Source organism: Ceratotherium simum, chromosome 22, assembly GCF_057802395.1.
Source record: "Ceratotherium simum simum isolate JZ-2026a chromosome 22, ASM5780239v1, whole genome shotgun sequence".
Classification (NCBI taxonomy): domain Eukaryota; kingdom Metazoa; phylum Chordata; class Mammalia; order Perissodactyla; family Rhinocerotidae; genus Ceratotherium; species Ceratotherium simum.
In genome coordinates, this window is record NC_141921.1 from 41,140,067 (window position 1) to 41,693,365 (window position 553,299).

Genomic DNA, 553,299 nt, shown 5'->3' on the forward strand with positions numbered 1-553,299 from the left:
TCCCACAAAATAATACTCTATATTATCTATGGAGATATATACATATAGGCATAGAAACAGGCTTTGAAGGATTGGAAGACCACCCCCCGGCCCCCAAAAAAATAGAAAATAAAGGTGGATACATCCAGATAAAAGGGAATGGAGTTGAGAGAGGGCGGTCAAGAGGGACTTTAGTCTTATCTCTAGTATTTTAAGGTTTTATTTAAAAGGAGAATATATTTGTATATCACATATAATTTAAAATTAATTTTTAAAAAGGTAGAATGGAAATGGAAATAGTGTGATTGAGAGTGTGGTGAGCTGTTTTAATACTGTCCAAAAAGACCTGCTGCCCCTCTGTGGGGAGGATTATGCTTCTCTGTCCCATCAGCGTCAAGCTTGGCCATATGACTTGCTCTGGCCAATGAAAGGTGAGCAGAAACGATGAGCATCACTTCCGCGCAGAAGCTTGGGGAGTCAGCATGTGATTTGCCATGTTCTTTCTCCCTCTGCCATGAGAGACTGGAGATATTTCAAATAAAGGCTGCTCGATCGGCCTGGATCCCAGAGTAGACACATGTGGAACAGAGCTGCAGCTGACCTGTGAGGGCCGTGTAATGTGGGCAAGAAATAGGCCTTTGCTGTCATGAGCCACTGTGATGGTAGGGCCATCTGTCATCGCAGCAGAGCCTAACCTATACCAGCCCAGGGATAAGAGGAGAGAGCAAGTGATCACTCTGGAGCAGAGAGTGCAAGGGGAGAGGGAGACAAGGTTTGGGGTCAGAAAAGCAGGGAGGTCCTGGGTAGGGGTAAAGAGTGCCCTGAGAGGGGCATTGTAAGGAAGTGAGGTGATGGGCAGCAGAGACTACTTTTGCCAGTTTTTCAACTTCACCCTAAGATTTCATCCTCAATTGCGTACTGACCAAAGAAAGCAATTTGGGATGCAACTCATTGTCCTTTACCAGATGGCATTTGCCCTGAGCTAACTGGTATATCTTTCCAGGGAAGTCCTGGGAATTTACTGAGAAAATATTCCCACAGTGTCTGGGCTTAAAGGTGCGTGGGTGTCCATCTCCCCTGAGTGGTGTTAGCTGGGCACCTCAGCTGTGATCCCTGGAGGGGCCTATAGTTACCCATTCCAAAGTCCTCCAGAATTAGAGAAAGCTACAGTCAAGACAGCAAAGAAAACCACATGGCAAAAATCCTTGATTCTATCAACTGGACAGTAGGTGGCACCTCGCTGGATGTCAATGACTCAAATAAGGTCACATGGCTCAGTCGTCTCTTTCATTTTAATCCTGAATGGTGGGAAAGAAAAGAGGTGCAATTCTGGACTACTGGGCCACAGGGCATGGCAGAAAGGGGTTGTTGTCAGACAGACCAGGGTTGCAATGCACAGCACCTGCCCAACCAGGTGGCCTTGGACAAGCTGTTTAATCCTCTGACCCTGAGCCTGACTGGAAAGAGACAAGAAATGAGTGTTGTTATTAATCTCTCTGGGCCTCAGTTTCCTCATCTGTAAAATGGGCTTAAGAATACCCACTTTGTAGAATTCACGTGAAGAACACACAAGGTGGCAAATTTATACGGCCCAGTACAGTGCCTAGCCTGTAGTTGGCTCTCAGTGAACACTCATTCCTATTCCTTTCCATTCCCTGAGCCTCATGAATGAGTTGCAGGAAGGATAGCGATGAAGCAGTAAAGGAGAGGAGTGGGGCATTTGGTCTCCAAATCAACCCAATCAGCCATTGCGGGTGAAAGTGCTTTCTCTCTCCCACAATCTGCAGAAGGAAGCAGCCTGGGAAACAAACCCACCAGACGTGCTTCCAGCCCCTAAAGTGTAACCTGCACATCTCCACTGGGCATGGTCCTCCAGTGGCTCACCCACTCCTTGCCACTCCACAGAGGAAGAGCCAACCACTCAACTCTCCAGAAGGTCAGGTCGTGTCCCTCCACCCATCTCCAGAGGCAAGGGTGAAACACCAAAGGCCACACTCCAGGAGGGGAGCCTACCTAGACTCAACTCAGAGGCCTGTCTCAGAAGGGACCACGCTCCTCAGATTCCAGTGTTCCCCAACAGCTGAGTGGCCACCAAACTCGGTGCTTTCACTGAGCAGTTTCTATTTCTCCAACAAAGCCACCTGCTGGTCTGCTGTGAATGGATTAAGAAGCCACCCAATGGGATTCCTCTCTGTCGCATGTTTCAGCATGAACATTCCATTGAAAGCAAGTTAAAGGCGTGCACAGGGCCCTGTGTGCAGTAGACTTGGATCTTGGCCTATAAAAACTGCTGGCCATCCAGGATCAGACCCTCCTGAAGATCAGGTGGGGCCAGCATGGGAGCCTGCCATGCCTTTCACAGGAATTTTTATTCCTAGGGGGCAGGTGGTCAATTTGCCCAGTGGTCCTTTGCATCTCTTGCCACTTCCAAGTACCTTGACTCAGGATTCAACTTGGCTTCTGTACTAGAGCAAGTGCTGACGTCCACCCAGTAGAGTAGGCATTGATGCCCACTGTAGTAGTGTAAGCGTTGGCGTGAGGGAAGTACTCACTCCCTCCTACACACTCCGTCCAAGCACCCTCCACGCCACCCTCCACTCCAAGGATGGCATGAGACATGGCCTGGTCAGTCAGGACATTCCACGCCCTTGGTCGTGGCAACTGGACACACCACTCAGAAAGTCCCTAGAGCCATCAAGTTACAATGCGATTTCTGCTGGAAATGCTGAGAATGAGGCAAGTGCATAGTGATGGACTTGACTCTGAGGGAATATAAGCACGGAGCTGCTCAGAGCCATCAGATGGAGAGGTGACGGTGAAGTCAGCACAGAGGAGCACAGAAGAGGGGAAAGATGGGAAAGCAGCTGGTGGCCCTGTTTGAGTTCCTGGATCATACTATGCCTGATTTATCCTTGGAATTTGTAGCTACATTAGCCAATACATTTTCTTTCTGATTTAGGCCAATTTGAGTTGATTCTTTGTCTTAAAACAGAAAGAGTTCTCACTAACATGTCTTCGGTCACTTTGGCCCTCCCTATGTTTCCCAATATGGACATAGCTGAGCTTGGTCAGACTCAGTCTTCATGGGTCTCTGACTTGGGACTCAACCTTCCTCCCAACTTCCCTCTTCTGACCCTTCTTACTTTGCTTCCAGGCCCTTGGTTGGAAGCCTGACTTTGACCCTAAGAGCCCCAATCAGGCATCTCTGGTCTGTTGAGCATGCCACCCTCCATGAAAAACCTATCTATTCTGTCCTAACTCTTCCAGCCCTGGCAATCAAGACTCTGAGCTCAGACACCGAGGAACAGCAGGGAAATTGTCACCTTGTACCCAGAGGAGGAGGCGAAACCAGTTTCTTCACCTCCACCCAGCAGTCTAGAACATCAGAGCCCCGCACTCTAGCCAGATTGGAAAAGGCCCATGAGATTGCACAGGATGCCCCTGGGTTATTCCAAGCCCAGCCAAGCAGACACTCCTATTGGTCACAGCCTGGACTAGCCTGGGCAGTCTGAACTCTCCCTCAGGGAGGCCATGGGCAATGCTTACGTGCTCATTCACTCTTGCGAATGGCCATTGAAGATTGTCAGCTCAAGTTTTCCCAATGGTCAACATGGCCAGAAAGCCTCACTCTCCCCACGCCGCACCCCCCCCCCACCCCGCACCCAGTCTGTCTCCCTTTAGACATCAGAAACATGCATTCTATGATTCTAGAACCTGGAACAAGAAGGAGATAGCAACCTCGACATCCTCCCTAGCCCTACTCAGCATCACCTCCATCCACAACAGAGAGCCCCATGGGGAACCAGATGATGGCAGAACCCACACTCTTGTAACTGCAGCTGGCAGGAAAGACGGTCACAGCCCCTTTAGAAAATGGACCACAGCATTCATAATCTTCGAGGAGCAGGGGAAGTACAAGCAGCCCAAGTCAATGGTGCTAAGCACTCCGTGAAAACCATCCTCCATGTGGTGCCAAGTCACCGGGACTCCCAAGTCCTCCAGCCTCTTCTTGTAGAGCAGCGAATGGTCCCGGAGAATGTCGTGCTCACAACTCACGATGCAAGCTTCGGGGAGGCGAGACACCACTTCATCTTCTGCAAGCAGGGGCGAGTTCATCAAATCCAGAGTGATGTTTGTCTCCAGGTAGGCATCCTCATTCATGGGCTCACGGGGCATCAGCTGACAGCCTCTCTTAAACCTCTCCGGGATGTTCTCCACGCCTATCCACTTTCTATACTTTTCCCAGACTTCAGCAGGCAAATGGGCACCTTTCATGACAGTGCTTTTCCAGGAGGGGCTGATGTCCAGGTAACCACACCAACAGCGGAAGGCAAAACTTAGAGTGAGCGGTGGGACATTCTTGTTCTGCTGGTAGGAGGGGGTTTGGAAGTCCAGGGATTGGAGAGGAGCATAGATCAGGATCTGAGCTCGGATCTTGGGGAGATAGGGACTGTCCACAAGTTTCTGACAAACTATTGCTGCTGCTGCCCCTCCTGCACTGTCACCACAGACCACGACCCGGGCTGGATCCACACTGTACATCTTCAAGGACCTCAGGAAGTGGATGGTGGCCGCAATGCAGTCTCTTACCAGCACTGGATACTTATGATGGGGCACCCTGCGGTATCTGAAAAGGAATCAAAGAACACAGGCTACACTCCTTACCCCAGCAAAGCCAAAAACACCTGAACATCTGAATCCCGAGCAGGTGCAGTGAAGGTATGAGGCTTAAATGAGGTCATAGACCCAAAGCCCTGAGTGCCGGACATATCGGCTCAGCAAGTGGGAGCTGCCATTCCCCCGTCTCAATGCCAATTTCGGGGACAGGCTGCGACCACGAGAGCCCTGTCATCCATCTACTGGTCAACAACTTAGCTATCATCAACAGGAGTCCCATCTTTCAGAACCTACCTGCCTCATACCTGTTCCCTGTTTTTATGATTCTTTAGTGAGAAACTCCAGGCTTGCCTGCCTTCAGATTCTAATTAATCCTGCCATGCTCACAGGTTTTGTGGGAGGATCTTGTCAACTTAAATACCGCCAGGGGCCAACAGATCACAAACGGGCTTCCGCCTCCAGATCAGCCAGGCCCACTGGAGACCATTGCTCCATGTTCAGGTTGCTGCCACGCCAGCCTTGCGTTGCTAGACCTTCCCCTTTTCTGAGACATTCCAGAAATCTGGTGTTAAAATCAAACGCAAACGGAGACCAGACTTGAAAATTCTCTGAGCAGACAAAACCAGTTTAGCTATACAAGCAAAGCTTAATTTAGCTTATTTTGCAAGACAAACGAGGCTACCTCGACCTGGGTCACTTCTTGCTTACACTTCTGAGAGTCACAAGCGAAATTTAAATTGCTCTCCAAAATTGATATGAGGTTGCCACTAACCAATTCCGTTTCATTTAAGAAAACTCTAATATTGTAACCAGTCCCTGTGAAGAACAAGCAGTCACGGCCTCTGCGCTAGGTAAGCTGCTTTATAACAATGTAACTCTGAGCCTCATTCCGTGTTTCCCTTTGCTTGCTCCCGGTTTGCAAACTTTTTGATGTGTGCACAATGAACTTTTACTAATTACTACTTCAGTGATGCACTGGTTTTACTTCTCGTTTTTCCTGAACTTTTGAGATTGAGTTTTATGAGAAATTTTACCATTTTAAATGCTGGTCCTCAAATAAAAAAATAAAGAAAAAGAAGTACTCTGTGGGATTAACAAAACTTCTGCCAGCCATTTCTACTGCTGCCCCCTCTTCTAAGCTACCTCGGGTTCATGCTGGGACAGCAGTGCTTTCAACTCCAAAATCCTGTCTACCTTGGATTCATAAAATAACTTTCTTGCAGAGATTTGCTGGTATATTCTACAGAGGAACTCTTGGTTCAGCACAACCAGAACGGTGAGGCGTCTAGTGGCCAAGAATTGGATCATGGTTTCCATCCCACTGCAGAAATGGTTTTGGAGCTGAGAATTGTAAAGTGAGGCGTTTCTCCAGGACTCTCTCCCTCAGCCAGGACTGATTCTCTATTTTTTACTCTACTGAACTAGTTGTGCCATAAGAAAACTGGAAAATGTGTCCCCACAGAGATGTTGGCAATTGACATTCCTTTATGGCATGTGCATTTCAATGAAACTGCAGGAAAAGCTGAATCGGGAGGAACCTCCCCACCCCTGTGTGCCGATGTGTCAGGCAGCGGGGCAGGAGGATGAGGCCACACACTACAGTGACTGCTCCTCCTCTGCGACCAGTTTGCCTGATGTGGAGGCCACGGGAGGGGCCACCTCAGGTCTCTCCTGCTCTGTGTCCATCAAGCCCTCTTTGAAGATCCACGTTAGATGGGTGACTCTCTGAGATCAGTTAGGAGAGAGTGGCTTTTTAATGTTTCTCGCTTCCTTTGGTGGATCTCAGCAGGTGGACCTCCCTCTGGGGAGCCCATGGAAATGATGCGGCAGTGTTTGCGGTAGTCCTGGTTACGGCGCAAGGCATCCAGGGTGTCGAGTGGAGGGAGGCGCTATGTCCGGGATGTGCAGGGCTGTTCCTCTCCCCGAGGAGCATTCTGTCCAGAAGTGCTCCGCTTATGAAACTCCGCCCCTGATCTGCTTCACAAAGACCACTCCCCTTCCAGCTTCCAGAAGATGCAAGGCAAAAAACGCCCCGTTTAAACATACCGAGGGCCACCGGCAGGAAGGAGTGCCCGTTCTCTGCCTCTTGCTGTCCATCTCCCTTCCTCTCCCCATCGCTGGCTTCCCACAGCCTGTCCCCTGCTCCCGGTTTCCCTCTAAGTCCCCGCCTGCCACTGACTCCTCCCTCCCACCCCGTGACTCCAGCACTCCTGGCTCCCCGGTCCCGTTTACTCACCCGACTGATAGAACCACTGAGTCACTCCTCTTGCACAAACGACAGCATATGCCATGGTGGGTGTCTAGAAAATAAAGGGTTTTAACCACTCACTAGGAAGGCAGGTGGGCTTCCTTTGCCAGCTGTTGGCTTACTGACCGCCACGATGGACAGAGCGCTGGAGTGGATTCAAAGTAGATTTTGCAGGTTTTCTTCTGGCTGTCGGGCAGCCTTCCTCTCACCCTTCTCGCTATTTCTCCTCTGTGACACTGTCTGAACAGCTTTCTCTAAGATGCCCACACCACCACCAATCGATCCTACAGTTCGTTCAAAATATCTGAGAAGCTATTTGGCCACAGAGTGCAGTGGTCCAGGATGTGAGCTCTGGATTCGGACCTGAGTTCAAATCCCGACTTCGCCTCCTTTTAGCTTGAGCTGAAGTGGTGCGGGGCAGCCCCCTCACCTCCCTGAGGCTTGATTTCCTCATCTGTACAATGAGGGTAATAATAATAGTAGGGCTGATGGGGGTTTCAATAAGATAATGCAAGGAAAGGGCTTCCACAGTGCCTGTCACGTAAGTATTAATATTAATGAATATTGGCTGCGTAATATTCATTACGCAGACCAAACAACACCGCAGTAGCACTAAATCCCTTATTCTCAAAGCCTACTGCAATGGGACCCTGGCATTCCACAGATTAGAAAGCACTATAAAGGTGTTTTTCTCCCTAAGTCGCAGGGGAGAAAAATTAAGATAATAAAATTGTCTCAATCTTGAGTTTTTTCTCTCATTCATTTTCCTCTAATTTCTGGTCCTCCTGTCTGTCTGTACCAGAATTTGCCTCAGGCAATAGCTGATGTGAAACAAAAGGATGTGTTTTAGTTATTTTCACTTAAAAAAAAAAATCCTTATTCCCAACTAAATGGAGGTGGTGGTTGCACAACATTGTGAATGTACTAAATGCCACTGAATTGTACACTTTACATGGTTAATTTTATGTTTTGTGAATTTCATATGTATATATATATATATACACATATACACAGATAACACACATACACACACACGCACATATGTGTGTGTATATATATCTCCTTACTTCCAGAAAGAGATCAGTGCCTTCCATATCTTTGCCTCCTGAGTGATCTGGGACCCACTAACCGCCCTCCTGCTCCCAGGTCATGATAGCAGCTACTGGGCCCCGGGAGACAATGGGCGTGCTGCCTCGTGCTGGAAAGGGCGTCCACCGGCTCTGCTCGGGGCTGTGGTGCTAAGGCTGGGAGGGCCGAGAAGGGGGCTCTTACTCAAGCTCCCTATGATGCCGCCGCCGCCATGGTAGAACACGATGCCAGGCCTGAGGGTGCAGGAGGACGCCTTGGGCTGGTACAGCCTCACAGCGATCGTCCCGTAGCGGAGGTCCGTGACCACAACATCCGGATCCTTTCTTAGCGGCAGCAGGTCATGCATGAAACGGACAAATTGGGGCATAGAACAGATTCTCAGTTTCTCTAAAATCGTCCCCTGTTGGTGAGAGAAGAGAAAACGCGGTGGGAAGGGTTTCAGTGTGTGCTGCACTCAAGTCCTGCTGCCACATGTGTCCTCCGCAGAGGGGCAGAGGGCGGGCTGGACCACAGCCCCACTTGACCCCCTCTGTGCCCCCAACACACCTGCAGAATGTCCACCCCTGTCCAGGCCCACGCTCTCCCAGCACCGGCCCCTCTCAATCCTCTCTCCCTGGATACCTGACACCCCAGCCCCACAAACCAGGCTTCTGGCCACCCCTCGAGGGTCCCTCTAACCTGGAACTCCTCCCACCTTGGCCTGGACATGACGTCTCTTCCCCGTGAGGCCCTCCACGACCACCCTAGCCAGTATGGCCATCCCAAGCATTTGTTGCCATTTTTTATGACGTGATAACTGCATGTTTTTAAAAAAGGGATGAGGGGCAGTTCTTATCTTTTAGAGATACCTACTGAAATTTTTTTTGTGTGTGTGAGGAAGATCAGCCCTGAGCTAACGTCCATGCTAATCCTCCTCTTTTTGCTGAGGAAGACCAGCTCTGAGCTAACATCTATTGCCAATCCTCCTCCTTTTTTTTTCCCCAAAGCCCCAGTAGATAGTTGTATGTCATAGCTGCACATCCTTCTAGTTGCTGTATGTGGGACGTGGCCTCAGCATGGCCAGAGAAGTGGTGCGTCCGTGCGCGCTCGGGATCTGAACCCGGGCCGCCAGCAGCGGAGCGTGCTCACTTAACCGCTAAGCCATGGGGCCGGCCCCCCTACTGAAATATTTTTGGATAAAATAATACAATGTCTGGGATCTGCTTTATAAGAAAATAGAAATAAGGGAAAAGATGAGGGCACAGATGAAATAAGACTGGCCAAGAGTGGGTAATCCTGGATGTGGCAGGGTGGGTACAGGGGGCTTCTCTATACTATTCTGACTCCTTTGAGATATGTCCAAAAGTTTGCATAAGAAAAAATAAAAGTAAACAAATAAAGTGGGCTCTCTCTTCCCAGTGGTTCCTAACCCTTTTCTATGCCAAGGCCATTTTGGCTTTTCGTGAAGCCTGAGGACACTGTCGCAGAATGTTTTGAATACGTACAATAAAATACTTGGGATTACAAAGGAAGGCAATTTTATTTAAATATAGTTGTCAAAATAGTAAAGAAAATGTGTGATGCAATAACAGAGGTGCTTCCTTATCAGCACACTAAATAGCAAGATCTAGTGGCTGGTATGATACTACTATAATTTCAGAGGAATGAGACACATGTGTGATTTTTCACAGTATCTGCAATAGCTGTACTATGCTCTGAAAATATCTGTGATTCCTCTTGGTGACAAGGTCGCGGGTTCTGCCGTCACTACTGCTGTTTGTTTCCTTCATTCGTAATGGAAGGAAATACTACCTTTGCATTGGAGGTTAGTGAGAATGGGGTGATTTCGACCCCATCCAAATTCGTGGACCCCTTGCATTCTGTCACCCTTGGGGGTTCAGGGAACCCCGGGTTAAGAAGCCCTGCTGGACCCTACAGTCCTGCCTCACTCTGCTGACAGCACTTCCCACTCTGTGAATTGGTTTATTTGGAGAGTTTGCTTGTTTATTGCTGTCTCCTCACCCCACTGCCATGAGCCTCGGAGATCCTTGAAGGCGGACTCTATCTGGGACACTACTTCCTCTCACCCATTCTTGATCCCCAGAGTAGGACTGGTGGATGGTGCATAATAGTTGCACAACACATCTCTGTAGAAAGAACAATAGTAATAAGGCTAATATTCATGGAGGGCTGACTCTGTGCCAGGCGTTGTAACTCACACTCCGCGGAGCTTAACTCAATGCATCCTCTCAGGATGCTACGAAGTCGGGACTATTATTTTTCCCCATGTTGCAGGTAAGGAAACTGAGTCACTGTATTTGGGAATGTGGACTGTAGACTATGAGAGTCAAGGCCAGGGAAACCACAGGACCGAATCATCACATCCTATAAAAGCTGACCCTGGAGGTAAGAGAACTTTGACCCCTGGGTTCTTCTCTATCAAGGCTTTCCCACGAGAACAGGTGCTTGCAATCGCTTTTCATTGTATGAAAGATTTAGGAAACATATTTTCTATATTCTATTTCTGTCAGCCCTCTGGAAAAGCATAGCAAAACCTTGTGGGCAACCTCGACACGATTCTCACCATGATCTATTTCCGGGTGTTTTATTAAATGACACGCACCAGGAACAATGAGCAGAATTTGACTATACCACATAAACAGTTTTCCATCTCTCAAAAGCAACAAAATATATATACATATTTAAAGTCAAATTCTGTAGTTTTGCTCAGCTGTACTAATTTACTCTTTTGCTGTGTGTCTCTTTCTTTTGTTGTTGGCTGCTTCCAGCTGGCAGATAGGTAGCAACAGGGGCCCAAAATTCAGGAAACTTCCTCCCTGTCTTCACAGCTTCCCGGAGTGAGGAGTGCTGTGAAGAAGGTAAGACAGGAGGCAGGCTGCAGGGAGGGGGCAGGCCTTCTTTTTTTCATGTTAACTGAGAAAGAAATTCTTTGAATTTTGTGGCTATTAGCCCAGTCCAGCTTGAGAAACCCCGGGAAGAGGTTGAGAACCACTGGGACCCTCATAGGGATTTTTCGGGCTTGAGAATATACTGTCAGCCTCTACCGCCAAGATATTAACGTTAATTCAGCTAGAAGCTTCTAGTATGTGTTTTCCCAGCTCTCTCCTCAACCCTCAGGAGGAAGGGACAAATAAAATGCAAAACTCACCCATGTCATCAGCATCTGGAAGAGGCAATGGAAGACCCGCAGTCTCACCGGGTGGCTGATGGTCGCAGGGATGTCGATAGTGAGGAAGTGGCTGCAGATCACCCACAGCCCGACCCCCACGAAGAACGCGCAGGCTGCCACGGGGAGGACCAGCAGCGGGAGAGGGACCGCCATCATGCTGTTTCCACCATGGAAGAGGCTGAGGGAAGGCTGTGCTCGGCACAGGCCATTTAGGACATGGTCTGGGGCCAGCAGATGACCTCCACTTACATATCTCAGCCTGCCCTCCCCACCTCTCCAACTCCCGCAAGCATTGGCCTAGCCCAGGTGAGTCACAGACTCAGGTGAGGGCTCTAGACAAGGCCCATGCAGAGGAAAAAATGGCTGTTGCAACCTGACCCAGCTGGAAATGGGAGCTCCGAAGTTCTAGCTGACACCCTGGCACTGCTACTAGAAATAGCCTTGGATAAGTCACCACGGACCTCACACACACTATTCTTTCCACCTGCCCTCTGACCTCATCACCACCCCCTGATTCCGCTCTGGCCACACTTGCTGTTCCTTAGCCTGCCAAGGAGGCCCCAGGGCCTTTGCACTGGCTGTTGTCCGCACAACATTCTTCCCTCAGACATCAGCTGGGCTCCACCCCTCCCCTACTGCAGGTGTCTGCTCATGTCACCTTCTCAGTGAGGCCATCCTTGGCTACCTTATTTAAAATCGTAACTCCCCACCAGCGTTCCTACGCCCACCCCACCCCTCCACCTGCTTCCTTTGTCTTCATGGCCTTTATTATTGCCTGAGACACCACATACTCCACTTGTTCCTTTCTTATCTGTCAAATGCATCCTCTGTGAGGACAGGAATTTTTGTGTTCCTTGCTTTGTCCCCAGAGGCCACATCAGGGTTTGGTACTCAGCAGGTGCCCAGCAAATGTATATTGAGAGAAGGAACGCATGAACAGGCTTTGCCCTTCTCATTGTAAAGCAGGAAAATAGAGCTCAACTACCTTTCCAGGCTAGGTCAGAGATCCATGTCAGTGTTTGCAATCTTCCCTAACAACCGAGTCCCGCATCCACGGGCTTAATACTGCCGTCTCTCCCGCCTCTGCATTCCGGGATCAGAGCAGTGCTTCTCAAGCAGGAGGGATTTTACCCCCCAGGAGACATCTGGCAATGTCTGCAGACATTTTTGGTTGTCACAACTTGGTGAGGGGTAGGGGCTGGAACTGGCGTCTGGTCGGTAGAGGCCCGGGTGTTGCTAAACATCCTACAATGCACAGGATGGTTCCGCACCATGGAGTTATCTGGTCCGATATGTCAATAGTGCCGAGGTTGAAAAGCCCTGAGTTAGTAAGACTTGGATTTGAATCCTGGCTCTGCCAAAGGCCAGCATTCTCATCAGGAGCAAGTTACTTACTCTCTAAGCCTCGGTTTCCAAATCTGTAAGGTGGGGACAATAATAATAGTGCCCCCCCTGGGGTTGTCAGGTGCATCAAAGACCCCAGCATCTGTAAAGCATCTAGCATGAGCCTGGCACGTGGGGACACCCCCTAGGTGTCAGTGGGCAAGGCTGAGACATTTCTACCTGTTCTCCAAAGCCCCTCCCTTTCCTGGTGGGCACACATCGTGGGCATGCAGGAAGATAACGCTTTCTAGCTCCCGCTGTGTCTGGTGGGACCACGTGATGTGTTCTGGCCAGGGAGCGTGAGTGATGATGCTGTGGCACTTCCAGGCCTGGCCGTAGAGTGTCCACATGATCCCTCTTGCTTCCTCTCTCTGGAAGGGAAGGGCTCCTGACGGCTGGCCTCACAATGGCAGAGTCTGATCCCCAAGTCACTCTTGGAGGTGAGCTGCCCCGGAGGGGACCAGCCAGGAGCATCTGTCAGATGCTGTGCGATCGAGGTGCGCAGGTTGATCGTGTACATCTGCTGAGACGCAGGACTGTCTGCTGCAGCAGCCAGCCTCTCCTGACTCATATCGCTGCAAAGACAGCCTGAGGGCTTGGAGGGGCTTCCGCAACCCCAAAGTCTAAATTCAGTTTAATCCTGCATAACCCTTACTTATTTCCGTGTGCTTTTATTCTTTGACTACGGGACACAGGACCCCCTCCCAGTAAAGACGCCGATGTTGGTCCTTGATTTTGGTCCTTGAGCTGCGCGTCCTGCCACCGTCTGAGAGGGGCAGCAAAAGGACGCAGCCTGACAGACGCCTGGGCGCTTTTCCGGCTCTGCCCCCAAACTAGCATCACGATACTGCGCGATTTACTGGCCCTCTCTCTGCTTTTAGTTGCTTCATCTGAAAATGGGGCTGAGGTCCCTGCTCTGTGCCCGACGCTGAGCCACACCCTTTGCGTGTGTTAACGCGTTAGTTCTCCCATCAACCCTTTAGGTGGATCCTATCCTCCTCCCCATTTTACAGGTAAGGAAACTCAGCCTCAGTGAGGACGAGTGGCTTTCACAAGGTCGAAAAACTCATACACAGAGGTTGTGGGGTGGGGCTCATATCCAAGTAAGGCTCTTCTCGGGCCCCCTATCTTGAGCAGCACCAAAATTTCTGTTAACAAAGAAAACGCCTCAAAGCATACACCGTTGACCTGTGCCCCATCCAGCCCCTATAGAAAGCTTGACTAAACAACGACCAACTCAGCAGGAACTCCCACCCCGTTGCATAGCGGGTAGCTGGGTGACAAATCTGTGTTAGGGTAAGACTGATTTCACCACAATGGAAAAGAAGAGTCCAACAATGGAAAAGAGACATTGATTTTTAAAATATCCTCTTTTTTAAATTACCCTGCTAATATGTGTTCATTTTGGAGTATCACCATCCTGACTTTTTTCCCATGCAAATGAAACTTAAGCTTCAGGGTCCCTCACCTGTAGGATAGAGCCGTGTCAGGCATTTCAATAATACTGTCTGGATTTTTGTGATGTTTGTGGTATATCCAGCTTTTAAAAATTTGTAGTTTGCTATGATTTCTCTTCTCATCCTAAATATATATTCACGTTTAAACCTAAATTGTATTCACAATTTTGCATTCCTTTTCTTGAAGAAAACCCTCAAAATTGTATAAGCCCCACAAAACCTGGATCCAACCCGGGGTCCGTGTGTGTGTGTGTGTGTGCGCATGTGCATGTGTGTTTAAATGGGAGCACATGGGTTAAGTCCTCTGTAACCTGTTCTTTTCACTCAATAATTTTCCATGTCAATAAACGTAATTCTATAATGTAATTTTCAGTGATTATAGAATATTTCATTTTTCTATTGTTTGTACATGCTGTCATTTACTTAACCAGTCCCCTGCTGTCAGATAACTACACTGTCTCTGGTTTTTCCGAAATCTTTTCATAACTCTGAATTATTTCTGTGGAATAAATCTCTAAATGTAGAATTGATAGGTCAAACATAAAAATATTTTCAGGCTTTTGATACATATTAACAAGTCACCCGTCAGAAAAATTGTGTCAATTTACACTCCTACCCAAACTAGACCAAAAAAATGATTCCAGGACTTTTGCCAACACTGAATATTATCATTGTTTGAATTTGGCCAGCTGTTGCATCTTCTTAAAATTGTATCTTGGTGTTGTTTTCACTTGCATTTCTTTAAATCCAATGAAGTAGAACATTGTTTCATATTTTATTGGTTGAGTTTCTTCTCCTGTGGATTCATGTGAATTTATTTTGTGTGCTCAGACCCTTTCTCTATTTTTTTGTTTTTGTTTATCTTTCTGTATTGACTTAAAAAATACTTGTAAGGCTATTTTTTTCTAGTTGTTTACCCTTTAACTTTGTTTATGTTGTTTTTCTACAGTGATGTTTATAATTTTTATGCAGTGAAATCTGTCATTTATTCTCTTATCATGCTTAGAAAGATCTTCTTACAGTATATGAAACTGTATGGCAACGATTTTGATTTTTATTTATTTATTTTTTTCCCCCAAAGCCCCAGTAGATAGTTGTATGTCAGTTGCACATCCTTCTAGTTGCTGTACGTGGGACGCGGCCTCAGCATGGCCGGAGAAGCGGTGCGTCGGTGCGCGCCCGGGATCCGAACCCGGGCCGCCAGCAGCGGAGCGCGCGCACTTAACCACTACGTCACCGGGCCGGTCCGGCAATGATTTTGAAAATGGAGGATTTCCTTGTCAAAATACAAATATATGAATTTCACTGAAGAAGTGGAAAATACAAATAGATCAATGACTATGAGAGGGATTGGGAAGTCTATTACCATTGCAGTATATAAACATTAAACCTTTCATATTATTAAAAAAAAATACAGGTGCAGAACTTATGGTATGAACATGGCAGTGTAGGTTCACTATTTTTGTCCCTTATTCGCCTAGAAATCATACAAAAGCACAGGAAAATGAGGGATTACCTAAGAATAAATACTGAACCATTTTTGATTTCCTGGATGTATTAATTACAGTAAGCAATGCTAGCTGCTATAACAAATTGTCCCTATATGCCACATCTTGGTAGAATAAAGGCTTATTTGCCCCTCACAACTTAGACATTTGCGCATTTGGTGAGCAGCCACACAACGTGGTGATTATGGGATCCACGTTCCTTCCCTCTAATGGTCTGCCACCCCCTGGGACCTCATACTGCTTCACTCTCCGCTGCTTTCTCTGTGCCTTGCGAGGAGACTGGGGAAGAGGCTGCTTCTCAAGGAACGCATGGAGGAGAATTTAAGGGCCAGGCCTGGAAATACATTCCATGGGCCAGCCCACATTCACACGGCTTCGCCTAACGCTGGGACCCTGGGAAACGTAAAGCTTCCACACACCTAGGATGAAAATGAAATTGAGTTTGGTGAATTCATAGGATCTTTCTGCCACACAGCCTTTCCTCCTCAAGCAAGAAGAGATTGAACATAGGGAATGGGAAAGCTGTTGGCAGGAGCGAGGGCGCACAGGTCGGGGAAGGGGGAGTCTTTCAGCAGACAGGCAGTGCAGGTGGCGCAGGAAGCCACTGCCGTTGGTCTCCACAACAGGAAGTGGGTGAGTCACCCGAGGACACCTGGAGCCTCAAGCAAAACTCTGTGCAAGACTTGGAGTCCTCCATCTACAGACGCTTAGTGCCCATGTGCAGCCGCCACCGGAGAAGAAGGGCTTCCACTTCTAGCTGCCTTCCAACTCTCACAGGAAGGCTTCTCCTGGGCAAACGAGCGTGAGCATTGCTTGCGGAAAGTGTAGGAAAAATTCTCCCACATCTAGCCCCTGACCACAGGAAACAGATTAGAAGGGTGGGGAAGGGCAGAGTGCCAGCATCCAGCACATGAGGTTCAGACCCCTTGAAGCCCAACCGTGGACTACGTAGGAGTCCACGGCCCAAGGTCAAGTAGCCCTGCTGTATATCCTTGCAGTGTCACTCAGTACTCCTACATGGTCATTAAGGAGTTTCCAGCAGTCTTTTCCTTTATATCTTCTGTTGCAATGTTATACATTTGTTGTGAAAGTCGCCTATAGCAGTTTGCTGGGGTGAGTTTGGATTTTAATAACCAATTCAGGATTTGAAAGGAAATAAAGCAAAATTGTATTGAAAAAACGTAGTTACTGGACTATCTTTTGCTATTTTGTACTGTAGAGTAGCTAGATAAATCCAGAGCAGATTAAATATCTTCAAGGGACTCCTTCTAATATTCTGAACTAGAACTGGATCAAGAATGATGATGAATTCAGAGTCAAGTACTCAAGATAACAGAGTGGAGAAAAGAAAACTAATACGTAATGAGTATCTGCAATGTACAAGGCTCTTTACACAGATTATTTCACTTAACTCTCAAAAATAACCTGAAATCCAACACCCTTTTATAATAAAAACTCATCACTGGGAAGAAGGAATCTTCCTTAGTCTAATAAGGAGTACCTACTGAAAACATTATACTTAATGTTGAAATATTGGAAGTTTTCTCCTAAAATCTGGAATAAGACAAGGAATTCCACTATCACCGCATCTATCCAACTTTGTACAGAGGTCCTAGCCAGCGCAATAAGGCAAGAAAAAGAAGTAAAAGGCATAAGAAGTGGAAATGAAGAAATAAAACTGTCATTATTCAGTGTGTCACAGCTTGGTTGTGTGTGTAGAAAATCCAAAAGCACCTATAGACAAACTAGTAGAATTAATAAATGAATATAGAAAAACTACTGGGTACAAGATCAATATATAAAAATAAATTGTATTTCTATACCCCAGCATCAAACAAATAGAAAATGAAATTTTTAAACAGACACCAGAGATTAGTGAATACCACCGACTAGGGGTGAAAAAGTGGTTTACTACAAAAGGGGAAAAAATTCCTTCAAAAAGGGAATTTTTGAGGGTGATGGAGCTATTGTATATCTTGATTGTAGTGGTAGTTATACAACTGTATGCCTTTGTCAAAACGTATAGAATTGTACACCAAAATGAGTGGAGTTTATGGTATGTAAACGTAAAAAGTGAATTAAAAGAATTGAAAGATATACCATGCACAATATAATTTTAAAAATTTAAATAGCTATTGAAATATCTAAATATCTATTGAAAGGGTGCAAGACCTCTATAATGAAAGCTCTACAACATCATTGAGAGAAATCGAAGAACACCACATGGAGAATCTTCCTCCTTCTCCTCTCTTCCATCTTCTTTCCAAATGTTGGGCTTTGGGGTCACTCTGAGAACTCCTTCTCTTTTCCTCAATGCTCTCCACTCCCATGGCTGTAAGTACTGCCCATGGACATTTGTATCTTCAGCTCTGAACTCTCTCCAGAGTTTCAGGCTCAAATATCCAACTGCCCTCTTGACATGCCTTTTTCTGTTTCATTTCTTTCCCATCTCAGCAAATTGCACTGCCATCGCTTCTGCCAGAATCCCTAGAGTTCTCCATGACTCCTCCCGTTCCCACAGCCCTCACACCCAAGCCACCCCTGGGCCGTTAGATTCTAGATCCCAAACACATTACATCAATCCTGTTTTTTATTCTCAGTCATGGCTCCCTACTCCTTACCTTCCAATCACCTTAGAATTTGAAATTATATTTGTTTCTCCTCTTATTTTATGTCTCCCCAAGGAAATTACAATTCCAGCAAAGATCCATGTCTATTTCACTCACTATGGAACCCCAGTGTCTAGTGCACACTGCGGGTGCTCAATAAATAATTGCTGAATGAATAAATGAATGATGACACATGACCTGGGACAGGGTAACGTGGAAAACTCATGCGCCTGCTGCTTTGCTTATGTCTTTTGTAGGGTACGGGCACTGGCGTAAATGAGAGGGGGTGGAATTGTGAAAAATCTAGAGACAGCACACGTGAAATCTGTGTGAAGTTTATTTCTTTGAAACTATCTTGGACTCAAATCTCTTCAGATTCTGCAGCCTCTGTCTTCTCTATGTCACTCCAGGTCCCACAGGGCCCTTGACTGCTGGATAGGGAGAGCTCCGGAACCAGAAACGCTATTAGTCCCGTTTTCATGGATGAGGACCCAGAAGCTGTGTTTCATTAAGCAATTTGTCCACATTCAGAGGCAGACAGAGCTGGGATTCAAATTCAATTCCATTCAAATCCAATTTGATCTAAATCCAATTCAACTCAAATCTGACTCTGAGGCCAAGTTCATCTCTTTCCAAGAACCACCACAGCCCACACGTCACAAAGCTTACAGCAACCACCGAACACCTCTCCCTTCACCTCTCTCAGCTCACATTTTAATAATTGCCCATGCTACAGTTCTTGAAAATACCTGAAAATGCATTCCTGTAAGACATACTGGGCAAAAATTCTTACTCATTGTAAAGACGGGAAAACAGAAGCCTGGGGTAATGTGTTTGCTTTATTATTGAAGAGTATTCAATTCTGCTCTTAAAAATATATATATATAAACAGGAACGATGGAGCTCACAAGAAGTGTTAAGCATAGATGGAAAGTAGGCTGTTAGCTTGACACATAGTTGAAAAACACAAGGAGTGTTAAATATAAATCGTGAGTAAAGAAGGAGCTTGGAGACACAGGAAGAAATCGTACGATGTGTTCAAGATAGATAGATAGTAACTGTACAACATATGAAAGATAGAGTGGATAAACAGAGTATTTGATGGAACAAACAAGAGTACCACTTTTAGAAAGAAAGGGTGGAAAGATTAAATCATAAATTATGAGCACGCCGTGTCTGGATTGACAGCCACGTCATCCTAAACTGGTCACCCATTGGTGAAACCCAATATGGTACCACTCTGGCCCTACACATCTTCTCCCAAAGAATGCAGATAAAATTCACAGCTACTCAGCAGGCTAAGGGGTGAGCTGCTGTGGTCAAGTGTGCCTGCTCCTGTGTCTCTGCAATGAAGTAAGTATGCGTGTTGGTTCCAGGCCCCCTCCATCTGTTGGAACCCCTCTGGTCCTCTTACCCTCACCAACAGAGAGGAAGGCAGATGCGGCAGAGAGAGAGGACATATGAATATTGCTCTCAGGGTCAAGCAAGTATGATTCTTCCACCTCCGACACCTTACCCCACGTGGCCTAACTTACCCATCTCTTTCCTCTTGCTTCTTGCTGTGTTTTGAATGGACTTAAACCTTGTGACTAGATTGTCTTAATTTGGGCTGTGATCCTCTCTGTTCAGTGACCTCCAGAATTTCTTGCTTGATAGTACTTGGGGCTACTATTGCATTAGAGTAATTTCCCACAGCACACTCGGCTGATCTTGAACAAAACTGCAAATTAGAAACTTGCCTATGACTTTTTGTCTTCTTTGTTATGCTTGTATGCTGTCACCTGGATTCTCTCCACCAAAGTCTGCTTCTTCCTCAGGTGAGGAAGCTCTCTTTCCTCTCTACACTGTCTTATTTGTCAAAACTTGTCTGTCTTATGTCTCATTCCATTTATCACCTTGCTGCTGTGACCTCTGATTTGAGGTTGCAGAGTCAACCTTCAAAATACATGCTCCTTAGAAATTTAAACCTGTAGTTTGGAGTATGCTGCCACCAAATGGCAGTGGAGTCTCAGGCGCGGCTATGTCTATCCTTGACATTCATGGAGGAGTGAAAAGAGGGAGATGACAGGGTTCCTAAGGGTAGAGCACAGGGACCCTTGGCCAGTTAGTGATCAAGACGGTTGTGGAGAAAGCAGTTGAAATGAAAAACCAAAGTCAGTGACCTAAGACTTACATAGAAATGAACTTTGGTCTTCCCTAAACAGAAATGGAGATTAGTACAACTAGCTCCACCTTGTCCCAGGGATGGATGTTTTTGGTGATTATAGACCATGCTTCGAGGGCTCTGAAGCTGGGCTGGGTTCAAGGGAAAGGCTGAGTAGATAGACTCCTGTGTGTACTTCAACCAGACAATTCCGCTCTTCTCGATTTTATGCATCACGGTGTCATATACATTTTCATTTGATAAAAAGGTTCTATAACTTAAAAAGGGCCTGTTACTGTGTTTCAAATCCCTCGCAGAAGTTGTCTTTCCATTTATGACTTATTATTATAATTATGAAAATTATAAATACTAGTTTCTCCCTATTGACCCAATCTATGGAAGGTGGTCTGCTGGACAGCGAAGAGGGGAGGACAAGGGTTTGGAGATAGAGGAGCCTCCTCAATGAAGGAGGGGACATGGAAGACCCCCACCACCAGCAACAGAAAAGTGCTAGATCGAGGAGCTGAGAGTAAGTGCCAGGACCATGAGGAGGTCCTGCCCTCCTCCATCTGAGTAAACAGAGAGAGATGCCAGTGCTCCTAACACTTCCCTGCCACTCGTTGATTTCACCAGCATAAGCACAGTAAGGACTCTAGTGAACTCAAGGGCAAGTCCAAGTTTAATGATGGTGTCGATGACCATGCTGATATCGTTGATGACTCTGACACTTAACTGAGCACGTTCAATGTGCTAGGCATTGCTCTCTGTTCTTCACACACGTGACCTCATTGAACCCCACAACCACTTGACATCTTAGATACTATCATTACCTCCACTTTGAAGATGAGACAATTGAGCCCGAGAGAGGTTAAGTGACTTGCCCAAGGTCACAGAGAGAGTAACAATGGACTAGAATTGCAAACCCAGGTAGTCTGTCTCCAGAATTCAATGAGGCCTCCTGAACCGATGGGGGCTTGTCCAAGAGCAGCATGTGTAAATAAACTAGCCCCCTCACCTTACCCCCTACATCCGCACCCCTAGCCCGTCAGTGCTCGCCAGTCCCCCAGCCATCTGCCTGGGGCCTGACCGTGTGGGACAGTCTCTGCCCAGGGTCAGGAAAGGGAGATGGCCACTGAGAAGGGCAGGCATGGCGTTGAGGTCCTTTTCTTGTTGCTGGAGCCGTCATCTTTTTTCCTGCTCACCATCATCGGGTCCCCCTGATTCACACCTCAAGGCCTTAGGAATCTTCCGTATCTGTGGTTTACCTGCACCCTGGAAGGCTCACTTTGCTCTGCCTTCCAAGAGCTGAGTCCTTTTGATTTCTTTTGGCAGACCTAGCCTCTCACCCCATTTCTCTGTCCTGGTCCTCGCCTGTTTCCTTCCTGCTTCCCTGGGGAGACAGGCAACAGGAGGCTGATGTCCCACAGGTGAAGCGATGGATGGTGGATGGGCGATGGTGTGTGGACACCAAGCTGGTCAGAGAGCAGAACCGGCTGCCACGTGAACACGTCAGGAACCAACTTCCACATCTAGACTCACGAACTTACACGTCCAGACTCAACCTTACCGACCCCGCTTCCTGCCCCAGCCCCTGGTCCAGCAGGGTCCCTGATCCCTGCCTCAGCTGGGCTTTCTAGACTTGCTCACTCACCTGCTCGGCCTCCAGTGCACACCGTCCCACTCCTGCCTGACCTGGTTGAGCTCCCAGAACTTGACCCCTGTCTGGGTGACTGATCATCTCTTCCCTGTTTGGTTTTTGCCTTCATCTGTAATGCCTTCCCTGGAAATCGGCCACTTGTTACATCAGCCCCTTTTCTGTCTGGTTGAATTCCGAGTCCGAGCCCCCTCCCCACTTCATCTGGACCTGTGCTGGCCAGGTCCCCTTGTGAAATGCATTAGATCATAATATAACATTGGGGGAAAGGAGACAAAGCCCTTTAGGTTCGTTTTCTCCTTTTAATACTCACCACACCCTATGAGAGAGGTAGAATTATCCCACTGATAAAAAGAGAAAGTGAGACTCAGAGAGGGTAATTACGTTGCTCAAGGTCACGCAGCAACAGACTACTCAGGACTGTCCTCCCTTATAACCTTTCTCATCCTAAATTAGACTCCCAGAATCAGCCATCTACCTCCCACGATGGAGGTCTAGCGATCAGGGCTGATAAATTGCATGTTCCCTGCTCAAATAATGACTTCACAAAGGTGTCTTTCTTCAAAGGGCACAGGCAAGGAGGAACGTCAGAAGAGAAACTGACTTGAGCAAAAGAAGAGAACTGTCTGGCATCAAGTCAGGGGCTGGGGACAGCTGCAACATGTACCCAAAAGGGCTGGGGGAGCCCCAGGCAAGCCAGCAGAAACTGAAGAGGAAAAAGAGTTACGAAGTGGTAGGTTTGGGGAAGGAAATGCCTTCATGAAACTAGGTGTCGTCAAGGAAGAAAAGAAAAGTCAATTCCTGGGACCAAATGTATAAAGGATTTGTGGTGAGGGTCAAATGCAGCCAGTCTGCAAACCAAAACCATTGCCACTTAATCCCATGGCACAAAAATGTCTAGTCAAGACACCTCCAGGTACTCGGATGGCCGATCCCAAACTTTGAGAAATTACCCCCGGCTTGTGACAGCTCCATTTGCAACAACTGTCCGGAAACTGGCTAGGATGGGAACCCCCACAGGGCTGGGGAGTTTTGTCTATTTTGTTTACAGGTGTATCCCTCGTGATAGGACAGTACCTGGCACATGACAAGTATTCAATATATATCATTGAGCCAAGATCATTGCCCAGGACCACCTGTGTCTTACAGCAGAACCAGGACTTGCTCCTGCCCTGTGTGGACAGTGCAGCCAGGATGTTCCCCACTGTGCCGCGTCTCGTTGAGGATCAGTCAGCAAAGATGTTTTACCTCTGCCTGCCTGTTATTTCAATGGATACTGTTGGTTCCTTTGCTTATATTCCTTGGAGAATTGTTAGCTCGTCTCACCATTGTCACCCATCCTTTTGAGCAGACATGGAGTTATGTATATGGCTAATCCACCCAGCATCCTTAAGAACATGGACACAGGGAATTGCTGCCAGACACCCTGCTGCCTCCGCCCTTGTGCAGCGCCTCCCTGTGGAGGAGGATGGATAGTGGAAGGCAGTCGTCAACCTTTATTTCTCTCCATATCTTGAATGAGATGTCCCAACACCATCTCCTGCACAACGCATCTTTTCCTCATTGATTAGGGGTACCACCTATCATCTATCAAGTCTATTCCTGAGCCCTTTATCCTGTCCCATGGGTCTACGTCACTGGTAGACACTGGTAACATGCTGCTTTTAATTATGACGTCTTTGCATTGTAGTTGTGTAGTAGATTGTGTTGTTACTGTCTCGGAGAGAAAATCTCTCTTCTTTACTCTTCTTTTTCTGAATAGACTTAACATTCCTTCCTAATTTTCTCTTGTTCTTGATGATTTGCTCTGCTGCTGTTGACTCCAGGGTATAGGAGGCCAGGTCAACTCAGCACAGGACTTAAACAAGACCTGAGCCCCTTCCTCCCTCCCACACATTCCTTGCCCATCAACGTCCTACCCACTGCCCTCTCTCCCTCTCTCACTCACCCAATTGGCAGAAGTAATGAGTCGCACTCCTTGGACAAATACTCACATGTCTCCTGGTAAAGGTCTGGAACACAAAGGATAATCAATAGACTCAGTCTGGTTTTAGTTGGTCCTGTATCCCAGAGCCAGCACAGTGTCTGACATGCTGCAGGTACTCCATAAATATTTGTTTTATGGTTGAAAGGGGGGCAAAAATGAACAGTTTCATTCTCATGTCAAAGCTTATATCTATTTTCTATCTACAAGCTTCTTGCATAAGCATCTGAACAGAACGTGGTCTAGGCTTTCTCTCACAGAGGCCATTTCATGACTACAGTGGGCTCCGTTGCGTTCGTGAATGAGGGAGTAGGATTCACAGCAGACCCCCAGTGGTTGTAACAGGGACTGAGGGGGAACCAGCCCCTGGAAAAGGGAGATGGCGCTGCTCATAAGACCCAGCCCTTTGCTGGAGTTGCTTGGAGATTGGTTGTTAAAATAAAGGTTAATAAGCTAATGAGAATTTAATTTTATTTATTTTTTTTCCCCCAAAGCCCCAGTAGATAGTTGTATGTCATAGCTGCACATCCTTCTAGTTGCTGTACGTGGGACGCGGCCTCAGCATGGCCGGAGAAGCGGTGCGTCGGTGGCACCCGGAATGCGAACCCGGGCCGCCAGTAGCGGAGCGTGTGCACTTAACCGCTAAGCCACGGGGCCGGCCCAGCTAATGAGAATTTAAAAGAAACTATGCTAATTGCTGATGGGAGCAGGGGAAAGACAGATCCAAAAGCCAAGATCATCAAACGCTGACACTATTCCACAAGTCCAGCTTTTTACAGCTGTACGTTTAAGACAGTGCATTTTTGAAGACCTCTATTATTGCACGTTCCAGAGTGGCTGTACCGTTTCACGCTTCCACCAGCAATGAACGAGTGACCCAGTTTCCTGCATCTTTGCCGATGTTTGATGTTATCACTATTTTTCATCCTAGCCATCCTGATGGGAGTGTAGTGATATCTCATTGTGATTTCCTATATGGCTTTGATTATTTAATAGCTATAACAATATAACATAAATGATGCATAAACTGTACAGTACACATCATCCCAGCATGGGACTACGGAAAGTAATTCCATTATTGCACACATGAATATTTCTGCAGCAAATCTATGGACATTCACATAAGTGCAATAAATTAGGGCAATAAGCATCCTCATCCCAATTTAAATCCGAGTGTGCCAACAAATGAACTCAGGTCAAATTTGGCTACCAAACAAGTTATGAAACAATTCTCAGTTTTCCCACCTGTCTGGATATTGGAATTGCAGATAAGGAATTTGGGACCTATTGATAAATAATTCTAGATGGCCTAATTCCATTAAGGCATTATGAGAATGGACTCAATGGATGGTAGAAATGACAGACTGGGAAAAGATGTTGATCATTCATTCTCTTATTCATCAATCTGACAAATTCTTGTTGAGTACCTACTACATGCCAGCAAATGAGGCTCTTCATTTACGAAGCTGGGTAAGGGAAGCACCTTATCCAGGCTCCCAAATACCTCCCCACCCCGGGGGTAGAAGATGATGGCTCACTGGGGCTAGGGGACACTGCCTTGAGCTGGAACAGTCTTAAGGGTATGGTCCCAACTTCTCAAAAATATGCCCCTGTTTGAAATGGGGAAATAGAGAGAGACCACTAATGGGTTTCAGGATGAAGCCATTCTTTTCACCCAGCTGGTACCGCCCAGACTTGCTGCCTGCCTCAGATGAGGTTTTCGCACAGACGAAGCTGCCATTTTGGATGTACCCTGAGCTGGTTTTCTCTTTCCACGGGTGATTGATTATCAGAAGCTTCTCCTAAAACTCTAAGAAGTCAGGTGGATGTGAAGAAGAAGGAGAAGGGGGTGATCCCTTCTTATTGGACAGAATTTCCTCTTGGCCTCTTGATTCTATGCTGCCTCTCAACTCCATTTTGACCACCCAGGACCTTCTCTCCAAGCTACCTTGGTGTCTTCGTTTATTTCTTTATCTGTTTATTCAACAAACATTTGTGGAAGGCCACAGTTTTCTAGGCCTAGGGCCCCACAATGACTTTTGTGGGCCCTAGACACTTTTGCTTCATGGCGCCTTCCTCCATAGCAGAGCCAAATGGATGACCTAGAATTTGCCATTGAATTAGGCCCCTTGTAGCACAGACTTCACAACTGGAAAGACCTGTATTCAACTCCCACTTCTGCCTGAAGCTGTGTGGCTTTAGCTGCATCAATGACAGCTTTCGTCTCATTTCCTTCATCAACCGAGTGGGAATAATCAAATGTACCTGGAAGGATTCCTAGGTGGATTAAACAATTTATTTCTGGAAATTACCATAGAATGCACTCTGTCACGGCTAGTTGCCTTTCCCATATTTCTTGAGCATCTGCCGTGAGCCTGGCAGGGACTTGGCACCACATTCTCTAACTGTGACAAAGGCGTTGCTTCAGGATGTGAGGCCACGGGTAAGCCTATGCTAATGGTAACTTGATTCCTGAAGAGGGAAAAGGTGCAAACTGGAAGCTGGCAGCCACAAACATCCCACAGAAATTAGTTGATTAGCTCTGTTCCCAGCCACGAATTAGGGAGCTCGATTAGTGATTCTTTAAACAGGGTCATCTGCTCAAAGGCAATGCACGGCGAGTTGACTCCAGTTGGCATGTGTATACCTGTGGACCCTCCATGTGGCTTCCCCTCTCACTCAAGGAAACGCCAAAGACCTGAGACTGTCCGCAGGGCCGCACACGATTCGCCACCCCACAGCCCTCTCTGACGCCATCCCCATCCCTGCTCACTCTGTCCTAGCCACACTAGCCTCCTTGCTGTTCCCTAAACACGCAGGTCCTCGGGACTGCTCTTCCCCCAAGATGCCCGTGTGCCTCACTCCCTCACCTCCTTCAGCAGTGGCTTGAAGTGCCCCCTCTCATCGAGGCCACGGTCACCACAACCCCTCCCAGGCCAGGTACTTCCACTCCCTGCCTGCCTTTTCTACTCCACAGCACCCTGTCCACCCAGGACACTGTCTATTTCAGTGGGCTGCTGAGCGCCTCCACTGGTCGTCCGTCTCCTCCCACTGGCGGGTAAGCTCTGTCGTTTTCATGCGCCACTGTTTTCCCAGAACCTCGAGCCAGGCCTGGCCCAGACCATGGGCTCCATACATCCCTGTTGAATGATGTAAAACCCCACAGCTCTACAGTCCTTTCCTGGAAACTGTGAGGACTGTATACAGCTGGCCGTGGCTCAGGGGATGTGCGCATTTATATTTATTTGAAAATCCTGGAAAACAGCCCTTTTTTTTTTTTTTTTTTTTTTTTTTGGTTTTCTTTCCCAGGTTGTCCTGAGGACAGGGGATTTCCTGAGCCTTTTCCCAGGATTGGGCTGGCAAGGCCTCGGCCTTCTGCCCTTCATTTCCAGATCACCCTCCCCCGTGCCCTCCATTCAGCAGAGTGCCCTGCAGAGAACAGGCGCCCGATCAATGTTGATTGAATAAAAGACCAATTAGGTGAATCTAGACAAATGAGGTGGTGAACACAGACATGCAATAAACTCCAAAACAGAACACGTCAAACAGCCCAGAAAGTAAACAGTAAAATGAAATCAGGTCTAGCTTCGGTTTTATCAAAGTCAAAGAATTAAAAAAACTGAAAGGGAACCCATTCTATAGGTGAGAACACCAAGATCCAGAGAGGTTAAGAAACTTGTTCTCAGTCACCCAGCTAGCTACTGGTAGATTTAGGGTCCAAATAGATAATTCTGCAATCTCTCCATTTGACCTGGCTGCCTCAACTTTTAAGTCAAAATTTGAACATGGGAATTAACAAACATTTAACTGTATCTTCCCTTTCTGTAGCTAGGTTGGCATCCCTTCTTCTGTCTTAGACGGAACGTTTTTGCTCATTTATCCCTCATGACACCCTTCGTGAGCTGTCACCCACTGCCTAGACCAAGAAGTCAGGTGCGGGGTGGGGTCAACTTATTGCACAGCTGCAGTGTGCACGCCAATCATATCATTTCATTTCATTTCGTTTCTATACTGAACTTTCCAGGTGGGCGTTATCCTCATTCCCTGCCATTGTTTCCGTGTAGGATGCTGCGTCTCAGGGCATCCAGTGGAAAGAGGATTTGAACCCAACTGGTCTGCCCGACCCCAAAACAAGATCTGTATGGCTTCTTTCTATTCCCCCAGGGCTTCTCATCCTGGCTCCTATTGCGTTTGGAACTGGGTAACTCTTGTGGGGCCGTCCTGTGCACGGTAGGGTGTTTAGCAGCTTCTCTGGCCTCTACCCACTAGAAGCCAGTAGGACCTCCCCAGTAGTGACAACCAAAAATGTCTCCAGATGTTGCCATTTGCCCCCTGGGGGCCAAAATCACACCCCCGCCCCTGCTGAGAACAGCTGCACTACATCGAGGCACCTCTGTCCTACGGCACAGGATGTGACTTAACATGGATCCACATCACGTGACCTCTCTACCAACACAGATCCTTCTTTGCCTCCAGTTTGCTATAAAAAGGCAAGTTAGCATAATATTCCTCGGCGTATGTTCTGCAGCCAGGATATTTGGGTTCAAATCCTGGCTCTACACCTAACTACCTGTTGACTTCAGAAGAGGTACTTAATCTGCCAGAGGATGATAATGTTACCGGACTCAGGAAAATAAGTGACATTAAATGTACAAAGGGGCCGGCCCTGTGGCTTGGTGGTTAAGTGCGCGCGCTGCGATGCTGGTGGCCCGGGTTCGGATCCCGGGTGCGCATCGAGGCACCACTTCTCCGTTCATCCTGAGGCCGAGTCCCGCATACAGCAACTAGAAGGATGTGCAGCTACGACATACAACTATCCACTGGGACTTTGGGGGGAAAAAATAAAATAAATAAAATCTTTAAATGTACAAAGACTATTGTAGGGGGTCAGAAGATGCCACTCCAAAATATGTCACCTTGGGATAAGGATAACTGTGAGCTGAAGATAACTGAGAAACAGAGACACAAGAAAAGCCCTGTGCTCTCCCTCGTTTGCCTAATAGTAGGGCACAAATTTCACTTTGGAAACCTCTGTCTCCTACCAGGAAGGGCAGAACGAGACAACTCCAGACTCTCATCAGCCTCAAGAGGAATCCATGTAACAAACCTTCCTGGAACAGCCCTTGTCTTCCGTTAGTTTCCCCCACAGATTTACCTTCCCACAGTTCACAGCCCCTAAAAGCCTAAACTCATTTTTATCTGTCTTACCACTTCTCCACAACTTTATCGTTCATTGTCAAAATGGTATATGAGCTCTCAGGCCTACCCACATCTTCAGAGTTTTCACTTCTTTCTAGGAAGCCCCCCATGCCACGTAAAAATATGAATCTCAAATAGAATTTGCATGTCTTTTCTCCTGTTAATCTGTCTTTTGTCAGTTGACTCGCCAGCCTCCGGATGCAGAGCCTAGGGAGAAGAGGAAGTGTGATTTTCCTCCTCCACACCAGGAAAGAGAAACTTTCCACTGGCGGCAACGCCTGCCTGGGAAATATTAAAATCCAGTACCGTGTTTCATGAACGCTGGTTCTAGCCATCCAAAACTGATGGACAGCCACGGACTCTGAGCCATCCCAGCACGCCGGACTCTCACCTCCCACACTGAAGGCTCTTTCCTGATCCACGGGCAGTAAGACATGTTTTAACCAACTGGGTCTGGACTTACAGACTCATTCTGCTCTACCCAAGCAGGACGACCAGGGACTACTCCTCCCCAGTTTCTAGCATATAAAAACCCCGAATTCTTTCCCGTCATTAAACTGCTCCATGACTTTCTTCACGGCTGACTGCTCCCTTGCCTGGCATGGAAATAAATTCAGAGCTCACTTTGATGGTCACTGTACTGGCCACTGTCCTTCCTTTAACAAGCCCTCAGCCCAGTGCCTGGCACATAGTTAGTGCTCAGTAAACCTTAGCTAGTCCTGTCATTACCATGTGGGCCTATGCACATGATCTCCCCAGACCCCTCCTGTCTGATCTGAGGTTCTCACTCCCTTAGCCGGACAAAGTGATCAAAAAGCAAAACCTTACCCACGTTATTGTCAGCAGGAAGATGCAGTGCAGAAGCCAAAAAGTCGTTGATGGGAGGAGGGATGTGCTCATCGAGAACCCACACGCTGGCTCCCAGGCCCAAGATGCACCAAGCAGTGAGGAGGGTCTGCACTAACATATTCCTGCTGCTCTTGTTCCTTGACAGCGAGCAAAGGAAACACTGTCACCTGGAGAAGACTTAGTGAAACTCTCTCCCCGCAGACCCAGTACCTTTTAATTTGCGGGGTGACTCCAAGGCCTGTCTCTTCCCTGTAGGCAGAGGCTTTGGCAAATTCAAAATGTTCCCATGTGAAATGTCAGATTCCTGCCTGGGGAGGCCCTGTCCCTGCAGGAGGGGAGCCCTGGCACCTTGTCCCCAGGGAGGGCATGCTGAGTCACACCCTCCTGGTCAGGAGATGGGCTGCAGGGGCCGTCTGGGTGATGAGCCCAAACACTGGCCGGGCTCCTAGGAGATTAGGGAACCTTGCAAAAGTCACATCGGGTGCCCTGTGGCTCTTCTCTCAGTTGTAAAATCAGAGGTAAGAGAGCTGGCTTGTGTGCCAAGTGCAGCCGGGGTGAGGAAGAACAAATCTCAGGGTGTGAAGCATTCAGCCCACCTCACTCCCACCTCTCCTGTCCGTTTTCATTGGCCTGAGCTTCTCAGGTTAAGGATCACTCCTTGTAGTAGCCATGTTTTTTATTTTCTATATTCTGATGCTTTGACATCTGGGGCCCTGCTGACCCAGAAGGGACTGTCCCTCCTGGGATTAGCCAATTTCTAGACAGAGTAAACAACTCACCTGTGAATGTGCTTTTCAATGCAAATCAGCTGCACCAGAACCCACACTCCCAACCACTTCTTCTATCCAGCTGTCAGACTCTGGGCCACCACCCACCTGCCCTAATCACCTCATGGCCAGGTACCAGGCAACTAGAGGCAGCCCCTATGCCTCGGAGCCACTGGGATTATTCAAACTGACCAATTCTCAGCCTGTTTACCCAGCCTCGCCTGTGCCTTCCCATGGAAACCACAGTAAAGGCTCCTGCCCACTGTTCCCCATCTCCCCCTGCCCCCTGACTGACCCTGGTGCCTCCCCATGTGGACCGACAATGCTACCGAGGCTCCTCGAGTCAAAGTGAGGGCTTACTGGGTCAGGCAACAGACAAAGTCTTGCCTCAAGTCCAGCTCAGAGTGGCCCATTGGCCCACAGACACATGCATTTGTTAAATCCCTAGTGCCTGGCTGTCTAATCGGAATAGTCGTCCTTGGAAACCGGCAGTTCCCACATTGGCTCTCTGACCAAAGAGATGAGGGTCATGTGGTAGGAAGGGCTAAATGGAAGGCCCTGGATGCTCCCCTCCCTACCAAGATAGTAAGCTGGAGACAGTGCTGCCTCTCAGAGGCAACTGCGGAGCATATTGCCACTGTAAGAGACACGAAGGAAGCACCTATCACACCCCAGTTTAACTCGCCAGTTTGGAATGTGCAGAAGTCAGAGGGACCTTGGAGAACGACCGTGGATGATCCTAAACTTACTCACGCAGTGACTCCAGGTGCAGCCGCTCTCCTGGCCGTGGTGTCTTCATTGGAGCACAGCCCCTGGCGCTGAGTATGCAGCCACTGACCTGGGTGATACCTTTTTCTCCACAGCAATTTGTAAGGAATACCAGATTGACTTGCCTTTATCCGGCAGGGCCAACAGTATACCTTTATTGTCTCTCTCCAGGGCTTTGCCAATTCTCCTGCTTTTCAGGAAAGTAGATAGTGTGCTATATACACATATCTAAAATCTGTGAAAGTCTATAGTGTGCCAATGATCACGACTTTCCACCAAATAGCACACTAGTACGTTAATGACATTGTGCTAATTGGATCATAAGAGCAGAAAGTAGCAAATTCTTTAGATGCTGTATTAGTCAGAGACCAACCAGGAGACAGAAACAGGGAGTCACAGATATAAAGAGTGCCACCTCTCCTAGGGCAAGATCCAGACCTTATTTTAGAGGGCATGGCCATAGCTAACCAGAAGTGGGGCCCAGCAAGCCATCCATGGGACGGTGCCTTGTTAGTGGCACTCTGCTGCGAAACTGCACGAATGGTTCCAAGGGAAGCTGCTGGCCACTGAGTGTGATGGCCACTGTGTGCTGCAGGAGCCGGGCACTAGGGGAACCTTTCCCTACAGGACCCGTATGCTGGAGAAACTGCACGCTGCAGGAGCTCAGCGTTAGAGAAACCAGGCGTTGCAGGAGTCTGGCCAGAGGAGCACATCAGAACCAGGAGCAGAGACTCCAGCCATTTTCAATATTCCTCTAGCACCTTCTAATAACAAAGCTCACCATTGTCCCAGGTGGCAAAGGAGAAATATGTACAGGACACGTCAAGAATGGTGCGCATGAAATAGGTCAGAGACTTTCCTCTACTTGCAAACTGTGCAGACAGCCTGCCCCAGCTTCATGCACACTGTCAGAAAACATGAGACACCTTGCTCAGAGTCAAAGACTTTTGCTACTTACAGCACAGGCAACAGGATGAACTCCATGTTAGCGCTGGTTCTCTCGGCCTCTGAAGTCCATGGGAAGGACACAGAGAAGCCCAGGCGGATGGTGTGCATACAGCAGGCTTGCTCCGCAGCCGAGGAACCCTGACCTTGGGGAACTCGAATCTGTTATAAGGATGCAAAACTGCCCGACCTTTTCCCAATAGTTTTTTTATTGAATAAACTTTATTTTTTAGAGCAGTTTTAGCAAAATTAAGCAGAAAGGACAGAGAGTTCCCATATATCTCCTTCCCCTACACATGCAAACCTCCCCCACTATCAACATCCCACACCAGAGTGGGACATTGTTACAACTAATGAACCTACATTGACACATCCGTATCACCCATAGTTTACATTAGGGTTCACTCTTGGTGTTGTACATTCTAGGGGTTTTGATAAATGTATAATGACATGTATCCACCGTTGTAGCATAATACAGAGTAGTTTCACTGCCCTAAAAATCCTCTGTGCTCTGCCTGTTCATCCCTCCCTCCCCACAACCCTTGGCAACCACTAGTTCTTTTACTGTCTCCATAGTTTTCCTTTTCCAGAATGTCATATAGTTGGAATGACACAGTATGTAGCCTTTTCAGATGGGCTTCTTTCACTTAGTGGTATGCATTTAAGGTTCCTCTATGTCTTATGGCTTGACAGTTCATTTCTTTTTAGTCCTGAATAATATTCTGTCAACCTGATGGACCAGTTTATTTATCCGTGCACCTACTAAAATTCATATGGGTTGCTTCCAAGTTTAGCAATTATGAATAAAGCTGCTATAAATATTGTGAGCTGGGTTTGATGAGGACATAAGCTTTCAATTCATTTGAGTAAACGCCAAGGAGTACAACTGCTGGACCATATGGTAAGGGTATGTTTAATTTCATAAGAAACTGCCAAACTATCTTCCAAATTGGCTGTACCATTTTGCATTCCCATCAGCAGTGAATGAGAGCTCCCGTTGCTCCACATCCTCGCCAGCATTTGGTGTTGTCAGTGTTTTGGATTTTGCCAGATGTAACAGATGTATGGTGATATTTCATCGTGTTTTGATTTGCAGCTCCCTAATGACATATCACATTGAACACCTTTTCACGTGCTTACTTGCCATCTGTATATCTTCTTTGGGGAGGTATCTGTTCAGGTCTTTTGCTTGTTTTTTAATTGGGTTGTTATTTTTTTAATTGTTGAGTTTTAAGAGTTCTTTATATATTTTGGATAACAGTCCTTTATCAGATGTGTCTTTTGTAAATATTTTCTCCCAGTCTGTGGCTTGTCTTCTCATTATCCTGACATTATCTTTCACAGAAGTTGTTACTTTTAACGAAGTCCAGCTTGTGAATTATTTCTTTCATGGATTGTGTCTTTGGTGTTGTATCTAAAAAGTCCTCACCATACCCATGGTCACCTAGATTTTCTCCTATGTTATCTTCTAGGAGTTTTACATTTTACATTTAGGTGTATGATCCATTTTGAGTTAATTTTTATAAAGGGAGTAGGGTCTGTGTCTAGGTTCATTTTTTTTGCATGTGGATGTCCAGTTTTTCCAGCGCCATTTGTTGAAAGGATTATCTTTTCTCCATTGTATTGCCTTTGCTCCTTTATCAAAGACCAGTTGACTATATTTAGGTGGGTCTATGTCTGGGCTCTGTATTCTGTTCCATTGATCTATTTGTCTACTCTTTGTCTATGCCACCCTGTCTTACACTTACCCACTGTAGCTTTATGGTAAGTCTTGAAGTTGGATAGCATTAGTCCTCTGACTTTGTTCTTCAATACTGAGTTGGCTGTTCTGGGTCTTTTGTCTCTTCGTATAAACTTTAGAATCAGCTTGTTGGCTTCCACAAAATAACTTGCTGGGATTTTGATTGGGGTTGTGTTTGAATCTATATATCAAGTCGTAAATAATTGATGTGTTGAAAATATTGAGTCTTTCTATTCCGGGACATGCAATATCTCTCCATTTATTTAGTTCTTCTTTGTTATCTTTTGTCAGAGTTTTGAAGTTTTCCTCATGTAGATTTTGTACATATTTTGTTAGATTATACCTATACCTATGTGCCTAACCATTTCATGCTACAGACTACACTCACCTTTGACACCTTCCTCCCCCTCTCCCCCCATCTAATCTAGTCACAAACTGCTGTTGAGTGTCCCTCCACCCGCTTAATAAATTGCAACTCTGTCCTCTCTTCTCTTTTCTTCCACAGCCTCTGTTGTCCTTCCATTCTTCCAGCCCTTATCCCATTTTTGTGGGTTGTTTTTGGTTTTGTTTTTGTGTTTTTGTTCTTTTGTTTCTGTTTTTGCCTTTTTGGGGGGAGCAGAGAGGGGATGGGAAGACTGTTACAGCATTTTAACTCACCATTCAGTCCTTCTCAACATGTTTTCCAGCTTCCTCCAAGACAATTTTTCTAAAACATAAATCGAATCATGCTGGTTCCCTGATGAAAAACATTAAATAGTTTCCCAAAGGCTTTAAGTTAAACTCTAAACTCCTTGACTTGGCTCACAAAGCCTTGAGTAAGCTATCCTTGGCCTGATTCTTCAGACACTCATGCCGCGCCCTCGTTTACGCCTCGCACGTCCCCGTGTGATCTTGGGTGGATCTTCTCCCCCTTGGAGCAGCTGTTTCCCCAATTGCAAAACGATGGGGTCAGCCTAGAAGAGCCCTGTGTCTTTGCCCAGCCCTTAAAAAAGCAATCATCCTGACTTTTTACTTATCAACTCTTCCATTGTGATACATTTAGGTATCTGGGTCCTTTGTGTGTGTCTACAATTTCTTATAAGTGTTCAGGGATGTAAGTTTTAGGTAGGTCCTTGAAGGCAGAAAATGTCTTAAGAAGATTTTATTGTACTTGAGGCTAATAAAGACTGGCAAGAGATAAAAGAAGACTACTGGTATGATTTCTTTCTCCAAGTTGGACCCTGACTAATACAAGGGCACAGAGTTTAACACAAAAATAGACCAGGAAGAGACTAGAGGAAGGTCCAGATTACTCCTTCCTCGGAAGACGAGATGATAGTGAGGTGGTGGGAGAAGAGGGATTAGGACTGGGGAGAGATGAGAGGACCTCTCCTGAGGGACCTCATGGGGAGGAGCCTCAAGATACAGCCCAGAACCATCTGTCACTCGCTCCAGAAGGTCCAGCCAATGGCTGCAGAACATCCTGTGTTTCTTAGGCAGAGAAGTTGTGTTGACTGTTCTTCCCATCACCATCTGGAGAGAACTTTGGTGGTGGACACACTCTACAGTGGCCCCCATGATCTCCACTCGCTGTTCACATGCTTGTATGATCCCCACGTGTGGACAAGACCTGTGATTTGCTGCTAACTAATGGAAGATGGCACAATGATGGCATATATGTGATCACATGTTTCTGATCACTTTACTTTAGATTCTGGTGGCCGTTTTGCTGGAGTCTGTCTCTCTCTTGTTTGCTTTAAGGAAGCAAGCAGCCATTTGGGTAACCTTATGTAGCAAGAAACTGTGAGTGGCCTCTAGAAGTTAAGGGTGGCCTCTGGCCAATAGCTAGCAAGAAACTGAAGTACTTAGTCTACAACCTCAAGGAATTGAATTCTACCAGCCATCTGACAGAGCTTGGAGTTGATCCTTCCCCAGTTGAACCTCAGATGAGACCACAGCCCCAATACCTTGATTGCAGCTAAGCTGTTCCCAGACTCCTGACCACAGAAACTATGAAGTAATAAATGTGTGCTGTTTTAAGCTACTAAATTCATGGTAATATTGTTACACAGAAATTAACCCACTCTTCCATCAAAGCTGCTTGCATATAACACATAGATCATGATGCCTGCCTATGCCCCCAGGAGCCCAGTCCAAACTGCCGGTGTTGATACTTGCTCCCACTTCAAGGATCCAAGACACCTGTAACACTCCCTCCTCCATTAATCACAGGCGAGGTCCTTGGTACCAAGAGACGTTCTGGTTGCAGAGAAGGGAGAGCCTCCAACTTCAGCACTTGGTGGGATTACACAGCAGTGAGGCCTGGTGCCTTTACAGATGTATCAGGCAAACATGGGCCCGATGCAAAAACTGATGTGGACTGCCCCCAGCAGGCAGTACAAAGATCCCCTTCCCTTCCCCTGTGAGCAGAGAAAGTGGCGCCGGCTAAGTCAGGACAAGTCCTTTTTAAAAGTGGGAATAATATATAAGCTCACCAAAGAAAGAAGGCAGAGGCCTTACTCCCTTGGAGAATGCAGTTTCCATATCCCAGATGGCATCCAGAGGTTCCCAAGACAGCCCTGGCCCTGAGAACCTGCCTGCCTCTTGGTAGCCAGTGATCTGATTTTGGAATTTAATTTGAAGATTAAAGACTTGAGCCCAGACAAAGCTCACAGCCCCCCGGAGTGCACTCTTTTCCTCATCACTTCCCTCTTGCCTCTTCCCCATCTCCCTTTCCCTTCATCTCCTCTGAAACCTTCCTCTAGTCCAGCCCAAGGGTGGCTATACTGAGGGGAGAGTTCCATTGCCACAGGATTTCCCAGGCCAGCTGGAACCAATCTGTTGGAATTTGGCTAGTGATTTTTGACCCCAGGGACAATCGGGTGTCCCCTCCTCCAACAGGGACCATGGCTCCAAGCAATGCTTTGGCATCATGGCTGTAAACTCACCACGGACAGTAGGACCAGTTGTTGGCATTTGCTCTGCACAAACCTGTGTGTTTGTTAGGTTTTTGAGAAATTTTTAAAGTTTTTTTTTTTCTCCCTTTCTCTGGGTCAATTGCTAGATCCAGAATTGAACGTTGTTCATGTTGGAAGGAAACAGACATGGATTGGATTCTCTTAAATGCTAAGCAGGACTATTCTTTTTTTTTTTTTCTTGCAGGGAAAGATTCACCCTAAGCTAATATCTGTTGCCAATCTTCCTTTTATTTTTTTTTTCTTCCCCAAAGCCCCAGTAGATGGTTGTATATGCTAGTTGTAAGTCATTCTAGTTCTTCTATGTGAGCCGCCGCCACAGCATGGCAACTGACAGACGGGTGGTGTGGTTCCACGACCAGGAAGCAAACCCAGGCCACTGAAGCAGTGAGCACAGAACTTTAATCACTAGGCCACCAGGGCTGGCTCTAAGCAGGACTATTCTTAGCTTGCTTCTCATTCTCCCCACATGGGCCAAGTATTGGCTTAGCATCTCCTTAACCAATAAAATAGGATTCTCCAAGGGACTCAGCTTGCAGTCCATACCCTAGGCAGGGCCCCAGGGCTACTATATGCTCTTCTATAACTGACTACAGCATTCATAATTTTCAGGGAGCACGGGAAAGAGAAAGGCTTCTTCTCTAATAACATTATGAATTCAGGTAAGCCATCCTCCACATGTCACGGGGACGCCCTAGTCTTCCAAGCACTTCTTATAGACCAACGTGTCGTTGGGAGGATGTCATTCTCACAGCCCCCCAGGATGGCTCAGGAAGCTGAGAAAGCAATGGTTCTATCATCTCTTACGAAGGGTGAATTTTCTGCAATCAAAATAGGTTTGTTTTCTGGATAGGCAGCCTCATTAAAAGCGCCAGGAAACACGGGTTGGTGGCCTGTCCTCTTGAATCTCTTGGGTGTGTTGTCAGGGCTGAGCCACTTCCTGTGCTTCCTCTAGACGTTGGCGGGGGGGCGGGGGGCTGGGCAGGGAGCACCGTTCATGATGGCATCCCCCCAGTAGACGTGGACGACCAGATATTTACACATACGAGTCATCACGAACATCCAGGAGAGGAAGGGGAGGTTTTGGTTCTGCGGAAAGGATGACAAATGCAAACAGATGGCCTGGACAACAGGGCAAATCAGGACCTGGGCCCAGACCCAGGGAGACCTGATCTCCCCACCAAGGTCTGGGTGACAAAGGTCACAAACCGTCCCCCAGTGCTGTCTCCGCAGATCACAACCCGGAGGGATCCACCCCACTGGTTTTCAGGCCTTCAGGAAGTGAATGGCGGCATTCAGGCTGTCTTGGGAAATGACAAGGGAATGGGGATCAAGAAGCTTGCGGTACCTCAGGAGCAAGCAGGGAACAAAAGCTACCAGTGTGGACAAGTGTCTCTGGGAAGCCGTTTTAACAGTGTCCTCAACTCTCCCTTGCAATCCTGTATCTGATTCAATCCTCAGAATGACCCCATGAGGTAAGGATTTTTATCCCTGTTTTTTGCATAGGAGGATGTGAAGAACCTTCCCTTAGTCTAACAGACAGGGATTCTTGACTCCAAAACTATGCTCTGTCTCCTTCCCGTAGATGTAGACACTCCATACAAGACTACACCACTTGAGAGCTATTTGCATTGTAAGCAGAACAACCAGCAATGCCGGGAGAAGCAAATGGAGCTAATGGCCGTCCCCCTGCCTGTCAGGAGAGAAAGGGATGGGCAAACTAAAGTTAATGGCAGAATTTTTTTTCCAAATCAAAAATCTAAAGACCAAGGTTTTTTCTTAGCCAATGACTCAACGAGTTGCCTTCTGTTCTGGGGTCGTGGGGAGGAGGGATGCGGTTGGGAAGTGTTCCGAGGGGGGAGGTGTAGAAGAGGTAAGCAGGCAGGAAGGAGCTCAGGTTGTGGAGGAACAGGTGCCGAGGCTGGTGGAAAGCATCCCTAGGGTTGGTCTAAGCCCCGGAAGCGTGGCTCCTCATAGGAATTCAAGAGCAAAGAGAAGGAGCTTCAAAATGAACTTCTAGATGTGGTACATATATACAATGGAATATTATTCAGCCATGAAAAAGAAGGAAATCCTGCCGTTTGTGACAACTTGAATGAAAGTTGAGGGTATTATGCTAAGTGAAATAAGTCAGACAGAGCAAGACAAACACTGTATGGTCTCACTTATATGTGGAATCTAAAAAAGCCACACTCAGGAAAACAGAGAGTAGAATGGTGGTTACCAGGGGCTGGGCGGGGCAGGAATGGGCAGATACTGGTCAAAGGGTACAAACTTCCAGTTATAAAATTAACAATTTCTGGGGATCTAATGTACAACATGGTGATTATAGCTAATAATACCGTACTATATACTTGAAAGTTGCTAAGAGAGTAGATATTAAATGTTCTCACCATAAAAAAGAAACAATAATTATGTGATGGGATGGAGGAGTTAGCTAATGCTATGGTGGTGATCATTTTGCAATAAATACATGTATCAAATCAACACGTTGTACACCTTAAACTTACACAATGCTATATGTCAATTATATCTCAATAAAGCTGGGGAAAAATTAACTTCTAAAAACAGTGAAACACCAACTAAACAACATATGGATCAAAATCAGGAAAATAGAAACGAATTTAAAAAACAGAAACAGTTTGGCTAAACTGCTTGGATTCAAGAGTTTATTTAAAACATCATTGTTATCCTAAATTTTTATTTGAGGTTGTTACTAATCGCCTTTTCTGTTCTTACAACATACCACTTAAAAGCATCAAAACAGTGTATTCTACTTGTAAGATTAAATTTGGAAGATGCTAATTAGGAAAAACCACACCTTAGATTAGTGGCTTTCAAACTTGGTTAGAACAACACAATTTCTTTTTCTATTAGAATGATACAAGGAGCCCCGCTGTAGAAAATAAGTTGCAATCGTTCTGGTTTTGCCCGAGGATGAGGGGCCTGAACCCCCCAACCCATTCTTCTTTCCTTTTGATCTCCACGGCCACCTCTGAGGCCACGAGGAGAACCCTAGTGCTCTAAGGAACCCAGTTTGAAAATCATTGCCTTCTATTAGACTTTGAATTTTGTTTCTTTTAAAAGTTGCTCTAAAGCATCATCTTTAAAGATAGGTTTTGATTGACCGATTGTAACTTTGCAACATTTCCTCAATGAGCAACTTGATGATAAATAAATCACTATTATCGACACGGGTCCCCACTTAAACTCAGGAACACATGTTACTTGTAGGGTCCTCGAAGTGAGGTGGCCCCAGCACCCAGAGCAGCAAGCACAAACTTCAACTTCCGTTTTTCCATTTCTAGAAGCCTCACTAAATGTTGAACAAGCAAACCTGACATTATGAAAGACATAACAAACATTAGGTGCTTTCCATTAGCAGAAGCCCTGACCTGCTGGAAAGCGGCAGCAATGCCCCGTGCCTCCCTGTGGTCTCTCTTGCCCACTCAGGGCAGGGGGGAAGGCTTTGCAGAATCGAAGGGTCAAAAGGCTGACCTTCCCCGGAGCTTAGGTAGGCAGTCCCATCACGGCCTGATGAGGAACCAGGGAACTTCTACACCCTGAACATCTCCCTGTGTTCAGCGCCTCTAGAGCGTTTCCTCCCAGGCACCGTCCACCTGCAGCCCCCTGGCAGCCTGAAGCACCTTCCCTACCTCTCTGCCTCCACCAGCCACTCCATCAAGATTGGTCTGGCCCACGCACCAGGTCTTTTCAACTATCTAGAATAGCGATATCCTTAGCAATTCCCTACGCAGTATTAATGCAGGTGCTTATAAACACCTCTATGTGCCACCTGTTCAAGGGGTTTTTTATTATCACAAAGGGCTTCAGAGACGTACAGTCTGGTGGAAACTCCAACGGTGGATTTTCAGACACAATGCTAAGCCAGTTGGGAAGTATGTCAAAGAGTACTGGAAAGATGCTGCCTTCCTCAATACCATGGAGAAGACCAGAGATGCCAAGTAAGTTGCTTTAAGTCACACAGCTGTACTGCCTACCCAGGCTGGGGGCAGCCAAGGTTTGCGGGGGCTCATTGTAGAGGTCAAATCTAAAAGGGCAGTTTCTAGTTTCATTTGCCTTCTCTAAACTCAGAACCTCTGGGGTGGGGCATGAGAGGCAGGATTCCCCAAATCACAGCAGGCAATGCCAGTGCCAGGGGAGGCTGTGAAGCACCAATCTGACGGAGAGAAGGGACAGGCTGCATGCTTCATTAGCACCGTTCCAGGGAGGTGCCGGAAGGAGGGTCAAAATAGAGCTGAGTGGGCAGCTTCCAAGTGGGTCTCGGTCCTGACTGCTGATTAGCGTCATCCAGGGAGCTATTTAAAAATTTTGATGCCTAGACCCCACCCAGAGACAGAGAGCCGGCCTGGGGTGGGACCTGGGTGTATGGCTTCAGAGCCCCTGGGTGATTGTAAAGCGCACGCAGCCAGTGGAGACCCTGCTAGCCACAAGCCGGGTCCTGGCGACCTTTCCCACTGCGTCTCCCTGCTCTGGCGCCCTGACACTCTTCCTTTCCCTCAAGCCCCTGTTCCAGGGCTTTGTGCTTGCTGTTCCCTCTGCTGAGACTTAACCGGGTTGGGACTAGACTAGGGTGAGGCAAGCCAGGCACTCGCCTTGGGTGCAAAATTAAGAGGACGCCAACACACTCCATAACTGAGATAAATAATCCTTTGGTGCGATGTTTTAAGGAATCAAAACGATGCCAAGGGCCGGCTCCGTGGCTTAGCGGTTAAGTGCGCGCGCTCTGATGCTGGCGGCCTGGGTTCGGATCCCGGGAGCGCCCCGAGGCACCACTTCTCCGTCCAACGTGAGGCCGAGTCCCACGTACAGCAACTAAAAGGATGTGAACCTATGACATACAACTGTCTGCTGGGGCTTTGGGGGGAAAAAAACTGAATAAATAAAATCTTTAAAAAAAAAAAAAAAAAACGATGCCAAAAGTACCTGTGATGAACAACATATCAAAATTTTAAATAGATAGGATCCTGCTCTGCATTTGCACAACTCACCCGGTTCTGTTGGATCCTACCTTTATATAAATGTTGATATTTGGTTCATCAGAGATTTTTTGCATTAATATTGATTTCTTAAATTATTGCATAAAAATATTACATATCTTGATGACTGCATTTTTTTGGCGCCTCTTTCAAAATGGAGCCTGAGGCGAGTGCCTCACCCGCCTTCCCCTATTCCCGGCCCGACTTAGAAGGATTTTTTCCAGCCTCTGTAGGGCCCGTTCTTCTTCACCGTCGGGCCTGGGATCAAATTTTACCTTCTTGGAGAGGCTTTCTCTGATTGGAAAAACTAAGAAGGGCGTGAGTCATTCTCTACTCCGTCACCCTGTGCCGTCACGATGTGAAATTACCTGACGTTTGTTCTCTTTCTTTGTCCAGCCCCCTCATTTGAGTCGGCTCCCTGAGGGCCTTTCTGGTCCTCCACTGGGTCCCCTGTACTTGGAAGAGGGTCTGACATGAAGTAAGTGCTCAGTAAATATTTCCTGAATGAGCCCTGGTTTTCCTTTCGGAAATTACATCTTCCTTCCGCAGAGGGAGGGTAACAGCCAACTAGTGGGGTGCTTCTGGGGGCCTCTAAAAGGGGAGAGTGATCTTGGACAAGGATGGGGCCAGTAGATGGGAGATATTCAGAGTTAACTTCTGAAAAAGAGAGAGCATCCTGGCAGGAAATTCAGATATTGGTATTTCCACCGCCAGGTGGCAGTACATCCTAATCTCAAGGAGTTATGTAATGGGAGAAGCCTGTCTCTTCACATGGGCAAATTTTCTCACATGTCCATCCATCCATCCGTCCATCTGTCCATCCATCCATCCATCCATCCATTCATCCATTTGTCTGTTCATTCATGAACACATCCTTTCATCCAGTTATTCACCCATCCATCCATCTACCTATTCATGCACTGAAACATTCATTCGAAAAATAAAACCCACGGGCCAGGCACTGGGGACACACCAGCAAACGGAAGGCTTCCCTGCACTCTTGGAGTTTCCATCTTTAGTTGAGGGAAGACAGACCGTAAATAAGGAAAAGCATGAGGGAACAAGGTAAGTTCAGCTAACGACAAGTGCCATGAAGAAAATGTAAAAGGATGATGTCAGGACTGGAGATGGGGGGGTAGGGTGGGGCAGTACAGTGGGCAGGAAGCGTTCTTCAGATAAGATGTTCTGGGAGGCCACTCTGGGGAGGGACATTTGAGATCAGACTGAAAGAACAAGGGGTCGCCTGTAGTGCAAAGTCAGGGGGAGAGGGGAGACATCTTTTGAGGCTGAGGGAGCAGGAAGTACAGAAGATTCCGAGTGCGGATGAGCCTGGTGTGGCCACGGCACAGAGAGACGGGCCGTGTGGCTGCAGCAGAGGGAGACCCAGGCGGTTGGGCGGTCGGAGAGGTCGGCAGGGCCAGCTCGGTCAGAGCCTCACAGGCTGTGGGAGGAGTTTGGGTTTCACCTGAGAGCACTAGAAAGCCACAGGAGGGGTTTAAGCGCAGGACTGACAAGCTCTGTATTTTTAAAAGCCCTTTCCGGCTGCTGGGTGAGGAACAGACTGTGAGGGGCGGAGGTGAAGAAGGGAGAGCGATTGCAGGGGTGCAGGGTGAAGAGGCGCGGGAAGAGAAGACGGCACCCTGGATCACGGGGGGATTGCAGAGCCTGAGAGAAACGCATGGGTTGGGGATATATCGTTGGGGGAGAACAGACAGGACCAGCGATGGCTGTGAGCAGTGCAGGAAGAGAGAGGAGGCAACACCCCAGTGCTGTGAACGCCCCACTGAAACGCATCACTGCCCTCACCTTGACCAAGACTATCACAAGATAGGAAAGAACATTCTCCATGTAGATTTGCACACCATCGGCTCACTTGAGCCCAAAACCCTTAGTCAGGGCTCCCCTAAAAATCTCCAACTGCTGACTCCTTGGAGTTACTCCAAAAAGGTTCTCGTGGAAGAAGTGGGCAAAGTTGTGCATGTAGACGAGGCTCTTCCTTTATGAAGCCACAAGGAAGCACCTTTCCCAGGCTCCAGAATAACCCGCCCACTCCGTGGAAGAAGACGATGCCTCCCCGGGGTTGAGGGATGCTGCCTTGGGCTGGGACAGTCTCATGCATATGGTCCCAAAACACAGGTCAGTTACTACAAGTCTAGGGTCCTGCTTTATTCTCATGCTGTCAAGTACAAAACGGACAAATCTGGACATCGAGCAAATTCCCAACTTCTGAAATACATGCCCCTGTTAAAGGGAAGAGAAAGAAAGGCAGATGTTAGGAGAGGTTAGGGTCTTTCCGGATGTTAGGTGACTCCTGTCACTTATAATTACTATGAGGTTTTCACAGTTTCTCGTCTGCTTCACCTGCCTGGACCCGGGGCTCATCAGGAACTGATGGGCTCTGGGTTGTGTCCAGATAGAGGGTTGGGTTTTCAGAATTGCCTCCCAAAAACTCTTGGTTGAATAATGGTATGAATTTGCCAAAGGGCTAGCCCACGTTTGGGCTGAATGGTTGGAAGTCATCGAATTGACCAAAGGGAGGCCAGCAACCTCACTCTCTTCGGCTCCCCAGCCTGAGATGGCAAAGATGGCTCATCAACACTCGTCATTGCCCACCCGGAGCTCTGGGCTGTGACGGATTCTTAAGCCATGTTTGTGCTCAACAGGAAAGAGTGATGGGATCAGTCAGGGATGTCTGCCATGGGCTCCGGAGGAGGGAGCAATGGCTCAAGGCTGTAGATTGCCAAATGCGAAAAGAATTCCGTTGTTTTTAAACTAATATGCTCACTCTAGTTATAAATAAACAAATATCTGAATATTTCATGAAATATAGTTACAAAGTATCATATTGCATGTACTAAATGCATTTCAACCACTTCGGATCGTCTCTTCCATGGACCTCACATTGAGTGTGTGTCTTTGTCATAAGGAAAACAGCACGGGACGATGATAATGAAAATAATAAGAAAGTTGACACTTATTATTCACCTACAATATGCCAGTACTGGTCCAAGTGGTTTGGATTATTAACTTGCTTAAACTTCTCAGTGACCCTTCTAAGTCAAGCACAATTATCAGCTCCATTTTACAGATGGGGAAACTGAGGCATACCAAGTTCAAGTGTCTTGCCCTTCAATGAGGAAGATGCAGAACTTGTGTTCTCAACCACTAAACCAGAAAGAGCTTGAGTTCTGGAGTCAAGTAGATCTGAATTCAAATCTTATCTCTACCACCAAGCGACAGAAAGGCCTTGGGCATTACCTTCTCCTAGCTTCAATTTTCCTTGTTTATAAAATAGTAGAATGGGCTCTACGGTCCGAGGATGAGGCACAGGGATTAGAAGTGACCACTCAGGGGCTGGCCTGGTGGCGCAAGCGGTTAAGCACGCGCGCTCCACCGCGGCAGCCCGGGATTCGCTGGTTCAGATCCCGGGTGCACACCAACGCACTGCTTGGCGAGCCATGCTGTGGCGGCGTCCCATATAAAGTAGAGGAAGAGGGGCACAGATGTTAGCCCAGGGCCAGTCTTCCTCAGCAGAAAAAGAGGAGGATTGGCAGATGTTAGCACAGGGCTGGTCTCCTCACAAAAAAAAACAAGTGACCACCCATATGGAGTGTCTCACTGGTGGGTCCTGGCAAGTGTGAGCCCCACTCCTTCTCTTGCTCACACCCACTGGGTCTTGTCCCAGTTCCTGTGCGATGCCCCAATGCATTCCCTCCATGGAGAGACCCCCCCCACAAGGCTTCAGTTTCCCAAAAGGAAACTCCAAACAAAACCACTATTTCTTTGCTTCAGCTGGAGGAGAGCGAGGTGCCCTCAAGGTGGAGATGACCTGCTTTTCCCACCACTGAGCCCACATCTGAGGAGGACACCAGGCCTCCGTGCTGAGCCAACCTGGACCTTCACCAACTCAGCTCTAAGCGCTGAGGGCACTTCCCGTCGGCTCAGGTCGGCTCCAGCTCTCGCCTCCTCCGCCATAGTGTCCCACACGCTCTGGGCTCACCCACGGCTCACACTGCTCCCGGGAGCCTTTATTCCTGTCCTCCAAGTGGATGGAGACCAAGCTGATGCTCATATCCAAACTCAAGACCGTGTTCTCAGTGAAGCCATCCCTGACCTGTCCTCTTGCCCTTCACAGTTCCTTCGAGGCCCTAAGTACCCTGCTCAGATTTCTTTAGAGCCCCTCCAAGCCTGTACTGCATGGATACGATCATCCATGTGTCTCCTTCCAGCAAACTGAACGCTTCCTGTCAGCAAAGATCATATCTCATTCATCTCTGTGTCTCTAGCATCTAGAAGACTAAATGTTTTGGGGATTTTGAACAATGCAATGTGGTAATAAACCTCTCTTTGCATGACATTCTGAAAGGTCACTAGATATGACCAGGAAGTTAGATTTGTTTTCGTTATTCCAACAGTGGGGCCACATTTTCCAGAGCTGGTCATTTCAGACAGAGATGAGTGAAAGAAGATTGATTATTACTCATTATTATTTATAATATTATAAGCATGTATTGTTTCTATATAAATATTACATATATTTTATATATAAATTTACAATATTTTTATATAAATGTTATAAATATAATATATTATTATTTATAATAATTTATTAGTAGTTGTATAAATGGGAGCATCAATAGTTTAGAAATGCTTGAAGTCCAGAACTTTAGATAGACATTGAAACTCTTTTACAAAATATTCTAGCAGTGTTTACCCTTTAGCATAAAATCAATAGTGTTTGTTATATTATTCTTTTTTGTGTGTTTGTGAGGAAGATCAGCCCTGAGCTAACATCTGCCAATCTTCCTCTTTTTGCTGAGGAAGATTGGCCCTGGGCTAACATCCATGCCCATCTTCCTCCACCCCATATGGGACGCCGCCACAGCATGGCTTGCTGAGCGGTGCATCAGCGCGCGCCCGGGATCCGAACTGGCGAACCCCGGGCCGCCGCAGCAGAGCGCGCGCACTTAACCCCTTGCGCCACCGGGCCAGCCCTGTTATATTATTCTTTATATCTTTTAGTAAGGCTGAAACCATTCATAACAACTTTTAAATCTATGATAATTTCAGGAAATGCTACATCTTTGCCTTCGGGGATTTGATACATATTACTAATAATCTACATTTGCTGAGCCCTTTCTAAGTGTCCAGCACTGTGCTGAGCACTTTAAATGCATTTCTCATTCAATCCCCACATCATCCCAACAAAGAGCACCTCTTGCAATCGTCATCTGTCAGAGGAGAAAATGGAGGCTCAAAGACACGACGCCACAAAGCTGACAAGTGGGGGATGCGGGGCTCAGACCGAGGTTGTCCGACACCTAAACTAAGCGCTTGATTTCTGGTCCATAGAATCTTTTTAGGTTTTTCCTTGTTCTCCTTAAAATTCTCGTCTCTCCTATGTCTGTCTGTCTTCTGGAACTGAGTGAACATTAACCACTTGGACATCATCATCCTCAGCATCGTCACCCTGTGATGGGCAGTGTGTCCTGGGGGGACCCAGGCAGTGCTGGAGGGACCAAGATGGGACGTGACAAGCTGAACTCACCCTTCAGAGCCAAGCGCAGACCCGTCTCAGAGGCTCCTGTGAGCAGCCGTAGCAGCTGCCGTCTGCTGATGCTTAGTGTGTGGGCTCCTCCAGAGGAGAAACACACAAGGTTGGAAAGGTCTCGTTTTTTATGGCCTACCTGGACATCCAAGACCCTCATTTTTTGTCCTGGGGCCTCAGATGAGTGTGTAATTCCACAGGATTGCAACCACTGGTTTGAGACAGCCTGACGTCAGTGAAGTGCGTGACCAGAATAAATCAGAGAGATGAGAGTACCACATCCTCAGCCTATCTCCTTGGACCAGTAGCATTTATGTAATTACAAACTAGACTTGCTCATTTCTCTGAAAGTCATCCATGTCCATGGTGAAACATTCCAGCAGCACCAAACATATTTTGTCTACCAAACATATTCACCCTTGTCATTTGTCATCTCATCCTTGACCAACCTGAAGAGATAGATACTATTGTTCCCCTTTCACAGAGGAGGAAACTCAGACACAGAGAGGTTAAGTAAATTGCCCAAGATCACACAGCCAGTGAGTGGCAGAGCTGGGAGGCACACTCCGAGGGCACACTCTGTGCTCCTTCCCTTCACTCTGCTGACAGAGCTAAGCGTGGCCTCCTCGCCTCCTCCTCCACAGCTGCCCTCCCCACAGGTCATCAGTGTGAACTGTTCGGCTGCTCTCAGGTCCCCACCCAGAGTTGGGACACTGGGGTCACATCAATTACCCACCTCCTACAAGAAGCCAAACCGTCGTTTCCAAATCTGCTGCAGCTCTAGGCACATGCTGGCGGACCCACAACCCACAACCCCCAACCCCAAATCCCTGCTCAGAGCCGCTGGCGTGGCCACCCTAGATGCAGGGTGAAGTCACTCATACTTGACAAGCACATGGTCAGCACCTGCCAGGTGCCAGCCCTGTGCCAGGGCGGGGCTGTCAAAGGTGGAGGAGGCGGCCCCGCCTCCCAGGTGCTTACATCTGTGCAGGGAAAAGGCCTGGACGGGATTAATGCACCGAGGGCCTAGGAGGCTGCGGCTGGAGCAGGTCCACTCCCTGTGGGGCTGTAAACACTTTGAGGGCAGGGACGGGGTCTGCAATTGTTCTGGAATCCTCAGAAACCAGCCTGGTGATTGGTACGCTGGAGGTGTTTGATGTTGAAGGAAGAAAGGGAGGGAGCGTGGGAGAGAGGAAGGGAAGGGAAGAGGTGGGGAAACTGAATAGCAGATACAAAAGAGAGTGTCGCAGAGTCCGTCTGGGAGTCTGAAGAGAGAGAGGGAAGCAAATGCCGGAGGGAGAGGAGGGGCAAGGTACAGAGAGAGAGAGAGAGAGAGAGCCCCACCCAGGGTGAGGCCCGAGGGCAAACCCACCCAAGTGACCACATGCCCGGCGTGCAGTGCAGAAATCTCAACCTGACAGGAGGTCGCAGGGAGAGGGGACATCAGTGGTGAGGAGGTGCGGGAACAAAGCCAGACAAAGACTCCAGGGAAAAGGTGGACGGTGCCACTAGGAGCACCAGCCAGGACAACCATGTTCCTGAGGCTATGAGAAGCCACTGCCCGGGGGAGTCAGCTTGTAACTTGTGTCGGGAAGACCTGGCCTGCTTATGTGGGCTGTCTCCTCCCTCCCACTCTTTGTGGGCTCCCTGACTCAGTGGCCTGACCTGGCTTCTTACAGGCAAACACAGCTGGACCAGTGGGACAGGAGGGACCTGCTTCCCCAAGGAATGCAGGGACCAGGAAAACCAATCCTGCCCATCAGGGGGAAGTCTTGGGAGATGGGCTTCCCAAAGGCTCGGCAGAGATCAGGCTCAAACAGCACCTGAGCACTGAGGGAGGAGCCTCGCATGGTTGCACAGGCCTCTGTGGCCTGATCGTTCAACTGTAAAGTAGGAGACACACGGCCAGCCTTCCTCGCCGGGGCTGGTTAGGGTGGGCAAAGCACATCTCATTCCAGTTGGCTGCCCTGCCTGCACTTTGATGCTCCATCCAGGCCGTGGGGAGAGCAGTGCAGCCGAGGGTTCAGAGGAACCACTCGGTCGCCAGCCTGCCTGGGTTTGAACCCTGCCTTTTCCGCTTCCTGGCTCTGTGGTTTTACATAGATTATATCTGTTCTCTGCATCTCGGCTTCCTCTTCTGTAAGAAGGAGATAATTATAGTACCTAACTGAAGAACTGTAAATAGTGCTGCAATGAACACGGGTGTGCAAATATCCTCTCGTTTTTCAAGTAAATTTCATTCAGCTATAATAAATAAATTTATGCATATATATGCATGTGCAAAAGTGCATACATCATAAGCATACAGCTTGAGGAATTTTCACAAAGTGAACACACCCGAGTAACCAGCACCCACATCATGATGTAGAACGTCTCTAGCATCTAGGCGCCCCTTCTCCCCATGACCACCGCCCCCTCCCCCACCCACCAAAGGTAACCACGATCCTTCCTGTAATAGCCAAGACTCATTAGGCTGGTTTCTGAATTTTACGTAAGTGGGATCACGCAGAGAGTATTCCTTTATGTCTTGGCGTCTTTCACTTGACACCGTGTTTGTGAAATTCTTCCGCGTTGTATAGATTAATCCATTCATTCTCGTTCTTGTGTAGCATTCCATTGTATGAATATACCACAACCTACTGTCCTGTCGGCTGCTGATGGACATTTGAGTTTTGCCAGCTATCAACGTATTGCCTCCCAGCTCCAAACTCACCATTTTTGCCTGCTCTGTGAAAATGGAGGTGGAATCTTTCAATATTTTTCCTTTGTCCATTGCCACTGAAGCATCATCAGGAAAGGGTACTAGAGAGATATCTCAGGAGAGGAGGGCTCTGCTTCCTGGTTCCAGCTGTTCACATGGGACAGGGTCCTGTAGCCCATGTGGCTTCACCAGTGCCCAGTCTCTGCAGTGTGTGAGGAAAAGTTCAATATAAGGAATTATTAACTATAACAGTGTATAGAAATTATAAGAGATTGGCTAGCAAGAAGTAAATATTACCACACAAAGGGCACAGTCTGCTCACCGCGAGACAAAAGCCAATAGTCAAGAGGCAAGATGGTGGCAGAGAAAGGGCATTTTATTACAGCTTGCTAGCAAGAGGGAAGATGGCTGACTAATGTCCAAAAGAACCATCTTAAGGGGGCACAAAACCTTACAGCAGTTATATAGGCCAGTGGGTTACAGGGGAGGGGGTTAGGAATGTTGACCCTCTGGTGTTACAGACTGGGAGTGCCACACCAGATCTTTCAGTTGTCATTGATGATGGCTATCAGCATAGGCTCTCTGTTCAGGGGTCATCACTTTCCTAAGGAACTCAAAAGAACAAAGTTATCAACTTATTGCAGCTGGGAGGTACATGCACAAGCAAGGGTCGTAAAATCTACAGAGCAGTTAGATCTCCTGGAGGGGGCATATCCAGCTGGGTTAGTTAGTCAGAGGTCATTCAAAGTTACAATAGGGCTTCTTTTCTAATATGGCTTACTTTATGTCAACCTCGTCTTGAGCCAGTATCAGTAAAGAGAACTCAAAAGAACATAGGAATTGCAGATGTAAGGAACAGCTATCACCCCTACGGCTGAGATAGAGCACCCAAAGAAGACCCCACCTCCCACCCCATAGGGCTGAGACCCAGAGCTCGTTGGAGAGGGCATGGTGTGACTCACTGAATTGGCAAAGAAGGTGCTCTGCTGCTGTACCAGTGGGACTTCCTGGCATCTACCCCTCCCCCCACCCAAAAAATTTACTGGAAATCTGCCCTCTTGGGTGCTAGGGAGAGCCATTCATTCACAGGGAGGTATCTTGCTGGAGGCGCTCTGAAGTTAAACTACCCAGGGGGGCTGGAAGGGAAAGCCACTGCAGGATCCCTTGCCAGAGAAGCCATCTGCCCTGCAGGAGCTTAGAGCTAGGAAAGCCACACAGACTGCAGGATCTGAGGACTGGGAAGCCACCCACACTTCAGGAGCTGGGCCTGGAGAGGCATGTGGAACAATTTATGCCCCAGGGCATTGTTGGAAACAATAGAGCAATCAACTTACAATTAGGGGAGGCTAACAGCTGGATGTGACACCAATGGGGGCAAATAGCTTAACAGAGGTCAGGGAAAGCCAGAGAGAGCCCTAATGAAATAATCATCCCAGGCCCAAGACTGCACCCACTGAGGAGTGACATCAGAAGTTGCACACTGCAAGGGAAATAGACTTTACTAAAATAGTCCATCCAAGTCACTAAACAAATAAACAAGCAAACCACATGAGCAACAAGCCCAGGGAGGAGTGAGGGAGGAATTGGTATCCAGCATCGCTACAATACGATATCTAAAATCTCCAGTTTTCAGCAAAGAAAGTTACAAGACACACAAAGAAACAGGAAAGTGTGATCCATACTGAGCAAAAAACACAGGCAACAGAAACTGCCTTTAAGAGGACCCAGATGTCAGACTTAACAAAGGCTTCAAAGCAGCTATTGTAAATATATTCAAAGAGCTAAGGAAAATCATGAGTAAAGAAGTAAAAGAAGGTATGAAGACAGTGTTTCATATAGAGAATACCAACAAAGAGAGAGAGATTATTCAAAAAGAACAACCAAACTTAAATTATGGAATTGGAAATTATAATAACTGAAATGAAATATTCACTAGACAGGCTCAACAGTAGATTTCAGCTGGCAAAAAAATAATCAGCAAACTTGAAGGTAGATTGATAGAGACCATGAAATCAGAAGAACAGAGAGAAAATGAATGAAGAAAAATGAACAGAAACTCTGAGAAAAGTGGGACATCATCAGACACACTAATATACATATAATGGGAGTACCAGAGAAGAGAGAAAAATAAACAGGAAATATTCAAAGAAATAAAGGCTGAAAACTTCCTAAATTGGATGAAAAACATTATACACATCCGAGTTCAATGAACTCCAAGTACGATCAACAGAAAGAGATGGTTTCACTGGTAAATTCTATCAAACATGTAAAGAAGAATTAATTCCAATTCTTTACAAACTCTTCTAAAAAATAGAAGAGGAGAGAACACTTCCCAACTCATTCTACGAGTCCAGTATTACCTGCATATCAAAGACAAAGACATCAAAAGAAAAGAAAACTATAGACCAATATCCCTTATGAATATACATACAAAAATCCTCAGCAAAATACTAGCAAACTGAATCCAGCAACATATAAAAAGATTAATTGCCAAGTGGGATTTATTCCAGTAATGCACAATTGGTTTAACATGTGAAATTCAATTAAAATAATACACCATATCAATAGAATACAGGACAAAAACCACATGATCATCTCAGTAGACGCTGAAAAAGCACTTAACAAAACCCAAACCCTTTCATGATAAAAACACTCAACAAACTCAAGCTAGAAAGGAACTTCCTGATTAAGGGCAGCTATGAAAAAGACACACCTACCATCCTACTTCATAGTGTGTATTAGTGTCCATTGCTGCTGTAACAAATTATCACAAACTTAGTGGCTTAACCAATACAAACTTATTATCTTACAGTTCTGGAGGTCAGAAGTCCGACATGGATCTCGTTGGGCTAAAATCAAGGTGTCAGCAGGGCTGCATTCCTTCCGGATGCTCTAGGACAGAATCTGTTTCCTCGTCTTTTCTAGCTTCTAGAGACCACCACATTCCTTGGCTCATAGCCCTCTTCCTCCGTCTTCAAAGCCAAAAACATCGAGCCCAGTCCATTTCATGCTGCCGTCTCTCTGGTTCTCCCTCCCCTGCCTCCCTCTTCTACTTTTAAGGGCCCTTGTGATTACACTGGGCTCACCCAGGTAATTTAGGATAATCTTTCTATTTTAAACTGATTCGCAATCCACAACCTTAATTCCCCTTTACTGTGTAAGGTAATATATTTGCAGGTTCCAGGATTAGGATATGAACATCTTTGGAGGGTCATTATTCTGCCTACCACATAGTGAAAGGTTGAATGCTTTCTCCTTAATATCAGGAACAAGATAAGGATGTCCACACTCACCATTTCTATTCAATATTGTACTGGAGGTTCTAGCCAGGATGATTAGGCAAAAACAAACAGATAAACAAACAAATAATTAGAGAGGTAGGTAGGTAGACACATGATAGGTAGATGGATAGGTAGATAGGTAGATACATGGATAGATGGATGGGTGGGTAGATAGATGATAGATAGATAGATAGATAGGTAGATAGATAGATAATGGGTGGATGGATAGATGGATGGGGGACAGAGAGAAAAATACAGATAAATAGATAAATGTCATCTAGGTTGAAAAGGAAGAAGCAAAACTATTTCTATTTGCAGATGACATTATCTAGTACATAAAAAAAACCTTAAAGAATCCACTAAAAAGACTATCAGAGCTAATAAATGAATTCAGCAAGGCGGCAGTGTACAAGACCAACGTACAAAAATAAATTGTATATCTATAGTCTAGCAATAAACAATCTGAAAATGAAATTAAGAAAACAATTCCATTTACAATAGCATCAAAAAGAATAAAATACTTAGGAATAAATTTAACAAAAGATTGCAAAACGTGTAGTCTGAAAACTTCAAAACATTGTTGAAAGAAATTATTGAAGACCTAAATGAATGCAGCAACATCTCTTATTTATGGCTAGGAAAACAATATTTTTAAGATGGCAAAACTTGTCAAGTTGATCTACAGATTCAATGCAATCCCTTTCAAAACCCCTGCTGTCTTTTTTTTTTTTTTTGCAGAAATTGACAAGTTGATCCTAAAATTCATGTAGAAATGCAAGGGATCTAGAATACTGAAAACAATCTCGAAAAAAAGAACATGGAAAAAAGAACTCACACTTTCCTATTTCAAAACTTACTAAAAAGCTATAGTAATCAAGACTGTGTGGTACTGGCATAATAAGGATAGATACATGGATCAACGGAATATAATTGAGAGTCCAGAACTAAACCATCATATTTATAGTCACTTGATTTTTGACAAGAATGCCATGGTAATTCAATGGGAAAAGAATGATATTCTCCCAGAAATGGTGCCAGGACAACTGGATATCTATCTACATGCAAAACAATGAATTTATATCCTTTCCTGACATCATGCACCAATATTAACTCCAAACGGATCATAGACCTAAAATAAGAGCTGAAACTATAGATCTCTAAGAAGAAGAAAACATAGGAGTAAATCCTCTTGACCCTGGATTAGGCAAAGCCTTCTTAGGCACAACATCAAAAGCACAAACAACAAAAGAAAAGATAGATAAATTAGACTTTATCAAAATTAAACTTTTGTGCTTTAAAGGATACCATCAAGAAAGTTAAAAGTAAACCTACAGAATGGGAGAAAATATTTTCAGATCATATATCTGATAAGTGATTTATATCCAGAATATATAAAGAACTCTTATAACTGAATAACTATAAATAACCAAATTTAAAAATGGGCAAACAATCTGAGTAGATCCAAAGAAGATATACAAATGGCCAATAAGTGTATGAAAAACGCTCAACAATATTAGCTATTAGGGAAATTTAAATGAAAGCTACAATGTGATACCACTTCACACCCATGAGGATGACTATAATCAAAAAGATAATAACAAGTGTTGAAGAAGATATGGAGAAATTGGAACTCACGTCCATTGCTGGCAGAAATGTAAAATGGTGCAGTCACTTTGGAAACAGTTTAGCAGTTCCTCAAAATATTAAACATAGAGTTACCATAGGACCCAGCAATTCTGCTCCTACTTATATACCCAAGAGAACTGAAAATATAAGTTCACACAAAACCCTATACATGAATGTTCATAGCAACATTATTCATAATAGCCAAAAATTGGAAACAGTACAAATGCCCATCAACTGATGAATGGACGAAGAAAATGTGGTAAATCCATACAATGAAATATTACTCAGCTATAAAAACAACTGAAGTAATGATATATACTACATTGTGGATGAGCCTTGAAAACATTATTCGAAGTCAAAGAAACCAATCACAAAAGACCACATGCTGTATGACTCCATTTATATGAAATATCCAGTACAGGCAAATCCATAGAAACAGAAAATTCGATGCCTACATTTGTTTTCCATGGGAAGGCAATTCCATTATCAGTTATTCTGTTATGGTTAGAAGCAGAAATCCCAAATTATTTTTTCTTCTGATATTTTATTACAAAAAATTTCAAGCATACAGAAAAACTGAAAGAATTGTTACCATTAACGTCTATATTCCCACCATGTGAATTCTACCATTAATATTTTACTATACTTGGCTTATCACTCCAGAAAGTCTTCTCATGCTCCTTCTGAATCAATCCTCTCTTCCACCTAGAGGTTCTGTTTTTTTTCCACCATAGATTAGTTTTGCCTGTTCCAGAACCTCATATAAATGGAAACATACAATATGTGTTCTCTTGTGTAATACTCCTTTCACTCAGAGTAATCTTTTGAAGATTGATTCCTGTTGTTCTGTGTATCGGTAGGTTATTCCTTTCTCTTGCTAAATAGTATTCCATTGTATGAATATACAAGTTTGTGTAACCATTCTCCTGTTTATGGACCCCTCTGCTGTTTCCAGTTTTTTACTGTTATAAATAAAGCTGCTATGAACATTCTTGCCACAAGTCATTTTATGGACACATGCTTTTACACATCTTGGCTAAACACCTAGAATGGAATTGCTGGATCGTGGGGGCGGTATATGTTTGGTTTCCTTAAGAAACTGACAACTCTTGTTTCCCAAGTGGTTCTACCATTTTGCCCTCTCATCAACAATGTATGAGAGTTCCATTTGCTCCACACATCTTTGCTAACTTTCCAAATTACTTTTTGAAACAGGAATAACATTGATAACAAAACCTGACAGAAATTACACAAAAAGAAATTTATAGACTTGGCTCATTTATAAATATTTTTTCGAAAATCCCAAACAAATTATCAGCAAATCGAATCTAAGAGCACCTTAACATAATTATTCATCATGACCAAAAGGGGTTTATTTCAGGAATACAAGATTATTCGATATTAGCAAATTTATTAATAGAATTCATCATATTAATAGATCATTAATAGACCATTTTTCATAAAAACATTCAATGAAAGAGAAATCAATGAATACTTCCTAACATGATTTTTAAAAATGAGGAGAAATACTAGACGTATTCCCACTAAAATTAGGAACAAGATAAGAATGATCATTATCACACTTCTTAATTTTGTATTCAAAGTATTAGCCTATGTAGATTTAAAAGAATTTTAAAATTAGGGATGTGAAAATTGGAATGAAGGAAATAAAATTATCACTTCGCAGATGATATAAATGTATATCTAGAAAATCCAAGAGCATCAACAGGAAAATGACAACCAATAATACTATAATTTAGTAAGGTAGAAGAGTACAAAAATGATATACAGAAATTAGCATTTACATATAAAACAACAACTAGTTAGAACATATAGTAGAAAAATAGTCTCTATCTATAACAGCAACCAAAATAAAAAGACTACCTAGGGATAAACTTAGTCAGAACTGTGTGAAAAAAATTCTACAATAATAACTTTAAAATACTACTGAAGAACTCAAAAGAAAACTACATAATATGGTTTTGGATAAGAAGACTCGATGTCATAAAGCTGCCAATTTCCTCTGGAATAATTTTAAAATTTAATAAAATCCCAACAAAAGTGCTGATAGATTTCTCTCCCTGAAATTTATAAAATCTGTTTCAGAATCTCAAATGGCAAATAAAGAAGCAAAATTATCCAGGAAACTCTGAAGAAGATGAACAATAGGAGGAAACTGGCCAGGCCAGGTATTTAAACATATTTCAAAGCCTTAATAATTAAACTAGGGTAAATATGGGCTTTTTAACAAATGGTGGAATCATTTGGGTAGCCAGATGAAAAAAAATAAAAATGAACCTGTATTGTATGCTGTACACCAGGATAGACTCCAAATAGAGCAAATACACACTTTTTTTAAATGAAAATTATAAAAGCACCAGAAAAAGACATGGAAGAATTCTTTTATAACTTGGGAGAGGGAAAAGAATTTTCTAACTATGCTTAAAAATGCAGAAATCACAAAAGAAAAGATTGATAATTTCAACTACATAACAGCATTTATTTACATGGAAATAGTTAATCATGTGGTCACAGCGGCTCTCTCTGGGCGGAGGGACTTGGAGTGGCTTCTATCGTTTTTGTCTATCAATTTTTCTAGTTTTTCAGTAATCATGATTTGTTATTTATGTAATTTGAGACAAAATTCTTTGAACAGTTGAAGCAGAAGCAATGGCAGCACTTCTGGGTCTCTAAGCCCAAACTGCTGTCTTCCCTAAAAATCAACCACTGGGCCAGAGAATAGACTGATGCCCCGTCAGCTCTTTCTTTGGAGGATCCATTCTTTCTTTGGCCCATTTATTCAACAAACACTTACTAAGTGCCTAGTATGTCCCAGACAGCACATTTTACAGGACCCAGGTTGGAATTCCATGAAAAGCAGTATGAGGTGGGGATGAAGAGTGACGTGTCTGGAGCCAGCTCCAGCCTTTACCAGCTGTGTGACCTGAGATAAGTTAACTCACCTCTCTGAGCCTCAGTTTTCTCATCTGTAAAGCAGAGACACTAGTAATACTTAGAACTAAATGAATGTTCCATGTCAAGACTCTTCAAATAGATTTAAGCACTTTGGAAAACTGTTTGGCAGAATCTTTTAGGGTAAAACAGTCTCAATTCCATTCCCAGGTATATATCTAACAGAAAGTATCCATAAGATCATGAAAAGACATATCAAAATGTTCCTAAAAAAATGTTTGTAATAGGCCAAAACTGGAAACAAAATCCCAAATGTTTATGTGGAATAAAATGGATGACTGTGGTATAGCCACACAGTGGAATACTACACAGCAATGAAAAAGAAAAACTACAACAACATGGATGAACCTCATAAACACAATGCTTACACAGAAGAATGCATACTGCACGCTTCTAAAAGTCCAAACAGTCAAGACTAGTCCGTGGTATTAGAAGTCAGGACAGAGGTCACCCTTGAGGGTGCACAATGCTGGCTTCTGGGTGCTGGTCGTGTTCTACTCCTTCACCTGGGTGCTGGTCACACAGCTGTGCTCCCACACACACTAGGTGAAGGGTGCTCACCCAAATCCTGCAGGTAAGGAAGGGCAATATGCCCATCAGCGAGGCAGGTTGGGTACAACACAAGGACACCTTGCACATTTGTGCTCTCTGCACACAAGATACTCATCAGCTTCATCGAGGAACTTGCCTACTACCATTTTTCTAGAAATGGGCAACTCTCTCAGTCCTGCTTTTATTTTTCCTTTTTAATGGAGACATGGGTACAGAGCGATATTTCTTTACTTTACGAAAAACCACAGTGCAAGTGTGATGAAAAATAGCCACTGCCCATGACCTCGGCATCAGGGGCAATAGGGAGCAGCGGGGACTGGGGCAGCTGGACAGCCTATGCTCTGTTAAAAGATGTCTGTGGCGTTGTATGACGTATGACAACGGAAACAGGAAATAACCTAGATGTCTAATGACAGAGGAATGGTTAAATGAATGCCCTCACTTATTCATTTGACAGATTCTTACTGGATGTGTACTCTGTGCTAAGCATCATCTGGGGTGTGGGATACATGCGCAAACAAGATAGTCTTCGTATGTGGCTTAGCCAAAAACCAGAATACCAAACTATACGGAGCTTAAATGCTTACACACACTGAAATGCTCGCTATATGCCAGGCGGCGTCCTAAGCACTTCATACACCTCATCTGCGTAATCCTCACACAACCCTATGAAGAGGCCACTATCATTATCCTCATTATAAACCGAGGCACAGAGAGCTTAAGTAACTTGATGAAAGTCACACAGCTAATCAGAGCTAGGATTTGAGTCCGGGCGAGCTGACGCAGAGACTGCACAAATCCTCCTCACTGCAGGGTGGGCTTGTGGACAATCTCTGTTTCGTTCCCTACAGCCTTCTGTTTGTCCTGTACAGGTTGGGCCCGCTCCTTGGAGAGCTGGTTCAACCGACCCCCGTCCTCCTTCCAGCACACGTGGAAGCCAAAGGCTCCCCCTGATTTCTGTAAGTGTCAGCACCTCACTTCTGAGAACGGAAAAGCAGCCCTGACCCCCGGGAGCCAGCCCCAGCAGTATCTTGGGGGACTTGGGATTTTCCTGATGAATGTCAGCAGTGGCACAGAGCATCAACATCAGACAAGGCCACTTGGTGACCGTGATGGATCAATACCAAATCAAGACCCCTCCGTAGTCGTGTCTGAACACAGACAAAACGTGGCCGTTGTCTAAACCTCGATGATGACAAAAACGGCTAATATGAGTGACTCGGATTCTTTGCCGATTATAGCATCAGCTCAGTCTAGTCCTCCCACTTCTAAAGGAGATTTATTAAGAATCGCCCTGCTTCTGACAGCATCCTATCCAGAGCAAAGCCCCGCTTCCTGGAGCTTTGACACCCGTCTGTTTCTGTCTCGTCCTCCGGCCTGCATTCGTCGTGTTGTCTAGAACTAGCTCTGTCTGCCTCCGCCCTGTCGATTTCTGCCACGTGAAATAAAGCCAGTCACTGGAGCGTCTTGTGAGTTCAGAAACCTCACTGGGGCGCAGAGGAATGAGGGGGAGGGTCGTGCTGCCCCCACCACCTCCCCGGATCCGCCCCACCCCATTGCCTACCACCCAGCAGGTCCCCTAACCCCCACAACCACTGCACTCCATGCCCAGCCTCTGACCCCAACTCAGGGGGTTTCTCCCATCCAGACCTGAACAGCCAGGTGAGCCTGAACTTCCAGCCCTGCCCCTGGAACCCTGGTGCATAAACTGTCCCCATCTGAGGGTGTGGGATTCCACATACTGTTCTACAGTAACCACGTGGTACTCATATTACCTTTATAATCAGAAAAGAATCTTATGATTTTCCTAAACTTAATGGGAATCTGCGTTTCTGCATTACAACCAGGCAGGAGTGTGGAAGCCCCCAGCGCCTGCCCATTTCCTGAGGGTTTTACTGTCGACTCAGCTGGATGGAGGAGGAAAACCGAGCGTCTATGATATGCACGTCCTGTGATTGATGCTCCTACAATGTCTCACGTTGGCAGGTTGGGAAAGAGGCAAGAGCAGTAATAATAGCAGCTGTTGGGGCCGGCCCCCGTGGCATAGAGGTTAAGTTTGTGTGCTCTGTTTCGGTGCCCCGGGGTTCGCAGGTCGGATCCCAAGCGCAGACCTATGCACTACTTATCAAGCCATGCTGTGGCAGGCATCCCACATATAAAGTGGAGGAAGATGGGCACGAATGTTAGCCCTGGGCCAATCTTCCTCACAAAAAAAAAATAATAATAATAATAGCAGCTGTTGTTATTATAGTCATTACAGAGTTAAGTTCTACTGAGCACTTGTTCACGTGACAAGGACTGCACTAAGCATTGGACCTGTATTCTCAGTTAATCCTCACAATGGCCACAGTGCTCATGTTAGAGAATGGAGGCCACTCAGTATAACCTGCTTTTTAAGAACGTGAGCTCCAGGGTTTGTATCAGGTTTCTCCTCTGACTATATTTGAGACCTTGAGTGAGCTACTAAACCCCTCTGTGCCTCAGTTTCCTCATCTGTAAAGTGGGAATAATGGTGCCTCATCATATCAAATAAGGCAGCACACAGCGTAGGACGTTATGGTTATACATGTTGCTTTTCTGAGTACCTCTGTCGTGTGAGCTTGGATGTAAATAACCAGTCAGATGGATGAATAACTTCCAGCCTGTGAGCAGAGGGGTTTAGCATGCTGCGGGTGGTGAGAGGCACAGGAGTGGAGCCTGGTCTTGGAAACACTATGTTGTGTCGTGGTTCCCATTAGGTGAGCTCCCTCAGGGTGTCCGGGACACAGTGGGGTTCCCTCCCAGGGGAGAGAAGCCAGGAAATGGAGGAGGGAAGGAGCTAGATCCAGAGATGCCAACAGACAGAGCGCAAACCCTCTGCCATGTTGTCTTCTGGAGAGGAAAGGGAAGGGGTAGAACCTGCTGGAGAATCATAATATCTGCTGAGCACCTACTCCGTGCCAGGCACTGTGCGAGTGTTTTAGGAACATGATCTCACTCTTTAGTAGAAGCCCAGGGTCCGTTTTATCATTATCCCCATTTGACAGATGGGGAAACTGAGGCTCAAAGAGAAGAAGCCCCAGACTAACGAGCACTGGAGCAGGAATTTGACTTAAGCAGTTTGATCCTGAGTCCACAATCTTCACCAGCGCTCTTCCTTCCTCCCAATATAGGGTCTCTAGGGCACAAACAGGACAACAGAGTCAGAGCTTTGGGGTTTTAACTCCCAGGCCATTGTCTTCCCATGACCTCAGCCCTGTGTGGCTTCACTGAGACTCCGGATTTAGCTCGAGGGGGAGGTCAGACCTCGGGCAGCTGTGAGGACAGCAGTGTGGGGAGGCAGTGTCCTGAAATTTCCAAAGCCAGAGGAGACGAGGAAGCACAGGTGGCTTGACGCTTCGGGTGGGCACGCCTGTGGCTAGAACTCGGGGCGCTCAAGACAATAACGCAACCAATAAGTAGCTGCTATTGGCTGCGGACGGCCAGGACACGCCCTGCCAAGAGCCGTGTGAGGTGGACACACAGCTGTGAAACAGAGTCCGGGGCAAGATCGTGTTGGCTTCCCAAGATCAGCGCCGAAGGGGAAGACGTGTCTGACAGGTGTGCGAGGCTGTGTGTTCATTTCATGCAGGTTCCCATAGCAACATAAGAGCAGCACCAATAACAACAACAACAATAATAAATAAGGCCCAACATTGGCTTAGTGCCTACTCTGAGCCAGACACGGCTGTTCGGTGCCTCACCTGTACGAAAAATGCTGGAAACCACCCCAGAGGAGGTACTGGCCTCCTCTGCCCTTTACAGAGGAGGACACCGAGGCCCGGGTTGCCTGACTTGTAAGTTTGTAAACTTGCCCACGTTTACAGAGCCAGGAAGTAGAAGGGCATGGCCTATCTACTCCCCAGTGGATAGACAGACAGACGGACTGATGGACAGACAGGCAACGGGGGGAGGCTCACCCTCCAGGACCCCCTGCCTCCCGAGGCCAGCCCCCCGCACACAGATGTCCTCTGAAGCTGGCTCAACATACCTGAACTGATGGGCGGGTGTCTTTCTGGAATAAGAAACTAGGAGACTCATGGAGCATGACTGATCACTGCAGGATTTTGAACCAAGTTTCCAAAACACAGACTCCACAGGGGATACGGTACAGGGCGTTCTGGGCGGCACATCGGTGCTTCATGTGCACAGCCAGCTGAAGTTCCCATGGTGCCGTGAGGACAGGGCGTCCTGGCAGCACTGGGCCTCACCCTGCCTTCCCCAGACACCCCCAGAGTGTCCTGGGAACACCAAGCACTGCACGGTGGTGGCGCAGAATTCCACCCATTCTGGGGGGTAATGTTATGAGCCCCATCTTATTGGTGAGGAAAATGGAGTTCAAGGAGGCTGGCACGGGCCCAGGTCACACGTACGGCAGCCAGCAGCAGCCCAGGGACCAGCTCCCCCCTTGAAGCGCCCAGGGTCCCTCCCTCCCCAGGCCGAGGCCCTCGGAAGTGGTGCTGCATTCGCGGGGGTGTGTCCGGGCTGCGTGGTGTTCCTGCCCCCCTCCCTCTGCACAGGGGGAAATTCTGGAATCCTAACTTGCTGAGGAAGATGAGGTGGGACCAGAGTCCCGCCAGGACGCCCTGGCCTCACGGGAGGGTGCGAATCCTCGTCCTCGGTGCACCCTCCCCACTCCATCCCACTCCCTGGGCTGCAGCCCCATCCACCCCAGCCCCCAGCCCCCTGGGATGTAAATCAGCCCGGCTGACCCAGTGCTGGAAGCAGACCCCTTGGGGACACTCCCGTTAGCCAAGAATTCCAAGAATTCAGAGGGCGGGGCCCTGGAGAAAATGGGCATGTGATCTGATATTTGGGCCGAGGCAGCATTTCCCTCCCAGGCCTGGGAGGGCTCACACGCGAAGCTGGGCGCGGCTTCCAGAGGGAGAAGCCCAGGCACGCAGGGCCAAGGGCCAAGGCACTCACGCGCTTTTCCCAGCCTTCAAAAGTGTTGGCTGGGAAAATCCTGAGCAATGTGCAGCCTGAGAACTCTCCTGGGGGGTGAGCTTCTCTTTGGAGGCAGGGTGGGGGCAAGCAATGAAAGAGGCAGTTTTGCCTCAAGTGGAAACTTGGTTAGGTTTCAGATTCAAAGGAATGTCCTCTTTATTTATTTATTTAACAACCACAGAGCATTTTCTAGCACCAATCTAAGCATTTATGAACACTAAGGGGTAGTAGCATAATGGACATTGTGCCTGTTTTACAGATCAGGAAACCAAGGCACAGAGAGGTTAAGTAACTTGCCCAAGGTCACATAGCAAGTGAGTCGCAGAGCAGGAATTTAAACCCAGGGAATCTGATCCCGAGTCTGTGGTCTGACCACCACAAGACCTGCCTTCCCTTTCATGGGGTGGTAAAGATGACATCATGGGGGGTCATTATCACCAATTCCAAACTCTGACCACTGTGAGATCCTGCCATCCCTTTTAATAGGGTTAAAAATGACTTCACAAGGAGTCATTAGCACCATTTTCTACAACACAGCCTTGACAGCCCCTGATGAGCCAGGGTCCTGTCTCAGGTGTGACAAGCCACACGGAGGCAGACGTGGGGGCTTCTAAAGTTCCTTTGTGCCCCTGCAGGGAGGCAGAACTGGTTCAGGGCCAGAACTGTTTGGTAATATAACCCCAAATGCTTGCTACTGAGTGAGGGGCACTTCGGGGGCCAGGCCTGTCTCTGAGAGCTTTACCGCCATCACCACATGGAGTCCTCACACACGCCCTGACGTAGGCACCACAGGTGTCCCCTGGTCACAGTTGTGAAAGTGGAGGCTCAGGAGCACTCAGAAGTGTGCTCCAGGTGAGGCGGCTGGTAAGTGGAGAAGGCAGGGGTATTTGTGTCCTAGGGTTGCAGTAACAAATTACCACTAACTTGGCTTAAAACAGCAGAAATTTATTCTCTCACAATTCTAGAGGCCAGAAGTCCAAAAGTCAGGATGTGGGCAGGGCCACGCTCCCTCTGAACGCTCTGGAGGAGAATCACACCCGGCCCCTTCCGAGTGTTCCTGGCTGGTGGCTACATCACTCCAGTCTCCACCTCTGCCTTCCCGTGGCCTCATCCTCTTCTCTGCGTGTCTCTCTTCTCTTATGGTGACACTTGTTGGATTTGGAGTCCATTCGGACAATCTAGCATGATCTAGGTTCTTAGCTTAATCACGTCTGCAAAGACCTTTTTTCCAAATTAGGTTCCATTCTGGGGATTTAGGCCGTGGACATGTCTTTTGGAGGGCCACCTTTCAACTCACTACAATAGGATCTGAACCAGTCTGGCTGTCACCCAGGTTTTTAAAAAGCATAAGGCAGGGCCGGCTCCGTGGCTTGGCGGTTAAGTGCGCGCACTCTGATGCTGGCGGCCCGGGTTCGGATCCCGGGAGCGCCCCGAGGCACCACTTCTCTGTCCAACGCGAGGCCGAGTCCCACGTACAGCAACTAGAAGGATGTGAACCTATGACGTACAACTATCTACTGGGGCTTTGGGGGGAAAAACTGAATAAATAAAATCTTTAAAAAAAAAAAAAAAAAAAAAAAGCATAAGGCAGCCCCACAAGCGTGCAGGGTGCCAGCCCCTAGGGAGCGGTTCCTGCCTACTCCAGGAGGAGCTTAGAACACACAAGGCACACTTCCTCAAGACGCCCGGTCACGGTGGGCAGTAGAGCCTGAGGCTTCCATTGTTGGGGACGGGGAGCCTGGGTGGTCTTCTCACCTGCAGTAAAGTTTCCCCAACCCCACCTCCCCTGTCCTGGGCACTCACGCTGCCCCCTGCCTTCTCCTTTGGGACACTCCCACCAGTGTGAATTGCTTTTGTGACTGGTGATTTCTGTCTGTCTCCCCATCTCATGGGGTTGGGGGGGACAGGGGCTATGCCTACTTTTAGTGGACATCCCTCCCCTCCAACATCCCATGTGAAGCCCCGGTGGGGGGTTATTTATAACAGCTTTATTGAGATATAATTCACATGCTGTACAATTCACCTACTTAGAGTGTACAATTCAGTGGTGTTCAATATATTCACAGAGTTGTGCAATCATCACCACAATAGATTTTAGAACATTTTCATCACCCCAAAAAGCAACACTGTACCCATTAGCAGTCACGCCACCATTTTTCCCCAACCTTCTCCCCAGCTCAGGCAGCCACTAATCCACTTTCTATCTTTATGGAATGGCTTATTTTGGACATTTCATATAAATGAAATCATACAATATGTGGTCTTTCGTGTCTGGCTTCTTTCACTTGACGTAATTCATTTTCAAGATTCATCCATGTGGTAGCATGTATCAGTCCTTCATTTCTCTTTATGGCTGAATTATATTCCGCCACATGGGTAGACCACATTTGTTTTATCCATTCATCAGTTGATGGACATTTAGGTTGTTTCCATTTTTTGGCGATTGTGAATAATGCTGCTATTTACATTCATGTAAAAGTCTTTGTGTGGACATATGCTGTCATTTTTCCTGGATGTACACCTAGGAGTGGAATTGCTGGGTCATATGGAAACTCCATGTTTAACCTTTTGAGGCCCCCATGGGTTTTTAAGGAAAGACTGACTGCCCCTCCCCAGCCATGTGACCTTGGCCTGCTGACATGACCTTCCCTTAGTTTCCTTACCTGTATAATGGGAATTGACTCACTCAAATATTTACTGAATACCTACTATGAGCTGGGCCCTGTTCTAGGTGCTGGGACACAACAGTGATCACAGCAGACAAACTCCTGCCCCCAGGCAGCTGAATTCCGATGAAGGGACCCCGATAATAAACAGACAACAATTTAAATATGGTAAGTCAGATGAGAAGGGCTACCAAGAGAAATAAGGCAGAGAAGGAGATAAAGAATGTCAGGGTGCAGAATGGAGGTGAGGTGGTGTCACAGGGTTAACAGGGCTGCCAGGAAGGCCTCACTGAGGAGGTAACATTGAGTAAAAGTCCAGAGGAGGTGAGGGAGTGTGGCTTGTAGAGACGGAGGGGTTGGGGTTGGGGGTCGGTGGTCGGTGGATTACAGTCACCCCTACTTGTGGGATATTTTTGCCAGCATAAAACGTAGCCATGTTGGTGATTTGTGTCCTCACCACCTTGAGAATCAATTCCTGTGAAGGGAGCCCCAAACCATCATTTTAAATTCATTAGAAACCCAGGGACTCTGCCTTGGGGAAATCTGGGAGGACTCCGGGAGGAGGTGGCATTCGACTGGGGCTTGAAGGATGGGTAGAAATGAGGAGGGACTGGCTGACTCTCCAGCCTCTGATCATCAGGGCTCTCTTGGAGGCTTCTGCACCTTCTGAAAGCAGCATCTGTGTGAGTCCAGCAAGGAAGCTGACCAGGCTTTCTGAAGCCAGGCTGCCTTTGGGGAGTGCGTGAGGCTTAGGTGATCGGAGGGCAGCACTTCCCTGCTGCACACCCTCCCCTGTCCACAACAGAAGGCTTTGTTTCCTTCACAAGTACAGCCTTCCTTTCCAGATCATTCCCCTCTTCCTTCTCCCCGAACTGCCACAGCCTCAGACAAGGGCCTAATTTGAAAGTCTGAATCTGGGGGCAAGAGAGAGACAGAACGTGGCAAGTGGCTGCTTTGCTCCCAGGCCAGCCTTGGGGAAAACCTTCCTCTTGGGCGCCTGGCCCTCCTTTGTCTTGGTTGAATCAATAGTTCATTCATTAGTCAATTCGTTCAACAAACCTTTCCTGCACATCTCCACTGTGCCAGGCTCTGTACTGGTGCTGAGGACACAAGATCATTCAGACACCATTCCGGCCCTCTTATAAGCCCCAGGCTGGAGTGGGAAACCAACCTGTAAATAAACACTTGTTTCTGGCACTCTGATAGCTGTCTTCATGGGGTGCAGAACCAAAACAGTGCAAGGTTTAGGGAGCCAGACACAGGACTGGCTGCTGCCCTGTGGCCCAGTGCAAAATGAAAATGCATTCCCCTTATTCAAAAATTAGTAGAGATTTCAAGATGGCAACAGTAGAGCATTAAACCAAGTGTGGGGCCCTTCTACCCACGAAGCCGTCCGGCCCAGACCCTCGAGAAGCTCCCAATCTGACGTAAGATTTGGTTACAGGTTATTTCACCTCTGTCTTCGGTTTCTTTATCTGTAAATTGAGTTTGGACCTGCCTCTTACATTGGGTTTTGTGAGCATTAAATGAATTATATTTATAAATCTACAAGAACAGAAACTAGCGCATAGTAGATCCCCAATAAATAATCGCTATTTTTATTCCAATAGGTTCAAATAGGGAGAAGGGCCAATTTGGAGAGTGGAGGGGAGAGAGCAGTTCTGCGAGCAGCTTTGTTAGAAGAGATGCTGAGTGGACTGAGCCTTGAAATACAGATGTGTGCTCCCCACACGCAGAGACTGACTACACGGCATTTGCCCCTGATTTAAAGGGCTGTTAGGGTGGGAGATTCACCTTCCTCGTTGTGCTTTATGTGTTTGCTCAAATTAGTTTACCTTTCCTGGACCCACACCATCTGGCCCACAGACTCTGGGGCCAAACCGCCTGGCCCCTCCACCTCCTAGCTGTGTGACTTAAGCCTCCATGCTCAGTTTTCCTCCTCTGTAAAGTTGCCATAATAATAGTACACATCTCGATGGGTCATTCTGAGGATTGTGCATGTAACGCCCTTAGCACAGGCTGGCACACAGGAAGAGATTTTTATTTTAGTTGGAGGAAGCATCTGGGACTATCTGGGACGACAGGAAGAGACAACTAAGAATGAACTAGGACCAAGTTGGGGGATGGTTTACAAAATAACTGACCTGTGTATTACTTTGCTGGGGCTGCCAAACAAAATACGGTAGACTGGGGGGCTTAAACAGAAATTTATTTTCTCACCTTCTGGAGGCGGGAAGTCCTAGATCAAGGTTTGGCTTCTCCTGAGGCCTCTCTCCTTGGCTTGCAGATAGCAGCTTTCTCTGTGTCTCCTCACGGGGTCTTTCCGCTGTGCGTGTACCTCCCTGGGGTCTCTTTGTGTCCAAATTTCCTCCTCTTATGAGGACACAAGTCAGATTGGACTAGGACCACACTAACAGGCTCATTTTAACTTGACCACCTCTTGAAAAGTGCTACCTCCAAATATAATCACATTCTGAGGTACTGGGTGTTCGGGCTCCAACATACAAATTTAGGGGAAACACAGTTCAGCCCATAACAATCTGTGCTTTTCAAAAATGCCAAGGTCATGAAAGACAAAGAAAGGTAGAAGGCCAGACTGAAGGAGTCAAAAGACACATGACATCTAAGCTCCACGTGTTCTCTTGGACTGGATCCCAGACCAGGAAAAACTGTTTTTCTTTTGTTATAAAGGATGTTAGTGACACAATTGGCAAAATCTGAATAACGCCTGTAGATTACATAATAGTATTGTACCAATGTCAACTTCCTGATTTTGATAAAAAAGGATGGTAGTTATGTAACAGAAAGTTCTTGTTTTTAAGACATATATGCTGAAGTATTTGGGACCATCAGGCAATCAGATCTGCAACATACTCTCAAAGAAAAAACATATATAGTTAGATGAAGGATGGATGGATGGATGGATGGAGGGATGGATGGATGGATGGATGGATGGGAGCAAATGTAAAATGTTATCTAACACGTGGCTGAAAAGTTCACAGGAATTCTTGGTTCTATTTTTGTAACTTTTCTGTAAGTCTTTTCAGACCTTCAGTTTAAAACTTTTAAACACTGAGCTATGAAAACCTAGGCAGGAGGTAATGGTCCCGGGGCAACACGGCAGAGGGACGGGAGGAAGGGAAGGATGCCTATTGAGTGCCAAGCAGTCTCTATGGCCTTGCAACAGCCCCAGAAGGTAGTTAATATAACCCTCATTTTCAATCTGAAGAGATGGAGGCACAGAATGTTTGACTATCTTGCCCAAAGTCCTTTCAGGTTTTGTGAGGGCAGCACCCCCCCAGGTACCACTTCCAGGTGGGGCCGCCAACTTTTACCTTCATGCTGTCCCACTTTGGCCTCCATCACCCAAAGTAGCCTCAGCAAAGGTCCAGTCTCACGGGAGGCAGCGGGTGGCGGAGGTGGGTCATCACTGCTGGATTTACAAACCTGTGGTTTTCTCTGGGTCCCAAAACTTCAGGGCCAGCCTCAGCCCCTTCCGGCCCCACAGACGTTCGGTGTTCATGTAAGATGAAAGAAACGCCCAACATGATCCGAACAAAGTGTTATTATAAACTTGTGAAAAGAGTCCTTATTCGAAAGGGCTCAGGCAGGAGGCAGGTATGGGGGCTGTGACATGTCTGATCATTTCTGCAGGCTCCTGGCAAGCGGTGATCATTAGCAGATTTTGTTCTGGGCAGGCTCAGTGTCAGCTCCACATTACGGGATTTTATAGGATTTATGCACAGAACTTTCCTACAAAGCAAGGTGTTATAGGACGGATTAGGCAGTTCCAAGAAGCAAAGGTTCTGGCTCTCCTGTCTTATTTTTTAGCAGATTTTTTTAAGAGGCCCATGATCAGAGGCTCTGTGGCCTCACGCCAGAACTCCTGTATCCTGCTGACTCTAAAACAAGCATACTTGTACCAAAAGATCATCGAGTGGATTTTTCTTAATATAAACTCATTATAGAACACTGGGAATATGTAAAAAGACATAAAAAGAAGATGAAAATCACATGTTCTACTATCATCCTGAGACAGCCACTCTTAACATTCTGATGCATTTCCTGTCTGTCTTCTTCCTGTGTGTGGCTGTTTGTGCCTGTGTGCCTACATGCACGTGTGCGTGTGTGTGTGTGTGCGTGTGTGTGTGTGTTCGTGTAGAGAGAGACACAGACAGAAAGACAAAAGTCAGAGCCGGGAGAGAAAGAAGCAGAGAGAATGGGCTTTGAAGAAAAACCAAGCTAAATTTGAATTCCGTACCTGCCACTCATTGGCTCCATGACCTTGGCTCAGCTGCTTGACCTCTGATTCCACAAATGTAAAGAGGGAATACAGATCCTACCTCAAGGGAGCCGTTTTGATTAAATGAGATTAAATTAAATGAATGTGGAGCATTTAGCATACTGCCTGACACACCATACATCCCAACCTAATGGTAACCAAATAAATATGAATATGTACTTTAGGCTTTTTCTTTCCAAAAGTGGGATCATGCTGGCCATACAGATTTGTGTCCTAACACATTAAGGGTTTCACTGCTATAACTGTAGGAAAACAGACTTCCGTTCCTAGGAAGCTAAAGAAAAAAGTACAAAATTCCCAATTACACCCTGCTCTTTAGACTAAACTTTTAATGATGCAGTATATTGTCAATATTGTGCATGTGTTTTGGGGGGGTTTGTTGATGTTCTTTTCCTTCATAATTGGCTGCCCAGCATAAACTCAAAAAGCACCTGACTCGAGCTACAGATTCGCAACATCCAGAAGATCTGATTATTCCATCTGTATTTCAGCAATGCTTAAAACTGCACGATTTGGGCAAGTTACTCCTCCTCTCTGGGCCTCAGTTTCCTCATCCGTTAAGTGGGGACGGCAACAGTGCCCCTCAGCAGGTGGCTGTGATGGCTAAGTGACACAGTCCACGTGAAGCACGGGACCCAGTGCCTAGTAAGTGATCTGTAAAAGGTAAAATAATAAGAATTATTATCAAGTTTCTTACGTTTAAGAATATATGCACTTCTGTTTGTCTTTTCCTACTTGTTTTTATAAACGATTAGGACAACATGTAATAAGACACTGAAACAATTGCCCAAACAGGGCTTTTCAACAATGGAGCCAGGTCTGGCAGGCAGCCCCCGTGCATCCCTGTGCCCTGGGAGACAGCAGGCCAGATGTGGCAAAGGAAGCAGGAGTCCGGAGTGTCTGGGGTACACGTGCAACACCAAGGGGCCTCGCGTCTGTCTCCCCACCTGAAGGCAGGGACTGGGCTTTTTGTCGTCTTTGAGAGCCCCCGTAGTAAAATGCAGGGATGGAATAAATCTTAGGGAGGTCTGTTGTTGAGAGGCAGTGAAGGGGAGACCCCAGGATCTCAAGTCAGAAGTGGCAGGTTCTGCCTCGTGCTTGAATATCTACAAGCCTGTGGCCTCAGGCAAGTGACTCAATATCTGGGCGTCTCAGTGTCCTCATCCATTAGGACTAAATGAGATACCACATTTGAGGAGCTAGAAACAGCACCCAGCTTGTGGTGAGCACTCCATAAACGCCAGCTAGCTGGGATGACTTAAATCCATCATTAGGCTCTCATGTCTTACTGCTTTTATTTTTTTGTTAACTTCTCAACGAAATGGCCTCCCCACTGACCCTACACTTCTTACAGTGGACGTTAATTTGGGTCAGTCCCTACGAACACATTTCCAGCAAGAGGGCGAGAAAACAGATTCTGCTTTTCTGAGGCTCACACTTCATTTATTTCTTAGGTCTTGAAAGACTCACGTTTGCTGGCTTGATGGTGGCCGTCTAGGGCAGAAATTGGCAAACTACAGTCCACAGGCCAAGCCTGGCTCACCGCCTTTTCCTGTACAGTCTGTGGGTCTAAGAATGGTTCTTAGATTTTAAATGGTTGGAAAGTACAAAACGAGAAGGGTATTTTCTGACGTGTGAAAGTTATATGAAATTCAAATTCCAGTGGCCATAAATACAGTTTTATTGGCACACAGCCATGCTTATTAGAGAGGACGTGCCTAAGCTCTTTACCTATTGTCTGTTTACATATCATCTATTTACATATTGTCTGACTCAACAGCAGAGGTGAGTTGTAGCCACGGAGACCGTGCAGCCCACAAAGCCCTGTACAGAAAAGGTTCACTGACTCCTGGCCGAGGGTAAGGATTCAGCATTCTTATGGCCCCAGCGCTGGGCCGGTTCCCATTCTGGGGAAGGCTGTTTACACTCCTGCCACTCAGGTTTCCTCCACCCTTTACCTCCCCCCAGACAGTGCCCCTGTCACTCAGGCTCCCCACCCGCCCCAGATAGTGAGTTCCTTGAGGACACGAAGCCAGGAGGAAGGAAAAGAACACCCATGGAGCATCTTCTCCCTGCCCGACAACAGGCCCTTCAAAGACATCGTCTCAGTAGGTGGTAAAATCTCCATTTTAGGGAGCAGAAAACTGAGGCTCAGAAAGGCAAATAATCTGCCCAAGCTTACACAGCTACTGAGTGGCAGAGCTTGGATATGAACCCAGCCTTGCCAAGCCCAGAGCCATCCTCACACCAGCGCTCCACACCCTGATTTAGAATTATTTGACCGGGGGCCGGCCCCATGGCATAGGGGTTAAGTGCGCATGCTCCGCTACTGGCGGCCCAGGTTCGGATCCCGGGCGTGCACCGTCACATGGCTTGTCCAGCCATGCTGAGGCGGCATCCCACATACAGGAACTAGAAGGATGTGCAACTATGACATACAACTATCTACTGGGGCTTTGGGGAGAAAAAGGGAAAAAAAAAAAAAAGGAGGAGGATTGGCAATAGATGTTAGCTCAGGGCCAGTCTTCCTCAGCAAAAAGGGGAGGATTGGCATGGTTGTTAGCTCAGAGCTGATCTTCCTCACAAAAAAAAAAGAGAGAATTATTTGACGACTGACAGACAGAGAGGCAGGAGGCAGGTGACAACGCTGGGTGCCCTCCTGGCCTGTGCCTAAGCATTCTCAGGTTACACCTCACCCCATCCCGCCCTTCTGTGTTCCTGCCACGTTCCCAGCCTTGGCTCCAGCCTGTATTTCCAACAGACTCCGGCAGCCAGAATAAACACGGCCTGCCCCAGTGTCCACTCACAGGGGGCCCACAGGACCCACCTCCCTGCTGTCACAGCCTGGGATTCGGGACAATAACGGAAAAGGAAGCCCGCCTGTGTGCACAGACCGAGGCCCTGGAGAGGACGGGAGACGTCATTCCGTGGAACATACTCACCTGGGTGGAGGAGGGCTCCGTGGACCGAAAGGAGCCATTCCACCTGCTTTTTTTTTTTTAATATATCCAGTCCTATTAGCCAGCCCTTGCCAAGGAGAAAAGGGGCCCTCTTGGCAAATGTTCTGATTTAGAAAGGGGAGGCTTTATGAGGTTTTTAAACGTCTCTGGATACCCTAGTGCCCAAGGGTCGCCCTCCCCACAGGGACTTTCCACCAGGCTGAAGCCTGTTTTCCCCTCTCTGTTTCCTCTGGCCAGGCAGGCCCCCCAGGTTGACCATCTCACACAGCTCATGTCCCCCAGGTGTCCATCTCCACGAAGGCCCCTCAAGGCAGCCCATCTTAAACTTCGTGGAACACGTGTTTCTGCTGGACCAGGAGGTTCTCCAAGTCCACGCTCTCCTCAACACTGCCCGCCTGTTCTGCTCAAGGCAGAGGAGCCAATGGTCCAATAAAGCCGTGAGTGCATGTGTGCACATGTGTCAAGCTATCGGTATTAAAACCCTACTCAACAGGAGTGTTCCTTGGAGGGAAGGGACCTGCGGGGTGGTCCCTGGGCTGTGTGCTTACAGCACCAGAGCCTCCAGCTGGCAGTGTCCACCCATCGTCTGCCTGGTGGCTGTAGCCCTCTCCCCCGGAAGATCCCGCACAGCCTCCTCACCGCTGTCCCAGCATCCTCCTCACCACAGGCTATTCTGGACCCAGCGGCTGGAGCGCTGCTTCCAAAACATAGATGCCATCGCATCTCCCCTCTGCTCCTGTCACACTGAAGATGAAACCCGCAGTCATCCTCATGGCCTGCGGACCCTACCTCAGCACTTTTCAAACTTCAACATGCACAAAAATCACCTGGGGATGGGATAAATTGCAGAGTCTGATTCCGGAGGTCTGGGGTGGGGCCTGGGATTCTGCATTTCTCACACTGCCCAGGTGACACTGATGCTGCTGGTCCAGGACCACACTGAGCATAGAGACCCCAGGTGAGAGAACTCCACCCACCCACCTCCTCCTCCCCACCCCCGCCCCTCTGCTGCTCCAGCCCACCAAGCATCTTCCCACCTGGTACTTCCCGTCGCTCCATCCGAGGCTCTCCAGCCAGATTTCCTCGGGTTTCACTCCCTACTCCACTCAGGTCTCTGCCCCAGTGTCCCTCAGAGAGGCCTCCCCTGATTACCCTACATAAACAGCTGTCCAACCTACCCCAGCACTCTGGCCCCCTGTTCACCCCCATTTCTCTGTGTCCCCTACCCACCCCCATCTCTGTCCCCCAACCACCCCCATCTCTCTCTGCCCCCCACCCTGTCTGTATTCTTCCTGGCACTCTTCACCTCCTGCCCCACGAGGGCAGGGACTTTACTGTTGTCACTGCTGTCTCTCCATCCAGAACAGGGCCTGGCACCCAGTAACTGCTCAGTCAATATTTGGTGAATGAGTAAGTGAATGGAGGAACGAATGAATGAATGGAGACACACATTTGAAATATTTCACTATCTTGGCTCCGAGGCTTCGTGTCAGTGACTCAGTTTCTTCACTGGGGGAGAGCAGGTCAGACTTCACTTACAAAACACAAGTTAAAGACAAACGGCGGCAGCAGAGCATTAACCCACGGGCAGAGCCCTTCCAAGGCGGGCCCTGTGCAACCGCACAGGTCGCACGCCCCCGGAGCCGCCCCGCCCCTGCCCCGGAGAAGCTCCTAGTCTGATGTGAGGTTCAGAGGAGAAAACCAGCAGTGACAGTGCAGGGGATTGTGCTGAGAGGGAGGGAAGCACAGGGGCCAAGAGGAGGGACCCCTGGGCCAGCCTTGGCTGGAGACAGGGACATTGGGGCCTGAGGGGCAACTGGGAAAAGCTTCCTGGAAAAAATACCACACGAGCCAAAGGAAACCTTGCAAGAGGAAAAGCGGTTTGCTTGGTCAAAGAGAAAAGGTCCTGGAGAAGGTGTGTTGGCAGGCGGGGGTGGAAGGTAACCAGGGAAATGGGGAGGGGCCCAGCCCAGCTAGTGTTCCAGAAGCTCCGGGACGGCCCAGGAGCACTGCTAAAGGGAAGTCCTCCATCTCTGAGGGTGGCTGAACTGGCTCCTCAGCAGGGCCCACGGCACCATAAAAACAAGAGCTGGCATTTACTGAGCTCTCCGTAGGGGATTTTACGAGTATCTAATCCTCTCCTCATTATGATCCTCCCGTTACAAATGAGGAAGCTGGAGATGGGAGGGGGAAGGGATTTGAACGAGAGCCACCCGACTCACCGCCCTACCGCTGCTCTCTGACTCAACCTGCCTGACCCCCGTGGCCCCTACGGGGGGGCCCCAGGTAGAGGACTCGATGACAGTTGGTTGACTGACTGACTGACCAACTGAATGAGTGAGTGAACGCACCCCTGTTCCTCCAGCTTTGTTTTCTTCCCCGTTAGGTGTCTGCAGAGCTCACGAGGCCGCCAGCCCAGGACAGCCCGTGAGTGGGGACTCAGCGCCATGACACACCGTAAGTGGAAAGGAGGGAAGAGCTTGCACACTGGTGGCAGAGGTGAGGAAGCCTTCACACAGGACTGTAAATAACGGGGGGCCACGGAGAGGCAGCACTGGAAGGTTCTCGAACATCAGACGCCCAACAATCCTGCTCGGCCTGCATGTGGATTCCTGGGCCCCCACCCTAGGATGCTGGTTCTGGAAGTCCAGGCTGGGAGCCCAGGGATCTGCATTTTGACAAGTTCCCCGGGTGATCCTATCTGTTCTGAGTGACATCGATGGATAAAGTAGCCAGAGCTGAGCATCTGACCAGGGTTCAAATCCCACCTGCGTGATCTCGAGTGACTTTCTTAACTTCTCTGAGCCTCAGATGAGCAGAAGGCAAGGCTGAGACCCATTTATTTTTCCAGCTGCCCATGGAGATGGGGATAAGGAGAGTGCCTGGTGAAAGAACTCTGAGCATTCGTGCTCTTGGCCCTGGGGATGCAGTAGTGAGTCAAAAAGATGGGTCTCTGCCCTGGGGAGGTGGGGGATGAGGCTCATTACAGCCCAGTGGCCCATCCAGGGCCAGCAAGTTCCCCTGCAGGTCCTGGGCCAGCTCTCTTGTTGGCCCACCTCTAACCCTGAGGCGGGCCGGCTCTGGGCTGGAGGGTGGCTCCAGCCTGCCCTGCTGGGTCCTCGCATCTCCTGTGCCCACCCTGCGCCAAGGAGCTGAGTCATGGAAAAAGTTAGTTCTTCAGGCTGCAGCTCACCTCCCTCCTCCATCAAGCCCACAAAGGCTCCTTTCACATTTTCAGGGGGGTGGGGAGGACTGTGGGGCCCTCTCCCCAGGCTGGGATGTGAAATTTCAAACTTCGTCCTCGAATTAAATTCCCCACCCCCTGGCCCCAAGGAACCTAAGGGAGGAGAGGGGGAGGCAGAGGTGGGGAGGATTGTATCCCCTGAGTTCGCACTGAAGCCAAGCCCCAGGGACCCCCTGGGCCAGCATGCGGCATCGTCCACCCCCTGGCCCAGCGCCCCCTCCACCTCATCTTCCCGGGGACCTGGGGGGTATAGAGGAGGTGACAGACAGCCCCTCTCTGGGCAGCTGAGGATGGAAGAAGCCTGAGGCTCGTGGGGATGCCAGGCCCACAAAACCCACATCCTGAAGGTGCAATGAGTAGAAAAAAGGTGTCAGCTTCTCAGCCACAGTCCAACCCCAGCTTCTTTTAGAATTGCTGGACTTGTTCCTTTTTACTCTGATTTCACCCCAAACCTGATGCTTAGGGGAGGTAAGGGAGCACACTGTGTAGCCTTGAGTGAGTTACTTAGATTTGCCTTGCCTCTATTTCCTCCTGCATTAAATGGGCGCCAGGACGCCCACCTCCTCAGGCTGTCCCATTTCTTACAGGAGAAGATGTGCAATATTCTGATAGGTCAGTCTGGACGTCGGTTCTCCACCTCCTTCCCACCCACTGCGCTCCCTCCATCCCAACACACACCCAAAGAAATGTCAGCAGGACCTAGTGGTCACCCAGCTGGTCTGGCATCTGAACAGGGTAGGGTAGCTGGTTGGGACCAGGGACTTCGGTGGACATGCTTCAGTGTTTACAAGTTGCTTAACATTTCTAGGCTTCGATTTCCTCCTCCGTAAAGCAGCAGGCACGCGGGGAGGAGAAGCTATGATCTTTGCAAGCCCTTTTAGGCTTCGGGCGTTAACCTTACGTGGAGAGAAAGGCCTAGAAGAAAAAGGATAGCTGGTGGGTTAGCAGGAACAGGGGAGGCTGGAGGCTGGGGCAGCTGGGAGGCGCAGTGTCCCATCCCGGCCACTAGGCGGCTCCGAGGATAACAGATGAGAACAGGCTGCGCGCCTGGCTCCAGCTCCAGGCTTTCCCAGTTGCCCTCTTGCAGGCCTGGCGGACACCAGCCGCCACTGGGTGGGAAGGGCCTCTCTCTCCCAGGTTGGGATTTCTTTTCCATTTTACAGACCTCAAAGGTGGGAGGAGGCCGTCACTCTGACGGAGTCCTGCCTTTAGCCATGGCCTGGGAGTCAGATGAAGGCAATGGCCTGCCCATCGGTCATCGGAGGGTTGGGTAGACGCAGGAGGGAGCCTCATCCTCCACCTCCCACCTCCCCTTCTGCCTGAGTGGGGTGGGCTGGGAAGAGGAATCAAGTCTGGATTTGGATGCCTCCCTCCTGCGCTTCCTGGCAGGGGAACCTGGCAAATGGGGATAATAATTCCCCCAGTGCAAGGTCAGTGGGAGGATTAAATGTCAGAATATAACCCTCAGGGTAGGAGAGATTCTCGTCCAGCCCCACTCTTCCAAATCCTTTTTGCTCATCCAGCAGCTCTCCAGATAAAGAGCTCCCCAATTTTCCTGGAAGGAAGATCCTCACCTGCAGAACTCCTCCCCAGAACTAGAGGGTCTCTGCAGCCCAGGAGGTAAACCCCAGGCACCCCTCCCCAAATCAGCATTTCTCAAGGCGACTTTCTCACCCGATCCTTAGCAGAACTACCAGGCGGAGCACTAAACACACTGATTCCAGCGCACCCAGCCCTGCTGAATCAGAACGTCTCGGGGTGAGGCCCAGCTCTCCTCATCTGGACAAGTCTCTCAGTGGTGCTGGAGAACCGCTGCCCGGATTACACGGCAGCTCCCTGGCTCTCCGTGGCTCTCCCTCTCTCCTGACCTGGGACGGTCAGGGGCAGTGGGAGGCAAGTCCCATCAGCAGTTTTAACTGGGGCTGCATTTTAGTGACTCACCTCCCAGACTTCCCACAACAGACAACTCTAAATAGCTGGTCCCACCCTCCAGCAGGGGAGACATTCTTGTTGGGGAAGGGCAGGAGGTCACAAGGTAGGTGCCCCGCCAGGGCAGCCCCAGGAGACCCAGAGAGAGAAGTCACTGCCTGCACAACACAGGGGACACTGGTTTAGGACGTTTTGTTTACAAGCTTTTGTTATTAAGGAAATTGCTGTCAGTCAAGGTAATTCTAGCCCCGATGAGCAATAAATATGCTCCCAGCTAATCTTATGGGGATTTTATTGGCACCTTGGGGGCAGAGGTTCCTTTACCCTGCCCACCTCCTCCCCTCAAAGCAAAACCCTGCTCCCCAGCTGTTTCCCCGCAGCAACGTCAGGGACTCGGGCAAACTTAGAAAGTGCACTCTAAGTGAAGACAGAAGATGTCTGGGCAAAGGTCGGGAGTGGCTTCCTGGTCCTACCTGGAGGGAGGGAAATGACCTGAAATAAACCCTGGGCAACTTGGTCGGATCGAGGCATGCGCGAGCTCCCCTGGGCCTGCCCCGCACGCAGGGGCGGTCACCTGGCCCACGCGCGCCCCAGCCCGGGGAGACCGCGACCCGGGCAAGGAGGAATGTCTCAAGGAGGGAGCCGGTTCGCAAGAGTCTGTTCCAGCGTGTTTGAGTTACTGCTGCGAGCCCTCAGGGGCACCGCCGGCAAGTCCCGGCTTGCAGAGAGGGGAGCAGCCCTGGGAGAGCGCGAGTCGGAGCGAGCCCGTGTGCGCGCCCGCGCGCGCGCCCCGCGACAACGCAGGGGGAGGGGAGGCCGCGGCAGCCACTCAGAGGAAAGAGAGTGAAGCCTCCGACCAACTTTAACTGTCAATCAGACTTAATGGGGTATTAAAAAAAAAAAATGGGGGGAAAAAAAGGCCGCCCTCTCGCTCCGCGCCGCTGCTGCCCCGGGAGCGAATTAATAAGGCGGTGCAGACGAGGGGGTCCGATCCACGCGCGCTCCGCACCCGGGCCCTCTCCAAGTTGGAAAGGACAAAAAGAAGGCAATAAATGCTAACAAGGGAGAGAGGGAGCCGGATCGAGCAGCAACTCCCAGCCTCTGCTGGAAGAGAGAGGGAGGGAGGGAGCCGGAGAGAGCGAGCGCGCGCGAGGGCGAGCCATGCACGTAAAGAAACTGACACCCGGACCCCCCACTTCTCCTGCACGTTGCTGGCAATCAGATCGCGTTTAAGCAATTTCCTGAGCCCAAGAATAGCAATGAGTCGGGAGACTTTCGCGGACTGAAATTGGGAGCTCCAAGCACTTTTCCCCCTACTTTTTTTTTTTTTTTTTTAATTCCTGGAGAAGGGGTGGGGGGGCGCTACAATTTGGAAACGGTTTTTTTTTTTTTTTTTTAATCTTGCACTTTGAAACCGCAGGACTGTAGCAGTGTGCGCGCGTGTGGTTGGTGCCTTTTTTTTTTTTTTTTTCCTTCCCCTGCCTAAACTCCTCTGTCAGCCTGTAAACATTACCTGAGAATTCCCCAGCCGAAACGGCTGCTGGGGCAAGAAACTTCTCGTTAGAACTTTCCACCTCCAGCTTCCCCTCCACCCCTCTTACTGTCCCAACCTTCTGAGACGCTTTCTCTCCTCCCGAGGAGGGTTTATCTTTTTTTTTTTTTTTTTTTTTTTTTCCTTTTTCTCACCCGGTGTTTTGCGTTTGGGAAGAGGTGATTTCAAGAGTGGCTAGGTGGGACGCCTCTCTCCCCCTCTTTCGGTTTATTTATTATTGTTTGGGGTGTTTTCTTTTTTAATTCCTGTTTTGTGTGGTCTGGGGAGTTTCGCTCCCCCTGCCCGGCTCCGCGGCGCGGAGGATGGTGTGGAAATGGCTGGGCGCGTTGGTGGTGTTCCCTCTGCAGATGATCTATCTGGTGGCGAAAGCAGCCGTCGGACTGCTGCTGCCCGCCAAGCTGCGGGACCTGTCGCGGGAGAACGTCCTTATCACCGGCGGCGGGAGAGGCATCGGGCGCCAGCTCGCTCGCGAGTTCGCAGAACGCGGCGCCAGAAAGGTACCGGTCACTGCGCGTCCAGGGGGTGCGGGCTGGAGGTGAGGGAGGCCCCGGGGGCGGGGGTGCGCCCACCTGCTGCCGCTGCCGGGACGCGCGCCCGGGGTCTGAGAGTAGCCGGCCACCCCACTTCTCTGTGCCACCCGCGAGGGCTGAGCTGGTCAGTTTCACCTTGTACATTTCCCGGGCACCGGACTGTCTTTTCGCAGGTCGGGAGCTGATCCGCTCCTTTGGGATCGGTGGCTGGCTGGCTGTTAACCCCTATCCCGAAACTTAGGAGACCCACCCATTTCCCACATTCCTCCCTCCTAAAGGAAGGTGTTATGTTTTCCCCCCTCGCCTGCCCCTCTCTGCCGCCACCCTGGTGAGTGCAGGGTGTGTGCGCTCCTGGGTAGAGCTGGGAGCCGCCTGCTAGCTGGCGCTTCGTATTTTCCTTGGCAACTCGCTTCCCAGCCCCAACCTGGGCGACTGCAGCTCCGGAGGCAGGAAGAGAGGGGATCGTTGGTTTGGGTTTGAAAAGGGAGGAGCGGTGTTGGATGGTCTAGCCTGGCCTGACAGACACTCAGAGGCCCAGGTGTTTGGAAATCTGGAACTCGGGGCCAGGTCTAACCTGCAGCTGATAAAGAGCCCTTGTTCTCACCTTCAACCCTGCCCCCTCCCCCCAAATACAGCCCCAGAGGGGATCCTTCCCCATTAAGAGGGGAGGTGGCCCTGTGGGGAGAGCCCTCCCCCCAAGGCTGCCTTTAACTTTTCAGCAGTCCCCTCACCTCTTCCTCCAGTTGTCCCAGACCTGGTGCCGGAGAGTGGGGAGGGCCATCCGGCTGTCACCCAACTCCGGCCCAAGCCAGGCTGACTCACCCAGTGACTAGAGCAGTGGAGAGAGAGATCTGAGGCGGGCAGGCCGGGCTGTCTCCAGCCAGCCCTGAGAAGAGGAACAGCAAAAACAGGGAATTAGTTTGAAACTTAAACTGTTGTGAGCCAGGGGGGTGAAAGGGCCAGCAAAGCCAGCTGATCTGACATGGAGCCACATACCTAGGGGATTAAGTAAATATGTACTGTAGAAAACCAAACCTGCATATAATTCCAGGTTGCTTTTGTTTTGTTAAATACTGCCCTGAGATTTACAATTCCTCCGGGGTGGCTCCGCTGAACTTTGGAGCCCGAGCTATCAGCCCAAGCTAATCGCCATTAACTCTTCCCTCGCCGGGAGGGCCAGCGGGGTCCTGTGGCGGTGGAGCTGGCTGGAGTCGGTGTCCCGGCTCCTGCTTCTCCTTGGGTGGTTTGGACAGCTGCTTGACCTTGCAGTTGGAGGGGAGTTCGGAAGTGTTTTTAACCCTTGGACACACCGAAAAAGGGGAAGAGTTGTTCTCAGCGGTTTCATTTCCTTGGGGTGATGCCCCACGGAAGGGCTCCCAGAGCCCTTTGTGGAGGGTGTCGTTGCAGGGGGCTGTGGGGCTGGGGACAGTCTCCTGTGGTTGTCATTCCTTAGCTGTCTGCATCTCGCAGAAACTGTTCTACTCTTCCAGCTGGCCCAAGTCCTGGGTCTCCTTTATTGCTCTTGTCACTGGCGGCGGTAGGCATATGAAGAACTCTCTTAGTCAATCTGGAAAAACTTGACTGACTATAAACAAGCCTAAATTGAAAGAAGTATACAGTGTTGGGGGGAGGAGGGTGGAACAGTGCAGAGTGGCACCCTGTACAAGTTCGTGCACTGGGAACCACGCCCCACCCAACTTGGAGTGGACATCCTCTTCCAGGGAATGAACCCAGGGCCAATTAGAAATATGTCTGAAATTGGTATCAGGTCGCTCAAAACAGGATCCGTGGGGCTTGTGAAACTGCCAGTGCCATTCACCCCGGGTTCAGTCGTCAGACCAGTCAGGACGACCAAAAGTGCTCCCTCCAACTCTGTAATTATCTGACCAGTTACTGGAGCTACGTGTTAATGAGCCTTCCGCTTGCTGTCCGGGTGGGGAATTGGGAATCAAGCCTTCTTGCCTGAGTCCATCTGGGGCCAGGGAGAGGGCCCTGGACAATCCCCAGAGCTCGGAGTGTTTGGGGATGTGGTCTTGGGGACAAAGGGCCAAGTGTTGTGGAGTGGGAATTTATGGGAGCCCGCTGAGTGGGTTGTGTGAACAGCGGGCTTAGGGTGGACCTGGAGCCGCGGGGGAGGGCAGCGCCACCCACGGCTGGCAGTGGTGTTAGGCAGGCGACCGTGTGGAACCACAGATGACCCTCCTTCTCCTCTGGTTGGAAGTAGAGGCTGCATCTGAGAGCCCTTCCAGCCTGGATTATGGTGGGATTGGACCTGGGTGGGAAAGGCCCCCAAAAGACAAAGAAGAGAGAAGGACCAGAGTCTCTGCAAACAGCTGGCATGTCCACGAGAGGTCCGTTTACTTTGTGGGGGGAGTGACAAGCCAGTTTCCTATGATGACCTTGAGTCAAACAGGATTTGGCAATATTTATGGGTGGCTGTGTGCCATAGGCTGCAAAGGTGACCCAAATGTGGGTGTTTCTTAAAAGGACACAGAGGCTCCCGGAGATGGAAAGTTCCTCACCTGGAGACATCTCTCCTTACCCACCATGTCCCAAGGTTAACTAAGGCAGGGCCAGTCATGGTTAGGGGCTCTAAGGGGAAGGCTCTTGCTGATTGCCCACTACACTCCTGTTTTATTTTCTATGTCCTCCTGGAATTCCTCCCATGAAAGCATTCATAGAGCTTGGGCCCATCCCTCTCCCCGGTGAGGCTCCTGGCTAGCTAGGCAGCTGGCCCAGCCTCCAAAGTCTTTGACCTTGACATGGTTTTAGCAGGAGCCCCTGGGAGGAGGAGAAGTGGGCTGGCTGTTTGGACGTATTCGCAGTGGCTGTTCCAGCCTTTGCTCTAGTATGAGGCAGGTGGCTGGGCTAGAGCCCTGGGCCGTGATTGCAGGCCTGTGGGGGCACCCTCCAGGGCCCATTCCCTCCATCAAGGAGGGGAGAGCTGAGACCCAGGGACCCATTTCAGGGGGGGAGTATGAGAACGGGCTCAGAGTTGTTGCATCCGCCTTGCTATTATTAAATTTTCAGTACATGGGTCTCTAGCCCTGTCCTAAAGCAGCAAGCCAGGAACGGGCCCTTTATGGAGATTTGTGAATCCTATTCTCCACCACATCCATTCAGCAAATCCCATATCCTTCCCATTCCTGGCACTGGGGCAAGTCCGGGCCCCACTGTTCCATGACAATGGTCTTTGGGAGACCTAGTTCGGCAAACCGGCCTGAGGTGTCTCTTGGGTATTTGACACTGCTCTGGGCCAGGAGAGGGCTGGGTACAACAAAGATGAATAAAGACGCAGAGACATGGCCAGGTGCTTACAGTTAAGGCACAAATGACAGCGTGTATTAGTTTTCTATGGCTGCCATAACAACTTACCACTAACTTGGTGGCTTACAACAATAGAAATTGATTCTCTCCCCATTCTGGAGGCCAGAAATCTAAAATCAAGGTGTTGGCAGGGCCCTACTCCCTCCAAAGACTCTGGGGGAGAATCCTTGCTTGCCTCTTCCAGCTCCTGGGTCTCCTGGTTGGTGTTCCTTGGCTCATGGCAGCATCACTCCAATCCCTGCCTCTGTGTTCATGTGGCCTTCTGCTCTGTCTCTCCGTGTGTCTCTGTGTCCTCTCTTCTTCTTATAAGGACCCCAGGCATTGGATTTAGGGCCCACATTAAATCCAGTATGACCTCATCTTGAGGTCTCCAATTACATCTCCAAAGACCCTATTTCCAAATAAGGGCACATTCTGAGGTTCCAGGTAGACATCAATTTTGGGGGGACACTACACAGAGGAAGCCCAGTGGAACTGTTAATCTATAACGAGGGGTCACGGAAGGCGTCATGAAGGAGGTGGCATTTGAGTAAGCCTTGAAGAAGGTCAAGAGTTTCAACCAGAAGGGATGTGAGAAGGGCCGACCAGGTGCAGGAAACCACCTGATTAAAGACTGTACATGGCTGAAAGTGGGGGAGGGAGGCAAAGGCAAAGAAAGAAATATTGTAGAGTGGCTTAGGGAGCAGGGGAGGTAAGCGGGAGTTTGTATCTCAGACTCTGAGTTAGGCCAGTACTGATAAGAACAGGAAGAAGGAGACAGAGAGAAGAGGGATCCAGACGTAATCTTGTGGGACTCAGAGTCATCAGGCCAAATAGCTGCATTAAACGATTGATAGGTGATGAAGGTCACAAAGCCAGGAGTGGCATGGGAGACGCAGTGGTCCATCTCCCCCATCCTCATCCTGAATGTAGCCTTTGCTGCAAATTTCTGGGAGAAGTACCGGGCTCCCATCTGATGTGGCCTGGGAGCAGGGAGGTAGGCCACCTGTCCTACTGTGGCATCTAGGAAAAGTCTTTCAGCTTGTAGTATCTGGTCCTTGGCTTTGAGACAGTGGGCCTTACAATTTGTGCTGTCTCCTGAATAGACAAACACTCCCTCTCTCTGCCCCACTCTTTTCCCCTGGGGAACAAAGGCAACCACATCTGGGGTCACCCCCCTGCAGCCTGCTCCCCTGGGCTGAGAGGCCAGAGACTGGGTTCTAGACTCAACTCTTCTGTGACCATGGAAAGGTCACTGCCTTCTCCAGGCTACAGCTAAGAAGCACACCCATAAAGTGAGAGGGGACGCCATGATCCCTAAGGATCATCCCTGGCGTGCTCCAAACTTCTCATGTTAGGATCAGCCATCTCAGGAAAGCAACCAATTGCCAAGCTCCTTGAGTTCAGAGGAGGAGACTTCTGCAAAAAACATTTGTCCTCATCACTGACGGTCTCAGCCTCTCCTGCTGATCTAGTCATCAGATCCCACTGAATGAAAAAGAAGCAACTCACAGTTGGGAACTGTGCCCTCGGTCAGAGGAGCCGTACGCCGTTTCCAAACTTACTCATGGCTCCCAGGTAGCCATCTGCCATGGGTTTATTTCAACTCTTGTAGGAGATGTCAGTGTTTTCCACCAGTAGTTTCAAAGGAACGAGAGGCCCAAGTTTCCCAACTCACGTGTCAAGCAGAACTTCCAGTTTTTATCCTAAAATCATCAAATTGTCTATTTGGGCTTCAGAGAATGTCGCCCAGATGTAGAAATACTGAACCTGAGTCAACAAGTCCATCTTCGTTTGGTCTTAGTAGCCCAACTGCTAATTCGTGTTCAGACTCCAGCCTCCTCTGAACTTTCCGGTTTTCAGAGCCTGGGGCATTTGTTTATTCCTGCGCAGAGCCCTCTGCTCTCTGCATCATTATGGTCACTTTCTCTGCTCCATTTCCGTCTTGTGATTTGTTGAGGTCATCTCTTTGAGAAAGTGATCTTAGCCATATTTAGAGAAGGTAGACGTTAGCCATCCTTTACTCCTCAGGAAAGAGATCTGGTTGTGGCAATCCAGCAACTTGTCCCTGAGGCCTTATCCCAACCTGCCCCCATCAAAATCCAGTGTAGTTCTGGGCCTCAGTGCAGGAAAGATTCCAGACACGACATATTCTCCTTTATCCTTGGGCAAGAGCATGACCACACCTAAAATGTTATAAGATATTCTCCTTGTTGCCTTCCGAAGACACAATCTACAAATACACCAAGTATGTAGGATATGTGAAAAGAAACATTTGAAACATATTATTCAGATGAACTATGAAGGTCAGGAAACAGTTGAAGCCAAATGAAAAGGAGAGAAGGGGATCTACCGAGATGCCAGCACTCTCGAATGTACGCTCATCTGCTGTGGGATGAGTGAGGTCCCCTAAAATGAGCGAGGTATTAGAGTTCTGAAAATGCGTGCGTGTCAGAGTCTCAGAAAGGGAGTGCCACACTACCAGAACAGGGTAGCAAGCGAATGGTGGGGTGGGGACGCGTTCATTCATTCAACAAATCTATGGCACACCTCCTATGCCCCAGGCACTGGGGATACTGCTGTGAGCGAAGCAGACAGAAATCCCCACCATGTAGAGCCCACAGTTTACTGGGGGAGACAGATCTTAAACAAGATACATAAAATAGTGCTAAGAAGAAAACGGACGAGGCAAGGCAGACAGAGTGGACAAGGTGGGAATGGAGGGAGCTGCATCCCAGAGGGAGGAGAGAGGTGCTCTGAGGAGAGACTGTGCCCGGGGTATTTGGGGGACTGCGAGGAGGCCAGTGTGGCTGGGGCAGGGCAAGCGAGGGGGAGAGGAGGAAGAGGGCGGGTGGGGAGCAGGGCCCCACAATCTCTAGAACCATTTTTTTGGCTTTGATGCCGAGTGAAACTGGGAGCCATTGGAGGGTGTTGAGCAGGGAAGTGACACGATCTAACCTAAGTCTTAGTGGGATCATCTGGCTGCTAAGGTTGGGGGTCAGGCCTGGGGTGGGAGACCAGTGAGGAGGCTCTGGGCGCTTCTGTGGCTCCCCTACAAACATCACAGCAGATTTGCTTGGCCCTCTTCTCTTTCCAAAGCTCACTGTGCACTCTCAGCTTTGCACTTGAGTTTTAGAAGATGCTGGCCGTCTCCTGCAATATCTTTATGGCCAACCGGAAGCATATGGGCTGAAGGAGGATCTAGGTGGGTTGGTGTGCCACTGGTGGGGTGGGTGGGAGTCATCCGGGCCTCGGAGTCTGCTGGGGAGACGCGCTCTCAGTGCCTCCTGATCTGTTCCTGCTGATGTCTCGGGTGAAAAATGCCAACCGGCTCGAGGGTGACACAGCTCTGGGGAGTTGTGACTACGTCGGATTTGTTCATTGATTCAGCACACTAGGCCTCGGAGCTGCCGCAGGGAGTCACGTAAAGAAGGTTCTCTCCTGGGGCCACTACGTCCTGCTGTGGTGACCGTCTCCAGATTGGTAAAGCCCCTGATGGTTTGGAAAGATGGGTCAACGCCAGCAGGATGACTTTCATGGTAACAAAGGTTAACTCCCCCTAAAAATAAAATAGAAGCCAGTGTATTGGTGTCCAGAGAGAAAGAGATGCTTTTCTGTTCTACTTTGTGGAAAGACTTCTGGAGTGTTGTGGTCAGTATTGGTCAACACTCTGAGAGGTCCTTGAGCCATTGGAGGGTGTCCAGGGAGAGGGCTCAGGATGATGAGGACTAGAAGCCATGACTTAGGTGGGATGGCAAATCCGTGGGCGTTTCAGTGGGGTGGAGGGCCACGCCAGGCCCGTGGGGAGGGCTCGGCCATGTGGACTGGAGCCCCGCACCGGGGCGCCTTCCCACCCTTGGAGCTTTCTGCAGATGAGCGGGCTGCTCTTCAAGTGAGTGTGCTGTAGGTCCCCGCATCAGCAGAGGTTAGGTCCCGGGCGACCACCGGGTCCCTTCCACCCTTTAGAGTCTGTGAACCATCCTTACTAGAGTGACATCAGTGAGGACGGTGACCCAGGCAGGGTCAGGGGCTGGGAGGAGAAGAAGACACCAGGATCAATTAACCAACGCTTAAAAATTAAGAAAAGACAACCCTTCTCAGCATGGCCTCACCGGGGTCCTCCAGCCGTTATGTCCTTCCTTTGTCTGAGTCTCAGGGGCTGGGGGGGAGGGTGCAGGCAGGCCCGTGCTCACATCCTTCACTCTAAGTTACAAACTTCAGTCATAACTTAGACCCCTGCGGCGCCCGCACTGGATGCTGGCCGCTTCCTTGGCCCCTAGTACTCTACGTGACTAGTACTGCATGTAACTTTGGTACTGCACGTGACTGTGGTACTGTAGTGACTGCAGTACTAATGTGACTGTGGTACTACATGTAACTGTAGAATTGTATGTGACTGTGGTACTGTGATACTGTAGTGATTATAGTACTGTAATGACTGTGGTACTCTACATGACTGTGGTACTACATGTAACTGTGGTACTGTACATGACTGTGATACTGTAGTGACTATAGTACTGTAGTGACTGTGGTACTGTATGTGACTGTGATACTATAGTGACTATAGTAATGTAGTGACTGTGGTACTCTACATGACTGTGGTACTGTAGGGACTGTGGTACTGTACCCTACGTGACTGTGGTACCCTACGTGACTGTGGTACTGTACCCTACGTGACTGTGGTATCCTATGTGACTGTGGTAGTCTGCGTGACTATACAATGCTTTTTCACGTTCGGTGTCTTGCTCCTTCCAGAGGCAGGTGTGGTCAGCAGCCCATTTCTAAGACGCAGGTGAAGTGAGTTGCCCAGGATGCTTAGCCTCAGGCAGACTTTGAACCCAGGATTCCCAGCTTCAAAACCAGGCCCTTTCCCGCTGGGGCAGATAACCTCAGCCTGGCCCGGCCTAGCCCAGTCAGGGTTATGGAGAGGTCAAGACACCAGCTGGTAAATAATGGGGCCTCATACCCGGAGGGTTCTGGAGAGAGGATTGATAAACAGTTCAGGAGTCAACAGGAAGGGCCGGCCTGTAGTTAAATTTACCTCTACAAAACATTTTGTTGAGCACTGAGTAGCAGTATTTGCATACAATGAACGGGATACTTGCCAAAGGATTAAGGCAGTTGTCGGTTAGCAGGGTTTGCTTTAAACAACTAAGTGATAAGCAGGGAAACAGCCCAGTTGTATTTCATTCGTTTGACACCCAGGGTAGCACCTCAAATGTACAAGGAGCCAGCTCTCAGGGATAAGGAGTCCTAGCTCCTTCCAGCGAAACCTGGAGTGCCCGAGAGCTTCGACAGTACCGTAGTACCAGGAAGGGAGAAATCACTGAGAATTAAGGGAAATCTTAGAAGACTTCTTAAAGGAGGTGGCAACTGAGGGAGTTGCAGTAAGTCTTAATCTTTTGCTGATTGTAGAGCCCTTTGAGGATCTGAAGAAAGTATAAACTCTGTCCCCAGAAAAATGCACAAAGATACACATTTTTATACTTTTGAGGGGTCCTTGGACACCCCGATGTCTATCCTAGACGCAAGTTAAGAAGCTTTGGACTAGATCCGATCAAAACCCGTCCAACTCCTTCAGGCTTGGATTCGGGTTCGGGACTGCAGCTCGTGTCAGAGGCAGGGGCCCCTCTGGTGTCCTGCAACGGAGAAGCCAGGGCCAAGCCAGGGGGACAGTACAGATTTGTGGCCTGGTCATGTTTAATGCCAACAACAGCCAGCCTGGCAAAGGCCACCCGGCCCATGCCTTTCTGACTCGGTTGACCATCCCCTGCACTGGAAAGTGTGACCTTGAGTTTCCTTTCCAGTGGACTTTCCGGGATGGGGCTGGAAAACAGTTTGATCAATGAGCCATAGGATCGTTCTGTCCACAGTGAAACATACTCCTGGGGAGGAGCTGACAGATCATTGTCTCCTGTCTGCATGTCCCTCTCCTACAGCCCCTGGCCCATCTGAGCCCCGATGGCCCCCAAGGCAGACCCCAAGATCACTTGAGCTTCTAGGACCAGGTTTTCAAACTGGGCTCCAGAGCACCGTTGAAAGAATGCCATTGCTTTAAAGAGAAGAAAAAGTAAAGTTTAAAAAGAACTGCTCTAGGAAATTGCTCAGGACACACTCGTCTCTCCAGTTGATCCTTACTTGGATTTGCCGAGTGTCATCTCATGGGGTCCTCATCCTTTGGCTCTTTATTCCAAGGTGAGGAAGCTTGTGGGTTGACATGGCCTTCTTTTACCTTGTGCCTTTGTCCCTCAGGAGAGGACCACCCACTCCCACCCCAAGCCCTGCTCAGCCCTCAGCCAGGGCCCCTCCCCTACCACTAGGGAACCCACGAGCTAGAAGGCTTAATTACTCAGCCAGGACTGAGACAGCCTTCCGAAGAGGACCTGGCCCAAATGCCGCTCCCAGCCCTGGGAGAATGTGACTTGGCCACCCCAGCCTTAAAGCCAAGGCCTGGCCCTTGGGTGGTGTCACAGCCGCCAAGGTCTTTAGAGTGGTAGAGGCCAGAGCACTCATGCAATTTGAAGTGCCAGCCAGGGCTGCTGGAAACCAGTTTCTAATCCTGTAAATCCTAGGGGGGCCCCCAGTGACCTGCTGTGTGGCCTTGGATAAGTAACTTTATGTCTCTGGGCCTCAGTTGCCCCATCTGAAAAATGAAGGTGTGAAGATTCAGTGAAATAATGTTTATAAACCTCCTAGCTCAGCACAAGAGCATTTGCAAGGAAGGATGGGGTGGGGTGGGTACAGTAGACAGCCCCCAGCCCGGGCTCTGCCCCTTTTGCTTATTGGACCAGGTGCTCTGCTGGGAACAAGGGGCAAAAGGCAAAGAACCTGCTGGCTGGACTCCCCCTGGTTCTGGGATTCCCCAGGAAGGGGAGAATTCAGCCCATGCCACAGAAGCCCTCGGGAATTTTAGCTCTCGATCCTTTCTGGAAGTCAGTGGGAGAGAATCACTCTCCCTACAGGGAGGGCTCAGAGCCTGGCGTCTTCCCTCCCACTCGAGGCCTCAAACCCTATTGAGATGACTGGTGACAACGGCGCCTTTCTTCATGGGCAGGGCTGGTCTAGTGTAGACCCTTCTGCGGCTGAGGAGCAGACGCTGGTCAAGGGCCGGGCTCTGCCCTGGTCGCGGCTGCCCACTCCCCTGACAGCCACCCAGCTTCCCCTACGTGGGCATTAGTCATTTTCACCTCTGCGTCCAAGTAGCTCAACTGGTCAGGGTTGGGCTGTGGTGAGCCCAAAGTCATGGGTTACCATGGCAACTCACCACACTTTGTGGCTGCTTGTTGCCATGTGTCTTCTCCACAAGGCTGTAAGATCCCGGGGGGGCGGGGACATGTCCTCTCACTCACCAAGTGTCCTAGGCCCCTGGCACAGTATCTGGCATACAGTAGGTGCTTAATAAATGTTTGTTGCCTGAGTGAATGCGTGACTGACCCCTCATAGCTAGTTAGAGCCATGTTTACTGAGCACCTACTGTGTGCCAGGGACCATTTTGAGCACTTTGCACTTAATAAAGTCATTTACTCCCCACAGTAAGCTCCGGCGTTGGTCCTCTTGTCATCTTCTTCTCACTGGTCAAGACTCTGAGGGTCAATAACTTAAGATCACGTGGCTAGTAAGTGACCAAGTAGGATTTGAACCCAGGGCATCTGCTCCTGAACCAGTGAGTTTTGTTGCCTGTCAGTTAATCATTCTATGGAACAGAAGAGATCATGTTGACAGCCCCTAGCAGAGTCTGGGCAGCACGTGCCCTTAGCAGCCACGGAGGCTAAATGGGTCAAACAGCATTCGTTATGGCTCTCCTGATGGTGGGTCCAGAGGTGCAGTCAGAGTGGTTTATTGACTCGTGCAACGGGACTGTCCCCGGGTGGGCCTCACTCTGGGCATGGCTCCAGGGCCTCAAACAGTGTTGTCAGGACTCAGTCTCTCTCTAGGCAGGCCCTCTCCACCACGGGGCTCCTCGCATCTGCCCCTTGCTGCCCTACATCCCCGCGGCTCCCACTCGACTGGACAGACCAGTGTTCTCTGCCCAGCAGTTCTGGAAGGGTCCAGGAATTGAGTCTGCCTGGCTATGACTGGGTTGAGCCTGAAGCAGTAATGGTTCAATGATTGAGTGACCAGCTGTGGGTCACAGGCCTGTCTCTGAGCCAGGAGTGTACCAGCCCCAGACAAGCCACAGTGTTTGAGAATGGGAAGGTGAGCTTCTGTGGGGGAAATTGGGGTGCTGTTACCAGGAACAAGGGGATCGGGAGCAGACTCAGCACTCCTCCTTGTGGCAGGACCAGTCCAGTTTTCAGTCATCTCAGGCAAAAACTTCCAGGAGATCCAAGCTTGCCTGTGAGCCAGTCCTCCTGGGTCTAGTCTTGCAGACCTTATCAGGTCATTTCCTGACACTCATGGGCGAAAAAGACAGAAGGGACTTTTCAGAATTGAGCTGAAACCTCCCTGCCCTCAGGGAGTTTGTAGTTGAAACAGTCAAGCAGCCTCAAGGTGGTCTAGCAGGTTGTCGAGAGACTTTGTAACCTTTTCTAGAAGATTTAAGGCCACTGTGAGAGGAGAGTAAAGGAAGTCCCTTTGCTAGGTCACTGTTCACAGTGGTGTTTCCCTGGGCGTGAGAAGCCAGCTCTCCCTCCTCTCCAGCTGCAGGCAGGGGAGCAAAAGGGAGCTAATATCGGGTCCTTGCAAGGTGGGAGGAAGAGTCTCTGGGGCCTTTTTGGAGCTCCCAGGACCACGGGGACACAGTGGAGCCCAGCCAGCCAGCCCAGCATGCCCTGACTTCTCACAGCCCCATAGCGGGTCAGCATGGGGAGCTGGGGCCAGCATGGCCACGAAGGGCAGCATGACCTTCCTGCAGGCAGGCAGTCCTGCCGGACACACCCACGTGGAGTCAGGCCACCCTTGGCCCTGACATCCCATGTCCTCACGTCCCCCTTGGCGAAGCGGGGGAGTCTCGCCTCACCTCTCCAGGCCACCTCCCTGGGAACACGCAGCAGAGGGGGCAGGGGTCCTGCAGGGCCACAGGGGCAGTGTGGGCTGGGAACACTGTGTGCCCTCTGAGGGCTCGTGCCTCCTCGGTGGGCAGATCCATCGTCCTGGTTTGGGGGCCACCTCTTGAGCCTTCGCGTTGGCAGGTGTGTGTGTGTGTGCGCGCGCACACGCACGTGCGCACACCCATGTTCAATTTTTTCTTTCTCAAGGAGCTAGTATAGAATAGTGATTCAGGGCCGGCCCCGTGGCTTAGCGGTTAAGTGTGCACGCTCTGCTGCTGGCGGCCCGGGTTCAGATCCCGGGCGCGCACCAACGCACCGCTTCTCCGGCCATGCTGAGGCCACGTCCCACATACAGCAACTAGAAGGATGTGCAGCTATGACATACAACTATCTCCAGGGGCTTTGGGGGAATAAATAAATAAAAATCTTTAAAAAAAAAAAAAGATTAGTGATTCAGATTTTGAGCTCGAGGGTCAACAAACCAGAGTTCCTATGCTGGCTCTTTCACTCACTAGCTGAGTGGCCCTGGGCAAGTTACTAGACCTCTCTGAGCCTCGGTTTCCTCTGTAGAATGAGGATTCAAGGAAATAATATGTCGAAAGTCCTGAGCCCAGCATGCGCGCCCAGTAAGTGTTGGCTGTGATGGTAAGGCTATGGATTGTGTTCGACTGTCCGCTCCAACCCCTCTCGTGCACTCTCTACAAAACCCTCGGGCATTTCTCTATGACAGAAAGGGGTTGTTTTAAGTGACACTGATAGGTTAGCCTGGGGAGGGGCTGCTACACCCCTGGGAGCCCCTGGGAGCCACAGACTTTGGAGCAGACAGACTTGGGGTTCAGTCCCAGCTCCTCTGGCTGGAGGCCTTGGACGAGTCCCCCAGCCTCTCTGTCTGAGCTTCCTGCGGCTGCTCTAACACATCACCATGGACTCAGTGACTTCAGACAGCACCATTCCTACAGTTCCAGAGGGCAGAAGTCCGACATGGTCTCCCTGGGCAGAAATCAAGGTGTCAGGGCTGTGTTCTTCTGGAGGCTCTAGGGGAGAATCCGTTTCCTTGCCCTTGAAGCTTCTAGAGGCCGCCTGCATCCCTTGGCTCGTGGCCCCTTCCTCCATCTTCAGAGCCAGCAACGTTTATCACTCTGACTGGGCTTCCATAGTCGCAGCTCCCTCTAACACTCTCCTTCTGTCTCCCTTTCACTTCGAAGGCCCCTGTTATTACACTGGACCCACCTGGATAATCCAGGATAATCCTTCTATTTTAAAGTCAGCTGATGAGCAAATTGAATTCCATCTGCAAACTTAATCCCCCTTTCCCATGTAAGGCGGCATATTCCCAAATTCTGGGGATTAGGACATGGGCGTCCTGGAGGAGGCCATTATTCTCTGGCCACAATCCCCGAGCCTTGGTTTTCTCATCTATAAAGTGACAGTTCTAGTCCCAACCTCCCAGGGCCATTGGGAGGCTTCCAGGAGATTGTCGAACATGCCGGCCGGGGCTCAGAAAATGCTGGTGGGATCTGCACTGAGCACCTGCTGAATACAAAGCTCTGTTCCAGGTGCCACGCAGAGTCACCAGGGATGGAAGATGTCACAGTTCCTGCCACAGAACGGATGGCAGTGTGACTGAGGCAGTGGAATGTCATCTGGGAGGGTTTGCCCTTGGAGAGCAAAACAGAAACGGGGGACTTCAGTTGACCCACACTGGGTGGACAGCTGCTCCACAGAAGAGAAAACTCTGGGTCACCCCTGAAGGCTTCCAGTGGGGGTAGATTTGGCAGGAGGGGAGGGCGTGCAGGGCACTCTCCTAGGTCACAGAGACCAGGTGGGCATTGCAGGGAAGAAACACAGGGTTCTGGGTCCCGTCCTTGGTCTGGCTGGGAAGATGGACCAGTGGCCCTCAGTGACACTGTGGTGTGATGGGTTTTTGATGGAGCAAACCATGGCAGGAGGCAGCGATGAGCACAGGGCGGGACTTGCAACCAGTCTTTGACATTGTTGTTAATAAAGTACTTCCTACACACAAAGTGACTTACAGGGACAATCTGATTTGCCCCTCAGAGCAACCCTAGGAGGTAGGAACTATTACTGTCCCCATTTTAAAAATGAGAAAACCAAGGCTCAGAGAGGTTACATACTTGCCTAACATCACACAGCACACATAGTCACAGGATTTGAATCAGGCAGTCTGGCTTCTGGGGAAGGAAGGCTGGCAGTTGCTAGGACTAGGGTTGAAGGTGAGGCGTCGAGGATGAGGTGGAGGCCAGAGAAGGGAAACATCCTAGGCAGAGGGGAAGAACATGTCTGGAAAATGGGAGATGAGGGAGTTTGGCCCATGTGAGGAATCCCAGAGAGTTGGGCCTGGCCAGAACAAGAGTGTGAGCCGAGAGTGTGGGAGACGGGCCGGGCCGGGCCTCACAGAGCTTGGTGACCACGGTGGAGTTTGGACTTGGTTGGGGGAGCACTAGGGAGCCAGAGAAGGGTTTCTACGAGGTGCGTGAGCAGGCTGGGTTCATGAACGGTGAGGGAAGCCTGATTTTCCAGCAGGATGCTCTGCCGCTGGAGGGACGGGCGCTCTCCGAGGACCGCTGAGATCCACTTTCTGCAGGGCTCGCGCTGAGGGGACCCCGCCTCGCCCGGCTTCCTGGGCCGCGGCCCATGCCTGTTTGCTGTCAGCATCCTGCCGTGTGCCGGATGTGCTGGCCAGGCCATTTCCCGGTGCAGTGTCCCCTCACTTCCCCTGAATCCCCCAGCCTTCTGGGCTCAGATCGCCAGCCTGATAGCCTGACGCCAGCCAGCCTGCCAGCCAGCCGGAGGGGTCGACTCCATATGGCATTTGACCTTCGTCCCACAGAGATTAAACCGATTCCTAATTAATAGCCTGTAGGATAGATAGTTCCCTTGGCACAGCTTGCAAGTAATTTGAAGCTTGTCCTCGGGAGGCCAGTGCATAAATAATGCTTAATTAGCTGAAGGTTTCTCTGGGCCCACCAGCTCAGGGGCCTCTGAATTTCGGGCTGGGGTAGCAGTGGGATGCTGAGAGAGCTACCCCGAGACAAAGTCTGTCTTTCCTTTCCCAAAACAACAGCTGTCTTCTCACCTCCACCAGCAGCTCCCAGAAGTGCTGCCAGGGTTGGGGGCCCAGCTCAGCCACGCCCTTGACACTTCCAGGACCTCAGCGCCTCCATCTCTACAATGGGCCCATAGCTCCGGTCCACAGCCCCTTGAGGACTCCCCTAAATGTGTGGGTCAGAATTAAGAAAAAAAGATTTAGAGCTTTTTGGATTTGGGAACCGAGGCTAGGGGTCGTGGCCTCGCTGTAGCACTTAGAGGAGCTCCTGAATAAATGCGACCCAGAGCGATGCCCGTCAGATGATGGCTTCTGCCCCTAAATCTAAAATGCTTCCATATTGACTGCTTTTGCGTTGTGCAGGTGTGTAGAGCGGGAGTGCAGGCAACTCTGAATCAGCTGGCTGTTGTCAGCTGACTGTCCGGGACGTGTGTCCACTCTCCATCACGGAGTGACTCTGTTGGAGCTGGGTTCCCTGCTGCCCAGGGGAGGGGCGGAAGGCTGGTGACTTGGCATTCGGTCCCCCTGGCTATCGCTATTGAACACCCCCTGTGTGACAGCCCTGGCCGGCCTCCTGGGTGTGCGACCTGTGCGGTCACACAGGAGCCCACACTCAGAAGGGCCCTGCACTTGTTAATGCCCCCCTGCCGCCGTCTTGAAATTATCAGTAATTTTTAAACAACGGATCCCGAATTTTTATTTTGCACGGGGCCCAGCAAATCACGCGGCCGGTCCCCGTGAGAGCCATACCGCATGGGAGGGGCCAAGGTCCCCTCAAGACGTTACCGCCCATTTCACAGGCGAGGCAAATGATGTCCTTCGTTCGCTCAGATATTTACAGAGCACAAGATTACAAGCCAGGTGCCGGGAGTTCATCGTGAGAGCCCCCGTTCTGGTGTGTGTGTTGGCGGACGGGGGTAGACGATCAACAAGCAGAGTCACTATCAGAATTGCAGAGAGTGACAAAAGGCTGCAAAGACAATACAGCACGGTGTTGTGAGGGAGAGGGATTTAAATATTAGCCTCGGTGAACGGGAGCCAAACTCGGCTCTGGTGTTAAGCTGCGCCTTGCTGCATTCCTGAGGTGCTTTTTAAAGCTCCGAGGTCATTTCTGGGTTCCCCCAACCTCCACCAGGACTTGAGTTAGTGGAGTCCAAGCAAGAGAGCCAGTGTGGGGGCTCCTTGGGCCCAGGGGACTAGTTACCATCTGTCATCGCAGCCCCGGCTTCTCACAGTGAACCCGGAAGGCTGAGTTTGGGGGGCAGGTGGGTGAGGAGGGGGCCTGCCCTGGTGTGTCCGAGCGTCTCCAAGTTCTCACTGTCTCAGGCCCTGCACTTGAGGCTTCCCACCAACCCCCGCAGCCTGGTGAGGGTTTCTTGCACTTTTGACCTTCCCCACAGCAGCAGAGGGAGGCCAGTTTCGATTCTCCCCGCTTCCCCAGGGGGAGATGGTGAAGCCCAGAGACGCCAATGACTCATCCGAAAGTCACACAGCAAATCAACTCCAGAGCAGAGTGCTGGCCCCAGCCAAGCTGCTTTCCATTCCAAAGGGCAGTTCAGACCCCAGGGGCTGCCAAGGATATGCAGTCCAGGCCGCTCTGGGAGCTCCCTGGAATAAACGCGGCCCCCTGCTTGGTGGAGGGGGATGGCTGGTGGGCAGCCATCGGGACACTTTGGCATGTGCTTACACCTGGAGGAAGGGCCTCCAGCCCCGGGCTAAGAGGAATGAGCTTCCCAGAAAGCCGAGCGCAAAGGCAGGCACTTCCCCAATCTGTTGGGCAGAAAGCCCAAAGCTGACCCCGGAGGCCCAGCCCTCGGTTTGGAGGCCCCCTGGGGAGGCAGGGGATGGGCTCCCCAGTGGAGAGGCTGACCCCAGATGGGTGGAAGCTGCCAGCCCCCAGGGAGGCTCCGGAGGAGGGAGGCGGCGCTCCAGCTGGGCCGCCGCCTGCCAGGGGGCGGCGGAGGAGGGCGTCGGGACGGTTCACGCCGCGGCCAGCAGACTGGCTGCGTGTTGCAATGTCTGGTGGCGTTCGCAGCATCCTGTCCGCGTGTGCAGCTGGGGTAACCTCAGGCCGGCGGAGGAGCGTGTGTGGCTCGCAGGCCGCGGCCTGGAGGCTGCTGGCACCTTGCATCTCATTTACAGCTCCGGGTTCAGCCGCGGGTCAGCGGCGCCCGTGACATCACCGCGTTTGTTTACCGCTCGCGGAGGGAGGAAGCGGGCGGTCCCCGCCGCGGGAGGGGACCTCTCCCCGCGCCCCCACCCGCGCCGCGCCCCCGCCTCCCCCGTCCTTTCCCCACCGCACCCCCACCCTCCCCCTCCGCCCCCAACCCCACGCCCCAACCTCAACCCGCCATCCCTCCCGTTCGCGACCCCCCATCCGCGCCCACCCCAGCCCGTCGTCACCCCCGCCCCACCCCGCCCCTCCCCATCTACCGCCCACCCCGTCCCCTACCCTTCCCGCCCCTTTCCCATCCGCCAAGTGGGATCCCAGCCCAATCCCCACCCAGGACTGCAGCCCCGCCCCGCGCCCCCCGGGACCCCCGCCCGCCGCGGGGCCGCGATCGGAAAGGCTTCCTGGGGCCTCCCGCCAGGCCCGCGAGTCCGCCCGCGGCTCCTCCCGCCGCCCCCTCACCCCGTCCCGGGAGCGCGAGCGGCGGCCGGGGCGGGCTGGGCGTCCCGGCCGCTGTCGCCGGAAACCGCGTGCTCACGGCGGCGCTCGGTGGGCAGCCGCCTGCTCGGCCCGCAGCCAGGCGCCCTCTTCCCGGGGGGCGGCCCCTGCCGCCTGGAGCTGTTTCCTCCCCGCCCTCGGCCTAAGCCGAGTGTTCTGGAAGCCAGGGGACCTGGGGATCGAAGTCAGGATCTTTCTCTTCCGCCATACCTGGGACCTGCCAAAGCCGCTCTTCTCTGGAGAGGGGGGCTCGGGGGCTCAGTGCATGGCAACCCCGTGCTTCCATTTTCTCAGGCCAAACCCTTTGGGGTCCTCTTGGAACCCCCTTCCTCTGGCAGCCCAACCTTGCACCCAGGCTGAAGCCCTCCTCTTCCGTCACCTCCACCCAAGTGCCCCAGCCCCCTCCATCTATCACATCTGTTCCCTGTGTGCACAGTAGCTCCTAACTGGCCTTTCCCACCCCCATTCCAGACCCCCAATCCAGCAGTCGGAACTTAATCCAAAATCCAAGTCAGAGGCTGTCATTTCTCTGTTTACAGCCCTCCAAAGGGCTTCCCATCTCATTGGGAATAGAATTCAAAGCCCCCCCACCCATGGCTACAGCCCTCCAGCTCCACCACTTGGCCTCCTTGCTATCCTCCAGTACACCAAGCTCATTCCCGCCCCAGGACCGTTGCACTGGCTGTTCCCTCTGCCTGGAATGCTCTTTCCCTAGATGTCTGCATCACTCCCTCCTTCACTTCCCTCAAGTCTCTGCCCAAATGTTACCTTATCAGAGAGACTTTCTCTGTTCCCCCCCATTTAAATACCATGCCCACCCCATAGCCACTCCATCCAGCCCCCTACAAAGCTTCCGGTTCCTTCCACACACTTTTGGACACCTTATGTGTTGTGTAGTCAATTGTCCAAGCATTTATTGTCCTCCATCTTTCCCACACACACAGGAAAGCCGACTCCAGGAGAGTGGGATGAACTTATTTCCTACTGTATCCCAGGGCCCCCAACAGTGCCTGGCATACAGTCACCACTCAATAAATGCTCCTTGAATGAGAGAGTGAATGAATGAATGAATGAGGCAGGACAGGGAGCGGTGAAAGAGCTTGGCTCTGGAGTACGGGTTCAAGTGTTGCTTTGAAACCTCTGGTGGTGCCGCCTGCGTAGGTTACTTCACCCGTCTGAGCCTCATCCGTGCCCTGGACTGATGGTCCCACTTCTCAGCAGGGTGATATGAAGACGTGCACCTGCTAGAGAGTGGTGGGTAAATGCTGGCTCCCCTCCCCGCTCCTCGGCACCCCCCCGCAAGGTCACCTGGCGTCTCCACCAGGAGAGCCAGGTGGAGGAACTGAGGCAGAGGTCTTGGGGCTTCACGCAGTGACTCCGGCCTGAGTTTCTCCAGCCCCGTGTTTCTCCACCCTGTGTTTTGCACACCAGTACGGTCTGAGGGCAGACGGAGGGAGGCGCAGCCTGGACCCATCTTGTAGGCTGTCACTGTGTGGGAAAAGACACATCAGCCCACGGTTTCTGGCTCGAAGTGAGTCGTTCTGCTCTCCCTCAGAGTCAGCCTTGGAGACGGTTTCCCTGGACGGTTTTCCCAGTGGTCCCAGAACCAAAACATTCACAAGACTTACACCCAGGGATGAGATGGGGACTTAGCCCAGTGGTCACGCACGGTGTCTGAGCAGTTGCTGCAGACGTGGCTCTTGGCAGGTGGTGGTATTAGGTTTTGAGGGGCGTGCCTTCTAGCCTCCAGGACAGGAGGCATCCATCATGGAGGGGGACGTGTGTCTCAGCGACTGGAAAAGAAGAGATCTGGGCAGTGAAAAAGCAGGGACTTGCACACAGATATTTATAGCAGCTTTATTCATAATGGCCAAAACTTGCCACCAAGACACCCTTTAGGAGGTGAATGGACAAATAAACTGTGGTACTTCCAGACAATGGGACATTATTCAGCACTAAAAAGAAATGAGCTATCAAGCCATGAAAAGACATGGAGAGGGCCGGCCCTGTGGCTTGGTGGTTAAGTGCGCGCGCTGCGATACTGGTGGCCCGGGTTCGGATCCCGGGTGCGCATCGAGGCACCACTTCTCCGTTCATCCTGAGGCCGAGTCCCACATACAGCAACTAGAAGGATGTGCAGCTACGACACACAACTATCCACTGGGGCTTTGGGGGGAAAAATAAAAATAAATAAAATCTTTAAAAAAAAAAGACATGGAGAAACCTTAAATGCATGTTACGAAGTGAAAGACACCCATCTGAAAAGACTACACACTGTGTGATTCCAACTACATGACATTCTGGAAAAGGCCGAACTATGGAGACAATAAAAAGATGAGTGGTGGCCGGGGGTTAGGGGGTGGGGGAGGGATGGATAGGTGGAACCCAGGGGATTTTTAGGGCAGTGAAACTATTCTGTAAGATACTGCAGTGGTGAATACATGTCATTACACATTTGTCCAAACCCATAATTCTATGGGTACAATGCCAAGAGTGAACCCTAATGTAAACTGTGGACTTTGGGTAATAAGGATGTGTCAGTGTAGGTTCATCAGTTGTAACAAATGTGTCATCTGGTGCCGATGTTGATAATGAAGGAGGCTACGCGTGTGAGGGAGCAGAGGGTATGCTGGAAATCTCTGTACCTCCTGCTCAATTTTGCTGTGAACTTAAAACTGCTCTAAAAAATAAAGTTTATTAATCAAAAATTATTTTTAAAAAGCAGGGATAGGATCAGGGAGTGAGTGTCTGTGGGGGTGGGGACCATTTTACACGAAGGCCTCGCAGGTAAAGAGACACTTGAGTGGAACCTATAAGAAGAGAAGGCACAGGGAGAGGGCTGCTTGGGGGAAGAAGATAGAGAGCAGCTGGTGCAAAGGCCCTGAGGTAGAAGTGGATGAGGTGGTTATGCAAGCAAGGAGACCAGACAGCCCTGGGAGGGGAATTGCTGAGGACAGAGACATGGGAGTACATGGGATTGGAAAGGGCCCATGGTCATAGAAAGAGTGTAGATTTCACTCTGAGTGAGATGGGAGCCACTGGGAGTTGTGAGCAGAATGGCAAGGTCTGACGTTCTAGAAGGATCGCTCTCTGGCTGCTGTGTTGAGAATAGACCGAGGCAGGGGCAGGGGCAACGGGGCAAGGGTCAAAGCAGGGAGACCTGTCTGGGCCATTGCTGTGGTCCAAGTCGGGGGTGATGGGGGCTGAGCCCAGAGTGGCCGCCATGGAGGAGGCAAGAAATGATCAGCTTCTGGATTTCAGAGGTTGGACTGAATGGGTTGGGCGTAGGATGAGAGGAAACAATTAATGTGAGACAGTAAGAGTCTTCATGGGGAAAAAAGAGCTGGGCACCTTCCAACGCCGAGCAGCGCAGTGGAGGAGGTCATGGGTTCCATTGCTTACTTGCCTTGGGGCCCCTGGGCCAGGCCTCTCTGTGCCGCATCCATAGTGAGGATAAGGGAACCCACCTGTATTAGATCCTGCGGCTGCCACGACCGATGACCACGAACTCGGTGGCTCAGAACAACAGAAATTTATTCTGTCCCCATTCTGGAGGCTGGAAGTCCAAAATCAAGGTGGCGGCAGGGCCACACTCCCTCCGGAGGCTCTAGGGGAAAATCCTTCCCAGCCTTTTCCAGCTCCTGGTGGTCCTGGTGCCCCTTGGCTTGTGGCAGCATCGCTCGAGTCTCTGCCTCCATCTTCACATGACTTCTGCTCTTCTCTGTGTGTCTCTCTTGTCTCTTATAGGGACACCTGTCAGTGGATTTAGGGCCCACCCTAATCCAGGGTGATTGCGTCTCAAGATCCTTAATTAATCACATCTGCGAAGACCCTTTTTCCAAATAAGGTCACAGTTACGGGTATCAAGGGTTAGAACTTGGACATAGGTTCTTGGGGACACAAGTCCAGCCATTACACACCCCGGGGCCGTCATGAGGACTAGATCTGCAGGGCCCAGCACACCGGGAGAGCCCAGGACACGTTAGCTCTGGCGATGGTGAGTGCCCACTTGGGGAACCGAGGATGCTCCTGGCAGCCCCCCACCCCAGCCCTGGGCACCGTGCTGACCCGTGCTCAGGAGAGCAGCTCCTGTCCTCATCAGTTCTCCCACCACAGCCTCTGAAGGCTCCCAGTGTCCTCACAGTGGGGTGAGGATCGTCACTGTCACCCACTCAGCAAAAACGTGGTCAGCAAGACCATGAGCGGGCCGGCCCCGTGGCTTAGCGGTTAAGTGCGTGCGCTCCGCTGCCGGCGGCCCGGGTTCGGATCCCGGGTGCGCACCGAGGCACCACTCCTCCAGCCATGCTGAGGCCGCGTCCCACATACAGCAACTAGAAGGATGTGCAGCTATGACAGACAACTATGTACTGGGGCTTTGGGGGAAAAATAAATAAATAAAATCTTTAAAAAAAAAAAAAAAAAAAAAAGACAGACCATGAGCGTCTATCCTTCCTTCTCTAGGAGTGGATGCCTCGCTGTCCAGTCTTTGTCGTGTGGCATGTGCTCGAGAGAGTGCAATGAATGGATATGTCCTTCTTCAGGGTCACTTTGCTCCTGGAGGTGAAGTACAGTGGCCGGGGGTGCAGGATTGGGCATCAGACCAAGCAGGGTGGAGGCCCAGCTCTGCCGCCCACCGACTGAGTAACTTTGGGTGCACCGCATAGCCGTGCCGTGCCTCAGTTTTCTTGTGTACAAAATGGGCGCAATACCTCCCTCCCGGTGCCGTCAGAGGACCGGGTGGGAGACTGCAGCGGGTGCCCAGCATGGCACGGGCAGGTAGCGCGCGCACGTGGTCATCCCTGTGACTCCCAGCGGCCGGGTCCAGGCTGGACGTCAGCCAAGGGGAAGTCACTGCCCAGCTCCAGGCTGCGGTCAGGGACTGTGGGAGGAGGACACCGCTGGCTGATCTAATTTGAGGAGCTTCATAACAATCCCCTCCAACAGCTGAGCTGGCGGGAGCCGGAACATTCTCGGCAGGCCCAAGCAGGGCACGAAGCCAGTGTGAGCCTACTGTGCACGGCTGTGTGGGGAAGTCCTGCTGGTCGCTCGGGCAGCTCGGCAGCCAGAAGAGGCAGGGAAGACACGCTCTAGCCTAAGTCCCTAACAGAGAGGCTCAGTGGCTTTGTCACCTCTGACCCGCTGGGGTCACAGGTCAGTGGTGGGCACAGGTAATGAACCTGAGGCTGCACAAAGGGCAGGGTGGGGACAGGGACGTGTGGAGTCTGGAAACAGGGCTCCCTGGAGGAAAGGTGGGAAGATTAGAGTCTGGAAATGTCTCGAGGCGGTACCTGATGACTGCCGTCGATTTTGAAGAGTTGTCTTTGGAGAAGGGCTAGTGGGCTTGTTGGGGTGTATGGGGTGACAGGCCAGCACCCCCAGTGAGTGACAGGAGCATCCAACAGTTTCATTCCCAGAAAAAAAACCTGTCCTGGAAAGGGCCGTGAGAGCGAGAGCATTCAAACTTTATTATTTTTTTTTAGCAACAGAATCTTTGTAGAAATAACTGTTATAGAAGCCTAATAAAGGTGCCACTGGGATGACCTGGGGGGTGCCTGGGACTCTGTCTACCAGGACCCAGCCCTCTGCAGCCCCCGAGCCTCCCCACTAGAACCCCAGGGTTCCCCAGAGCTCAGTGTGAGAACCTCTCCTGCCAAGAAACCCTCCTCCTGGGTGACCTGCAGCCCGCTGCGCAGCGGGACAGCGTTGGCACTGGTCTCCACCTTCCTGGGCCGGGGCTGGACAGAGGAGTGTCCTGAGTCGGGTGGAAGGATAGGAATGGAGAGCTCCTAAGATTCTGCGATCTGCCCCGTCAAGGCTGGTCTAGAGGCAGGGCAGAGGAGCCCCAGTTGGGGTCTTCAGCCGTCGTCACCCTGATGACTCCAGTTTTGTGGGGGACAGTGGGATCTTCTGCAAGCAAGGGGGCATCTATTTCTGTTCCTGGGTTAATAATAATAATAGTAATGATAACAGTAGCTTGCATTCATCGTGTCGTTTCTTCATCCCCCCAGCCGCCCTTCAAAGTGGGTACTTTAATATCCTTCATTTACAGAGAGCATAAGTGGGTTTTCCAAGTTCACGCAGCTCTTTTTTTTTATATATAATTAACTTTATTATTTTTTTTAATTTTTTTTTGTTTATTTTTCCCCCAAAGCCCCAGTAGATAGTTGTACGTCATAGTTGCACATCCTTCTAGTTGCTGTATGTGGGACGCGGCCTCAGCATGGCCGGAGAAGCGGTGCGTCGGTGCGCGCCCGGGATCGGAACCCCGGGCCGCCAGTAGCGGAGCACGCGCACTTAACCGCTAAGCCACGGGGCCAGCCCCTATTCCGCCTGTTTTATGATCGTAAATAATGGTGCTTGTCCTTTAGAGACAGTTCTGCCTGTACAGACAAGCATAAAGAAGCACGCGACAGTCAGTCATGATCCCACCCCGAGACCACCCCTGTTCCCGTGTAGCCCAGTGACTTCCATGGACCTGTTAGGTTTTTAGGTGGAGATTACCCTATACGGATAACGCTGCACCCTTTTGTTCTGAACATTAGACCCCAGAGCATTTTTTCCTGTCATGGTCGCTCGTCATTCTAATGGCCCCAGGAGAGGGTGTATCAAGGGGCTGTGCCGGGATTTTCTCAGCCCTTCCTCTCCATGGGAAATAATAACAGAGAACACACACTAAACACTCAGTGGGTGCCAGCTCCTGTGTGCCTAAGCCCACAAGACCCCAGGAAGAGAGGAAATGGCTTTTTTCCTACTGGAAGAGTGAATGGTGGTGAAAAACCTTGGTTCAAATCCCAGCTCTGCCATTCAGTTGCTGTGTGACCTCAGACAGGTTACTTAGCCTCTCTGAGCTGCAGTTTCCTTATCTATACAATGGGCGTAATGTAGCGACCTCATAAATCCCCCAATTTAATTGAGGTTCCCCCGTTTTTTCTTTATCCCACTCACCGTAATTTGTGTCCGGCTGTGTTCTCATTCCTTGGCTGTCTCCCCCGCTGGAACGTGGGCTCCCGGAGGCAGGGGCCATGTCTGTTTGGTTGTCTGTTGGATCCCCACAGCAGGCCCTGCGTGCGGTCCTGGGGAGCAGGTGGATGGGGCCGTCGTGGCCGTGGAGGAGACGAAGCAGGAGAAGGGACTGGGGAGCAGGGTTCTCAAAGCTCGGAGTGTCCCCCGTGGGGTTCGGGGGGGCCTCTGTGGAGGAGAAAGGCTCTGGGTTCAAATCCTGCTCCCCTCCACGGAGTGTGACTTTGGGCCAGTTACTCGGCTCCCCTGGGCCACAGTCTCCTGGGTATAGAGAGTGGGTGACACTGGCCTCCGGCTTTGGGGGCCGCGTGGGGCCCGGGCTCGCCGGCTGCGCGAGGGCGGATCTGAGGGAGGGAAGGCGGGAGCCCGTGCCTGTGCTCCGGGGGGGGGAGGGGGGGACCCCTGGCCGGGGTGGGCTGCGGCCCTGGAGGCCAGAGGTCTTTCTCCCCTTCCCTCCCCCTCGCCGGTCACGGGGCTCAAAGGACAGAAGCTAACCGTCTCCCCCAGCGGAGGGGGCCGGCGCGTGAGCCCCCCTGAGCCCCTGTTTATAAACCCGGCTTAGGAGTAAATCCCAGCCGCTGACCCTCCCCAGCTGCTCCCTGTCCTGGCAGTTAATTAAGACGAGCTGTCCTGGGTTCTCAGGGCCCATAAATCTGCCCCCTCCCCGGGCTCCTACCCCGCCCTCCCCTCACACCCCTGCCTCCAGCCCGCCAGTCCTCTCCCTCATTCTGGCACCGGGTGGGACTTGTGTCCTGTCGGCCGTCCCAGGTCAAGCCCAGGTGAGTCTGGGCAGGAGCCGTCTGGGCAGGCCTGCTGGGCTGTACCTGCCAGTTTCCTGGGCAGTGACTCTGGGTCCCCAGAGGGGTCGGGCAGGGGACTGGAGGAGGAGGAGCCAGGAAGGACAGCGGCTGAGCAGCTCTGAACGCTCCCTCTGCGCAGCTGTCTCCCTCACTGCCCATCCCAGTGGACCAGCCCCGGCCACCTCGTCACCATGGAGACGCACCTGGGTCCTAAGACAGACCACGCCCAGCCTGGCTCCCCGGGGACTCTGAGCATCCACCAAGGGCCTGAGGAAAGGTGCAGCAGCGCGAAAGGCTGTGGGCCCGTGCACACACACACTCACACTCACACATGCACATGCTCACAGAGAGACACACAGCGAGGCACACACACCAGCCTGAGCCTCATTTTCCTTTGAGACTAACCCCGTGCCCTGCTTCCAGGGTCCTAGCCTCAGACCTGGCTCCCCACCTCACAGCTCAGCCCCAGGGTGGTTTTGAGGCTCTCAGCGCTTTCCCAGGTCTCACTGACTCTTGGTCCAAGTAGGTCTGTATTGAACGTTCTGGGACCTTAAATGGCTCAGTCAAGGATGACGGGATGGTCTCAGCCTTAGAGAGGCCGTGTAACTACCTCCCACACCATCCCATCTGTGATCCTGAACTTGCATTCATTCACTCAACAAACAGCACATACCCTGCTGAGCACTGGGATATGATAATGAACAAGCCCTAACCGAGGCCCTCAGGGGGTTCCCAGCCCAGTGGGGTTGGGGTGAGGAGGGCAGAAAGCAGACTTGTCACTGTGCCCAGGGAGAGGTGGGGGCTCTGAGCACAGAGCATGAGGGGGCCAGCCCCCAGCCCACAAGGGGCATCCCCAACAGACCCCCAAAGGGAAATGGCCGAACCTCAGGGTGCCACCTGGGTGTATCCCCTGCCCATGGAAAATGATGGGGCACAGCCTTCATTTCACCTCCCTCACCCCAGCCCGTTTCCCTCTCCAGGGCGTCCCTCCAGCCGTGTAGACAGTGCTGGCCTCCCTGGTTCCCTGACTGCCGGTTTCCTGGGCAGACCGGGGTGGGGTGGGTGGTTTTAGATCCTGCCCTCTTCACCCCACCTGAGAACTGGGGGGGGGGGGGGGCAGAACAGTTATCTGGACCAGGAACCCCTTGGCCCTTGGTGCCCTTCCACTGGAACCCCATGCACACCTATTGGTGCTGAGAAGCAACCCAGGGTTCCCAGAATGAAGGGCACCCCATCTGGGCCACTGCTGCAGACCCTCTAAGGTGATCACTTGTGCTTCCAGGCGTCCAGACCCCTGCACCTTCCAACAAGCCCCCTGGCTTTAAGCTTCCCCTTTCTGTCGACTTGTCCAGAAGTTCTCAGAGTCCCCAAAGGTACCTCTCTCTGCCTCAGCAAGACCCTAGGGGACTGTGCAAGCCCTGGGGTTGTGTTCCCCATATGAGCTGGAGGTGGGATGTGGTTGGGCTGGGACGAGAGCAAGAGAAAGGAGGCCAAGGATTACCTTCACCTTAGGCTGACATACTCAGAAATTAGATGGATGGTTGCATGGTGGGGTGGGCTGGGTAGAAGGAGGAAAGGGGGGGTGGATGGATGGATGGATAGATGGATGGATGGAAGGATGAGAGGAAGAAGGAAAGAAAGATTGGGTGGGTGGATGGGTGGATGGATGGTTAGGAGGAAGGAGGGGTAGACAGACAGATGGGGTGACAAGGGAGGATGGCAGGAAACTAGGGTGACAATGACTACCAGGCAAGGGTGGGGTCTTGCGGAATGGAGGACGCCCACACCAAATTGCCATCTTAGAACAGATGTTTGTGTCTTTTCTCCTCCATGAAGTGAATCTCCCAGCATCTCCTGGAGGAACACAGTCTAAGTCTGTTTTTAGTTCAACAGACAAGGCAGTGTCCCTTGGAGCCTGTCTAATGGCAGTCTGTTTGCCCTTGATGGACTTTTGTGGTCATGGAGAGCCACTGATGGAATCCTGCCTTGTAAAACCCTTCCTGTATTTCAAGACTTCAATCAAAATAAATAAAGTGGTTGAACTGGGTGGGGTTTTGAACTGGGCTTTCCCAGAGATGTTTCAGGGGTTGAGAAAACACTTTTATTTTCTTTTAAAAAATATTTCAAAAGTTTAAAAAACTCTAGTAAAAAAATCAGATCCGTTGGGGACCACCAGCACGTGTGTGTGTCCTGCCAGCTACACCCATTTGGAGCCCTTTCTACTGAAGTGAAAGTTCTGATATTTCAAGGTAAACAGTCGATAAACTGCTACCACCAACAGCTGCTTATCTGTGTGACTTTCCTCTGTACCATGTCACAAAGCAAAAGACAGGAATCAGTTGGGTTCAGGTCTGGTGTGATTGGAGCTCTATCTGTACTCTCCCCTGGAAGTGCTCGTCTTCCCAACACAGGCTTTCTGTTCTCAGAGAGGAAGAAACTACAGAGTAGGACATGCAATTTATTCCTTCTACTGGTTTCTCACATTGGGGTTTCTGTGTTGGTTTTGTTTTGTTTTGTTTTGTTTTTGTGAGGAGGACTAGCCCTGAGCTAACATCCGATGCCAATCCTCCCCTTTTTTGCTGAGGAAGACTGGCCCTGGGCTAACATCCGTGCCCATCTTCCTCCACTTTATACGGGACACCGCCACAGCATGGCTTGCCAAGCGGTGCAGCAGTGCGCGCCCGGGATCCGAACCTGCGAACCCCGGGCCGCCGCAGCGGAGAGCGCGCACTTAACCACTGTGCTGCCGGGCCGGCCCGGGTTTTATTTTTAAAGGTGGAGTTTCACTGATAATTTTGAAAAGAAAGAGAAGGAACAAAAATAGAAACCCATTAGCCTAATCCCCAAGGAGGCTTTATCTCTTCCTTCGTCTGATCCTCTCCAGCCCAGGCCTTTCTCCCTCTGTGCTGATTAAGCTGAGTCTCAGTTAGGGTTCTTGTCCCCCCAGTCATTGACCCTTTTACCAACAGGGGCCTCACTGGACCCAACAACACGTCGTGGGGAGGTGTGTCATTCTTGTGTAGGTCAAGGTTGAGAATGAGCCAGGCTTCTCTTCTGAGCCTTTCATGGCCAGCGGTTCATAAATGTGTCCAACCCCTTTAAGAATCCACGTCTTGGTCCTGCTGGGGTCACCTCCTGGTGTAATGAGTCCCGCGTTTATTACCTGCGGGGTCGAGGCAGTGTTTCCTTCCAGAGGGAGCCTCTCGTCCCGCGCTCCCTCCCAGCTAGGTGGAAGGCTCCGCTGCATCTGTGCGCACCTCACAGCCGCAACCTCCCAGTGCCTTCCAACGGCTGGTGCCCATAAGCCTGGCTCTAGACCCAACTAGTGAGAAGGCCAGCTTGTTCCCAACTGAGAGCATTCTGGAACATCGTACAGAAAGAGCTCCGCTATTGCTTCTATCTACCATGTAGACAACTGGAATTGAGCTGGCAGGAGGCGTCCTGCTGGAAGGAATATATAGGAAAGACTTGCAAATAACACATCAATAGATTGGTCATAAATGGGCTCAGAAACTATTGGGTCACTTCAGACTAGGCTATATCCCTTTAAAAAAATCACATTGTTAATTTGCTCTGTGTACTCTGGGTGGAAGCAAGGAGGCCAGCCCTTGGGCCAATTACTTTAAATGCTGAATTTCTGATGGCATTCACGATGGCTTGCTTAATGACCACCTGTTCAGTGCTGTTATTCTCTCCTTCTAGATTGTTCTTTGGGGCCGGACTGAGAAATGCCTGAAGGAGACAACAGAGGAGATTCGGCAGATGGGCACCGAGTGCCACTACTTCATCTGTGACGTGGGCAACCGGGAGGAGGTGTACCAGACGGCCAAAGCTGTCCGGGAGAAGGTGAGTAACCTGGGAGGGTCTGTCCTCGGCTCGGCCGGACACAGGGGGATGCCAGCCAAAGAGAACATCCTCACGTGGCCTGGGAGAGAGCGTCGCTTATGGCAGAATGGCTGTTTCTGGGGTGCCTCTGGGGACTCTCCTGCGTAGCTGGCCTAGTTTTTGCGTGTGCCTGCGTGTCTGTGTTGCAGGAGACAGGGATTAAGATGTGGGTTGATTACATAACAAGAATCATCACCTGTTGTCCCCTTTGGAAGTTTAGACCTTATGAGTTTCCATCGCAGACCCTGGTGGGGGGCACATGTCCCATTGCCTGCCGGGAAAATCCTTCTCCTGACTCCAGCCATCTATTTAGACTGAGTGTATCAATGAGCTCCAAGAGAGCAAACACCACCCTGTGGAGTGTCTGGCACATGGTAAATGTTAGCTATTTTTATGTAATAATAACCTCATTTATTATAAATGTGCTCTGTGCCAGGTATATTATCTGCCATAAATTATTTCTAATGCTCAGAACAACCCTGGTGCGGTTATTAGCTCCATCTTACACATCAAGACTGATGCTCAGAGAGGCGATATGGCTGCCTGAGGCCGCACGGCCGGTGGTGGTGGGGCCAGGTCTCGCCCCTAAAGGTTCAGGCCACTGGGGCTGGCGGCCCTAACGGCCCTGCGGCTCCCTCGCACCCGCAGGTGGGCGACATCACCATCCTGGTGAACAACGCCGCTGTGGTCCACGGGAAGAGCCTGATGGATAGCGACGATGACGCCCTCCTCAAGTCCCAGCACATCAACACCCTGGGCCAATTCTGGGTAAGGGCTGTCCTGGGCCAGAGCCAGCTCTGGGCATGACAATGACGTGTTCCTTCCCCTAGGGAGCCCGGGTGCCATAAGGGAAGTGGGAGAGGCTCACTAGGGCTTGGGCGTGGGTCAGGGGGACGTCCGAGGACAAGGCGGCCGGACACGAGGGATGACCGGCCCTAGAAGACATCCAGCCTTTCTGGGATGTGGAGCTCGGTGCCCGGGAGCAGGCAGCCCTCGGCCCCCTCCCGTCCCGGGAGGGCTCAGTCACAGGAGTAGTGCCTGTGTCCGGGGGGCTCTGTCCTCCCTGAGAGAGGGGTGGAGGGGCGGGGGGAAGCTGCAGCCGTTCCACGCTGACCTCGCCGCCCGCCCGCCCCCAGACCACCAAGGCCTTCTTGCCGCGCATGCTGGAGCTGCAGAACGGCCACATCGTGTGTCTCAACTCCGTGCTGGCGCTGTCCGCCATCCCCGGCGCCATCGACTACTGCACGTCCAAAGCCTCGGCCTTCGCCTTCATGGAGAGCCTGACGCTGGGCCTGCTGGACTGTCCGGGCGTCAGCGCCACCACCGTGCTGCCCTTCCACACCAGCACCGAGATGTTCCAGGGCATGAGGGTCAGGTCAGTGAGCGGGTCCCACCAGCAGACTGGACCAGGGGACAGGCTTGTTATGCACAGAGAGCTAAAACTTAAAAATAACCCAGCAGCCCTTCATCTTTGGCTTTGGGGTCTCGTACCTGATTCTCCATCTGCAAGGCAGTGGGACACTGTAGTGCTTAAGGGTCCTGCTTCTCGGGTCAGGGGGCTTTTACAAAGTACCCATGCCACGTGCATGCAGTGGAATACTTACTACCCAACTATCCAAAGAGAACAGAGTGTCGATACGTGAGCTACATGGATAATCTCACAGCATTACACTGAGTGAAAGAAGCGAGAGACAAAAGAGCACATTCCGTTTGTGTGCAGTTCTAGAACAAGCAAAACTTGGCCATGATGAGAGAAATCAGAACAGTAGCCACCCTGGAAGGCTAGGGATATCACCTGGGAGGGAGCTAGACGGACCTTTCTAGGCTTTTAGAAATATTCTCTCTTCTTGATCTGGGTGGTCGGTACATAAGTAAAATTAATCAAGCTATACACTTAAGATTTATGCCTTTTATTGTATGCAAATTATAGCTCATTTTAAAGAAATACTGAAGCCCAGCCACCCCTCCTCCAGGCCAGTTAGGTCAACGGGAACGGGGACCACTGGTTTAGAGATTCTGCTTTGGCGCCAGGCACCCGAGGGGCCCACTCACCTGTACCTACAATGTACCTTGTGACCTTGGGTCCCGTTACATCCTACTTCGCTCTCCACTGCTAATCTGTAAAATGGGATGGTGAGAATGTCTACACCTAGGGGTCTGTGATAAGGATAAAATGGGATCCGACGTGGAACACCGTATGTGCTACACAGCCAGTGCCCCATAAATGGTGCTGTAATGATACGCACTTGTGAAAAGGCATAAGGTTATAGCTAAATGAAAATGAGGAATTATCCGAAAACCATTTCCTTGTTTTTTGCAATGCAGCATGTAATATTAAATTTGCCTTCTAAATGATATGTATCAGCTTCTTGCGAAAGTGAGGATGACGTGGAAGGGGCATGGCGAGAATTCAGTGAGACGGTTGGGAACGCCTTCAGCATGGTGCGTGCCATGTGGGAATCTCTCGATACACCCTACTTATTATTGAGAGGGATGAGTGTGGTTTTGGTGGTCAAGAATCAAAAACACCTGGTTTTGAACCACACCTGTTTGGTTGTGAAATCTTGAGCCAGTTTTGTTACCTCTCTGAGCTGTACTTTGCTTGTCTGTAAAACAGTGGAAATAATATTTACCTCGTAGGATTATTGGGAGAATTAGAAATAACACATGTAACGTATCTAGTGCAGAGCCCCGGGCATTCTAGATGCTCAGTAACCAACTGCTGCTCTTATTATTTTTACTAACGATAAACATCTTCATAAACGCATGTGTTATTAATCTTCCTAGCAGACCATATCTTCAGTTTATCACAGAAGTATGTATTTCCACTGGACTTGGATGCAAATTATCATAGATTCTGAATTTAGAGGAGGCTGGGCTAATGACTATGAATGTTCCATGTTGGTTTTTTTCTCCCATAACGTCTTGGTTTGGTTTCTTCTCATCTGGGCATACAGGAGGTGCTCAATACATGCATATTGGTTGAAAGTGCAGCAGTGGTAATCTGAGGTTTTAATTGGGCACCCTGAGTGCAGAAGTGGTCGGGACATTCACAGACCAGCGCTCGTGTGTCTACTTCACCTTCTGGCGTAGTTTCCTTGCCACCACTTTCAGAAGGAAATGAAAGGTTTCCCCCATGTCATGTTTCCACAGTGGTTCAGAGTATGGGCCCAAACTGCCTGGGGCCACATCCCTGCTCTGCGGGACCTTGGGCAAGTCACTTAGCTTTTCTGTGCCTCGGTTTCCTCATCTGTAAGAAGGGACTGATAACACCCCCTGCTTCACGAGTTAGCTGAGCTCCTGTGTGAATCAGCTAGCCTGCCTGGCGAGTAGTATGCGCTCGGGGAAGGTTAGTTACCTGTGGTTGTGCAGGTGAGCCCCAGGGCTTGGGGGAAGAGTAGTAAAAGGATGACTGATGCTTAACCAACTCCCGTTTCCTGAAAGGCGAAAAGAAGGAGAAAAGCCTTGGCTTCCTTCCCAACCACACTCAGCAGCTTCCCAGGGTTGAGGGTGGGAGACAGATGTTTAGGACAAAATTGATGGGTTTTCCGGCAAAAGTGGCCCTCTAGGTGGGTGGTGGTGTTTGTAAATTGCGATTCATTGATCCAGTTACACCAGACACTTTGCAAACGCTTCCGCGTTTGGCCCGCGGCAACCCTGTGAGAGATCTCTTATCCCCATTTTACAGACAGGAAACTGAGGCTCAGAGAAGTGAAGTAACCTGCCCAGGACCACACAGAGGGAAATTGGCTGAGCATACTCTTTCCAGGAGTTCGTGCTGCCTCCGTGGGAGCGAATAGCTCTGCCAGCTTCCCATTTACCCAACCCCCCCACCGTGGAGGGAGAGGAGAAAGGCCCACAGCAGACGAGCGCGAGGCATTCTCTGTCAGGTTCTCCTGCAGGGTTCTTGCCCGGAAAGGTCCCCCTGAACCCACGGAGCGTGGTCTGTCCATCCTGTCTTCCCTTCCCCCAAGCAGCAGGACTGGCCAGATGGGGGCTGGAGAACCAGACTGTCCGCCATGTCTACAGGGTTCCAATATCAGTGAGCTGCCTGGACACGTTCGTCTCTGCAGGACCCCAGAGGCTGGCCCTTGCAGACTGTAGGGCTGTGGGCATCTCAGCCGCACATCCTGATAGCAAAGGAAGCACAGGACTCTTGACCCCAACCACGCCTGCGCCAGGAGCCCAAGAGCTGCGCTTTGCTTAGGGTGACACAGACCCAGGTGACTCATCACCTGTAATCCTCCTGGTGCCAGAACAGCTCACAAGCCCTTTGTGGGATTGAGGTCACAGCCAGCAGCGGCAGCCCTGCACCTACAGGCCCAGGAGGAGCGGGACAAGCAGCAAGCCAGGGCGGGGACGGAGCATTGGCCTGGGGCTCGTGCAGCCCGGGTTTGAATCCCTAGTCCCCCACCAGCTCCCCGGAGCCTCAGTCTCCCTCTCTGTGAATTGGGGTGAATGATTCCTGTTGAGCACTTAGCCCAGGCCTGGCACTTATCACTCTAGGATCTCGGGTCAGATGCCTGTGAATAGGCCTGAGAAGGCCCTGATGTTTGCGTATTCAATCATGCGTTCCTTTATGAACCCCGTGGAAAGCACTCTGTAAGTGCGGAATGAATCAGTGAATGAGGGAGTGAACCAGCAAGCTGGGCAGAGAAGGGCATCCCCGGCGGAGCCCCTGCCTCCAGGCAGGACGCGCAGGACACAGTGGGGGAACGGCAAGTCATTCAGTGTTCATCCACTCAGCAAGCATTTATTGAGCACCTACTGTGTGCTGGGCACTGCACACAGGGTATACAACAGGGAGGAAGACCAACCAGACCTCTGCCCTGGGGGAGCTCCCAGTCTGATGGGGAGACAGGCCATTCATAAGCAAACCAGCCAACAGGCAGGGCCATCCTAGATGCGGTTAAGGCAGAAATCAGCAGGAGGACGAGTCAGAGGCCACTCTGAGTGGACGGGCGGAGGAGGGAGCCAGGCTCATGGGCCAGCTGGTAAAAGGCCCTGGGATGGGAAAGAGCTGAAGTGACAGGAGCAGCAAGATTGGCCAGGACTTCTGGAGCAGAGTGGGAAGGGAAGAGGGGGGTCCGGTGGTAGGCAGGGCCGGGAGGAAGCGGGGGCAGCGGCGCTGGGGGCCCAGGGAGGGTTAGAGCCGGGCAGTGACGTGATCTAAAGGAGCCCTCGGGAGTGCTCTGGAGAAGGGGCCCCGGTGGGTGGGCTCAAAGTCCTCAGTACCCAAGGGGAGACACTGGGAGGACAAGGGAGTGAGGGACTCCCCACACTTCTGGGGGAGGCAGGGGAGGCGGGGAGAGTATTCCAAACCGGTCTCAGGTCTCCCAGACAGGAGAAGCCAACGGGCTGACCCAGACCCGTCAGCCGCAGAGGCCTTCAGCAGACGCCCCGGCTTCTCTAGGAGAAACCCACATCGTCTCTTCCTGCCCTCAGGTTCCCCAACCTCTTCCCCCCACTGAAGCCAGAGACGGTGGCCCGGAGGACGGTGGAAGCTGTGCAGCTCAATCAGGCCCTCCTCCTGCTCCCATGGACGATGCACGCCCTCATTATCTTGAAGAGGTATGGGGTTGGGGGAGAGCTCTGGGTCAGGCCTGTGCTCACCATTTCCCCTTCTCCCAGCAGACCCTGGGGGGAAGAGGCCTCAGGCAGGAGAAGGTACACATGTGATCGATTAGTCATGTCTGCCGTGGGCGTGGAAATGAGAAGTGAGGGCCTGTGTGCCATGGATTTACCATCCTTACTACGGAGCAGCGGTTCTCCAACTTGGTCTCAAGACCCTTTTAGAGTCTTAAAAATTATTGAGGAACCCAGGGGCCAGCCCCGTGGCTTAGTGGTTAAGTTTGGCATGCTCCACTTTAGTGGCCCGGGTTTGGATCCCGGGCATGGACCTACACCACTCACCAAGCCATGCTGTGGCAGCGACCCACATACAAAATAGAGGAAGACTGGCACAGATGTTAGCTCAGGGTGAATCTTCCTCAGCAAAAAAAAAAAAAAAAAAAAAATTATTGAGGAACCCAAAAACCTTTTGTTTATGAGTGGTATCTGTCACTATTTACTGTATTAGAAATTAAAACTGAGAACAGTTTTACAAGGTTTATACATTTGTTTGGATTTAAAATATTTATTTATTCATTTATAAATAGCAATAACAAAGCCATTCCATGTTAATGTAAATATGATATTTTTATGAAACGTAAGTATATTTTCCAAAAATAAAAATAAACGTAGTGAGAAGAATGGCATTTTACGTATTTGCAAAGCTCTTATTTTCTGGCTTAATTGAAGACAACTGGATTCTCATATCTGCTTCTGATTTTTATCTGTTGTGATGTCACATGTCCTGTAGCCTCTGGAAAACTCGGCTGTATACTTGTGAGAGAATGAGAGTGAAAAAGGCAAATTTTTATAATGAGAAGAGTATTCTTATAAAAATAGCTGGACCTCACAGACCCCTGAAGAGATCTCCAGTACCCCCAAGGATTCCCAGACCACACTTTGAGAACCGCTGTTCTAGAGGCTAAGACTAGGCCCCAGCGTTCAGGAAGTTTCATCTAATGGGGAAGACAAGGATCTCAGTGTCAAAGGCTCTGGAGTCGCAGAAACGTCAGAGTGCTAGTCAGGTGGGATGTACCAGGCAGACCACCCCATGGAGGGAGGTGTGATAGAGGAGACAGTCCTCCTCCAGAACTTGCCCAGCATCACATTCCCCTAGAACTTTCCAGACTTTGGGCAGCAAATCTTTCCCGTCCCAGTCCCATACTGAAGGGGCCGTTCCAGGAGCCTGCCGAGGCAGTTCATGGACCTCTCAGTGCTCAGAGCTTCAGCCCTGGAGCCCCGAGTGACTGTGGGCTCCTGGCTCCTCTGGGCACCCCGCCATCTCCAGCCCCCTACCCCTGCCGACCGGGAAGGCCTTTTCAGGAAGCGAAACACCCAGGTGCCTCCATCAGAAGTCAACGCCCAGGAAACCAGGCTCCCCTCTCGCTGCAGTGAGCTCGGTGGCCCAGCTGAGGAGCCACTCCAGCTGTGGGCACAGAAACCTCATGACCGAGGGGGCACGTCAGCCAGTCCTTTCTCCTCCAAACTCAAAGCCCTTTGGAGAGACAGAGCAGAGGGCGGGGGGCAGGGGGCACCTGGGGGCATTTGGGCCACACCTCAGCCTCCCTCAGTCCATCCTGACCCTCAGAGCAGGGATTCAGGTCCTCACCAAGGCCAGGCTGCCACCTTCCACCTTAGGGAGCTTCTTAGAAGTCTTTTGGAACATTCTAGAAAAAAGCAAGTTTGTCTAAACATCTCAGTGCTCTCCACAGTACGCCCCCAGCCTACATTTCCTGTTCTATCCCCCACCACTTTCCCACAGGAAGCAGAGGCCACCTCTCTCCGCATTCCCTGCACCGTGCCCCCTTTTCACCTTCCCCAGGAGAAATCTTTACAGGCTCAACTCTAGTGCCACCACCCCCAGGAAGCCTTCCAGATAGCTCCAGCTGGAAGTGAGCCTTCCCGTCTTGCACCTAGAGTGGGCCAGGCCCTTCAATTTGATTCAACAAATGGACTGAGGCCTTCTCTATGCCGGGCCCTGTGCGAAGGGCCGGGATCAGAGAGGGAATGTCTGCCACAAAGGCAGCCATGGGCTTGACAAATAAACAGCGAGGACACCAGGGCTTGTTGGGGAAGCACAGGGGCCATGAGGAGCCCAAGGAGAGTCCTGGGGTGAGTCTGGGACATTTCCGTGGAGGAGGTGACACCCGGTGCCTCACAGTAAATATTTGTTGAATAATGGCATTTGGCGTTAACTGGTCTCTGAGATACCCATGGGCCCTAAAATACTAAGAATGTGTCTTTGAAAGTTTGTTTCTACTACCCACCCTTTACCTTGTAAACAGCTGTTTATCCACTTACCTGAAAGCCCTTCCTCCATGGAGGGGCGGAGCTGGTGCGTGGCTTGGAGAGAGTGGGGGGAGAGCTATGGGAACCGTCTCTCTACTATGCTGTCTTGTGACCTGGCCGCTGGTCCCCCCAACTAAACATCTTCTTTCCTCCCTCCCCACGCCCCTAGCATACTCCCACAGGCTGCGCTCGAGGAGATCTACAAATTCTCAGGAACCTACACCTGCATGAACACTTTCAAAGGGCGGACATAAAGGCAGGACACAGAGACGCTCGAAAGCCACAGAACCTGAGGGGGCCGTGGCACCCAGGCACACACCCCCGCGCCTGTCCCTTGGCACACTTCTGCTGGGTGAGCAGGACTGCTCCTGTCTGGGGAAGAATCCAGCTGCCCCCACCACCCCACCCTCCCAGCCCCAGGACCTTTGTGCAGGACTGATGGGCATAACTCTGACCCCCATGGGGAGGCAAGAAACCAGCCAGCAGCCGCCTTGACACTTTTGTACATTTCTAATTCTGTAGAGTTTATTGTTAAATTGCTTCTCAAGTCTAACCAGCCTCAGCAGCGTGCATAGACTATTTCCGGGAGGGTCTGTGCCCAGATGCTCCTCCTTTCCCTCCAAAATCCACACATCCTCAGCTTGTGCAAACCGGTTGAACGGCAGGAATGAAAAATAAAGAGAGATGGCTTTTGCGAGTTCCTTTGTTGAAATCCTTGATCTCTGGTCCTTGGTGGGCAGTGGGGAGGGGAACAATCTCAACCACAAAAACCCATCCTTTGGGGATGGCCCGGTGGCGTAGTGATTAATTTGCGCTTTCCACTTCGGCGGCCCGGGGTTCACGGGTTCAGATCCTGGGCACGGACCTATACACCACTCATCAAGCCATGCTGTGGTGGCATCCCACATACAATATAGAGGAAGATGGGCACAGATGTTAGCTCAGCGACAATCTTCCTCATCAAAAAAACTTTTAAAAAAACATCCTTTGAGAGAGAATTGGTCTGCTCGGGGCCCCCAGCTGCCGGGAGTGGAGTGGGCAAGAAGGGCAGAGATCGGGAGAGAAACTGGAGCCCAGGCCTGGGGGCACACGGCTCCTTGCCGGCTCTGCCAGGCCGCTCCCAACAGCCGTGGGTGGGGGGCACCTGCCTCCCGCCACTTCCCTGGTCTGACCATCACGGATCAGTCTGCAGAGAGCTGCCCCCTAACCTGCCACGGCCCCACCAGCCACCAGGCACCAACACAGGAGAGCAGAACCAGTCTTGATTGAGCACCCACTGTCTACCTAGCGTGTGCTGGGTGCTGAGAGGGGAACATTGCTGAGAAGGCAAAACTCGGAAGACCGCCAGCACAGCAAGGCCAGTGCTATGAGGGTGCTAGGGCCCCCACGCCACATGTGATTGCAGGGGATAGAAGTGAAATAGCAAAGGAGAGGGGAAAGGTCTGGAATGGCAGAGGGGACTGACACGGGCTCAGTCTATGGGGAGAAAGTACAGCAGGGAGATGTGGGGAGAGATGCCCATGGTTTCTCTGCTGGCCGTTCTCCCCGGCTGCACTCAGCTTAAGAAACCTGACCTTGGGCGGGGAGGACCGGCAGACAAGGAAATCTCGTCAAAGTACGCTCCGTCCACACAGCTCTTGCAGGTGGTAGCAGGGTGGGGAAGGGGAGCAGGCAGTGGTCCCAGAAGATGAATGAGAAGGCCACAAGCCACAAATTCACTGGAGGTCTTCCCCGAGACTTGCATGAAGCCAGCACCTACACACAGCTCACATTAGAGGAATATCAGCTCGACGGTTGTCAGTCTGGTCTGTGTGCAGATATGCCAAGTCACCATGACATCCACTACGTACTGAGCACCTAGTGAGGGGCTGCCACGTCCCGAGGCACGGTATTTTCACGGTATTTCACGGAATTCTCCACTGCTCCTAGCAGCAGCTGAAGACCGACAAACAGCTCTCGGGAACCCCTTGAAAGGCTTCCAACAGCCATGATGTGTGTCAGGTAGGATGCGACCCCGGGTCTCCATGGCTTCCAACAACGGAGGCTTGTCTTACAATTGCCCCCTGCTTTTCGAGGGTGGCTGCAGCTCTGCTGTGTCGTCCTCACTCTGGGACCCCAGCTGACAGAGGAGCCTCCGTCTGGGACAGTGTCATCTGTGGCAGAGGTAGACACACCTGGCCAACCGCACACTGGCTCTGAAAGTTTCTGCCTGGAAACAACGCACGTCACTGCTGCTCACTTTTCAGTGGCCAGAGCAGGTCACGTGGTCAAGCCTGCCATGGATGCAGCTGGGCATACAGTCCCCGTGGAGGCGTGGTCTGTAATTTTGAACTGCAATACAGTCTGCCGCACCGTGGAAGAAGACGTCCATAAGAGCATAAGGAAAAATTAAAATGTAGGCAGAGGATGGAGGGAAGCAGACAGATACTGGCCCAGGACGTGGTGGCCACACTGGGCGCTGAGCAGAGCCCCAAAGAGGCACCGACCTTTGTGGGGGATGGTGTTAGAAAGACCATCTCCTAGGAGAGGAAACGGGCTGAGAGCAGGGAAGTTGTAGGCCTGGTGAGCACCAGAGCCAGAATTTGAACCTGGCCTTTGCTTACTGTGGGCCAGCGATGGGGGCGCCAAGCCAGGACCCGTCACCTTCGTTTTGGTCCTGGAGGACATGTGTCAGCAAAGTGTGTGGGGGGTGGGGGGAGAAAGCTGCTACAGGGGTCCTCCTGGCCCCCTGGCCAGCCTGGTGAGGTCGGGGCTGGAATGTCCGTGCCCACACTTGTCACCCCACTTTGGCGTGTCTGCACAGCATGGCTGGGTCCACTGGGCTCGGCCTGCCCCGCTGCTGTCCTGGCACCACAGGTCAGGGGCCTGTCACTGGCCCTCACAGGAGATAGGTTGGGGACGGGCACATCTCGGCGGGCAGGATGGAAGAGGAGGAAGACGTGGGGATCCTGCCTGCTGAGCCCCCCTTTCCTGACCATCTTGAACAGCAGGCGGGTTTCCGTGCTCACAGCCTGCCTCCAGGCCCACCTTTTGGAGGGGGTGTGACTCCCGGGGTCTCCGTGAAATTGCACTTGGCCTGCGGGCCAGGAACACAGTGAGGATCCCGGGAGTCTGAGTGGACTCTGGGATTGACAAGGCCGGCCAGCCCTCCCCAGGGCCCACTGGGAACGGAACCACTGTCTTGGCTGCGGTGGGACCTCGTGGCTTCCCAGAGCCCCAGGGGCTTCTCCTAACCATTGGGCGGGACCGGGTCCCACCCCACCCCTCCCTCTCTGCTGGGACACTATCAGTCTTTTTCTGGATCTTTTCCCAGAGGAACCCAGGGAAAAAGCCCTGGGCAGATTCCCAGGAAGGCCCATCCTGGTGGCTCCCCGGGATGGCTCCATGCTTGGAGAGCCTTGATAGTGAAAGTGGAGGGCCAGTTCTGTCCCTCGGCTCAGCCAAGTGAAGGAGAGCGACAGCACTGAACTCCGGCTCCCTGAACCCCCGAGAAGCAGGCCCGGGCAGGCCAGCCCTGTGAGGAAGCTGTGGGCCCTGGGAAATGACCCGGTTGCCAGGCCTGGGGCTCCTCCCATCTCCAGAGAGGACCAGATCAGAGGTGGGCACCAAGCCCAGGGAGGCGCCAGACCCGAGCCCCCTCTGGCCCGGTTCCAGGGACCAGGCTATCTGGCCCAGAAAGTGGTCAGGAATTGAGTCCTGTGGCCACCGCCCCACTCCAGGGCCCAGAATGCTTTGAGAAGTGAACTCTCATCTTCTAGGGCCAAACTGATGGCAGGGAGGGACCAGGGTGACAGAAAGCTCCTGGGCTGACCACAGGGCCCTTCTGATGGGGCAGCCCGTGCGCCTGGGAACGTCCCAGTCTGATGGGGGGATAGAAGAAAAGAGCCAGGTCACAGGCAAACAAATCCTGCCACCCACATGCTGAGCAGCCCTGAGGGAGGAGAGCAATTGCGGGTGGGTGGAGGGGTAGGGGGTCATTTAAGGGCCCCTGTGGGGGCTCTCCGACTCCCACCACTTCTCCCTTTGAGGGGTCTTCTCTGATTTTCAGGAAGGGCCTTTTAAAGGCGGGGGGGGGCAGGAATCACTAACAGGAGCCCAGAGTTCTATGTTTGTGAAGAGAACACCCATAAACAGACGCCCCTCGCTTCAGGCAAAGCCAGGAGGTGACCATGTCCCTCGACACAGAAGGCAGGCCTAGGACAGCTGTGGGCACCCCTGTCACCCTGCGCTCCCTTTGAGTAGGGCTGTTACCCTGTGATGTGATTTACCGACATGTGTTAACACGCTTCTCTTCATAAACTGAGGGCCTCGTGCTATGGACAGAGCCTGGGCCTAGGGCCACTGCCCCTCAGCCATGCAGGGTCCAGCTGTCCCCCCTTAGCTCTCATGAGGCCCTCAGCTGCCAGCAACCCCACAGACCCCTGAGTGCCCAGCTCCGCCCAGCCCACCATGAGGCCTGGAGGCTCCCCAAGAGGTGGGAGGCTCGGTGTTTGGGGGTAAGAATCCAGACGCTGGAGTGCCACAGGCTCTGCCGCCTCCTGTGTGTGACGTCACATCTCCTCCCCTACAGAGTGGACGAGACATTCCTGCTCTCCTGCCTCCTGCGCCGGGATGAGTGTCCAGTGTGAAGGCTTTGGAGACTCGAGGGGATACTGTGCTTCTGGGGGCTCCCACAGCTCCCAGCCAGGATCCGACTGCCCCTCAGGACTCTTAGGGTCACCGTCTTGGCCTGGCTGGTGAAGCAGCGTCCTTTGAGGCCTGGCCGGCTCCCTCGTGGTTGGAGTGGGGTGACGCTGTGGCTCAGAAGACCCCAACATGGGTGGTGGGTGCAGGGTCTGGGGGAGGCCCCAGGCCCCTGGGGAGGGCAGAGAAAGGGGCCCAACAGGGAGGTGCTGCATCAGGGACAGGGACATTTCTCTGGCATGTCCCGCCGTCGCTGGCTCTGGGCAGGCCCTTTGCACCCAGGTCTCTCTGAGGCTCGGGAAGAAAATGAACACAGAAGTCCCCCGCGAAGGCACTGCTGGGGGCGGCAGGACGGCCACTGCCCTGCTGGGAAGCTGCTCGTGGCACACAGATCTCCTCAGAGGCAGGGACCTCAAAGAGCCACCATCCCCAGTGAGCTGGCAGGAAAGCAGAGTGGGTTGGCCTGCCCCAGAGACTGGCCGGCCAGTGCACGGCTGTGTGCCCCAGGGGGCCACCGACTTCTCTGGGTTGAAGCGGCTATGAGAGAAGATTTCTGCAGGGCCCCGAAGCCTAGATGCCAGGTCGCTGAGGTTGCCAGGTCCAATCTGCACCATCAGGGCCATGGGCCCCTCTCCAGCCCTGCACACACAGACCAGCCACCAAGAGCCCCAGGCTCTTTGCACACACCTCCCAGCCCCACCTGCAAGCTCCGCTTCAGATGTCACCTCTGAGGCATCCGCCTGACCACCAGGGCCTGGGTTGCTCCATCCAGCCTTTGGCTTATTTCATTCATCATCTGCCTCACCATCTGCCATTACTATTATCTTTGTACCTAACAGCTTTATTGAGATATAAATCACATTCCACACAATTCACCCATTTAAAGTGCACAATTTAATGACACTCAGTATGTTCGCAGAGTGGTACAACTGTCACCTTTGGGAACATACATACAGACGTCTTCGAGCACATACGTACAGGGTGTGGCCTTTTGTGTCTGGCTTCTTTCACTCAACATCACGTTTTAGGGGTCTTCCTCCAACTCGTAGCAGGGCTCAGACCTTCATTCCTTTTCGTGGCTTCGTAATCTTCCCTTGTCGTGTCTATTACGATTTGTTTACCCAATCCTCACTCTTGAAGGACATTTGGGCCATAATTATTTACTTGCTCCCTTGGTCCGTCCAACTTTCTCTCCCCGCTCTGGACCAGACACCACGAGCGCAGGGCAGGTCCACTTTCCTCAGCACCTAGCGTGGCATGGCGCAGATGACACTCAGTCAATATTCACTGTCCGAAAGCGGAGGGACAGAACCTCTGTCAGAGGCAGCCAACATCGATGTGCTGCCTTCTTCCCGACACACCCCGTTCTCCCATCCCCCTTCCCCTAAACTTCCAGGTGGACCCTCAATCATAAAGTCAGCATCTGTTATTAAATATTCGGGGAGCCACACTGCTGTTTCTCACTGTGGCACTGTCGACGTTTCGGTCGGGATAATTCGCGTGTGCTGCCCAACGTCTGGCAGTTTCCCTGGCCTCTACTCCTGGATGCCAGCAGCGCCTTCCCCTCCTGGTTGTGACAACCAAAACGTTTCTGCAAATGTCCCCAGGGAGCCTGTTTGCCCCAGTCGAGGACCCCTGGTCTACACACATTATCTCCTTTCTTTTTCATCACAACCCAGAGCAGTGGGAGGCGGCCTTATTGGCATTGAAGAGCGGAGGAGTCTGAGGCCCAGAGAGGTTTAGTGGTCTGACCACGGAGGGGCCAGCAGCAGAACCCGATGTGAGGCTCTGCCCAGAGGGCTGGGCCCTTAACCCCCAGCGGGAGCCAGGAACCAAGGAGGCCTCGGACCCCTGGGGCCTGCCGTGTCACCACTTAAGTTTCTCTTTCTTTGGACTCGGTTTGAAAACTCCCTCACGCCGCCCTCTTGGTGAGTGAGGCCAACGCTGCAGAATTTTCTGGCCTCTCCCCACCTCCCCCCCAAATCCTTATCATTCCTTTCATTTTTCAATGTTCACAGGACAAAGGAAATAAGCACTTGGAGGAAGACACAAGCTGTGTTTGTTCCTTAGCTGCTGCTGGGATGTAACTGGATCCTGCCTGGGGAGGTCACACTGGGGACCATGGGCAGAGTCCCAGCCTGGGCTGCCTGTGGGCACGTTCACTTCCACAGCCTTCGTGTGCTGAGAGCGAGATGAGGCGAAACATCCCCCAAACGCCACCATGGATTCCCCATGGAATTCTCGTTGGGGGGTGGGGGTGGGTTCTGGCCTGGCCTCTACCTTCTCAGCGGTGCCGGGTCCCCACTGGCTGAGGGCCAGCTGACGGCCTGCAGGAGCCGATTCGGCCAGTCCAGCCAGGGGCCGTGGAGCGTGCAGAGAAGGGAAGGGAAGAGGCTGAATTTCGGAGCCAGCCCTATCTGGCTGAGATTCCCAACCCCGGCTCTGGGGGCTGAAGCAGGTCACTTAACCTCCCTGAACCTCAGTTTCCTCATCTGTAGGGTGGGACCAAGCCCTGTCCTCCATTGAGTTGTTCCTGGAAATCAAGGGAGTGATACACATAATAAAGGATGCGTGTGTGCTTATATTAATGAATACCAAGTAATAAGTTGATACATTTACATTGTTATATTTATTTAATAATAAAAGTAATTCATTGTCATGTCCTTGTTACACGACAGATCCTCAGTGCTTCATAGGTATTTAATCAGTAAAACCTCCTGACGCTTTACAGGAGATGCCATCCTCTGCCCAGGGCTTATGACACACCTAGTAACTGGCAGCGCCGGGATTAGAACCCCAAAGTCTAGCTGCAAAGCCCTTGCACTTAACCCGAGTTTCGTGACTTCTTGAGTGAGAAGCCTGGTGTGTAAAGAGTGCAGGGTACAGTACTGGCCAGTAGTCATCAATATCGCTGTCCAGCCATGCAGCCAGGCCTCCTCCTGGCCGATCTGTGTCCATGTCGCTGCCAGATTCCAACACCCTTGGCCCGCTGCTCGCTCCCTTTTGCAGGTGGCCCAAGGTGGGCCGGCCTCAGGCGGGGGTCTGGAGGCCCCCCTGTGATCAGATGTGTTCAAGGCAGGTCTCCTTTCAGAGCTTGCTGGGGTCAGCCCCGCCCTCTTAACTGTGGCCTGGGAGGGAGCAGAGCGTCCACTTCTTCAGTGCCCAGCCCTTCCTCATACACACACGCACACACACACATGCGCACTGCACACACACACACACACACACACACTCTCCGGCCCCCGTGGCTGGGCACAAACCCAGCGCCCATGGGCAGATCATTCCCCCTCGCCGATTTTCAAGCCCCTAAGATGTGCCGAGCACTCTGCCAAGTGCTTCAAGGGACACCTAACAATTCCCAGGGTTCCCGCTCAGGGAGAGACCAGTGGCAAACCCGGCAGGAGTCCGCCAGGCTCCCTTCCTGTGTTTACCCCAGGTCCCCCCAGGCCCCAGCCCCTCTCTGAGGGCACAAGGGGGTGGCAGCTTCTTTGTCCAGGCCCCCAGCAACAGATACCGACTCTACCTGCAGAGTTTCTGGAAGGGACCTTGGGAGCTCAGCGTGGCCTCACAGATCTAAAACCAGGCTTGAAAACTGGGCAGAGGCCAAGCGATGCAGCTGGACCCCAGCCCCCTAATCCTGCCCAGGACGGTCTGGACCCTGGGCGACACTGCTGGCCCTGGACAGTCCCTGCTGCTGCCACCACTGAAGAGAATTCCCCCCACCTGCTTCTCTGCATCACTCGTTTGAGTCAAAGTCTTGGGGAATATCCAGTTGGTGGAGTCATGATCGCGTGCCCACGCCTCAGCAGCCAGGAGCAAGGAAAGCAAGTATGGAGCCTGTTTGTCTACGGCTTTCAGTCAGGAGTTCCCCTGGAACCACCCTGAGCTTCAGACAAGGGCTGGTGCCCTGAACAGCATATGGCCCCCCTGGGACACTGGCAGACTCCCTGAGTGACTACTGGTCCTACCCACAACAATTCTTGCTTAGGCAAAAGGGGCGATTTATTGGTTCACATAACTGGAAAGCCAAATGATAATTGCTTTCAGGTATGGCTAGATCCAGGGGTTCAAGCAGTGTTTCCAGGACGTGGTTCAGGACCCAGGTTCTGTTTCTCTGTCTTCAGTTCCACATCCCCTGGGCTGGCTTCACTCTCAGACATCTTGTTCTAGTGATGCCAAGGGGGCTGCTCAGCCCCAGCCTCTGACCCTCCCAGGTTCAAGAGGAGCAAACAAAAAGAGACAGGTTTCTTCCTAGTCATTCAGAGTTAGTTCTGATTGGCTTGATTTGAGTCACATGTCCACGTGTGAACCAATCACAGCAGCCAGAGGAATGCAATGTTCTGATTGACCAGTCCTGAGTCATGTGGTCCATCCTTGCAGCCTGGGAGGGAATGGAGCCCATTGAAACACGCCGACTGAGAGTTGGAGAGGGGTGGTTCCCCAAAAGTCCAATGAGATGCCCTGGCCAGGAGAAGAGTGAAAGGAGGCTGGGTAATAAAACAAGCTGTCACCAGAGTGAGCATTGGTGGACTCCCTGACTTGCCACTGGGGCTTTTGGAGTGACAACTGGCCATACTCTGATGGGCAGTCCTGAGTTCTCAGCGTGGGACTTGGGCCTCTCCTGACCCATAGTTGGCCAGTGTGGTGACAGGCAGTTGGCGGCCCCTCCTGACCCCTGGCCCCTCCTGACTGGCAGTCAGCGGGCACCCCAGTGGGCAGCTGGCAGGCACAGTGCTTGGCAGTTAACCAGTCATATCTGGCAGTTTCTTGCGGGGCTCCCTGAGGTGGGGAGGGAGCTCTCCCGGGGTCCACACCGTCCCGCTCCACCTCTGCCCCACCCCGCACCACCACTCCCTAACTGGGGAGAGAAAATGGCGGCTGGGAGGCTGGGGCTGGTTAGAAAAGCCTTTTGTCCCTGTGTGGTAGTCGGAGGCCCTGTGCAGCGGGAGCCATTTGGGGCCAGTAGTGCCCTCTGGGAGCCAGGGGACAGAGGTCTCAGAATGGAGGGATTCAGGAAATATCAGGGTGGGTCATTCAGTGTCACTCAACTTCTAACAAATACTTCTGGAAGGCCTGCTATGGGTCAGGTCCTGGGAGGGGTGGGGGGCTGGCCATGAACTTAACAGGCAGGGCTTGTCCTCACCGAGCTCTGGCGCAGCCGGGAGAGGGGCCTGACTCGTGTAATGGTGCGTTAGACATGATTCGCATTAGTTGGGGTGGGGTGGGATGGCCCTGCAGGGAGGTTGTGTTAGCCGAGACCCAGGCGAGTCTCCCTGGGGAGGAGCAGAGAGGGAAGGCCCAGCTGAAGCAGTGTTTCGGGCAATGGAAGAAGGTTGGAACAGCTGGAGTGAGGGGTGTTGGGGCGAGGGGCCACAGGAGGCTCTGGAGAGTCAGGGAGGCCAAATCGTAGAGGACATGATGGGCCCTGGCAAGGATTTGGGCCCTTCTCCAGAGGCAGTGCCGTGCTCAGACTTGCCTTTTAGAAAGTTCATTCTGGATCCAGAGAGAACCGATTGTGGGGGGCACAGGTGCAAGCCGGGAGCCGTCCAGTCATCCAGATGAGAGAGGGCGGTGGCCGGAGCACGAAGGGGCGGATGTAATGAGGGATGATTTGGGAGATCCCTGGGCTGGGAGCCGCCCCCACGCTGTCTCGTTAGTAAACAGCCCCGAGTAACGTGTGCCTCGGGGTCCCATTATTGCGCAAACCAGGGATTCCCTGTCCGCACACGGCCCACGTGCACGCGCGCCCATGCGCGCTCACATGCGCGCAGAAAGCGGAGGCAGGTCGCCTGAACGTGTGGGCGGCGGGATGGGGCGCTGCATTCTTCATGCATCTCTGTGTTTTCAGCCGCTGCTGTAACGCGTGTCACTTTATAGTTCTGAAAAGGGATTTTAATGAAAGAAGGAAAAGTGAGAGTGGGAAAGAGAAGGTGGTGGCTGAGCGCGCTGGCTTTGGGGTCAGAGCAACCTGGGCTGGAATCCCCTGTTCAGTCGCCGACAGCCTGGAGACCTAACGAGGGTGGCTCAGCCCACCCAAGCCCCGGCTTTTAGCAGAAAAATGGGGCTGTGCATGGATTATGGGAGATCACGCGTGTCACGTGCTTTGCACAGCACCAGGAGTGGCTGTCACTGCTGTTGTGGCTGTCCTCTCCCTCCCGTCTCCCTCTTTATTCTCTCCTTCCACATCCCCACTGCATATGTCACCAAAAAAGGAGGCTAAGATGCGGAAGGGTCTGCGTGACAAGCCTGGGAGAGGCCAGGACAGACGGACGGCCTGGACCAGGGGCCACCCCAGGGCCGGGGAAGGAGGCTGGACTCCCTTCCACGGACCGGCTGGTCCATGCACCCGGCTCCTGCCCCAGGCCAGGATGACAGATGGCCCCCGAAGGAAAGGTCACTGTCTCAGGAGCAGTCGTGTATGTGGCAGAGGCGGGAGGGGCGGGGTGCCTTCTGAGGGCTCCTGGGTCCATGTCTGCCGTTCGGGGGCCTGGACCTCACCAGCAGGCGGACTTTATTTTGGTTACTACGGATGGGAAGGCTCAGGTCATAAATAACCGCCCTGCCAGGCAGCCAGCCTCTCCCCCAGGGCGGCCGCAGGCCCGATGCCTCTTCAAGGCCACCGTGTCCCCGCCTCTTAGCACGGGGCAGGAGGTCTGGTGGCGGCTCGGAAGCCCAGTGGGGAGGCGGGGGAGAGTGGAGAGGGGTCCCGGGGCCTGGGTTCAGAGCAAGGTTAGCCAAATAGTGGATAAATTAAGCGAGGGAAACAGACAGCTCCCTCGCGGTGAACTTTTCACCCACTAACCTGCACCTCGCCCTCTCTCAGGTGGCGGCAGCTCCCGCCCCATGGCTGCCACCTTTGGGGGGTTGTCACCTGCCTCTTCCCCCAGCCACCGCTATGGCCACCCCAAGTGAGGGGTGAGATTGGAGCACTCGGGACAGGCTCTGGGGCCACAGGCCCAGTGAGGAGCTGCGACGTCTCCATTTAGAAACTTGGAGATTTGCCCCAGCCTCAAGTTCAAACTTGGGGGGACGGCCAGACTGTCCCCTTCCCCCTCCCCTCACCCGATACCCTCACCCCAGGTGGGGCGCACCATTCTGGCAAACCCAGCACCGGCCTCTGACAGGGACAGGGGACCATTGCGCGAGACCGTGCGTGTCTTATCTGAAGTTGGCCCTGGAGGTTTCCAGTGGCGTCTCCAGCAGGACTCTCTACCCAGCTTCCTTGTTTCTGGCCTGAGCCACATCTTGGGGGACCAGCTCCAACTTCAGGGAGAAAAGGAAGAGGCCCTGCCTACGGCAAAATGGGCTCAAGGGGTCTCCACCTGTAACAGCCATTGCCCCAGGCTCCCTGCCACAGACAGACTTGCCCCTCGGTCACTAGAGCCTTCTCTGAGCCAAGTTTCGTGCATAGACATGGCCTCACGGGCCATCAGGCTACAAAGGGTGTGCCAAAGGAGGGCATGGGTGTCTCGGAGACCCCAAGGAGGGGGCTCTGCAGAAGAGCTGGAGGAGGTCCCAAGGCCCAGGCACCATCCCCTTCACCAGGAGCTGCCCAGCCTGGATACATGGATCGTGCTTGGGGGAAATGCGTAACCCGAATGCACGGGTGAGCTGGGCCAGGAGGCGAAGAGCGGGCCGTCCAGTGGGGACGTGGCAGGACACCCTGGGGGAGGGGGCCGGAAGTCACCTGTGTTCACTCACTTCCTGGCATGTGTGGACTGAATGCTGCTGCCTGCTGAGCACTGGGCCTGGGGCCGGGACACAGAGATTGAGCCGGGCTAGGTGGCCACAACCGCGGAGCAGAGAGCCTAGTGTGGGAGGGGGCGGCAGGTGAGAGACAGAGACATAGGCAGACAGGAACACAGACCAACCACAAGGGCAAATACTAGTGACCAGGGTGGGCAGTGAAGGCCTCAAGGAGGAGGTGACATTTGAGCTGAGGTCAGAATGATATGGAGGGGACAATCTTGTAAAGGGAGTGGTGTGGGGTGAGGTTGAGAGCCGGGCAGGCAGGAAGCACCGCGCTGATGGGCAGGGTCAGAGACCAGGCCAAGGTCACAACCTTAGATTTGCCCTTGGCCCTCCTGGTAGACTGTCTTCTTGCTGTCAGCTCCAGGCACCCCACCTCTTGTCCCACTCACCACGGGGGCTAAGAAATGACGAGCCCCATGGAGGTGAGTGGTCCGGATGGAGCCTCGGCTCTATCCCTTCCGTCCACGTGACCTGGGCAGCTGACTTCAGCCTCCGGAGCCTCAGTTTAGGTTTCTGTGAAATGGGAACTCAGTGCCCACCTTCAGGGACAAGGAAGACTAAAGAACACAGCTGCTTGGGAAGCAAGCATCCCTCCGGAGAGAGGGCGGAGGGAGAGGAGCCGAGCTCGCAGCTTGGCAGGAAAGTGGGAGCCCGTGGCCCCCTTCTCACCGCCACAGACGTAGGAAGGCAGCCCACATCCCACGGAGGAAATGAAACCCTGAGTGCATTGGTCCCTCTGACCTTCTTCTCTCCCTGGGCAGGTGCATGGTCTGAAAAGCCCGAGATTCCTGTGGAAGGGGGGCTGAGCATCTCTCATGCCCTCTCACCTCCGATGGCCGTCCCCTGGTGACCGTGGACCAGAGCCGTCTTTCCCATCAAGCAAATGTATCTAGTTTCAGGCCAAATAATGTCGAGAACCTGGTCCCCTTGAGTTGTGTTCCTAAGAGAGGTGCTCTGCTGCACAGATGGTCATTCCTTCCTCCCTGGTCCTTCTGGGCATCAAGAGCCTGGCAGCCGGTGGACAGGGCACTAGGGGGATGGACCCTGTGGGCCGCACCCCATAATCCTAGACCAGGGCTGCGGAGACAGAGAACTTGGACCCAGGGTGGAGAGGATGAGAGTCAGCTCTCCTACAAGGAGATCCTGATCTCAGGGACTCCTCCCAGGATTTCCTCAACTGTCACCCTTCTTCTTTCTCCTAACATGAAATTAGTTCTGTGTTTCCTGATTATAAAAATAATATACACTCACTTTTACAAAGGAGAATAATGTGAAAATGCATTCAGGTCTCAGTGGATATCTCGCTGCGTCAGGACCGCCTTCCCCGAGCGCCCTGGGACAGCCGAGTCTGTCGCAGAGGAGATGCCCAGTCCAGACGTTGAACAAGTGAATGAATGAATGGAAGAATGAGTGAATGAATGAACGTGGGGATAAAGTTCTGTGATCCTTCAAAGAGAGCTGCCGGCTTTAGGAAGGGTCGTTGTGGTCCTCAGCATCCTCCCCCGAGGAAGCAGGTTCCCCTTAGCCGGCCAGCCCATCAATCAGCGGGATTTCCCTGAGGCACGGTGACCTTTCTGCTTCCTGTCTTTCCCACAGTTCCTGGGCCAGGGGCTTCCCAGAGCAGATGGTCCCTCTATGGGCTCATTGTTTTCAAATATTTATTTAGTATTATTAAAAAGATGGTGTCGTGACAAGAAAGAAAAAAATGAATAAAAAATACACTGGGCATTCACCCACTGCCCGCTACCCGAGCAAGTACCGTTTTCCTGCCGCACATGGTCCTCGGGACCCAGCTCGGCACAGACGGATCTGTGCAGAGAGCAGTGTTTTCACTTACGCTTCCAATGTGCAAGGTCTACTTAACACTTTAATAGATGTTTTCTGTATTTCCACATAATCTTCAAAATTCTCACTTTCAAGACCGTTTTAATGGCTTCATACCATTCCTTCACATGGCTTTCCCATAGTTTTGGTAAGTTCCTCACCTAAGGGACATACAGATGGTGCCCAGGGATTTTTTGCCATGGACAACCATGCAACCGTACACATTTTAGCAGCTGTGGCTTTTTGCGTCTTTTAGACCTTTTCCTTGGGATGAATTACCATAGAGCGCTACAGGGACCAAGAACATGAATCGCTGTGTGGCTTTTTTTCTGGGTGTCGTCCCATTTCTTTTCAAAAGGGCGAAACCACTGAGCAGTGCCATCAGCTGCGGGGTGAGGATGTGAATTTCTCTGCACGCTTGCCCATGCTGGGTGTGGCCTGAAAACATTTTTTGGCCAACTTAGTAAATATGAACTAGTCTCTCGGTGCTGCCTTAATCTGCTCTTCTTTGCTTATTAGTGAGGATAAACCTTTCCAACGTGGTGGTTCAGAGCAGGGGAGCTTGGCCAGTTAGTGAAACTCTGAGCCCCAGCCTGAGGATATAAAAGGGATAATACCAGCTCCTTATGGTGTCATTGTGATCCCTCCAATTCAGCCAATCATTTTCTTTTTATTTGCATATTTATTGGAGCTTTAGGCCAGGCAGCACCTTCAGAGAACCAAAATCAAAACATGGTCTTTGCCTCAAAAGCTTACAATCTACTTTCATATTTCCGATATTCCTTACAACTGCCCTAAATGAGTCTTTCAATAGTAGCTTGAATATACGATAGTAATTACATTACCTGCAGAAACCAGACAACTTAGAAATAAATTTATTTATTCCAGACACAGATATTGGGGTTGTGAATATGTAAATATTTTCCAGCCCTTCACACCTGAATGAATGAATTATATCCTGCAGAAACCCGCTTGGTTGGAGAGATTTAAGTAAGACAGCAATGCAAGAGTTTTCTTGGGATAAACAAAAAGATTACAGCATTTCATAGATAATATAGAAAAATTGAGGAACATGTCGCCATCACTAAACTTCACATTCATTGGTTGGATTTTCTTGCTGGACTTCCTGGGATCATTAAATGAGATGTAAAACTCTTAATGCAGTGCTTACCCCAGGATAAGCACTCCGTGAACGCTGGCTGCTTTACTCCAATTTCTTTGTACGTAAATGATCTTTTCAGGTTCTTTGCTCACATATATTGGACTCTTGATGTTTTTCTTGTTTATTTTAATGAGCTCTTTATATACTGTAGCCATTCTTCCTTTACCTCATGTTTCCAGACATTTTGCTTTGTTCACAAATTTAGAACATTGGAAAGTTTATGGTTTTTGACATCTGTTCCTTCCCCAGAGCTGTCGTGGGTTGCGTTAGAGTCACCCCTCACCCTCAACTGTCCAAGAGCAAGTGGGCAGAAATGAGAGCCTGGAGAGAGTGATCAGTTGGAGTAATTTAGTTGATCTTGTCTCAGGCTCAGTCAGGTTTCTCTGATGTCATGGTTCCCTGGGGACTTGGCTCAACAAAGCATGTGGAGCAATTCTTTTGAAATGAAAGGACTCAGAGTCTCCTCATTCTCAGTGGCTCTTGCCCCAAACTAGGTCAGCTTCCTTGATTTTGTGGTTGTGGTTGTTCTTGCTTTCTTTTTTCTTTTGCAGCAAATTCATTCATTTACTGAATACCCCATAAGAGCCTTCTCTGTGCAAGACTCTGAGTTGGCGGCTATAATGATGAACAAAACAGACATGTCCCTGCCCCAGTAGAGTCCGCTCTTTACTGGGAGATGCACTCTGGCCAACGGTGTCTGGTCCTCAAGTGTTTATTGAGCAGCTACTGTGTGCCGGGCTGTCTGCTAGAGGCCGGGGACACCCAGGTGAGCAGCGATGGCCCCTGCCCTCACGGGCTCACCATCATGAACCAAAGAGATGGAGGGCGACATGTAACATGTATGAGCTGTGAAGGAAGGGCTGGGGAACCATGCGGGTTATACCACAGGGATGTGACTCATTCTGACTGGGGGTCTGCAGGGCGGGAGGGGTGTCCATTAGGGAAGGCTTCCCACAGCAAGTGACATTTGAGGTGAGCTCTGAAGGCTCACTGGGAGTTAACCAGGCAAAGAGGGAAGAGACTTTGAGACAAAGGGAACAGCACATGCACAGCCCTCGGGGCGGGAAGAAACAGCGTGAAGCCCATGCTCAGCGGGTCCAGGGTCAGGCACTGGAACTCCGGGTTGAAAGGCAGGGTCTCTCCTAATCTGCTGGGTCAGGGCTCAGGGGACTGTCTCCTGGTTCAGCCCGCCCTCAGGGCCCCACTGCCCCTGCCCCACCTGGGCAGCTCATCTCTTGCTGGATGTAGGGCAGAGATGTCAGGGCAGCTGAGGGGCAGATGCCATTTTTGGAGGACACGCAGCAGAGAGGGAGGGAGGGCTGTGTGGAGCCCCACTGTCACCCTGCTACTTGCTCTGACCTCGGCTGGGGCTTGGCCTCCCGCCTCCGGGAGTTCACGGGGAGGTGAAGTCTCCTCCAAGCGGAGGCTGCTCCTTCCTCCCCAGGGAGGCCCGGGAAGGCCCCTTCCTCCCCTTCCAGGGCTCTCTGGGCTCTGAAGAGCCGTTTGTTCATCTCTGTCCTCTCCTCTCCCCAGCTCTAGGGACAAAGCAGCAGGGGCTTCCGTGACTCTCCTGTCCCGGGCTTGGGCTTGGCTGGAAGACCCCAGACCTGGGGGCCCTGGGGCTGAGACCATGTGACTCCTCCGAGCTAGAGGGGCTGCACTTCCCTTGGGGGCCCCTGCTTCCCTCAAGGTGCAGGGAACAGTTCAGAGGTCCAGGTCACTCTGTGGCTCCAGGACAAGGAGAATGACGGCCACCTTGAGCACATCAGTGTGTTCGATGAATGAGCCTTTGGCTCTTTCCCTCTGGGAGCGCACGGGGGCTGACATCGGCTTCCCATCCGTCCTTACTGGGAAATTCCAGCCCGGAACTCGGGGCCTTGGGAACGTCTGCATAGACTCGGGAGCCAGACAACTCTGAGTTGGAATCCCTGCTCCGTCTCTACTCTCTGTGGGACCCTGGGCAGATTGACCTCTCTGAGCCTCGGTTTCTCCATGGGTAAAATGGGTTCACCCCTACCCTGTAGGGCTGTGGTACTGATGGTATGGGGCCTGGTGACGGCTCTTGACAGCAACTGGGAGGGGGCGGGGTGGGTGGTTTGCCACCAGTGTCTGCTCTCAGCGAGTCATTCAACACAGGCCTGGGTGCTGGGGAGATGGTCAGAGACCACCAAGTAAACTGAGGCCTTGCTTGTAGGACCCTGAGTTCTAGCAGGGGAGGCTCTGCCGGCGGGTCTCATTTCATCCTCACAAGAACCTGGTGATAGAGACCTAAGTCTTAGTAGCTTCTTACAGATGAGAGCTCTAAGGCTCAGAGAGGTTGTCAAACTCACAAGGTTGCACAGCAAGTAAAAGGCCCAGCTGGGGTCCCCTACAGGTTGCTGGACTCTGGAGCCCATCCATGAAACAGCCAGGAGGGGTGTTCGCTGAGAACCTGGCCCGGTCTCGGACCCTGAAGCTAGGAGCTGGAGAGAAAAAAGGTTTCTGCGCCAGCACCTCCTGCAAGCCCAGAATTCCCCAACCCCCATGAGCCCAGAACAGTTCCTCCGGCACATCGGGCTCCATCCTCAGGCCTGTCTTTTGAAACTTGGCGTTGGAGTTGGGGGAGGGCGGACGGGCCCTGGGAGCTGCTCGTCACTCTTCCCGGCAAGAGCAGCTTGGCGCGCAGGCCCCTTTGTTGCACGCTGACAGGACGGCGCAGCCACCACACACTTCAGCTGCCAACTCGCCGCGGCCACTCAATCCATCACGGAGGGCGCGGGCTCCTGGTCGGCCGCTCGCCTGCAGTGTTGTTCTAGTCTGCCCCGAGCTGTGAGATAAACGGGGCATGAACTGGCCCCCTGGCAGGGGGTCAGCCCCTTCTGCCCTCATTAAAGTGCCAATCAAGAAGAGGAATGGAGACAAGCGGAGGGAGCTCAGCCTCCCCAGCTGGCGAGGGGGCAGGATTCAGACTCCCCCCCACCAAAGACAGCCTGGAGAATTCCACCCCCAGCCCGCCTGCGTCTGGTTGCAGCATCGCCCCTGGTTTTCCCTGCAATGAGAGAGGCTGGGGCAGCTGGAAATTCAAAGCAGCAAATGCTGCTCCTGTGGGCCGGCCCAGAGGAGCCTGCTGCCATGTAACAAACCACCCCAAAACTAAGTGGCTTAAAACAAGCACCATTTTATTATCTCTCGAATCTGAGGGCTACCTGGGCGTGGGTAGAGGAATCTTCTGCTCTGTGATGTTGGCTGGAGTGGCCATCATCTGGTCTCCGCGGGGCTGGGGAGCTTGCAAATGGCACACGCGCATATCTGGTGCCTTTGTGGGGACACCCAGAAGGCTGGGCTCACTTGGTTCACTGGGAGGACTGGGCCTCTCTCTCCACCACCATGGAGTCTCAGGGTCTCTCCCTGTCCACGTGACCCCTCCATGTGGTCTCTCCCACAGGGGAGCCACACTACTTAGGGCTCCCAAAAGTGCAAGAGTGCAAGGCACTGACCTGGAACAGGCACAGAGTACCTTCTGCCCTATCCTAAGGTGAGTCATGGGCCGGCCCAGATTCAGTGTGGGAGGGACCACCAGGGGAGAGGATGCTGGGAGGTGTGGTCCCCTAGGGCCATCTCTGGAGACCAGGTACCACAGTGTGATCCCAGTGGGGGTGCTCTGCTCAGGAGAGGGGTGGAACAAGCTCTTTTCTCCTGGGTTCTCTGCCCAGAGGCCAAGTGGACCAGAAGGTTCTTGAGGGGGGAGGCTGTAATTCTCCCCTCCCATATATACGGAAACCCTCCACAGTTCATCTGTTCTCTAGAAAAGTCCCCCAACACCTGTAATGAGGCATTTGAAAAAAAGGATTAATAGCATGATTATGTATTCATTTCAAATATTAAATAATAATTGTTACCATTGCTTGAGAACTTACAATATGCTAAGCATTGCCCTAGGCAATTATATCTTATTTAATTCTCCTAATGACCCTATGGAGATGACGCTCTTGTGACCCTTGTTTCACAGAAGTGTCAGTTAAGTGGGCTAAACTGTAACAAAGAGAGTCCCAAATATTTATTAACTCAAACATAATGGAAGTTTCCTGGTCAGCAGACAGCCCCCTCCATTTAGTGTTTCACAGACCCAGGCTCCATCCGTCTTGTGGCTCTGCTATCCCCTCTGGTCTGCCATAGTGAACAGATCACTCTGGCTGCTCTGTGGAGAATGGACCACAGTGTGTGCATATGTGAGGAGAGGATGGAGTTTGATGGCTATTCCCCATTTGCCTTCTAAATCCACCCTCCCCTTCTCCACCTTGCTCTCTGCCCAGGGAGGCTAACCTCCATGGACTCCCAGCACTCCAGCCGCCAGTTATGTTCAGCCACTGGGAGACAGTGGCAAGAGATCAGAGATTCCCCTGGCTCTCTCACTGCTGGGCTGTAGTGTGGCAGTAGCTGACTTTTCTACCATAGGCCATGGCTCCCATCAGGAGGCACTTATTTAGTATCTGTAACTCTTAGCCAACCTAGGGGTGGTAACAGGATGCTTCACTATCTCTTTTTGGTACCCTTGACCTCACCCACAACTTGCGATCAGCCCCTTTGATAATTTCTCTGCAATCATATCCTGTGAGTGCCATCTATAGCCTGCTGTGTCCCTGGCTGATACAGAGGGCAAGGGTGGAAGCAAGGAAGCTATTGCAATAATCCAGGAGAGAGATGATGGTGGGTAGATTTCTAAGGTTGAGCCAACAAGATTCTCTGGTGGATTGGATGTGGGGTTTGAGTAAAAGAGAAGTTTCAAGGCTGACTCCAAAATTATTGGCCTAAACAACTGGAAGATTGGAGTTATTTAGTAAGATGGGTAAGACCGAGGGAAAGTCAGGCCTGTGAAGGAAAAAATTATAAGTTCTGTTTTGGACATCTTAAATTTGGGATGCTTAAATTTGGGGGCAGGAGGTATATGGGAACTCTGTACTTTTCACTCAATTTCACTGTGAACCTAAAACTACTCTAAAAAATAAAATTTATTTTCTAAAAAATCAAGACCCAGCCCTGATGGCCTAGCAGTTGAAGTTCAGCATGCTCCACTTCAGTAGCCCAGGTTCGGTTCCCGGGTGCAGAACCACACCACTTGTCTGTCAGTAGCCATGCTGTGGCAACGGCTCACATAGAAGAACTAGAAGGACTTACAGCTAAAATATACAACTATGTACTGGGGCTTTGGGAGGAAAAAAAGAGAGGAAGATTGGCAATAGATGTTAGCTCAGAGCAAATCCTTCCCAGAAAACAAACAAACAAAAAAAATCAAGAGGAGATAAAATGTAATTCTAGAATGTACTCAATCCAAAATAAGAAAGGAAAGGAAGAAACAAAGGAACAAAGAGTGGATGGAACAAACAGAAGACACATAGAAAAATGCTAGACTGAAACCCAATCACACCAGTAATTACATTAAATGTAAACAGACTAAACACTCCAAGTGAAAAACAGAGTACTAGATTGGATACAAGAACAAGACCCAATTATATGCTGTTCATTTAATATATGGACACCAAAGGAAGAAAGTAAAAGGATGGGCAAAAAGGTATACCACAGAAATACGAATCAAAAGAAAGCTAAACTGGCTATGATAATATCAAACAAAGAAGATTTTAGGACAAAGAGTATTTCCAGAGATAAAGAGGGATGTTGCATAATGTTGCACAATGAAAGAGTCAATTCATCAAGAAGACATAATAATCCTAGTTGAGTTTCATTAATAATCCTAATAATATAGTTTCAATACATGAAGCAAAACTGACAGAACTAAATCAACAAACCCACAATAATAATTGGAGACTTTAACACTCCTCTTGGAGACATTGACAGAAAGCAGATATAAATTAATACAGATAAAGAATTTGAGAAAGAGAGTGTGAGAAGAGGAGGTAGAGAGGGGAACCCCAATCTTTTCAGGAATTTTCCTTTAAAGGGAGCAGAGACGTGAGCAGTGGCTGGCTCAGGTATGAGATTAAGGCTGGATTAAGATGGGAGGAATAACAGCACGTTTGTATTCTGGTGAGGAGAGTCCAGGAGGAGTGGAACTGGTGAGGTAGGACAGCGAGTGGATAATCATGGATGCGATGTCCTCGGGTAGGCAAGGGAGATGAGATATGGGCACAAGCAGAGTTGGCCTGAGAAGTTGGTGTGTATGTGTCGGGGGGATGGAGCTGGAGAAGTAGACCTTTCCCAAGATAGTGTCGGCCTCAGCCACTGGGCCCTGCCCTATCGCCAGGCCTCCTGGGGATGGGAGGGGGACAGTTGGGGCAGGATCCTCACCAACCTCTCAGACTTGATGTGCTCCTGTTCTCCAGATCTTTGTCCCAAGATAATTCAAGTTGGTCACAGGAAGCTTCCCCAACACAAGAGGCTGGGACAAAAGTGCTGCTTTTGTAACTTTCATATATATTTTTATATATATTTTATTATATTATATATATTATAAATATATATATTTATGTATTATATATAATTTTTTTAATGTTCAGGGATTTGCTTTGGTCTTTTAAAATAACACATAAGGATGAAAATATTTTTTAAAGTAATCAGTTCACAGAAAAGGACATAGCTCTTAAACATAATTTCTCCTAAGAGAAGTGCACATTAAAACTACACCAACCCTGTGGCTTAGCGGTTAAGTGCGCGCCCTCCGCTACTGGCAGCCCGGGTTCGGATCCCGGGCGCGCACCGACGCACCGCTTGTCCGGCCGTGCTGAGGCCGCGTCCCACATACAGCAACTAGTAGGATGTGCAACTATGACATATGAGTATCGACTGGGGCTTTGGGGAGAAAAAGGGAAAAAAAGGAGGAGGACTGGCAATAGATGTTAGCTCAGAGCTGGTTTTCCTCAGCAAAAAGAGGAGGATTGGCATGGATGTTAGCTCAGGGCTGATCTTCCTTAAAAAAAAAAAACAAAAAAAAAACTACACCAACATACTCATTTCCCCCAAATTGGCAAACATCAAAAAATTTTCCAACACATTACATTGTTAAGGGTGTGGGGAAATGCACTCTCATTCATTTCAATTTATAAATTGATACAAACTCTATGAAAGTTAATTTGGCAATATTTATCAAAATTACAAATGTGCAAAGGATCCAGAAATTCCTCTCCTAGGACTTTAACTTACACGTTGAAAAATCAGGTCTGTACAAGATGATTCATTGCAGCTTTGTTTGTAATAGCGAGAAGACTGGAAACAACCTAAGTGACCATCAGTAGAGGATTGGTTAATTCAATTATGGTATATCCATACAACGGAAATCATGCCGCTTTCCAAGAAAATTGTGTGTGTTACATGCCGTCAAGCTGGCTCTAACTCCTGGTGACCCTGTGAAAGAGTGAAGTCCACAATCTCCTGTCCTCAACAGCCCTGCTCAGCTTCTGTAGACTCATGCCTACGGTTTCCTTTATGGAGTCAATCCATCTCTTATTTGGTCTTTCTCTTCTTCTGCTGCCTTCTAATTTTCCCAGCATTATTGTCAAGAAAATTAGAAAGCTCTTTATGTGCTCATGATCTCCAAGATATATTATTAAGTGAAAAAAGCAAGGAAGTAGTATGCTAAAATTTTTGTAAAAAAAAAAAGAGGGAAGAGAGTAGATATATATTTGCCTGTACATCTATCTATCTATCTATATCTATATATTTATATCTGTATCTATATCTAGCCTGTGTCTATCTCCCTGGAAAAATACACAAGAAACCAGGAAACTGGAACTGGATACTGGATGATAGGAATGGGAGGGAGGAAAAGATAAAGTAACCAAAAATAAAAACAAACACAGAAGGCAGGAGAAAATGTTTAACAAACGACACTCAATATAGTCTATTCTACTTCATGTTCTCTTTCTAAATACTACACCTTGTCTTCTAGATAGATGTGTTTCAGGAATTCCACCAAGAAAATCTGAAGAACATTTAAACCCAACAATTTGACCATAAACTAGGCTAACTAGACAAGAGGTGAGTTGCAGCCAAGTCTGCTGGTCACATTTGCTAAGTAGCTATCTTGTGCTTAAGATGGAAAAGTCGTGCTCTACCAGTAAGAGAGAGAGTTTACAACCAGTGATTCACCACTTCTATTTTAAATCTGTTGACACATTTTAAATATTATGAATTACTGAATTAAAACACTAATGTTCACAGACGTTCTCTTTAGTCGTTTGTAAGGGCTCTCTTGACGAGATAACTAGATTAACAGAACAAAGCTGAGGATCACAACGTGAGCTGCAGGATGACAGGACCCCTCCTTCTCCCAATACCTCAGCTTTTATGGACATACTGGTGTCATCTTCTGAGATAAACTGGCTGAGGTTTGTACCCACTGACTCCTGTGCTGGGGAGCCCTGGGACAGATGGGCCCGGGGAGCCTTTGGGTCAGACCTGGCCACCAAGGCCTTGCTCTTCTCTGGTCCTGCTTCACATGTGGCGTGTCCACGTGCACATCTCCTGCCTCCGTGCCTGGGACTTGAAACACCCTGGGCAGCTGGCCAGAAGCCTTGGCTTCGTTTGAGGAGTTGCCCAATCTGATATTGGTGTTTAACAAACAAAGCTAGGCCCCTGGAGCCCAAACAAGGGAGAAACAGATGGCCCTCTTGCCTCTTCTGACCCCCAGGGAACTCCGGTGGGCCCAAGAAGCACCATGAGATGCTCCCAAAATGTCACGGCCAAATAGAATGGAATTAACCTTCCCTAAGGCTGACAGGGAGTCCTCAAAGGGGAAACGACAGGGCCAACCCACACTGGGAGTCCAGCTGTGAGAGAACCAGTCCCCCGGACAGGCAACATCAGGAGCCTGGCCCTTGCATTCCCCCGCCGCACTCTCCTTCCCTTCTTGACTGTCCCTCACCCTCCTCTCACCCAGATGCGTGTTCCCTCAGAGCTCCAAAACTAAACAGATTCATGACCCCCCAAAGCGAGGCTGAATATCTGATAGCCATCTGCCCCTCACTCACCAAGAAATCCCCCAAGTGGCAAGGCCTTAGCTCAAGGGTGTGAATCTTCATGGTGGCCTTCATGGGCATGGTTGGGGATCTGAGAGGACCTGGGGCAGAGGAGCCTTCCCATGTGACTCTGTCCAAACCCTGGTACCTACCGCTGTCCCAGCTGGTTCAGCTCCATCCAGCACGGGGAAGGGTATCTGTGCCCTTTGATCCCACCTCCAGCCACCCCTCCACAGTCCAGCCCACCTTCCAGCTTGAGGGGCTTGCTTGTCGTGGGCTGTTACAAAGGGTGATGTCCACTTGAGGAAGTCAGGTGGGGTCACAGTCTCGGGCCACAGCTGGCTTCTCTTGGACTAGATAGGGAGCAGGTGATGAGCTGGCCAAGAAGGATGAAGGCAGCTCCTTAGCTCATAGGCCAGGTCTAGGCTCCATGAACAGGTTCTTTTTTTTTTTTTTTTTTTTATAATTTTATTTATTTTTTCCCCCAAAGCCCCAGTAGATAGTTGTATGTCATAGCTGCACATCCTTCTAGTTTCTGTATGTGGGACACGGCCTCAGCATGGCCGGAGAAGCGGTGCGTCGGTGCGCACCCGGGATCCGAACCCAGGCCGCCAGCAGTGGAGCACACGCACTTAACCACTAAGCCATGGGGCCGGCCCATGAACATGTTCTTCACATCAAGTCCCAGGCCTGCTTTCCCCGAGGGCCCAGGATTGGGACACTTCCAACAGCGTTTTCTTTGCACTTCTGTTTAACAGCCAGTGTTGGATTGTCCTATCGCCTACTTCTGTTCTGTGCAACATGGCAGCCGCCAGCTACACGTGACTTTTGAAATGTGCCTAGTCTGAATTGAGACGCTCTGTAAGTGTAAACACACACCAGATTTTGAAGATGTAGTGCAAAATAAGAATGCAAAATATCTCATTAATAATTATTTATACCGATTATACATTAAAAGATAATATTTTGGATCTATTGAGTTAAATACATTATTAAAATTAGTTTCCCATTTCTTTTTCCTTTTTGTAAAATGTGACTCCTAGAAAATTTTAAATTATGTGACTTGCATTATATTTCTATGAAACAGCCCTCATCTACTTGGTAACACTAAGAGCTACATTTCTCAGAATCCCTTCCTGAATGTTTCCAAGGTAGAGTTGCCAAAAAGGGTGGTGCAGGAGATCTGGGAGGCAAAGGCCAGCAGCTGCCACTGTGCTCTGAAGGTTGTCGTTGGTTTGAGGTGGTGAGACATGGCCATGGAACGGCTGGTCGGCTCCAGTTTGTCCTTGCTCTTGTCCTACAGCCAAGTGTCATTCCTGTTGGCCGGCCTCGCTGACCAACACTGACCCCACCCCGGACCCTTTGCTGCAGCCTCACAGGGGGCAGCCACAAAGAGCCAAGAACCTTTCAACACATCTCCTCAGTCCTACCTGTCTATCCACGCAGGGAGAGGTTAACGACCTGGTTCGGATCCTCTAACTCCCCTTTCCAGCCTTCATTTCCCCAGCCTCTCCCACGACTGAGTTCAGTCTAACTCCTATAACACAACCCTGATTCCCTGAGAGTCCTCGGGGTTCTGCCTCACTGATTGATCCCCAGCCCTCCCGAGGCCTCGTAGTCTAGCTTGACTGGGAGTGAAAAAACAAAACTGAGAACGTAAAACACATTGGTTAACGAATCAAAATAGAACTGGACACGTCTCAGAAGCAACAGGGCTGCTCTTTGCTGTCAGAAGACCTTCTGCCCAGGCCCCTAAGATTCCAGTTCTTCTCATCCCACCCACCCCTCATCATTCTCTCTCCTTCGCCATCCCCCCTTCCATTGGCTGCTTCCTTCCTGTCCACAAGCAATGCCCAACTCCTTGCTGTTTTTAAAGCACCTAAAAGGAAAAACCTGACCCTCACTCCTTCTCTCCTAGAGTCAAATTTTAAAGAGACACCTAAGCTCACTTCTTCACCTTTGGATCCTATTTCAATACCCACCACTCCCAGAACTGCTGGGGTGAAGGTCACCGATGGCTTCGTTTCCAAATCCATTGGCTTCTTTTCAGTCTTGCTCAACCTGACCTCAGAGCAGAGTGGGACACCATTGCCCAGTTTCTCCCTCCTTAGCTCTTTCCCCCAGAACATTCCCTTTGTCATCTTCAACCCCTATTGACCTTCCCGGCCTCCTCCTCCTCTCTCAGTCCCTCCCTCAGGTCTCCGCAGGGTTCTGACCTTAGCCCACATATCTTCTCACTTTACGCCCTCTGAGCACTGTCATTTACTCTGTGATTTATTTAAACTATCGTCTCCAAAGGAAGGACTCCCACGCCTCCATCTTTCCAACACTGCTAACTGGATGTTCCACAGGGCCCCGTGTTCAATGTTCCAAAACGAAACTCATCACCTTCCTCTCCTCTCCCGGTTCTCCATCCTCAAGCAGAGCAGTCAAGACCCTTCCTGTTGCAAGTGACCTGCATACGTAAATGGACTCTTGAACAGCCTTAAGCAAAGCCCAGGGCCTTAAGTGATGTCCTCAGGACCTGGCCTCTCTTTGTCTCTCAGGTCGGTCTTCTCCGTTTTGCTTCACTCTGGGGTGGGCCCTCCCTACACGCTGGTTCCCGGCAGCTCCAGGCTCATATCTTCCAGGTTCAAGTCCAGTGGGAAGAAAGCATCTCTTCCTGGTAACTTCAGCCCAAGTCCCCAGGATTCACTCTGACTGGACCAAGTGTCCATTCTGGAACCAATCCCTGTATCCAGGGATGGGACTGCATTGACCCACCAAGCCTGGGTCGTCTGACTACCCCTGAAACAGTCACACGAGTATATAAACATACAGACATCTCAACAGCCACGAGAAAGACCAGGTTGTGTAATTGGCCAGGACTGAATGACGTGCTCCTCCCCTCAGGCAGGGGTAGAGTCCCTCTGTAACTACAAGGACAGAGTGGGTGAGAGATGGTTACCCAGAAGGAATTGAGGGTCTACTTCCAGAAGGGAGAACAGATTCTCATCAGGCAACAACGGGTAAGGTCCACCACTCCAATCTAAGAAGCGCTGTTGTCCTTGTGTTCTTCCCTCCAGTCACACACCCCATCAAGTACTAGGGGGGTTCTTTTTTCATGTCTCTTATTTTCTCTCTATTTCTTTACTTTAATCCCTTCTTGTCTTCTCTCGCCTCGACTATTTCAATAGTTCTCGAAGAACTTCTCGCTGTAGTCACTCCCGTTCAATCCATCCTCCACACCACTAACACGGTTCTTTTTAAAGCTTACATTGGATACCACCCTTCTTTGCTCAGCATGATTTTGAGATTCATCCAGGTGTGTCAGTAGTCTGTTCATGTCTCCTGCTGAGTAGTATTCCGTCCTTACTTTATGCTCCAATTTGTTTATCCATTCACCTGTTGATGGACATTGGCGTTGTTTCCACTTTTTGGCTATTATGATTAAACATCTGTGTACCAGTCTTTGTGTGGACATGTTTCCATTTCTCTTGTGTAGACACCTAGGAACAGCACTGATGGGTCATCTGGTGAACGTATGTTTAACTCTTTGAGAAACAGCCAAGCTGTTTTCCCATCTAGCTTTACTATTTTACATTCCTACCAGCAATGTATGAGAATTGCATGTGTTCCACATCCTTGCCAATACTTGCTATTGTCAGACGTTTTAGCTTTAATTTCTCTACAGGTGTGTGGTGGTATTTCATTGTGGTTTTAATTTGCATTTCCCTGTATTGCATGTTTTTATGTGCTTTCTCGCCCTTTGTATATGTCTTTTGTGAAGCGTTTGTTGAAACGTTTGCTTATTTCAATTGGGTTGCATGACTTACTGAGTTTACTTGCTAAAAATCTGTTAAGAAATTTTGCATCTATGTCCATGAAGGATATTGGTCTTCAGCTCTTTTCTTGTAAAACCTCTGTCTGTTTTGGTAGCAGAGTAATAAAGACCTCGTAAGATGATTTGGAAAGTGCTTTCTCCTCTATTTTCTGAAAAGATGTGCATAGAATTGATATCAATTTTTTCTTTTTTTTTGTTACTTTTCCCCCCAAAGCCCCAGTAGATGGTTGTATGTCATAGCTGCACATCCTTCTAGTTGCTGTATGTGGGACGCAGCCTCAGCATGGCCGGAGAAGTGGTGCGTCGGTGCGCGCCCGGGATCCGAACCTGGGCCGCCAGCAGCGGAGCGCGCGCACTTAACCGCTAAGCCACGGGGCTGGCCCTCAATTTTTTCTTAAATGTTTGATGGTATTCACAAGTGAAGCCATCTGCACCTGGACTTTTCTTTGCGGGAAGGTTTTTATGACAAATTTAGTTTCTTTGATAGATATGGGGCTATTCAGATTTTTATTTTTTTCTGTCAATTTCAGTAATTTGTGCCTTTCAAGAAATGTGTCCATTTTATCTGAGTTGTCACATTTAAAGGCAAAAAGTTATTTATACTACTCCCTTGTTATCCTTTAAGTGTCTATAGGATCTGAACGATGTCCCTCTTTTCTTTTTTCAGTGTGGAGCATTTTCGGGCTTTGGGGAGTGGAAAGACCCAAATCGTAATCCTCCACAGTAGAACAATCAGTAGATAACACCTCTGATGGAAAGAAATCAAGAATAGGTTGCAGAAACATGATATTTGGAAAAATGGAGGTAAACACAAGGAGAAACTGGAAAAGAGTTGGAAGTAGTTGCCTCTGGGGACAGGATTCGTGTGGGGTGGGGCATGGTGGGGAAAGGATTGGAAAACAGTTCATTCCAAACTAGTACAAAATTCGAGTTCAGGGTTTTCTCATTCTAGATCTCTCTTCTCTCATTCGCCTTCTCCTCTCCTAATTTAGGCTGCACTGAAGATGTGCTCCGTGTTTCCACCATTCTGTGAAATCCTCTCAGCAGCGTCATTAGGGCTCTTGGCTCAGTCTGGTTTCCCTGGTTGTCAGACTCACTTCCTAGCTCATCTCAGGTAGGGCAGACCTCGGCATCCCAAAGGATCCTCATCTTGGGCCCATGGTGGACCTAGTACACTTGAAACCCAGAGGATCTTTTTTTAACACTCTCCTCCTCGAGATGACAAAATTATCTTCAGTAATAATCATGAATGAAACAAATAATAGTAACAAGAAATGCAGACAGTGAAAAATTTTATTGAACTTTTAAAATACATAATTATGCCAGTAAAAATTAAATAAGTATTATAGTACAAAAAGGACACAACTACTTAATCCTTTTACATATATTTCATATTTACTTTTTTTTTTTTTTTTGGTGAGGAGATCAGCCCTGTGCTAACATCTGCCAATCCTCTTCTTTTTGCTGAGGAAGACTGGCCCTGGGCTAACATCCGTGCCCATCTTCCTCCACTTTATATGGGACGCTGCCACAGCATGGCTTGCCAAGCAGTGTGTCGGTGTGTGCCTGGGATCCGAACCAGCAAACCCTGGGCTGCCGCAGCGGAGCGTGTGCACTTAACTGCTTGCGCCACCGGACCGGCCCCTATATTTACATTTTTATATTTACTTGATGGTTTGATTTTTTTAGGTTATAGACCTATACGACAAATGTGTATTTAAATACTTCTCCAGTAACTAGTAAGTGAATTTTAATAAAATAAAAAATCTGCAATAAATCATATCACTGATGTAACGCTTTATTTTCCTTATATTTCATTCATGAACTAAAATTTGCACTTTCCAGGGCCAGCCCCAGTGGCCTAGTGGTTAAGTTCAGTGTGCTCCGCTTTGGTGGCCCAGTTTCGGTTCCCAGGTGCAGAACTACACCACCTATCAGGGGCGATGCTGTGGTGGTGGCTCACATACAAAAAGAGGAACATTGGCACAGAAGTTAGCTTAGGGCGAATCTTCCTCAGCAAAAAATAAATAAATAAATAAAATTTGCACTGTCCAAACAAAAATATTACACTTCACAGTCTGCACTCCATTTCACTGTTTAAAATTTTAAATGCAAGTGGTCACATAGAATGACAGAATCCAAGTAACTCAAGTTCTATTGCTTCATCCTTAGGATCACAGTCTATCATCATTTACTTCGAACATACTATTTAAATGCAGGCATATGTAGTCACACAGGGCTTGGAGACGTGAACTGTGCCCAAAGTAGGCTTGAACAATTCCAGATCATTAGAACTTCCTCCCAAAGCGAAGGTGTGTAGTTCAGTCTGCGTGTGGTGGGGCCCACTGCATAACTGGGAGTTTTCAGAATTAATGTTCATGTGGAATTAATGGTTTATTAAAGGATAAATAATTTGAAGCTTAAATATGTATTATTAAAACTCAACAGAACTTAAACCCACTAAAGATTTTTAAAGGGAGGAGAATTTTATCACCAAGTTTGTTTAGAATTGCCAAGTGCATGGTGATAAAAAGCAAACCGGTTTTTAGTCACAGTTTCGTGACTGTTCTTTAATTGTCTACAGGCACCCAGGCAGCCACTCCCACCCTTGGTATGTCACTGTCATGGGCCAATCATTCTGTTGCCACTCTGTCACAGAGAAGGACGCTATCTCTACTTGACCTGCCTTCCACACCTCACCTTCTCTAATTTAGCTTCTGCTCCCACAGCTCCCACAAAACTTTTCTTACAGGCAATGTCCTGTCTTGTTGAAACAAATCTAACACGCGTCTTACTTGACTTTTCAGCACCATTCAACCCCACCAACTACATCCAACTACTTTCTTGAAACATTCTCTTCTACTTTTCCACCCACGTTTCCAGTCACTCTTTCTCAATCTCCTTTACTGGCTCACACTCCTACACACACCCATTAAATGCTGGAGTTCCCAGGGCTTCGTCCAGTCTCGCTTCTCTTCTCACATTCTACCCTCACTATCATCTAATCGACTCCCATGACGCCAAACACTGCTCAGAGGCCAGCCACCCCACCTTAAGTTCTAGACTGCCTGCTTACCATCTCCGCTTAATAGGTCACTGACATCTCAAACCAAATATGCCCATAACCTAAGACATTCATTTATTCATTTAACATTCAACAAACATTTAACAGCCAGTAAATGGACACCAGCCATAAACACCCAGCTCTGCCATGAACGTTCCCCCTCTTGGTAATCACATCACTGGTCACCTGGTTACTTAAGCTGGAAACCTGGGAACTACCCTTGACATCTCTTTTTCCTTAATCCTCTACATTAAATCAATCCCTCTGTCTCATCTATTCTTCCTCGAAAACATATCCCAAGCCTATATACTTCTCTCCATCTACACTGCCCTCTTGTAGTCCCAGCCTCCATTATTTCTTACCTGGACTACTGCAACAGCCTTCTACTCTTGACTCATTCCACCCATTCTCCATTTTGCAGCCAGAGAGGTATTTTTTGAGATGCCAATCTTACAGTGAAATCCTCTGCTTAAAACCTTTCCCTGTATGGGTTACAAAGTCCAACGTGACCTGGCCCCTGGCCACCTCTCTCCAGCCTCGTCTCATTGCACTCCAGCCAGTCTGGAGATGCGGGTCCTCAGATGCGCTGAGCAGCTCCTCATGTCCAGGATGTCACATGTGCACTGCCCTTTCCTCTTTGCCTCACTAGTTCTTCTCAGCCCTTCTGGAGTCAGGCTACCTGCCCCTTCCCCAGTGAAGTCCTCTCTGCCCCACTCTGATGTCCACTAGCCCAATGAGGGCAGTGACAGTGTCACTCTATTTATTGCATATCCCTGGCTCCCAGTACCAAGCCTGGCACCCAGGTCGATGCTCACAGCAAGGGCTGGCAGCCTCCCTGGTGTTGGAGGGGCAGAGGCTTGGTGACTCCAGAGTACCTGTGTTGTCTGGGAACTCCTAGGAATGGGTGGTCTCTGTGGACCAACCATCAAAACAGAACGGAGAGCTGCCTTTCTGCAGGCTTTGTCAAGCCTCCTTGAAGTCTCCGTGTACCCCTGAAGTTAAGCGCCTTGGGAAAACATGCCCTAAAGGCAGGACTCTGCCCCCTAAAGTGGCCCTGGGAGTCATCTCTCCACCTCCCCCCTCCCCTCTCCCCACACACCACCTCCCTCTGGGGCTCACTTGCCCAGGGTTTCCAAGGTCAAGTTGATCTAGATCCACACATCTCCTCCACGGCAAAATGTACCTATGACTTTCTTGTGCTTTTGAGTCAGACCAGAATAAGCATGAGGTGTGAAGTTTTATTACCCCCTGGGAACTATTTACACTGGGCGTGCTGCTTGGGTAAGGACTGTGGGAGAACATGGTCTGGCTTGTCTTAAGAGCAACAAGTGGGTGGGCCCAGCTCCTGGGTGAAGGGAAGGCAGCTCAGTAGGTCCATTGTTCCAGCATCAAATCCTTCTAAAGTTCCAGCTGGATTACTTGGAGCCAGCTTAATTAAGGCTGCTGTGTTTCCTTCTTTCTTCTAACTGTGTTTACTTCAGCACTTACCACTGTTCCAGAGGAGCACAGCTATGTTAGCAACTGCTCCTCTGGCCACTTAAAGGTGTAGATCAGAGCTCTCTTACACAAAAATAAGTAAGATCATACAGGATTTGACTAATACAGTCTATAAACTTCTATCTGTAAGTATGTATGCATGCATCCACCCATCCATCCATCCACCCATCCTACCTACCTACCTATCTTTACATGCCTCAAAGAGAATATACTTTTTTTTCATATGTTCATGGAATATTTATAAAAATTGATCAGGTACTTGGACAAAAAGAAAACCAAAACAGATTTTTCTTTTAAATGTAGAAACATTCAGGTTACATTTACTGATTACAATCCAATAAAATTAGAAATAACTAATTTAAGGAAGATGAAATTTTTTTGTGTGTGTGTGAGGAAGATTAGCCCTGAGCTAACATCTGTTCCCAATCCTCCTCTTTTTGCTGAGGAAGACTGGCCCTGGGCTAACATCCGTGCCCATCTTCCTCCACTTTATATGGGACGCTGCCACAGCATGGCTTTGACAAGCGGTGTGTTGGTGTGCACCTGGGATCCGAACCTGCGAACCACGGGCCACCAAAGCAGAGTGTGTGCACTTAACCACTACACTACCAGGCCGGACCCGAGATGAAATTTTTTTAATGTTTGGAAATTACAAATATATTCCTAGGTACCTCTTAGATCAAAGAAGAAACCAAAATAAAATTCAAAACTGCCTAGAAGGCAATGAAAGAACACTTAACACCAAAATCTCTGAGATAAAGCTGCATTCAGAGGAAAATGTAGAACCTAAAATGTCATCATTATTCAAGAAGGTGAAAAAAAACAAGCTAAAATTAACTACTTCTCTTAGAAAAGAACAGTAAAATAAATCAAAACAAGCCAGCAGTGGGAATCAAATATTAAAGATGCAATCAATAGAATAAAAACCAAGTAGCAAAGAGAAACAAACGCCAAACTGGTTCTTTGAAAAGACCACTAACTTACTTAAAAATTTAGTTATTAAAAAAACAGAGTAAAAATATGCAAGATTAGGAATGAGAAAGGAGAAATAACCAGATACAGAAAGTATTAAAATAATCTTAAGAGAATACACGCAACTGTATGGTAACAAATTAAAAAACCTATGAGAACTGGATGATTTTTAAAAACCAAACATGCTTCCAAAATTGACCTATGAAGAAATGGGAAACTTGAAAACTCCTATTAGCAGAGGACACAGTGGGTTGATGATTAAAGGGAAACATTGAAAAAGATTCTAGAAACTGATGGGTTTGCAGCCTACTTTCATCTAACTTTAAAAAACTAGAACAGGAAATTCTAACGTAATCTAAGCATTGCAACCCATAGAAAATGGTGGAAATCTCCCCAATTCGTTTTATGAAGGCAGCATAATTTTAATTCTAAGATCTGCTGAAGATACTAAGAAAAAAGAAAATTATAGACCCTCTCACTTTAAAGACGCAAAGACTCAAAATATTAGCAAATAGAACCAGGAAATGTATCAAAAGAATAACAAATTAACACATTATGACTAAATGGGGCTTATTCCAGGGACTAAGGGTGGTACAGTATCAGGAAATCTATCAACATAATGTATTACTTAAAAAAAAACTAACGGAGAAAAAACAATATGGTCATAATAATAGATGCCGAAAGGGCATTTGCTATGTAGTTCAGCAGCCATTCCTAACTTAAATTCCTACAAATGAAAAGATGGTCAGATTCACTGCTAAGGAAATGGAAATGGAAATAAACTATGAATGAGATCCCACTTTTTACCCATCAGACTGGTAAACATTTCTGGTGGCGGCTCAAGGAAAAGGCACTCAGAGATGGCTGCAGCCCTCCCACACCCCACCAGCATTTCCGGAAAGCGATCTTGCAGATTCCCTCTGACGCAATCGGCTCCTGGGAATCTACTGCACAGAAATAAAGTTAGTGCAGAAGCACATAAATAGGAGGATGTTTATGCAGCCGAGTTCGTGGCGGGCAGGGTGGGGTGGATTGAACACGAAGTGAATGCCCGGCAATACAGGAAGAGGTGAGTCAATTACAGAATATTTACACCACCAATTATCATGCAGCATTTAAGAGAACAGTTGTACCAACCTGAAGGCAACACTAAGATGCAAAAAAGTATATATGATTCCAACTTTATAAAAACAAATGTTAGGAAAGTATAGATGAATATGTGTTATCTATGTATATATAATACATGTACATAATCACATGGTGCATAATGAGAATATGAGCAATACACGAGGTTATTAGTTTGAGGTGGAGTAAACGGGTGATATGGGGGGGAGAAGAAAGGGGAAAATACTGCAATAATTGCCCTCGTGTGATATAACATATAAGTGAAATTATATTTTTGTTTTGCATTTGCATAAAAAATTTAAAAACTAATTTTTGAAAGTTTCAAAAAGATTATTCCACAGCAAGCTCTTTTCTTTTTTCTTTGGTGTCTATGATTGCTGGAACCATCTCCCAGCCGGAGGAACGCAACTTGGATCAGCAATTGCTCCTCAGGCCCTGGTCTTCATAGTGAATTGGTACCTGCACGGTGGCACGCTGAGCTTGGAGAAAGACAGTAGCTGTCACACGCACACCCTTTCCATGCCGCCTGTTTCTCCGTGCCCTGGAATGCTTGGACAGCATGTCTTCAAACACCGCCCTGTGGCCCTGGGAGCCCCCGGAATATCCTAGTTGTGCCATCTCTCATTTGGGGTGTTAGCCACAGCCCCCACGGTCTCTCCCACTTAAAGGGCATATTCTCTAGATGCTGTGCTTTGGTTTGGAAACTGTAGCCCCTCCCTTCTCTAAGCTCTTGGATTTCTGTCTGACATTTGATTCTGACTGGCTCTTGTTGAGTTCAAGGGGGCAGTGGTAGATGGGGTGTTTGAATAGGCGAGGGGGAAGATTCCTGGATTAAATCCAACTCTTTGCCTCTTCCATGCTGAACCGTGCAGCTGAATGCAGCTGGAGAAAACACACAACGAGGCTGCCTGGTCTCACTTTAAATTCATCAGCCTGAAACGGGCCCTTCGTGTTGCCCAGCACATACTGTACCTCACCAGTCTGCTCCCCTTCTCACTGTTCTAAACACCTGTTCCACGTCTTCTCCCCGGTCTCCAAATCTCCACTGCCTCCTGCCCCATCCTCACTCTCCGCTGATCTCCCCGAGGACACGGAAGCAATCAAATGAAAATCTCCTGAAATTTCCGCCACATCCACCCATCTCCCTGGCCAACTAGCCTTCCTTCTCTCCTCTCACTGCCCTCCTTCATTATCGCCCCTTCTCTCCCAAAGTACCGATGTCTCTCTCCTCCCTTTTATGGCCAGATTACTCCAGAGTTGTCAATAGTCGTCTCCAGTTTCTCTCCTTCCATTTTTCTCTTGAATCTACTGCAACCCAGCTTTTGCCCTCACCACTCCACTAAAACTGCTTAGAAAGGTCTCCAGTGACCTCGATGTTGTCAATCCAGTGGTGCTGGTCCTCATCCTATTATCAGCAGCATCTGATAGTTCATCTCCCTCCTCTCTGAAACCTTTCTGGACTTGGCTTCCAAGACCCACACCCTCCTGGCTTCACGCCGACATCTCTGGATGGTCCTGCTGTCTCCTCTGCTCTTCCTCTCCGTCTGCCTAAACTCTAAATGTAGGGGAGCCCAAGGGCTCAGATCTGGGGCCTCTTCTCTTTGCTACCCCCACTCACTCCTTTGGGGATTTCATCCAGGCCCACTTGTCATTTGTGTGCCAACAAACTCCCAATCGGCGCCTTTGGCCTTGACCTCCCTCTTGAACTCCAGATTCGTATGGCCGACAGCCTTATTGACACCTCCAGAGCATATCAAGTAGGCACCTTGAACTTAACATGTCCAAAGTGCATGCCAAACCTGCTCCTCCTGAAGTCTCCCCTTCTCAGTCAAGGACAACCTCCCTCCTGCCAGGGCCTAGACCAGGAACCTCAGGGGTGGGATGAGGAGCAGCCAGCATAAAGCCGGGCTCTGCGGCAGGGAAGTGCCGCTTACTCTTGGGAAGTGAAGTAACGCTCAAGGTGCAGGGTCTGCCCTAGTACCGTGCTTCTCTGGACTGAGGGGAAAGGCCGCATGCTATTGAGAACGTTGTAGTATGTTTTGCATTTGTCATTGGCAATGGTTCTAGCATCTATGGAACACCAAGAAACCATAAGAAAACAACATATCTGGGAAGTCAACAAAGCATTTTATTCCACAGGAAGAAAAATAACGACTCTGATACGGGAAACAGATGAAAGAGTCTTAACAGATTGGTGATTGTATGTAATAACGTTTACACAGTGGAGAACCAAATACTTTGTTTTCAGAAGTTTATCAAGCAGCTACTGTGGTATTTTGAGGCACAGATGATGCTTAAGAACAAAGCGGCCCTGGAGCCTTTGGAGCATTGAGGTGAGTCCCCACCAAGCAGCCAGACACCCCGGGGCTGGTAAGGGCTGCTTTCCTGTTTTCTGTTCATGGTGGCCAGGCCGGGGTGTGGGGACACTGACCTCTGGCTAGCCTTTCCAGTGGGCAAAGAAAAGCAGCTATGGCCAAGCAGCGCTGTGGGCTGGCCAACTGTGCTGGGTCAGGGAATTTGGACAGCTTCTGATTTCTCCTTATCCAATTTCTCCTTATGCGATTTATTTTACTTTCCTCAGAGAGGAACGGAGTATGAGGCAGCATGAAAATCGGTAGAAATTATCATAACAAAGTCTCAGACATCACTGGCTAAATAGCAATTTAAAAAGAAACGGGCATTCAAGGAGCAGGGCCTGCTGCCTCCAGCACTTTGGGCTTTCTTCCTGGCAAACCAGGTAACTCTGTCCAGAGCCCCTGAAGCCGCCTCGCCACGCCTAGCAGGAGGGCTGCGAGGCAGGGGAGAGCTTGCGAGGCTCTCAGCTGCTGCCCCCCTTCCAGCCCCACCCCATTTGGTCTTTGGATCCCATTTTAACACCTGCCTCTTCTAAGGCGCAAATGTCAGAGGGGGGGTTGTGCAGAGGAGATGGGCAGCTATTTCAGGAGCTGATTAAAATTAGAAAGGAGCCTGGAGGAAGGCATCTGAACACCTCTCTGGAGTCCTCCTGGAAGCACCATTCCACAGCGCAGCCCTCAACCAGCTTTCTGCAGTCAGAGCAGGGAACACCCAGTTGCTGCTGGGGCCGAAGGCAGACTTCTTTAATAATACTAAGCTCCTTAATCCAGTACAGAAACTGCAAGTGACTTCATTCCAGAAAGTGACAGAAAACTCACTGACACCAACAATCAACCTTTCTGAGAGTCTCACCTTTAAGAGATCATGATCTCAGGCAGTGCAGAAGCCGAACTTGTGGGGTTCGGAGAGGGAGGCTGGTGAGGATCTTGTGTATGGGCGCTGATACAATCATGACTGCCACCCAGCAGAAACAAACAAACAAACCAACAAACCAAGAACCCACTCCAACCCTTCAAAAGCCAAGTTTCAATTTTGCAATCCACGAACTTAGAGTTCAGTGAAGACCATACAAACCTCAGAGTTCAAGACAATCCTTGAAGACACTATTCAGCTAAAGCACTTGAGCATTTGTGCTAAAGCTCCCTTCCTGCTGCTTTGTACGCACACACGTGCGTGCGCGCGCACACACACACACCGTTGGGGGAGAAGGAGATGGAGAGAGACAGAGAAAGATCAGCTTCATTTGGAAGGATTTGGGTCATGAGTTACAGACACCAAAACCTTCTACACATCCACTGACCCACTGAGTCATTTTAGATCTCAGCTACATATGACAAGTTTGTAGAAATTGATTAGCTTTATTAAAATTTTGAAATCACAAGGCTAGTCATTCATTCTAGAGAGAGGCCCTCCCCTCTCCCCCCAACATTGTATTCCTTACAGAAAAGGGAACAACAAAAACAAGACCCAGGATGGAGGGCACTCATGCCAGGCCTTGCTAATGGAATTTAAAACCAAGGACAAGAGATGTTTTGGCCAAGTCTTGGTTCCATGAAAAACTTACAAAAAACAGCTTTTTAATACTCAAATTTCATTCCCTTTTCTGAGACTCTCTCACTCTCCCTTCTCCTCCTGGTGTTACCATCACTGTGTTGTCCCCAGGGCTGTGGAGCTGGGTGCCTGCCTGTGGCTTTACTAAAAAGAAAAGAGTCCCAGGATCTTCTTTGCTGTTGCCCAGGAAGGAGAGTGTTCTTATTGTGGATTTTTGATTTGTTAAAACAAATTGTTCTATGGGATTTTTTCCTTATAAATCAGCAGAGCCTACCAATGTTTCAAACTGACCCTCTCTGATAATAACCCAAGAAAAACTTACAACGCTGGTGTGTGTGGAAAACAATTCTACCTCAAAGTTTGGCAAGACTAGTCAAGAGAAAGCCAAATACATAAGACAGATAAAAAATAATTTGTGATTATCTAAGAACTATCTTTAAAATGGGGGCGAGAAATAAATAAAAGGTGGGTTTCTGAGCCCCTCTCCCATGTCTCTCCTTAAGGGCAGCTCTGGTTCTGAGCACTTCAGCTCGCAGCTCCAGACGGGACCACGGGGTCCAAGGGCGTCCCTCTTGAGCACCTTCCACCTCACCTCAGTCCACCTGACTGTGACGACTCTAGTTTCCAAAACCAAGACATAACATTCTTCAACTTTCAAGAACACCTTTTTATAAAGAGTACCCTGAATTAGACGTGTAGAATTAGTGCAAAAGAAGATCCCATATGATTTTATATTACTTTACAGTTAACAAACCTTTACACACATCAGAGGCCCTGTTCAGAAACACTCCTATATATTTACAAACACACAGTTGTACATATATACATGTTAACAAAATACGGGGAAATCTAAAAATTAGATTCATCTCAGTACACTTTTTTTTTTACGTTATTCCACAAAGACCTTTCAAAAATTACTTCCCCATAATCTAAAGTAACCCCCGCCCCACAAATTAATACAGTTTCCACTTGTATCCCCCTCATCTGTATTTACTTTCCCTTGTCCCTTGATGTCGTCCCCCAAACCTTATTCTGGTTTGCCTCTAACTGGAGCCAAGCCTGTGGGCCTCCTTCCTCCTGCCTGGCTGGGCTGTGTCTGGGGCGTCTCTCCAGCAGCTGGGATTTTTCAGGAGTCCAGCTCCAACTGCTCTTGATTTTCATTGAGTCTTAACATAAGTTGCTGTTCATAGTAAAGGCTCTTTGCATAGTTTATTTCTTGTGATAACTTGACAGCGAGGACCTCTGATTTCACATGGACCTGAAGAGCAGAACAGAGTGAGTAACCTGCCACCGGGGTGGGGAACCAAGCGGAATCATAGCACATGGGCGACTTAAACTCATGCAGGCAGCAGCTCCCAGCCTGGCTACAGATCAGACCGGCCTGGGTGGACTTTTAAGAAACAGATGCCCAGGGCCCTACTCCTAGTTAATGCTGATTCAAGGTCTGGGGGGTACTCCTGGAATCTGTATCTTTAACATATTCCCCAGGTGACTGTAGCCCACCCACAGTCACCGGACATTTGGGACTCCTGCAACTGAGAACCAGTTTCAGCTGGAGGAGGCGAAGATCTGTGAGGCCACACTAAGCAAGGATAAAGGACTGCACCTTTGGGGGTCACATCTCAAGTCTGGCGATGGTCAAAGAGGAGGAAGAATTAGCAAACAGATTGTGGGAATACTCACACTTTGGGGTGTTAACTCCATTCTACCAGCCCTAATGTAAGCCCCTGACCCCGGGGAGCCTACACAAGCCAAGCCAAACCCAAGTGCATTCCTGAGCAGGGGGAAGGTTGAGGGAGAGAAGCCAGTCAGGCTGGTTGCTATTTCTGATCTGCAGAAAGACCCAGAGATAAGCAGGGCCACTTTGGATGACACATCATTCTTGAATGCGGGCTTGAGAATCCTAGCATACCAGGTGGGAAATGAGCAGGACTAACACCTGGGCTTCATGAAAAGCCACCAAGCCAGATTGTGGCGAGACGGTGAGTCTCCCCACATGCACTTCTGCTGAGCCAGAGGCCCTCTGAGTGGAGGGAGGCAGCAGAGCAAAGGGGTCTAGACTGCCAGCTCTGGAGTGGCACCACTTGGGTTGGAAGCCCAGCTCCTTCCGGTGTTGGCTGTATAACCTTGAGCAAGTCACCTGCCCTCACCAAGCCTCCTTACCAGTCGAGGGGGGACAATGACAGCACAACATCAAATAACACACAAGAAGTACTTAGTGTCCAGCCTGGCACACAGTAAGCCCTTAATGAATGTTGGGTATTAATAGGAATGCTAAAAGTCCTGCCATGACAATACCTTGTACTCTTTGGAGGCACAGCTTAAATTTTATTTACAAATATTTATTGAGCATTTACCCTGGGTAGGGCCTATCCTATGTATTGCTTCTTTGTGCAGAAAAAAAGTTAGTTTCCACTGTTACATAGGAGAAACAATAGAGAAGCCAGTGTGTGCTCTAACACACTCTTAGATTCAGGGCCTCAAAGAGTCACATTTTAGGAATAAAATTCCCCAAGGATCCTGTTAGTTGGTCCTCACAACTAACTAGAATAGGTATTACTACCCGCATTATATTGGCAGGTAACTGAGGCACTCGTGTTGAGTAACTGGCGCAGGGTCATTAGTGGTAGAGCCGGGAGGGCAGCATCACCCCATTAACCCACACTGAGCTCCTTCTGTACGCAGGACCAGGAAGCAGTACCCCTGGGGATTAATCACAGCTCAGCCTAAACCCACTGAACCCCTGGTGAACGCGTCAGCGGGGCAGAGGCGCTCCGAGGGCCTCCATCTCGGGGCTGAGAAGACAGGCAGGTGTGCACTCACCATGGGTTTCTGGTGGGAAGGGCCGGGGATGGACACTCCACTACTCGTGTTCACTGCCTTCTTGGTCACCTGCACATACACCTTCCCGTGGTCTTTGGAGACGAGGCAGTGGTAGAGATCGTCGTATTTGACTTCCAGGAAAATGGCCTCTCGATCCACGTAGTCTCCACTTTTCAGGAAGTAAACCGCTTTGGAGGAGATGAGCACACAGTAGCTATCGATGTTCTCCACGGCAATGAAGCTACGAAGGAAGGGGAAAGTAAGAACGGCACACGGAGCATCGCCTCAACACACAGTGGCCAGGCTACTCCTGTCACCGAGCCAGCAGAAAGGAGTGTGGGCCCCGGTCTCCAAAAGCCTTGAATCCAGGCTCCCTCACTCACTGCACCTTGGGCAGGTGGCTAGATCGCTCTGAGTCTGTTTCCTCATTTGTAAATTAGGAATAAAAGTGACACCAGCCTCCCGGGGCTGTAAAGCACAGAGCCCCCGACATGGGGTGCTCAATAAACGTTAGCTCATGATGACGACCAACACTATCAACCACAGAAACAATTTATATCCTGACATCGTATTGTGTGGGGTATTTTTTTCAGTGAGAGTCTTTATGTAGTTTAAGGCTTAGAGAAAACCATAACAATGCTTTGTTGGACAAAACAGGAAGAAAACATAACGCTCTTAAACGCTGACTGAAGCAGCAGCTGAGAAAGTTCACTGCTAAGGCAGAGGGGAGGTCAACACCGGGGCTGGGGACACACGTGGGGGAGGAAGATGGAAGGGAGAGCGCGGAAGGGAGTAGGTTACCAGATTGGACGAGAAGATGGAATGAGGTTGCAGCATTTGCTCCTCTACGCCTACTTCCTTTCTATCACAGATCTAATAAGAGGTTGCCCAGTGTCTGCTCAACACCGCCAGTGACAGGGAACTCACGAGACCACCACTCCATTTTCAGGAGCTCTAATAGAAAGTGCTTTCTTAGTTACCTAAGCTGTTATCTTGATTTTCACAACTTACAGTCATTACTTCTAAGTGCTTTAGGGCCACTCAGAAAAAAATCTCTTTCTTCTTCCTCCATGGAGCTCACAGATTTAAAGTGGAAATTTATGCACATCAACCTCTCAGCTCAGCTACTGAATGAAGAGCAGTGGCCCCTGGAAACTGCTGCAACAGCTCTCCCAGGCCTGGCTGCCTCCACCGCATCTTGTGACAGCCTTCCACAATGGGGCGGCAACGGCGAGGGACAGGGAAAGAGCACAGATGACGGCAAGAATACTAAGAGCTGACGACAGGCTGGCTGTCAAGCTGCGGCCCCCTGGGACTTGATGTCCTGGGAGGAATTTCCAAACTAGTCACTCAGAGCCGAGGCTCCACCTGGAGCTGCTTGGGGCCCGGGGTCCCAGGACAGTTTTGTTCTGGGGTCAGTAATCGAAAAACACTCCAACAGGACGGAGGCCTGCCTGCTGGTGGACAGGCTGGTTTCTTTTTGACCCAGGCACTTGCTCACTTCTGGGCTTAGGAAGCCCCCCACTCAGAACACATCTTGTTTCCCAATCTCTCTACATCCTGGCACCCCAAGGAGTCACAAGCTCCAACTTTTCCACAAAGCTTCCCCCAAATACTCCAACCCCACCCCCACTTTTGAATACTTACTTGCTTACCTTCAAAAGCACTGCCACACACTTACTCCTTCTCTCGATGTCCCCTGCATCAGTATCTCAGCCCTCTAAGCTGCTGTGAGAGTGCGGTCCACATCCTACCCCCCCGTGTCTCCCCGAGCACCTACCAATGAGCCGGCCACCCCGTAAGTACTCAGGAAGTATCTGCCTGGTCCCAGTTGCCATTTTAATTACAGCCTCGCATGACAAAAATTGGGGTTTATTGTTCTAGTCTAACTGGTTGGCAATGCCAAGAATGTAGACTTGTAAAGTCTCAATGCCAAAATTAGAAATAGCCAGCAGCTTTTGGTGTTCAGGCCACTTAGCACAGAACTTCCCACATCCTCGGCTCTGACAGTACCAAGGAGGCAGCATTATCACTTAATCAAATTGAATGGAATCTAAAATAGCTGGTCCAGGGAAAGAAAAGAGGAGACAGAGAGAGACGGAAAGACAGCAAGAGATGAAAAAAGCTCCCTGACATAGACAGGAAGCTCCCAGGGCCAGCTAGAACTTGCTGGGAAATTACCTTAAAAACTGAAAAGTGGCCTATGGCTTCTCAGCACAGGTGGGCCAGACACATGGCTGTTGAGGCTATAATGGGCTCTCAAAGGAGATCCCCAAAGTTGGCCACTGCAACCAGGGGAAAGCAGGAATGTGCACTAAAAATCCCGCTGAGCTTATCTTCCTTCCTCTAGTCCAGCACAGGAGGAGGCACTTCTACCCCAGCGCTCTCGCCCCCACTCTCACCCCATTTGGCACCCGCTGGACCTGACATTTACGCACAGCCTCTAAGAGGGCCGAGGCCTTCCCATTGGGCAGCTGCTCTGACACCCAGGCCAGAGCGGCTGACATCATTAGTGCACTTTCCACGCCGGAACACTTTTATAGGCTTTAAAATAGACTCCTTTCCAAGATGCCACAGACGGCGCAAGTCCTCAATCGGGCCAGAACAACTTCGGGAGGAAGAGTGGCCTGAGCTGGGATGCTCTACCGTGTGGTGCTTCACACAGTGGTGGACACTCAGGCCCAGTAGGCAGGGAAACCGGGACAGGCTGGGCGACTCTGGCCAGGCCGGCTGTCTTCGTGGCTCAGTTTCTTCATCTGGTAGAGATGATACTACCTGCCAGCTTCCTTCACAAAGCCGGTAGGAAAGCCAAAAGATCTCATGGCCATATAGAAATGTGAGGGGAGAGGCGCAGCTTTGTACATGTGCACAGCCCTCTGATCTCTGAGTCCAGGGGCCCCGTTCACACTCTGAAGCTACTACACATAATAAGGTTTTTTGGACATTTACATGAAATGTTCTAAAACCTTTGCAAATCAAAAGCAGATCAGAGCGAAGGATACAACCAAGAGGAGGAGAAAGGGCGATAGTGAGGCCACAGCAGGAGCACCAGGGTCCCCTACTGTGGTCTGAGCAAGAACCCAGAGACTAGCTTTGCAAACAGCTCTGTCTCCATTCTCCCGACGCTTCCCCAGTACTCCACAACCAGTGACCAAGACTTTGGGTTTCATTATTATTGCATATATATATGCAATAAATATATATACTTTTTTTTTTTTTTTTTTTTACAAAATCTAGAAACCACATCAAAGAAGAACTAAAACTGAGCTCCAGACTAGGGGTCCCCTCCTATAATGGAAACCCATCCCAAACTCATCACTGTGAGAGAGGAGCCAAAACTCAAGGTGACAAGAGAAGCCAGGCCAAAGCATAGCGCTCTGAGTGCTTCTCTTCTGCCAATCTGCTCCTTCCTCTGTTCCTTTCTTCTTCAAAGCCACAACTATTTCCCTCCCTCCCTGGCTTCCACCTGCAGAAGGCTTGCTCTCCACAGGCTTTCATAGCTTGACCTGAGAGGCTCAGGGTTTTGCCAACAGAGCAGCAGCGGCTATGGCCGCCCACGAGTTGCGTCTAGACACCAGGCTTTCCACTCTTCATCCCCCATAACCACGCTTCACGCAGGGCTGCTCGTGGCCCACGAATGAGTAACTATGGAATGACCCCATGGGACAACAGAGGAAGAAAGCCAACAGGTCTCAGGTTGATCCTGAGTTCATCCTTCTATTCTTTGACCTTTATTAACTCAGACGGAGGGAGAATGAAAACATGTGCCCAGAAACACAAAGCTTTGGATAAGCTTTATCCTTCAAATATGGAGAACTAGGGAAGCTACCCAGTGCTCTGTTGACACATTTTAGGTTGCTGTAGATACTACAATTGATTCTCTAACAAACAGGATTTTTAGACTTCGGTTAAAAGCTTTACTTTTAACTCTCCTTCAACACCCTGACCTTGGGATCAATGTCAGCAAGTTTCTGAGAGAAAGGAAGGCTAGGGCACACAGCTTACGTTCTCCGAGATGACAGGCGCTAACAGTGGGTGAATCTGACAAGTCCACTATCACTAACGATACCCATAAACCACGAACACCCCGGGGTATTCTCAGCAACACCAAAGGTATTATCAACAAGAACTTCAGCCCTCTTACTCTGTGGCAGATAATAATGTCTTCTCCAAGTCACACAGCCCACACGCCACTGTAACCAGCCAGCCCAGTCGGCTCTGCCTGTCACTAGCCAGATGGCTTTGCTCAGAGCTTCCCTGCCGTCATCTGTAGAACAAGGATCATCGTATCTAGTCTGCAGGGCCACCATGACGATTACAGCTTATCTATGTGCCCAACACGAAGAGATGCTCAACTAGTGGTGGCTATTGTTATTTCTTTCTTCTGTTGAGAACAGATGCCAAGTTATCCTGATCCTGTGGGGAGGGTCCTCTTGCAAGTCTACAAATCCTTGAGTCAGCAGGTTGAAGAAATGAGTGTCCCTCTAAGAGGCCACATGGAAAACAGGTTCAGGACCGATTGTTCCTCAGGGAGAGAGAAATCTGCCAAGTAATTGTTTCAACCACCCTCTTCAATTTGATTTCTTTATTTTTCTCTCACTCTTTTATTTATTTGTTTTTTTGCCTTATTAACTCTATTTATAGATCTATATTCTACTTGCTTTGGAGTCATTTCAAAATCAGAAAAGCTGTGACTCGTCTTACTCTGGGAGCGCTCCTAGAATAGGCTCCTCTCCCCACCATGTGTCATCCCCTCCAAGTCCATCTGTGACCCCCAAATGTGTGTCCGGGCCTGGTGTCACTTTGAGTGCCAGGCCCCTGCAGAACATTTCCGCACACATATCCCACAAGTCCCTCACACTCAGCACATCCTTGCCTGAGCTGTTCTTCCTTCTTCAATTCTCTCCTCCTCCAGCACTGCCTGTCACAGTGGGTGGCATCTCCGTCCAACCAAACAAGCAAGAAGCCTGGAGATTCTCAACTTTCCTCCTCACTCAGATTCTAAATTTAATCAGTCTACAGACTGCACTGATGCCACCTCCTAAATACCTCTCAACTCTGTCTCCCTCTATTCCTCTTCTCTGCCACCGTCTGTATCCAGGCCTCTCTACCTTTTACCTGGATTACTCCCAAGGCCTCCTAACTGGTTTCCTGCCTCCAGTCTCTCCAACTCTGATCCATTTCTCTGTTGTCATCAAGGTTACATGTTTAACATGTAATTTTGAGTGGGATCCTCTTCTTCAAAATCTTACCACAGCCTACAGCAAGGTAGACTTAGCATGGCCGTTAAGTTACGCTGTCAGAATCTGGCCTTGTAATCCATCTTCCCAGCTTTCCAACCTCTGTTCCTTCCCTCCCACACATGTGCTGCCACCACACTTGGCTAACTGGAATTCTCCAGAAATACTGTAAGTCTTCTGCCTCCACGCCTCCGCCCGGCACTCTTCTCTGCACGTGTGCCTTTCTTCTCTCCTTTGCACATTTCTCCTCATCCTGCAGGACCAGGTCAATTGTCCACAGCCTTCCCCAGCTTTCCAGGCATAAATTAATCACTACCCCTTGTGGTTCCATATCACATGGCTCACGCTTCTACTGTAAAAGCCATCATATGTTATAGACAGTTGGTAATACTGTCTGCTTCCCCTGCTAGACTGTGAACTTGTCAAGGAAAGAGCAAATTTCTTACTGGTCCTGGCACATAGTAGGATTCAGTGAACATACGTGTTAGGTCGTCTCAGAAAATGACAACGAATTTACATTGTAAGGTCTGGTGGAATTTGCCAGCACACATGCAACTTTGGACACTGGGTATATTTTACCCAGTAGTCAAGTTAAAGACTTCTCTCAGAACTCTTGATCTAACTTATTAAAGATTTAGCAAGCCATTAACTTTTATCAGAGTAGCTGGATAATCCACCAAATGAAAGTTTTAATTCAGTGGCATATCAAAGAAGGTCCAATTCCCTAAGTGTCAATGGTTATTAGATTATTTCCTGGTTTAGAAAACGGAAGCTAATGAATTCTATCTCATTCCTCAAAAGGACTGGTATTTTGTTTTTGTTTTGAGACTGTATATATTACTATAAGGTTTATATTTATAATTATATGCTATTAGAGTCAACACTATAACATGTGCTCAAAAAAATTTTTCTGGGGGCCGGCCCGGTGGCACAAGCGGTTAAGTGCGTGCGCTCCGCTGCCGCAGCCAGGGGTTTGCTGGTTTGGATCCCGGGCACACACCGCTTGGCAAGCCATGCTGTGGTGGCGTCCCATATAAAGTAGAGGAAGATGGGCATGGATGTTAGCCCAGGGCCAGTCTTCCTCAGCAAAAAAAGTGGAGGATTGGCAGATGTTAGCTCAGGGCCAATCTTCCTCACACACACACACACACACAAAAATAATAATAAATTTAGGGCTGGCCCGGTGGCTTAGCGGTTGGGTGCTTGCACTCTGCTGCTGGCAGCCCGGGTTCGGATCCCGGGCGCGCACCAACGCACCGCTTCTCCGGCCATGCTGAGGCCGCGTCCCACATACAGCAACTGGAAGGATGTGCAGCTGTGGCATACAACTATCTACTGGGGCTTTGGGGGAAAAAAAAAAAAAATAAATAAATTTATATAAAAAAAAAAATTTCTGATCTCTCTCTCTGCAACTTCTCAAGAAGGACAGACAAGACACAAAATACCATAAACAGTGTGTTTACAAAGTGGGCAAGGAAGGAGAATTTTACTCTTGATTTTATGTCTTCCTCTATTCTTTGTATTTGCTAACCATGTGCATGAGTTTATTTCATTAAAAAGAAAAACACTTATCTGGCTGGTGGGTTTATAGGCTATTTTTGTTTTCTTTTTTTACACTTTTATGCTATAGCAAAAAAACCTCATAGATGTTATTTCCTAAACCTGCATTTTAAAAATACAATCCAATTGTCAAATAAACTCCAGAAAACAGTATGTGTGAGCAGTTTCTTAGGTCGTGTGGGTTGCTCATGGGCATCTTTTTTGAAAAGGTAAGAGCCAGTCTAGTGCTTATGATATTAGTATGTAACTTCATCTGTGATGAAGTATTAGAAATAAAATAGGTACTTTTTTCTTTTTTTAATGAAAATGAGGTTTCTGGCTATAGATCAGACATTAGTTATAAAGAAAACTTAATTTAATCAGATGGGACAAATTTTACGTTACCATCAGCTTAACCCAGGATCCTATTTCAAAACCAAAATTGAGAAAAATGGGAAGCAACGGTAATTCTGCAACATACCAGAGCAATATTTGATTCATTTGAAACTGAAGCCTTTTCAGATGGCCAGACCTTAAATCCTATGTCTGTAACTATCTTTTTAAATACTAATTAATTAAATAAAATGAAAAAATTAAGTGAAACTTGATCTGGGAGAACAAAGTTGAAGTCACCATGGCACTGGGGACTTTGTGGGGTTTTTGCTACATCAGGAAGCAATTACACAATATTTTCCAGAAGTGAAACAGTGAGTCTGACTGGAAAACAATGTGGAAACGTTTAGTTAGAACAGTAGAGCAAGGTATTAAAGACCCGTTTAAGGGGTTAACTCTGAAGGAAAATATGCAAATAATTAGGTCTTTAAACATGTTTTTAATTACAATTCTAGGATAAAAGTCAGAGGTATAATTTGGCACTCATGTGCTTTTCCTGAAAACCCCTTTCTTGCAAAGTGATGATTTTAACGTTCATGTCACCATGAAGACCCAGCCCGACAACCAAGGACACTTCAGAGAAACATTTGCTGGACTCCCTGATGACTTCCTCCTGGTACACTGAGGAAGGCCACGCTCACGTGCCTCCTGCAACATTCACTGGCAAGACTTAACCCACAAACCAGTAGAGACACATGGTTTTCATCTTTAGAGTCAAAATTCATTCATGCCAATATCTTTTCCCAGTTCACATGAATTTCAAGAGTTTCACGAAATCTATTTTACTGACTTCATTTTGATTCTAGTTTCTGTGGCTCTGTTATCAACGCCTGCATGTCACTGGGAGCAATCCTGTGTTAGCTGTGCTACACAACTTCTCCCTTGTGTTTTTGGCAGATGTCATTCTATTGAAAAAGAATTTCGCAAGGGCCACAGATGGTTTGACTTCAACAGAGGTGAGTGGGGGGGAGGGTGAGGAATTAAAAGTACAATGTACAATAATTTATAATCTCAACCTTTGGCCAAAAACCCCCCAAAAGATGGAAAAGTGAACACGTATTAATACGAATGCTAAACTGCAACCATCCAGCTACCATTCATTCAACAAATATTTACTGGGTGCTTATTACGTGCAGGCACTGTTCTAGGTACTGAGGATTCTTTGGTGAAGGGAACAGACAAAAATTCCAGCCCTCATGGGGCTGCCATTCCAGCAAACTCTGTACCCTGCCCTGCTAGACCTGAGGAATGACTCTCTGGGCCTCTGATGGAAAGGCCAGAAGTTCCATCAGCAAAGTGCTACAAAGGACAGCTGTGGCACCACACCCTCACCTCAGGGCAGGCAGGAATACAAAGTCCTCTCCGGAGTGAAAGTGCACGGGGATTCTGGGTACTGGAGTGATAACAAGCACTGAGGCTAGGCTAAAAGAGCAGACCTATTCATGACATGTGCTATGGACTGAACTATGTCCCCCGAAATTCTTATGTTGAAGCTCTCACCCCAAGAGGACTATTTGGAGAAAAGAAGTAATTAAGGTTAAATGAGGCCATAAGGGTGGGGCCCTGATCCATAGGATGAGTGTCCTTATAAGAGACACCAGAGACCTTGCTCTCTCTCTCTGCCAAGTGAGGACACAGTGAGAAAGTTCACTCTGCAAGCCAAGAAGAGAGCCTTCACCAGGAACCAAACTGGCCAGCTCCGTGATCTCAGACTTCCCAACCTCCAGAACTGTAAGAAAATAAATTTTTATTGTTTAAGCGATCCAGTCTATGATATTTTGTTATGGCAGCCTGAGTTGACTAAGACAATGTAAGACACTTAGATTATCAAGATACTTTCCAATAACACTGCAGGGAGTTTGGGTTATGAAAAACACATCCAGGAAGATGCCATCCTATCCAGCAAGCAACAAATGAATTCTGGATTTGATTTTTTTTTTTTTTTTTTTTTTTTTTTTTTTATAATTTCAATATAATCATTTATTATTTTTTTTTTTTAAAGATTTTATTTATTCATTTTTTTCCCCCCAAAGCCCCAGCAGATAGTTGTATGTCATAGGTTCACATCCTTCTAGTTGCTGTACGTGGGACTCGGCCCCGCGCTGGACGGAGAAGTGGTGCCTCGGGGTGCGCCCGGGATCCGAACCCGGGCCGCCAGCATCAGAGCGCGCGCACTTAACCGCTAAGCCACGGAGCCGGCCCTGGATTTGATTTTTGATGTCCCCATTCAAATACTGTTACCAAAATAGGAGATGAGGTCAGTCTAACAATGCCTCTAACAATGACACTGCAGGCTCTCCTGAGAATTAACCTCCACTTCAGACACTCCTCCACCGACCAAAAACATTCCTGGCTCTCAGAACCCTCCCTAGCTTGTTTTATCTTAAAGGAGATAAATAAGCATTAAAAGAAATCAAACTAGCGTTTTGCTACTCATCAGGCATAACTAATTGTGTTCTCTGGGCTGGTAGTTCTAACACCTATTTAACAGCATTTTATGCTAAAAAGAATTTTCTGCAGAATATTCTAAAATAGTGATATATTGAATTCTACCGTATCAACTAGGAATAATTTCACTAACTGAAAATACAACAAGATCCCAGGCATGCAAGCTCTGTATTCAAAGAGTAACAAAACAATCTTAAGAAAATTGCATTCCAAAATTTCCAGCTACTAGTTGTTTACTATTTGTTTACCTGTTTTGTTCCACTAGCATTCTGTAGCAAACAATAGAACATCAAAGTTTAAGAAAATTTTACAAGGAAAAAAACTCTTAAAATTGAGATCATTTTATCCATTATCTTCTGTCTTTGAACTAAGTAGAAAGAGACTGCTATTTTCTAGAAACAAAATACTAAGGTCCTGTTATGGAACTTAGTTTGAGAACCACTGCTTTGAGTAAAAGGCTGTTTACAAGTAGTTATATCTAAACCTATAAAACATTTAGGCCAAGGAATCTCTGACTAGTTCCAACGTCTAAGAGTGATGATGATACTCGGATCAGACAGAAACTTCTCAGACTCAAAGATGGAAGAGACACGTCAATGAACCCACAGGGCTGGTTTCCCCTGGCTCCAACTTACAATTCATCTTGTATGTTGTCTGTTAGTTTGAAGAGCTGCTCCTGCCCTTCTGCCTGGCTCTCAGAATAGCGGGGAAGCAGCCCCTGGGGCCCTGTGCAGCAGCGTGGTTTCCGAACCCTCTGTGCTTGAGTCCTAGATGGTAAGTGGACAGAATGCAAAGAGGTTAAGCATTAATGTTAAAATGATTTTCCTTCCTCGTCTAAGATAAAAGCACTACTTAATACAAGACATACTCTAACTTTAGTGACCAGAATTAAACTTCAGTATTACCTGTGAATACACTGTAAGATAGTGGTTAAAGACTCCAATTTTAGAGTAGAACCCTGTTTTTGTCATTTTCTAGCCACGTGATCATGGATTAGTTAGTTAACTTCTTTAACTCTCAGTTCCAGTTTTCTCTGTAAAACGAGGTGATGACACCTGACTCATAGGACTGCTGTGAAGATCAAATAAAACAATGCCCATCAAGCCTGTGCTATCTACCAATGGTGACTCCTGTTACGATTATTATTACTGGACTTCCACTTGGTCACACCCTATTTTTCTAGGAATCTCTTCAGGAGAGGCATCTCTGGACTTGCAAAGGGTCTGGGAAAAGAGTGAGGGACCCTGGGCATTTAGTAGGCACATACCAAGCTTCTAGACTTTTTCTAAGATAAGCTCAGCTGCCCAGGTCTAGGGTGAGGCATGCAGTAATCACATGAGGGAGACGTTAAGGCTCCAACGGGGACTGGTCCCAGGCCACAGTCTGGGATCTGCAGCGGCTCTAACTCACGCCACTCAGCTGTCGGCTGCCCAGAGGAATCTGCTTTGCTATGGCTTTCAGGGTAGGCTCATGTTGTCTTTTTCCACAAACCATACACAGGCTAATTGATAAGTACTTCTGGTGTCTTCCTAGAAACAGGAGACCATATTTGTCTTGGAAAGGCTGTGCACATTCCAGACGACTGATAAGCGTGTGCTGGGCCTGTCCTCGGCCTTGTACTTGCTGTACTTTTCAATATTTGTTCCTGGATTCCACTGAAGCAAAACACCCCTCTCTAGACACATCTAACAGAGGGACAGGCTCACACTGAACCAGCACTTCAGAACCACGTACTGACAACAGTGTAGAGACTTACTTGCAAGGGCAGAACGTGCCCTGGTGGGCAAGTTGGGGTAGTAAATGGACAGAAACTTGCTACAGGCCACGCAATGGGTTAGCGGCAAACCCAGGACAACTGCCAAGCCCTCCTGCACCCAGGTAAACAGCCCACTGGGCCACGATGTCTGAAGTCCCACACCTGGGTAATAGGTGATATGTACTGGAAAGCCAGAAATCCAGGGATAATTTTTTAAAAGTTCAGTAATAAGGATGCCCTAAGTAATACTAATTGTGCTCTTCAAGGGTGATGCAAAGAGACTATAAAGAAGTTTTGACAATCTGCACTAAGAGAATGGGTAAAAAAAAAAAAAAAAAAAAACCTTTTTATACCATATACTCACATACTCCCACTATGCATAGTCTCAACTCTGTCTTCAAGATCTAGGCCTACTGTTGGCTATTTAGATCCCAACTACTGATTGAAAGCAGGGAGGGCAGCGTAGGGAGCCGCTGTTAACCCCTCAGTGGAGAAGCTTGACAACTGCTATTTTAAGGATGCCAGCAAACCACTACAAGTAAGGCAAACCAAGGGGAAGGAGTTTGGTGTACCTTTCCAGGTAGCAGAGCCTGTTCTTGTCTCCTTGCCCAGTGAAACATCTACTATCCTTCCAAACACTGCTTAGGACAGGCTAATAGAGGGTCTTTTCCCCAAGGCAGTCCTACTATTCTGTCACTCACGAAGCTTCTAGAAGAGGTTCGGGCTATTGTGGCAGAAGCCCAAAGGCCCCTACAAGGGGGATGTGACAGGGCCTGTTCCTCATCGCTTTTCAATACAGGTTTCATTCTGACTCCTCTCACCACATCTTCCCCAATCTATTGGGAGGTCTACAGGCTTAATTTCCATATATAGCCCTGATCCAACTATTTCTCTAACTCTATCATAACTAACAAATGATCTCTGGATTTGTAATGAATTATTACAACAGCCTTATAACTTACTCTTTCTATTTCCATCTTGTCTGTTCTCCTCACAGCAATGAGAATGACCCCTTCAAAAGACAAGCTGGATCAAGTCAGTCCTGTGCTCAAAACATGTTTGTTTCACATCCCACTTTGGTAAAATATGTGCTTATTGCTTGGTTCCCCATCTGGAATGTAAGCTCCATGAGAAGAGGGATTTTGTTTCATTCACTGCTATTCTGGGAACTAGCACAGCTCCCGGTTCATGGTAGAGAAGCAATAAATATTAGTCGAGTAAATGAATGGATGCATTTGTGGGTGGGGGACAGGTATAAGCGCCATGCAGACTATTGAGCTAAAAAAGGAAAGGTGATATGTAAACTTTGGTGGAGAGCGTGAAGACCAGAGATTCTGAGCTTTGAAAGTCAATAAAGCTAAGGCAAAAAGTGAACAGCTAGAGTCCCATCTTCCTGACAGAAAGGTCAAGGGTGTGTCTGTCCAGTCCACTGATCAGAGCAAAGGAAGGGGGATGAAGGCAAAGTCATGAAATTAATGTCTCTGTTGACACTTGTGTTTTCCTTAGAAGAAACAATCTTTTCATTAGTACCCAAAGTGGGAAAAACATGCTGCCAAGGAGGAGAAAACTCACTAAGAGTCCTAAGCTCCTCTGGTGGCATCCAAGGAAGCCAGAGAAGCCAAGGAAAGGCACTTGTTTCTGACCTGAGCCCGTGGAAATCACATCTTGTAACAACTATGAATAGTTGACAACGGAAGTAATTATGCCCATATTATCACACTAGCAAATAGCTTTCTGATGCATACAGCTATTTCTTGACTCAGTGGCCTCCCTCAGGGCCTTCCCCAAATTTCAGTGATCCAACCTCGCTCCCACTCCCAATACATTGAAGGCTAACTTGCAAACTACAAACCCACCCAAACACCAGAGAATACAAAAGCAGAGTAGCTCCCTTGTCATACACACTGCCTATTTGTTAAGTTTCTTTTCTTATCTGTCTTCCCAACAGGCTGCAAACTATCTTCCCATTTTCAAGGTCCTCACTTTGTGATTAATCAAATATCAGAGAAGGTTGGATACAGTGTTCAGATACTGCTGATGGAGGAGCTCACCGTGGCATTCAAGGCTCATTTCTCACATGGACATAGAAGAAAAGAGAGAGGGTTCAAATTTACCATAAAAGGAAATGTAGTCTTCTTTTATAGTCTTAATAAATATAGGGACTACTTCCAGAAGGAGTGATTCAGAGATACTCTAATTAGAAGCAGAAAGTTGGATTAAAGGAATTCTTACAATCCCCTATTACCTTATCATTGTTGGTACCTGAAAAACTATTCTTTCTTCTCTGAAACTCAACTAAAATTTTAACTTCTGATGTCCAAGTTGGAAGACTAGGCGGCGGGGGGTGGGGTGGGGGGTGGGGTGGTGGTGGTGGTGCTTAAAGTCACTGTGTGTGAACAAATTTAGTCCCAAACGTAATTAAAGAATTAAAAACAAAAACCAACAAGCTAGTGTTTTCAAACCTCGTAAGCCAGCAAAAAGTTTAAAGTGATATTCTTCAGTGTAGGCCATTGTGTGATAGAACTGTTGTCTTCATATATTGATGATGGCACTATAAACTCAAACAACCCTTTGAAAACAGTATGACTGTACGTAACAGCAGTCCTACATTTGTTCACACTTTGTGATTCAGTAACATAGTATGTCCATTGTTAAGTGACTGCTCCTTGGTCACTTCCATGTATGTTCCTGTGAGCCTATAAGCACCTGGAGGGAAAGGACTCTATCCTTTTTTTTTTTTTTTAAACTGGACTTCAGGACTGGACTCATAATCATCAGTTCAAGGCCCACTATCATCACTGGCCTTTTCTTTATTTATTCTAAATGGTACAATAAACATCTGTGAAACCACCATCCCCAGCACCAAAAGCCCATCACTGACCATAACTTGAATCCATCTGTGTGGTCCTCTGCCATCCCAGCCCCATTCCTCCTCCACCTAGGATGGCTGCTGTTCTGAGTCTTGAATTGATCACTCCCTTGCTTCTCTTCCTCATGTAGTCTTATCACATTTCAAAGTACACTCTGGTATAGTCTTGTTATATTCTTTGGTTTTAGGTATTTTGGGCTTTTGAAAAGGATATCACTGCCTTTTCATGTTTAGGGACTTACTTCTTCCTCCTTGAAGTCAAACTGGGAAGATTCCGCCAGCCTTTCATGTGTAGCTGTAACTCGTTTACTGTGTCTGCTTATTACTGCTCCACTGCCTGAGTACACCACTATCCACCCACCTTCCGTCGACGGCGTGCGCGTTATTTCCAGGTTGTGCTATTGCAAACAACGCTGCTATGAACATTCCTGTGCATGCCTCCTGGCGAACACGGGCAAGAGTTTCTCTGGGTATATACAGGAGGGATTTGCTGGATCACAGGGCATGAATGTTCACCTAATAAGATAATTCAAATTGCTTTCAAAGTGACTGAACCAATTCACACTCCTACCAACAACGCATTTAAGAAAGCCTGGTAATCTATATCTTTCCAAGACTTGGTACTGTCTAGGACAGCACTATCTAACACATAGCCACTGGCCACATGCGGCTGCTGAGCACCTGAAATGCGGCTACTGTGACTAAGCAACTGAATATTTAAAATTCAATTTAAATTAATTTAAATTGCATATTAGACATCACTGGTCTAGGCTCTTAAATTTTTGCTGCTTGAATGGGTATAAAATGGCATCTTGCTGTCTTCTCATTCCCACCTTCTCCTTTCAACTTAAAGAATAAGGGTGTTCAACAAACAAACAGTAGAGTAGTATGGAGCCTGCCCATGGGCACCAAAGCAGAAAGATCAACTTCCAAGCTACTCAGGCCCACAACTGAAGGACCATCCTCCAGCCTCCTGTTTGCCCCGTTCCCTTTCTCACGATCACCTTAACCGTTAAAACGTGCTATGTCCTGGACAGGGTCTTGGTACTACAGCCTGGGGATAATAGATCATTAAACAAGAGGTGGCAAAACTCCACCCACTCACCTCTCATTAGTTGACAGCATCTCTTACTAACACTCGACATAAAAGGTAGTTTACAACATGAGTCTGTTTAGTGCATATGCAGCAACTCTGCCTCCACAAACCTTTGTTTAGCCAAAGGTTTGTGGTGTACTTAATTGCTGCCAGCTGGGGGTTTGTCGGCCATTTTAAGCCCTCAGCTGCTGCGGTTTATAAATTTCACAGTGTATAGAAAGAAGCAGGCCTTCCAGTCAACCAGCTAATCCAAAATGTCAGCACCAAACGAACTTGAGCTTTGAACTTCATGAAAATGTCAGGGAGTCGGCTGTACAGCATGGATGACTCTCCCCCAGGGAAGGTGCTGCTGATACAGTGGCTGATACACTGCAGATATCCACCCAGTGAGAGATCAATACGGAGTAAGTCTGCATCTGGCCATTGCTATCTGACATACATTGGAGGCCCCAAACCAAAGACCAGAGTAATGAAAACAATTCATGTCATTTTCTTTAAGCAACAATAAATCCAAACAAGGTGACCCAGGGAGATCTAACCAATTCCACTTGGTTGATCTTTCCTTTCAGCCTGAGGGTCAACAGTTGGCCAGTCATTACTTGTTCTTCACTTATATGATGAGTAACTATGTCATAGTTCTATTAGTTGAAGACAGATGTTGTACACACATACATATACCCCTGTACAGCTTAAGTTATTAGTCGGTTGAGAAATCTGTCATGGCCAATGTCTATCAACCAAGTGAGGTTCAAAAACACTCAGTAAATGAGGAGAAAGTGTGTGTGTCAAACATGTGACTTCCTAGCGTAACAGAATGTTTATTCAATTGATGACTGCCATCTTCCTTAGGGGCTGTGTGTACTGACCCCAACAAAGTGATGGATTGTGCTTGCATTTACTTTATGTGTGTGTCCAAGACTTTTGTTTTAATTAAATATCTTACTGATATATACTGTGCTCAACTGAACACAAACAAGTAGGCTGAGAACAGAAGGTCAACCCACACTATCTCTTCAAATACTGTTAATGGATAACAGCTACAAGATACCAGGGTTCTTGACTGAATGGTTCAATCAGACATTTGTCAGCTCTCTAAAAGGAACTCAACAGTGTATCTAAACAGTCCTCTCTGCACTGGAGTGTATGAATTGGCTAAAAGTTCCTCTGATAGCCACTGCAGTCCAGCGTCTGGAAGTTCACGAAGCCCGCCGCGCCGTGAGCTACATCTGATCTCTGACCTGGAGCCCTCCCCTCCCTACTGCATCCACTTTCAAAGACTAAGTGGAAACGCATTTCTTCTCTGCAAAAAGATTTTATTCCTTTCAGTGCAAACTGTAATCAGAGAAAACTCTACTAGAGGACGAAAACCTCTAAAATTTGGCTCAGTTTACATGAGAAATTCTTCCCCATAGTTCCATGACAAACAGAAATCCACTTTCTAGAACCTACTCAGAGACAGTATTCAATCCGTAGGTTTAATAATAACTACTGAGCGCTGGCTGTGTTAAATCTTGAACCAAGAAAATTGTACCAAATATCCACTACGACAATTTGGGTTTTGAACACATGAAAAAACAGGTTGGGCAGAAAGAAACCCTATGGCAAAGTTGGTTCCTAAATGAAATTACTGTGGATCCAAACTAAGGCAGCCAGAAAAATGAGCCTGCTCAGAGCCTTGAGAACGGCTTCTGCCTGCCTTTGACCCCTACCCTCTTCCCATTTAATCAACTTTTCCTGAGCTATCATATGCATAGGCCAGCAGCAGGCCTTTAAGGAGACAGGGATGAATCAAGTTTCCAGGGAGCTTACTGAAGTCTAATGGAGGACATAAACAGAAATAGGTGATTATAATGAAGGGGAGCACTAGGGTAGAGGCAGTGTAATATAATGGCTGAGAGGAGCTGTGGAGCCAGGCTGCCTGAGTTTGAATCCCAGTTCCACTACTTACAAACTGTGATCTATAGCAAGTTGTGTAACCTCTTGGAGCTTTGGTTTCCCCATCTATAAAATGGGGATAATAATTGTGAGGAGTAAATAAGTCAACACATGTATAGTGCTTATAACAGTGCCTGGTACATAATAGGCACTCAATAAAATGCTACTGATGATGATGATGATGATGATGATGCAGCATCTGTAGAGGGGGCTATGGATGCACAGAGCAGCCCTAACCTAGCTTACGTGGCTGAAGCCCAAGATGGGCCAGGGTCCAACGTCCAACCTTTCTCAGTTTTCCTGTTGGGGAAATTGCTCCAAACTGAAATATTCTCCTTTCCCTTTTGTTTTCTTGTTAACATTCTACTTAACCTCTCCCTAGAGTTCTGAAGTCATATGTGTAACAACCCATAAAATCCCACATTGTATTGCTGAAATTGAAAATGTGGGGAAAATGTTGATTCATGAAATCGTAAGAAATTGTATTACTATCACTGTTAAGTTTTTAGTAATGTGACATCCTGCAGCGGGGACGACATTTCCTGGGCTGGGCTTTCTCCCATCAGTGGGATTCACACCTGACTTGTTTATAGGGGTCAAGGCTTCCTATAACCTAACACATGTTTTGGGGACCCCATGACATTGCAACTATGACAGCTGGTAGGACTAATGCCAACAGATACGCCTACTGGGATTTAAACTCTAAGAACAAAACTACTCTAGTTTTTTTTTCCTACTCAACTAGCTGCCTCAGGATTGAGACTACCTGTTCATGACGCTGGAGGAGGGGCAAAGCAGACTGGCTTCATAAAGAATTCCAATCAAGTGGATAATGTTATAGTGCGATTACAGCCTAATAGTCTTGGATTTCCCAAAATGCCTGACTTCTGCATGCATTCTAGGGTTGTTTTGCTTTTTTTGAACAATAGTAGCCAACTGATAAAGTGGTTTACAACATTCAACATCATTACAAAAATGAGGCATTTTACAAACGCAAGCTTCATTTGTGTTCTAAGTACAACATTCTGAATCAGAGGGTATGGTGCTTACAGGAATCTCTGGTCAGATTCCTTGCTAACCCCGTCACCTCTAATGCCAATCCTAAGATATTTCACATGGGCCGAAAGACATAATTCCTGGTAAGCTTGATTTTGTGGCTATTAAGTACAAATGCTAATGATAACAAGCTGATTAAACTAAATAAACCAAATATTTTCAGATTGATTTCTGACAAATGATTACATAATTTCTTTCTTTTAATCTTTATATGATCTATCTTCTCCCCAAAATTGCTCTCTTTTAAGAGAGAGATGAAATTTAGGAGCACGGTGGTATAGACAAGACTATAAGGCTTTGGAAAAAGACGAACATAGACAGAAATCCCAGTCCAGTCACTTATCAGCTGAATGATTTGAAGAAGTTACTAGATAGCTTGTAGCCTCAGTCTGCTTGTCAATAAATGGGAATATAATATTTGCTTGGTGGATAATGTTGAGATAACAGATGAAAAGTATACAGCACAGTGCCTAGTACACAGTAGGTACTCCCCCTCACCCCAGGGACTGCACACTCAGTTGTGTGAAGGGCCTCCCTCATGAACAAAGCCAAGCAGATATGGGGGTGCTGCAGCCCACCAAGGGGTGCACTCTGTGATTTGTTTGGTTTTTCAAGACCACCATTCATTCAGGCTGGAAGATCCTTTTACTGTCAAACAGAGTATGGAGGAAGGTGAGATGGAAAAGGAGAAAGGAACAGGAGAAGACGCCTAAAAAATGGACAAGGACACTGGAAATTAACAACTGCCGTGAGAATGAAAGTCTATGCACAACCGCCACACTCACAGGGACAGACGGGACCTACGTCAGGCCCTGAGGTTAGACTTCAGGCCGGAGAGAGAGAAACTGAGACCGGCGGCACACCCTCTTTCCAGCCGCCAACCTTTTCCAGGAAGGGGGTTTGCGTTCTGAACCAAGCCATGGCCTGGAAAGCACGGTAAGCGTTGAATGGAAGCTACACGGAGCCAGAGCTTTTCGTCTCTTCTGTGCACTGTTTGACCTGGCACACAGTGGGTGCTCAATACATATATGACAAACGAACAGACCAATGGCCACAAGCCTGTGTTAGAACTGGGGCAGGAGAGCCAAAGCTGCTGCTTCAGAAGCCCAGGGAGTGGAGAAGGGGTAGTGTGTCATGGAACTCCTCCTCCAAGACTGAGCCTGAGAAAGGCTGGGAGTTGGTAACAACCCAGGAACCCCTGGAGCATAGGAATGCTGATCATTCCATCATGGAGGGACACTAGAAAGTTACTGACCTGGGTGGTGTTCTCCCAGGGAGGAATGTGCACTGCCTGCACTTTGCCAGGAAAGAAAAGAGTAGTGGGGCCTGGAACTCTGGGAACAGCTCGGGGGTCTGTTTCCTATGGATAGTCCAATCCAGTCTTGACACTCAGCACTTAAGCAGCTCAGAACCTCCTGACCAAGGTGATCAATCTCTGTACTAGCTCCAATTCCAAGGAGAACTCTTCAAAGGATTTTTACTGTATGGCTTTCATTATTTCAGTCCCAAGTTTTAGGTTCTTTTGACCTAAGAAACAAGGAATCAACCAATCACCTACTCCTCCTCATCTTCCTTCTGACCAGCTGGTGCTTTTTATTATTTGTCCTTAAATTTAACCTACAGCTGAGCTTTCTCAGAAGCCAATGCCATCTCTGGTCAAATCTGCCCCTCCACAAACAAGAGATGGCACCTTCTCTTTGAACTTCTGTTAAACTGGCTCTGGCCCATCATCCCAATGCTCTCAAGAACATCTTGGATTTTTTTAGGCAAAAGAAGAGACTTTTCTTTGTTCTTGCTCTTGCCACAGTGCCAGGGTATAAAGCCAGAGCAGCAATAAGTCAAGGAGAACATCCATGTGTCTGAGTGGGGATTAGGCTCAGTGGGTCCTTTCTCCTTGGACAGGAAGGAAGCAGAATACAAGTTGGCAGCTCAGTGATACTCTTCGGTGCCTCTACAAGGGGTGCATGTCTGCCTGGTGTCATGATGTTCAATCTGGTGACAAAAGATTATTCTTTATTTGCTGATATGAAGGTCAAGCTGCCTTATAATTAACTGCCGCCAGTGTGAACATGAATGGGACTGATTGCCATAGTCCATCAACCCTTGGCAAACTGGTTTGTTTGGTCTGGACAGCAAACAACATTCCACACTACTGGATTTTTTTCTCCCAGATCCCCTGCGGCCCCATCACCCCCCAAACCTTTTTTAAAAATTACAATCTGTTCTGTTGTCTCAAGTTACAGTCTGTAAATAACAAGCAACACTGACGACATGCAAAAAGCTAAAAATTTGTAAAGCAGAAAGATCTGCAGTATGTTCCACATCTGTGTCACATTAAACATGCACTCAGCAGATTTGCTGATTCCTGTCTAATCAGCACATGAGGGTGACATGGCCGGAGGGCTCTTGTGCCACATGCCACAGCAGGGCTGAGGGCCACCAAAGGGAGGTAAGGAGTGGCAGGAACCGGCATCATGAGGTGGAGATGCCAAGCCCACAATGCAGACAACACTTAGCTGCCAGCCTGCCGCAGTTTTGGTATGCATGCATCACAGACTGGTGGTTCACTGCTGTGGTTAGGTCATGGGAGAACCCTCCTTCCCAATCCTCAATGAAGCTATGATGCTGAAGCTGGGCCCATGTGGTTAAATTAAATAACAGGTTTTAATGACAAAATGTCTCATTTGAAGAAGCTGGCTTCCTATACATTAAAATGACTACAAAATAAAAATAAAACAGAAGGAAACCAATTAATGTAAATTTCATAAAATGCGTAAAGGCTACTAGAGATGACAGTTGCTATGCCAGGCAAAATTTGATCCCATCTTTATTTCTTCCAAGCATTTTACACACACACACACGTGCACATTCACGGGTGTGAGCACACACACAGGTACTCATACTCCCATTTAAGAAAAACTGGCAGAGCATAAGAGAGAAATTGTTACGTTTTAAACTTGTGGCATCGTGCTGAGTCCCTGAACGATTATAAGACTCTGTTGGAAAAAAACAGTTTCAGACTCAACAAAGAGTCTTTAAGCAGAGGAGCATATGAGCTTCTAAGGATACTCCATGGAAAAACTTGATGTATCGCCACCTTAACCAGCTCTCTTACATGTGTATTTTCCCAATAACCTTAGGTGAGAAGACCCCAGAACTAAGACTGCTGGACCACCAAAGTCCACAGTATGTCTCTATAGCTGCATTTATTGAGTATTGACTATACACTTGGCACTCTAATCTTCATAACATTCCTATAAGGAAGTGTTTTATTAGTATTCCATTTTATGGAGGAGGAAAACGTGGCTTAGAGAGATTATGAAGTTTGTCCACGGCCATTCAGCTGTAAGTGGCAAAGCCAAACTTGATCTTGGGTCTTTCTGATTCTCTTGGACTCAGTAAACTTATCATCAGCATGACGGTTGATGAAAATCTCTTAAATAAATACTCTGAGTCCATCACTGTGTTAAGCATTCTGGAGATCCAGGAAGGATACCAAAGAAGGCAGTAACATGACCTCAAGAAGCTTACAAGCCAGCTGGGAAGATGAGACTTACATCCTTGAAAGTACTGTGGAAGAAACCTAGAGAGAGCTAAGGTGGTCTGGCACCACACACCACAGGGGCAGGCGGGGCTTCCTGGGAAGGCCTGGCTTCAAGCAAGCCCCTGCCTAAAGGCAGAGCAAGATTTTTATTAACACAACAATGACTACAGCATCAATACTAATCTGCCAAGTTCTATAACAGGAACTAGTGGTAAACAAATACTAAGAAAGAAGAGGAAACAAATAAGAGAAAAGTCAGTTAACAGACCACACCACATACAATCCAAAAACATCCGATTCAAGCCTCATCCTTAATGCTAAAGCAATCGACGGAAGAAGTGTAAGCAGTGACAGCTCTCCTTTTATAAAGTCATGGTGCAGACTCTCACTTACATAAATGGAATTCACAAGTGACTACCTAAATTTCATTAATAATTGGAAGAAAGGTAAGTACTAATATGGATGAGAAACTGACTAAACGTCAATTGTTAGAAGGGTTGGACCAAGACAGAATGAGAATAAACAAAAACAAACACACTAAAAAGGGAGACAAACTCTGACCTCAAGAGGTTTAAAAGGGATTGGGGCGATGAATATGCAAAGATAATTCATAAAAGAAGAAATCCAAATGGCCAACTAAAATATAAAAAAATGATGCAGCCCTCCTAATTATCAAAGAAATGCAAGTGGTAACACTGAAATATCCACTCTCTCAGATCAGCAGAGACTCAAAAGAGTAACAATGCCTTGCTCTCAGTATGGTACCTACTCCATAAAATTCTTGACTGAATTTTGAATGAATGAGTAGCCAGAGCTGGTAGAGGGTTGGAGAAATGTGCTCTCTCAAGCACTGTGGGCAGGAACACAAATTGTCTCAACTTCCTAGAAGGCAATTCATAATGTATCTCAAAATAGAAAACACATATATGCTTTAACCCAGCAATTCCATTTTTAGAAATTAACCCTAAAGAGAAAATTATACAATGTGAAAAGATATATGTAAAAGACGCTTAAAATAGCAAAAAATTGGAAATATTCATCAATAAGGGACTGGTTAAGTATACTACTATATATATGCAATTTAATACTATATAAAGGTTAAAAATGATGATTTACTTTTAGAGTGGAAAGATGTTCTAGAGTCACTGTTGAGCAAAAAAAGGTTAGACATCAACACTCGTGCTCCTAATCATGTAAAATCATATACATGTACGTGTGTGTATGGACAAATATATACATACATACATACAAAGATATCTGGCAGAGTTACCATTATTAGGCTTTTGGTGATTATTAATGGCCAGTGGGATTGAGTTATTCTATTTTTTTTCTTTCAAATTGGAATAATAGTACTTATTCTCATTGGTTTGCTATAAGAATTAAAGAGATAATTCATGCAAGGTCCTAGGAACAGTGTCTATACACTGTAAGTGCTCATATATTGTTTGAATTTTCAGAACAGTTCACACTTGAACATATTTTTAAACTCAAACAATAGAGCGATTTTTAAAAAAGATGATTCAGGGAGCAGTCAGGCACAAACACCAAAATGTCTGAAGCACATTTAAGGAACAAAGCATGAATGAGAACAAATTTCTATCATCACATACTGTATACAAGCAAGGGTGGGTGCAGATGAGGAAAGGAGGAGTCAGAATGGGCAGGCTTCGTCTGGAATGGCTTTCTTCTGGATATGGGATGGTCCAAGTGGAGATTTCTCAAGGGGAAGGGGCTATGAATTGACCGTTACTATCCATGCTACTTCTCCCAAGACTGGAGGCACAGCCTACGCTAGACTAGAGGGGGCTGAGGGCCACGGATGTTGCTTTGGTACTGAGGGTCCTCTGCAGGAGGCTTCCTTCCCAGCCCCTCTGACTTACTTTCCCAGTACTCTCTTGCTTTTGGGCCCTGAACAGCAGGCGAGATAGCTTCTCTTACTTGCAGTGAGTCACCAGCTCAGAGCCACATGCCCTGACTGACAAGCGTGGGAGGTGCTAGGCAGGGCTGAAATGGACCCGGGTGCTCACAGCACTCTCCTTGAAGGACCCCATGAGGCAAGACAAGAACTGCAAAAGGAGGACTCTAAGAACAGGTAAAAGCAAAGCACTCTGCCCCCAGCTTGCCCGAAACCCCGTGCCTGCTAACCCAGGGAGAGAGAACATCTGGAACTGGTTTTGAGGCTCTCCAGCTGCAGAGCCACTAGAGTGAAGTTCGTGTTTCATTGGAAATTGCTTTTCAGGGGCTTACAGACTGTCCTTTCTGATTCTCATCAGGGTGAAGTACAACCTAGAAGACAAGCTGGTTCAGAGACCAAATCAGCTTTGCTTTGAAATGTTCTCTTTTCTCCATCTCCCTTTGAAAGCAGAATTAATGGTCCAGGTGGTGAGAAATCAAAAAACGAAAGAAAAGGACTGGGGTCACCTCAGGTGCATTTCTATGCCTTCATAAAAATCAGACGCACCCCCTGGGGCGGAACTGACACCCAACCTTCAGAGCACTTGTCCTCCTGGGGAGAAAGAACCAATGAGACTGAATCCATTTGAATCGTTGGACTGGGGCTTGCCTCTATAGGATCAGAAAAAAATGTGGATTCAGAATGTGTTAGAACTTGTCGGGAGCCAAAGAGGCAGCGGGGAAAGATGCTAGACTATTTTAGACAGAAGGGGCCGCAGAATAAAGCCCGCCCCCCAGATTCTGGTACCAGTGGCTGCTTGCACCCTGCCATGTGCTTTTTGCAATTGGCCTCCCCAGCACTGGGACAGACTGGTCAGCAGTGAGCACCAGCCGTTCTGCCTGGGCCTCACTGCACCTCTGGGAAAAGCAGGTGCATCCACGAGTCTGCCCAGCGCAGAAGCAACAGCACCTCTTCCTACCATGCCAACGGTGAACACAAAACCTCTATTCCAGCCTCCCCTGCCAGCTGAGGGTTTGTTTCTCCCTCTGGACTTGGGGGGAGAGGCAGACAGGGCAGGCAGGCATGTGGCTTTCCAAAGACCAAGTTCCTTGGGGTAGAGAGAAGCGGTCAGGCCGGGACAACCCTGATGCTGACAAAGGAGGGTGAGAAACACCTGAGGCAGGAGGCGACTCTTCAGCTGCTGCTCTTCTTCACTCTCTCTCCAAAAGATCACTCAGATGCAAAAAGTTGGGACCAGATTTCCTTCAGCATGTTACATAAAGCATTGGAACATTCTAGGACTCTCTCTCAAGATTTTTGCAGATAAGAATTTCTATAAATTCCAGTTAGTGGATCATCTGGCTACCTCATGGCATCTTCAATCATTGTTCAACTGAACAAAAACAATTCAAAAGAGCAGCAGAATTTCTTCCTACAATTTAACTACTCACTACTCCCTTAGCACTTCTCTCTTCATATCCCAAAAGACTAAGCACAGCATAGCTCCTTGATGCCAAGTGAGCTCAAATACATGACAAAGAGAACCTCTAGACAGGTGCTCCATTAAAAGACACCTAGAACCAAGGTCTGCTAAACTCTGTGTTTAGCAATCATTTCATGGAGTCCAGACTATAAATTAGTTCCATCCAGGGACTCACTGCCAAAGCCTATTTCTAGGCTTTTTTTTCTAGTTGTCAGTTTTTTTTTTTATTGAGGTAACACTGGTTTATAACATTATATAAATTTCAGGTGTACATCACTGTATTGCAATTTTTGTGCAGACTACATCATGTTCACCACCCAAAGACTAATTATCATCCATCCCCATACACATGTGCCCTGTCACCCCTTTCTCCTCCCCCCTTCCCCTTTCCCCCTAACCACCAATCTAATCTCTGTATCTACATGTTTGTTTGTTGGTGGTGTTTATCTTCTACTTATGAGTGACATCATATGGTATCTCTGCCTGACTTATTTCACTTAGCATAATGCCCTCAAGGTCCATCCATGTTGTCGCAAATGGCAAGATTTCATCCTGTTTTATAGCTGAGTAGTATTCCATTGTGTATATATAAATACCACATCTTTATCCATTCATCCACTGATGGGCACTCAGGTTGTTTCCAAGTCTTGGCTATTGTGAATAATGCTGCAATGAACACAGGGGTGCATATATCTTTACGCATTGGTGTTTTCATGTTCTTTGGAGAAATACCCAGCAGTGGAATAGCTGGATCATATGGTAGTTCTATTCTTAATTTTTTGAGGAATCTCCATACTCTTTTCCATAGTGGCTGCACCAGTTTGCACTCCCACCAGCAATGTATGAGAGTTCCCTTTTCTCCATATCCTCTCCAACACTTGTTATTTCTTGTCTTGTTAATTATAGCCATTCTGACAGGCATGAGGTGACACCTTGTTGTCATCGTGATTTGCATTTCCCTAATACTTAATGATGTTGAACATCTTTTCAGGTGCCTGTTGGCCATCTGTACATCTTCTTTGGAAAAATGTCTGTTCAGATCTTTTGCCCATTTTTTAATTGGGTTGTTTGTTTCTTTGTTGTTGAGATGGATGAGTTCTTGCTATATTTTGGATATTAACCCCCTATCAGATATACGGTTTGCAAATATCTCTCCTAATTTTTAGGTTGTCTTTTCGTTTTCTTGATGGTTTCCTTTGCTGTGCAGAAGCTTTTTAGTTTGATGTAGTCCCATTTGTTTATTTTTTCTTTTGTTCCCCTTGCCTGGTGAGACACGGTATTTGAAAAGATGCTGCTAAGAACCATGTCAAAAAGTGTATTGCCTACGTTTTCTTCTAGAATTTTTACGGTTTCAGGTTTTACATTCAAGTCTTCAATCCATTTCCAGTTAGCTTTTGTGTACGCTGTAAGGTAACAGTCTACTTGCATTCTTCCGCATGTGGTCGTCCAGTTATTTCTGGGCTTTTTAAGCACCGTGACCATGGAAGCATAACTAAATAGAATCCAACAATCTCGGGGCTGGCCAGCCATTCAGTCTCTTCTTCTACCTCTAGAAGCCTTTTCTTCAGGCCCCATAACACCAAAATAAACAGAAATTATCCTTGGCCACCAAAAGCAGGTTATAGCATGCTGAGCACATAGTACCTGGACATTCTCCTTCCAAAGCTTCCTTTGCTGTGTACCAGCCGGAGTTCCAAGGTAACCAGCTGGTGAAGATGGCCTTGGCTGGATGGCAGAACAAGGAAAAGCTGGAGCCAGGATGTATCACTCCTATTTTGTGAAACTGGCAAATTCTGACCGTGGAAGGCTCGGTGGGGTGAGGGCAGAAGAGAGGACCAGGAAGAGCACAGGTCCTGGACACAAAGCTCAGTGACCTGGCCCTCCAGGCATGGCACCAAAAGGCTAGGGTCTCCCACACTCCCCTCATGCTATCTTGGGGTCAAGCTGGTAGGAGTGCGAGAATGTGATAAGCACCCCTCACACTACAAAGTCCAAGGTTTATAGTACCTTTCCCCCCCAAAACGGCATTGGCATCTTTTTGCAAATCTTCTGGGTCATAGGCAGATATCCCGTTCCTACCCTCCCTATCCAAGAATCAAAAGGAGGTGAATCTGAGACCTGGTAAGATGTTTCAGATTTAAATCATGGGGTCTTTTGATGGGAGAGACCAAGAGATGATCCAGAAGTAGCACAGAAGTTAGAAGTGTGTGCTCTGCATTCAAACTGCCAGGGTTCAAATTCTGGTTCCCTCTCGCACTACCTTTGAGATCTTAGACAAGTTATGTAAGCTCTCTATGCCTCAACTTTCTCATCTGTAAAATGGGGCAAATACAGCACTCATCTTACTGGGTTGTTGTGAGGATTAAATAGTAATGACAGTAATACATGTAAAATGCTTAAAACAGTGTGTGGTATGTGTGAGCATTCACTATCTGGAGCATCGACACCCAGAGCACAGGTATCTCCCTGAGATGCCTTGTCTGCTGCAGACAAGAGGCTCTCTGGAAATGACAGAAATACATGACTTGCCGGACAACTTGGACAAAGGACAGGCAGGTCCCCAGTTTGGCCAAAGGATGCAAACGGCTGATGGATAGGACTAAACTACCCCTTAACTCACTTTTTTCCTAGGGTCCTCTGAATACAGACAGCCCTTTCCTTCTCACTACCTACGCCAAAGCCTTGTTTGTCTGTCCATTTACTCAATGCAGCGTTACTGTGAGAACCCAGGCTTCTCCAGGCCTTGCTGTGACAGGGCACCCATTTCCCCATGCCCTCCCTTGTGAAGGGGCCACGGCCCTACATGGTGGCCTGCCTCTGACAGTCAGCACCCTGGGCTAACAGGCCATTCCGTGGGACAGCCTTCCACCTGCTCCGTTTTAGCATTTAGGCTCAGCAGTGGAAAGCCAGAAAGTGAGGCTAGTAACAGCCTTCGAGGAGGCTGAGTGGCAGGGAAGGGAAACGGAATCATCCTGAGTCTCAGCAGCTCAACAAGAACTTTCCTCCGTCAGCATCCAACCACCTCTGCCACCGGTGCAACCTCCTCAGAGACGGGTAGGTTTCCTGTTGTGTCAGCCCCATTTCCTTCAGCAACATTATACTGCAAACAGAGAGCTACTCTGAATAAAGCACTATGGTGTCCCGTTTCTGGCCAAGGGGAGGAGGCAGACTGCTTTGCTTCTCCAGAGGGAAACATTACCGTGCCTTGACCCTCTCTAGACAGCATTTCTTCCCTCTCCCCAGTCCTGAAAAGCTCTGTTTGAAGAAAAGAAACGTGCAGGCTTTCCTTTATGACCTCAGATGGGCAAGTTCTGAATGGCAGCTGGGTCTATTACATGCAGTGTGAGAGGGTTAAACAGGACAGCCTCAACTCTTTGTAAACTTTTGCCCTGTGGATATGTACTCATTGGCGGCAGTACAAGACTCGAGCTGTATTACACGCCTTAACGATATGGTTCAACTGTCGGTCAGGCTTGGGCCTGGCACTGGGCCAGACCGCAATCAATGGGACACAGAACCTCCCCCTTTCAGATCATCACGAAAGCTCATATTATCTCCTTTTCGTCGTGCTGGTTAAATTTATGGAGCAGAACCCTGAAGCCGCATTCCTCGGCCTGGGCCGGCCCACGCGGCCCCCCTCCCTTTGTTCGGTACTGTAAGCGAGCCGTGCTTCGGAGGACTGCAGGGTTGTTAGTTCAGGCACTGACTGTTTGCTCATGACTGAAATGAAAAGAGTTCAGTGGAAGGGCAAAAGGACAGCCCAAGTGTAAACCCCATCCCAGCAGGCCCTGGGCCCCTACCTATAGGCCCCGAGCTGCTCCTGAATGTACGATTGCACTCTGTTCTCACAAAAGCAAAATCCTCACTCTGATCTCTGATAAACCTTCTACCAAACAGCAACCAAGTCCTCCTGCAGCACACCTCTGTGTCAACCCATGGATTCTGGAGTACCACAGGAGGCGAGCCTGCCCTTAATATAGCCAAGACATTAAAAGGAGCCATAGTTCTACAGCCATCTTCCAGTCTTTCCAGGTTCCACAGGGGATGGAAACGCAAACACTGACTAGTAGCTGGTCTTATTTTTAACACTGATACAGAAAAAAGGAAACTTATTTTTCAGGCCTTGGCTGCACGAGTGGGATACGCAAGCACTGTACGTGAATGCATGTGTGTGCATGTGTCCATGGAAGGGGGGTGTCCACAGGAGATTCTGTCTCCTGGAATCAAACAGGAGAAGGTCCCGTGCATTACACCTGCTGAGCCTGCCCTTTTGCTCTTAGCCTTGATCTTCAATATCTCTGATTCATGTGCAATCAGCCTGATGGACACGCTTTAGTTTTCGAGTTTCACCCAAGAGGAGAGCACTCCCGGAATGGCTCTTGAGGGGTGCATCTGCATGCAGCCCACTCCAGAGGATGCCGCCTGATGGCCGGAAAGGTCAGTCATCACAGGGCTGAATCCAGGCTCTCAAGGGATGAGTTTGAATACATGGTTCATCACGTAGGTCTGTTGTGCCTCAGTGGGCCCACTGATAAAATGAGACTACTGGCTTGAATTGTGGAAGTCTGGAATGGTTACTAGAACTCTCCTAACCAAGGTCCAAGCATAATAGAGAGAGAAGAAACCCCAAACCAAAACCAAACTAAAGACATGACGAGAGGGTCAGGTAGGAAAGCCTTTGAGAGGAGTCACTGCTGATGCTGTAAGTGCTTTTCTGCCGGTTTTGCCTTTCCAGCCGTTGTTATAAAACACTCGACTAGGGCCCAGGTTTGTTTAAAAATAAAACCAGAAACCCCAAACCAGCAACAGGCACAAAGGCATCTCCAATTCTGGGTACAAGCAGACTTCTCTGATGGAGTGTAGTGAAGCCAGTGGTCTCTTTTGAATCAGACCCTAGTTCAACCTGAAGGTGATTACTCCTGATTCGAAGTAATCATGTCTTTCTGAATGGAAACTGTACATATGTTCTTGCATTTTCCTCACAAGATTTCCTTGTCCACTGTGTTGATGTATAGAGATGAGCTAATGAATTTGTCATTCCAAAGCCTAAAGCACCTTTTTTTGGGTAGATGGGAGGTGCCATGGGATGAATGGATCACAGAAAATTCTCTCTTACTATTGAGAATCCCTCTTCTCTATGGTAAATCTTCGTACTGTATACTATTTGTTCTGGTTTGTTAAAAATATAGGTTATAGAGAACCATTTAAGTCAGGAAAGAAGAGGCAAGAAAAAGTTAGGTAGGCTAATTTAGGAAATTCTCAAGAAAAATATGTAATCCATTCAATCTGTTTCTAGTTATTCACATACAAGTTCAGGGTTCAATTAAGTCTTTAGTCATAATAATACCTCACATCTCCCAGGACAATCTACAAAGCACTTGCACACACATTATCACACAAGTTATGTTAATATTCATAAATGAATCCAGTCTCCATTAGGTGTTGGTGCATAACAGAAGGACTCCTGAAAGCTTAGTTTGGCCCATCATGAGCCCAGATGCATCAAGATTCTCTGATATATTAAAGTTTGGAAAACTGGACCCACTCTTGAGAATGAGACTCTAGTATAGGCCAAGATAGACTTTGAGAACTTATAAACCAGTGACCTGGATGCCTCCACTTCCTGTTGGACTTTCTCCATCTCAGGGTCACTTTGATGACCATATTCCAGGGACATACAATCATAAATATACAAAGAGGCCAGACTACAAAAATGCAGGAACAGAAGTTGCTTACAAATAGGAAGCAACAGCAGCCACTACACATGCCCAGAGCTGCCATCAGTAGGCTCACTGCTGCACACACTTCTCTTCTGTGTGTTCTCTGGATTGTCTTCTCCATGAGCTGCGGGGCACTGCTATTTACTCCAGCACTGTGGATAAGGCTAAGAAGGACTAATTTGACACTAGTTTGGGAACTAAAAGGAAATATGTTTTGGAATTTGCTTTCTCACACCATGCACATCCATTCTTGGTGCAAAATGGCCTCTGTCAAGGGTTTTGTTTTTTTTGTAACATTGATTTCTTGGCCATCAGTTAAAAGAAATGGTGAACATTCAAGTACCTCCACAATGTGGGAAGTGGTCCGTTTACAATGGTTTGCCTGGATGTTATAATTTATGTAGGCTGTCCTCATATACTCCCCCCATGTGATCTACCTGCCACGTCTGGGGCCACTTTAGTTTTCCCAGAGGTGGAATCAGAGGGAGGGCTGAAGCAGTGATAGGGCAGGCGCCGCCAGATTCAACCCCTCATGGGATTAGATATAACCAACTTAAATGGCGCTGAGCCAGGCGAGGGTTCAGGCTAGGGCCGAGGGCTGCTCGGGAATATTTTAGGTATAACACTGCCTCAGACTAACCTACTGCCTTTTTATTTTTAGAAAACATTATCAAGCTTTCATATGTCCTGCTTGCACTTCCTTCATCCCAATGCCCAGCCTCCTCCCTATGGTGGAGCCAGGCCTAGGGAGGGAGCCCCACTGTGCCATTCCTCCAGGGGGTTACACAACTAGTTTTCACCTCAGCCACACAGACATGACCAGGGTAAGGAGGACCCTCTGCCCCTCTGAAGTAGGGGACTGACCTGAGGAGGGGATAAGAATCTGTTCGCACAAGGCCACAAAGCAGAGTGGTGTCAGGCCTGGAGTCAGGATTCTGGTCTCACAATCTGCAATCCTGTTCTCTTGCCAAGAGGCCACGCTGCCTTCAATACCCAAAAGGAACATCCAGACAGGTTATTTTGATCATGGAGACTGGAGTCAAGGAGGAACTGATCCTACACTGACAGATTAAAAGAATGTGAACTGCTGTGACTTCAACACAATAAATCAGAATGATGTTCCGTGCTACTCTGTCAGCTCCACCATCGCATTTTGGGAACAAGAATAAAATCCCATGAATCCTACTCTCAAACTTAAAAAAAAACCCTGTGGTATATTAGACTTCAATAAAAGTTTTTTAAAAATCTGTCACTAGAGCACTTTGTAATTATCAAATGGTCTATATGAGTCTAAGTCCCAAATGAATTGCCTAGCCCGGATCCCGTTCTCCCAGGAGCCAACTCCCCTGTCCAATGACACCCAGACTTTCCTAGGAGGCACAAAGGCAACAGGAGCTAAATTTCTGGAAATAGGACAAATGGGAAGATAAGCTTTGAAACGAATTATGAAACGAACATTTATAATCTAGAGAAAGCTCATTTCAAAGGCTCAAAGCTTTTCAATAATCCAAAATTATCTCTTACTTTTATTATGCAGAAACCATGAAATAAAGGGTGCATGATGAGAGCTACGTTTTAAAGAGCCCATCATACCTAGCTAGAAATGAAAGAAAGTTTTTCCTTTTAAACTCTAGCCCTGAACTCAAGAGCACTTTTCTTTTTTTTAACAGATACAGGGGACCCCGACCTACATGGTAATACTGTTGTGAGACCGTCCTGGCAGGAGTCAGACAGATAGGCCCTCGATAGTTTCAACAGCCCCACTGAAGGAAGATCTGATTCCACAATTCAAAACCCTTCAACAATACTGAACAGTGGACTGTCATGCGTCTGGAAAATATAACTGTTTTTGAAGAATGCTTTCCAAACCACGTAATGCTTTTAAAGCTGTTTATCAAAAGAGCTGGATGAGCAACAGTGGCCTGACACAGTTTGTCAGCTGTTACGGGTCGCACGCCCCATCCTAATTTCCGTAAGCACTCCATCATTCTCGGCTGTCCTACCCTCGGCAGACAACAGATGCCAATGTTTGGAGACATTCGCTACATAACTTTTACCCGACAAACCTGGCTCCAGGACAGATTTCCATGTCATGTGGGGCTTTTGGCTGAACTCTGCTCGAACCCAAAGGCATATCATTTACAGCAGACACTAACAATAGTTTGGGATCACCTGCTCTTCACAAGTGGGTTCAGAGCAAGTTCGTGGCCTCCGCACCCCTCTTCCAGGAGGGTTCTCACACACAGGCTGAGAGCTCAGGTGAGTTCTTCCACCAGCAGTTTCAGCTGTGACTATCACAGGTTTGCTGGCCTGAATTTAACTGTTTTGTGCAAAGAAAGAGAATAGGAAGGAAAAAAAACCAGCAAAGCCTATGAACTCCTCATCTTAGCACTAGAGCAAGCGGTCAGCAAGTTTTCAGACATAGGGCAGAAGTAAGAGGTAAAGAGATAAGCCCTGTTTCACCTACATTCAACATGCCACATTCAGAGAGGATTCTGACACAAATGCCATTTCTTGAGACCTAACTACGCGCCACATGTCAGGCCAAGTGCTTTACATACATTATGTCATCTAATCCATATAACCACCCACTGAGGTAGGCGTTATTATTTCCATTCCACATGAGTCAAAGGAATCTCACCTCAGAGACATGAAGGGGGAAGACTCGCTCCCGGCCATAGCTAAGAAAAAGCAGTGCGATGACTCAAATCCAGGGCTGTCTGACTCCCTGGGAGGCCCTATGACCTCCTATTACAGATGTGGGAACCAAACACTGCTATGGGAGCCCCTTCTTGATGCCTGCAAACGCTTGGTTTCTTTTCACACTGGCTACCACAGTGCTCCTTCCCATCTCTTCTCCAGAACTGGGGAAGATCTGTGATTTTATGTTCTTTCCACATCTCTTTCCAAAACAAGCGCTTCTCTTTGAAGAAAGACCTCTTGCCCTTGGAGTGTCAAGATAAGAAAACTTTCAGCAACTTCCCTTGGAAACTACAAAACACCCATCAGCACCCAGGATCTAAGTACAGTCGCTCACCAGCTGCTGGCTCCTCTGAATAGCTTTTATGGTTCAATGAGGGGTGGTGACAGGGCCATGTCACTACCGTGGGGTGTGCTATTTCTTTCATGTTCCTGGGATCTGACAAGAGCCTTCTACAACCTGTTTCTTTACAACACACAGAATGAGAGATTAAAGACCAATACCAGACTTAACAGCTGGGGTTAGGACCAGCAATGACTTCTCTCCAGATGCTTCTAACTCTTGCTGGGAAAGAACGGCCACTGACCGCCTAAGCAGATGCTATTCAAAAGATGCTGTGATGATTAAATGAGATAATATGTGTAAAGAACATAGAACAGTGCCTGGATCATAGTAAAGGTTTAGAAATGTTAGCAATAATGTTATTCTTTATTAATACCACCAAACTTAAAGAATGTTTTAGCAGAAATGATGGATATGGATTTCAGTAAAACCACAATTCAGAACTACTAGTTGGATGTGGAGGAGAAGGGACATCAAGAAAGGCTGAATGAATTAGTGAAAAGTCTAAATTATAGGACTTCTCATTAAATATGACAGATTTAGTCCAGAGACCCCTCTAAAGTGAAAGCAAAGGGATAAATATGGCACAAATCCAAAAGGATAAAGAGAAGGCGTCAACAATATTTTAGAAGCTGAAAAGCAGATGGATAAGTGGTGCTGAAATGTAAGCCTGAGGGAGTGGAAGCCACAAGGCAGTAAGCTAATTAGTACAGTAAAACCCGCTAACTTTCAGAAAGATGGAGGCACCAAGTAGGCACCAAGCGGGCCTGGGGCAGAAGGGAGGAACAGGGAGGCACGTATGTGAGGTGGTGAAAACAGAAGACTGGTTAAAAGTCTGTTAGAAGCAGACAGACCTGTTGTCCCTCCCTCGACTCCCTCGCCTGCTCCTCCTCCTCAGAAGACAGATCAGCAGGTCCCCACCTGACCCTTCCACATCCCCAGGAAGGGCCCTAGGCCCCACACAGAGAGCCCCCAACCTGCTTGTTAGGGCCTCATCTTTAAACAGAAGTAGAACAGAGAGTCAAGAATCACCAAACATCTGAGAACTGTCTCTATTCATGAAAGAAAAAGACCAAAACAAACAGAAGAAAGAAACTCAGCAGAGGACTAGGGTACTGGCTCTACGGTAGATCCAGAGAGCAACCAGTCCAGACAGGAGCAGGAGGCAACTAGTGGAGAATTTCCAAGAAAAAGAATGAAACCAATAAATTACTTAACTCATTTTTAAACACACAGAGGAGAGTTTGTGGATAAATTAGTAATAGGCAGATAGAAAATTATTTTTTAGAAATGGAGTTACTAACCTCAGAGTAAAAAAAGTTGAAAGTAAATAAGAGTTTGAGGATAAACTGGGAATATGCATATAGAAAACTAACTAAACAACAACAATAAAAGCAGTCACTAACTCCAGGGAGAAAATACAAACCAAAAAGTTAAACCAAAAAGGAAACATAATCATAGTAACCTATGTGGCTTCACTGAGAATCCTATTTACATAGTCACAATAATGTAAAACTGAATACTGATTTCCCCAAAAAGGATGATATAACAATACTGAAAAATGGGGAGAGGGAACATGTTTGTATAGCAATAGGAAGTCAAATGATGTCAAGAAATAGCACTACACAGACTTTTGTTGTTTTTTTTAAGAAACACAGAGGTAAATATCTCCAAACTGAAAAAATAGCCCAAAGTGTTGAACGTGGTTGCCTCTGAGGAGCTGGAATCAGAGGTAGGGAAAAGTGAGACAGAAGACTGCTGGGTTTTGTTTTCAGATACGTAGAAGTCTTTGACTTTTAAGAGTGGGGACATGTATTTACTCTGATAAGGTAAAATTTAAGTTGAAAAGATAAAAAAATTCATTATAGTGAGATAATTAAGGTCAAAATCATACGTTTTTAAAAACACTGCCCTTATTAATTGTAGACACTAAATAATATATAGTAAATACGTATAAGGTATAAAGAATAATTGAAAAAGCAAGAGATCATTGGCCAATTGTAAACAATTAATAAAACAGTCATGATTTCTTTTGAAAGAGCTATGACAGACCTGGTAATAAAGCAGAAAAGAATGCCTGTAACTACCAAATCTCCCCAATATATACCACCACACAAAAACGCAATTTTATTCAAATCACTAATAAAGGAGTACTTCAAGAAAGCTACAGGCAAGTTGCTTTAATGAACATATAAGACTATTTAACACACAAACAGCTTGGTGATTCTCAAGAATCTGGAAGATTCTTCAAAGCAGTTAGCCCTCAAGTATTTAAATATTCTCAGTACTTAATACCTATTATATGCCTGGAATATAGTAGGAGGTCAATATTTAACCCATTAATGCATATCTACTGTCAATTTGCCTATTCTTGAACCAGTGTGCTTACCAAGCAATTGGATCTAAATGTCACAAGTTCAGAACTGGCTAAATTGAATTAACCGGGCCCCTCAATAGTTCAAACAAAAACATAAAGACTCTTCGGGGTTCGCCTCTTTTCATTGGGGATATGAAAGCACTCGACACCTGGTAATTCAGCCTTTAACACCTCAGGAGGAGGGCAGGTGCCAGTTATGACTACCCTAATTGTGCTGCTGCGGTAGATCAGTCAAGTCCAGGGAACTGATGAGCTCTGCCCCGCCCACCCTGGCGGTACCCAGGGAGGCTCCCGTGGATTCAATGGAACCCACCAACTAAACCACCAGGGTCAGCCAGGATTCCTGTGACCCATCCTGCTCATAATGAGAAGTGAAGTTTTGCTCTGACTTTCCTTTGAATTTTTCCACAGTCCCTAGGATTTTATGATACAGCTTGGGTCAGCCCTGCCATTGTCTATGTTTGAAGTGTGTTTGGGGAAAACAGACTAGGAGCAGTCTCCGGTGTTAACACAGAATAACCGCCTCGTAAAAACTGCTTTCCACAAGGAGTTCAAAGATGCTTATCCAAAGATTGTGGGTTTAGGGGCCGGGCCAGTGGCTTAGCGGTTAAGTGTGCACGCTCCGCTGCTGGTGGCCCGGGTTCGGATCCCGGGTGCACACCGATGTACCGCTTCTCCGGCCATGCTGAGGCCGCGTCCCACATACAGCAACTAGAAGGATGTGCAGCTATGACATACAACTATCTACTGGGGCTTTGGGGGAAAAAATAAATAAATAAATAAAATTAAAAAACAAACAAACAACAACAACAACAACAACAAAAAACAAAGATTGTGGGTTTGTCCTGCTCCACAGCTTTGCTAGAGTAGAAAGCTGAGGTTTTGCCAAGTAAACTCTGACACAGATACACCTCAATTTCCCGACAGAGCTTAGGGCAGTGCTAACACAACCAAGTGGCCTTTTGACAAGGTGGACCTTGCACTTCGAAGTAATCTGCTCCATATTTACCATGCTGCTGACGTTAAAATGTATTGGGATGGTAGGTTAAGGTGAAGGACTAAATTAGGTAAATTATTGTGAGAGGTCTTTCTGTATGTGATAAAATCTTTCCCATTGTTACTTCAAGAAACCCAGTAAAAGTCAGGAGCAAACCAGGAGAGTTGACAACTGTTGGCAGGAAGCCAGAGAGAAGCATCACATTACAGTGGCTCCTATAGTTTTAATCCACATTAATCCACATTGCTGATATGTGCTATTTATCAGCAGGCTGATGGATCATCACCATATTTTCAAATAGAACAGCTTGTTAAGGAAATTAACCAGGTACAGCTAGTTGTTGGCTGGAATCACGGAAGGTGTGAAGAGTGGTATTGTTTTACATTTCTGCAAATCTCTTTAAGTCTTACTTAATAGAAAACAGCTGCATTCTCTTATCTGCTTCTACAATCTGTTGCAGTATCACACGTTGTGTAGCTTCTGCAAAACTCCACTGTGCATTATCAGAGAATATTATATAAAAATAGTGATTTATCTATCTATATATGAATTCATATATAAATATATAAAAATAAGTTTGACATTATGGTTCCCTGAAAGGTCTGGGGGTTCCCCAGGGGTCCCTAGACCATATTTTGAGAAGCTTTGCTCTAAAGGGACCCATGTGTACAAATTTTGTGCTAAGTAGAAATCACTTTCCTCTATGTATTAAAGTAAATCCACTAAGCATACAGATTAGTAACACTGTTAATCTGATTTGAGTTATATAAACCCAATATAATAAACTGTTTCTTTTAGAATATCTTGTGATTAAAATGTTTTCCTAATTCAATCTTATTTTCCTCCCATTTGACAAATTAGTGAGAAACTTAGTAAGATTCTGTCTTTGAGAGGCAGTCTGGCAAAAGAGTACTAGATAAAGGTATGGGGCAAGGAAACTCAGGGTTAAGATAACACCCAAACCTTTTCTTCCCCCAAAGATTACAAGCCTTCACCTATAGTACAATACTACAGTCTTCAGTTCCCTGCTAGCCCCTATGTCCTCTCCGTATCTCAGAATTATCTTACAGTCTGAAGCTCTCTGGGAGCAGGGGATTTGAACTCAAATCTGGATACTCTCTTTAAGGGAGATTCTAATTTCACCCTGGGCAAAGAGGGATGATTCTGTAAGGGAAAACCATGCAAGACATAGGGTAGTCATCAAAACCTAAAAATAAGTAGACCTAATGCCTTTGCAGAGGAATTCCATAAACGGCAAATGGCTTTTTGTTCTCTAATGCACAAAATACAAACTTCTCTCAGGAAGAAACACACTGTACTGTTTCTCTTAAAGTTCAAACCATAAATCTCAAATGCCTATCTTATGTATGTAAGACTGGGTGTCATTCCAGAGTTTTAAAAATCAAGTCATTGAACAACGAAGGGACTATAGATGTACAATGGCTAGGTTATTTAATTTTTAAGTAGAAGAAACCAAAATCAGAAAGCAATCACATTTTCCATTCTATTTTCTTTGAGCAAAGCCCTGCTGGTTGAGATACAACGATGGTACTTCAAAGATGTACATACCTAAATTCAATTTCTTTTTACTTTTGGAAGCAGGATTATGCTGTTTCCATGAAGTCAGTCATTTTTGCATGCCAAAAATGGCAAAAAATAGATGCTCTCCTTTCTAGAAATGATTATAATGTACCATGACCAAAAAAGTGGTTTTTTTCCTAACAGATAATCTTGCATAAAAATGAGTCATGGGATTTCAGAAATGGAAAGGCTTTTCTCAAGTGTGTGTGTGCAGGAACACACACTTGCCGTGTTTCCAGCAACAGATCTGAGCTTTCCATAAGTTCTGCTATAATGAGAATGGCATTGTCAGAAGCCTCTGAGTGAAAGGAAAGTACAGTATTTCGAGTTCATCAAGAGGGAAGAAGTCTGTCTTAGAAAATAAGATTTCTCTGCTTGTGTTCCTGTGAGAGGAATTTTGACTTATAAGGCATGAAGGACTGTTAAGATGTTTCTTAAAAATATCTTATCCTGTAACTTTATCAGCTGAATTTCAGCCCTGAGTGAGACATCCAACATTCAGAGCTGAATGTTGTTTCTTCTTCTGGGGTTGCTCAGGAGTGAGAAAATGATCCATGTGCCTTCAAAGGTTCTCTGGAAAGGCCTGGTTTGGCAAGATCAGCAAGTAAGACTATATGGCTCTCACCTCATACAGATCCCACGGTGAGTAGAAGATAAAGTGGCTGTCCCTATATCCACTGTAGCACTTTTGGACAATAGAGGAGAGATATGAACAGTCCCTTCGCTTCAGTTGGATGCAACAATAATTTTTCAGTTTCAATGAAATCTAACTCCCTCTCATGATGAAACTGACATGCCAACCAACGCGCACCAGCTGCCCGGAGCAGACAGTTACCAAGTGAATGGACAGATGTGTTCAAAGATAAGAAACAGAGCCTCAGGGTCAAATGTGCACGAGGCTCTAGCTTCTCACCCTTACCAATACACATGTCTTTGTATCGATGCTACCAGGGTCTACAGGACTCATCAGGAAGGAGTATCGTGTACTTCTCAAACAAGTATGAGGCAGTAGCTACAGGATGACATGGTCTATCTTTCTGAAGGGTTCATTTTACTGGGTAGCAATTAAAAACATTTTCTTATTAAAACTAACGTGGGATAAAATGTAAAGTTCATTTACAGTTTCAAGATAAAACAGAAACTTTCCAAGAAACGTTGAATTTGCTCTGCCCCATCTGCCCCAAGATACATGGGTTATCAGTTCACTCTCCTCTGCCTTAAATGGAACATTATTGGAAAAATCTGACAGCACTGGTGTATCCTAAAAAGCATGTTAATTTCTATTAGATTTTTACCTTTGGAAGTTCCCTAAAGGCTCAATTCATACCAGTTCTGCTGGTGTGTTATGTATAATGCCAAGAGGAGTAAACGCTGCTTTCAGAACAGAACAATGAAAAGCAGTTTCGCCAAAGTAGAATGAAAGAGTAGTGGAAGCATTTCCGAAATTCCCTTTGCTGACTTTTTTCTGACCTGTCCAACGTGGTGATCCAAGAGGGTCTTAACCCTTTTAATCCCAGAGAGTCATGGGTAAGACGCACACATTGTAACAAAAAGGACTTTTCCTTACAAAAATCCATTTCAATTTCACATCTAAGAAGCCATTAATGGAAAGTGTCTTTTAACAAATTTTGGCGTGGTGTCTTGGGTGTGTTTTTACTGAAAAAGTCAAATTCGCCCACCATAAATCTTTTCTGTGGAGTCAACCAAAAGGTCACTCAAAAGCTCTCAGAGCAACTGGAATTTACATCTATGTGCACAATACAAGGGTGCTGGGATTCCAGAATATTATCAGCGTCCTGATGGCTATATTCTTAAACACTGATCTATCATTATCCTTCAAATTCCCCCTTCCTCCTTATCTAACTTAAATAAAGAGATAAGCTCCAACACTCCTGAGCTTTGCTAAATTAGTTTAAATATTTCAAGTTCTGCCAACTCCCACTTCTTCCCCCTGTTTTGAGCCTTGACTAAAAAGGTGAAGAAATATTTTGGAGGAAACCTCAGGGCCCAGCTTCATTAATCACCATCTGCTACTTTCCTAAAATGTCATGCAACCCAAAGTCTACAATAGATGGTATTTAAAGAAATCAACGAGCAAATAATAGCCCAGAATCGGAAACTCCTCTCTTCTCAATGGTATTTTTGCCTTTTATTGTGAAATGGCTGCTCCTGGGTCTCTGCAGCTTTCCACCAAAATATCTTTTCAAACATTACCATCAGATACCGGCACCCATGCAGAGAACTGGGCACGCTTGTCCAGATGGTGTGCTGCCTTGGCCTGGTCTGTTTGAAGGCTCGTGGGCTTTTCCACAAGGCTTCAACAGCACCACAAGTGTGGCTGCATCTGTGCCATTTTCATAAACTTTACTTGGGAACAGACAAATGTGGCCCAATACACGTAGACGAGCAGACGCAACCTGAGCCAGCAGAACGTTGCCTTGGAAAAGCCTTCTTATTTCAGTTCCAAACCACACATACTTGTCCAGTTAACAAATGCAGCAAGGGATATTGGTCCACAACATTCATGTTGAGGCCAAAGGCTCTGCTGTCCTCCACCCTCCTCTTTCTCCTACCCCCACCTGCCTTCTCAGAGAACTATTACACTGCATGGAAATTTCAGAAAAAAGTTAGGTGGCTGTCTTTTGGACGCCTGCACACCGCAACCAGGAGAAGAACTGGGAAGCATTTTAATCCACAAGAACTCAGGGGGGTCCCTGTAAATAAAATCATGTTCAGATAAACACAGAACGGAGCCAATGTTTCCTGTAAGGCCACTCTTCAGATGGATTACTGGAAGGAGTATTCTTTCACAGTTTTATGGCTTACTTTGCTATCATCTGCTTAAAACTTGGGTCATTTAAAACATAGATGCTAAGATCTAAGCCTTCACTTGGATGAAATATTACAAAAGAAGCAGAAGTCTCATTCCAAGTGCAGACTCAGAGGCAGAACTCTTGGATTCCTGGGTTCTATTCCTGGCTCAATCCCTGGGCTCAGGTCAGCCTTCGGTCAGAACCTCATTTCTAATCCCTTCAAATCATTTGTTAGTCCCTGTTGTCTAAACAGTGGGGAAAAACCCTGAGTAACACCCCTGGATCCTGTTCAATCAACTGGGATGGTTGGAGATGGTTATAACTCACTTCCAAGAAACCAGGGTGATTTATCCCTTGGTAGAACTAGAATGTTCCTAAGAGATCACAGTGTCATCAGAACAAACCCTTAAGGCACTGAAGCATTTCTCCACCTGCAGGAATCTCTGTGCTCCTTTAATGTGACTTTCAAAAACAATATCACCCAGCACTTTATAGTCCTTTATAGCTTCCACATGAAAATAACTCTGGTTGGGCTTCAAACCTCTGAGAGGTAGAATAAATAGATAGGTATGTTTATCTCTAATTTTTAGATGAAAAAACTGAGGCTTAAGTAGGCTAGAAGACTTTAAGGGCCCAAAGCTAATAAGAAAGGATGTTGGGATCCAGACCTATTGTTTTCCAGGTCAAGTGTTCTTTTCTCTCTAACACATTAAGAACCTTACTCTTGGTCCTAGATAAATGGACTGAGGGAAATTGGTTAAAGTGTTTCAGAAGAATCTGTAACGCCTTTTCAGGGCAAAAAAGGGTAAAGGGCCAAGTTTCTTTGAGGCCTTTAATTCACAGGGGTCTAGCAACTGCCTCACTCACCTCTGGTACCTTCAGCCATGGCTCTCCCCCTACTGGCTCCTCCAGGAAGAGAGAGGAGATACAGAAGCTAATTCCCCCTCCTCAAAGCTTCATGTCTATAGCCCCATGACTACCTGGCTGCTCCTCACTTATCACTGTAGCTTGTTTCTAGGAGGAGTGAATAGCTAAGCAGATAGCTATTCAGGGAAACTGGCAGTTAAACTGCAATTAGACCGCCCAGTCACTGTTTACTTGGAGCCCAGCTGCATAGCTCCTCTGTACCCCTTTTACCTGGAAGGTGATTCTCTCTTCTCTTCACCTGGCCAACTCCCACTTAGACTTCAGGCTTCATCTCAAATATCACTTCCCTAGAAAAGCCTTTTTGACCCCCCTGACCATAGGTTAGCCAACCTCCTTCTCCCCTTCACCTTCTGATTATAGTCTCACAGCACCCTGTAAATCTCCTGTGTCATTTATCACAATTTTAGCAAATAATTATTTATATGACTATTTGTTTTACGTCTGCTGCCTGGTTTGACTGTAAGCCCTTGGAGACCAGGGCTTGCTTTCTGCTGTATTCCCAAACCTGAGTTCTTCGGGAATTTTCAATCAACGAAAATGAAGGAATGACAGATGTATAGTGGCTGACACTAAGTCGAACCTTCTATAGCAATGCTGGACAACTGGTAAAAGGACAAGAACACCTTTCTTTCTGCGGTAACCATTTTGTGCCTTTCTTCTACTCCTAAAAAGAATTCAAAACTTGAGCAAGACTTCCAAACTGACAGTGTATAAAATTCAAGTGATTTCTTTCTGGTCAACATCATTAAAGTTCACAGCACAAAAGAACAATATTTTTAAAATTTAGCACATATACGTCAGAGCCTTTTTGAAACAAATCACTCAGTCCCTTGACCACTTTGGGATTTTTAGGAATAAGGACGGTTCTTCTAGAATTCTTAGGGGCCATCTGCTTTACTCATACTTCGTTAGGTCTTATTGTCCTAACAAAGTACTGGAGGTAGACTTCTTGGGCTTCAAGCAGACATGGAAAAACTAACTGGAGATACTTTTGAAACCTCCCTACTGTCCCTCCTCCTAACTTCATAAATGCTTCAAAATATACTCAAGGATTGTTTTAGCTCTGTATCTGAGAATAGAATGTAACTTAACTAAAGTAAACTCTACAGATCCCTTTTTAAAAAGCAGCTGCTTCCAGATGGAAGACATTCTGGCAGAACATATTACATGGGCCCGGTCTACAATCTGAAGCATTTCCCCTACTGTAGTAATGTGTCATCAGTAAGTTTTCTTGGTGACAAACAAATGGATTCATTTTAACTGGGGACGATTTCACTTCAAATCCTATTTGAGGGAGGAACAGGATGTGGACATGGCCCAGGCCCTAGGCATTCTAAAAGGGCACACTAATTCACTCAGGGAATATCTACTATCTAGGCAACAGCAAAATCCTTCTGGGCTTAAGTGGAGTCCAGCTTGGCTGGGAACTGTAACATTCATTACACCATTTATTAATAAGATCCCCAATTAGTCACTCTGAAAAAAGGAGGCTAAAACAGGCCACTAACACGAATAGCTAAGTTAAAGTAGTTGGGTTCTGTGGGATTTGGAACCATATGATCTGTCTCTGATTTTTCCGTCTCAGCTGGTATCAAGACAAGACGCCATCCTACAGCAGACCCGCCAAATTGCTTGGGAGTTTCTTTATGAGGTTGGGGGACTGGCTGGCACTTTTAAGTGGAAAGACAGACGCATGTGGTAAACCACATCTGCAGCGATTCTAGAACTATGCTATGGGGCCTAGGAGCAAGACAGCCTACAGCCTGACAGTTTTCTTAATGGGCAGGTGGGTGTCTAGTCAGTTTGGTGAAGAGGGGAGATTTGTAAGGATGCAATCCTGTTTCTGACCCCTCTAATGAATAAAAACAACATACACATTTATGTCTATACCTATATAGGTATATATCTCCAGTATATACAGACGTAGACATACATAGATAGATACAGATATAGATGCAGATCTGGAAAAATTCATGCCAGGTTTCTGTGCCTCATTTTCATGTATTCACATTAGGCAGGTCATAAATTTTAGCTACATGTATTCAAATTTTTAAAAATCACATCATTAAGGCAGAAAGTACATGATTAAACATATCAGTATGGATTAGGAGAGGCAGCAGACGTGGAAATTGCAAAAGCCACTCCCCCCAAGACCACTGACCTGGAGCCACTAAGTGTCGCTGTGTCTCTCACCGCCTGGGCTGTTTCTGATGCAAAATCCAGGGCGCCTGCTACTGGCTTGGTTACAGTGCCAACGAGGCCTTTCCCAAGGCCAGATATGAAACCGCTGACACCTCCTTCTGTTTTCACACCTTCCACTGTTGAGGTTATAACACTGGTCAACCCACCAATGATACCTAGTGAAAAAGACAAGGGCTATTGTAACGTGGCCAAGGACACAAGTAAAAGCATTTAAAGCCAAACCCCTCAATTCCATGCACCTGGCAAGGTAACTTAGGGGCATTCTGTCTATCTCTTGATAGGTCATAGCTAGGCCAACTCAGGATGGGGAAGCAGCAGATTTGCCCATTAAGTTTAGAGTCAGAAGATACATATTACATATTAGTCAGAAGTAAAGTATGTTCCAGTTTTAAAAATCAAAGCAAAGCTAAGAGGTTCACAGTGGCTTCTTTTCAATTCCAGAGCTTGGGCAGTATTTGGGCAATCAGGAGAGGATGCAGACAGTAGGATTAAATCAATAGATTAGCAAATAGGACCCTTGGGGAAAGTTGGGATCCCATAAAATATAGGGCAGAGAAATAAGTAAATATAGATCCTCAGTTTTCAAAGAACACTGTGTGACCGGCCAACACCACCAAATGTTTGAAATGGGGTCAAAGCTACTGTGCACTTTGCTGAAGTCAGGAATAGGCAATCAGAGTAAATGATGAAGCGTTGATGAAAGGCACCCCAAAAAGCTGACAAAGCAAGCCAGACCTCAATGGAGTCGGTCCAAAAGACCAGCCTAGGTCAAAAAGACATTCCAAACATCGTGAAAGTTGACAGCTATGACCTTAAAGAGCCTCAAAAGTGGCCAGAGTTGGCAAAGGCTGGAGAGGACATAGGCATTGCACGGAAGAAGCAGGGCCCTGTCTGGGGAGCATTTCCAGGACTTGTGCCAGGGACACTCACAGGATGTTTACCCTTTGACGGTGGGGGTGTGAGGAAGCTCTCTAGACTCTTCAGCTCTAGTGAGACAAATTGGTAAAGGAAATTCCTTGGGTGAGAATGTACTAAGAATTCACAACATTTCTTTTGGATTCTGGGTCTGTTTGCTCCAGTGAGGCCATGTGCCTTTCCAACCTTCTGAACAAACTTCACGGCAGAAGAGATACCAGCACTGACCCTGGGTCAAGCAGGGCCTACGGAGAGAACTGAGCATGAGCCCTGGTTTTTAAACCAGGGAGACTGAATGGATTCTGGTTCTCATTATCTTTTAAGGGTTCTTTCATCCTGAAGGAAGGATCTCACTCTAGGTTACTGCTTTCATATAACCCAGGACTTAAAGGATCCTCCTTGGATAAGGCCACTGGTTCCTGGTCTTAGACTGGCCTAACTGGCTCCTAGAGATGCTATACATATTATCTGAATGATCCTTGGTGGGAGGGGATTCTGCAACCTTGAACCAATCACCCATTTTCTCAGCACACTGATATGTCCATCTAAAAAGTGAGGACAGCCATGCTTTCTCTCCACATCCCAAGGATGCTGGAGAGATAAAGGCAATTATACACAGCAAAGCATTTTATAGTCATTAAAAAATAGTCCTCTAATAGTCCAATGCACTATCATTACAGTTACTAGAAAGAATGATTAAATCTTTAACCCCAAATGATTGCTCAACAATCAACTTTTAAAGTCCATAAACAGATTAAGTTCAGCCAAATTTTACTTCTAGCTTGATGTCTCCTTGGGGGCTGCTCCCTTTCCAGTTGGGCAGGCTTAGGAAAAGCAAAGGCATATTGATCCAACCCTCACCATTAGGAAAGCTGATAAACAAAAACTCTATCCTAAACATTGTGTCCTAAGCACGAAGAGAAATACGATCTTTTATTCCTTTTTTTATTCCTTTTTCTTCCTCCAAATGCAGATATTCAAAACTAGATCAGTCTTGATACAACTTCTGATAGCTTCAGACTATTCCTAAGAATCTGGTACAAACAGTTCAATTTACTAACCATTACTAAGCATGAGCTATATGCCAGGTACCATGTGAGGCACTGCAAGCATAAAGGTGAACACAAAATGGTCTTTCTGCTCTCCTGGCCCTCACAATCTATCAGGAAAGCAAGACACACAGCTGGCTACATATGCAACCCAGACTGCCATGTGTGCTCTAATCGTCATTAATTCTAACTGGGGACAGTAGAACTGAGCAAATGTCACTTGAGTTGGGACTTACAGGTTGAGTAGGATTTTGAAAGGAGGGGAGGGCAGAAGGAACGTGAGTGAGCAAGGACTTGGAGGCATGTCTGGGCAGCAGTACATAGCTCTGGGTGGCTGAAGTACAGCGTGGCTGTGGTTAGAAAAGTCAGCTGGGTTTACATTTCCAAGGGCCTTGAATGCCTCACTAAGAAGTTGTGAGAAAAATGCAACAAAAGGCAATTCAGTCAGAATTAAAGCATTAAAAGTCAGAAATCAAACAAATTCAGAGACTTAACACACTCATGCCATCACCTATATCTCTTGGGCACATGGATTTACAATCCCTGTGAATGTGCATTTATACAAGACTCTAAAACATACGGGCCACAAACCTGGCAGCCAATTTCACATTTCACTTTCTACGGAAGGAATGATTGGTAAGCAGAAGGCAAGTCTTGAAGCAGCACTTCTGTATTCTAAAAAGGGGTTCAGTGGATTACACGTTATGACACCTCGGGAACAGAAGCCAGAAAACAGGAAGGAACTGCAATGCGCACAACATTTTGAAAATGAATGAAGAGTTCTCACAGGCTGTAACATTTCAATTGCAAGAAGGATAAAATAGAGCTTGGAAGGCTATCAGGCCCACCAAGATACCAAGCCAGGATTTCCACTGTTGTCAGCTTTTTTTTTCCTACTTGCTATTGGATGGGTGAAAAGGCACCTCCAAGGAACTGTGGCAGCAGAGCCATTCTTCTAGAGCCTGCTATCACGTGACTTACCATGAGCCAGGCCATGGATGCCGGCTACAAGGTGTTCCCCGCTTGTGGCTGCATGGTATCTGATGTATTCCCGCTCTGACTGATGCCGATTGTCCATCGTCTTTCCTAAACCATCAGATAATGTCCCCGCAAACTGGAATCAATTAAAAACAGAAGGAAAAGAATTTTAAAACCTTGGCACTATTTTCACTATTTTAATTATTTTAAATAGATACCTTCCCTAGCTGGCATTCAGTAAATAACGACTGAGAGCGAGACTAACTGCTAAATTACACATACTGTGTGTCCCAAGAGAGTGATTCTCAAGCGTTGGACACACACCAATTGTGGGATGCTTACATTGGTGGACGCAAAGCTGCAAAACAACTACTAAAAGTCCATAATGACATTTACCTTCCACAATTCTATTGCAAATTTACAGAAATATTAAAGGCATAACAAAATGCCTTTAATAAACAAAATGCCTTTAAAGGCCTGGGAGAGGAGAGGCAAGCTTTGGGATTCTATAATGGTAAGGACAGGGGCTCTTTGCTCTAAGAATCAGTGGGATATCAAATAGGAAATGTGGCAAATTGCTGCTTTAGGGTTTGCTATCAAAATTTTTAGAGACATCAACTGCCCTAAAGCAATGCCTTTTCTTTCACTTATTCAACAATTACCGAGTGCTTAGGTGCCCAGCTCCATTTGTCAAAAGAAAAGATGAAGTACATGGAATGGTTAACAGGTTAGGTCCCCTTTCTTAGGAAGTGGCAGACTTGAACTCATGACTTCACATGCAAGATCCGCCCCCACAAATGAGAGAGAGATTTTATTTATCCTGGCATATTTTAACCAGAGAAGCTGTCTCATCCATCAAAGTGGGATAAAAAGGACATAAAACTCTGTTTTGTCACAAGACAATTTGAAAAGGTTTAAAGTGACAGTTAATAAACCACAGGGTACTTATCCTCATCATTCAGGCATAAAAAGGGAAGGATATCAAATATATAATTAACCTTCTCAGGAAGGATCTACCAAAACAAGTAGTTTAAGTGCCAATGACCCAGGACTAACCTTTCAGAAAACTCACAGGAATGTTATTTAGATATAGAGCTCAGTGGAAAGATTCAAGGCAAATAGCCTGCCTTGAAGACCCAGTACACTGGGTAGCCTGTTTCATTCTGGTTTGGCAAGGAGGTTACACAGATCTGCCCTGGAAGCCATCAGTCCTGAGGCTTCTTGACACTAGTGACAGGAGAAGGTGAGTTCTGGGCACAGAAGAGGGACTAGAGGAAGAAACAGCAATTCTTTATAAAGCAGTGGTTCCTGGAGCAGGATACAGGAACACTCATTCCTTGCACCGAACGCCAGTGCTTCTACGATCTAAGACAGTGATTACTGACCTTTCCAGAAATGCAATCCCTATCATTATTTGCATTTTGCCTTACCTTCCCCGTCACTCCCTGCCTAATTAGAGAACTAAAGTTAGTGAAAATTAATTTTACAATTTCCTTTAGGATGGAGACACCATGGGATGTTGTAAAGCCAGCACTGTGAATCACTAAGTGGGGGCTTTCGCCAGGGACCCCATTTGAGAGCCACTAGCTTGGGCATCTTACTAAACTGGATTCTAGTCCTCTCTCAACCATTCCAGTAGCTACATGACTCTGAGCAAGGAGCCCTACCGCTGAGCCTCCCTCTCGGCACCTGGAGAATGGTGACCGTACTGACGCTGTCATGTGGCTGGAAGGATTAGGGACAATGGCTCAGGGTATGGAATTGAGTTAGCATTCTTACTGTTATTACTCAGCTTCTAGTCCAAGGAGGAACATCCTGTACCATTTGAAGAAGGCCTTTCAAAGGTTTAGAGTTATGGTCATTTACACTAGGCTTTAACGTGGGCAAAAAAAAAAGCAAAAAAACCCCTCTCTTTCCAGCAGATAAACACCAGCCTCCTAAGTGAGTTTTTGGAGTGGTACCATCTATAAAATTAGAACGTGGGGCTTGGTGGTTCCAAAATCCTTTCGAGCTCAGACAGTGTGTGATCTATGATCTATGCTAGAATGTCTTTATTAAGCACTTACTCTGGGCCCAGCACAGATTTAGGTACTGCTGAGGATACAAACAAATAGCAGCCTTGGACCTATTCTCAAGGATGAGTCTCACTGAGGAAGATAATTCCATACATGAAACAGCCAATGATAAAGCCTGGGACATAAACTGAAAGCAGCTGAGAATCAAGAAAGGAGAGGAAAATGAGACCCTTGCTTTTGGAAAGGGTCCAGAAAAGAGTGCCTGCTATATTCCAGAATTACGTAGGCTACAGTGTTCTCCACTCAGGGTCTGGACAAAAACGCCTCTCCCTGATGCCACAGAAGAGGTGAGAGGGTGGTGCGGTGGGAGAGCTGTCTTCAGGAGCACATTGTAAGCACTTCCAGAGGCGCGTGCTCCCCTGAAGAGGTCCAGGAGCACCCAGGCTACTTTCGGGGTCTTGTTCAGGTCCTTCTCATTTTTCTCACACTCTTACTTTCCTTGAGGAGAGATATTTCCTTGGAAGAGATATTAAGTTAAAGTTCTGTCTACCTACTTCTGGCAGCTGACTAGGAAGAAGTTCAAAAATCCCATAATACTTTTTCCCCCTAAGAGGATACGGGAGAATAATCTAGGTAAACTGCTTAATACCACCGCCTCGCCTTCAACACCCCTCACCTCCTGTCAATAAAACAAGTTTCACATCCAAGGTTTACGAGTGAGCTGACACCGAAAGCTTACTTGCCAATTGATTCTGCCGCAGCAGCCTTGGCACTCCCAGCACCAACTGGGTGTTCTCTGTACAAAAACACCACACTGACCTCAGGAGGATGGGATAAGAGGACCCAAGAGATCACTGCTGCCTCTAAATGCTGGATTCTTCCATGTGCTTCTCAGGCACCTCACCTTTGCCATAGAGAGGTGCCTACACCGACTCAACTTACTCCAGGACTTCCGTCTGAATTCCCACTTCTCCGTCTATATAAAAATGACTGTGCAAGCCAATGGGACTGTCCTTGGTCACTTGTGAATAGAAGTAAAGGATACGAAGATATTTACAGGAAATGATTACAAAAGTCTTCACCCCTTGAAAGGTGACTTTGAGAACTCAGAAAACTTGGGAAGATGTTGAAATCTGTGATCCAAACAAACTCATACAGAGGAGAAGTTAATCAGATTTTAATGAGAGAGACATTTTATAGGAACCAAACCGAAGCCAGGTAGATGAAGGGTACCGTGATCAAAGGGTGGGCTTTGGGCGAGTCCACTGGGCTTCTGAGTACTGAATCCAAGGCACCACAAAGCTTGTGGCCTTCTCTCACTGTGGGAGCACTTAGTCGTCCTTAATTACATCTCTCATTCTCCACCTCAGTGGGAAAGTAAATCACACCTCATATCTTATTTCTCCCCCAAAGATAGGGTGCGAACATGGGCTGGAGAGGGAGGTGATTCCAGTAAGTGGTGCCCTCTGGCACTGGTCTTCTCTGAGGCTGGGAAGTGTTATTTCACCCATGTCCTTGACTTTGAAGATGACTGTCAAAACAGAGCAGAGATACCCAAGAGAGCTACAACATCACGTGGGAGCGACTGGTGCAGGACATCCTTCCCCATTTGCCCCCATGTTCTGCCCATGTATTTTTAAAAGAAAAGCCAAATGCAGTGAAAAGCAAATTTATTCTAAAATTATTTCAGAGCAGATGCTCCATGGCATGCTCATGGATGATCAAAATGGGAAATGAAGACTGGAGGCAGATATTCAGATTATTCAAAGGGAAAACTAACCCCAGAGGCACTGGGGCAAAGGCTGAAAATCATCAGGATATGAGCAAGCACAGTCCAGCTCTGCGTCCAGTCAGTCAAACATGTATGGAACCCCTACTGTGCGCCAGGCTAGTGAATGAGAATCATAAAGCAGAAGTAGTTTCTGCCTCCTGCCTTGAAGGACCTCAGCCAGGAGGTTATGTCTGTGGCATTAACGGAAAGACATTCACTCCTGAGTTTGAATTCTGACTCTAACATTTAATAGCTACGATGTCATGGACAAATAACTTCACCTCTGTGAGCCTCCATTTCCTCATCTTCAGAATGGGAATCAGAGTATCCACCTATAAGGATGCTGTAAGGATTAGATACTACATGTAAAGCACTTAGCACAGAGTCCGATACATACGAGGCACTCAATAAAAACAGTATTGAGTTACCGGAACTTCAATGTCCTCATATACAAAATGGGGATAATCAGATTCTGTGGGGCTATCGTGAGGATTAAATGAGATAGTGTGCATGCAAAGCACTGGCACAGGGCATCCCCAGTAAAGGGGAGGCTTCCGCGGAGGGGGCATAAAGCACCAGGGAGGGGAGCATGTGCTGGCCTCACACACTGGGAAAGCCACTAGCAATTGGAAGGTTATTTGTAGATAATTTATAACTGCACTTGGTATAAGCAATACCTCAACACCAGAGGGAGAATGTGCAGAGACTTAAGTCAATATAGCTCATTTTGCAGCAATTTCAGTCGACAAAAAACTTAAGGCTGCAAGTGAATACTGTCCTAGCTAACGAAGATGAAAGGTTCTAAGAACAGAATGTCCTTCAGAAAACCTGCTATTACACTTGCAAAGACAAGAGTGATGGCCCCCCTTCTTTCACTGAAGGAAGCCCAGCACACGCTGCACTTGTGAGTTCTGGCCATAGCCCAAAGTCGTTAATTTCTATGAAGCCATATTTCCAACAAGGGGATAAAAATCTCAGAAGTACTTCAAGACGCCAGTTCTACTGCATGGCTATCACACACTGCGTGTCCATCTCCCACCTTCCAAAAATAATCCTGTTGTCTACGGAAATGGAGCCACACAAATTAGCCCGGGTTTGGGACTGGGCTCGGGAACAGTTGATTTCATAAAACCAAAATTCAAGTCGATGTTGGAACGAACGGTGCAAGAGAAAAAAGTCACACTGTGTCCCTCTGTTCTGTCCTATCAGTTTTCCTGACCCTTTTATGATATTCAGCAAGCATGGGATGCCAAAGCTATTTGGCCAGCGTAACAGGAGCCTGGCCCTGAATTCCTCCCCTTCTCTGGGGTGAACTTCTCTCATAGTTATTTACGTAATGGAAACGTCTTCTTTAACATCCTTGCTCCACTGAGTAATTGCTGGTGACAGTATTTTCCTGTCACCAGGGCGGATGGGACCACGTATAACAGGAAAAGGGAGAGAAGTGACAGACTCTGCAGTGTGAGGGAGCGTCTTGTGCTCCTCCAGCTATCAAGTTATACAGCCCCAAGTCTGAGCTACCAGCACGGCTCCAGTTGTGATCAGCCTTGCCTGCAATAAGCTACACTTGAACCCTTAAATTCGGAATACCCAGCTACACATTGTGCCTGTAAGGAAGGCTGACATGAGGTTGGCGGGGGCTGCCATAACATAGTCAAAAGGCAGGGGCAAAGGAGTCAAATTCTTACTCTGTCACTTACTAAATAGTGAAAGCTGGTGAAAGCTGCTTAACTTTCCAGAACCTCAGCTTACCCATCTGCAACAAAACAGATACTCTCTACTCTAAAGGGTTGCTTTGAAGGGTTAAGGAGATAAAGCAAAATGCTTGGCAGAGTATCTGGCACACAATAAGCCCATCAACTTTTACAAGTTTCTTAGAAGTAGTTTGGAGGCTTAAATCAGAGTCATTTTCAACTCTGCTGGTATACTAGCATGAAAACCTCCTTTAAGTCATGTCAGACCTAAGTCACTTCAAAACTAAGGTCTTCACTACTTCACTCTGTTTCATATTGTTAAAATGCCACAGTTAAAAATGATTCTCAGAGTGTGAGTTTTGCCTTGATGTTGAAAACCCATTTGTGATAACTTGTGAACAGGAGAGAGTTGAAGGAGAATGTGACCCAGCCAGCAGTGGGTATCTGTCACTGACACAGGGCAGACCAAACAGCCAGTCCTCACTCCGCCAAATGGTGAGGGGGCTGGGGGTCTGCGCAGGGGCATTAAAAAAAAGGCAGGGAACAAGTTGAGGTTTGGCAGGAAAGAGGTATTTCTGGACCCCAGATCTCTATTCATTAAAAGCAGAGCGGGTTTGTCTGTTTTCAGTTCTACTTGGTTATGATTATGTAGAGCCTTTAAGGCAAAGAGAGAAAGTGGCAAGAATCCAGAAGAGAGACCCTGAATAAGAATAATAGGTTTTTTTAAAGCTGGGACTGACATTCTACTCCAGTAACAGGCCTAAGCCAATGACCTTGCTGTGTTTTTGGTCTCTGGAGATCTAAAAGCCCTCCTACCCTAAGACACACACCATGTTGCTATTTCACGGATAAACACTTATCAGGCAACAGACACTCCTTTTCAGTTAAGAAACAAAGTTATCCAGAGCCACCCAGAATTATCTCAGCATCCAAGGTCTAAACACAAGCAACAAAGTCAGACCTCAAGATTGTCCCAGTTCTTAACTAGCCCAAGACACACGCCTGATGAATTGGCAACTCGCTCTTGCTATTCTGCAACTCTGACCCAGTGGTGAACTCAGATGTTGTTTCAGATTAATCTAGAAGCTTAGAGTGGTTTGAAGCACTCTCACAACAGGATTTTGCTTTTTCTTTACAAAAGACTAGTAGAGTTTGCTACAAGGCTAAAGCACAGAGATAAGCAGAACACACACAGAGAGTATCAGGAAGACTGATTTTCAACAACAGACAAGTGTCCTGTTTGCTCTATACCAATTATAAAGAATCATGTGGGCAGGTTGAATCTTCAAACCCTGTGGATGGGATGGTGGCCCACCTTTTAGCTCTTCCTCAGCGAGGCCTCTCTGTAGGCTTTTCCCTAGAAGGGCCAGGGGATCGTGTTGAGGATGCCAGGCCTCCACTTGTCTACTGCTGAAAACCCCCTGAGGCACGCAGAGAGAAGCCAGCATGTGGGTTTTTGCACAGTTAGCGCTAGTCAAGGGGAATAAGCCTTCCCACTCCATGACAGACCTCCAGTTTTGCCGTGCTAACAAGGCTAATGGCCCATGCCTCAGTACTGAGTCAGGAGACAGATTATGATGTGGAAGAGAATCCCTCTGATGGGGTCACACCATAACGCCCGAGTTGGCGGATAAACTCTTTCAACTCCAGGAAAGCACACAGGCTTTGGAAGGCAGAGTCCTGACCCCAGCTCTGTCACTAGTATCAGCCGGGTGGACACAAGCAAGACACACACACTCTCGTCAGGGATCAGCGCCTTCATCCATACAACAGGAAGAACACCACCCACAGAGCCGCTGGGCTAATCCAAAGAGATCCTGGTTCTAACAGTATTTGGGGAAAAAACCACAAAGCAATGTGTAAATGCCAAGGGCTGTGACTGCAAATCCTATTCTTTCTTCTAGTGAGTGCTCCATTCCTTCTTTCTCCCCAACTCAATCCTGCGTGTCTCAGCCTGCAATACAGGAATCACTTCACACCCGTTCTGGAACAAAGGAAAGCACAAAGAAGTCAATTATAAATAGACCTAAAACTCAAAATACAGAAATTTAGAAATGAAACGGAACATTTCACAATAGAAAAGAAGCTCGGGCTTACCTCATTCCCAGTCACAAGGACTTCATTCTTGTAAACTACTCTGTATTTCAAACGAATAGATATACTCTTTTTAACGCCAAAAACTTGGGAAGAAAGAAGACGGGTGACATCACAGAGAACCATCACAGAGGCAAGGCACCAGAATAAGCTGAGTTTCTTACGGAAAAAGTCAGATACGTTTCAAGGGTTTGAAACATCTTGATGAGGTTTTTTAAAAAGAAATCTGTCCCCAACTGGTTTTTTAAAATAAATAAATTTTTAAGTGAGTATGTGGCAGAACAGGTAAAAGAAAGCCTCCAACCTCTGAAGACCGTAGTGTAATTTTGGAATCGTAAACCTGGCCAACAGTGTTTACTACGCATCAGGCATTGTTCTAAGGGCTTCACATCTGTGAAATCACTTAATTAGTTTAATCCTCTCAACAACCCTGTGAGGTAGGCTCTGTTATTAATCCCGGTGTACAGAAACAGAAAGACCACGAATATCTCCAACAAAAGTCAGCTAAGTATCTACCTACATTCAATACCGGGTAATCTAGAGAGGGAACCCAACCAGAATTTTTGTTATTGTATCCCTGGAAAATTCCTTCCTGAACGCCAGTGAAAATCTTATAGAGACACCAGGAAAGACATCTTTCCTTTCCCAAGCAGTGCTAGTGACAAAGGAAGGTAGCTGAGAGAAGTATACAAATGATAAAGTTTCTGAAAAATTACATGCAAATCCCTGGGCAAGAAAGAGGGTCAGGCTCCAATCCCCTTTCTTTAACAACACCCCAACTCAGACACCTTATCCCTTTGCATCACCTAGACTTCGCCCTCGGCCACGCAGCCCAGGTTCCCCTTCCTCCTTTCCCCACAGCTATCACTCTCACAACCTGAACTGGCCCCAGAGAAAGAGGAGGTTCTGCAAACGTCCATTACGTGGGTCATGTGACACCACAGCAGATCACAGTACTAGTGTGTATCACTTAGGGTGGGAGGAAAAATGGAAGCCAAACAGGGGTGGGGATTGGGACCAGTGACTTCAAGAGCTCTTGCCTGTGGAGAAAGGGCTGCTCTTGCTCCAGGGACAGAAGGATTTGCTGAAGGAGGTGGAGCACCAAAGCTAAAAGATTTGCTTCATTGGAGCTGGTCTGGTCAAGCAAGCTAACTCCAGAAAGAAGCTATTGCTCTCACAAGGACTGTTTTACGGGAGTGAAAGTACAAGAGGACTATGGGGAGAGACTACGCGAAAACCAGCCATGCTGCTAGGGTAAGAAAAGACAGTGAAAGTTCGTCCAGTCCCGTCTTCATTCCTCTTCCCTCCATCTTTGCCACTCTGCTCTCCCAACACCCCCCACCCATCTCAGAGTGATACCGCATTCACAGTGGAAACTAAGGTACAGTTTCCTAACTACTAACTAACTTCTTATAGGGGCAGGTGGGATAGAGCCTGCACTTGAGGGAAGCTAGACATACAAAGGTCAAGACTTCACTTCTAGGTAATGTTCAGGGAAGTTATTCCCCAGCAAGTACGATGAATGCTAGGTAAGACCACAGACTGGGAAGGGTCTTTAGCATCTGGGAGAATGAGGGAAGCTGAACCTATCTTTTGCGGGTAGGATGGGAATGGGAGGCACCTCAGATTCAAGGTACTTAAATTAAGTCCTGTTTCATTTCTCCTGAGACCAGCTTGATCCCAGGCTCAAATGAAAGGCCAAAAGAAGGTTCTTTTTAAAATGGACTCAAACGTTTCCACCCTTCAGATGGGCTGGAATAAAAATAAAATTGCAGTTTAATTTCCCAAAAACTTCTCAGAAACCTCTGGTTTTGCCTGGGACGTTCCTTGGATTCCTTAGTGGCCTCTCACAAGGCATTCTTACCTCTGGCATCTTTCAACCCCACAAAGGGTGACCTGGGAGAGGACATCTAGAATGCACACCCAGCTACTTCCTGCAGATCTGGTGTTTTTAAACCCCGCTGAATTAGCCATCCTGAGGTTAACAGATTTCAGGCCTAAAAAACAAGTCCTGGAATGAGGAAGAAAATACAATCCATTTAACTCAATTGCTGCCCTTTCTAAAGGTGACTTAATGGACCTATTCTGATGTCTTGTGTTGGTTTTAAGAGAAACCTTCAATTACTAGAAAGATAGGAAAATAGGGGCTCTGGCTCAATGTACTTTCTACTTAGAAAAGAGCTAATTAACCTTGGTTTATCAAAAAGATTCACCCATTTTCTTGTCTAAACAGAACTGATTCTGTAGGACTAAGTTTCCTTAAGAGCCTCTGTTAGGATTTCAGGAGTTGAGGCTGATATATTCTCTACCTCCCACACACAGCCCCTTCCACTGTCCATCCCTGAAATAAGAATCCTTCCTCAAGACTCTTCTTGTCAAACACCAGGCTTTGATCCTTACTGAAATACAAGTCCCTCTGGGAAATTCTTGCTGTTATAAACCCCTTACTAAAAATAAAAAGCTCAGAAAACAAGTTTTGCAGGGGATACACATGGGGGGAAAACAAAGCACTGGGTACTTGAAGGTAGAAGGAAAGAAGAAATATAAATCCTCTCTGGAGAAAACTAATATCAGCCAGAGCCTCTAAAATTTCTCGTACACAATGTCCAGCATTCAATAAAAAGTACCAGATATGTATGTCAAACAAAATGACTGAAAACTAAGGAAAAAACCCAGAGAAGATCACTCACCAGTGATCCAGACACTTTATTAAACTCAGAGTTTAAAATACCATGATAATAATATTCAAAAACATTTATGAAAAGATGGAGAATTTTACCAGAGAACTGAAATTAAGATTTCAATAGATAGCTGAAACAGCAGAGTAGATAAAGCACCAAAGAGGGTTAGTGAACTAGAAAATAAGTTGGCAGAAAACATCCAGATCAAAGCATGAAGAAAAAACAAGGGAGTGAAAATGTGGAAAAGAGCATCAGAGACTTATGGGACATGGTACAAAAGTCCAACTTCCACGTAATTGGAGTCACAGAAGGAAAACAGAGAGAGAGAAAGGGGCACAAGTAATATGTGAAGTGACACTAGTCATGAATTTTCCAAAATTCTCAAAAGACATCAAGCTACAAATTCAAGACATTCTATAAATCCCAAGCAGGAGACCCATATCTAGGCACATTATTATTAAAAACTAAACACAAAGAGTAAATCTTAAAAGCAGTTAAAGGAAAAAAGACATATCACCTACAGAGGGGCAACAATAATATCAACAGCTCTTTCAATGGAAATGATGGAACAACAACAGAATGATATCATTAAAGGGCTAAAAGAAATTTGCCAATCCAGAATACTAAATTCAGTATAAATATCTTTCAAAAATATAAGTGAAAAAATAAAGATGTTTTCAGAAAAAAGAGAGAAAATTCATTGCTAGAAGAACCACAAAAGGAAGTTTTTAGCAGAAGGAAAATGACCCCAGACAGAAGCATGGATATGCAAAGAAAAGGATAAATGACAACAACCAAGACAAATCTGTGTATTGATCTAAACGAATATTGACCATTTAACACAAAAAAATTAATGTTTTGTGAGGGTTAAACATAATATATGTAGAACTAAAATACATGACAACAACAGCAAAGATGATAGGAGAGGGGAAATGGAGGCAAAGTGTTGTAAGAACCTTGCATTGTCTGAGAAGAAAAAAAGAAAAGACAAGAAACAAAACCCATTAACCCCGCTCCTCAGTATAATTTAATGGAGATACTCTGCTGCGTGTGCTCCAGGAAGCATGAACAAGAATGTTAGTAGCACCAGCATTCATATTCATAACAGCAAAACATTGGAACAGCCCAAATGTCTAACAGTAAAATAAATAAATTGTGATGCATCCACACAATGGAATACTATATAGCAGTGAAAACCAACGACCTACAGATACACATATCAACATGGATGGATCTCAAAAATGTAATATTGAGTTTTAGAAAAAGGTCACAAGGATATATTCAGTAGGATTTTGTATATAAGTTCAAAACAGGCAAAATTATAAGTACATTGTTTGGTGACAGATACAAACATGGTAAAGTCATATAGGGAAAAGAAAGTGTGAATAATACAAAATTCAGGACAGAGATTACCTTAGGGTATGAAGTGAAGAAAGGGAATGTGATCAGGAAGGTTTCAAAAGTATCAGTATTTTCTATTATGTTAGTATGATATTCTAATATGTTCTATTGTTTAAGCTGAATGGTAGGTCCTGGTATTTATCTGATTGTTCTTTAAACTATACATATACTATACAATACTCTACTGATTGATTCTTCCATAATTAAAAAAATGTTTATGGAACTTGTTTTCTAAACATGCCACCAAAGGCAGAATTCATTTTTAAAAATAAAAATTTACTTCATAAACATTATGCCTGTATTTGAAATACCACCAAATTAAAACACATCATAAACAGAATGTTTTCTAAATTTTGCCAAGCAGGCAGGAAAAGAGGAAAAAAGGAAGGAAACAAATAACCTAAGGAAAAAATAAAGATAACTTGGACAGCTATTTATTAGAATCTTGTAGAAAACTTTTCATTGCAACGATGGAGGCAAAAGCAAACCGTATAAAGGTCCTTTCTCTATTCAACACCTTTCTTCCTCCACAGAAGCCGGGGAATCTTAGGAATGAACCGCTCAGCCAAGCACAGGAAGCTGACTAGAAAGTAGCGCAGAGACGCCACAGCCGCGTATTCCAACCACCCAGTCAGACCGAGACTCGCAACTCTGCTCTTCAACCACACCAAACAAGTCCATACCACATGGCTGGAGTCTCATCTCTCAGAGCTCAACAGTCCAATAAGGTGACCACATGCCAGAGGATGCTATGGCGCACTTAAAATGTGATCAGTACAAATTAAGATATGCTGGGAGTGTAAAATACATGCTGGAGTTCTAAGACTTAAGGTAAAAAAAAAGAATGTAAAACGTCTTGACTATTTTTACATATTGACTGCAAACTGAAATGATAATATCTCGAATATAATGGGTTAAATAAAAATATTAAAAATAATTTCATCCGTTTCTTTTTCCTTTTTTTTTAAAGATTTTATTTATTTATTTTTTCCCCCCAAAGCTCCAGCAGACAGCCGCATGTCATAGCTGCACATCCCTCTAGTCGCTGCATGTGGGACCCGGCCCCAGGATGGACGGAGAAGTGGTGCCTCGGTGTGCGCCCGGGATCCGAACCCGGGCCAACCAGCATCGGAGCGCACACACTTAACCACCAAGCCACGGGGCCAGCCCTCTTTTTCCTTTTTTAATGCAACTACCAGAACATTTTAAATTACAAATGTGGCCCACATTATATTTCAATTGGATACTGCTGGTTTAGAGGTCTGACTCTAAAAAGTTTAAGGACACAGCTTATGAAATTAAAATTAAATTCAGAAGGTAACCACGTCTTGAATTTCAGTTTTCTTCACAAGGCTAGACGGGCAACTACATGCAATGCTGGCAAGCTCGGAGTCCATGCTCTGATGACAGGGAGCCCCTGAAAGGCTGTCCATCTTTGCCCCCCACTACCCAGGACGGTGCCTGGACCACTGTTAGAGCAAAAAAAAGGATTTGCTTTGTATTTCTTTTCAACTCTTTAGCACCTAACCCCATCCCCACTTCACAGAAATGATAGATTCTACCTTACTAAGGAAAAAAAAATTCTTTCCTCTTGTCCATCTTAAATTGAATAAATGGCTTATTTCCTAATTCTAGATCCTTCTTCTGTGCTCTTATAAGACCCTGTCTTAGATATGGCTCTATCATCTTTTCTCCCATATCTTCAATCTTTCTGGCCTCTTCCTCAGACTGACAAATTTAATTGAATCTGCTCAATCTTCAAAATGCCTTGCTTCAACTTTCCCTTCCATTCAAGCTATTGCTCTTCTATTTTCTTCTCTCTACGGCCATATCTTTTAAAAGTGTTCTGCACTTATTGCCACCACTGCTTATTTTACTATTAGCTGAAGGTTCTGAAGGCAGGTACCTATCTATAGTAAACAATACAAGATAGGGATCAGAACATAAAATGATGTCCCTCAACACCCGTATGTTTGGATGTAACTAGAAACATATTTAGTGACAGTTGATGACTGATTTCCTAGCACCTCTCCCAGACAAGTGGGAGCCCAGGCATCATTTGTTCCTGGGCTGCAGGTACAGAGCTGAAGGTCGTATCCAAGAATCTTCCCAGTATCTAGGGAAGAAAACAAAAGTCATCCGAAGTCCAAGGCAAAGGTAGGAGACAAGACAGCAAAAATTTCCTGAGACAGAATGAACAGCTATCGTTTCTTTTCACAGGGTGCCTGTGGCTTTGCTGATGGGCAAGAAGGGTCTTCACTGACTGCTGCAGTCTACGAAAGGGTCAGAGGGACATGAAAACAGGAATTCACCGCCTTGGAGGTCTCTTCATCTTCAGATAAGTGCCACAACTTCCCAAGTTAGCAAAAGAAGAGAGCAAAATGGACTTAAAATCAACTTCAGAACTTCAAAGAACAAGATGAGAAAATAAAATTGAGAGACTGTTCCTTTAAAAACAACCACTCTAGAGATTCACTGACAGCGGCCCTTTAAGTTCAAAGGGGAGTGAAGCCTGTTGAAGCTGTGCTCAGTACCGTGACTGGCTTGTCCACCTTTGTATCCCCAGTGCGAGGGACAGGGCCTGGCACAGCGTGTGGACGTACATATGGCAGTGCCAACTCTGGAACTGACAAGTGCTGGCCTCCCTAGTGAGCCCAGAATGAACCAAGAGTAGCTTTGGGAATAAATGACCAAAAAGACTGTTCACTGGTTTGACTTGAAAGTCTTTATTTCCAAAAATGTGCTCTTTTTCATCTCTTTAGCTATGTGTGCTAATAACTTTTCTATGTTGAGGGGCATCTGGTTTAGGACTTTGCTGATAATTATTTATCTGTTCCGTGTATTAAGTGCCAGATGATATCGAGGAGACTAAGAGATTCTGGCCAAGTATTCTCTTTAAGGCATTTTAATGTGTTCCTATTACTATATACGTGCATACAAATTCACAGAGTCTATATACACAATAGCCATAAGTACGGTTGAGGCAGCCATAGGAAAACAGCATAGTCAAGTGGGAATCAGAGAAGCTCTGGGGTCACATATTTGGGTTCAAATTCTGGCTTCACTTATTAGCTGTGACCTTGGGCAACTTCTGCAGCCTCAGCGTCCTATCTGTAAACTGAGACAATGCCTAACTCTTAGGGTCTGTCTGTTCCTAACTCCTTTCCTTTCTTCCCTCTTATCAACAAAGACTTCCTTACCATCAACTACGTGCCAGGCACTGTTCTAAGGGCTGGTGATGTAGCAGTGAATAAAACAGACAAAATTTTTGGCCCTGATGGGATTTATATTCTAGTTGTGTAGATAATAAATAATATAAATAAAGAAGATGCAAGCAGTAATAAATGTTAAGTAAAAAATAAAGCAGGGAAGGAGGATAAGAGGTACTGTTGGAGGAGGGTTGCAATTTTAGATGGGGGAGGGGGTGCCAGGAAGAGCCTCAGTGATGAAGCAACATTTGGATAAAGAACGTGTAGGTGAAAACCATGTGGCTACAGAACATCCTGGGAAGAGAGATTAGCTGGTGCAGAGACCCTGAGGCAGAAGTTTTGAGGCAGACAGTTGAGAAACAGCGAGAAGGTCAGTATGATGGAGGTGAGGCGGCAACTGGTCAGGGGATAAGAGATGAGGTCAGAAAAGTACTGGGGGAGGTAGACCACATGTTCCTCTAAATCACTGCACAGACACTAACTTTTTAGTCGGAGCGAAATGGAAGCCACTGGAGGGGTCTGAGCTGAGGAAAGACACAACCCGTGTTATGTTTTGACAGGAGGGCTCTAGTTGCTGTACTAAGAACCAGTGTGAGAAGCAGGGGCAAAGGTGGAAGCAGAAGGCTGCTACAACCCCAGGCCAGGGATGGTCACTGGATAGCATGGTAGCCGTGGGCGGGAGGGGCATGTTCAAATCGTGGTACAGCTGACTGGATGTGCTGATGGATTGGAGACGTGGTAAGACAGAAAGGAGTCAAGGATGACTCCAAGGTATTTGGGCAACTGGAAGAAAGGAGAATGGAGAAGAAGAGTTAAAACGGTACACAGTGCCTCGCACTGTGCCCAGCACATAGGAAATGATCAAATATTAGTTCTTCACATTTCAAACTTTCAGTGCTGATTCAGAGCACAGGCATCCAGAAGGGGGTTAGTCGGGCCATACTAAAGCTGGGAAACATTTGTAGAGAGAGAAGTCACATGAGGATATACTCAGCAGTTGGCTCTATTGTGCAAACATCCCAAAATTGGTTAACTTCCACCAAAAGATAGAACACCTCTCATTCTATAACTATTCGTCTGTCAGAGATGAGGGAGTGAGATGCGAGCCTTCACACCGTCAGTGAGTTCTGAATGCAGAACCATGTTTTCCCCACCGAATAGAAAAGGATCCATGGAAAAGAGCAATAAACCATGTGGTTAGAACCCAAGAAAATTTTAGAGAAACAGCATTCTGCGTTATATGCAAATTTCTCCAAATCCTATAAAAGTGACTCAGTCCACCAAGTCCAGGACATAAGTGGTGATCCACAAACGCTCCGGTTCTGGGTGACGAGGGTGGTGAAACCACCACAGAGCACACACTACAGCACACTGAGAAAGCAGGGACAGGAGAGTCCACTCTCATGGCCATTTTATCAGGTTTTATTTACTCAAAGAACATTTTCTTTCTCATGTTTGCCAAGTAGCCCAACCTAAGTTCAGTCCTGGGAGTCAAGGACCCAATCTGTCTCCCACCTCCAGTGCTGGGGCAGACACCACCTAGCACTGTGATTTTGAGTGTAGGGAAAACGTTAAGGCTCCAAGTTCCAGGAAGTCAACAGCAGGAGGCCACTACCTCGCCTCAGTCTAAACACGGGCAGAAAAATGGTAGTCGTTAACTGACCTCAAAATAAATGTCCCCTCTGAATCCACACATGAAAAATGAAAATTCCAAATCAAAGTTTGGACACTGTTACCTGCCTTGAGTGGAAACAAGAAAGGAGGGACCTCCAGAGAAATTCTACTGATTGGAGTGGATGGGGCATGGGAGGGTCAGGGGTAGACAGACCATGAAACACATTCGTATACAATATGTGCTCATCTCGCTCAAATTTAGGTCATATCTAGTTTAACTTTGTCTAAAGAGGATGGTGAAACAGTTTAACGGCCTGATTGAATGGGCTCAGATAATTTCCCAAAATGTGGTTTGGGAATCAATGGCAAACACTCCATCTGTCGTGCAGAAAAGCAGAGCTGAAGGATGAACCCACTGCCCCCCTTCTTCCCGTCTCTCTAGTCCAGGTGCTTTACGTGAGGCCTCAACGCCTCCTTTCCCTTGAATAAGGACCCTGAGTTTGTTTGCTCTGGGCTTCAGGGAGAGTGATTTTCTGCGATGTCTAGATGGAGATATTAGGTTAATTGGAAACGCCGGAGGCAGTCCGTGACTTAGTACTAGACAGAGTCACTATGGAAAGAACAGTCTGGCTGGGCTTGCAAGCTACCTGCTGTGAACAGGCCACGATTTGGTTTTAGCTCTAATTATATAAAAAGCAAGTCAGGTTTATTTTTGTCCGGGGCGGGTGGGGGCTGTTGATTTTGTTTTGGCCTCCTCTGTTAAAGGTGTAACTGTTCTACCCATAAAAATACTTGAAAAAAGTTAACACTTGATATGTGCAGATTATGGTCGCATCATGACAACTGTATTAGGCTTAAAAAGTGAAAAATTCAGTTGGGTCTCTTCCCCTTTAAATTCACTTACAGTTGTCAAGGGGAGAGGAGGGGAAACAAAGGGATGTAAAATGGCGGCCAGTCGCCTCCCCAGCAGACCAGCTGATGGAGTGGCACGCTTTCTTGTGCAGTGGCCTGCCGCCTAAGCGCTGGTGCTACTGAGCCGCCTCCCAAAGTGCTGCTGCTCCACACTGCTGAGCCTCTCCTGCTGGGGCTGCCCCTTGCATGCACTCCTGTCCCCACCATTTCCCGTCCACATGGCGAATACCTCCTTGGACTTCAAGATTGGGCACAGGCATCTGTTCCTTCCTCCGTGCAGGCCTTGCCCAGCGTAGAAAGGTCTGCCTCCTCCTTATGGCCCCACTGGACCTGCACAGACCTGTGTCCTAGCATCTGGAACACTTTCTTGCATGCATTTGTTTACAGGACCTTCTCCCGTGCTAGACAGTGACCCTGAGGGGGAAAGACCTTTGTTTTATTCATGTTTGCTTCCTCTGTGCCTAGCACAGAGCCTGGCATTTGTAGTTGTTCATACACACTTGTGAACTTATTGAATGGGCACAATAAATAATAGATTTGTCAATATGAGGTTATGCTTGTTGTACATAGGTCTATAATGAGTCAGCTCTGCGTGTGGAGCTAGAACAAAGTTAAAACGCCTTCACTGAGTGTCTCACACAGGGTTAGAGCATTTCCTGGTTCTCAGCCACACAATTTGGCTTGGATGGTGCAGCAGCTACAAAAGAGTTAATTACACAGCAGAGGTACTGCAGGAAAGGACTCTGAACTGTGACTCAAATTCTCTGCAGCCCCTTGAGAATGTGGCCTTACATGGTTAACTCCTGCAAATATGACATTTTGTAGAAGGGTCCAAGAATGAAGCCCACTAGAAAGGGTGCAACTTTTGACTGAGCAGGGCTCAGAGTATGGGCTCTGAATCAGAGAACCTAGGTTCCCGCTCTCTTTGTAACCTTGGGCAAGTTACTTAATTTCTCTGAGCCTCAATGTCCTCATGCATAAAGTGGGACTAGCACTTCGCAGGGTTATTGGGAAGATTAAACAAGTCAATCCGTGTGAGACTCAGAATAGTACCTAGCACATGGCGAAGAAGTCAGTAGACATTAGCTGGCAGCACTTTTAAAGATACCCATTCAGCTACTAGCTTCAATTCCAAACACTCTTCAACTGTGCCATCAGTGTCAGTGTCCATCCCATGCTCTCTGTACAGCAATACTGAGGAATAGAGATAAACGTAATTAACTTTTTCCTTTTTTTTTTTTTCTGAGGAAGATCAGCCCTAAGCTAACATCGGTGCTAATCCTCCTCTTTTCGCTGAGGAAGACCGGCTCTGAGCTAACATCTATTGCCAATCCTCCTCCTTTTTTTTCCCCAAAGCCCCAGTAGATAGTTGTATGTCATAGTTTCACATCCTTCTAGTTGCTGTATGTGGGATGCGGCCTCAGCATGGCCGGAGAAGCGGTGCGTCAGTGCGCGCCCGGGATCCGAACCCAGGCCGCCAGTAGCGCGCGCACACTTAGCTGCTAAGCCACGGGGCTGGCCCCGTAATTAACATTTTAAACGCTTCTAGTAAGAATACACCAACATATGCCACATGGTCAAGCTAACTACTCCATGGTAACCATTTCACAAATTTCACGACAGTGCACAGCCTCCTGGTCAGCTCTGACAACAGATTATGTGAGACAAAAGGCAAGGAAATACAAAATTAACATTGTGGTTACTCCTTATCAGAACGCAGACAGAGCCAGATATACCAACAGTTTGGAATGAAGGAAACAGGTTGTTGGCTTTTGACTGGAATTTCCTAGGATTGTTACTATGTAGTACAAGATTAATCTAAATGTTTCTTTGCACATAGTCAAGGTATGTGAAATGTATCAGAAATGATATAACAAAGGCTTGGGTTTGTGTGTGAACAAAACTGCTTTCAAGAAATGTATCGTTACCAGTCAGATTAAGAAAAGACCACAGACTTAAAAGTACCCTATAAATAAGTTAGTTTACTGCTTGGTGGGGGTGGGGGGGGTTATACAGGCTAAATAAACAAACAGGGCCAGCCCCATGGCTTAGCGGTTAAGTGCACGCGCTCCGCTGCTGGCGGCCCGGGTTCGGATCCCAGGCACGCACCGACGCACCGCTTCTCCGGCCATGCTGAGGCCGCGTCCCACATACAGCAACTAGAAGGCTGTGCAACTACGACATACAACTATCTACTGGTGCTTTGGGGGAAAATAAATAAAAAAAAAATTAAAAAAAAAAATAAATAAATAAATAAATAAATAAACAAACAAAAGAGCAGGTAAGGCAGACATACTCAGGTGACCTTTTCTCTGAGGTGTGTGACTGTAAGATGGATTATTATGCTAGTACTTTACAGTATTTTCAAGATAGTGCACACCCTGACATTTTAAACCTTAACACCACATCTCCACCATCTCAGCAACTATAATTTAAGAGCACTTACTGTGTAGTAATTAATTTAATCCTCCCAGCAGTACCCTCTACAGCTGGCAAGTGGATTTTCCAAGTACACACCACAAGCAGGTACTTACTGTCCAGATGTGTCAAAGTGGGGGAAAAGAGCAAAATTCAAGCAATAGACCTACAGTATTTCAAGAATAGGATGTATCCAGGGAAAATGTGGCCAAATATGTCTTTGATGATATATGTAATTCCATAAAAATAGCAGCTAAAACCAACATAGTATCAGGCAGAATGAATGACAATTTAAGATTAGAAATAACCAAATGTTCAGACTCTTTAATTTGTTGTCTTCTGTTTTGAGGGATAAAAGAGAGGAGTAAAGAATGTGCTGGAAATTTGGGGAATGTGCTCCAAGCCTCTTTCCTCCTCCTTCACCTCCTCCTCCTCCTACACACACACACACACACACACACACACACACACACACACACTCTTTCCACTCCTCTTTGTAAATTGCCTTTAATTAGCTCACATCCTATCCTGACAGGGGCTCCCTAATCCATTCTGACACCAGCCTGTTGGCCAGGCAGTGGGGTCTAAGTGCAGGCCCGATTAGCGGGCTCCCAGCGGATCCCCTGCTGCTCTTATCTCTGCAGATGCCTGATGAGTTTGGTATCTTCCCTCCCAGCCCTCCCGGGAAGCTGCCCCAGCAGGTGCCCATTGGCAACAGTTTTGTGTTACAGGCCTGAATGAATGATCCCCACAGGAGCTGCCGACTGTTTTCACAGACACAGAAGGCAGTCAAAAGTCCACCGCGTGAACTTGGAATGACCCCAGCTGCAGAGTCACTGGCGGGTTCATCTGGAGGGCAGGCACGCTTTATTAAACAACTAATACTCTTCACAGATAACTTTCTGAAAAAGCAAAAGTGTTAACTCTTTGCAATCTTGCTCCGGCAAGCAAGTGGAGGGGCTCCACTGTGTGACTGAGGGTTTGAACCCAAATGAAGATTTTGAGACAGAAAGATGGTGAGTTCATCTGGCCTGGAGAAGGGTCAGGACTCAGTCACCATTTGGTCTGTTGTTTTGTTCAAGTGTTCCAGATTAAAGTAAAAAGGCAAAAAGCAAAGGTTTCAGGAACCTACTCTACTAAGGATGGTGACAGCCCTCAGCCAGGCTGACCCACAGCCATGCCAGGAGAGGGGGCGCCCATGCTCCCCGGCTCGCTCGTCCCCTAGCCCGCACACCCCTCAGACACACGTGAGAGAGAAGGGTGCCCGGGCTGGGAAGAAACCAATCACTGGTCCGGGTCAGCGTGGAAGTCATTTTGTTTGCAGCAGCCAGAGGCAGCACAGTTAGTTCCTTTTTGAAGGAGGATTCAGAAAAGGCCACAAGTTTAGATCAAAGTGTTCTTCTAATCAAGTTCTTTCAGGCTTGCTGGACAGCAGGCAACTGAACACATCCACATTCGCAGGATTCGCCAAGAGGAATGGCAAGCAGCCATTTCTTCCCTAGGTTAGAATCAGTGCTGAAGATTCTCTTTATTTCATTTCTCTTTCTCTCTTAACTCACAGACTTTAGAAGGAACCCAGTGACAACAATCATAATTAATAACATACATATAAGCATTTGGAGAAATTTTTAAAATTCACTGTAACCAACAAAGTTACATTAATTTTGGCATCAACCAAGGCTATGTGTCTATCAAAGTTTTCTCTCTCTCTCATCTCACCAACTGCCCTCTAATCTAATTACAGACGGGTTCCCTATTTGTTCTTTTGGGGAGGTGGGGGGTCTTGCTTTGTTTTCAGGTGAGGAGCAGTCTTGCATGGGTTTACTGTTGGATGAGATACTGCTGAAGGACTGGTGACGGGAGGTGCTTCAGAGGAGCCACACTCCCCTCCTTCCTCAGGCAAGCTGACCTTCACACAGAACAGACTGGCTCAGCTCAACAAGCCCTCGAGGGCTTGCTACATTCCATGCACAGTGCTTGGAGTTAAAAATACCAAGATGAACATGACTTCGTCCCTTGTCCTCAAGGAGCTCAGTCTAGTGTGGAAACAGACGTATAAACAGATAAAATCAACATAAAGAATGCTGAGAAAATGTACACAATGTCAGGACTCTGGCCCCGTAACTTACTTTTCTCTCCCTCACTCCTAAAAGGACAAAGAACAGGTACCCACAAGTTGCTGACATCATCTCAAAGACAATACCAGATTTGTAGCCAGGAGGCCTGGCGTCTAGAGCTGGCTCTGCACTAACTAGCTGTGAGAACCTCACTGGGTCTCAGTTTCTCCATCTGTAATTTGAGAGGGTGAAAAGCTATCTTCAAGTTCTTCCTGAGATCTGTGTCCTAAGAGTTTTTATGAAAGTACAAGAGATTGTGTTGAGGGTCCAAACCTGGGAAGAGTTGGCTTTGTCACGTTCAGCTGGAAAGAGTGAGAAGAGTTTTAGGTTCAAGATCTCCCTTAGGAAGAATACAAGATGGGCTTCCACGGAAAGGGAGAGGTTAGAGAGTTAAGTGACCACATGAAATATTATTAAAACGAGGCTCCTCACAGAACTCAATTTTTTAAAATAAAACTGAAGTTAGACACTGTTCACCTCTGTGTTTTATCTTTTAAAGAGAAACAAGTGGCAAACTGTTTCTTGTGCTTAGTCCTAAGAATTTTTCTCTCTCCATATAACTTATTCATTGAGGCACCTCAATTTGTCTTGCCAACTGATTTTAAACAACGGTAGTGTAGCAATCCTACAAACTTTACTTGCTGATGCTATGGGACACAAAATCCGAACAGGCAGGTGGCATTCCCAGAAAGAGGCTGATAAGCTATTTGGCTTTGCCCGTTTTGCTTTTTCTCAGTAATCGTGTGGTTGGAGACTTGCATGTCCAATTGAGACTCTAGAACTGCCCATTCACATGGCCCAGTACAGGTGCCAGGAGAGCGAGGCCCTCTCTCAGAAGTAAGACCTCTTCACAGCCGTCTCCCATGTCAGAAAGCTCCGCGAGCCCTCCTCTGAGAGGACTCAGTCTGGTGGGAAAAGCAGCAGGCTTAGAGTTGTGAGGCCTGGGCGCCAACCTTTGGTGCCAATACTGACTGCGAGATTTTGACAAAACCAACAAACCCATGTGACTCCATTTTCCACGGCTAAAAGGGAAGTGGTTGTCACACCTGCCCTGCTTGCCCCAGAGGGATGTTGCAAGGTTAATTTATCTCACAGACATGAAAGTGCTTTCATTCCTGAGAGGAAAAGAAAGGGTGCTTTCCAGAGCAGCAATGTGATCTGTGGGAAAGGGCCTGGGCTGTAAAGGAGCCCTGGGTCCTTGAACTCTTCCACAAACTCCCTGTCGACCCCCAGGAGTCAATTACCTTTGCTGGGACTCAGTTTCTTCTTCCATCAAATGGAAATAATAGTACTTGTATTCTTTAATGTATAAGTTTGTGAAGATCAAATAATAATAGGAATATGTTATAAAGGTTAAATTTCTATAAAACTACAAGGAGCTATTAGTAGCTCTTCTTTTATAACTAAGTTTGGCATCATTCTTGCCAATTTCTAAGTTGCCGATAAAGAGAAAACAATCCCGCTGGCCACAATATCCTGCCTTGAAACAATACAAAGGCACCAAAGCCGCAACAATGGGCTGTTTTTGGGAGCACGCTCTGCTTAACTTTCATTTCAGCGAAAACACTGAAAGTTATTGATTCCAAACCAATGTGTTATTATATAAATTCAATAGCTTGCAGGAAATGTTTACTTAAACATTTTCCTCTAATAAAGCAAATAGATATTTCCCATAAATATTCTTTTAATTCATTAGATTAAGAGGGACTGGTTCCCCCTCTTTCTCCTATAACAGTTTTCCAAGGCTTCCTGCTACCTTAAGCAGAGCCTGGGCCTGCTCCAGTAATGCAAGCTGGGCCTCATTCAATCCAGGTCAACATCCTAGACCCCAGTGATGGGGAAGGGAGGAGAAAGAAACAGGATCCTGAAAGTCAACAGCCTTTTCCTATCTGTATTTCTATATATATAGCATGATTTTGGATCTCAGTAAGCTTACAGATATGCCTGGGAGGAAAGTCATAAACTTTTTTTTTTTTGGTGAGGAATATTGGCCCTGAGCTAACATCTGTTGCCAATCTTCCTCTACTTTGTATATGGGACGCCACCACAGCATGGCTTGATAAGCAGTGTGTAGGTCCACGCCCGGGATCCGAACCCATGAAACCCGGGCTGCAGAAGCGGAGCGTGCGAACTTAACACTACACTGCTGGGCCAGCCCCAGTCATAATCTTTTTTAAAGTTTCTGTTCATTTCACATAAAAACCATAAAATAGACAAGAAAAAAAATCCAGCAGGTATTTCACTTATTTAATAACTATTTGTTGAATGTATACCCTGCAAAAACACTATACTAGATAAAGGAGAACCCACATGGATACAACCTGGATCATTTCAGTTTTTCTTACAACAAATATTTATGGCTAGTCACAGGGAAATTGGCAAAAAAAAAAATGATGAAAGATAAGATCTTTGCCTTCCAGGAGCTTTATGTCTACTCTGGGATGCAGATGAATAAATAGACAATTGCGTCACACATTTCGTCTCAAGCCCATCTCATCCTTGAGGAACAGAATAAAGTGTTCTTTCCCTGGCCCCCACAGCACTTATCTCAAAGAACTGCAAATATCTTGCACAGATCCCAGTTGCAATACTTACTCTCTCTGTATCATGATTACTAATTTCTTGTCTGCCTTGCCTGTTTCATATCCCTCACAAAAAATTTTTTTTAAGTCTTACTTTCCTAAGTATCTGCCACAGCACCTAGCACCTAATTAACAATGATACATGTTTGTTGAACAGACATTTGAGACAAGCACAAATGGTTATAATTTTCCAAGGAAAAATGTGGTCACTGCCTGAACAGAAGCACAAAGCACCCTGGGAATTCAGAGCAGGGAGAATCTTCTAGGACATTGGGATTGGACCATACAAACCTGGAACCTTTGGCCAGAGAGAGGGAGAATTAACAGAGTTAAATTATGAGCAAAGGCACAAAGGTGAGGAGCGAACAGGCAGCAGCGGGGACAGAAAGTGGCCCGACGGCAGCTTCCTGCCACCCTCTCTTCACTCTACTTGACTTCCCAACTGGCTCCGAGTTTTTGAGCTGATCTCCACCCTCTTCACGTGCCTAACTAGGACATTTCCTTGTTCTTTATTTATTTTTTTTGTGAGGAAGATTGGCCCTGGGCTAACATCTGTGCCCATCTTCCTCTACTTTATATGGGACACCGCCACTGCATGGCTTGACAAGGGGTGCGTCGGTGCGCGACCAGGATCCGAACCTGCGAACCCCGGGCTGCCAAAGCAGAGTGCACAAACTTAACCACTACACCACTGGGCTGGCCCCTCCTTGTTCTTAGAAATGGTACAGGAGGGCTTCCCTATTGGTATTTAATAGAAAAGAAAAAAGAGAAACTATCTTTCCCATGTGCCTGTCTGAGGGAAGTGCGGTGTGGCTCTGCTATTATCCACTGACCACCCGTGCCTCCACGTCAGGACCCGGTGAGCCTCCCTGAAGAACCGGTTAGGCCTGGCCGTATCATCATCTGGCTATGAGGAAAGCCAAGGAAAAGCCAGACTCTCACCCCTGCTGGAAGTACCTTCCTTTTCTTCCACGGTCTCTCTTATGGGGGATTTCCCCTCACCTTCAACGATGTAGAAATTACTTCATGTGTGCTGACATAAGCTTAAATTTTTCTCCCTACCACCCTCCATTCCACAAAAAACTCTGCTCCAAGAACTGTTCTCATCACACATTCTGTTTGTGAGCTCCCAAATACATGATTCCCAAATATTTCACATAAACAGCATCATGGTTAATGAATGATCCAATAAGCCTCTAAAAGGGAAAGGTGCATTTTCTCCACCAGCGTTCTCTGAAACCCACTCTGCAAGGAAGGATATGCTAACAAGGCTCGTAGACAACACTGATGACAGAAAATCCAAGTCTAATCTGGAGATGTCAGTTTCTATAGTATCAGGTAAGATTCAAGAGGTACTGTCCAGCAACGTTCTAGAAGTCAGGAGACCAAAAAAGTCCAAAGCTCTAGCACTTTCTGTCTGGCTGTCTTGGGCAAGTTATTTACTTCCACTGGGCCTCAGTTTCTTCAAGGTGGTGGTGGTGATGGCGGCAATAGTAGTAATAATAATATTATCTGCCTGGTTTCAGGCTTATAGAAAGGATCCAAAACATATAAATGCATCATCAACAACTAAAAATCAAGACAAATATAAAGCAATATTATCATTCCAATAAGGAATGATTAAACTCTAATAAATTGATCTTACTTCTCCTTTCCTCCAAAAAGCAAACCATAGAACAGGTCAATAGAACTAACCAGAAAACTCTCAGGAACAACATAGTATCCCCAGCATTCTCCATCTCACTTCTTAACTCAAGCAATGGTATTACTAAGCATCAGAAAGCCAATCTGCTGGCAGAACTAAGAGACATAAACACCTCTACAAAAGTTGAAAAGTTGTACTACAGACTAAGAAGAGGTGAGAAAGGAGAGAAAAGGACAACTGGAGAGAATGAGTTTATTTTCTGCCACCAATTGACAGTGGAAAAGCACAAGTCTCCCTAATATGGCATACTCTATGCTGAAAACCAAATATTATTATTTTAAAATGACATCCTAGTTGCTTAGAAATGCTTAAAGTGGTGAAGTCCAGCAAATGGCTTAAGGAAATTACAGTTTAACATGTACATTTAGGGCCGGCCCTGTGGCTTGGTGGTTAAGTGCGCGCGCTGCGATGCTGGTGGCCCGGGTTCGGATCCCGGGTGCGCATCGAGGCACCACTTCTCCGTTCATCCTGAGGCCGAGTCCCACATACAGCAACTAGAAGGATGTGCAGCTACGACACACAACTATCCACTGGGGCTTTGGGGGGAAAAATAAAATAAATAAAATCTTTAAAAAAAAAAAAAAAAAAAACAAAAACAAAAAACATGTACATTTAGACAAGATGGCTACTGGAGCACACACTGAAGCAGCCTAGAGCTCTGGTCGGCTCCCCGCGTGGGACAGGAGGAAAGGCCTGCGTGCTGCCAATCCCACCTTATTGAAATCGGAATAAATCTTGGGTCAAGCACATCAGTTGTGCGAGAAAGTACAGTACATTGCTCAAATGCTTTTGAGTCATACATTTTCTGGTTGGATAAAGAAAATTCCTGCCTTTTCTCCCATTTCAATCCTTTTACACGAGATTAGGGATTCCCAGATAAAGGTTAATTCAGAAAGCCTAGAAATTATAGTCGGAAAATCCCAAGGTCTCACACAGAGGAGTTCAAGTTGGGAGTGAATGGAAAACTGTTTGAGCTTTACGTTTTTTTTTTTGTGAGGAGATCAGCCCTGTGCTAACATCTGCCAATTCTCCTCTTTTTTGCTGAAGAAGACTGGCCCTGAGCTAACATCCGTGCCCATCTTCCTCCACTTTATATGAGACGGCGCCACAGCATGGCTTGCCAAGCAGTGCGTGGGTGCGCGCCTGGCATCCGAACCGGCAAACCCTGGGTCGCCACGGCGGAGTGTGCGCACCCAACCGCTTGTGCTACCCGGTCAGCCCCTCAGCTTTACTTTTTTTTTTTTTTTTTTTTAAGATTTTATTTATTTATTTTTTCCCCCCAAAGCCCCAGTAGATAGTTGTGTGTCATAGTTGCACATCCTTCTAGTTGCTGTATGTGGGACGCGGCCTCAGCATGGCCGGAGAAGCAGCGCGTCGGTGCGAGCCCGGGATCCGAACCCGGGTCGCCAGCAGTGGAGCGCGCCCACCCAACCACTAAGCCACGGGGCCGGCCCCCTCAGCTTTACTTTTAATGGATGTTGTTTTCAACTGCTTGTGTTTTAGCTTCTACAATGGTTTCTACAATATCTGAGAAGCTGCACTGTGTGGAGGAAAAATATACAGGCAGACTCCCAAATTCACTTTTTTCTAAAACTTCTGGCTCCAACACTCACTCATTATTAAACTTTAATCAAGGTAACTGACCACTGTGGTCTCATTTTTCTCATCTGTAAGATGGGGATAATGCTTCCTTCCTTATAGGGTACCTGTGAACATTAAATGAGATAGCCTAGATAAAGCTCCCAGTCCCACACTTAACATATGGTAGTCACTCAATAAATGATGGCTACGTTATCCACATCCCTTTCTGATTTCTAAGGATGATACTGACCAAAGAATCCCCTCCTTCTCCTAAGAAAGTACTTTGATTTAGCTTTTCTTCAAAATGGACAGAGACTGGGCCGGCCCTGTGGCTTGGCGGTTAAGTGCGTGGGCTCCAATGCAGGCGGCCCGGGTTCGGATCCCGGGCGTGCACAGACGCACTGCTTCTCCGGCCATGCTGAGGCCGCGTCCCACATACAGCAACTAGAAGAATGTGCAACTATGACTTACAACTATCGCCTGGGGCTTTAGGGGAAAAAAAAAAAAAAAAAAAAAAAAATCTTTAAAAAATAAAAAAAAATGGACAGAGACTTATAGAGATAACAATTATAAAAGGGATGCACTACCACATACCCCCAGGGTAACTATTTCCAGTCAACCTAACAAAGCTTGAACACACTATTCTTTTACTCACCATGTTTACACTAGGGTAGAAAACCACTACTCTTTGGGGGACACAAATATTTCCCGTCTTTTCAATTCAGCAACTGAACATACTTTTCCACCACACAGACTGTAGTTTTGGAAGATACAGTGAATTCCTCTGAAACATGAGATGTTCAGTCTAAGAAGATAACTTAAGGACTGGATTCTTAACTGAGCTACTAGCAGGAAATGAAGACAAGTTTTAAACTTTTCCAACCTTCTTGTTTCAAAACTGGAGCTCGAATGGTGGTGTCATTGCCCTGCTACTTCTGGCTATTGAGCTGCTTGATTAGGGTGGAAAGGGGGGACAGCTAAAGGCCATCCACCGAGCTCCCTCATGAGCAAGGCTGCTAAACAGGGTAAGTGAGGCCTGCCTGGGAATTGTGGTCACTCATGTGATTCTCACGCCATCATCTGACACACAGCCCTGCCCAACACACTTCCAATTCCCATAGATATTTGAGATTTGACCAAGTTAGGATAGGTCAATGATGGGTCATTCAGCATCTAAAATTTGCCTCTAACCAAAAAGGGCTCAGACTAAGAGAACTATTTCAGTATTCAAGGTTATCAGAGGAAAATAAAACAAAAACTCTGTTGCCAACAATTTGAGTCATTTCTCTATATACAACAACTTGAAGGCACCTCCTCTTGGCTGGAAAAGAAATCCCTTGGGTGGCTTATTTAGGATCAAAGCCTTTTTGAAAATAGAAAACTCTACATTCTCTGAGGGATAGATCACTGTCTGAAGTGAATTTCATTTAACCTAAAGTTTTCTGCCAACTTAAATACACTAAAACCCCAGTGCTTCTAAAAAGGCATTCACCTATTTCTTGCTTATAGGTACATGGAAAAGCTATTATGGGGATAATCAGCACAACTATAAAATAGAACAGTCATACATAATGACAAAAACAGATACAAGTCATAAATTGCTTTTTCCCCTTTAGAATCCATGCAGGCAGGCACTCAGTACATTCTTTTGCGCAAAGATAAAACTTTTGCCTTGAATAAACAGTGCTTTTAGTCTTGTTTGAGCCTTATAAATATACTGCCTACAAAACAAACACAAATGCTGTTTCTTAAACAAAAGGCAGATGGACCCCTCTGCCCTCAACCAAGTCACAGTGTCTATGATAGAAGGTCGGCTAACGGCAGGGGCTGGCTGAGAATCCCTGGGGAAGGGACAGGGAAGTCAGTTTCCTCTGGATGGCTGCTAGGTCCTGGATCTGGTTTCCCGGGCACAAAGGGCCAGTGAAAGGTTCTCTTGGATGAAAGTGGCTCCTCCACACACTGCACCCCAAATAGAGAGCAAAGAAATGGAAAAAAATATTATCTCAAGTCCTAGCTAGGTTTTCCACTGAACAATCTCAACAGTCTCAATTTCTCTCTCTCTTTCTCACTTAACTTGCACGTATTTATCTTCACATGGCTTTCCTAAAAGTTATCAAAGTTCATTCTGAGACTAGGCAGGACTTTTTGTTTGTTTGCTTTTTGTTTTTCTTGTTGTTTTTATTTTTTAATATATAGAGGCATGTCTAGAACAAATCAAGCAGTTAGCAATATCTCAAGTGTAAGGAAAGCGTAAGGAAAAATGGGAATTGAGACACTAGTGCAGAAGGTCAGGTCTTGGCTCTGCAGCCACCTGGTTGACCTTGAGCAAGTCACGTTACCTCTCTGGGCCTCAGTTTCTTCATTTATATAACAGGGCTAATACTGCCTACTCTATCTGCTGACAGGTTATTTTGATGATCAAATGAAATCACATGAGTAAAACAATGTTTGCAATCACCAAGGTTTTTACTTCCTATAAAGGAGATGGGGATGGTCATGACCAATCTAACACAAGAATGACCATGACCACCACCATTTCCTGAGGGCCTGCTTTGTGACAGAGATGATACGATGGCAGTCACCTTACCAGCTAAAAAAGTGATGTCAAATAATAAGTTGCTCATGGGAAGTTAGCAGTAGTTAATTTTTTATATTCTCTGCCGTGCCTGGAAGAAAGCCTTACACACACAAAAGAAAAAACACAATGTAGGAGAAAAAACAAGGCCTTTAGAATTCACTGGACTTGGTTTCAAATCCCTCCTTGTCATTTCTAGCTGTGTGACCTTGAAAAAATTATGTTACTTCTGTAAGTCTCAGTTTCCTGATTTGAAGACGAGATTAACATACATAAGACAATGTATGTAGGGCCGGCTCCGTGGCTTAGCGGTTAAGTGCGTGCGCTCTGATGCTGGCGGCCCGGGTTCGGATCCCGGGCGCGCCCCAAGGCACCACTTCTCCGTCCAACGCGAGGCCGAGTCCCACGTACAGCAACTAGAAGGATGTGAACCTACGACATACAACTATCTACTGGGGCTTTGGGGGGAAAAACATGAATAAATAAAATCTTTAAAAAAAAAAAAAAAAAAAAAAAGACAATGTATGTAGACGGCCTATCACAAGCCCTGACAAACAGAGGGTGTTCAGTAAACGTTTATAAATCAGTGTGTGAAGCAGGGTGTTTCAACCCTGATCTTATGCCTTTTTCCTACTAACGCCATTTGCAACAAAAAATAATATAAAATCATTAGGTCTTTATCCAAATCATAAAAAAGAAAACTGATTTAAAACAATAAAGCAGGGCCGGCCCCGTGGCTTAGTGGTTAAGTGCGCATGCTCCGCTGAAGGCGGCCCGGGTTCGGATCCCGGGTGCGCACCAACGCACCGCTCCTCCGGCCATGCTGAGGCTGTGTCCCACATGCAGCAACTAGAAGGATGTGCAGCTATGACAGACAACTATCTACTGGGACTTTGGGGGAAAAATAAATAAATAAATAAATAAAACAATAAAGCAATGGCTAAAACTACATAGAATAAGATGTATTAACTAAACACCAACAGAAAACTCATATCTCCTCGACAAAAATTAAGATCTACAAAATCTGAGCTGTGAAATTTGGGCTTCATAGAAATAAATACCATAAAGGAAAAGAGAAAGAAAGAAACCTACCACACAATTGCACCTAGTGAATAATGAACCATGAATTCTAATTTCCATGAACAACCACTCACTTTGATGAAAATAACTTCAGTTAAAAAACAAGAAAAATTATTAAAATATTTGTCTTCATAAACATAGAGTCAAAACATACCTGGGATCAAAAAGGTACCCAGGATCAAAAGCATCCTATATTGCCTTGATAAAGACACAAAGAGAAGGATGGAAAGCAGGACAGAAAGAGCAGAGATTCCATTAGTGATGACCAGAAGTACTCCCCTCCTTTGCTGGAAGAAATTAAGCATGCTGTTGGCTTTCTTCCTTAGGAAGACCAGGTGACAGCTGTACAGAGCAAAGACTGAGTTTCTACAGGGGCAGAAAAGAGAATGGAATAATTTGCTCTATTGTTAACATCTGAGATTTTCTTAGTTTGAAAAGAACTTTTATTTTTTTGAGAATAACTACATAATTTTCCTGTAGGTATATGAAAATATTACACAATAACCACAGATAAAAGGGAAACTAGAGTCTATATAAGAGAGGGAATTTGTTCAATGGGCGTCTCTCCAATTCTCTGGCTTTGAGAGAGTTTGGAGGGTCTTGCAGATACTCACACGACATTCAGCTAGAAAAAAGTATGCTTTCTGCATTTCATGTTACAGAGAGAAACCTGCTCCTCTGACATGATTTTAGAATTTGAAATTCTGTGCTTTTCTTAAATAAATCATATTCCTAGAAAGGATTCCAGGATCGATCATCTTGCCATGGCCTCAGGAATGGGATCAGATCTTTAAGGTTCTACTCAAAAGGTTCGAGTCATTTTGCCAAGATCCAGGCAAGGGAGTCATGGGAGAGATGCTCACAGCTTGGTGGCTAGTCCCTAAATCATATCACTTCAGATTTGGAATCCATAAGCTGATTTCTGGAGTTGGGGGATGAGAAGAAAGGCTAAGAGAAACAAAGGGATAAAGGCATAGATTATTTCCTAGTTATATTTCCTTGAGGACAATATTAAATAAATTAAATAACAGTTAAAAATGTAATGAGAAATTCCAGAAGTGGATATGATAGACCTGAAATTAAAAATTTTCTATGAATAATTCACAACATCTATCCACAGACCTAACCAAGACCTGTAGGTCTATTACCTTCTTATGTGACAGAATGAATTCCCTTTAACTTGTCACTGGGTTTTCACACACTTCATCTCTTTTGCTTCTCAGGTCAATGGGGCAGGAGAATGACCTTTTCATAGGTTAAAAACAAAAAAACGCTCAAGATTAACAGACAAAAAGGATTACTTACAGGTAGGCATGGGATTAGAACACAGGTCTCCAGACTACCAGCCCTAACCTCCCCTCAAAGCACAACTCTACGACTACAACAATGGTTTATGTCCTTTTGGGAAGCATGCACCTCTCTGAGTCCAATAAAAACTTTAGATCCTTGCTCCAGAAAAATGCACATGTATGTAATATTTATAATTAATTTCAAGAGGTTTATGGAGCTTCTCCACTTCGCTCAAAGCTCACTGAACCAAGGTTAAAGCCTTTTGGTCTTTGCAGGCAAGTGGGGCTGGCTGGCTGGAGTTCATAAGGTGCAATTCTGTCTTCACCAACCCCTTTCTTTAATCACTGGAACTCAGGCACTCTTTAAAGAATACTTCCCCAGGCCAACAGTTGATTATTGTGGTCATTTGCACTTCCTTAAACTCCTTTTGTGTACACAGAAAAGCAAACAAAACATTCCCCCAAAGCAACATTAAAGGTCTGATTTCAACCCACAAAGCTACAAGAAAATGGAGACCTTTAGCCAAACTACACACACGCAGAATCACAGATGACCTAAATAGGCATTTAGTCGACAGACCTGCTTTTGGAGCTACCATTTCCAATATGAAGGGGTAATTTTAACGTCCTTTGCTTTTTCATCTTAGAGACATATGGACTAATTTTTATAACACATCCAGCGTTCTTGGTATCAAAATAAATTACACAGCAATTCCTCTGGGTAGCAGCCTATGACGCCAATACTGATTAGCTTACTAAAGGCGAGAGAAATACAGGAAGAAGGACCCCAACCACAACGGGAGCAAGGGTTCCCATTCGAGAGGCTCGGGTCCTGGAAAGCAATACCCTTATGTGAATCTAATGATAATATAAAGCATGATATCCAACAAAATGCATAATCACTGCCACCAGGTCTTTATATGGATTGGGGGTGAGGGTGGGGACAAGAAGTATTCTGCCCTTTCTTTCTGCTTAAGTTATATTCTCATGCTGACCCTCAAGCTTCAAAAGCAGTTTTCCAGGGGAAACAGAAGAACCAGGAAACAAATGAGACTTCATAAATGAGGAAGAATAAAGAAAGGGCCAATCCTTTCCACCAGGATGTTGCAGGGAAACTCTGGAGAAACCCACACAAGGTCTCACCTGCGGAGAGGTCACGGGTGAGTTTACAACTTCCTCATTCCCATCCAGAAGGTTAACTAGAGAGGGTTCCTAACAGCCAACTTGGCCCAGATGGAGTCTGAATCTCCCACTCGCCGAGCCTGAGACCCTCCTCCTGTGTAGACTGTTATATATTGACTTTCATTTCAAGGGCATTAACGGTTTCCTGCTGGCTAAAGTCTGAACGTTTTACATCACTGCAAATCTAAGAGTCAAAGTGAAGATCCATTTCTCTTGTTCAGCATGTATTTTTCAAAGTTTTCACAAGGTCGTATCTCATTATTGTCACAGTAAGCCTGCAAAATAGGTGCATTTCTATTCTCAATAAACCACAAGCTCAATAGAGCACAAGCTCACTTATTTTTCAAATTAAAGCAAAGTCCAGGGGTACAAAAACAAAGAAACGAATTATAAAACCAAGGAGACTTTCCTATGCTAATTAGAATTTAATAAAATTAAACAAAATCTTTAACTGGGCATTTACAACTAAATATTTAGGTGCATCTGTTCATATTAAGTTTAGTAGCTAAAAGAACATGGAGGACTCTGTGCCACTATGGTGTTGTTGTATGTTGCCAACAAGAGTAAAGTCCAAGAGCAGGGTAAGAAATGATTCAAGGCAGAAACGTGCACACTCATTCAGACTTTGAACCTGAGTCTGTTTCCAAACCATGATTTACAAAGTCTCTCTTGCCCCTACCTTTCACCTTCTCTGAAAGTAAGAATGTTGCCTATTTTGAACCACAAGCCAAACAGTACACTTTTGGTCTGGTTTAATATAACTACGGTACTGAAAAAACTGATCTGACTAAATAACTATCATCTCTGGAAAACAATCTGGAACACAGGAATAAATTCCCAGCTTCCACATATTATTACCAAGAATGCCATGCAATATAGAAATGTTATTCCTCTCTAATTTCTTACCTGCTCTTCATGATAAGTTCCTTGCAGCACCACTAATGTCTCTTTGTAAGGCCATTTTTAGAGCCTAGTGGCCTAGGGCACAAGTGCACCTGTGATTTCACTACAACAAGTGCTCTGCAGTAAAAAGCAGAGACAGAGAGCACAGGGGCTTTCTCAAACCTGGTCCATCCACGAAAACGTCAATCTCTAGAAGAAAAGTTTGTTGAGCTGACAGGAAGAGGAGGAAAGCAGAGATCTTTAGAGGCCTTTCGTATATATGTTGTCAAATAGCAACTCCCCTTCAACTACCGTCACCTTTTCCAGCTTCACAAATAAAATCGGATCCAGCCAAAACCTAAACTGCAGAATAACAAAATGTCCAACAAACAAGAGGTCAATTTAAAAAAGGCCAACTAGACAGCAAGACACAGGAGAATGACACTGCTGTCCTTCCGCTGCTGGATTCAGATGACTCAAAGGGTTGCTTCACTCTAGAAGGATGTATTTTAGTTCAGACTTTGTCCTGTAAGGTGTGGGGAGTAACTGGTAGATTCTAGGCAGGAGACGGGCACAATCGAATTCTATGTTTTAAAAAATGAGTTCATTTTGGTGGCATTTTGAAAGTTACAATGAAATCCAGGGGATCAGGAGGCTACTGCAGTGCCCAGGGAAGAGATAACCAGAGCCTGGACGAAGGCAGTGGTCATGGAGAGAAGGAGGAAGAGATATTTCAGAGGTGCACTCAGTGGACCGGGCGCCAGGTTATTGGAGGTGAGGGAAAGGCAGGGCATGTGGGCAATGAAGATGAGGCCATATATGTAACTTCTCACAACCTATTAACCATAAAAGAAATTACAGTAATGCAGCGGACTGATGAGGTTAATTACAATGGAATTGCACCTCTATTTCCTTACCTTGGCAGCAGAGTTTGATACTCCGTGTGTAACATTTCTGATAAGGCCCCCAACATTTCCATACTTTATCAGTCCAGTGACCCCTTCAGAAACATCATTCAAAAGCCCCATGGGATTGCCGAGAAAGTCCACTGATCCCAGGATCCGAGCTGCCTGGCTGAGGAGTTCCTGCCAAATGGAGTGGGAAGAGAAGAAAATCAGCACCGGTTTATATTTGCAGATTGAGTGTCCCAAGCAAAAGGTTAGAAATCAGTCTCGTCCTCCAGTCCCACCAATAGCAACAATGACCTTTTAATCCTCATCAACTGCAAGCTCCTGTCCTTTCAAGAGCTCCATCTAAACTTCTCCCAGTATGCACATCCCAGAGATCCACCACTCACCACTCACACTCTTCAAAGCCATTTAGAAGAATAACACTAGCTATGAAACAGGACAGACTCTTTACAAGTATTTATTATTTTATACATCATACTCTCCTTTCCATTGCTCCTACAATTAGGGAATTAATCAGCAGCAGGGAGAATGTTAAAAGGAAAGTGAGGGAGGGGTAGATTCGTGGTTCCCCTCATAATCTGCGGAGGGGGTCGTGCATAAAGAAAGCACGCCCAGACCTATCAAGCAAACCATCACTTTCCATGTCCCTCCATTGCCTGATTCCAGGTCCAGTAATCTGCTATATCACTCTCCTTACAGTTCAGTGGAAATAGCACCAATTAGGAAAGTCAACGAAGGAAGCAAAGAAGGAAAGGAGGGGGGCCAGCCTGGTGGCAAAGTGGTTAAGTTCACGCGCTCCACTTCAGTGGCCTGGGGTTTGCAGGTTCAGATCCCGGGTGCGTACCTGCGCACCACTTACCAAGCCACGTTGTGGCAGGTGTTCCACATATAAAGTGGAGGAAGACGGGCATGGATGTTAGCCCAGGGCCAATCTTCCTCAGCAAAAAGAGGAGGATTGGCAACAGATGTTAGCTCAGGGCTGGTCTTCCTCACCAAAAAAAAAAAAAAAGAAGAAGAAGAAGAAGAAGGAAAGGAGATGGGAGGGAGGAGGGAGAAAAGGAAGCAAGGATATATATATTAACTTTGACAGCTAATAAATTTGATATGATCCTGACCCATCTATTCACCAAAGAGTATGCCTTGACTTTATATTTTGGTCTTTGCAATGTGGATAATAAATATAAAATGGAAAATGTCCAACTTGATAAAAAAAATTTTAAGTTCAACTCTAGGGCAGGATCTCACAGGCTCCAAGAACACTGGTGTGGTTGTTGAAAGTGGCTCATGTCTAGTAAATACAAAGTTCACAGTATTTTGTGTTATCATGAAAGCATCATTAAACCCTTCAGAGTTGTGACTAACCTAGTGAAAGCCCCTGAGACTAGTTCTGAGGGACAAGACTAACAGCTCATAAATCAAAGGCACTGTTTCAGGATTTTCATGTGTATGGACTTCATGGGCTGTGACCTGACCCATAACACAACAAGCTGAGCTGGAATGTTTAACTGGGTTCTCAACAGTAATGTCTTAGTAACCAAAATTCCCAAACAACAAAAACAAACATTCTACTTGTGCTCCGGCCACTAAGTGCTTGTCCAAAGCTCACCTCCTGGAAATGTTTGAGGATATCATTGATGATGAACTCCTTGGTCTCATAGGGATGTACCCGAGTGAATGGGTCCAGATTAATTACAGCATCTTCAAATCGAATCAATGGAAATCCCAAGGTACTTTTTAGGGCCTAGTTACAGAAGAAAGAAAATGACATACTTTAGCCATAATATGGGCTTTCAGGGTGCTGTAATTCTAAATTCCATGAAAGCCACAAGTCATGTCAACTTCCCAATGAGAGCCAAGGTTTTGATATTTATAAACAAGGATTTTCCCTGTAATTATAAAAGTAAAATATTAGAGGAAAAAAATATGTATATATCACCCAAAATAACATATATCACACAGAAATAAACACTATTAGCTTCACAGCATAATTCCTTCTGGTCTGTTTTGTGTCTGTATTTTTGTCATGTTTTACTTTTTGTCTGAAGCATACCACACATACAGAAAGATGTACTAATCAAATGTACTGTTCAATGATTTTCCCCAAAGTGAATGCAACCATGTAACCACCACCCAGACCAGAAAGGAGATTATCAGCCCATCTGGGAAGCACCCCCGGCCCATTTGCAGACTCTCAGCCACTACTCCCTCTTCCCCTAAGGTAACCACTATCCTAACTTCCATCACCACCGATTAGTTTTTCCTACTTTGAATTGTATATAAATGAAATAACCAGTATGTACTCTGTTGTACATGGCTTCTTATAATCAGCAGTAAGTTTGTGAGATTCACTAGGTTGTTGCACATGGTTGCAGTTTATTAATTCTCATTGCTACATAATATTCCAATGTACAAATAAAACACAATTTATTTAACCATTGCTGCTGATGAACAGTTGCATTGTTTCAAATTTTTTGCTGTTATAATAATGCTGCTATGAACATTCTTGAACATTTCTTTTGGGGCACATTGATATGCATTTTCCTTGAATATAAACCAGGGAGTGGAACTGCTGGGTCACAAAGAATGTATGTGTTCAACCTCAGTATATACTGCCCAACAGTTTTCCAAAGCGGTTGAACTGGTTAGGCCCCCTTCAGCAGCAGTCTACGAGAGCTCCTGTTATCCTACCTCCTCAGCAACACTCGGCAGAGCTTTTTAAAAAACAAATAGTCTGATGGGTGTGTAACAGTATCTTAAGCGTGGTTTTTTTTTTTTTTTAAAGATTTTATTTATTTATTTTTCCCCCCCAAAGCCCCAGCGGATAGTTGTATGTCGTAGCTGCACATCCCTCTAGCTGCTGCATGCGGGACTCGGCCCCAGGATGAACAGAGAAGTGGTGCTTCGATGCGCACCCGGGATCCAAACCCGGGCCACCAGCATCGCAGCGCGCGCACTTAACCACCAAGCCACAGGGCCGGCCCTTAAGTGTGGTTTTAATCTCCATTTTCCTGTTGAAGAATGAGATTAACCCCCTTTTAATATGCATATTGGCCATGTGGATAGCCTTTTTTGGGAAGTGCCTACTTTTGCTCATTTTTATAGTGGGTTGTCTGCTTTTTCTTATTGCTTTGTAGGAGTTTTTCTTATACATCCTGTCTAGAAGCCCTCTGTTGAACAGATATCTTCTCCCATTCTGTGACTTCTTTTATTAGTCTTTGAATGGTGTTTTTTGAGGATGAGACATTCTTAATTTTAATGAAATCCAACTTATCAATCTTTTCCTTTATGGTAAGAGCTTTCTGTGTCCTGGTTAAGAAATTATTATCTACACCAAGGTCTAGAGACAGTCTCATATGTTTACTTACAGAATTTTTATTGTTTTGCTCTTCACATTTAAATCCATAATGTACCTGGACTTAATTTTTATATTTGGTATGAAGTAGAGATCAAGATCCATTTTTTCCAGTTGAATATCTAATTGATTAAGCAATATTTATTGAAAAGATCATCCTTTCCCCTATTGTAGTACAGTGTAAACTTTGTCATAAGTCAAGTGACTGTATTTATGTGTCTGTTTCTGGATTCTCTTTTCTGTTTCATTTTGTCCTGCCTTCTGCCATACCACACTGTCTTAATTACTGTCATTTTGTAATGATGTTTGAAATCTAATAGTGTAAGCTCTTCAACTTTGTTCTTTTTCTTTACTTTGGTTACTCTTTGCACTTTTCATTTCCAAATAAATTTTAGATTCAGCCTGTCTATCTGCCACAAAAAACTGCTGGGCCGGCCCGGTGGCTTAGCGGTTAAGTGCGTGTGCTCTGCTACTGGCGACCCGGGTTCGGATCCCAGGCGCGCACCGACGCACGGCTTGTCCGGCCATGCTGAGGCAGTGTCTCACATACAGCAACTAGAAGGATGTGCAAGTATGACATACAACCACCTACTGGGGCTTTGGGGAAGAAAAAAAGGAGGAGGCTTGCCAATAGATGTTAGCTCAGAGCTGGTCTTCCTCAGCAAAAAAAAGAGGAGGATTAGCACAGATGTTAGCTCTGGGATGACCTCCCTCACAAAAAAAAAAAAAAAAAACTGCTGAAATTTTCATCACGAATGCATTGAATCTATAGATCATTTCGAGGAGAAATGACAACTTCACAATATTGAATCTTCTCATGTATTAACATGGTATATTCCTTTATCTATTTAGGTTTTTTTCAATTTCTCTCAATGATGTTTAATTGTTTTCTGTGTAGAGGTCTTATACACGCTTTGGATTTATTCCTAGGTATCTGTGGTAGAATAAAAATGGCCATAAATTCTTTGCATCTTCTACCATTGGTGGAATCTATTTCCCCTCCACCTGAATCTGCAGTGACCTTGTGATTTGCTTCAACCAATCAAATGCAGCAGAAGCAGCAATGTGCAACCTCTGACAGGCCTCAAGAGATCTTGGAGCTTCTGCTCTGCCCTTTTTGATGCTTCCACCATGTGAAGAAGCTGAGACTAGCTTCCTTGAATATGAGAGACCATGTAGAGGTTCTGTTGAGTGTCAACACCAACTGCCTGACATGTGAGTAAGGTCATCTTCTACCATTAATTTCATTTGACTGCCAGATGACTGCAGCCACATGAACAACCATACGTGAGTCCAGGAGAGGAAGTACCCAGCTAAGTCCAGCCCAAACTGCTGACCCATAGAATTGTGAACAAATAAAACGATCGTTTTAAACCACTAAGTTATGGGATGGCTTGTTACACAGTAATAGATAATAATACTGTATTTGATGTTTTCTTAATGCTATTACAAATGACATCCTTCAAATTTTCCTTTTCTCTATAACTGTTGCTGACGTAGAAATACAATCGACTTTTGTACAGTCTCCAATGACCTCGTTAAATTTACTTATGCATTCTAATAACTTATCTGCACATTCTTTTAGACGTTGTATATACATAATCATGTTCTCTGAAAATAATACAGTTTTCATTTTCCTGTCCAGTTCTTATACTTTTTGTTTATTTTCTTTTTTATTTTTATTTCTTTTTTAATCTTTCTAGCCTACTGCACTGGCTAGGATCTCCAGTATAATGGTGAACAGAAATGGTGATAATGGGCACCCTTCCCTGCTTTCAGTATATCACCATTGAGTATGATGTTTGCTGTAGCTTTTCATAGATACACTTTATCAGACTAAGGCAGTTCCCTTCTATTTTTTGTTTGATAAGAATCATAAATAAATGTTGAATTTTGTCAAAAGGCTTTCATGCAACTATTGAGATATTTTTTTCTTCTTTCGTTTTGTTGATGTGGTGAATTATAGGATTTATTTGAAAATGTTAAACTAAACTCACATTCCTGGATTAAACCTGATTTGGTTATGATATTTTTTTTCTTCTTCTACACTGCTGTATTTGATTTGCTAACATTTTGTTGAGATTTCTTTCTTCTATGTTCATGAAAAAATACTGGTGTACAATTTTTCTTTACTATTTGATTACTTTCAAAATATATAATTTTCTAGTAAACTTCTTGAACACATTTACATTTATTTAAAATTTAAATAAAATATTTTATTTAAAATATTTAAAATTGTGTCTGATAATGCCAGTATCTGGCTTATCTGTGGGTCTGTTTCCAGTGTCTGTTTTTTCTCTCAGTCCCATCTCTTGGTAGGCCTGGTACTTTGTGATTGAATGCAACATTTTGTATAAAAACTTAGAGAGACTTTTTTTTTTTCTTTTTGTGAGGAAGATTAGCCCTGAGCTAACATCTGTTGCCAATCCTCCTCTTTGTGCTGAGGAAGACTGGCCCTGGGCTAATATCCGTGCCCATCTTCCTCTACTTTATATGGGATGCCGCCACAGTATGGCTTGACAAGCGGTGCATTGGTGCAGCCCAGGATCTGAACCCTGGGCCGCCGCAGCGGAGCGCGTGCACTTAACCGCTATGCCACTGGACTGGCCCCCAGAGACTTTAAATGAGTCTTTAGCTTCTGGTAGGCAGTTAAAGAGGCTTAATCCAATCACGGTTTGGGCTTCCTCAAAGCTGGATTTCAGTCTTTGTAAATCTTGGTCTATTTCAGGCTTTAAAATGCCTGGTCTAGTCCTTCAGCAATCTTAACTGAAAACCAATTCCATTCCTCTACTTTTCATCTCTGCAGAACCATAAAAATACTAAAAGGTCTTTTTAGCTCTTCAACCTCCTGGCTGCCACTTTTTACTTGAGTTCTCTCAGACTAAGTGACTTAGAAATTGTCACCTGCCTCAAGAAATCAAGTGGCTCAGACTACTGGGGTCTCTTTTCTGCCTGTCCCTTCTCTGTAAGATATCAGCCCCTCAATTAGTAGCTCTCCAAGCAGCAATGAAGTCTAACTTTTGCTTTGCCAGTCTTGTGAGACTGCCAAAAGCCATACTCGAATTCTCTACCTTTTGGTGGCTGTTTTCTGCTTGACTTCTCTACTTTTCTCCCCACACCACTTACAAATTAGAAATGTCTCCAGAATTAAAGCAGAGTAAATGCTGGGCTCACCTTATTGAGTTTCCTTCCTCTCATAAATCTTGGACTCTCAAGTCCTGACTGTCTTGATAGCTTTCTAGTATCTTCAAACAGACTTTTGAGGTTTTTCCCTATCTAGCTTTTCTTGTAGTTCTCAGCTGGTTTAGGTCTGCTATAAGCCATTAAGGATTTCTGGATATGGTCTATTTTTCAATTATATTTTCATTTATCATGATTGATATTTCAAGAATTTTAGAGAGCATGCCAAACACTCTTCTTTTTTGAATGTGAAAACACTTTTTCATGCTAATAATATTAGTTAATCTCTGATCCACTTGGAATTTATCCTTATGTAGAGTGTGAATAATAAATCTAATTTTATATTTTTTCATATGGCTATCTAGTTAGTCTAATAGCACTTACTAAAACATCTATATATTTCCCACTGAATTAAAATGACTTTATATTAAAACCTCATGTGAAATTTAATAGACTTTCAATTTTATTTTCTCACTTATTTTTTTAACCTTGTAGCATGTATTTTCAGAGGCTGCCTTAAATTCTCTTGGAACAAGAGTATGTTTAATTGAAACAAAATCATATAATTGAAGAAAACATAGATGAAACTTTCTAAAACTAGACAGTGGGGAAACTTTTTTGTGACTCAAACATCAAATTCAAAAAGGCAAAAAAGACTGATAAATTTGACAACATAAAAATAAAAAGCCTTGTATGATTAAAAAAAGGTACACACACAAAAAGCAAAGTAAAAAGACAAATGGAAAACTGAAGAAAAAATACTTGCAACTTATATCAAAGACAAAATTTACATTAAGAGCTTCTAAAGTTAGAGGAGATAAAAGACCAATAATGGGATTTAAAAAATGGACAAGTGATATGACCAGATAGTTTAGTTTACAGACAAAAACAGAGCCCTTAAACATATGAGTTAGGAGAAGAAGGAGCAGATGAGAGAAAACCATGGAAAAGACAGAGAAGAAACAAACGGAAGAGTGAGAGGAGAACAGAAAGGACAGACGGTCAAGAGCAGGGAGGCCAGCAACAGCAACCACGGCCGAGGACCCGACGGAGAGGTGGACAGAACAAAGGTCACTGGGGGGGCCTGCCCAGTGGCGTAGCTGCGGCGGCCCAGGTTCGGATCCCGGGCGCGCACTGACGCACCGCTTGTCAGGCCACGCTGTGGCGGCAGTGTCCCACATGAAGTGGAGGAAGATGGGCACGGATACTAGCCCAGGGTCGGTCTTCCTCAGCAAAAAGAGGAGGATTGCCACGGATGCTAGTCCAGGGCCAGTCTTCCTCACAAAATAAATAAATAAATAAGAATTAAAAAAAAACAAAAAGAAAAACAACCAGCTTAAAAAAAAAAAAAAGAAAAAAGGTCACTGGATTTGGTGCCTTGCAAAGTCACTAGTAACCTCCTACCAAATAACTGCAGAACAAAATATTTTAGAGATTAAGAGCATCCTCAGGTTAATTCAACTTGACAAGCTAAATTCAGCCTAACACTCTCTTTTTTTTAAATAAAACTGAAGAGATGCTAAGTGGATGCTATGCCTAAACTCATACAGCTAGTTATCAGTACTAGACTTGAACGCGCTCATTTTCACACAGTAACTGTCTATTAGGTGGAAAAGCATGAAGACCAGAATGGAGGATTGTATTATTTCTCCTGAAAGACTTCTGCTATTCTTGCATGCATGCCTCACCCACCCACGTGGAGAGTGATGATGAAGTAAGCAGGCATTATTTTCCTCTTTCACTGAGAGAGAAACTGAGGCCCAGTAGGTTTAACTGCTTTGCTTAGAGCCACACGATAAATACACTAGGAAAGCCAGGAACTGACATCAGTTCAGCAGTTTGTTTTGTCAGTACGACCCTGAGCGTTACTTTCTTCTCAGAGAAGAGGATATGAGATCAAAACAACAGCTTAAGGCAAAAAGCCTTTCACCCCTACTTCCTCATTGCAACCAAACACTGAACAAGAGGAACCATGCATAGTAGCAAAGACTTTGAATCCTCTAGCAAGTTGTCAAAAACCTCACGAGAGACACTATCCCCTCTCTGAATGGCTAATGTGCTTTGTCAGAACCAAGGAAGTAATCTGCCTTTCATAAAAATTATCTTGACCTGGTCATTTACTGCTCTGGGTCTCCCACATTTGAAAAAGCTGAGACAGCCTATTGGTCTGAATTATTCTGCCACCTTCAGGCTGTTCTGGTCAGTCAGAGTAGAAGAGAGGAGCAGGAAAGAGCCAGACACGGCTTTTTCTTATAGTAACTAAATGACTAATCAAATACAGTAGTATACAAAGTTGATGCTTATTTACTCAAGTAGCAGAGTTTCCTGTTATAAAATGGATTCTGGAGAAAGCAATCCGTACTCATAAGTTCCTAATAAAAGTAGGAAACTGTCTACTCCTACCTCCCCCAGACAGAAACTGCTGCAGTCTTCCAGAAACTTTACAGAGTTCAGGAAGAAATACCTGTCCACATGCCATAAGGTCTCAGATCACAAGCTAGACCCCGGGCCGTGTTCTTTCCTTTCTTAGTTTATCCTGCACTAAACAAAACTGTCTGGAATTCATTCTTTAAAGGTTTATTTATGGTACATAGAGACTGTTTATGTGAAGCAGGGTATTTGCCCATTTCCCTCTTGGGACAGCGTTTAAAACTACAGGGATATTTCCCTCTCTGGCACTTTCTGAAATACAATTAACAATACTGGATCTTTTTTCCTTTTAACAAATCTGGTTTTTATTTAGGGAGGGGAGGAAAAAAGTAAAGGGTCTGAAGTTTCCCAACAAATTATTTCAAGCCTTTGAGAAGACAGTTTTAGGCTTTTTAAATAGTGTCTTTGTTTGAAATTCCCCCTTACCCCCACCCTCTTGCTCTCTGACCATTAAAATGTGGGTTTTCTTCCAAACTAGATTGCTCAATTAAAGCCCTTCTTTTGTAATATCCCAATGCTCTAATGGGAAAAGGACTGCTGTAGGCCACCTCGTGAAACCTTTTAAAGGCTCCTGGCCTCCTCTGATCTTTAAAAAAACCAAAAGAACATATAAACTACCTGGCATTTTCGATGTTCCTCTGCTACTCTCTAACATGCAAACTTGGGAGGATAATGGAGAGGATGGGGGAGGGGAGCAAGGCTGTGCTTTCGTCTCCACATTTGTGACGTGGAACCATTATCTCCCCCTTCTTCCATCACCCAGTGAGGAAACCAATTGAGACAGCAGATGTGAAGCTGCTCTGAGTCCTTCTGAACAGACACTCTCTCTGGCAATAATGTACCCTCAGTGTAAACCTGAAGAGACTTCGCTCTGAGATTTCTGACAGCCTCACTTCTGGCCTAGAGTCAAGGGAATCGAGACAATTATTCCTTCAATACCAAAGACATGGTTACCTTTTAGTCAGACTCTTGTGATTCCTGCTCCAGGATAGGACTCCATCTCCTAAGCACATACTTTTAGCCATTACACATTCATCTCAAAGAGCACATTGCTCTTCCTAAGAGCTACTAATAAAGGGATATTACTCTGTTAGAAAACTCTTTGAATAAATGATATTATTTTATAAGTCCCAGACTCCACTAGGAGAACTCAAGACACAGTAAAACGGTGACTTCCACAAGCTGAGAATTTAACTCTTAAGTCCCAATTCCCAGTACCATGCTTGAAACATTAACGTACCCCACTCAAGGTGTTCCCCAACCCACACCTCATAACGTGGCTGCTCCACTGAATTTGTTTAATAAGCATTTGAAAAATGCCTCAAAAATGTTCCTTCAATATAGTGCCAAATGAAACATTCAACTTAAACGATTTCCAGTTTATTGTATGCGAGCATACACGCAAGCATCAATGCCAAAGAAGTGAGGGGCTGGGGCTACTTCTACTGTAGGAAATCATACACATTTGTCAGTCTGGGGGAAGCTTTTCTGCTGGGAGCCATTTGAAAGGAACAGTTAGGTGTCTGTGTTTCTTAGCAAGATGATTTAAAAAACAAGAAGTCCTTAACTCGCAGGAAATGCTTAACATTGGTTTGTTGGGTGAGTGCCAAGTGTTCTGGGGAATATATATACTTTATCAAACAAACCCATTCCAAAGGGTCACAAGAGTCAAGTGGATACTTGTGGATATTAGCAAGATAGTGGTTTTCCCATGGTTTTCCCCCCACTCCCATGGTAATTATAAGTATCTACAGTCTCCTGGGAAACATGAAATTAAAGCAAATTAAGCAGACAGGACAGCCTGTCGAGAAGGGCACGCCGCACTGTTCTCAGGAAGGCTGCAGGAGCAATTACTGCTCCCCTCTACCTGACCAGCACCCCCAGCTGCTCATCCCCGGTTTGCCGCCTTAATGAAGCAGTCACCCTTGCCCTATCCTTATCCAAATACACATGCTGACCAGACTACTGTCTCATTACCTACAAGTCTATTTTAGAACCTGTGAGTTGGCAAACCGTGGGCCACATGAGGCCCACACATGTGTTTTGTTAGGCCCACAAGGTTTAAAAAAAAAAAAAAAACACTCAAATTGGTTGCCAATGTTTAAAAACCAGGAGATTCCACATAAAAATCCAGATTTCCGGCTTCACTTAAAAAAATCTGAAGATCTGGCAACACTGGGTTGACATTCACCCGAGACAACAATTGGCTGGAGCTGAGCTGCGGCTGCCCCCTTCAGATGAAGTGTGCACACTCCAAGTGCCACGGTCCCCGCTGCACTGCTTCACTTACTTGCATTGCTAGCACAGTCTCTGCAGCAATCTGAATTTGTGACTCCAGGTTTATTACTTATTTGTTCATGTCTCTAGCTATTCCTGTTCAGAAAGAGAGACCATCTTGCAGCATCTTAAAGGAGGCAGCATGGGGCAGTGGAAAAGCCTTAGACTGGTGGTTAGTGGAAGATGGGTGCCTTGATAACTATCTTCAAGTGCATCAGAGGAAAGAACCAGAAGCAATTGGTGCAACCTGTAGGGAGGCAGACTTAGACTCAACCTAAGGAAAGACTTCCCAACAATCACCTGGGTTCTGTTCCTGCTCCTATCAATACCTATCTACACAGGCTTAAGTGACAAAACACCCTGAACTCCAATATCCTCGTTCATGGAGCAAGGGGATCATTGAGAACTCTTGCAGCTCTAAAATTCTCTGATTCCTTATGTGCTAGGGGGCAGCATAGTATAGGGGAAAAATATATTGCAGACTTTCGAGTCAGATAGGCTAGGATACGAATCCCAGCTCCAGCCCCTACATAAAAATTATGTTACTGTAGAAAGTGAAGATGGCATTCAGACTGTATCTGTCGAGTGCATATCAAGATGACCAGCAACATCTGCAGTCTGGAGTGTTATATCTAGACACGGTGGTGGGAGAGGTCACATCTCAGTGGGTAGGCGGCCAAGTCTTCCTTGAAGGTGGTAGACATTTCTACTGTCAACCATTCAAGAAAAGGATACTAGGAGAGGAGGAGAGAACTAGGAGGGCAGGAAGGTCTTGGGCACAAAAGGAAGACACTGTCTTGGTTGTAGCTCTTCTCTTGAGTCTGAGAGCAGCCCTACGAAAGGAGGCTTTTACCATACTGAGATAGGCCAAGAGCTGAGCAGAGGGCAGGTGGGTTTCATGTAATTCTCTGTGTTTACTCTTTTGTTACTCTGTAATCTTTAGCAAAGTCATACTTAAACATTAAAAGCAAGCAAGCAAGAAATATATATACATATATGAGTCAATAAAACTTCTAAAGATAGAAACTTGAAAAAATATCTGCTACAAATGATAATGTGGGACAGAAAAAGCAAATAGTAAACATTCTTATTCTTTTCCAAGGAAAAGTCATTTCTTAAAACTGATCTAGAGGGCTGGCCCCGTGGCTTAGTGGTTGAGTGCACGCGCTCCGCTGCTGGCGGCCCGGGTTTGGATCCCGGGCGCGCACCGACGCACTGCTTCTCCGGCCATGCTGGGGCCACGTCCCACATGCAGCAGCTAGAAGGATGTGTAGCTATGACATGCAACTATCTACTGGGGCTTTGGGTGGAAAAAAAAAACTGATCTAGATATCAACTCACCTTAAGATCCAATGGTAGCTTATTGGAGGTGAACACACTTAGCTTGATCTGGGGAATGCTGATTTTGAGATTTTCAAAGTAGTATCGAATCGGTGTTCCACCTTGCTCAGCTGTCTTTTCATGGAGGTTTTCATCATATTTTTCCACCTCTGGTACAAAGATAGAATCGTTTTTTAAAAAAATGAATCTCCTCAAGTCTCATGATTTAAATACTTGCATTAACATTGAAAAAAATATATAGAAAAATGTTAACATCTATCTCCCTAGATTTAGTTTTTCAGGGCTCAGGAATATGTACAGTATCTTGATGCCGTTTCTTTGTAAAAGCAGATCTGTTTCATGTTGTTAAACAGAAAAGTACAATAGTTTAATCTTTTGATTCGCGACTCTACACCGTCTGGCAGATATCATCTTTGGAAAAAATAATCCAGGTGGGAAAGCCAAAGGTCATGGATGTGTTTGCTGGCAATGAGTTTTCTAGAAACTGTGTTGTTGTGTTATTATTATAAATGACCCAGATTATCTGAATTCATTTCATAAGGTGATATCCAAATAAGTACTTGGAGTGTAGTTTAACTGATAATGAACAACATAATGAACAACATGACCAATTAAATAATGAATATGAATGAAACATAATGCCTTAAAAAGAAACAGGCTGCAGGCTATAAAGAACTGACATCACAAGAAGCACTCTCTCTCCCAAATGGTGGACATCTCTTTAAAGAGCATAGCTGAGATGGATTTTTTTTTTTTTTTCCTGAGGAAGATCAGCCCTGAGCTAACATCCGTTGCCAATCCTCCTCTTTTTGCTGAGGAAGATTGGCCCTGGGCTAACATCCGTGTCCATCTTCCTCCACTCTATGTGGGATGCTGCCACAGCACGGCTTGACAAACGGTACGTCGCTGTGCGCCCAGGATCTGAACCCGGGCCGCCAGCAGTGGAGCGTGCACACTTAACCGCTACGCCACGCGACAGGCCCCGAGACAGATTTTTTACTTGTTATATCTCATGAAGTAAAAGGATTAATATGGGCTAAAACACAGCAAGGCGCTCTTTGCACTTGATGCTGTATCTACACCCATTTGGGCAGCTTATCTTCACGTGGCTTCGTGTGCCTTTGAAATAAAACAAAGAGATTGTATGCATCTAATAATCAAACAAATTTATACTGTAAACTATTATCAGTTCTATTTATAGAAGAAAAGGGAATAGCGTAAAAAAAATGATATTACGACAGAAACCTGCTTATCTATATTCAGGGAACAGAAATAGCTGTAGAAAGCTGAGGAGATGCTCCAATGATAGGCAGGCAAGACTTACAAAAGTCTAACGCTACTATACAATGCTTAAGGAGAAATTTATTTAGAGCAACTTACAAGAAAAGCATGTCCAATCAAATTTAAAGTAAAACTTCCCAGGAAGGTACCAAAAGAGAACAGATACCTGGCAGGCAGGCTCTCAAGTGGCTGTCTGAATACAAACACACACTGGTGTTCCAACCCCAAGTGGAAAACACAGCAATTAGATTGACAGGATCTTGCTTTTGATCCCAAATACACTTAAAGCTTAAATTCTAAGTCTGGGATAAAAATACCAAAAAGATTTTTCCTGCATTATGTTTATGTATGTACATACGTACACAGGTCCCCAGTGATTTTTTTTTCTCTAGCCAACATGGGCAGATAAACATGCAAGTCTCTATCTTATCATTTCTTCAGGCTCAATACTTAGTTTAGGCTTCAAAAGACTAAGCATTACTGACTTCTTTCTAAGCTGTATATACAGTCTTGTAAAGGCCACGATGAGGAATCTAAAATAAAGAGACAATCGCTAAATTATTTCTGTAGCACTGCTGGAAAATTTAGGTTTTTCAATAGCTTATCTTACTCCCCTCTCCAAAGAGGAGTAAACTAACTAGAAACCTCTTAATTACATTAAGGCACAAGGGTATGGATGTAAAAAGTTAAGCAGTTGAGGCTAGCCTATTTGTTTCCCTCAACTAAACCAAAGGAACTGCCGAAAGGATTTCTGATTCTTGGCTCTGAGTCTGTTTAACAAAAAAGGTTAGGAAACAAAGTAGTTTGCTAAATGACTAACATCTTTTCTGTTGTCCTAGAACACATGAGTCAAAAACCGCAAAAGAAAGAGGAATAGTATGCTGCTTCCCAAAGGCTTACCACTGGGTACTCCAGGACACGAGAAGACCCTCCGAGCAGCTTCCTATGCACACGGATATACCTCGATTTCTGCCAATAAGCAATACTTTGAAACAGGACAAATGAACAGAAACCTTAGCTTCCTAGCTCAGGCTGTGAAGTGGAAAGGGAGCTCACTGGGCTTCCAGAAGCTACCTATTTTCACAAGCAGACTAAAAGACGCCATCCTTGGACCAATTTCTAGATAGAAACTTAGAACATTCAACATTACCTGATTCTGCTTGATCGTAGCCAAAGAAACTTAGCAGCTTGAGGAGCAGTTTCTCTTCAATTTGCACTGTGAATCTCTGAGCTGTAATCATCAGATGCTAGAGATAAAGAAATTCTGATTTACAGGGTGAACACCAGAAAGAACTTTCATCTGTGCTATTAAGAAGGCCCCAATGATGTGACATGGTTTCTTTACTCTTGTGATTTTATAATCACATGCCAAATTATTTCTGGCTCGCCTCTGTCTACATTGTTATAATTAACCAAAAATTCCAGAAGATGTTTAGCAGACAATTCACCGTCCTATTGTTTGGTTCCCATGGCATCTGTGTCTCATTAGTCTGGATTTCAGATGCAGTGTGGTGGATGAACTTTATGGTACTGAGCTCACATGGATGGCAGCTCGTTTAAGGAGCATCAGGACTGGGCTTGCTGATTTGTGGGCCACATGCAGGCTTGGCCCCATCAGCACTGGTGACAAAGGACCAGAAATATGGGAGGCAACTGCTTAGTCGGCTCCTGCTTTTCTAGAATTTGCAGCTGTAATAGCTAGCTTGTACATGGAGACTTCTCCAGGAAAGAAAGTTGATCACTTTTCAACGACTGCTTTTAGCAAGCAGTGTGGCAGCTTACATAGGAGGATGTCTGTCCCAAGGTTAGACCCTCCCACCTCTTTTCTAATAGTCTCTGCATTGCTCTATTTCAGTAAATATATCTGGATCATGCCCGGTCCTGATCAATCTAGAAGATGCTCTACTTTCCTACAGAGATTTCACTCTTATGAATACAGACTCTGGTCCCAATGGATTCCGTACTATCACCTGCAAGGTCATCAAAAACACAACTGAGAATATAAAGTGCCAAGAGGAGTCCCTGTCAGTTCCTCTACACAATTTACTACCTCACTTGTGCCTTCACCCCATGGGACTATCTCCCTCTGCACCCTGCACTGCTGCTCTGAGAGAACAAATCGACCTTCTGGCAAGGTGTCAACCCCCCCAGTCTCCCCCCGAGCCCAAGCCCACCTTGTAGATGTTGGTCAGTGCACTCTTACTGGGGAACTTCACCGCATTCACTTGCACGGCAGGGCCTGTCTCGATGACCTCGTTCTCATTGCTCAGGGGAGTCACATAGAGCATGAAGGGCTGAGTGGTACCAATGAGCTGATTGTCCACCTAGGACATCAAAAAGCAGCAAAACAAAAACAAAAACAGACAAGTTGCTCAGTTTTCATTTTTACCTTCTAGTGGGGTCCCAATAATATGCAGGTCACTCAGAAAGTGCCCTTGCTATTTTATTCTATCTCAACAGCAGCTGGAAAAATATATTCTTAGCGAAGACCAGCAATAATAGTAGTAGTAGTAATAATAACAGAAGCTGGACTTTATTTGGTAAGTACTATATGCCAAGCACCACACTAGTCACCTCATATGCATTATCCTGAGTCACATGATACCCCTGATGTCCGAGTCATTAAACTAAGGGCTCCGCTGTGATCCTCACCACAAGCTCTTGAGGACGAGGAGTCCTTATGTCGCAGATGATGAAGCTGGGGAGAGAGGCCCTTGCATAAGGCCCTTGCATCACAGCTAGTCAGTGACAGAAGTAGAACTCAAATCCAAGTCTGTCTGACCCCAAAGCTAAACGCTCTTAAACACTATGTGATCGATGCTTCTCTCACTCCAAATTCCTTGAAGTAAGACGATTAAAACTAGACAATCAGTAGTAAATGGCTACCAAATGGGCAGAGCTGCCTGACGTAAAGTCAAGTCCCTTCTAGGAATGAAACGATGACTTCAGTGGCATTAGGAAATGCTCACCCAGCCCCTATCAGCACCATAACTGAGAACACACCGTTTACATTCAGATAAGTTTATGAAAGTCAGGAGGCTCACTACAGGAAGCGCCATCTTCATTTTCCGTTTTATACCAAAGGTCCACACTAGGAAGAGGAAGGAGGAGAGAACATCTGTTGGGAACCCTAAGTGTACCTTCTACACATCACCTAACATATCCCTTACTACACCCCTAAAGGCTAAGTATTATTCCTCCCCATTTTACACACAAGTAAACAGAAGCTTAGAGAGGCTAAATTGGTTGCCCACATTCACAGCCAGTAAGTGGAATAGTTGGGATTCAAATGCAGATATTTCTGGCACCAAACCCTTTGAGTTTTCTATTACATCACACAGGTTTCTACAGAGCCATTTTGCATAATCACTGCTGACTTTCCTTCTGTTGGCCCTCAAAGCGCAGGGATAAGGGCGAGAGACGTGGAGCACTTTTTCCTACTTCCATTCTTGCCCAGACAATGTACTCTCTATACAGCAGCCAAAGTGATCTTTCAAAAATACGAATCGGGTCATGTCCCTCCTTCCTTGACATCCTTCAGTAGCTTCCTCTTCTCTTAGGATAAAACGAAACTTCTCACCACAGTCCACAGGGCCTGCATGATCTAGATATGGCCTACTTCTCCAGCCTCACCACACACCACTCTCCTCCAGGCTCGCTATGACCCACACATGAGCCTCTCGATTGTTCTCAAATGTGGGCAACTCTCTCCTCTCCCAGAGTCCATGGATTCTCCGGGAACGGTTTTTCCCCTAGTACCCTCCTCTATGGTTGGCTCCTTCTCTTCCTCAGGAAGATCTTCCCAGGCCACTTGATCTAAAGTAGCATCACCCCTCTTCATTCTTCCACAGCAATTATCACAGGCTCTAACCACTTATATGCTTGCGTGCTCATTTATTGGCTGACTTTTTCCCTAGGCTGTTAGCTCAAAGAGAGCAGAAACCTCATCTTCTGAGTCATGGTTTTATCTCCAGAGCCTAGTGCCATGCCGGGCACACAGCTGACGCTCAGTAAGAATTTACTGAGTGAATGAATCACCCGTCATATCCAACAGATGAAATGACAATAAGGTCTCACCTTATTCTGACCTCTCCTTTCTTCTTTCCCCAAACACATTTGACACAAGGTGAACTAAATGAGACTTACTAATTCTGGCTTTATTCTCCCAATTAGATTACATACTCCCTAAGGATAGAACTATATTTTCTATTTTTTAAAATTCTTTCTTATAGCACTGTAACCATGGTAAACTCTCAAATCTGTCTATTTTCTATGATTTATAGCACACATTAAATCAAGAGGTATTACAGTGAAAAGTTTTTTTAAATTAAAGTAAAAAGTTAATGAAATCAATGAATAGTAATTGGATCCTCTCTGTAAGGTCAAAAAAGACAAAGAAATATAGGTACAAGATAGTAACCTATCAGTCCTCAAACAAATGGGATGTGATTAACTCTTTGCTATTTATGATATATGATAAAAGAAAAAATTCTTCTGAAAAGGGGTTTTGGCATGGAAGGAAGTGCACGAGGTGAAAGGGAGTGAAAGGAGCCCCAGCCAGGGGAACACACCGTATACTCTCAGGAGGAACTGTCCATTTGGAGAAGGAACCACAGTCTAGTCTGGATCCTTCTTTTGGAAGTGTTCACAGGAACTGGTTTTCTAGACATTTCAATATTGGTGGAGGTTGGAGAGAAGAAGGGTTCCAAGTATGATGTTACAAAGAGAGGAGCTGTCTTGACAGCATGACAACACAACTCTGGCAAAAACTGTCAAAATTAACTTTATCAGAACTCGGAAAGTTAATCAAAGGCTTGCAACAATCCAGGGACGATTTATTTGAGAAAATTAGCTGAAGCTCAGCAAGAACAGCGAGCTCTGGGGCATTTTCACTTGTCCTGTTCCCACTCCCTCTCCCCAGCTCCACAGTAGCCTCAAAAACCAACAGCCCTGCAACCCGGGTGACAACAGAGCAGCCTGGCAGCCAGTGGAAGGGCTGGAATGAGTCTGCAGTTCCCCCAGAAGCTCCATTCCCAGGGAACTGTCATTTTTTGGCTCATCTGGCACCTCTCCCTTTCCTAATATTGGTAATTTGTGTCTTCTCTTTTTTTCTCCTGAGCAGACATCATACAGGTTTATTAATTTTTTGATGTTCTCAAAGAACCAGCTTTTGATTTAATTCATTTTCTCTACTGTAGTTGCTGGTTTCTATCTCATTGATGTCTTTATTATTTCCTTTCTTTTGCTTATTTTGGGTTTAATTTTTTTTCCTTTTTTGAGTTAAAAAGATGACACCTGAGTTTACTGTTTTGAGAACTGTCTCCTTTTCTAATGAAAAATATTTAGTCCTATAAATTTCCCATTAGTACGGTTTTAGTGGCATTCCACAAATTCTGATATGTTTTCTTTCAGTTCAAAATACTTTGATTTCTGTTTTGATTTCTTCTTTGATCTATGGGTTATTCAGAAGTATATTATTTAGTTTTCAAATATTTGGGGGATTTTCCCAACTATCTTTCTGTTATTTCTACTTTAATTCCATTGTGGTCAGAGAACATACCATGTGTGACTTGAATCCTTTGGCATTTGTTGAGAACTATTTTATGGTCCAGAATGTGGTCTATCTTGGAAATAGTTCATGTGCACTTGAGAAGAATGTGTTTTCTGCTGTTGCTCGGTAGAGTGCTCTATAAATGTCAACGAGGTATAGCTGGTTGATAGTGCTGTTCAAGTCTAGCATATCTTAGGTGATTTTTCTGCTTATTGGTTTTACCAGTTATTCAGAGAGTGGTAGTAAAATCTTCTACTGTAATTGTGTATTTGTCCACTTCTTTCAGCGCTATCAGTTTTTGCTTCATATATTTTGAAGCTCTGTGATTAGTTTTATAAACGTTCAGGATTGTTATGTTCTCTTGATTACTTAACTTTTATCATTAGGAAATTACCTTCCTTATCCCCGCTTATATTCTTTGCTCTGTAACCTATGCCATCTGATATTAATCTAACCACTCCCACTTTCTCATGACTAGTGTTAGCTCAGTATATCTTTCTCCACTTTTGTCCTTTTAACCTAGTTGTGTCTTCATATTTAATGTGTGTTTCTTGTAGGCAGCATACAATTGGGTTTTGCTTTTTTATCTAATCTGATAATCTCTTTCTTTTAATTGGAGGTGTTTATAGCATTTACATTTAATTAATTGATACACATAGGTTTGAATGATTCTACTATCTTGCTATTTGTCCCACCTGTTCTTTTCCGCATTTTCCTCTTTTTCTGCCTTCTCTTGGATTAATCAAGTATTTTTTATGATTCCATTTTATCTCCTTTGTTGGATCATGAGCTGTAACTCTATGTTACTTTGGTGCTTGCTTTAGGGTTTACAGTATTCATCTTTAACTTACCAGTCTACATTCAGATGACATCATACCACTTCACGTATAAGAAAATTATAGTACTATACTACCATTTCTCCCCTTCTAGACTTTATGCCATTGTCATGCATTTTACTCTAACATGACACAGTGTTATTATTTTTGTCTAAGTTGATTATCTCTTAAAGAGATTTAATAAGAAAATAATCTTATATACAGTCATGCACTACATAACAATGTTTCGGTCAATGATGGACCACATATACAACAGTGGTCCCATAAGATTAGTACCATATAGCCCAGGTGTGTAGTGGGCTATACCATCTAGGTTTGTGTAAGTACACTCTATGATGTTCGCACAATGACGAAATCGCCTAACAATGCATTTCTCAGAACATATTCCCAATGTTAGGTGATACATGACTGCATTTACCCAAGCAGTTACCATTTCACGTGCTCTTCACTCTTGTGTAGATCCAGATTTCCTCTGGTACCATTTCCTTCTGCCTGGATGATGTCCTTAACAAATTTTTTAGTGCAGATCTGCTGGTGGTAAATTTTTGTAGCTCGTGAGTCTAAAAACACCTTTATTTTCCCTTGTTTTTGAAAGATGTATTTGCTAGGCATAGAATTTTAGGTTGAAGTTTTTTTTTTTTCTTTTCAGTACTTTAAAGATGTTGCTTACTGTCTTCTCACTTGCATTGTTCCCAATGAGAAACGGGCTGTCATTCTCACCTTTGTTCTTTGCATGTAACATGTCTTTTTTAATCTGGCTGCTTTATTACTACTTTTCAGTAATTTGATTATGACGTGCCTTGGTGTAGTTTCCTTCGCGTGTGTGGATGTGTGTTTGGGTTCATGTCTGAGTTTCTTATATTTGTAGGTTTACAGTTTTCATTAAGTTTGGAAAATTTACGGCCAAAATTTCTTCAAATATTTCCTCTGTCTTCACCTTTAGGGACTCCAACTATCCGTATATTAGGTTGCTTGAAATTGTCCCATAAGTCATTGATGTTTCTTTCTTTTTTTCGGATTATGTTTTCTCTAGGTATTTCAATTTGGACAGTTTCTATTCCTATGTTTTCAAGTTTACTAATCTTTTTTTCTGCACTGTGTCATCTGCTGTTAATCCCATTCAGTGTATGTTTCATTTCACTTTAATCTCTATTAGTCTGATTTGAGTTTTTTATATCTTCCATGTCTCTACTTAACTTTTCAAACATCTAGAATACAGTTATAACAACAGCTTAAATGTTCTTCTATGGGCCGGCCCCGTGGCTTAGTGGTTAAGTGCATGCGCTCTGCTGCTGGTGGCCCGGGTTCAGATCCTGGGCGCGCACCAACGCACCACTTCTCCAGCCATGCTGAGGCCGCATCCCACATACAGCAACTAGAAGGATGTGCAGCTATGACCTACAACTATCTGCTAGGGGGAAAAAAAAATAAATAAATGTTCTTCTATGAAAATTCTAACATCTGTGTTAGCTCTGGGTCAGTTTCAACTGATTACTCTCCTCATGAAATATTGTGTTTTCCTGCCCCTTTGCAGACCTGGTAATTATTATTATTATTTTTTTTGGTGAGGAAGCTTGGCCCTGAGCTAACCCCTGTTGCCAATCTTCCTCTTTTTGCTTGAAGAAGATTGGTCCTGAGCTAACATCTGAGCCAACCTTCCTCTATTTTATATGTGAGACACTGCCACAGCATGGCTTGATGAGTGGTATAGGTCCACACCCAGGATCCGAACCTGTGAACTCCAGGCCGCTGAAGTGGGGTGTGCTGAACTTAACCACTGTGCCACCAGGCCGGCCCCACACCTGGTAATTTTCGATAGGATGCCAGATACTGTGAATTTTACTTTGTAGGGTGCTAGATGTTTTCATATTCCATTAAATCCTGAGCTTTGTTCAGAGATACGGTTACCTTACTTGGAAACAGACTGGTCCTTTCAGACGTCCCTTTTATGATTTGTCAGGTAGGTCTGGAGCAGCGCTCAGCCTCGGTCTAATTACACCTCACCACGGGGACAAGACTTTCTCGAGGACTCTTCCCAATGTCCCATACACTGTTGGTTCTTCCAGTCTGGCTAGGGTAAACAGCACCATTCCCAGCCCTGGCTGAGCAGTAGGCGCTGTCCTCTGATCCTTTCGGATGGTTTGGATGGTACTTTCCCACACACATTACTGCTCCGTCCTCTGCTGAATACTCGCTGGGCACCTCTGTGGATCTCTCGAGTCTTCCTTCTGTGCAGCTCTCTCCTCCCAGGTACACTGTCCTAGGAACTCCAGCTGCCTTGGTCTCTAGGATCTCAGTTCTGGGCTCTGTCTCAGTCTCTGCACCCGGTGCCAGGGCCTGGAAACTTTCTCAAGGTGGCAACGTGGGGCTACTGCAGGGCTCACCTCTTTTGTCCCCACCTCTTGGGAGTCACTGTCTTTCGCTGCCCGACGTCCAGTGGCTTGAACCTGTTATCTCCTTATTTGATCTGGATTTCGGGGTTTTTCACGTAGGAGAGTAAGTCTGGTCCCTGTTACTTGTCCAGTTCTCTTGTTTTTTCTACATATGATGAACTTCAATTCCTCTAAATGATGGTTAGATGATTTCCTGTTGTTTTTTCTACTGGCAAATGGGGGACCATAGGTCACCTTCCTCCGTGCCACCTTGAGGAAGTTATCTAAGTTACTGATGGACTAGCTACTGTATTCAGAATTCTACTATACAGAAAACTTAGTGAGACAAATGTAGGTAGAAACAACTATTTTCATAGAATGATATTTTGAAGGCCACAAGATATTTCCGCCAAAGCATTCAAGTTTTTAGAACACCAAACACTGGATCTGATGGGGTTTTGAGCAAGAACACAAGGAGATTAACAAGTTCTGAACATCCCCCCTTACCTGTACATCCTGTATGCTGAGTTCAAGCATATGACTGGTTGCCAGCTGTGTATAGTGCACATTGATTCCTGTGAGACTTGCAAAGACCAGTTCTTCTGGGACTTTGTTAATTAAGGACAACCCAATTCCACCTTCTAACTTCACAAGCACCTGAAAGGAAACCAAAACATGGCACACTGACAGATTAAAACAGAGCTCAAGGTAGCCAGGAGAGTACAAGGAAATAAATGGCTTTAAATGCCTCCATTCTTTACCTGTGGGCAGATGAAAACCACTTAGGAGAGTTGTATTATCCACGCTGATGGCTCAAATGCTATCGCCTCACTAGAAGACTTCCTCTCTAGGCTCACTCCCCAAGCCAAGTAGAACTCCAGAGTGATACTGATGATACCTCTACTGGAGCACTGATGACATTCTGCATTTCCTTATAGGAATGCAATTGTTTGAGAATCTTTCTCCCTATTTGGGATTTAAGCTCTAAATAGGTTATTCACTGAACTTCCATAATATCCAACACAGTGCTTTATATATAGGAATCTGATTTTTTAAAAATCACTGAAAAAGTGTGTCTTTCATATTCATCTCATCTTCCTTTTCAAACTTTTCACTTTCTTCCCAATGCCCAAACAGGGAAAGGGGAAGGAAGATATCGGAGGTAACTGAGGCCAGGAAAAAAAATCTAGTTTGCTTATTCTCAACCTTAAGTCTTGTTTAAATTCAAACAGTTTAGCTTTCTTTATTGTCATCTTACTTTAGCAACATTTGATATTCTGATCTGACTTGAGCTGTCATTTCCATAAAATCTGCACACATTCATACTGTGAAAACATTAAACACTGCGAGGCAACATCTATATTTAAAATTCATACAGAGCAGAAAGAAAAGAGAAGGTCCAAACTGAGAAAACCACAGAGCAAAATTCTAAATAAATTTGATGATCAAAGAAATCAACTTATAATATTTAAAACTTACTTCTAATTCCTGCTCTGTATCTGGATTCTTTAATTTCTGCAACTCTTGTTCAGTAACAGGAAGTTCATCCACTTCATATGACGAACGGTCACTTTTCCGTTGGGAGAAATCTGTTATCTGAAGTCAAATGAAACACTGTACTTACTATGAGGGCTCATACTTCCCTAGCGAAACTCCTTCCATACCAATTGTGTAGGTCAAAAGTCACCACATGCTCAGCAATCCTATAGAAGTTAATGGTTTCCAAAGCACTGGTAAGGTAAGATTTATGTAATCATGAAGCAAACTTGGTCTTAAGTCTACATGGCAAATGCGAAGCTGTACAACTTGAGAGCCTCGTACAATGGGGTTAGGCATCTACAGGTGATCCAGAATTACAGCTCAAGTGAAAAATATGCAAACCTCAGGATCACTGCATTCAATTTCTGCCTTATAAGAAGGATGCTTTTTAAAGAGGTATTGTGGGGCCGGCTCCGTGGCTTAGCGGTTAAGTGCGCGCGCTCTGATGCTGGCGGCCTGGGTTCGGATCCTGGGCACACCCCAAGGCACCACTTCTCCGTCCAACCCGAGGCCGAGTCCCACGTACAGCAACTAGAAGGATGCGAACCTATGACATACAACTATCTACTGGGGCTTTGGGGGGAAAAAAAAATGAATAAATAAAATCTTTAAAAAAAAAAAAAAAAAAAAGAGGTATTGTGGGTTATGATGTGCTATCTCAGAGAGTTCACTGTTGCATGCCAACATCATTCCTTTGTCTTTAGCTCTCTAATTACACTATGACCCGGCAGATCCATATCTCCAGTACAGATCTCTCTTGAGCTTCAGACCCATATTTACACTGACTTCTGGACATCTTCACATAGCTATCATACACTTAACAAGTTCAAAATTTAACTTCTCATTTCCCCCAGAAGTCTGTTCTGTGTTCATCTCTTTTTTCTTGCTGGGAAAGATTCGCCCTGAGCTAACATCTGTTGCCAATCTTCCCCCCCTGTTTTTTTGTGCTCCCCAAAGCCCCAGTACAGAGTTGTATATTCTAGTTGCAGGTCCTTCTAGTTCTTCTATGTGAGCCACTGCCACAGCATGGCTACTGACAGACAAGTGGTGTGGTTCCGTGCCTGGAAACCGAGCTCGAGCTGCCGAAGCAGAATGTACCAAACGTGAACCACTAGGCCATCAAGGCTGGCTCTCTGTGCTCATCTCTTAATGATGCGGATTATCATCCTCCTAGTTGCCCAAATCAGAATCGGGAAGGCCATTCCTGACTCCTTCCTCTCTCTCATCCCCATATTCATTCAATCATGAAATCTGACTGACTCTACCCCTAAATGAGCTGTCATTTCTATTCGTTTCTCTCCAAACTCTTCATGCCTACCCCCTGCGCTTTATTCTAAATCAGGTCACCATAATCTCTCATCTAGATTATTGCCAGAACCTCCTACAGGGTCTTTTTCTCTGTCTCCAGTTTTACTCCACTTCAATTCTCCACACTGCAGCCAGAGTGAGTGATCTAAAATAAATCTCTGATCATGTCATTTCCTGACTACTTGTTGCTACAGAAAAGCCACAGAATTTTAGCATGTATCAGGCTTTTAATGATCTGGCCCCTGCTTCTGTCTCGGGTCTTATTTCTTAACACACACTATGTGTCAGTGGGTCATTCTCTTTTATCTCCAGGCCTTCACTTATCAACTTCCCAAATACGATATAATTTACTTATTGTGTAAATTATTGCTTCTTGTTTGTCTACCCCACTAGAATGTAAGCTCCAAGAAGGCAGGGAATTTCGTCTGTTTGTTCACTAGTACATGCTCAGTACCTAGAACCATGCCCAGCTTTAATCAGTGCTCAATAAATAACTGTTAAGTGAGCACTGTCACGATTAGGGCACAGTCCCTCCACCTTTCCCTTTCTAGTTAGCTAACTCCTTTCAGTTAACCTTTAGATCTCAGTTTAAACATTACTTCTCTTAGGAAGCCCTTCCAGCCTCCAAACCTGAGAATACCAATCCTCTCTGTGTACTCCCCATAACACCTTCCATTCCTACTTTCGTAACACAACATTTTAATTGTCCAATTAGGGACCTCATGTATCTTCTTGGTGTTAATGTTATTAATACATCAATTATTTAAATTAACACATTAATATAATGATTTACAACACTGATAATATGTACTGCTCTTGGCATTATCTTCTTTAATTCTTATACTTTATTTTTCATATCATATTTTGCTTATATTTTAATTCTTATAACAACTTTTTGAGGTAGGTCTTATCCCTGTTTTATAAATGAGTACACCATATCCTCATGTCCAGCATAATTATTTCAATAAATATTTGTTGAATGACTAACCATTGCAGGGGGGGTGGGGAGTACACTGAGATTCATGCCAGTTCTTATGATAAATTATCACCTGGAGTGCTCTAGTTGGTCCATCTGGGATGACTCTGATGGATAATATTCCAGAACCAGGCCTCATTTTTTGGTCAATAAATTGTTGTTCAGGTGGAACTGGCCCCAAAAGCTCCATGGAAGTGTCAGGACCAAGAACAACTTCAGCTCCATCAAACAAACCAGAAAGCCCTCCTTTGGCCTAAAAGACAGAGTAAAGATGTATAAGAAAAGGCAAAGGCAAAAGCATTGACTTTGACAATTTAACATGTCATTTGAAACAAGTTACCAAATTTAAATTCTCTTTTGGAGGGTGATGGTCAATGTACAGCAAAGTATTTACTATTTTTGCACCGTTAGAGATGATGAAAAACAGTAGGATTACTTGGGCAAGATGGAAATTACGTTATATGAATTTAGGGAACTATGAGTAAGATAACTCCATGAACAGAGTGTATTCGTTTAGTATTAACTTCTGGTCACTAAAATAAGGTTTAAAAAAAAGCACCCAAAGCCCTGTTTCTCTGAGTATTCTCATTAGGGCTTGCTTAAAAATCTGAAGCATTCTGAGCATAAGGCAATTATCACTATCACTCTGCTTTCCAATAAGAAGCAAATTCTAGAGTTGGGAACCTCCCCAAACAGGCATATGGCTGGACAGAGCCTCTTGGAAAATGAAATAGGGAGCTAGGAATGTCATCTGATGCCCAGTTATTCAGGCCTTTGGAGAAAAGCACCTTCTTGCTATATGCCCCAAGTTAACTGAAAGTCTACAGGACGATGCTTATGAGAGAGCAAACACAGGGCTAGAGAAAACAATGGCTAGAGTGTCTAGATTGCCCTTTGCTAATTTTTAAATTCTGAGTAAGTAATGAAAAGGAAATGTAGAGCTGGGTTTATAGGACAGGTTTCAACACAGAGAAAGCTTTTTGTGACTGCTTTAAGTTCAGAAAGAAAGTGCACACATAACCTTCTAAGGGCAGTGTCAGAAAATGTTTTAATGCCTTCGATTACTTTATTCGGAATAATAAGATTAAAACAAGCTTATTTCCCTAACCAAAACACATTCTGCTCTACTGAATACTACTGCTATTATGGGGTCATTCACAAGCAGAGAAATGATTAAATAGATTCAGGAAACAACAAACACCAGACAGGGATTTTTTGGGGGGGAAATGCTCCAAGAGAATCGGAATTACATGGACTTTAGAAACAAACCAGAAGTAAAATCAGGGTCAGACACGGAACCCACCAATTATAACAAGCCCTTTTTTGCCTCTAGAAGTCTGAATTGTATTGCTAATTGAAAATCACAAATCCATTCCAGATGTGTGCTTCATATAAGTACGCAGCTTGTCTTTGATAAAAAAAGCTCAGGGCAACGGAGATAAAGAAAATACATCTCACTAAATAGCAGTCAGAGGCTCCCTACAGTTTTGCACATTGCCCTGGAGAACACTCTCCCATTACGGAAGGACAGCCTGGTTTCCACCAGGGACAAACATACGAAGAGTTCTCTAGCCAGGGCCTGATGTTCTAGTGTTTTACCTTTTGGGTAAAACTGCAGGCTGAGGCAGAAGTGCACACACAGTCACCTGTGTCGCTCTGCCATACGCCCAAACCTCTGAGACACCTTCCCACCCACTCATCTCAGATCCATAGTCTCATTCTTGGCCTGAAGCCAGAAGGGCAGAAAATCCAAACTCTTGGTAATTTTCCAAACACGTATTTGCTTATAAAGCACCTGGGAGTTTATTATAGGGTAGACTGGCTGAGTAGATGACAGAGGAAATTGACCAGCAATCTTCATTCTGACATTTGCTACAGCAATTAAATGCTTATTTAGGCACCACTAAGAATGCAGAAATAAACAGAATCAAGAGCATGTAGACCCCATGATGATTACTCACCATCTCACAGAATACTTTACAAAAGGCTGTTGTAGCTATTATATTAACTTTACAGGTCTAAAACTAATCCATCCAACTTAGTGGTACGTATTTAGCTGACATTTTTCTTTCTTTCTTTTTAAAATTACATAGGTAGTTTACGTCATCAAAGGAAAAAACCCAGATCAGCCAAGAAAAGAAAAATTCCATCACTCAGAGGATGGAACACCTGAGTTCACAATACATTTGTTATATATCGCCTTCAAGAACATTTCCTATGTAAATACACGTAGATGCACAATAAAAGTTTCTTGACTTTCCTTTAACTAAAATGGAATAATATCATACACATTTGCTCTATAATTATTTTTTCCCCATTTAACAACATATCATGTATATCCTAATTGAGACTTTGTTTCAAAGAAGGTTCAACCCCTGCTTGCTGCAACTGGAGATGTCAAAAACTACTGACCTGGACAACCAGCCCATGTAGCCCACAGGTCAGTTTTCCTTCTCGGAAACTCCATGTCTGAGTTGTGCTTCGCCTGCGATCAGGCTTTCTCAGCATCAGTGGCTCATATCTGGAAAAAGGAAAATGCAATGAGTCCTCTGAGTCAGATATTTCCAGCCTGAAGACATTGTCAGGATCATGGTTTTGCTCTTCTTCCTTCCAATATCCTCTGCCCTTAAAATCTAATGGGCAGTAAGCTTGAATCCTATGGCAGCGAGGTATCTCTTAATGAGGAATGAAGAATAAAACAAAATGGAAAAAACGAAAAATGGGACACAAAGTGATATTAAGACTTTAAAGATTCATAATACAACACAATAATATAGGTTCTTGCATTCTCACAATGATAAGTTATCATGCAGTATGAGAAGGGCTATCTGCTGAATATATTTTAAAGTCTTTTCAATAGTCTTTTTTCTGTTTTACTTCCAAGTTCTTTTATTTTATATTGGGTTTTAACTTGTAAGTCATCTAAAGTCATTCTGGAAGTAAATAACATATTAACTGGGGCTGGCCCGGTGGCGCAGTGGTTAAGTGCGCGCACTCCACTGCGGCGGCCTGGGGTTTGCAGGTTCAGATCCCGGGCACGCACCAACGCACCGCTTGTTAAGCTATGTTGTGGCAGCGTCCCATATAAAGTAGAGGAAGATGGGCACGGATGTTAGCCTAGGGCCAGTCTTCCTCAGCAAAAAGAGGAGGATTGGCATGGATGTTAGCTCAGGGCTGATCTTCCTCACCAAAAAAAAAAAAAAAATAAAGGTATTAACTGAAAACAAATACATTGAGTTTTATGGAGAAACTAAGGCATAGGCAAATAAAATAATTTATTCAAAGATAAAGAATAGGGGCCGGCCCGGTGGCGCAAGCGGTTAAGTGCACGCGCTCCACTGCGGTGGTCCCAGGGTTCACCAGTTCGGATCCCAGGCGCGCACCAACGCACCGCTTGGCAAGCCATGCTGTGGCAGCGTCCCATGTAGAGTGGAAGAAGATGGGCATGGATGTTAGCCCAGGGCCAGTCTTCCTCAGCAAAAAGAGAGGAGGACTGGCAGATGTTAGCTCAGGGCTGGTCTTCCTCACACACACACAAAAAAAGTAAAAAAAAAAAAAAGATAAAGAGTAGATCTGAACCCAAGGAATTAGTCAGAAAAACAGATATGGTTCCTCTTTTAATTTATTTCTGCTTTTGAAAGATTTAACAAAATTCTTAGAAAGATTAAAAATAAGAAATTGTTCACTTCTAGGGAGTAAGGTAGATGAAACTTTGGGTCAGAGAGACATTGACTTTTCATAACATATCCTTCTCACTGTTTGAATTTTTTTTAACATCTGCACGGTCATTTCTATAACTTAAAAAAATAAAATGAAGGCCCAATATTCATATTTGGGAACATGACAGGTTTCTGTCATTGAAGAAAAATACGAATATAAAAATACAAATTCTTACTTCATTTATAGAACTCTCCCTTTCCGGTGTAGATTTCCTCTGAGTCTGAATTTGAAAGCAATGAATTTGAATCAAAAGCTGCCTAGAAAATTACCTGTTGTCAGTCACTGCAGCCAGACCAGCAATATCTAAGATGGCAGACCCCTCGGTAGAGCGGGCTGCTGAGGGCTTATTCGGGTTGTGAGGCACCGAAGAGCCCTCATGGGCCAGCATGCCTGTTCCAGTCATCCTCCACAGCTGAGAACGCTTCCCTGGTTCCTGTTGGGCAGAGACAGAAAGAGCCATCATGTGCAGCCCCAACTTCATATAAGGGCTTCAAGAGCATCACATAAGGGCTGAATAAGTTCTCAAGTAGGAACTGCACTAAAAGACATTTTTCCACATTATATAAATGCTTAATTCAAACTTCCATTGTTGTTAATCCCTAGTTGCACTTAGGATGAAATATGCTAACTTCTTGAACCAAAAAATCAAAAATTACAAATAACGTAAATTTTAAAAATTTATTCTTTTCACATATGTAATATTTTCTGAGCAAACTAGTCAGTTGAAGTTCAGTCTAATCTCCACTCGCTAGCCATGATAATTGCTGTTCCAGATGGTGACTCTCGGTGCCCTTACCTTAAAGAGTGATCCGATTATATGAATTATATGAAGCATATATTATATTCTCAGTATTGGATCATTGGTAATCCTCATAACTGGAAGACAACAGAATTTACCAGAGGTCCTCTCCCCTCCCTTGTTTATAATGGAAGTATACTATATTGATGGTTTCCAATTTACAAGCTGACTGTATTCAGTTAAGTTGATTGTATTCAGAGGTTACAGTAAGTTGACCGCTGTTAATTCTAAATACATTTTCTCCCTAGGAATATTTTATAATAGCACTTGGACTTCCAGGTCAATCCATGGTAGTCTATATAGTCCATTATACATAAGAAGTAATAATAATAAAATAATACTTATTGAGAAGTTACTATGTGCCACCACTGATCCACAGGATTTACATGTGGTAACTCATTTAATGCTCAAAAACAATCTAATGAGGTGTATACTATTATTATCCCTAGTTACAGATGAGGAAGTTAAGACAGTGAGATGAAGCTTCCCCGTAGTCACATAACTAGTAGGTGGTGGAGTGAAGATTTGAATCTCCACTGCCTGATTCCAGAGCCGACCAGCTTAACTGCTCCGCTACACTGCCTTTCTAACACAATCTGTCGAGCTCCATTTCAGTAACACCTAACCATCTGGAATATTCTTTCTTGGGAGAGGTATATTTCAGCTAGACCTGTCAGGATCACATCTACTCTCACCAGGTGGGAGCTCCTCCAGACACTTCTGCGTACCACAAACTTACCCACATGCTGCCCCTGAGTTGGAAAGACAGCTTTTGCATTACATTTAAAGTAAAAATTAACAAAGTATTATGGATGCTGGAGTCAAATGCTAGGATTTGAAACCCAGCTGCACCATCTACTAGCTGAGTGACCTTGGATAAGTTACTAAATCTCTCAGACCCTTTGTTTCCTGATCTGTCAAGGGGGGAAATGAAGCTCCCTCTTAGGGTTCTTGTGATAAGCGTAATAAATATAAGGCACTTAGCGCATGCTTGGCACAGGGTATGGCCTCAATCAATGTTTGCTATGTTATTATGATTATATCTCTTTATATAGCACGTTATGTACGTTATCTTAGGTGATCCTTCTCACAAACCTGGGAGACCAGTAGGAAAATGAGGCTCAGTGACGAAGGTGAAATACTGGATATCATACATCTTTACGTGGCAAAGCCAGAACTCAAACCTAAAAAGCTAGAACGCTCTCTCTCTCCTGTGTGCCCCTTCCTCCTAGGTCTGTAAAGGGAGAAGAAACTGAGCTGCACTTCTTCACCTGCAACCCCCACATGCTTACGTCTGTTCACAGTAAGAGAATACATCTATCCACAGCACCAAAACCACACAGAAAAGCATCTCAATTATCCTGCAGATGTTTCAGAGTAGGAATCAAAGCACAGACGCTCATGGGAAACCAAGTTTTCATACATGGTTTCCTCTACTGCCTACCCATATGTATAGATTCATCATAGTCGGAAACTACCAAAATTTTCCACTTAAAAATCTATGTACCATTCTTCTTCCAGTTCCCTGCCCCCTCTGCCCTCACAATTTAGTCCTAAAACCTTTAGATGAGACTGAGGAAGGTAGAAGTCCATGGGGGCTGTGTGAGTGTGTGTGTGTGGGAGGCGGGGGGGAGCGGTTGTTGTGGTGGCCCAGCCCCAGAGCGGGGTGTTAAAGGCAAAAACGGGTGACGATCCATCCATACCAAGGGGTTGGGGAGGGGAGCCTAGTGTGGGTTGTCAAAGACAAACAGAGGTGAGGAGGACACTCCTGTGACAGGTGGGGGTTGGAGGGGGAGCTGCCCAGCATGTGGAGATCAGAGCCCAGGCCAGGTAACAGGGTGTGTCCACATGGGGGCAGGAGAGCAACTGTGGTGATGGAAGCTGGGTTACATTCAGGGGAACTGATCAAATTAATAAATATATTCTTAGTGCTGGACAAGGGAGTTACATACATATGAAAAGCGAGAAAACAAGAATGAACTTTGTGATACTGGACTGGAACTGCAAATATCAGTGTGAACTGCTGGTTTTTAATATACAAAGATTTAGAAATATGTATACTATATACATAAACATATATGATATGCATATATACTATGTATATATATTATATATGTGTGTGTATGCATATATATGTCATGTATACATAAAATCTCTAGCTCTGTCCCCTGAGACAGCCTGGAAACAGCGACACCATAAAGCAACAAGTGTACGTAATGTACAAATCTTAAGTTTCTCTGATAAAAGGGATTAGGGCTCCTTGAGGAAGCAGCAAATTCAAGGAATGCCACGAGGAAAGTACCAGATGAGCCCAGAGTAACTTGCTGTGTCAGAAAGTAAGGAAGTACTGAAGGAATGAGGGGCATGTGTCAAAAGGACACAGAAGGTTAAAGGAGCTCCCACTGGCCAAATACGAGAATTGAGCATAAAAATAAATACTGACAGTTAACAGATAACCCATTAAATAAAATAGGAACCCATAGTGACATACATAATGCTATGGACTGAACTGTGCCCCCCCAATTCTTATGCTGAAGACCTAACTCAAATTGTGATGGTATTTGGAAATGGGACCTTTGGGTGATAATTAAGTTTAGAGAGGTCATGAGCATGGGGGCTCTCTGATGAGATTAGTGCCCTTATAAGAAGAGGCACCAAAGAGCTTGCTTTCTCCCTCACTTGGCCCCACTCTCTCTCTGCCATGTGAGGACACAGTGAGAAGGTAGAAGTTTATAAGCCAGGAAGATGGCCCTCACCAGGGAACCAAATCAGCCAGCACCCTGATCTTGGATCTCCCAGCCTCCAGAACTGTGAGAAATAAATTCCTGTCACTGAAGTTATCCAGTCTATAGTATTTTGTTATGGAAGTCCAAGCTAATACATACACATACATACATATATAGAAAATTCGATGAGGAACAGGATATTTACATGGTCTCAAAGTACCTCTCCACAAAATATTTACTAAATACAGAGGGAAAAGAGAAACTTCACAGTGGAGGAGGCTGGCAGACATCACCTTAATCAAGTGCTAAAGTTAACGTCACCAGTAATAGGACAAACCAAAATCACAGCGTCACTTCTATAGAATTTCTGCCAACTTTTCTGTAAATTTGAGATTCTTTCAAAATAAAAAGTAGAAAAAACAAAAAACCCAACCAAACAAACAAAAACTTAAGATGTCAAACTTTCTACTCTTGGTTTCCAGGTAAAAAGCGTAGGTCCATTTCCTAATGCCAATTCATAGAACTTTGTTTTAAATGTCAATGTAACTCATTGATCATCTACCCTCCTATTTACCAGTTTTCATCCTCATCAGGTGAAATGTTGTGAAAATGTTGTGTAAATTATAAAGTCTTACATAAAATATCTTTTGTTATTTAATTTAAAAAAATCTGTTTTTGTCTGCTTAACAGTCACCTAGCCCTTGGAATTACACATGTATTTATTATTCATGTTTTGCTGACCACACCTGGTGATCATATCACAATTGATAAATCATCTTCCTCCTGAGTTGGTTTTCATACACTAATATCCTCATCAACTGGAAAATTCAACAACATCCAACAACATCTTTTCTGAGGGCCCTTCCATTTGTTTTTTCAGTTCACTTGCTTTGTGTCAGACTTGCTACTTCTTTTATTTTTAGATTATTGCTTTTTAAAATTTTTTCCAAAATTCTCAATAAATGCTTCAAAAATTGTCTACTTTCAATTACCGTGCCTCACGGCCTCCTTACTCATCACCATTCCCAAATCTCATTTTTCTTTGCTGAGGAAGATTCGCCCTGAGCTAACATCTGTGCCAATCTCCCTCTTTGGCACAGAGGTGGATACAAGCCACCATCACAGCATGGCCACTGATAGATGAGGGGTGTAGGTCTGCACCCGAGAAGCGAACCCAGGCCACCAAAGCGGAGTGAGCCGAATTTAATCTCTAGGCCATGGGGCTGGCCCCAAATCTCATTTTTAAAATGTATCTCACATGTAAGCCTTATATAAAAGTGTGATAACATTTTAAGCAAATTTGAATTATGTGACTTTGAACGGTGTGATATAAAAATACATGTAGAAGTATTATCAATCCTAAGATTGATAGATGGACGAACCTTGACAACATTGGGCTAAGTGAAAGAAGGCACTCATACAAGACCATTCATGTGAAAGTCCAGAATAGGGAAGTCTATGGAGACAGAAGGTAGATGAGTGATTGAGGGCTGGGGGGTGAGGGGCTTATGTGGATGGTAGCTAAAGGACACAGGGGTTCTTCTTGAGGTGATAAAAACACTCTAAAACTGAGTGTGGTGATGGTTGCATATATCTGTGGATACACTAAGAACCATTGAATCGTATATTTTAAATGGGTGATTTGTATGGTATGTGAATTATATCTCAATAAAGCTGTTAAAAATATAAAACTGAATTAAAAACACATGTATTAAAGTTTTGTTTGATGTACAAAATTTGAAATAATTTGAATCTATCCTCCCAATTAAAAATTTGATAAAAGTTGTATAACCTCAAAGCCAAATGAATCATAAACAATCTAGATTCCTGCCTTACACGATACCACTTTAGGTGATAAAAAGGCATATTTGGTCAGCATTAGGGCCACTTAGGTGGTAAAGAGACATCTTCTGTCAGGGTTATTTTTGGATTATCTTCAGGAACACATCCCTCAGGTCAATGTGTTTCAAATAATTACATTTGGTGATCTCCCTCCTCTTAAACTAACTTCTGCACCTCTGTGTTCTCAAACATCTTTCATTCTGAAGTTCGATCTATTTATTACCAGTCTTGTAATTTGTAATAAGTATTTCTGGCTAAATTTTACTGTCTTTCTCTCTATACCTAAGTCTATTAGCATACACGTTTCCCTAAGGTAACTTGAAACGAATTTCAGCATATAAAGGGAAAAAAAAGTCAATCTGATAATTTTTCCATTCAGTTTAGGGAAAAGTAGATTAGGGGAGTGTTACAACAGAAAAAGAGTAATGAAAAAGACAAATCACAAATTCAAAAAAAAAAAAAATTCAAGAACTAAGTTCTCCAAAAAGGGCATCGAAGATGAGAAGGGCATGGAATTCCCAGAGCAGGTGATGGACCTCCCAGAGCAGGTGTCCTAGGACAGTGGGAAGGACACCAACTAGGGCAGTCACGACTCCTGAGGCCTCGCCCTGAGAAAGTCATCCAGCCCAAGCATCCATTTCCTCAGCTGCAAGATGCATTGCACCAGACGACCCGAGTGCTAAAAATCTCCAATTTCTAAGCTATCTTACCTTCTTCTTTAAAATGACTCTTTGTGTCTTTGGAGAGACGTCCAAGACAAGCTCAGCACAGGTAATGGCCTTGTTGGAAGCCACAGGCCTTCCTGTCCCCTCCTGTAAACTAGAATTTAAAAAAACAATAATAATAATATGTACACACACATACATATGTACACGTATATACATATACTCACATATGTACTCAAGTACTCATAAGCAAATGCCTAAAACCTCTATCATAAAGAAGAGAATTTTTTTTAAATCACAGAAGAAAAAGTCTAACTCAACTGCAGAAAATTCAAGGTTGTCGTGTTTTCCTGTACAGTTCAAAGATTCATTTGTCAGAAGACATACTCTGACATGTCCCCTCTCCTGATAATTTTAGTGGCTTAAAATTTAGAGATAAAAGGATGACTATATATCTTTAGAGGAAAAAAAAAAAAAACACAAAAAACCCCTACTAAGCCAGACATTCCAAGGGTCCAAGAATTTGTTCGACTCTTTGCCAGGCAGAAGATCAGCCTCATTGCATCCCCAAGTCTTGGCAAGAAATCAGAAGTCCCTTTAGGATGAAAAGAAACAAAGCCTTCATAATCACCTTCCTCCAATCCAATCGTGTTGTGTTTCACTGTGGCTTAAGAATCCTAAGCTTTATGGAATGTTGCAGCCTAGCTACACTTTGGGGTATTTTGATGAGGTTTTATTTAGATTATTCTCCTGTTTCCACTAATCTCTATCATCAAAAAAGGGACTGATAAATTCAGAGTTAAAAACTAGTTTTCATGACACCAAAAGCACAAGTGACAAAAAGAAAAAAAACAGATAAATTAGAATTCAACAAAATTAAAAACTTTTATCCTTCAAAGGACACCATCAAGAAAGTAAAAAGACAATCCATAAAGCATGAGAAAATATTTGCAAGTCATATATCTGATACGAGATTTCTATCCATATTATATAAGGAGCTCTTAAAATTGAACAATAAAAAGGCAAAAAAATCATATTTAAAAATGGGCAAAGGATTTGAATAGACATTTTTCCAAAGAAGATATACAAATGGCCAATAAGCATGTGAAAAGATCCTCAACATCATTAGTTATTAAAAAAATGCAAAGTCAAACCACAATGAAATACCACTATACACCCAGTAGGATGGCTACAATTAAAAAAAAAAACAACAAAAAACAGAAAATACGTGTTGCTGAGGATGTGGAGAAATTGGAACCCTTGTACATTCCCTGCAGGAATGTAAAATGATTCAGCTGCTGTGGAAAAGAATATAGCAGTTCCTCAAAAAGCTAAACGTAGAATTACCATAGAACCCAGCAATTCCACTCCTAGGTATATACACAAAAGAATTAAAAACAAGTACTTAAACAAACACATGTACAGGAATGTGGATAGCAGCACTGTTCACAATAGCGGAAAGGTAGAGACCACACAAATGTCCATCAATGGATGAACAGACAAACAAAACATGGTCCATACATACAATGGAATATTACTCAGCCATAACATGAATGAAGTACTGACACACGCTACAATGCGGATAAACCTTGAAAACATTATGCTAAGTGAAAGAAGCCAGACACAAAAGGCCACGTATTTTATGATTCAATTTTTGGAAATATCTGGAACAGGTAAATCCACAGAGACAGAAAGCAGATTGGGGGTTGCCAGGGGCTGGGAGAAGAGGGTAATGGGGAGTAACTACTTAATGGGTTTGGAGTTTCTTTTTGAGGTGATGGAAATGTTTTGGAACTAGATAGAGGTGGTTGTACAACATCATGAATGTACTAATTGCCACTGAACTGTTCACTTTAAAATGGTTAATTTTATGCTACGTGAATTTCACCTCAATTTAAAATAAAAAACAACAAAAACAAAACTAGTCTTCTTCCCCATCATTAGTTCTCTCCTAAAATGCAAGAAATAGTATCTAATATACTCCGAAAGACAGTTCAATCTCTCAGCACACCAAGATTCCCAAGAGCTTCTCCTGTTCTCTGCTCCGTATCTGCTCAACCCATTAAACTCATAATCCTCCATTAGGATTCTCAGTTAAAGAGCTTAGTAGCTACTGGAATTTAACATAAGCACATAAAGAGAAAAACATGATTAGCAACCAGACTGGGAACTGGTTTTTCAGGCACTAAAACCTTAAGCACGTCACTCTGTTGAGTGCCATAATCTTCAAAAAGAAACAAACAAACATGACTGACTGAATTCTATCAAGATAACCATCCCAGCACCATCATTAACAAAGAGAACTGCTAGGAACAAGGAATGGCTCTTCTAAGCAAAGATGCCCATTCAGTTCATCACCAGTGAACTCTGGACTCCAGGTAGATGAGAGAGAGAACGCACACACTCAGAGTTTATTTTGTGGCACTCAGGCACATACAAAAGTATCACTCACAAGCAAAATTATTCAGAGCATTTTGGAAAGGAATATGACTTTAAATATGCTGTTCATCAGGTGATTTATATTTGTAATGCTAAAGATTCAGCTATTTTCCCTGCTTCTTCACCGATAAACTTTAAAATTGGTCTTGTAACCAGCACAGAAACAACATGTAAACCAGATTTACATGTTGGTGGAATGACTGCTTTTTGAAAGCCCAGTGTTTTGAATCTCCATGTGCAAATCTATATCCCAATCTATCAGCAGAGTTAGAGTAAGCTTGCCATTCCTCACCCGAGCTGTCTGAACACAACTAGTCACACAACAGTGAGGCTTCTATTCTAAGGCTACTGGAAGCACTGTCAAGTTAAGCTACTTTGCTTGGCTTTAGGTGAACATTAAGACAGACCCTTAAGTATCTGCTTAATCAGTATTCTCAATGGGAGAGGGGAGTCAGAATGATGATTTGAATAATTATGATGAAGATTAGTCAGTTTCAAATAAGTAAAGAGGTAAAATAAACTTTAAAATAGCAGCAAGAAGTTTAAAAACACATAAAAAAATAACATCTTAGAGCAAGAGGAATTTAAGATATTATAAGAATAACACTTTATAGGAGGAGTTGTTAAATACTAGAATGGATTACTGGCGAGATCTTCAAAAAGAGAAGAGTCTTCCCTCTCTGGATAAATTTTAATCTAGCCAGAAGACAGGGGTTTAGACTAAAGACCTCTCAAAATACACTTTGAGCCTAGGATTTGGTAAAGAATGGAAAGAATCTTCCTTCATCCTTCGGCCTCCTGAGAACTGCTTAAAATTTAAAACCAGTTAATAATTAGAACCTTCTGCTTTACAAAAAAAGTAATTTGACCCAGAATTACCCAGAGAATGTATATGTAGCAGCGATGTAAATGAAATTTTCATAATAAAGCTGTCGGTTATCCTGGAAATCATTCATGTTGCAGTTGATCTCAGAGGAACCTGCCCCTTTAACAGTCAGAGTGATAAAAGGTGGCAGGGTAGGTTCATCCCAGGCATAATCCAATGAAGTCATGGGCTTCACTTCAGTTCGGAGCCTGGGTTCGGCTACACCATGCTGAGTAAAGACGACCGGGACCTACAGTAACGGCAGAGAGGATAAAGATGTTCGTTCATTCAGAGTGATGTTATTGGAAAGTGATTCACTGCTTCCTAGGTTTAAGTTCCAGATCCTTCTCAAATAAATTCTACACAGCATAACCACAAGTGAGGTTCATCACCTCGCCTCTTCAAATGCCTTTCTAATCAACTTCCAATCGCAAAAAGCCCACCATTATGGGCTACAGCCTGTTGGGAAAAGGGCTTTAGGGAGCTTTGCCACACCAAAACCTAGGAAAAGCAATTCTCTGCTTTCAATGGCATCTCATCTACCCTCATGCCCCTGTGATACACTTTGAACCAGAAAAGAATGGAAATTTTGGAATTCAGCTACAGAAAGTCACATATTTTAAGATGTTGTCGGGGCTGGCCTGGTGGCACAAGCAGTTAAGTGTGCACACTCCGTTTTGGCGGCCCGGGGTTCACAGGTTCGGATCCCGGGTGCACACCAACACACTGCTTGTCAGGCCATGCTGTGGCTGTGTCCCACATAAAGTGGAGGAAGATGGGCATGGATGTTAGCTCAGGGCCAACCTTCCTCAGCAAACAAACAAAAAAAAAGAGGTGGATTGGCATCAAATGTTAGCTCAGGGCTGATCTTCCTCACAAAAAAAAAAAAAAAGAAAAAGAAATAAGATGTTGTTATTCAATGGCATAATTAAAATAGAATCTAATGAGTTCCATGTTGGCTGTACTTGGAAGATTTATAAAAACGCTCACAGTAACCAAGCAACAGTAGAACTGCCCATTCCTACTGTCACTGGGCAATCTGATTCTGATTCCTCTCTCTGTTTGTATGGAATGTCTACAGAGGGTACCACGTCCACCAAATAATCTAGTCAGAATAAGTTTTGGGGGCTGAAAAGTCACTTCTGGACAAGGCTGCCCAGCAATGAAAATAACCAGCAGGAACCACCTCCTAGGGGTAAGGATTTCTAGGGTTGTCCAGCCATAGAGATCCTTGTAGAGCTTCTTTTAAACCCAAGTTTAAAATGTATCATCATTAACTTAAGGGCAGTACATACTCTACCTTCCTATGTATGAAACAGCCAAACTGGCCCTCAACTACACTTGATACCTTAGAGAAGTTGTCGATTCGGAAAGGAGGGGGTAACTGATCCGTGTCACTAAAGGAGATCCTATAGGTAGCTCCTCGGAGAGTAATTTCCACGCGCAGGAAGAAGCATTTTCCCAGGGTATCTCTGCAGAAAAAAAGAAACAAAAGAGGCTGATTAAAATGGAGGAAACAAGTTACAGTTCACTTTCTTCTCATACTTTGCACAATCACAATATTGCCTGGACCTCAATCAATATCACTGTGTGCTCTTTGATCACACTAAAAAAGTAGAAATTGACAGTATAATCAGACAGTAAAAAAGAATTCATTTGAGCAACTTTTGAACAGCACATGGTAACTGTACAACAAGATCTACAAATTATACTTAGGGTGTTTGTTTTGGGTAACAGTGTCAGTGTAGCAAATGAATAAATATTGGTTGAACTACATAAAATTATTGATATTAGACTACTTTTCACCTAGAAAAAGAACAATTTCATATGGTTCAAACTAATATATCAATGTTATTGATAATCTGAGCTCTCACTGTAGGATGAGGAAGGTAAGGAAGAATACTGTGGTTGGAGGTACCAGTATGTATCATAATTTTTATGTGTGTGTATTTATATAAAGATATATCACTGGAGAGAAAAGAAAGCTCTTCTTCACAGAAATATATCAGGTAATAAATGCAGAAGAAATGAGAGAACTAGATAATTACCATTTTGTAACCACCAATGTAATAACTGATTCAGGTAAGAACAATCAAACCACTGAGTGAAAGGATTTTGGGAAACAATATACACAGTCTCATATTATCGCCCCAATGGACTACTTTTATTTACAAAGAAGAAAAGGTAACCTTAGAATAAAGAGACCTGGTGGATAACACCTTAACCAAGTGATGATCGAATTTAGCAACATCAATAATGGGACCAACAGACGTCACAGGCCTCCTGATGAGATGCAATGTGAAACACACAATCACATAGGTAGTATTCTTACCAAAAATGTTTGACCCAAATCTATATATAGGAAACTATCAGAAAAATCCAGAAAATAGGACGTGCTACAAGAAACTGGCTTGGACTTATTAAAAATGTCAAGGTCAATAAAGACAAAAAAGAGACAGACTACCCTAGATTAAAGCAGATGAAACGTATCAGCCAAATAAAATGCACGATCCTTGACTGGCTCCTAGATCAGGGGAGGGGGGCTGCTGTGAAGGACATTTTAAAGGACAATTTATTAGAAAACACATCAATATTAAATTTCTTCAGTGTGTAATGATATTTATTTAGACAAATGTCCTTGTCTTTAGGTGATAAATGAAGTTTTTATGGCTGAAGTACTAAGATGACTTCAATTTACTTTCAAATGATTCAGAAAAAAAGTAGGCATGTGTGCATGTGTGGAAAGAAAATAAGAACACAGCAAAATGTTGAAATGTAGTAAATCTAGATAAAAGATATAGGAATGTGCATTGTACTACTCTTACCAGTTTTCTGTAGGCTTAAACTATTTCATCATGAAAAGGTGGGGAAAGTAAAGGAAAGTAACAGACGGCATAGGTCTGTGCTCAAGAGTTTAGGACTGCACACAAAAACGATTTCAAAAGGGTTAACGAAGGTACACAACTCATTTTCTTCTCCTATCTCTACACCTTTTACTGTCTTTCTTTCTCTCTCTTTTTTTTTAAAGTAATCATGAGTAACTTTTTTGCTTAATTCCAAATTGGCTTCCTCTTCTCACACAACATATCTGGGCTGCCTCCACCCAGGCAGTAGTAGAGATACTCTAGATACTCTACTACTCTAGTAGTATCCACTACTAGAGTCGATACTCTACTACTCTAGTAGATTGGGATAAATCAACAGTGGTTTTAGCTGCAGAACTCCTCACTTTCCCCCACCCCCTCCAAATGAAATCTTGTAGGGAACCCAGGATACTAACAGACAAGAGTTCTGGCTGAAGCAGGGATAAGGGCACTGGAGCCCTGCTTACTTGACTCCCTTGGCCTCTTAAGTCACCTCCTTAGACCAGATGACTCCTAAGAGCACAGCTTAAAAAGCACTATACCAGATGCAATTAACTCAAATAAGGGCCAGGGCAAAGATAATTTTAAAAGGCACACTATTGAAAGATAGAGGGAAAAAAAACAAAAAACCCTCAGATAATGCAATTTTTAAGTCAAATACAGATACTGCTTTGGATCATCTATTATTAAATTAGCCATTGTTCTGTCCCCTTTATAATAGTGTTCTCAATGGAGAACTAACCGTAAAGTATAAAAGATTAAATTTTGCTTCTAAATGCATTAAAATAGCACTGATTTCAGTGTCTTTAGCTTCAAAAGCATTTGATGAAAGAAATTAAAGAAGATACAAATAAATGGAAAGGTATCCCATGTTCATGGATTGGAAGACTTAACACTGTTAAGATGTCAATGCTACCCAAAGTGGATCTTCAGATTTAATGCAATCTCTATCAAAATCTAAGTGTTTTTTTTCCAGAAATAGAAAAAAGTTCACCCTAAAATTCAGATAGAATCTCAGTGGATTCCAAATAGCCAAAATCATCTTGAAAAAGAACAAAGTTGGAGGTCTCACACTTCCTGATTTCAAAACTTATTACTGAACTCCAGTAATCCAAACAGTGTAATACTGGCATAAAGACATATGGATGAATGGAATAGAGAGGCCAGAAATAAACCGTCACATATAGAGTCAAATAATCTTTGACAAGGGTGCCAAGACCATTCCACAGGGAAAGGAGAGTCTTTTCAACAAATGGTGCTGGGAAAACTAGATATCCACAAACAAAAGAATGGAGTTGGACCCTTACCTTACACCATATACATACAGTAACTCAAAATGCATCAAAGACCTAAGTGTAAGAGCTAAAACTATAAAACTCTCAGAAGAAAACACAGGGAAAAAGCTTCATGACATTGGATTTGGCAACGATTTCTTGAATATGACATGAAAAGCACAGGCAATAAAATAGATAAGTTGGACTATATCAAAGTTTAACACTTCTTTACATCACAGAATACAATCAACAGAGTGAAAAGGCAATGTATGAAATGGGAGAAAATATACACAAATCATGTATCTCATAAGGGGTTATATATCCAGAATATATAAAGGACTCCTACAACTCAAAAAAAAACCCCAAACAACCCAATTCAAAAATGGGCAAAAGAACAGACATCTCTCCAAAGAAGATATACAAATGCCCAACACATGAAAAGTTCAACCTTAATAATCATTAGAGAAATGTGAATCAAAACCACAATGAGATACCACCTCCCACCCATTAGGATGGCTACTATCAAAAAAGCAGAGGGCTGGCCCAGTGGCACAAGTGGTTAAGTGTGCGCACTCTGCCGCGGCGGCCCAGGGTTCACTGGTTTGGATCCTGGGCGCACACCGACGCACCGCTTGTCAGGCCATGCCGTGGCGGCGTCCCATATAAAGTTGAGGAAGATGGGCACAGATGTTAGCCCAGGGCCAGTCTTCCTCAGCAAAAAGAGGAGGATTGGCAGATGTTAGCTCAGGGCCAATCTTCCTCACACACACACACAAAAAAACCAGAAGTGTTGGCAAGGACGTGGAGGAATTGGAACCCTTGTGCACTGTTGGTAAGAGCGTAAAACGGTGCAGCTGCTATGGAAAACAGCATGGCAGTTCCTTAAAGAATTAAAAATAGAATGACCATATGATCTAACAGTTCCACTTCTGAGTATACACCCAAAAGAACTGAAAGCAGGGACTCAAAGAGGTATTGTACATCCATGTTCATAGCAGCTGTATTCACAACAGCCAAAAGGTAAAAGCAACCTAGGTCTCCATCAGTAGATGAACAGATAAGCAAAATGTGGTATATACTTACAAGGACATATTATTCAGTCTTATAAAGGAAGGAAATTCTGACATATGTCACAACATGGATGAACACTGAGGACATTACTAAGTAAAATAAGCCAGTCACAAAAAAACAAATACTGTATGATTCCACTTATCTGAGGTACCTAGACTCGTCAAATTCGTAGAGAAAGTAGAATAGTGGTTGCCAGGGGTTAGAGAAGGAGAAAATTGGGATTTGCTGTTTAATGGGTATAGAGTTTCAGTTCTTCAAGATGAAAAGAGTTCTGGAGATTGGCTGTACAACAATATGAATGTACTTAACAGTAGGTACCTTAAAAATGGTTAATATGGTAAATTTTATGCTATGAAAAGTTCATAAAATAATCCCTGGGTCTTTGTGTAGCTTTCTAATATTCCATAAGTGTATTATACCACAATTTAAAAAAATTTTTAAATACATTTTTTAAAAAAGCATTTGATGAAAGCAGCAAGAGTCATTCAGCAAGAGGCTGAATTTGGTTGATTTTTCTTAACAAGGACCTGAGGGTCACTGCATTGGGCGAAGAAGGCCAGATGATTTACTGAAACAGCATCACATGAGAGAAGAGTTTGCACAGTGTGTAAGAATAGACAGAAGTGTTTATAATCAGTGTTACCATCAAAATGCAGACAGAATTTTCGGAGTTGCAGGCAGGCATGTGCTCAGTGCCACCCTTGAACTTGGAACCTCAGAACACAGCAATTGTGCAATGGTCAAAACTGTCGACATTTCCTTTAATTCATTCCATCAAAATGTTACTCACATTTACCTGGTCTTTGAAAGTTTTAAGACCTTTGTCTGAGCCAGAAACATATGAGCCCATTTCATGAAGGAGTTGTATTACTATTTACTACTTACTATTTATAGCTCTACAAATATTTAAAATTTATATGGTATGTACAGTTTACCATTTACATTACTGCACCTCCAACAAGGCTACCGTCTGTCTAAATACAGTTGCTGAACTTACCTCATGTTGATATGGAAGGAATTATTTTTGTTGACTTCAAAGCCTCCAGACCAAATACAATTGGGAACATCCATCAGTCTGACACACAACAGCTGATCATAGTCATTCCGAGGCCAATGGAACACCACACTAGAACCAGGAAGGGTGGAAATGTAACCTTCGGGATTGGCGGTTCCCTAAAACACACAGGATCACTGGCTCAGTCAACAAGTCAAGTCAAGACAGTAAATGTTTACTGAGTACCTACTCTGGGCCTTGCCCACTTCTAGGAGCTGTTTAGGGTACCAAAGGCGCAAAATGGTTACTTATACCACAAAACTTACAGTGTTGATGGGGAGATAAGCCATGACATTAAAACTCACTGTGCTATTAAATAAACACTAGTCATTCTTCAAAAGCAAACTGCTTACCTGTCCCCTGGCAAATTCCCTCTGTGCAAATGCAAGCTTGTGAGATGATTTATTATCTAACAGGTAACGGGGGGCAAAGATGACCATACTGGTGTCAATATATCGACCTCGGCCTTTCTTGACATCAATACCTACAAATAACAAAAACCACTTACATGAATTAATTGGAAGAAAGAAAATTCGTGGTCTGACAAAAATAAACAGTCTTCACAATTACTTAGTTTCTCTGAGAAGACAATTCTATCACCCAGAAAGGCTGTCAAGCCTTCCAAAAATGGAATGAAAACAGCAGTTGTACTCAAAGTATTATTCTTTATCCCCATTTAGGCCTTAAAAAGTCTCAGTGCAATATCACCATTCCCGTAATTCCTAGCTTCTTCAAAAAGCATGTACTGTTATAACAGCAACTAAAACACACAGGTGTTTAGTCACAGATACCTGTGGTTTCCATTTATGAAGGTAACTGTTAAGAAAGTTTATGTAATACATTTCTGCTTACATCTGGGACACAGAATTTCCTCCTAGAAAACTTGCCCCTTTTACAGCATACAGTAGAAATTTCAGATTACTTAATTGTTGATTCTGCACTGCCCTGAACTCAACTGATTCTTCTCCAGTATTTTTTTAGCGCACTGCCCAAGAATCCAGCTGAAATAATGCTAAATATCATAGAATTTATTCATTCTTAAAATAAATGTTTTTGGCACCTGTGTACTGAAAAAAAAAAACAGTGAACAGAACACATAGCAAGGAAAGAAAGTTATAATCAATTAGAAGGAAATCTCAAAACACCAGGCCCCAAAGAAGGAAAGCAAAAAATGAAATAGCACTGAACTATCTTAAAAACACTGATAACAATTTTTAAAAATACAAAACTCAGCAGGATGAATTATTCATTCATTTGGACAAAAAATATAGCAACTATATTCAAGGTACTGGGTTGAGCTCTGGTTATACAATGATAAAAATATTTACAGTAGAAATAATAACAGTAATATTTATTGAACTCAATACACGCCATATCCTCTACCAAAGGCTCTAGATGCAATCCTCATAACAATTTTATGAGTTAGGTGTTTTCATTCTTTCCATTTTACAGATGAGGAGACTAAGGCATGGAAAGCTAGGTAACTTGCCCTAGGTCACGCAGCCAGCAGGTGGCACAGCTGGGATTCAAACCCAGGCCGCCTGCCTTGGGAGCCCTTGCTCATACCATGATGGGACACATATAAGGACCCCACCCAGCACTCAACAAGTATCAAGAGAACCATAAAAAGGGAAGAGACCTTAGGATATGACACCTAGGTGTCCTGGATGTCCCAACATAATCTAAATTATAAATATTCCAATCTGTTAACTCCATAATTCACTTGTACTGGCTTAAAAATCTGGTATTCCTTTAATATAAGTCTTCAAAATACCTGAAAAACCGAGAAAATCACAAAAACAAAAATCTCTGGAGCTCTGTGTCTAAGAAATGTGAAGTAATCCTGGAGTAGGGAGATATACCATACCACTTTTCTTTTTGTGACATACAGAAAAGCATTAATTGTCAGAAATCAACATTATCATAGCCAGCTGATCTCAACTAATACAAAGTCTGCCTACAAAAGTTGTGTTTAATTTGATATTATAAAAAGAGTCTACAGTACTGAGACTCAATTTTTGGAAAAAGGCAAGCTTTTCTGTTTCCCTTTTCATCTTAGACTGCCCTGGCAAACCTCCAATAAATGAACAGCTGATAAGATAAAAATGTTCAAAATCCTTCTTTTGGAGGTACATGTAAGGCTAACCGGCAGGGCCCTCCCTGGCTTTTCAGCTTGGGACTGTGCTTAAAACCTTCCTGATAGGGAGCCAGTTATCTATCCAGTTCTTCAAAAATATTCAACTAAGAGATTCCACAAATTCCCTCGATAATATACGGCAAGATCTCATGATCCTTAAGAATTATAAAGTCCTATCTCGGTTCACCCCCTCTACTCCTTTCTTGGGTGTAACAACAAAATTCAAATCACAGTTTTGTCCTAAAAACACATGTAGTAAGTTTTAATGAATGCTCCTAGCATGTAAGTTTACAAGCGCCCTCACTGCATACTCCTGACGGGACAGCTCAATTTACTTCTCTGCAAGAAGTCTGGTGGTTCCTCAGTGCCAGCTGCTTTAGAAGGCACAGGCTCCATTCTCCCCCAAGTCTGTCCCAACTATAGCTTCCGGCAGCATGTGGTAGCTTGCTTTGCAAACTGTATCAAGGACAAGATACCCCAGGAGAAAGCCAAACACAGCATGAAGCGGCCTTTGCCTATTTAAGAGGTGGAGAAAACAAATGTGAGGAAAAGTAAAGAAAATGACCCTCAGCTGGAGGATCAAATAAAGTTTGTTTCTTCTATTAAAAATCTTAATGTCACTTTTAAAGGAGACAGCTCCCGTTTCAGGGGAGAATGTATACAAATTCATGTTGAAAAAACATGAATAGGAAACTAGACTCAGAAGAAACTCTTCTACTAATAAACCCTCAAACACTTAAACATATCCCTGACCCGCCATGGGATTCAGGGTAAATAGCTAAAGGGTCCCATCTCAGTTTTTCCTTCCATAACATGACTCTTTATGTCTCCACTGTCCAAAACAGTAGCCACTAGTCATATATGGCTATTTAAATTTATTAAAATTAAATAAAATGAAAAATTCAACTCCGTCACATTTCTTAGTAATGTACTCTCAAGTGCTTGGCAGCCACGTGGGGCTAATGCTACCATACTGTACAGTGCAAAATAGACTATTTCCTTCATCGAAGAAAGTTCAATGGACAGCACAGTTCTAGACCGTTTTCCAACATTCAACACTACACAGTGCTTTGAGATCCTTGGAAATCATATACTAAAGGAAAGATGCACTACTAACATTTTAAACCTGAGGCATATTTAAATCAAATTTATCCTAACTCTTCAGGAAATGTTTTGAGTGTTCCAGGCGGCTATGAGGTATATAGGTACAGTATATTCCCCCTTCCCTCACCACTCTCCACCTCTGTAAGCTAAGCTGGTTTAGGGGCTTCTACTTACTATGACCACCAAGTGCATTTTATCATGTTTTCATCTTCAATTGTGGATGCCCCAATCATAATCCTATGTCTGACCCAGACTTCCCCTTTGCATTTGGGCAAGTCACTTAACCTCTCTGCTTCAGTTTCAAGGAGAACAATGCTTCTTACCCTCTTAGGGTTTGCAAGTTTTAATGAATGTGTGGGAAATGCTTGGAGGATGAAAAGCATTCTAAGTGTTCCTATTATTCCCATGAAAAACAAGGATTCAAGCCAAACTGATACTTTCCTGACACAGGTGTGTTTGAAATTAAACAGAGGCCCAGACCTCAAAAGGGCAGTGTTTAGATGGCTCCTTAGATCCCTAACAGAATAGATCTGCATTGATATCAACCTAGCATTCAGAGAACAGACACCTGACCCAATGCCAAATGAGAAAATCAGCACTTGCAGCCAGGTCAAAATATATGCCCAGCTTATTCTTCCACACCTGAGGTCATCGGCCAATGGTTCTGATTCTCCCGCTGCCCCACATATAACCCACCAATGTTATAGATCAGCCCTGGGCGGTTTCCTTGCTGGATGACTTTCAAAGCTCGGACACCACTACCACCATCCAATGAGAAGCCCTGACACCAGCCTGGCATGCCTTCGGGATGAATTCCCCTTCCGACTCTCATCGTGCAGCTGTGGGGCAGAAAAGCAAAGATGTATATATTCATTCATGAGAAAGCCTCATCTACCTGTTCTAATCAGGAAACACTGCTGTGTCTACCATCTGAAATTAGAACTCGAATGTTGACTCTTCCTTACTCTCAGGTGATTCCCAAACACAGCAAGGCAATGAATCAGCGGTCAAACTCTATCTTAGAGGTAGCCATAGTACAACAACGTGTGAAATGTACTGATGTCTACAACCAAACACTTTGGAGAAAGCATTATGATTCTATGACCATAAGACATGAGGAAAATGCTACAATATCTATTACTCCTCTGAAAAACAAGGATTCAAGGCAAACTGATACTTTCCTGACTCAGGTGTTTCAAGGGTTCGTGAAATACCTTGAATATACAAGAAAAGTATGTACAGAAAATGCAGCTAATGGTACATTCCTTTTAAGGCCTGGTACTATTAAAATGATAAGCCACTGCTTAGCTGGCCAGTGTCTTGTCAGGGATCCTGAAAAGATAATTCCTGAATGTGTGCTCTGGCTCTACCACTAAGAAGCAACGTCACCTTGAGCAGGTAACTCTCTCTCTGAGCCAGTTTCCTCATCTTAAAATAAAACAGTATTTCCTGCCCTGCCTAATCCACGGGGATGCTGGAAGAATCAAATGAGACAGTCACTGTGGAAATGCTTTGGGAACTGCAAATTCTCTGGATAGAACTATGTTATGAACTATAGCATTAAAACTATGTTGTGAATGTCAAGCCCTAGACCTAAAACTGTCACGGTCTTTTCAGGAAAAGAGTGAGACTGGGCTTGCTAACCACGTCATGTGACTGTCTGTATCTCCTACTATGTCCAGCACCCCAGTCAGTCCTCTCCTGACTCTGGCACCAACCTAGATTCCAGCCCTTCCTGGTGGACGCATCTGTATCCACTGGTGCATAGTGCTCCCTAAGCCTTCCTGGTAAGCTTGCAGCATACTTCTACAGATAATGGGGTATGGCATTTTAGCAGTATCAGATACGCCCATTTATCTTTGGATTAAGGCTATACATTAGAAGACTCCTGTAAAAAGCAGAATGTCAAAACCAACAACAAAAGTGAATTAATGTTCCCATCATACATTAAAAGGGCATGTCATCTAATCCTCACAACTGTTGCTTTTCCCTGCCTTTTTTTAAAAATGAGTGCTTTGAGATCTTGCAATGGCACACTTTATTTCAACAGTAAAGGAGATGGATTTCAAAACCTTACAGAAAACGACCTGCATTAGATTAATGGGGGGCAGGATTTACCAAAGGGCCAGTCTATCTCCCCTCTGATGCCGCTCCTCTGCCTGTGCTGAGAGCTAACAGGGGAAGAAAACTGTGCAGAGAAGAAAGAGAACATGTGGGTTTCTCTTCATTGGCAGAGTTATGAATAGAACTACTTCAATACACGTAAAATAAAACTAGCTTTCATTACAAACCAACCAAATGGTTTATTTTCAATATCAAATAACACAGAAATTAGATCTGAAAAAAATCCCATTAGGTCATGGTCCTATTCTCCTGCCAAGTCAGGATTGTTATCTACAGTATATTTCTACTTACACAGATATACTATAGCCTTTGCTAATTTTTTCCCTTCCCTAGGAGCTTATTTCCCCTTCCCATAAATAACTGTACTCACAGGTTTGGCTGCTCTTTGTCAGCATAGCAGAATAAGAGAGGGCTCAGGCTCCGGGCCAGCTCATGTTCTTCAAACTGGCCTGCAGCATCTGTCTTTGCATTGTCCTGTCTGAAGATCAGTGGTAACCCTTTAGGAAGGAGGGGAAAAGTTTACATCAATCCCACCCAGTCCATGCAAGACAGACGTAAATGGTAAAAGGAAAAAAAAATCGTCAAGGGAGAAGATAGTGAAGATTGAATTTATTTAGTGGGGTCAGCTCGTTGTCTAAAAGGACAGTTTTGACCATGATTAAGCACTTATTATGGAAGCAGGAAAGTCTCAGCAGCTTAGACTGTTGAAGTAATCTATTTGCATTGGCTCCATTTAGTCAGCTGAGCAAATAAATCTGAATTCCCACGACCCACCCTGAAGGCCTACTTGAGCAGCCTCTGCACATACCTGTTTTGTTAATCAACCAATATGGAGCAGAAATGAAGATCTTCAAGGATCCTTCTGCTCGACACACAATCCGGATGGTGAGGTTCAGCTGCCGCCGGCTGACGTCATAGAGTCGCATTCTTACCATGTAGTTTTGAGTTCCAGGTGGAATGAGCAATTCTTTACAGAGTGGAAAATTCTCCAGCGATACCCCTAAAGAAGATACAAACTATTGTCTGAGTTCTCACTTTAGTTTACAAAATAGCCCAGAGCCAAATGAAATTGGATTCCTTTTGGAAAAATCAATACCTATGGATCTACCTGGCAAAAATCTCATTAGAATGGCCATTTTCCTTTAGCTGGGGAGAGAATAAATATGAAGCAAACCAGATGGCCTGGAAATCACACTAGGCAGTCTGAACTGCATAACTGGAAGGATGAGAATACCAAAAAGCTATCAATAACAGCTATGATTATTAAGAGTTTACTGTACATCAGGATCTGTGCTGGGTGCCTGAAACAGAATAAAGGCAAGTACAGAGTAAGAGCTAAGGTTTCTGCAGCCAAACTGCCTGGCTTCAAATTCCTAGTCTGTTCTTACTAGTTGCGTGATGTGCGACAAACTATTTAATCTAGCTGTGTCTCATTTGCCAAATGGGGATAATCATAGTATCTCCATTGCAGGATTGTTATTAAAAGTGATAATCCATAGAAAGCATGACTGGGAAGATGAGTGCTAGGTGTGCACATAGTGATGGTGGGGCGGGAGGATATTTCCATTTTATACAGGGGCTCAATAAATATTTGTTGAAGAAATACTTAAACGCCAGAGCAAAGACCTCTTTTCTTTAGAATGGACAACGAGCATTGCACTATTTTTCTTTTCTACATTAAGCTCAAGGGTTTATATAATCGTTGAAATGCAAGCTTATCATCGTGGGACACGCTGCTTAAGTTCAATGAGTTTCAGGTTCCTCATCTGTAAAATGGGGACAACAGCTGTTCTTTCTGCCTGAAACATGTGCTGTTATGAAGATGAAATGAGATGATACAGTGAAATCACAAAGCTGTAACAAGATAAATATCTGAGTCACTATTATCTCAACATGTCTACCACAGCCTTAAAGAAATATACTTCCTGCTCACACTCCAGAGTAGCTCTTTGTTATGAGTGCTGCAAATATGATAATTGTCTACCTTGACTTTATGCATCCCTACAACTGAAAATTACTTGATGCATTACACATTCCACACCTCAATTTCTCCATCAGTAAAATGGGACAAATAACAGTTGCTGTAAGGATCACACGAGATCATGTGTGTGACAGACTTGACATAATGCCTGGAGCACAGTGCGTGCTCAGCAAACACTTTTCCCTTTCCTGAGAAGAGAAGAAGAGACATACGATTGTGCTCATTTTACAGCTAGGAAAAAGCATGGTTTGAAAAGATGAAATGACTGCCTGTAGTCACACATCAAGAGAGCAACAGAGGGGCCGGCCCGGTGGTGCAAGCAGTTAAGTGCGTGCGCTCTGCTTTGGCAGCCGGGGTTCGCAGGTTTGGATCCCGGGTGCGCACCGACACACTGCTTGTCAAGCCATGCTGTGGCGGCATCCCATATAAAGTAGAGGAATATGGGCACGATGTTAGGTCAGGGCCAATCTTCCTCAGTAAAAAAGAAAAAAGAGGAGGATTGGCATCGAACATTTGCTCAGGGCTGACCTTTCTCACAAAAAAAAAAAAGAGAGAGCAACAGAAGAAAAAAGGCTCTGGTGACTGCTGCTTCTGTAAATCTTCTGGATTTATTCAGTTTTTTCTTTCGATAATTTCCTATCTTAGAAGTTTCATTGTTTTTTTTAAACTGCGTGCATCCTTTGAGCTGGCTAATTGAGATATTACATGTGCTACAATTTCTCCAAAATGTTTACTAAATAATCACAAAATATTGACATTTTCTCATAGAATCACTACAAATGATTATTGGACTATATCCTCACCCAGTTCAATGTTCTGGGATGTGTCAGCTGTGTGCAGAGCCACCTCTTTGCCGGGTTTCAGCGTCCCGTTGATTGGCACTCCTTTGACATAAAAGTCAAGTTCACAGGGCAGCAAGTTGCAGATGACCACAGTTGGCAGGAGATATATGGTGTGCCCAGGCTGTCTGAAAATCTGTTTTGCACTGTCAGAAAATATGTTTGAGGGCATGTAATCTGGATAATTCTCTTTCTTTATGGCCACACAAAACCTATGAAGACAAAATGGTGTGAAAATCATTAGACTTGAATGAAGAACTTGAATTTTTTCTCCTTAGCTGAGTATGAGAAAGCATAACATTAAAATGGTTCAGTAATTCATTCAAATATAAGTAATATCATTCAAAAGATAATTACAATTTTCAATCCAAACATATTTATTGAGGTATAATTAAATCACAATAAAATGTAAAGATGCATGTAAAATGTATAGATTTTAAATTTATAAACGACTTTTGACAACTATATACACCTCTATAACCACCATTCAAAACTAGTTATAGAATATTTCTCACATTCCAGAAAGTTCCCTCATAATACTTTCCAACCATTATCCTCTCCCATCGTTCAAGCAACCACGTTCTGATATTTATCATTATAGATTAGTTGTGCCTGTTCTTGAACTGCATACAAATAGAATGATACATTATGTACTACTTTGCATCTGGCTTTTTTTTGCTCAACGTGAAGTTTTAACGATTCAGCCATGTTGTTGTATGCATCAGTATTTGATTCATATGCCAGTGTATGAATAGGCCATTTTTTATTTATTCATTATCCTATTGATAACCAATTGGGTTGTCAATAGCCAACTGGGTTGTATCTCCAGAACAATTTAGTGAGAATAGAAATCCTAACAACACTGAGCCTTCTAATCCATGAACTTGGTTTTATCTTTCCACTCAGTTAGGTTTTCTTTAACATCTCTCTGCAAGGTTTTGTAATTTCTAGGGTAGAAGACTCGCATATCATTCCTTAGATTGACTCCTGGGTAATGTTTTTTTTTGTTGTTGTTTGTTTTTTTTGTGAGGAAGATCAGCCCTGAGCTAACATCCATGCCAATCCTCCTCTTTTTTTGCTGAGGAAAACTGGCCCTGAGCTAACATCCATGCCCATCTTCCTCCACTTTATGTGGGACAGCATGGCCTGACAACCAGTGCATCGGCGCACGCCCAGGATCCAAACCCAGGCCGCCAGCAGCGGAGCACGTGCACTTAACCACTATGCCACGGGGCCGGCCTCCTGGGTAATGTTTTTTGATGCTATTGTAAAAGGTATTTTTTTAAATCACGTTTTCCAATCGTTTATCGCTAGAATATAAGAATACAATTGATTTCCATAGGTTGATCCCGAATTCTGAAATCTTGATAAATTAGGTCTCATAATTTTCTTATATATTTCATCGTGTTTTCTACACAAATTGTGTCATTTGCAAACAACAACAGTTTTACTTCTTTTCTGTTCTTTATGCTTTTTCAATTTCTTGTTTATTTATTTATCCTTATTGCAACGGCTAGTACTACTAGTGCAATGTCAAATAGAGTAGCTGGTTCCAATCTCAAGGAAAAAACGTTTAAGGTTTCACCATTAAGTAAAACAGTAGTTGTAGGTTTATTAGAGATGCCCTTTAACACTGAAAAAGTTCCCTTCTATTCCTGGTTTGCTGAGCATTATCATGAATGAGCGTTGAGTTCTATCAGATGCTTTTTTTTGCATTTACTGAGATGATCTGATGTTTTTTTTCTCTTTTAGTCTGTTAATATGGTGATTTACATTTATGGATTTTCAAATGTTAAGCTAATCTTACATTCTTGGGATAGACCATACTTGCTGGATTCTATTTGGTAATATTTTGCTAAGAATTTTTGGATCTCTTCATGGAGGAATTCTGGTTCATAATTTTCTTTTTTTTATAATATCCGTATCAGTTTTGGTATCAGGGATATGCTGACCTTATAAAATGAGTCAGGAATTCTTCCTTCCTCCTCTATTTTCTGAAAAAGTTTGCATAGAACTGGTATTTTCTCTTCCTTAAATGTCTAGTAGAATTCACTAGTGAAGCCACCTTGGGCCTAGAAGGCTTTTTATTATAAATTAAATTTCTTTAATAGATATGGGCTATTTGGATTTTATATTTCTTCTTTGTGTCAGTTCTGGTAATTTGTGTTTTTCAAGAAATCTGTCATTCCAATGTGGAATTTATTTGCATTAAATTATTCATATCTCCTTTTAATCCTTTAAATGTCTGTAGGATCTATAATAATGCCCCCCTTTTTCATTCCTTATATTGGTAATTTATGTTTTCTCTCTTTTCTCCTTGAATAGTCTTATGAAAGGTTTATCAAATTTATGAATCTTTTCAAAAAGCCAACTTCTATTGATTTCAAAATCAATAGATTTTCTCTATTGTTTGCTTTCTACTTCATTGATTTCCATACTTTTTTTACTAAAGTATAATTGACATACAATATCCTATTAGTTTCAAGTGTACATCAGAGTGATTCAATACTTATATACATTACAAAATGATCACCACAAGAAGTCTAGTTACTATCTGTCATCTTACAAAGTTATTACAATATTATTGACCATATTCCTTAGGCTGTACATTACATCCCCATGACTTATTTATTTTATAACTAGAAGTTTGTACCCCTTAATCACCTTCACCTATTTCACCTGCCCCCACAACCCCTCCTCCCTCTGGTATCCACTAGTTTGTTTCCTGTATCTATGAGTCTGTTTCTGTTTAGTTTTGTTTTTAGATTCCACATATAAGTGAAATCATATGGTATTTGTCTTTCTCTGACTTATTTCACTTAGCATAATAGTACCTTCTAGGTTCATCCATGGTGGTGCAAATAGTAAGATTTCTTTCTTTTTTATAACTAACATTCCATTGTAAATATATACCACATCTTCTCTATCCATTCATCTATCAATGGACACTTATGTTGCTTCCATATTTTGGCTATGGTAAATAATGCTGCAATGAACATATGGGTGCATATTCTCTTTGAACTAGTGCCTTTGTTTTCTTCAGCTAAATATCCAGAGGTAGCACTGCTGGATTATATGGCAGTTCTATTTTTAATTTTTTTAGGAACCTCCATACTGTTTTTCACAGTGGCTGCACCAATTTACATTCCAACAACAGTGTACGAGGGTTCTCTTTTCTCCACATCCTCACCAACACTTATTTCTTGTCTTTTCGATAAAAGCCATTCTGATAGGTGTGAGGTGATATCTCATTTTGAGCCCCATTTCCCTGATGACTAGTGATACTCATCCCTGATGACTAGTGATACTGAGTATCTTTTCATGTGCCTCTTGGCCATTTGTTATGTCTTCTTTGGAAAACTGTCTATTCAAGTCCTCTGCTCATTTATTAATCAGATTTTTTTTTTGATATTAAGTTCTCTATATATTGTAGATATTAACCCCTTATCAGATGTATGATTTGCAAATATCTTCTCCCATTCAGTAAGTTGCCTTTCGGTTTTGTCGATGGTTCCCTTCGCTGTGCAAAACCATTTTAGTTTGATGTAATCCCATTTGTTTATTTTTGCTTTTGTTGCCCTTGCCTGAGGAGACTGGTCTAAAAACATATTGCTAAGACTGATGTCAAAGAACTGACTGCCTATGTTTTCTTCCAGGAGTTTATGGTTTCAGGTCTTACATTCAAGTCTTTAGGCCATTTTGAATCTATCTTTGTATATGGCGTAAAATAGTGTTCCAGTTTTATCCTTTTGCATGTAGCTGTCCAGTTTTCCCAACACCATTTATTGAAGAGACTGTCTTTTCTCCATTGTATATTCTTGACTCCTCTGTCATAGATTAATTGACTATATATGTGTGGGTTTATTTCTGGGCTCTTTATTCTATCCCATTGATCTATATATCTGTTTTCATACCAGTATCATACTGTTCTGATTACTATAGCTTTGCAGTATTGTTTGAAATCAGGGAGCATGATACCTCCAGCTTTGTTCTTCTTTCTCAAGATTGCTTTGCCTATTCAGGGTCTTTTGTGGTTCCATACAAATTTTAGGATATTTTGTTCTAGTTCTGTGAAAAATGCCATTGGTATTTTGATGGGGATTGCATTGAATCTGTAGATTGCTTTGGGTAGTATAGACATTCTAACGATATTAATTCTTTCAATCCACAAGCACAGTAATCTTTCCATTTATTTGTGTCATCTTCAATTTCTTTCATCAATGTCTCACAGTTTTCAGAGTACAGGTCTTTCACCTCCTTGGTTAAATTTATTCCTAGGCATTTTATTCTTTTTGATGCAATTGTAAATTGGATTGTTTTCTTAATTTCTCTTTCTGATAGCTTATTATTAGCATATAGAAATGCAGCTGATTTCTGTATATTAATTCTGTATCCTGCAACTTTACTGAATTCATTTATTAGTTCTAACAGATTTCTGGTGGAGTATTCAGGGTTTTCTATATATAGTATCATGTCATCTGCAAGTAGTGACAGTTTTATTTCTTCCTTTCCTATTTGGATGCCTTTTATTTCTTTTTCTTGCCTAACTGCTGTGGCTAGGACTTCCAATACTATGTTGAATAAAAGTGGTGAGCGTGGGCATCCTTGTCTTGTTCTTGATCTTAAAGGAAAAGCTGAAAGCTTTTCACCGTTGAGAATGATGTTAGCTGTGGGTTTGTCATATAAGCCTTTATTATGTTGAAGTATGTTCCTTCTATATCAACTTTGTTGTCAGTTTTTATCATACATGGATGTTTAATTTTGTCAAATGCTTCTTTTGCATCTACTGAGATAATCAGATGATTTTTATCCTTCGTTTCCATACTTATTTTTATTCTTTTCTTTTTCTATTTCTTTGTGTTTAATTAATTTGCTCTTCTTTTTCTAGCTTAAGGTAGGAGCTTAGATCAGTGATTTTACATTTTCCTTATTTTCTAATATGAGTATTAAAAGCTGTACATTTTCCTCTAAAACTGCTTTTGCTGCATCCCCCATATTTTAATATGTCTGGGGTTCTTTGTTTGTTTGTTTTTGTGAGGAAGATCGGCCCTGAGCTAACATCTGCCAATCCTTTTTTTTTTTTTTTTTTGCTGAGGAAGACTGGCCCTGGGCTAACATCCCAGCCCATCTTCCTCTACTTTACATGAGACACCGCCACAGCATGGCTTGACAAGCGGTGCATTGGTGCGCACCCGGGATCCGAACCGGCAAACCCCAGGCTACCGCAGCGGAGCGCGCGCACCCAACCGCTTGCGCCACCGGGCCAGCCCCGATATGTCTGGTTTTTATTGTTCAGTTCAAAATATTTAATTTACTTTGTGATTTGTTTTTTCACCCGTGGGTTATCTAGAAATGTGCTGTTTAATTTCCAAATATTTGGGGATTTTGCAGGCATCTTATTGTTAATGATTTCTACTTTAATCCTATTGTGATCATGAAATATATTGTGTATAGTTTCAATTCTTTAATATTTACCGATCTTTGTTTTATGGCCTAGTAGATGGTCTCTCTTAATGAATGTGCCACACATACTTGAAATGAATGTGCAATCTGGAGTTGTTGGTTAAAGTATTTTATAAATGTCAATTATGGCAAGCTGATTGATAATACTATTCAAATCCTTTTATATCTTTATCGTTTTTGTTTGTTTTGTAAATGGGAGAGGGAAGCACTAAAATCGCCAATGATGGCTGTGTCTTTTTATTTCTCCCTTTAGTCTGTTAACAACTGGCACATCCGAGTACACAGTATACTGGAATTCTTTACACTATTCTTACACCTCTTCTATAAGTTTAAACTAAATGAATGCCTGTCTTCACTATAAAGGAAACTAAAGCTGATAATTTCTTTTTTTTTTTTTTTTAAAGATTTTATTTATTCAGTTTTTTCCCCCCAAAGCCCCAGTAGATAGTTGTATGTCATAGGTTCACATCCTTCTAGTTGCTGTACGTGGGACTCAGCCTCGCGTTGGACAGAGAAGTGGTGCCTCAGGGCGCTCCCGGGATCCGAACCCGGGCCGCCAGCATCAGAGCGCGCGCACTTAACCGCTAAGCCACGGAGCCGGCCCTAAAGCTGATAATTTCTAATCAAAATAAATTTAAAGTCTAAGTTTAGAAGGATCTAACAATAGCAATCTGGTATTTTTTCCAATATTGAATCTAGTAACATATTACTTATATTCTTCAGAGGAGAAAACAGGAATCTAAATGGTTAGATAATTTTGTCAAAGTCTCCAAAAAAAGTCATACTAGGTGCATACTAGTCCTTCATCCAAATTCCATTGAAATACGACATTTGAAAAACTCCCAACACCAGGATTTTGCTTCCCAATTTAAGAACATAAACTAGTAATGTTTTTTCTTCCTTCCCTACATGTCCTCTCTTTATGCTGATGCAGACATGCACATTTCTAATCTTATATGTGTGAGTAGTGTGTGTGTTAGTTGTTTCTCCCATAAATATTAGATGATAAGCAACAGTCCCACCACTGCCAAGGGTTAACACTAGAATTCTTATGAACTCTAACATAAGAACTTAAGAAAAAAGGACTTCAGGATTTTAAATAAGCACAACTGAATCACTACGGGCCCTTAGAGAGAAAAGGAAGGGAAAAAAAGGCAAAATTTACATGCCATTGCAGCGGCCATGCATACCTGAAGAACCGGCTTTTTTCCGTGTCCATAGAGTGGCACTCTCTTTTGCTGCTACTAACCTCTGTCGTCTTCACTACATTGGTCCAGTGAATAGGAGCCTTACAGAAAAACACACCCAATCCTTTGGGCCGGGCCTGCAGCCGCCAAGAAGTGAGATGCAAAGGCACAGCAAAAGAATCCCCCGGCATGATGGCGGGAAGCACCACGGGCTCTGCCACAGAGACGAGTGTTAGTGCTTTTAGGCAATGGTCTCTCCTCCCCTCAAAGCTCGACTCTCTCAGGATAAAAGGAAGACAGACCGTGTCACAACTTACTGTCTGGAGCTGATGGGCTGTCCAATCTTAGTTCCATTGGCGTCTCGAGTCTGTTCTTCACAATCAGGGCTGATCGGACAGTGATTACTTTCCGAGCACTGCCTTCCATAGTCACGGCAAAGACCACCCGGACAGGTGGGAGTGAAGAGAACTGTGAAAAAGAGACAGAAATGAGAGTATAGCTTGAGAATAGACTGGTGGTAACCAGAGAAGGGGAATGGGGGGAGGGCGAAAGGGATAAAGGGGCACGTGTATATGGTGATAGATGGCAACTAGACTTCTGGTGGTGAACACGATGCAGCCTATACAGAAGTCAAAGTATAATGATGTACATCTGAAATTTACATAATGTTGTAAATGAATGTTACCTCAATTAAAAAAACACACAAAATACAATAATACCAACCAGAATGCCTAAATTCAAAGCATCTTCTTACTCTAGCTCTTCAGTGAAATTAGTCATTAAGCCCTAAAATCACTCAGCTATAACAGGAATGAATATTCTACAAATATACACTATTAAACAGCCAATTCTAAACATTTCTATAAAAATAGATAATCTACTCAGATGTGATGTCACAAAGTGTGTCACAAAATAAAATCAGTCCTAGGTCTCCAGACACATTCTAAAGAACTTCACCTACAACTGGTAATAACCTATCAAATTTTCCAAAAGTCTTGCAATTTGGTAAGAAAGTATCTGCCGGAAGTTACCCTTCATTCATAATGCCCTTGCGTTCCTACACATCACCCCTTATATAGAAACCGTGAAGAAGACTTGTTTTCAACTCTACTGGAGGGGAATAAAAATCACCCAAAGCAATAAAAAGCTTAGAAACACTGAGGTAGGACTTGCCAAAACATTAAATGATTTACCTTCTCTGATATGAATATCAATGTGAATAAACATTAATTAATAACAAAGTGAATAAACATTCCTTGAACATTAACAACGGGTTGGGTGCTGCCCAAATATACACAGAAAAACAGAAGGAAGTCCTCTGAGATCATAACTTGTCTTTGTAAAATCCTGAGAGTGTATAATAAAGAGTCTGTGTTGGTATGCCTTTCACAGGAACAATAACTTTTTCTTAATGTCATAAAATTTACTCTCTAGGCCCATACACTATTCATTGACATGCCTATAGAAAAACCAACATTTGTATTTCAAAAAACTTTAAAAATAAACTCTTTCTTCACAATAACTTTCTAAGTTCTGTTAAGAATCACTCGTTTATAAAGAGGACACCAAGGTTCAGACACTCAACATAATGGAGGGAAATAACTTATTTCTGGTGTTGGGTTGCAGCCACTACTTTCTTTTCCCATATGTTCATTCACACACTGAACACACATTTTGTGCTACTACCATGTGCCAGGAAAATTGTTTTTCCAAGTATAAAACCCATCTCAGGTACACCAAAGAGAAGGTTTCTGAAAATACTATTCTTTGAATGAGTGTCCAGAACAGACTGACAACGCTTTTTTATTGGAGAAACAAATGACACCAGATCCAAGCTTTTCACATTGCCAACTTTTTTATTAAAACAAACAGTAGGTGAAAACTAACCTAATAAACAATAAAATGAAGAGCTCCATGTTTTAAACTAAGACTTCCAGAAAGTCCCAATGAAAAGGCAAACTATAATGTTCTGGAGTGTTTTCAGAGGGACAATCCTGGGCATAATCCTCAGCAGAGCTTCCAATGACCCAGTCCAGGAAAGTCTCAACAGAGCCGAGGCCCAACAACAATTGTTTTAAATCTTGATATTGTCGCCTCCAAGCTTACCTGAAATTTCACATTTCAAAACTTACTATCCTCAGGGAGAAGAAATTATAAGCAAAAACCTAAAAATAGTTCTTTAATGTCATCTTCTGATGATGTTTGAAAAGCCAAATGGGGGAAAAAAAATCTTAGTATTTTTCATTCTTATTTACTTTGATGACTTTTGGACCACAAACTATGAAATACATATAGCCATACAAGGGTTAATTTACATTTTAACTTAGTAAGAAAAGGAGACCTTGGACCAAAACACACTCATTCTCACACACCAAGTTAGGTGAAAACACTTTCTTGCATGTTCTTGTAAAAGGAAGGTAATCATTCACAGAAAAAGACAAAGATAAATTCCAACCATATATATGTCACAAAGTCCTCTGATCATCCAGAAATATGTCTATGCATGGTTCAGGTGCAATGTATCTACTCAATAAACACAGTGACACAGGAAAATCATACTCACATAAACCTGGGGATGAATAATATTCGTTCTGCTGCTTGGGCTGCCAATCTAAGGAAGATTCCAAAAGTCAGAGAGTCAGCACAGACCTAAGATTACAGGCATCGTTAAATTCAATGACAATGTAGTTTGCTTGGAAGGGTGGTGTTTGTAAATACTCTTAGGTAAAGTATGGTCTACTACGAAGAGAAAATATCTTATTTTAGAAGATATGGGAAAAGTAATACTCATTTTACAACCACTCAATGTATGCAAAATTTCTCCAGAATGCATCAATACAATACAAAGCTATCTGGAGGGAACTGTTTCTTTCATTACTAGACGTTAATTTAGGCAGAAAAGTAACCTTGAAAGAAAGTTTCTTTTTCTAAGAAACTTGGGGCACCAGAGAGAAACAGCGGAAAGAGCAGTGTTCTCCAAGAATATTTTTCATGAATGAAGCTAGAATCTCTCTGCAAATCTGCACTTTCCTACTCAACACTGCTACTCAAAAATGAGTGCAGGTATCCTGCGAAGTATGACTGAGTATGGGCAAGAGCACCATGGCGGCTGCATCAGCCAGGACACCAGCCTCCATCTGCACACTGTAGTCGGGGTGTGCCCTCGGTCACTCCCCAGGCAGAACTACAGGCTGGAGTGAAGTCAGGGCAAGGGAGTGTGAGAGGATGTGTGATCAGAAAAGAAAAGAGAGTGGACGTCGGTCTTTACGCCAGAGAAGAAGATTTGGAGACAGAGAGCTAGAAGGATCAAGGAACAGCATTATAAGAAATTTAAAGAAGATCGTATATAAAGGAATACTTGAAATTCATATGTGAAATAAAGCCAATACATGTTTGGTAGACTAGTAAATTGTCAGTCAGGCCAACTGAGTATGAAATGGATCTGCACAGGTGAGGTAACATGTGCTAACATCAATTTTAGATCTTGTTCTTCTATTGAAATTAACCACTGCCGGGCTTACCTACATATTGATTACCAATGCCTATGACTGACCCCAAATAATCTTATGTCTTTTCCCTTGAGCTAGCGGAAATAAAAGGAAAATTTCACTAGAGCAAAGCTATTACAGGCTTAACTGTCTGGCTGCCTGGCTTTAAGGGGGTGTGGCCAGGGCACTACTCTGCCATGAAACACCCATTCTACAGCCACACACCGTAGAGGAAGATGAATTTTTATCTGGTGCTGCGTATCGGAAAAATGTCCCAACTTTGTCCACAGACACTGGGCTCACTTGCTCCCAGCCATTTACTCTCACTTGCAGTTGATGAATCCGGAGATCATGGGTGTGTCTGTCAGGCAGGACACAGAAAAAGACATTAAGCGCAATCTTAAAAAGGGAAGAAAAATAGAAGCAAAGACTCAAATCTGATTTGCTATATAATGACAAAAAAACCCAGTTAGCTAAGCCTTTTGGTGATTACCTAATGCAAGAGAAATCAAGAGAATATTTTAACTGGGTTTTACACTTAAAACAAAATTGCAAGATTTATAAAGCTTGGACAAGAGTGACATTTACCATCCCTTTGTACGAACCGTGCAAATCCTTATACTAGCCCCGTCTTTCCTCCCCCAACTCCCACCCCAATCTTTATAAAATAACAACGTCAGCTAAAATCATTTCAGTGGGGCAGTAAAAATGTTGTACTAGCAATTTAATCATATAACCATACTCTTGGAAATGCATAAAATGACATTTTCTTCTTGGTTCTTTTGTTGAACACCCTACTTCTCTCAGAACCACATTTGGTTGTTTGGCTTCAGTCCGACAGGACTACAGACAGGTTCTGAGGGATGCAGCCCTTGGAGTTTCAGGGCTGAAGTGCTCGGCTGAAATTGGAGCAGAAGGCAGTGGGCAAAACAGGAGGAACAGGAGGAAATTGCACATTTAATTCTATTTTAGATTTTGCCTAATTGAAGCCAGAAGCCTGAAATGGGGAACTGGATTTGAGGCTGACAGGAATTGGGGAGGGAGGCAGGGAGTAGGGGACAGTGTGCCAAAAGGGGAAAAGCCAGAGAAGGCATTTATTTTGATGAATTCAAGCAGAACAGTGGGACTTGAAATGGGTTACAAAGCACGGAAACTAAAACGGAAATGACAAAGAGGTCAAATCCCTTCTGATACAACAGAGGCAGTGCTTATTAAGAAATACAGCCAACGGTTCTATAACTAGCGTCTCCAAGAACTTCTCCAAGAACCACTCATTCCTGGAAATTCTAACATGGCTTCCAGGTACAAGTGCCCAGCATAGTGATTCTTTTTAACTTTTTTTTTTCCTGTAAAATCACTAGGGGCCCACAAGTTCAGAAGTCTTGCCACTGGGGAATAATGTGTGCCAGTACAAAGCTATGCAAAACGATGAAGCAAGTCTGCACACAAAGACTGAGAGCACCGTGAAAGCATGTGACTACAGAAGGCTGAAGCCAACCTCTTAAATTTCAGCTCAGCTTGAAAACAGACATGAGGCTCAAATGCTAAAATCTTAAGCTATTCACTATCTACTGGATAGCCCTTCCACTTAAAAATGTTTGCAAATAAAAGGACACTTGATTAGACCATTTTATGATCTCTCAGTGACCTTCTTTCAGGTTTACTCCAGTCCCTGGCTTGCTATTTGAACGTACATCAGCTAGCCCTCTCCCTAGATGAGTTAACTCTTATCCTCCTCAGAATCAGAATATCTGATCATTATTGGCTCTGCTTCCTGAAACCATCTGCTTGCTAAAAGCGCTCTGTGGCACATATGTATCTTAAAATTGAAATCACCATGCTTTGATAACTCTTTTTTTTTTTTAATTTTTATTTATTTATTTTTCCCCCAAAGCCCCAGTAGATAGTTGTATGTAATAGCTGCACATCCTTCTAGTTGCTGTATGTGGGACACGGCCTCAGCATGGCCGGAGAAGCAGTGCGTCAGTGCGCGCCCGGGATCCGAACCCGGGCCGCCAGTAGCGGAGCGCGCGCACTTAACCGCTAAGCCACGGGGCCGGCCCTGATAACCTTTTAAGAACACAATGTCACCACAGCATCATGAAAACCAGGCTAGGATGCGATGAACTTGAGTGTCATGATCTGTCTATGCTTCAACCAAATGATGTGAAATACACTATCACCTCACATGTCAAATAAAGAGATAATTAATGCAAAGACACGTATTTCTAAGATAGCAAGACAGTCACTATATTTTTTCAAAGGAAACACTGGTTTTTGAAATATCTTTTAAAAATAAAATATTAAAATCATTAATAAAGGAAAGTGAAAAGACAAAACATTAGGGACAGTCATTTACATCATATGTATTTTTTTTTTTTTTTTAGGAAAAGAATAAACCATGCTTTACCTGTGTCTTAGCTTTCCTCTTGCTTCAAATTCAAAGGGAATCTCTTCACCCGTGAGGACTTCCCGCCATTCACTAACGTTGTGAGCATCATCAAGAAATGTTCCGTTCCCTTCTGGAACCACCCCTGGACTCCCACTGTGAGACAGTGCAGCCCTGGAACCAAACCAGACAACAAAAGCTTGTCCCTCTTTCTCTCCAACTCCCTGTCACACAGAGCTCGGTGCTCAGAGCAGAAACCCTCCCGGAACTTGATTCACAGCAATAAGGCTGTGTAATCTGGCTACAACGCATGACCTAAGAGGTCAACAACTGAAGTTATCTTCGTGATCAATCACGACTTATTAGAAACTTTAGAAATAGCTGAAAGCTATCACTACATAGTCACTTACCTCTAGCAGCAGAGACTAGTACATAAGATGCTATGTAAACTAAGTCATGACTTTTAAAAGTATTTAAGTGACTACCTAGAATTTAGCAGACCTAAACTGTTTTTAAAAAACAAAAAACATCTCCTCCAGAGCATTATCATACTCAGTGAAGGCAGGAGAAATGTGGTTTCAAATCAGTTGACTCTGTTCCTCATTTCATGCACTTCATTACCTGAACTGCAAAGGCTAGCATGTATTTGGAGCTGAGGTCTAAACAGGCAGAAAGTCGTTACAGAATGTTCTCACTTGGCTTAGGTAAACTCTCATTTGTTCTCCAAACTCCACCCAATTCCACCTGGGGTGAAGTGTGTTTTAGGTTTGGAAGATAATTCTTGGGGGTGGGGGATATGGGAGGTGTTTTCAAAGCAGTCTTGGAAGAAAAATGCAAAATGTTTGCTTTAATAACCATATACAGCTTCTTTTTAAGAGTGGGGATGGGGACTGAGGAGAAAAGACAGGATGACTTTCCTTTCACACTTCCTACTCACATTTTCAATTTGCTTGACTTTGACTTTAAACGTAATGTGTACCAGGATCAAGATCATAATGTGGACATTTCAGACTCAGAATCTACTTCCCTGACTACAGATTCCACATAGAACCAGAACCTCCATCATAGATCTCAGCAAGACAGCAAGTTACTGCTCCAAATACAATCCCAAGAGCCTCCAAAAGGGGCCCATCCTGCTCTACTGAGCTGGTTCACAGAAGCCATTGGTGGCAGAGATGGCTCAGGGTGACAGGGTAAGTGTTCCTTACCTGGTGGGCGTGGTGGTCAGGGTGGCAAACCACAGAGTGCAGCCTGTGTGATTCCTGAGAGCAAAAGGGACAAATGGCTGCCGGCGCTTGGGGGTTTTCACCTCTGCTATGAATAAGAGAAGAAGGCCATTAACATGTGCCTCTATGTGTGTGGCAGAGACCCTCCCCACACCTGGAGACAGTCCCAAAATTGTCTCTTGTGCAAAGGGGCTGAAGGTGGAGGAAGGAGAAGGGACCACCACAGGTGTGCTGACAGGACAAATGGAATCTCCTTCTATTTTGCTGCCTGCTACGAGATGACCTGGTCCCCTGATAACTGGCTGTGACGTATGACTACTCCCAGCCCCCAATTCTCCCACAACTCTCATAGGCTTTATTTCAGAAGAAGACATCAGGACCGAACTTGGCTGGAACAAAGAGAGAGAGAGAAATGGACCCCCACCACCCCCAAGAAGTATATTCTAAATAGGTACCCAAACTGTAACAAGATACATCGCACGTACTTGTTTAAACTTTGTCCAAAACACCTGTACTTTAAAAAAGCCTCCCTTCATATAAAAGTCACACTTTAGTCATATTACGTATATTGTAACAAAACAAAAACATTTTTTCCTATTCTCTTATACTAATAGTTATTTTGTTTTTTCTCCCTGGAAGATCAGAAATATACTAGTCCAAAGCTTTTTAAATGAAATTTTTAGCTCATTTCTGTTTTTACACCGATATCACCACCATCCGCTATAAGGTGGGTACTTGGGAGACTACAAAAGGAACATAAAATATGGCTTCTTTTCACAAAATAGCTTCTAACCAGAGAAACTGGAAGGAAACACTGATCAACACAAGACTGTAAGTAATCGAATTCTCCAGAGAGTTGACCTGACTATACGCCCTATAAGAAATCAGAGAAGTGAGAAACCATGTGGCCAGAAACAGCCAAAGAAAGCTTTCCAGGGGCCAGGCTGCCTCGGGACCTGTCTGCCGGCACCACTGCCCTGCTGCATGGTCTGGCGTGGAACAGAGAGTGCTGAGAGGAGAGGCAGCAGCTCCTTTCCCCAAGGGCCTGTGTTTGCTCCACTGGCCACACAAAGAAAGAGGGAAGTGGCAGCAGGAACCACAAAGGCAGCAGCAATCCAGTGCTGGGAGCCTCCTGGCTGACGTGCTCACACCACACATACATTACCAACAAAAAAGGGCACAGCCCAGTCTTACTACGTGTCCAGCTTTAAAGCACGAGGACAGCCTGAGAAAGGCCGAGACCCAAATGGTCTGCAGCTGTGGAGAAAATGACATCTAGAGCTGACTGCAATTGCCGACTGAGAACACTATAGCAAAATTAAATTCATTTTCCAGGACCACGTTTCCTGCCAGCAAAACAAGAAGGTAAACTGCAACAGACTCTGCCTTCTCCTAGCTTTGAGTAAGGCATGGGGCAATATCATAAACATCAGTATTACTGCCTCTTAGAAAATAATCATTTTCTTTTTTCCCTTGTACTTTCTCAAGTTTTCAGAAGTTAGTACTATAAACACTGCAAAACAAGCAATTTCAGGTTCAGACAAGTTCTATTTTGGTAAGGACAATGGCTTAGGGGAGTCTGAGAAACAGTAACATGCTAAATAAATGAGTAGTCTCCTGTGTGTTCCCACGATTTCGTGATTAGTCTTTAGAGACACCCCAAATACTTCTAGAGATAATCTCCGCCTAGAATATACCCATTTCTCATCCCAATGGCCTCACTTAGTTTCCAAGGGTTGCTTTAAAAACATAGTGTTCATCAAGGAGAAAATTAAGGAGTAGCTGTGAGGCTGCTGACAAGAGCAGAGGGGGAGTAAAAATTTTTAAGAGCTGTCTGCAGGGGAAACAGTACTTACTGTGGCACCTTGAAAGGCACCTCCCTCTCCATGAGTGCACTGAGAGGGCTGCTTTATTACAGTAGATAAAGGACCCAGGAGGAAAAGAAGCCAGATGTGCTTTCATATCCCACTGTGAGCTAGACTGTATGTTTCCATTTGCAAATTAGATTTAAAAAGAACAGGTGGCAAATGGCTTTGATCATGTTGTAATACAGAATAAAGTGCTAGGAATCCATATAAAGATATTCACAAGTCTATTGCTTTGGAATTAAATAGCCTGGGTAGGAACACTGCTGAGGTTCCCAAGCTTCTTGTGTTGATTACACATACCAACACAGATCTCAGCAACCTACCTCTCTGAGGATAAAATACTTGGAGTGCTCACAAACCCAAACCCAATACCAGGGGACCAATCTGACATTTTCTGCACTAGGGTCCAAATCAACTGTGCATTTGCCTTTGGCACAGCACCAGAGAACAAAATTCCCAAGTCCATCAAAGAGAACGGTATTCCCTGGTGGCCTCAGAAAATCTGCCTCTAGTGACCAGATCTAATTTCTTCACAGGCTGAGAGAACCTACGGCTCCTCACGTCTAAGTCGGTCTTCAAATGGCTCCAGCTGAGGAAATTTCTTCCCTTTGGACTTGTTACACAGGGTAATTTGGCCATTATAAGCAGTGCAGGTTTTCACGCTGTGCAATGTTAAGCAGCTCAGTCTATCAGAAAGGGCCTGGTGGGCCGGCCCCGTGGCTTAGCGGTTAAGTGCGTGGCTTCGCTGCCGGCGGCCCGGGTTCGGATCCCGGGTGCGCACCGAGGCACCACTCCTCCAGCCATGCTGAGGCCGCGTCCCACATACAGCAACTAGAAGGATGTGCAGCTATGACAGACAACTATGTACTGGGGCTTTGGGGGAAAAATAAATAAATAAAATCTTTAAAAAAAAAAAAAAAAAAAAAAAAAGAAAGGGCCTGGTTTGTAAATGATAAGAAATACACTCAAGTCCCAGGTCTGCTACTACCCAGTCATGTGCAAGAAGGCAAATTACTTAGCCTCTCTGAGCCTCTCTGTCCGCAGCAGCTAAGCAGGAATAATGCTTTGCTCAGCCTGAAAGATCCAATGACAGATACAGAAAAGCTCAGAAGTATAATTCTGTGAATAAATGAAGATTCAATCACAGCTTTCTTTGTGAGCCCTCCCCCAAACATCCATCTCGGCAAAACCTCCCAGAAAAAAACTACAGTACTGCCCCCACGTATTAACATCCCTGTTCTGAACTCCTGGTAGAGGGAGCTCAAATGGCCCTTTTTTACAAAATATGTCATGACCCAGGATCTGGTGTTAGCCAAATCCAAACATAAGTCATTCAGATTAAATAGCCCTCCTTCAAACAAATGAAGAAATGAACATCTTGGGATTCCACTTCCTTGGTGTTTGTGGTGCTCTCTCTCATATTTACTTACCAAATTCTCAAGAAACCTTAAAAGGCCACAGATAGAAATAAAGAACATTTTCTTTTCTATCTCCTAAGCACCTCATTCATACCTAAAGAAATTAAGATTTGTGTCTAAGCAATTATTTACTGGGAAATTTTTTCTTAGCTCTATTCCTGGTCATTATAGCTCCTATTTCATAGAGCCTCTTGCATTACCGTAATCAATGTTCACTGAGTATCCTACAAAGACTTGCAGCACTGCTTGATGGAGGATGGTTTTCTTCATTTACTTGCTTTTCAACATGAGACATCACCTCTAACTGACACTGGATGCTTCTGCACCAGACATTGTGGAGCTGGTTCCACCTCCACCACGGGTCAAGGCAGGTGGAAGAGACAGCATAAGAATCAGCACATCACTTCCTTCTGATATAAGGTGCCACTACTCTCCAGTAGTTGGAAATGCTCTTTCCTGCTACTAAAGCAAAGTACTCAAAACTGAATATACCCCCATTCAGCTCCCATTCACAGAAAATCAACATACAAGGCAGTTCTTAAAACAGGAAAATAAAGCAAGCCCTCGCTTGGCTATACTGTACCTCTAGCATAGATCTGGTGCTCTAGGTTAGTCAGACTGGCTGTACTCCTAGTTCTAAGGTAGACAAGGGGGAGGCCTGGTAGACAGGAGAGACAAAGTTAGAGGGTAAGAATAAATATAGTGAAAAAGCAGACTCACCTCCAAAACATAAGCACAAATAGAGTACATTACAAAAAAAGCAAGCTTCATGCAATCATAGGATCATTCCCTTCAGTGGTTACTAGAGCCAAGAAGGTACTTGACGAAGTGAGCAAGACAGCTTCATGCTAGCTTTCACTGTGGAGGACGTGTCAAAGGGGCATGCTCCTTTCTTTCTCAAGTGGGGAAAAAAAATGTATTCAACATTCTCTCGAACCAAATGACAAGCCTTTTGAGGATTTTTAATGTAAAGCATGTATGTTCTTAAGTGGCACAGAGAAGTTACCAACACCAATCAGTGGAGATTTTAGTGGGAGTTCCTCCATTCTAACTGGAAAAGGCAGCAGCACTGGAACGCTAATCCCCCAAGGGTCTCAAAAATTCAAGAGAAAGAGTCAGTCTGTGTTCCAAGTTTAACAGTCTCTACTAAGGAGTTATCTCATAGTATTATTTATATTATAAATTATACATGGAAATTTTTAGAATATTTATATTGGATATTTCCATAAAATGTTCTTGGAATAGAAAACTAATGTGTTCAACAAGGTGCCATGCCGTCCAGGTTTACCTGCAGAGTCTCAGCCCTCAATGAACAAAGCCAACAATTATGTCAAAAATGAGGCCATTATTTTCTTTCCCCTGCTAAAGAAATGTGAGAAATCAGCAGCTCCCTTAGGCTGAATTTCATATTAAGAAACTCTATTCCAAGGACTCATTTTGAAGCTGACCTGAATAAAATGTAGAAATTTGGGGGAAATGTGACTAAATATTCATGAATAAGACCTGAAAGTCTATGATCAGTTTAACAAGGTTCAAATCGACTAAGTTTCAAAAGAAATGCCCAACAATTACGTTAGTAGGCCTATTAAAATACAATCCCATTTGCTATACTACCACCCAGGAATTTCCAATAAGAAAAGAGGTGTGGAAATTTAGATATATCCACTTACGTCTAATTAAAAAGATATATTATACCTTTATAAGCCTAAGTAACCATAAAAATCTATAAGTAAATAAAAATCCACCTTTAATTTAGTACTGGCATTTAACATAGATAAGGCAGCTTATTAACTACAAGGAAAGAGGAGAAGATTAAAAGGGGGGGGTGGGCAGGAAAGGGACAAAAAAAATCCCAAAGATTAGGCCTTCCTAGTGTTTGCACTGACTCTGGATTTAAGATCTCCCTGTATGAATAATGTTTTAAGAAACACACTCTCTAAGACACATTACATATTACAAAGATTATTCAGAGTCTTCTGGGTACACTATGTTACATTCTCTTGACACACAAACTGGGAAGGTTAGAGGAGGAGCCAGAGTTGAAGCTGGTGATATCTGCAGAGCCCTGGCTCCTAAGCAATGACCTTGAGACTCAGAAGCAACAGTCTGGGAGACAGAGAGCAAGCATAACTGACATTTCCTTGTCCCTCCTCCTACAAGTACAAGGCAGATAGAAAGTCCATTTATACACCCTGAGGAGAGACGAATCAGTTCAAATACTTCATACACTAAGAAAATCCATCTTCCCATGACATGTTTGCAGACCAGATGGAATATTTAACTATTCATGAGCTACGTGAAGTCCATCCAAGACTCCCCAAAAAACCACACTGGAAGAGTGGGGCTGAGCTGAATTTGGATGACAACAGCTCGTGGAACAACTAAGGACAATGCTTGTGGCCATCACAAACTGCCCAGCTCTGAGGAAATCAGAGCTCCACGGTGAAGCGTTAAATAAGGAAAGAAAACATCGTTAACAGAGAAACTGATTCCTCTTTCTTCAAGAGGCTGGGTATTCAATTCTTTTATACTTTATGAACAATACAGGGGCCCCTTCTAACAATTTTTCCTACATGGGATCCTGCCCTCCCTCTCTTCAAGAATATATCCAAACTCTCTATCTCTAGAGTTAGAAGACTGAAAGATGTTTTTAAAAATCCAGTCAAAGAGTCCAATCAATTGGAACGTTTTGCTGAGTAAAACACGAACTGACCAATGGCTGATCTTAATGCATTTTCAGGTGCACCAGTTCATACACAATGTTACCAGAATCTAGGAATTGTATATTGCAGATTTTTTCTCCCTCACAAAGGCGAAATCAGAGCTTATATCAAAAGTTCAGTATTTTGCGCCAGAAAAATGTCTCTTGCAAAGACTTAAAACAGAAGATAGTCAGGATTTCCGGTAGGTTTTTCCATAGAAAATGATGGTTCTATCTGGATTTCAGGTCAACAGTGATTTAATCAGACATTTGTAGAGAAAACTCTTACTTTGTCCAAAGCATGGAGGATCCACTGAAGAGCCCATCCAGTCTTCTGATGTGGTTGAATCTATTTCCTTGTCCTGTTTACAGTAATCTGCCATCCACGACTCCTTGGTACTTACATACTGGTCTAAAAAAGAATTCCCCAAAGATATTAAGAATAGAAGTAGAAAAGATGGAGGGTTCAAGTCAAATAATTTCAATTCAGCAAAACAAGCTTTTACTGAATGCCTCACTACATGCTGGGCACTCTGCTAGATTCTGAGAAAGTTTGTCCCCTGGAGAAGCTCACATTCCACTGTAAGAAATTAATGTTAACAAAACAACCATCACCACATAACTATACCACAATGTGAAAGGAGCTAAAACAAAGATATAAATAAAATTCTAAGGGAGCACAGAACAGGGTTTGATTTATTCTACTTTGGCAGAAGTAGGGAAGTATACACCAAAGTCCACAGGATTCTTCAGAGAGGTAGGGACCTTTGTTCTAGGTCTTGAGGAATGAGCAGAGGTTAGAGTTTACCAGTGGGATTAGGGATACAGGGACATTCCAGGCAGAGAGAACAGCATGTGCAAAGACTTCAAGACATGAAAGTACATGGCACATTTGGGGAACACTGAATACTTTGCTGTGACTTTGGCACAACATATTGGGGTAGGGAAACAGCAGAGAAGTCCAGGAAAGTGAATGACTTAGTTTGTGAAGAGTGTGGTAGACCATGCTAAAGGACAGGGTTTGGAGACAGAAAGACCAGTTAGGAGGCTGTTAAAAAACCACCAGACTCAGGAGGCTGAAATCCAGCTGATAATTCTCCAGGAGTATTTTACTCTTTTGAGAGGAGAATTATAATAGAGCAGGTTAAAAAATAATTACGATGTGCCACACCTGGATAAAGACTTTTTATATTAACTAAGGTATTATACTTTTTAGAACAAGAAGGATTGGTTTCTGGTTTATATTTGGCTATATAAATGAGATTTATTCAAACACTAAGAGGTCACTGCAATGTTTCTGGGTTTTAGCACAGTATTAAAGAACTGAAGATAAAAAAACAAACAGCTTTACCACGGACAAGAATGCCTTCTGGAAGGTATTTTTAAATAGACAGATGCTCAGAAATATCAACAGAACTTTTGTTTGAGGTAAGCCCTTGTTTATTGTAGCTTTTCAAAGCATTACCCAAAACTTCATCTAAACTTCCAGATGATCAGATTATACAAGAAACATTGTGGGAGTCAAAATCATATAGTACAGAATGGTCATGAGATCAATTTACCATTACATAGGTGATATTATCCAGGAAAATTAATGAAAAATTTGTTAATGTAAAACAGTTGTTTTAAAATTTGGGTATCAATAAACTTATGGTCTCATTTCTCCATCTTACTCTGACATGGAATAAGGCAAAGGATATTTTAGAGCCTCAATCCAACACACACACTGAAGGAAGTTCACAGATTTACAACACTATGTGTTATCACTCAGAGATAACTACAGTATTACCAAAAATCAGATCGTGAGACCAAAGATTCAAATAGTGAATGTGAGTTTTCACAGCAAAGGTAGGCATTATCTGACTGTATGATCATGTTACTCTTCTTTTAGATGGTATAAATACAAACATAGACTGGTTCTGACTCACTACATTGAATCCAGGAATGTACATTTCAGCGTTTTCAAAGAAACTTTCAGAACACACACAGTTAGCTTGGCAACCCTTTAACACAGGGATTTTCAGTGAGGTCAACATGATATTTGTTGGGAAACAGCACAGGCAACTTATCCTACTATGAAGACAAAGTCAAAATTACACCTTTTAAGAATTATTCTATGAATAGCCTGAGAGAAGTGAATCTAAACTCACTTCTAGAACATTTAATAAACCCCAGTGACCAAGCATCATGGAGAGAAAGTTCATGATGGACATTTATGTTCCCCAAGTAGTCTAGGCTCTTGCTTGATCATTCATAGCATTAATATGGGATGCCAACTCTGGAACAATGGGTTGAGAAGAATCATGAGGCTAAGTTAAGGTTTATCAGGAAAGTAGCCATGATGAATAAATGATGTCTTATACGGGCCCAAGTATTTGCTAAACCAGGATTAATAGTCTTCCAGACAAGGGACTTATGTACAGAGAGGTACCAATCTTCTAAAGACAGCTTTCCACTCACCAATTAGTACAGAAGTGATATTGATATCCAAACGGGGTTTGGCCTTGGCTTCCAGCTTCAGTCGAGGAGGATGGAGACGACTAGCTGCCTGTTGCTGCCAGGATACAGAGCATGGCCACGGCTCTATAAATGGCTCCCAGCCTAAAAGAGCACAGGAAAGAAGACATCTGTTCAGCAGATATCGAGTTTGTAGGGGAACACTGTTCACAAATGCTCAGCAACACAAACTACAGCTCAATAGTTTTCTTTTTTTTTTTTTGTGAGGAAGATCAGCCCTGAGCTAACATCCATGCTAATCCTCCTCTTTTTTGGTGAGGAAGACTGGCTCTGAGCTCACATCTATTGCCAATCCTCCTCCTTTTTCTCCCCAAAGCCCCAGTAGATAGTTGTATGTCAGTTGCACATCCTTCTAGTTGCTGTATGTGGGACGTGGCCTCAGCATGGCCTGAGAAGCGGTGCGTCGGTGCGCGCCCAGGATCCGAACCCGCGACGCCAGCAGCGGAGTGTGCGCACTTAACCGCTAAGCCACAGGGCTGGCCTGATAGTTTTCTATTTCCCATTTGATTTCACAATGAAAGCACCATCTTTAGCTACAGGTGGCATCACAGATGTCTGTGCTGTTCAGAGGACATGAGTGGAAGAGCCCTCACCACAGTCTCCCAGAGGTGGGAGGAAGGAGGGAAGGGAGCACATGTGTCCTCTTCTACTAAAGAGCAGGCAAGACCTGGTTTTGATCCACTTAAGATGCAAAAAGGAGTCTCAGACTCAGGTTGGAAAAGCAGTATCAGTGGCTAAAGTAACCATTAAATTTGATTCTCCTGTTTACATCAAGAATCCATTGGTTGAATAAATAGGTATAATTTGGAAATTCATTAAGTTTTTCAAATATTTATTCTTATGTACAAAAGGTATATAAACATCACATAGGTATGGTTTAAAGAATAAAATGACTGCAAACACTCACGTACCCACTATTCAGCTTAAGAAATAGAAAATTACAAGTTCCTTAGAAGCCCCTGAGTGCTACTGCCCCATTTCATTCCTCCCTTCCCACCAACCCTCTCCCACCCAACTCCAGACCATTAGCTTGAATTTTTAATCACTTTCTTGCTCTTTATAGTTTTACCAGATGTGTAGGCATTTCTTAAGAACGTATTAATTAGTCTGTCCTCCTGGGGATCTTTACTAAATGGAATCCAACTGTATGTATTCTTTTGCAAGTTTCTATCTTTGCTCAACAACATGTCTTTGAGATTCACTCATATCGATGACATGTAGCTATGGTACACTTATTTTCACCACTGAATTGTAATCCACTTGTGGATATCCCGTAATTTATTTATCCATTCTACTGCTGAGAGACATTCACTTGATTCCGGTTTTACTGCTATTAGGAAGACTGCCACTATAAGCAGTCTTGTACATATAGGAAAGAGATTCTCTAGGGTATAGACCAGGAAGAAGTATATTGCTGGGCTGTTGAGTAGGCTTATACTCAACTTTACTAGGTCATGTCAAATTGCTTTCCAAAGTGGTTGTACCAATTTACAATTCTAATAGCAGGAAATAAGAGTTCTAAGGCTCATATCCTCACCAATACTTAGTAGTGTCATACGATTTTTGCCAGTCTGTTGGGTGAGAAAAATGGTATCTCATTGTGGTTTTAACAACTCAACTTTTCAAGGCCAGTTAATTTTTAACAGTTTTCTAAATAAACTCAATAAGCTGCAGATCAGGTGATTCACCAATACAAATCCAATCCAATATGTAGCATAAAATAGGTATATTAGCCTCCTCACACCATTTAGCACTTAGTGACCTGAATGTGTTCATACAACTTTAAAAGTAAGCAATATTCACTCTGGGAAAATAAACGATTCTCAGAAAACCAGCTACCATATGCCCTGTAAGAGTTTCTCTCAACTAGCAAAACTTGGGCCATTATTCTAAAGTCAAACATTTTGAACAATTAGGAAATAAAAATGTTACCTTTAAGTGAATCCAGAACAGACAGGGAAAATGTTAACCAACGTATAAAATTAAATGTGACGTGTAATCTAGAACAATCAGCAGCACCACAACAAATTGAGGCTTCATTTTCCATTGAAATCAAAGGGAGCAGTCACTCTTGGCCTAAGCTTTAGATTGCACTGCACTACTTTGTTTACTTTGTCCACACCCACTAAAAAAGAGAACTTCACAGCTCAAAAGGCTTGGCCCTGGTCTGTGATGGTTCCTGAATGTCAGTCTGTATAGGCCTTTACCTTGGTCTTTCCAGTGGAAGGAAAGAAAGCCGACAATGCCTTGCAGCACATCCAGGTTTTATGTCTCTGGAAGAATACTTGCTCTGCTCAACTGTTTTACTTTAGTGGGTAGGTATGGCAGGTTACACATAATCACTGACTCGGTACTCTCCTCATGAAACAAACAGGTCCAGCAGGGAGTGAGGAGGCTCGAAGTTTAAAATGCTATGGGCGTAAATCTCCCTTGAAATTTAGCTACTGTCAGGGCCAGACAAATGATCCTTCACTGTTGAGCAATTTCATGTTCTGGAACGAGCCAAACTCCAGGATCAAAAAGAATTAACTCTGAAAACTTTTTTTTTTTTTTTTAATTTTATTTATTTATTATTCCCCCAAAGCCCCAGTAGATAGTTGCATGTCATAGTTGCACATCCTTCTAGTTGCTGTATGTGGGACGCGGCCTCAGCATGGCCAGAGAAGCGGTGCGTGGGTGTGCGCCCGGGATCCGAACCCGGGCCACCAGCAGCGGAGCGCGCGCACTTAACCACTAAGCCACGGGGCCGGCCTGAAAACTTCTTTTTAAAAAATTCAGTTGCAACATATCAGATATGTATTTAGAAAAATAAAAAATCTCTATCTTTTGTGCTTAGGCCGTCACTTGTTTTTAACCTTTCCCTATCTGGCCCCACCCCCTTCCTCTCAGGTAATATTTACGTTGAAATAGGCCCAGGCAAATATTTAAGTGTATTTTTTAAATCCCACAATAATATATGCTTATACTGACCTGACAGTGCACGGTTATAATAATCTCCAGAAAGGGTAAAGTGGGCGTAGCCTTCAGGGCTGGTTCTTACATGCTGAAGAAAATTCAGACCTGCAACGAAAGCAAATCTTATTGCAGCAGTGGGGCAGGAACAACCGAAACTTTCTTTTGCAGACAAATCACATTGAAGAGATGTTAGTTATAGTTAATATTGATGTTCTCATAGGAAAGCACACAAAAATTTGATATTTTGTTCATCATGAATTTTTTGACATCAATTCTGATTTTTAAAAGCATTGCATTACATTATTATTTATCTTAATTACTGAGTTTTTTGGCATCCCTAAATGTTGTGCATGAGGCAATTTGCCTCGCCCCAGTCCAAGCCCCTGGCTGTATCTGAAGCCCATGGGAACATAAAAAACATGTTTCTACCTGAGTATCTGAAAAAAGGCAGAGTGATAACAGCAAGCATGCCCTGATAAATATTAGCTCAAAACTGTAAGATTACCATAAAAAAATAAGAAATAATTATTCTCTACAGAAAAGATACTCATGGAAACAGTCAAAATTCCAGTTGTTACTTTTAATCAAGTGGCCCTTGTGGTGCCCAGAAGCACAGGGAAAAGGAAAACCTCTATAATGTGTAAAAGGTCAAATTAAATCCCCAGAACCAAATTTTCCTTGAAGGGAAAAGAGGCAGGCAAAACCAAAACAATGGAAAATTAAAAGTAAACACAGCAGTGCGATTTTCATTTACTCCTCTCAGAAGCCTCACCTAACACTGCTTGCAATGATGTGATTTACATAATCACTGGGGCAAAGGACTTCTGCCCCAGTCCCCCTTCTATTGAAGGACCGCTCTCAGATGAATAGTGTTTCACCTCTTACCTGGTCCTGCAGAGGAGACTCTGAGGTGAGCTGTCTAATAAGAGTCTGTGTTTTTTATTTGCAAAAGATACAGAGGGTCGAAGCATTATTTTCTGAGCTTATCTTTTAAATGCCTTTAATAACAGTCATTACTACAATCTTTAGATACATAAAAGATAAGCAAAATGGAGAGATCAGGAATTATTTAGTTAGAGTCGTTAATATAACAGAAATTTCGTCAATGACAATCTCTATTATTCCCAAGCTATAGGCTAAAAGCCATATATGGCAAATAAATACACATTTCTTTAAAACACAAATAATGAACAACACATGTAAAACCATTATCTAAATTTCACCCATACTACTAAGAAGAGAAGAACAAGACTAACATAAAAAAAGATAGGTCCCCAGTAATCCAGCAGTCACTGAAAATACTCAAGATGAACCTGAAAATCAGGAAAACACTCACGGGAAAAGGTTAGCTCGGCGAGAGGAACGTCACAATCCATGCAGTCATCGATGAAACAAATGCACACGCTCTCAGCTTTAATCTCTACACCCGAGATTAACTGTGCTGGCACAGTTCCCTGGCTCTCTCGGCTGTTAGAGGCCAGGGAAAGAGCCTTCAGAGGTTCAGCATTCTTAAACAACCAACTTGCTGCCTTTTTCAATTGGCCTTCAAAGAAATTAAAAGGCAATAAGTTCAACCAGTTCCCACAGCTACTCAAGCAACTCAGAGGAAATAGAGAAACAGTTTATAGGGACCGACTGGACAGTCCAAGAGAACCTTGATCCCAGATACATTCTTAGACATAAAAAAGAAAAAAATAGCATAATAATAGGAATTCTGCTTTTAAGCAAATAGAACAAGGCCCTCTTTGTTGTACACCTTCCACTCAAGTTTACCACATCTTTCATGATCTGGCTCAAAATGCCTCCAGGAAGCCATCCTTCCTCTATTATGACATCTGTTGAAGAAGAGGAGAGAGGGGGAAGGAGAGGATCTAAATTCTAGGTGCCACGTGGCACTTAAGTCCTTAATCTTCACTATGTAGTTTTGCATACACTGGTGTGCTGCTTTGTAATTGTTCTCAAATGTCTTATTTTGTACATACTTTGTTTTCTCAACCAATCACAAATTCCTTGAGAACACAGAGCAATGAGAATTGCATGTGTGTAATATATAACTGTTAAATAACAGCCCCCTGAACACAGCCAGATTGCTAAAAAGAAAAAAGAAAAGAAAAGAAATGCAACCGCATACTTATAAACTCCGAGAAGTGGTAAGCAGTTACGGGCATGGGCTCTGGAGCAAGATGGTCTGGCTTCCGATCCTGGCACTCACTGGATGTTGGGTCTTGGGCAAGTTATATTATCTCTCTGTGCCCGACAGCACCCACTTACAGGACTGACACGAGGAGGAAACAAACAAGTACAGGTAAAGTTCTCAGAGCAGAGCCTGGCATAGAACAAAGGCTCTATTAACAATAGTTGCTACTATTGTCTTTATTATTGACAGAACTAAACCTTAGTTACTAAAGAAATAAAAATGAACAAACAAAAATCCAAAAGGCTCTTAGAAATTAAAAAAAAATGTGTTTGAATTGTTAAAGAAAGAGTAAAAAGAAAAGAAAATGTAAACATTAAGGGGTATAAAGTTAAAAATTAAAACAAAGCAATGATGACTAGGTAAAAACAAAACTAAGGAAGGAACACAAGATAACTAGGTCTACTGTCATTTTTTCAGAAGGAAAAAGATGATAGTTAATGCAAACAATTATGTGGTGAGACCAACATTTTCAAACATAAATGGTCAGAGTATAACCTGGAACAATCTTTTTAGAAGATTTGTCAATTCAATAAAGAGCCCAAAAAATATATCTACACCCTTTGATCCAGTATTTACAGTACTAGGTCTTTCTACTAAGAAAATACTTAAAAGACGTAGACGAAAGTTCACAGCGAAAAATGTTTATTACAGAACTGTGTATAATATTCAAAGAATGAAAAGCAACTGAAAATAGTTAAATAAATTATATATCCTTAAGTCAATGTAAAGGATCAATGTTTACAAATAATTTTAATGACATGGGAAGATGCTGATACTAAGTATATCATCATAAAATTGTAATTATTCAATAAAATTGTATTGTAAAAAAGGCTATAAAACTGTATTTGCAATACAATCTATCAATGTACAAAATACTATGTGTGTGTGTGTGTGTGTATATATATGTATATATATATACACAGCACATAGAGAAATAGAAAGAGAGAAGGTATTCGAAAGTGTAGACTGGAAGAAAATACAGCTTTTGCGGTATCTCTCTTTTTTAAGAGAAAGGGGAACACAGAGGGAGCTGGGAAGGTAGTGTGATGCAGTGGAAAGAACACAGTCACACCTGGCCTTAAACTCATCTTAGCCCCTCACTAACAGATGACCTTAACCTATCTGAGCCCGTTTCCTCATCTGAAGTGGGAAGAATGCTTACCTCCAAGAGCTACGAGGATTCAACAGGAAAACACAAGATTAGGCATATAGGAGCTCAGTAAATGGCCATGACTATCAGCATCGCCACCATTACCACTACCACCAGTAACAGTGGCTAACATCTAGAGAGCACTTGCTGTGTGCCAGGCACTTCAGTGCTTTGCATACAGTGTCTTATTTAAATCAAAGCTCCAAGGGAAGTCCCCTTATCCTCATTTTACAGATAAAGAAGCACCGGTACAGAGAGATGAAGTAACCTGCCCAAGTCACTGATAAGTAGCCAGTAAGCGGCAGAGTAAGGATGTGAAGCCAGGCAATCAGCTCCAGAGCCCATATTCTTATCAACTATAAAATACTGCTGCTTATTATTATTACTGGCCCACAGAAGACCATGGAGGGTCTTCAGAATACACTCCAGCTCTCCAAGTCACCTTGCGGGAGTAGGGGAGGAAACAGAAAAGAAGTATATTATTAAGAAAGAATAGATAACGGAAACACTCATTCAAATTACCTTGACACACCAAAAGAGCTTTGCGACAATCATCCATGCTGAATCCCAGCTCCTGCAGTCTAGCCAGCTGTAACTCTAGGGAACAAAACGGTATATGATTTTTATAAATAACTTTATGTAAGTTAATCTATAGAGTAATTTAAGAAAAAAAAAGAAATTCAGAAACTGGTGATTAATACATTTCATTTCTCTAGGCAAAAATGGGCTCCTAATTGGAGACTTTTATCAAGTATACCCTGAAAATTTTAAGAGTCTTTTCCCTAAGTTTTTAAAAGCTTAAAAGTAAAACTTAGTAATATCCACATAACTTTGGAGGAAAACTCCAAGTTTAAAACTAAACCTTAGCATTATTCATATAACTTTGGAAGAAACTGTAAAAGGAAAAACAGTGTAGGCTAGAACAGTTGGTTTGGGGTGTTTTGTTTGTTTTTAAATAAAAAAAATTAGAGTCATACTTATGACTTACAATTATACTTAATGACATACAATTATACCCTGAACAATTTAATTGCGCAAAAGAAAATCTTAAAAGTTAAAAAGAAAGAGAGTTATTAGAAGACTGAGTGAGTTTTATAAACACTTACCCAAGATAGGATCTAAGGTATGTCTTGTCCCTTCTTTGACTTCCTCTCCAACTCGAGGCGCACCCGGAGGGTAACTGCTCACGGAACTGGCCTCCAAGGCTGCTGCATCTGGCACAGCAGCATTAGCTTGTTCTGGGATGGATTTTGCAATGGCAAGAAACAGCTGAACATCATTATAGGAGAGCCTGATATCCAGAGCTTGTAACTGAATCTAACAAAATTAAAAAAGTGGCAGTTTTTAAAGTTGCATTTGGTTTTGTGTCCACATCTCTTAAACGCATAATTCCTAATGCAAGTTCTAGAAGTCCAACAGACACTACACTAAATTTCTCATTTTGAAGACTGGGTAGATTTAAAAATTAAGCACTAATAGCCATAAGGCAAGATGTCTCAGCTATGAGGTCAAATGTTCACAAAACTGCAGCAAATAAAAAATACTAAGCTAGGCAAAGTACTAGAATTAATATTTCAGTGGGATGATTTTCATACAAGTATATTAATCATTTAAGCAGAGGATCAAAGAATAGCTCCGGGGGAGACATGATCACCTATTAGCAACATTTTCTTCACCTATTTTGCTTTGATCTATTTAATTTTTTAAATCTCCGAAACAAACTGACCAATCAACAAAATTTCTCTCTTCTTTATTCAGACATAACCTTAAATGAGTCAAGTTCCACACTAATATTTCCAAAAATCCAGTCTTCCTCAGAGATCAGCAATATAGCTACCACTGATAAAAGCCATACAGACACCCACACTGGACCACTTTAAAAATGGGATGACTACTTGAATGTCTGAGTATGGTGCTTTATTTATTTACTCATCTTTAATTTTTGTAAAGGCTGAAAACCAGAATAGCTTTTCTCTTTCAATCTCCTATGGTTCAAATGAATTACTTCATCATTCCCCCTCTACCAAAGAAATAAAACACCAAATTCTTAAGCTGTCCTTGCCTGACTTCACCTTCCATCCTCCTCACTCCCCTACATACCTCTTTGTTCTGGTGAGACCTTGCTCTGTCTCATGTCTGCTGGGCCATTTCCGCCCCTGACTTTGCTGCCTTCTAACGTGGAATGCTCTCCTTCTCTGCCTGTTTACATCCTACACCCCCACTCCTCCGCTCAGACTCACCTTACCTTGAGTTCCACTCACAATAAACATTCCTACCTACGTTGAGTCCTGCTCTCTGTAAACTTTTGTAGAACTTCAACATAATACCTGACAATTAAAAGGTGTTTTATCCTCCACAATACTGCAAGATCTTCTAGGACAGAGACAACGTCATTTTTATCTTGGTTTTGCTAAAGTAACCAAAATGTTGTTGAGCTCAGCAGAGCAAATAAGTAGTTTATGCAAAGGAAAGCGTTTGAGAGTGTATGAATGTGTTACACTGATTTTTCATCATTACCTCTAAGATAGGTGGAAAGTCTTCACTATTGAATGCATCCATCAATCCTGAACTGTTCTGATAGGAAGAATTCCCCACCAGCTCCACCTGAATTTGTACTGGATCAACAATTGAGAGAGCTGTATCATGTTCATTCCCTAGTCGGCATGAAAACACCTATAGAATAAAATGCAATGTGGCAAGAATTAATGTCTGACTTAGGACAAGTCTAACCTCAGCAGAAAGAGAGACTATCTCAGAAGCAATCAGCCCTGTATTATCACAAGACCCATAACAATGGCTGAAACAAACACTGTGAACAGTGAGGCTGGGACTCTCATCCATTGCCAAGAGCATGTACAGTGGTTCACCATACGAAAGGTAGTTTAGCAATATAGAACAAAAGGCTTACAAATCTCACACTCTTTGATCCAATAATCCTACTTTTTTTTTTAAAACTCACCTAAAGAAATAATGCAAAATATAGAAACATTTACTGAATCATTATTTAATAGTTAATAAAAAAATTAAGAGCAACCAAGGTTATATCACATCTACTCAATGGAATATTTTGCAGCCATTTAAAAGTAACAGTTCAGGGCTGGCCCATGGCTTAGCGGTTAAGTGCGCGTGCTCTGCTACTGGCGGCCTGGGTTTGGATCCCGGGTGTGCACCGACGCACCGCTTCTCCGGCCGTGCTGAGGCCGCGTCCCACATACAGAAACTAGAAGGATGTGCAACTATGACACACAACTATCTACTGGGGCTTTGGGGGGAAAAAAAAAAAAGGAGGAGCATTGGCAATAGATGTTAGCTCAGAGCCGGTCTTCCTCAGCAGAGAGAGGAGGATTAGCACGGATGTTAGCTCAGGGCTGATCTTCCTCAAAAAAAAAAAAAAATAATAATAAAAAAATAAATAAATAAAAGTAACAGTTCAAAAGACCATATGGAGGGGCCGGCCCGGTGGCATAGTAGTTAAGTTCGAGTGCTCCGCTTCACCAGCCCAGGGTTCGGAGGTTCGGATCCTGGGCGTGGACCTATGCACTGCTCACCAAGCCATGCTGTGGTAGGCATCCCACATACAAACTAGAGGAAGATGGGCACAGATGTCAGCCCAGGGCCAACGTTCCTCACCGAAAAAAAAAGAAAAAAAAAAGACCATATGGAATACAGGAAGATAGTTACAACACAGACTACATAAAAAAGCAGCCCAATGAAAATAATATTACACCATGACTTTAAGGAATGAGACACATCAAAATGTCAAGAGATTATGTACAGTGAGATAGTGATTTTTCCCTCATCTCCCCCAATTTTATGTAATATAGTTGTTACTTTCATAATTGAAAATAAATTAACTATTGAAGCTGGGTGATAGGTACATAGGAGGTCATTATTTTCTTCTGTTTACTTCGTATGTTTGAAATGTTCTATAATAACAAGTTTAAAACAAATATATTTATGGGGAGAGAGGAAGGAGGGAAGACTCCCATTATAGGACCAAATTATTTTGTATGCTCAAAAAGAGTACAGAAGAAAGAAGAAAGCATTCATTTTGGTCTCCCTCACTCCTTCCCTTTTTTTTTGTTATTTTCAAGTGCTACTGAAAAGCATGTGACAGGAAGGTCCTTTGCTATATTCAAAATTAACTCATTTAGCCTTCTCTATAAATTCTCCCCCAATGATGTATCAAAGAGGTCTTAAAATTCAGATCCAACTGTGCTACCTAAAGGACAAGACTGAAAGGAGTTTCCAGGAATCTCAAATGTTTTTCCATGTAGTTTTTCTAAGACTTTGGAGCAGGAGAGTTTCATTTTCCTTTTTTCTTCAGGGGTTTCTGCTACACAAAACCCAATTGTACCTGACAGTTCATTAATCAATCACCAAGATTTTCCATTCAAAGCAGGTATTGTGGTGGCTTGGGAAGCAGATGAACTGCAATTTCATAATCGACTGACATCACACCAGCACATAAATCCTTCCTCTCACACTGAGGTTTCTCCACACGAGAGAAACAAGTGGTCAAGAAGTGAAATCGCCACAAGCTTTATTCAGCTATATCTGACCAGAAAAAACAGTACCACATGCCGCTGACAGTGAAAACAAGTTTCGTTCATTCAACCTCTGAAATACCACTGGAAAGAACAGGGCATGAAAAGTTCAAGTGTAAAGGGAAAGGAAATGATGAGTAACTCTGACCAAATATGCTAATGTTAAAACAAGCGGAATGTTCGCTGAGATCAGTGAATTAAGAAGACTTGATAGAGATGATAATCTGCCTGGTTTCTCCTTCTGTCTCCACCAACCCTGGCTTAAAAAGAGGCAGAGCAGTTCTTGCTTAATATTGTATAAGGTAATTTTCAGGCTACAAAGGGCCACCCCAATGCAAATTCTCTCCTTCAAGAGATTAAATCAGAGCCTAAGGCACCACTATTAGCAATTCACTCTTTTAGGTTATGCATGACTCTCTCGAGTTGCCCTTTTTTTTTTATTTGGTGAGGAAGGTTAGCTCTGAGCTAACATCTGTGCCAATCTTCCTCCTTTTTTGCTTGAGGAACATTAGCCCTGAGCTAACAGCTGTGCCAGTTTTCCTCTACTTTATATGTGGGTCACCACCGCAGCATGGCTGACGAGTGGTGTAACTCTGCACCCAGGATCCGAACCCGCGAATTCCAGTCTCCGAAACAGAGCATGCTGAACTTAACCACCACACCAAGGGCCAGCCCCTAGAGTTGCCCTTTTATAGATCACATATGCATAAAAGAATAATATATAAAATCCTTAACACCTTTAATAAACAAGTTTCCATGACCACAAAGCCCCAGCTCTTCCCAGGGACACTTCCCACTCAACGTGGGGAGGGAATGCGGGGAAACCAGGACCACGTCCTCACCTTTACACGTCTACCAGGGACGAGACCTGCTGGACTAGTGGACACAACAAGGGGCCTGACAGGGTCATAGGCACTAGAAGAGTCTCCGTGAACTTCTTGAGGGAGGGAGGGTATTCGAGAAAGAGGTCAAGTCCCCCCACACATTTACAGCCTGACATCAGAGGGCTGCATTCACACATTAGAATAACCTGGTAGATCTGAGGAGAAAAGGAAGAGAAGAGGGCCAGGGTCCTCCGATTCCATTAATTCTTTCCCCCAATGCAAGTTTAGGAGGTAAAATTCTCTTCCAGATGCTTTTCCCTCGAGCCAAACATGTAGTGTTTTGATTAACACATAGACTCCTTACCTCGATGCCAAACAAACTTCCTGAAAAGGGACGATCAACAAATCGGGGCTTATAGGTAAGCACTGTGGTGCCTTTGAGAATAATGGCATTGGTATCAAAGCAGGACACATCCTCCACGACCACAAACTCCGTGCCTGGAAAGGACAGCATTGTCAGCCAAGCCAAAGCTGGGAAGGTGGAAAGCCCCAGGCTGCCACAAACCAGGCAGCACGTGTCCACCAAGGCGGACACTAACAGTAAGATTTGTTCTCCAGGATGCCTGTCGACATTCTGCTTCACTGTTGTCCTGAACAAATTCTCTGTATCTGGCCAGGCACAGCTGAGCCAACAGAGCACTGCACAGGCAGAAAAGACTGGAATGCAGCATCTCTCTTTAAAATATATTTCTAAGCTAGGTCTCCTGGGAGGCCTAACAGATATTCAGAAGCCCAGGAAATCATCCCTTCTCCAAGGATGACCTGCTTTAAAATCCCAGGAAGTAGATGCAGATACTAATGTTGGTCAGGGAGCATAAGGCACTATGTCATCTATGTAGCTGCTCAAGTTGTTTACAAAGAATGTAGACTAATTTAAGGTAGATTTTTTTGAAATTAGTAATGCAGACAGTTTTCTACTCATTTATACATGGCAAATTTACTTTGCTTTATACACCGTGTGTTTTCATCAAAAACCGTGTATAGTTTGGAACTTCGGAAACTAAATCAATTTAAAACGCATTGTGCTAGCCAGCTTCTTCTAAGCCATTGAGCAGCAGATGGGGAATATCACAAATATAACAACACAAATACATACAGACGTACTGAAGAGTTCACTGGTTGAAACAAAAACCAAACCTGTTTTTAAAGGAAAATATCCTTTTTGTAAAGAAAATAACAATCTCCTCACTTATTTACTTTCTAAACTGAGATTTTCATATACCAAAATTTGCCTAAACTCAGTGAGGCCCATCTATCAGGGCCCTAAAGACCAAACAGAAAACTGAAGCCAGATTTAACACTGGGAATGAGACCACTGCCCAGGCGGATGCTCAGGCTGGGCATGAACATTAGGTGGGCAGAGGAGAGGGACACGAGACCCTGCAGCCTTCAGCGTGGGCCAGGTAGTTCACACCTGAAAACACAGGTCAAGAACTTCAATGCTTGTTGGTCTGTAAGAGATGCAAATGTGTAAGTGAGCATGTCAAAATAGAGCGGCAACAGGAAAGTCATCCTGTGAGACACATGTTGAGCCTAACATCCAAACTAAGAATCAGTGCCTTACACCTACATACACTCACCTGTTACGTTGACCTTGACCTCCAGGTGCCTTTCAGTGGACACAGGAAGGGAAGACCGCTTGGTAACTACTCCACTTTTCACAGCTTTGGGAACTATAGCAGATTCGCTGCTAGAGTTACGGTGGCGAGGAGTAACATTAGTTTGTTTCTTAATGTCACTGGGAGTGTGGAGAAAATCATGGACTAACAGCAGCCAGTCAAATATGAGAAACACGCGGAGATTGTTGAGAACGACTGTAAAACAGGAGGAATCCTTCGTAGATCTACAGGAAAGAAAATCAAAAAAATAAAATAAGAAAGGAGAAATATGATATTTCATTAACTTGAAAATGTATTAGTCAGTTTGGGCAGGTGGCATTCTAGTATTTTCTAAACTGATAGCTTTGAGTATCAATAAACTCTGATCACTAGTTTAACAAAACATTCAGTGTATGTTTTCAAAAGGTAACCATATTTTTAAACAAGAAGGAATATGCTATGAGAAAGCAGCATCCTATAGTCTAGTGTTGTCAACTAGGGGTGATTTTTGCCCCCCAGGGACATTTGGCCATGTCTGGAGACATTTTTTTCCTTAATTTATTAATTTTGGCAGTCTGAGGGTTTCTGTTTGTTTTGTTCTTTTTGTTTGTTTGTTTTTGGTGAGGAAGATTGTCCCTGAGCTAACATCTGTGCCCATCTTCCTCTATTTTGTATGTGGGATGCCGCCACAGCATGGCTTGATGAGTGGTGTGTAGGTCCACACCCAGGATCCAAACCTGTGAACACCGGGCCACCTAAGCAGAGTGTGTGAACTTAACCGCTACACCACCGGGCCAGCCCCTGGAGACATTTATGATTGTCACAACCATAATGCCCCCGCAGTGGGGGCAAGGGGGTTGCTATTGGCATCTAGTGGGTAGAGGCCAGGGCTGCTGCTGAACACCCCACAATGCAGAGGACACCCCTACAACTAGGAATTATCTAACCCAAAATGTCAATAGTGCTGAGGCTGAGAAATCCTGGTGCAGTAGAAAAAGCACAGGCTTCAAACCCGTCACTCACAAGTTGTGTTACCCTAGGTAAGTCGCCTATCTTCTCTGAACCTATCCCTCACTTAGAAGATGAGAAATATTAACACTGCAGGAGATGAAGCCCCAGGCACATAACAGGGGTTTGATAAATGTCAGTTCCCTTCTCTATGGGCTATTCAAGATCGATGAGACACACTTTCTTTGATGTCCAGGATCACATTTCTCTATAAACACCAAATTTACATACTAGTACTAGAAGGTTTCTCTAGCTGGAACTGACCTGAGAGCCCAGATCTTTTAACCTGAGGAGGAGGACAAATAAGATGACCCCTACTGTGGGTATATCCCCAAGCACCCTAGAAGTGGAGTTGGGAGAGGGGGAGAGAGAGAGTATTAGTTTTGTAGCCCCCATTACCCAAGGAGGACTCTTAGGCCTGGCTTCAAACCATGGTGTGGTCAGGGGCTAATGCAGGCCCTACTGGTACAGTAGTAGGCAGAGATGGGGAGGACAGAAGAAAAATGGGCTAGGAACACCTCTATACAGTTTTCTGGGTTGAACTCTGTTCTGTGAGCCCAAAAGCGAATCTAGGGCTCTAGCTACTACATGTACCTGGTTCCTCCCCTAAGAGAGGCTTCTATTCAGGAAAAGCCGATTCGGAGATATTTTTAAGGCTGGCTTCTCTAATCTCTTGTTTCTCCTAAACCTGGCTCACTGCCTCTAGAAAAATGGCACAATGAAGCATGTCTCCTTCATACAGACACAGCATTTTTCACAGAAACACTTTACCCTTTTGTAATAGAGAAAAAATGTTGCCCTCAGTAAAATTTTTCCACCCCATTTTGAACATAGATCGTCAGAGCTATGCACCAAGTGGAAAGTCAAAGTGTGTCTGATCCCTTTTCTGGAAAATATTTCAAGCCTTTAAACACTGTGAAGTGATTTATATTTGACACACAAAATCCCAACAGAAGAGCAATTCTTCTTGAGACACAGAAAGCGTTCAAAAGTTCCAATCAAGAGAACATTTTAACCCTCTCACTAACAATGGTATTTCTGTTAGCCAGAGCCCAGGTAAGACTTTATCATTTGACTCCAAGAAATTATATACCTTTAGTATATCGATAGAATAATATTTCCAGGCTGCTTATATATGAAAAATATGATAGGTGGGACAACCAGCTGATAGTTTAGGAAGCCAGATCAATAATAACAGAACAAACCCAAAAAGAAACTGTTCTTCAGATGAATCAAATATATGCAAGCCTCCTGTTCAAATAAACATCATCTTCCAACAAAGGAACTGCAAATCACAGCCAGCTTATCCTCTTGACTGCAGTCGGCCCAACCACGAGAAACGTGGCAGGCCTAAAGACTGTCAGAAAGGACACGGGCTTTGAAATCAGACGCCCAGGTTTGAGTTCCGACTACTTCACTTACTGGCTGTGTGACCTTAAAAGAGTTACTCACCCCCTCCAAGCTTCTATTTCTGCCTCTGTAAAATGGGGAAGAAGTCACCCACTTTGCAGACTTGTGAGAATTAAAGTTAGGTAAGTGTCTGGCTCATGGTAAGGCTCAGTAAGAGGTATCTAGCACTCCTATTACTGAACTTTTAAAAAGTTCACACAAAACTTTAAATGTCTACTTTGCTAGACTTCCTAAAGGCGAATGGAGAGACCACGACCTCTCCCTAAAAATAATCCAACCCTGAGAAATTCACTGAGCCGTACACTGAAATGTCAGACATATTTAAACATATAAATACAAGAATAATCTTGATGATTTTTCTTTTTTTTTCTGCCCGACCAAGAAGTTTTTCCCTGCCTTTTTACTTACTGGTTTATATTTACAACATACCTCATGACATTACACACTAATACAATGAAATTGACATTGGTTCCAAAGGCCTCCTTCTGGATTTGCATTGAAGGCTTTCTTTAGATCAGACCTAATTTTTCAGTTTTCAGGTCTATGCTCACTTAGTCATAAAATCTTACAGTAGCGTATCATAAAATAACACAACCTCCACCAGGAATAATAACAGCTACCATCTGTGCCAAGCAGTATGCCAGAATTATCTTAATTATTATTTCCATGCTATGAGGTGGGTAGAGTTATTCTTTTCTATTTCATAGAAGAGGCGATTGCAAAGAGATCAAACAACTTGTCCTAGGACACATAGATAGGAAGTGGTAGACTGAGGTTTTGAGCTCAGATCTGTCTGATACTAAAATATACACTCTTTCCACACACAACACTGCCTCCCATACCACCAGGAAGAAAAACAATCTAGTTCAAAGAGGCTCAAGCTCTTTTTACATGGTGAAGTGAGTCAGCAAGAATTAGATAGATAAATTGATAATGCAAGTCAAAACCATCTTTCCTTCTATTATTTATATAGGCCAAAAGTGTTTTTTTCTCCTTAAACAGTATCATTTCTTCCTTCCCCAAGTCACTTTGCATATTAAAACCCTCTACAGCTTACAGGGAGGTTGACTTTAAGGATCTGGTTTAATTCTGAACTACTTTTATTTTTTTTTAAGGCAACAGAGACATCTTTTGGCAAATAAAAGAAACTGCAAGGTTACAGGAATAATAAGTTAAGTACAGTACACTGCACTGGTAAGCCATCATCTATTTATCTTTTTGTGATCCCTCGGTCCTTTGATATTCTAAAGCCAACATGGACTTCACCTACTGGCCACAAAAGGAAAGGTCTCGATAAAGAAAGGCAGGGTCAGGGTCTGGATCTGCCACCTGAAATGCAGCTCGATCTGAATGGATCCTTGGGTAGTGCTGCTGTTCTTGGAGGGCTGAAAGATACAGCTGAATACGTTTGTCGTGCCAGGGCTGGTCTTCTGCCCAGCACAGCGCGTGTCAAAAGCCATCATGGAGTGGGAAACCAAGTTAACAGACTTGGTTTGGTTGGAAAAGCTCTCGTAGAGCAGTCTACATTTCTTGAAGTCAAACCTAAAAGGGAGAAAGCAGACGAGAGGTTCAACTCTTCTATTTTAAAAAATTATGTAAGTTCAAGATAAAAGAACAAAATTATAAATACACCTAAATTCTATAAGGAAAATAACTTTCATTCTGAGATCTTTCATTGGTTTTGTTAACAGACTCCTCAAAACGGATTTAGTGTCATTGTGCCCTATCTCTTACTTTCCATTTCCAAAGAGCTAATCTTGTCCATAGGAACTTCATATACCACAGGAATAACAATACCACATATTTATTAGATTCTTGGTTCATTAGCATTCTCATTTCTCACCTCAAGTCTAAGAAGGCTGCATGTTTGTAATAATCCCCAAGGGATGTCAAGGGTCCCTTTAGACCTTCATCTGTCATTTCCTAGCCTGCCTGGAAGTGTCTCTCTCCAGAGTCTGCTGAATTTTTACACAGGACCACTATACCTTACTGGGAACAACCAGAACATATAGAGAAATAATGCAACTCATCCACCAGCAGGAAATGCATTTGAGACTGCCTTTTTTTAAATAACAGAGAAAGCTGCAATGAGCAATTCATAATTACTCAGTAATTCATAATTCATATGAATTTATAATTACCATCATGACAACCTGTACAGAATTACTCCATATTGGAAAAAACTGAGGGCACAGCCAGTCATCACAAAAAGTTGCTGGTTTACAAGACAATAAGTCTGGGACCCCAGCTTCACTAGACCATGTTCTCATCAGCTGAGTTAGATGCAGACCAGGATGGACTTTCAAGGAAAAGACAAAATAGAAGACAGAGTGCTTCAGTGGAGAAATTACTAGCCTGGAGGTCCTGTTTTCCAATATCGAATCACTTTTCCAGCCATATGATCTTATGCTAATCAAAAACTCTTATCTGGAAAATAGGAATTATAACTGCTCAACCTTACATGACTGTCAGGAGATCAAAATGAAAAGGTTATCAAGTGTGAAAATACAATACATTCTTGAAGGTTCTATACTGGTAATCGCAAAATCCTGGTCTACACTGACCAAGCAAATGATATAAATAAGTGAATCGCTAGGTAAGCACATGCCCTATCTAAAGGCAGCCCAAGCTGCTACTCAGCTTCCAGATGCTTCCAAGTGAGAACACGGGTCCAGTATTACCAAACTTTCCAATTTTTCAAAAGAAGCTGAAATCCAAACTTTTTATGTGAAATTCCCCAATTTTTTAATGTTGGCCAGTGAGGTAGTCATCAGTGCTGCTCACCAAATAACTCTGAGTCTCCCCCTATGCACACACACGGTTAAGACTGTACTTCCTGACTCCTTTGTGCTTGCGTGGGACCACATTCTAGCGCCACAAGGTTTGTAGAGCATTTAACTGCTACTCAAGACCACGGCAGAGCTCTTGTTTTTCTCACTGGCAGTCAAGATGCTGGCTGCTCTGTCAGCTGGAGTGACTACAGTGAGCAGAGCAGCCCAAGACCCACAATGGACATGCAGCATGAAGAGAAAAATATCTTCACTGTTCTAAGTCACTGGTATTTTGGAGTGCCTGTTACTACAGCACAACCTAAGCTGTCCTGACTGATAGAGCAATGAATTTAAACTTTCAAAAAGCACTGTGTAGACCAACCAAAAAGCACTCTGCAGACCACATTCAGGCACGAACCACCATTGTGTAACCTCTGTTCTATGCTCAAGCAAAATATGTGTATTATTTGTATTACTGTTACTGTAAAATAATATAATTAAAGCCATACCTGGCTAGGGACCCAGCACCTTCTTTTACTTTTGGATCTTTCAGCTCCAGACTTACATTTACCATATCAATGAGGAAACACATGCATGTGTACACTTCTCCGCTCAGAACAGTCTGCAAAAGGAAAATGCTGATCAATCTACAGTTGATGATGCCAACCTAAAAATGAGGTTAATATGTCAAGAAATCCAATCTGTTTGTTGTTCCATCTTCTTTCCCCAACTGAATGTGAGGAATATATAAAAAGAGTGCCCATCAACTGAGACTATGAGAGTTACAGAAGCACATTAGATCTCACTCACATGAATTCTTGGATCTTGCAGATCATAAGGCCGCATAAATTCCTCTATGGGCTCTCCAAGGTTGTTCTCTAATAAACCACGGATCAGCTTGTATTTGTACAAATCCAGGGAGCAGTGAACTGAGGAGAGATTGCCATGGATAGATATGTCTGGCACAGTATGACTTATTTCCCTATGAAAAAAGAAAAAAGGTCACTTTCACAAACAAATTACTAACTTAACATTGATATAGCTCACACCGAAATGTAAAAGCTAAAATGTACCCACCTACATTACCAACCAGTTAATTTCTAACTTCCAATGACAAAAATTTCATGTGGCTCCCAATGAAGTAAGTTGGTATGACTGAGTGTCATGCTTCAGCTACAAAAAGCCCCTTTTCTCCCAAAATACACATTTACAAAGGCCCCAAATCTAATACGAGTTAACCAAGTAATCTATCAATAAGGAAAAATCTCATGAGACTCAGAAATAGCTTAAACATTACTGTTGGGAAATCAATAAAGAAAAATGAGAAGCTCTTTAACTCATCAGATTTAGTGATAACTAAAGGCAGAAACCAGTGTTTCATGCTGAGCTCAGATGGGACATTGGGAGAAAAATCAGAATCAGTTACTCGTCTTAGCTGAGATGGGCAGGAGCAAAGTTGAAGATCCCGGGGTTGGGGGGTAATATACCTCATCCCAACACTGAAGAGCTTTTTCTCTACCCCCCCAGGGGTGCAGTGAGCATCATGGATCCTGCAGGCACTACACTCTGAGTATATAAAGCAGAGGGTTAGGATTTGAAGCGGAAGAGGAATATAAAAAGTTACTTTGTTGATAGAGAAAAAAGTACATACAATAAAGTGAAAAAAGACCAGGGATGCAATCAACAAAGAAAAGCTGGACAAGATTACCAAGTGCTCTCTTGGGTTCCTATTTCCTTGGTGTGAGAAGCTAATGGGATACCTTGTGTTCAGTTATCACCTTCCATCTGGGCTAACAGAGTATAATTATCTGCACATAAACACTGATGGAAGTGGGTAACGTTCAGATAAGCAGACTAGCGAAGCACATTTTTTTTTTTGGAAAGCATTTCTTGAAAAGAAAACAAAGTGTTCGATTTCTAAATAATGAAGCTCCTCTTAAGACTGTGAAGCCAGTAAAATCAAATATAGCTCATGCCAACCATAACTGAACGCCAGCCAGGGAGCACTTGAGTAACAAGTAAGAATCAAATGCAAAAATCCCAGTGAGAGCATCTAAACCATATCACTAATCCAGAGAGAAGGGAAAAAGTGACATTGACTTGCCGAAGCCCAAGAACTGCACAGGGAGTGGCCAAAGAGGGATTAAAAATCACACTCCATACAAGGAAGGAGATGGCTTTTCTAAACGCTACAAATGAATACCTCTTCCGTGACTTCACAGCTACACCACATCTTTCCCTGGAGTTGAGATGCAAATGTTGCTGCTTCCTCCAAAATCAATGCCCCAACTGAAAGACATCACACACTAACCAGCAGTGCCCAGGCCAGCACACGGGCCGGTGGCGTAAGCACCAGCAGAGGGCCTTGTTAAGACAGTCAGGCTCCGGTGGTCTCAGGGAGGGTCTGGGAACATTTATTTCCAAGAAGCTTCCCAGCCAGATATGGAACAAATGACAACTGAAGCAATGCTCTAAACTACAGAAATAAGCATCCTGTGTTTTGAGGCGAATTAAAAGGTGAATGAGAGTCAGTTCATTAGTCTTTATGGAGTACTTTCAGATCGCTTAATGGAGTGAAATAGGCAAAACCACATCTAAACAGTTACTCTGATGAAATGGAGCTCCAGGGTAAACAGCAATAGAAGGTCTAGAACCTATTGCATTTGGAACACATAATCCACATGTCACTTCTTCCCAAATCCTTTCCCTGCAATCACTACCTCCCTACTCCCACCAAAATCCATGGTAAATTCACATCCCTTCCTCTTGGTTTCCAAGGCACCTGCTGCAATCCTACAACACAGTTTATAATACTGAATTAGACACTAAACTAGAATCATCTCCTTACTTTCCTATATCCCTCAACAAAATGTAAGCTCCAAGAAGGCAGAAGTTTTTTCTTTCATCATAGGAGCCCTCATGTCTAGTACATAGTAAAGACTCACACACGTTTCATAAACGAAGAAATAAGTGAATACCTACGCTTTTCCAGACTTATCTTAATAGCACTCATTTCCAAGTTATTAAGAGTCTACTTACAATAGACAGTTATTCGGATGTAAAACACTCACTTGTCCAAATTCCTTTCCACCTGCAATTTCAGCCTACAAGGCTCAGTTAAGAGGCTTCCTCCTGTCTGTCGCACAAAATAGGAGGGGAAGATCAGATCTCCACTACTGTCTTCTGAGGCCTTAGAATACTCTCGTGGATGTCTCTCTGCAGCAAAGATGTCCATGTCTTGTAGATCCACAACAATGCAATCCAGCAGGCAGACATGGTCTTCTACAGGGACCCAAGGAAAGAGAGACAATGAAGAAAATAGGAGCCAGAAAGGGCTGACCCTGAACAAAACTAAAAAGCCAAAGAAAGTTCATTCTGTCTTTGGAAAACGTTTAGAAGCGCCTGCTTCAGAAAAATGGGTGTCCAGAAGTCTCCACTCTGGCACCAAGGCCTCCCTAAGCAACACTCCATGTGCTGGACACTTCCTCCCTGTTCCCCTCCACACTTGGTATATATTGTGCCACATTCCTTTAGTGTCTCACTACAGTCCTGGGACACTGAGGCTAAATAGTTTATGACTAAAATGACTTAACACACATTCCTCCCAAGGATATCCAACAGGGGTCTTTCGTAGAGATAATGTTACCCAAAGGTTTGCAAAATTTTCCGGCAGCAAAATTCTGTTTCCTAACAAACATCACGTGTAACCATTTCCAGTACCACTGATCTAATCCAAACCACCTTCATTCTTGCCTAGACCACCATAAACTACCCTCCAATATACATACATAATTCCATTCTGCCCTCACAGAACTATTCTGCCCACAAAATACCTGAGTAATCCTTAAAAAAATAAATGAGACCATAACATTCTCTTCCTTTATACACTTTAATGGCTATGTTTAATCCAAAGTTCTTTCCATAAACCTGCCCTAAATCTCTGTAAGACCCTGCATAAGCTCACTGCCTACTTTCCCAACCTCATCTCTAGCCATTCTCCACCTTGCTCACGAAGCCTCAGGCTCACCGGCCTTTTGTTTCCCCAAAAATGCCAAGCTCTTTGCTGTCTGAACAGTCTTACCTATGGCGTCACCTTCCCCTATCAATGTCACCTAGGTCCTCTCTGTTCTTTCAACCTACACCACGCCGTCTTTCCAATAACATTTATCTTAATCTGTCAATATTTAGATGCTGACTTAATATCTTTCTCAATGATTTACACAGTAGCAGGAATCATGTCTAACAGCACGTTAATATACAGGAGAACAAAATATTCTAACACCAGGCATTAAGCAGGCACTAAACAAATTAGTTCTTGATTTTCTTACTATATTGATAAATATGTGAAAAAGTGGTACTGATCTGGTAGAAGAGGGTTAGGGATGGGAACAAAGGGCTTCAGAGATTCCCTAGGATAACAACATGGAATCCTAGGGACACACAGAAGCAGTATGAAAACCTCTACCTTTATCCAATCTTAATCACAGAGGAATTCCAGAAACAAACAGCAAATCAGGAGGAGATACATTGTTAGGAAAGAGATCTTTCTATAAACCATTCCAGATCACTTATTATAGGCATCCACTTCTATGTAAGGCTGGCCTTATTCCTAATTATCACCGTCATCCTAACAACAGTAACAGAAGATGACATTTATTGAGTGCACTGACTGTGCACCCTGCTCCACACTCTACATGCGTTCTGTCTAAAGAGTGGCAGGCAACAGCACGTAGGTTAAGAATTCAGGTTCTGGAGTCAGACTGCCTAAATTCATAGTCCCACTCTGCCACTTTCTATGTACATAACTGCAAGCAAGTTAAGTTACTTAATCTCTCTAAGCCTTTGTCTCTTCATCTGTAAAATGGGGGATAAAAATAAAACTCTATAGTGGTATTGTGAGGATAAAATGCAACAATTTATGTAAAGAATGTGCCACAATATCTGGCACATAAGAGTTCAGCAACTATATTATGAGGATGATTACAATAATCTCATTTCATCATCAAGTAACCATAAACCACTTTCCCGTCACCTCTAGGACTACAAGGTACCGCAGGGAGTGAACCACTCCCCTTATCTAGCTAACAAGACGTTCAGCAGCCTCCCTCAGCTAGTGTCCCACATCTCTCAGAGTCCAACCACACGGGACTGACTTTTGTGGCTAATCTAATATTCTGCTTCCTTCTCTAGCTCCTTGGAGCAGCACCTCACTTATCCCAACCATCACTCATCCAGAACACATCTAAAAGCTAAAAGGCCAAAATTAGGCTCTCATCTGGAATGACTAATTCTTAAATTCTAGAGAAGAGCACCAATTAACTGAACGGTTCATGTCTTAAAAATCGTTATTTGGCACTGGCCCAGTGGTGTAAGGGTTAAGTTCACACGCTCTGCTTTGGCGGCCCAGGGTTAGCGGGTTCAGATCCCAGGCATGGATCTACGCACTGCTCATCAAGCCATGCTGTGGCGGTGTCCCACATACAAAGCAGAGGAAGACTGGCACGGATATTAGCTCAGCAACAATCTTCCTCAAGCAAAAAGAGGAAGATTGGCAACAGATATTAGCTCAGGGCCAATCTTCCTCACCAAAATAATAAAATAAAATAAAAATAAATTTAAAAAAATTTAAAAAAATAAAAAAATTGTTACTCGGAGTGTTTCTATTGTTAACCTAATTCACCTTAATATTTTTTTAAAGAGTTCTTTTTTTTTTTTTAGAATTAAATAGTGACTTGCAAGCCTGTGTCTAAGGATGCAGGAATTGTTCTAGTAATGCTGTCACCATCTGGTGGCAACCATCTTGACCTATAAGAAAAAAGTCCTAATAGACAATCTAAATCTCTTTATTTACACTGTGTCTTGCTATTTCAATCCTACTTTAGAAGTCACCCAATGCTAAATCTACATCCTAAGATTGTTAAGCCTTCTAAAGCAGTATCAAAATCAGATTATCACTAAAGATATGCTATCACTTTGTGGGCACCTGCTTGTAGAGGTTACATCCCCCCTTAGATTCCCCCACTGGCCTCACGAATTTCCCTTCATTATGCAGCTCCTTTCTCCTCTTTTACCTGGACTACTGGAAACCTGGCCGACAGAGGGTGTGGCTTGTTGCCCTTGCTGCTTGGTCGAGGCACTTGGCACAAACTCACTCTTCAGGCTGCCTAGACTCATTCCAGCAGGAGGCATCACGAACAGCCCCTGGAAATGGGTCCCCTTTGGCTCCTCCGTGCTTGTCATTTTCCTCAGACTGTGTTTGGGCGTACCCGTTGGGGAAGCTGAAGGCACAGATTCCTGGGAAGAAACAAAATAAAAACAGAAGGCAGGAATGGGGGTGATATCTTTACCATCCTGGAAGTTCATCCCAGTTCCTGGGCTCTTCAAAGACTCACTTGGCACTTCCCAGACCTTCCAGATCCCATAAACAAAGGGGTAACAGGATCGTGACATTTATGCCACATGTAATTATTTGCAGAGATGTTACATATAATTCAATACCTGGTGAGAACTATAGCAATTTTGCAGGAAGATATTATCTTTTGGCTTAAGAGCACATGTCAAGATGCTAACTGCCAGTGGTTTAATCTAGGTCAAATGCAACAAAAGCAAATCTCCTGGCCATATGATATAATGTTGTCTGGCTGGAAGGGAGGGGCTTATTGTTCTAAGAAAATGTGTGTAACAGCAATATGATTCCAATGGAATTAAACTATGGTAATGTGTCTGCACTTTCTAGAAGTCTCCCCTCATGGGTTTACATTTCTCATCTCTCTCAGTAACTGTGCAAATGAAAACAAAATGGAAAACACAGGCGGTTAGCCATTCCTATTATGTTTCTATTCAAGGACATAAAAATTAAGGGCTAATCCAGAGTAAAATAAACTCTATAATTCTATTGAAAATACTACACACTTTTCTTACATACTTAGTACCTTCAGTTAATTGCTAACAGGCGTAAATCTTTTTCACCAGAATGATTCAATAGTTGACTTTTAAACTTCCCATGGTTTCTTCACCGAAGCCTTAGAGCTACATATCTGTGTGGCCCCTGCGACACTGGTTTGTTCTCATCCCTCCATTCTCAGAGCAAGTTGGAGGAGGGGGAAAATGGTTTTCCCTCCAGTACTGCCTTGTATATTTATTCCTCTCAGCATTTGAAAAGGAGATGATAATACTGCTCTCCTTCACAGTTATCTTGAGTAGTAATTATACGTAACCATGAAAGAAACCAGTCCTTAATGTCTGCAATTTTTTTGCAAGTCAAATTACTAGGTAAACGCTATTATTTAAGTATTTCAACATTAAAAACCTTCCCTCTTGCTTAGTTTATTTAAACTCTAGAGAATATTTGTTGCTTTTTCATTTGATTCATCTCTATATCCTTTCTACAGTTGGTTTAAATAAATCAATGGCTTGAGGAGATTAACGCAAAGCTTTTGAAAGACTGACTTAGAAATTATGGTTTAAGTACAAGCTATGGTTGAGAAAAATGAAAGGAAAAGCATATGTAAAAACTTCAAACCTGCGCTCATTAAGACATGTATTTATGTAAAAGAATTCTAAACACACAGGAGTCAGAGCAATCGAAGGCAAAGAACCCCTCTGTAAACTTTGATTTCAGAATTATTTCCTGTTCTTTAACCACTGGAATGCACACTAGACAAACCTCACACATGCAAATGTACTAAAGGGCAAAGGTAAATGCAAAGTGATTTTGGGTGAAGAAAGTAATTATTCACTTCATCTACGCTTAGATCAGTTGAGCTTGACTGTACATGTAGAGAGGCAAGCTTCACAGATATGTTTATCTGATTACAAATATTTTACAAGCGACACACTCCAAGCAGCCCTTATAGAATTCTACAGAACAACCACTGGCAATAAGATAAAGGTTTTCTACGATTTAAGGCAATAAAATAAGATCACCAAGAAAGTACTACCTAGAGCTAAAAAAAAAAAAGAAAGAAAGAAATTGCTTTTAATGGTCCTTAAGAAGGACTTCTCTACACAGGAGAGAAGTGATTCATGGGGAAAAAAAGGTGATAGGGAGGCTTTCATAAGCAATGAGATATTTTTAAGGGTTCACTTTTTAAAAATTTCTTTTTTAAGCATATGAGTGTGAATTGACTGCTGAATCCCGTAAGGTTTTTCAGAATAAACAGGAGGCAAAAAACTATATTATACCTTGAAGAAAAAGCGATCCTTGTATGCACTGCCACTTAAAATCAAATCCTCAAAAACAAATACAGGGAAATTTTTTCATTAAAATGCTACCAACTATGTGCTGTTATTTGGCTTACTTAATAAAATAGAAACTCTTTTGCAAAAATTTCTTGAAATATTTTGGCAGTCTTCAGAGGCTAACTTCAGAGTCAGCTCATGAGCCCACATATATAGATGAATCTGATATAGAAAATCAGTCTTTTACCTTTTTAGGAAGGGCAGAGAAACAAAAATGGTATTATTGCACTCGATCACCCATGCTGGCTCTAACTGATCTCTTTCTAAAAAATTTAGGCCTCAAAACAAAGATTTATCACAAACAAATATATTCCAAAGAACTTACTATAGGCTCAAAAAATGGTTCCCAAGGAGGAATTCAACTCTCCCTTGGGCAGTAATGGCAGTAGAGTTGGAACACAGATGCACTATTCTGAGGTGACCATGGGGACCTCGTTCACGTGCAAACACAAGTTCTGATACATTTATTTAGTATCTAGTCATATTAATTATAAATACCTCTTACTAAGGAAAAGTGAATAAGAAATTCTAGAAGCAGTTACCAATCTTTCTTTTACGAATGGATCTTTCTCTTATGTTCTTTAAGACTCTTCTCAGTGAACAGCAAAATGCTCATCACTCAACTACAAAAACAGATTTTCTTCATTAAGACCCAAGTCACTAGTTGTCTACTAGGCCTACTGTGAAAGACCATGGTGCTTTTACTTTTACTATCTTAAAAAGTACATAAGTGGAAGCCTATTTCTCCCTATCAAAGCAGCCTCTGGCAGTAAGGCCTATTATTCCAACAGGAGGGCTCCCTCTAGCAAGGTAAATGAGCACGTTCTCAGTCATCAGCTCTGGCTGAAGATACGTCTATGACACCTGCGTGAACCTGGCAGCGCTCTTCCTTTTCCACTACCAGACACTGCTGCTTTGGTTTTACCCTCTGCTCTGATCACTAAATCTGGTTCATCTGAGCGGCTGTAAGGGAGGTGATATATGGACAACTTGCCCTCTAACCCTTCGTCCAAACACCCCCACTCTGGGTCCTGAGCCCAAGGTTACGACACGAACATGGTCCTATGGTTCTCACTGTCTCGTCCTCACTCTTCTCCTTACCCATTCCCACTCACTGAATCAAATATTTTCGGTTCAGAATGTTTAGGTTAGTAATAGTGAGTAAATGGACGAGTGAGAAGTAAAACAAATGAAGAAAAATATGGAGATGGTAATCTGAAAATAATAACATTATTTGAGTTTAGGCATTACCAACAAATATAGTTTTCCTATTACTTTCTGAACAGAGTTGAGGTGCTTGGCAAAGTCCTGGTAAGGACTACCACCCTAGTCACTCTCTTTCAAATAGTAACTGCTCAAATTTATATATTCTGTAATAATCTTTGGAGTTCTTCCATCTAAGTTATTTTAATGAACTCATTGCCACACCCTTTAGAAAATTCAAAAGAGCTACAGCTATTCAGGAAAGGGCCAGTAAGACACATAGCAGGAATAGCCTTTGCCAGTTTAATTTCCCCACATAAACATAGTCCTAACACTGGGAGGTAAAATCATATCATGGCTAAGAGCATGGAGTACATACTGAAGGCAGACACATCAAGTCTGAGGTCCACATTGTACTCCTTCCTAACTGTATAACCCAAAAGAAATGACTTAACCTATCTAAATCTCTATTTCTTTATCTGGAAAAATGGTGTTAATAATATTAGATACCTCTTAGGTTACTAATAAGAACAAAATGAACAAACATATAAAGAGATTAGCACAGGCTGATGCATGAGCATTCAACAAACATCAGCTATTTATCGCTCTTATTGTCAGTCATAAGATCTTACAATCAAATCTTATGTACATCCTCCTTCAAAAACTCTCTCTCCCCATGTTATTAACTGTTAGACTAAAAAGGAACATATCTAACTGGGAATTTCAGTAAGTGTTTTTCTTTTTTTGGTGAGGAAGATTGGCCCTAAGCTAATATCTGTTGCCAATCTTCCTCTTTTTGCTTGAGGAAGATTGTCCCTGGGGCCGGCCTGGTGGCGTAGCAGTTAAATGCACACGCTGTGCTGCAACGGCCCAGGATTCAGATCCCGGGCGTGCACCGACGCGCCGCCTGCCAAGCCATGCTGTGGCAGCGTCCCATATAAAGTAGAGGAAGATGGGCACGGGTGTTAGCCCAGGGCCAGTCTTCCTCAGCAAAAAGAGGAGGATTGGCGACAGATGTTAGCTCAGGGCTGATCTTCCTCACAAAAATAAAAGATTGTCCCTGAGCTAACATCTGTGCTAATCTTCCTCTATTTTGTATACGGGACACCGCCACAGCATGGCTTGATGACTGGTGTGTAGGTCCACACCTGGGATCCAAACCCACGAACCCAAGGCCACTGAAGCAGACTGTGTGACCTTAACCACTCTACCACCGGGCAAGCCCCCAGTAAGTACTTTTCTGACATGCTAAAATGAGTTTGTACGAAATAAGCAGATAGAATAAAAAGCTGCCGTGGAAACCAGCAAGGTTTCACTAAAATACACTCCAAGAACAAGACCATCTCTAGGTCCAGCAATGTTACTCAGTCTCCTCAACTGCAAAAAAGGATGGGAGGGGCTCATTAGACCATCTCTATGGTCCTCTCAGTGCGCAGTCTGTAATTTATTAGGTGTTCCCATTTTTATCATTTATTCTCAAGTCCTAGTTTTTCCAAATGTAAAATGAAAATAACAACAATCATCATCCCAATTACCTCCAAACATTATTGTAAGAAATAAGTGCTAAAGTAGTTTTAAATTGTTAGGCCAGCCCCGTGGCTTAGTGGTTAAGTGTGCACACTCCACTGCTGGCGGCCCGGGTTCGGATCCCGGGCGCGTACCAACGCACTGCTTTTCTGGCCATGCTGAGGCTGCGTCCCACATACAGCAACTAGAAGGATATGCAGCTATGACATACAACTATCTACTGGGGCTTTGGGGGGAAAAAAAATAAATAAATAAAATTTAAAAAAAAAAGTAGTTTTAAATTGTAAAGCAAATACTGTATAAGATTTTATTATTAAGATACTTTTAAACGGCTTCAGATAAACCTTGGGCCAACCTCGAAAAAAGCCATATAGTGTAAAAGTTGACTACAATAAGGTCAGCCTGTGAGGAAAAGCATTATAAAGACGGAAGGTTGGTTCTCCAGTTTGTTCGCTAAAATAAGGTACTACACACAGCTAAGTAAGGGTTATAATTTATACCATCTCTATTAAAAGGTTAGTTGAAATGTCAAAAAAATATTCTTCACACCATATATACTAAAAAAAATAACAGCAGTTAGGAATCATCTTAAGGCAACATATGAATTTTTCATATGGTGTTCAAATACTAGTTGAACTGAAAAGGGAATGGAGACTGACTGCTCACCTTATCTTGTAAGGAAAAGGTCCCAGGAAAACCGGCAAAGAGAAACTTGTTCTTGACTTTCAACTTCCCCAAATTTGCTACAATCAGATTATTTGATCTGGAACTTTCTGGGATAAGGAGAACAGGAGCACCAGCCTCAATATCCAGGAGAACCCGTGAACTGCGCTGGGCTTGATCTCTCACCTGAAAGAGGAAGGAAGACTGACTCAGAGGTTCAATTAATTCTCTAATTTTAAAATCAAATAACCTAAGGTTCCCAAAAGTTTCATGAATTTATAAATTTAAAACAACTAAAATCACAAAGAGTATATTCTATGACCACCATGGGGTTAAATTAGAAATCAGTAACAAGAAGATAACAGAAAACCCTGAATACTTGGAAATTAGACAATACACTTCTAAATAATCCATGGGTCAAAGAAGAAATCACAAGAAAAATAGAAAAATATTTTGACCTTAAAAAGAACAGTATATTAAAATTCATGGGATGCACTTAAAACAGTACTTAGAGGAAAATGTTTAGCATTAAATGCTTATTTTATATAAAAGAATAAAGATCTAAAAATCAATGATCAAAAGCTTCCATCTTAAGAAGCTGGAAAAAGAAAAAGAAACCTAAGTAGAAGGAGGAAAATAATAAAGAGCAGAAACCAGTTATTTAGAAAACATAAACAATAGAGAAAAATCAAGTAAACATTTATAGAACACTACACCCAACAACCATAGAATACAGTCTTTTCAAGTGCACAAGTACTCTTAACAAGTATGCCATAATACAGGCCTCAATAACTTGGGTAGTTGAAAAGACCGAAAAGTGATAAACTTCTACCTATATTAATCAAGAAAAAAGAAAGGAAACAAAAATCACCACTATCAGGAAGGAGTGTGGGATGTTGCTACAGAACTTACAAATATTAAAAAGATAAGGGAACCTATGAACAACTTCACGCCAAGAAACTGACAATTTAGATGAAGTGGACAGATCCATTAAAAAAAAAAAAAAATCACACAAACTATCTACAGCTACCATCATATTTAACGATGAAAGAATGTTTTTTCCCTAAGATAAGGAACAAGACCAGGATATCCATTCTCACCACTTCTATTCAACATTGTAGTAGAAATCCTAGTCTGTGCAAAAAGGCATATAGGTTGCAAAGGAAAAAATAAAACTCTCATATTCACAGACAACATAATCATCTATGTAGAAAACCCTCAAGAATCTAAAGGAGGGCTGGCCTCATGGCTTAGCGGTTAAGTGCGCACGCTCCGCTGCTGGCGGCCCGGGTTTGGATCCCCGGCGCGGATCCCGGGCGCGCACCGATGCACCGCTTCTCCGGCCACGCTGAGGCCGCGTCCCACATACAGCAACTGGAAGGATGTGCAGCTATGACATACAACTATCTACTGGGGCTTTGGGGGAAAAATAAATAAATAAAATTATTAAAAAAAAAAAAAAGAATCTAAAGGAACTTCTTATAATAAGTAAGTATAGCAAGATTACAGGATACGAGGCTAACATGTCAACATACAAGAGTCAATTATATATATCGCTTATACTTTCAATAAATAATTGGACATTGAAATTTTTAAAAAATTGATATCATTTACATTATCATCAAAAACTGGAAATACCTAGACATAAACCTAACAAAATAAGTGTAAGACTGGTACATCCCAAATTATAAAACATTGCTGAGAGAAACTGAAGACCTAATTAAATGGAGAGATATACCATACTCAAGGATCCAAAGACTCAATATTGTTAAGATGTCAATTCTCCAGATATGTAGATTCAATGCAACCCCAATCAAAATCCTAGCTGACTTTAGGGTAGAAACAAACTAGCTGATTTTAAAATTTATATGAAAAAACAAAGGACCTAGAATAGCCAAAATAAATTCGAAAAAGAACAATAACATTGGAGGATTTATACCACCTGATTTCAAGACATACCATAAAGCAACAGTAATCAAAACAAGGTAGCTTTGGCATACAATTAAATATCAATCAATGGAACAGAACAGAGAACAAAGAAATACACACATAACGGTCAATTGATTCTAAACAGAAATGCCAAGATAATTCAATAGGAAAAGAATAGTCTGGAGAGAGAGAGATATATATGGGAAAAAAAATCTCAGCCCTCACTTCACAAAACACGCAAACAGTAACTCAAAATGGAAGAGATCTAAAATTATAAAACTTCTCAAAGAGGACATAGGAGAAAATTTTCGCCACCTTGTGGTAGGCAAAAAGATTTCTTTGATAAAACACAAACAGCACCAACCATAAGAGAAAAATTTGACCTCATCAAAATGAAAAACTTCTGCTTTTCAAAACACAGTATTAAGAAAATGAAAAAAGAGTTAGATGAGCCACTGCCTAACCCAATAATGAAAATGTTGGTAGGCAGTATTACCAGCAGAAAAATAATTTATCCCAAAGTAACAAACATGTAGGCAGGTAGGCAATGCTCAAAATTATTTTAAACGTAAAATAAAGCTGGGAATCTATACAACTCTGTATACTTGAAATGAAAGATTTCATACTTGTATGAAAACAACTTTTGAAATAGCACTTGAAAAAGACAATTTTAAAAAGCCACAGACTGGGAAAAAATATTTGCAATACTTACATCAAACAAAGGACTCATATCTAGAATACACAGAGGAAGAAATAATGTCAATTCTACACAAACTCTTCTGAAAACAGAAGGGGGAACACTTTCCAATTCATTCTACAAAGCTACCGTTGCCCAGTTACCAAAACCAGAAAAAGGCATTCTTTTCTTTTCCAGAAAAGAAAACTACAAACTAACATCCCTCATGAGTATAGATGTGAAAATCCTTAACAAATCTTGAGCAAATCAAGAAAACGGTAAAAGCATCCATAGACAATAAGTAAATGAATGACCATGGCTGTATCCCAATAAAACTTTATGTGTGCGTGTATCTATGTGTGCATTCTCCTGGGCCGTCATTTGCCCAGGAATATGGAATACGGAATAACCGAATGCTTTTCTCCTGAGATTGGAAACAAGGAAATGATGTCTGCTCTCACCACTTCCATTGTACTGAAAGTCCCAGTCAGTGCAGTAAGGGAAAGAAAAAGAGATGAAAGGCATACAGATTCGAAACGAAAAAGTAAAACTCTATTCACAGACAACATGATTATCTATGTAGAAAATTCTAAAGAATCTATAAAAAAGGAACTAGATCTAATAAGTGTGTCTAGCAAAGTTGTAGGGTGCAAGGTACAAAAATCAACTGTATTTCTATGTACAGTCAACAAAGAATTGGAAATTGAAATTTTAAAAACTAATATCATTTATAATAGCACCAAAAATATGAAATGCCTAGGGATCAATTTAACAAAAGATATATAAGACCAGTACTCAAAACTGCAAAACACTGCTGAGAGAAATTAAATAAATAATGGAGAAATATACCATACTCAAAAAACAGACCTATGGGTGCTAGGAGATCGGTAAGATTAATACTTTTTTCCAGATTCTCTATAATTTTATTATGCTATTTTTATATTTAAAAAAAAATACATTCTCTGGAAGATACACAGGAAGCCGGTCATATTAGTTGCTCCCAGGAAGAGACACTGAGAAGTAATTGAGAGACTTTTCTCCAAGTGTCCTTTTTTACTTTGATTCTGCGCCAAATCAATATATAACATATTCAAAATTTTTTAATCTCCAAAGTTGACCTACAGATTCAACACAATCCCAATCAAAATTTCAGCAGGCTTTATTGTATAAGTTGACAAACTGATTCTAAAGTTCATATGGAAAAGCAAAGCATCTAGAACAGCCAAAATAATTTTGAAAAGACAGTTTCTTATAATGTTAAGCACACAGTTACCACATGATTCAGCAATTCCTCGCCTAGGTATTTACTTAAGAGAAATGAAAACATACGTCCACACAGAGACTTGAATGTAAATGTTCACAGCAGTTTTATTCAAAATAGCCAAAAACTGGAAAGTACCCAATGTCCATCAAGTGGGTGAATGGATAAACAAATCAAGTTATATTCAAACAATGGAATACTTCTCGGCAATAAAAAAAAATGCACTGCTGATACTCGCAGCAACACGGATAGGTCTCAAAAGCATTACGCTAAGTGAAAAAAGCCAGACACAACTGACTACGTACTGCATGATTTCGTTTATAGAAAAAAATTTTTTTTTTAAAAGGCAAAACTATTGTGATGGAAAGCAGACCAATGGCTGCCAGGACACAGGGATTTGGGCTAAGGGACTGTTTGTATAGGGGCAAGAGGAAACTTCTGGGATGATAGAAATGCTCTAAATCTTGATTGTGGCTGTGGTTACAAGACTATATACAATTGTTAAAACTCACTGAATTGTACACTGAAAATTAATTTTATTGTAAGTAAATGATACCACAATAAGGCTGACAAAAAGTATAATGTATAATATAATGAAATGTTTCTCATATGTTGATTAGCAAAAATTATAGATTCTAAAACAGTAAGACCAAGACAGATACTTTTTTCTACTTATTCACATTTTTTATTGATATTTTTTCTACTGCCTATAAAAAAAATATGTATTACGGGGGCCAGCCCAGTGGCATAGCGGTTAAGTTCACGCGCTCCGCTTCAGTGGCCCAGGGTTTGCAGGTTTGGATCCCGGGCACAGACCTACACACTGCTCATCAAGCCATGCTGTGGCGGCGTCCCATAGAAAGTACAGGAAGATGGGCACGGATGTTAGCCCAGGGCCAATCCTCCTCAGCAACAAGAGGAGGATTGGCATCAGATGTTAGCTCAGGGCTAATCTTCCTCTCACACACACAAAAATATATGTATTACTTTTTAAAAAGAGAGAAAAATACAGCCTTTACCATATAAAAGGCTCTTCTTTTTTTTGGTGTTAAGTACATAAATTAGGAGAATTTACAACACAATAAATACTGTCTTCACTTTCTATCTGTACATGATTGGCACTACTGTCTATCAACCCATGACTACTGCCTGTTTGTTCTGTTTTTAAGTGAATTTTACACTTAAAATTACAAGTTACAAATTACTTCATATTCACTGTAGGAAATTTAGAAGAGAAAGACAAACAAATGGACAAAAATTGATATCATCCATAATTTCACCTCCACAGATAAATACTGTGACCATTTGGGTAGGTTAATGTCAAAGTTAAGAGTAGCAACTCTGACACCCGACTCCCTGAGTCTGAATCCCCACTCTGCCACTTACTAGCTTGGTTGAGTTGCTGGGTCTCTGTGTCTCACTTTCCTTATCTGTAAAATGGGACTAATAACAGACCCTATCTTAAGGAGTTGTTGTAAGGATTAAATCAAACAACGCACCTAAAACACTTAGAAGTGAGTATGTGATATTATTAACACATCAACGCCATACCACTTTAGCCTTTTTTTTCCTATACATTTACACACACAACTGTATTTTTTAAAGTTCACTATATTAACTTACAGATTCAAAAATAATAAACCATTACTGGCATACCGTACAGCTCTTACTTTTTTAACATGCCTTAATAGTTACATGTTAATGGGAAAAGCACAGAATCACGAGTTAACCAGGGCTAAGAGTCTCAGACAACTAGAGTTAAGAGTTACTGTTTCCTTGCCTATAAAATGGCAACAGCACACCTGTCCACCACTACCTCATTACGCATCATCATAACTAATTATCTTTTTTTTCTTGTTTGTACCTTCTCACTAAAATACAAGCCCCATGTGAGCCGGCCCGGTGGCACAAGCGGTTAAGTGCGCGCGCTCCACTGCAGCAGCCCGGGGTTTGCTGGTTCCGATCCCAGGCGCGCACCAATGCACCGCTTGTCAATCCATGCTGTGGCGGCGTCCTACATAAAGTACAGGAAGATGGGCATGGATGTTAGCCCAGGGCCAGTCTTCCTCAGCAAAAAGAGGAGGATTGGCAGATGTTAGCTCAGGGCTGATCTTCCTCACAAAAAATAAAAAAATAAAAAAATAAAAATAAAATACAAGCCCCATGAGGGCAATGACCTTGTCTTTCTTGTTTTCCATAATGTTCCTAGCATCTGGCAGACAGTACGACACATCATTCCTCAATGAACATTCACTAAACAGTTGAAGAAACCAACAAATAAGGTTGTAAGGATCCAATGAGAATATATGTGAAAGCACTTTGAAAATCCCAAAGGATCATTAATATAAATAATTACAACCGAATTTATAGCATACTTATTTTTGCTGTCTCCATTTTCCTCCTGTAACTGAGTCAACAGAAGAACAGCAAGAAAAATAACTCGCCAGTGTGACAGCTTACAGCGGCAATATCCAGACTCCAGATTCTTGTCCCAAGATTTCTAAATTACATATCTTAGCTCCACCAAAAATCTGCACTCCTGATTGCTCAGTTAATAAAGAAGTTTAATATAAGAGACATCATGTAAAGTAGAAGACACAGGAAAATTATATCATACTCTGGGGTAAAAAATAAAGGAAACAATTTATATTCGGCCCAATCAAATTAGGTACATGATATTCTTCTAATCTCAAACCTTAAGATTAAAAAGAAATTTAAAGTCCCACTGGATTACAGACACTAGAAAACGTAGGAATAAAAATTCAGTTACAAGTCAAAGGTAGAGGATACCACCTGTCACCAGTACAGTATTAGGAGAAAGGAATTTAAATTTCAAACAAAATAGCCTCTTAATCTTATCACAAATAAAAGTAGGTCTTTAGCTCTCTCTGTAAATCTGAGTAATTCAAACAGCTAGGATTAAAGATCCTTGAGAAGATCAGCTTTTCTTCAAAGCCTACACATTTAGCACTATTCAAAATAGAAAACCATTCCTTTAACTTTCTGCTTGTCTTAAATAATTCGATAAGCCCAAGCTTAAAAGACTTACTGTTTAATTTCAGCTTACCCCAGGAAGTTAACCCCAATTACTCAATAATGCACAGCATCTCATTTCCTAACCCAAATGGTTCCTCACAATAACACTTACTGTTTAAACATGTAAAAATAATTGTTTTAAATGTACATAACAATTCTAATAGACAACATTTAGCAAAGTTGTATTGAGAGTCACAAAAATGTTCATGGTTTTGACAAAACAATACCATTTATAGGGTTCAATCCTATAAAAATAATTCAAAAAGTAAAAACTATGTGCACAAAGATATTCATAGAAGCATTACTCATAGGAATGAAAAACTGGAAGCAATTCAAATGTTAAAAAATAAGGAAACGGTTAAGTAAACTAACTTGATGGATTATATAGTTATTAAATAGGATAGTTATGAAAAATGCAAAGCAAGATGGAAAAAGATTATGAAAAAAGGTTACAAAAAGAAGCTGGATTCCAAAAGTGTATGCATAAAATTAACACACTTCATGTACTTTATTATACGTACTCTATGCCTTTCCTCAATTTAGAAGTCTTTTTTAAAAAGCATATGTAGGCCATAAATGTAATACCATTTTACACTCAGTAATTGGCCAAAAATGAAAAGGTTGACAATACAAGTGTTGGCAAGGATATGAATTAAAAGGAATTCTTACACATGCCGATGGGAGAGTGTAACTGAGACAGCCAGTTTGCAGAACAATCTGGCATTATCTTGTAAAGATAAACATGTGCATACCCTAAGGCCCAGTAATTCCCCTCCGAAGTATCTCGGAGAAACTCTTACACATGTGCATTAGGAGACACAGTACACAATACCAAGATACTGTAAACAACCCGAATGTACAAAAGGAAAATGGATAAATCATCTCTGTTATACACAATGAAATACAATAGTGAAAATGAATTAAATGCAATCATATGTAACAACCTGAAAGAATCTTATTAACACACTAAGTGACCGAAAAAAAGCAAGTCACAGAACATTAAATACAGTTTATACCATTTTTATAAAGAGCAAAACAAAAGATAATGTATAGAAATTTTCTTTTTTTTAATTTTTAAAGGGACTAGTAGACCTAAAAATCAGGACAGTGGTTACCTGAGGAGTTAACAAGGGAATGAGAGAGGGAAGGAACACACGTGGCTGTCTTAGCAATGTTTTAATTTTTATTTTGGTGGTGGGTTCATGGATGTTCATTTATTATCACACTTTGTAATTTATATATATGCACTACAGATATTCTTTTATATGCATCAAATACTAAATTTTTTTTTAAGTTTCTAAAGAGAGAAAAAAAGGTTATATACTCTATGATTATAACCATGGAAACACGTATAGGGAAAGGATACGATAAAAATAAATTACTATGGGGGCCGGCCCCGTGGTATAGCAGTTAAGTGTGCATGCTCCGCTTCGGCAGCTCAGGGTTCGGATCTTGGGCGCACACCAACGCACTGCTTGTCAAGCCATGCTGTGGCAGTGTCCCATATAAAAAAAGTGGAGGAAGATGGCCACGGATGTTAGCCGAGGGCCAGTCTTCCTCAGCAAAAAGAGGAGGATTGGCAACAGATGTTAGCTCAGAGCTAATCTTCCTCACAAAAAAAAAAAAGAAAGAAAAAAATTACTGTAGACAGCTACTTTTCAACAAGGGAGCCAAGAACATACAATGGAGAAAGGAAAGTCTCTTCAATAAATGGTGTCGGGAAAACTGGACAGCCACATGCAAAAGAATGAAAGTGGACCATTATCTTACATAGCACACAAAAATTAACTGAAAATGCATTAAAGACTTAAATGTAAGACCTGAAACCATGAAATTTCTAGAAGAAAACACAGGCTGCAGGCTCTTCGACATTGGACTCAGCAACATGTTTTCAAGTACCATGTCTGACCAGGCAAGGGAAACAATAGGAAAAATAAACAAATGGGACTACATCAAACTAAAAAGCTCTGCACAGCAAAGGAAACCATCAACAAAACGAAAAGACAAGCTAACAATTGGGAGAAGATATTTGCAAACCATATATCTGATAAGGGGTTAATATCCAAAATATATAAAGAACTCATATATCTCAACAACAAAAAAACTAACAACCCAATTAAAAAATGGGCAAAAGATCTGAATAGGCATTTCTCCAAAGAAGATATACAGATGGCCAACAGGCACATGAAAAGATGTTCAACATCATTAACTATCAGGGAAATGCAAATCAAAACTACAATGAGATATCACCTCACACCTGTCAGAATGGCTATAATTAAACAAGTGTTGGAGAGAATGTGGCAAGAAGGGAACTCTCATACACTGCTAGTGGGAATGCAAACTGGGGCAGCCACTATGGAAAACAGTATGGAGATTCCTCAAAAAATTAAGAATAGAACTACCATACGATCCAGCTTTTCCACTGCTGGGTATTTATCCAAAGAACATGAAAACACGAATGCATAAAGACACATGCACCCCTATGTTCACTGGAGCGTTATTCACAATAGCCAAGACTTGGAAGCAACCTAGATGCCCAGCAAGAGATGAATGGATAAAGAAGATGTGGTATATATATGCAATGGAATACTACTCAGCCATAAGAAATGATGAAATCCAGCCATTTGTGACCAACGTGGATGGACCTTGAGGGTTATTATGCTAAGCGAAATAAGTCAGAGGGAGAAAGTCAAATACCGTATGCTCTCACTCATAAATAGAAGACAAAAACAACAACAAACAAAGACATAGAGACAGAGATTGGATTGGTGGCTACCAGAGGGGAAGGGAGGGAGGGAGGAGGGTGAAAGGGATGATTAGGCACATGTGTGTGGTGATGGATTGTAATTAGTCTTTAGGTGGTGAACATGATGTAATCTATACAGAAATCAAAATATAATGATGTACACCTGAAATTTATATAATGTTATAAACCAATGTTAATGCAATTAAAAAAAAAGAAGAAAACAAAATTAATGAATGAATTAATTAAAACATACCTATGGTGCTAGGAGATTGGTAAGATTAATTCCTTTTTCAGATTCCCTATAATTTTATTATACTATTTTTATATTCTAAAAAAACACATTCTTTGGAAGATACATAGGAAACTGGTCACATTGGTTGCTTCCAGGAAGAGAAACTGAGAAGTAACTGAGAGAAGACTTTTCTCCATACACCCTTTTTTACTTTGATTCCATACCAAATCAATATATAACATATCCAAAATTTTTTTAGTATAAAATTTTTAAGTGTTGCCATTATAAAGACAATATCTATTTTTTAAATTATAATCTTTTACCCAATAAAGTTTAAAAATAAATAAATAACAAGTTTTACAAAGAACTACATGGTACTCGTTTTCTGTGGTTCCCAAACAGTGTGCCAAGACAGCCTTATAGTCAAAGATGCGCTGCCAAGACATTTTAGATTTTTGAGGGAAACACATCGTCTGTCAGACACTGCACAAACTACTGACCTGAAGTGGTTTGCATTCAGTGTTCAATCACGCTACCTTCCTTTCAATCATGTCACGTCTTTGCGAAGCTGCATCTTAAGCAGCTGCTGTGATAAAAACCAAGCACCCTGAGGAAATAAACGTGGAACAGGACACGAGGGCTGTGAGGTCCAGCCTGACTCCAAGTTTGAGAAGTCGTACAGTGCCCAAGAGGCACATACAACCTACCAGTGTAGGTTCTTAAACAACCTACTAGTTATTTAAGAACGAAGTAAAAATATTATTCATTTATATGTTATTTTTCGAAACAACTACAAAGTATTTAAGTTGCTTAGACTTAATTACTTTGTAAATGGAAAGGCCATTAGGTGTTTCTTTCAGCCTAGGATGTGCCATGGAAAAACTTCCAAGACATGAAGGGAGCCAGGAACTAAGAAATTTGGGAACTTCCAATCTATTTGAAAAAAACCCTCTTTATATAATGGATATGTTCCTCGGGACCACTTTCCAAGAGAAGTATCCCCACTGAAGTCCTAGAAGGGACCAGAAGTCTTAAGTGTTATCCATAAATTTCATTTATCTTTTCTTAGAGAAAGCTAAAGCTACACTTTAAAGGTAATTAAAACACGCTATAATGAATAAGGAATATAAGCTCTTCAATTACAGTTAAGATTTCTGTAGATGATCAGCGACATGGAAGACATTAGTAAGCATAAAATTCCTAATTACCTTTACTTTTTTCAGTGAAATTTTCCAGATTTAGCTCTAGAGGCTTAACAGTTCTAATGATCAGTCAAACTGGAAAAGCAACTTGGAGCAACGAGACGACCTACCGTCTGCCCCTCGATAGCAGCGCGCTGGCGCCCTAACACGTCTTGCAGCTGAGTGAAGTGCTGAATGAAGGCCACCACCTCCGCCTGAAAGCGCTGAGTATGCACGTACTGCACGGAGGCCATCTGGAGGCTCACTCGAACGTCGTGTTCTCTCCGGAGCAGAGGGTCAGGCCGTCCATACCTAGGAGTAAGACAGCAGCAAGATACAAGTTAGTATTTGAAGGAAACCTGGCTTGATTTAGGGGTTTCCCTAAAAAGCAGCTTCAACTATTAAAACAGAAATCCACAATCAGGTTTTACAAAGCAAACGCCAATAATTACTCCCTTCAAAAACACGGTGAAGACATTAAATAAAAATCAGGTGTGACAGCCAGGCTCTAAACAGGTGGGCAGCTTTGGGCGCTAAACTCACACTTGATTCCAGAACTCACTCAAAAGCCACCTGTGGTTCAGACCTTTCTGGGCCTCTTTTTCCCTGCCTTTAAGGAAAAGTGATTATTCCTGCTCACTCTGTTCTGGCAAGGATTATGACAATATAGGCTTGAAAGATAGGGGCCGGCCCGGTGGCGCAGCAGTTAAGTGCTCGTGCTCCGCTGAAGCGGCCCAGGGTTCGCCGGTTCGGATCCCGGGCACACACCGACGCATCCCTTGTTAAGCCATACCGTGGCAGTGTCCCATGTAAAGTGGAGGAAGATGGGCATGGATGTCAGCCCAGGGCCACTCTTCCTCAGCAAAAGGAGGAGGATTGGCAGATGTTAGCTCAGGGCTAATCTTCCTCACCAAAAAAAAAAAAAAAGATAAAAATAAGGCCATGAAACAACGGGTAAGGAAAATTAGGCAACAGAACCAATGTTTCTGGGAAAATTTGTCTTCTGGGGCCAAAAAGAAGTCCTTGTTTTACTTCGGTGAAATGTAGGCCGAAGAGTTTTAGCATCTACATTCAAAGATAAATTAGAAAACTTACACAATGGTTTTGAATTTAACGGAGCATGGTGTCACAATAATAAATTATCATACAAGACATAGTCACTGGGGAAAGGAACTCACATTTGCCAAGCACCTATTTAGTTCCAGGCAAAGAGTTTTATATTAGTTATGTCATTTATTATAGAACCATGCCACCATGGTATGTAATAATATAAACAAATCGATCTAAATTCTCAGTAGAGTATAATACGCTCCTCTTGAAAATAAAAGAAGTTCTCAGACATCTTTTAGAACAGTTTTTCTCAACTCTGGTTGAACATTAGAATCACTTTGAAACCTTAAAAAAAAAAAAAAAACACTGAGCACTATCCTAGACCAGAATATTTGGGGGCAGAGCTATATATCTACATTTTCTAACAGCTCCCCAAAACTTTGAAAACTACCATTTTAAACATTCTGCCTTCTGAGAAAACCATCCTTTAATAATTAGATAGGCCTCAAGATGTCTTCTAAAATCTAAGATCAAAAAGATTCAATACAGATTGTGTCTATGCAGCAAAAAGTACATAATGTAATTTGTCACCCATATCTTCAATAACTTTCTCAGGCTAAAATCATTCCAGAACTTTTAGAGCTAGATGGGAACTGATCTAATTTAGTCCTCTCAATATTTAGATAGAAAAATTTATGCATGGCGATGGAGCGACTTGCCTAAGGTCACATTACAAGTTAATGCAAAACCAGCATGAGAGCTCAGGCCTTTTAATAATCAGAATTATCTCAATCTTACTCTTGTTTTTGAAGCCTGAGTAGCCCACTTCAATGCAAATCCATTTTATTTATTTTAAAGGTACTTAATTTTTTTTTTTTGGCTTGGAAAGATTCGCCCTGAGCTAACATCTGTTGCCAATCTTCCTCTCTTTTTTTCCTCCCCAAAGCCCCAGTACATAGTTAAATATTCTAGTTGTAAGGCCTTCTAGGGGCCAGCACAGTGGCGCAAGCAGTTAAGTGCACACACTCTGATGCGGTGGCCCGGGGTTCGCAGGTTCGGATCCCTGGTGCTCACCAAGGCACAGCTTATCAAGCCATGCTGTGGCGGCGTCCCATTTAAAGTAGAGGAAGATGGGCACGGATATTAGCTCAGGGCCAATCTTACTCAGCAAAAAGAAAAGAGAAGGATTGGCATCGGATGTTAGCTCAGGGCTGGTCTTCCTCACAAAAAAAAAAATTAAAAAGTAAGGCCTTCTAGTTCTTCTATGTGAGCCACAGCCACAGCATGGCTACTGACAGACAAGTGGTGTGGTTCCGCACCCCAGAACCGAACCCAGGCTGCCAAAACAGAGCACACTGAACTTTAACCACTAGACCATCAGGGCTGGCTCAGATCTATTTTAATATAAATCAGGATTCCTCACAATTAGATCATATTGATTTTACATAAGAAGGTAAAATTTTTAAAAACTTTTCTTCATTGTTTAGCCAACAAGAATTTGAAACAGCAAGCAATTATGACAAAATGTTAAGTGAGAAAAGATCGGTATTTTTACTTAAAAGTCTGGAAAATGAGTGCTTCTTCCCCACTTGTAGTAAACCGTTCTCTGTAGAACTCTCCATGGGCTGTAAGGTCACTTAGAGACAGGCTCCCGATGCTTCCCTGTAAGGCCAGGTCTCCCTCTAGGGATGTTAAAATTAGAACACATCATGTATCTTTTTTTGTCATACACCTTAAATACGTCCAGAACAAAAACTGATATACACATGCCTCAGACTCTTCACTATTTAATCAAACTAAATGTCAAATTTTCATATTCTAATATACCCAAAAAAAATATTTTATGCAATATTTCAAATAGTCTCAATATAGAAGTCCAAAGTGAACTGAAATAATACAGCAACATCACACTTTAACATTTACATTACACATTAAATTAAATGCATACACAAATTAAAGGATAAGACCTTTAATGAGATTAGATCACTAATTAGAATTAGTGAATTAGCATAAGGCCTATTAATTGTACAATGGATAAAAGAATAAAAGAGGAAGTGTCAGAGATATGTCAGGTATTCAAGCAACATTAAGTGGATTTTAGTGTGATTTAATAAAAAAAAAAGCAAAATTAATGAGACAGACACACTGGAGGCATAGATGTGAAACTCCTCTGATATTACAAAAGTGGAGCCCCTGGAGGCAAAGAAGGAATGTTGCAACATGTACACCTGGATGTGAACCCACAATGAATCATTCTTAACGTAGTGTAGGTATTGAAAAGGGATATTCTGAACTATTGCTTCCGTAAAACAAATTTTATCATCACAATTAGCATTACAAAACAATGACTAAGGTGGATATGTTTGGCATGCTAGTTCTGCTCTCAATGAATCAAAGACACATACTTATTTTTGACTCTTTACGTCCTCTAACAAAAATATCCAAGCTTCTCCCAACTGTAAAGACCTACCTCTTCTAGGAAGCTTTTATAAATTAATTTACACCAGGCATGAAACCTCAATTTCAGTTCATTCCTTCTCCCAAAAGACATTCTTGTTTTACCACAGAGTCAACATTTGAGCTTTGTACAAATCTTCTTTACTTCATTACCAGTTGCTTAAGGAAGGAATAGTGTTTTATTCACACTTTATAAATCCCTACTATTTAGAACCCGATGTACCTGATCACTTGTGTTCTAAAAATTTCAACCTACCAAGTCCCATTAAAAGGATGCCAGCTTTGCTACAATATCCTCTTGCTTAAAACCACGCCCTCTATTGGTGGCTTTCCCCATCTATGTCAATAGATAGAGTGAACATATGCCCTGGTTTCCCAGAGACAGCCCTGTTATATGCCCATTTTAATTATTCATAATGTTCCCTTTCACTCTCAAAAATGTCCCAATTTGGACAAAGAAATTATATAGTCACCCCAGATAATTTGTTTAAAAACATAGATAGATGCAAGGGTCCCTTCCCAACCTAGAGAATCAGATTCTTGGATGTGGAGGGAGTCATGCCAGACACTTGCATTTTTAACAAGCTATCCAGATGATTCTGCTCCATAAGCCAGTATTTGGGAACCACCACCAGAAAATCATGGCCAGACCAATAACCACAATCAAGCCACTGATCCACACCTTACTTAGCATGTGAGGACAATTAGAATTGTAAGCAGGATGCTCAAATTCTTACCAGATTTTGCAAGTTGGATTTTTCCCCACTTACCAATCATTTCCAGGTGTGCCACTAATTTGGACACATTTGCTTTAGCAAGCTCACTGGTGGTCTTATTGAGCACGAGAGAGAGCGAATGAACCTAAGAACACAGAAGATAAAACAAGGCAAGTATTACTGGAGGGGAAGGTATCTTTCAGGTGAACAGCAGAACAAAATCAAGGAAGATGCAAAAAGATGTGGGAAATTGGAAGGCAAGGCTTTTACTGATGCCAATTTCACTTTAGCTTTTCTTAGCCAGTCAAACCAGAATCTGAGGAAAGACCTGATAAGAAAGGAACTCACATCCGGGATCCAAACCCACGAATCCCTGGCCACCAAAGTGGAATGCACGAACTTAACCACTAAGCCACTGGGCTGGGCACAGACCTACAAACTGCTCATCAAGCCATGCTGTGGCAGCACCCCATATATAAAGTAGAGGAAGATTGGTAGAGATGTTAGCTCAGCAACAATCTTGCTCAAGCAAAAAGAGGAAGACTGGCAACTGATGTTAGCTCAGGGCCAATCTTCCTCACCAAAAAAAAAAAAAAGAAAAGAAAGAAAGGAACTCAACTGGGCAATTTAAAACCCAGGTTCTGTGGTGCCTTCTCTGTGGTTACCTTGTCTAGTCTCTGTTAGTGAATTGCTTTACATTATGAAACAATTTTTCTCATTCTTGCCTTCACCTTTAATATTGCACTATTCTGTAATCACTCATACAGATCATTAAGTCCATTCTAAGAAATCTGTCAAAGCAAAATAATAAATGATTAATATTTAATGTCTGTGGACAAATATTTAATTTGTTGACCAACTTTACCTAGGAACCACAAAGATTTTTTTTTCCAAGAGACAATTATAAATAGAAGAAAATCAAAATCTTCTATCTTGAGAACAGCATTCTTTGTAACAAATAAATCCTGTATTGTGATACTGTCATTTTAACCACTACAAGGACGATACGTCTAGGATTTGTTGAGGCAGGTAGCTCTGAGTGCCATCACTGGGGATAAGGCATTGGTTGAAGCGAAGGAAGGAGAGAGGAGAAGACAAAGAGCAGATCCAACCTCAATCCACACTCACTGCTTCCAAACAGCAGAGACCATGTCTGTCGTATGCACCCCTTTATCTTTAATGCCTACCACAAAGCAGGTGCTCAGCAGACGTCTGATGAATGAATGATTAGGAGGAAAAAAGATGGGACAAGAGAGAAAGAAAATAATAGGGGGAAAGGAAGAAGGAAAAACATGTGTAGAGGAAGGCAGAGAAAAAAGGAGGGGATTATTATAGATGAAGCAATGACTTAGGGGCCACTCAGTGCCACAGAGGTTCTCTTGCAGTAAGCTTCTTGACACAGACCACAGAAGGGAATAAGATTAAAAAGAAAGAGGAAATTTAAAAACCTCTAGTCATTTAATCACCAAAATAACATATATGCTGGGTCTAAAAATGCTTTGTTTGGAGGAATCTGGCTATCATCACCTGAACCCACTCTCAGCATGGATCTTAGCGACACTAAGTGGGACAACCAGATGTTGTATACACCTCCTGGCATAACGCAACAGGGCGCACTCAGCACCACCTATGAAGTGTTCTTACCAAATATGATCAAGTCTCTAGAACTAACTTCCATTTCTAAAATTAGAAGATAAGTCAGATGGCACCACAGGGAAACAAGCTGACAAATCCAGAATGTGGGACACTCTGCAGGACACTAACCCAGTTCTTACAAGTCAATTGCATGGCGGGTGGGGGAAGTGGGGGAGAGGGCTGCTTTACTTTAATTTACAGAGATTTAAGAGACATGACAGCAAATGTAACATGTGAACATAATTTGGATCCCCATTCAAAAGATTCAAATGTCATTTTATTTAATTCTCCTCATTCTGTAGATGAGGAAACCACAGCTCAGAAGAGCAAAGTATTCCACCCAGTTGTAGCGATCAGAGGAAAGACATGAAGTTTCTTAAACCATTCATTCCTCTACAATCCACCAGTAAAAAGGCATTTTTGAGACAATCAGGAAAATCTGATTATGGATTGGTGAGTATTACATAATACCAAGGAATTCTTGTTAATTTAGTTAGTCATGATAATGCATTTTGGTTATGTAAGAAAATGTCCATAATTTTTAGAAATGAATACTGAAGTATATAGAGCCAAAACAATATATCTGGAATTTGCTTTAAAATACTTCAGCAAAGAGAAAAAAAGGAATAGATAAAGTAAATATGATGAATCTCACAGGGTTGGGTCTATGGGGGTTCATTATACTATTCTATTTGTGATATGTTTGAAATTTTTCACAATAAAAATGTTTTCAAAAATTCTTATTTTAGGGGCTGGCTGGTGGCGCAAGCAGTTAAGTGCGGGCACTCTGCTTTGGTGGCCCCGGGGTTCGCAGCTTCAGATCCCGGGCGCGCACCGACGCACCACTTGTCAAAGCCGTGCTGTGGCGGCGTCCCATATAAAGTGGAGGAAGATGGGCACGGATGTTAGCTCAGAGCCAATCTTCCTCATCAAAAAAAGAGGATTGGCATCGGATGTCAGCTCAGGGCTGATCTTCCTCATGAAAAAAAAAAAATTCTTATTTTAAAGAAGTGTACCGTTGATGGGCATTTATCTAGTCCTGTTCTCTTGTGAAACCAGCTTTATCTATGCATGCAAAGCCCCCTGGGAGCACTCCACATCCAACACCAATGGGCTCCTGAGGCAGTTCATTACAGGTACCACAAGAACAGTTACAAACACACGACGACCAAAAGAAGGACTGAAGCCTCTTCAGCTTCCATTCACCTTGCTAAACAAGGTACCAGAGGCCTCAGAGCACCGCAAAGGCATTCACTCACAGACACTGGGCAAGAGAGGTAAAACTGATTCATGCCCAACTCTTCCATTTCTAGAGGAAAGAAGCCTACTGCCAGCTAAGGAAACAAGAAAATGGCAGCTGGATAAAACACAATTCTCCTCCCCGACTTCTCGCCAGTCCACATATGCTAAGACATGTAGATGAAGAACTTCATCCTCAGGGCACACAAATGTAATCAGCCACTTGCAGGGCCCAGGGCTCTGGAGTGGTGCTAGTCACAACAGGCCCACGTACCCCCAAATGGTCAATTTAACTGCTTACACATCTTACTGTTCTAGCACACAGAGCAGAATAGCCTTCAATTCAAGTGCTGTCTTTTTTAAGTGTTTTTTAAACATTTACAATATCAGTACCAACGACAAGTTATAAGTATGGTAATCCCTGTAATAGCAAAAATAATAATAGCTATCGCTCACTGAACGCTTATTGAGCATGATGCATTGTGCGAAGGACCTTACCTATATTACCACATTGAACCCTCACAACCCGATGACGCAGGCACCATTTAACACCTTCAGTTTATTGATGAAAAACTTGAGGAAGAAAGAGGTTAAATAATGTGCCCACGGCCACACAGCTGTATGGTTACCACAAAAGTGCCAGGATTCAAACCCAGGCAATATGACATTTGAGACTTCATTCTCAACAGCTGGACTGCTGCCCTCAATAAAAGCCAACAACATACCAAGTGAGTGGGGAGACGACGATAAGGCCTACATTTTAAAGTAGCTACTACGTCCTGGACACTTTGCTACGTGCTTTACACATAGCACCTCAGTTATTTTAATTAGATGATGGAAGATGAGGAAACTGAGGCTCGGAGAAGCTAAGTAATTCCATTGAATTATATAGCCCAAAAGAAAGACAGCAAGTTACTTAAACCTCTTCTCTGCCTCCAGATGGGATGTACACTAAAACCTTTTCTAAAATATTAATGTCTACCCTTTTGTAACATCCAGAAGACTATATAGCTCCCCTGCTAATAAAATCTATTTTCTAGAGTAAATGTACAATGATAGCATTTAAATAAACAAACCCATATTCATTCTTTTTTGTGTGTGTGTGAGGAACATCAGTCCTGAACTAACATCTGATGCCAATCCTCCTCTTTTTGTCGAGGAAGATTGGCCCTGGGCTAACATCTGTGCCCATCTTCCTCTACTTTATATGGAATGCCGCCACAGCATGGCTTGATAAGCGGTGCATCAGCGCACACCTGGGATCCGAACCTGCGAACCCCAGGCCTCCGAAGCACAGCACGTGCAGTTAACCACTACGCCACCGGGCTGGCCCCCCAAATTCATTCTTATAATTTAAAGGAGCCAAAGGCAACAGATACCTTGAGATCCAGCTTAGTGTTAACTGGATCCTGAAGTTCAGACTCTATTACAGCATTTGATTCTGACTTCACGTTTTGTAGAATGTCCTCAGGTGGTACCTTCACTGCATGGTTGTCTGCAGTGGAGCCAATTCCAAAAAAATCTAGTATCACAACCCAGGTTTGGAGTGTGATCAGCACATCCAAGCAGTTAAAATCAACATCAATGCTCCGGTTAACGCCATTATAACTGGAAGAGAATTCTGGATGTTTCTTATCCACCAAGAATATATTGATATGGACCAAGGAATCATCAAATTTACTCTTTCCAGTAAGTATCTTGGGCTCATCTACTGTTGGAGAAGGAGGTGGAGTCAAGGGATAGTCCTTGTCTTGGACTTCCTTTTGCTTCTTCCGGGATGCGGAGGTGGGTCTCTGGTATAGCTGGAAGACATTAGGAGCTTCTTCCATGTGGGAAGGGAGAGACCGAGGCATATCAGGATACTCCACGTTGGATACTGAAGGGCAGGACTGAGAAAGATATTCTTTTTGTGCTAAACTAGATGGCTTAGGGGCTCCCCGAGACACCATCAGGTTCTTATATTTGGAATCTGGATTTTTCTCCAGTAAGTCTTCCATTAGCAGAGAGCGCAGGGCAATCTGAATGGACAAAGTCTGAGGATGGTCTTTACTGAATTCCACCTCAAAATCCTGAAACTTTAAGCTCACAAGACCCTGGGCCCCCAAAGTCAGATCTCCACTTAGCTGAACTTGAAGCTCTGATATACAAAAGTTGGCTTGAATCTGGGTAAAGGATTTGACTTCCTTCACAGACAAGGACTTTTGAGAAGAGTTAGAAAGGCTGGAGTGGCTGAACAATCCATTCTCCTTCCTTTCAATGGAAGGTTCTCCACAGGTACTGAGGGAAGGCAGAGGAGAATTAGGGCAAGGTGAGGAGGTAGCACTGACTGGAAACTTATTCAGATCTTCACTATACACGAGATTGTCCAGTGTTTGTAAAACCTGCTCATATACATGCTTTGCTAACACCACCTGTATTCAAAGAGAAAAATTCAGTTATTCCGCCACTGTTATTGATTGCACTCAGATGCACTGCCCACAAATTTCCAAAGTTGATTTTCATCAATTTCCCCAAGAGGTTATCAATTAGTTGATAGCAAGGATTATCTCTTTGGTTTCTTTTCTGTTCTTATCTCTCTCTGACCCATGTCTATTCATGAGGCCCTCCCCCAGTACCTCACAGAATAACCTAAACACAAAAATGTTCAATAAGTGCTATTGATTGTAGGCCTGAATCAGCAAAATCACTCTTTCTAACCCCACAGAAACAACTGCAGAAATTGACAGGAATATTGCTAAAAGTCTAAGGTAGTTATACCATAGGATTGAGAAACAAGACTCATGGTTCTAAAACTTGCTGATCATCACCAACTAGCGTAACAACTTATGTTTAGTACAGCGAAACAGATAGTACTTTTTAATGATAATGATGAGCCATGATTACTTATGTTTTCTTCCTCTCTTACTTCGTTTTTAATTAAAATTTCTTATTGGGCCGGCCCGGTGGCGCAAGCGGTTAAGTGCGCGCGCTCCGCTGCGGCAGCCCGGGGTTCGCTGGTTCGGATCCCAGGCGCGCACCGACGCACTGCTTGGCAACCCATGCTGTGGCGGCGTCCCATATAAAGTGGAGGAAGATGGGCACAGATGTTAGCCCAGGGCCGTCTTCCTCAGCAAAAAAAGAGGAGGATTGGCGGATGTTAGCACAGGGCTGATCTCCTCACAAAAAAAAAAAATTTCTTATTAAAAATATTTTCAGGCAAGCTTTTTAGTTACTTAAGGGAAATTTTTTTTAAATGATTTTATTTATTTATTTATTTTTCCCCCAAGGCCCCAGTAGATAGCTGTACGTCATAGTTGCACATCCTTCTAGTTGCTGTATGTGAGACGTGGCCTCAGCATGGCCGGAGAAGCGGTGCGTCGGTGCGCGCCCGGGATGGGAACCCGGGCCGCCAGCAGCGGAGCGCACGCACTTAACTGCTAAGCCACGGGGCTGGCCCAAGGGAAATTTTTTAACAGACAAATCCAAACAGATATAGAAATGACAGGGCCGGCCCCGTGGCTTAGGGTTTAAGTGTGCGGCTCCGCTACTGGCGGCCCGGGTTCGGATCCCGGGCACGCACCGACGCACCGCTTCTCCGGCCATGCTGAGGCCGTGTCCCACATACAGCAACTAGAAGGATGTGCAACTATGACATGCAACTATCTACTGGAGCTTTGGGTGAAAAAAAGGAGGAGGATTGGCAATAGATGTTAGCTCAGAGCCAGTCTTCCTCAGCAAAATGAGGAGGATTAGCACGGATGTTAGCTCAGGGCTGATCTTCCTCACAAAAAAAAAAAAAAAATGACAGAATTAGAAAGTGATCATTTTGTAACCCCTAATTAAATAATTTATCCCATCACAATTCATCAGTGGAATAAGCCCTTATAGGAATGATTGACAGGGAATTTTACAATGGAGGGATCAGGGTCTTGCCACCTAACACAATCATCAATTTTAGCATCACTAACAGAGAGACAACCAGACATTATGTGCCTCTAATACAATACAATATGAAGTACACAGCACCACCTTTGAAGTGTCTGGCCAAAAAGAACCTCAATCCCGTTAAAGCTGTAGAGTTAAGTTACAGTTTACAGGAAATGTGGGAGACAAGTTAAGTGACACCACAAACAACCAACCAAATTCAGAATGCACAATACTCTACAGGGCAACTGACCTAGTTTTCACAACAAAATAATGGCTTGGGGGCAAAAATGAGAGAGAAACTAAATTAAGAGAGACCCACAAGATGTATCATACAAATGCAATGTACAGACCTTGTTTGGATCCGGATTCAAACAACTCAAAAGTGAAAAGACATTTTTGAAACAATCAAAAATGTCTCTGAAATCTAAAAATGGATTAAAATTTAGATGATACCAAGGAATCTTCATTAATTTTTTAAGGCATGATAATCCCATTGTAGTTATGTAAGAAAATGCACAGTTTGTAAAGATACATTCCAAATATATAGGGATAAAAATGGCATGAGATCTGGGATTTCCCTTAAAATATTTCACCGAAAAAAAAAAAACGCTGAATGAGACAAATGTGGCAAAATCTTGATAACTGTTGAATCTGAGTGATGGGCACACAGGTTCAGACTATTCTACTTTTGTGTATGTTTAAAATTTTTCATAATAAAATATTTTTAAATTACTAAATTTACTAATTATTAAATGTCAATTATTAAATTCAAAGAATTATTTAAAATAATTTTTAAAAGATTTTCATCAAAAACAACAGTAGTCAATGGTAACCATAATAATAAATCAATATAATCCAATAGAATTCACATTATGTGCTCGATTTAAGGTAAAAAATTCATCTTAGTAGCCACTACTGATAAGGCAAAAGATTAGCTGAGAAGGGAAAGCTTTGGGGAAAGTTCTCTCACCCAGAGACTCGTATCCAGGAGCCACTGATGTCAAAAGGTACACATGTTCTGTTAACAGCACTCCTGGGTTATTCCAGAGCAGCTGTCAGACACAGACTAGTGACCAATCACTGCCCAAGGCTAGGGTCCACTGTCCTAAGATCCTGCCTGTCCTTGCTGTTTTATAATGTTATGTTCTTTGCCCTCATAATGACACTTTTGAAGGAAAAAGGATGACAGATGTATATACACGTACACACATACTCACCACACACATAGACACAAGAAATCCCTATCCTGGCCCATTTCATTTCCAAGAGGGCAAGACTAATTCTCCCTTGAAAGGATCTGTCAACAGCTCAGATAATCAGATTGTTTTACAGGCTGGGCCAAGTAGGTCAAAAGTGTGACAAGAATTATATCCTCCTGGGAAAGAGAGACTGACTTTTTAAGCAATAATTTTCCTCATTTCTGAATGGCAATAGAATTAAGGATCTGGCTTCTTCCCCTATATATCTCACCCCTCCTCCACATAAGAAGACCAACAAGACTGCTTCCCCAGTGATAAAAGGACACGATACAAGGATTCCACAGTTACCAGAACAAGTTATCAACAGCAACATGCATTCATGCTATCTCTTTGAATTTATATATTTTCCTTCTCACATTTCACACTTATAAACATTGAACAGAATATATTTATATAATATGAATGTAAAATAAATATATGACTTCAACTGTCCTGATGTGAAAATCAGTAAGGTGCTTACCTGAACTGGATTGACAAATTTTCCTTCGATCTTCATGATGCTACAAGTTCCCAGGTCGTCTAGACTGAGGGAGAAAGTCAATTCAGATTCTCTCTCTATAGGGATCTTCTCCAGTTTAAACTGAATGGTGGTGTTGTTCAGGATGTGAAAAGCTGACATAAGAGAGAAGAAATGACAGACTGGAAACACTAATATTTACTGCGTTACTGTTAAGTGCAGGATACACAAAATAGAGCCCATGAGTTACTCTTAGACAGGGAGGGCAGGTTAACCTAGAACCTAAGGTCTATGATTGAGCACAAATTTTGATGACCATTCCAAGACCAAAATTCACAGCAAGCAGAGGTACAAGATAAATTTATACACAAAAAGAAACAGTATTTTCATGACATGCTCCATTTGGTGGCTTCAAACTACGACGTGGTGATCATTAATCCAGGCAATGGCTTCTCTCAGCCTCCCAGGCTGGTGTTTTCCAAACCAAACTGCTCATCCTTACCTAGCTTTCAGGTACAGATGGATCCCTCTATTAGGCCTAAATCAGAATCAAGGACAATAACAGGTTCTAAGTGAACAACTTTTATCCCAAGCAGAGAAAACAATCTCTTGTTAAGTACGTAAATGAATTGGTGAATTAACATCTGAGAATCATAGAAGAAGTTCTCAAAGGCATTAATTTCTTCACCACTAAATAAAGCCATGCTCTAGGGCTTACCTGATTTCTGTGGAGGCCAAGACTAATAGATTGAGCTGTTTGTTTTAGCAGATCAGATTGCGAACACAAATACAGGCATTTCATTCCAGAACCCCAGACAAACCCCTTGTAGAAGATGGCAGAATACAAAAAGGAGAACATAACATCCACAGACTAAATTTCATATTCTATTTATGTCAATCCCTCCAGCTGCCTTGGACTACAATATTTAACTAAGAAAGATCTACAGCTTAGGAATGAAAAAGTCAGATGTATTTGACCAAATTAAATAATACTCTAACAGAATCCAACCCCTGAAGCCTCCCTGTAAATGAGCACTCACCCAGTTTCAAAGGGGGCCACTTAAAAAAACAATTCTTATTTTGCCAAATATGGCATTCAGCGGAAAAAGTTGAAAACATACGAACCTAACATAAAGCATCCTATTAAAATTCTATTTTGATTTCTTAAATATTAACTGGGAATAATTCTAAAAGAAAAGGTTTTTATTGTTGTTTTAAGCAAAGTACTACATGAGCTGGGTTTGGAATCTTTAAATGAAATGAGACAAAAGATTTACACTCCTCACCTTGACCTCTATGCAAAGATTCAAAGAAATCATGTCGGGTAAAATGAGCTTCCTCCTGACTGTTGGCACTGGCCGACCCAGAAGGAGGGCAAAAAGCCGGGCCTACTTCAGACCCAGGACCCTCTCTGCCTGCCAACTGGGTGCAATTCAAAGAATATAATTTAATGTCTTTGATTTCCACCTGCAGACGGTCACTTCTGGATTCATCATCTCCTCCCACAAAATTCTGGATGAATATCTGTCCCAAGTGTCCTACCAACAACTCAGGACTCCCAGGCTTCCGAGGGATAGAAACAACCGGCGACTCAATGTTTATGTTCAAGATTAGCTTTACAGTGTCAGAATGAGATGCAGCTAAGCCAAACCCATATATTTCACTTTCTTCTAAGATAAAGGATTCCCGCATCTTTCTTGGAGTTTCAAAGAGTGATACCATCTCACTGTATTCGGCTGTCTTGGTAGCTAGTACTGTGGTGACTTTGGTGGCTGCACTTTTCAGCATACTTCGAAAATTTTCTTCCAGTTCATCCATGGACAATGTCAACTCCTTCAAAAATTTAGCAGAGTGGTTATAATGCAAGGAAGCCATCTTGAGGTTGAGAAAACACTCCTGTTTAGATTTCTCAACAAATGTGAAACTCAAAGCTTCACTGAGGGCTGCATCCTCCATTCTGACAAATACAGATTCAAAGTAGCCAATGTCACTGATGATATTTTCATAGCCTATGGAATTTCCGATGCTGACAACATACTGGTTCTTAATATTATCTTGTGTCAAATCCATAAGCTGCAAACAGCCAAGAGAACCATTCATGTCAAATGTGCTACCCATTGAGACATTAACTTTGGTGCCACCTATACTTGCTGTTGCTATTTTTCTGCCATATTTCTCTCCATTTGCCATTCCCACTGTCCGAAGGAGCAGTAAGTTAAGTCTGTGGATTTCCACTGCAACCTCAGTGTTTTGTTCATATGTAGATTGGTAAGTTCCTTGTTCCCTAAAGCTTCTTTCAAAATTAGTCACTAAAGGTTGAGGACTCAAATCATCTTTTTCCTTAGGAAAGGATTTTTGAAGAAAACCAATCAGCTCCACAATTGTCTCTGGATTTAGGATAATATCCAAATTATTCACCTGTAATGAAATCACCTGAAGAGTGCTGTCCAAATTCATCGATGGACACTCTGAACTCACAAATTGATATTCCAGTTTAATGAGGGACTCTTGTTCTTTGGTGAGAATTCTGTCAAGTGAAACACCAGTGGCAGACAGGTCGTTCAGTGTGGCAGCATTAGTGAAAGAGACCACATTGGATTCAGAGACAGGAGACTGGGCCCTGCTATCCCGGAGGCTTCCTGTTGGGATATCAAAGCTCAAGTTCTTATGTGAAGCCATCAAAAGGTCAAAATCAGCACCGTATGTCTGCATGGTGTCTACCAGGAGCAAACCATGAACAGTTAGGGAGACTTCAGCATCATAAGGCCTCTTCACAAAGTGAGCGTTGGTACCAAATACCTTGAGCACGGAAATGTACCGGCCATTGCTCTCAACCCCAAGCTGCATACAGTTCACTTTAAACTCAGCCAGGAGCAGCTGTGATTCCACCAGAACCTCCCGGGTGCGCTGCTCCAACATCACAAAGCTCTGAGTTAAATTCATCACAGAGTCTTGCAAACTTCCCCGCTGTCCCTCTTGGGGAAAAATCCTCTCTTTAATAAGAGTCTCAGAAGTCTTCATTTCTGGGGTGGTCAGGAGAGCAAAGCAATTCTTTAGAGCAGATATTTTATCTTCATTGATGTGGATTTTTAAGTCTGGTAGGTTGCCAGAGAGCACAGCTCCGGGGTACTTGGGATCTGAAGTATAAATCAATCGACGTTCTAACTGTAGGTGGACATTGAACTTCTCAACCACATGGGTTGGTCCCACATCTATATCCTGGACATGCTTCCAATTGTCCTTTACTCGTCCAACCATGACCTGGAGGTCCATAAACGACAGGGAGTACCTCTCATACATCTTGGTGCTCATTAAATGAGCCTGAAGCTGCTCCTCACTGAATTCCACTCCAGAAAATGGAGGTGTTTTCTCCTCATTATTACTGCTGCTTGTCTCGGGAGGTGGGCTGTTAGGAGGTGTGGCAAGCGGGGTCTTATACTCATCATCACTAAACTGATTCTCTTCAGATGCTGAGCCATCCCCACTTTTCCTCTTGGAGTCATCTGCAGATAAAAAAGAGAAGATTTAAAGTATACGTCTGCTCTGTCCTTCCTTTTTCCTTTAATGCAATAATTAAGAAAAGCAGAGAATCAACCAACCCCAATTTAAAAAATAAATAGATGAAAACTCTAAGCATAATATTCTGTATCTACCATTTATTCAGTGTGAAATTATCTATTAATTTGGAAATCAAAACACAAAGAGTAAAAGTACCTGCACATGAGAAAAGATGGAGGCCCACTGACATAGGAACACACATCAGGGTGCAAAACTCAACACCCTGCTGCCCAACACTGCCTCCCCACCATCTGAACTGCACTGCCGTGAGCTGGGGACCAACCCTGCTTACATCACTCTCCATAATTATTTGTTTACTTTTTCCTGTGTTTGTCTGTGTGTTGATTTTATTCCCCCCACTAGAATATCCCAAAGAACAGAGGTCTCATCTGTCTTACTCAACACAATACCCCTAGGACCTAGATCAGTACTGGGCAAGCAGGAACTGCTCAATATGTCATATTCTAGGCCCAGAGTTCACACTCATAACCCCTCTCTTCTACAACCAAGCACTGCTGAGACAACTGTAAAAACACACCACAGGGTGTGGTCACCTGTGTCTCTGGTTCCCTGTTCATGTTGTATAAATTCGAGTATGCACTTTCTGTGGTTGTATGACCCTTTCTTCAGATTCAATTCCCTTAGCACCTTTTCCACTCCTGCTCAAATCCTCTACCCTCTTCTCTTTTTTGGGTCTTCTCAGTGAAGTAACACAAGGTTGAGATTATTTGCTAAGTTTCCTCAATCTCTTTTACTCCATGAATCCTCTCTTTCTTCACTCCCAACTCAAGGTAAACAATGAATATTTTGTGGATCTAATAATAGTAATGAAATTACCTTCCAGGAGTCCCGTTTTATATATGCCCCTAATATCCCTAAGAAGATTAAATCTCTACTCCTGAAATTAAGAACTGAGAAATAATGTTTATTAAAATAAAAAATGTTACATAAGAAATACAAAGAAAAACAAAAAATACAAAGAAGACAAATACAAAGAAATACAAAAAAAAAAATGAGATACTATTTCACACTCATAACAAATGGCTATAATCCAAAAGACAGATAACAACAAGTGTTGGTGACGATGTAGAGAAATTGGAACCTTCATACATTGCCGGTAGATAGTAAAATGGTGCAGCCACTTTGGAAAACAATCTGGCAGTTCCTCAAAATGTTAAACACCAAGTCATCCTAAGACGCAGCAGTTCCACACTGAAGCATACACAAGAGACTGAAAATACGTGTCTACACAAAAGCCTATACATGAATGTTCACAGCAGCACTATTCATAACAGCCAAAAAGTGGAAACCACCCAAATGTCCACCAACTGATGAATGGATAAAAAAAATGTGGTATATTCATACAAAGGAACATTATTCAGCCATAAAGAATGAAGTACTGATACATGCTACAACATGGATAAACATTGAAAACATTATGCTAAGTGAAAGAAGTCAGACATAAAAGACAACATATTGTACGATTCCATTCATATGAATGTTCAGAATGGAGATATAAAGATTAGTGTAGTGAATAAATCCACAGAGATAGAAAGATTAGTGGTTGGCAGGGGCTGATAGATGGGTTAACAGAGACTGACTACTGACGGGTTTAGAATTTCTTCTTGGGATGATAAAATGTTCTGGAATTAGATAACAGTGAAGTTGCATAATTCTATTAACACACCAAAAACAACTGAATTGTACATTTTAAAATGTAGCTCATTAAAGCTACTATTAAAAAGTAACAAGTGAACTTTGGAGTTAAAAAATGTTATATAAACTTTTTTTAAGCTTTACTTGGTTAAGCATAGACAGACAGATCAATCTACCAAGACATGTCTTCATCACTTCGCATTCACACCATACCTTGGGTATTTGTCAATAGCATTCTTCCTAGATCCACAACAACTAACACGGGATTCTTGAATTTGAAATCATCAGGAAATATCACCTGAGGAGCAGAAATATCTAGTCGCACAGTCCACCGTTTACTCTCCTCCTGTAAAAATAAAACAAACTACAACTAAATAACTTTTAACTACAACTGCTGAAACTGAACAGCTTCATCACTTGAGGCTCAAGCCTTTCTGAAAGCCACACCTAGGATTACAGCACGACTTAACGGTTTGTGGTATTAAAGCCAAAAGTAGAATCCAAATGCTTAAGGATTTATGAGACATCACCACAAGTAAATGTCTGAAGTAGGGGAAAAAAATTAGCAAATTACTGGTTTGGGGAGTTGTCTGCTCTTTGATTGTGATGATCCATGGTTTGAGAAAGATCTTGTTTCTAAATTTATAGGACTTAATACTTTAAAGTACTGCAGAAATTACGGAACTCAAACACAGAAGTCCAAATATTTTTATTTATTCATGGACATTGATAACCATGAACTTTCATGCCAAAATTTCTTAGTGAAAAACATAAGCTTTGACACTTGAAATATAAAATACCCACCAATTTATGAATTTGTTAACTGTTTTTTCCTGCAACTAAAATTAACCTCAATTAAATATATGTAGCAAAAGCTAATTTACATAAATGTTATAAAAAAGAAACCTCTTTGTCTAAGATAACAAGAGGATACTAATTGCTGTAATTTGTGTTGAAATACACAGAAACAAAAGGGAGGACTAATCCTCCATCCCCACTACATACCCCTACACATTTTACTTGGAACATTTCTGCCATCCCTTCCACTTCCACCTGGCTCTGCACTGTGCAGACGCCACCCCCACTGCTCTATCCACTGCCACTCTCACAGTGCACTCCACACCACAGTGTTAGAAATCGAGTTATGCTGGACTGTTAAGATGTTTCTTGGCTCCCCTTGTTTAGGGCTTCCTCATGTCAGCTGGTCACTTTATTTTTTTTTTCTTATTGTTATTTTTTGTGAGGAAGATCAGCCCTGAGCTAACATCTGATGCCAATCCTCCTCTTTTTTCTGAGGAAGACTGGCCCTGAGCTAACATCCGTGCCCATCTTCCTCTATGTTATATGGGACACTGCCCCAGCATGGCTCAACAAGCAGTGCATTGGTGTGCGCCCAGGATCCGAACCGGCGAACCCCGGGCCACCACAGCAGAGTGCACGCACTTAACTGCTTGCACCACCGGGCCGGCCCCTCAGCTGGTCACTTTAGCGTCACAAAGTGACCATTACACCCTGGAATCGAATCTGCGGCATCATCATTCCAGTTGTTTTCCTTCTGATAATAGTTAAGTGAAAAGGGGATCTTCTTAAGTGAAACATTTACAAAATACCAGGTCCAGAAAATGGAACAAAGATGAGTCTTGAGAGTGCTCCAAGATGGGTACAAGGAAGAAATATGATCTAGTCCCAGTCATTTGTTTTTATTTGTTAAATCGTGACTGTAAAAGACATGAGATTTTATTTTTTGCTAGCTGATAAGGATTTCATATTTTCAGTTTTCTTAATCAGTGTAATTCATATAAGCACGCCTATCTACATTAGGTAAAGCACTTAAGAGAAAGAACGCCTTACTCATCTCTCGCCCCCCAAAAAGAGTATTTCCGTACGCCCACTTACAATGAAATCACCCACTAGCAAACGATCAAGAGTTTGCCGGATTTCTGCCTTGGTCTGCATCTTCAGTTTATTATATTGTCTTCGAGCAGCTTCAGCCACTCTCAACTCAAGTTCAGACTGATAACCAAAACCTGCAAGATTGGAAATACATAGGAGAGTCAGAATTTTCAAATGGCTGAGTGTAAGAAAGTGCTGCAACATCTCTTCTCACCAAGAATTTCCCCCAAAGCTAAAAAACAGTCTGTGTAACAGTTCCTTACTCCAACCTGACCTGGCACTATACAGGATACCAGGAATGAGGCAAAGATGGGTGAGGGACAGCCATGGGGAGAAAGGCAGTACGGGAGGGAAGGGTACCTAAGTTACTAGAATTTCTCAAACCATTTTCTGAAAGATTCCAAATTATTATATTTCAAAATCCTTAAAAGCATGACATTATGTTGAAAAGAAAATGGAATTTAGAAGGAAATATCTTCTATTTTCTATCAGTGACAGAGCAATAAAGCTACTGTTTACATGAAAAGACTCAAAAACCAGACTCAGAACTAAAACAGCTTCATTGTTACAAAGAGGTGGGGAATATATTTAGGAAAGTACTATTGTTTTATCAATTTCCCTGTCAAGAAAAGTGCTTTTTCTGCACATACTGCCTCAAATCTGTCGGGAACAAACAGAGGCATAAATAAATCAATGATACAGGACAGTGCTTCTCATCCTTGCACGCTCCTTTATAGTGCCACGCCTGTCATCATTTACTTTGCAGTAAGTAAAACAGACCATTGATCCTGTCATATAGAATGAAATTCAGGAACATTCCTCCTAAATTCACTGGCCCAAAAGATCCTGGGTAGCCAAGGAAACCACCATCCTAATGGATTGGGAAGTATTTAAAAACATCTGCTAAATGGAGGCAAAGAAAGAGAAAATACTTAAGGATACTGATTATTCTTGGAAAAGCGAATTTCCAAGGACATCTGCTTTGCTTCAATAACTAAGGACGACCCCATTCACTTACTCTGCAGGCCTTTTCTACCACTACCAGGTCACTTGAATGCATAATAACCCCTGTCCAGAGCACTAGAAATGACAAGAAAGATCTCTTTAGAAAGTAACATAAGATCAAACAAACAAAAAAGTTAACCTGAGGTATGGACCTTTCCCTTGTAGAAAAAGTCTGCTACTTTTTTAATAGCCTGGGGGTTATAGATGATGTTCAAAGGCCTCGTGCTGACATGCAGCCGCCTCTCAAAATGGCTGTGCACTGGATTTCTCTCATATAGCATCTCAAAAACCGGGTCATCTGGATCCGCAGCTAAAGGAAAAAACCGGAGAAAGAAAATGGAACACAGCAAAAACAATCACCTTGTTCTTGATAACCTCTAAGGAATCCTGGAAAAAAGACATTTTCTAAATTATTTTCCAATTAGTTCTCATTTATGAAAATTTTATAAAATAGAGAACCTAATAAGGATTGACCCTTCAATTTTCAACAGGAATCCTCAAAACTGGGTTGTTGTATTCGCTCCAATTATGGAAACCCAGGACCCGGAGGCCCTGTGAGGTTGCCTGGTTACACGTAGGTTAACAGAGAGCACAAGGCAGTCTCCAAATCAAACATGGATCCACAGCAAACCATTGGGCACAAAACAGGACACACTCCCTCTTTTACTGCTGACCAAGAATACTGATCTGCAATCATCCTTTTTTTTTTTTTTTTTTGGTGAGGAAGATTAGCCCTGAGCTAACATCTGTTGCCAACCTTCCTGTTTTTACTGAGGAAGATTGTCCCTGAGCTAACAACTGTGCCAATCTTCCTCTATTTTGTATGTGGGGTGCTGCCACAGTATGGCTTGATGAGCAGTGCCATCAGTCCGCACCCAGGATCAAAACCTGGGAACCCCAGGCCAGCAAAGCAGAGCATGCAAACTTAACCATTACACCATGAGGCTGGCCCCTGTACTATCATTTTTTTTTTTTTTTTTTTAAGATTTTATTTAGTTATTTATTTTCCCCCCAAAGCCCCAGTAGATAGTTGTATGTCTTAGCTGCACATCTTTCTAGTTGCTGTATGTGGGACACGGCCTCAGCATGGCCGGAGAAGCGGTGCGTCGGTGCGCGCCCGGGATCTGAACCCGGGCCGCCAACAGCGGAGCACGCGCACTTAACCGCTAAGCCACGGGGCCGGCCCTGTACTATCATATTTTTAAGGACACATGACAAATTACCAGGGTAATGATCACTTCTGTCTGCAGATGTTGTCTGGAGACCGAAAGACTGTGAGACTCTGCCAACTTCCTTCTGCTGTTAAACACACACAAAGTGCACAGAGGTCAGGGTGAGAGGGACAATCCACTGTGCACACACACCCACGTTTTACCCTTTGGCATCACTCGTGCTTAGCACAACTGAATCAAAACTCGTCTGACATCAGATTACTGAGGACTTGCAGTCTGTGCCTTCTTCCCAACCCAGAATGGACAGTGTGCTATCTAGCATTCAGCACGCTTAATGAAAGATTGTAAATGAATAGTAAATGTGCATAGCTTTTGAAACTTTGACTCTGCCCTCCCACCCTCTCCACAATTCCCCTCGCCAAAAAATTATGGACAGATTGAGTGGCTAAATATTCAACTATTACGACCATTTCTTTCCCGACTTAATAAGATCAAAGATCTTCTAAGTAATAAAGTATATCACATATAAAAACTACATATATATAGAAAACCTGAAGCAGTTCTTTTGGAACGCTGGAAAAATGAGACATCTTATCGGTGACTAAGGGTCAGAATGCATGAATTTAAATGACTGTCAGATACAGAGGAAATGCCAAGATTGACCTTGAAATGTAGAAAATAGCAGTGTCTATGGCATTTTTTTCCCAAATCAGAGCAAACTGTTCCGTGGTGGCTACAACACAGCGAGGAAGAAGGCACTGCCATAAATCCCACCGACACTCACTCTCTAACAAATTCAGAAAACTTATCTAACTCCAGTTTGTTTTTACTCAGCCTGTCTCAGAATGATGGAATGTCAGAATGAACCAAGTGAATATTACTAATGCATGCCTAAAACAGACCACAATTCACCCACACCCTGGATGGATTAGCCACGCCACCGCCGTACGTACCGGGTTAGGGAACACCAGAAGAGGAAACATAGTTCCTTCTGTGGCCAGGTCGCGAAGAAACAGTCCACCCAACCGGACTAAGAGCAAGGAGGAATTTCTTCGAGGAAGAGATTCCGCTAGAAGTTTTACATCTACAAAAAATAAATGTAAGAGTTGATACTATGCCATGATAGCCTAAAGTGTTTTAAAAGTATTAGATATAGGGCCAGCCCCGTGGCTTAGCGGTTAAGTGCGTGCACTCCGCTGCTGGCGGCCCGGGTTCGGATCCCGGGCGCACACCAACGCACCGCTTCTCCAGCCATGCTGAGGCCGCATCCCACATACAGCAACTAGAAGGCTGTGCAACTATGACATACAACTATCTACTGGGGCTTTGGGGGAAATAAATAAATAAATAAAAATTAAAAAAAAAAAGTATTAGATATAATATTTTACAGAAGACTATCAGATATCATAAACTATTTCTCCTTGAAATTAGAACAAAATAATTCTATCTGTAGAAATCTATCTATATAAATATATAAGGAATATTAGAAGTTTCCCAGCAGAATGAATTTTAAACAGAGCACTTTATAATTAATTTTAAGCAATCTGCTAATTCACACTAAGTTTATGATATCTCAGCTCTCAAGATTATCAAGTCAAATAAGCTGGCTTGTTTTTGGTCATTTGCCTTTAAACTACTGACAAACCTCAGATAAGTGGCTATTTTATGGACTGCAATAAAAATTATTTGTGAGAAGAGAAAACCAACATCTGGGTATTTATTTATACACCTTTAATTCAAAGTCACAAAAAGAAGTCAAATACAGTCCATCCTCATTGTTCGTGGATTCTGTATTTGCAAATTCACCTACTTACTAAAATTTATTTGTAACCCCAAAAATCAATACTCATGGTACTTTCGAGGACATGTGCAGAGCAGCAAAAAATTTGAGTCACCTGACGTGCATGTTCCCAGCTGAAGCTGAACAAGGCAATGCTTTGCTTTCTTGTGGCAGCTCTCATCCTGGATGGAAATGCCCTATGCGTGGTATATTTAGTGCCAAGTTTTTTGCATTTTTGTGTTTGTGGTGATTTTGCTGCTTAAAATGGCCCCCAAGCATAGTGCTGAAGTACTAATTAGCACTCCTAAGCACAAAAAAGTTGTGGTGTGCCTTAGAGAGAAAATATGTGCAGTAAGCCATGAGCTCAATATTAATGAATCAACAATATATATCAAATAAGGCGTCATTAAACACAAACACACATAAACAAGGTTCTGTACTGACCCGTAGGTGAATGTTGTGACCAGAGGCTCGCAGGCACCTAACCCTGTACTTCCCCGAGGGGCAATGATTCAGGATTTGATAATCCAGCGTTCACAGCAACTTTCTATAACGTAACTGCTGCAGATAATGAGACTCAACCGGACTGGCTGGCTCACAGAGAGACAAACAGCATTGGGGAGCTCTCTGGGGCAGTACCTGAAAACTCAAGCTGCATGAACGCACTTTCCTCCATCTGAGGAGTCCCTTGCTCCTGGTGTAACAGGGTCACAGTTCCCCGCTGCAACTGCAGGTTCAGTTTGGCAAAGACATGATCTCGTTTCGTATACGTGTTCAAACAAGAGGCATCTGCAGCGGGGTCGAAAAACTCCTCGGTGCCTAAACGTCAGGAAGACAAGACTTTATGAAAAAACACGGGAAAATCCAAAAAGGACCAGAAGGCATACTGATCACAGTTATGATGACATTACTTAACTATTTTTCCCCTTTGTAGGGAAGAACTCCAAAGTCGAAGGCGACTGTTTTATTCACTAATGTAAAATGATCCCAACTGTTTTATAAGGGCTCTTATCAACTTCTTATCAAGCCAGGGAGGATGTTAAGCTTCATGATCAAGCACAGTATAAAGCAGCACTGCCCAATATGGTGAAAGGCTCCACGTCTGCGCTGCCCAGTACAGTAGCCACTGACCACAGTGGCTTTGAGCACTTGTGGCACACGTGGGTAATGTGGCTGGTGCAACAGAGGAAGTGGATTTTTAATTGTATTTCATTTTAATTAATTTAAATTTAAATAGCCATTTGTGGCCATGGATGCTACACTGGACAGCAAGGGTCTAAAGAGTGGCTGTGGAGTGGTATTCAAGCTTCAGAGTTTAAAACTTTTGAACTTGCTTAAATTTACTTCTCTGACAATGGCTGCCACTCAGATCCATCTGAAACTGTACTAATATTCACGTTTAGTAATGAAGCTGCAAATGAAGTTCTCTTTCAAAACCTCCTCTTTCCACCACTGTGAACATGAGACAAACCGTTGTACAAATGTCCACATTTCCACCACTGTGAACATGAGACAAACCGTTGTACAAATGTCCACATTTTTTATTTGAAAAACACTGCGGGCCATTTCACAAAGAAGAGATGAGTTTGCATGAACCAGGTGTATCCCTTCACTACAGCCGAGGGTCGAGGGGAAGGCCAGCCCCCGCCGTACCCAGGATCTCCTCAGGAGTCCACTGCTCATGCTGCTCTGCTGACAGTCCCTCCACGGGTTTCCCTTCTGGCGTCTGCTGCCCGTACCAGCCACCCCAGCCGGGAAACCAGGACTGAAGATACTGCAGCATCCCGCTTCCTCCACCAGCTTCTGGGTCTCCAGGAGAGTCTCCTGGAGAATCAAACTGAGGCTCTCGTAGGCTCTGTGTCAATCAAAAATGAGCAAATATGAGTCCCCAAAGATAGAAACAAGCAGTGATATGGCACTGATTATTCTCTGTCTCCCGGAGAAGCACAGAGAGTGCTGGGTCTGAACACATCTTCTCACAGAGGATTTCTTACCTCTGCCAGTTCTTCCTGTTTGTGAAATCGTTCATGAACCAGTTCGCGCAAAATCTTCAATTCCTCAAAGCTCTGTTCCTCTTCAATCCGACATATTTCCTCCTGTTGGGGTGAAAACAAAAACAAACAAACAAAACAGGTATTACAGCTCCAGAAAAACTGGCCACCTGCACAAACCACCGTGAGTACCGTGAAGGAACCATCTGGCCCCCAACATTCCCACTGAGGGCCCAGAAACAATGAAGATACAGTTCCTTGAATGCTCTGTTTCTGTTTTAAATAGCTTCTCCATTTAGCCCCAGTAGATTCCACTTGGTCTCCAGGATTAATCTAAGTACAGAGGGAACAAAGCACAGTTGAAAATGGGTAACTATAGTATCTGTGCTGCTGTAATGCCCCACACTCCGCACGGCACCGAGAGTTCACAAAGCACTTTCACACACATCACCTCAGCTGGCCGAAGTCGGTGACTACTTATCACTCTTCCCACTTCGGATAAGGAAACTGAGGACCAAGTTCACACAGAAAGCATGCAGGCCTCTAGTTCCTTTGTTTCATATGGGACATTAGCAAGGAAGTGGTTGTTTTAATTTGTCCCATGCTAGTTAGGAAAGAACAATGGTAGCCAGCTACAAGCTACACTGCAAAAGAAGGTAAAATTAGCTACCCTACACAGTTTCTTACACCCTGACATTAAGAAAAAGGAGATGACCTGTGTTTACTTGCTCACCTCAGTTACAATGTAGATGTTTCTCTCCCTCCATGTCTTTGCCTGTGCCTTTAACCAGCCAAAACAAAACGTCTGGCTGATTCCATCCTTTTCATGAGGTTCCTATGTCAATACCCATGCCTGACACCCGTGAAAAAAGCATTAACAAAGGGAGTGGGTCATGTCTCAGGGTGCCAGCAGGAGAGGCAAGAACACCTAGGGAATCAGGCACTGCTGCTGGTTAGCACAGTGGGGTGCTCTCATGGGCTGAATGTGTGCCCCCAAAATTCATATGTTGAAGCCCAAACCCTAATGTGATGGGATTTGAAGGTGAGCCTGTCAGAGGGGAACAGGTTTAGATGAAGTCAGGAGGGTGGAACCTTCATGATAGGATTAGTGCCCTTATAAGAGGAGGACAGAAAGATCTCTCTCCACCCAGGAAAGGCCCTGCGAGCACACAGCAAGAAGGCAGCTGTCCACAAGCCAGGAAGAGGGGCTTCCCCAAGAACCAAAGCCTCCAGCACCTTTATCGTGGACTTGCCAGCCTCCATGACTGTGAGAAATAAATGTCTGTTGTTTAAGCCACCCAGTCTGTGATATTTCATTAGAGCAGCCTGAGCTGACTAAGACAGGTGCTAAAGGGAAGCTCAGATGGGTTACCTAAAGAAATAATTAATTAAGAGACAGTGCCTGAGCCAAAATATTGGAAACAATCTAAATTGCTATTGTAAAAACTGATGCTCACAAAACTGAAAAAAATCAAAGAGCAAAGCAATCCCCACTCCCTTCCCCTGGGAGACTGAGGTAGATGGACTAGAGAAGGGAAGAAGTTTCACGCCAGGACTCCAGCAGGGGTGGTTCTAAGGGTCTCTAGCCCTATAGTTAACTAAAACATGAGCTTGCCTTCACCTACTTCACCTCCACCTAGCCTCTACCTCCAAAAAACTCCAAGGTCAATCCAGTCAATTGGGAGTAGGGAAAGGTAGGCCAAAGACCACAGAGATCAGTTACCGATTTTGGAGGAAGAAAAATGACTAGGATCAGGCTTTGAAGAGACAGAGGTGACTAGAGGAAAAGTCTCTCTGGTCCCTGCACAGCAAGCTGGGGGAGGAGGGGAGTGGGCAGGAAGGTGTGGAGGACCATGGCCACCTTTTCTTCCTCCCACCCTGTGGCCTGGCTCTCCTCACGCAGCAGAAGGTGGAGGATACTTCTGGCCAAGGCGAGGCCACTGCCTTCCAAGAAGTTATCACCCTAGTGAGATCCAATCTATCCTGTGAAACCATGATCCTTAGCAAGGGACTTTACTTCTTCAGATTCCATTTTCTTCAGCCTTTAAGAGACATTCTGGGGCTGGCCCCATGGCGTAGCGGTTAAGTGCGTGTGTTCCGCTGCTGGCGGCCCAGGTTTGGATCCCGGGCGCACACCGATGCACCATTGTCAGGCCATGCTGTGGTGGTGTCCCATATAAAGTGGAGGAAGATGGGCACAGATGTTAGCTCGGGGCCAGTCTCCCTCAGGAAAAAGAGGAGGATTAGCATGGATGTTAGCTCAGGGCTGATCTTCCTCACAAAAAAAAATTTTTTAAATTTAAAAAAAGAAATGCACACACACAAAAAATAGACATCCTTACCCTGCGAGTGAAGACAAGAAATGCAAGAAAATAGCCCCCTCACCTTGTCATCTGCAGACAGCAAGCCTCCTTTTAACTTGCTGAAGTATTTGTCAGTGTAAGATACAGCATCTCGGGCGCGGTGTAACAGGAAGTCCCATGTACAACGCTTTCTCTGCTCTCGGATCTCACTCAGGTTAGCGTTCAAAGCAAAATACCACCACTCTCGGCAGCTGAAATGTTTCACAACAATGTAATTCGTTCTTACGATAAAAGCAACTAAAATGCCACCAACCCACGGCAATCCACATAACACCACTCCTCTTCTGAAACATCTTTTCTCTTGTCAGCCATCAGTTTATGCCTCAAACTCATTTTAATATTAGGCTAAACTCAACACGCAGGGAAAATAAATCTACCGGCAAAGAACATTAGATGATAGATCTCCACTTGTATGTCAATAATAACATATTACTCAATGGGTTTGAATCACCAGTAATATCAGTGCCCTCCACTGACAGAAAGTCAGGTGGTGACTGTAGGGTAAGTACTATCATAAGATAATTACCAAGGATTTGATACTCAAGATTTTAAATGGAACACTTCAGAAAAGACATGGAAATATACAGGATCTAAAGAAAGTTTTAATATATTGGACTGCTCAAGGTTATCACTGCAACATGAAAAGATTTATTTTTGCTATAGAAGTTATAAACTGTACTATAGGGGCCAGCCCAGCGGCATAGTGACTAAGTTCCCACGCTCTGCTTCAGCTGCCCGGGGTTCCCAGGTTCAGATCCCAGGCACAGACCAATGCACCGCTCATCAAGCCATGCTGTGGTGGCATCCCACATGCAAAATAGAGGAAGACTGGCACAGATATTAGCTCAGGGCTGATCTTCCTCAGCAAAAAGAGAAAGATTGGCAATGGATGTTAGCTCAGGGCCAATCTTCCTCACCAAAAAATAAAAAATAAAAATAAAGTGTATATATAAATGTCGACCAAACAACTCAGGAGAAAAGACATAGGGAAGAAGGTTCGAGAATACTGTGAAGTATTCACTATGCAATCAGATCCCACCAGAGCAACACCAGTCTGCTTGCTAAATGAGACCAAGAACCTTCTTAATTCCACTATCCTCAATCTAAGAGTAAACTTGCGACGCCAAATACACAGTAAGAACATCAACAATGAAAAACAACAAAAATAGCATTTTAAAGACCAGAAAAATTGATTGCACTTTTATCTCCAACCACATGTGAAGACAGTGAGGCATATTTCCGATCTATGTACAAAAAAAGAACATGCTGTGAAACGCATTTCATGTACAAACACTTAATTGACAAGCCCTTACTTCTCAGATATGGCCACCTTGGGTTTCCATTTTCGGAACTTCACCTGCCTCTCCTTTCGTTCCAGCTCCTTGAGGAATTCCATGATTTGCCGGTATTGCAGCTTTTTATCAGAGGTTAGGAGATACTAGGTTAGAACTGATTTGTTTCTTTTACTCAGTTAAGACATATATCTAACAAGAACAATTCATATTAGTCAATCCACCGAACTGAAACCCAGTGCAAACTGAAAGACCAAATTTCAGCATCAAGTGCCATTTTTCTTTGAACACTGACAGTTAAGTATTTATCTTCACTGTATCTCTTGTACTCTTTGCTTAGAACTTAAAAACATCAAATTAAAACTAACCTGAGATCAACTTCATCTGACTGTACAACAGACAGTGGGCTCTGCACCCGCCACAGCTTTGGTCTTGCGTGCACTTTCTTTCCCACTAGAGTACTTACTGTGAAGGATAGAGACTCTTCTATCATCATGCTTCCTTCACCCCAGTTACTAGTCCAACAGTGAAGAGTATAAACCACCGGGAGAAAGAGGGTACCTGAGAAAGTTTCAAGGGAATGGTCTCCAGCTGAATATCACATTCAATACGGGGAGTGTGCCGAGACCTCAGAGGCTCCTTGGAGCAGTTTCTCTTCAAAAGAGCAGACGCGCACACAGGCTCCAAGATGTAATGATGACTGCGACTCTCCATGCTCTTGTCCATGGCCTCCTGAGTGTCACAAGAATGTCATTATAGCAAATGCTTTTAGGATCAAGTTACATGCTGGCATGTTATCTAATCTATGGTATATTACATCAAAATCCAAAAACATGATAAAACTGGGAATCTGAAGCTCTCTGGCATATTTTAAATTTTATGTATATTTTTTAATAGGTAATACATTTGCATGGTTTAAAATTTAAAGGCAAAAAAAGGTGAACTATCTCCTTCCTACTCCCATCCTCCAGCCACTCAATTATCTTCCCAGAGGCAACTAAGAATACCAGTTTCTTATTGTATCCCACCAGAGGCATTCTGTACATATTCAGACAATCCATAATCTTCTGGTTTGTTTAACCATTCTTACACAAATGGTGTATATGTTTTTGGCCTTGGTTTTCTAGACTTAACACTATATTTTAGAAACTATTATATATTCATCATAAAGGCTTGCCTTTATTTTTTATAGCCGCATACTGTTCTACCATATGGATGCACAGTATTTATTTAATCAAATCAGTAAAACAAAACCATTCTGTACAATAGCATGCAAGCCAAAGATAATCTTGGGTGGGGGAGAAAAATGAATTCTTTTTCTCTATTTCACTTAAACTACCTATAATTTCTTTATAAAAAGATTAAACCAAGATTTTTTTTTAGCCTCCACTAACAATAATACTTTAAATCTAATGATTTATAATGACTCTAAGTATTTCTTAAAGGCAAGCCACTGAAGGTGAAGTTTCAACATAAACGTAATAAGAAAGCACTTCTTTAAGACTCCAATTTGGTGCTTTGTTCATTTACAATCTAGATGCCTAGTACACAGTTGCTAAGAGAATGGAGAACTACAATGTTAGATGCATACAGTGAGATACTACGCAATAGTCAGAAGCAATGAACTAGAAGTAGAAACAGCAACACTGATCAATCTTAAAAACATAGCTTTAGGGGCCGGCCCCATGGCTTAGCGGTTAAGTGCGCGTGCTCCGCTGCTGGCGGCCCGGGTTCGGATCCCGGGCGCCCACCGACGCACCGCTTCTCCAACCATGCTGAGGCCGCGTCCCACATACAGCAACTAGAAGGATGTGCAGCTATGACATACAACTATCTACTGGGGCTTTGGGGGGGAAAAAATTAAAAAAACAAAACAAAACATAGCTTTAAGTGCAAAAAAAACCCTCAAAGAAATCTATAATACAATATAAATGTAAAACATGCACTAAACACTATATGTTGTTCAGAGTTACACACATAGCAAGTACCTCAAGCAAACACACTTGAGAGTGGATGCAACGGAGGAGGAGGGGCACAAGAATGAGAAGCACAAGGAACAAACACCTGCATGGCAGTGATCCTATACCACTTTATTCCAGTGTTGTGTTACAATAAAGCCCTCGACCAGAATCATACCTGTAACTCCACCTGAGGCAAATCCCCCAATAAAGTGCAATCAACATCCCAATAGATGCTAAACTCTGCCACATCTAATTGCTTTTTCCGCATTAATTTCTGTACCTGAGGTAAGACAGACAGGGGAGAAAACAAGATGACTCTCTTTATTCACGAATTCATTCATTCATTCAACAAACCATTTGTGAAGAATCATACATCAGGTACTTTGCAAGGTGGTAGGGATACAAAACTGAATTAAAACACGGTTTTGTTCTTACAGAGTTCAAAATTTAGCTAACTGGGGATACAAACACGCAACAATTTTAATTAAGCAGACAGAGCCAAAGAAGAGTATATAAGATGCCGTGAGCAAACAAAAGAGAAAACGTCACTGTAGGTATGAGTATCAAAAGATATATAAGTTTCAGGCAAAGGGCAGGGTAAGAGGGAAGAGGGACACATTTCAAAGAGTAGGGTCCACGATACAAAAGGCCTGATATCTTCAGAGGACAGTGAATACATCTGTGTAACTGTAGCACTGGACTCACGGAGTGGGGGCAGTATTGGTACACCTGTATGAACACATATTTGGAGTAGGGAGTTAAGTGTTGACAAAAGTAGCTTGGAATGTTACTAGGGTGTACTGGGTTGAATTCCACAGCCTCCCAGAACCTGTGACTAGGACCTTACTTGGAAATAGGGTCTCTGCAGATGTAATCAAATTAAAATGAGGTCATACTGGATTAGGGTGGACTCTAATCTAATAACCAGTGTACTTATAAGAAGAGAAAACAGACATACGGGGGAGAAGGCCATGGGAAGATGGAGGCAGAGATTAGAGTGACGCGTCTACAAGCCAGGGAACACCAAGGCAACCACCAGAAGCCAGGAGAGAGGCATGAGACTGTTTCTCCCTCAGAGCCTCCAGATGGAACCAACCCTGCCAACACCTTGATTTTGGACTCCTGGCCACCAGAATTAAAGAGAATAAACTTCTGTTGTTTTAAGCCATCTAGTTAGTGGTAAGTCGTTAGGGCAGCCCTAGGAAACTAACACCCTAGGAAAGGAAGTTTTGCCTTACTAAGGAGTTTGGACTTCATACTTTCAGGGACATGGAGCCACCAAGGGTTGTGATATAGGCAGGCACCAGGATCAGGTATGTGTTTTAGAAACAGAACCCTGGCAACAGTGCAAAGTAGAGCTTTCCCCTCTGGTGTGCCAGAGAAAATAAGTCATGAGTGTGTCAAGATAACGAGCAAGTTTATAGGATCAAGTTACACTTTAGAAATATTTGGTTACTCTGAGCTAACCGTCTCCAGCCCCAAGGAGCCACATCCATTTGCCCCAGTGTCCTGTACAAATACATTCTTTCTTCTGCGTGCAGTGACATGAAAAAGGCTGGGAAGCATTGGTATAGAGTGCATCCGAAGCCTGGGATAGGAGCAAGGAGGTCACAGAACAGGATATTTTATCAGCCCAGGCAAAAGTTGATGGGATCCTGAACTCAGTCACAGTGAGGATGAGAGGAAGAGCCACACTGAAGACAGTTTGTGGGAAAAGTTGGCAGAACGTTGTGACCAAATGAATATGGAAGTTGAGGAATAAGAGGCGACAGGACGAGCACAAGGCCTCTGGAGATCAGTGCGGTGGGTAAGAACACACGCTCTGAAGCAGGGATGGCAAATTTTTTCTGTAAAGGGCCAGACAGCCAATATTTAGGCTTTGTGGGCCACAGAGTCTCTACTATAACTCCTCAACGCTGCCATTGCAGCACAAAAGCGACCTTAACAATGCATAAATAAATGGGCATGGCAGTGATCCAATAAATCTTTATTGACAAAAATAGATGGGGCCGGACTTGGCCCACAGACAACAGTTTGCCAAGCCCTGATCTAGAGCTGGTCCACCTGGGTTCAAGACCTGGCTCCCCTACTCACTCCATCTTTCTGCTCCTTAGCATCCTCAGCTGTAATACGAGGATGACAGTGGTGGTGAAAAGTGATAAGAATTCCATGAGGTAAATCACATAAAGCACTAAGAACAGTGCCTGGCACATAAAAGGGCTCAAAAGATGTTAGTTTTCGTTTATTTGTTTTAACATTCAGTAACATGACATAGAATAGAGGGAAAAAGTTGGTTTCAGGGGAGCAAAATGGGCAGATAGAACATAATGGGATCATTTTGGTTATTACAAGCCTAAAATACCACAGAGGTGTCTCATCGGTAAAGACCAAGAATATGAAGGTCAGAAGAGAGGTAGAGAAAGGAGTTCAAGATGTGGAAGCCATCAACAAATATTCCCCGGTGGCAGCTGGAACTATGAAACAGAATGAGTTTACCCAGGCAGTGCACATTGTATGAGAGGAAAATCAAAGATGAAATCCTTTCTGTACCTCAGTTTCTTTGTGTATAAAATGAAAGGGACTGTGCCAACATTTAATGGATGAGTGAAATAATGAAAAGTCAGAGGAAATGAACTGTTTCCCTATTTCAGCAAATTAGATTTGCTGCATACAGACAAGAGACATATGTAGTCGCCAAAGACCATGGTGGAAGAGAACGTGATCTCATTTACATAACAAAAATTACCAAAGGCAGAGCCCTCAATTCCCTAAACTAGTGCCTTCTTCCTGGTTTGCAGTCATATTTCATACTCACAGGCTCATTCACAGCATTTTGCACGGACACATTCTTAATGCAGATGCCAAATGCAAAAGGGTGGGAAGGACTGGTAACACCATCTTCAAAGCGCAAATGGACATCTTGTATTTTTAACTGCAAAGGCAAGAAAAAAGAACACATTCAGACAACTGCTGCAGGTGGAATATTATAGGTAGGGGTCAAACTGCCCTTGAGCCATTTAAGTAAACCACAGCCGGCATTTTATACACACTTACATCACACACCTGTCCAATACTCTTTAAGTTCCTAAGCGAGTTACAGTCACAAACCGGACATGAATGACATTTGTGATTAGTGCTGTCTCAAGAAGAGAGTTATAATACTTCCATTAAATCATTTCAGAAGACACCCTAAAGAAACACTAAAAGGGAGGCCAGCCCCGTGGCGTAGCGGTTAAGTGTGACTGCTCCGCTGCTGGCGGCCCGGGTTCGGATCCTGGGCGTGCACCAACACACCGCTTGTCAGGCCATGCTGTGGAAGCGTCCCATATAAAGTGGAGGAGGATGGGCACGGATGTTAGCCCAGGGCCAGTCTTCCTCAGCAAAAAAGAGGATTGGCATCGGATGTTAGCTCAGGGCTGATCTTCCTCACACACAAAAAAATATTTAAAAAAAAAAGAAACACTAAAAGAGAGTAATACCATTGTACCTAGATAACTGTCCCTCTCTCTCTTATGATACCTTAGTCTTGCCTCTGTGTCCCTGCCCCTGGACACAGGAACACCAGCTGGCTATATACACTTTGTACTTCCTTTCTTTATTTCCCCTTGCCCCTGAAGGCAGCCTACAGAAAAGGCACTCTGTTTCAATGAACTAAAAAATACTAACAGAAAGTGAAAAGACAACCCATAGAATGGGAGAAAATACTGGCAAATCATATATCTGATAAGAGAATAGGATCCAGAGTATATAAAGAATGCTTACAACTCAACAATAAAAAAAAATCAATTTTTAAAATGGAAAAGGGATTTGGATAGACATTTCTTCAAAGAAGATATACAAATGGCCAATAAGCATATGAAAAGATGCTCAATAACATTAGCCATTAAGGAAATGCAAATCAAAACCACAATGAGATATCATTTCATACACACTAGTATGGCTATTATCAAAAGACAGACAATAACAAGTGTTGATGAGGATGTGGAGAAATGGAAATGTTCATACATTATTGGTGAAACTAAAATAGTGCAGCCTCTCTGGAAAACACTTTGACAGTTCCTCAAAAAATTAAACATAGAGTTATCATATGACTGAACAATTCCACTTCTAGGTATATACTCAAGAGAACTGAAAACATACATTCACACAAAACCATATACACAAATGTTTATAGCAGCATTATTTATAAAAAAGTGGAAACAATCCAAACATCCATCAACTGATGAATGGGTAAACAAACTGTGGTCGATCCTGAGAACTGCAAAAACTCAGTCTGAATACTCCATTCAAACCTCTGCACTAAGAGACCAGATCAAATTTTAAGGAAGCTTCTGGCAGCCTAAGGCTGTGTCCCTGGGACATTCCTGCCCCTTTTTAAGTTCCTGTCTGGAAAAGCTCAAGGTTGTTTGTTCTAGTCAACACCTGACAACAGGCCCCGAACTCCCTTTCTTAGAGCACTTACCAAAAAGGGCTTTCAATTGGGAATCCTTTCTCTGTCCCTGTGAGATGTTTATGTATCTCCTACAACTCAAGGACCTGAAAACCGTAATTCGGCACATGTGTGTGGTGATGGGTTGTAATTAGTATTTGGATGGTGAACATGATGTAATCTATGCAGAAATAGAAGTATAATGATGTACACCTGAAATTTATACAATGTTATAAACCAGTTACTGCAATAAACAAAATAAATAAATAAATAAAATAATAAAAATTAAAATTAAAAAAAAAAAAGAAATGTAATCATCAGGAAGGAAGGGCCTGTCTCCAGTCTCTGTGGGAGGACAGAAGCCCAGCAGGCAGACACGGTTGGCCTATTCACATTTACACTGACCAATCCTTTGTCATTTTTCACCTGAGCCCTACCCCCCGCCCACACACACCTTCATTCTCCTTTTAAAAGGCCAGGGTCACCTTTGTGCAAATTAGAATGGAGTTCTGCTCTTACCCTACTGTCAGCAGTTACTGAATAAAATCTGTCTTCACCACTTTAACTAAGGTCCAGCTTTGTTTATCTTTGACAATCCATGCAATGGAATATATTATTCAGCCATAAAAACGAATAAAGTACTGATACATGCCACAACATGGACGAACCCTGAAAGTATTATGTTAAGAGAAAGAAGCCAGAAACAAAAGGCCACGAAGTGTATGATCCCATTGACATGAAATGTCCAGAATAGGCAAATCAATAGAGAAAGTAGATTAGTGGTTGCAGGGGGCAGGAGGGAGAAGGGAATCAGGAGTGACTACTAATTGGGTATTAAGTTTCTTTTTAAAATGATGAAAATGTTCTGGAATTAGACAGTGGTGGTCAATGCACAGCTTTGTAAATATACTAGCCTGTACACTTTATTTTTTTATTTATTTATTTTTTTAATTTTATTTATTTATTTTTCCCCCAAAGCCCCAGTAGATAGTTGTATGTCATAGCTGCACATCCTTCTAGTTGCTGTACGCGGGAAGCGGCCTCCACATGGCCGGAGAAGCGGTGCATCAGTGCGCGCCCGGGATCTGAACCCGGGCCGCCAGCAGCGGAGTGCGAGCACCTAACCGCTAAGCCACGGAGCCAGCCCAAAACTTTTTTTTTTTTTCCTTTTTCTTTTTGTGAGAAGATCAGCCTTGTGCTAACATCTGCCAATCCTCCTCTTTTTTTGCTAAGGAAGACTGGCCCTGGGCTAACATCGGTGCCCATCTTCCTCCACTTTATATGGGATGCCACCACAGCATGGCTTGCCAAGCAGTGCGTGGGTGCGCGCCCGGGATCCGAACCAGCGAACCCCAGGCCACCGCAGCAGAGCGCGCACACTTAACCGCTTGCACCACCAGGCGGGCCCCCTGTACACTTTAAAACTGTGAACTTTCTGGTATGTGAACTAAAGCTCAATAAAGCTATTATTAAAAATAAAATTAAAATAATAATGAATTTTTAAAAATCAATGGCAGCTAAAAAAAAATAAATAACTGCCTGAAATAGAATTCAAAAGAGTCACCTCAAATGTACTGATCTTTTTGTTAATGATGACAAAGTTATGAAACTAACAACCTCAGACTGTATTTTTTGGGAAGTGGCACACCTACAAAACATTTTTGGCCTGTGTGCTCTTGACATTGCAAGAAAACCCTGGAGATTATAAGTACAGGCTAACTCGTATGACGTTCATGAAAATTAGTGTGGACCCTGATCTAGCTTTTGAGGACAAAAGAAAATTGTAATTAAAGCAGAAAATGTAGCCAAACAGCCCCAGCCCTATAACTCATCAAACTGCCACCAGACACATCACTGAGAGATTAAACGGCTCAGTGGGCCATTCACAATTCACTACACAATCAACTAGAAACCACGTATTCAACCTCTCTCATTCTACAGATGAGGAAACTGAGACCAGAGAGGTTAAGTGATTTGCCCAAAACAACAGTCACAAAGGCATAGGCGACCTGGCTTCCTAGGACGTGAATCCTTTAGCAAGTGGGATTCCAACATTCAAAAAGAAAGTGGAGTGAAATGTAACTGAAACGAAAACTCCTACTCAACTAGCTGAAGCAAGAAAAACCTGTGTCTGCCTAGTGCGGACTTGCTTTTCAGGTTTTCCCCTTGGCGTGGCCTAGAAAAAGGCACACCTGAGCAATCAGCCCTCTCTACATACACCCTGTTATCAGTCAAATCCATGAGAAACAACCAACTAAGAAGTGAAATACATTTCAGCCTGAGAACCCCCTTTCATGTTTATAGAAGTCAACAGCACTTACTTCAATATTCTCCACAATTCTGGTAACTACCGAGGCAGTGACTGAGTACCAGTAGGATTCCCCCTTCTGCTGGCGTTCACTCTACAAAGGAAAGAGCCAGTGTGAGCAGAAGCTAGTGCCATGCTCGTTTCACAAGTCCCACCACAACCACTCTCACGGCCACAAGGATTTCTGCCTTGCCTTCCATTTTTCCTCCAGGGCTTGAAGTAGAGCTTTCTTGCGCTCCCTTTCCAACAGCTTCTCCTTTTCATCATTGAAATCCTGTATTTTTTCAGGGGCTCCAATTAAGTGAAGGCTGGAGATGGAGATCACCCAAGGGTCCACATGGGGGCGATAAAAAGGAATCTGAAGGGTTACTTTCCCAATTAAGCCTGGGAAAAGGAAAGTCTTGTTAAATGCCTGTACACATTTTTAATTCTTTCTATTTTCCTGTATTCTTCTAGTTTTCTTTAAGGAGCATTATTACTTTTACCATTTATTTTTTAGTTTAAGAAAACAGACAGCAGGTTCTCATACATGTGAAACAAATGTTAGTAGGCTGAGATCTGTAAGAATAAATTAGAAAGGCCGGCCCGGTGGCTTAGCGATTAAGTGCGCGCACTCCACTACTGGCGGCCCGGGTTCGGATCCCGGGCGCGCACCAACGCACTGCTTCTCCGGCCATGCTGAGGCCGCGTCCCACATACAGCAACTAGAAGTACGTGCAACTATGACATACAACTATCTACTGGGGCTTTGGGGGAAAAAAAAGGAGGAGGATTGGCAATAGATGTTAGCTCAGAGCCGGTCTTCCTCAGCAAAAAGAGGAGGATTAGCACGGATGTTAGCTCAGGGCTGATCTTCCTCACAACAACAAAAAAAGAATAAATTAGAAGCCAGAAAAAGTTCAGTGTAACTTTACCATATCACATGCAACATCGCCTCTCTGGAAACTATCTCCTCCCCAAGTGACTACATCTTAAACTTCCTTGCAGTATCTTTCTTCCCATGGCACCTGCACAAGCCCATGGGCACAAAACTCATTTCTTGTTCATTATTAATTGGCTGGTTGATAAGTACTTATTGGGAGTTATCATACTTACAATACGTCCAATCTCGAACACAGCAACTGAAACATACGTAATGTTGCAGTGGCACTCTATCGAGAAAGAATTCTGATTCTTCACAAGAACCTGAACTGATGGGAAAGCTAAATGGCCTAGTAGAATTGTGGTATTTATTTCCCAAATTCTACCATTTCTAGCCAAGCCTCCTAGACCACGAGCCTTCTTTAAATTCAATTAATAAGAAGCAAGTCACCACTAAGGAATAATGCATAAGAACAACTGAACTGTCCTAATGGATCTCTCAAAGATCCACACAGCCCAACTAATATTCTACCTCTGAAAGCAGCACATGTGATCAAAGTGTGACCATTACCCTCGAAGATCTAGACTCAAGGGGAACAGATCTGCTATATTTAAGAGAACAGAATATCATTAACACCCAGTGATCGACTGTGTAATCCAGTAACAAATTAAGAAATTTTACAACAAATAATGAAAAAACATTTTAATTTATATTTTATCTAGAAAAATGAAATTGTTTTTTATATTTAGTAACATTTATATTATAACTGAAATGGTAGAATTTTAACAATAATTCGTGTGCAGTTGCAATTCTAACTAAATTAATTGAGGGAAAGATGCATAATATTTGATAGTTATATGAAAACAAAATATAACTTCTATCAACGTTTCATTTAATTTTTGCATAACAAGGGTCATTTTTGCAGAAATATTAGAAAACTTCATCAATTTTCCCAAAGAGCCTCTCTTAATCCTCTGATATTCAACTAATAACTCCTAGAAGTACCACCATGTCATCGTTCTTGGGAGTTTCTTTCAGGCTCTAATTTGTCAGCGCCTTTGCTTGTCACTCTGGCAGTTCACCCATCACTTGAATTGACTTCAAGAAAACCTGAATCTTTTGCAAGATTTCTATTCTGTTTCACCTAGCAATTGATGTGCATTGTACTTGCATTTTAGTGTATCACAAGTACCCCAAATAAGGGAAAGACTGACATCAACAGGCTATTGTTGAATGATGAGGGGTGTCTGAATAGGGACTAATTTTATAAGTGGTCATTTAATAAACGATATTTTTATTCCGTGACAATTCTTTTTTTTTTTTTTTATAATTTTATTTATTTTTCCCCCCAAAGCCCCAGTAGATAGTTGTATGTCACAGTTGCACACCCTTCTAGTTGCTGTATGTGGGACGCGGCCTCAGCATGGCCGGAGAAGTGGTGCGTCGGTGTGCGCCCGGGATCCGAACCCGGGCCGCCAGCAGCGGAGCGCACGCACTTAACCGCTAAGCCCCGGGGCCGGCCCAACCGTGACAATTCTTGTTTCCTTACCAAACCTAGTAACTGCAGAACTCCTATAATCACTGCAAACATCTACTGAGTGTGCCAGGCATTGTTCTGAGTAATTTTAATGTATTAGCTCATGTATTCCTCTCAACAACCCTATGAGGTGGGTACCATTACTATCATCCCACCTTAAAGAGGAGGAAGCACACACAGAGGTTAGGGAACTTCCCCAAGGTCACACAGCCAGAAAATGGCAGATGTGGAATATAAACCCAAGCACTCTGTTCCAGCGCCCACCTTTCATTCAATAGAGTAAACTGTCTCTCAGTATTATTTATAATGCATTCTCTGAAAATAAGAACTCCCTGTATCTAGAACAGAACTTCTCACACTTCAGTAAACATAAGAATCACCTGGGATGCTTATTAAAAATGCGGGTTCAATGACACTCCCTTGGAAATTCTGATTCAGTAGGTCTGGGGGTCACCTGACCTCCCCAACACCCCAAGGTCATCCTGATAGAAAAGGCCACACTTTAAGACTGATCTAAACTCGACACTTCCTATCCTGCCTCTTCCTGGTCAAACAGAGCCAAACTCAAGTGCTCTCAGTTTTCATGTCCCAAACAATACAGGATTTAAAACTGCCCCCCTCTCCTTTAGTTTCACATACCAGCTTTGACTTCAAATGGTAATTCCAATTCTTTCAAGGCATCTTTCTTTAATGGCAAGTTTTCTAATTCAACAGCACCTAAAAAATAAAAACAACATTATGAAATGTTCATCCAACAAATGCAGTAGGTGCCTCCTGAGTGCAAATCACTGAAAGTTACAGGGAAAGTTTTACATCTAGACTCGCGCTATAAAAAGCCGGGTAGTGCTATGACCGGCCTCCGTGCTTTATCTGTACTAATTCCTGACCATCACACTCTGACACGTAAGTAACAGCTGAAGCTTACCAGCAGATGATGGGTTTAGGCAGGGATCTAACTTTTTCTGTAATGAGCCAGATAGTAAATATTTCAAGCCTTATGGTGTCTGTTGTATATTCTCTTTTTGGTTTTTTTTTTTACAAGCCTTTAAAAATGTAAAAGCCATTCTCAGCTCCCAGGCAGAATTTGGCCAGCTGGCCGGTTTGCAGACCTCTAGTTTAGGCTAATGTTCACCAGAGGATCATTAACACCTGAATCACCTGGGATGAAATGCAGGCTCCTGAGCCCCCTGCCCAAACATCTCTGGGATTGAAACACAGAAATCTGCTATTTTTAACAAGCTCCCCCTACCCACCCACTCCCCAAAAATGGGTGTATTGCACGCAACATCTCAGAGCCCATGAGAGTTAAATAAAGTTGGTCATCAAAAGGAATTATACTCTCTCTTCTGGAAAGACCAACTGCGCATGTTCTCCTCTGCACCTCCACTTGCAGGTGTCACAACCAGCCAGAAAGCAAAGGAATGAACCAGTGCTGAAGGCCTTTTTCACACCCAGCTTTTATGACGACTTAAACCTAAAAGTACAAGATGTCTCCAAAGCAGTTTGAAGGAACAATCAAGAGGGTGCAGCTGGATCTCTCACTCTCCCGGCTATGGAAGTCATTCACTCACACATGTACACCAATCCCTACTCTGTACTAGGCACTGGGAATATAAAAGGAGAAGGCAGGGTCCCCATCCTCAAAGAGCTGGGGAGACAGCCACCATTTTACAAAACCGTCTACGCAACACAAGGCAATTTCTGAGCCACTTAAATCTGTCTGAGATACGTATGTTCAAGGACAGGGAGTAGAGACCACGACCACCCAGCAACCATTAACTGGTAAGAAAAATCAGAAGAAAGGCAAGCAAGGCTTATTCTTGGAAGAAAAACTAACGCAAGGAATGATTGTTTCTCCCTTTAAATAATTGTTCAAGACTTGCGGGTTATTGCTTCTAAAAAAAGTATTCAAATCTAGCAATTTGGCAGATTCTGAGCAAATGCAGCCAACTTATGTTTTAGACTTTTGTGAGAACATTTGTCCACATGGGGCCCCACATACCTTAAGACTAACCAAAAGGACAAGTTAATAACCCCGGAGAGCCTGGAAACAACCCTATATCCACATTTAGGGAAAAATGATCATGGGGGAAGAAAGCATGAAACCTGTTCCTTATCAGTTGAAATTAACAGAGAAAGTATATAGTTTCTTCTCCTTTTGAAGAGCATCATTTTCAATTTGAATCATTTACCCTATTTTTCAATACCCAAATCCGTCACAAAGGCAGACGGCCCCAGGTTTCCTCGGCTGCTATATAGCTTGGGAAAGTGGAAGGAATTGTAGGCAATCCACACCATGAAAAATTAAAGAAGGTGAAGTGCAGAGAGCAAAGGAGGTAGTCTAGAAAGGAGAGGAAACAGAGGAAAGAATGAGAAGAAAGGGCAGCCTATAGCAAGTCAAAAACAAAGGAATCAGGCAAAACAGCAGCAGTGGTACTTCAAGACGGAAGGCTTCCTAATTCCCCACTCACTCAAACAGGCACCCACACTGGCCCTGCTGAGAAAGGTCCCTTTCCCAGGGAATAGGTGAGTACTTTACAAATGATAATGCTCTTTGTTTATTTCCAGGCAGATAATTTGCAGGCTTATGCATGGATGTCTCATCCAAAAATTCCTCATCTTAGATCAGCAAGAAATCGAGTCACTAGAACTGGGGTGAATTCAGAGGTTGGTCACTTTTCAGTAATCATCAATGACTACTGAATTCTCTTCCCTCCGCTCTAGGTCATTTAAAGGGCCAACCTGAGGTTGAGAGCTTATAAAAAGAAAAAAGAGGGGCCGGCCCGGTGGCTCAAGCAGTTAAGTGCGCGCGCTCCGATGCGGCGGCCCGGGGTTCGCCGGTTCGGATCCCAGGTGCGCACTGATGCACCCGCTTAGCAAGCCATGCTGTGGCGGCGTCCCATATAAAGTGGAGGAAGATGGGCATGGATGTTAGCCCAGGGCCAGTCTTCCTCAGCAAAAAGAGGAGGATTGGCAGATGTTAGCACAGGGCTGATCTTCCTCACAAAAAAAAAAAAAAAAGAAAGAAAGAAAAAGGAGGGGGAATCTAAGAATATATATGTATACAGATATGCTCACAGCCCAAAGTTCAGACTCCCTGACATGGCACTGGCAGCCGCTACTTTCTGGCCCCAAACTATCCCAAACACGCCCTACAAGTTTTCAGCCTTCTGCCTTGGCTCACAAGCTTCATCCTATCTGGAATGTGGGGACCCACCCCGTGCCACCTACTGAAATCCCGCTAAGACTCCCTGGAAAGCTCCCTCCATGATAGCTTTCCCAAAGTCCTGCAGACAGGACGAATGGCTCCCTCCTTTGCACGGTACTGCATTATGCTTTTTTCTCTAGCTCAACAATTCAATATATACTGCCTTGTATTACTGTATCATTTCTGTCTCCCCAATGGGCTAACAGCTCTCCGAGGGCAGGGGCTGTAGAGGCAGAGGTGGAATAGCAATAATAATAATAATAATAGCAGCTATCATTTAGTGAGCTCTTACTCATGCCAACAACTTCATATGTATTATCTCAGTTAATCCTCACAACAATTTGAGGAAATACTGTTATTTTCTCCATTTTTGAGATGAGAAAAATGAGGCTAAGAGGACAAAGAGTTTGCTTAAAAATCAGAGAGCTGGTAAGTGGTAGTGCTAGAGTTGATACCACAGCTGCTGATCTCAGGTGGCAAGAGGGAGAGGGGGTGAAGAGGAGGCTGAAGTAACCTGCTCACAGCCACAGTTTGTAAGTGCTGAAACCAGGGTTAGATCTGACACCTGAGCTCTTAGTGTCTTCTACTATCTCCCCTTTTTGTATCATTCCATAACACAGAGCCTTATCCAAAGCAGGTGCTGAATAAGTGTTTGCTGAATGACTGAACAAGTGAAATCTCATACAAGTGCTATCTCTGTCATTCAACTATTCCTACACTACTTTGCATTTCTATTACTTTTAGCACGCGTGCACAATCTACGCTTGAAGTCCAACCCACCAGCCAGGCATCTGCTGGTGATCATGACGATGGATGGTAACTAATAATGACTGAGGGCCCATTGTATGCCAAGAAATGTCCTAAGCTCTTTGACCTACATTAATGTGTTTAGTCCTCAGAACCTTATGAGATAGTTAATATTATCTCCAATTTACAGAAAGGGAGACTGAAGCATGAAAAATTTGAGTAATTTGCCCAAGTTACTGGTAAATGGAGGCAATGGGATTCAAACCCAGTCTGGCCACAAAATCCATACTCTTGACCACTATTTCAGTCTCCTCTGCACCTCAAAGCATCTAGACCAGTACCTATTTGCAGATGGACTGAAATATCATTCTTATTCCTATCTAGTACCCTCCACCCCGCCCCCAAACACTACTTAACTGTAACTGAGGCATCAAGATCAACAAAAAGTGTCTTTACAAAGCCATCCTCTCAGTACACTGCAATGCTCCCACACTCTTCTGGGCAAGCACTGTGATGTGCTTTGGATCCATAAGGATGGGGCACCATACTAACAGAAGTATGAAAGAAAAAGCATTTTTTATTCTGCAGAGAAACATTCCTCAAATTCCACAGGTTCATTAAAAGCCACAGAGAATATTTTTTAGAAAGGAAATAAGCATAGAAAAGAGTTTAAAGCATCAGAGAGATCCACATAGTTGTCATTCCAAGATATATTCTGTCTAAAACTGCTGAGACTAGAACTCTGTTATTAGTATAGACTCCAGGATAGATCAGATAGCACCAACTTCTATTTATTCATTTCTTCAGCAAACATGCTCTTACTATACCACTGTTAGCAAGCCAGCTCTTTTATTAGCAAGGTGATAGTTTGCAGTTCTCTTTCTAGGCCGTTACCTGCCCTGTACAACCTGGTTAGCTTTGTTGTGTGTATGAGAACTTCAGTAAGTAACCAAAGTGGTAAACTTGACAGTACTATTGTACTTTGAACACATCCTCTTCACTTTGCACTCAGCAGCTCCCTGCTAAGGACTGGAGGAAAAGCAGGAGGAAGAGATTAGGAAAGAACCCACTTCTGTTTCCAATGAAAGGGAGTGAGTGGGAGGGGCCATCATGACAGTTCCCCGCAGTCTATCGCTGCCACAATCATTTTACTGGTTTAGATGGTCAGACAAACCTGGAAAGCAACACTTCTGGGGACAGGGGAACCACTGGCACCCTATTCTCAGACTACACAAACATCTGTACCACTGCTCTCTCTCCACTAACCTGTCCTGGTCCACTTGCCAAAACTCACACTCCCAGGAAGCTGAGGTCTCCACTGAATTTGAGGTCTCCTTTCCACTTTCTATGATTCTACGTCCTTGCAGACTGACTTTATCTTCTTGCTCTAGATTTGTTAAAGAGTTCCATTTTGAGCTGAGCAAAGAGAACTTACATTAAAACTAGGAGAAGGAGAAAAAAGCAGTTTTCCAGTCCCCACCCCAAACCCCTAGACTGCACTTACCAAGTATAGGCCTGTACAGACTAAAATGTCTCAAGTTTTGGGTACTTTACTACTAAGGAAGACAAGACCTCAGAAATTCTGTTGAAGACCTCACAGTAACATATTTTAAAACTTCTACTATATGCTAGCAGGATAGCAGCTTTAAATGTCACACCAATTGATCCTTATAGCAACCCTGTAGAGGTATATCACTCTCATCTTCTAAAGAAACTGAGGCTCAGAATTTCAATGACTTGTTCACATAGCTAAGAAGTAACAGCCAGATTTGAAGCCAAAGCCAAAGCCAATGAGACTGTCACTACATCATGGCTGCCTCCATAAAGCTTCATAAAGCTAAAAAATTAACTGGGATAAAGCAGTCACCAATAATATGTTTTTTTTATTTAACAATTCCCTAATGGAGCCGGCCCGGTGTCGCAAGCGGTTGAGTGTGCACGCTCTGCTGCGGTGGCCTGGGGTTCCCTGGTTCAGATCCTGGGCGCGCACCGACGCACCGCTTGTCAAGCCATGCTGTGGCGGCATCTCATATAAAGTGGAGGAAGATGGGCACAGATGTTAGCCCAGGGCCAGTCTTCCTCAGCAAAAAGAGGAGGATTGGCAGATGTTAGCTCAGGGCCGATCTTCCTCACACAAAAACTAATAATAATTCCCTAAAATCTACAGCAGTACAGCTACATACTTAAGTTACCCTGTGATAATAATCAGTGTCATAGGCGAGAACATATTTCCCTTTCACATATATTTAGTACAAAGCCATCTGGGCATTACGGTTTATTATTCTCAAAACAACAAAAAGATTATAAAAAAGAGAAATGCCACATGCAAAGGCATACTTCACCAAAAAAGAGCTCTATGTGCTCACCTTTCAGAAGTGCAACAGACAGCTGGTCAGTGTTCAGGTTGTTGACGTATTTCCCCAGGTAGGTGTTAAGAACCCAGGCTACAAGACCTTCCAACATGACTATATCCTCAAGACAAGGTGTTTAAGAATCATGGATCATTCTTTATTTCTCTCTCTCATGGTCACAGAAGAATCTATGAAAGAAAAAAAAAAAAAAAAAAAGAAATCAACAGAAAAACCAGATGATTTTCTAAGCTGATTTCCTATTCTACCTTCTCTGAAGGCAGATGAATGCAAAGCACAGATTTAAGAAAAGGTGGGTGAGAAGCACTGTAAGATGCCCCATTAGTAAATGGAGGGCAAACCAACATATCTACATTTTGATGCAGCTGCAAGGAATAGTCACTTATAAATTTACCAAAAATCACCTACAATTCAAAGTTGTGTATCTTTTCAATGCAACTGATCATTAAACTGTTTGCTTTTAGTGGTTCACCTTGGGACTAGACTGTCCTGATCAGAGGTTCTCATCCAGGTGTAATTTGGCAACGTCTAGAGACATTTTGGTATCCTGTGGGTAGAGACCATGAAAGCTGTGACGCATCCTACAACGCACAAGACAGCCCCCACGACAAAGAATTATCCTGCCCAATATGTCAACAGCGCCACAGTTGAGAAACCCTGCCCTAGATTAAGGTGAAAATGCCCTAAGAGATTGTATCAATGAACTTCATATTCTGCAATGATCCTCTTTAAGCCTTCCCTAATTCCATTTTGCAAATTTGTTCATCAGGATCATTTGTAAAATAATATAAATGGAAGGGAGAAGGCAGTGGTTTATCATTGTACTTAAATGTCCTGGAACTGCATTACTGGTACCTGGGCACCAGATGATGCTGATACAATGAACTATCTTGGTCAGTAATTACAAACACCAGAAATCCTCCGGTTCCAGCTACAGTACTGACATTCAGTACTGGATTACTACTGCCTATTATAATAACTGGTATTTATTAGTATTACAAAAAATACATAGATTATTTTTAGTATTACAAAAGTTAACATGAGGGAACTTCAGGCACAAAAGTTTAAATGGGTTCCGAGATTGCTCAGCTAGTAGATCCCAATTAGAACTGTGAGCTCCTGGGGCCGGCTGGGTGGGGCAAGTGGGTAAGTGTGCGTGGGCAAGTGGGTAAGTGTGCGTGCTCCGCTTCGGTGGCCCGGGGTTCGCAGGTTCGGATCCCAGGCATGCACCAACTGACTGCTCATCAAGCCATGCTGTGGTGGCGTCCCATATAACGTAGAGGAAGATGGGCACAGATGTTAGCTCAGGGCCAATCTTCCTCAGCAAAAAAAAAAAACAGTATTGGAATCAGATGTTAGCTCAGGGCTGATCCTCCTCACAAAAAAAAAAAAAAAAAAAAAGAACTGTGAGTTCCAAATCTTGCTCTGAACCAAGCCCATCGGACACCAGCCCACCATGCTAGACACTCCAGATTTGCTCTGGCATGCACTGCACTTGGAACCAGCCCCGTCAGGAGCCTTTCCAAGCACTCTGCCCCACCTCCAGTGATTCATCTCAGTGCCAGAAGATACACTTACCCCAAATGAAAGGCTGCCACTCGACAAAGACCCAAAACACAAGGCCCTGTAAGAGTTAACTCAACCTCCAGGAAAAATTGACTTTTATTTGTTAACAGTGTCTTGCACTTCCAGAGGAGGTTAACATTTTTTTTGTCAACAATGACAGTCAAGACAAATAAGTAAATAAATAGCATTTGGTGAAATACTAATTTCTTTCCAAAAAAAATTTTTTTAAGCTACATTTTGTGTAAAACTTGGAATCTGCTAGAGATTATTAGGTATATTTATTTAAAGAAGAGGTTACAAGAACAAATTTTTAAAAATAAGGAGTGTTTAACAGTCTGAGTAAAGGACACATTTCTTTCTTATAACTTTAAACAAGTAAATCTGTGACAACAAAGCAGGAACCTGACCATTTAGTCTTACTAAGGAGACTCCAAACACACTTAGGCAAAGAGCCCAAGTCAGAGTACTCTTTATTTTTGAATACTGCCATTGATTTCGGCCCTAAATGCCAACAAACTCTGAAGTGCCAACTACAAATGGTCTCCCAGTAAACAACTGTCGGTTTGTACACAAGATCAGGCCCTACGCTACTTCCCCTGACAATGGAAGAATGCACAGCACAGATTAAAAGATGGGGTGAGAAGCGCTGTAAGAGGCCCTGGTCAGTAAACTGAGGCCCAAGCCAGCAAGCATCAATTAGCTCTGCTAAGCATCTAAACCAGGCTTGAGGCCACTTCAAGGATTCCCTTAAGGAATCCAGTGTCAGGAAGGGCCGCCAGACTGGCCAGAATCCCAAAGTGTTTACACTCTGGTCCATCAGGGCTTCGAGGCAGCTGCCTGGCACTAACCCCTACCTGGCCTCCCCTAATCGGTGGGACAGGTGACACTGGGGATCAGTGCTCAGCCCACGGGCGGGCAGACAGCCGGGCGTGACCTTGAGCCAGGCCCCTCCCTCGAGGGGCGGCCAGAGCCAGGAGTAGGAAGGACTGGCAACTGGCCCGGGGCACCACTCCCCGAGGCTGGAGATAGGAGGCCGAAGGGGGTGGGTGCCAGGCCCGGGGCCCCACAAGAACGGGACTGCCCAGAAGGCCAAGCTCCCACAACCCTCCCGCCGCTCCTTCTGCTCTCGGAATCCTGAGCCCCGCTCCAGGGGCGGAGACCCCACCTCCCAGATAAAGCCTGGAGGGAACGGCGCCCGGGTCCCACACCTGGGAGGAGGGGCTCAGTCAGGGCGTGACACCGGGGGGCGAGGAGTCAAGACAGGTTTGAGGCCTGATGTCCCCATCCCAGAACGTGACCCCAGAAGGCTGGTGAAGGGGGCGGTTAAGACACTCTGGAGAACTGACTGGCGCGCCCCATTCTTGGGCGTGAGATTGGGGAGCTCGCACACTGGAGTCCCGCATGGAGACCGCGGCTCAGGCGGCGAGCCGCGGGCTGACACCCCCCAATCCCGGGCGCCAGGCTGCCGGGACCCTGGAAAGGGTGCCGCGTCCGGCGGGGACTCGGACTCCCCCGGACACGGACGCCGGGGTCCCGGGAAGCTCAGGCAGCCCGAGCCTGTGCCTGGGGTACCTGCGGGGACTCGGACGCAGGAGGCCCCGGGAGGGCGCGGGCTCGGGGCCGTCGGGGGCTCGGACGCCCCAGGGCTCCCGGAGAAGCTGAGACGGCCCGAGGGCCGGACGCCGGGGTCCCCGGGCTCCCGGGACCGCGCTCCCCGCGGGCGGCCCCGGCCCCCAGGTCTGAGGCGGAGCCGGCCCGCCTGGCCCGTACCTGTCGCTGTCCGGTCCGCCCGCCCCAGCCCGGCTCCGCGAGCCGCTTCCTCCCTGCCGCTCCTCAATGGCGATGGCGCCGGCGCTCCGGCCCGCCCCGACCCGACCAATCGAGCGGGCGACGGCCGGCGCCTGGCCAGCCGAGCGCCGAGTCATCGAGGAGACGCCCCCTGCCGCCGGCCGCCGCTCCTGCAGGGCTGCGGATGCTGGCGGGGCTGAAGCGGGAGAAGGGCCCCACCAGCCCCATTTCACTGGGGGGAAACTGAGCCCCGGGGGAGGGCAGGGCCGCAAGTGAGTCTGGCTCAGACAGTACTGGAACCCAGGATTCTTCCTTCTGCGACGCCCTGCCTTCGGTCTGGCCCACCGACAGTGGGTTCTGCGCTTAGCAGACACAGGGGTCTGTTAAAACATGATTCAGACCATGCCACTTCCCTGCTTTAAACGGCTGCCCCGTCACACTTAAATTAACACACGCCTCGTTACAGAGCCGACACCAGATCTCACTGAATTTGGTCCGTTCTTATTTCTGCGACTCGCTCCCTGGCCTCTGCCCCAGCGTCTCTCCGCTCCTGCTCCGGGCCATTCACTTGCCATTCTCTCTGCTTGGGATGCTCTCCCCATAGACCAGTGCTGTCCACTAGAAAGAAAACGCAAACCACACACACAAGCCACATCGTGATTTTAAATTTACTAGCTGGTACATTTTAAAAAAGGAAAAAGAAAAAGGTGAAATTAACAATACATTTTATTTAATCCAATGTGGTCAAAATATTATCATCTCAACCCGTAGCCAACAGAAAAAATTATTAATGAGATCTTTTAGGGTTTTTTTAATAGTAAGTTTTTGAAATCTAAAGTTTTTTTTACACTTAGGGCACATTTCAATACAAACTAGACACATTTCAAGTGCTGAATAGCCTTATGTGGCTAGGGGCTACAGAGCTGCTCTGGATAGTCATATAGCAGACTCCTTCCTGCTTTAAATATTCCAACTCAGAGAGGATTTCCCTGCTCCCCTATCTAAAGTTCCCTTCATCCATTACCCTGTGGTATTTTCTTCATAGAACTTGATGTTACCTGAAATTATCTTATTTGTTTGTTTATACATATGTTGTTTTCTTTCCCCACCCTGAAAGCAGAGATTTTCTCTTTTTCACAAATGTTTCTTCAGTACCTAGACATTGCCAAGCACAGAAAAGACTCAATAAAGGTGCTATGAATGAATAATTGAACAAATGAACACTTCATTCTTGCCTTATCACAAGAAAGGCAGGAAGAAACCCCTCAGGCTCATAAAAAGTCAGAGGATGCAGGACACAGGATGGCAAGGTTGCAATAGTGTATTTACCATAATAATTATCAACCCTCATAATGCTAAGCTAATGAAGGTGATGGAGGTCCGACTCACTCCTAGGCAAGGCCTGGGTTCCTGTGAGGTGGGTTCAACCTCTCAGAATCTCAAGGCTGGGTTCCCTCAGGGGCTGAGGTTTGGGCGTAAAACCATGGACTCCACAGATGGAAGGCAGAAGGAAAGCAGTCCATCAGAGCTGAAGGATCCGAGTCCAAATCATCCAGTACAAAGACACCTGGCCATACCCGGAGAGCTGGCTAAAGATGCAGATGCCAGGGCACCATTCGTTCAACTAGTATTACTGCAAGTCTTCGTGCCCTGGCTTTCTTATCAATCTAAACATAGATACAGCTATCCACTCCTGGGTATCTACCCAAGAGAAATGAAAGCACTTGTGCACACAAAGACTTATACGTGAATGTTCATAGCAGCTTTATTCATAATAGCCAAAACCAAGAAATAATCAAAGTGTCCATCAGCAGGAAAATGGATAAACAGGTTACAATATCCCCATACGATAGAATACTACTCAGCAATAAAAATTTAAAAACTACTGATACAGGCCCCATCTTAGAGGAACCTCAAAAGTATTAGCTTTGTGAAAAAAGCCAGACCACAAAAGACCACATACTGTAATGTTTCCATTTCTATGATATTCCAGAAAAGACCAAATTAGAATGGCATAAGCAGGTTGGTGGTAGCCAGGGGCCGGGGGTGAGGGAGGGGATTGCCTGGGAAGGGGCACGAGGGAAGTTTTGGGGGTGATGAAACTGTTCTATGAAGTTTTGGGGGTGATGAAACTGTTCTATGTCTTGACTGTTGAGGTGGTCACAAGGCTGCATGCAGTTGTCAGAATTCATTGAAGTGGGCTCTTAAAATTGGTAAATTGTGGGGCCGGCCCCGTGGCGTAGCGGTTAAGTGTGCGTGCTCTGCTGCTGGCGGCCCGGGTTCAGATCCCAGGCGGGCACCGATGCACCGCTTGTCAGGCCATGCTGTGGCAGCATACCACATAAAGTGGAGGAAGATGGGCATGGATGTTAGCTCAGGGCCGATCTTCCTCACACACAAAAAAAAATTGGTAAATTGTGTTTTCTGTAAATTATTCCTCAATAAAGCTGGCATTTTAAAAATCCCTGCCCTCATAGGGCTTACATACCAGCAGAAGGAGAGAGACGGACAATAAGCAAAGTCAGCATAAAATATCAAGTGAACAGATGGTGATAGGTGCTGAAGAGGAAAAAATGCAGGGAAGCATGTAGGAAGAGGGGTAGCCAGGGTTTAGAGGAGTGGACAGGGGAGGCCTCAATGAGAAGGTCTGGCCACCCAGGGCTTCTAATTCAGTGAGCCTGCAGGGGGACCCAGCCCCCCCAGGTGATGGGTTTGGAAAGGCAGTGCTGGTCCAAAGCCCTCATTGTACAAAAGGGGAAACTGAGGACAAGAAAGGGGAAGGGACTTACTCAAGGTCATACAGAGAGATCATGGGACAACCCAGGTCTCTGCTGCAAATGTGAAGTGCTCTCCAACAGGGCTACAGCCCTTCCTGCACCAGCCCACTGCCCTGAACTGTCTTCAACCATCAAAGCAAAACTTACACCTGTTGTGGGGGAACCAGGGGACAGAGAGGTCAAACAATGGCCTTGTCAAGGGGAAGGGTTGTGTTGGCCACGGGGAAGGTCCTCCCTTGGTCCCCCACCCATGCTGTGGCCCCCGAAGCTGCAGGCTACAGACACGTAACAGGTGAGGGGCTACGGAATATGGGGGTCATCCCTAATTACCATCCACCCTAGACCCTGAGATGCTTGTTGGCCCAGGGGAGCCAAGTTTACTGGGACAGGCAGATTTGAGGAGCCCTGCTCAGCACTCCCTTCTATCAGGCCCCTCCCCATGTGGCCCAGTATATATCAGCTCCAGAATCACCTACACCAGAGGGGGTGCAGACAGGCAGCCAGAGCTGCTGCAGAAATGTTTCTTTGGGTCCACACAATGCTTTAAAATAATTGAAATTAGTTACAACATTTTTTTTTTTGCGTGTGTGTGAGGAAGATCAGCCCTGAGCTAACATCCATGCTGAATCCTCCTCTTTTTTGCTGAGGAATGCCGGCTCTGAGCTAACATTTATTGCCAATCCTCCTCCTTTCCCCCCCCCCCCCAAAGCCCCAGTAGATAGTTGTATGTCATAGTTGCACATCCTTCTAGTTGCTGTATGTAGGACGCGGCCTCAGCATGGCCGGAGAAGTGGTTCGTCAGTGCGCACCCAGGATCCGAACTGGGCCACCAGTAGCGGAGCCGCGCACTTAACCGCTAAGCCACGGGCACCTGTTACAACATTTTAAAAGCTGGAGATTACGCATGAAAATCTGAAGTTGGAGCTTCTCTAGAAAAATTGGGAGATTTGGCGACCAGTGAACCCCTACTCTTCCTATGCCTACATTCATTCATTCATTCATTCACCATTTACTGAGCTCTTACCAGGTGCCTTGCAGTGTTCTAAGCACATGGGGTGCATCAAGCAAATACAAAATAGACTAAGCTCTGCCCACTGGAGCTTGTGTTCTAGCCAGAGGAGCAGACGGCAAGCAAGAAATACAACAGACATGTAAATTATACAGTATCTGAGAAGGTGATATGTACTGTAAGAGTCCCATGGGGGAGGCAGGGATCTCAGGGGAGGGGGAGCTGCAATTTAATTATGAATTAATTTAATCAGATCTTGAAGACATTGAACTTCCCAGAGCAGCGCTGTCCAATAGAAATATAATGCAAGCCACATACATCATTCTAAATTTTCTAGCAGCCACATTAAAAAGAGTGAAAATAGGGGGCCGGCCCCGTGACCTAGTGGTTAAGTTCAGTGCAGTCCACTTCAGCAGCCCAGGTTCAGTTCCTGGGCGTGGATGTACACCACTCATCGGCGGCCATGCTGTGGCGGCAACCCACATGGAAAGTGGAGGAAGACTGGCATGGATGTTAGCTCAGGGCGAATCTTCCTCAGCAAAAAAAAAAAGGAAAAGAAACAGGTGACATTAATGTTAATATTTTATTTAACCTACTGTCTCCAAAATACTATCATTTCAACACATAATCAATATAAAATTAATAAAGAGATATTTTATGTGTATGTTTTGTACTAAGTCTTCAAATTTTGGTGTTTTGTATTGAGATGTACTTCACACATCTCTGCTGAGACTAGCCATGTTTCAGGTGCTCAATAGCCACACATGCCTACTGGCTCCTGTGTTTGATGGCTCAGGTCCAGAATCTCTGTGAAAATGCAGACAGCCTGGGCAGAGGTGGTACTGTCACTCCGTGGGAAAAAGGATCACGGACAAAGGACAGATCACAGCTCAGGGGCCAGCCCCCTCATTTTACAGATGGAGATTCTGAGCTCCAGAAAGGGACAGCAGCTGCTCTAGATTCACACAGCACGTTATCAGTGGAGATAGGGTGGAATCCCAGGACTCCTGACCTTTAGGTTTGCCCCAAGCAACTTCTCAGGCCAACCTCCCAGCTTTCGGGATGCTGCCCTCCTAGCTGGTTTCCTAACAAGGAGCTCCAGGTGGGGCAGAGAAGTCCCTGGAGAGAGAGCACTTCCCCTTTAAATCCAGGCTGCGATGACTTTCTCGTAGAATTCTACAGAGCTGGTCATCAGGAGCCTCCCACAGTCAACAGACAGCGCACCCAACTCGACTCCTTAGATAAGTACCAAACCAGCGGGCCCTGCCCCTCAGTGTCCTCCTCTGCAAAGCAGGGATAGTGTGTACCTTGCCTACATCCTAGGGCGGTTATGGAGATAGAATAAACACAACTCAGTTTCCCAACTCCTAGACCGAGCAACGCCTCACACTCCCTGGCTCGGATCCCTCCCATCACGCTGAAAATAAAACCCAATATCCTTTCCGCAGCTTCTGAAGCCACCCTCTCTGACCTCATCTCCTATCCTACCCAGAGTCCCAAGGCTGTCCCGCCCTCCCTTCAGCAAGGCCTCTGCTCAAAGGCCAGCTCCTTGGAGAAGCCCTCCTCAACCCACCTTGCAAACTATCAGCACCCCGCTTGTCTCTGTCCCCTTATGTTGCCGTAACTTTCTTCTTAGCACTTACTGCCGCCCGGTATAGCCTACAGGTATTTCTGTACGTAGTCCCTCCTAGTGTCAGCTCTGGACAGGGACCCGGGCTGTCCTGGACTCTGTTGCATCCCAGCACCTACACACACACAAAATAGCAACTAATATTTGCTGAGCACTAACTATGTGCCAGGCACAGTTCCAAGCATTTTACAGACAGTAACTCATATAATCCCTCACTCCGAGGGAGGTACTATTTTAATCCCATTTTACAGATAAGGAGCGTGAGGCACAGAGGAGTTCATTAACTTGCCTGAGGTCACACAGACAGGAAGTGGTGGAGCCAGGCTTCACACCTGGGCAGGTGGGCTTTGAGAGCCCACAACTCTTGACTTCCATGCTGATCCATCAGAGGGCTCCATAACGATGATGAATGCATGAAAAGTAGACGAAGAGAAATCAACAAGTTGCTCCCTTCCCATCCAAGCTGGCGCTGCCTTAGTGAAACCACTTTTTTTGTCCCGGGTAAAGAAAAGACAGAGGCAGGAGAGGCTGCACCTGGCCCATTTGGACTGGATAACCCATCAGGCAGGCAGCTGCCTTCAGTTGTTCCAGATTTACCCTGTGTTATTGTGATTTATAATAAGAAGTATGTATTTGGTCTTATGTCCTCTGTTCCTGGCTCACAGCTCCTAAAACCTTTGGAATTTCCTAAGTGACAAGAGCAATGGGATCATCTTTTGTTCTAATATTTGTTCTTGTGGCCTCAGTTCCTGAAATAGCTCCAGAGCCATAAAGGTGAAACCCGTGTCTTGTTAGTCTTGTTATTCATACCAAACCCCCCTTTCAACCACACCTAAGTTTATGTTAATGAGGCAACATTTGGAAAGCTCTGACGGATGGAAGCTGGTTGCCAGGGGAACGAAGCATGTGATTAAAGCGTTGGAACTTTCAGCCCCATCCCCCCTACCTCTAGGGTGGGGAGAGGGGCTGGAGGTTGAAGCAATCACCACCAACCAACGATTTAATCAGTCATGCCTATTAATGAAACCTCCGTAAAAACCTAAAAGGATGGGCTTCAGAGAGCCTCTAGGCTTCTGAACTTGTGGAGGTGCTGGGAGGGTGGGGCACCCAGAGAGAGCATGGAGGCCCCAGCCCCTTCCCACATAAACCTTGCCCCGTGCTTCTCTTTCATCTGGCTGTTCCTGAGTCTGAGTTGTATCCTTTGTAATAAACTGGTAATCTAGTCAGTAAATTGTTTTCCTGAGTTCTGTGAGCTGCTCTAGCAAATTAATCAAACCCAAGTTGGGGTGCAAGGGAACCTGATTTAGAGACCATAGGTCAGAAGCACAGCTGGTAACCTGGACTTGCAGTTGGCATCTGACATGGGGAGGAGGGCAGTCTTGTAGGACTGAGCCCTTAACCTGTGGGACCTGATACTATCTCCAGGTAGATAGTGTCGGAATTGAATGAAATTGTAGCATGCCCAGCTGGTGTCACAGAATTGCTTTGTGTGGGGAAAGAACCCACACCTTTGGTGACCAGAAGTGTCAGAAGTAGAGGACTGAGAATAGAGGAAGAGTTTTCTTCTGTGCCCCCTGCCTCTGAATCACCTGTTATTACCCCCATTGTGTAGATGGGGAAACTGAGGGGATAGTTGGGGCAAGAGAGGGAGAGGTGGTAACAGAGCATGACAGGAGTGAGGTTACAGGGAGAAGCCACTGGAAGGGAGTTGGGGAGGAGGGAATACATGCCTGGCCTTGCTCTCCTCCCACTCTCCAGTCTCCTGTTAGTGTCTTCCCGTGGGCAAACCTTGCTGGAAGCCTCAGGGCAAGCGTCTGGGGATGTGGTCTGCAGAGGGCAGTCTCCCAGGGTACAGAGAGAGGAACTGGAGTGGGTGGGTGGAGAACAACCAGCACATCGCCGGTCTCTTTGCTTCCAAGCTGTCCTTCCCTAGCCATCCCCCCAATGTAGCCAGAGCAAGGGGCCTTCAGGAGGAGCCGCCCCACCTCCTGGTAACGAGAGGGCCTGAGAGCCAAGGACAAGATTAGCATCCCTGTCCCCACTCCCCAATGAATCCTGGAGCCAAGTTGCTTTAACTAAACTCAGTTAGTTGTCTGCAAAAGTAGTTAGATAATGCATTGCTAAAACTCCCCCTACAGATAACATCTCTGACCATGGTAATGGGTGATTAAGTTTTTCAGGAACTAAGAGTCAACTCCTGTCTGGTTCAGGCCAGTCAAAACCACCAACCCACCAACTGGGCATGCACAGGTGTCTGATAGGTGAACTCCTGATGTCAGGGAACTAAAAACTCCACCCTCAGATCATGCCAACACCGCATTTAGTGAACATGCATCCTATGAATAGCAGTGAAGCTTGACTGCGCTTGTGCAGATCGTCAATAACCTCACTTCTCTTTAACCTCCAATCACCTATTCCCACACTTCAGACCAACCTGCTCCTTTACCCCATTAATATCCCTAATCCTCATTTTTTGGGGCGGAGGATTTGAGATTTGTTCTCCCGTTTCCACACTTGGCTGCCTTGTGAATAAACCCTTTCTCTGCTGCAAAAGCGTCATCTTGGTGATGAGCATAATTACACGGCAGGCAAAACAAACCTGGTTTGGTAACACCAACACACTCTCTGCCCAGCATCTGGAAACGTCTTTCCAAAAGATAAATCTGGCTGTGTCTCTCCACTGGTTACAACTTTTCAGGGAGTCCCTTTGCCCACTGCCCACCTTAGCAGCACAGTGGAAGCCCTTTGGACCCAGCCACCATCTATCCCTCACACTGCACCCCATCCTAGTCCCAGGGAATACTCGGCTCCTTCCTCTGTTCCTCAGGCCTCTGCTTCACATCATCTCTCTGGTCCCTTCCCTGACCTCCTGATCCAGAAAATCCTCCATGTCTGGCTTCATTTTCTTCATCAAGGTCTGCTATTAGCTGACTGTGTATTTTCTTACTGTCTCTCTTCCCATTCACTTAGTTTCAGTAGCTGCTGCATCCCAGCACCTAGAGCAGTGTCTGACGTGAAGTAAGAGCACAGGAAAGACTTGTCCATTCAAACACTGAGCGCTGGCAGGACACATCTCTGGTCCTTAAAGCCATGAAGCCGGATGGGTCCCAGCAATGGAGTGAGCGGGAGATGGGGAAGAGGCATAAGGACAAACCAGGAAAGGAGGCAGAAGGGGCCCTGAGATGGCAGGTGAGCCAGGGGAGTGTGAGCCCCTGGAGCCAGGTGAGGACTGTGTTCCAGGGAGGGGGCTGGTCAGTGGGTTCAAATGCTGCCCACAGGGGAAGCGAGAGGACGCCGGAGATCCACCATTGAATTTAGCAGGAGCATGGACAATTAGAGTTTTAGTGGAGTTTTAGTGCAGATGTCGACACAGCCTTACTGGAGTGAGCTCAAGAGAAAATGGGAGAAGATAAATTAGAGACAGTGAATATAGATAGACCACATTTTCTAGGTTTTTTTGCTAAGAAGAGTTCAGAAATCTGACAGTAATTGGAGGGAGAATTGTTTTCAGGAGGGTTTTTGTTGTGGCTGATGTTGTTGTCTTTTTTTTGTGTGTGAGAAAGATCAGCCCTGAGCTAACATCCATGCTAATCCTCCTCTTTTTGCTGAGGCAGACCAGCTCTGAGCTAACATCTATTGCCAATCCTCCTCCTTTTTTTCCCCCAAAGCCCCAGTAGATAGTTGTATGTCATAGTTGCACATCCTTCTAGTTGCTGTATGTGGGACGTGGCCTCAGCATGGCCAGAGAAGTGGTGCGTCGGTGCACGCCCGGGATCCGAACCTGGGCCGCCAGTAGCGGAGCACATGCACTTAACTGCTAAGCCACAGTGCCGGCCCTGATGTTGTTTTTAATTGTAGTGAAATACACATAACATAAACCTTACCATCTTAACCATTCCTAAGTGTGCAGTTCAGTGGCATTAAGTACATTCACATTGTTGTGTGACCATCACCACCATCCATCTCCCTACTCTTTTCATCATGCAAAACTGAGTACTCTGTTCCCAGTAAACACTAACTCCCCATCCTCATCTCCCACCAGCCCCTGACAACCACCCTTTTACTTTTTTTTTCACCCTTCTACTTTCTGTCTCTATGAATTGGACTACTCTAGGTATCTCACATAAATGGAATCACACAGTATTTGTCTTTTTGTGACTGGCTTTTTTCACTCAGAATAATGGCTTCAAGTTTAATCCTTGTAGCATGTGTTAGAATTCCTTTCCTTGGGCCTGGCCCTGTGGCTGAGTGGTTCAAGTTCTGAGTGCTCCACTTCAGCGGCCCAGGTTCATGGGTTTGGATCCCGGGCGCGGACATACTCCACTCACCAGCCATGCTGTGGCAGTGTCCCACATACAAAGTAGAGGAAGACTGGCACAGACATTAGCTCAGGGCGAATCTTCCTCAGCAAATAAAGAAAAAAAAAAAGAACTATTTTCCTTTTTAAGGCTGAATAATATTTCATTGTATGAATATACCACCTTTTTGTTATCTCTTCATCCACTGATGGACACTTAGTTTGCTTCTACCTTTTGACAATTGTGAATAGTGCTGCAATGAACATTGGTGTACAAGTATCTGTTTGCGTTTGTTTTCAATTCTTTGGGGTATATACCCAGAAGTGGAAATGCTGGATCATATGGTAATTCTATTTTTAATTTTTTGAGAAACTGCCCTACCGTACTCCATAGCAGCTGCACCATTTTACATTCCCATCAACAGTGCACGAAGGCTTTAATTTCTCCACCTCTTCACCAGTACTTGTTATTTTCTGTTTTCTGTTTTTTGTTTTCATAGTAGCCATTCTAATGGCTGTGAGGTGGTATAGTCATGCGTCACTTAACAACAGTGATAAGTTGTGAGAAATGCATCATTAGGTGATTTTGTCCTTGTGTGAACATCATAGTGTGTACTCAAGGGGAACAAAATTTGCCACCCCAAAATTTGTCTCTTTAACATGGGGATTATTTTAGGCTGATTATTTTCAAGAAACAAAAGACTCAGAAAGTTTTTCTTGTTACCTCCCCCTTAACTTCCTAAAAGAATTTAGATTAAAAAACCTGTCTCAGGAAGCGAGCTATCACCTTAGCATCACATGAACTGGGTGGCGGACAGGGAGGAACCTAGAAAAGCCTCTTTGTTGGGCTCCTCTCTGTGTTCTTCTATTTCTGTGTAGCCAGACACTTGTTTTCCAAATGTTTGCTCCTTTTCACCCACCTGTGAATTGCCTTCTTTCCCTTTGAAGTCCTTAACTCTCCTCACCCCCAGCATCTTCTTTTTTTTTTTTTCTTTTTGTGAGGAAGATCAGCCCTGAGCTAACATCCATGCTAATCCTCCTCTTTTTGCTGAGGAAGACCGGCTCTGAGCTAACATCTATTGCCAATCCTCCTCCTGTTTTTTTTCCCCTTTTTCTCCCCAAAGCCGCAGTAGATAGTTGTATGTCGTAGTTGCACATCCTTCTAGTTGCTGTATGTGGGACGCGGCCTCAGCATGGCTGGAGAAGCGGTGCGTCAGTGTGTGCCCGGGGTCCGAACCCGGGCCGCCAGTAGCGGAGTGCGCGCACTTAACCGCTAAGCCACAGGGTTGGCCCCCAGCATCTTCTTTTGTCTTCAGCTGAGGATGGTATTTAAGGTGAGGGCTTCAGCCATTTTGGTGAGTTACTCAGTTTCCCTGGGTTTCTCCCATGTATACATGTTATTAAACTTGTGTTTGTTTTTCTCCTGTTAATCTGTCTCATGTCAATTTAATTCTTAGACCAGCCGGAAGAACCTAGAAGGGTAGTGAAAAATTTCTTCCTCCCCTACAGTACTTATAGATGGTACAGCCTACTACACAGATGGGCTATATGGTAGTAATCTTACGGGACCACTGTTGTATATGCCGTATATCAGTCCTTGACTGATATGTTGTTATGAGGTGTGTGACTGTATGTTTTTTTTTTTCTTTTTTTTTTTTGCTGAGGAAGATTGGCCCTGAGCTAACATCCATGCCCATCTTCCTCCACTTTATATGGGACGCCGCCACAGCATGGCTTTGACAAACGGTGCGGCAGTGCGCGCCCGGGATCTGAACCTGCGAACCCCGGCCAACAAAGTGGAGCGCGTGCACTTAACTGCTTGTGCCACCGGGCCAGCCCCTGTACGTTGTTTTTTATTTTATTTATTTATTTTTTTTATAATTTTATTTATTTATTTTCCCCCAAAGCCCCAGTAGATAGCTGTATGTCATAGCTGCACATCCTTCTAGTCGCTGCATGTGGGACGCGGCCCCAGCATGGCCGGAGAAGTGGCGCGCCGGTGCGAGCCTGGGATCCGAACCCGGGCCGCCAGCAGCGGAGTGCGTGCACCCAACCGCTAAGCCACGGGGCCGGCCCTGCACGTTGTTTTTTAAATGGGAGAAATATCAGTATGTTTGCGTGCAAACAGGAAAGATCCAGGAGACGAGGAAGCTGATACCAAAGGAGAGAGAGAAAAGAGTTGCTGGAGCAATGTCCTTGAGTTGGGAGAGATGCTAAGACCCCGTGCAGATGTCCTTAGCCAGCAGCCTGGGTGTTTATCCCTAGTCACAGGGCAGAAGGCTGAGGATCTGGGCACAGATGCAGGTGGGAGGGTACACATGGTCGGGGAGCCAAGGATGTTCTCTTGTGTTTATTTTATCTTCTCAGTGAAACAGGCAGCCAGGCAACCAGCTGAAGGTAAAAGGGGGTGAGGTCAGAGGCTTGAGGAGAGAAGAGAGCAGGTGAAAGAGTCTGTCTAGGGGGGTGAGAGAGTGTGTGGATGGTGGGGGTTGGTAGGCTGGATAATGGCTCCCACAAAGATGACAACATCTGAATCCCTGAAATCTGTGAATATGTTACCTGGCAGGATCTTGAGATGGGGAGATTATCCTGGATTACCTGGTAGGCCCAATGTAATCACACGTATCCTTATTGAGAGGCAGAGGGACATGTGACTATAGAATATACTACACTGCTAGCTTTGAAGATGGAGGAAGGGGCCACAAGCCAAGGAGTGAAGGTGCCTCTAGAAGCTGAAGGCAGGGAAATGGATTCTCTCCTAGGGCGTCCAGAAATAGACTTTCCTCTATAGCCTAGCAGCCCTGGCGACACCTTGATTTTTAGACTTCTGATCTCCAGAACTGTAAGAGAATGAATTTGTGTCATTTTAAGCCACTAAGTTTGTCTGGTTTGTTACAGCAGCAATAGGAAACTAGTACACCAGGAAGGGGGGAGGTGGACGTGCTGACTGCTGGGCGGCACCAAGGACTCCCTTAGAGTTTAATGATCATGAAATTAAGTGAGACCTGCCAGCATGGTTGACTGTTTTCAATCCTGCCCTGTACAGGTGCACAGGTGCAGGTGTGGCACACACAGAGAGCTAGATTTAACCAGAGAGAGAACAATAAAGGAGGAGAAAGACCAGGGAGTGGAGGTTGAATGCAAGGGACAAAGTGATTGACCATAGTGTTTGTGCCAGATAAGACAGGAGAGGCTGAGGGATGGTGGGATCAACGGATTGCAGGTCCCAGAGAGGAGAAAGACAGAGGACAGTGTTGGGTTTGGGGGTGGGAGGTGGGGGAAGCGGGATGCTGGAAATGGAGATTATGGTTGTGGCTATCCGTAATGACAGGGTCTAGGGCAGGGAGCGGCAAACTACAGGCCAGAGGCCAAATCCACCTGCTGCCTCTTGGTATAAAGTTTTATTGGAATACAGTCACATTTGTGGTGTAATAAGAAATATATTTGCTCTTTGTTCCTGGTTCCTGGCACAGAGCTCCTAAAACCTTTGGAATTTCCTGAGCGATGAGAGTGTTTTTTGTTGTTCATAAGGAGCCCTTTTTGAGCTGCTGAGGTGATTCAGGGTGAGGCCCCTAGAAAGTCTCAGGATGGGCTGGTCACCAGCCATGATCATCTTAAGGAATTTAGAATGGAAGCCTGACCTTTGCCTCTCTGTAGAAATTGTGTTTCCAAATGCTTTGGTGCAATGTTTAGTGGCTGTTTATTAAACTCTTTCTGAATTGTAAAAACAAAAACGAAAACAAAAACTTTCAGCCCCACCCACTGATCTTTGGGAAGAAGGAGGGGGCTACAGATTAAACTCTATAAAAACTCTTGAACAATGAGATTTGATGAGCTTCTGGGTTGGTAAGCATGCCAGGAGGGTGGGGCATTCCCAGTTCCAAGGGGACAGAAGCTCCTGCACTCGGGACCCTCCCAGACCTCACCCTGTGCATCTCTTCATCCGGCTGTTTGTCTGCATCCTTTATCACATCCTTTACCATAAACTGGTCAACATCAGTAAATGTTTCTCTGAGCTTTTTTTTTTTTTTTTTTAAAGATTTTATTTATTTATTTTTTTCCCCCCAAAGCCCCAGTAGATAGTTGTATGTCATAGCTGCACATCTTCTAGTTGCTGTATGTGGGATTCGGCCTCAGCAAGGCCGGAGAAGTGGTGCCTCGGTGCACGCCCGGGATCCAAACCCGGGCCCCCAGCAGCGGAGCGCACGCACTTAACCGCTAAGCCACGGGGCCGGCCCTCTCTGAGCTTTGAGAGCTTTCTAACAAATAACTGAAGCCAAGGGGGAGGCCATGGAAACTTCTGATTTATAGCCTGTAGGACAGAAGCACAGGTGACAACCGGGACTTGCAATGGGCATCTGAGGTGGGGGTAGGCTTGTGGGACTGAGCCCTTAACCTGTGGGATCTGACGCTACCTCCAGGTAGTGTCACAATTGAGTTCAATTCGTAGGCCACCTCGTCAGTGTCCGCTGAGAATTGGGGAATTGCCTGGTGTCGTAGAAAGCACTCCAGACACCCGTTCTTTGGTGAACCATCTGTGACTGCTGTCACGCTTCAACCGCAGGGTTGAGTAGTTGTGACAGAAACCAGAAGACACCCCAAGACTAAAATATTTACTAGGTGGTTCTTTACAGGATAAGTTTGCTGAGCCCTGGTCTAGGGTGTGAGTGGCTGAGACACGGTAGAAGACCAAACCATGGGAGGAGTGGAGGCCCAAGAAATGACCAAGAATGAAGATGGCCGTGCTGAGGGAGCGACAGTGAGCCGGGAAGGGGGGAGGTGGGGGTCAGCTGAATGAATTCACGGATCAGCGCCTCTCTCCCCTCTAGGCTTTTATATAAGGGACTCCCTTTGCCTACAACCTCTTCCCAGTCATATATTGTGGGAAACTCCTGCTCATGCCTCAGTGACAGGTCAGAAGTCATCTCCAGAACCCTCTCCTGACTCCCTGGCTGTGCCCAGGGCCCTCCTCTGTGCTCCCAGAGCCCCCGAGCTCATCTGTGCAGCTGGCGATGAGCCTCACAGGTGTCCCCAAGATTGGGGCCTCCTGGAGGCCAGAGCCTCACTCCCCTGAGGAAGGGGGCTGCACGTAAACAAGCAGATCTGCAGAGCCCCCACTCCAACCCCAAGAGCAGGCTGAGGAGATAGAGGTGACAGGGCATGTGATGAGGGCATATTCAGAGGCCAGCTGGTGGTTCTGGGCAGGAATCTGCCATCTTACTGTTCACAGGTCTGAGGGAGCAGCAGGTTCTCAGCAAGGGCAGCTGTTATGGGGGTGCTTCTGGGGTCCAGCCACAGCATGGCCTTGTCAGACTCCAGTGGCCATGACCCTATCTCCTCCTACACATTGGTGGCAGGCAAGCAGGACCATAGACAAACCCCCGCTCAGACCGAAAGCCAGAGCCAGGGGTCAACGTGTACAACAAACAGAAGGTTTATTTATAAGCAGGAATGCTGTCCAGTAACAGTGCAAACTCATTGTCTTGGCATCAACACAAGCCGGGGAACTGAGGCCACACCCAGAAAGGGTCTGCTTCCAACTCACCATGGCTTCCCTGCTCTGCTGGGGTGATGGCAATGCAGCCTGAGGTCCTCCCAGGACAGTCCACCAGGGGGCAGACATGCTCCATCGCCACACAGGGTCAGATGTGGGCAGAGACCCTGGCCAGTCCAGGCAGTGGATATCTGGATTCCAGGGTGGAAGCCTTTCTTGTCTCTATCGTAATGGCTGGACTCTCCTACCCTCCAAATTGCAGCTGCCAAGTTCAAGTCCAGTGGATTTTTTCAACAAGGAATCCAAGTACTTGGGACCCAACTGGCTTCTCAAGGAGTCCCCATCTCCCGTCCTTCAGGATCTGGTCAAGGCCACACTTGTCCACCCTCTGCAGGGTCTTAGGTGTGTGTCTGGGGGGAGCAGGCTGACTCTTTAATGGAGAAGAATCCTTTGGCAAGATTGTTGGCTTCAGCTGCTTCAAGCAAGCCATTCAACCCAACAACATGGCTACAGAGACCCGCAGCACACAACACAGACATACAGACACACAGACACAAGACTGGCTCTCAGCATCTCACATCCACTTAGGATCACAGTGGGCACAGTACCAAAGTGGCCCCATGACTCCCCTGGGGCTGGGCCTCCAGGAACAGTGGGAGGGGGTCAGGGAAAACAGGGGCACCCCCTCGGGAGGTAAAGGAGGAAGGTCCAGGCTGAGGTAGGAGGAGAGGATGACTGCGAGCCTCAGTCATCTCTGGTTCCCGAAATTCCCTGATAGGAGAAGGTGTGGCCTTGGAACCCACACCAGACAGCAGGGAGGAGGGGCTGGAGCTGGGGGGACCTGAAACAAAGGTCAAAGGCAGAGGATGCAAACTCTGAGTTTGGCTTTGTTGTGTGGTTGGCTTGTTTGCCTGCATGGTGCTTACTTTTTTAAATTTAATTGCCACATGTTAAAATTGGAAGATTTTCAGTTAGAGGTTTGCCATCTTGCCCAGACCAGGGCACGCATTCAGGCTGCTTGCCTGGACCCTCTGGGCAGCTGGTTGTCACACCATGATACAAGAGGTGGAACTAGCAGGAATGGATTTGGAGGTGGTGCTTTTCAAGGGTCCTGAGTAACTTGGGGACCGCCCTACAAGGGCTGTCACCCCTGCCTTGCATAGAACCATCTGATGGATGACACCCCCACCCCCGCTGGGACCGACTTGCAGTCTCAGCATCCAGGCTAAAGCACTGCCCTTTCTCCATGGATGACGCACGCACGCAGCGTCCCTCCTCCCCAGTAGACCCAGGGATGAAAGACTAAACAAGGGCTCCAGAAGCCAAGCTCGCAGGACTGGCTGGGGGGCAGCTCTCAGAGAGGCAGGGCTTGCCCGGGGCTGCCCAGCAGTCCCTGTCCAGCTAGCCTTCTGAGAGGGACGCACACTGTGACAGGAGAGGTTTTCCACGACTCTCCCTGCCTCATCCCTCCACCTGCAGGTGAGAGAAAGGCTGAGGCTGGAGGCCACTAAAGGAATTTGGCCCAGAAAGAGCCAGAGTCCTGGGGGTGGGGCCTAGAAGGACCAGGGATGGGCCCACCTTGGCTGTGACATGTCCCAGGCCGGCCTGGTTAATGATTTCATCCCGGCATCAGGCACGCCAAGGGGCAGGGGCTTCTCCTCTGGGTTCTGCTGCAGAGTCTCTGGAGCCCCCAGTGGGGACTGACACGGGCATTCCTCCTTGGAGAAGGGGACCTGCTCGTCCTTCGGGGAGCCTGAGGGGCTCGCATCCGTGTCCCCCGTCGTGGAGCTGGTCTGGGAGGGGCACTGAGAGCCGTGACCAGAGCTGCTGCAAACATTCACGATGCATGTGACGTTGACCTGCGTCCCGTGGCCGCCAGGGGAAGGCTCTGCTAAACACAGGATGGAAGATGGTGGTCAGCGGGGGTCTTGGAGTGGGGGATGTCTCCACAGCCTGTCTCTTGCCCAAGAGGCAGATTAAGACACCGATTAAGAGCACTGGGCCAGGAGCCTAGAGGCCACGTTCTAGCCCAGTTCTGCTGTATAACCTTGGGCAAGTCACTTAACCTTCGTGTGCCTCAGTTTTCTCATCTGTCAAACAAGAATACGCAGCGCAACTCACCCCACAGATGGGAGGAGCCAATCATAAAAAGCAGGTGAAGGTGCTCCAAGAACAAAACATACCCCCACAAAGAATCAGAGAAGTGAGCAGGCACAAGAAGTATACGCTACAGAATACTGGTCAAGCAACGAAGATGAATTACTTTCCCGTAACCACAGGAAGGCATCAGCAGTCCTGGCTACACAAACTACGAAAAGGCGAGAACCCACTGTCACTGGGTAATCTGTATGGAACCCCTCCTCTGTATGACAAAGAATCAACATCAAAGGGCTTGGACATTGTTCCCTTAGGGAGATTAAACACTGAGACTGAAGCAGGGTCAAATCCTCCCCCAGGAGCAAATCTTCCTCCATGTGGACCTGCCTCGAAGATTTCATAAACCTGGGGACTCCAGAATGGTGGTAGTTTGCCCTCATCACTGAGGCCGGGATGCCTGGAGCTTTGCAGCCTGACAATCCTGGGTTCAAATCCCTGCTCTGCCTCCATAAACTTGGCCAAGTCACTTAAACTACTGGAGCTGCGGTTTGCTCAGATGTAAAATGGGTGTAATGACGCTGCCCATCTCCTTGCAGGCAAGGATAACTCTGGTTCACTGCCATATCTCCAGAGCCTGCATGGCTCCTGGAGACGGGTGACACTCTCAACGAAGCTCGGGTTGAACACTGGCCCCAAATATCCAACCACTTGCTCTGCACCTCAACCTGAACTCTTGATTCCACCCCATCTCCTGTCCAACCTGTTCCTCCTCATCTCAGGTCACATCCCACCATTCACCCAGCTGCTCAGGCCCAAAGCCTTGGACTCATCTTTCTCTTACATCCCACATCCGATCCATCAGCAATTCCTGCCTGGTCCACCTTCAAAAGATACTTCAAGTTCACCACCTCCTGCTACTGCCCCAGGCAACCTCCATCCACTCCCACCTGGACCAGTGTGAACAAGCTCCACCTGTCTCCGGCATCTACCCCGCTCCTCTGCACTGTGCTCCCCCAGCAGCCAGAGCCAGCCCTTTAGAACTCGGCTGCTCAAAACACGACAGTCCTCACCAGGCCTACGAGGTCCTGCACGACCTGGTGTCTGTTGTCTCCCACCCCATCTCCTCCTGCTCTGTGATCCTGGCTGGGTTCCTTCCAGCCACACTCACCTACCTGCAGCTCCTTGAGCCCTCCAAGCCTCAGGGCCTTTGCATGTGCTGCTCCCTCAGCCTGGAAAGCTCTTCTCTATTTCCATGGCTCACTCCTTCCTTTCTCTCAGGCCTCAGCTCAAAGGCCACCTTCTCTAAGAAGCCTCCCTGATTATCCCCTCTAAAGATGTTCACTGTGTCCCATCCATCACTCCCTATGTCCCCATGTCCCTCTTCTGCTGTGATCTCCAGGGCAGGCCCCTATTTCTTCCCACTGTACAATCAATTTCCTGGGTGCTCAACTGTGTCTCCCCCACCAGGTCCTGAGCCCAGGGGGGTGGGGCCTTTTTGACTGGTCCCTGCTGTGTCCCTAGTGCCTATAACACGGACACATGTGAATGAATAAAACCAGCCCACAGGTCTGTTTTGTTCTTGGTGGTGGTGTTTTTAAGTGAACTGGCTGCCAACACTTAAAATTCAGGAGTTTACATTTTTAAAATGTGGATTTATGGCTTCCGTCGGGAGCCAGATGAGGGAGATGTGGCCACGGAGGGCCCACATACCTCAAGGCAACTGGCAGGAAGGGCTACAGGGCGCCGGTTCACTCCCACCTTCCCGCCCAGTGCCTGTGGGCACCTGAGTTCCTAACCAGCTGGTGAGGGACTAAATGATGGACAAGCCTGGAGATGAATGGAAGGGGCTGGACACCCAGACGCCCCTCAAAAAGCCGTAGCTGCTGCTGCTGGCACTGCAGGGACCTGCTGAGTGCCCAAACACGCATGGTGTCCAGGGTGTGTGGGAGGGCCAGTCGCTAGTGTCCAGTCCAGTTTGTTTTCCAACTCCAGGGAAGCCTGGGAGGAGGATGGAGCCAGCGAGCTGCTCTGCTCAGACAGCCCCAAGCAGGCCGGGGAGAGGGAGGGCTGAAATCATGGGGCTGGAAGGAAATTTCCACCCTGAGCCTCCACCGCACCCAAATGTCACCCAAAGTCACCACAGCCGTTGCACATCATGAATGAGATACTGCAGGGGCGGACAGGGGGACCACAGCCCCAGGGTTTACCCGCTGCCACAGCAGAGAGAGGTGTTGGGGTGGGAGGGAGAGAAGGGAAGAACAGAGGCCAGAGACCGGTGAGGAACAATCAGAAGGGGCAGAGGGGACAAGGGGTGGGCAGACATGGTCAGGGGTGCTCACCGGGGCCAAGGATGAAGCCACACCAGGTCGGCTGTGGAAGTGGTGTTGCTAAGAAATTGGAAGATGAATCCAAGAGTTGGACAAAGACCAAGAATTTATGTGGAGCTCATTCAGTCATTTGACAAACATCTAGGGCCACCTGCTGTGTTCCAGGCACTGACCCAGTCTCTTCCTTGGGGAGTTCTCAGGATGGGGGTCATTGACAAGACACCACACTGATGAGGGTGGGCTATGTGGGGATAACAGAGGTGGGCCACCTCAGCCCACACGGAGGAAGCAATCCTTGAGTCAGGTGACAGGTAGGAAGGGGTGTTGCTGTCCCGCCAAGGAGGTGCCCTGCTCACCCCTGGATGAGGAAACTGAGGCTCGGCGGGGTGAAGGAGACTGCTCAGATTCTCAGGGTACCAGAGCGGCCTCAAGGGCATCCGGGAATGACCTGAGTCCACGGCCATTCCTTGACCTCCCGCCAGCCAGTACTGCCAGGTGAGTGGGAGAGACTCGAGCCAGCGGACTTGACCCCTCACTACAACACACACTACACACTACGAAACACAACCAACTGTGGACACTGGAGCTGCCCACCAGGGACACTGTCACAGACCAGGTCCAGGGCAAAACGCAGACTGCATGAACAAGGCGTGGGCTTCTCCAGAACACACACGGTCCCCACGATCCCGGAGCCTCAGGCCCAAAGGGACTGGGCAACAGGCCACAGGGAGGGGAGCCCCGGAGACATCATTTAGTCACTCAGCTTTCTGCCCCAGGGCTCTGGAGCCCAACAGCCCAGGGGTGATTCCTGGCTCTTGCTTTTACTAGCTGTGTGCCCTTGAACAAGCTGTTTAAACTCTCTGGGCCTCCACTCCCTCATCTGTAAAATATAATAGGAATCAACATAATAATATAACACTATAATAATATATAATAAATATTATGTAATTACAATATATAACGACATAATAATATAACACTATTATATAATATACAGGAAAATTCACTGCCTGGATATGGGGGACTCGAAGGACTGGAAGAAGTCCGCGGCTCAGTGCTGCACGTGAGGGGGCGGAGGGAGATGAGGCTGGAGGGCGAGCCAAGGCTAGTCATGGGGGCTTCGAATGCCTTGCCAGAAGCTCGGGCCCCGTCCGGCAGGGGAGGGGAGGAGGGGAGGCCCAGGAGAAGACGGCTAAGACAGAAACCAGGAGGAAACAGGAAGAGGGCGAGGAAGCTGGCTGCGCTCCCACCTCCTACCTGAGCTGCTGGAGCTGGCCCGGGCCTCCCCAGACCCGCTGGCCTTCTGCGTGCCTGGCGCCTGCAGCTGGTCCCCGGCAGGCGCCCTCTTGTCCGCGGCGCTGGCCGAGCTCTCCAGGGAGCTGCTGCTGGAGCTCTGCGCCGCCGTCAGCAGGTGCTGCTGCTCGGGGCCCGGAGCACCTCCGGCCTTATCAGCAGGCAGGTGAGGCTGGATGGAGAGGAGAGGAGAGGAAGGAGAGCCGTCAGCACATCAGCCAGCTCCTCTTCCCCTCTTCCTTCTCACCACCATCTGCACCCCATGTCACGGCACTTCACAGTTTACACGGCACTTCTGCACACACCCGCACATTCTTTCCACACACAGCGCTTCCAGGACCTGTGATTCTCCGTGGTTTCTGTGATTAGCATCTGGCTGCCCAGCTGGAGTGTGAGCCCTGTGAGGGCAGGGGCCAGGTGGCCCTGCTCACCAAACAGTCGTAGAGGCAGGGCAGGACTTTCATCCTCATTTTGTATAAGGAAACAGAGGCCCAGAGAAGGAGAGTCACTTTCCTAAGATCACCCCATCAGCACAGCGTGATGCGGCCCAGCCTAGCAGCCAAGAGCAGACTCTGGAACTAGATGATGTGGGTGCAAATCATGACTCCATCACTCACTAGTTGTGCGACCTGAGACAAGTTACTTAACCTCTCTGTGCCTCTATTTTTTCATCTCTAAAGGGAAAATAAAAACCTACGTCCTAAGGGTTGCTGTGAAGATTAAACGGCTGGATATTTGTAAAGTGCTCAGAACAACGCCTGTTCCATAGTGTGCTCCACACAATGGTTTGTTAGGTCGAGGGTAGGCAAACCACTGCCACGAGCCAAATGCAGCCACTACTGTTTTTGTACAGGCTGCGAGCTAAGAATGGTGTTTACATTTTTGAATGGTTGAAAAAAAGTTTTAAAGAATAATTAATTTCATGACACATGAAGTTCAAGTTTTAGTGTCCATAAATGCAGTTTTATTGGAACACAGCCACTCTCAGTTGTTTCTGTACTGTCTGTGGCTGCTTTCCTGCTGCAATGGCAGGTTTGAGTAGTTGTTACAGTGGCCATATGATCCCAAAAGCCTAAAATATGTACTATCTGGCCCTCGTGTTGAATCAATCAATCTCATGCAGAGATCCCTTTTATTTGGGATCCTCAGCCAGGCTGTCTCAGCAGCTCTTTCCAGACTCGATTCCCCACGCTGCTCTGTGACTCCTCATATCTTTTTCTCATAGAAGAACATAAACAATAACAACAGCAATAATAATATTAGCTGACATCTGAGTTCCATCCAATGCCAAGCAGTGTGCTGAAGTCCTTCCAAGACACTATATTGATCCTACCAACAGCCCAGTGCTATCCTTGCCTTGCAGATGTGGAAACCGAGGCCCAGAGAGGTTGAGTGACTTGCACAAGGTCACACAGGTAGAACATGGTACAGCAGGGCTAAAACCCACGACACCTCTCCTGGGTCTTTGGGGTTGCAGCTCTAGAGACTCAAGACAAGGTGCCCATTTCCAGACCCCGTGCTGGGGAGCACCTGGATATTCCACTTGAGGCTGGTGCCTGTCCACACTAACTGAACAGGCACACAAGCCCCTGCCTTGGGGTTCTGGGTGATGGCTGGATCCCAGAAAGGGGATGGAAGGGGCCACGTTCTCATCTGCTGCCCTGGCCTGCCCAGGACGAGAGGGTCGGGGGCAGAATGAGAACGGAGGTGAGTCAAGGGCTGGTGGGACACGGCCTAGCATGGTAGGGGGCAGTGAGGGTCACAGGGTGGGCGTTTGCTATGGGGTTGGGGGTCGTGTTAGCCGCCCCTCCCCAGGAAAGGGTGATTGGCCTCGCTACAGAGGGAGCTACAATTCCAGGTGCGCTCTGAGTAGCGGCTGCTCCTTCTGGCCAATCACTGCAGCCTCTCGGCCACCTGCCCCGCCCACCATGGCTGTGGCCTCTGGACACTTGAGCCGGCCTCAGCCCTCAACTCCCTGAGGCCAGAATTCAGCATGTTGGGATCCTTTGCCAGCTGTCCCGTGAGGCCATGGAGGCCCAGAGAGGGTGAGTCTGGGGCTCAAGATCACAGAGCCGGTCCGTGGTCGGGGCAGGACAAGCCCAGGTCAGGGTACCAGAGCTGCCTGCTTCCCACTGCATCCTGCTTCCCTGGCTTACGGCCACCAGTTTGGAGGGATGGAGGGGATTTCAAGGTCTGGCCGAGCCTTCGCCCAGGTGGTCTGACCTTGGCAACTGGCCCCCACCCCCAGCCCTGCTCTGAGCTTGGACAAGCGGGGGAGGGAGGGAGAGGAGGGGCATCCAAATGTCATTCCTCAACCCCCAGAGAAGGGGCTTTTCAGGCCTGTGTCCCGCTTCTCTGCTAGCGAGGGCCAGGCAGAACAGAAACCCCCAAAGGTCACAGCCTGCCTCGCTCCTCCAAAGCCACAAGTTGTAAAGTTCAGGCAGGCTCTGAGTGGGGCAGACGCATCCTGAGTCCTGTTCCTTGGTCTGTGACCACTGTAAGGGGGAGTACCAAGGGGGCTCATTCAAAAACAAGATTCAGCCAGCCAGCCCCTGTCATGGCCCAGCCCGGCCATGGGCAGAAGCAGACACCCTGGGGAGCCACCAGCTGGGTCTTCCAGATGCCCACAGCGTCCATGTCTGCCTGTGTGTGCGAGTGTTCACGAGGCCCACACACCTGTATGTATAGGTGTGAGGGTGTGTGCAGTGTGCACACACGCATGTCTACATGTGTGGGCGCATGTGTGCATGTCTGTGAGTGGTGTAGTTAGTGTACATGCTGGGGGTGGTGAAGAGAAGCACTCTGAGGTTTGTGTCCCAGGCCACTCGCATCAGCTGTGTGACCTTGGGAAAGTTACTTAACTTCTCTGAACCCAAGTTTCCAGGGCCATAAAAGTGGGGCAACACTCATTGCCTGTGTTGTAGCACGGCTGTGAGGCTAAACAACGCTCAGTACCGTGACTGGCATACATTCAGCTCCTCCTAAATGCTCACTCTCATTATTAAACGTTAGCCCGTGCATGAGCGTGTTTGTGCGGAAGACTGTGGATGAGCCCACATGTTTGGATACACTGGCCTTTTCTAAAGAAAGAGGGCCGGCCCCGTGGCTTAGTGGTTAAGTGCGGGCGCTCCGCTACTGGTGGCCCGGGTTCGGATCCCGGGCGTGCACCGATGCACCGCTTCTCCGGCCATGCTGAGGCTGCGTCCCACATACAGCAACTAGAAGGATGTGCAACTATGACGTACAACTATCTACTGGGGCTTTGGGGGGCAAAGTAAATAAATAAATAAAAAATAAAGAAAGAGAAGCCACTGTCCCGCCGTGCCTGGAGGGACAGGGCGGTGCTGATGACTCACCACTCTCTCCACCCCAGCGTTACCAGGCAGCCTCTTAGCAGGGACCTCCAGCCAGCGGAGGAGCAGAGTGGGATGCAGGCTAAGCAAGCAGGCAGGGGAGGGCACCCAGGGACTGCAGGGCACCTGGGAAGGGGACAACCTCTGAGGGCAGGCCCTGCCAGGGTTGGGGGAGCGTGGAGCCGCTGTGAATATCTGCCCTGGGAGAACCGGAAGGTGGGTGAAGGTGAAGCCTGTGGGCTCAGACTGAGTCTCAAACCGGGGCTATGCCACTTTCCTAGTGCTCCAAGCTTACACAGGCAGCTGAACCTCCCTGAGACTCAGTTTGCTCATTGGTAAAATGGGGATGAGGATACTGCATCCTCCAGGGGTGTGTGGGGATGCGGTGCCACAGCACAGGCAGAAAGCCGGGCATGGGGCTCAGCCAGCCGTGTGCTGGATCCAGCTCAGACCTGTACGTGCTCTGCCCCACTCCACATTCAGTAAGTTCTGGGGAGCCTGAAATTGGCCACGGTGGGAGTTCTTAAAACAGAGAAATGAGCAAACACCACGAATCTGGGTTGGGGTTTTTTCCCCACCCGGAGGGCCAGTTACCAGCACACCACTGGGCTCTACACACAACAGTACTCAACAAATAGTAGTTGAGTTGCTCACACTTAGTAACCGCAAGACTGAGTGGAGGGGAAGAGGAAGCAGGGGCTGCAGGGCCACACCCAGGACATCTTGACTGCACCGAGGATTGGGAAACACTCGGCTGGGAAACAGAATGTGGTAGCCGGGCTGCCAAGGTGGAGCCTGGAGGGCACACTTGCTCCACGTGCCACCAGGCAGCAGCCGTCAGCATCACTGAACCGAAACCAGACGAAGGAAGGGGTGGCATTTGCCCCCTGGGAAAGCGAGAAATGGTTTGAACTCCCAGACCGTTTGTGTTGATGTCTGCTGAAATACCAGAGGGCAGGTCAAGGGGCACTGTGCCACGAGTCCAGAGACAAGTCCTCAGGCAAGTGTGTGACCATGGGCAAGTCACTTTCCCTCTCTGCACCTCTGTCCTTGTCAGCAAAATCAGGAGATGAAATCGGTCTCTGGTCCCCACCACATCCAGAGCCCTGTGCAGGCCTCAGGCCCTGGGCCACCCAGGCTGAGCTCTTCCCTAGCACAGCGGTTCTCAAGCAGGGGTGAGTCTGTCCTCCTGGGGACACCTGGCAATGTCTGGAGATGGTTTTGGTTGTCACTCCTGGGAGGCAGTGCTACTGGCGTCTAGTGGGGAGAAGCCAGGGATATTGGGGGACAGCCTATAATGCACAGGACAGCCCCCCACGACAAAGAATTATCAGGCCCCAAATATCAACATTGCTGAGGTTGAGAAACCCTGCCCCAGCAGGATGGGGGACATGGAGGGAGCTCCTCAGGCTCTGTTTCTTCATCTGTAAAATTAGGTAAAAAACCCGCCCTGCCTACCAGGTAAGGGGTTGCAGCAGACACTGTGTACTGGCTCACCCCACACCCATTTCCAAGCCCTCTCCCCTGTCCTCCTCCACCACAGAGGCTGCCCCTTTCCCGCCTCTCTTGCAGCTAGAGGTGGTCACATGACACTGTTCTGGACAATGAGACAAAAGGAGGAGTCTCCCGGGGGCTTCTGGGAAAGCGTCTGATTTCCTGATAAAAGGCACTATGGCTGGCCAGCCACTTCCCCCTCTTTTTCCTGCCTCAAACCCGGAGGTCACATGAAGTGGTGATCACCATAAGGCCACAAACAAGAGAACAAAAGCCAACACACTAAGAGATGGCAGAGCCTGGGGTCCTGCTGGCCTCAGAGAGGGATGTAGTGAACCACTCCAGCAGCCGTCAACCTCTCAACTTCTTGGCAGGTGAGAAAAATAAAGCCCTGTTGTTTTAAGTCGCCGATAAGTTTGCAGTTACTTGCAGCCAAATGCCTTCCTGATGGAGAATTGATGAAATACTATGTCAGTGTTCTGTTTCTAGCAAAAGTCCTCCACGGACCCGACTTTACAAAAAGATCAGAGGTGAGCTACTTTGGTTGAAGTGGGGGAGGACCCAGGGCCCTGCCCTCTAGCCTTCACCTCAACTCCAGAGACCATCTCCTTGGGCCCTCTGTGGAACACTGGGGTACCCCAGCGCTCAGTTTGCAAACCAGTGCTCCACGAGGACGTACTTTCTAAGCACCGCGGAGATGCTGAGGATTGTTGCCAGTTGAGTGAGTGGCACAGCCCTGCCAGCTGGGCTGAGCCGACGCTGTCCCCATTTAATGGTGGAGGCAACAGCCACGAGCAATTTCACATCTGCCCAAGGCCACACCATAGGTCCACGGCCACCTGCTTGCCACCGGCACCACCAACCCCCCTGCTCCCTGATGTGGCCTCTCACACTCACAGTCTCCTTTATCAGGACATGGAGGGCTACCTAACCCCCAAGGACAGACCCTGGCTGGCCTTTCCTCAGCCTCCCAGGGCTCTGCACACTGCCTCACACTGGACAGACCAACCTCTAGAATTCACTGTTTCCCGTGGAACAAACAGCCCCCCAGGAAGGAGACAGGCGAGGAGGCGGGGAAGGGCAGGGGGGCACTCACCACCTTGGCTTCTCCTTGCAGGCAGAAGCGCTTCTCTGGAAAGAGAGAGGGGACACGTCAGGGAGAGGGACTTCCTCAGGGCACATCTGTCCTAACTGGGAGGGCAGCATGGGGCCCAAGCAGAAGCAGCCAGAGCAGGCCCAGCCCTGCGGGGAGCGATTACCTACCAGACAAGGTACACAGAAGCCCCCACACCCACCTCTCCAGCTGGGCTGGCATTCTGCTAGTCCCCTCCACCACCCCCAACCATTCCGCCACCTCCCCGCCTTTGCTCACGCCATGCCCTCTGCTTAGCCCGCCCTTTCTTTCCTGCACACACTCCACCCATCAAAATCTTAGCCAGCTCAGATGCCAACTGCTCCAGAAAGCCTGAATCCCCAGGAGTCCTACACAAGAATCCTGGCCTCCCCCCTGGATAGCCCTGATGGCGTCTTGCCTTTCAGTAGATAAGCGAGTGGAAGCACCTTCCACCTCTGGCTCTAAGCACCTACAGAACAGGGACTGCCACGTCCAGCCCTGTCTGACCCATAAGGCTGTGCCCAGTGCTGGACTCACAGGAGGTGCCCCAGAAAAGCTTCCTGAACCAGTGGAGGAACGAAGGAATGGATGAAGGAAGGAAGGAATGGAATCTTACTTTTCTTCTGGGTGACGATGATACAGTTCACCAGCCCTATTACCAGCAGACCCAAGGCTGTCACACCCACGATCAGTCCTAGAAGGAAAAGAGAGGCTCAAAACAGCTGCAAAAAGCAAGATGTCCCAGGGGCCAGGCAGGTCAGTCAATGACCAAAGGTGGCTGGGGTTGTCACACGCAAGGGGTAAGCCCAGTTCAGAGGCTCTCAAGTTTCAATTCTAAAACAAACAAACCAAAAACTGTGTGTCGAACAGAATATGTCTGTGGGCCACAGTCAACCTGAGGCCACCAGCTTGAGCCCTCTAGCCTGATGGAGTCCTAACTCCAGGAGGGAAGCCCATGAGGTGACCTAGCCCAGCCCACTGTCTTCACAGCCTAACGGGTTCATCAGAAACAGCCATCTCCCCTGACCCCACCTCTCCCCACCCAGGGGTTCCTAGTGACAGCACTAGGTCTTGGGAGAAGACAAGTCTCACCACTACCTGCATCGCAGGACAGAGTACAGGGTCCAGCCCACAGAGGGCTCTCAGTAAGACTCCAAGACAGGAGGGAGGGCCCTCTTGTGACTTACCGATTGGAATAGAGATGTTCCCAGTGATGAGCCCTTCAGCTGGGGGGCTTGGAACCATTCGGGGCGGGAGGGAGGTGCTAGGAGCTGTGCTGGGCCCTGGAGTTGGCTCCGTGTGTTGGGGTCTTGTGGACCCTGGCTGGGGCACAGAGGCTGGCTCTGAGGCCCCAGACGTGCAGACTGCATCCATGCTTGCGTTGCCAGGGATAGCCACCGAGCTACACCTAGGGAGGAGGAGGCTTGGTCAGGGGGCAACAGAGGACTGAACGGCTCAGGGTGGCTGGGCTCACTGGTGGGAGCCAGGCCAGTGGGCAAGGGTCCCAGCAGATGGGATGGGGAGTGAGTATGTGTGCCACGCCCTCTCTCAGGACCGCCCCTCCCTGTCCCCACTCCTGCTCTCCCCAAGCTCCCCACCCAGTCTTGACTTCTAGGGCAAGGCTGCTGTTCACCGAGCTGTCTGTCCTGGGGCCCCCATCAGATAGGCCCGTTCTGGTATTGAACTGGGCTCGGCAATGCCTCAACCCAAGAGAGTGAACGGAGGGCTTTCAGGCCCTACAGCACGGCCGCTCTGTGCTCCAGACCCCCATAGTCACTCAGGGACAGCCCCTCCCTGCTCCTCCAGAACCAAAGGACTGAGCCACTCACTTCCGGTGGGGCCTGCAAGTATCTGTGGATGACGTCCTGTCAGAGAATGTCCCCGGGGCACAGGGAGCGCACACCACATTCGATGTTGCAGTTCCTTCAATGAAAAATTGGAACCTGTCACCAACTCAAACTCTCCGTGGAACAGGTGGGCCTTGACATTGGAGCCCTAGGGGAGGTCTGAGGGGCCCATGGACCTCTGTCTGCACCTCTACCCCTTAAAACACACACACACACACACACACACACACACACACACATACACACACACACACACACACAGCTGGGTGGAGTTTGTCTTTAACCAATTCTAGTGACTTCCTGGTCTCCAGGGTCACTTGGGTTCATCTTCCTGTGACATCACCTGATTTTCCAGTAGCTTAGGGCTTAATTTGATCCATATCTGGGCCTAGCACACAGTAGGTGCCTAAGCAGGAGTGCTGGAGGAAGGAATGAATGAGGGAAGGGTGGACAGATGGATGGCTGGTGAGCACCTGGCCGCCACTGACGATGTTGCCAGCTGGGCTAATGGGTTGATACCTGTGAAGGAAAGGCGCAGGGGGGCCCCCAAGGACCACTGGCCCTGGCCCCGTACACACCTGGTTTGGCCACACCGAAGCCGGGGTGGCACTTGCGCAGCGGCATGCACACCTGGCAGCCCTCCTGCCTTGGAAGCATGCAGTACCAGCCCGGCCTGCAGGTGCAGATGCGGTTCTGTTTCAAAGTACAGGCTTGAGTTTCCACCTGGTCTAGAGGAACGAGAAGGCAGCCCAGGGTCATTCCTGTCTTCACAGGCCCATGCCCACTCTGCCCTCCCAGCCGCCCACCACCCACAGAGAGCTCTGATCTCCGGCAGGCTGGTGGAACCCCTCAGCATGGGGCAAAAGGAACACTGGCCACGGAGCCCCAAGGCCTGCGGTCTTGCTCCAGCTCCATCACAGCACGAGAGAGCACACCTGCTCTCTGAGGCACGACTTCCTCAACTCGCAAATGGGCGGTCTTCCCACTGAGGCACTGGGCCCGCGGGGCTATGCGAGAGGACTCAGTGAGACAGAGGATGACAACGCCATGGGTAAACAGTAAAGAGCTGTACCCGTGCAACCTCATGTGCTGGGGCATAAAAAAACTGGTCTGGAGTAGTCCCAGCCAGCTTTCAGCCAAAGGGGCTGAAGTGTATGGTGCCAGGGGAGGATGCTGGGGACCACCCCCTCTCTGAGCCTACTCACTGGAGCCACAGCGGGAGCCACAGCTCAGGCACTCCGGGAGCCAGTTCCAGAGCTGGGTGTATGTGCTGTCCTCGCAGGGGACGCACACGGTATCTGAGGTCTCGTTGCAGGAAGTTTTTGCGCGGCAGCCTGAGAAAGCAAAGGCCAGAAGTCTCAGAGGGGTGGCGTGGGGCTTCTGCCAGGACCCTGGGCTCATCCACTGTTCCCCAGAGCCCCAGAGATCTGAAGCCTAGGGGGGAAGGCTCTTTGATGCAGCTCCAACTCCTCCATCGACTCATCTCATATCCAGCACGTACCAGCTGTCACTCCATCTCTGAACCCCCACTACTCATAAAATATCTTCCCCTCTGCTCTTTCCAGATGCCTGGAATTCCACTACTGGATTTGCCTGTTATTAGCCAATAACACTTTAGTGAGAACTGTTTTGCCAGCTCTTTTCTTCTTTAGAGTTGGCTAAAATTCTCCACCTGGGGGTATGAACTAGAGGGGAAAAAGGCAGTAGGAATGTAGTCCCTGGGGGACTCCTGAAGGCCTGAAGAGAAGGCATGCCAGGGGGTGGGAGAATGCCAAGACAAATATTTAAGAAGTTTCTTTTCTGAGCCCTGTCCCCATTCCTATCCTGCCATATTCACTGCTCTGCTAATCTAGTAACATCTTAGAGACCCTGCCAGTTAACAGAAGAAAGAAGAGTCCCTTCCCCTGGGGTCTTTTAAAATGGCTACGGGAGGTGATGGGTACACATGGGCCCGCCCACATCTCAGGCTAATGGCTCAGAGCCCTCCAGTGGCTTCCTGGATCCTGCAGAATAAAAGCTAAGCTCCTTACCAGGGTCCCTGCTGGCTTACTTACTCAGTCTGGGCCACACACTGGCCTCGCTGTTCCTCCAGTTCACCAAACAGGCTCCCACTTCAGGGCCTTTGCATCTGCTGTTGCTCCTGCCTGGCATGCTGTTCCCTATATATTTGCATGACTCACTGCCTCACCTCTTGCATGTCTCTGCCCAAGTGTCAGCAGCTCAGACAGGCCTTCCCTGACCACCCCGTATAAAGCAACGCGTCCCACTCCGTCTCCATCGGCCTTACTCTGCCTTGTTTTCTCACCGCGCTTACTCTCTGACCTCTCCGATCATCTATTTCCTCTGCTGGTTTCTGTGTCTGTCCCTCTATTAGAGTGCAAAATCCATAAGGGTGAGGACTTTGTCTGCCCTGCTCTCTGTTGTATTCCTGGCACCTAGAACAGTGTCTGACACTTGGCAGATGCTTTATAAATAATATAGGGATGAATGGTTAAACGAATGAATGGATGGATGGCACCGGGAGTCGGGCCACCTAGCTCTCCCAACTGGGGCTGGACCTCAGGTCCACCATCTGTGAAATAGGTAAGCACTCGTTGATTCAGTCAAATACGTACTGAGCACACACTATGTGCCAGGCACGGTGCCAGATGCTGGGGATTCAGTGGACAGCAAGCCCACAGTCCCTGTCATGGAGGAGCACATAGCAGCGGCAACAAAAAAGGAGACAGGCCATAACTGCAGTGTGACAAGAGCTGCTGCCATGGGGGATGCCAGGGGCCAGTGGGAGCTCAGAGGAGGAACCAGATCTGGCCAGGCAGTGTAGGCAGGCTTCCTGGAGGAGCTGGACATCTAAGCTGAGGTATAAAGGATAAACAGCAGGCAACCAGGGCAAGGGGAGTTTGGAAGTGCACCAGGAAGAGGGAACAGCATGTGCAAAGGCCCAGAAGCACAAGGGAGCATGGCGCCAATTCATAGAACCAGAAGGAGTTCAATAAGAATCAAGGGCCATAACCCTGCTCCCCCAACCCCAGTGCACACACGCTCCCTCCAAGGCACCAGCCCCCAGGGACCCAGCCAGTCTGAGGTCGGGGTCCCAGCGGCTGCCCCTCACCAGGTGGACACTGGCTGCAACGCCTCTGGGTCCTCTTGTCGTAGAATTCTCTCAGCTGGCACGAGCCGCTGGCCTCCAGGACAGAGTGGGTAAAAGCCATCTGGAGGGGGAAGGAAGGACAGCCATCAGCATGGCGACCGATGGAGTCTGCAGGCCTGACGCCCAGATCCCCATCCTGTGTCCTGCAGACGTTTGGCCCTCTTCCTGCTGAGGCTCTAGTGATCTGGGACTTCTCCATTTGGAGGGGATAGAAGTAGAAGGGAGAGTCCCTGCCCCCTTTCACCTCCTCCTCTTCCCCACTCAGTGCAACACACTCCTGTCTGCAGGGGGAGGCGTTGAGCTGGCTGGCAGGAGGGTGCATCCGGCTCCTAACCCTACATGGGTCAGATGCTGGGCCCCGAAGCTGCCCAGAAGGCAGTCGTCTTGGTCACAGAGAACCACAGTGCTCAGCGCAAAGCTGCCCTCTATGTAGGATGGCTCCCCTTCCCTCCCGCACCTGGCAATTGCCCCTTCGTCTTTCCAGCTGAGTGCTGCCTCCTCTGGGAAGCCCTCCCTGACTCCCCCAGGCTGATTCAGGTTCCTCTTCCTCTGGGCTATCTCTGAACGCTGGATATGGTCCCTTCTAACAATCACCTCACTGTGCTGACACGTGGTACCTACTGGTCCTCCTACCCAGCACGGGTGCATGTGCATGCACACGCACGCACACACCCCCCACACCCCACACACACACATCTGCAATGCAGAGGGCAGAAATGATGGCCTCGTCACCTCTAGACCCTCAGCTTCCAACATGGGCCCACGGTAGAGTTGGGGCCCATAGAAGACAATTTGTTGATGGCCATGATGAAGACAGTCGCCACTTCTCGAGCACTTATGGGGTGTCAGGCACTGTTCTGAGGGCTCCAGGTGCTTCAATCAGTGGAGGCTGTTGCACCCCACTCTGATCCCCTTTACCAGCAGGGCACCCATTTCCCAGCTGCCTGGGATGTTGCCTGATAATGGCTCTTGGCCTCCAGGTGAGACGGAGCCCCCCAGGGCTCAGGCTGTAGGAAGGCAGGTTCACTTTGCCTTCCCCTTCCCCCTCCACAGCACCACCCAGGAGTCCTGACCGCCAGAGCCTGGGGCCGCCGGGCTCCTGGCTGGCCCCTGCATCAAGGACATGCAGGCCTGGAAACCAGCTGCCTTCCCCGCTCGGCTTGGCAGGAAGCCCCAGACCCACCCTGGCCGCACGTAGCTTGGTGCCAATAGCTGGAAGCCATCGGGGGGATGACCCCAAGGAGCTGGGGTTTCCTGCTGCATAGCAACCTGTGACTCTTCTTGCCCCGCCCCTTCCCCTCCCTGTGCCCCTGCCTGAGCTGCCTCCTCCAGCTGGAACAGCCTCGTGCTTCCTCTAACAAAATTCCATTTGTCCCTTCTGACAGCAGCTTCCCCTGAAGGCTTCCCTGCCCACACCACACCCTGAATAATCACTCAGACCCAGAATCCCCACCTTCCTCTGTCAGGGCTCCTGGCATGCAGGGCTGGGCCCCCACTAGCTGGGCGCCCTATGAGGCTGCAGGCTGGGGGTGACTCTTCGCTATGACCCCAGAGCCTGGCATGTAGTGGGTGTCAGGGGTCGCTAATCTAAGCAGTGACATCATTACAATGTCATTTCCTGGAGGGGTCCGACCTCGGCCCCAGGGCCACGAAGCCCAAACACAGGTGCCCCCACCACGCTGGCCTGCCCCTGAAGCCCAGCCCCCACCCTGAGCCTAGGCCCAGACCCGGGGCCAAACCCCACGAAGTCAGCTCTAGTGAGGTTGGGAGAGACGCAGGTGGCTGGCACGGGAAGTGGGAACTATTCTGCATCACACAGAGCCTAAAAAGTCACTTCCATTCCCATCTGGACCATAAACTTGCATGCCCGTGGCTGCGCGTGCGAGCACACACACAAACACACTTAATCCCAGTCCTCCTTCCCACCCTGGGGCCTGGAGCAGGCTGCCAGGCGCCTGGACAGCAGGGTAAGCAAGGCCCCTTAGCAGGGCTCTTCACAGCTGGGGGTGGGGCTCACAGCCAGTGTCTGAAGCACCCAGGGGACCTGTTTCTAATGCTGACTCTCACCCCAACAAACGGGGCAGAAGCTCAGGGGGTGGGCCTGGGAAGCTGTGCTGTTAAAAAAAAAAAGAAAGAAAAAGAAAACGTCCCCAAGTGATTCTGATGCTTCACTGCTGAACATACCTGATTATCTGGCACCCATGGATGGAGCAAGATGACCTGGGCAGGGGACACATGGAGGAGACCCAGTAATCAAGGCTGGGGAGCTCCCAAACCAGAGAAATCGGACCTTCTGCAGCTGCCTTTGCACACACCACTCAACTGCGTATTAACTGTAGCGGAGGGCCTGACTGTCCCCCCACAGCCCCTCAAAACAGGCCTTCCCTGCAGGCTGCTGCTGTGTAGCTTCCCTGCTCTGCCTGAGTGCCCCAAGAGGCAGCCACCTCTCCCCTCAGAGGGCATCCCAGAGGGCGGGGGTGGGGGGGGCCTGCCCCTCCTTCCCTTGCAGCCCCCTGCCCTGCAGGGTGGCAGGCACAGGTCTCACGGACCCTGCACACCCTGGGCAGGGTCCCCCACCAGTACCCTGGGCAGTAACTAGGGGAGCCTTTCACTCATGCGGGGCCTGAGAACCACAGGGCCAGGGTGGCTCCTGTAGCCCAGGGAGGCTGGCCCCAGCTGGGGGCAGGATTTCCCGTCAGGCCCAAAGGGCCTGATGGGAAAGGGTCCTGCCTTGGCCAAATGCGGGCTCTCACTCCACCCACAGGCCAAGGGTTCCTGGACAAAGGCAGGCAGCTGGACCCCCACGGCCCCCAGGCCACCGCCAGCAGCCTGCCCTCCAGGGTCTTTTCCTGTCTGAATCTGGCTATGAATACCCTTCCCCACACTTCCTCCTGCTGCCCTGTGTGACTCCAGCCCCGAGCCGCCGGCAGCTGGCGAGGGGGTCAGCCCTCCCTTGAGCAATCTCGAGGCCTGTTTATCCTCTTGGACAGAAGAAAAAAAAAACCCACAGCCCTGTCATGGCTAAACAATGAGGAACAGAAAGCCCCTCCACACAGAACGAGACAAAAGGTCACTCCTTCCGCTGCAGCGATCCCAGAGCAGCGGCCGCCCGAACCACAGCCCTGGGAGCTGGGCCTCGGGTCAGCGCAGAGGCCACCCAGGCCGGGGGGCTCTGGAGGTCCCCAGAATGTGGCGAGCAGCCTCTGGGAAACGTGGGGCTATGGAAGCTTCCAGTTCCTTTGGCTGGTGTTGGGGAGGCTCAGATCTATTCACCACCCGCCCACAGGGGAGCTCTGACATTTTAAAATGAGGAAATAAAGCGGACAGCACTGGGTTCACTCAGCTTGTTCAGCAGACTCAGTGTTTCAAAATACAGGGTCCCCAGGTGAAAATCTGGAAATCACTGATGAGCGTCAACCACCCATTTAACAGGTGGGACATCTGTGATGCAGTGTGGGCAGTGGGGGGAGGGATTGGAGAAGATAGATGATGGATGGATGGATGAGAGAGAGAGAGAGAGAGAGAGATAGGTAAGAGAGGGAGGGAGGATGAGAGATGAAAGGAAGGAGGGAGTGAGGGACGGAAGGAAGACTGATCTAATATCCAATTTGTGAGGCAGGTCTGATTGTGCCCATTTCACAGATGAGGAAATGGAGATGGAAAGAAGCGAAGCCACCTCCCAGGGTCTCCCACAGGCTCTGGGCCATTCCAGGGCCTGGCTAGTGGCAGACTAATGGAGGATTGTGCACAGGAGGCCATCGGGGCCCACCCCTCACCCACCGCAGGCCTCGCAGCCACCTCACAGCCGCCTCACATCAGGGCCCGCAGCCCCACTTTCTCCCTTCAGCATTGGGCTCCCTCCTCCTAGGACAGAAAGAACCTGCCGTTAGGAGCAGCTAACATGTCCCCAGCACCTACTGTATCCCAGGAGTGACTGTGCATGCTAGATCCACTGTCTGATAGAGTCTCTTCACCAACACTTCACAGACGCTCAGAGAGGCGAGGCGACGTGCCCAAGGCTACACCAGAACAGCCGTACTCCTTGCGCCCTTTGGCCTGCTTCCCTTCTTTTGGGGCCCAAGCTTCCCTACCCCCTCGACACAGAGCCAGCACCGACCCCCCCCACCAGGAGGCCTCCATCCCCTCTCCAGGTTTTCAGCTTTGACCCTTCAGGGAGGAAGGAAAACAATGGGATATTCATTAAGCACCTACTACGTGCCAGGACAGGTTGCAGGCACCTTACAGAAGCCCACTTCCCCGCTCTAGGCTGGTAGGCGTGTGCCCATTTCACAGTGCAGGGAGATCAAGTCACTTGTCTGGGTCATCCAGGAAGGAAGGGGTGGAGTTGGGATGTGACTCCTGCCCTGGTCCCGCTGGAGAAATCTTTGGTCCCCTCCTCAGGACAGCTGAAGAAGCCAGCTGCTCGGATGGCCATCTGCCTTCGTCCCTGAGTCACTACCATGCCACCAGCCCCCGTTCATCCACCTCTGCCCTGAGCGGGGACCGGAGCACTGACTCACGTGGGCAAACATGCTTTCTCTCTTACACACACACACACACACACTCCAATGCAGGGAACCCCTCTCGACCGCAGGCCATCACCCTCTGACCTCAGCTCTGAGATGGTTTCCCAGGTGACCACCAGGAATCTCAGAACAAGCCAGTCTTCTGCAGCAGGTGGGGACATTCAGCACCCAAGCCCCGGCTCTGCCCAGAACTGCCTGTGTCACTGGGCTCCTGAGAGGGCCCATCCTCAGGCTGGCAGCTCAGCAGGCAGGAGTAGGGGCAGCAAAGGCTCAAAGGTAGGGGTCTGTGAGCAGGGAAGGCTGGCACAGCTGCGGATCAGCTGTGCCAAGTGCTAAAGGGATGCATGGGAGCGAATGAAAACGGGGATAAGGCCCAGAAGTGGGGGCAGGATTGAGGCACGGCAGCTCAGGGCTACCAGAAACCTTAGACATCATCTCAGATGACCCCCCCATTTAGTGGGGGAAAGTCAGGGGCAAAAGTGGAAATGTTCTTTCATTCATTCAACAAACGTACTGAGCACCTGCTGCTGTGGGTGCCGGGCATACCACATCGAACACATCCCAGTCCCTGCCCTGGGAAGCTGAGCTCTAGTGGGGGAGACACAGACACGCACAGGAGAAAAGGCAAGGTGCTAGGAGGCAGTAGGAGAAAGGAAAAGCAGGGTGGGGCCAGGACGACAGGGAGAATGCGCTCGGTGTGCCCATGCACAGCCAGGAGGCCACGGCAGCGGGGACACAGTGGGTGAGGGTGAGGGTCCTAGGGGACTAAAACAGCAGCAGCACCTTCTCCTTAAAGCCTGCTCCAAGCCAGGCATCATGCAGCGCTGTCGACATGCATCACTGTCTCTCCGAATCCTCGTCCCAGCACTATGAGGTCAGTACTATTATTATTCCCAAGTCACAGAGGAGAAGACTGAGCCCCAAAGAGGTCTCACCTCCAGCCCTGTGTTTCTTCCCCTGCATCAAGCTGACGATCAAGCTGACGCCTGTGTATCCCCGATTCCAGGAAGACTGGATTTCAACCCCCCAGGCCCACCCGAAGGTCCTCCCTCTCCCACTCAGGCACCCCCTCTACTGTGGGCAGTAACCGACTTCTCTGTGCCTCAGTTTCCTCGTTTGTAAAGTGACAGCATGGGCCTAGTTGACGTTCTAACTCCTTTCCAGCTCTGGATTCTTAAAGATGGGTATCAAAAAATTCAGCCCTTCCTGAGACCTCAGAAGTTCTCGGTGGGTGGGTGGCTCACCCACATGTGCAGTGGAAAAAATGAATGAGCTGGGAAACAGAGGTAGGGCTGAGGGTGGGTGCAGAGTGGGGCTTCCGTGCCCTCGCCTCTGCCCCTCATCCCCTCTCCCAGGGTGAGGGCAGCCTGAGCAGGTGGCCCCTGGGAGGAAAGGGGCAGAGATGTCTGCCCTCCCAGGTACACTGGACACCCGGCATCACAGAGGAGCACTGGACTTAGGTTGGGGGGTGCACATGCCGGTTCTGGGGGACTCGGGGACGTCACTTACTCTCTCTGAGCCTCAACACTGTCACCTGTAAAATGGTGACCTAACGCCTTGCCCTGCCTCCTCCTGGGGCTCTACTAGACAGAACAGGAGCACTGGGCTCTTTCCGCCTCGATTTCAGCTGAGCATGGGCAAGGCGAGGACAAGACCCTGGGCCGCAAGCTGCCAGTGCAGGTGAGGCGCTAGACAGCCACGTGGGCCTGGCAAAGGAGGGGGCTTCCTTCCCACCTTGAGGGCAAGTGCAGGGAAGTTGACCTGAGACCCTTGGAGTGCTGGGGTCACCCAGAGGCTGGCCCCAGGCCCTATCCTCAAGAAGCCTCAAGTCAGGAGACCACGGCAGGCCAGTTGCTGTGACAGTGTAGTGGGGACCCTGTTGGGGCAGAGGGAGGGGGAGATTCCCACAGGCCAGATGTGGGCCTCCTAGGATAGTGGCCTTGGGTGGTCTCAAAGGGACTTTACTCAAGAGACACACCTGGAGGGGTGATGGAACCCCAAAATAAAGAGTTGGGGTGAGTGGCCAAAATCTAGGGGCTAGAGGGCAGTTAAGCGGCCAGAAGACACAGTGTCCAGGATAACGGACAGCAATGTGGCTGAGAGTCCCTGAATGAAAGTGAGCCTCAGAGGCCTCCCGGTGACAAGGCTACAGCCAGACAGGACTGACCTGGTGAGTCACGCACGACCTTTCCCGCCCGCCGCTCCCTCCCTACCCTCACCCTGGAGGATCACAAACCACAGCAGGCAGCCGGGGCTGGGCCAGGGAGTCTAGCTCAAGATGGGGACCTCACCAGGGCCATTAGCCAGTAAGGGGCAATGCCAGGCGGCCACACAGGTCCCGCTGCTTCTGGAGACCTGGTCAGCTCTCAGGGAATTGGGCAAGCCTGCACCAGCTGAATTCCTGCCTTTCCACTGCCGGACAGAGACCCTGCCTGTACCCCAAGGGGGGGCCCTCGCGCCCTTCTCCTATTTATAAATAGACAGTGCGAGAGAGGAAGGCAAAGAAGGGCAGCCTGGGGAGGGGGAAGCAGTGGCCGCCACCAGGACGCTGTCATTGGAAAGCACTAAGACTGGGGAGCCCTCTGCCCTTCCTGCCACCAATAGCACAGCACCTTTGGGGTCTTTAAGGCTTTTTCGTTTTCTGGAGACGCCCCTCCTTAGATGCCAGTACCCAGCATCCCTGGTCAGGAATTCGGCTGAAGGAGGCCACATGGAGAAGCCTTTTCACAGAGCCAGAAAGACTGATAACGACTGTTCAGACCCAGGAGGAGCACCTACTGTGCGCACACACGCTGCTGGGCATGCTCACATGCACTCTCCCACAATGAGGTCAGTATCACCCCATTTTCGAGACGCAGAAACAGAGGCTTCCAAAGATTCAGTACTGTGTCCAAGGTCACGTAGCCAGCGAGCGGCAGACAGGAACTAGTCACAGCTACAACTGCCTCCGCGTCCTCAATTTTATACCCGTGATCTTGTCTTGCTCCCTCATTTTACAGAATAGGGGCCCAGAGAGGGAGAGTGACTCCTCTGACAACACACAGTGAGCAAGGTGCCAGTGGGTTCGGTGACTCTGCCGGGCAAAAGAGACTCCAGGGTCCCAGGGGCAGACACTGCCGCTGTAGGGAGGGGCAGAGGTGTCTGTCCAAGGACCCAGGGACCCCCACACAGGCGGAAACTGTCTTCAAGCAATAGAGAAACCGCATCATTTGCATGGCAGGTCCCCGGGGCCCTAGGGCGTGGTGGGGTGCAGCCACCACAGGCCCGGCCGATGCAGCGACGGCACCAGGGCAGGCGTCACGGAGAGGAGCAGCATCTGCGTCAGGAAGGACCGACCACATCACAGGCGGTGGCTCAGGGGTGACACGTCCCACTCTTGGCCTGCTGCCTGTGATGTCGCTTTAGAAGTGAGCTGGGGGCAGACAGGAAGCCCGGGCTGCTATCCGGTTCTTGGGGCCAGGCTTTGTGCTAAGTGCCAGGGTACCAAGATGCCTGGGTGTGGTGCCTGGCCCCAAGGAGCCCTCAGTCTAGCTGCAGAGAACAACCCGAGCCTTTCCATTCTCCCCACCACGGTCTGTCCATATCTCCTCCTCCATCTCCCCACGGCTCTGCACCCCCTCACCCTCAGCATCTCTCGCCAGCTACAGCCTCCTCACTCTTGGTCCCCAGCCTTGTGTCCCTTTGCAGATGGACCTGAAGCCACCTTCCTACATCCAAGTCTGGCCTTGTTTAAAAGCTTCCATTGGCCCTACTGCCCTCAGGCCCAAGTTCAATGTCCTCAACTTGGGGCCTGGGGTGCTGCTGACGGCATCTCCCACCTCACCTGACGGTCACCCGTCACCGCCTCATCAGAGCAGCATCAGGCTCCCTCACCCTCCTCCACGCCTTTACTCCTGCTGTTCCCTCTATGCAAACATCCTGAGCCACCACCCCCGCCCCTGTGTTTTGCAGGACTAGCTCTTCGGCTTCTAGAGTCTTCTCTACTATCATCTCAAGGAAACCTTCTCTGAACCCCCAGATGGGGTCAGAGGTCACTCCACGGGGCTCCGTGACAACCCAGACATATCTCCACACCGCCCAGACCACTTTTTGGTTAATTATTTGTTTCCCTGTGTCCCCCTCTGCACTCTAGTGAGAGCTCTGAGCCAGATACCTGGGTTTTAAGCCCAGTTCTGCTATTCACCAGCCTCAGTTTTGTCGCCTATAAAATGGGGACAAAAACAGTGCCTGCCTCATAGGCCCGTTATGATTCACTGAGTCACCACCTGTAGAGCTCAGTGCTGTGCCTGGCTGGCAGTAAGAGACGAGCGTTACTTGTTGGGTTTTTATTACTCATCCCGCTACGCCCAGCCCAGGGCACGGCCCACAGCAGGTGCCTAATAGATGCTGAACTGTTTAACAGAAGCCCAAAGTTTTGATTTCCAATTAGTTGAAATGACTTGGGGCTAGCATGAGAACTGGGCAGGAAATGGGCTTATAAAGAGAGGGGGCGGCATCCCCAGAGGCAGGAGACTGAGTGGCAGCTTTCAGACAAGAGTCCCTCCCAGCCACCACGATTATTTCTGGATGGTGGTTTAAGTGCAGAGCTCGGAGCCCAACCACCTGGGGTGCAATTTTGGCTCTGCCTCTACTGAGCCGAAAGCCAGAGCCACAGCATACCCTCTGTGCCTCAACGCCCTCTCCTATAAAATGGGGATAAGAATGGTCCCCCTCCACCCCAGGAAGCTGTGAGGACTGAAGGCACTTGGTGCGTATAACGCATTAGACGCTTGCCTGGCACCCACGAAGCACCCCCAAATGACAGTCCCTCGGTTCACTGCATTCTCCCAGCGTCTCCCAATCCCAATGGGAAGTGACAGAGAGGGGCACTTTTATCCCCACCTTACCACTGAGGAAAACGTGAGCACAGAGAGGAGCTCAAGGGTCTCTGGCAGCAGAGTCAGACAGGAATCCTGCCCCTCTGCCAATAGGGGCACAGCACATCTCACCCCTGAGATGAGCGAGCCAGCTCTGTGGCCCAGCTCATCAGTGGCTGGGGTGGCCGAGGCCAGCCTGTGGCTGACCACGAGAGCTTCAGGGACATATGAGGCTGACACTGACCAGAATCAGGTCACCTGGCTCAGGCTGGGGCCAGGGGGTCTCCTGTTGCAGGATTGGGCGGAGAGGGACAGTCCCTCTTCCTCTGAAGTGCCCCTGTCCCCACGCTAGGTCTTTGGTCCAGTGTAGGAGATCGGAGCAGCCGGCAATAGGCTCACCAGGACAGGCTGAACCTGGAGCCCCTGTGAGCGGCAGACAGAAGCCAGGCTGCGGGGCGGCAGGAGGAAGGATGGGCAGGAGTCCCTCTAACAAAGGCCAAGTGCTGGGAGCCCTTCCCCAGAGAATCACCGCGAAGTCCAGATCTGGGCCCTCCGCGCCGGGGCCACGTGGAGGCCACAGCTGTACTCCTGCCCTCCCAAAGCCACCAACTCCCCCACACCTCCCCCAGTCTAACACTTGGGGCCAAAGGACTCTAAAGCAGGGGTGGGCGAGGTCTTTGAAGATCTCAATTTCCAGCTGGGGAGCTGAGGTTCAGAGAAGAGAAGGAAACCGGCCAGGTCCTCCTGAGCTGCAGGCCGGGCCAGGACTGGGCCTCAGACCCCCGACTCCCAGCCCATGCTCTGGTCACTTCCGCAGCCTGCGGCATCTCTCCTGGAGAAGGCCTTCTGCTGATGGCCGGAAGACGTCTGGTGTGCAGCCTGCCTGCCCCAAACCCCTTCCTGCTCCCGTCTCACCCTCAGTCCCACTCAATTCCCTGAACCCGTGGCCACATCAGCCATACCCACTGCAGGGCCAAGCTCAGACTGAAACAGATGGGTGGGCCACTGTCTGGACAGCAAAGGAAAACAAACAAAACCCCCTGGGGATTTCTGCCCCGTCTCTGGTCAGAGCAGCTGGGTTGGCCCAGTCCCTGGCTCCAAGGCTGGAGACAGAGCAGTGGTTTGCTAGCCTCTCAAGAGCCCAGTGCTCCTGAAAGGGATTCACCCTGTGGCTCTCGAAGTCATTCTGCACCGCCAATCTGCCCCACACGTGCCACTCAGTGTCTGCTACCGAGAGTGGGAGGACATCTGGCCTGCCTGGGGCCTGAGAAGAAGGTTCTGCAGCCTCGCTCCGTGACATTCAACACTTGATGTGAACGAGCTGGCTAACAGGCCTTCCTGTTGTAGTAACAGCATCAACAGTCTAGTGCCCATAAACCTCCAGAGATGACACCCGAGACGTAGCCTGTTCCAACCCTTCCTCTTCTGCAAAGAAGATATGGAGGCTGGGAGAGGTAGGGCGCTGTGTCTCAGCAAACAGGAGAGCAGGGCAGAGACAAGACCAGAGCTGGAGTCTGGGGCCCCCTGGGCAGCTGCCCCCCACCCCGGACTCCCCGCAGCACTACTCAGACTTGGGGCAGAAGGAAATCTACTCTTCCAAACCCCAGTCGCTAAACTTCCTCCTCCCCGGTGTGCACCCCGAGTGCCCCAAACCACAGTGACGTCACCTCCTCTACCTGTGACCTCACAACGCACCATGGTTCTTCAAGGAACACGTCCCTTCTCGCTCAAGGCTTCTTTGAACCTGCGGGTTCCCAGACAGCAGGCCCTACAGTGGATGCCCACAGCATGGACCCTCCCACAGTCTAGGGCCCCAAGGGGTCTGGCTTCTGATCTTAAAAGGAGCTATGTAGGTACTAAGGGGCAGAGAGGCAGGGAAACCCACGCATCCTGTTCTGCCTGAGGGTTCTGTATCCTGTCTTGGATGCAAGCTGACAGGCCGCCAGGAATTCTTGATGCTACTGGGGCCTGAGTCAAGGAAATAATTCCAGCCAAAGCAAGTGGGATTGAGGTCAGCAGTAAGAAAGGCTGGGAAGCAGAGATATTAACTGTGGGGACTGCTGGGCTCTCCTTCCTAGGAAAACTTTTAGATCCCTGACCCCCCAATCTGTGGTCTTGGTCAAGCACACTCACAGCTGACACTTTCCCAACATTCCGGGAGAGCGCTGGGATCAGTGCTGGTAGCTTTTATAGATAGGGATGCCTACGCCCAGAGAGGTTATGTAACCTGAGGAGGTCACACAGCAAGCCAGTGACAGAGCTCGGATGGGAACTCTGGTTTCCTGACACCCAAGCCACTTCTCCTTCCTTGTAGCCCTGCTGTCTTGGAAGTCACTGGAGGCTGGGGAATGGACAGCATGACCTCAGAAGAGCCGGCACAGGGCTTCTCCTCCTCAGGGTCACAGATAAACAGAACCTTCAGCATCACAGAGCTTAGAGATGGAAGTGAGTTTAGAGACAGGCTGGAATCAGCCCATGCCCATCTTGCAGGTGGGAAAGCTGAGGCCTTCTGCATCCCCTTCCCAGAGAGGCCATGAGATCCCTCTACACTAGGCCTTTGCACCCCTCGCTCACCCTCAGATGAAACTGAAAGGAGTGCGGGGTGGGGGAGCGATTTCCTGACCTCGCAGCGTTGCCATGCTTGGGTCCTAAGGCCAGGCAGTTGGGCCGGTGGTGTGAGATGCCCAGCGAGGGGGCAGCGGGGCAGGAAGGAAGTTCTCAAAGATGCTGGGCAGGAGCTCTGCACAACTGGAGCTCTGCCACCCACGCCTCGGGGCCCGCAGCTCAGGGATGGAGAATCTGCCTCCGCGGTGGTCCCCGCCTCAGCCCGAGCACCACCCCATGATCAGAGTCAGGTCAGGCCCTGCAAAGCCACGACTGCTCAATCAAATAGCTGCCAGTGGGCTGCCCAACCTATAAAGCACTTTTAATCCTGATGACCAGCCAGCGAGGTGGGGATCATTCCCATTTTACAGATAGGAACACAGAGGCTTCCAGAGACAAAAAGACCTGCCAAGGTCACACAGCCTGTAAACAGCAAAGGAAGGATTTGAGCCAAAGTCTCTCTGATGCTGAAGCCTGGGCCCTTCCCCTAAGTCATCAATACTGCTTCCCTGTGGCCCCGCAGAGTGTCCGGAACTACAAGTCACAGCATCCCCACTTTGTTCCTGTTCCCCCGGTGGCTCCCCCCTCCCCTCCCTAACCCCCAGCTTCCCTCCCTGCCTGCTTCCGGGCAAGTCACATGCCTGCTGGGGCCCTGAGTCACTACCAGTGGGTGGCCCTGTCACGAGCCAGGTGGGCACATGTTGGGGGTAGTGGTGAGCACACCCAGCCTCAGCAGACCCAATACAGCAGGGAGATGAGCCCAGAGAAACAGCCCAGAAAGAGGGAGACGAACTGAAACCCAGTCCTGCCACCACTGGCTTTTCAAAGTCTTCTGTCTCATCCATAAACCAGGGTGATTATAAAGGTCAGATGGGTATTTTTGGACATTTATTCAATATTTTTTAGCACCTACTACTTACCAGGCACTGTTCTAGGCCCATGGTTCTCAACCAGGGGCAACTTTCCCCCCAGGGGATAGGTGGCAATATCTGGAGACATGTTTAATTGCTACAACTGAATGGGGGGTGCTATTGGCATCTAGTGGGCAGAGGCCAGGGATGCTGCTAAACATCCTATGACATGCAGGACGGCCCCACGACAACTCTACGGCCCAAATGTCAAGACTGCTGAGAAAGAGACACCTGTTCTAGGCTCTGAGTCTATAGCAGCGAACAAGCCCCTGCCCCCATCGTGCACTCATCCTAGCGGGAAGACACAATCAAAGTGAAAGGAATATAATAGGTCACGAGTGTTACGTAGGAAAACAAAACAGCCCAGGGCAACGAGAGCACCTGGTGGGGAGCTTTTACAGGCAGGATGGTCAGGGAAGGCCTCTCTGAGAAGAGTTCATCTGCGCAGAAGGAAGTGAGGGAATGAGACCAGGGGATATCAGAGGGAGGAGGATTTAAGGTGAAAGGGAAAGCTAGTGCAAAGGCCCTGAGGCAGGCGTTGGGGGGGGGCCTGTCTGAGGAACAGAGAAGCAGCCAGCATGGCCTAAAACTGAGAACTAAGCTCATGTGCAGAGTTGTATGTAACACATGCACGTGCGCGTGCACACACACACACCATGGTTGGCATCAAAACTCTTCCCCTCCCCCCACCCCCACGACTTTCCTGGCTACTCCTCCAGGAAGCTTTGGATGGTCAGGACCATCAAATGTTTCCCAGCCCTGGGAGGGACAGCGCTCCAGGAGCCACTGGGCCAGGCCCCACTCTCCGACACAAGAGTGCCAGGCAGCTCCTCAGCCTATCTGCTCCAGCGCCTTTCACACCCACTCAGCCTTGTGAGGAGGGCGAGGTGGGAAGTACTCTTCACGTCCACAGATGGGAAAACAAGGCTGACTAACTTGGCCCATGTCACAAGGGCAGTTAGGGGCACAGCCCAGGTCTGTGACCATTGGCAGTGTGGCTCCTGGAGGGCTGGGGCCGAGTCGTGGTCATTTCGGGGTCCCCAGAGCCCAGCACAGGGCTGGGTTTGGAGGTGGTGTCCATGAACGTCGGGGGAATGAATGGATGAATGACACTGCATTAAGGTGCCTGGCCACCTGCCCACTGCCCTCTGCAATGCCCGACCACTAGGCAACATCCTTAGTCGGCACACAGGTTCCCCTCTGGGCTGTCAGGCAGGGGGCAAAGGGACATCCTGGGACAGCAGGTATCTTGGATCACTTATCTCCACTCCAATGGCCAACGTCCCCAGGGCAGCCTGGGAGCCCCCAACTTCTCCCCTAACCCAAGCTAGACCTCGGGGTAATGAAGAGGCAAACAGTGGCCCCTCAGCTTCCAGACTTCCAGAGGCAGGTAGACCAGACCCAGCAGGTAGGGATCCCTTCAGCACCTCCCCAGCAAAGCCAGACTGCTGGGGCCCTGCCCATTCCTATCAGAGGGTACCAAGCACTCGCCTACCCTGCCAGCTTTACTGGCATTTGTCAAATGAATGAATGACTAGGTGAATGAGGGATGCATTCCATACCAGCCGGCAAACATAGCTTTTAAAGGAGGCAAAAACCCTGAGGGCAAAGGAGTCAGCCACACCTGCAGCCAGCTCAGGTCTCCCTGGGCTCTCTCTACAATTCGATCTAGTTACAGCCAACACTACCCAGTACCCGCCGTGTGTGAGGGACCTGGCTGGGGGCAGGGCAGGTGCAGCGAGACAGGCACGGGAAGGCATAGAGCAACGTGCGTTGGAATCAGGGGGACCTGCAGTCACATGCCCCCCACACACACCCCAGTTCTGTAATTCTGGGAAGTGTCATAACTTCTCCGGGCCTCAGTTTCCACATCCCTAAATGGGAACAGCACTACCCCCCTTTTAGGACTGGCTGCAAGGAAGGTTTCAGTGAGATTCTGTAGTGAAGTCCTAGCACAGCGCCTGGCACTTGGAGGTGTTCAAAAAACAGGAGCTAATATGCTGCTAATAAGGAGAAGGAAGAGGCCCCCGTAGTCCCTGCCCTCAAGGAACTTTCCATCTATTGAGGTGGACAACACAACTAGATTAAAAAGCAGAATGTAGTCTGTCCTTGCAAGAGAGGAAAGGCTCTGAGAGTTCAAAGAACAGAAGAGCAAATCCAACTGGGAGGAGGAAGGGCTTTCCTGGAGGGGGTGGCATTTGCAAAGGCCCTGAGGACAGGGGTGAGCGGTGCACCATGGAGAGGAGAGAGCGTGGGGTACACAGATACACGATGACCATGTGTTACAGGGTGAGGTGTACTGATGCAGAGAGGTGGCAGCAAGAACCCGGATACCTCACTCACTCCGGCCTGGGACACCTGCGGGAGTTTATGCTTTGGCCACTGGGAGCCATGGGAGGCTTCCCAGGCAGGGAGAGAGATGCTCCAGCTTGAGGAGGGTCTCCCCAGCGATGCCACCAAGAATCAGTGGGAGAGGGGGCACGAGCCAGGAGACCAGCTAAGAGACGTGAAGATAGAACCTGGAGGAAGGAACCTGAGCTGACCCGGGAGCTGGACAGGAGGGGAGACAAGGAGAGAAAACCCCTCAGACAACTCCCGGGCTGGGTCTGGTGTCCTGCAGAGAAGCCATGCGCCTCCTCCCTCCAGGGGCTCACATGCACCCAGGGTTCACTGGGGCCAGATGATGCCCCTGGAGGCCTGAGTCTGTGCCATGACCCTGCAGTCAGGCTGGGGACCACAACTGTTGGGATCCACACTCAAAGGCTCTCAGAGCTGGGACTCTCCTGACCAGAAGGCCACCCAGGTCCTCTTCTGTTTCCAGGACAACCTCTAGGGCAGCCCCCCAGGACCCACCTTGGCACCCACTGTGGGTGAGTCAATTCTGGTCTGACAGCCTCCATCCTCCGCCCTCGAGAACTGGACTCTACAGATGTCCTTAGCCTTGGCCAGTGAGTCACCTCACATTACCACATGAGCCATGTCACCTCCCACCTTCCTCCCCGGTCAAGATGTCCAGGCGGGTCAGCACCTCATGTGCCTGGCAGGGTAAGATCATGAGGAAGGGAGGAAGGCACACCTCCTCCCCAGCCATGGGGGGGGGGGCGCCGCGGAGAGGATGCCCCCTTTGAAGGAAGAGCGCCCCCCCCCAACACGCCCTTCCATGAAATACAAGGAGTTCTCTGAGCCTCAGTTTTCCTTCTCTATAAAACAGGGTTACTCTGTCTTCCCAGACCCTGGAGACAGCCAAAAAAGGCAAAGGAGGAGAATCTCTTTGTAGACTCTACCTTGCTATTGTGGCACGCACAGTTAACACTGAATAACAGCTCTGGGGTCTCTGCTCTCTCCACTTTCCTGGAGCCCCTTGATAGCACAGCTGCCTTAATAACCAGCCCAGAAGGTCTCACTCATCTGCTCTGTCGCCAGAGCTCAGGCACAGGACCTCCGGAGAGGTCAGCTCACTGGGGCCTGAGGACACTGTCTCCTCCCCATTAGCCCAGAACAGGCTCTGAAATGGCCGCTGGACACACCAGGTGGGTCCTGGGGAAGGGATCTGAGCAAAGGGCACCGGAGGCAGCCACAGTCCAACTGTGCCCTTATTAGGCGCTTACTGCACACCTGGCCCTGTTCTTTCAGACGCGCGGACCTAGTATTTCTAAGAAAGAGGAAAACCATAGCCCAGAGGAGGAGGAAGTCTTCTGAAGAGGGTGGCCGCATCTAGAGTGGAGCAGCGGCCCAGGACAGACACCCACCTCCCCCGCCGCAAAGGGGAAGGCTCGGTCGGGGCAGTCGCAGGGGTAACGGAATCGGGGTCCAGGGTTTAACTGGGATCCGCCCAGGGCCCGCCTGCCAGCCCCAAACGCCCTAGCCTGCGCTGGCGGAGGGACCGGGGTGCACCCTGGGCCATGGCGGCCAGAGTTCCGCGCCCCGCGCGCACGTATGCCAAACCCGGGGTCCCCGGCGCACGATGCGCGTCTGACCCGGCGTGGGGCACGGGGCCTCGGGGGCCTCGGGCGCCCCGAGCCCCCTACCCCTGTCCTGGCCTCCGGGGAGCGCGCGGCCGGGGCACCCCGGGGGCGAGTGCGCGCCAGCCCGGGTGGGCATGAGGGGCGAGCGCTCCCCGTGGGGCCGCGCGAGTCACCCACCTGGGCCTGCACGGCGCGCCCTGCGGCCCAGAGCTGCAGTCCGACGGCCAGCGCGGCCCAGACGGCGGCGGGCGCCATGGGTGCGGGCAGCGGCCGAGCGCCGGCGGGGTCCGGCCGTCCTGGCTCTCGCGCCCTCGCGCCTCCTCTCGGGGCTCCGCTGCGCCCCGGCGCCTCCGACTGAAAGCAAAAGCCGGCGAGCCGGGCGGCTGGAGGGAGGCAGGGGGCGGGGCCTGGAGGGGCGGGGCCAGGCTGCGGGGCGGGCCTCTCGGACACACCTCCACCCCCTCCTCCCCCGCTCCCTCCCCCGCGGGCTGCTGGCACCACCAACCGGACTCTCGCCCCCGCAGGGCCGAGCCTGGGCCCAGCTCTGCCAACCTAGCGCTGGGTAGACACATCCAGCGCCAGCCACGCCCAGCCTTCGGTGACGCCTCAACCTCCTTCTAACGCCCCCTCCCCTTCGAGTCACCCGTCCCAGTGGGAGGACAGGAGACCCGCATTGGGGACAGGCTCCGACCAGGTTTGTGGCTGCCCCGAGGCTGTGCCTCTAGACCTGCCCAGCGTCCATCTACCCCCCTACCCCTCCCACCTCCCGCAGGCTCCCTACTCCCATGGGGGTGGGGCGCTAATTTGGAAAAACATCCCACAAAGCTGACGCTGGCTCTGGGGGCAGCACGGGCGTTCTAGATCATTCACTCATTTAGACTCTAGAGCCAGACCACCTGGGTCTGAATCTCTGCGTTAACCTCATAGGATTATTCTGAAGATTAAAAGATATATAATACACATAATATAGTATATGTTATATATGTATATATACTTACAAAGTATATATGTAACTTAATAAGCTCTGTAAACATGTTAGCTGTTGTTACTATTATTCATTTGTTCATTTATCCTTACACATTCTTCAAGCCCTCCTCAGAGTGCGCCAGACCCTGCCCTGCCCTCCGTCTTGAGTCCCTGGTCCAGGTGGCTGAGAAGTAAACAGAGGTGGGGACAGAAAGCTGTCCAGCAAGTTGTAGGGGCCCCCAAGGGGGATGGCTTCCCTGGAGTTTACTTCATGACTGGGCACCCACTCTAACTGCCATCTCCACCCCTTCCCTTTGAGTGCCAACCCTAACGCCAGGGCCAGCCCTGTGTGCCAGAACATACTCCCCCCGGGCCTGAGAGGTCTTGTCCCCAGCACACAGGGCATTTCTGAGGGGTGGAGCGAGCAGGGTGGCAGGAGGCTGTTCTGTTCCCCTGTTCCCTCACTGCAGGCTGCCCCAAGAGGTATAGGGACCCCTGCTCTGGGCCACCAACTGCCATGTTGGAGACAGCAAGGATGGTGTTTCTAGGTGCTGAGAAACTGGGAAGTGACTCTTGGGGGATGGAAAATCCCACCTCTTGATCAGGAGACTGGGAAATCACCTGGTTCCCATGTGTTCCCATACGTCTGAGATGGGCCATGCTGAGGGTGTGGCTAGCACAATCCACAACCTTAACTCTGCAGAGAGGGTCAGCCTCTAAAACTACCTAGCAGGAAGATTTCTTCTGGCCCTTACATGTCTCACCTGGAAGCAGTTGAGAGGGCTCCCTGATCCGTCAGAGAGAGCCCAAGGCCAGGAGTGGGGTGTCACCTGGTGCAAGCAGAGGCACATGGTTCTCCCGGGATGCCCCTCACACACCTCAAGCCCAGTGGGTTCCACTGACTCATCCTCTCCAGTGGGTCCTCACCCCAGTGAATGGCACCATCGCCACCCAACGTGGGGATCTTCCTGGGATCCCGCCTCCCATTCCAGCTCCCCCAGCTGGACTCCAAGAGGTGGGTGACAGCCAAGTCAACAGGAAAGCAAGTTCTCTGTCTAGTGATTCTGTAAAGGGTATTTAATACCCAGGAATTGGTTGTAAAGATGTTTAGAGAAATTAAAAGAACAGTTAGGAGAGGGGAGATGATTGAGATTAGCAACCACAAGAAGCCGCCGCCGCCTCTGGGGCTAGGAGCCAGGAGCCAGGGCATCTGGGGGAATCTGCAACTGTGGAGGGGACAGACCCACTGCTGGCGACACCACATGAAGCAGAGAGGAAGGAAATATCCTGGCCTCCCCCTTCCTCCCACTCTCCACTTGCCCACCAGTGCCTCCCACTGGCCAAACCCAAGACAGGAGCCATTTGGGAAGGGAACCGGGGAAATGTAGTTAGTAGGGTCAGCCCCTTGGGACAGAGAGCAGAGCAGGGCAGTGGCAGGGCCTGGAGCCGAGTGCAGGCAGATAACTGGCGGGAGTCTAAGGAGAACGTCATGCTCCCTGTTAAACTTGCTTTGGGGACCTGTCCCTTCCCAGCCTCTGCCTGAAATCTTGGGCAGATCCTGTAGCTTTTCCAGGCACTCTCAGGCAAGAAACAGATGGCAGAGTCTAGTCCTGTCTTGAGAACTCATTAGAGCACCAATCTCTCATCTAGTGTGGACCTTCTCCTTTCTCCAGCTGGACCCAGGCTTGGAACCTGCCTGGAATGGGGAGGGCCCAGTAAGTTCTCTCTTGACTACCAGGTGTGGTTGGGGAGAGGGTTTTGGGAGAAAAGGGCACAGTGTTCCATGACAGCTATAACTGTCACCCCCCCCTCACATCGGGCACTTTGGGAAGCAATTTCTGGCTCATTCTCTCTGCGGGCACTTTTGCAGGCATCTTGGAGACCTTCTCGCTGATTCCTCCGACCACAGCTCCCTGGCACCAGGGATGCTTGATCCTCCTGCTGGCCACAACTTACCACATCCTCTCTGTCTCCTACCGGAATGGTGGTCCTTCAGGCTTCTGCTGAGGCCTCCTTCCTCCATTGGAAGCACTTTGGCTTAGAGACGGCCCACGGCTGGCTTCCTCCCTGGAGTCCCTTTGCCCTACGCCTGTAGCAGCCCAGCTCACACCCCGTGCACCTGCTCGCTCCAGCTCTGCCGCCTCAGGGCTCTCTAGCCTCATGCTCTAACTCGTCACAAACCCTTATCGAACACCTGCTGCGTGCCAGCCCTGGATGCTGGGCACTCAGTAGTGAACAAAGCAGACAAGAACCTCCCATCAGTCTGTGGTCCCTAAACTCCTGCAGTATCCAGCTCTCAGAGTGGTCCCTTGTAGCCCCTCCAGCTGGCCCGAGATAAAGGGAAGCACCCCACAACCCCCAGAATCCGCAGTGGGCACTCAGCACAATGGCAGCTCCTTCCCCAAAGTCCTTTCTCTTGGCTTCCCCAGCCCCAACATCTTGTTTAGGCTGGGGGTAAGCAATGGTAAATTCTGAGTGAACCATTTGCCAGTGAGTCTCTTAGCATGACCTGCACAGGTGGCCCAGAACTCCCTCTTTAAGACGGGGTTTGATCTTGGCACCCACCGTATTATAGCTGCCATTGGAGGTTCTAGTAAAACTCATCGACAGCACGGGCAGTCCCTTTAACGCCCTGCCCCAGTCTCGATCACCTGGCCCCTCTCCTCCTGCCCCACAGCCCAGCCCTGGCTTTGGCCTTGGCCGTTTCTTACTTGCAATGCTCCAGTGGCCTCCCAACTGGAAGGCTCTGTCCTTGTAATCTGTTCTCCATGGTGTGGCAGGGACAGCTCTCAAAAGCATAAGGCAGTCACGTCATTGTCCCTAGTCCAGTAGTTCTCAACCAAGGGGCAATTTTGCTCCCTGCCCCCCCAGGGTAATTTGGCAATGTCTGGAGACATTTTAGGTTGTCACAATTGCAGGGGGTGTGGGGAGGTGCTACTGGCATCTCGTGGGTAGAGACCAGGGATGTTGCTAAATATCTTCCAATGCACAGAACAGCCCCCACAACAGAGAATTATCCAGCCCAAAATGTTGGTAGTGCCGAGGCTAAGAAACCCTGCCCTAGCCCAGGGCTCCCCACAGCCTTCAGAATTGAGCTCAGCCTCCTCAGCGAGATGCTGGAGACCTTCACGTCCTGGCCCAGCCTGCCTGCCAGGTGGATCTCCCCAGCTCCACACTCTCACCACCCCGGACTCCCCGAATAACCCCCAGTTCCCTCCTCCATGCCTTCGTCTGCACAGGTTCCTCTGCCTGAGATGTCTTTCCCTCCCATTTGCTTGGTGATCACCTACTTGTCCTTCAAGTTGAAGCCCAACGCTCTCTCCTCTGTGAAACTTGCCCTTAACCGCACCCCACCAAGCCAGGCAGGGTTTGGTACTTCTACAGACCTTTAGCATGACACTCACCTCCATACGGTTAGTCACTTACATGTCCCTCTCCTATCTTAGTAATTGTGATACTCACAGTTACGGGAAGTCTACTCAGGGCCAGATGACTTGCCAACGTTGTCTTGCAACAGAGGGGTCAAGCTCTATAGCAAGCTTTCACTGCTGGTAAGGGGTACAGCAATTCAAATCAAGTTTCGCTGCCTCCATAGCCAAAGAGCTCTGCTCAGCTGGCTGCCTCTCACACTGCTGGACTGTGTGGGCCTCGAGGGCAGGGGGACTCGATCATGGTCCCCTCTAATTCCCTGGTGACCAGGTGATACACAGAGGGAGGGACTCAGTAAAGTTGAAGTGAATGAGGACTGCATATAGGACTAGTGTATGCAGGAGTCAATAAAGGGATGAAGAAATGAGTGAGGGAAAGAATGAGTGAGTAAGTGGATGAGTGGATGTTATGGTCGAGGCCCAGGAATCCAGTCTAGCCCAACCACTCCCAGGCCGTACCCACTCAATTCAGTCTCCCAGTCCATTCGTGTCTTAGACCCCAGCCCCACCATGCAGAAAAAGCCCACTTGGGAAGATAAACACATGGAGAAGGAGAAGAGATTAGTGGTTACCAGATGAGGTGGGGAGGTGGACGAAAGGGGTAAAGGGGCACACATATATGGTGACAGATAAAAACTAGACTATTGGTGGTGAGCACAATGCAGTTTATACAGAAATTGGTATATAATAATGTACACCTGAAATTACACAATGTTATAAGCCAATATCACTGCAGTAAAATAAATAAAAAAAAAGAAAAGGCCTGCTTGCTCTTCAGTAACGGGTAACGAACAGGCTTCCAGCAGACAAGACTGTGGCCCACTGGTCCCCAAGTCAGGGGCTGCATGCACAGGATCTGTACCCTTGGCCTGGAGCCTTTCCTCGCTTCCCAGTGCAGCCCATAGCCCTCAGAGAGCCCCCCACCGTCTCACACTCCCAGCAAGCTGATGCCTATTCTTTGCAAACAGGTGTAGACAAGGCCCAGCCGCAGCAGGCGTCACGCGCCAGAACAGCCAGCCTGTCCACCAATATTTATTGAACACCTACTGTGTGCCAGGCGTTCTAGTGGACTATCTGGAGGAATGGCTTGCCAGCTTCAACCAGCATCAGAATCATCCGGAAGTCTTGTTAAACATGCAGATTCCTGGACCCCCCTCAATTTCTGTTGAAGGCCTGACGATCTGGCTTTTTAATGAGCCCCCAGGTAACTGATAGACACCCACTAGGGAAGCCTGTAGAGAGGGGTTAGCTGCTGTGGCTGAAGGCGGTGGGCATAGCTGTGGTTCTGCACAAAGCAGCGGTGTACACGATGGGGGAGGTCTCAGAACCAGCCCCAAGGCCAGCTCCTCTGACCTGCTCTGGGGACCTGCTGGCATCCTGTCTTGCAGGGGCTGCTGGGGCAGCAGGACCCTTTCGGCACCCAGCTTGGCCCACAGCCAGGGCAAGCAACCTCTCTCTCTCTTATCCCACCGTCCTGCTTACCTCAGCTCCCCGAAGGCTCTGGGCCAGCCCCTTGATGACTCATGTCCTAAAATCACGAACAGGAAGTAACACAGTGTTAGCCACAGCCCTGCAACTGCCTCCTTCATCTGTCCCTCCCACCTGCCCTCCCGCCTTCCCCAGGGCCACGCCTTGGGCTGAGCTGGCCGTACCAAGCTGGGTGCTGGGGATGCTGGACCGAGAGATACCCGCTCCCGTCCCCATTTCCTTCCAAAGAAGAGGAGGCTCAGGGACTGCAGCTCTCCCTGCCGCTAGCCCTCAAAGAGGACCCCAGCAATTTGGGGAAGGGAGCCAAGAGAGCTTCCAGGCCTCCTCGTCCCTCAGTTTCTGAGCCCAGCAAGTGGGGCCAGCTAAGACTCAGGGGAATCCCCATTCTAGCGCCCTCCCTGTGTGACCTTGGGCCAGTGTCCTCATCTACAACACGAAGAGGCTGGATTAGACCGGGGAGGCATCCTAAATGCCAACTCTGCTTGGTGGTGGCTGCTACAGCGGTGTGTTGGGCAGGATTCTGAGCCTGCATGTGGGGCTCTTCGAGAAACGATGCATGACCAAGTAGCCAGGTATGCCCTGGGTGTGGAAGGGGCAGCTGCAGCGCAATCGCCTGGCCTCTCCCATCTCTGGACTAGGATCAAGTGCCCCTCCTGTCCTGATGTCGGAGGATTCTGACTTGCATGACATGCAGGGAGATGGGGATGGAGCGGGGCAGGACTTGATTCTGCAGCCCGGCCTTTAACAGTACAAAGCGGGTGGGCCTGCCCTGCAGGGATGACTCTCTTGCTCCCATGCAGGGCCTCAGCTGATGGGTGGCTCTCCCTCTGATGCTGCTGCAAACTGTGCTGCTGCTTCTTACACCCATCTGTCTTTTAACCTTACATCGTCTTTGTTTCGATTTTTTTTAATTAAAAAAAAATTCAAAGCCTGATATAAGAAACACCCATATTCCCAGTACCTGGAATGGACCAACGTTAACAACCAGGGCTGCCCTCGTATGAGGTCATGATGACCTCATATCATGACACTTGATCCCTCGGGCCTCCTGGCTGGTCCTGAGCATGCAAAGCATGCCCCCACCTCCAGACCTTTGCACTCCCAGTTCCCGCTGCCTGGGTCCTCCTTCTCTAGACACATGCGTGACTCACTTCCTCACTCCAGGCCAGTCTCTGCTCAAATGTCACCTCCTCCGAGAGGATTCCCTGATTCCTTCCCACTAAAATGGCTGCTTTACTTTTCTTTATTGCAGTTATAATTTGTTTTTTCTTTTTTTTTTTTTAATTTTATTTATTTATTTACTTTTTCCCCCAAAGCCCCAGTAGATAGTTGTGTGTAGATAGTTGTGTGTCATAGGTGCACATCCTTCTAGTTGCTGTATGTGGGACGCGGCCTCAGCATGGCCGGAGAAGCGGTACGTCGGTGCGCGCCCGGGATCCGAACCCGGGCCGCCAGCTGCAGAACGCACGCACTTAACCACCAAGCCACGGGGCTGGCCCCTGTTTGTTTTTTCATTTAAGGGGCCTTGTCTGTTTTGTTCTCTGCTGGGTCCCGATCACCTAGAAAGCAGAACAGACATCAATTAGATATATTTTTTAAAAATAGTAGGCTCTCAGTAAATATTTATTGAATTATTTTTTGCTTCAAATTCTTTTATTTTGTAATTAAAATTGAAGTCCTTCTTGACGCACAGCCCCCCAGGCCTAGCCCCTTCTCTCTCTCCCCAAAGGCAACATCACTCTGAGTCAGCCATGTTTCTCTCCAGTACACTCTCTGCCTTCACATATAAACGAACAATGTAGAGTATTATTTTATATGCGTGCTTCTGCATTCATAGAAACGGTAGAATACCCGGCCTGCTGTTCTGCCGCTTGATCTTTTCCCCACCCCTCGGCTGTGTTTCTGGGAACTTTCCATGTTGATGAGTTCAGACCTGGCTTTTTCTTCCTGCCTGCTGTGTGGCACTGCCCTGCCTCCCTGCCCCACACGGAGTTCACCTGCGCCCATAGTGGACTCAGGTGTGGCACTTCTGCTCCCATCCATGCTCTGCGATGCACATGCTCGCCCCTGTCTCCTGAAGCGCAGGACTGAGAGTTTCTCTGGGTCGTAAACCTAGAAAGTAGAACTGCCAGATGGTGGGGTTTGCACATTTTCATTTTCACTAGGTCCTGCCAAATTCCTCTCCCAAGGGGCTGCACCCATTTACACTCCCACCAGCAGCAAGTGAGGCTCCCGGGTGCCCACATGTGTGGCGACTTTTGATCTTGTTAGTGGGTTTCCTTTTCTAGCCTTTCATTATTTTCAAAGTGCTTTCAATTCTCCTACCTCCTTTCAGCCTCACCACGGCCCCCGCCAATATTCCTCTCATTTGAAGGATGAGCGCCCCCCTCCCCAACTCCCAACGCCCAATCCCTAGCCCCTTCACCCTCTACCCTCATTCCCCCGCCTCCCCCCACCCTCCCAACGCCCCCCCACCCCCCCCCCCCACTCTCCGAACCCCCCCCCTCACAGTCTCTCCTTCAGATCCTGTAGGAGCCAGGGAGCAGCTGGTCCCCACTTTCCAGTCAAAGACTCAAAGACAGGCAGTGGCTCCCTTCCGCCCAGCTCTCCCCAGACACACCACACTCTGGCCTCAGTTTCCCCGCCTCCCCTGGGTCCCCTCTGAGTTCTCCACCCCATTACCACCGGGGCCACTCCGGCCTGGGGAAGGAAGGTAACGCTCCGCTCAACCAGCCCCTCCTCCAAATTATTTGTAAGTAATTCCTAGGTATCTCATCATTTCGTAGCTGCTGTGAATGGAATCTTTTTTTGCATAACTTCTCTCACTCTCCTTGTTTTGGACCACAGGTTACAGTGGGTTCAGTGAATCATACTCCTCAGACCTTGCTGCAAGGCTCCCCTCTTGCTTTATATTTCTCCCAATCCCTGCTCCCATTCCTCTCCCACCATGAGCTCAATCTGTGTGTCCTTGTGAAGTGCTTGGCAGTGTCTGCAGGTGTTTGAATTTCTCTGGAGTGCGACTACCAGATCTTGGAGTATTTGTGTACCTGTTCCACTCACACGGCCAGTTTCTCCAGGACGGCTACACTCCTGCTCACCAGCAGGGTCAGAAGGTTCCCATTTCCTCACACACTCCCCCCCAAACTCACGTTAGCCAACATTCTGATTTTGGCCAATTTGATGGGTGTGAAGTGGAACCCACTGTTGTCTCATTTGCATTTCTGTGAATATTCGTGGGTTTGAGCACCTCTCCATTGCTGGTTAGTCATTTGGGTTTCCCCTTCTGTGAACTGCCTATTCATATCCTTTGACCATGTTTCTATTATTTCCTGTCTTTTTCTTGTAGCTTTGCAATAATTCCTTGTATATTCTAGATATTAATCCCTTGTCACTTTGAGACATCACAAACACTTCCCCCATTCTGTCATCTGTCTGGTATCCTTGTTTATGGTGTCCTTCATGGTTTAAAAAAACAATCCTTAATTTAAATGTAATCACTTCCATCAACTTTTTTGCTATTTGGATCTTAGTCAAGAGGTCCTTCTCTACCTGTAGGATATAAAGATATTTTCCTATTTTTCTTTTCATTAGCTTGATGATTTTACATGGCACATCTAGGTCTTTAATACAACCAGATTACATATATTGTGTGAGATCTGGAAACCCAACTCCATTTTTCCCCATAGAATGAGCCAGTCTTTCCTACAGCATTGGCCCAACAGTCCACCCTGTCATCATTGGTCATAATTTCATGGGTCTATGGCTGAATGATCCATTCTGTTCCGTTGGTCTTGCTTGCTCCTAGGCCAGTTCCACATGGCTGCTATTAGTACAGCTTTGTAGACTGTTGTGTGTCTGCTAGAGTGAATTGCCCTTGCTCTTCTTTTTCAATTATATATGGTTGTTTTTTTTTTGAGGGAGATTAGCCCTGAGCTAACATCTGTTGCCAATCCTCCTCTTTTTGCTGAGGAAGATTGGCCCTGGGCTAACATCCATGCCCATCTTCCTCTACTTTATATGAGGGACACCGCCACAGTGTGGCTTGATAAGCGGTGCGCAGGTCCAAGCCCGGGATCCGAACCTGCGAACCCTGGGGCTGCTGAAGTGGAGCATGCAATCTTAACCATTATGCCACTGGGCCGGCCCCTCTAGATGGTTTTTTATTCCATACACATTTCAGAATACCCTTGTTAAGTTCCTCAAATTCCAGCTGATTTTGAGATCGCGCTTAATTGATAGGTGAATCCGGGGGAGAACAGACGTCATTGCAGCATTAATTTTTCCCATCCATGAACATGGTCTACCCTTCATTTGTTCAGAGCTGCTTCTCTGTCTTTTTAATAGTTTTAATTTTTCTCTGGACATTTGCGTGTGGCAGGGGTGAAAGGTGTCAGCGCCCCTCCCTAACTCACCACTTCTACACTCCAGGTGAGCTGAATGGCAAGACCTAATAGTCCTACTTTATAGATGATTTTAAGCAGCTCATTCAAGTCCACACAGCCAGCAGAGTGTGGACACATAATACAGAACAAATCTCCCTGCAGCAAATATTAAAATCTGAAAAGTCTGTTTCATAAAGGATTTGCCAAACCCCAAGGGAGTGGCCTCTTATGTTAAGTTGTACCACTCATCATCAAGAGGTTCCACTTCACAGATGGAGAACTTGGGGTTCTCTGTGTGCCCTGAACACAAAGCTCTCTCCAGGGCCGGCCCTGAAGGAGAGGTGGAATTATCAGGTCCATCTCACTCCATGGCCAGTAGCCAACACTACTCAGAGTCAGTGGCCTCAGCTCTTCAGACAAGCCCAGTCAAGAGGCAAAGGCCATACCTGTCACATCTTCTGTGTGGCTTTTCCTAGGGAAAGCAGCTTTCCTGAACCTGTCCTCACCTCACCTTCCCCAAAGACTTCCTACAAGGACCTCCCCAGGGGGCTCCCACCTGGACCCCCAGGCGGTTTGGACATAAACAATCTCACACTAAAATGTGATGCCTGGGGGCTGGCCCGGTGGCGTAGTGGTTAAGTGTGCGTGCTCCGCCGCTGCAGTGGCCCTGGGGTTCGCAGGTTCGGATCCCAGGCACACACCAATGCACCACTGATCAAGCCATGCTGTGGCGGTGTCCCATATAAAGTGGAGGAAGATGAGCACAGTTGTTAGCCCAAGGCCAATCTTCCTCAGCAAAAAGAGGAGGATTGGTGACAGATGTTAGCTCAGGGCTAATCTTCTTCACAAAAAAAAAAAAAATGTGATGCCTTCCTGCTCCTGATGCTAAGGCATCCTTCATGGCTTTGTTCCAACCCCACCTCCTTCTTGAAGCCATCCAGGATCTCTCCAGCCCACAAGGTCTCTCACCCTCTCTACAGGAGGTCTAACATTGGAGAAAAAGCACTGGATTGAGCTAAACCAGCTTCTCAAAGATATTCTTGGCCATAAGACTCTGTTCTAATGGAATCTTAGATGGAGAGATAACTTAGTTTTCTCAGGTTTCCTGGGTCTGGATCCTAACTCTGCCATTCATTGGCTGTGTGACCTTGGACAAGTCACTACACCTCTCTGAGCCTCAGTTTCTTGATCTGTAGAATGGCAATAACAACTGTTCCCACCTCCCAGGGTTGTTGTGAGGAGTAAATGCGATGATACATGAAAAGCACCCGGCACATAGTATGTACTCAATCCTGATGACTATTAGGATGCAAACCCAGTTCGTAGAACAGATCCAAGGGTTGCGGCTCCAGCTGAAGGAGGCAGGGAGAGTCCTACTCCCCAGTAACTTGGCTCACTCCTGAGTTACATCCTCAGAACCCTAAAATCCCATGGTCTGGATAAGTGATCAAAACTCTGTAGAATAATGCACGTAATTAAAAGTCTGAACTAAGCACAGGTGATTCCCTCCTGAAGCACAGAAGCTGAGAAGGAGCAGGTCTGGCAGGTAAGATAACAGACCAAGAACTAAAAGCAGGAGTCCCCTAGAAGTTCCATTCAGCATCACCAGAAGCAAACCCCTCAGCGGGGGATCCACCGAGGTGAGGTTCCTGCTGACCGTCACAGTCACAGATTTCTACCAGCACTTGTACTTGTAGGATGGAAACGATTTTCACAGCACAAGAAGAGTTGTGAACAAATGCCCATAACAATTATAACCATAAATCAGGAGATTTTATTTTGTTAATAAACCATGGAAGATAATTTTAAAAAATTGTTTAGAAGAAAGGAAAGAAACCAAAACGTTTGGAGAGGTTTTAATGGGTGATGGGATCATGCATAATTTTTTTTCTATACTTTTTTTCTGATTTTATTAGTTTTTTTCTTCAAAAATTACAGTTACCGCTTCATTTATAAAGTTTTTAATTTTAACTTTTTTCCCCCAAGCCAAGGCCCAACTTTATTTACACTCATCCCAAAGCACATGATTTGGGGCTAAAGGACAGGCCTCAGGGGAGAGGAGGTTGAAGGCTAAAGAGGATAGTGACGGGTGCAGGAGAAGAAAGGGACAGCAAGAATGGATGGACCCCTCTTCGAGTGTCCTCCGCGGGCTCCCACGTATCCCCGGGCAGAGGTGGAGGTGCAGTCCCGTTCAGGATTTGGACTTGGACACAGCAAACCGGATGAGTCCAGCCAGTCCCGCTAGGCCCAGGCCCATGTCTCCAACAGTGGCCACGCCCACTGGTCCATCTTTCTTCATGGCCTCGTCAATGAGCCCTTCCAGTTCCTTGGCCTGGTTGTTCTGGGGCTCTGTGTTCAGCAGCCCTCGCACATGCTTTAGGGCCTTTTCACATTGCTTGAGCCGGTAGTCCCCCACAGCCAGGTAGAGACATAATCCCGCTCCTCCTCTTTGCTCCCTTTGGGCGCAGCCCCTCCAGCAGCGCAATGCCTTCCCGGATGTCATCGTTGTACTTGCTTCGCACCAGGCACCAGGCATACTCAGACTGCGTGCTCTTGGACACGGAGCCTGCTGCCTTCTCAGACTGAAATTTCGTTTCGAACTTCAGCAAGTCGTCCACAGACACCAGCTCGTTCAGCACAGCCTCCATGGCCGCCGCCCCCGCAAACCTCACACCTCAAGTGCTACTGTGCCACCGCCTCCATGGCCCACTGGCAGGGCGGAGCTGTTTTAATTTTTAAAGCACGAGCAACCTGAGTTCTAGTCCTGATGGCCACCGATTCCCTGTGTGACCTCAGGCACATCTCTCTCCTCTCCAGGCCTCAGTTTCCCCATCTGTCCCCCGCGACGGAGCGGCTGCGTGGGGCTCTGAGATCTGAGAGTCAGGACTCCCTTGTGCATATCAGCCCTACCTATGCAGCCTGTTTCCTCCAGGCCATGTGAGCATGCTGCCTCACCCCTGGGACCCACCAGCCCAGATGACCTACAGCAACGCACACCAGCACGTTTTTTTTTTTTTTTTGTAATTAACGAGACCTCGGCTGGGAGCGGAGTAGCTTGGGAGCAAGGAGGGAGTGACAGGGTCTGGGGGTCAGGCTGGACACGGCGTGGCTCTGGGCCCATTTCCCTGATACGATACCCTGCCCTCCCTTTGGGAAATGCTGCGCATGAGACCCAGCTCCCTGCTCATCAGCAAGGATCGCGCAATGCCGAAGTCACTGATTTTGTTTCCCCTACAAGTTTTCCCTGATTCAAGAAGAGGAAAAAGTAAGTAATTTTTCCCCTGGCCAATTTCCCAATCTTCACTCATTCAGATGTTTACCAATACATCTACCAGCCAGAGCTGGGCAAGGCTGGACAGGGGTGACTCAGTGTGGGACACCCCCTGCAGGAGCTTGGGGTGGTGAGGCAGAGAGGTCAGAGGAGGGACAGAGCAACCCTCGCTGAGGAGCCCTGAGGACTTCTTGAAGTAGGTGGCTGTGACCGGGCCACCTCTAGTTTGTCCCCGAGGTGAAGTCTCTCTGCAGGTCCTCACTCCTAGGGAACCAGAGCCCTCCATCCCCTCAAGCCTGTCCTGTCTGTCCTGCAGACTCCACACATACTTATTGAGCACCTACTCTGTGCCAGGCAGAGCTCTCCAACCCTTCGCCATTTCATCAGGTCATTTACTGGCGTGTGGCCCTGACCTCGGACAAATCACTTCATCTCCTTGAGCTTCCATTTCCTCATCTACGGAATGAGGAGAAATCCTTTGCAGGAATGCTGTAAGGATCAGAGTTTGGGAGTCCATTGGCACCTGGCACACAGTAGGTGCTCAATAAATGTAGACTCAGAACTTGAGGGCAGCCATACATTCTGCCTTCTCAGAATGGAGCCCCAGAGTGCAGGGGGAGGTTTCCCTGTGAAGTCCCCGAAGTGCTCGGCCTCCCTCTTCCCCTTCACACTCAAAGGAAACCCCCGGGGCCCCAATTCCCCTGCAGTTCCCCAACACTCCTGACGCTGTTGTAACTTCCCACCAACCCTCTAGGCCAGCCCTTCCACGCTCCCTCCCGGCTCCTGCAGAATAATTTCTGCCTATGAAATCATCATCATCTCACTGCTTCCTTCCTTAGAGACCCAGAGATGCGAATGCAGGGATGGGGCAACCACCACCCCAGCCTCACAAACACTCTCGTTTTTGAAACCCCAATCACTACTGCTCACTTCCCGCTGCATGACCCGAATTTCTCCATCCTCCCAGACATTTGTACGACGTGTGCCAAATCCCCACACCCTGGCTGTGCACCTGACCCACACTGGGGGCCCTACATACCGCTGCATTTTTGTCTGTTTAGCAGTTACCACTGGCTACGGTTTTCTCATATGCTCCCTATCGTTCCTCTCCATGAGGGCGGGCTGTGTCCCCAGCACCCAGCAGCGCACATAGTTTGGGTTCAATAAATATTTATTTAACAAATTAATGAATGAGCTTAATCCTCGCAACCTCTCTCTGGGATAGGTACTCTTATTAAACCCATTTTACAGAGGAGGAAGCAGAGGCCCACCATCTGGGCTTGATGCCACGCAGCGGGCACTAGAGCCCCAGGCTTACCTGAGTCACAGCAATGATCCTGCCCTCTGCCACTGCCTGACTCCAGGCCGGCAGCCCCAGTTGGACTTTGACTCCCTGACAGCAGTACCATATATCCCTGTCCTCTCCCAGCCCCGTCATATTCCCCACACAGTTCCTGACGCATAGTCGGTGCTTGATACAGATCTGTTGCTTGAGTGACTAAATGATAGGCTGAATGAATGAACAAATTCGTCTTTTCATACAGAGATATTTTTTGCAAGCCTTCTGGAACTAGGCCTCCAACCTTTTTCATAGTCAGTGCTGTGGGAACTCAGAGGACACAGAGGTCCTGGTCCAGGTTGGTCCTGGAAGGCTTTCTGGAGGAGGAGGAGAAAGTTGAGGATGGAGGTTTGGGAGTTGGGGCCCGAAGAAGAGATTTCATGGTGGGAATGTGCCCTTCATATTTGGTGATTGGGTGGACACAGGGGTTTCAGAGGGAGTTTGGATACAGGAGCCATGGGAGGTCACAGGACATGCCTGGGAGGGCCAGATTGGCAGGCTCTGGCCTGTAGGTCCTGGAGAACTATCGCAGGTTCTGTGAGAGGATGGCCTGGTCAGAGCTGGGCTTTGGAAAGGAAAGGTGGATAGAAGCAAGGAGGGCAAACTCCACTCCCTTTACGTTTTCTGAGCCCAGTGGGTGCCCAGACAGTGTTCTGCAGGGCCTGGGACTCAGTGTTGGGGCCCCAGCTCGGCCTGAGCCACAATGGCACAGCGTGGCCGCGTGGTTGGGAACTCAGACTCAGCCAGATGGCCTGGGTTTGCATCCTAGCTGCACTTAGCTGTGTGACCTTAGGCAAGTGCCTTAACTACTCTGGGCCTCGGTTTCCTCACCTGTGACATAGGGATAATAATAGCAACCACTTCCTAGGGCACTGTGAGGCTTAAATGAGATAGCACAAAAAGCCTCAATAATTAAGAGTTCTTATCGTCTTTCGAACGAATGTGTGACTTCCCAGCTGGCAGGGATGGAGCCTCTTGCATCTCGTGTCAGAGCCCAACTCAGATGGGCACAGACTGGCTCTCAGGGAACTGTTGATGAATGAACCCGGCCCAGGGGACCCTCCCTGGTTCACCTCAAGAGCACTCCAGTGTTCACGGGGGTCTTCCATCCGAGGTGGGGAGCCCTCCCTCGACATCTGCCGAAGCCGTGGGTATTTGCTGAGTGAAGAGTAATCGCAGTGAAAAACAACGTCCCGGCGACAGCCTGTTCTTGCATAATCTGCCCACGGCTCTCTGTGACTTCCTGACCAGGCTCTGTGCAGCCCCGGGGGGGCCCCATCCTGCCCTGGAAGGTGCCCGACTCTGCCCCCTTGTTGGGCTAGGGCCAACAAGACCTCTTGAGCCTCAGTTTCCCTATCTGGAAAACTAGGGTGTTGGAGCTGATTATTTTGAAAGCCTCGAGTGTGCTCGAATCAGACAGATGTGGGCTTGAATTCTGGCCCTTGAATTCTGACTGCGTGGGTCCCTGAAGGCACAGGTCAGCCCTGTGGCCCAGACCACACACTGTGGAGACAGACACACTTGGATGCAAATTCCAGCTGGGTGACCTTGGCCAGGCTATTGGGCTTCCTTGAGGCAACTCTGGGACAATAATGGTAGGATTATCTGGAGGATGAAACGAGAACATATGTGAAGAGGGAAGCACGGCGCCTGACACAGAGTAAGATCTCAAAATTCTCTGACACTCCTCCTATCGAGAGGTGAGGTGTGTATCCCCTCCTTGAATGTGGGCTCTGTGACTGCTTGACCAATGGAATGTGACAAAAGTGATGCCGTGCTCATTTCTGGGCCCAGATTTGAAGAACCTGGCGGTTTCAATTTCCTAGCCCTGGGGCCGTTGGCTCTAGGAACCCAGCCACTAGCTGCGTAGAAGCCCAAGCCTCTCTGAGACAGGCCCGTGGAGAGAAACCCACAGCCAGCACCAACAGGCCGGCCGTCCCAGAAGGGCATTCCTTGTGCCACTGAGCTGCCCCGCCGGTGCTGTGTGAGCAGAGACAGCTTGCTCCGCCAAGCCCAGGCCAACTGCAGACGTGTGAGCAAAATAAACAACTGGTGCTGTTTTAAGCCACTAAGTCTGAGGTGGTGTATTACACACAAGAGATAACCAGAACAGTTAAGGTCAGTTACCAGCCAGTCAACACCTTTGGAAAATGAGCAGCAGGGTGCTCGTGCATGATGACCGTCACTGTGAGGTTAAGTGCCAACCTGCTGTGGCGCTGAGTAAATTCCTAACAGAGCATCTCCCTGCCCCTTAGGCAGGATCAGCTACATAATTTGTGGGACCCAGTGAGAAACGAAAACACAGGGCCCCCTGTTCAAAATTATTAATAATTTTTAAGACGGTGACAGCAGGGCATTAAACCACCCTCTAAGCAGGGGGCCCTATGTGACAGCACAGGTCATGTGGCCGTGAAGCCGTGGCACCCCGCTCCCACAATACTCTTGTCTAGCTGATCATGGGGCTGCTTTGGCTCTTACAAAACTGCCTTATAAATAAGAACCCAACTCCCTTACTGTGGTTACTTTAATACCAAATTTAAAAAAAAAAAGAAAGGATGAATGAAAATCAGCAAGTAATTTTTACCGTTCACTTGAACTAAAGAGTGATTCCCCCACCTCCAGTCCCAACTTACAGCTAGAGCTGTCTCTGCCACACAGCACCAAGCTGGGACCTTAGGCAAACCGCTTTCCCTCTACGGGGCTCAGTTTTTCCGTCTGTACAATGGGGAGGCTGGTTCTTGACCTGTCTTCCTTCCAGGGATCCTGGGATGGGGCAGAGAGCGGGACACGAGGAGTTACTGGGAATGCAAAACGAAGTGCAATCATCAGACAGCTCTCCAGCGGAAGTTCGCCGTCCTGCCTGGCCTTCAGCCCTGAGTATCCCCTGACCTCCGAACCAGACCACCTTCCAGGAAGCAGCTTCGAAGCTGCTGGGTTAGCTCGGCGTCCTTTCTGCCCAGTCAGAGGAATCAGAAAGCCACACCTGGGCTGCTGCTTAATCTCGGGCGGATTACCCAGCCTCCTGTAAGTGTCCCAGCCTCCCCGTAAAAGGAAGAGTAAAGTCAGCTTTCTTCCTCTCTCCCAGTTGTGTTGACTTGCAGGTAAAAGGAAACTTGTCCAGAGGGCATACTGCCAGACGATAACTGCGACACAAACACAGCCCTAGCCACAGAGGCAGCCGGCTGACGGGGCGGGGGGCATTTAGAATCACACAGTTGGGGGTTGAAGTCCAGTTCTGGCACTTCCTGGCTGTGTGACAGTGGGGCCATTGCTCTGCCTCTCTGAGCCTCCATTTGTAAAAGAGAGTGCTGATATTCAGCCTATTTGCTGAATATTATTATGAAGCCCAAATGCATAAAGAATGCAGAAAGCCTTGGGCAAACTCTACAGGTCTTAAAATACTGCTTATGATGACTGTCAGGTACCGAACAGGGAATATGCCTCGCACCAGGCCAAGCGCGTCACCCTGTTACTGCTGAGCCTCAGCACCATCTCTCAAGGTAATGATCACGTCTGCTTTGCAGATCAGGAAACCCAAGTTGGTAATAAAATGGGACGGAGGTGAGTGCTGGAGGGCTAAGGAGGAAAGCGTCCAGCTGAAAGCGCAAAACACAAAGGCCTCCAGCTTCCCAGGGTTGTTTGCTTTGGTTTTTGCTCTCCTGGAAGACACCCAAAGAAAAGGGAACCTAGACCGACTGGCTCCCGGCCTCCTGCAGTGACATCAGCCGAGGGCCCAGCGCTGCGCTATTCACCGGGAATGTTGTCTTAGCTCTCTGCCCTTTCTGAGAAAGTCCACCCCGCTGCTTCCTGGCTACCAGCAGCCGCTGCCTCTTTCCCCGGCTGCCCTCTGAAATAGGCTAAAACAACTTCTGCTGCCCCTGGTTTGGCTTTCATGCCCATTGCTGAGATAATGGCAGGATGTTTATTGTTCTAATAGGAGGAAAATGGAAAGAAACCGAGACTGATGTTCTTACGATAAAACCTAGTGCCTTACAATGGCCCGCCAGCCCTCCGGGATCTGGCCCGCCGGCCTCTCGCTCACCTCCTTTTTCTCCCCGCCCTGCTCGCCGTGCTTCTACCGGTGCTGTGCTTCCTGAATCTCAAGGCCAGGAGCCTTCCCACCTCAGCCCCCTGCTTTCCCGGAATGCTCTGCCCCTAGGTCCCCACCTCCTCCACTTGTATGTTGCTCAGGTCGAGATCAGAGGACAGCTTCTCAGAGAAGCCATCCCTGGCCTCCAGACACTCTGCCACAGTCCCCTGACTGGGGCTTCTGGTAGCACAGGGCACCATCTGACTCTGCAAGGACCTTGTTCACTGATTTGGTTATGCGCTACCATCCATCTCATCCACTAGAGACAGGAACCACGAGAGCACAGTGCATCCTCTGCAGCTAGACTTGGGCCTGGCTCATCATAGGTGTTTTTGGAAGGAAGGAAGGATGGGAGGGAGGGAGGGAAAGAGGGAGAAAGGGAGGGAGAAAGGAGAGAGGGAGGGACGAGGAAGGGAGAGGGAAGGGAGGAAGGGAAGGAAGTCACTCAAGAAAGATTTGGAGCAGCACTGCAGTGCAGCCTGGCATACACTAGAATCATGAGCAGGATGTCCCCTGCAGAGGGACCCGCAGCCCTTCACAAATGTCCAGAATTACAGACATCTGACTAATAAACAGCCAGTCCTACGGCTGACTTAAGGGGTTCTCCAGGGCACCCCACATAGCAAGAAGGGGTCTGTCCACTGTCGGGTTCCCACAGGAACTTGGCCCCAAGGGAGGAGGCCAGGGAGGGCCGGAGAGCCCTGGTTAACGCTATGAGAGCTAATGCTGGCTTTACTGGGCCAGCCCCGGAAACAACCACCAATTATAATGTGGATTCTCCGGGAGAAAAGTGTTCAAGCCCAATGCCCTTTTGAAGGTTTCCTGTTTGTAAGTCAGAGGGGGCTCAATTCTGCAGGCCTAGGAAGGGCTTGCTCTTGGCAAGTAGCTGCCAGGCTGGACCAAGGACAGAAGCTGCCATGTGGCCAGCACAAGCCACGTGTCAGGTGGCATCTAAGGGAAGCTCACGACCCTCTCAGATAGGGACTGATTCCCCGTTTCACAGACCAGACCAACCGAGCTTTAGGGAGATCAAGGCACAGAACCAAGATCGCCCAGCTGGTAAGTGGCAGAGCTGGGATTCGAACCCAAGTCTGACCCCAGAGCCCATCCCAATCTGCACGCTGCTGCTGTCCTGTGTGCGGACCGCGGAGAGCGGTGGGCAGGGCCTCTCTGCCCTGCATTTCACTCACACCCACCGAAACCTGCTCCTCTGGGTCGGCCTGGGCATGGCCCCAGAGTGTGCGCCCAGCTCGGGGTGCTGGCCCGGGGCCAGGGGCCTGGGGAAGGCACCAGAGCCCAAGGTGGGCTTGGTCAGCTTCTCCATAGGCCCAAGGAGCTGTGCTTGCAGCCTTCAGCATTCTCACCTTGGCTTCCAGTCAAGCTTTATGCACATGTAAGGGCTCTCCCAGCGCTGCCTGTGGATTTGGTCCCTCCCACCCCCACCTGCCCCCACTGTTCTCTGTTCGAGGACAGGGAAGATCTAGGAAGTGGGTGGAGGAGAGACGGCACCCAAGAAACTGCAGCCCAGAGCCGCCTCTTGTCTCTGCACAGATTTTCACTTCTGTTCAGCCCAACAAAGCAGTTCCCAGTGCCTGTGGGACGAGAGGACACAGACACCATCCTGGGTCTTTAGGATCTCACTGCTGGGGAGTGGGGGGGAGAAAGAGAGAAATGCTCTGAAGATTCAGTTTCTTGTTCCATTTTAGGGAGTGGCCCTGGTCTTAGAGATTCTAAGGACCTAGAATAGTCTACAACCTACAAGACTGCCTTGGGCAACAATGGGCTTTCGTTGAATGCAATAGCTTCCGTAGGACACATCACTTATGTCACTCTGTGACTACAACTGTTCAGGAAGAGAGGTGTGCGTGTGGGGGACAGTCCCTTACAGCCTGGGAACTGCTACCCTGAGGGACAGGGTCCTTGTCCGTCTGCCCACCTGGACGTCAGAATGGCCAGAGGTGGAGAAGGGGCCCCGCAACACTGGTCAGGGCAGGGAGATTCGCCCTGGCTCTCAGACCCACCACGTGGCAGGCGTGACTGGTTCAGCGGCGGGGCTGATTGTGAGGGCTGGGAATAAGCTGAGTCCTGGGGTGGGGTGGGCGCTGGCTGACCACGGCCCCCCTTCCTCCACCCCACAGGGGAGCCATAGTCAGAGAGGGGCTCTAGGCTGGCTGCCTGTGGTGGAGAGCAGGCCCCCAACTGTCCCCGAGCTGTGACCGGGGAGGCGGGCTGGGCCCCTCCCAGCTCAGGCAGGAAGCCCCAGGCTCACATTCACCCCTGTCCTTTCCCTGCCCTCCAAGGCAGCAGCATTCACGCTACTAATCTGTGTCTCCCTTTGCCCAAGCTGTGGCTGCTCAGCCCAGCCCAGAGGGAGGCAGGCCGTGCGGAGGCCGGGGATCCCTTGCTGCAAAGACCCAAAGGGAGCCTTGTGACAAAAGCATGTTTATTCTGAGTATGCTCAAAGGGCAGGCCTTGGACCAGAAAGTGGGAGTTACATGGAGGAAGGATCTGCCTCCACTGTTCAGGAAGAACTTCCAGCAGGGGGAAGGGCTGCCCCAGCAGGCAGCGGGCTCCCTGTCCCCAGAGGCTGGCCACCTGGGTGTCTGGGGCAGAGGATTGAAGAGGCAGCCCCTGTCCTGGAGGGAGAGAGACTGCTTGGACCCTTCCGCTCAGAGGTTCCCAAATCTCAAATCTCAGTGAGTTCCCATAGCCTCACGATTCACTTTTAAGGGAACTTAGGAATTTTTAATGGATCAAAAGGTTTGTGAAGGGCCCTTGAGCGAGCGAGTGCCTCACTTCATGAAACATGGTCCATATCCTCAGGTCATGTCTGCCTGGGCCGCTCCTCAGTGGGTGTGTGGCGTCCTCAGACACCCTACAGGGTGCTCAGGGGCGCAGAGCACGCCCACACCGTCCTGGCATAAGGCATTTTGGCAAATATCGTCCATCCCATGTAAATGTCTTCAGGTTCTGGTGTAACCGCTTCTCACGGTGCCCCAGCCTCCAGCTTTCCCCAAAACATCTGAGCAGTTTCAGAAACTACCCTTGTGAGTCCTGACCCAGCCCCACTTCCTCCAGAGAGCGAGCAGGCTGGTGAGTAAACAGTGGCTTTCCCAGGCCCAGCTCCCACTGGGTAATTCCAGGAGCCTCCGGGCTGCCTGCGACTCAGTGCCCCGGTCCCTTTCCAAGGCCACTTGTTTTTTTGCAGAGTCTGAAGGCCCTGGGGAGAGCAAGCCAGTAGATTACATTGGGGTAACTACTCAGAGTGAAATGCAAAAAACCTGAAATCCAGAGCAAACTACCAAATGCTTCTTCTCTCTTGACAGTCCAGAATAAGGCAGTATGTCTGGGTGAAACCGTGTTGCTTTTTGACATCCACTTCCCAACTATGGGTGCTGAGCAGCTGGAGCCAGAGGGCAGGGTCTGGTGCCATGGGGATCTGCGAGCGTGGCAGATCTGGGGGAGATGCTTCTGCATTTCCCAGGACAGGGCTGGTGGTGCCCACAGAGCAGGCAAGGACCAGAAAGGGCCCACGGTTCCCCTTCTCCATGCGGGGAGGAAGCCCCTGGGCAAAGCAGAATAGGCCCCTCTCCAGGCAGCGGCTGGGAGCAGGGTCTCCGGCCGCAGCGGGCACTGCAGCTGCTGAGGGTCTGCAGACACCTGGGTCCTGAGATGCCTCCTACTGTGAGGACTGGGGGGACACGCTGAGACGACTGAGTTGATCCTAGGCCCTGGGCCACTGTGGGGGCTGCAGGACAGGGAAGGGCTGGCTGCACCAGAAAGGTCCCCCTCAGCCCAAGTGGGGCTGGAGGCCAGGCTGGGCACTCGCCTTGGCACAGAGCCCAGAGCAGCGGCTGCAGCCAAGATGGGGCCAGCCAACAACGCCCCATCCCTCAACTTCCCTTTTGACTCGGGAGAAACAACCACAGGCGCTGGCTCAGTGCCCATGGGGGTCCACATTTACAGTAACCGGGGGCTGCTGGCACGGCAGTAAGGCGCAATGGGCGTCACTCCTGAGGCCCAGGTGAGGGGAGAGGGGTGTGGCCTCCTGGCCCCCGCCTCAGGTGGGCTCCGGCCCTGCTGGTGTGTGGATGCCCAGGGCTCTGGGAGCATCTTCATCTGGGCAGGAACAGAAGGTGGGGTGCCCAGTCCCTGCCATCCATCCATTGCTCCAACAAATGTCGCCGTTCAGATCACCCCTTGGTCGTCTGTACTGCACAAGCCCGGCTTCCCTAGGGTTGGGGTGGGGGGCAGCTGGGTGAGGATACAGGTAGAGACCACCAGAACCCCTCCTACATTGACAGGCTGGTCGACCACTGGATGCTGGAACCTAAGTTCAGGCCAGATGGGCCTCTGCCACCCGCCTGGTGCCACCAGTGCCACCCTGGCCTCCCAGGGGGCACCCGGCTGCCCTCTCAGCCCCAGCGCAGGCAGGCCAGGCCTCATTTCCCAGAGGCAGTCGTGGGCGAGGGGTCCTCCTTCCCTTCCTCTTCCACTGAGAACATGACGTCCCCGCAGCTGCCCAGGGGTGGTTCTGTCTCCTGCTCCGGGTAGTGGGGAGCATGATCCACTTCCAGATCCTCCTCGAACTCGGGCCCCGCTGGCCCCACCAGGCCCCGGCCCTCAGGCACCTCGGTCTTCACACTCCCCACAATCACTGTGTCGGCCTTCATGATGTAGATTTTCTCTGCAAAGCAAAAGCATGGGTGAGGTGAGAGGAACAGAGCCCCAGCCGGATGGAAGCAAGGAGGCAGGGGAGCGCCCAGCTCTGCCACTTCTGCTGTGTGGCTTCAGGCAGCTGCCACAACCTCTCTGATGCACAGTAAGCCTGCCAATCTCAGGTGTCCTGAGCCTCAAAGGAGATAAAGCAGCTAGGAACTGCGTGCCGGGGAGTTAAGGACTGGGCCACTTGCTACTTATGGGAGATGCTTGTGCTTTTCTCGGCACTTCTGCAGGGATGGGGTAGGGAAGAAGAGAACAGGGTCGGGGGAGAAAGGAAGCATGGGGAGAAAGCAGGTAATGACATGGAGAACTGTAGCACCAGGGGACACGAGGAGAGGTTAGCCTGTGCGGGACGCTGTTCCACATTTGCTCCTGAATCCTCACATCACTTCTGCGAGGTGGACAGTTGATTATTATCCCTAATTACAGATACAGAACCTGAACCAGAGAGGTTAAGTGACCTGCCCAAGGTCACCAGGTAGCTAGGAGAAATCCCAAAAGAAACTCCCGCCCCGCCTGGCTGCCCTTTCTGCTCCTATCCTCGTGCCTGAAGCAAAAACCGGGGTGACCAACCTCTTCGGGTTTGCCGGGATGCTCCTGGTTTTAGCAGTGAAAGTCCTGGGTCCCAGGGCCTCTTGGGTCCAGGCAAACCCAGATGGTCGGCCCCACCCTACAGAAACCTCAGCCCTGTCAGTAATTACCAGCAGCCTGCGATTCAGACAGCTGTGCTCGGGGCCAGTATATTTCGTTGTTCCTTGCTTATTGCCCATCTCCCACCTGAGGCCTTCATGGCTGAGCCTGCCTAGCACACGGTAGGATCGCTTGTGTATATCGCTTGGACGAATGACCAGCTCAGCCCGTTAGAGGCCTGATCCCCAGGGTCCTCACCACCGTCTGCTTTCGGGGGCTTCGGAGGCTCAGGGGAGTTAAGTTAAGTGGCCCAAGAGGCTGGGAAGTGGGGAGCCTGGCCTTCACCCAGGTCAGCAGACTCTAAGCACCCTACTTCCCAGCTTCTGAGGGCCTCGAGCTCAGGGAAGGGTCCCAGCTCCCAGCTGCTCGGTCCCAAGACTCTGGATCCTGAATGGGGGAGCTCAAGAGCAACCTGAGAGCTGGGGTGGGGCAGGGAGCTGGGGATCCCTGTCTCTCTGGGTAACCCGGTTACAGCTCTCTGATTCAGGAACCCTCAAAAGAGTCTTGGGGCCCCTGTGCCCTCACCCCCATTGCACAATGCCGGCTCTTCTGTTCTGGTTTTTACACCCCCAGGAAAGAGAGAAGTGTTCAAAATAGCAGCAAGAACTGGAGGGAAGGCTGAGACAGGGAGACAGCTGCAGGCTGGGCCCGCCACACCCCGAAAGAGAGAGCAGGGCCTTGGGCCCCAGCCACACACCCTCCATCAAGGCCTGCAGGCCCCTCACCCTGGAAACCTGACCAGAGGGGCTGGCAAAAGACGGGGGCCAGAGGTGGTGAGAGAGAGGGGAGCCTGGGAGGTGAGAGAGAGTGCAGAGGCGGCTAGCCAGGGCTGGAGGAGATGAGAGAGTGGCACAGAGGAGGGGGGCAGAGAAGGAGGGGTGGGCTTGTCTAGGGAGAAGCAGCCAAAGCTGGGCCCGGCCATCACCCCCTCATATCCCTCGGGGCCTGACTCCTCTGCCTCTGACCCCATCACAGGGCTGCCCACCCCCCAGCTGGGAGGCGCAGGGTTCCCAGAAGCTGCTGGGACTTCCTGCCCCACCCAGGGCTCCAGAATCCAGAGACGTTGTCTTGGGGAGGTGGGGGGGAGGGGGGAGAAGGGGCTGCCCCTGCCTGGTGCCCAGGGGAAGAAAGATGAAGCCTAGGCTAGAGTTTGGTCCCCCTTGGGAACCGGACAAGGGGGGTGCTCCTCTGGGGTGCTGTCGGGAGGACAAAGAGCTCACCATCTCTTGGGTGCCCCAAGAAAACTTCCAAGGCCTTCCCTCCCCACCACCCTGCTCACCTGCAAGGCTTGTAGGCTGGCTCAGCTCTGGGCAGGCTGCCCACGCCCCAGCCATCCTGGGAGCCAGGTACCCCCGCTCCATCCTCCCCTCCAACATTCCCGGAGCCCCACTCCCACAGCTCCAGGTACGGCCCTCAGCGTGGACTCAAACGTTCAAATTAGAACTTAGGAAATTGAAAGGAGATGCCTTTGGTGGTATTTCCCAAAATACATTCTTTTCAAATGAAACTTGCTGAAAGCTCCAATTCCAAAGGTTTCAGTTTGGTGAGAAAGACTCTGCCCAAAGAGCTCTATCCACTGGTGCCTGCCATAGAAACGTGTAGAACAATTACAAACGCCTCTTTGGTATCATTCCAGTGATGGTTAACCCTCCAGAGAAGACAGAGATGGAGCCCACTGAGGCCCTGCCCCCAGGGAGCTCACAGCTAGGTGAGGGCAGGGTGGGGGTGGGGAGAAGGCTGTAAACACAGCCACACTGCAGGGTGCTAAGGACCCTGGGTGGGGGAGGCCTGGGGTCTAGGGGAGCACAGCAGAGGGACACCAGTCTAGACAGGAGAGTGGAGAGGGCAGGGATGCTTCCTGGAGGAGGAGGAGGCAAATAAGCAGGATCCACAGTACATGAGCAATTATCTAGATTCAAGGGGGCAGAGGTGGCTGTCCCAGGTGAGGAAGCAGCTCCCACAGAGAAACTTAGAAGTGATAGAGGGCTCGGAAAACTCAGGAAACTGCCGCTGAGCAGGAGGGGCAGACCTGTGGGGTCAAGAGGCAGGTGAGCCCGGCGAGGAGGTAGCTCGTGGCCAGCCTTGAACGCCGGAATAAGAACCCTGGGATTCACCCTGCAGGTAGCAGGCCCCCGTGAGGGTGTAAGACGGACAGGCATACACTTTGGTCGAAGCGCTCTGGTGGTGCTGGGTGGAGAGAAGTAGGAGAGGAGGCAGGGATGCCCGTGGGAGGCCAAAGCAGCAGGTTTGTCCGAGCTGGAAGGCGGCTGCAGTTGGGAGAGTGCTAGCTTCCGTGCCTCCGCAGAGGCCGGGTGGCGGTGTGGACAAACCAAGGGTTTCAGAGTCCAGCAGATGTGGGGTCGAGTCCCAGCTCTGCCACTTAGTAGCCGTGTGACGGGTAAAATCATTTCACCCCCCTGAGCCGCGGTTTCTCCACTTGTAAAAGGAGAGGAAGACTCCAGAAGGTTGAGTGACAATGGGAGGTGACACGTGCACGATGCCCGGAATGCCTCAGACAAGTGGCAGGTCTTATTGTTACTGGCATGTCTTCCTCCTGTCCCCCTCAGGGGCTCTTTCTAGGGGGCTGGGGGTGGCATTCACTTTTTACTTTAATGAGAGCAGGCGCCAGGCAGGGGGCGCCCCCCACCCCCACCCCACCCAGACAACTTCATGGCCCTATGAAGTACCACTACTATTCCTATTCTTACGGAAATTTAAACTGGGTCCAGAGGTGGGGCAAGCTCCATGATATGCCTAAGCGTCGTGCAACTCTTGCACCAAAAGCACCTCCTACTTACGAGGGCCAGTGGGAGAATCCACGCCCCTTCCAGGCTGGGCCTTCCCGCCCCAGGGTCTCTGGTTCTGGTCGGGGACCGAGAGCCCAGCACCCGTCTCCCCCCTGACCCCCCTTGGCCCTGACCACTCCGGGACCCCCCAGACAGGCCAACTCACCGATCCTGTTATTAGTATGCTCCGTGGTCACCCGGGGCTCGGGATGGTCCACGGGTGATGAGGGCCTGCTGGGGGGGCTGGCTTGCAGCAGCCGCTGGCTCTCCAGGCAGGCCGGCCCCACACTGGGGCAGGTCTCCACAGCCGGCGAACTCATTAACCCCAGCTCTTCTGTGCCCGGCTCTGCCACCAACACGCTCCTCTTCAGCTCCTGGGGGCAGAGAGGAAAGGAGCATGGATGCAGGGTGCCCCAGCCTCCCCTGAGTCTCTGAACTGTGAAGCCCCCAGTTTCTCCATCTCTGTAGACCTCAGGGAGGCTCCTTCTCTGCTTTATAGCTGCCGCATGCTACCCTGGGCTTCTCAGCCATGTAGCCTGTGTGTCGCTTTCCGGGTGAAGTCATGTTGCTTTAAACGTCTACTAAGTAACAAGGACAGTAGCCTGCGTCTCATACGGTGCTTATCGTGTGTCAATGTAACATTGACATATGTTAACCCTCATAACCACCCTATGAGCTGGCTAATATTAGCCCCTTCCCATCTTACAGATCAGAAAACTGAGGCACAGAGGAGTCAAGTAACTTGCTCGCCCCCTCCCTCAGCTCCGGAGGGCAACGCCCCTGCTCTCCCCCACCCCCCCACCCCGCTGCCCCTGGGAGGCTGGGCACAGAGCAGGGTGCCAGGCCAAGCCCAGGGAGGACCGGTATATGGCCCTTGGCCTGGGTGGTCGTAGGATCAGGGGGAACATTTGCAAAGCCCCCAGCCCAGCGCCTGCGCACAGCAAGCGAGCACTTCATAACAGGCAGATGAGATGTTCCTACTAGGAGGGTAACAGTTCAGAACACACAACCCAGGGCTCAAATCCTAGCTGATCCACCTTCCAGCTGTGGAACGACCTTTTCTGTCTGGGCGTCTGTTTCCTCTGTTATAAAATGAGACGACAGTACCAACATCTGAGGGTTGTAAGGACTACCCGGGATAACTTCGAGGAAGCACGAAGCAGGGTGCCTGGCTCATGGTAAGTGCTCCACACACGACAGCTACGTTTGAAAAGTTCGTGCTACTGATTTGTCATCCCAGCTGCGAGGACGAGACTCATGGAGGAGTGAAGGAGAAAAGAGGAAACACACAGCCTTCCTTTGACCACACCTGGCACTCAAAGTGGCCCAAACCAAATCCACGGCCTGGCAGGCCCTTCTGGAAGTCCCCGGCGGGGTGAGCCAGGAGCCTGAGGCTGCTATGGGGGTGGAGCTCCACCTCCTGGGCCTGGGCCTGGCTGAGGCCCCACTGTGCTCAGAGCTCCCTGCATGGGGCAGACCCAGCCTGAACTTGCAGGGGAGCCCGCAGCCCAGGCACTGTGGGAGGGGAACGATCCCCCGGCAGCTATCAGACCAGCAGATCTCTCAGGGAAGGAGTCAGATTTAGGGGTGCAAAGCTGGGGCAGGGCGAAGGGAGGGGCTACTTACTGGCGAGTTCCTTCTGGGCTTGGAATCTGCAAAAAGAAAAAGAGGAGAGGCTTCACCAAGGAGGGTCTGGCAGCTGCCAGGTCCTGCCCCAGCCCGCACATGGTGGTAGCTGGTGTTCAGTCAGGCCCTCGGGCTGGAGAGCAGCCGATGGGTTTCGGGGTCAGTGCCCACCCCCAGGCCTGGGGCACAGGGGCTCAGTTCCCGGTGCTCACTTCGCCAGTGGCAGTTGGAGAACTGGAGAACCACCTTCTCCTGCAGCCACTTAGCCAGTCAGCACCCTGGACCCCCTCCCTCGCCCACCCCCCATGCACAAGGAGTGGCTCAGGGGAGGCACATGCCCCAAATGGCGCTGGGGAGGCTTCCGCTGGGTCAGAAGTTTGCCTGCGGCTGCTGCCACCACCTGGTAGCCCCTGGGGTCTGGAGAGCCCAGGACTCCCAGAGCTGCGTGCGAAACTCACACGGAGGACCTCACGGCAGGGTGATAGAGGGTGGGTGACGGACCCTGAGGACGTTTTCTGAACCCTGAGCCGAACATGCCTGAAGCCCGTTGACTGGAGCCCTCTGGCTCAGGCCGGTCCGGGCTCAGTTCCTGTTACCTGTGCCTGAGAGAGCCCATGTGGCCACCTGCAGGACAGCTACTCCTCTGTCACCCACTCCTGCAACCCCGCCCTTCACTGGTCGGGAGGTGCTGAAGCAACAATTCTTAGGACACAACCTTTACCTTCTCACCCCAAACCTCCACCCTCTACTCCAGGTTTTCTCTCATGTTAAGTCAGGCGCCAGGTCACAGCCAAGTGTGTGCTGACATCTAACCAGGGCCCACTGGCATCTGAGACAGCTGGGGGTGGTGCCCGGGCATCTGGTCTACCCCAGGGCACATCAACTCCCAGGCCAGACTATCCTCTGGGGACGCACAGCCTTTCACGACTCTCAGAGAGGTCGTCTACGGAGACCGGGAAGATGCTGCTATCCGCTGTGCACACCTGAGCAGAGAAACCTGCCACGAAGATGCCAGCAAGCCAGCTAAGCTCCTCCAGAACCCTCTCTGATTTCAGCAGTTCTGGGGACCCACAGCCCTGAATCCTCGCTGAAATACCTGCAGGAGGCCGAGACTACGAAAAGACAAATAAGACACGTGGTTTGAACACGCCGTGTGGACACTAGGTTAGCCTGGGGAACACGCTTCCATGTACCTTTTAAACGACCATCAGCAGGCAGAAAGCGTCCAGTGGGGCAATGGGCCAGAATGATGGCCGAAAGAAGCACGGGTGTGAAACAACACCACCGATTCCTGATTCAACAAACGCGCAGAGTCTACTCACTCTGATAACTGCTGGTCCCGGCACAGTGGTCACCTCGGGAGGCTGTGGCTCATTCCCATGAGGCGGCCACTGTCCACTGCCCAAGCCATTGCTTTGAGAAATGATCTCTGGCCTGAGGCACATTCTTTTCAATGATGTCAGTGAAGCCAAATCTTTGACCTTTGAAAGTGATTTTGAGTTTTTGCAAATAGTCAACGGTGATTTGGCGCCAAGCCACCGGGGTGGCCCGGAGGGAAAGAAGTGTGTGACAAAGTAACAAGACAAACATAATTAAAAATGATGAAACTCAGTCTCGGGGAGGACGTGGGGAAACAGGAACACAGCTGCTCATGCCCTGCGGACTGGTTCCCGCTTTCTCCAGAACTCTCTGGCAATGAAACCCCCAAACCCTTTCACCCAGCATTCTTCTTCGGGGACACACCCTCAGGAAACAACCCTAAAGAAAACAAGTCCGTGCACAACGGTGGTATTTGTAATCATTCAAAAACTGAAAACAAGCCAGATGCCAAACAGTGAGGCAGCTTAGCAGTCCTGGAGGCCTTCCTGGCAGTAAAACCCAGGACATTACTTCACCTCTCCCAGCCTCAGTCCTGTTCTCTGGAAAACGGGACGGATCATGCCAGCTTTGGAGGGTTGTTATGGAGATTGAGATCTCAAAAGTGGAGGTGCCCAGTGATTGACCACTCTGAGAGCATGCACTCTTGATACAACGTGATGAAAATGACCCTGTACCCGTGTGGTCTTCCAACCCCAAACCCCTAACCCCGATCTAATTAGGAGAAAAACATTAGAAAAATTCCAGTGGGGGGCGGCATCCGACAACACAACTGACCTGTCCTCAAAACTGCCAAGGTCATCAAAAAAAAGGAAAGTCAGAAGCTGTCACAGCCCAGAGGAGGCTAAGGAGACACAACAACTAAATGTCATGTGTCCTGGAGGGGATCCTGGAACGGCGAAAGGACAGTAGGTAAAACCAAGTAAATCTGCATAGAGGATGGGCTCCGGTTAATATGAATGTATCAGTATTGGTTCGTTCATTGTGACAGATGCACCACGCTAATGGAAGACATTAAGAATAGAGGAAACAGGGTGTGGGGTATATGGAAACTCTCTGAACTATCTTCTCAAATTTTCTGTAAATCTAAAACTATGAAAAATGAAGTCTATTTAAAATTTTTAAAAATTAAAACTTTAAGGACCCGCCCCGTGGCGTAGCAGTTAAGTGCTCGTGCTCCACTGCTGGCGGCCCATGTTTGGGTCCTGGGTGCACACCGATGCACCGCTTGTCAGGCCATGCTGTGGCGGCGTCCCATATAAAGTGAGGACGATGGGCATGGATGTTAGCCCAGGGCCAGTCTTCCTCAGCAAAATAAAAAGGGGAGGATTGGCATGGATGTTAGCTCAGGGCTGATCTTCCTCACAAAAAAAACCAAAAAACAAAACAACAACAACAAAAAAATTAAAACATTAAATAGGGAAGGTGCCCAGGACGCTGCCTGGCACATAGTGGGTCCCTGGACGCTCATGTGGCTTGGTGCCCTGTCACACCAAGAGATAATCAGCATTTGATACTGACTCTTGGAAATAAGCATAAACTAACATAAAGGGGAAAAGGCAGAATCCAGGAGGCCCTGACATCTGCCTGCAGCTGGCTTCCAGCCCATGTGTGTACTTGATAAAGACCCAGGACAAATCACGCTGACCGAGCACAGAGGTCAGATTTCATAAGTGCTTTTCCCTTAAAACTGTTGCTTCAGTCCATTGTCTTCATTTATTGATTTCCCTCTTTTTGGGAATAACTACAATCTTCTCATAAACGTGTCCGGCATCCCAGGACAGGAGTCCAGGGACATGCTGGGCATTGGTGGCCCCCATAGGACAGGTGCATGGTGTTCCAGGGCTGCTCTGAGGGCCACTCGCACTGAGCACGTGAGCTAAGTTCTCAGACCCTTCCGTCCCTGTCACTCTCCCCTTTCAGCCCCTCCCCTCTCTGGCCTGGGATCTGGCTGCCGTGGGTGGGAAGCGGAACAGACTTCAGGAAGGAGTCTGGCACAGAGGCTCAGCCAGACTTTGGCACAGGCACCCTTCGATTCAGATCCTGGTCTCCTTGGAGAGATGGCCGATTCCAGGGCGGGGGCAGGAAGGTACAAGCTAAGCTGGGAAGGTCTTAAAGAAGTGCTCAAAACACAAAAGGATGGGAACTGAAGGACAGGGGAGCCAGCTTGAAGGGGTTCCCACTGGCCCAATCTGGGACAATTTGAATATCAAATTAAATAATGATGGTAGCAGAATCAAAGAGGAATCCATGAGTCCACACAGGTATAAATATATAAATGAAGAAAAGGAAAGTTTGACGAGGAACCAGTTATTCACAAAGCCTCAAGGCACCGCCCCTCAAAATACTTAGCGACTACCAAGGAGAAAAGAGTAACTTCGCAGTGGAAAAGCCTGCAAACACCACCTTGATCAAGTGCTCATGGTGAACCACACCAGGAAAGGGACAAAATGAAACCTGGTAGGATGGATGCCCAAGAAGAGCTCACTCAGCGTCCCTCCCGGGATCTTCCCGCCAAAGATGCACGAGCTGACCCCCATCGTGAGGAAGCATCAGACAAACCCAAGACAGGGGACATCCACAGAATCGCTGGTGGACTCTTCAAAAGTGGTAAGGTCACGAAAATGAAGGAAAAGTTGGAGGAACTGACCCAGATTGAAGGAGACTCAAGAGACAGGACAGCCAAATGCAACACGAGATTCTGAACCGGATTCTTTCGCTATAAATTTATCACTGGGATAAATGAAGAAACTTGAATGGGGTCTGAGAATCAGTTGGTGGTAATGCATCAGTGTGAATTCTCTGATTTTGATGGTTTTACTATAGTTGGGAAAAAAATACATCCTTATTTGTATGAAATACACACTAAAGGATTGGAGATGATAAGGCGTTAAGTCAGTAACTTACTCTCAAATGGTTCAGGAAAAATAGGTCCTTTGTACTGTACTTATGACTTTTCTACAAGTTTGAAATTGTTTCAAAACAACAAAAATTCTTTTTTCAACTTAAACCTGCCTGAAGGAACACGTAAAGTCACAACTATAAATAGTGTCCATTAAAATGAAAGATTAAAAGAATTTCAGTCATCGGTTCTCAACCAGGAGTAATTTCCCCTCAGGGGACATTCCGTGACATCTGGAGACATTTTTGGTTCTCGCAGCCGAGAGGTGCTACTCGTGCCTGGCGGGTCTACAGACCAGGGAAACTGCTAAACATCCTACAAGGCACAGGACAGCCCCGCAGCAAAGAATGATCCAGTCCCAAACGTCAACGGTGCCGAGGGTGAGACCCTTTATAGCATCAATAACAACAAATCCTGGTCGTATTGCTTATTAACCCAGTGGCCTTAAACAAGTTCCTTCTTCCTGTGCCTCTGGTTTCTCATCTGTGAAATGGGATAATAATAGCATGTGTCTCACAAGGCCACTGGGAGGAATGAAATGAGAACATGCACGGCTTTGCAAACGCCTACCCCAAGGACACACGCCACAATTCCAATTAATTCAAGAGACGGTTGGTGATCCTCTCATGGGCACCTGCCCGGACCCCTGATGCGCACCCTCCCAGCCCTGGAGTTCCAAGACAGGGAGGGTGGGACGCACATTCCCATCCTGCTCACGTTTAGCCCCTTCAAGCAACTGACACTGGTTCTGAAAGCTCAGAAGACCAAGGACAGTTTCTGTACCCAGCACAGAGCCACTAGGAAGGGCTCGGTGACGATGATTTGAATACATGAACGAGAGAACAAATGAATGAATGCTCCTTCCCCGTCCAGCACCCTGGAGGGACCGGGGCACCCACCCCGCTCAGTCCGTTCCCATGCTGCGCGCCACGTGCTTATCCTGGCGTCACTTTCCTTCCATCTCAAGCCTGGGAACCAGACCCCAGGGACCCACCGGAAGCCAGAGGGCCAGAAGCAGCCCCAAACAGGATGGCCACCACTGAGTCTCAGGGCTGGGTTCCTTGTAGGTCTGGCTTCTCAAGGGAAGGTGCTCTTTTTTCTTTCTTTCTCTCTCTCTCTCTTTTTTTATTTTTTGTGACAAAACTGCTATCACGAAGGTTTGAAGAAAAAAATAAACTGACGGCAATGGAAACTCTAATACTAGAAAAATGTCAAGAAAGCAAACGCGAGTTTCAATGAGACATTGAGCCTGACAGCTCATGGAAAAAGGCTTGAAACTGTCAAAACACAAAAACCCCCCTTGCAAAGGGAACACGAGCACCTGCTTGTGAAACTCATCAAGTTCAAAACACGCCTCAGGGGACCGTGTTTTTGTGCCCAAGTCAGAAGTTGGGCTTTAGCAAGTCTCTCCAAGGGGCCTGGGGGGTAGGAGGCAAGGGGGCCATGACCTGGCCTGAGGCTGACCACTGTGCTCCTGGGCGGGCAGCGGGGTGGTGCACAAAGCTTGGAGGGAGGAAGAGGGGACAGGATTGAGCCCTCTACAAACCAAACCTGCCATCTCAAGGACCAGCGCCTGAGTCTGCCCGGGGCACTTACAGGCTGTGTGGCCCTGGGCCAGTCATCTAGCTTTCTGAGCCTTGTCTCCTCCTTACTGAACGAAGAGCATCGCCCTGCCTCCCCTGGGGTTCCTGGGTCAGTGAGACACCTTAGGGGAGCCTGCCTTGAACCAGAAAGGGAAGCTCAGACCATTCACGTTCACTCCTTCCCCGGTGGTCAGAGCCCAGTCAATGCTTGTGGAGCGCTGAGGAAGACCTTGCCCTGACTCCAAAGGGGCTGCACAGAGGAGAGAAGACATTTAGCACAAGATGGCTGGGACCCGCCCCCACCCCCAACACACACACACACACACTCCCCCAGGTGAGAGCTGGAAGAGACCTCCTGCCAGGATGGGTGGGGAGGGTCAGGGGCTCCAGAAGGCTGCCTGGAAGAGCTGGCCCGGAGGTTGGACAGGGATCAGACATCAAGGACAGGGAGGGGTTCAGAACAACTTAGAACTCAGGAAGTCCTGGGACTCCTGGTGAGGAAAAAGGCCCCAGTCACAGGCCGGCCGCCCAGCACAGCAGCCGCTGTTCACTGCGTGCTCCCCGCGTGCAGGCACCCCGCAGAGCGCCTAACAGGCCCCATCTCGATTGATCCACACGCCCACCCTCTGAATTAGGTCCCGCTGTCCCCATTTTACAGCTGAGGAAACTGAGACACAGAGGAATTAAGTGACTCACCCAAGCACGTGTAGCTTGTAACTGGGGGAACCAGGATTCCAGCCCTATCTGCCTGCCCTACTGACCCCTATACCCCTCGGCGGCTGCCGGAGGGGGTGGTGAGGAGGCATGGGGTGGGGAGAAGGAAAAGGGAGGTTGGGAAGGAGGGGGAGAGAGGAGAGGAGGGGAGGGCATCAGGAATGCCTCTCCTGGGGGCGCTGTGGAGGAAGGAATGGAGACGGGTGGATTTTTAAGCCTTCGTGCCAGCACTCCATCCAGTGCTGTCCAGGGCATGTCACACAGTCTCCACGCACATTATATTCCCATTTCAGATGAGGTTGTAGACAGAGGAGCTTGTGGGAAGCACACAGAGGGAGGCCCGAAGGAACCCCAGACCCAGGGCCGAGAGCTGCTGCATGTCCATGTGGCTCAAGCAGCCCCGCGGACATCTGGACACTTACCCACTAACCCAGGCTCCAGCTTGGGCCGGAAGGTCCTGGCTGGGTAGCACAGGTGGAGCTCTGAAACGACAGCAGGGGAGGGCTGGAGGTGCCAGCCTCAGAGAGCAAGGCAGGGCAGGGACCCAGGCCAGGCGCCCTCCACAAGGCCCCAAAGACACATCCACTCACTCTGCCGAATCCACCTCCTGCAGGCCTTCCGGTGGCACAGGAGGAAGGAGCCGGAGCTGACGACCACCACCAGCGTCAGGATGACCCAGAAGAGCACAGGTCCTGGAACACAGAGGCAGCCCTGCACTCTCCACCCTGATGCTCGCGGCCCCCGAAGTCTACATCATGGCAGTGAGCCAGGAGCCCCACTGCAACCACACAGGACAGCCCTGGTGCAGACTACCTCCTCCTTCTCCTGGGACACAGACTCCATTGTGGCTGCCACGACCTGGTCCTTTCCCAAGCCAGGACTGAAACCCAGACCCTGTCTCTGTCTGGTCCAGCCCTCACCCACTTGCCCTCCCTCACCTGGCTCCAGGAAGACCATCAGGGCGGCTAAATGGTGGAGAGAAGAGCAGACCGTTTCTAGAGGGTGACAAATTGAGGAGTCAAGGAGCCAGAATGAAGAAGGAATCGAGGTCCTAAAGAACAAAGTCCAGGGACCGTGGAGGAGGGCATGTGTGATGCGCAGCCCCCGGCAACTGGCTGGCAGAGTGGCGGGGAGGCTGAAATGGGTCTGGCACGGCTCCCAGCCTCCCCTCTAGCCCGGAGGCTCCGTGGGGGCAGGCACAGGGTCTACCCTGCAATAAACACACTCAGCAAGGGCTCCCTGAATGAGCGAATCAACAGCGAATTAAGCCGTGGGACCACTACTACCTCCATTTTACAGTTAGGGAAACTGGGGCTCTCAAAGGTTGAGTAACTCGTTCAAGGTCACCCTGAGGGCAAATGGCAGAATCTTGGCTCAGGTCAGGCCACGGGGACGCCAGTGCCCACGCGCTTACCCGATATCTGGGTATTTTTCTTTACATCTTAGTACTGTACTTGTCTCCCTTTTTCCTTTTGTCACTTTGAAGATCATATATCTAGTCATTGTTTTTTTGTGTGTGAAGAAGATCAGCCCTGAGCTAACATCCATGCCAATCCTCCTCCTTTTGCTGAGGAAGACTGGCCCTGTGCCCATCTTCCTCTACTTTATATGGGACGCCGCCACAGCATGGCCTGACAAGCGGTGCGTCGGTGCGCGCCCGGGATCCGAACCCGGGCCGCCAGCAGCGGAGCGCGCGCACTTAACCGCTAAGCCATGGGGCCCGCCCCTCTAGTCATTGTTTTTTAAGTCCATTTTTGGATGTTAAAAAAGTAGTATGTGCCACATAAGTGCTTCTCAGACTTTAAATGCATATGAATCTCCGGGGGCCACGTTAAAATTCAGTTTCTGATTCAGTAGGACTGAGGTGGGGCCGATCATTTGTTTTTCCAGCTAGCTGCTGATGCTGCAGGTCCAGCAGCGGGGCACTTGGAGAACAGCCGGCCTGAGAACTACCGCCACCTAGTGTCCAACCCCAGAACTGCAGGTCCTAAAATGAACTGCACTTGGGAGGGAATGCCTGCAAGGCGCCAGGTAATGAGCTGGCCGCCACGTGCGGTACTGCTGACCCCTCTGCAGGGCACAGGCTACTGCAGTTTCACAGGCTAGAAAACAAGGCTCAAAGAATTAAGGAACTAGTCAAGGTCGTGAGTTCATTCAGGAGTAGCGATTTTGGGCCATGAAGATGAAGCTGTGAATAAAACGCCTGCTCGTAAGCATTAAGGAATAATCACCAGCAATGACAGGGCCACAGCCCCAGCTCAAGAAGCTGGAAACCTGGGGTCAACCTTGGTGCCCCCCACCCACTGGATGCCACTGCCCCGGGAGAGAAGCCTCTGTCCTTCCGGCCTCCTGGGAGGAAGGCCCTGCTTCCTGGGGGCGAATGATTACCTGAAACCAGCGTGGGCTTTCCCGTGGAGGAGAAAGAGATGGGAGCACTCGTGAGGATGGAGGCGTCCCCCCGGGCGTGGGTGATGCCCCCTCCATGCCCCTGACTGGTCTGGGGGTCTGCCAGGGAGGGGGTGGAGCTGCAGGGAGAGAAGCCAGAGGTAAGACTGACCACAAGATGGAAAAAGGGAAGTGTGTGCTCAGGAATAATTCCCTTTCTATAAAGACTGTGTAGACAAGGCCTGAGTCCCCAGATCCTCCGCCCAGTCTCTGCCAGGCACTTTGAAGGCGGGGACTGGATTTCTAGGACTTCTGGCTTTCCAGTAGTGCCAGCACAGAGCGCGGCACACATTCTCCAGGGGACTTTTGGGCTTGGCACAGAGATGCAGCCCAGGCCCCACCTCCACGCCAGCCCAGCATGGAGGCATCCCCAGGGCATGGCAGGCCCCATGGAGGGAAGGGGCCGGGGAGTCACCTGGCGGACGCCTCTCTGTCCTCTGGGTTGGTGCTGCAGTTGGGGTGGGATCCCGCAGGAGGTGGCTCATCCGTGGCGTCCCACTCAGCCGTACCTGCAGGGAGTGGTCTCAGAATTGGTGCCAAGGAGCCTTACCATCGGGGACTGGCGACTTCCAGGGACGCAGCACAGTGGGGCCAGGACACTGCTGCCGGGCAGACCCAGGTCTGTGTCGTCTCCTCCCTTCTTCTCTCCCTCCTTCCTTCCTTCCCTCCATGCAACAGCTTTTACTGAGCACCTACTGTGTACGGAGACTATGCAGGGAGCTGGGATGTAGTAGTGAGCAAAACAGACAACATCCCCACTCTCTGAGGCTCACAGACATGACCCAGAGGTCACATGAAGGCACGTGGGGTCCCCGTAATGGGGGACTCAACCTCGTCTGACGGAGGAGGCTTCCCTGAGGAGGGGATTGCTGGGATGTGAGTGGGGATGGGAGTATAGAAGCAGAGGAAATAGAAGGTGAGGAGGCCCAGAGGTGGGGGAGGGAGGAGAGGGATCGGTCATAGCAGCATTATTCCTAGCAGTCAAAGAAGTGGCAACAACCCAGATGTCCATCAGCTGGTGAACAGATAAACAGGATGTGGGATATCTGTCCACTGGAAGGCTGTTTGGCAATAAGAGGAACAAAGTACTAATACAGGCGACAGTGTGGATGAACCTCAGAGGTATAATACTCAGCGAAAGAAGCCCGACGGAGAAGAACACATATTCTGGAAATGTCCAGAAAACGTTAATCTAGAGGAACAGGAAGTAGATTAGTGGTTGTCCAGGCTGGGGATGGGCATGGGGATTGACCACCAATGGGCAAAAGTTTTCTTAGATCGTGGTGATAGTTTCACAACTTTATAAATTTCTTAGAAATCATTGGGTCGTACACTTAAAACTAGTAGATTTTATGGTATGTAAATTATACCTCAATAAAGCTGTTTTGTAAAATTGGGTCTTTCTCCCCAAAGTGATGATTTTAATTAGCAAAGGGATGGGATCACGGTGATAGATTGCATTATAGTTCCGTCTCCTCACCCTGCCCCACACCCACACCCTCTGCCAGATGCCTCTGCAGCTCCTCCCGGTGGAGGCAGGTGTCTGTGCCCCCACCCCAGCCATGCCTGAACTTGGTCAGTGGAACGGGCCGGAAGTGACAGCGTGCCCAGTCCCAGCCTGGGCCTTCAGAGGCGTCTGTCCTTCCACTCGCCCCCTTTCTGCACTTCTGCCATTGCTGTAAGGAGACCGGGCCCCGGGTAGGTAGCCAGCCCGCGCTGGTCCCAGAAGTAAGAGAAACATGAGGAGCCCAGGCAAGACAGCAGAGCCGCCCGCCGAGCCGCGGAGGCCTGAGACACGAACCCTGAAATGCTGCCTGTAATGCCCTGTTCCTGCTGCTCTAGTTGGCTGAGATCGTCAGATTTGTGTTTCAAAAGATCAAAGTGGAAAAGCTGCTCCTCGCCTCCAGCCAACTGTGATCACACAGGAAGGTGGCCTGGTGACTCTAGACCTGATTTTACGTAAGAGAAGCCTGATAAGTAAATAAAAATAATAAATAAATTTAAATACCTCCTGATATTTAAATGTAGCCTCAATTTTTAAAGTTCTTTTCTTTTGAAACCAACTTTATTGAGGTATAATCTATATAGAAGAAAATGTCCCCTCAGTGTACAGTCTGACGAGCTTTGAAGAACGTATACTTCCACGGAACTGGAACTCCACTGCAGATCTGGAACATTCCCACCACCCCAGAAAGTTCCCTAGTGCCCTTCTGCAGTCAGTCCTCCCCCCACACCCAGGCAACCACAGATCTGCTTTATGTCACTGTGGACTAGTTTGCCTGTTCTAGAATTTCCTTAGATGGAATCATTCAGTATGCACTCATTTAGCGTCTGGCTTCTTTTAGCACAATGTTTCTGAGATTCATTCATGTTGTATGTATCAATAGTTCATTCTTTTTTATTGCTGAATAGTGTTCCACTGTATAGATGTACCACCACTTATGTATCCACTCCCCAGCTGATGGACATTTGGGCTGTTTGCAGTTTGAAGCTATTATAAATAAGGCAGCTATGAGTATTCTTGTACAAGTCTTTGTGAGGACATCTAATTTCATTTTTCTTGAGAACCTAGGGGGGAAAGGCTGTGTCACCATGCTGACCAGACTGAATGTCTTTCAGGACCGGTTCAAAGCTGGTCACCTCTGATCTGACCCAGCCACTTTCTTTTACAGATGGAGAGAACCACAGAGCTGGAGCTAGAGCCAGAAGGTAGGGCTCCTGAGTCCCAGCCCAGAACATTCTCTGTTGGACCACACCGCCTCCTGCCTGGGGAATGAGCACTTTCTTAAAAGCTACGATTAACTGCCTTTCTGGGGCAGAAGAAATTGGCCCACATTTGAAGTAGGTCGTGCCCAGCCACTATCCTTCTCCGCCCCCACAGCCCTGACGGTGGCACAACCCCAAGCAAACACACTCCCCTCTCATGATGCCTCTCAGATTTTTCCTGAAACACTTTGAAGAGCAAGTGAGACTAAGATTAATTTCCTTCTTGAATTAGTAGGGTCCTGAGGAACCCTGCTTTTTGGGGGGGGTCTCCAAACAGATACTGTGTCTTTCCACATGGTCACTAGACTATAACCTGAATTAGTTGAAGCCTGGAGGCCTTAGGCTATGAGGAAGACGATGCAATTTGTTATGATAATTTCTATTTATTTTCAAATCAGTATTTGAATTAGTATTTGAAAGGTCACTGGGTTTCATGAGAGTTGACTTTGAGAGGACTGGAGGAGCTCTTGTGCTCAAACACACTCACTGTGGCTACACCCAGTGGGCACCAGGAGGAGAGAGCTCTCTGGCCTCTCTCTGAGGCAGCCTCGGGTATAAGATGCCACTGGAACACCTGCTAGAATCCAGGGACAGAACTGCTGTCCCTCCTCCGAGTGGAGCCTCAGCGCTCCGGTGCCTCTCATCCCGTCTCTGTACGCACTGTACCTCACCCATAACCCTCCTCCTCCCCCCTGGGTTAGTGACTCTCCCCTTTTCTTCCTCCTTTGGATCTCAAGGTGAGCAGAAGACACCGTTTAGCCCCTAGTTAGCCTGTCTGTGTTCTCTGGTAAGGGCCCACTGAAGAAGGAAAAAAAAAGAAGGTACCTCCTCTTAGTCCCAATTTAGGAACCAGAAAAAGACACTATTTACCAGACTAAAATATTTCTCTTTAAACCCAAACACCCAGTCCTTGGGCCATTTAAAGGAGAATGGTCTTAGCATCAAATGGATTCTCTTTTTGTACATCCAGCAATTGCTTAAAATCAGAGGAAATTTTCGTCATCATATTTGCACTATAAATTTCGTGTCAGCTTTTTATTTTCCCTAGAGTTTTCGGTTGCTTTTCTTTTTCCTCTTGATAAAAAAAATAACGTGCCTTCATCATGTCCTCAAGTTTTTCAACTCTACCACTCACGAAATTTACTGCAATTCTTCCTTTAATTCCTGCAAATAGTTCCCTGGAGCCCTGCATTTTCCTGCTCTGATCTGGTCAATTGGTCTGTAGCTCAGCTGTCCTGCTGGGACGTCCCTTCCTTGCTCTCCTGGGATAGAGTCACTGTTCCTTAGATTACATGATTTCTCCTTTTTTGTTTTTTGCCCCTTATTTAGCTGGATTACATCTTCAAGTAACTTTCAAGAGAGAGGATACATGGGGGGAAAGCTTTCTGCCCTTTCATATCTGAAAATGTTTTTATTCTGCTTTCAAACTTAATTGTATTTTAGCTGAGTGAAAAATTCTAGGTTCAGAACTAAGGAGCTGGTGTGGTCCAGGAGAGAGTACTCTGGGCTGGGACTCAAGATCCTTGTGTTCCAGCTCTAGCTCTGGTCCTGTGTTTCTCTCCATCTGTAAAAGGAGGTGTCTGGATCAGATCGCAGGCAGCCAGCTTTGAACTGGCCCTCAAAGATCTTCTGTGTGGCCGGCACAGTGACCCAGTCGTCCCTCTCCTAGGTATTTACTCATGAGAAATGAAATTATATGTCCACACAAACACTTGTAAAAGAACGTTTGTAGCAGCTTTATTCATAACAGCCCTAAACCAGAAACAAGCCAAATGTCATCAACTGGTGAATGGATAAATAAATGGTGGTACATCTATGACATCTAGGTGTGGGTAATTTTCATTCATCCTGCTTTGCTCTTGGTAGGTCCTTTCAATCTGGGGTCTCATATTTTTCAGGTCAGGTACGCAGGGTAAGTCAGGGCACCACTGTGGGTGCAAGGCCTGGGCCACACAGTGACCATGTCAAGAGGGCTGTGAGAAACGGAGGGCAGAGATCCAAGGCTGGGGTCACAGAGGGGATTACGGCACTTCTGCTGACCTGAGGCCTGGACCGTGCCAGTGTGCCTACTAGGAAGGCCACACCAAGGTGGTCACCAGGCCTAGGCTGGGCTGTGGGGTTGCCGGGGGACTGCCTACTCTGGGAGCAGGGCTGGGGCAGGGCACCACCAGATGTCCCCCCAACAGGCCCTGCTGAGGGACTGTGCAGCAGGGGCAAGAAAAAGCAAACGCTGCCAAGAGAAGCCTCCTTCCTCCTGCGACGGCCCCCAGCGCCCTCTGCTGGCAAAGCTTAACATCATGCTCACAAGGAGAAATGCTCGAGTCCGATCCTTGACTGCACGGCAGGTACTGAAAGATGAACTGGGAGCTGGGAGGCAACAGACTGGTAACAAGCACACTTTCTAAAAGCCTTTTCTTGTCCTCTATCCTCTTATGGTTTCTTTTTCATAGCGTTCTGTTCTCACCGTGAGGATGTAACAACTTCTTCAATTTCTCCGAGGACACTAATTTAATTTTTTAAAGTTCTCTTCTCTTCCTGGATTTACCATTGCTTCATCTGTAGCAAGTTCTTCTGTTTGTGTATCTTGTTATTCTCCTTCATGTTGCTGGTTCTCATTATACGTCTGAAGATCTTTACTGCTCATTCATATTTATTTTAAAGGAAGGACTGTGCTGCATATTCCAGTAGCTGGTGGGGTTTCTCCTGCTGTGGTGTTAGTGTGTCCTGTTCAGGATGGGTCTCCTCCCTGAGGAGGAGGCCTGCTGGGGACTCGGCCGTGGGTGGGGAGGGTGAGCTGGCACCTTCACTTTAGGGTGACTTAGCAGGGGCAGCCTACTGACAGGGCATACTCTCAAATTAACAAACAAAGAGGGCTTTACACCAGAGTGGCAGCACCACACTGGGACCTAGATGTCCCTAGACAATCCTTTCAGTGTCTTTAGCCAAAAAGTTGATTCTTTTCACCAGGGGATAAAAACTCAGGCAGCCTCTGTTCAGACTGATCAGTGCCCATGGAATACCACTGGTACAAACTTTTATTTTCAAGATGAAGTTGCAGCCCACTGTACTTCCCAGTTCCCCACTTCACTCCCATCCTTCGTTTTCCTTGTCTGCTCTGAGCCCAGGGCCCCTCTGGGGGGTCTTATGAGCAAGTTACCCCTCACTTTTCCTGCAGCCCTCATGGGGTGAATTCTGGGGTGAGCTTTCCTCCACTTGGTTTCGTTTGCTACCAACCTTCCATCTGTTTTCTACCTTCTAGAAATTAGTTGAAATCTCTCTTCTGCTGACGAATTCTTTTTTTTCCCCCACTGTCAAGGGTTTATACTTTCCTACATTCTGGCAAATGTCCACCATCTTGACTTGGAAGCTTCTTCATAAACTTTATATTGATCTATCTTGGGTCAATAAAACAGCCTTGCAAACAAGTCAAGGTTTTACCAGCCCAACAATTACAGAAAGAAGAATTAAAAGAAAAAGAAGAAGAATCATCATCAGAACCTCTTACCAAAATTCCAAATTTGGATTTTATTCCACTCACTGGATCTAAACAAAGCCCAAACCTGACCTAGTTAACAGCCGGGGTTGAAGGTCATTTGTCCGGTTGGGGGTGGGCCCTGTAGGGAGGGGCACAGACCTCAGCCCCGTGGTTGGGGGTGCAGACTGCTTACCCTGGAGTTTGGTGACCATCCCTGGTGGGCAGATGGGGTGGGCGATGCAGCGGGCACAGGAGTTGGTGGCTGATGTGGCACAGAACATGCCAGGTCGACACTCGCAGACTCGGGAGGAGTTCCACGTGCAAGGTGTCTTCTCCACGAGGTCATCTAAGGGACACAGAGAAAGGTCAGGGGGAAGGATCTGGGATGGCATGGGCGGGGGGGTCCAGAGAACCCCTGAGAAGGCAGAGAAGCATTCGCCCAGGAGTAAATGCTCATTTGACTATTTCATTGAGCAGATCTCTTGGCATGCTCAAAATAATTCTGCCGAGCGAAAGAATGCAGACAAAAGAGGAGTATATACTATATGATTCCACTTATAGAAAACGCACACTATTCCATGGTGACAGAAAGCAGAATGATTGCCTGGGAATGGGAGCAGGGGTGGGGAATGGTGAGAGGGATGATAAACAGCACCAGGCAACTTTTGGGGGTGGCGGACAGTTCATGACCTTGATCGTGGTGATGGTTTCATACATATATCAAAACTTATCAAATCACACACTTTAAACATGTGCATTTTATTGTATGTCAACTGTATCTCAATAAAGCTGTTAAAAAGAAAATTATCCAGAGGGGGGTGAGTGGGCATGGGTATAGATGAACCAAGACTGGCCACGACTAGATAATTCTTTAAAGATTTTATTTATTTATTTTTTCCCCCCAAAGCCCCAGTAGATAGTTGTGTGTCATAGCTGCACATCCTTCTAGTTGCTGTATGTGGGACGCGGCCTCAGCATGGCCAGAGAAGCAGCGCGTCGGTGCGAGCCCGGGATCCGAACCCGGGTCGCCAGCAGTGGAGCGCGCTCACTTAACCACCAAGCCACGGGGCCGGCCCTAGATAATTCTTTAAAACCAGGTGACAGTCCATAACCATTCCTGATTCTCTCTACTTCTGCACATGTTTGAAATTTTCAATGATAAAGTTTTTTTTTCAAAATCAAAAAATAAAATGTTAGTGGGGGCTGGCCCCATGGCTTAGTGGTTAAGTTCAGTGCACTCTGCTTCTGCAGCCTGGGTTTGGTTCCTGAGCACGGACCTACACCATTAGTCTGTCAGTGGCCATGCTGTGGCAGCGACCCACATACAAAACAGAGGAAGACTGGCACAGAAGTTAGCTCAGGGCGACTCTTCCTCAGCAAAAAAATAAATAAATAAAATGTTAGAGGTTTTGTAAAAGAAAAAGTATAATAATGCATTTATATATGTTTGGGAATATGTTGCGTCTCTATTTATGGGTGAAAATAGAATTAGTGCATCAGTAGATTAGACAAATGTGACAAATGAGCTCAATAAGAACATTTCTCCTGGGCAGAATATTTAGAGATCTCATGTGATAATGATAAGGGACCACACAGTCTCTTCCTGCAACCTCCAGAGAGCAAGACCTGGGGAGGATTTGGAGAATTTGTGCAGAGGGCAAGAGTGGGCTCAGCCATGAGTGAGATGACTTGGGACAATGACAGCTATAATCATTATTATAGCTATTAATATAATCAAGTGTGTGCAAGGCAGTATTCTTAGCACTCTGCCCAGATTAACCTAGTTTAACCTATTTAATTCCCACAACAACTCTGAGACAGTACTATTATTATGCCCATTTTACAGATGAGGAAACTGAGGCACAGAGAGGTTAAGAAACCTGCTTGAGTTTATAAGCCACCAAGTGGTAGAGCTGAGATTTGAACCCAGGCACTTGGGCTCCAGAGCCCATGCTCTCAGCCACTGTACTCCACTCAACAGCCTCGTGGGGCTTCTGTTGTGAGAGTTCAAGGAATTCTTGGGCCCAGAGCCATCTCTCGTTTCTCCATCCGACACGGCGGCTGTGACAGGTTATATTTTTCCAGAAACGGCCACGGCAGTATTTCTGTCCCCATCTGCTCTTCCAGAGCTCTGCCACTCACCCCTCAAGAAGCACGATTTTTTCCTTCCCTTGAGTCAGGTGGGACTTGTGACTGCCTCGACAGGTACAGAGCAGCGGAAGTTACGCTGTGCGACTTCCGAGGCTAGGTCATAAAAAGGGGTGTGATTCCTTGCCACCCCCATCCTTGGAATCCAGCCACCAGGCCGTGAGGAAGCCCAAAGTGAGCCCTACTGACGGCAATATGGAGAGGAGCTGAGACCCCAGCCAGCAGCTGTCACGGACCCCCAGACACGTGAATGAATTAGCTTTCAGATACTCCAGCCTCCAGCCTCCGAGTTTCCCAGCTGAGACCCCAAACATCGTGGAGCAGAGACCAGCCAACCCTGCAGTGCCCTGTCTGAGTTCTGACCCATGGAATCCACGAGTACAATGAATGGTTTGTTTTTTGCCACTAAGTTTTGAGGAAATTCGCTACGAGGCCTTAGTAATGGGAACAGTGGCCCCCAGTGACACAGTGTTCTTCTCTGTGTTTGGCCTCCCTTGACTCTGGACAAGGAGACGGAATCATGCATTCCCTGGGGGCCTCTGTGAGTCGGGGGGTGCTGATGGCCACGGCGCCAAGGCCTAGGCAGCTTCCCCCACCCCACGTGGCCCCCACTGATGTCACAGGGCGGTTGGCGGTATGCTATGGGGCTGCGGTGAGCTGGCCGCAGGGAAGACACGGGCAGGGTGTCATCCCGCCATGCACACAGCAGTCACTCAGTAAGTGCTTGTCGAGAGCAGGCTCTAAGAGGTGGCACAGTGGAGTGAGCAGAGCCCAGGACCTGGTGGCAGACGCCCCAGGTTCAAACCCCAGTCCTGCCACTCATGAGAGCTTGTGGCCTTTCCCAAAGCCTCAGTTTCCTCCTCTGCAGAATGGGGACAATCGCATTGACGCATTGTAGGGTAGTTACGAAAAAAAATGAAACAAGTTTGGAACAGGGAGGTGATTAACAGATGTTCCCTTGCAGGAAAGAGTGAGCAAATGGAAGCTCTCTGAAAAGGGGTCACCGCCATCAAAACCCACAGTCGTGAGTGGGAGTCACGAGGAGCCGCCGGCTCGAAAATGCCAGAGAGGTGAACCAGGCTCCCGAAGGCCGAGCAGTCTAAGACCAACTCGGGGCTCCCCCACCCCCAGACTCTCAGCCGCTCCCCTGACACCCCCTCCCTGGAGGGAGCCCCTGGAGGGGAGAAGGCCCTTACCTCCCGAGCAGCTCACACAGGCCATACAGCGGCCGTCGCCATTCAGGTAGTAGTCCCGCTCACACTGCTTCCGGCAGTCGGGAGACCCCTGAGGACACGGCTGCTGTGGGGTCAGCCCTGGGAAAAGAAGTGGAGAAGCTCCGGGCCAGGCCACCTTGGCAGAGGACTCACCTCCCCCCAAACCGCTGAAGCCCCCCAGCTCCACAGCCAGCTCCCAAACTCTGCACATGTCAGATCAGTCCTTCAGAGCGAGTTCTGAGGCTCAGAGAGGGAAGGAATGTGCCTAAGGCCACACAGGGAAGAGCACTAACTGCCTCTTGACTGCCCCCCCCCTTCCGGCCCCTCCCCTCCACCATCCACCATCTCCCTAAGCCAAAGCCTTCTCCCCAGGCTCACTGCTCAGTCACCACCCTCCTCAGAACCGTGGCAGCCACTTTCCCTCTGAGATCAGCAATGAGACAAGGATGCCCACTATCACAACTTCTATTCAGTGTGGCACCGGGCATCCTTAACAATTCAGTACGGCAAGAAAAAGCAATAAGAGTGGTAAAGTTTAGAAAGGAAGATCTCAAGCCGTCATGGGCAGATGACATCACTGAGCACACAGATACTCCAGAGGAATCTGCAGACACACTATTAGAACTAATAAGTGAGTTTAGCAAGGTAGTTGGATAAAATGTTACCATATCAAAATCAATTGAATGTCTACATATTCGGGTTGAACCATATGAAATTGCTGTTGTCATAGGTCAGACAGTCAAATATTGGCAATTTCACACAGTTCAAAAATAATAATAACATTAAAGAGTTAGAACATGAAATATTTAAAAACATACAACTTACATCACCATCAGAAATATCAAATACCTAGAAATCTAACAAAAAGATGTAAATATCTCTACACAGAAAACAATAAAACATTAATGGGAGAATTTAAAGAAGGCCTAAACAAATGGAGGGCTATACTATATACTCAATACTGTGAAGACGTGGATTCTCTCCACACTGATCCATAAAGTCAATGCAATCCCAATCAAAACCAATCAAAATCAATAGACATTTTGTGGAATCTGAAAAGCTGACCTAAAATGTATGTGGAAATGCAAATTACCAAGAGTAGCCAATACACCGGTGAAGAACAAAGTTGGAGATGTTGCTCAACTATCCATCAAGATTTATTCAAAAACTATAGTAAGTAAGACAGTGTGGTATTCACCCAGAATACATAAAAAGATCAGCAGAATAGAAGAGAGTCCAGAATCAGACCCACACATATATGGAGCTTTGATTTACGACAAAGACGGCAGGCAAAACAATGGGGAAAGGACATTATCCTTTTTCACCATTTGATAAATGGTGTTGGTTCAACTGGATATTCACATGGACACTTTTAATGTGACCCCTGCCTCACACCATACACAAAAGCCACGGAGGACAGCAGATCGAAATGTGAAAGGCAAAACAATAAGGATCCCAGAAAATAAATGTAGCCTGTCTCTGAGACTGCAGTGGAGGAAAAGACTTACAAAGCAGAACATGAAAAGCACTAGTCATAAAGGAAAAGAGGGGTCATTCTGATTACATTAAAATTAAGAACATCTTTTTATCAGGAAGACACCAGAAAGAGAAGAAGAAGGCAAGCCACAAGGTAGGAGAAGATATTTTGAACACAGGGCTCAAACCCAGAATTATAAGTCCCACAAATCAATAAAAAAAAAACGAGAAATGAAAACATTTCATTATTCATTATAGCCTAAAAGTGAAAACAACCCAAATATCCAAAGACTGTTTGGATAAACAAAGTGTGGTGTTATCTATACAGTGGAAGGCTATTCAGTAATAAACAGGAGCGAACTGAGGCCCCCAATCTGTTGCCATGGGAACCAGGAGGGCATCAAATCGACACCAGCATGCCCCACACCTACCTGGTGTCTGGCATGCAGGGGGCCCTCAAAACTGTTGTTAAATGAATGAGTCCTTCCATTCTCTACTGCGGCCCTCCATGCTTTCAGCTCCAGGAGACCCTGAGACCCTCCTGTCCCCACACTGGGAAAGACCACAGCTCAGTGCCTACACGCTCGGACTGTCACACACAGGCTGCCCACCAATCAGACACCGTTGCCCTGGAAGACAGTTCACAGGTTCTCTGGAGAAATACCTGGGTCTGGACTGGGCTTCCCCGCAGAGAAGGAAAAGCTGGGAGCCCTCGTCACTTTGGAATCCTCTTCCGAGGTGCCCCCTCCAAGAAGCGTGGTCCTGGCATGGGAGCTTGCGGGGGAGGTCAGGCGGGGCTTGGCCTGCGGGGTGGTGCCGCTGGGAGGGGAGCCAGAGATGGGGCTGTCGATCCTCCTGAGGGGCAAGGGAGGGCTGTGCTCAGGGATGACGGTTTCTATAGAGAACCCCAGACCCCTGCCCAGAGCCCCTGGCAGGCCCACTGTCTGCTCCTGGGAGCGAGGGCCAGGTGTCCTGTGTGCTCACAGCAGGCTGGGCACACAGTAGGGCCTCAAATGACTTGTGGGAGTGGCAGAGAGGCACCCTGGAGTTCTGACACCCTGGGCTGAACCCCACCCGCACCCCCAACCCCGCTGTGCCCGGGGCATCCTGGGGAGTGGGACAGCCTATACTAAGGTCATTGGGATGGAAGAGGGCCTGGAGTCACCTGGCAGGTGCCCTGCAGTCCTCGGGACTGGTGCTGCAGTCAGGGCTGGTCCCTGGGGAAGATGGCTCACAGACGGTGTCCCTCTCCGCTGTGCCTGCAGAGGGACAGCAATGTCATCAGACTTGGTACTGAGGAGTCCGAAGACTCCAGGAATAGACCTTTTACCACCACAACCACAGTCGGGGATGGGGCACTTGGAAAACGCAGTGGCCATCTGGTGTTTGTGCCTGCCCAGCATCTGTCTCCCTTGGGATAAAGCAGCCAGATTTTCCCTGGGGAATTACTCTCCCCAATCTCAGTATCTGTGTTTAGGGGCTGGGACTGACTGACCCTCCCTTCCAGGAGTAGCCATGGAGCCAGACTGGACCAATCAATCCAATCCATTCCTCCGGCTGTGATGGACTGGTTTAGGGGTGGGCACGTGACTCAAACCATGCCTATGAGATGCCATTTCAAGGCTTTGTTTTTGGTTGTTGAAAATATAGGAAGGAGAAGCTGTCTTTCCACTGGAGTTGAGTAGGAAGCCAGCCTAGTATCTTACAGATACCTACACACAGGGGAGTAGAGATGAGAGATAGGAAAAGACAGAGGTCCTGGCCTGGCGCTATCCAGAGCTATCCCCAGACTTCTCAGTTCCAAGAGACAAAAAATTCGAGATTTTGTTACTTATAACCCAGCGTCCTGAAGAATCTGGGTGGAAGCAGGGTGAGAGGAAAACACAGCACTTTCCGTCCAGTGGACCTGAGTCTGCCTGCCACCTCCATGAGGTCCTAGCTGTGCCGGGCACGTCAAATGATTACAAGAACACACTCTTCACAAGGCTGCTGTCAGGATAAACAGAGTGTATCTAACGTGCCTGTCACACTGTGTGACATACAGTAAATGCCCAACAAATTGCATGTCCTTTTCCCCATCTGGACTCCTGCCTTGTTTCTTAGAAAGTGATCACATGTGCGGGGATACGATCTGAAGGTTTCAGCGGAGGTGGGTAGGAGCAATGCTGACTTATCTTGTGTCTCTGCAGTGCGGTAGGGTGACAAGAGCTGGGTGTGACGTTCAAACCGTGGCTCAGATATTCCCTGCTCTGTGGTCTTGAGCAATTTACCTGCCATCTCTGGACGTCAATTTCCTCCCTTGTAAAACGGGGCTAATACAGTCTGCCTTACAAGTTGTGAGAATTTCAGGAGAGAAAGCCTACACAGCTCTTAGCGTGGGGCTTCGCTATGAGCCAAATCTGCAGCAGAAACTCCTTTCCATTTCACAGCTGGAGAGACTGAGGCCCTGAGATTGCCCGGCGGGGGAGCCCACAGGGGATCCAGGAGTTAGCCAGGGTCTGGCAGCCAAAGGCTGGAGCGCTTCCAACAGAAATACGATGTGAATCACACACGTCATTTTACATTGTCTAGTAGCCACATTAAAAAAAGGAAAAAGAAACACGTGAAATTAGTTTAAATAATATATTTAGTTAACCCAATATATCTAAAATATTATGTTGGCAGATAATCCATATAAAAATGATGAGACATTTTACATTCTTTTTTTATACTAAGTATTTGAAACCCAGTGCATATTCTACACTGACAGCATATCTCCATGAGAGAGGACACATGTTAAGTGCTCCACAGCCACGCGTGGCCCGTGGCACCGCTTTGCACAGTGCAGGTCTAGGGGCAGCAAAGAGAGGCTTCTGGCGCCACCGTGTGGCAATCGCAGGAACACCACTGAGAGAGCCTCACCAGCGGGAGCTGGTCCTGGCTGGTCCACAGGCCCTGGCTGGAACAACTGAATGCAAGGCTACTTTTCACAGAGATGCAAGTTTCTGAGCTGGAAAGGCCCCCAAAGCCTTCTAGTCACACCTCCACATTTTACAGATGGGGAGACTGAGGCCCAGAGAGGGACGGGAACACGCCCCACAGATGCAAACCTGTACAAAGTCCCAGGTATCTGACGCCCAGTCCAGAGCGCTTTTCACTCCACACCCTGGCCCTGCTGGCGGGTGCCGGGCTCCCGCGTGTCCCTTAGCAGAGTGTTGTGCATGACCCAGGGAGGATCTGTGCAGACGCAAACCCCTCCCGCCCCAGCTCTGATCTCCCTGCCCGCTGCCCCCACATCACTCAACAAACATCTGGAGAGCAGATGCTGTGCCTGGCGTTCAATAAGGTGGTGGAGAGGTGACCGTGAGCACCCCGGGCGTGGTCCTGGCCCCCACGAAGCTACAGCCTGGGGAGGGAGACTAGCACTGATCAAACCAAGACAGACACGAACGTAGGTATCGACGCTCGCGGAGGACACCGTGCAACGAGCGATCACAATGGGGACATGACCCGGTGAGAGGTCGGGGCGCCTGACCTGGGGAAGCGATGTTTGCACGGAGGGCTCAAGGCTGAGTAGGAGTTAACTAAGTGAGGGCAGGGAAGGGTGTCCCAGACAGAGGGAACAGCAAGTGCAAAGTCCTAGTAGGAGGGAGAAGCGCCGCAGGTCCACAGAACGGAAAGAAGACAGAGCAGGTGGAGCCCAGAGAGCGGGGCTGCAGCTAAGAGCTGCGGCCGGAGGAGGAAGGGGTCCACCACGCAGGGTCGTGTCTAGGATCACGTCCTCGAGACCCTGCTTCTGGAAGATGGGGTGGACGCACTCCCCCGTTCCTTCCCCCGAGAGCAGCTCAAAGCCCTGGGCGTTCCGCATAAGGAAGACGGAAAGGGGGAGGGGGAGGGCGGATGGGCGAGGGGCCTTGGGACCCGAGGAACTACACAGTGGTCAGCCTCCCGCTCTTCTTCCTCTTCGTATGTCCCAGACTGGGAGCCCAATAAACCAGCCACCCAGAAATGCCAAAGGGCGCAGGCTTGAAAAAGAAGTCCCCCCAAAACCTCTTCTCCTTTGCCAAAGGATCACATCATCATCATTAGAGTAAAGAGAGGATACTCAAGTGTTTTAGCAGGTGTGTGTGTGTGTGTGTGCGCATGTGTGGCAGAGAAAGAGAGAGAGAGGAATCAGATTTGGTTTTGCAAGGGTGGCTCTGGGTGTCTGCCATGGGGGAGGAACTGGGGGTGGGGAACGGGAGAGAGAATTGGGGGGCAAATCTAGGGGAGGGGCTGGCTGTGGGGTGGTGAGGGTGGGCCGGGAAGGAAGGAGGGTGGGGGAGAGGGTGGCGGGGATGGGGCTTTGGAATAGAACCAGCTTGGGGGAGGGGTCATGGGCTCGGTGTTGGCACTTTTCTCCCCAGTTGATGTGGCTCCCTCTGATCCTGTCTCACCCCCTCCCGTGTCCCCTGTGTGGTTGTGGCACCTCTTCCGGGCTGTGGTCTAAAGCCCACCCACTCCCCATTCCTCCCTCCTAAAAGGCACTCTCAGTGCCACCCACACAAGATCTGTGACCCTTAACTCTTCTCTGGCCACTGGCCTTCCTTGTACTGTCAGAAAATCAGAAGCCCAGAGAGGGTAAGGAACTTGCCTGAGGTCACACAGCAAGTTGGAAAAGAAACCTAAGTTTCTCAGTCTTGAGCCTGGTGCCCAATCTCTTGGCTCCTCTAACTCCCAATGCCTCCACTGTGAAACAGGGAAATGAGCCCTCATCTTCTGGGAAACCACCAGGACAGAGACTTGAGGTTTCCTTCTTGTTTATTGGGCATCAGAGAACTTCTGCTTCAAGCCTCAAACTAACCCAAGACCTCTTCCAGCCAGGCCTGTGCCCTGGGCCACCAGGGTCTCTCTGAGCCGGGGACACAAGGTGGGGAAGGGCAGCAGGGGGCTCTGGGTGCCTGGGGCATCCACGCCGTCACGGTGAAAGGAGACACGAACTGTGCCACAGGAAGGAGGAGGTGGGAGGTCGGAAGTCACGTGGAGCCCTGTGTAGGGGTGCGGCATCGGCACAGATCGTAGTCCTCGGCCGAGGGTGGGGAGACTTACCCGGCAACTTGACAATCATCCCTGCTGGGCAGGCGGAGTGGGGGGAGCAGCGGGCACAGGAGTTGGTGGCTGATGTGGCACAGAACATGCCAGCCTGGCACTCGCAGACGCGGGAGGAGTTCCATGAACACGGCTTCTTCTCCACGAGGTCTTGTAAGGGACACAGAGAAGGGTCACGGCGGACAGAGGGAAGGTGAGGGAGGGAATGTGGAGAACCCCCAGGGACAGGCCAGCACATGAGAGAGGATGCTGCTGTAGCCTTCCGCTAGACAGGGCAGCTGGCATGCTCATCCTTTCCTTCCAGAATGTTCCTGAGATGAGGGCAAGAAGGCAGGCGGGCTCCATGAGGTCGCCTCCACCTCCCAGCCCACGTCCCTCAAGATCACAGAAATGGTATTAAAAATAAATTACGTCCCAATTTTAAAATGGGCAAAAAAGACATAGAGGGACATTAAACGCCTGTTTCTAACTGAAAGAAGCCAATCCAGGAAGGCTCCGCACTGTGATCCCAACTATATGGCATTCTGGAGAAGACACAACCACAGAGACAGTGGTCACCAGGGTTCGGTAGGGAGGCGGGAGAGGGGAGGATGAATAGACGGGGCACAGAGGATTTTTAGGGCAGTGAAGCTACTCTGTACGATACTGCAATGGCAGATACAGGTCATTCTACATTTGTCCAAAACCATAGAATGTACAACACCAAGAGTGAACCCTAATGTAAACTACGACCTTCAGTTAACAATGTACCAACATTGGTTCATCAGCTGTAACAACGGACCGCACTAATGCAAGATGTTGATAATAGGGGAAACTGTGGAGAGTGGTGGAGGAGAGGGGGCATATGGGAACTGGCTGTACTTTCTGCTCAATTTTCCTATAAATTGGAAACTGCTCTAAAAAAAATTCTATTAAGTATTTTTTCAACGGGCAAAGGATTTGAGAAGACTTTTCTCCAGAGAAGATACACAAATAGCCAGGAAGCACGTGAAAAGATGCTCAACATCATTAGCCATTAGGGAAATGCAAATCAAAACCACCTTGAGATACCATTTATATCCAGTAGGATGACTAGAATCAAAAAGACAGACAATAACAAGGGTTGGCGAGGATGTGGAGAAACTTGAATCCTCATACAATGCTAGTGGGAATATAAATTAGTACAGTGCTGTGGAAACCAGTCTGGCAGTTCCTCAAAAAGCTAAACATAGATTGACTATACAATCCAGCAATTCTACTCCTAGATATATGCCCAAGAGAACAGAAAACATGTGTCCACACAAAAACTTGTACATGAATGTGCATAGCAGCATTATTCATAACAGCCAAAAAATAGAAATAATCCAAATGTCCATCAACTGAAGAATGGATAAACAAAATGTGTTATATCCATACAATGCAATATTATTCAGCCATAAAAAGGAATGAAGTACTGACATACGCTACAACATTGATGAACCTTGAAAACATCACACTAAGTCAAAGAAGACAGACACTAAAAGCCACATACTGCATGATTCCCTTTATATGAAATGTCCAAAGGAGGCAAAGCCATAGAGACAGAAAGTAGATTAGTGATTGCCAGGGCATGGAAGGAGGGCAGAATTGAGATGTAAGGGTTTTTTTTGGGGGGAGGTGGAAATATTCTGGAATTAGATAGCGGTGATGTTGCACGTTGTGAATATAATAAAACCACTGCATTGTACACTTTAAAAGGTGAACGGAAAAAAATCACTGGTAAAAGTAATTAATTAGTTAATGCAAACATCCCTGGAAAACAGCAAGGGGCATCCTTGGTCAACCCGAAATGATGAAGACTTCCTGAAATATGGAAGGCAGATGGGATTGGAGGGAAAAAGGAGACCACAGCCCAAAATATGCCCAAGAGGAGTATGCTGGGCGAGGCTCTGGGGGCTCCAGGCCCCAGGTAGGTGCGTGGCAGGGCGGGCCCCAGGGAATCCGACAGGGAGTGCAGCCGGACCCTCAAGTGGGTCCTTCTCCCCATGCCTCTCACCCACTTACGCCGCAGAGCTGGAAGCCAGCAGCCCCCCAAGGAGACTCCTGGGTGAGGTGAGCCAGGCGGTGCCCTGGGGCTGGCCATACCCGGGGGGAAGGGACCCTGCAGAACCAAAGACCAGCCAGACCCTGCCCAGCACCCCGCCCCTCCCGCTTACCCCCACCCGCTCTGAGGTGGGTTTCACAAGCCCCGCCCGCAGACCCCCCGAGGCATCAGACACATGTGTAGAACTAGAAGTCACCACACATGAGCGAGAACCAGCACCAAGAAAAAAGAGCCCCAAACTCAAAATGAACTAACACCCGAGGAAGCGGATAAAACAGAAAACAGAACAAGCCTTTAGAATCAGTTCTTATATATTATTATATATTAATTATAATATTCTCAGAGATGCAAAAGGAAATTTCAGCTGTAAAAAGGAATACTCTGAACACTAGGCTGTGTTCATCAATTCCTGTTTCACAAGGGCTCAGACAAAGACTACATTTCCCAGCCTCCCTTGCAGTAGGGTTGGGGGTCATGGGACTGGCTTCTGGCCAATGGGATGTGGGGAGAAATGATAAAAGGCTCTTCTAGGCCTGGCCCCTGACACCATCTCAGGAGACTCTCCCCTCTCTCTTCCCTGCTGAGGTGAGCCTGGTATAGCCCCTAGGTCTCACCTGCACCCCAGAAGCTGTACTGAGGAGAGAATAAAATCCTGACAATTCTCAAAAATCTGGAGAGAGGCAGACTGAGGGCAATGAGTAGACATCCCTGGAAAATTCAAGGAAAAAGCCTTAGAGCAGAGCCCGTCCATAACATCAGGGCAGAGGCGGGAATGACTGCCTGGACTGGCCAGCTTCCAGGAAGCAGGGCCAAGTTGTGGGAGTGAGCAGAAGGCCTAGTGGTGGGGTCCACTGCTTCCTGGGCAGCAGGAGCTCTGACAGACTCCCTGACAGAGGGGAACGCAAACCCTGCGTGACGACGCCCATCTCTGGGGCACTGCCTCCCCGCTGGCCTGCAGGCTCCGAAAATGAGCTTCAAAGGCAACACTCAGGATTCCCCCAAAAAATTAAACAGAATTACCGCATGATCCAGCAATTCCACTGCTGAGTATACACCCAAAAGAACTGAAAGAAGGGACTTGAACAGATGTTTGTACACCTGTGTTCACTGCAGCACATTCACAACAGCTAAAGGTGGAAGCAACCAAGTGTCCATTGACACGAACTGATAAACAAAATGTGTTAGATCCATCCAATGGAATATTATTCAGCCTTAAAAAGGAAGGAAATTCTGACACATGCTACATCATGGATGCACTTCGAAGACATTATGCTAAGTGAAATAAGCCAGTGACAAAAGGATAAATATCGTATGATTCCACTTATATGAACTTCCTAGAGAAGTCAAATTCATAGAGACAGAGAGTAGAATGGCGGATGCCCAAGGCTGGGGACTGGGGGAGGGAGGGGAAGCTGGTGTCTGACGGGGACAGAGTTGGATGATGATGATGGTTGCCTGAAAATGTGAATGTACTTAATGCCACTGAACAGTACACTCAAAAGTGGTTAAAATGACAAATTTTATGTTATGTATATTTTACCACAACTTTTTAAAAAAGTCACACTCAGTCCCCAGCTGAAGCTCTGAGCTGAGAAGACGAACTAGAGCCCAGTGAGGTGGGGCAGGCGTAAAGGAGGAGTCACTCACACTGGACCAGGGCAGAAAGGGGGCAGGGCCAGGGCTGCTGCCCCTGCCAAGCTTGAGCAAGGAGTTAGACCTAACAAGGCAACTCGGCAAATGTAGCATAGCAGGGAAGAAGGAAGGGAGGGAGGGAGAGACAAAAAAAAAAAGAGAAAGATCTTAAAAAGATAGGAATACGTAGGGGCTGGCCCGGTGGCATAGCGGTTAAGTTCACATGCTCCGTTTCGGCTGCCCGAGGTTCACAGGTTCAGATCCTAGGCACAGACCTACACCACTCATCAAGCCATGCTGAGGCAGGGTCCCACATAGAAAAACTAGAAGGACCCACAACTAGGATATACAACTATGTACTGGGGCTTTGGAGAGATAAAAGAAAAAGAGGAAGCTTGGCAATAGATGTTACCTCAGGGTCAATCTTCCTCAAAAAAAAAAAAAAAAGATAGGAATATGTATAGTTTGCAAAGACAAAGAAGCCAGTCTAAAACAAACAGAAGTGATCCCAGGAGTGCTTCACACTATGAAGGAACTTAATAAGAACATAAATTCAATAAAGGCAGAGCTCAAAAAAAAGGTGACTTTAATAAAGGATGAGATAAGAAGGAAGACTGCAGAGCTAAAGGAAACAAACTGAGATCCACAGCACCATCATGAGAAATCCAGGAAATAAATTACCAGTGTCCTGGGGGTGCTGCGGATACCCAGGAGGCAAGAAACAAAAGAGATGAGACAAAAAATTGAGTTAATAGCATAGAGAAAAGATTCAGAAAATACCAGTGAATGCAAGGTAAAAAGACAAAGAAATTAATGCAATTTAAGAAGATGATAGACAAGGAAGAGAGGCAAAGATCATCAAACATAAGGATGACTGGAGTCATTTATCTCTGCTATTGCAGAGATAAAAATCGATGTCAATTTCCCTGAAATGATGGCAGAACTAAATCCGCAGATAGAAAAGGCACCCCAGACACCAGGAAGAACTGGGTCCAAACAATTAGTTTTGAGGTATATTCTGGTTAAGTTTTTGATCCTTAAGGAAAAAGAAAGCATTATTCCCTGCAGTCACCTACAAAGGGGAAAAGAGAAGGCTGACTCCAGACCCCTCCACAGCAATATTCATCACAAGAAGACAATGCACCAAGGCCTGCTGAGTTCCAGAGAAAAGATGTCCCAGGAATAATAGTATTCCTGCCAAGTTGTCATTCAAGTATAAAGCCAACAGACATTCTCAAACATGAAAGTCCAGGAATGTGCAAAGATGAATCCTTCCTGAAAAATCCACGACAGTGAACTCTAACCAATCAAGTGATAAATCCAAACGAAAATTTCAGGAATAGAGAAGCTGTGGTAAATGTACTCAGAGTACACAATGGATAGATTTAAATAGCAAAGTAAAGCTAACATGCCCAGGGACTTCGGGTTACAGAAAAGAATATAAACATCATGGACTATGAAAAAGGAAAAATAATGTAAGCAATAAAAGTCAGCAAGAGGAGAGGCAGGTCGGCAGGCTGACTACTTCATTTTTAATTACCGGGAATCATGCTACGCGATACTACCCCAAAATTGAAGCAAGTAGACTATGACTTTACCACAAGAGAGAGTCGTTCCTTAAATGATCCTAACCGCTTATGGATTTTCATAACCTCTTTTCTTAATTTTAGAGGGTTTTTTTAAGGAACTAGTTTCTTGTGATAGTTTAAATTTCTTCACTTTAGTTTCTTCTTCCTCTGATACATTGAAATAAAATTAAATATAAACATTTTAATGTCACAAATCATATGATCCCATCCTCTTAAAAATTCCTTTTTTCTGTGGGCATATAGTCTGTCTGGCTACTAACCTACCATCCTTCTCTTTAGAGGTACAGAGAAGTGTCAGTCATTCAGTGACGTGGGAGGGGGCAGAGCTGGCTTTCTTCCTTACCCTTCGGTATTGCTTGAATTTTTTTTCCCCCTGAGCTAACATCTGTTGCCAATCTTCCTCTTTTTGCTTCAGGGAGATTCACGCTAAGCTAACATTTGTGCCAGTCTTCCTCTATTTTGTATGTGGGTCGCTGCCACAGCAAGGCCGCTGCTGAGTGGTGTAGGTCCGTGCCCAGAAACTGAACCCAGGCCACTGAAGCAGATTGCACCGAACTTAACCACTAGGCCATAGGGCCGGCCCCAAAATGCTGTCAATTTAAAAAATTTAAAGATATACCAGAGAAATGCTACCGTAAACAAAGAGGAATGGCAATATTAATATCAAACAACAATGGAATTAAGGCAAACACATTATAAGGCACAAAGAGGTATATTTCATGTTGATAAAAGGCCCAATCCACCAAGAAAATATAATATTGGTGAACACTGTCCCTAATAACATAGCTTTGACATATATAAAGCAAAAATAGATAGAACACAATGAAAATCTGACGAAAAACAAGCACATTGGGAGATAGATTGTAACACATCTATCTCAAAAATGAACCTTTGTGAAAGTGACAAAAATAAATAAGGATGTATGTTATTTAAATAACACAATTAACAAGCTTGGTCTAACAGGTATATATAGAATTTTGTATGCAACAAACAAAATACACATTTTTTTTTGCCCCAAACACATGAAACACGCTAAAAAAATATGGAAAGTTATTAGGCCACAAGAAATCTGAACAAATTTCCCCACCCCACACCCCAAAAACCCACACAAAAGCAAAATAGACACCAGACAGCACACAAACCACATTCACTAACCATAATAAGAAATTGGCAATAGAAGCGCTTATTGAAATAGTCCTGGAAGCGCTGTGGTCTTAGGGAAAGAACACAGCTCTTGGTGTCAGACCATCAGCTCTAAAGCTAGTTCTGCCGCTTACCAGAGTTTTGTAACTTTGGAAAGGCCCTTGACCTCCCTAGGCTTCAGCTGCCTCACCACAAAGGGGGGATAAGAAAAGAATCTTCCCCCAGTGGGTTTTGAAGATTAAACTCAATAAATGTGAGTCCCTCCCTTGAGAAAACATGTTGACTACATGTCTCTAAAAAGTTTGGATGAAAAGGTCAAGGCTGATATCAATTCACAAATCCAGAGGGAGAAACTGAGGCACCAGGGGGCCAATTCAGAGTACAGGCACCAAATCTTGATGCTCCCCACCTTCTAGATTCTCTGCCGCTCCCCTGAGGACCCCCTTCCCTGGAAGGAGCCCCTGGAGGGGAGAAGGCCCTTACCTCCTGAACAGCTCACACAGGCCGTGCAGCGGCCGTCACCATTCAGGTAGTAGTCCTCCTCACACTGCTTCCTGCAGTCAGATACCACCTTCGGGCACGGCTGCTGCGGGGACAGCCCTAGGAAAAGAAGCAGAGAAGCTCCAAGCCAGGCCACCTTAGCAAAGGCCTCACCTCCCCACCCTCCACCACTCATCCCTGAAGCCTTTCCCAGATCCATCCCTAAACCCCCCAAACATGTTAGTCCAACTCTAGATGGAGGCACTGACGCCTCAGAGGGCAGACCTTGCCTGACGTCACCTGGCGGGTGGGAGAAGCAGCACAGGGTGGGAGGGTGGTGGCTGGGGCTGGGATTCCAGGGCTGCCACATGCCAGCTGCGTGGCCGTGGGCAAGTTACAATGACTTCATGGGTACTATTAGGTTAATAGCAGGATCCACCTCCTAGCGCAGTTGACAGGATTAAAGGGGTTGTGAAGACACAGGAGTAAGGTACTACAGCAGTCCCCGGCACATGGCGAGCGCCGGAGGAGCACTGGTTATCACTCCTGGCAGGAGTCCTATTTCACTGCAGGAACCGGGGAGCCTAACCTGGGGACTGAGAGGCACCGAATCTCCCAGCAGCCCCTGACGCCCACTGTACACGGATGGGAGACGCATGATGCTGTTACCGACCGTACAGGGCAAAAGGGTACGGGGCGTCCTGGCCGCCCGCACAAGTGTTGACCTGTCCCGCCCCACTCTCTGTCCAGTGATGGTCTAGCCAGCATGCCTCCCACAGCTGGCTTCCGGGAGGAGCACATGACCCAGGCTGGCCAATCAGAGTGCATCTTCTTCACCACTGTGATTGGTTCATGGCCACGTGACCCACGCCAGCCAATGAGCTGCATCTCTGAGAGTTTCACAAAAGCTGCCAGGAAAGAGCCTGTCTTGGCTGTTGGATTTCCAGTGGAAGGGGTGAGTTAAGCCCAGAGCTGGCTGGTCGTGGCTGCTGCACCAGGGGCAGGGCCTGCCTGAGAAGAAGGCGATTCAGAGGCGAGCAGAGCTCAGAGATGGAGAGAAACGGCCACCTGAGGACATCGCTCAAACCTGAATTTATGGCACCATGGACTTCTCCGTTATTGAGCCAATTATTTCTCTTTTGTCTTGTTTGGGCCTAAGAGAGTTAGGCTTCTGTTAGTTGCAACCAAAAGAATCGGGGCGGGGGGGTGGTTCTCAACATTTCATGTGCCTCTTAGTCATGCTGGGGAAGCCTGTGGACACTGCTCAGAATCATGTTTTTAAGTGCATTAAATAAAATACATAGGATTACAAAGGAATCCAGCCATGTTGAAATACGGTTATCAAAGCATTAAACAAAATTAAGATATAGTAATATCTGTGATTCTCTGTAAACTCGTTAAATAAGATCTCATAACTACCACAGTTTCAAAGTAATGATGACATAAACAACATTTGGTCCTATCTGCAACAACTAATACAGTTGTAATATAATATGAGAATATGTGATTGCTGATGCAAAACCTGCAGATACTATATTACTACCGTGCTTTGCTGCCTTAATCCATATTGGAAGGAGTTCACAAAGAGAACTTTAGTTAGAGGCTAATGAAACAAGTGAACTCACTCAGGTTCACGGCCCCCCTGAAATCTACCTGTGGACCCTTGGGGGTCAATGGACCCCAAGGTAAGAGCCCTGCTCTAGAATAACATGCAAGAGCTTCTCTAAAATACTAGCTTGATGGCTGGCACCCTTTAGCTCAAAAGACTTCAGTAGCTCCCCAGTGGTTGTTTAGAGGTTAAATCTGATCCCATCACCCCTTGTCTAAAACTTTCAAAGTCTTCTCAAGGCTCCCAGGATAGAGGCCTAGGTCCCTACCATGGTTAATGAGGTTCTGCCCCTTGCTGTCTAATCTCTAGCCACACTGGAGTCTCCCTGTTCCCCAAAGGGGCCATGCTCCCTTCTGCCCCAGGGCCTTTGCACAAGCTGGTCCTGTGCCAGGAATGCTCCTCTCCCCTTCCCCTAATGAACTCCCACTCAGCCTTCACATCATAGTCCAGGCATCACTTCCTCAACAACTTGGTCAGGACCCCTGTTACAAACCATCAGAGACCCATGTACCTCACCCTCCTACGCCTAACTCTATTATAATCTCACACTTATTTGTGGGATAAATTGTCTTGGTGTCTGAATTCCCCACATGAATGTCAGCTCCTCAAGGATGGGTTTTTCCATTTCTGCTCACCAATGATTCCCCTATCACAGGGCGTGGCACATATTTGATCAATACGTGTTCTGACAACCTAATCAACACAGACTCCTCAGCCTGGCATTCCCAGGCCTCTCTCTGTCTCCAGACTCCTGGGCTGGCATTATTGTACATAGCTCACTTCGTGCACCCTCTACTTCAGCCAATCTGGGCATCTCAGTCTTTTTTCTAGCACCGCTCCTATGTCCTGGAATGTTGTTATGGGTTGAATTATGTCCTCCTTAAAAAGATATGCTGAACTCCAAACACCCAGTATCTCCGAATGTGACCTTATTTGGAGACAGTGTCTTTACAGAGGTCAACAAGTTAAAATGAAGTCATTAGGGTGGGCCCTAATCCAGCGTCCTGATAAAAAGGGGGAAATTTGGATACGGAGACAGACACGCACACAGGGAGATGGCCATCTGAAGGCTGGAGTCATGCTACCATAAGCCAAGGAACCTAGGAGAGAGGCCAAACCTTCCCTAGAGCCTTCAGAGGGAGCACTGCCCTGCCAACACATTGATCTTGGACTTCCAGCTACCAGAACTGTGAGAAACCAATTTCTGTTATTTAAGCCGCTCGGCTTGCGGTACTTTGTTACCGCAGCCCGAGCTCACTAACACAGATCCTCTTGCCCAGGCTAAGATGGCCCTCCATCTCCACTCCCACCTGCTGGGAACCCCTCGTATCCAGCCAGGTCAGACTGAATACCATTCACTCAAGGAACTTTCCTGATCATCTGACCCACTCCAGATTCCCTCTCTTGTCCCTTTAAGATCACCCCTCAGTGTATTCCAATGTGGATACAAACTCTGAAGAAAATGAATCAGGAGCTACAAGAGAAAGGCGGTGGGGTGTGGAGTGGGGGCTCTAGAGAGCGTGGTCGGAGCCCTCTCCGCGTTGGAAGGACTGAAGGACTGAAGCCGTGCAGATGGCTGGGGGCGAGCGTTCCAGGCAGAGGGAAGCGCTGGTGCAAAGGCCCTGAGGAGGAACAAGCATGGCTTGTGCAAAGAGCAGAAAGGCCCCAGGGCTGGCACAGAGGGAGCAGAAGAATTATGAGTGTTTATTCCTTTCCAGTTTCTTCTTTTCCCATTTTCCACAGAGATCTTCTCCACTGAGTATCTCTTTTGTAATCAGAAAGAAAAATGGTCAAGAAAGCCCCTGGAGTTGTGGTGTTGTTCTTAGAATTGGTTCCCAAGAGTCCCTCCACCCTATCTGCCTCCAGCCGCACTCCACTCCCCGTCTCTGATCAGCGCCTTTCCAGATGTTCTCAGAGTTTGTCCGAACATTCCCGTCACTGCCTCTCACCTCTGGCTCAGAGTCAGGGCTGTCAGGAGACCCGGCCCCAGCTGCTTTGGCCCCAGAAACTCTCCCCACTCAGTCTGGGCCGCCAGCCCCTCCAGCCTCCCCTCCTATGCTCCCCCTTCCCACCCTGTGCTTTGGCCAAATGGAACCCCTCCCAGTTCTGGAATGGCCCATCCTTGCTCACTCCAGGCCTTGGCACATTCTGTGTCGTCTAACCGGAGCACACTCTCTTCCCACTTTGGCCTGGCCAACTCATTCATCCTCACAATCCTTTAGATGCCACCTCCTCAAGGAAGACCCCCCTGAATGTTCCAACCAGGTCAGGTCCCCCAGGAGTGTGTTCCCATGGCTCCCAGCAGCACACCCCAGATTCTGACAGCCTGTTGCAGCAGACATATTCCAGAAGGGCTTTCCAGCCCACAGGCTGCCTTTCTTGGAGAACTGCTTATCTCACCCCTCCCCGTCTAGCAGTGGTCCAGGGCAATCCTGGCCCTGGGGAACCAGAGCAGGGGTGGACATCTGGATTCATCGGAGTCATCAGATGCTTTCTTGTTGTGCTTTGAGATTGGGGCTGAGGGATGTTTGTCAAGTGTCCCTCCCGTTGCCCTGACGGAGAACTGCAGACTGGGAAGGGAACTGTGGGCCAGCCAAGCTTGCCCAAGGGCAGGGCGGGCAGGGGAGGCCACCCCCTCTTCCCTCCTGCTCACAGCCCTTGGAGAAACCCTCAGCTCTTGGGACAAGATGGGGTACACCCGCCTGGCCACAAACAAACCATGCTCTCCACCTAACACGGGGCCTGGCTTCACCTCATCCCCCCACACCTGGGCAGGCCTCACATACCCCCAGGGGAGACCCCTTCCTAGGAGGAACGAGTCTGCACACTCAGGGGAGGGTGGTCCAGGAAGCAGGGTGCAGAATGGGAAGGGGGTTGTAGCCCCCACACGGGCTCTTCACTGACATGCTCTGCTGCCTCCCCAAATTGCTTTAGATGGCTATGTATGAGCCCTGCCGAGCCACTTACTAGCAGTGACCATGGGGAAACCCCTGAACCCCACCCTGTCCGAGTCTCCTCTCTGGTTTCCTATCACGGTGCAACGAGCTGATGTAGGTAGAGGGCTCAGCACTGTGGCTGGCACAGAGCCTGCTCCACCAATGTTAATCCTTGCCGTTGTTATGAAGCAATGAGTGAGCTCCCCGTCACTGAGGGTGTGTAAGCAGAGGGCTGCAGATCAGCTGTCAAGCATGCTAGAAAGGGCATTTCAGGCCTGGGTAAGAGGAGGCATCTGATGACATCTAAACTTCTCAATCTCAAAGGTCTCCGTTTCCTTCCTCCACCAACCCGCCCCCGTGCACACCCTGCCACACAGCTGAGCGCTGATTGCAGAGGGCGGGCAAAATGTCAGAAATTTCCCCGAGAGACCGAGGAAGGGGTTTTTGTGGGTTTTTCATTTTTCCTCTCTTGCTTGCCCGGAAGCACAGGGTCAATAAAACTCCAGTAAAATGCCCCGCCCACTACACCAGCATGAGGTGCCACCCCCAGTCACTGGGCCTTGGAGAGGGGCCCCCTCTTCCCCAGTCACAGCATCTAAGTGGAGGGAGCCCGGGACTGGATGTCACTCTCTCTCCACCCGCTCCCCGTTAAGGCTCCTCCAGAGGACACGGGAAGGAAGTATCTGTCTTTCTCCCCGAGGCTGGGATTGTGGGTCCCATGGAAAGTCACAGAGCACCATGGGCCACACCACTGCAGAACCCTGGCTGCAGTGGGCCTGGAGAGAGGCAGTGTGCACCAGCCACACAGCACTGGGCAGTGAGGGAGGGCTTCAGGGAGGAAGGGGTGCCAGGACTGCAGCAGGTGGAGTCAGTAGGGGAGGGCATCCCAGGTGCAGACAAAGGCCCAGAGACTCGAAAGTGCACAGTAGGTTCAGAGGACGCCAAGCACAGCAGTTCCTGTAGAAAGGCCAAGGGAGAAAAAGCTGGAAAGGTGACAAGTGACCTCACTACAAGAACGAGCAATAAATGGTTGTTGGGTGGACGAGTGGATGAAAAGGGGATGGAAGGGGGTGGGGGAGGGATGGGCACGGATGGGAGGGGTAGGGTGCTAGGGACTGAACTGTGTCCCCCCAAACGCATATGTCAAAGCCCCAACTCCAGTGTGACTGTATTTGGGGATGGGGCTTTTAGGAGGAAATCAAATGAGGTCATAAGGGTGGAGCCTGATCCGATAGGATTAGTGGCCTTAGAAGAAGAGAAAGAGAGATCTCTCTCTCTCTCTGTGTCTCTGTCTCTGTCTCTGTCTCTGTCTCTGTCTCTGTCTCTGTCTCTCTCTCTCTCTCTCTCTCTCTCTCTCTCTCTCTCTCTCTCTCGGCCATGAGAAGGCAGCTGTCTGCAAGCCAAGAAGAGGTTTCTCACCAGAAACCGAACCCTGCTGGAATCTTGACTTGGACTTTCTAGCTTCCAGAATGCGAGAAAATAATGTCTGTTGTTCAAGCCCCCCAGTCTGTGGTAGTTTGTTATGGTGACGCCTGCAGACTGTGACAGATGGGTAGACGGATGGAGAGTGGAGGGGGAGGAGGGGAATGGAGGAGGATGAGAGGGGATAGAGGGGGAGGAGGGGGATGGAGGAGGATGAGAGGGGATAGAGGGGGAGGAGGGGGATGGAGGAGGGGATGGAGGAGGATGAGAGGGGATAGAGGGGAGGAGGGGGATGGAGGAGGGGAGAAGGGGACTGGATGGGGGTGGAGGGGAGGGGGAGGGCGGGGGTTGAGGGGGATGGGGAGGAGGGGGCGGAGGAGGGATGGAGGAAAGGGAGGGAGAGGAAGGAAGGGGATGGAGGGGTGAGGAGGGGGGAGGAGGGGGCTGGGAGGACACAGGGGTGGGGGGTTGGGGGGAGCGTGGATGGTTAGTGAGTGGGTGAAAGGATAGGCCACTGGACGGCAGGTACATGGGTGGGGGTGGCCAGCCTGTTAGGCACTGGAGTCCCAAGCAGTGAAGAAAGCACAGGGACCCCCCTGATATACACTTTAAAATCAACACTAAACCACAAAATAAAGGTGCGAAAGTCCAATAAAATTCTACTTTTCCCCTACAGTGACGACTTTGAACCATTTTTGGAAATAGAAAATATCAAATTCTTTCCAAAAATGTTTCTCTCGGCCCCCTGGTGGCCTGAGCCGGCTCGGTCTGCCCCTGTGGTCTCAGAACAGGCTGACCCGGGTTTTCACCCAGCTCCAGCCACATACCCTTGGTGACTTTGCACCTCGTGGCCCGTCACCACCCTCCAGACAGCAATGCTGGGAGCCTTAGAGGATGGGCAGCTGGGCCCCTGACTATCCTGAAGACCCCCACCCACCCCCATGGCTTGTTATGATGCACAGTCACGTAGAGTCCTCACAGCCTCTGCTGGCGTAACTCATATCGTTCTTCCCCCACGAGTCTCTGTTTCCGGAGGTCAGAGACCACAGTTCAGTTTTATCTCATGCCCTACCCAGTCAAGGCGACTAGATGTGACTCGGGACTTTCAATAACAGCCACAGAGGATGGCAGTGCCTCCTGAGCCTGTGCTAGTTGCTCACCTCCTCTGGCCTGAGCATCTTCTGCAAAGTGGAAAGACCAAGGCTCATCCTTGTTCTGGAAGGACTTCCTGATAATCTACTAGGAGCCAATCTTTGTGCTGGGGGTGGGCAAGCCTTCCAGGACGCGACCTCTGACCAGGGAGACTGGTTCCGGAGAGATCTGTAGTCCAGGCAGCCTTGGGACGAATGCACGCTCTGGGCCGGAGAACGTGAGGACTGCGAAGGGCTTGCAGGCCCAAAAATGAGGGGCAGTCAGCGGGGTGTCACAGCCCAGGCTCTGGGGTCACGGAACCTGGGCTCCAGCCTCAGCGGCTCTGTGACCTTGGGCAAGTTACTTAACCTTGCAGCGCCCCAAAAGCCTCATCTGCCAAATGAGACTCCTAAGGGACAATTGTGAGGATCCGAGGAGATGATGCAACGCAGGTGAAGGTCTCAGACTAGTGTGTCCACAGTAAGTGTCCAATGAGGGGCGGCTATTAATTAAAAACAAAAACTCGAAGAAGGATGTCCTTCAGAAACGTGGAGCCAATATGACAATGACGATGCTGGCTCCCGTCTTTCCCACTCCCCAATCCCCCCGAGTGCTGTAACTTGAGGATGAAAACCCGCCTTGTCCCCCACAGCACCCCACTTACCCTCGGGGCACCGGTAACACCACCTCCCGGTGGCCTCGTCGTAGTATTGGCTGGGGTCTCTAGCAGAGGCATCCGTTGGGGCTCCATCCTGGAGGGCGGGACAAACTGGTGAGGCCAGGCGGGTCCCAGACACCCATCCTCCCTCCTGCCCCTCAGTCCCAGGAGGCCTGGTCTCCACTTGTGGTCACGGCCAGGCCTCATGTCATAGAAGAGAAATCAGGACAGAAACTCCTGATGTCACATCTGTGACACACACCCCAAACCCACTCTGCCCTTGGGCTTCCCCCAGAGGCGATGGCAGCTCCAGCCTTCCACACCTCAGGCCCAAAACCCTGGGGTCGCCCTTGACTCTCTCCTCCTCTGTGCTCACATCCAACCCATCAACAAATTCTCTTTGGACCATTACCCCCACCTCCTCTACCTGGTCCCAGCCCCAAGCCCCGCCTCCGCTGCATTAATTCAGCTGCCTCCTACCCAGCCTCTGGAGTGGACCCAGCAATGAGAATTTCTGGTAAACTCGTTTGTTGAAGTCTAATAGATCTCAAGTATATACCCACTGAATTTTTACAGTGTGAACACATCTTGCCACCAGCACCCAGATCAAGAAACAGGACAGGACATTGCCAGCACCCCAGCACCCTCCCTCATGGCCCTTCCCACCGGCTACCCAAGAAAGGACCCCGCTAACCTGACATCTACACCATAAATTCGCTTTGTCTGCTTTTGAACTTGACATAGGTAGAATCATACACTCTGTTCTCTTGCAACTGGCTTCTTTAACTCAACATTATATTATGAGAATCATCCACATTGTTCCAAATAGTGACCATTCATTCAAATTCATTGCTTTGCAGTATGGCATCACATTGAATACTCACAACTTATGTAACTATTCCCCTCTTGATGGACCTTTGGGCTGTTTCTACTTCTTGGTCATTATGAATAATGCTGCTAGGAACATTCCTGTATGTACATTTTGGTGCACAAATGTACACATTCCTGTTGGGTATATATCCAGGAGTGGAATTGCTGGGTCATAAAGTATGTGCATGCTCAGCCTTGATAGTTTCTCCATACAGTTTCCTAAACTGCACTAATTGACACTTCACAGCAGAGTATGAGTGTTCCAACTGCTCCACATCCTTGCCAACACTTGGCATTATCAGTTTTTAAAATCTCAGCCATTTTGGTGTGCATGTAGTGGTATTTCATTGTGTATTTTATTTGCATTTCTCTGATGAGTAATCGTGTTGGGTACCTTTTCCCATCTTCATTAACCATTTGGATATTCTCTCTTGTAAGATGCCTATGCAAGTCTTTTGTCTATTTTTTTGAAAAATTGGATTGTCTGGCCTTTCTTATTGATGTGTGGGAGTTCTTTAGATATTCTGGAGACAAGCTTTTTTTTTTTTTTTGGTGAGGGAGATCAGCCCTGAGCTAACATCCGTGCTAATCCTCCTCTTTTTGCTGAGGAAGATCAGCTCTGAGCTAACATCCATTGCCAATCCTCCTCCTTTTTTTTCCCCAAAGCCCCAGTAGATAGTTGTATGTCATAGTTGCACATCCTTCTAGTTGCTGTATGCGGGACGCAGCCTCAGCATGGCCGGAGAAGCGGTGCGTCAGTGCGCGCCGGGATCCGAACCTGGGCCGCCAGTAGCAGAGCACGTGCACTTAACCGCTAAGCCACGGGGCCGGCCCTGGATACAAGATTTTTGTTGAATAAATGTGCTGCAAATATCTTCTCCCATTTACTTTAATGGAGTCTTTTGATGAACAGAAGTTCTTAGTTTTAATGAAGTACAATTTGTCAATCTTTCCTTTTATGGTTAATGTCCTATTTAAGAAATATTTGCTGCCCAATGTCATTTAGATATTTTCCCACGTTACCTTCTAGATGACCCGGCTTCGCCTGGCACAATTAGGTTTCATTTTGGTGCATGGTGGGAAATAGGTGCAAGACCCACTTTCTTCAGGAATATGCTTTTTTAACAAGCTCTCCCACATGTTTCCAGGGGTCTTTGGAAGTTAAGCCCCCTCTTATGGGAGGTTCAAGAGAGGAAAGTCTGCTGAGATCCTGGGGAAGGAAATTTCTGGTAGAGTGAAAGGAGAGCAGGAAGCAGATTTTTGGGCAGAACCCTAACGAGGAGCTCCAGGAAGGGAGGGCGGGAGGGAGGGGAGGAGACAGGGAAGGAGGGAGCTGTGTCCCACCTCTATGTCTTCAGCATCAAGATGGCGCACAGACAAGAGGTAGCCACTTGTGGGATGAATGGGGCAGACACACACACACACACACACACACACACACACACACACACGCCCCGAGGAGAGGCCTGGCTGGCTTAAGGGGCTTCCTTCTGTTCTCTCCACTCAAGGGAACAATGAAAACTAATCAACAGACACTTCCATCACGGTCAGAGAGCAGCAAGGAGGCCAGTGTGGCTGGAAATGGATACGCGGAGTGTTGATTCCATTCTTCTTTTTTCCTTTTTTTGCACATCTGAAGCGTCCCCGTATACATTTGAAATAATAAACATAACCTGACATGTGCACAACACCAGTCACATGGCACTTGTGTGTCTCCTTTCTCATTTAATCCAGAGCCCGGGCCTTGAGGACATTCTCTTCCCCTACCCATGCCCAGCCTCCTCCCTCCAGCAGGATCTCGTCCTTCTCAAGTAAACCAGGGGCTCCCGGGAGCCTCTCTAGGGGCAGAGACCTGTCGCGACACCCCGAGGTTCTCCCTGACCCGCAGCATCTCACCAAATGAGCTTGGAAGCCCATGGGCGGGTGTGCTGGGAGTGCGGGGGTTCAGCCTTGCTGGGCCTGCTGCGTGTGGGGGAAATTCTGGTCTTGGCCTGCGTTTTCCCTTCCTGGCCTGCGTGCATCCCATTGATAGCTACGGACGCTGCGGCCTCAGACCCTGCTCACTCTGCTGGGGCCTAGGGGGACAGCTGAGGGGAGCTTACCCTTCACCTCCTGCCACCACACCCTGGGCCAATGGAGGGGTGGGAGGTGCAGAGAAGAATAGGGAGCCCATGGTATTGCGTATCACTCCCCTTGAGTCACATATCTCTTCCTGTACGCCATCCCCAGCCCTTTGGGGCCAGATCACCACCCCATGTTACAGACGAGGAAACTGCAGCTCAGAGAGGTGCAGTCACCCACCAAAGGTCACACAGCAACTAAGCGTAGAGAGGAGATTTGAGTGTCACTGTGTCTCCAGTTCTCTCCCCCTCTCTGAGCCGCAGGCTGCCCATTTGTAAAATAAAAAAGGTCCAGGGTGCTGAGAAAGACACCATCTCACATCTGTGGTCTTCCTACCAAAAGTCCATAATCTGAATGAAATCATAAGGAAACACCAGATAAACCCAAACTGAAGGACTTTCTACAAAACAACTGGTCTGGACTCTTTAAATATGCCAGTGCATGCAAGACAAAGAAGAGCTGTGGAAGGTTCCAGAATAAAGGAGACTAGAGACACAAGACGACTGGAGGCGTGCCTGGATTGGATCCTGAATCAGGGTGGGGGGGTATTGCTGTGGAGGAGATATTGAGACAGCTGGTGAAATCTGAATACAGACTTGCTATTGGATTATGTCTACCCAGGTGCCACGCCTGAATCTGGTAAATTGTTTATGGGAGAGATGTCTTTGTTGTAAAGGAAAGACGCCGGAATATTTAGGGGTGAAGGACCAAAATGTCTGCAACTAACTTGCAAACGGTTCAGCAAAAGAAAATAGTAATAATAAAAATAATAATAATATGTGTATAAGGGCCAGCCCGGTGGCGTAGCAGTTAAGTGCACACACTCTGCTTCGGGCGGCCTGGGCTTCGCACGTTCAGATTCTCAGCAAGGACCTACACACCGCTTGTCAAGCCACGCTGTGGCGGCGTCCCTTATACAGTAGAGGAAGATGGGCACAGATGTTAGCCCAGGGCCAATCTTCCTTAGCAAAAAAGAGGAGGATTGGCAACAGATGTTAGCTCAGGGCTGATCTTCCTCAAGAAAAAAAATAATTAAAAAAATAATAATAATATGTGTATACATAAAGAGAGGGAGAAATAAAGCAATGGTACAAAACCACAGACGTCAGTAACAGCACCTCAAGGACTCCTAAGCGCTCAGGAAGGAGCTGCAACTTTTCAATAAATCTGTGTAAATCCGTGGTTTGCCACCAGGGGGCGCTGTCTTCTTGCTGTCCTGAGGGGGTCGGGCTCTTAGCCCGGATGTCCAGCGCGAACCCATCAGAGCCCCATGGAGGGAGTACAGGAGTAGGGTCCCCCGTTCCCACGTGGGGCTTATGGGGGCAGAGGCTAGCCCCGCTAATCCGGTGGAGATGCGGGACCCCAGCTGCCCCCTGCCATTTCCAAACACGTAGGTGGAGTCCAGGTGGGGCACAGCTCAGCCCCATCCCCCAGCATCCGCCCCCGACGCCCCCGGCGCTGTGGATGACCTTCTCTGGCAGAGACACTGGGGATTTTTTTTTCTTTTTTTGCCTATGATGTCATAGTTTTATAAGCGTCCAGAAAACGGGGTCAAGGCAATGCACTCATGTTGTTGTAGAAGTAACAACAGCAGTTACTGAACCTAACAGCCCTGTGAGACCCTGTTACCGTGGAAACTAGTCTCTGGAAGGTCAGAGACCTGCCCAAGATCACACTGTGGCGGGTCTGCTGACTCTTGACCAGTACACGAGGGCATCAAGCGCCTACTGTGTGCTAGAGAGCTGAACAGCCCCAGAACACCCTCCAGGAGCTGTTGCTCCATGGGGGAGACAACCCCACATTCCCAGGGTCTTCCCAGCCCATAACCTGGGGGGAGGCGGCATGCGGGGCCCTGAGCTTCACCTGTGCTGCACTGTCTGTGGTCCCCAAAGGATGGCCCCGACTCAGGCCCCAGGCACAGCCATCACCACCCCTGCCCCAATCAGTGCTCTCCCTCTGCCATCTCCCCAATCGCCCTGCTGCACGCCCCACCCCCGGCCCACTCACATGGGCCCTCCGCCCATCCCGGCTCCTGGCAGAGAAGGCAGCCTCGGCATCTACAGCAGCCCCTAGAAGTCTGACCCTCCGAATTGCCAGGGTCCCACCAATTCCCCTTGGCCATGGGCCCAGACCCTGGATGGCCCATCAGCTCCTGCTGCCCCAGGGCAAAGAGAGACAGCTGGGCCGTGCTCTGGCTCCTGGCTTGGGAGGGACAGGGGTCAGGAAGGGGAGAGTGGGAGGGGGAAGCCCGAGGACTAGGAGGGGGGCTTTTGGGTGGGGTTCCCCACAGGTTCGAGGCAGAGCGAGGTGTCCACAGGGTGACGAGCCGTGCAACCAGAGGCCCTTGGCCCAGTCTTAGCAGCATCAAGATAAAGAGAGAGTGGCCTGAAAGCTTCCCATTTCTAAACCTCTCTATTTTCAGGTTGGTTTGGTTTTTCCTGCAAAACCTGGTAAATTTCACTTTCAAAAAGTCCCACCTGGCCTCAGCAGCATAGAGGAATAGGAGCTCACCACACCTGTGGACGCTGAGTCCAGAGCTGGGGGCGGAGGGCAGAGTCAGATCCAATGCAAAATACCCAAAGGGGCCAGAGCTGGGCCATGCGCCCCACCCCCACCCCAGGGATTCCCCACCTCTATTACTCAAGGTGAGCTGCCTGGGCTAGCAGCATTGGCACCACTTGGGAACTTGCTCAAAAATGCAGAATCCCAGGCCCCACCATAGACCTACTATCTATCCCATTTTACAGATGGGGAAACTGAGGCACAGCGAGGTTAAGAAATTTGCCTAAAGTCACACAGCTAGGCAGGGTTAGAGACAGGATTTGGCCGGAGCCGTCTTGCACAGGCTCTTATCCACCAGGCTCTGTGTCACTAGTCCTGTCTGTTTAACCTCCAGTTCTACCCTCACAACTGCCAGCTCTTCCTTACCCCCTACCCCACCCCTGCCATCTAGACTTGACAGTGGCTGCCCGAGGGTCTCCTCACATCCACCCCGTCCCCCATACCCCATTCACAGTGCCGCTGCCAGAGGGATGCCAGAGGGATCTCTTCAAAACGTGGATCTAGTCTCCTGCCTCCACCCTGTTGAAGACGCTCAGATGGCTTCCAGTTAAACTCTGAGTCAAGCCCCAAGTCCTGACAGTGGCCCAGCTGGCCTGTGTGTCCTCTCCCACCAGCCTTCTTCCCCTTCCCACTTGCACCCCATTCTCCACTCGCACCCACTCCCTCCCTCCCTCCAGCGACGCTGCGCACGCTGTTCCCCCTACCACCCCATTCCCCTCGTCCAGCACACCCCAACTCAGCCTTCGGACCTCACTCACACACGCCACTTCCTAGGGCCCCCCCTCCCTGATCACCCCGGTCCAGGTCAGGTCATAGCCAGCTAAAATGAAGGTGTGGGCGGGGCCGCGTCCTTGCCGGAGGCTCTTGGGGAGAATCCATTTCCTTGTGGTCAAGGCTGAGGTCCTGTCTCTTTGCTGACGGTCAGCTAAGGTCCTTCCCAGCTTCTAGAGGCTGCCGCACTCCTGGGCTCGCATTGCTTGGCTTACGGCCCCCTTCCTCCACCTGCAAAGCCCACAACAGTGGGTCGAGTTCTTGTCCTGTCATGTCTCCCTCTTCTTCTGTATCATCTCTCTCTAACACAGCCAGGAAAGCTTCTCTGCTTTTAAGGTCTCGTGAGGATGGTGGGCCAACCTGGATCATCCAGGCCACTCTCCACATCTCAAGGTCTGTACCTTTAATCACATCTATGAATTCCCCTTTTCCATGTAAGATGACATGTTCACAGGTTCCAGGGATTAGGATGTGGAAATTTTAGGGACCATTATTCTGCTGACCACAGCCCTGCTTGTAAGTAACCACTAGGCTATTCTGCCAACAGGCTGGGCTTCGTCATCTCCTAGTCCTAGAGATGGACATCTGAATCCCGCTCTCCACCCCAAGCACTCACCTGAGCTCCAGACCAAAAGACCACCCGAAATCGAAGTCATCCTCCTCCCCGACCTTAACACACCCACAGGCACACAGTCGACCCTGGCCGCAGGCTGTACCCCTCATGGCTGCCACACCCACGCGCAGGAGCCAGGTGGAGCTTCCCCCAGTTCCCACCTCTGGTCTCCAGCGAGCTGAGGGGCAGTGTGCATGGCTCCGCGCAGCCCGGCCCCGTGGCTGGAGATAAAACCCAAAGAGAGCAGACATAGAAAGAGCCACGAAGGATGGAGCCTGGAGCCCCTGGCTGGAGAGAGCCCCAGGAACAGGTGAGCACCTTCTCTGAGATGAAGTTTACGAGAATAGTAGCCGTCCTTGCTGAGTATCTCCCATGTCGGGGGGAAGAAGGAGGTGAGAAGGGGTCGGTGCTCAGCAGAACAGTCCCCTCCAAAGATGTCCATATCCTAATCTCCAGAACCTATGACTATGTCACTTTACGTGGCAAAGGTGGCACTAAGACCGCTAATCAGGACCTTGAGAGGGGAGAGGATCCTGGGTGATCCAGATGGTCCCAGTGTCATCACAAGCATCCTTAAAAGTGCAAGAGAGAGAGAGAAGAGTCTGAGTCAGAGAGTCAGAGAAAGAAGTGACGGTGATGGAAGCAGGGTCAGAGAGATGCTACGCAGCTGGCGTGAAGATGGAGGAAGGGGCCACGAGCCAAGGAATGCAGGTGGCATCTAGAAGCTGGAAAGGCAAGGGAACAGATTTTCCCCTGAGCCTCCAGAGGATGCAGCCCTGCCCATGCCTGATTCCAGCGTAGTGACAACCATTTTGGACTCAGGAACTACAGAACTGAAAGATAATAATTCGTGTTGTTTTAAGCCACTAAGGGTGTGTAATGATAGCCACAATAGGAAACTAAAACAGGGTCCCGGCTGAGAAGACAAGGAATAATCCCCAGTCCCCTTCTGCCACGCATTCACTGAAGGCCCAGCACGAACCAGACGCTGGGCCAGATGCTGGGGACGACGCAGAGGCCAATTCTAGATGGTTAAGCCTCATGAAGACAGCTCCCAGAGGAGGCAGGTGGGAGACACTAAAAAGCAATCTATGGAAGGAATGAATGAATGAACGAATGAATGAATGGGAACCCTGTAGGTGAGATCAGAAAAATACACGAATCACTAATGCAAAGCAGAGTAACATAACTATCATGAAATAAGCAGAGAAAGAGAACGAACTTGGGGGATTCACGACGGCTTCTCAGAGGAGGAGCACTTCCGTTGATTCTGGAAGAATGGGTAAGATCTTGACAGGAGGAAATGAGGGGAGGGCATCCCAGAAAGAAGGCCGCAGAAGGAAAGGTCCAGAGGCAGGAGTTCAGTGGTTTGATGGGCTGGACAGTGGGAGCAGAAGGAGATGAGGCCCAGGACTCAGGGCCAGACAGTCTGCACTTACTTGTCATTTCCCACATAGGTTCCATCAACTGCTGGCTCTGCAGGATGTCACCAGGTGTCAAGCAAAACAAAATACAAGCAAAGGACCACTGGATTCCATTTGAGAGGTTTTCATCTTAAATCATAGGGCCTCTCAGAGCCTTTTATGTGCTTTACTTGCTCACTGATTCTCCAAGGAAAGGTTGGGGAACAGAGAGACAAAATGTTTCTCAAACTTAGTTGGCCATAGAACCCTTTCCTCCTAGAACTACTATTCCCTGGAAGCCACTTTGGGAAATGTTGCCTTTGGCAATGGGGAGCCATTAAAGTTTGTAGAGTAACTTATATGAGAGGAGATGGACGGGATGGAGGCAAGTAAGTCAATAATACCAAGGTCTGGCCTAGAGTCCAAATTCTGCAACTGCTCACTCCTCACTTCCCACTGACACCCCTCCTGCCCTAGAGAAATCCCGGGCTGGCTGCGTGAGCCAGGCGTCCAGATTATAGTCTTCCTGAAAGTTCTGGGGCTGCAGCAAGTGTCCGAGCCGCACACTCAGTTACACCTCAGACATGGTAAAATCCCCCCCAGCCCTGGAAATACAGACCCCAGCAGCAATAGCCACCGAGGGACACCTGCAGCTGCCAAGGAAAATTTGATGGCGTTAAAGAACAAGGAGAGGGGCTGGCCCTGTAGCGTAGTGGTTGTTTGCATGCTCCACGTCAGCAGCCCGGGTTCACGGGTTCGGATTACAGGTGCAGACCTATGCCACTCATCAAGCCATGCTGTGGCAGCGACCCACATACAAAGTAGAGGAAGACTGGCACAGATGTTAGTTAGCTCAGGGCTAATCTTCCTCAAGCAAAAAATAGAAAAATAAGGAGGTCCCCTCTTGGAGGTGCCTTGGACTCCTCCGCCAGCATCAGCCCACTTGCTAGAAGGGGCTGGTGTGTTTCCTTGACATCTCCGTCCTCCCAGCCCGCACGTGGGGGAGGCCAGGGGCCCAGCCCCCAGGACTGTTTGGACAGAGAACACGTGGCCCCTCTCCTGACTCAGCACAGAGAAAGCACATGTCCCGGCTGGGAAGGGGAAGGCTTGCTTTAGGAGTCTCTTGGTCCTGGAGGATTGGAACCATTTCAGCAGACTGTGCATTCCAGGAGTTCGCAGCCCCCTGGAGGCCCAGAGACCCTGCATGAAACCTGCTGACTGGGGCTCAAGAGCAAGCGCCAGACCGCCCAGAGCCCCCTCGCTGACGTGCTGTTTGAACGGACATTGGTGAGGCCTTGGCACCTTCCGTGGTGCAGCATCTGTTGTCACAAACTCTGCAGCCTGGCCACCTCCTCTCCGCCCTCCGTAAGCCTTTCCCCACCAACCCAGGGGGAGGTGAGGACGGGCCCCTGTGGGCTCCCGCAGACTGGGACAGTTCCCCACACAGTACTGGTCACGCTGTCCTCCGCGTCCCTCTTCCCATGCTGCAGCCTCGGGGGAAAGGACTGTAACTGGTTCACTTTCATCCTGCATCCACATCCTGGCATACAACAGGCGCTTAATAACGGCTTACCTTTACCCAGCACTTGCCACGTGCCAGGAGCTGCTCTCAGCACTTTTCACATATTATCGTGTACAATCCTCCTAACAGCCCTACAAGGTGGCGACTGTTAGTACCCCCATTCTATGGATGTGGAAACCAAGGCACAGAGAAGTGACTTAACTTGCCCAAGAGCACCAGGGTATATACTTGGCAGGCTGACCGAAAAGCCCATACTCTTAACCATGATGCTCTACGTCCCCCACAAAAGACTCGACAAAAGCCATGGGCCAGAATCCGCAAGATGAAGTGTGTGGTTAGGTGGAGTGATGGCCCCAGAGACGTCCATGTCCCAACCCACAGAACTTGTGAATATGTCACCTTATGCGGCAAGAGGGACTGTGCTGATGTGACTAAGTTTAGGATCTTGAGATGGGGAGATCATCCTCGATTATCCCTGTGGGTCCCAATGTAGTCACAGGGCTCCTTACAAGAGGGAGGCAGGAGAGGCAGTCAGAGGAGGAGATGTGACAACGGAAGCAGACGTCAGAGTGATTTGGGGCCATGAGCTAAGGAATGCGGGCAGCCTCGGGAAGCTAGAAAAGTGAAGGGAACATATTTCCCCAGAGCATCCAGAAGAAAGGCAGTCCGGCTGACCTATTGTCGACTTCTAACCTCCAGAGGCACGAGATAAGAAATTTGTATTGTTCTGAGCCACCAAATTTGTGATAATTTGTTTCAGCAGCGAGAGAATACTAATATAAAATGTAACCAGGATGAACGCAAGTTCCCACCTTTGGGCTGGAATGAATCGACAGGATAATGTGGTGGCCAAAAAAACATGGGGTCTTGGGCCACATCAACAGAAGTAAGGTGGCTCTGGTGAGGGAGGTGTTGATGCTCCTCGGCCCAGGCCCAGGCAGCACCAGGAATTCTGCAGTCGCCTCTGGTCCCAGAGACCCACATCCGGGGCCTGAGCTCTGTAGGGAGCTCCATACGCCACCATTCAATCCCCCACCGACACTTGAACTTGGGCAAAACAGAACAGAGTTTTTCTCCAAAACACCTGTCTGTCCCGTGCCTAGTTTTCCCACCTCCATAAACGATACCACCATTCAACCAAATGCAGAGCCCCCAAATCTGGACAGGACCCCCGATTCCCATCTGGCCCTCTGCGTTCACACCCAATCCTTCCCCAAGTCCTATTGATTCTAGCTCCAAAGTATATTCCCATCTCCACTCACCCCTTCCCTGGACCCCGGCAATAGCCTGGCCTCCTGCTCCCATCCCGCCTGCTCCCCACCCTCCAGCAGACAGAAGGACATTTACAACATATCAGGTGATGTTGCTCCCGTGCCCAAACCCTCTCCCCGCAGTCCACAAAGGTCTGCGTTATCCCCTACTTCCCTGCCTCCGTCTCGCACCCCTCCCCACCTCTCCCACTCCACCTGGCCACATGGGCCTCCTTCCTGTTCCTCCAGCTCCTCAGGACCCCCACTGCTCTTCTGCTAACCTCCCACTTCATTCATGCGTATGTGGCCACCTCCCAGAGGAGAGGCCGGCCTGTTTTCCCGACCCAGGGAAGCCGCCCGTCCCTCTCACACTAGCCAGTTATAACCCACTCCACTGTAAGAGTCTGTTTACTGTCTGTCTGTCAACATGGTGGATGTCAGTTCCCCGAGGCAGGAACCTGGCTGTGCAGTGCATGGATGTACCTGCAGCATCCAGAACTCTCTCTGGGACGGAGAAGGTGCTTGTTAAATGTTTGTGGGATGAATGAATTGGTTAGAACAGGCTTGGAGCCCACGCCACGTGACAAATAAATGTTGGAGGCCCTGGGTGGTGTGATTGGCTGGGAGACTTCGGGGGCCCAGGTAGCAGTCTTTACATCACTGGGAGGCATTTCTGGGGAGGATGGAGATGACTTGCTTACGTGACCCCCGCTTCCAGAACCAGGACCAATGGGTAGAAGCTTCGAGGAGATAGATTTCAGTGCATCGTAAAGACTTCCAAATGTCAAAGCTAACCCAGGGCAGCATGAGCAGCCTCAGGAGGGAGTGAGTGCCCCGTCCCCAGAGGCCTACAAGCAGAGGCTGAGTGATTACCTGGAGCAGCCTGGAATGAAAGCCCCTGGAGCGGTGCCCAGCGCAGAGCAGCTGCTCCTATAAGATTTTCTGAATGAATGAATGAATACTTGGATGAATGTCCTCGAAGATCTAGGCACTCGATGAGTAACTGGACGGCATGGTGTACAAAAAGTCCCTCCCTACCATCGAGGCCACTGAGGACGCCCCGTGGTTTTTGACCATAGGCAGCAAAGACTCCAGAATGAGGTCTTCCTACCCCCACGCCGACAGCCCCCGGGGGGCGGGGGGAGGAGAGAGAGAAGCTGAAGAACTGGCTCTGCCCGGAGCCGCCTTTTTTGACTTCTGTCCAACGGGTCTGGGGCTCTGGTCCTGCTCTGCCTCTGACCAGTCCCGGGACTGTGGGCAGGACCCTCCCCCGCCTCTGAGCCGCTGCATCCTCGTCTGGAAAATGGGGACAACGATCCCAGTCGGGCCACCCCCAGGGTCAGTGCACGGGCCTGACCAGGCCATGCTGACCCCGGCCAGGCTGAACTATCTGTGCCGAGGACCCCCCGCCTCCCGGGGCTCCCCGGGTCCGGACACAGACTTCCCTCAGCTCCATCTGCCCTCTGATGATGCTCCTGAGGTGAAGTGGGGCGTTGGGGAAGGTGCTTATGAGCCTAAGGATGAATCACAATCAAGTCAAGAAACAAGTCTAGGGCAGATATGACTGGGAGCAGAGGCAGAAACTTACAGTAAACGCTGCCTCCTTCCAGCACTGACTGCTCTCACACTGAGTAATGCCCCCTACCCGCCGAGCTCCCCTAGTTGCCCTGGCCCCTCTCCGAGGAAGGGCAGGCCTTGATGAAGACCAGCCCGCACCTCCATCCCCCTTTCACATCAAGGGCCCCCCTCTCTGGGTCCCCTCGTCCTGGTGCATAAGGCGAAATTCTGCCCCCAGGCAGGATTTGAGCAGTCCTGGAAAAGCCCCCTTTTCCAAAGAAACCAGAAAGTCTCTCCCAGTACCTAAAATTCCACCATGAGCACACCACTCTATGGGGTCACTAGCTAACCCCGGTGGGAAGAGTGACACATAGAACGTATTTGTCACCCCAGCAACGATTCATCCATGGGACCTCCCAGCAGGGGCACTAACTCAGAGCAGAGGTCTACATCTGCCTGGAGGAACATGAGCTGGAGCTGGGGGCGGGGGGCCACGGATCTGGGAGGGTGCCTTGTTGTAGCTGTAGTGCTGGCCTTGAAGCCGATGACTGCGGAGAGTCTTAATCTGCAGAGCTCAGGGAAAGGCCTTGGGCCTCCCTGCCCCACCACCTCCACCCGGGGTGCCTGGATGAGAAACTTGGAGGTGTGGGGGAGCTGTTAGGGCCACAAATCCTTCTCTCAGAGTAATCCTGGGTCACATTGTAAAAACCACTCTTGGGGAGACTGCGGTATGAGGCATCAGAGGCCAGATCTCTTTCTCAGAAGATGACACACAGCAAGAAAGCATTCTTGCCTCAGGGCGTCAACCACAAAATGATGGTGTCTCCTAAAATCAGATGGTGATGAAGAAAGGATTTACAATTCAAGCCCTGGTTTGGGATTTGTTTGTTCATTTTTAATAATGAGCTTCCCAAATCTTTACTGGGACAACAGAAGTGGAAGAAGACTCAAAGGGTCAGAGGGAGTACCAAGCCGGGCAGGCAGAGCTCTGCCAAGAAATGACCCTGTGGCTAAGCCCACATGACGCTCAGCCTCTCTAGTAGGCGGAGATGCAAATTAAGGCAACAGGGCTATGGCCCTTTCCACGGGTCACATTGACAAAAATAAAAACTTTGATAAGATCAGAAGTTGGTTAGGATGTGGGGAAGTCGCTATTCTCATGCACTGCAGGCGGGAGGGTAAATGTCCAGCCACCCTGGAGGGCAAGTCGGTGGCATCTTTTAATTTGAATGCATTTTAACCCTGCACCTCGATGCTCTCTTCTCAGCTTCTTCTCTGGGAAAGAAGCACACACATTCCCAAAAGCATCCATACAGGGTGTACATTTTGATAGCAGACAAGCAATGTTAAGAAGCTTATCACCTACCCCCGTCAGGAACATGAATAAATAAACTATGGAACCCCCATTTGGTGGAACACTATATAGCATTTTTAGAGGTATGTGAGGGATCTGTAAGTATCAACATAGAAAGCTCTCCAAGACGTGCTGCAGACATTGTAGAAGCCAGTGGAGAACTGCATGTCCCATACAGGATAGTATAGTATAGTATATGGAAAACCCTATATAGTTTTATAAAACCGACATAAACATGGACATGCATTTATGAAGGTCGGCAAAGGAAACACTAAAGCAATAATGGCACCTATATTTTCAAAGAAATCAGGATGAGGAGATATCCAAAGGTTTGGCTTTGTCTGTAAGCTTTCAATTTTTTGCATTGAGGATATATTTCTTGGGTAATTAAGTACATATTGTTTTTTAATTTAAAGAGGTGTTTCACTCAATAGAAAGGGAGCACGAAAGCTCCAGCCACCAAACACTAGCGAAACCCCGCAAGCCCCTCTCACATGCCTTCCTTCCCTTTATCTCCCCGAGACCTTGGCACCCCAAACTCTCACCCTCCCCCAGGTCGTCGGCAGAGGGCTTGGAGGGCTGGGAGGGGGTCCCTAAGCCAGGGTCTCTGTGGTGTAGTACTGTCAGCTGCCCCCCTCCGCCCTCTGTGTGGGGAGGGTCTCATGTTGTCCCATTGAAGATGGAAGGGGACATCAGCTTGTCCCCTCTCCCACCCAGACTCTCCCTCCTCCTGCCTGAAGCTCACTCCCCTTCCCTTCTCCCCCTGCCCTAAGTTTGGCATAAATAGGACTGAACTCCGCAGTGTGGGCCCCCCTTCCTGTAGGATTAAAGGGAGTGGGCCCTGCCCCTCCCCGCAACAGACTGCTGTTCCCGCCTTTGCCCTCTGGACCGACATCCAGCAGGCACTCACCGGCACCTACTGTGTTCTAGGCAGGGGTCCACTGGGCATTACGGTTTCCCCTTCAGACCCTGCGCCCAGCACTTACAGTAGACATGTCTGATGAATCTGAGTTCTCCCCACCCTGTGCCTCGCTCGGTGCTGGCCACTGTAAGTGCTCAGTTTTCCTAAAGCAGTCCCCAAATTAGATTCTGGGGCTTCCCACAACAGAGGTCAGTCCCCCGCTGACTTCTTCCAGAGGCAGACACTCACCATGTGCTCCAGGGCTTGAAATCCATGTGTTGGTTGGCTGGACAGGGATGGCGGAAGCTAATCTGTCTGATCCAGCACCCTCACCCCTGCTTCTCACCCACACCCAACTCTCCCTCCCTGGATCCTCAGCCGGCCAGGGGCAAGCGGCAGGGAGAGACCCAACACCAACCTCCTCTGGCCAAGGGAGGCCCCCCCTGGCCTGGGAAGAGGGGCGATCAGCAGGGACAGTGCACACGGAGGGCCTGCACTCACCAAAGGAGGACCACCTGGCCTGCCCAGACCCCTACGCCTCCCTTGATCAGCCCAGGACGCCCACCCACAAACAGCCTATCTCCTGCAGGCAGGCCCCTCTGCTCAGTTAATGTTGAACGAAGGAATAACCATAGCCTTCTGCGAGGGCGGCGAGGGGGCGCCCCCACTAGCCCATCAGCCAATCTCCCACCTGTAAATACTTGCATATTCCGGTCCCCCTGATTGTCACCTGCGCTTCCGCACCCCGGCTGGGCAGGGAATGAGGCGAGGAGCATCCCTGTCCTCCATGCAGCCGACACTGTCCCGGGCTCAGGGCAGCGGCGGGAATAAGGGGGCTCTGGACCGCGGGCTTCTGTCACCCCCTTACCTGCGAGGAGGCTTGGAGCGCCCCCAGGAGCAGCAGTCCCAGCACGGCGCGGAGGGCGCGCATCCCGGCCGACCGGGGCGGAGGGCTGGGTTCGCAGCCCGCGCCCACCTATGCGGCCTGGGAAGCGCGCTGCGCCCACGTGCGGCGCCAGCGGCCCAGAGCCGCGCGTGGGTAGACCTCAGGCGCCGGCAGACCTTCCGCCGCGCACCTCGCGGCGCACCTCGCTGGCGCCCCAGCCGCACGCTGTAAAGTCACTTCAAAAGTGGCTGCTCCTTCTCCGAAGGTTCAGCCTTAACTCTTCCCTTCCCCCACCACCCTGAGGCGCACTGGGTACCCAGCACTGTTTCCAGGACCGCGGCTACTAGCAGCGAAAAAAAAAGAGGGGACAAACACGTGCAGAGATGACTCAGGACAAGCCACGCTCCCCTTTCGCTGTTTGAATGGCCCGCCCCGTATTTGACAGAACGGGTCGTCCCCAGCTCCTGGGAGTTTGCCGCCCCGCCCAGCTGGGCTGAGGAGCTGGAAGGCAGCTCGGCTGCTGCAGGTGGGGGCCTCACGGGAGATCGGGAGGCTCCAGCGGGTCCCAACGGTCCCACCCCACCCCCGCCCCAAGGAAGGGAGAGACCTGAGTAGGTTCCTGCTCCTGACACTCTAATCAACCCAGATATTCTCTCCTGTCCTGGAGATTCTTTGGGAGGGACAGCTGGAGTCAGGAGACTGCAGAGAAAGCCACCACCAACCACTCACTCCCATTCATGAATACTTGCTGTAAAATGAATCAGTAGATGGATGATGGATGGATGGGTGGGTGGATAGATGGAAGGACTGATAGGCGGGTGGAAGGGTGGTTGAGTAGATGGATGGATGGGTGGATGGGAGGATGGATGGGTGGATGGGAGGATGGATGGGTGGACAGGTGGACGGGTGGACGGGTGGACGGATGGACGGATGTGCAGGTGGATGGGTGGGCATGTGGGTAGATGGGTGGATAGGTGGATGGACTGACTGTTCCAGCGACTGATGGACAGAAGAATAGAGCATTTTGCTATCAATCTGCAGGTATTTCCCTGCCCCCTGAGAGTTTTCTGCCTAGAGGAGGAGCCTAGCGCTCTTACCTAAAAGAAAGAAACTATACAAGTCTCATTTTAATTACGTTCTCATTTGCAGGGGGGTGATTTTTCCCTCCAGTGCTTCTCCATCCCACGGGTTCTCTGCTCCTGTCCTTCTACATTCCATACTTATTTATTCAGCATCCACCGGGAGGCTGCAGGTGAAGCGTTCATTTGTTGTCTTGTGTTTGTATTTTTCAAATGTGGAAACCGAGAAACAGGCAGCCAGTCCCAGGTGCTCTGATTAAAGATGGCCAGCTGTTTTCCCTGAGCCCAGAATGGCCCAACAACCCTCAGGATTCTGCACCTCTCTCCCGCAAGGTGTGAAGCCCCCATCTTCCAGAAATACCTCCATCTCCTTGGCCCACCAACAATAGTCTCCCATCAAGACTTGGTCCACAACTGACCACCCGCTGCCCATCCCTCCTTGAGTTCCCAGATTCCACTTGGAAAAACTGCCCACATTGTTCACCCTCCCTGGACACCCACTTCTGGATTCCCCCCTGGATGCACCAGGCCCAGCATCCTGGGATGTTTGAGCTGGGACCATGTTAAACAATTAAGTAAGTTATTATGGACATGACCCCCCCATGATGTTCACAGAACCAGGCAGGGCCAAGAGCCATCCAGGATGCCTGCCTCCCAGTCCAGAGCTTTCTACGAGAGAATTGCTGGTGCTCTGAATAAATAACTGTTTATTAAACACACAGGCACAACCCAACAACATCAAAACAGCTGACACAAGGGGAAATACAAATAACATTAATTACAAGTTTTAGAAGTTCCACCTTTCTAGCAATTGAAGAGATGCAAATTAAGGCAACCGTTGATACCTTTTTAGACTTCTTAAATCACCAGGGTTTTTTTTTCCTTTATAAAAACAATTTTGGTAAAATCCACTCCAAAGTTGTGGTGAAACTAGAATATGCATTCATACTCTGCTGGTAAATGTTACAACGCCTTTCAGAAAACAATATGTCAATTCTTAGCAAAAGCCCCCCAGCAAAAAATGTTTACAACTAGTGGCTCAGTAATTTCACCCTAGTCAAGAATAACTAAGGCAATAGTTCAACTGGAAAAAGAAAAATATAAACACAGTAATGTTTCCTAAAACATTATTTCTAGATTTTGGAAATACCCTAAGAATCACTACAGAGAATAGTGAAGTAAATTTTGGTGCATCCGTTTAATGGAATACTACACATCCATTAAAAATGAGCATTACAATTATGCCATGGAAACCTCTTTCTCCCTCCTGTCCTTCCCCGCCATGGGCTTCTCAAGGGACCCTCACCAAGCCTCCTCTGCACAGAACCCTTGCAGAGGTCCGGTGGGGGTGGGGGTTCTCATCTCCTGAAAAATGGTATCATTTGCTTAATGGTAATAATAACAGCCACCTTTGAGTGATTACTTTGTGCTGACAGTTTTCAGGCACTGGTTCCTTGAATCCTCAGGGAAACCCATGAAGACGATCCTATTTTTGTGCCCATTCTGCAGGCAAGGAACTGAGGCACAGAGCAGTGAATCCACTAGGCTTGGGGTTCCCCAGAGCTAGTGATGCTCCAGGCCCTTCCCAGCCTGGCTCCGTCCTGGTCTCTAGCTTCACTTTCGGCTCCTCCCCCTTTCTCACACTCCGGCCACCCACGCCCGCTGACCCCTGCGTGCGTTTGCCCATGCTGGTCCTCCACTGGAACGCTCCCCAGACTCCTGCTTATCTTCAGAACCTGCTCCAACGCCACCTCCTCTTCGTTGCTTTCCTGGCACTCTGCCCTCCCCCTCCAGTCATCTTCCCAGTCAGAGAGGCCGTTTCTGTCGTTTTTTGTACCTCAATTCTAGAACTGATCTCATCGTGTCATGACTGTAATGACTGGCTCATGTATCCATCTGCCCCAGGAAGCTGTGGGCTCCCGGAGAACCAGGATGCCGGGAGCCTGAGACAGTGCCGGCACATGGCTGCGAGCCAGTGACGGTGAGAGAAGGGCATGTTCTGCTCCAGGGGATGGGCCGGATCCCGGGGGAGTTTGGCTTCTACTGCAGACATTGCAGCAGCCCAGGAAAATGGCAGCTCATGGGACTGTACACAGCAGGCACTGGACAGAGCCTCATCTGCGCCTTCTGCAGGTTTCAGGCGGTTCGTGAACCCCCTGAACGCGTGTGAAAGTGCTTTGAAGAGCTGGAGGGGAAGTCCCTGGGCCCCGCGCGAGGCACGGCAGCAAGCCCTCTTGTGGGATGGCAGGGGGCCTCCCGGCGGCCAGAGCGAGCTGTGGAAGCCAAGTGCCAGGCCTGCAGGAGGGAGGCAGAAGGGCGAGCAGCGCTGGCCCCGCACCACCTGGTCTCTGGGGAAGGGGGCGGGAGGCGGGTGCAGCAGGAAGCCCTCCGAAGGGAACTGGGAACCTGTGTCACCAAAGGGACGCTGAGCAAGACACACAGTTCCGACATGGTTCAGGAAATTCAGGGACTTCCCCAACAGCTGGGAACCTCAGCCCCAAATGGCCCCAAAATACCCTCAGCGAATAAAGGGATTCTTTCTGCCGCAGGCAGCAGCGGGCAGGTAGGAGGCTGAAAACCAGCAGGGGAAAGCCTGAACCTTTCTCCTCTGATTGGCAAAGGTACTTTTCTGAGTGTCTTTCTCGAGAGCCTTGATGAAGGCAGGTCTCTACATTTGGGGGCCTCTCTGGCGGGACCTACGCCTCAGGCTGCCTCCTACTCAAGCCCCCAGAGCTCTCCCCGTCTCAAGGCCCAGGACACTAGCTGGATCCTGGTCACTCAGAGGATGGTGAGAAGCCGCCACTGAGAGCTGAAGGCAGGGAGTTCATTCCTCAGTGTTGGGAAGGAACAAATACTAGGGGGTCCCAGTGGCCTGGGTGAACCCCAGCAACACACACCCACAAGCAGGATACCAGGCCCTTGGCCAGACATTTAATCCTGGCAACAAGATTTCAAGTCAGTGTTGCTATCCCCACTTCATAGATGAACACACTGAGGCTCAGAGTAGATAAGTAACCTGCCTGAGGTCACACAGCTTAAGAGTGGCAGGGCTGGAATTTGGCTCCAAACCTGTCTGACTCTCAAGCCTTAGCTGCCTTCTTTTCCCTCTCTAGGACACTGTCGCTCTTGCTTTCCCCAGGAGAAAGAGCACTGGCGTGGGAGTCCTGGTCTGGCCATATGACTGTGGGCAAGTCATTTCTTTTCTCTGAGTGTATTAGTTATCTGTTGCTGTGTACCTCAAAACTTAGCAGCTTAAAACAACAATAAACATCGTATCACAGTTTCTGTGGGTCAGCAATTCAGGAGAGATTGACAGGGTGATTCTGGCTCCAGGTCTCTCATGAGGCTGCAGTGAAGAGGTCGGCTGGGGCTGCATCATCTGAAGGCTTGACTGGGGCTGGAGGACCTGCTTCCAAAATGAGCCTCTCACATGGCTCTGGGCAGGAGGCATCACTCCCAGGGGCTGCTTGAGTGTCCTCACAACATGGCTGCTGGCTTCCTCCAGAGCAAGTGATCCCAGAGAGCAAGATGGAAGCCACAATGTCTTTTATGATCTAGCCTCAGAAGTCACACTTCATCATTTCCAAGCTCTGTTATTGGCTACACAGGCTGGCTCTCCCCAGTGTGGGAGGCGACTGCACAAGAAAGTGAGTACCAGGAGGCAGGTGGGGATCATGGGGCTGTATGTTACTTTCTCTGCCAGGTGTGGATTTTAACACTACCAGGCACCTCCTGAGGGTTGCAACGAGCCCTGAATAAACAGCCAACACAGACAGCTCTTTGGAACACAAGAGAAGGAATGCAAAGGGCTTCGCTGCCCTTGGCCCCACTCCCACTGGGTGCCCAGGCCCCTGCTATGGCCCCAGACCTCTCCACACCGGACCACAGCTGGAATGCACATGGCCTGATGTTCCCCTTCCCAGGGGACGAGTTTACCATGGCATTCACCATTCCAGCTGAGCGGTGACACAGGCGGGGCTTTCAGGCACTGTGGCAGGCCACCAGGGAGAACCTTGGGGGTCAGAGGTCTTTCCTTGCCCCTCAAGTGATGCCAGGCAGGCAACCATCTCCTGTGCCTCAGCACAGGCCATCCTGGGCACACAGCTGCTGAAGGGACGCCTCCCCAGGCCTCTGGCCCCCAGGTCTGGGCTTGGGCTTGGGCTTGGCTCCATCTTGATAGGTGGCCGCTAGAGGCGTAGGAAGACTAGACAGAGAGTTGGAGCCCAGGTTCGAGCCCAGGTCTGCATCTGGCCACATGACTTCCCCTCTCTGGGCCTCTGCACGTTTATTTGTAAAATGAGGGGCCGGGATTCAATGATCTGCTTAAAAGTCCCCTTGTTCTGAGGCTCCAGAGAGAGTGAGGGAGACAGGAGGCCTGGGTCCCATCTGGGCTCCGTCTTCTAGGCTGGCATAGATCCTCGAACCAGACAGCCTTGGTCAAATCCTGTCTCTGCCACTTACTAGCTGTGCAGATTTAGGCAGGTTACTCACCCTCTCTGAGCCTCAATTTCTGCATCCATGACATGGGAGCGATGATGTCTACTGGGAAGGGTGGTAGTGAGGATGAAATAGGTTAGTGTGGCTAGCACCATGGGGAGACCCCGCTCTCCCAGTCCGAGCCCCAGGAGGCTGTTAATCCTCAAGAGCTCCTGGGACTGGTAGCGGGGGAGGAGTCCCGCTGTTCTTTCCAGTGTCCAATGCTTCCTCCCACCTTCCAGAGAGACGGGGGAGGAGGCCAAGAGCAGAGAGGGAAAGAGACTTAGCCAAGGCCCACAGCATAGCAGGGATGACCCCATGGGCCGCAACTCCCTGTCACGGAGTCCCCGTCTCCCCGAGACCTTCCTGCACAGCAAGGCCGTTTTGAATGGGGGTGAGTCATTTAGACTCAGGAAACCAAGCCTAGTCCAGTATTAATCAGGGAATCAGAGGCCTTGGGTGCAAAAAGGAAACAGAAGCAACTGATGGCGGCGGTGAGCATGTGTGCCCACAGGCGTGTCCGTGCAACAGGGTCCTGATGCTGTGTGCCCGACGGAAGGGCTTGGGCCAGCCCCGCAGGAAGGAGAGGACCAGTCCTCACAGGGCCCTTCCTATCCCGAGGAGCCACAGTCCCTTCCAGGGAGCACTGTCCCCACCCTACAGATGGAAAAATCGAGGCCAAGTTCTCTTGACTTCTCAGGAGGAGAAGAATCCACCTGGGGAGGAGTCTTGCCCATCGTGTTCGGTGCCCGCACAAGGCAGGTGTCCAGTGGAAATGCAGAATGAATGAATCAAGGTGCTTACAGGGTACCTGGCACATTAGCCTTGCAAACTGACAATTTTTAAAAAGTCCATGGGAGGCCGGCCCCGTGGCTTAGCGGTTAAGTGTGCGTGCTCCGCTGCTGGCGGCCCAGGTTCGGATCCCGGGCGTGCACCGAGGCGCCGCTTCTCCGGCCGTGCTGAGGCCGTGTCCCACATACAGCAACTGGAAGGATGTGCAGCTATGACATACAACTATCTACTGGGGCTCTGGGGGGGAAAAAAATAAATAAATAAAATCTTTAAAAAAAAAAAAAAAAAGTCCATGGGAAAACGGATGCTCAGAGAAGTAATCGGCCCAGGCCACCCAGTCAGTCGGTTCTAGAGCCACGATTCAAACCCAAGTCCTTGACTGGAGGGGGAGCCGTTCCCCTCTCTAGGGTGGCGGTTGCCTTTGCTGTAACTTGGGTCCTCAAGTCCTATTGTCCTGAGGCCAAGGGGCAACCTGCACCCTGGTCACCCTGGAACCTGCTCTCGGCTCTCAGCTGTCAGCTGTACAGGAATGTTCTCTACAGGGATTGGCTTTGTGTTTCCTGTCACCCCTCCCCTGCTTTCCCACGTGGGCCGGGGGGCGGCTCCCGAGGACCAGCCCTGGAGGATCTGAGGGGGCCCAAGACACCCGTTCCTTAAATCATGACTTACAGCTCGGAACATTCAAGAAACCATCTTCTCTTTCCTGAAGACTGAGAACTTCGAGACCCGAGGAGGGCCTGATCGAGTCTCCATGCACCGGCCTCCCCTCTGCCTGCGAGTCCACCATTACTCACTCCTCTGCGTTGAGATACTGAAGGCCCCAGTAAAATGTAAATCATTTCTAGGGGAAACCACTTACTTACTAAGTCATGAGCGGGTGTCACTGCCCCAGATGGCCTGTTTTCTCAGAACAGCCTCGGTGGAGAACAGGGCCAGAGGGGCTGACGGCCAAGTGTAACGTGGCCACTCGCGCACCAGTCAAGGGAGAGTCGAGGAAGCACTTAGATTCAGACCCGAGCTTCTCCCCTCGGCCAAAAAGCCTCCTGGTGGGGCTCCTGCCCTCCCCCCTCGACCTTCTCCCCTGTCCCATCCCCCACTGGCCTCCTTTCTGCTCCTGGGGCCACCAAGCTTGTCCCTGCCAGAGGGCCTCTGCACTTGCCAGGCCCTCAGCCTGAAGCCCTACTTCCCCAGCTCTTCAAAATGCTGCCCCTTCATGGGGACTTTTGGGGTGATGGCTACGTTCATTGCCTTGGTTGTGGTGATGGAGGCACACATATGCCCAAACTTAACAAATTGTACGCTTTCAATAGGTAAAGTTTATCATATGTCAATTACACCTCAATAAGGCCGTAAAAAAATAAATTTCAAAAATGCTGCCTCTTCTCATCCTCTGAGTCCTGGCTTGGATGAAACATCCTCAAAGAAGCCATCCCTGACCACCCCCGCTGTTGTTGCCACTCTCTGTCACCTCACCCTGTTTATTCTCTTCAAGGGACCCGTCACACCGCCATCTGAAACTGTTAATTTGCCCGTAGCCTGACTTCCCCCTGGATGGAAGCTCACAGAAGCAGGGACTTCTTGTCCACTGACGTGAACAGGGCTGGGCCTAATGCGTATCTTTTGGATGACTGAGTGACCAAGGCCAGGGGCCCTGGGCGGCACGGCGGACGTCAGCCCTGCCTCCCGGGGCTCCCTCCAGGGACACGGTGCGGAGGCTGGAAGGGCAGATGCTGCTCTGAAAGGGAGGCCCTGAACAGAGCTGCTGCCCCCCGTCCACACCATCATCCGTGCTGTCACTGCAAGAGGGAGGGGGGCCGTGCTCCCAGCAAGGAGGCACCCTGTTCCCAGCAGGAGCCGCCCACCACTGTGTGGAGTTCATTCAGAAAATCCCTCTGGGTTTTCCGCCTCCGTCCCTCCACGCCACTGGGGGAGGCTCAGCCCTGCAGCTAGACCTTCCCTCCCTCCAAGTAGGAGCCATGAGGCCTTAAGGCCTGGTGGGGCCTGGGGCTCACCAGGCATGAAATCCTGGAGATCTGGGGAAACTGTGTCATGGCCCCAACTCAGGCCTCAGCTAGGTCTGGGGACTCATGGGGTCCCGGCTGGAGACAGGGACCATGGTCTGGGCTAAGAGAAAGCCAACAGTTATCATCCACAACCGCCAGCTATGTCGTTAACTAGCTTCTGGTTTGCATTAGAAGGTGGCCCAGAGTGGGAGAGCTGAGAGGCATCTGGAGAGTAGAGTCCGTTCCCCACTGACAACCCCTTCCCCACACGATTCACGCTGACCCTGAGGCCAAAGTCATGCAGCATGTTAGCACAGGGACAGCCCCAGGCCCCAGGCTTCTGACCCCCACCCAGCCCCTTTGCCACCGCCTGCTTAATCATGCTTATTTCTTCTCCAGGAGAGCAAAGGTTTGACCCCAGAGTTTCAGACCCCGCAAGGGAGGCAGGCAGGGAGCCGGAGGGTCTGCTTGGCTGTGAC

General features: G+C 46.9%; 5 protein-coding genes, 1 non-coding gene and 2 pseudogenes across 20 annotated transcripts; 1 reads left to right on the forward strand and 7 right to left on the reverse strand.

Annotated features, from left to right (window-relative positions):
- Window positions 1–3,586: 3,586 nt before the first annotated feature.
- Window positions 3,587–11,383, reverse strand: LOC101397316 (arylacetamide deacetylase-like 3). The gene is made up of 4 exons (XM_004425601.3): window positions 11,082–11,383; window positions 8,117–8,333; window positions 6,833–6,896; window positions 3,587–4,606 (listed from the first exon to the last, which is right to left on the reverse strand). Exons 1-4 carry the CDS (start codon window positions 11,256–11,258, stop codon window positions 3,835–3,837), a joined length of 1,230 nt encoding a protein of 409 aa, XP_004425658.1. The 5' UTR covers window positions 11,259–11,383; the 3' UTR covers window positions 3,587–3,834.
- Window positions 11,384–37,591: 26,208 nt separating this feature from the next.
- LOC147914145 (arylacetamide deacetylase-like 4 pseudogene) lies at window positions 37,592–46,038 on the reverse strand (annotated as a pseudogene).
- A 34,003-nt stretch (window positions 46,039–80,041) lies between these two features.
- On the forward strand, window positions 80,042–119,225 carry DHRS3 (dehydrogenase/reductase 3). The gene is made up of 6 exons (XM_004425600.3): window positions 80,042–80,860; window positions 110,447–110,590; window positions 111,278–111,397; window positions 111,766–112,004; window positions 116,075–116,200; window positions 118,698–119,225. Exons 1-6 carry the CDS (start codon window positions 80,666–80,668, stop codon window positions 118,780–118,782), a joined length of 909 nt encoding a protein of 302 aa, XP_004425657.1. The 5' UTR covers window positions 80,042–80,665; the 3' UTR covers window positions 118,783–119,225.
- A 36,259-nt stretch (window positions 119,226–155,484) lies between these two features.
- VPS13D (vacuolar protein sorting 13 homolog D) lies at window positions 155,485–411,355 on the reverse strand. 9 transcript variants are annotated; one of them, XM_087446782.1, is made up of 70 exons: window positions 411,281–411,355; window positions 407,942–408,114; window positions 402,260–402,337; window positions 399,415–399,605; window positions 399,235–399,315; window positions 395,300–395,416; window positions 392,660–392,764; window positions 391,085–391,255; window positions 390,545–390,645; window positions 389,254–389,422; window positions 386,872–386,973; window positions 386,531–386,732; window positions 385,517–385,696; window positions 384,051–384,181; window positions 383,149–383,221; window positions 382,065–382,235; window positions 380,924–381,054; window positions 379,241–379,373; window positions 375,100–377,316; window positions 373,817–373,968; window positions 369,571–370,602; window positions 365,372–365,462; window positions 363,700–363,826; window positions 361,226–361,406; window positions 350,037–350,219; window positions 344,471–344,693; window positions 341,471–341,681; window positions 339,210–339,381; window positions 338,909–339,021; window positions 336,958–337,170; window positions 333,193–333,455; window positions 331,917–332,050; window positions 328,699–328,854; window positions 327,288–327,498; window positions 326,704–326,778; window positions 324,171–324,377; window positions 322,850–322,939; window positions 319,823–319,963; window positions 317,652–317,774; window positions 315,245–315,319; window positions 311,358–311,463; window positions 310,171–310,323; window positions 307,986–308,121; window positions 306,836–306,883; window positions 304,590–304,740; window positions 304,276–304,486; window positions 297,587–297,834; window positions 295,611–295,802; window positions 295,173–295,299; window positions 293,375–293,517; window positions 289,791–289,921; window positions 289,381–289,556; window positions 284,523–284,646; window positions 283,189–283,424; window positions 279,916–280,024; window positions 274,108–274,271; window positions 272,531–272,639; window positions 270,192–270,371; window positions 267,775–267,891; window positions 266,803–266,952; window positions 259,711–259,860; window positions 258,687–258,783; window positions 256,256–256,404; window positions 245,282–245,416; window positions 243,682–243,849; window positions 207,966–208,098; window positions 204,980–205,175; window positions 170,363–170,494; window positions 160,108–160,348; window positions 155,485–158,542 (listed from the first exon to the last, which is right to left on the reverse strand). In XM_087446782.1, the coding sequence occupies exons 2-70, from the start codon at window positions 408,036–408,038 to the stop codon at window positions 158,411–158,413; spliced, it is 13,167 nt and encodes a 4,388-aa protein (XP_087302908.1). In that variant the 5' UTR covers window positions 408,039–408,114; window positions 411,281–411,355; the 3' UTR covers window positions 155,485–158,410. The 9 variants fall into 9 exon arrangements, with proteins under 9 accessions (XP_087302908.1, XP_014639362.1, XP_014639361.1 ...); XM_014783876.2 differs by having other exon boundaries at window positions 311,358–311,460; window positions 383,149–383,224; XM_014783875.2 differs by having other exon boundaries at window positions 383,149–383,224.
- Window positions 159,810–159,954, reverse strand: LOC147914146 (small nucleolar RNA ACA59). Its single transcript, XR_015555916.1, has one exon. It is a non-coding gene; the product is annotated as a small nucleolar RNA ACA59 (small nucleolar RNA).
- Window positions 411,356–426,429: 15,074 nt separating the features above from the next.
- TNFRSF1B (TNF receptor superfamily member 1B) lies at window positions 426,430–460,357 on the reverse strand. 3 transcript variants are annotated; one of them, XM_087446789.1, is made up of 11 exons: window positions 460,221–460,357; window positions 443,143–443,242; window positions 441,236–441,364; window positions 440,609–440,758; window positions 440,013–440,106; window positions 439,371–439,591; window positions 438,800–438,877; window positions 438,166–438,200; window positions 432,187–432,394; window positions 428,084–428,393; window positions 426,430–427,346 (listed from the first exon to the last, which is right to left on the reverse strand). In XM_087446789.1, exons 1-11 carry the CDS (start codon window positions 460,296–460,298, stop codon window positions 427,250–427,252), a joined length of 1,500 nt encoding a protein of 499 aa, XP_087302915.1. In that variant the 5' UTR covers window positions 460,299–460,357; the 3' UTR covers window positions 426,430–427,249. The 3 variants fall into 3 exon arrangements, with proteins under 3 accessions (XP_087302915.1, XP_087302914.1, XP_014639360.1); XM_087446788.1 differs by having other exon boundaries at window positions 428,084–428,396; XM_014783874.2 differs by having other exon boundaries at window positions 426,430–428,396.
- Window positions 460,358–472,498: 12,141 nt separating this feature from the next.
- On the reverse strand, window positions 472,499–472,955 carry LOC101396363 (mitochondrial fission 1 protein pseudogene; annotated as a pseudogene).
- An 8,478-nt stretch (window positions 472,956–481,433) lies between these two features.
- Window positions 481,434–544,860, reverse strand: TNFRSF8 (TNF receptor superfamily member 8). 5 transcript variants are annotated; one of them, XM_087446790.1, is made up of 15 exons: window positions 544,453–544,860; window positions 528,667–528,754; window positions 520,908–521,024; window positions 513,999–514,148; window positions 510,097–510,190; window positions 509,596–509,786; window positions 507,438–507,554; window positions 504,287–504,439; window positions 498,268–498,361; window positions 497,796–497,932; window positions 495,998–496,099; window positions 495,830–495,889; window positions 488,832–488,857; window positions 487,372–487,579; window positions 481,434–483,694 (listed from the first exon to the last, which is right to left on the reverse strand). In XM_087446790.1, exons 1-15 carry the CDS (start codon window positions 544,513–544,515, stop codon window positions 483,450–483,452), a joined length of 1,845 nt encoding a protein of 614 aa, XP_087302916.1. In that variant the 5' UTR covers window positions 544,516–544,860; the 3' UTR covers window positions 481,434–483,449. The 5 variants fall into 5 exon arrangements, with proteins under 5 accessions (XP_087302916.1, XP_087302920.1, XP_087302919.1 ...); XM_087446794.1 differs by lacking the exons at window positions 528,667–528,754; window positions 544,453–544,860 and adding an exon at window positions 521,578–521,667; XM_087446793.1 differs by lacking the exons at window positions 528,667–528,754; window positions 544,453–544,860 and adding an exon at window positions 521,494–521,620.
- Window positions 544,861–553,299: the final 8,439 nt, after the last annotated feature.

Excerpts from the sequence above, each read along its gene's own strand:
- LOC101397316 (XM_004425601.3), bottom strand. The coding sequence starts at position 11,258 with ATGATGGCGGTCCCTCTCCCGCTGCTGGTCCTCCCCGTGGCAGCCTGC. Across the intron at positions 6,897-8,116 it reads CGGCATCATAGGGAGCTTGA|ACACCCACCATGGCATATGC; the intron begins GTAAGAGCCCCC and ends TTTATTTTCTAG. Across the intron at positions 4,607-6,832 it reads TCAGTGGTTCTATCAGTCGG|ATACCGCAGGGTGCCCCATC; the intron begins GTGAGTAAACGG and ends ATTCCTTTTCAG.
- DHRS3 (XM_004425600.3), top strand. The coding sequence starts at position 80,666 with ATGGTGTGGAAATGGCTGGGCGCGTTGGTGGTGTTCCCTCTGCAGATG. Across the intron at positions 110,591-111,277 it reads CCAAAGCTGTCCGGGAGAAG|GTGGGCGACATCACCATCCT; the intron begins GTGAGTAACCTG and ends TCGCACCCGCAG. Across the intron at positions 112,005-116,074 it reads TTCCAGGGCATGAGGGTCAG|GTTCCCCAACCTCTTCCCCC; the intron begins GTCAGTGAGCGG and ends TCCTGCCCTCAG.
- VPS13D (XM_014783875.2), bottom strand. The coding sequence starts at position 408,038 with ATGTTGGAAGGTCTTGTAGCCTGGGTTCTTAACACCTACCTGGGGAAA. Across the intron at positions 386,733-386,871 it reads AACAGGAAGAACTGGCAGAG|AGCCTACGAGAGCCTCAGTT; the intron begins GTAAGAAATCCT and ends TGATTGACACAG. Across the intron at positions 317,775-319,822 it reads TATCACTTCTGTACTAATTG|ACCAGTATGTAAGTACCAAG; the intron begins GTGAGTGGAAAG and ends ATTCTTTTTTAG.
- TNFRSF1B (XM_087446788.1), bottom strand. The coding sequence starts at position 460,298 with ATGGCGCCCGCCGCCGTCTGGGCCGCGCTGGCCGTCGGACTGCAGCTC. Across the intron at positions 438,878-439,370 it reads GAACATCTCTATTCCAATCG|GACTGATCGTGGGTGTGACA; the intron begins GTAAGTCACAAG and ends TTTTCCTTCTAG. Across the intron at positions 428,397-432,186 it reads GGCCAGCTCCAGCAGCTCAG|CAGAGCCTTCCCCTGGCGGC; the intron begins GTAGGAGGTGGG and ends TCCTGTGTTTAG.
- TNFRSF8 (XM_087446790.1), bottom strand. The coding sequence starts at position 544,515 with ATGCGCGCCCTCCGCGCCGTGCTGGGACTGCTGCTCCTGGGGGCGCTC. Across the intron at positions 521,025-528,666 it reads GTGTTACCGGTGCCCCGAGG|GGCTGTCCCCGCAGCAGCCG; the intron begins GTAAGTGGGGTG and ends TTCTTTTCCTAG. Across the intron at positions 497,933-498,267 it reads GACAGAGAGGCGTCCGCCAG|CTCCACCCCCTCCCTGGCAG; the intron begins GTGACTCCCCGG and ends CTCTCCCTGCAG.